The sequence below is a fragment of the Thermobia domestica genome, chromosome 8, assembly GCF_964235325.1.
Source record: "Thermobia domestica chromosome 8, izTheDome1.hap1.1, whole genome shotgun sequence".
Classification (NCBI taxonomy): domain Eukaryota; kingdom Metazoa; phylum Arthropoda; class Insecta; order Zygentoma; family Lepismatidae; genus Thermobia; species Thermobia domestica.
This window is the reverse complement of record NC_137461.1, coordinates 56,874,306-57,434,188: the sequence shown is the minus strand read 5'-3', so window position 1 is coordinate 57,434,188 and position 559,883 is coordinate 56,874,306. Positions and strand designations below refer to the sequence as shown.

Genomic DNA, 559,883 nt, shown 5'->3' with positions numbered 1-559,883 from the left:
GTGACTATGCCCACCCATCGATTTCCTGTATATAGTCTGTACCTGGAAGTTCTCGCAATTTTCGAAAGTAAGGAACCATGATCATCGCATAATGTCTTAGTTACACCAACCTATAAATAGCAATTTACTTCTAACAATTTAGTCTGAAAATTATAAAGAGGAATCAAGGAGGAGGATATTATGTAAGGAATACATTTAATTATAATAATTATAGTATAAGTAAATATACTCTCAAAATATGAAACTGAAAATCAAAAACAAGCAATTATTTACTTACAATTACGTGAATTTCAGCTCAAGTCGTCTTTCTTTGCGTAGAAACCTCTGGATTACTGCTTTAGAAACAGTAATAGGGGCCTGAAACCGTAAGTCTTGAGGATGACCCACTAACGACAAAGTAAATGAAAATTAAGGAAATAAAAAGGCAGAATAGAAAACCGTTATGTAGCTTAACATCCAGGCCTTTTTTTTTTTTTGCATCAACTACACCTCCAACACAACTTGGACCGAGAAAAAAATTGTTTCTTTTCACCGTACTGCTTACACGTATTTTAGGAAGAAGTCGATTCCACCATTAACTTTTGAATTGGATATGTTTGGCAATAAAAAAGTGCGCAGATCATACCCCTCTCCCTCAAAAAGAAAATTTCCATATTGCGAAAAAATATCTGTACATCCACAAATAAATCTACAGACTTGGCAACGCTTGAGAGAAGCAGAAAACTCAAGACGTTGACTTCCTAACCAACGCCTTGGATCACAGAAGCACGAGGTGAGAAACACGAAGCGCATGCGCAATAGGAGTCTTCTAAAGCAGTAAAAATTCAGCCAAAGCGTTGCCAACGACTTATTTGCAGAGTTGCCTCCTCAAAACATGACGGAGACCGCTCTCTGTTCTTTTGTACTTCAACAGTTGATTCTGTCTCGTTGAAAATAAAAAATCCCAAGTTCTGACGATCCGTTTAATCAAATGAAAATACTCTTTTCTTCATTTTTCGTTTGGCGTTAGCACACGACTTGCACACCCAGAGAAGACGCTACTCATGCAAAGGAAGGTGCTGGTTCATGAGGTTTCAGAAAACACAACTTTGCTGTTTAATGTGTCTCGTCGACTTGTAGAACACAAGCAAGCTATCAAACGTCGTGGGTCATTCCATGTCAAATCACCTAGAGCACAGTGCTTCAATGTCTCAGTTTCGCTTCAAAATTTTTTTCATACATAAATACCAATGAAATTATGCTAAATTATTTTTTTCCGATCTTTGGGATGAGAATTGGGCCGGGAAGAAATTTTTGAAAAATGAGAATTTTACTTCAATTTCACTTTCCGGTACTCAACATAGAACTAAAATTACCATAACTTCCTTATTTTTGAAGTTATTGGGCTCATCCAGATGTCAAATAAAAGCTTAATCTTTGCTCTTTCAGTAGATCTTAAGTAACTTTGCAAAAGGTTACACTGTTACACATTAATGGGCATACAAAGCAAATTTTAGAGTTTTTACAAATTGTGCCATTGCTCAAAATTTACAACCATGAAACTTTTAAAACTTTTTTGGTACATTCATCTTAACACGTACATGGTATGGTTAAAAAATAAAGAGGGTGTTTTTTTGTATTTTTGTAATTATCTTTTATGTACGGAAATATGAAGTTTTAAGTTTTGTTACAAATTGTGTCATTGCTCGTAAGTTACAATTATGAAACTTTTGAAACATTTTAATAGAATCATCTTAGCACACACATGATATGGTTAAAAAATAAAAAGGGTGCTTTTGGTATTTTTGTATATTATTATTATTATTATTATTATTATTATTATTATTATTATTATTATTATTATTATTATTATTATTATTATTATTATTATTATTATTATTATTTTGGTATTTTACATGTATGGAAATATGAAGTTTTAAGTTTTATTACAAATTGTGTCATTGCTCGTAAGTTACAATTATGAAACTTTTGAAACATTTTAATAGAATCATCTTAGCACACACATGATATGGTTAAAAAATAAAAAGGGTGCTTTTGGTATTTTTGTAATTATTATTATTATTATTATTATTATTATTATTATTATTATTATTATTATTATTATTATTATTATTATTATTATTATTTTGGTATTTTACATGTATGGAAATATGAAGTTTTAAGTTTTGTTACAAATTGTGTCATTGCTCATAAGTTACAACTATGAAACTTTTGAAAACTTTTAAATAGAATCATCTTAGCCCATACATGATACGATTAAAAAATAAAAAGGAAGTTTTTTTGTATTTTTGTATTTTTTCTTATTTTACGTGTGTGGAAATATACATTTAAGTTTCGTTACAAATTGTTTCATTGCTCGTAAATTGCAACTGTGAAACTCTTGAAACTTTTTTTTTACAGGATCATTTTAGCACATACATGCTATGGTTAAAGTATAAAAAGGGTGCTCTTGGTATTTTTGTAATTATTATTTTTGTACGTCAGAGTGAGTGCAATTCATGAATCGTTCTGGGCCTTCTATATTCTACAGGCCAGAAAATGAAGACTTGTTGGATACCTTTTGAACATATCACCTGGGAAGTTTCTGTTCCATCTTTTACAAGCCAAGCAGCCCGGACTTACGCAACTGAAAGCAAAATTAAAAGAAGACATCATATCATCAATGAAAAGAATTAGGTGTGAAATATAGGACATAACATTTTGTATGTAAATCTATGTAATTCTAGAAATATTACTGATATGTATGTTTATTGTTTTCATCTATGTACATTAGTCTGCTATTTCTTATTTCTGTTGATAGGGTTTGTAATAATCACTCAAACCCCTTACATTGATAGGCCTATATTTTCCATTCACAAAACCGCAAGATTATTACAGAAAAGGTATCCCTTCTTGTTAGTTAATCATACCTAGTAAATGCAAACTAATCCTATAAAAAGTTACAAAAATTTGATAGTTGTAAGCGATGGTACAATTCGGAAAAAAGTGGAAAGCCATAGTTAAAGTACAAAAATATAATACGATGGTAATACCAAAACTACACATTACACCAGTTCTATTTTAAGGCATACCTAATATTTACTAAGATGATTATTTGGAAAAGTTTTAGTGTGTGACAGTTGTCACTTCAGAGTAGCGATGGCCAAAATTTTTCGAACTCGGAAATTTTACTTTCCGGAATTTTTCCGAATTCCAGATTTTTCCGAAATCGAACTTTTCCGAATTCCGAAAATTTTCCTATTTTACTTTCTGGAATCCGGAAAGTAAAAATCCCGGAATTGGCCAGCACTACTTCAGAGGAAAGTCATGATCTGTTAACAACAGTAAATCTGTATATTTCTGTACATTTAAAAATCAAATAATAATAATAATAATAATAATAATAATAATAATAATAATAATAATAATAATAATAATAATAATAATAATAATAGAGGTAAAGGTGGTACTGTGGAACTCTGCTGGTAAAGTGTAACCTCTGCATATCGCAGTTTCCAAGCACTGCAGCCTACTTGAAAGAGCGAGAAATTATGCATTTAGTTGTCCAAAAGCCTACTGTTCTACTCGAGTTCAGTTTGATGAGACATGTGCGTGCGGAGGAAGTTGTTTTGATTTTCTTCTTTTGTGAACTTTTTGCAAGGTAAGATTCGTATTGTAACTTGATGTACTTTTACTGATTATAGACAGCAAATGATTTGCTTATCGTCATCTATCATAGTTATAGGTTTTTCCTTTCTTTAATGGCGTATCAAGAGTAAGGTGTAAGGAGAAGTAAAAATCCAATATGACGAAGGTGGTAATGTGGAACCCTGTCTGTATTGGTAAAGTGGAACCCTTTGAACTTCTCTACAAATCACTAATTGGCGTTCTTATGTTATTCCAGATGCCCAGGAAACCGAAGACTATTTTGAAGAAATGGAACAGTGCAAATATGATTCATGCAATCAAAGATGTTCTAGCGCAGAGCACAGGAAGCCAGTTTCTTTAGGAGTGTTCTCGTCTCTCCTCAAGAAATCAACTCAATGCCTGAGTTTACGAGAAAGTATTCTAATAGAGGACGGAAGGCATCCAATGCATTAGTTCTTACAGCTTCACCTTACAAGTTAGCATTGAAGGGAACATTGCATAAAACTAAGGGAAACAATGCAAAGCCGTGGAAAAATCGTCTCAAATTAAAGAAGGATGCAACAGATGCAGAACAAAGAACAAAAACTAAATATAGACGAAAACTGTCAATTGAAGTTGCTCCTGCGTCTGATACGAATCATTTGATTCTGAGAAATCAGTTTTAAGTATCCTGGCTAGAGAGATTTGTTCGGACACTGACGATGCAGCGTATATATTTTGGAGACACTAGAGGCGAGTTGTGGATTCAATGTGTAAGCTGTGAATTATGGTGCCATCTTGATTGTTCGGGATGTGATAAGGACATATGCATCTATGACCTTTGCCAGTAAATAGAAAGTAGAGACCTTTTTCTACATAGTCGACAATAGCGTGGATTGTCTTTCGTAGACGTATTACAGGAATGTAAATCTAGATACCTTAATAAACGATACATTTGTTGTGAATACCAGCCTGCATTTCATTTGATAATATTTTTAGTTCTTCTAAGTATACTGATATTGAGGTTCCACATTACCACCTTGCTTTTGAAACGACCAAATTTGGAGTGTTCTTGAAAATGTGAATTATTTTTATCTAATTATGCATATGATCTGAATTTGATGGTATGTTGCACTGGCAAACAAAATACAGATTGGGTATACAAAGTTTGGATGTATTTTATGTGCTCTATAAAATTTTACATGTCAGAAACAAACTGGGGTTCCAGAATACCACCTTTACCTCTAATAATAATTGCAAAAATACCAAAAGCAAAAAAAAAAAAAAAAAAAAATACCAAAAGCACCCTTTTTATTTTCTATAATGTATGTAATAAAAGGCTTCTATAACAAGAAGCTTCAAGAGTATCATAGTTGTAACTTACGAGCAATGACACAATTTCTAACAAAACTTAAAACTACATTTCCGTACACGTAAAATTAAAAAAAAAAATACAAAAATACCAACAGCACTTTTTTTACTTTTTAACCATATCATTTATGTGCTAAGATAATCCTATTTAAAAAGTTTCAAAAATTTCATAGTTGTAACTTACGAGCAATGACAAAATTTGTAACAAAACTTAAAAGTTCATATTTCCGTACATAAAAATAATAATTACAAAAATACAGATACACCCTCTTTATTTTTTAACCATACCATGTACGTGTTAAGATGAATGTATAAAAAAAGTTTCAAAAGTTTCTATGCTTTCATTTGATACCTGGATGAGCCCAATATCTTCAAAAATAAGGAAGTTATGGTAATGTCAGAAAGTGAAATTGAAGCAAAATCCACATTTTTCAAAAATTTCTCCCCAACCCATTTCTCATTCAAAAAGATCGAAAAAAATAATTTAGCATAATTTCATTGGCATGTATGAAAAAATTTGGAGCGAATCTGAGACATCGAAAAACGGCCATGTTTTAAAATTAGGTGATTTGACATGGAATGGCCCAGGTGCAAGTAACAAAGCCTCTGCTTTTATCAATGGCAATGCCTGCTTGTGATCCATCTGCTGCAATTGCTAACTCTTCTTTAAAGTCTGGTTTAGAAGAATGTTGTGTCAGTGCGAACTTTCTTTGAGACACAGTGTGAAATTTACGGGTTCCAGGAATCTGTCGATCTGCATCAAATCTGTCCTTTAGGAAGGTGGCTTCCTCTTCATGTTCCCCTTCTGTGCAGTACACACACAAAATTTTAGAATCCTTGCTGGCATTCGTGGCCCAGTTATACAATTGATTCCAGAACTTTCTAGTATGTTCCAAACCATGGGCATCCGCAGGGGGGGCGAACGGGTCGACCGACCCCCCTGCAATCTAGTGAGTACAGGCTAATATCTCTAAAAGAAGAAGTATTTTTTTCAAATAAAAAATGTATGTATTTTTTTTAAAGAAAGAAGGATGTTTATGAAACTGGAGCTTCATATTGTTTAAATACATAAAACATCTTATCTACGCATTTCCACTTGTGTGCTAGTTATATATATATATGTCGACCTGATGCACAGATGTAAAATGCTTATTATGACAATATCTTGAAATTGTTTTCTTGGCACTCAAGAACAGATTACCTTGACCTGCTAGACCTCTTGGTGGGCCTTCCATGTCAAATGTCAGGAAAACAAGGTAGCATTACTCTATCTCCCAGTGACCAAAACTTCTTCGAAGAAAGAGGAGGAGACACACTCATCGATAAAAGTGTGCATTGTTCTTTCTCTCTCAATCTCTGCGTTGCTTATATGAAATCCCTACAAACACGTAACTTGGGTTGAGTCAAGTGCACAATTGAAAATAAATATTTGAATTCAGCGGGCGGTTTCCTCTATAAATCGAAGAAAGGCTATTTATGTCTTCCCAGGAGAGCAAGGACAAACACGCAAAACGGAACATCTTAAAAAATAAAGGGGGGACATGAGTTCGCTGGCTTGGGGATGACTCGCTCTTTTTTCTTTATTGAAGAAAGGAAAGAGATGGTATTTATTGCCTCCCTTTCTCCTCCATCTCTCCTCCAAGTATTCAAAAGCAAGACTCTTAAAGCTATGACCTGCTACTTTTCACCAATAATGACTACTCTCTAATCCATATTCCAAGGTTGGGTAAATGACCTGCCTACCAAAATTCCTTTGTTTGGAATGTTATTTTCGGCTGATAAAGAAGGGATGCTAATAAAATACACCATTTGTCGGCAGTTAAGCATTATAAATTTCTATTTGTGGTAGCTAGTCAATGTTTCAAGTAAAAGAGGTCAACTTAGTTCAGTTGAGTTCTAAACTGTGTGGAAACCGGTTGTTGATATTTGTTTCCAATTTATTTTAATTTGTGCGTGTAATTAAACTAATAGTAGCCTTTTTCCCTGCTCTGACAATGGACAGGAAAAGGAAAAAACAAAGATTGATATATTCTTAAAAGAAACTACCTTTTCTAAAGATACTTCTGCAGTAAGTGGTGGTGCAAAAGTGGAGTTAAGTGATAGTGGAGAAGTGGAGTTATAAAATGACAGCGAAATGAGTGTATTTTCCTCGAAATGTCCCAGATTTGATTCCACATTTTCTGATATGTTTTAAGTAACGCGATCAGCTATTTTCCCGAAGATATTGGGAATTATGTTGATTTGAATTCCCATGCATGTTTGTCGGACACTGACAGGTATGATCTCTTAGTATCTCCAGGAGCGGATCCAGGACGGACTTTTGGGGGGCGGTGGGTTGTAATACTGCTTAGAGCTACTTTTAAGAGCTCCAAACTCTGGGGCGGGTTTTATATTTATATATATATAATAAGAATGACTCCTGTTCTTGGTGGGGCAATGGCCCCGATCGCCCCCTGGATCCGCCACTGAGTATCTCCATGGTAGCCTAGCCAAACGTATAATTTTAAACAAGATGTTGTGACTGGAAAAATGGTTCTATACAAATGGTTTAGTCAGTTTCCTTGGCTTTCGTACTCTAGAAAGCTACAGGGAGGGCTATGTAGGCATTGTGTTTTATTTCGGCCACCTGTAGAAAGGGGATTTCAGGGGTCTTTTATTGTCCATTCCTAATCCCAAAAATAGAATGACTTTTTTGCCTGTGCTTATTCACGCGAGAAATCTGAATGACAAATCGCATCCACAGAACGTGTTCAAGCTTTTTCAAACGTTATGACTAACAAAACTTTACCTGTTGAACAGAAAGTAAACGAAGCAGCTCAGAAACAAGTTGAGGGGAACAGGAAAAAGCTATCACCTATTATTGAGTTAATTGTATTTTGTGCAACATATGACTTATCTTTGAGAGGGAAGGATTTCAATTCCGGTAATTTCTATGATCTTCTCAAATTTAGGATGGATTCTGGCGATGGTTTATTAAGACAGAACTTTGAGACTGCCGCTGAAAACGCCAAGTATGTGTCAGTACGTATTCAGAATGCACTTATATCAATTGCCGGTAATGTTTTATTCCGAAATTATATAAATTATATAAGATTATGTCTTCCAAGTACTACAGCGTGCTGGCAGACGAGACAGCCGATATGGCGGATAAAGAACAATTGTCTATAGGAATTCGATTTTATGACCCTAGTGAAAATAAGGTACGCGAAGACTTCATCGGATTCATTCCATTAGATGAGTTCACTGCCGAACACATTGCTAAGACAATTCTCAAGGTTTTAGAGGAGACCGGTTTATCTGAATGTGAACTTGTTGGGCAAGGCTTTGATGGCTGTTCTACCATGGCAGGGTTTAGTAATGGAGTGCGAAGTTTTATTAGGAAAAAATGTCCAAAAGCATTTTTTTACCACTGCCCTTCACATAAGCTAAATCTTGTTTTTAACGAATTATATTCCGTTTCCGACATACGCAACACCGTCGACATTGTTAAAGAAATCATTAACTTTCTTTCGTGAAAGCCCATTGAGAAGGACACTTATTCCTAGCATCCCACTTCTTTTAGATACTAGGTGGACTTCTAAATACAATAGCATAAGAATACTTTTCTGAGCACTTTGTTCAAATAATGCGTGCATTAGAAGACTTATCTATAAATTCTCCTGTTTCACATATAAGAAGCAATGCTTATCGCCTTTTCTGTACAGGATCTACAGGTAGTTTCATAGTTTCTTTGGTAATTATCAGTAATTATTCTTCCTATCTTGAGTCAGTGGTGAAAATTTTAAAGGAATCCAATTGAACTTAATGGCAGCAAAGTCTCATATCAATGAGTTGATTGGTATATTTAGAAATCACAGAGTAAACGCAAAAGAAATTTTTCAAGCGATTTTTCAAAAGTGCAATAGTGTAGCGAAAGAACTTGATATTCACTTAACAGTTCCAAGAACTTTGTCTCGACAAGTTCATCGTGCTAATCCCCCTTCTACTTGCACAGAAGAATATTATCCGAGAGCAATTTTTGTCCCATACATCGATTCTCTTTTACAGTCACTAAATAACAGATTTTCTGAGGATAATAGTCCAGGTTTCTCTCTGTTTGCATAACATCGATCCGAGATGAGAAATTTTTCTAAGTCTGAGTTCTTGCAGAAGATGGAAGAAGTAAGCCGAACGTACAAGATAGAAAATTTCATTTCTCAGGCAGAATGCTGGTTTGATTTGTGGAGACGTTGAAATGTGGATTCTGCCAATATAGAAAACTCACTCTTTTCAACTTGATGGTCCAATCTACATTTTACCGAGCAATAAAAGAGGTAATTCAAATTTCTATTACACTTCCTGTTACAACTTGTACCGTTGAAGGAAGTTTTAGTACATTAAGGCGTGTTAAAACTTGGTTAAGATCTACCATGTCTGAAGAACGATTAACAGGATTATGCATGTTAACTCTCCATCGAGAAACTGTACAAAAGAACAAAACAGAATTTATATCTGCTGTGTTGGATGCCTTCGGAAAAGAGCCAAGACGTGTACAATTTTTGTTCAAAAATAATGCATATAAAGTATTGATTGGTTATTATTCGTGTGCTATGTGAATCTTGTTTTAATATTTATTAGAGTAATTTAGATCAAGCAAATTTAGTGTTTTTTAATTATCCACGTGACTTTGAAAAGAGCCATTATCAAACAAGAGCCAAAATTTCTGCATTAGTAGTACTTAATTAGCTGTGATTCGTATAATGAATAATAAAGGATAGAAATTCGTACTTCAAATCAAACTTAGTAAACAATTTAGTTGTGTGAATGAAATCTGAAATGGTTTTAGTTACCAGAAATATGAGGACGTTGGCAGACTGATAGTGATCTTTATTGTGATAATCCTGAATGTGGTCTCTCCTGTATTGGTAAGTAATATATACTTTTTTCTTTTAAATTTTCTGTTCAGCGTTGATAAAAGTTCATGTTGCACTTATATGAATAAAACGTATTTCCATTTGACTCGAAGTGTATATGTCTGGCGTGGGAGACCCGGGTTCGATTCCTGGCGGGAGCTCCTGTGTTCAGATTCCACGTTAATCAGTAGGTCCCGTCTCATATAGCCTCGCTGCTGAGAGGACGTTAAACTCATAATCAACTCGAAGTGCCTATGTCATATTGACGTGTTAAATAACAAGAGAAAGAAAGAAATATTTTAAAAGAGGACTTTGGGAAAGGTTGTGCTACAAAAATTTTGAAGTAGTCTGTACAATCTTGGTATAAAATGTATATAGATTAATTTTATCTAATCCATTTTGTTATCTAATTTCATTTCGTATTTGTTGTCTTTCGTAGTTTTACAATAATAATAGTATCATCAAAATAAATAATATTTTCATGTTTTGTACTAATAGTAAAGGGAAAATGCTACTAAAAGGAAGCAGGGGTGTCAGTTTAGATCATTTCAGATTTGGCTTGGGGGAAGGGGGAAGCCCCCACCGACGTAAGATTTTTACTTATTTTACTAGTATATTAGTAGACAGTTGAGTGAAGTATACACATTGTTTCTCAAACTCAGGGAGGGGAAATTGCTCTCTCCCCCCTAAACGACGCCCCTGAAAGGAGGTCGTGACTTCTTTTTCGAAAATACGGGAGCCTATTAAATGGTTAAATATCTTTCTCAATCCTCCAGACCACAATTACTTCGGTTTTTATAATAATAATAATAATAATAATAATAATAATAATAATAATAATAATAATAATAATAATAATCATCATCATCATCATCATCATCATCATCATCATCATCATCATCTCCTGGAATGTATGAAACATAGAAAAAAAATATTCATACATTATAGGGCTTGGTGTTTGTGTAATCTGAATTCCAACAAGACAAAAATTATATAATAGCAAGCTAATCTTTTTGAGCCCCCTGCGAAATTTTCTACGGACGCTTCTGTTCCAGACGGTTCTAGGACATTCTAGAATGTTCACATTTTTAGGTCAATGCAATGTAGCGTACTACGATTGATAATGGAATGTTCCAAAGATCGACAGAAGATTACTGAATTACAGATTGCACCAGAAAAATATTACTGCTAGCCAGTGGCGTAAGAATAGTCTTTGGCGCCCGTAGGCAAAATTCTTAGTGGCGCCCGTTCACCCATCGAAGAGGTCCCATGCATTACTATCTATAACTTATGCGTAGGCGCCGAAACGGCCACAAACCGAAAAGTATCAGTGGGATACTATTGACCGTTTTTCTTTTTTATATCGTTGTGGTATGTCTTTTAAAAGTAAACTGGACAGAGTGTCCTGTTCATTAAAAATATACTCATGTAAAATTCAATTTTTTTTGCAGTGATAGTGTAAATAAACAGTTATGTATCAACCAGTATTACCAAAAGGATTTCAAATGAATATATCTATTTAGTATGTTTCGATTTTACATAATTATAAAATAAATAATAAAATCTTGTGGAACATTTTTTCTATTTTATTTATTTTTTTTTTTAATCGACAAATTGTATACAAAATCAGAAGTGTTTCTCATTTTTGCTTCTGTAAATTCTTTTATCAGATCAGAGATGTCCAATTCATGAGCAAAATTTTTACTCGGTCAAAGTGTTTTTTTTTGCCTCCCCCATCTAATTTAAGCCTATATTTTACATTTTATTACAGTGACTAGCCTTTGGCTAGCTGAGGGCTCCGCCAGACCCCTGCGTTTGCTCGGTCTACGGCCTTGCATCTCTTATGTACTGTATCAGCCTCTGCATCGACAGTAAATTTGGTGCATTTGCTTTTCATATTTCCTGAATTTGCCCAGCTGGGGGCTTCATCCCTACACCCATGCCTTTGCTCGGCCTCGCACCTCTTAAAACTACAATTCTACCGAATTTCAAGTTCCTTTTCCTATTTCAACTATCTAAAAGATGACTTTGTATCTCAAGCAAACGCCTATTAGAATTAACATGGGAATTTATTTACTCCGTTTAGATCCCTTAAAAATTAAAAATATTCACTTTTGACAATTTTCCTGTCGGTTAGTCCCAGAAAGCTACAATCATGCCAAATTTTGTCATTCTAATCCTGCCGGAAGTGCGTGAACATTATGGGGTATAGAAGACGTCCCATACAAATAACATGGGGAAAGATTTTTTAGTTCCCCATAAAACCGCTCTAAAGTTATAAATTTTTATTTTTGTCGGTTTACTTGGGTAACGCAAACGAAAACGTACAAACATACCGAATTCCAAGTTCGTATTCCAATTCCAAATACCTAAAATATGAGATTATAAGTCCATTTAAGTAACATGGGGAATTTCTTCATCTCCCCTTTAGACCTACTAAAAATTAAAAATAATCACTTTTGGCAATTTTTCTGTCGGTTAGTCCCGGAAAGCTACAATCGTGTCAAATTTACTCATCGTAACCCTACAGGAAGTGCTCAATAATTTTGGGGTGTAGAAGGTGTCTCATATAAATAACATGGAGATGTTTCAGTTCCTCATAAAAATCACTGGAAATGTTTCTTTTTACTGATTTACTTGGGTAACGCTAACGAAAATGTACAAGCATATCGAATTTCAAGTTTTTATTCTAATTCCAATACCTAAAGCATGAGATTATAGATTAAAAAAAAAAGCTCCATTTAATAACATTGGGAAATTCTTCATCTCCCCTTTAGGCCACCTAAAAATTAAAAATATTCATTTTTGGCAGTTTTTCTGTCGGTTAATCCCGGAAAGTTACAATCATGCCAAATTTCAGCTTGTCACGTCAACCGGAAGTACCCCTTTAATTTATGATCGTTCATGTAGTTTTATATAGAGAGAGGGTATTAGAAAATACATTCGAAAATTTATAGTCCGGGAGCAAGTTGTATAAAATCGCACATCCGTGTGATTTTAATGGTACAATTGTGAGACATTTTTTTTTTTTCTGTTTTGGTATGCATTAGCTATGACAAACTTAGATGTTGCCAAGTGAAAAAGTTCCGCAGGCCAATATGGTAACTATTTCAAAATGGCGGCTGAGCTATACATAAAAGTATTCGTATCTCGGTTATTTTTCATCCGATTTGGATGATCTTTTTTTTAAAAAAATTGCAAGTCTACATTGAAGTAATATTTTCGGTTATTACACTTATTGCGCTATCTGTACTTGTTTTCCAGCTTTAAAAGAAAAACATTATTTTTACCTCTAAAATTCCCTTTGTATTTCCTGTCTGAGTTATTTGTCAACATATGTTAGTAACTAAAAATTTTTAACATTACATGTATGTTTTAAAATATATTTATTGCCACTGGGATATACATTTCACTTTAAATATTTAAAGGGCTCACTATGCACGTTTATAGAGCAATTATCCCTCATGTAACATATACGAAGAAAACTCATGAAATCATAACCGTGGGACGTAAAACTTAAAAACTCATGAAAATGATTCATACCTTAAATCATATATTCATTCATTTTTAAGGGGGGCGCGGTGGCTCAGTGGTTGAGCGTTCACCTCCGGTGCTTGGGGTCCCTGGTTCGATCCCAGCTCGCGCCGTGTGGACTTTGTGGTGGACAAACACCGTGCTCGTGGGTTTTCTTGGAGTTCTCCCGTTTCCTCCCACTTTCTTCATTCCACCATTTCACTCATCTCTCATTATTACCGTCTCCTTTAGCCTAACCGGCATAACCGTGGGACGTAAAACTTAAAGATTTCATTTATTTTTTTTCATTCATTTTTAAAATCTCTACCGCAGAATATTTCAGCAGATGTACTGATCTGCTCCATACAGCATAATTTGATACATTACTGAGAGGAGCTAAAACTCCTCTCCATCACTTCATCATTGATGAATGATCAGCGCATTTACTTTTCTCACAAATGTATATGTCATCTTCTCCACACATGCACAGATCAGTGCACAGGAACATGCGTTGCCGACAGGAGCACAATTTAGTCAAAAATTTACTTTTATGGCACGAACATTTCACTAGTTTAAGTACAATAGACGGATCAGAGGGAGATGTAGTCATCAGAGGAAAGAAAACACCATTCTGAATAGTCCAGCCATAACCGTTGTCAGGTGAAGGAAGTTAAGGATTTGACACATTATACATTGATAATGTGTTCGTAGTATGGCAAGATGAAGAGTTGGCTGTGTTGGACGCATTTTCTCGGATTCCAAACACTTTATGAAAAAATAATCCATCCTGCATCACTAACAGTTGAATTCTTGGCATTGGGGATGTACAATATACACACAAACTTTTCCAAGGCACTGAAAATGGATTGAGATGGTTTATGTTCCAATCCCATTTCTGTAAAAGCACTGATACATGTGGAGTCGCACGTTTGCAAAGTCTTCCAGTAAGAGATTTTACCTTTTCCCACAAATCCACCAGTTGTACAGTCCGCGGCATAAAATTTGTTACAAAAATTCTAAGTCCAAATTAATAACAAACTCTTGCCCAGTTTTCTTATACATTCCCGCAATACATGTATCAATCGATTAGTTGCTTCTAGTATTTATTCCAACTCCTCCCTGTCCTCCACCTCTCCTTGTCTCAAGCAGTGTGTGGACGTAGTACACTCTTTCCATTCAGCTGAAAAAGAAACAGGAATGAAGTTTACAACGTTATAGCTTTAAAACAGTCTTTTCCATTCGTTTGTTCTGAAATATTTTTAAGAGCCTAAATTAAAGGAAAGTCACACAACCTTCCCAGAGCTTCATAAATATCTTTAGTTTCATTCTTTTCTTTCTTTAAAGAGTGCAAGCTAGTAAGATGCTCCCTAAGAAATCTATGGAAATTACCAAGAGCTCTAAAATATCTACGGACAGAAACCAGTTTTATTCAATGATTCATTGAATTTCTTTTCAGTAAGTGCAAGCAAATGTTTCAGGGGCGTCATTTGGGCAGGACAGGAGGGTGTAATTCCCCCTCTCTTGAGCTTCATAAATACGTATTTTTTGATCAAATGTATAGTAATACACTAATAAAAAGTGAAAATCTTATGTCGCCGGAGAATCTCTTCCTCCCCCCCCCCCCCCCGAATAAAGTCTAAAAGACACTGGTTTTAACAACAAACCGATAGAGTTACGATAGCACATTGCTAAAGAGCTTACATTTGGTTTCAAGAGTCGAAGGTTTGATCTCAAGCCATATGACTTCCTGGGTGACATTGAGAGAGAGAGAGAGAGAGAGGGATTCAAGTATGGAGACAGAGAGGGATGATTTGTATACACAGATTTAGAATTGGGGAAAAAAATGATCGGACAGCATTCGTATTATGACGAAAATTCTGATTTTGTGAAAGATAAGAAGGGAAGTTTTCGAACTGCGAGGATCACATTAGGCAGTTGTCGAATTAATGTGGAGAACTCTTTTTAGAGCATCAGATGATTACGAAAGGAGAGAAAGATCTTCAGAACTGAGGAATTAAGATTTAAAAAATCTGATTTCTGCGACGGGTTTCGAACCACGAACTTTGTAGTTATCGAACCATGACTTTACCCATTCTGCTACGGAGAATCCTATTACTAGTTCACATACGTTTCCCTTAGTTGCGTTGAAAGCTACCTTAAGAGGATATTCCAAAAGTTGACTCGGTGGACGCGCCGTTCAGATAGGACGTAAACCTCTTGTAACTTAGTTACAATGTGCAAAATGAACTTCCTCTTCTTCAGGACACTTTTTAAAGCTTTAAAATTTGTTACTATTGTTTTAATTAAGTTACATTTGATAGAACCATCTGATAAAGTCGGGCCAAGCCCTGTGCGTCATTGTCTGTTATGTGAATGGTTAATGTAAGTTACTCCTACGTGGATGGTCCGAGCTTCCAATCAAGACCATTCTTATTGATTATTTTATTTGAGCTACACTCATACTGTATATTCCACAAGTTCAATTTTGAAGTAATGTAGTCACAGCTTTTAATTCCAAATAATTTTCCAATATTATATTTGTTACTAAATTTACATGGCACTCCTCACTGTTTGTAGCCCTGTATAAATGCAAAATTGTTTTAAAAGTATATTTTACTTTCAAGTTTTATTGTTTTTTTAATTGTCCTTCAACTTTATTTTATAATTATTTTCTATTTCTTAATTATAACATATTTTCTATTTATATTGTATTCTATGTTACTCGTTTATTATTTATATTTTATGTCTTACCTTTGAAGAGGAGCTTTTGACAATTCAGAGCAGCAGGGACATACACAGAATGCAGGCCTTTGCAATCAAGAACTTTTGCCCCCACGAAATCACTACTTCTTTTTGTAAATTATACCTAATTTTAGAGATGATGATAGCAGGGGCGGATTCAGGGGAGTGCGTTCGGGCGATCACATCCCCCCGAATAGGGCACTTTTTATACTTTGTATTTAAAAAAAACATATCCTAAGTATATTTCATCTTTGTATTATTAACTTAAATTAAAACCTAAAGTAGATAGGCCATACTTTCTTAAGAAAGTTAATTCTGCAGAAGAGCTACTTCTCCTTTTCTAAATTTGTTTTTTTCGTTTCTTTTCTTTCTTTCTTCTTTTCTTTCTTTCTTTTTTTTTTTTTTGGCAAACCGCTCTTACCTTAATTTGACTTCGAACGACCGCCCCTCCCAAACAATCATTCTGGATCCGCCTCTGGATGATAGACATTTTAGTAAAATATGCCCTCAATCGCTGAAATAAATTCCTGTCAAGCTTTCGATCGCTGAAATAAATTTCTGTCTACGGCCCTGCAAAACAGTGACGATTTTAGGGAGTGATCAGTTAGTAATGCCTCCCTGGAGCAACGACACTTCCCCAGAAGTCATATCTCCGATAATTCAGAATGTGATTTGTGCATTATTACTTTTCACTCTCAGTGTCTTGAAACGCACCAAAAAGGAACTGTTCTGAAGTATTTACTGGTTGTCCCTATGACCCCATTTCAATATGGCCAACCTTGGACATATACACATCTGAAATATCACCTTTTATGTCAGTGATCCCGAAAACTATCCATTCGACACAAATATAGGATATTTTCGATTCTTTATTCCTGTCACCCTCCCATTGTCAACTCGAAGCCAACCAAGGCTTATTTTGGACTTACGCAGCATCCACAGTGTCACTTTTCATCTTTGCATATGAATTCGACACTAATTTCGTTCGTATTTGACTACTTTTACATGTCACCTTCACCTCTTGGTAGGGATTTTTTCAGTATCTCGCCCCCACAACTATGGAGAAATTTCAACCAATTAAGTATAATTATAAATTATCATCTGAAACACAACAGTACGGGTGATCTTTTTCGCAGAGGAATTCGTTAACTACTGTTTCAATATCAATGTATTGGCTTCTATTGCTGTCCATGCTGAAGATTGCCAAAGGGCTAAACTTCATCTGCACTATTGTGCAATGAATATAGGTTTTAGTGGTTTAATTTACTGAATACTCGTTTAGATGTTGCTCTCGTCACAGAAAAAGTGATATACAGTTATAAAAGAAAAATGAAATGAAATATCTAAATTTTACGTCCCACGATTATGCCGACTATGCTAATGGAGAGAGTAATGGTGAGAAATAAATGAAATTGTTTAATGAAAAAAGTGGGAGGAAACGGGAGAAACCCGATGACACTCATGCACACGGTGTTTGTCCATAATAAAGTTCATTCGGCGTGAGCTGGGATCGAACCAAGGACCCCATGCACCATAGGTAAAGTTATAAAAGAATAGGCGTCTAAACAAATACGGTACACTACTATCAATGAGAGTTATATAAGATTAGATTTTTAGTTATTTCATTCTAAGTTAAAATTTCAATCAATCTTGTACTTCAGTACTGTTCGAAAACTTAAAGTTGTTGCTGCAAGGACGTGATAAATCTTTTCAGTAGACTTCGCAGTCCCCTCCACAGCTCTCGAATCTCTGCTCTTCTTGTTACTTTTTTCTCTTAGCTACACTTAGTTTGTGCATTCCAAACCTCGAAGTTTGGTTTGGATTATTTATGAAAGCAGGTAGAGAATTAATTGTAGTCGAAATTAGTTTCAAATATGAGATTATAATTACATATTTTGTCTTTAACTTATTACGTATCAATTTTTATATCAAATTTTCCAGTCTTTATTTAATTCATCCTCCGGTGTAATACAATGAACATTTGCAGAGCGACGTCAGTCGGAGGGAAGTACTATATTCCATTGTTACTCTAATATACCTAGGTATTTGTTCATATATTTATAAATTGTTTACTAAGTAAAAACTTATGGCGGTCCACATTATGTGTCATATATTAGACCGTACGTAGGCGGACATAGCAGAAGGCGTATTGCAAATATCCCTGGTGATAAAAAGTAGGGGTCTTCTTCACTAGATTCGAACCATTGTTACAGGGGGTTGTGCTTTACATAGCAAGCATAATACCACTCGGCCACCAAGTCTCGCACGTTAGCCTCTTTATTAATGCAGAACATACTGAGACATTTACATTCACTGGTGTCGCGTAATGTATTTCATAAAATTGTGTTAATAAGTGGGTCGAATTAGGTAGCCCTCGAGAGGGCTGATGGTGTTGTGGGCGAGCATTTATTAACAGTGTGTATAGTCCCCTTGGCACTCGATTACAGCTGCCATACGCCGTAGCATTGAATCCACCAGGCGAGAGATATAGCGTTGGGTGCAACAGATCGACCACGCATCTTCAACACGCTCCCAAAGATCATTAGATGTTCGTGGAGGATTGTTCGACCATGTTTCCCGCAATGTTCTTCCAACAGAGGCCCACATATTTTCAATAGGGTTCAGATCTGCTTCATGAGGAACTCAGTCAACTATTTCGACATCAGGTTGCCTCTGCAACCATGTCTGAACCACATTTGAATTATGTATCGAGCTATTGTCCTGTTGCAAATATAATATGCCGTCACCTACATGAGCTTTTATTTCCGGAAGCGTTTCATCCAGATGTTCCACATACTTGTGGGCGTTTAGGCGACCAGGAATCCTGTAGATTCCTCCGAAATTTGCAGCCTTGCATATCCATGCCCAAAAGTGGACAGTTTCATGTCCCACTCGACCAGAACGGGAAACGTATTCAGAGGCATACCTTTTACAAGGGGAGCGGTAAACACGCTTCGGCCCGAAGTTTGCACTGGAAAATATTTTTTCGTCTGAGAAAACGACCTCGTCTCACACACGTGCAATATTTAACTGTGCAAACGCCAGACGGTCAACCATGTGGTCTTCTGTTAGTCGCTCCTTAACAGCTGCCCTGTATGATCTCAAACCAAAGGATTTGAGTCTACGACGGACAGCCGTAGCATCGCCTGGGAAATTGGTGTCCTCTCGTAACTGTCGGGCAAACATGAAAGGGTGCTCACGGCATTGGGCAATTAAACTCTGGTCTTCTTCGGCAGAGGAAACTCTTTGTCGCCCACTTCCTCTTTTACGTCTTACATCTCCTGTTTCCTCATATCTGCTCCACCACCTCCGCGCTGTAGCACGGTTAACGCCATATCTCGCGCCTACCTCGCTATAGTTCATGCCCGCATGCTCAATTAAAGCAATCACGCTGCTTTTAACAGAAGCTTCGTAGTGAGCCATTTTCACACCAGAAGCAAAATGATAGCTTTGCTTAGGTGTTTGAACGGAACGTGCTTCATGTGACGTCACGTAACAAGGCGGAGTTTCCTCTCATTGCTGTAGACGATACCGTACGCCCTCTGCTGGGTGTTTCGTGGCGGAAAAATTGCTTTTAAGCAGTTCATGGCGACCGCTTTGAAATCAAATGTAAAGTATGAGAATTAAAAATGTCATATCTGTAGTTTGGTGTAGAGACAAAACAAAATTGGAAACCAAAGGTTTAAGAACAACTCAGATTATTAATGTAAAACAAGTCAAAAATTATTAACTTGTATTATCATACAAGAAATGCGAGAATTTTGAAACAAAAAAAATAACTTAGAAATTTGCAACTGAAGACAAAAAAAACTAACTTAAACACACTAAAGGGTATGAGTAGGGGGATTAATGGGGACGTCAGTAATGAGGCTATGTCCCCGTCTCGATTAACGCGAGGGATGGATTTTACCATTTCACTTTGACGGAATAACGTAGAGGATGGAGAGGAGGGGGAAGATACATAACAGCTATAAATATAAAAATAAAAGTGACAATGTTCGGTGGTGAATAACTCTTGAACTACCCGATCGTTCTCAATCACATTTTGAATATAGATGAAATTCGAACCTGGGAAGCTTTTTGTTATTTCATTTTGATATTAGAACTTGGGGAAGAGGAGGGGAGGGTAAATATATGAAAATGAATAAAACTTAATAACTCTTGAACAATCCGACTGATCCCAATCAATCAAACATTCAATATAGATAAGGTTCGGACCTGGGATGTTTTCATTGTTTGCCTTGACGACACAATGTAGGGAGGGGAAGGGGGGACTATGTAAAAAAAAATAAAAATAAAAGTGCTGTCTTGGTGACTTCATCACGCTTAAACCACCGAACTGATCTTAATCAAATTATCAACATAGATGAGGTTCGGACCTAGGGTGGTCTTTATCATATCCCTTTGATTGTAGAACGTACGGAAGGAGGAGGGGAGGGGAGATATCTATGAAAATGAATAAAACTTAACAACTCTTGAACCACCTGACCGATCTCGATCTAATTTTCAACATAGACGACGTTCGGGCCTAGAAACTTTTGTTTTAATATTTTCACTTTGACGGTAGAACATAGGAGAGGATAAGAGGAGAGATTAATATATAAAAATAAATAGAACAACTCTTGAACCATCCAACAGATTTCGATCAAATTTTCAACGTACTACCATGAGCAAAATAAATAACGCGTCTCTTTATTTTGAAGTTTTTTGAAAATATCTCCGTTTTCTTTATTTGTTCGAAATTTCGGAAGGTTTCCCCAGCAGGACAGGTTAATAACAAACCCGTTTTTAATATTTGTGTTAGATATTAGCTTAAAATAAAGAAATTAGAAGCAAAAAACATTAAATCGACAGAAATCTCGAGAATTACCAACTCTGCTAAAGTGGGAAATTTTCAAGAACGCGAGGGAATTCTGCAGTTCAACACGAAGCAGCGACATCTATGTCATTGAGAGAAGCGTGGATTAGATCTACAAACGAAAATTTTAACGAAATATTTCTAGTATGTCTTATTATATGCATTATCAGCGAACTCCAAATATATGAATCTATGCTAAGTATTAACGTATAGATAGTGCAAATAGTGGAAATTACCTATGGAAAAAGACGAATTGTTAGCCCAATCGTAATGAAAAATCGTCTTTACTGTAGAACAGGTTCACTTACGTAAGAAAGCAAATAGCTCAGTTAGGTAAAGCAACGAGTTTGTATACCGTAGGTAGACGGTTCGAATCCCGTGGAAGTACTGTTGTCATTTTTATCACTAAGGTTATTTTATTTATTTTTTATTTGGGAAAGAATCAAATTGTAACATATGTGTAAAACTCATGACGATACAAAAAAAAAAAAAAAAAAAAAAGAGAGAGAAAATATCGTCGGATTTGCATTAGTGTCTCTAATTTTTGTTTGCAAACAGATTCGTAATTATTTCCCCTGTGCTCACTGATGCATAACGAATGTTTTCCAGTAAATGTTAATTCTAATTTGGAGAATTTTATAGTTTCACAATGTTTCTCACTACATAGTCTTCTATCTACGTGTTTGGATATTTTGATAACAGATTTCCCTATTAAATGTTTAATTTTCTCTATAAATATTTGTCTTAAATTGAAATTGTTTTGAATTTACTACATAAGCAAAGTTGTCCGAAGGAGGGGAGCTCAAGTAATAGATATTCTACGTAAAAGCAACCTATTGTAGAATGATGATGCTTCTTACCTTCAGCACATAATCTTTACGTTAGAGAGTCAGACAGAGAAAAATCCTGGTTTTTCCTCCTCTATGACCACCCATCTTAAACCTCTACATATCATTGTTCGTCTCACATAATTTTGGCTCTCCAAAGACATTCATATTTATTATTATTATTATTATTATTATTATTATTATTATTATTATTATTATTATTATTATTATTATTATTATTATTAATGAATATGCCACCCTTACATAATGTTGTAACTTTACACATCTTAGTTTAAAGTGCTTTCTTTAGTAATAATTTGAGCAACCACGTCACAAAATTTAAAATGTATGAGGGGGCACAACGTTTTATTTCCCCTCCTCTCTTTTCAGCACCCTCCAACAGAAGGTATATAATTTCTGAGAAGCAGGGCAGACAAAATGAATAAGAAATATATTTAGAGCATCCTTTCCTCCTTCGTGAATGTAATATCACTTAGCATTTTTGTTCTACTGAAGACGACCATAGGCCGTTATGGTTAGGTAACAAAAGAAATACCTAATATATTTATAGCGCCCCTTATCTGTAATATTACCTCTTCTTTATTTGTTCGAGGCTTCCCTACACAACCAAGGGTGACAAAAAGAATAGGAAAAGTGTTTAAAGATTACAAAAGACTTTATATTTTGTCAGAAACAAGGCAGTATATACACAACATTGCTTTCGTTAACAAGTGTTTCACCCTTGAGTCGCTTATAAAATTATGCAGAATAACTTTTGCCGATCATTGTTCTAGAGGGATTTGTCCAGGATGGTTTGGTGTCGAGCTAATAACGATAAGTATATTTATTTACATCACTGTTAAAGAAATAGCAAACTTTCTGAAAGGAACTTACTTAGGAAACAGATCTTCCTTCTACTTAGCCAGAGCCCACTCTGAAAAATTGCATCTGGCATTCTGAGTGAAAGTTCTATGGGACTATTAGAAAAATATATTCCCGTTTTCACGCTGATGGTAGAATTTCTTAAACAGTTATTGAATTACGTTCGAAGGGTAGGCGTAAATAGCGCCCCCGCAACAATGTGGCGTGGGGACCGCACAAGCTGCAAGGCCAAAAAATATACAGAAAGTACGCAGGGGCGGAGCAGGCCAAATTTTCACAGGGCAAAGTGACTTTTTGGCGCCCTTTCCCTAGTAGTAGCCTATATTTTACATTTTATCATAGTGTTTTTAATAGTTTAAACCAGGAGCGTCATTTCAGATTTTGCTTTGGGGGGGGGGCAAGACCTCTTGATATAAGTAAAATTACGCGTTTTTCACTGATTTACTACTATTCTAATGATAAAATCTATATACATCTCAAACTCACGGGGGGCAAATGCCCCTCCCTGCCCTCCCTAAATGACGCCCCTGTTTTAAACCCATTTTCAAAAAGAAATCCATTACCTAGGAAAAGTTCACAAAGAATATAGCCCGCTATAAACAATACCAACTCCACCCCCCCTGGTCTAGTGGCTAGCACGCCTGCCTTCTGTGGTACCGGGTCCAATTCCCGGTGGATTACTGTTGAACGATAAAAGTGGTTCGGATTCCACTATAATTAGTCTCCATATCTCCCTTGCCCATTAAGGCATAACCGTGGAACGCTAAACTCAAGCAAACAAACAAACAATACTTAATTCCCGGCACTCTTTATTCTACATGCCATCTCTCAATTTTTCGATACAGCCCCCTTAGTACTATGAAACTCTCTTCTTCCATAGTGAAATGTAAAAAGATCATATAATTGCCACTACTTTACAAGAATATAAACCAAAAACGTCAGTAGAAAGCACATTGTAAAATTTACTTTTTGAGGCTCGTTTTGGTGCCCCTCTTTCTCTGGCACCCCGGGCAGTCGCCCGGCCCTTAGTCCGCCCTTGAAAGTACGGACGCATAACTAAGGACTGCGGAGGAGAGGTTAACCTTCATGTTATGCCACTGGTTTGACGTGTTTGAAATGTTCAGTAAGTGATAGGTTAGTGAAATAATTTCGACGGTTACTGATGTTTAAAGTTTAGCTAAGACAAAGCTACCTAACCAAATACATTTGATATCGCGATGTCACAATTTGATTTTTCCTCACATAAAAAAGATAGAAACAATAGTAATAAAAACCCTTACTCGTACTGGGCTCCTAACTAACTAACAACCTAATTCTTACAGACTAGTTGCTCTGACCAACTGAGTTTCGATTTCTTACGCGAAAGAAGTCTGTTATATTAAGAGGCATGCTTTTCATTATCAAAACTGTTCGAAGTAATACGAACATTGCTTAAGAACAGAGACGGAACTGAATTACCACTCGATTGACCTTGAGGGCAAATCACCAAAGCGTAGCTATAAACGTAAGTTCTGCATGCATTTCTCTGGAGTTGTGTTCAGTATTCCTATCTGCCAGTCATGCTTGTTCGTAGGAGTAATATGTTACAAACCTAACCCTTCGATAGAGCACAATGACAGAGAATCAAAATTAATGAATTCTTGCCCTTGTGAACTTGGGATACCACCATGTGCAATAAAACTGTCGCGTCTTCTGAAGTGATATTTTATCGAAAATAACTCGTTTTCCTTTATATATCCGAAGTTTTTGAGGGTTTCAAAATGAGGCAACGTTACTGACAAACAAGGACGCATTTAGGGGTAGGTCCAGGTGGTCCGGACTCCCCTCTGAAATCCCAACTTCTCTGTAAATTTAGCCTAAATTTAAGGATTATCTTTTAAATTTTATTATAATTTATCCTAATATTGAAGTCGGACGTCTCCCGAAATAAATTACTGCATACGTGCCTGCTGACAATTTTCAATATATTCCTTAAATAAGTAAAATAACTAAATTAGGAGCAAAAAGCTTCAACACGGGCTAACTTTTGTCCACTGCCAATATTGTTAGAAGGGATATTAATAGCAAAAACTGCTAGGCAATGCTGAACCTTGGAACTTCACTCCGAACAGCAAGCTTATTATTGAGAACTACATATGAAACATTTTATCAAAACTTATCTAGCTTTTACCTGGCATGAAATTATTATATACACCAAAATTCACTCTCCTAAAATGTGTATCTAAACATTGCTCTACGTATCTACGAAGCAATGAAAATTATTTATCGAAATATGTGAGCAGGGAATTCTAACAGCCAGCCATTTTATTTAAATCGTAGTAAACCCTGTAACCGGGCGTTAACGTGAAGACAAAGCTTGGTCCATTGGTAAAGTGTTGGAAGAATATAAACTCAATGTTCGTAGGTTCGAATCTATCCACTCACCATAACATTTTGTTCTTATGTGTAACGATGAAATAAGAAAGAAAAAATGTATAACCGTTAAGACAAAACTTCAACCAAGTCTACAGCAAGAGAACAATACTAAAATAGTAATACAATGACGTCAACCAAAAATTATGTCATGTAGCGTTTGGACGAAATTACAGCTGTTAACAATTGCAGAAATAAAAACAGGCTGTAATGCAGTCTAGACTTCTGAATGAATTTACTTCCTGAAAACTTCCGTCTCGTCATTGGTATGCCGTTAATCATTCTAAAACCTTTCAATTGGAAGTGAAATGACAAACTAAAACAGTTTTAAATCAATAAATGTCTATGTGTAAAAGTAGGTGTCTTTTATCTGTAGTTCTGAGTTCCTTTTACTTTGAAGTGACAAATGAGAGAAGAAAGTATGGTGTTCGAAAAAAAAAATCAAATTTGAGATTTCAACGAATTTACACGTATTATAGCCCCTAACACCGAAAAAGTTATTTTTCGATACATGTCCATCAGTTCGTCCGTCCGTTCGCTACACTTTTCTGTGCACTCGCCTAGAAGCCATACCTGAAGCCATACCTCGCCTAGAAGCCATACTTGAACATACAGTAAATTAGTTGAAAAATTTACGGTATGTTCAACTTATCTGCACCAAATTTTAGTTTAAGATTTTCATAGTATTTCCTATAGTTTTTTCTTATTTCCCTCCTACTCCCAAAACAAGGGTAGTTTCCTGTACGATGAAAATAAAAAAAAAGATTTTCTCATAACTGGCTCTAACGATCTTGTTTTCTTTCTTTTTTTATAAATCAATATTTAATTAGCAACCCTATTTTGTGGTATAAGGCATTTATCTGAGGAAAATCTACAAGGGGTAGTTTATACTAAGGGGGTGAGTTTTTTCTCAGTGATTTTCTCAAAATGGACTCAAATGTTTTCGTTCATATTTCATAAATAAAGATTTCATTAATAACTTATCAATATGGCATAACTCGTTTGTCCTAAAAAAATGCGAGGGGTAGTTTATTCTTGGTGGAGTGTTGTCTGGGCGATTTTCTCAAAAACGACTCAAAAGAGTTTATTCATATTTCAAAAATAAATATTTCGTTAATAACCGAACAATATGGCAAAACTCGTTTGTCCTGAAAAAATATGCGAGGGGTAGTTTACTCTTGGGGGTGTTTTTCCTCCACGGTTTTCTCAAAAATGAGTCAAGCAATTTTGTTCGTACTCAGAAATAAATATTTCATTAAAAATCTAGTAATATGGAATAACTCGCTTACCCTGAAAGAATCCTCAAGAGATAGTTTATTCGGGGAGTTATTTTTCCCTCACGATTTTCTCAAAAATTACTCGGACAATTTTATTGATAATTCATAAATAAGTATTTCATTAATAACCCTATATTTTAGTATAAGTCATTTCTATGAAAAACAATTACAACGGATAGTTTATTTTTGGGGTCAAGGTTTTTTCCCCGACAATTTTCTCGAACGACAGGCGATTTTGTTCAAATTTCGCAAATAAATACTTCATTAATAAACAAAAGTATATCTTAAACTCATTGTTCGAAACAATTCACAAGAGGTAGGTTACTCCTGACGTGTTCTTTTTGAACGACTTTCCCAAAGTGACTCATTTGATTTTTTTTCATATTTCATAAACAATGATTGCATTAATTGGTCTATTATATGTCTAATGAAAATGTGCTCAAAGTGTGAGTTAGTTTTGTAGTATGGATTTTCTTCAATCGAAGTTTTTTATTCGATAATCTGACATTCGATGTATTTGAATAATACGATAATTTTATTCGTATTATCCAAATACACACTTCAGTAACAACTGCGGCCTAACACAGTTAAGAAATTGAATTGAAAAAGTTTAGTGCGGTGGCCCTGTAGTTGAATATTTTTTGAGAAACTCCCTAGCTTTTTGTGGTAAACTCGAGCGACAAAAGAGAGAAGAAAATATAGTGATTGTGAAAATAATATCCAATTCAGATTTCAACGGATTTACATGTTTCATGGCGTCTACATACCGAAAATGTGACTTTTCGACACCCGTCCTTCCGGTCCGTCCGTTCGGCACACTTTTATATGCACTCGCCTAGAGGCCATACCGTTCAACTTATCTACACCAAATTTTAAACTTAGGGTTTACTTAGTATTCTTACAGGAGCTTTTCCATTTTTTCGTACCACCTAAAATAAGTGTGGTTTACAAACAGCCGAAAATCGAAAAACGCTATTTTCTCAAAAATGGTTTTAACAATTTTGTTTATTTTTCATTAATCAATATTTAATTAACAACCCTATATTGCAGTATCAGATATTTCTCTTAGACAAATTTACGAGGAGTAGTTTATTCTTGGAGGTGACTTTTTCTCGACGATTTTCTCAGAAAAGACCCTGGCGAATTTTGTACACACTTCATAAATAAATATTTGACCTTACAACATGGTATAAGTCAATTGACCTGAAAAATATATGAGTAGTAGTTTATTCTTGGACTTGAATTTATTCCCAGTGAGTTTCTCAAACACGACCAGTTGGCAACCCTCTATCTCGACAACGAAGCTGAATTCGAAAATTGCAAGAGGACCATTTGTCTCCTTTTGATGTCACGAATCACCTCCAGAAGTTTGTGGACATCTTTCAGGTTCACCCTTAATGAAGCTTCTTTTCGAAAAGTTAACTATTAACTTTAGGCATTGTTTATCTTTTTTTAAATCACAAATGTCGTTATTAATTTTAAGGCAGAGAACTACTTCTGAGAGAATAGATCTTGAAAAATAATTTTAAAACTTAGACTTTTGTTTTCGAGACATTCCAGACAAGACGAGACATTTTACAAGCTATCTCGTGTCCAAAACATTTGCCTCGTATTATCTTGGATGTCACAAAGCGCGTCTTGTCTCTTTCTCGAGACATGTCTTATCTCGTGCGCATTCGTTAACACTTGGGAAGGATTATCTTTCTACTCAAAGCATTGTTTTTATAATGGTTGCATATTTATGATAATTGCTGTCCACATAAATTACAGTCCTTTCAGTTGAATTAATTATTATTATTATTATTATTGAAATTGCAATATCTAGTTTAACGTTGGACGATTATGCACCTACGCTAAGGGAGAATGATGATGAATGAAATGGTGAAATGAAGAAAGTGGGAGGAAAATGGAAAATCTCAAGAAATCACATACCCATGCACACGGTATTTGTCCACCTCAAATTTCACTTGGCACGAAGTGGAATCGAGCCACGGACCCCCTGCACCAAAGGTCCCTGCAATGCTTTATTATTATTATTATTAATAATAATAATAATAATAATAATAATAATAATAATAATAATAATAATAATAATAATAATAATAATAATAATTGAAGCGAGCTTAACGAGTTTCAACCGTACGACTCAACCAACGTTTGGGTGCCTGTTCGTTCGTCTGCTCCTCTCATAAAAGACATTTCATTTTAATGAAACTAGTAAGTGCCTTCTTTTAGCTCTGCGAAGTAACTATTGCTTGGAATATGAATCTGCAAAACATAAGAGGTAAAATTAACCAAATGGTGCAAGTTTCCACTTATATATACAAAACAATTTTGCAATATCAACTACGTGAATCTTGTCCCATAAAGAAGCCGAAACCCCTACACCGAAGAGCGCTCAGAGATTTGATCATTGTCCACACGGACTGAAATTGTCATTTGAAGCCAAGACTTTAATATGAAGCCAATAATTTCTTTAAAATAGACGGAAAATTCGGAAGTTATAAGCATTTTCATATTTTTGCCTTTTCCCATAAGGGAGCCGTAGCCCCCTATACTGAAGACCCCCCGGAGATTTGATCATTGTCCACTCGGACTGAGTTTGTCATTTGGAACCAATACTTTAATACGAAGCAAAATATTTCTTTAAAATAGACGAAAAATTCGAAAGTTATAAACATGTTAATAATTTTGCCTTTTCTCATAAGGGGGCCGTATTAGCCTACACTGAAGAGCCCCACGAGATTTGATCATTGACAACTTGGACTGAAATTCTCATTTGAAACCAAAACTTTGATATGAATCCAAAAATTAAACTTTTACATCAATTTAAACTGACTGGGTTCCGGTTCCCCCCACTATTGTTTAGTTTAGTTAAGTGGTAATTTGTGACAGCTTCACATCATCAAAAGAATGTTTCACTTCTCCTCCCCTCCCCCAGGAGTTCGTGCTGGATCCACCACTGGAATCAATAGACACTCTTCCTATTCTTTTTGTCACCCTTGATTGTGTAGGGGCTCCCTCGTACAAATAAAGAAGCGGTAATATTACAATCAAAGGGCGCTATATATTAGGTATTTTTTTAGTTACCTACCCCTAACCGCACAGGGCCATCTTTCGTAGAATAAAAAATATTACGTGATATTCCAATCATGAAAGGGGAGAGGATGCTGTAAATATATTTCTTATTCATTTTGTCTGTCCTGCTTATCAAAAATTACTTTCTGTTGGAAGGCTACTGAAATGAGAGGGGCAAAATAAAAAGTCGTACCCCCTCCTACATGGTTGCTCAAATAAGTACTAAAGAAAGCATTTTAAACTAAGATATTTAAGATTTAAACTAGGAAACTAAGATATCCTACATTATGTAAGGATGACATATTCAGGATTATTATTATTATTATTATTATTATTATTATTATTATTATTATTATTATTATTATTATTATTATTATTATTATTATTATTATTATTATTATTATTTGAATGTTTTTGGAGCACCGAAATTTTGTGAGACGAACAATGATATGTAGAGGTTTAAGATGGGTGGTCATAGAGGAGGAAAAACCAGGATTTTTCTCTGTCTGACTCTCTAACGTAAAGATTATGTGCTGAAGGTAAGAAGCATCATCATTCTACAATAGGTTGCTTTTACGTAGAATATCAATTACTTGAGTTCTCCTCCTTCGGTCTACTTACCTTATGTAGTAAATTCAAAACAATTTCAATTCAATACAAATACATTGTAAAACTTTTCCGTAATTAAACATCTAGGGAAAATTAAACATTTAATAGGGAAATCTGTTATCAAAATATCCAAACACGTAGATAGAAGACTATCTAGTGAGAAATATTGTGAAACTTTATAAAATTCTCCAAATTAGAATTACCATTTACTGGGAAACATTCGTTATGCGCCAGCGAGCATATGGTGAGCAGTGAGCACAAGGGAAATAATTACGAAACTGTTTGCAAACAAAATTAGGGACGCTAATGCAAGTGCGACAACAGCATTTTTTCTTTTTTTGGTATCGTCATGAGTTTTACACATACGTTACAATTTGATTCTTTCCCAAATAAAAAAATAAAAAAATAACCGTAGTGTAGTGATAAAAATGATAACAGCACTTCCACGGGATCGAACCCGCTACCTTCAGCATACAGACTCGTTGCTTTAACTAACTGAGCTATTTGTTTTTTATGTGAACTGACCCTGTTCCGGTAAAGACGATATTTCATTACGATCATCCTACCAATTCGTCCTTTTCCATAGATAATTTCCACTATTTGCTCTATCTTTATGTTAATACTTAGCTTATATTCATATATTTGGAGTTTGCAGATAATGCATATAATAAGACATACTAGAAATATTCGTTAAAAGTTTAGTTTGTAGATTTAATCCACATTTCTCTCAATGACATAGATGTCGCTGCTTCGTGTTGAAAGGCAAAATTCCCTCGTGTTTTTGAAAATTTCCCACTTTAGCAGAGTTGGTAATTCTCGAGATTTCTGTCGATTTAATATTTTTTGCTTCTAATTTCTTTATTTTAAGCGAAATTTCGAACATATAAAGAAAACGGAGATATTTTCAAAAAACTTCAAAATAAAGAGACGCGTCATTTATTTTGCTCATGGTAGTACATGACATTCGGGCCTGGGATAATTTTTGTCATACCGTGCCCCCAACATGGAGAGGGGAGAGGGATACATAAAATCATCGAAAATGACCAATATCAAAAAGTGCTTTAGTAATAGTAAAACCATAACATATTACTATTTTTCTTTAATTTAGGCCAGCGAAATCGGGGTGCGACTTAGATTCGAGGAGTCTTAAGTTCTTGTAGTTATCGAGAAATAATTAAAGATATTAACGTGTTATTGAATTACTTTGCTAATAATAATAATAATAATAATAATAATAATAATAATAATAATAATAATAATAATAATAATAATAATAATAATAATAATAATAATAATAACTATTATTATTATTATTATTATTATTATTATTATTATTATTATTATTATTATTGAAGATTTGATCATTCACATATTGAAAGATCAAAATATTCAAATACCTTAAGACAATTAAATGTGTGTCATCGCCGACTAATGATCACCGAAACTTCTAAATTTAAACAAAATATTCACACATGGTTCCGACTTCAGAACCTCCAGATTATTAGCTAGCGCCTTGAGCACAGATCCACGCTCTATATGCGCTAAATGGTATGTTTTAGTATGTTTAAATTAGATTTCCTTGCCTCCAGTTACAAAATTCTAAGTTAGTATTTTTCGTTCTTTCAAAATTTCTTTCGATTTTTTGTAATCATATAAGTCAATAATCTTTGGCATAGTTTATATTAATAACGTGGTTGTTCTTAAACCTTTCGTTCGCTATTTGGTTTCTTCTCCACACCAAACTACAGATATGATACGTTTAATTCTCATACTTGTCATTTGGTTTCAAAACAGTCACCATTATCTGGTAAAGCAATTTTGTTCGCCACGATTCATGAGTTTTGTAACAAAACACGTCAAGAAATGAGTTAAATGAAGGCTGCAAGAGTTTATATCAAAGTTGAGTATTGTGAGCTAGTGACAAGCATGTAATAACGTCTCGTATTTGAAAATAATGTTAGCTACTTTTAATTCACTAACTGGTATTAGATTTAATTCAAGCTTAAAGAATTGGAATGAACAAACTCAGTGTAGCTTACAGAACAAAAACGTAAGAAGAACGGACGAGATTCGAACCCTGGACCACCAGTAGAAAAATCCTGTTCACTAACCCCTCACCTAACAACCCATCAACTTCTATAAGTTTTAAATTTCCAAGCAAATGATACCATTATACGTTTGTGCAATCAATGTTTTGCTGTTTTCCTCTTCAAGAACGTAACATGTTTACGACGATTCGTTTCGTTTTCCATTAGAGCTTCTAGAGAGATGATTTGTGTTTGAGTATAGGATTTTTTGTTTCCTTTAACCGACAGTTCTAGCAAATACAACTCAATTGAAACAGCTGTAAAAAAAAAAAAAAAAACTAGTACTGTCTTAGAAAGTATTCCTAAAATGGAGAAACTCCATCGTGCACCCTGAACAGTGACGGGAGTGCGTTGAGCGAGGCCAACAGCAAAATGGGGTCCATTGAAGATTCGTAACTCCACTTTGAAGGGTTTTAATTAATTTCACACTTTTTCCTCAATGTCTAAAATGCAACTACTTAGCCTTAGATGAAAAGGAAGTTGTGAAGGAGCTATAGACTGCGAAGTCTACTGAAAAGATTTATCACGTCATTGCAGCAACAACTTTAAGTTTTCGAACAGTACTGAAGAACAAGATTGATTGAAATTTTAACTTAGAATGAAATAACTAAAACTCTAATCTTATATAACTCTCATTGATAGTAGTGTTCCGTATTTGTTTAGACGCCTATTCTTTTATAACTTTACCTATGGTGCATGGGGTCCTTGGTTCGATCCCAGCTCACGCCGAATGAACTTTATTATGGACAAACACTGTGTGCATGAGTGTCATCGGGTTTCTCGCGTTTCCTCCCACTTTTTTCATTAAACAATTTCATTTATTTCTCACCATTACTCTCTCCATTAGCATAGTCGGCATAATCGTGGGACGTAAAAATTAGATATTTCATTTCATTTTTCTTTTATAACTATATCACTTTTTCTGTGACGAGAGCAACATCTAAACGAGTATTCAGTAAATTAAACCACTAAAACCTATATTCATTGCACAATAGTGCAGATGAAGTTTAGCCCTTTGGCAATCTTCAGCATGGACAGCAAAAGAAGCCAATACATTGATATTGAAACAGTAGTTAACGAATTCCTCTGCGAAAAAGATCACCCGTACTGTTGTGTTTCAGATGAAAATTTATAATTATACTTAATTGGTTGAAATTTCTCCATAGTTGTGGGGGCGAGATAATGAAAAAATCCCTACCAAGAGGTGAAGGTGACATGTAAAAGTAGTCAAATACGAACGAAATTAGTGTCGAATTCATATGCAAAGATGAAAAGTGACACTGTGGATGCTGCGTAAGTCCAAAATAAGCCTTGGTTGGCTTCGAGTTGACAATGGGAGGGTGACAGGAATAAAGAATCGAAAATATCCTATATTTGTGTCGAATGGATAGTTTTCGGGATCACTGACATAAAAGGTGATATTTCAGATGTGTATATGTCCAAGGTTGGCCATATTGAAATGAGGTCATAGGGACAACCAGTAAATACTTCAGAACAGTTCCTTTTTGGTGCGTTTCAAGACACTGAGAGTGAAAAGTGATAATGCACAAATCACATTCTGAATTATCGGAGATATGACTTCTGGGGAAGTGTCGTTGCTCCAGGGAGGCATTACTAACTGATCACTCCCTAAAATCGTCACTGTTTTGCAGGGCCGTAGACAGAAATTTATTTCAGCGATCGAAATCTTGACAGGAATTTATTTCAGCGATTGAGGGCATATTTTACTAAAATGTCTATCATCCAGAGGCGGATCCAGAATGATTGTTTGGGAGGGGCGGTCGTTCGAAGTAAAATCAAGGTAAGAGCGTTTTGCCAAAAAAAAAAGAAAAGAAGAAAAGAAGAAAGAAAGAAAAGAAACGAAAAAAAACAAATTTAGAAAAGGAGAAGTAGCTCTTCTGCAGAATTAACTTTCTTAAGAAAGTAAGGCCTATCTACTTTAGGTTTTAATTTAAGTTAATAATACAAAGATGAAATATACTTAGGATATGTTTTTTTTAAATACAAAGTATAAAAAGTGCCCTATTCGGGGGGATGTGATCGCCCGAACGCACAATCCTGAATCCGCCCCTGCTATCATCATCTCTAAAATTAGATATAATTTACAAAAAAAAGTAGTGATTTCGTGGGGGCAAAAGTTCTTGATTGCAAAGGCCTGCATTCTGTGTATGTCCCTGCTGCTCTGAATTGTCAAAAGCTCCTCTTCAAAGGTAAGACATAAAATATAAATAATAAACGAGTAACATAGAATACAATATAAATAGAAAATATGTTATAATTAAGAAATAGAAAATAATTATAAAATAAAGTTGAAGGACAATTAAAAAAACAATAAAACTTGAAAGTAAAATATACTTTTAAAACAATTTTGCATTTATACAGGGCTACAAACAGTGAGGAGTGCCATGTAAATTTAGTAACAAATATAATATTGGAAAATTATTTCGAATTAAAAGCTGTGACTACATTACTTCAAAATTGAACTTGTGGAATATACAGTATGAGCGTAGCTCAAATAAAATAATCAATAAGAATGGTATTAATTGGAAGCTCGGACCATCCACGTAGGAGTAACTTACATTAACCATTCACATAACAGACAATGACGCACAGGGCTTGGCCCGACTTTATCAGATGGTTCTATCAAATGTAACTTAATTAAAACAATAGTAACAAATTTTAAAGCTTTAAAAAGTGTCCTGAAGAAGAGGAAGTTTATTTTGCACATTGTAACTAAGTTACAAGAGGTTTACGTCCTATCTGAACGGCGCATCCACCGAGTCAACTTTTGGAATATCCTCTTAAGGTAGCTTTCAACGCAGCTAAGGGAAACGTATGTGAACTAGTAATAGAACTCCCCGTAGCAGAATTGATAAAGTCATGGTTCGGTAACCACAAGGTTCGTGGTTCGAAACCCATCGCAGAAAGGATTTGAGTCTACGACGGACAGCCGTAACATCGCCTGGGAAATTGGTGTCCTCTCGTAACTGTCGGGCAAACATGAAAGGGTGCTCACGGCATTGGGCAATTAAACTCTGGTCTTCTTCGGCAGAGGAAACTCTTTGTCGCCCACTTCCTCTTTTACGTCTTACATCTCCTGTTTCCTCATATCTGCTCCACCACCTCCGCGCTGTAGCACGGTTAACGCCATATCTCGCGCCTACCTCGCTATAGTTCATGCCCGCATGCTCAATTAAAGCAATCACGCTGCTTTTAACAGAAGCTTCGTAGTGAGCCATTTTCACACCAGAAGCAAAATGATAGCTTTGCTTAGGTGTTTGAACGGAACGTGCTTCATGTGACGTCACGTAACAAGGCGGAGTTTCCTCTCATTGCTGTAGACGATACCGTACGCCCTCTGCTGGGTGTTTCGTGGCGGAAAAATTGCTTTTAAGCAGTTCATGGCGACCGCTTTGAAATCAAATGTAAAGTATGAGAATTAAAAATGTCATATCTGTAGTTTGGTGTAGAGACAAAACAAAATTGGAAACCAAAGGTTTAAGAACAACTCAGATTATTAATGTAAAACAAGTCAAAGATTATTAACTTGTATTATCATACAAGAAATGCGAGAATTTTGAAACAAAAAAATAACTTAGAAATTTGCAACTGAAGACAAAAAAAAACTAACTTAAACACACTAAAGGGTATGAGTAGGGGGATTAATGGGGACGTCAGTAATGAGGCTATGTCCCCGTCTCGATTAACGCGAGGGATGGATTTTACCATTTCACTTTGACGGAATAACGTAGAGGATGGAGAGGAGGGGGAAGATACATAACAGCTATAAATATAAAAATAAAAGTGACAATGTTCGGTGGTGAATAACTCTTGAACTACCCGATCGTTCTCAATCACATTTTGAATATAGATGAAATTCGAACCTGGGAAGCTTTTTGTTATTTCATTTTGATATTAGAACTTGGGGAAGAGGAGGGGAGGGTAAATATATGAAAATGAATAAAACTTAATAACTCTTGAACAATCCGACTGATCCCAATCAATCAAACATTCAATATAGATAAGGTTCGGACCTGGGATGTTTTCATTGTTTGCCTTGACGACACAATGTAGGGAGGGGAAGGGGGGACTATGTAAAAAAAATAAAAATAAAAATGCTGTCTTGGTGATTTCATCACGCTTAAACCACCGAACTGATCTTAATCAAATTATCAACATAGATGAGGTTCGGACCTGGGGTGGTCTTTATCATATCCCTTTGATTGTAGAACGTACGGAAGGAGGAGGGGAGGGGAGATATCTATGAAAATGAATAAAACTTAACAACTCTTGAACCACCTGACCGATCTCGATCTAATTTTCAACATAGACGACGTTCGGGCCTAGAAACTTTTGTTTTAATATTTTCACTTTGACGGTAGAACATAGGAGAGGATAAGAGGAGAGATTAATATATAAAAATAAATAGAACAACTCTTGAACCATCCAACAGATTTCGATCAAATTTTCAACGTACATGACATTCGGGCCTGGGATAATTTTTGTCATACCGTGCCCCCAACATGGAGAGGGGAGAGGGATACATAAAATCATCGAAAATGACCAATATCAAAAAGTGCTTTAGTAATAGTAAAACCATAAGATATTACTATTTTTCTTTAATTTAGGCCAGCGAAATCGGGGTGCGACTTAGATTCGAGGAGTCTTAAGTTCTTGTAGTTATCGAGAAATAATTAAAGATATTAACGTGTTATTGAATTACTTTGCTAATAATAATAATAATAATAATAATAATAATAATAATAATAATAATAATAATAATAATAATAATAATAATAATAAAATAATAATAATAATAACTATTATTATTATTATTATTATTATTATTATTATTATTATTTATTATTATTGAAGATTTGATCATTCACATATTGAAAGATCAAAATATTCAAATACCTTAAGACAATTAAACGTGTGTCATCGCCGACTAATGATCACCGAAACTTCTAAATTTAAACTAAATATTCACACATGGTTCCGACTTCAGAACCTCCAGATTATTAGCTAGCGCCTTGAGCACAGATCCACGCTCTATATGCGCTAAATGGTATGTTTTAGTATGTTTAAATTAGATTTCCTTGCCTCCAGTTACAAAATTCTAAGTTAGTATTTTTCGTTCTTTCAAAATTTCTTTCGATTTTTTGTAATCATATAAGTCAATAATCTTTGGCATAGTTTATATTAATAACGTGGTTGTTCTTAAACCTTTCGTTCGCTATTTGGTTTCTTCTCCACACCAAACTACAGATATGATACGTTTAATTCTCATACTTGTCATTTGGTTTCAAAACAGTCACCATTATCTGGTAAAGCAATTTTGTTCGCCACGATTCATGAGTTTTGTAACAAAACACGTCAAGAAATGAGTTAAATGAAGGCTGCAAGAGTTTATATCAAAGTTGAGTATTGTGAGCTAGTGACAAGCATGTAATAACGTCTCGTATTTGAAAATAATGTTAGCTACTTTTAATTCACTAACTGGTATTAGATTTAATTCAAGCTTAAAGAATTGGAATGAACAAACTCAGTGTAGCTTACAGAACAAAAACGTAAGAAGAACGGACGAGATTCGAACCCTGGACCACCAGTAGAAAAATCCTGTTCACTAACCCCTCACCTAACAACCCATCAACTTCTATAAGTTTTAAATTTCCAAGCAAATGATACCATTATACGTTTGTGCAATCAATGTTTTGCTGTTTTCCTCTTCAAGAACGTAACATGTTTACGACGATTCGTTTCGTTTTCCATTAGAGCTTCTAGAGAGATGATTTGTGTTTGAGTATAGGATTTTTTGTTTCCTTTAACCGACAGTTCTAGCAAATACAACTCAATTGAAACAGCTGTAAAAAAAAAAAAAAAACTAGTACTGTCTTAGAAAGTATTCCTAAAATGGAGAAACTCCATCGTGCACCCTGAACAGTGACGGGAGTGCGTTGAGCGAGGCCAACAGCAAAATGGGGTCCATTGAAGATTCGTAACTCCACTTTGAAGGGTTTTAATTAATTTCACACTTTTTCCTCAATGTCTAAAATGCAACTACTTAGCCTTAGATGAAAAGGAAGTTGTGAAGGAGCTATAGACTGCGAAGTCTACTGAAAAGATTTATCACGTCATTGCAGCAACAACTTTAAGTTTTCGAACAGTACTGAAGAACAAGATTGATTGAAATTTTAACTTAGAATGAAATAACTAAAACTCTAATCTTATATAACTCTCATTGATAGTAGTGTTCCGTATTTGTTTAGACGCCTATTCTTTTATAACTTTACCTATGGTGCATGGGGTCCTTGGTTCGATCCCAGCTCACGCCGAATGAACTTTATTATGGACAAACACTGTGTGCATGAGTGTCCTCGGGTTTCTCGCGTTTCCTCCCACTTTTTTCATTAAACAATTTCATTTATTTCTCACCATTACTCTCTCCATTAGCATAGTCGGCATAATCGTGGGACGTAAAAATTAGATATTTCATTTCATTTTTCTTTTATAACTATATCACTTTTTCTGTGACGAGAGCAACATCTAAACGAGTATTCAGTAAATTAAACCACTAAAACCTATATTCATTGCACAATAGTGCAGATGAAGTTTAGCCCTTTGGCAATCTTCAGCATGGACAGCAAAAGAAGCCAATACATTGATATTGAAACAGTAGTTAACGAATTCCTCTGCGAAAAAGATCACCCGTACTGTTGTGTTTCAGATGAAAATTTATAATTATACTTAATTGGTTGAAATTTCTCCATAGTTGTGGGGGCGAGATAATGAAAAAATCCCTACCAAGAGGTGAAGGTGACATGTAAAAGTAGTCAAATACGAACGAAATTAGTGTCGAATTCATATGCAAAGATGAAAAGTGACACTGTGGATGCTGCGTAAGTCCAAAATAAGCCTTGGTTGACTTCGAGTTGACAATGGGAGGGTGACAGGAATAAAGGATCGAAAATATCCTATATTTGTGTCGAATGGATAGTTTTCGGGATCACTGACATAAAAGGTGATATTTCAGATGTGTATATGTCCAAGGTTGGCCATATTGAAATGAGGTCATAGGGACAACCAGTAAATACTTCAGAACAGTTCCTTTTTGGTGCGTTTCAAGACACTGAGAGTGAAAAGTGATAATGCACAAATCACATTCTGAATTATCGGAGATATGACTTCTGGGGAAGTGTCGTTGCTCCAGGGAGGCATTACTAACTGATCACTCCCTAAAATCGTCACTGTTTTGCAGGGCCGTAGATAGAAATTTATTTCAGCGATCGAAATCTTGACAGGAATTTATTTCAGCGATTGAGGGCATATTTTACTGAAATGTCTATCATCCAGGGGCGGATCCAGGATGATTGTTTGGGAGGGGCGGTCGTTCGAAGTAAAATCAAGGTAAGAGCGTTTTGCCAAAAAAAAAAAAGAAAAAAAGAAAAGAAGAAAGAAAGAAAAGAAACGGAAAAAAACAAATTTAGAAAAGGAGAAGTAGCTCTTCTGCAGAATTAACTTTCTTAAGAAAGTAAGGCCTATCTACTTTAGGTTTTAATTTAAGTTAATAATACAAAGATGAAATATACTTAGGATATGTTTTTTTTAAAATACAAAGTATAAAAAGTGCCCTATTCGGGGGGATGTGATCGCCCGAACGCACAACCCTGAATCCGCCCCTGCTATCATCATCTCTAAAATTAGATATAATTTACAAAAAAAGTAGTGATTTCATGGGGGCAAAAGTTCTTGATTGCAAAGGCCTGCATTCTGTGTATGTCCCTGCTGCTCTGAATTGTCAAAAGCTCCTCTTCAAAGGTAAGACATAAAATATAAATAATAAACGAGTAACATAGAATACAATATAAATAGAAAATATGTTATAATTAAGAAATAGAAAATAATTATAAAATAAAGTTGAAGGACAATTAAAAAAACAATAAAACTTGAAAGTAAAATATACTTTTAAAACAATTTTGCATTTATACAGGGCTACAAACAGTGAGGAGTGCCATGTAAATTTAGTAACAAATATAATATTGGAAAATTATTTCGAATTAAAAGCTGTGACTACATTACTTCAAAATTGAACTTGTGGAATATACAGTATGAGCGTAGCTCAAATAAAATAATCAATAAGAATGGTCTTGATTGGAAGCTCGGACCATCCACGTAGGAGTAACTTACATTAACCATTCACATAACAGACAATGACGCACAGGGCTTGGCCCGACTTTATCAGATGGTTCTATCAAATGTAACTTAATTAAAACAATAGTAACAAATTTTAAAGCTTTAAAAAGTGTCCTGAAGAAGAGGAAGTTTATTTTGCACATTGTAACTAAGTTACAAGAGGTTTACATCCTATCTGAACGGCGCATCCACCGAGTCAACTTTTGGAATATCCTCTTAAGGTAGCTTTCAACGCAGCTAAGGGAAACGTATGTGAACTAGTAATAGAACTCCCCGTAGCAGAATTGATAAAGTCATGGTTCGGTAACCACAAGGTTCGTGGTTCGAAACCTATCGCAGAAATCAGATTTTTTAAAATCTTAATTCCTCAGTTCTGAAGATATTTCTCTCCTTTCGTAATCATCTGATGCTCTAAAAAGAGTTCTCCACATTAATTCGACAACTGCCTAATGTGATCCTCGCAGTTCGAAAACTTCCCTTCTTATCTTTCACAAAATCAGAATTTTCGTCATAATACGAATGCTGTCCGATCATTTTTTTCCCCAATTCTAAATCTGTGTATACAAATCATCCCTCTCTGTCTCCATACTTGAATCCCTCTCTCTCTCTCTCTCTCTCTCTCTCTCTCTCTCAATGTCACCCAGGAAGTCATATGGCTTGAGATCAAACCTTCGACTCTTGAAACCAAATGTAAGCTCTTTAGCAATATGCTATCGTAACTCCATCGGTTTGTTGTTAAAACCAGTGTCTTTTAGACTTTATTCGGGGGGGGGGGGAGGAAGAGATTCTCCGGCGACATAAGATTTTCACTTTTTATTAGTGTATTACTATACATTTGATCAAAAAATACGTATTTATGAAGCTCAAGAGAGGGGGAATTACACCCTCCTGTCCTGCCCAAATGACGCCCCTGAAACATTTGCTTGCACTTACTGAAAAGAAATTCAATGAATCATTGAATAAAACTGGTTTCTGTCCGTAGATATTTTAGAGCTCTTGGCAATTTCCATAGATTTCTTAGGGAGCATCTTACTAGCTTGCACTCTTTAAAGAAAGAAAAGAATGAAACTAAAGATATTTATGAAGCTCTGGGAAGATTGTGTGACTTTCCTTTAATTTAGGCTCTTAAAAATATTTCAGAACAAATGAATGGAAAAGACTGTTTTAAAGCTATAACGTTGTAAACTTCATTCCTGTTTCTTTTTCAGCTGAATGGAAAGAGTGTACTACGTCACGCACACTGCTTTAGACAAGGAGAGGTGGAGGACGGGGCAGGAGTTGGAATAATTACTAGAAGCAACTAATCGATTGATACATGTATTGCGTGAATGCATAAGAAAACTGGGCAAGAGTTTGTTATTAATTTGGACTTAGAATTTTTGTAACAAATTTTATGCCGCGGAGTGTACCACAGCCAGTAAATGGATGGACTCTAGGAAGGGCACTGACGTTTTCTGACCCTAGAGCATCATACATTCTTCATTTCTGCTGACCAGTTCCAAGAACACACGAAGCGTCAGGACAAAGCATAGGGTAGTGCCGCAGAGCAGTTGCATCAACAGCATGAAGTATGATCTTTGTATCTGCTTCTTTCTGGGAACTAGAGAGGTGCTTTACATCACAGTGTGAATAAGCGACTTTGTCACTCCACGCAACAATAGCTTTTAGATTGTTCTTAACGCACCATGGTACCATCTTAATGTGCTAAATACCCCGTCATTTCAGATTTAATTTCTTCATGTGACAAAAGCATCTTCAGAGGAACGCTGTTTATTTTGGTTTAATTAGTAATATGGAAAACGGTTCTCACACCATCAGCTAAACGCTTCACTCTTGTCTGATTCTTTAGTGACATTGGTAAATTGTATCTGTGAAACAAAATTTGAACTTCATCATATTTGTCGAAATAGTTGAAGTAATCACCCAGATCTCTGCATGCTGTGATAGATGGTGGTTTATCAAGGCTTTGCAGCAGTGCCATTTCATTGAATATTACAACCCACATTCCAGAATGAACCACAGGAGTATTGTGTTGATCTGCAGCAGTCAAAGTGTCCAGAATGCATAAAAGTCTCTTCTTTGGTGGTAACAGTGTTTCATCTTCTGTGGTAAAGGAAACACGTGGAACAACACCAAGTTCGTAGTTACTGATTGTACCCTTAAGGTCCACAGTTGAATCTGATGCTGTTCTTAACACATGGCTTAAGTTCTTCGTCTAACATGGAAGATGATATCGCACATCTATGGCATACCCATCTTCTTGGTTGATGGCTGTATTAATTTTTATTTGTCGAACCCAAGAGGAACGGGAATGAGGAATGGCGGAAACTTCACAACGAGGAACTATAGGGTGGGGCACGTAAAACCGGCCCGTAAAGTGAACACATAAAATGAAATGTAATGTATTGAATATGATTAACTACAACACATAAATGAAATGTAATGTATTGAATATGACTACTCACCTTCACAGCAGGTGCTGAAAGTGTCCTCCGCCCACTTCAACACACATGTGAGCACGATTGAGGAGATTCATATATACCCTTGTCAGTTCTTGTGTTGTAATGCTATTGGTGACATCCTGGATCCTGGTCTTGAGTTCTTCAATTGTGTGTGGATTTGTTTCGTATACTCTTCCCTTTAACAGTCCACATAAGTAAAAGTCACATGTGGACAAGTCTGGTGACCGAGGAGGCCAAAAGCCTTTGCTGATTGTCCTCTCTGGTGTAAACATCTCATGCACAAGGGACAATGATGCAGCTGATGTGTGGCAAGTTGTACCGTTCTGCTGAAAGTAACATAACTGACGCTCCTCTTCGGTCAAGTGTGTATAAAACTCCTCCAGGATTCCCATATACACGTCACTGTTCACTGTCGTCTGAAAGAATATGGGCCCAATAACGCGTGTGGCGGAAATGGCACACCAAACACCAATCTTCTCATCATGCAAGGGTACCTGGTGGATTGCGTGTGGATTTTCTGTCGACCAATACCGGTAGTTTTGAGAATTTACGTACCCAGACAGGTGGAACCACGCCTCGTCACTCATGATGAGCATTAGTGGATCCAAGAAACCACTGGCAACATTGCTCAACAGCCATGAACAGAAATGCACCCTCTTGTGCAGGTCAGGCTCCTTCAGTTCTTGCACAACACTTATCCGGTACGGTTTTAACTTCAGTCCCCTTAAAACACGTCTGCAACTTCTCTCACTCGCATGAACCTGTTGACTCAATCTCCTGGTTGACTTTCGAGGACTTCTTGTCATTATTTCCTCCACCTGCATCTTTAGTTCAGGTGTGCAGACAGATGGTCGTCTGTTCCTGGGAGCATTTTGAACCGATCCGGTACGCCGCCATTTTTCAATCAATTCCTGAATGGTGCTTTTTGCTGGCACAGAACGTCCTGGAAATTTCTCCCGAAACAAATTCTTTGTTTTCACAAAAGATCCAGTGAGAATGAACCCTTCAACAATGGCAACACGCTCGGGTATCGAATACGGCATTATCACACACTGACACTCACCCGGCTTAACACAACGAGGCCTTTTTCTCAACTGGTTTCGACAAGTTTCACTGGCTGCGGCTGCAGGTCACGTAAGTCGACCCGACCTCGACACGCCATCTCTTGGTAGGAAGGTAGATTATTCAAGTGTTGCCAAAAACACAATATACCAGAATATTACGACGGGCCGGTTTTACGTGCCGCACCCTGTACATAATTTATTTGGTTTACCCAACATTGTTAGGGTCGTCAAGTCTAGGAGGCTTAGGTGGGCGGGTCATGTAGCTAGAATGGAAGAAAGTAGAAACGCTTTCAAAGTCTTGACTGGAAGACCAGTTGGAAAACGGCCATTAGGAAGACCTAGGCGCAAATGGGAGGACAATATTAAGATGGATCTCACAGAGATTGGAATACAAAGTAGAAACTGGATGCAGTTAGCTAAGGATAGAAGTCAGAGGAGAGCTTGTCTAAACGTGACATTGAACCTCCGGGTTCCATAGGCCATAGAGTTAGTTAGTTAGTTAGTTCGAATTTCATTTCCACTTTTCTTTATTGAATCACTGAGATTTCCATAAGACTGATCACTGATAGTAAAAGAAAGACTCACTTTTACTAAATGGAGCACACTGAGAACATGTCAACCTAAAAGTGCTGGGTATGTCTAATTCCATTGGCTCGGACAGAGAAGACAGGTTCTGTTTTTTAAACCTCTGCTTAAACGGTAAAGTTTACTGCGGTTGGTTATGGCTTGGAAGCAACTCCTATGCCATGGAGCCTTTCACTCAAGTAGCGTGTCGGATGTGATTCCTCGGAACCTTCCAGCTGCAGCTACACACTGATCGTCACAGTACTGAGCGCGTTCTCTGATGTTCAACTAATTTTTCCTTGTACTGGTTTGGCAAATTATGCAAAAAGTATAGTCAGGGGATAATTTCGGAATTTTTAAAGGAAGTGTCTCTTGATCCATCTTAATTTTCTGGTTTTAAGTTACGCTTCTTTCGAAGTCCCAACATCAACGTCTTCTTGGTATTTACCTTTATCCACAGTTTTGGGCTCACCAACTTTCTCATATTGGAAATTCTCTCTCATTATGCACTCCACTACACGACACTGAACTGAACTGAACGGCACTATACTAGAGTACACTTCACTTTATCGCGAGCTCTTACTAAATCAAGGACTTTAATCTTAAGTCGCTACAGTAACAATGATCTAGGAAGCGTTTATATGCAGAAGATTATACAGGGGTTGGACATAAAAATTTAAAATGTTTGCAAAAGTGTGAAAATCATACCTAGTATGGTGTGGGGCCTCCTTTTGCGTCCAAAACAGCTTGGATCCGACTTGCAATGTACATATATAGCTCCTGAATTGTGGTGTGTGGAATTTGGTACCATTGTTCCTCCAAAACATGCTCCAGTCCCTTAAGGGATACTGGTGTAGGGTAATGAGACCGAACACGCCTATCTAACTCAGTCCACAATGGCTCAATGATGTTCAGGTTTTGGTGATTGTGGGACCCAGGGGAGGTGATATAGCTCCTGGTCATGCTACTCAAACCATGATTTCACCGTTTTTGCAGCGCGACAGGATGCCAAATCATCTTGATAGATGTCATCACCACCAGAGAAAAATATTTGGGTCATGGGTAGAACCTGGTCCCCCAAAATGGCCTCATAGGCCTTAACATTCATCATTCCATGCAGGGTTATGATGGGACCTGCAGAAAACCACGATATCACTGCCCATACTGCAACAGAACCACCCCCATGCGTTACAGTTGGGAGCCAGTGTTGCCACAATCGTAGCTCTGGAGTGGGCTGAAAAATAGTACCAAATTGAATCAAAAAGGGCTGAATTCATTATTTTATACCAATGTAATTTATATGGCTCTAGGTGGGCGCGGTGGCTCAGTGCTTGGGGTCCCTGGTTCGATCCCAGCTCGCGCCGTGGGGACTTTGTGGTGGACAAACACCGTGCTCGTGGGTTTTCTCGAGCTTCTCTCGTTTCCTCCCACTTTCTTCATTACACCATTTCACTCATCTCTCATCATCACCGTGTCCTTTAGCCTAACCGGCATAACCGTGGGACGTAAAACTTAAATATTTCATTTCATTTTTATAAGGCTCTATAACACGAAACTAGAAGAGGTAAAGTTCTAGAACACTCCCCCCTCTTCCAAGAGTCCAAATCAAGAAAGCGCTTTTTAAAAACATTACTTTTTAAAAACATCCAAATAGGAGAAGGAAGTAGATGAAACTTTTCTCGCACGCAGAAAGTATAACAGAGGCCACAAATTAAAAGTTATCATCTTCGGTATGTATTGTAAGGAAACTAAACACGCCCCTATTTCGAAATGACCAATAAACCAAAAAGGTATTATGGCCATATATGAAAAAATATATAAAACGAGGAACAAATCAAGCATCTCCAAGCTCATGTGTAAACAGTACGTTATAATAAAATATTAAAATATAAATTATTGCACCTTATTCTCGCTTATTTCACGACCGAAGGAGGATAATAGACTGTAAAAAGATTATAAGGTAAGTAAACTGACATTTTTAAGAATCCAACACATACACAATATGATTAACGTGAGATGTAGGAAAAGTCTTACTGACACTTTTGGAAATGCGACAAGTATTTGTTAAATGCTGTTTTTTCACAAAAGGGGTTGAAAATGCCAGCGTGGTACCATCGGGCCGATGAATGACAAAAAGGGCTGAATTTGGTACAATCGTACCAAGTGTGGCAACAATGTTGGGAGCAGACAGTCTGTATGATAGGCTTGCAACGGTGTTCTCCATACGTAAACACGACCGATTGTTGGAAACAGGGGAAAGGTCGACTTATCGGGCCACATTACGCCTTTCCACTGCTCATGAGTCTACGCATTGTGGTCCTTGCACCACTGGATACGCCTCTTCGCATTTACTGCTGTGACCAGGGTTTTGGCGATAGCGGCCCTGCCATGAATTTTCATTTGATGAAGTTCCTGTCGCACTGTTTTCGACGAAACCGAGTTCTGTAGACCGAAACTGAGTTCAGACGTAATTTTCATTGCAGTGGTCTTTTTTTTAGCTGCTACATTGCGTTTTAATGCCCTCCGGTCCCTACCTGACAGGATTGTCTTTCGACCATTGTTGTGCTTTGCAGACGTCGTTTGCCCATGAATTGTGTATGACCTCGTGACATTAGACACAATGCCTTTCGATATCCCACAATGTTTGCCACTGTTGCCACTGAAGCTCCAACCAGACGGGCACCAACGAAAGAGGAAGGTCTAAATAACACAGTGAAAACAAAAAATGATCGGCAACCGCAACACGTGTTGTACAGTGGAGGGCCAAACCTATGTGTCTTGTATGAAGTGTTTTTAGATTTTTTTTGTCTATCTATGAATTAACCTAAGTATTATTACACCTACTAAGGTAGGTTTAATACTTTAATATTCCTTTAAACTTAAACAATATAATGTAAATGTAAACTTAAACAATTAAAAACAATATAATGTAAACAGATGAAACCGCATTCGACGAAATCTTTAGAAGATTTAATGAGGCTGCACCAGGCATACGCCCTCTAACAATCCAGAATGCATGTCTTCTAGGTGCTGCTCTCACGTCGGAAGCACTCACTAACGTGCTATTGAATAAAATATCTACTTTAGAATTGTTCTTGTCTCGACTTCCCTCAATTTCAGCCCATTCAGCCTTTTTCCTTTTACGAGCATCTTTATCAATCCCTCGCCTAACCTATTTTTTTACGATGCTTTCCATCTTGGCATGAGAGTTCTTTGCTGGAAAAATATGATACTGTCCTGAAAACTGGCCTTGAATCAATTCTGAACTGCTCCTTAAATGACAACTCTTGGATACAAGCATGTTTACCTGTTGGTTTGGGCGGTCTTGGTATTCGACGAGCTGTGGATATGGCTATTCCTACATTCTTAGCGTCATACCACGGATCTCTGCGTTTAATCGAAGCTCTACTTCCACAGAGTTATTGTTTGGACCCAGATGGTTCAGTTCAAGAAGGTTCTAATAAGTGGGCAAACTTAGCAGATACAAGCCTTCCGGAGATTAACAAGAAGTGTTATCAGTCATCTTGGTATACACCAATTGCATGTCAATTACATAATCATTTGTTACAATCTGTTGTTGTTCCAGAAGATAAAGCCAGGCTTCTTGCTGCCTCGTCTCCCGAAGCGGGTGCATGGTTGATGGCGATACCTTCTCCGCCTTTAGGCCTTCATTTGTCAAATGAAAGCTTTCGAATTGCTGCAGCCTTACGTTTAGGCTTAGCAGTTTGTGAGCCTCATCGCTGTCCAGCTTGTGGGGATGAGGTTAACCAACGTGGCCTGCATGGCCTTTCATGCATGAAGAGCGCTGGTAGATTCGCCCGACATTCCTTGGTAAATGATATAATACTACGAGCCCTCAACACAGCTGGATTTTCTTCAATACGGGAACCTTCTGGTTGCTGTCGTTCGGATGGAAAGCGACCGGATGGGATGACACTGATTCCATGGATGAGAGGTAAATGTTTATTGTGGGACTTCACATGCGCTGATACATACGCTCATTCAAGTCTCCCTCTGTCAGTAATGAACGCTGGAGCTGTTGCTAATCGCAGAGAAGCTGAAAAGCAAAGAAAATACAACAACCTTCTCGAAAAGTTTGTTTTCACTCCAATCGCTATTAAAACAAGTGGTGCTTGGGGTGCAAGAAGTCTAGAATTCATTAGGGAGGTAGGAAGACGCATTTCTTGTGTTTCCGGCGAAGTTCGCTCCACATCCTATCTAATACAGCGCATATCCGTTTCTATCCAACGTGGTAACGTCTCGTCGGTCCTTGGCACTTTACCACCTGGCAAGGAACTGGATGAGGTGTTTATACTCTGAGAAGAATTGTTTTGTAGAAGAACGTAATCACAATCTAATTGCTTGATATTGTAAAAATTGTATATTATTCCAAATATTATTAGTTATGTTAATAAATTTATGTAAATGTTGGTTATATTTTAAATTATCAATGACTTGGAGCACATTACGTAATGCCATCTATTGTCCACATTTTTGGGAGTAAAAATATTGTTTTCTTTTAAAACTGGAAAACCATTACAGAAAGCACAATAAGTCTAATAATCAAAACTATTATTCCAATGTAGACCTGCATTAAAAAAAAAAAAAAAAAAAAAGAATCTAAATCGGATGAAAAATAACCGAGATACGAATACTTTTATGTATAGCTCAGCCACCATTTTGAAATATTCGCCATATTGGCCTGCGGAATTTTTTCACGTGGCAACATCTAAATTTGTCATAACTCATGTACAACAAATCAGAAAAACCTTGACTCACAATTATATCATAAAAATCCCACGGATGACCACCTGCTCCCGCACTATTAGTTTGAGGTGCTCGTTTGGGTGCCCCTGACAGTTGCCCGGTTTGCCCGACACTTGGTGCTTGTGCTTGGTTCTGTGTAGTCGCGGTACGTGGCAATTGTGCTGTGCCTCATAATCATGGCAACACTTTGAATTCGTTTTAATCACTATTATTATTATTATTATTATTATTATTATTATTATTATTATTATTATTATTATTATTATTATAGGCCATAGAATTTGTCATTATTGTTGAAAGCCTGTTGCGCAGGGAAATTTTATTTAAACTTAGTGAGCTCAGTATATGTAATATAGGACTGACTTCCTATTAATACAGGAGGATTAATTTCTTAATCATATAGTGCTATAACCTCGACGAGTGTACAGTAATGCCAATAATTTAACATGCAAATGTAATAAACTGCGAGTGAAGTGAGCAGGAATTTTTACTCTTGCCATGTTCAGAAAGGAAGACCGCGAAAACTTGGGGCTTTATTTATATAATTTGGTTCTTTTTATTAAAAACCTGGGGCGCCCCATAATATACCGAAACTCCCTGCGCCCGTAAGCAATGACTACCTTGCCTACCCTATTGCTACGCCACTGCTGCTAGGTCAGATACACCTTACTTCACCAGTACTGACAAATTGACAAGTTGCCACATTGCCACCCGAGGTGTCTCTCCCGACATGGTCATTCGAAAATCATTGTAGACTCCAGGCCCATTCTTGGCCCAAGTTGACATTTGGCCCACTTATGCCGGACATATGCCTTGGTACCCAATTTCAAGGAAATCAAATAAGCACTTTCTGAGATATTACTGATCCAAAAATTTTCCGGAAAATATTTGATTTTCAAATAAATGTTCCTGACATATCTTGTAGCCTATTCTTTGCTCTTCAAAATGGTATATTATTTTTCTCTCTAGCTCAATATTTACGGGAAATATGACCAATTAAATCTAACAAGGTAGTACAAAAAACATCAAATTTGTCCATTTTTACCACCCTGTACTCTGAAACTACAGGGGGTAGAGAGCTAAAATTTGGTGCATGATCGTCTCTCACAGGGGCCTGCATGTGCAACAAGTTTCATCCAATTCTGAGACGACAAGTTTTTTTTCCTTGAAAATTTGGTTGATTTCAGGTGGAATGGCTCAGAGGTTTGCTGAATCACTGGACCGCATTAGAACAAAAGTATTCCGACAAAGCAATTTTCCAAACCCACTAAGGTCGTGTCCAGACAATCCAGTTGGACGAGGGGAGAGACTCTCTGTTATAAGTAAAATTCCACATTTTTCATTAGCATATTATTATTATTATTATACTACCTATCCCTATACTTATACTTAGGGAAGACATTTGCCCCGCTCCCGAAATTCCAAATTATGTGCCTGATTTAGATATTTAGAAGAAATAAAATATTTGAGGCAACAGGAAACGAAAATCTTTTCAGACAGTAATACATTTTAAAACACTTACCAAATGTTGCTGGTGGTATCAGATAAAAGAGATAGAGCATTAAAACAATTCTCCTATCATGATTGATAGAAGGACATTTAGGAATATTCACGAAATCATTAGAAGTTCTTTTCTAAAGAATTAAAAATATAGCGATATCTATATATATAAAAGAGAACGTACAATTCTTTGTCCGCTCATCACGCTAATACGGCTGAACCAATTTCTTTCATTTTTGGGGGGTTATTAGGATTTGGACCCTAGATGGTTTTTATCATATCACTTTAATTTTTAATTACCAGTGTCTTGAGATAATTGACCATTCAGGTGTCCACAAATCCTTTGTTAGTTCATCATAGGTAAAAATAAACGTATTTATATGCAACCCGCATGACCGTGTCACTCGGCGGGTTAACATAAATGACAGGCGATATACAGCGGAAAATAGCTTGAATCTTCTGTTTAAAATTTTTTAAAAGATTTGCTTATTTTTACAGACACTTTTACAATATGCCAGCACCGGGATGACCGCAGCGAAGCGGGGCGGGTTAACATAAATGACAGGCGATATAATGTTAAGATTTACTGCAATCTTCTATGGTTTTTATCATATCACTTGAAAGCGAAAAAGTAAAAATTATCTAAGTAACAAAGTTTATTGCGTTCCGGGGTGACCGCAGCGAAGCGGGGTGAACGCTGCTAGTATTATATGTATTCAAGAGGAATAAGATTAAAATATTAATCTACTACAAAGAAAGATTGAATTCAAACATAACCTCAGGGGAATGTTTCAAAATAAAGGAGGACGCCTCATATTACTAGCAATACTATACAAGTTACTCTGCAATCTCTCATTTCCAGGGGAACATAGCTAGAGCTTTCTCCATTTTCTATTAACCTATTCATAAATTCGAAATAGCATTATTCCTTAACAAACACCTGCATATATATATATACTGGCGGATCCAGGATATGATCAAGGGAGGGGCTAAACTATAGTTTGCTGCTTTATCCAGTGTAAAGTAGGATTGAATATCATTTTATCCAGTGTATACCTGAGCGTCAAGAGGAGGGCTATAGCCCCTATAACACCCTTGGATCCGCCTCTGTATATATATATATATATATATATATATATATATATATATATATATATATATATATATTATTCTGCAGAAAAACCTACACAGAATCGGACATGAACTTGAATTTTGGAACTTTCATCCTTATTATTATTATTATTATTATTATTATTATTATTATCCCCTATAAACATCAGCTTTACGAAGACATGTGTCGGGTGGCGAGGATTGCGTGCTACAGTGAAATTTAGAACGATGTCGGTGATAGTTCACTACCAGAAGGGCCACCCTACCGAATTGGTCTGAATGGAGTAGTCAGACGAGTATTCTGGGAGAAGACAGCAGTTCTCCAGTAGCCAAGTTGACGGAAATCATAGTGACTGGTATGGCAACTTGGATATTAGTACCCAGCGTGGTCAGAGTGACTTTAATGACTGGGATACTGAGGGGTGGAAGGCAACGGGAAACCACCACTCTATTTTTCCCTAGTTTGCTGGCAGCAAAAAGAGAACATAGGTACAATGGTCTTTCGCAGGTCAAAATATAGTTCCGGAAGTAAAATATCCCCCCGATTGGATCTCCGGGAAGGGAATTGTTTGGGAAGGACTATTGAACAAGAAAGTAATAATAGGAGGAAGACAAACAGAGAAAGAAAGACAAGGAAGAGCAAAAGGTTTAGGATATGGACATGGAATGTACGTACTATGTTACAGGGAGGAATATTAGAAAATCTTAAAGAAGAAATGAAACAAAATAATTTAGATCTGGTAAGAGTTTGTGAAGTTAGATGGGATGATAATGGGGCGTTGAACAGCGAAGGATATATAATGTTTTACTCAGATAATGAAAAGGGTGGCTATAATGGCGTAAGAATAATTCTTGGAAAGCGCTTAACGGAGAAGGTAGTAAAAGTAGAATTTATTGATAGTGTTATGATGTTAAGACTTAAAGGAAAAACGAAGGATCTAGTGGTGATTCAGACATACGCACCGACAACTTCGCATGCAACTGAAGAATTACACGAAAATTATGAGAAAATAGAAGAAATTATAGACAGGGAGAAGAGGGGTGCATGCGTAATTCTAATTCAGTTGTGGGAGAAAAACAGGAAGGTAGTAGGCAAATATGGTTTAGGCGAAAGAAATGAAAGGGGAGAGGGACTGGTGAATTTCTGTAGACAGTATTTACTAGTAATTGAAAACACTTGGTTCAATCAGCACAAAAGAAGAAGATACACATGGAAATCCCCAATAGACGGTGGAAGATATCAGATAGACTATATTATGATTCAGGACAGATATCGGAATAGCTTGAAGAACGCGAAGACCCTTCCCGGGGCAGGCATTTTCTCTAATCATAATCTTGTGCTGGTCGAAGTAGATATTCAACTGAAAAATGTAGACAGAAGAGAAACAGGTAACAAAGTATTGAATACTGAAAAGTTGAAAAACGAGGAAGTAAGAAATCTTTTCGTTGAAAAATTCGAAGAAAAATATTCAAACGAGAAAAGAATAGGCGCAGGTAATAACAGACGGTGGGAACATATTAAAGTTTGCATACAGAAGACTGCAGAGGAAGTAGTAGGTTACTGATATCACAAAACGCCTAAGGAACCGTGGGTTAGGGCACAGATGTTGCAGAAAATGAGGGAAAGGAAGACGTGGAAACAGGTGGATACATAAGAGGAAAGAAAGATGTACAGAAAGTTAAACAATGATTTACGAAGGAAAACAGACAGAGCAAGGGAGGAGTTTTACAAAAGAAAATGTGAGGACATAGAAGAATGAGAAAGAGTTGGAAAATAAGAGGAAACATACAAGGAGGTGTAACCAATGGAATTTCAGAGGAACAGTTTGGGTTCAGGAGAGGTAAGAACACAAGAGATGCAATTGGATTATCAAGGGTGATCGGTGGAAGGTTTATAGAAAAAGGGAAACAAGTGTATGTTGTATTTATTGACCTAGAAAAGGCTTTTGACAACGTTAATTGGGAATTGTTGTTGGCAGTTCTAAAGAAGATTGGGTTGGAATGGAAAGATCGAGCACTCATAAGAAACTTATATAAGAAACAACAAGTAAGTGTTAGAATAGGGGAGGAACTGACAGAGGAAAGTGCAATTGGAAGGGGAGTTCGACAAGGATACTGTCTCTCGCCAACATTATCTAATATCTATTTAGAAGAGATAGTGAAAAAGAGCCTACACGATGAAGACGGCATTTCAGTAGGAGGTAGAATGATTAGAAGTATAAGATTTGCAGACGATATGGTGCCTGTTACAGAATCTGAAAAGAAAATCAATAGGATGTTAGAAAACTTGAGGAAGGGCTTAGAAGAATATGGGATGAAAATAAATATTAGAAAGACAGAAGTCATGGTGATTGGAACGAAGCGGTCTGTGTCAAATATATAAGTGGGAGGGGAGAAAATAGAACAAGTGAATAGTTTTCGATATCTGGATAGTATTCTTAGTAATGACATGAAATGTCTAGGGATGGCCAAAACCGGTTCCAACGGATCTGGTTCTAGAATATCCGGTTCCGGAACCGGTTTTTCGGATTCAGGTCTGGAACCAGTTTTTCGGATCCAGGCCAGGAACCGGTTTCCAAGATTTAGTTCCGAAACCGAGTTTTCGGATCCAGATCTGGAACCGGATCTCCAAGAACCGGTTCATCGCAGAACCGGTTCCGCCGGAACCGGAACTTTATGGCCATCCCTACGTTAAACAGGAGCTGTGAACAATATATAGATGAAATGGTGGAAGCGACAGGCAGGCGCCCAGGTGGCCTGTGAACAATATATAGATGAAATGGTGGAAGCGACAGGCAGGCGCCCATGCGGCGGCCGCTTGTCTCATTTGGCTAAACAAGCTGGCGAACTGGCAAACTCATTGGCTAAACAGGAAAACTTGCAAACTCATTTGGCTAAACACGCACTGGTGGCCAAAAAAATTTCTGAGGAGTATAAGCAGGTCTGGGTGGGAAGGGCACAAGCGCGTGGTCCTCTTTGCAGTGTTTTCAAGAGATGAACTTTGTGCCTCCTTTACGGGTCTGGAACAGGTTTTTTCGGATCCAGGTCTGGAACGAGTTCCTAAGATCAGGTTCTGGAACCGGGTTTCGAATCCAGTTCTGGAACCGGGTTTTCGGATCCAGGTCTGGAACCGGTTCTGAAAACCGGATCTCCAATAACCGTTTCCGCCGGAATCAGAACTTTGTGACCATCTTTAGAAATGTGGACGTGAAATATGTAAAAGCAAGAATAAGAATGGCGAAAGAAGCCTTTAGGAGGTAGAAAAGTTTGTTTTGTGGAACCTTGAATAAAGAGTTGAAAAAAAAGACATAAAATGCTTCGTGTGGAGTGTTTTACTGTATGGGGCGGAAATATTGACATTACGTAAAAGTGACGAAAAACAACTGGAAGCTTTCGAAATGTGGGTGTGAAGAAGAATGGAAAGAATTAATTGTATCGAGCGGAAAACGAATGAGAGTGTGTTAGAAATGGTGGGGGAGAAAAGAACACTTTGAGGTATTATTGAGAAGAGGAAGAGAAACTTGTTGAGACATTGCCTGAGAAGAAAGTGTATCATGAAGGACGTGCTAGAGAGTATGGAAGCAGGAAAGAGAGGGAGAGGGCGAAGGAGGCTACAATTAATGGACGATATAAAAAGAGAAAGGTCATTCGTGAAGACGAAGAGGTTAGCGGAAGACCGTGGACCGTAGAAGCTTCTCAGCTGCGGCTAGTGACCTGCCAATAAGAGCAGAATACCTATTATTATTATTATTATTATTATTATTATTATTATTATTATTATTATTATTATTATTATTATTATAATTATTATTATTATTATTATTATTATTATTATTAGTGGCTTTCAGTAAATTGCTTGAAAATTGTTTTTTCTTCGGGGAATTAGACTCAGCTACACTTTACTGACAAGGGAGTGTCACGAATTGGCTCTGCTGAGATCCGAATGAGGCAATTGTGTTTACATTTGATATGTTATAACTAGACGAATCCCAAAGTTATACGTGCCACTGGGCGGAATATCGTGAGTTACAACATATTTTGTAATGCAAAAGCTACCAAAAAATAACCTGGCACAGTAGTTTGAACCGAGTGATTTGTTCGGAAACGGTTGGGTAAATGGAAAACTCGGCGAATACGTATCCCATCATTTTAAGGGCACACTTTTGGAGTTAAAAAGTTTGCCCCAGAGTCTCCTGCAGGGTCCCAGACGGATCAACTCAAAAAATTCAAATGGAAAGGGGGATTAAGTAGCACATCGTTTGAAAGCTGTTGTGAAATGAAAGAAAATGGAGCAAGTCTCGACTCTCTGCAACAATCCTGTGCAAAATGGCAGCGGGTCAAAATTTAAACAAAAAGTTAATTGAAAGTCCGTGGCCACCCCTATAAATCAGAAACGGTGGGACAAATCTGGAAACAGGAAAGGACGTGTGGCATTATTTTCAAAGTACAATGATTTAAGTTAAAACGTCTTGTCCTAGGGTCTCCACAGGGTCCCAGGTGGGGTCCAACTCAAAAGTTTCAAATAGCAAGAGGGAGTAAGCAGCACATCGTTTGAAAGCTGTTGTGAAATGAAAGATGGAACAAGTCTTGACTCCCTACGACATCCCTGTTCAAAATGGCAGAGTTTCAAAATGTAAACAAAAGCTTAAATGAAAAATCGATGGCATATTGAATCCAAGATGGCCGCTTAAAACCTATGTCGAAAGGATAGGCATACCAAACGGCTAAAGCTAGGAATAATATTTTTTATCATGAATGCTGATCAGTAGGTGATGAAAAGATACGAAATGTTCAAAAACTCGGCATCTTGAGTTCAAAATGTCACAATATGTATCGAACGCATATCCAACTAAAACCAATGGAGTTGGAGAAGCGAAATGTGGTATTTAGGGGTGGTCAATAGTAGATATTCACAAAATATCAAAGATATATAATCTGTAATCCAATATGGCTGTCAGCGTGAAAAATGAGTTTGTAGACTATATAAATATGTTATTTCTCGGAAAATTGTGACCAAACCAACAAAGTTTGACGCAGCTCGATATACTGAAATGATTTACACGTGGTTTGGTACTGCTCGCCAATCTTGTAAATGAACGTTTTCTTGTATATTTGGAATTGTTTGAAATATTGTGATCAAACCAACGAATGGCATGCAAATGTAACCATCACGAATATGTTACAATAGAGCCTCCAACCTCATGCATGTCCTTTATGTATGAACTACGTATGATAAAATTTGAAAATTCCCGAGGGTATTCAGATTTTGGTTAGCAGTATGTTCATCGCATATTCGTTATATTCACGTAAATGATATTGAGATAACCGTATAAATTTGCATTAGGAACAACGGAATGAAATAATAGTTGAAGTGAATCGAACTACAATTGTTCTTTAGTCTTCCTATTGTTTCTATTACATAATAAAGAAAAAATAGAGATTTAGATTTGTACTGTCATGAATGAGATAGGTTGTAAGCGGCCATATTGGATTCAAGGTGGCCATAGACTTTTCAATTAAGTTTGTATTTACACTTTGACCTGCCGCCATTTTACACGCGATTATCGGAAAAAGTCGAGACTTGCTTCATCTTCTTTCATTTAACAAAAACTTTCAAACGATGTGCTACTTAACCGCTTCTGTCATTTGAATCTACTTTAGAGTTGGACCCCACATAGGGCCCTGTGGAGGCCCTGGGACAAGACGATTTAACTTAAAACATTGTACTTTGAAAATAATGCCCCATGTCCTTTCCTGTTTTTTAACATTTTGACCCGCCGCGATTTTGCACAGGGTTGTAGCAGAGAGTCGAGACTTGCTCCATTTTATTTCATTTCACAATAGCTTTCAAATGATGTGCTATTTAACTTCCCTTTCCATTTGAAATTTTTGAGTTGACCCCGTCTGGGACCCTGCGGGGGACCCTGGGGCAAATGTTTTTTACCCCAAAAAGTATGTTCTTGAAAATGATGGGATACGTGTTCGCCGAGTTTTCCATTTACCCAACCTTTTCCGAACAAATGACCCGGTACGAACTATTCTGCCAGCTTTGTAACTTTTACATTACAAAATATGTTGTAACTCACGATATTCCGCCCGCTGGCACGTATAAATTTGGGATTCGTCTAGTTATAACATATCAAATGCAAACACAATTGTTTCGTTCGGATCTCAACGGAGCCACTTCGTGACCCTCCTTGTCAGTATTAGGAATATCAGAGGATGACTCGAGCGCAAATTCCTTCACTGAAGCTATACAATTCCCCCTGGGACCATACCGACTATAATCCTCAATGGAGATTCACAGTATTTTCGTAGTACTATTTTTTTTACTCCTAGTTTATTGAAATTCCCACAGGGAAATCTGAAAGCATCACTGGTCAGCACGCCTAAATACATAACAAAATATTACATATAGGCCTAATTGTCATTATGTTGCTTGATGTCTAAATAGCCAGAAGGAAAACAGAAAATTACATTAAACTTCCTGTTTTAACACATGATCGCATTACATTTAAAACTTAAAGCTGTATATTTAAAATGCATTAGGAAAACTACCTTGAAAATATTATCTTTAAGACAGAAAATGACTGTCGCTATTTACATGATAAGAAATCACACCTGTAGGACAAAAATATACGGAAAAAAGTAAACTACTGCTAGAACTGCTAAAATATTTGATTATTTTCTTGCTTCTATTTAGAAGTTAAATATGCTATTAAATTGTAGAGTTCAAATAAGAAAATTTGTCGATCGTATATCTTATACAAGAATCGAATAGGCACTGCCCGTAACGCAGTGAACTTTGGCGGAGTCCAATGGTTTTTACAGTAGGCCTACATTGCAGCAACGGCACAACGAATAATAGCAGTGATGCCAACTCGTGGGGAAAATAACATTTTATGGGATTTTTGACATTAATTATCGGAAATGGGATAAAGGGATTTTTTTTTTTGTCAAAATTGGCAACATATATGGGATTTTTCATTTAAGTACAGACCACGTCAACAAAATTCTCTGCAAGTGGGAAGTAGATATAGTGAGTCATCAATAAGCGTGTCAGTGTTATCAACTTTTAAACTGAAACCATTTTGTTTGTTTCTTTGTCAACTTTGACAAACGTGATTCTTAAAAATCAAGTACGAAAGAGCTCCGATATTTGAAGGATAAAGAAAACAAAACAATGAGCGATGAAAGAAAGAACGTAAAATACTTTGTATTAAACGAGAAACAATCAATTTACAAACGTTTTACAGCAAATGTGTGGAGAATAAAACTTTTCTAGCATCATTTGGCTCTTATAAGGGGACGGTACAAAGATTATGATGGTCACTGCACTTCTGACAACGTAACTAAATATAGGCCTACCTGTTCTCGATTAAGGAAAATAGTTATTCAATTCTATTTTATAAACGTGGAAGATTGAAATTTTTGATAATTCACACAGAAATTGAAAAACATTACACATATACACAAGTATCATTTTGACATATTATTATTATTATTATTATTATTATTATTATTATTATTATTATTATTATTATTATTATTATTATTATTATTATTATTATTATTATTATTATTATTAGCACAACTTGGGATATTTAGACGCAAAATGGGATTTTTTGTCTCTAGAGATTCGATTTTATAGCGTTTCAGGTTAGCATCACTGAGTGATAACACATTCCCGTCAATTACATATCGACCATGAGCGTGTCTGGTGGAGGGACAGGGGACATGCCCTCCTAAATATTCTGTGTAGGAAACGAGACTGAAAATAATTACGTAGGAAAGTTAAACAAAAAAAAAAAAAAAATAGGAAGAACGAATGAATGTTACATCTATTATTAAGTACGAAAGATAATAATAATAATAATAAAAGGTTACAAAGCATAAAACATTTGTGTTATTCACTGTAACCTAACGAAAATTTAATTTTAGAATATTAACATGTCTGTTTTGGTGCAAGTATCATGTATATCCGAGAAGCGGACATTAAAAATGATGACTTGTCTGGAAAATTGATCAAAAGTAGAAATGGTGCGGTTCTTGTGGGCCGAAAACATTACACTTACTGGCATTGATAGGTAGATTATAGAGGTGTATGAAGAGGGCTAACTTGCAAAGCAACATGTAAGGAAGTGGTGTCGTGCCTTTCAAGAAGGACGGACCAATATTGTTAATGACAACCCTGGACACAGCGGTAGACCCAGTACCTCAAATACTGACGTTACGCTTGGAACAACTAGAGCACGCCTTCTACAGCTCTGACCTAGCCCCAGTGACTTTCACCTTTTTCTTGTTCTAAAGCAAAAAAAAAAAAAAAAAAATGCCTGGCCACCATTATTTGGCATGTGATCATGTCAAAATTGCTACCTTACAGTGGTTACGAGAACTTGACACAGATTTCTATGCAAATGGTATAGAAAACTTTATTTGCCGTTGTCGTAAGTAATTGAACAAAAACTGTGATTACATCGAGGACTATTGTTAAGTGTCCTCTATCATTAGGTGTGTTGATCTTCCAGCTATTCTCACATATAAGCCATAATAGGCTTTGTAACTTTATTCCGATCATTCCTCATAGTAGATACAAATAGATTACAATATAAGAATTACAGTAACTACAAGGATGATTAAGAATTAGGATTTGTCTTATTTCTAAGAATTATTAACAAAATAATCCTACGTAAGAGCTTTAGAGCCTATAAGGCTAATAATGGTAATAGAGAGAAAACATGAAGTAAATAAATAAGTGAAAGAAAACGAAATGATTACCTATACTATTATAAAAGGGTTAACTAGGTTAGTGATTAATATGATTTTGTGATCTGATACAACTATTTCGTGCTATGTGCAGGGGATAGGCAAAAATATGGAAACACCTGGTATAAAAGAGATAGCAATTTCAAACACGATTTATGTCTGAATGATGGGTGTCGAGTGGTCACCGGCACATCCAGCGAGGTATACAACCTCGCAAATCGAACAGATGGACCAGTTACAGTTTAGCTACAGGTCCGTGCGGGTTATCGTGAATCATGTCTGAGCTGACAGTTTCAAAGAGGGGAAACTGTGGGTGCGCCTATGGTGGAAGCTTCTGTGACAAAAGTAGCGGAAATGTTTGGTGTAGCAAGAGGCACAACCTCGAAGATCATAACTGCCTACGAGTGTTCCAGAGAAACCGCATCAGCAAAGCACCAGCGTGAATGCAAGTATATGTTGCGTGAAAAATGAAATGAAATTAAATTTTGGAGTTTTACGTCCCAGGATTATGCCGGCTAGGCTAAAGGAGACGGTGATGATAAGAAATGAATTAAATGGTGGGATGAAGAAAGTGGGGGGAAACGGAAAGTGCGAGGAATCCACGCACACGGTGTTTGCCAAGCACGAAGTTCAGTTGGAGCGATCAGGGATCGAACCAGAGACCCCTATACCAGAGGTCTACCACTGAGCCACCGCGGCCCCATGTGTGTTGCGTAACATAGACAGACGCACATTGGATAGGATTTTGACCAAGCAGATCACCACGGCACCAAACGTCACAGCTTAGGTGAATACAGTGTTTACAAACCCTGTTAAAAACAGTAAAAGAGAACTCCACAAGGAGGGTTTTATAGCAGATCTGCGATTTCCAAATCACTCGTGACTGTTGCTCATTATGCTATACGGAGACAGTGGTGCAACATCCATAAAAACTGGACAATGGAGCAGTGGAAGATTGCCATCTGGTCGGATGAATCTTCATACATTGTTTCCAACTGCTGGTCGAGTTTACGTGTGGAGAACATCAGGACAAACGTACGATACAGGTTGACTGTTACCAAAAGTGAAGGATGGCGGTGATTCAGTGATTTGGGCACCCATATCCTGATATTCTGCCGGACCCATCGTCACCCTGCATAGACATGTCACTGTCAAAGACTACGTAATCATTTTGAGTTACCAGCTGCATCCCATGGTTCAAACTTTGCCGTGACGTGTTTCAAGATGGCAGAGTACCTCATACATCTCACATCGTCCAAGACTGGTTTGATGAGCACGAAGATGAAGTGTCACATCTAACATGGCCTCCACAATCGCCAGGGCTCAATATCATTGATCTCTTGTGGTCAGTTTTGGATACCAAAGTGCGAGCCCGCTACCCACCACCGTCATTTCTACTACAACTTGCAGCTGCTTTGGTATAATATCCTTTCACAACAACCATACGTGACCTGTATTTCTGCATTGTCGGCCGACTGCAGGCCATTCTGTGTGCCAAAGTTGGTCCTACTCGCTATTAATAAAGATAATGTGCAATTTTTCATGTGTTTCCATATTTTTGTCTATTCCCTGTAAGTAGCCATACGGAATAACAAGTTACTAATGCTTACCCACAATGCTGTACTGAGCAGAAACTTGGGGAACCAAGAGGTGCAAAAGAAGAAATTGACGTGGAAATGAAAGCGCTGAAATTGATGTATGGTATTACCAGATTGTTAAGATCAGAAACGAAAGAATAAGAGGCAGCGTTAAAGTGACTGAGACGTTGAAGAAAGTACAAGGAAGAAGAAAGTAAAGTACAGTAGTATAGTGATGTCATGAGAAGAAGTGATAATTATGTCGGCAAGAGAGTGAGTCGGCAAGATAGAAGTAGAAGGCAAAATAAGAAGAGGAAGACCAAAAACAAGATGGATAGATTGTGTTACCATGAACTTAAATAGAGGATGATATTTGGGATCGAGCAAGATAGAAGCGAATAATAAAAAAAAATGTCAATCCTGTGTAAACGTGGAAACACAGAGTAACAGAAGACTAATACCTACGTAGGCAAAAGGATTTGACAGCACCTGTACTTGGTAGCCTATCTGTCTACTACCTACTTACCTGCTCACTCTACTGATTACGATAAGTAATTAGTCTTACGTTTTCCCAGAAACTGTTGCTTTCCTACCTATTCAGCTAATATGAACCATAAACGTATTATATTAACTACGAGTACTGAACTCAGAGCCGTACTGCAACCCAGGGGCCCACCAGGAAAGTAGACTACTTTCTAGGAGGCCCACTCACATGTACGTACCGCTCCCTCCTCCGACAGTAAAAAGAAATTCGGGAATGTCACTCAGATCAAGTATGCTGAAAAATCTTAAAATGCAGATTTAAAACTTTTTAAGGCAGTAATTTCTCCCCTGACACTGGCTGATCTGACATAATGCCCAATCCCCCATTTGTCTGAAGATATAAATACTTTGCTCTTAAAAATGTAAAGAAGATCGAATTGAGTTTTCATGTTTGCTGCAGGACTCCGTGACAAAGAGGACCCCAAAATTAAAAAAAAAAAGAAGAAATCTGAAAACATTTTCATTATAAAAGCTTAAAAAACTTGACGTGAGTCACTCCTATATAATTCATGGACCATTTTGAGAGAAGGCACATCATGAAGGCTAATGATGGGCCCCCCTTGTGCTGTCCCGCTCAGGGCCTCGAATACTCATAATCCGACCCTATATATTTTCTATAAGGAAAACAACGATCATGTAAGATATAAATTGTTATTTAGTTTCAAGTTATGACATCATTTGAGATTTCAATTTAGCTCAATACTTCAGTATTAGCAAAACTATACAGCAGAGTGGAAAATCAGAAACATTTAAAGGGTTGAATTACGAAAAATGTGAAATGCTATTTTCGCAATATCATGGGCTCGTTCCATTACTCCCGTATGCGAGAATTGCGTGACGTTTGCCTTTTGTGAATATACTGCTACTTACAATACGAGGCAGAGGGCCCACTAAAAAAATCATCGTCCAGGGCCCACCGGCAATTTTCCCGGTTTCCCGCCTGGACAGTACGGCCCTGACTGAACTTACCTGTTGTTCAGATGTTAACTGACTAATAATACTTACATTATGGTATTGCATGTTGACTGTCTATATAGTGATAATTACCCCTAGCCTATGTTATATTATCTATTTTTTTCTTGTAATGACAATTTCAGAAGATTAAGAGTTTTCTATGGTTCCAAAAATTTTCTTTTCTCTTTTTCACATTTTTCAAAATTTTACGAAAAGCAAAGAATATTTTTTATAACCTCACTCCGTAAGATTTAGATCTTACAAATTATTATTTAATAATGTTGTCAGTGGGCATCTAAACTTATGACGTAATAACTGATTTGAATACATGGTATCAGTAGGCAATGTTAAACAGTAGTTCATTAAAGCTGTTCCAGTAAATTACACTCTTAAATTACTAAACAATTACGGTGAAAAATTTATAAATACCTAGTTCATTTTTGAGATAATTTGAAAAAGTGAAATATGTGGGAATCGAACGGCAGAAGATCCTTAACTTCTTATAAATACGCATGTAAATTCGCTTTTATAACTGGTTACATACTCCAGAAAATAGAAACTCAAGTTTTGTTATACTTTTCACAATATCATGGGGCAGGATCTACCTAGGTAATTCCATTAAAGCTGAAAGAACTATTGGGATCGAAGAACAATTCAGAAACTATTGTCAGGAATGAGTTGAACAGTTTCTAAATATTGATGCTAAATATGGGTGTTCTGTCGACTTGTAGGGCCTGGGTTGAAAGTAAATTACGGAACCAATGATGTAGGTGAGAATTTCATACCAAGTATGATTAAATTACAGTAAAACCTGTCTTTAGCGGAATCGAACGTTGACTCGCAAAAAAAAAAAAAAAAAAATGTATGTTAGGGACAGGCTTTTGGTTAACGAAGGCACAAAAAGTACAAAAAAAGTGCACGCATATAATGCACATATAAAATCAGATACTGTACATACCTTAGTCAATTTACAATATTTTTGTCTAGACCCTACTACGAATTAATACATGCAAATCTTACAATGAGGAGAAAAAATACTGTAGACACATTAACTTATTTTTTCTAATTGTCAAGGATGGTTTTCTATACACGCCACTGCTTGGCTACTCAATTTTCCACGAACACTTTAGCCTGAGAAACCACATTAAGCATGTCAGTGTCGTTTCGATGTAAGGCAAATTGTTACAGTTTCTTTATATTTTTGATAGCATCTTGATAAATATTAGCTTGCTTTTCTTTTAACTCAATGCCATAGTTTTCTTCCTACACTTCCTCTTCTACTTTCCGACTTTCTGTGTAATTATCTTTCAAAGCAGATATATCCGTTGTGTTTGTTTCCGTTTGCTCATCATTGTCTTTTTCCTGACAACGTAGTGTATATTGTATATACATCTAACCTCTCATCAGATGTCTACAAATTTTCTAAATGCTGCTCTGTGAAACCTGAGATTTTCCGTTAAGAGGCTAATTTTAATTTCCGTTGTTCTCGTAATACAGTTTCCATTTAATGATTGCAATTTAGCATGGTTTTTGCCAGTAAATTTATGGTACCGTGAAATATTTTCGTTTAAGACAAATTTCCGTTTAATACAGGGTACTTTGGAGACAAATTTTACTGAATTTTGTGTCATCTTTGAATTTTTCATTTAAACAATGCTAATGTATACTTCGTGAAATTAATAGTATGTAGTGGTAAAACTGTCTTACAAATAATAGTTCGTCGAATATAAATATTTTGAATTCCATATGAGAATCAGAAATAGTAAACTTGTTACTTTTACTGAAGAGCCTAACTCCTTCTCCAATGATGCAGAGTTTGGAGATAATTTGACCTACTCATGGGCCGGTCGTGCTGCAACACAATGAAGATGCACTGCAATGTGAATGCCTTCGTTGTGAAACGGATACTTTTCGATTTTGCTTTTGTTCGTATATTGAGCACGAGGGCCGGTCTCGCAGGTTCAGACATGTCTGCTTCGTTACTCCTCTATTTAGTTGTGCAAGGTTTCTGAACAGCAGAAGTGCTAGGAAGTTCTTAATCAGCATGTGCTGGAATTATCCAGAGGAATTGTTCATAAACACCTTAACACATCTGATGGAGCTTTCATTGACGTTTTAGCAATTCAGGTTGTACTCAAAACGTGCTAGCTATTACTATTCTCAATAACTGTACAGAAACAAATAAAATAACTACAAGACTTCTGAAGCGGCTCGCGTTGGCTTGAATAAAAAGTGAACATGAATACGTATTACGTAATGCGTTGTTTACTATTACTCGACTGGAAACACGATTTTTCCCTTCTTTTTCTTACGCTCCGAAATAAAACACTGAACTGCTGAACAAGACTGTACTATTCATAAAAATAAATACTTTACATGTTACGTTTCGATCTTCTAACCAAGATCCTCATCAGACATACATTAAATAAATATATAATGCAACCATACTAATATATTTGCCATAAAAACCTACCTGCTCCGTCATTGGTCGGAACAAATAGCCAATCAACGACTCCTGTTGAAGACAGCCTAAGCCAATCATAGACACCCAAATCTATGATGACTCGACTAATAAGAGAACATCTCAATATAACAAGAAAAACATCATGAATCAGCATTAAAATATAATTCCTTGTGTTTGTCAATAAACGTTTTCCATTCTTTATTAATACTCAAGCCTTTCCTCCAGTTCATTAAGTTCTTATCTCCTTTTTCTATCCACCATGTCTCTTTCCATTTCCTAGGCAACATACTTTCTTCATATTCTAACACATAACTTTCTCTCAGTCCACCTTGTCCTTTTTCCTTGACATGTTTGAATATAGCATTACTTCCTCTACTGTATTTTACATCACTCTTATATTGTTTAATTCTTTCATTCAACAATTTACTCATTTCTCCAATATTTTTCATATTACAATCTAAACATTTTATACAATATATAACACCTTTTTTCTCCTTTTTCTTTCTATCTCCTCCTTTACTTCTTACTAACTCTAACAATTTCCTACTGCCTTTTCTGTACACTATCACACACTGCTTTCTTAACATCTTTTTAAGAACTTCTGTCTCCTCCCCTAACTCAATAATACCTTTCCATATTGTCTCTTTACCTTCCTTCCCTTCTTCATCTTTCCTGGAACCCACGGAAACTTTAAAAATATCCCTTCTACTATACCCATCCTCATATAACTGTTTTTCAAACCCTTTAATGTTCTCCTCTACATTTTTGTTACTAATATTGGTAATTCTTGTCATTATATTTCTTATAAAGTTAGATTTTGTGCTTTTGTCCACATTACTCTTCTTATTACAATAAATACCCACATTGCATTCTTTCTACTACCATTGTGTTCTAATTCTCCCTTCTTTACTCATCAAAATATCCAGATAACAGAGGCTACCTCCCTTCTCTATCTCAAGCTCTAACTCTATGCCTTTTTCCTTATCCTCAATGCTTTTTACAATATCCAACAACTCTTCTTTAGACCCTTCACAAATCCCAAAACAGTCATCAACATATCTACACAAATACCTAATGTTCCCTTTTCCCTTCTCCATCACCTTCTTCTTCCATACGTTCATAATGATAACACAGGGCTTATCTTAGACCCTATACTCAAATCTTCCTTAATTCTATATATGTCACTATTCATTTTACAAAAACTAAAATCCCATAACGAGTTGAAGAGCTTTTCTTAATTTCTTCCATTTCCAATTTTTCAACCTTCTTCCCCCATGGTCCCCTTATAACATTCAATATGACACTCTCTTTAAACTCGGGAACATAGCTTTGACATCCAGACTAAATAATATAAAATGATTTTCAATTACAGCATTAGTTATGTAGTCTATTACCTCACTATAATCTTTAACTGCCAACGAGTCCTGTCTGTCTCTCACCCAGTCTAACACTGGTTTTAATTCACTTTCTAATGGTTCAAAATAATTATTCTTACAATCCATCACTGGTCTTAATTTCTACATAACTAATGCTGTAATTGAAAATCATTTTATATTATTTAGTCTGGATGTCAAAGCTATGTTCCCGAGTTTAAAGACAGGTGCCATATTGGATGTTATTAAGGGAGCCATTGGGGAAGAAGGTATGCAAAATTGGAAATGGGAGAAAGTAAGAAAAGCTCTTCAACTCGTTATGGGATTTTAGTTTTTGTAAAGTGAAGAGTGATATATATAGAATTAAGGAAGATTTGAGTATAGGGTCTAAGATAAGCCCTGTGTTATCATTATGAACGTATGGAAGAAGAAGGTGATGGAGAAGGGAAAAGGGAACATTAGGTATTTGTGTAGATATGTTGATGACTGTTTTGGGATTTGTGAAGGGTCTAAAGAAGAGTTGTTGGATATTGTAAAAAGCATTGAGGATAAGGAAAAAGGCATAGAGTTAGAGCTTGAGATAGAGAAGGGAGGTAGCCTTTGTTATCTGGATATTTTGATGAGTAAAGAAGGGAGAATTAGAACACAATGGTAGTAGAAAGAATGCAATGTGGGTATTTATTGTAATAAGAAGAGTAATGTGGACAAAAGCACAAAATCTAACTTTATAAGAAATATAATGACAAGAATTACCAATATTAGTAACAAAAATGTAGAGGAGAACATTAAAGGGTTTGAAAAACAGTTATATGAGGATGGGTATAGTAGAAGGGATACTTTTAAAGCTTCTGTGGGTTCCAGAAAAGATGAAGAAGGAGAGGAAGGTAAAGAGGTAATATGGAAAGTTATTATTGGGTTAGGGGAGGAGGTAGAATCTCTTAAAAAGATATTAAGAAAGCAGGCTGTGATAGTGTACAGAAAAGGCAGTAGGAAGTTGTTAGGAGATAGAAAGAAAAAGGAGAAAAAAGATGTTATATATTGTATAAAATGTCTAGATTGTAATATGAAATATATTGGAGAAAAGGCAAATTGGTGAATGAAAGAATTAAACAACATAAGAGTAATGCTATATTCAAACATGTCAAGGAAAAAGGACATAAGGTGGACTGAGAGAAAGTTATTGTGTTAGAATATGAAGAAAGTATGTTGCCTAGGAAATGGAAAGATGCATGATGGATAGAAAAAGAAGGAGATAAGAACTTAATGAACTGGAGGAAAGGCTTGAGTATTAATAAAAAATGAAAAACGCTTATTGACAAACACAGAGAATTATATGTTAATGCTGATTCATGATGTTTTTCTTGTTATTTTGAGATGTTCTGTTATTGGTCGAGTCGTCATAGATTTGGGCGTCTATGATTGGCTTAGACTGTCTGCAACAGGAGTCGTTGATTCGCTATTTGTCCCGACCAATGAGGGAGCAGGTAGGTTTTTATGGCAAATATATTAGTATGGTTGTATTATATACTGATTTAGTGTATGTCTGATGAGGATCTTGGTTAGAAGATCGAAACGTAACATGTAAAGTATTTATTTTTATGAATAGTACAGTCTTGTTCAGCAGTTCAGTGTTTTATTTCTGTTCTTATTTGTAAGGCGTGCAGCAATGTTGTGTTGTCAGTTTCCTACGCTCCGTAAAAAACAAACATTTTTGCATACATCAAATTATGAGCGTTCGAAAGTGTTGCGAGAGGGTATCTATAATTCCAACCCTCTCCCTGCTCCTGATATTGTTCCAGAACTGTCTGTACGTTGAAATTTACAGTTTTATGGTTTAGAAAACTATTTTAAAGTCTGCCTTAAATACGTAGGTGCATTTTTTTTAGAAGACTTATTTACATTAAACTTATCGAAAATGGATAAGTCTATACATTAATACCAAAGATCGAGGGATGAACTTACTTAGTAGGCCACCCCCTAGCTACAGGCCTGTCTGCTGGTAGCATTGAGAAGCAGCTCATTGTGGTTTTCAAACGCAAATAATAGATTTCTAGTGCTGCAACTATTTTGGCTGCTTAAGCACAGTTACAATGAGAGATGAGATGACTTGCATATAGAAATGAAATTTTGTAGAAATTCCATACAAATCCACCGAGCATTCTTGGTTATACTTTATTGTATCAAATAGGAATGTTAGTAATACACTGGAACAATTTTTAGTACTGACCAAAGAAAATACGTTTTGATGCGGTTGTAATGTTATGATAAAATAATTCATTTCCGAGTATTCTTTCTTCTTTGAGTCTTGACAACGATACTTTTCGATGATGTGGTACTTTGTTTCTTCTTGCTAACAGTTTCACTTCCCTGACTTAATACACTTGATTTGCTGCTTTTCCGCTTCGTTTTGGAACCTGTGCTGGTGCTTTCTTTTAGTATAAGTGGATTCGATTTCTTTCTTCGAGATGGTCCTGTTATGTCACTTGTACTACTCTTCTTCTTAAGAAATGATTTGGATGTCAAAGAAAATTCGTTTGTATTTCTAGTAGCTGCCAATGGCAATGACATCCTTGTTTTATAACTTGTCCTATCCGATCGTTTGCTCTTGCTACTGTTTGGTTCTTTAATAGTTTTTATTTCCTTACTTGAACTTTTCCGAGGCTTTATCAACTTTTCAGCATGAGCAGTCGATTTGCTAATATTTTTCTTCGTAAAAAGTGGAGAAGATTTTAAGCTGTGTCGTTCTTTACTTGATGTTTCAGACTTATTCAATGGTTTTGTAGTTGGAACGTCGATAGAGTTTGTAAGACTAGATATAAAAGTATTGTTAGTTCTTTCCACGCTTGATGTATTAATTTTATTTGTTTTTTCCGTACTTAAGTTACTTAAGTTAAGTACTTTATCCGTTCTGTCAGCACTATACGAAGCTAGTCTACTTGTAAACGTAGTATTACTTTTTTCTTTTGGTTGGGTGCCAGAAGCATTATTGACAATAACAGCACTGTTGATAAAAGGAGCATTGCTGGTAAAAGCAGCATTGTTGGCAATTGGAGCATTATTGATAGCCAGGGTATTACTGTTTATAGAGTTAAACGTATCACTAATTCTTGCGGTATTACATTGAAAATCTCTCATTAGTTTGTCCGTTGTATTCAGCATGTTAGGAAAGAAAGGTGTAGTCCAAACACTTCCTGGCATATAAGTATTAAAATACGTTTTCGGATCCATATAAGGTTTTGGAACGTGAGGAGAAACTATACCCAAAGAGTGAATCATATTTGAGAATCCTGGTTTTTTTGTTGTTTTAGAGACAGGTTTCGGACTTGAAGGAGATGGAGACGGTTGTTGTTTGTTTTTATCATCAGAAGTGATTGAAGGAGCACGGGGCTGAGGTATATTTTTGCTTTCCATAACCAAATTTGATGTTGGACTTGGAAAAGATGTATTCGTTTGTTTGAAAGCAAGTTCAAATTGTCCAGTATCAGCATTTGGATTTCGCTGTCTATCCACCACAACTGCAAGAAAGAAAAAAAAAGTTAAATTTTTATATAACATTGTTATATTTTATCACCAAAAGCATCAGAAATTCTTCTCCGCTAAAGCTAGAAATTAAGTTTATTATTATTATTATTATTATTATTATTATTATTATTATTATTATTATTATTATTATTATTATTATTATTATTATTATTATTATTATTATTATATTGGCATAATGAAATCTAAAAACCTAAGTATTCACATCTAAAAACAAAAGCTAAGATGTTAGAGTTAACGTCTATATTTAGCTTAAAGCAGTATAATCAACCATATGTCTCTCAGTTGCCGTATAACACATTGGATCTTGTCCTAATGAAAGGTGGACGAATGTTCAAAATGGTTTAATGTAAATCCATTAGTTAAAGTAGATATATTTCATCCACCTTTCGTATTCGAATGACAGATTGACAAAAAAAAAAAAGTTAAATTTCCTGAACGTAGATAATACTTAAGCTCAAGGTGAGGTATTGACTATGTAAGAGCAAATTTCTACCAATTATACGAGGACATTAAAAATGAGATGAAAATCGATAGATTTTCAGGAAACGTAAATAGCAGTACGGTATTACTACATGATTGTTTTGAAAATATACTGAAAGCAAATGTTCCGGAAAAGCTTACTGTAACAAAAGAGGAAATATAAAGCTTCTTTGTTTACTAATTTTAAATTAATTAATTTAAATTAAGCATTAATTAATTTTTTAAAAAAAATTGTAAATTTAAGAAAACTAGTAACTTACTCATTTACGAAAATTTTATATAATATAATAATTCCAGTAATATGCGAAAATAATGTTCCTGAAGTAATAGGCAAACTCAGCCCATTAGTACCTTCAGGACCTGGGAGCTTTGCTAATTATGTCATTAAAGTATCCTCGAAATAAATAACTCCAGTTTTGTCAAAAATATACAATACGTCATTAAGAACTGGGTTATTTCCATCTATATTTAAACATGTACATGTGGTACCGAATTACAAGAACAACGACAAGTTAAATCCAAGCAACTACAGACCGGTAACCTTATTGAACATATTCTCTAAAATATCTGAAACTATCATTCAGTTGTTTCTTAATGTAAAAAATATATCGCAAGAATCACAGCATGGCTTTTACAAAGGCAAATCAGTTGTAACCAACCTCTGTGAAATAATGAATTTTGCCCACTATGCGTTGAAAAGTAGATCACAAACTGATGTTATACACATTGACATGAGTAAAGCTTTTGATTCAGTGGACCATAGATTACTCTTAAGAAAAACTGTCAAACGTAGGTGTGACTCCCTATAATGTCCCTTGTATCTAAAATTTTTGAAAGTTATTTAACTGGTAGAACATACCAAATTAAAATTGGAAATGTCCTGTCAGATTCATCCACTATCAGTAACGGAGTTTCTCAAGGTTCTCCTCTGGATCCATTTCTTTTCTCAATTTTTATTAATGTCTTACCAACAGTTTTAAATCATTACAATATTTTACTTTATGTTGATGACATTAATTTTTTTAGAGTAGTAAACAATATTGTGAACAACGTTAGGCTACAAGAAGAATTGAGTTGAGTTGATTTTGAGTTTAACATCCCTTTCAGCAGCGATGCTATATGAGACGGGACCTAATGATTAACGTGAAATCCGAACCACATGAACTCCCACCCGAAGAAGACTTAATTAAAATCATTTTACTGTAAGGATAACGGTATGAATATCAATTGTTTAAAAACTAAGTGTATGACCTACAGCAACAAATCACAATACTATGGAGCCAATACAAAATACAAGGTACTATAATACAGAAAGTTAATACAATGAATGATTTAGGTGTAACATTTGACAGGTCATTACACTTTAGTGATCATAAACAGGACATATGTAACGAAGCAAGAAAAATATTTGGTTATTTGGTTTTGTTTAATCGATGGTCTGCTTTTTGTCAGTCAGATACTTATGTACTCTTATATAAATTACTGGAAAGATCAAAACTAGAATATGCATCGGTGATTTGGAACAGCCTAACAAATACTCTTATGAACAAACTTGAAATGGTTCAAAAGTGTTTTCTTAGAATACTTTGTTTTAAGTTAGGATTAGATTATTACTCTAGTACTATGAATACTGGAAAACATTTTAAATTGGAACTACTGGCTGACAGAAGAAAATTAATTGGCTCTGTGTTTGTAAAAATGATACTTGACAACCGATATAACTCGGACTATATTTTTATAAAAATGTGGAAATTTCAAGTTCCAGTATACGGTACAATGGTAAAACTTCTATTGCAACTACATAATAGAAAACATATTTTAATCTCTAGATTTTTAATAAACTATAATAGACGCATATCTTAAAATGTGACTTTATTTTAGAATTTTTAAATATGACTTAGTATTTGTTTTTATCTTTACTTTTAATTTTGACATCTCAGTGTTTTAGAAATTGACATAAACTACATTGTCAGAGTTTATGTTATTATTAATTCATATTAAAAAGTTAATAACTTTTCTTTTTTTACTATATTATGGTGTTAAAATAATATTTTAGAATATGACAAAGTATTGTATTTTTTGCTGCATTTTAGTTGTTCTCAGCACCTAAAATAAAATTTATTATTATTGTTAGCGAATAATTGTCAAACATTATTGAAATTAACTTTATTACTACAATTTCGTCATTCTTAATATAACAGAAAATAATATTTTCTTAACATAATATTATTCTAAAGTACTTAACTTAAATTCTAAAATAATATTGAAAATATAACATTATATTTTTTATGTCAAGGCCATACTCATTGAGAACATTACTATCAGATCTTTTGGAATATGTGAAAAATACACTTTAACACGAAAGTCATCCATCTATAGTGTTCATCCGAAAGAGACTAATTTACTGCACCTGTTTAAATTTCTTTGTGACAGTTTGTATAAATCAAGAACTAATAGCAATCTTCTTAGAAGTAACCGTGTTTCAGCAGATGTTGTAAATGTGCAGCCAATGATACTATAGTTGGATGACTTTTGTGTTAAAATAATCAGTTTTTACTTCAAAGTTACATTTTTGGACATTATTTTTCTTACGGATCTAATTTTCCATTTTTGTTACACGTACAAGTTTATACGTAAATGCTTTTATTCATCGGAAGATAGTTCAGAAATGTTGAAGTTTGTATTACAAGAAGTGATGCAATTACTGGAGGAGTTTCTTCAACACCATTGATAATGAAGGAGGTTGTCTATTGAATTATAGAAGTTTACAAAATATAGACGCTTACAAGCACCATTGATCAGACTGTTTATTTCCGAATTTGTGCCTTTTATTTGAGAAAACACAAAGGAATCACAGTATTGGACTGCACAATGTGTACATTTGCATGAGCGCCGACGCGATGAAAACATTGGGGTGTCCCAAAATTGCCCAAGAGACGAAACGAGATCACTTTCACGACACCTTTTCTGGACGAGAAAACCTCAAGTTTCATCTGGTAGGTAACCCTCGGGGCCTCAGTTACTATAAATCGAATAAGGCAATTGTTAGAAGTAGGGTTGGTTGGTATGATAGTTTAATTCTACTGAGAATTAACATGTCGGAACGAAAAAAGAAATTAAATAAAATATTTCAGTTTAATGCCCCACGATTATGGCTTGTAGCCTAAGAGAGATTAATGGTTAAGGCAAATAAATGATGGTGGAAGAATTGGTGAAAAGAGAAAATTGGAGAATCCCGAGAAAACCCATGGACACGGTGTTGTCTACCACAAACTTACTTGGCCAGGAATCGAACCAGGAACCCCACGCACTAGAGGTAAGCGCTCTACTACCGTGTCCCCCAAGATATCGGAATGACAAGAAGTCATGAACATGAAACGTGTAAAAAGGAATTCGCTACAATGACAACAACGCTAACCAGTCATCAGTAAATAATTGAACTGGATGTAGGAAAAAAAAAAACTACAGGAACAATCTATCTTTCTTCCTATTAATACATTTTTTGAAAAAAGAAAATGGTTGTTCGGGGATTGTAAAATTATATATTTAAACAAACTGCAATAGGTAACATAGAAGAGATAATATTATGTTCCCAAAATGAAAATGTGCCTAAGTAATCATTTGTTTAAAGCTTAATCAGGAACATCGTTTTGAAAATATGAACATGAACATTACATTGAAACACTGAGGAGCAGACTCAATCCTCTCATTGACAAAATTGGAGGACTGAAAGGATCTGAGTATAATAATATACTTTTGTTATATTCGTTTTATTATCCTGATTCTAACATTATATTATCTTATTGAGCCACAATGAATAAACTAAATTGACATAATGCAAAATCTCGTTTATTTTATACTTTTCTTTTATAAATTTTGTGGTCCTTAAAAAGTAGTTGTCATTATATCTAACCTTGCTTCTGTTCCCATAGTAACATATAAACACACCGTCTTGGTGAAATATAAACAACAAAACATACACTGATTTATAATACGATATGTTTCCTTTTCTTCTTCTTTTTAACCTAGCTGGCTAGTGCATATTTATAGAAAAGATCACACATTTTGCCCAAAGAATACAATTAAAAGTACAACATATCGTTGTATTATGGCGCGCGAACATATGGACTTTCTTTTATTTATTTTACAAATAAAAGAAAATAATCCTGGACCGTTAGGATTCTTACACTAATCGTCGATTCTTTTCAGACATTTCTCGTATATAAACAAAAATCACATTTCATAATTACTCATATACATCATATTTCACTTACATATCATTATTAATACTTCATTTTACATTAATCTTACAATCATTTATATATATATGTCGATAAGGAATTCCGAATTCTAAACTGATATTAAGTCCATTCAGGGCCATAAAATGTTTATTAAGAAATTTAAATCATTTGGGCAAATTGAGAAGAAGAATTTGATATAAAATGTATTTTATAAATTATTTCAATTATCTTTTGGTTTGATACCTAAAGTAATTATGCTATTTATTCTCAGTGCCTTTAAAATCTGAAGATTCATTAATCTTATTGTAACATTTTAAATAAAAAATAACCATATCACAAATATATTCAAATGAAATACATATTAAGATTAAATTATTATTAAACGCTAAAACAAAATTCAACATTTTCACATTTATAAAATAAATGATCTTTCAAGTGAAATAAAGCAAAAATCAATTGAGTACGGTTATCTCGGCCGCCGTAACTTTAGTTTAAGTTACATGACCAACGACTTCATATAGGTTACATTGAAAGTCATAAATAGGAATACAGTATTGCGCGTTATTTACTTCTACAGTTCTTCGTTTCTTACCTTGAGAATTTCTGCCATCTATGAACTTTCTACGAAATTCACTTCGAGGGGAATCAGATCTAACGATTACATGCTTTCTACATGTAATGTGATTGCTATTGCTATTAGTACTAAGATTAGGTTCGGTTACACAATTACTATTACTTTTGCTATTAGGATTAGGCTCGTTTACATTACCGGTAAAATTAGGTTCAGTTCTTATTCGTTTCACTGGTGGTGAAATATCGTGTCTCCTAATGGATCTGTACTTGTCCTTTACATGATATCCACAGTAGTCTGTCCTATTGCGATTTCTGTTTCTTCTGTAATTAGGTTCGGTTACATTACCGGTACAAATGGATTTGGCATTACTTTTCACATTGGTATCACACTTTAATCTAACATGAATGTTTCGAATTTGGTTTCGGTTGAGGTTAGTTTGGTTCTGGTTAGTACTGTATTGCACCATTGATGAATTTTCAAAATCTTGCAATGTCATATCTAGTTGATTGAAGTCAACGTACTGCATCACTTTCTGTAAAAGCACCATTTAGTTGTTTACTACTATCATTTTGGTCTTTTCGTTGAGTGAACATTTCAACAGCTCCGATTCAATCGGCCAATCACTACAAGCATTGTTGGGAACACGCGCTCTCTTTCTGAATTTCACGAATACTGGAATAAATTTTCTTCTTGCTACATGAACCACAGAGTTAATATCATGTTGAATATACTGGGAATACAAGCAGTCAATAGCGTTCTCAAGACGAAAATGATCATAACTTTTCGCACATTGATGCATACCAAAATCTTCATTACACGCAGCATCCATAAGACAATCAAAAACATTCAACTGAAAAGAAAAGTTAGGATAATCTGATACAACCAATACGGCAGTATGTTTTTTTTTTTTTGCGAAAGCTCATTAAATTTCACTAATGTAAACTCAAAATCTGCATTTTCCGTTGTTTCTGTGGAAGGTTCAGGTTCATTTAAAGCATTCATGTTAACCCGTGATGACTTTTCTTTAACCTGTGATGACGTTTGTTCCATTTTATTATCGTACTGCTCAAACTTCGCATCTATTTGATGATTCATCTGGATCAACTGCTGCTGTATTCCGACTAACTTAGCATCAAATTGCTGCTGCTGTTTGTCCAACTTGCTATCAAGAAGTTGATGTAATTCATTCTTAAGTTGAGAAAATTCATCCTTAAGTTGTTGTGAAAATTCATCCTTAAGTTGATTCATTTTCCATCAAAGTGTTGTTGTAAATGCATATTTTGTTGTGATAGTTGTTTGAATAGATCAACCATACTTTCAGTATGATTTGTTCCGGTCTCACTCATATTGTTATCAACTACTTCGTTTTCAATATCACTCATCTTGACACGTCTATCTATTTTTGTGCCACTTCTTAGAACAGTGAAATTAATATTAGGCTCAATTATGATCGTTTTACTAAAACTTCTGAACGATACACAAGGTTTCTCGGCGTTCCGGCACCATAAAATATAACAATATATACTTTTGATATTTTCGTTTTAGTCCTGATTCTAACATTATATTATCTTATTGAGCCACAATGAATAAACTAAATTGACATAATGCAAAATCTCGTTTATTTTATACTTTCCTTTTATAAACTTTCTGGTCCTTAAAAAGTAGTTGTCATTATATCTAACCTTCCTTCTGTTCCCATAGTAACATATAAACACATCGTCTTGGTGAAATATAAACAAAAAACCATACACTGATTTATAATACGATATGTTTCCTTTTCTTCTTCCTTTTAACCTAGCTGGCTAGTGCATGTTTATAGAAAAGATCACACATTTTGCCCAAAGAATACAATTAAAAATACAACATATCGTTGTAGAGTTCCGAGGTTCCGGTGCTTAAGTACATACGTACAATCCGCAACAGCTTACCTTTAATAACATCTTCAAGACACTGTGGGCACATTCGAGCTGTTACAGCTGTACTATGTGTCATACTTGGGTAATGATTGATTTCAAGGAGCCACGGGCTAAAATCTTCACTCAGAATGAAATCAGCACCGTAAAGTTCGAAGAAATTTTTCCTTGAATCCATGTGCTCCTGAGATGCTAGAAGAACTGCAATAAGAATTTTCTTCATTTTTGGATAGACGCGGTACTTCCATACCTCAGGTTTTCCAATTCTCCTTAAGTAATAATCAAGATAAAAGAGAAATATTAAACAGACGGAAACAAGAAATAAACAACAATTATAATATCATTAAAACAAGTAAGTTTTATTGTTACAGGTTTGGCTCTAATACTTGAATATGTATTCGCTCAAGCTGCGAGAACACCTCACCAAATTTTGAGCTACAAAGTGTAAAAGGAATTGGTGAGATAGAAAGTTTTCTTTCTTTTTTTGTCTTTCCCTTTCTCTCCTTTCTCAGATTATTCACAAATACCAAATTTTGTATTAAAATCACATTAAGCAACTGAATTTTCCTTTCTTCGACACCATCATCGGTGAAAATAAAGACCCGAAATTAATTCTTCAGTGGTCTATATCCTTTATATGGTTGAACATAGTTTATGAAAGTGACTATGTTTATGACTTCATACCTCTTGAGCCACCCTACCGATATCTATCAAATTTTCAACATAGATGAGGTTCGAGCCTGGAATGCTTTTTATTATTTCACTTTAATGGTACAACGTAGAGGAGGGGCGGAGGAGATATATAAAAATAAATAAAACTTAATAACTGTTGAACCACGAGACCGATTTCGATCAAATTTGCCACATAGATGAGGGTCAAGCCTGAGATGGTTTTTATCATTTCACTTTTACGGTGCACTTTGGGGGAGGGGGGAGGAGGCAGACAGATATAGAAAAATATATAAAAATGAAAATGATTACCTTTGTGACTTAATAACTCTTGAACTACCCAACAGATTTAGATCAAATTTTCAATATAGACGAGGTTCGAGCTTAGGAGTGTTTTTATTATTTCACTTGACGGTGCAACTTAGAGGAGGGGGAGGGGAGAGATATTTAAAATGACCGATATAATTGTCGAATCCATAGTTTTCGGGGTTCCTGAGTTGAAGAGTTACACTTCCAATGACGTTTAAATCAAAATTCAGCCCACAATAGTTAATATTTAATTTTTACTGTCATTTTTACCAGACACATGACATAAGGAGTTGTGCATTTGAAGTTTTTATTTCAACCCAACGAAGAGATTAATCAATGCTAGTTGGGAATATATTTGATAGTTGTCTATTCTCTTCATTCCTTGTCTTGACTTCATAAGCAAATATTGTCTTCATGTTTATCATGATGAAATTGAGATCTTTAATATTTTTTTTTCTCTATAAGAAATAACTTGGTGTTGCATGTTATTTAGAAAATGAAAATGAATGGTAAACATTTTTTTTAACAAAAGAGACACTGACCAAAGCTTAAAACTCACTTTATTTTAAATTATAATTTGTAACTGTTTCGGATATCTAGCATATCCTTTTTCAGACACTATCGAAATTAATGAAAATACAGACATATATATAAATGTTGTTATAACAAAGTTTAAATTCTTTTATTTATCTTAAGAAAAGAATTTAAACTTTGTTATAACAACGTTTATATATATGTCTGTATTTTCATTAATTTCGATAGTGTCTGAAGAAGGATATGCTAGATATCCAAAACAGTTACAAATTATAATTTAAAATAAAGTGGGTTTTAAGCTTTGGTCAATGTCTCTTTTGTTAAAACAATCAATCCAAAGCCATGAATAGTCTTACTATCAAACATTTTTTATTAATCTTTCAACTGTTTCAGGTTTAATTAGGCAGTCATCCAATGTATTTGTAAAGAAACTCATTAAGCATTGACATATAATCTATTATTTTGGATGATCTACGTTATTTTGAAAGTGGTCCTTCAAAAATTTGATCCTCAGGAACTAAAGTTGTTGTTCAAATTTTTTTTTCAATCGTGTATTGTTGTCTTCAATTTACTGTTCAGAGCTTCTTCATTTCTAAGTGGTTAGCATACAGGCTTTTGGCAAAGGAGACTCAGAAGCTCATGTTGTTTGCATCCCTCATTAAGCTGTAGGTTCACGTCTCAAATAGCCTCACTGCTGATAGGGTCGCTAAACTCAAAATAAATGAAATCAATTTGTTGTTCATTATTATTATTGCCTTCAAAATAAAATACATCATTCCTAAAAAATGTATTTTTCTTGCTGTCTTTTACTTGTAGATGAAGTAATTCTTTCTCTGTCTGATTTACTTTCCAGTTTTTTAGGACTCCTAAGAAATTAAGAAAAAAATATGTTTCTTTATATTGAGAAAAATTCTGATGCTGTAGCTTTTATGAAATGTTTGATAATCATTTTTCGTTCGATTTTCTGCTCTAGTTTTTTGTTGTGTAAGTATGGACGTTTTAAAATTCTAAACTTCTGTTTTTTTTTTTTTTTTTTTTTTTTTTTTCGGGTGGATGAGTCTTGTTCTTAGCTGAATACTCATTGTATTGTGAGTGTTGGTTGTTCAGTATCTGAATTCCTTGTGAGTAGAACCATGCTTATTTTATCATTTTGGTTTTTAATACTTGCAATATCAGAATTGAATTTATTTATTTATGAATTTTAACTACATCTTCGTTGCTTCATTAAAAGAAATGTGCAAAATATTCATTCTTGAAGTATTTGTTTTTGTCTAAATCTTTTTGAACACTTACTAAAGTCTGCCTTATGATTCTTACAACAATGTAAACGTTTAATTTTCTTCTTGTATTCTTCAGTATTGTGGAATTTACTACATATTTTACACCGATTGTATTTGTGCTTATATCGAGATGTAGAATGACTATAAATTCGACATTTTTTGCATTGTTATACTGAAGGCTTTTATATCTTAACTGGAAAATTTAGTTAATAGACTTTAACATCTTTTGGAAGTTTTGCTAGTTAAATTTTACTATTATAGCTTTGGTACGGACAGGTTATTTTCTCTGTAAACCCAATCATTTTATTTTTTTTTAACAGAAATGATTTGTTTCTCATCATTTAATAGAGCCTCCGTAGAAATAGCAGTGTCTATATCCATAGAGGTTGTCACATGATTCGGAATATAAGGATACCGTTCTTGAATTGTAAAATTTCATGTTTCAGAAAATTGTTAGTTTCATACCCTGTTTTAAATTGAATTTTCATTAGATTTCTTCCAATTGGTTTGACTTCATTGATTCCAGGAGTTTCTGTGTTATATAGTTTCCTACAAATTGATAATAAGGACAATTTCCGGTCGTCTATCACTTTACATTGAACCATTACAATATAAGGAGCCAAGTGCTCAACTGTATAAATATTTTCCATTACTTATGTATGTACCATAATTTGATGATGATGGATGTGAAGAAACTTTTGTTTTAGTAGGATATATTATTTTATTGAGAGATATTTTAGTAATACTTTCTGAATCATCTATATTCAGAAATTATTGATTACATTCATTTAATTATTTAGAAATAATAGATTTACAATAATATTGTCCGTCATCTTGACACATAGTTCAGCGGTTAACAGAATCTCTAAAATAAACTATAAATTCTTACACACTTTATATTTTAATTAAAAGTTTTCAACACTGGACTTTAAACTTCATTACATAACTATTTACACTCTGACAACACAAAATTAAGTTGAATTTTCACATTTTTAAGTACATATGGAAAGAACTATACCCAACTATAGCACGGCCAACAAGAGATGGTCTCTGACGTTTCTTACCACATGCGGTGGGACATTGCAGCCCCTACTTTGATACCAGTGTTACCAACCACGATCACTCAGTCTTATACCATTAATTAAATTGCCATTACAGTTGCACCGAAAAAAACCTTGACACGCGAGTAGTGGCAATGTCACTGCGAGCTGTCAGAGACGTTCTCTTACTGGACGCACTATAGTGATCTACACTTTTTCTCAAAGGAACTGAATCTAATCAACTAAAAAAAAGAAAGAAAAATGAAAAAAAGAAAAGGGAAAAGGGAAGAACTAAGAAAATAGTTTATCAGGTCATGTTGACGAAAAATTTCCTATGTCTATGCGTGAAAACTACTTTTGGATTTCTTTAAGAAATTATAAATGTATGGCAACTTTTATTCAAAGTGTCTTTCTTTGAGTTGAACACATGTTTCTTACTTTCCATAAAGATTTATTTATACTTATTTATACTTCTCTGTTTGTGTTTTGGACTTACGTTACCAATATGAACAATTCTCACACAAATATTTATAAGATCCTAAAATCATTAATTTTCCTAAAATGTTTTAATTTTGATGTTTTTTCATCATTCTACAAAACTCAAACGTCTACAAAATTATGTATAACTCAGGGTTTTAGAATAGAATACATTGAGAATAATACTAGTACTAATAATAAAATTGTTATATAGGACTAATTTAAACAATATTATACTATAATCACACTTAAAAGTGATGTACCTATTATTAAAAATAAGAAAAAACTATGCCTCTCTGAACTTCTGTATTGATTTCTGAATCAAATCATAGGTTTATTGTTTCAAAATAACTTTTCTTTTCTAATTCTTTTTCTGTTACACGTATTAGTCGTGTTAGCCTATCTACAGTGTTCAAACTCACTGGGAATATTAAAAAGGAAATCTGGTAAGTCTCTAATACCCGACAATACACACACAATATTCTGTAAAAAATCCTGGTATTTTTAATAAATATTCAGAAGGATATGTTATATAAAGTAGAGGAGAACGCTCTCTTTCATTATTGGTTCGCTTTACCTGTAAGATATTTAAGACGATTGGAAATTCTCAGAAAAATTAAACCAATTCGACACATATATATATATATATATATATATATATATATATATATGTTGTTCTTTTGTTTTTACGAAAGTTAACATAGAAATTTTATTCAAACCTTTGGGTGGCAGGGGTTAGGTAAGTCCTCATATTTGACTGACTTCAACTGCAAGCGTAGGAATTATGTAAAAACCTCACTAAACACATCATCATATTGTGTTAAAATTGAATAATATTTTCATAAGTTATCATAGAACACATTTTTTTAAAACCTGGGGGGAAGGCAATGGAGGCTCATTCTATCGTTCTAAATTGATTTTAAATCGAAATAGTGAGAATGATTGTAAAGCCTCAAAATATATCATGGATCATATTTTTATATCAGAGGCAGGGTGTGTATTGAGAATAATGCATATTACATTAGGTAATTCATCGCTTATTCTTGACAGTTGCTACCACTGGAGGTGTTGACTAGTACAGCCTGTATCGATTTTAACTAACTATTATTAAATTCTTCACGATTTTTAAATTATAAAATTTCACAATACATTTTATGGGACTGTGTGACACGCCAGTATTTTGCGACACATTTATCGAGAACCACTGCTCCAGGGCATAATTTTTTGTATTCTTCCGTTCCATTCGACTTCTACTAGATATATATACTTATGCTCGGAATATGAGAAGAAATTAAAAATAAATAAATAAATGCATTAAAACTCAGAGCTTATTAATTATGAATTCAACAATGATATGTATTTCATAGATAGATAGGAATTTTTCTCATTATATGATACTGAGCATTAAGCATTCATTGAGTTTGGGTTCAATCAGTACAATTTAACTAGTAGATATTATTAACTGTTTATGAATCTAGTTTTAAACCGCCCTAATTTTTATTTTGCTGATGCTAAACTTGAATTGATTTCTACAGAATTAATATCTCTTCTGAGTTGAGATTTTTCTTTAATTTTACTTTCTAAACTTTTATTTCTTTTTTAAGGAAAAATTACGAGTACGTTCAATGAAAACTTGAATATCTTACTCAAGATATTGTTGAAAAGTACTGCTGTCCCACATATTTTGTTGAGGTAATTCTGGATGTCTTCCTACAGCATTCTTGTACTTATATTGAACGCTGTTGTTGCAAAGATGGATTGACTCATGATAATTCGTCAGATCAAACTGCTGTGAAGAAAATCGCAAATAGCATTCCCTGAAATAGATAATAAGTAAATAGCATGTAATTTCGTATTAAATTAATCTTTATTTGAGAATCAGATTAGCGTAAAAAGGTTAACCATCAAGTACGAATCGCTACTCAATAATACATTAAATTATAATAATCAACTCCCCGGTAAACACCACCTTTACGAAGACACTTACGTGTCGGGTGGGAAGCATTGCGTGCTGCAGTGAAATTTAGAGCTATGTCATTGGCAGTTTAGTACAAGAAGGGTCACTCTTACGAAATTGGTCTAAATGGAGTAGCCAGATGAAGAGTGTTCTGGGAGAAGGCAGTAATTCTCCAGTAGCCAAGTTGGCGGAAATCATAGTGATTGGTACGGCAACTTGGACATTAATTCCAGGTGTAGTCAGAGTGACTTTAATGGCTGGGATACTGCAGGGTGGTAGGCAACGGACAACCACCAGTCTATTTGTCCCTAGTTTGCTGGCAGCAAAAAGAGAACATAGGTACAATGGTCTTTCGCAAGTCTAAATATTGTTATAAGAGCAGAAAGATCATACGTGAAGACTAAGATTTTAGCGGAGGACTGTGGAACATGGAAGCTTCTCAGCTTCGACAAGTGACTTGCCAATAAGAGCAGAATACCTATGATGGTAATAATAATAATAATAATAATAATAATAATAATAATAATAATAATAATAATAATAATAATAATAATAATAATAATAATAATAATAATAATAATAATAAAATCATATATCATTGAATAATAATATACGATGATAATTTTCCGACAGTTGTTTAAACGTAAGTTTGGAAATAGAAGATAATTTCAAGGAAACTTTAAACGTAAGTTTGAAAACCAATTTTTTAAAACTCAAACCATTACTAGAGAATATAAACCGGCTTATATTTTCTTTCTTTTTCTTTTTTGTAATGGGTTCTTAATACTACTAGGGATTTGATAAACCGTGAAAACAGAAAAGTTCAAGGATGAGACATTGAAAATTGTTGTAGATAAAGCTTATTATAGTGTTTCTGAATAGCCAGAAAAAAATGATAAATTGTTTATGTACACATCTTTTTGTGTGTTCTTTGCTACTATCATCTTTTTACTGTATGAAATTTGTAATTTGGATTTTTACTACTATATTTTTATTTTTATGTTTTGTAATTGAATGTACTAATATTTTTGACATGTCCTATATATTTAGTTTTTCCAACCATTATGTACGAAAAGAATGATAATGAACTAAACAAAACAAAACTAAATTATGTTTTGTTTCATTCTAATGTTACTTTAATGCTATCAGTGAAATCGCAAGAGAAAATCTGCAAAGTATTCGTCAATCGTTTAATAGTAATTGATTTCGGTCAAATTTACAAATATTAATATATGTTATAATTTTTCGAGATTCTGATCAAAAAGTTTCAAGAGTCACAAACCTAACAAATTGATAGTCTGCTTCAGGTAGACAAATTGCAAACTGCATGATAAAAACGATTTTGAGTATCATCCAGCACACATTATGTGGAAATTGGCCAAATCCATTCAGTTTAATATACTCTTATCAAAGCTTCCGGTAGTGCGTCAAGATTCCTATCTAATAAACTGTTGTTACTTATTTTATCAATTGGGTGCCCCAGCGTAGCGTAGTCGCTAACGCTCTCGCCTTCGGTCCCGGGTTCGATTCCCGGCGGGGGCACTCGGTCGAAAACGTGTAAAACGCTTTTTCAGGCAGCCACCCTGAATGAAGTTTTCTTGGGTTTTCCTCATTCACACCAGGCAAATGCCGGAGTGGTACCTAACTTTCCCAATCCTTTCTTCCTTCCCTTTCCCCGGATAGTGTGCTCGCCGAGGGACGTCATCCTTCAAACGTGACGGGCTAAATGGCCTTAGATGCCGAAAGCCCAGAAATCTAAATCCTAAATCCCCCCTCATTTTATCAGTTGGTGAATTGCTGATTACTTTAAGCTCTTTAATGTATTCAAGTTTCAAAAACAAACATAGTTCAAAACGCTTTGGCACAAATAAGAATGTCTCGTTTATTTTATCACAAATTCAAACTTTGTATGCAAAGGCAACATCACAAAATTTAGCTAGTGTACTGTCTGTACTCTTTGTTTAGTAGAAAGGATAATAATCAACGCTATAATCCCACTCGTTATATGATTTAAGAACATTATGCTGTGCAAAATTTCACATCACGTCATCATACTAAAATACTTCAATCGTTTGCAATTGAAAAAGTTTCATATTTCATTACTCTTTGATTTTAGATTCTTTACCATTACTGACATCTGGTCATACTTTTCCTTTTCTTCTGATCTTTTTTGTATTTTATGTCCTCTTCTGAACTGCCTGACGTCGTAAAATGCTTGAAATAGGGTACACCTCAAGGGAAAAACAAGGGACAACTCAAAATTATTTTTCAAATAATAACCTGAATATTTTATGTATGACCTGCACTGATTCCATAAAACAGACTTGTGAAAACAATGATGAGGCTACTCTATTAGCACGTCGGTAATTTACCTGATTTATTCTCTATTCTGTCTGACTATCCTGGTTCTTTCGCAACATCAAAATTTTGCGTGCATATAATTCATGTCCATAATGTTCCTTTCAGCATTCCATACTTCTACAAGAAGACTTTTCCATTTTTATCAAATGACATCACATACTTGCTTATAATCAAATATTGTCTTTTCGTTTTTTTTTTTTTTTTTTTAAAGATTCTTTATATATATTAATTTTAGCCTGACCTAAACCCATTTTCATAAGATGATTACGATACTTGTTGACATTTTGTTTTAAATGTCAACATCTCATATTTGATTCAGTGAGATTAAACAGATTACTTAGGAAATATACAAATCTAGACCTAAGACAGTGAACTTTAGAATAACGGATTCTTTTTTAAAAAATAAAGAAAATATTTTTTTATTTACTGCAGCTTTTGTTTTAACATTAAAACTGTTGTGTGTTTTCTTTCTCATGTGTTTTAAGTTAATGTAGAAAATCTCAATTAATATACTTTAGAGTCAAGATACGTTGAATTTTGCGCCTTTTTTTTTTTTTTTTTGGCATTAACTGGAAACATTAAAACTAAGAATGAACGATAAGTGAAGATAAATGCGATTTAAAAGTCAATCAATAGTTTCAGCCAGCCGTTATGTAAAAGCTGAATAATCTTATAAGAATAAAAATAATTATTGAGTAATAGTACTCATATTGTAAATAAGAAGATTGAAAAAGAATGATAGGTTTAATAATTGTCAAAGTGATCATTTATGTTAAATGTTACTAAAAGCATGGCAGTAAGACAGTATATGATTTTAGAATAGTAAACTTCTATTCTACACTGTTCTGTAAAATCATACCATAATATGATTTATTATTCTAACTACTATGCGAACGCCTTAGCCGTGTTATTCTTCCAGTTACCCTGCTTTCAGTGAAGTAAAGCAATATTCAGTCGGAGTCTGCTGGGACGAGAGAACCGTTGGGCCATTTTATATCAGGGTGGCCTAATTTTTTGATTCTGTGACCTATTTCACAGTGGAAAAATATTCAGCGATCTATTATAGCTCTTTGGCGATCTATCTATACCAGTGCCACTACATTTCCATTTTTCTCAGTTCATTTTTAGGTACTAAGTCGGAATTATATTTCTTATCATGCAAAGTGAACTAATGATTTTCCAGATTATCCTCCCTTATAAGAGCAACATAAGCGTTGCACTACAAACACGCATGTTCATCTTTTGATATAACAAAGAAGAAATAGTGTTCCCATTCTAAGTGGAAAAAGTATGTGTTCGGCTTTTTATTGAAACTTCAATTCAAACTCACTTTAAAAAAATGCGATTGATGTTTAAGATTTTTCAAATAATATAACTTTTTCTAACGACCTACCAGACACTCAGAGGCGATCGACAGCTTAGACAAGCATGTTGTATATAATTTAGGCACTGAGGCTTTCACCAAGAGTCGTGAGTATAATTGAGGAACTATTTGAATTAAAGTTAGCAGAGTGCGATTAAGAAAGAAGTAGTAATAGTAATGAAACTCGATATGTATTGACAAGATCTATATCTATATCTATATCTATATCTATATCTATATCTATATCTATATCTATATCTATATCTATATCTATATCTATATCTTTATCTATATCTATATCTATATCTATATCTATATCTATCTATCTACTGTATATATGCACTGGCATATAGATATAGATATAGATACAGATACAGATATGGATATAGATATAGATATATACTCCATTTTCAAATTCCGACTAATCGGTTAAGCCTTTTCGCGCTTACGCCTTTTCTTAAAAATATAACTAAAATATACTTACTTATACATCCACATAGTTAAAGGGTGAAATTCCGTGACAAGAAACCACTGACGAACATCAAACTTCGTATTGTGAATTAACAAGGGCCGTTCTGTAATAGATACATTATTATCATACTGTAATTCATAGCTTTAACTCTAATATTTCACGATTACGTTGGGGATAATTTTTACTTTAAAAAGTTTAACATTTGTATTTTGACATAATTATACCAGTATATATTTTTTTAAAATAATGTATATAAAACTACTGGATATGTGTTTCTAATTATGTCAAAGCATTTAAGTTTTTCCATTGTAACTTTCTATGTAAACTTTAAATTTTAATATAAATTTTCACAAATATCTTCCTTAAAAGAGTTACAAGATCTAAACAAAAGTAGATAGGGTCATAAAACATTAATCTTTGTAATAGGACATTTCATATTTTAGTGCAACAGAAATTGAATACTATATAAAATATGCCTTCAAAGTAGAAATTTTCTCTTCCCCAGATCTTCCCATGTTAATATTTACTAGAACGTACTCAAAATATTTAACTTTAAACAAAGAATAAATAAATAAATATGCAAGAGAAAGGGGATTTTAAAATCTGTTTACGAATGGAGCCATAGTCTAGTCCCTGGTAGTTCCATAGCATAGATAGTTCAGTAATATAATAAAAACATTGAAAAGATCTAATGTACTGATATTATTATTGTGATATTAAATAAAATCATTCACATTTATTTTCAAATCAATGCTACCTTGTGTGTTTATGTGCAAAACTCCAAAATTGACTACCACGAATAGTTAAGAAAAAAATATACTGTGCACAAATAAACTGTAATAAGGCAAGGCAATAAGAATTTCTACTGTATTTCAGCAACAACTCACCTATATATTTCTGAATCACAAATGCGTGACTTAGTTTTGAAGAATTCAGAAGGATATCATCTACACTAGAATAAATTTGTATCCCTCGACCTTGAGTGCTAGCAGCAGGTTTCATTATCCACAGATTGCGAACACCATCAATGATCCACTGAGTCCAAAACACTCTAAGCTTTTGGAGGGTGGAGCCCACTGTATACATGATATCCTATTGAAAAAAAAAATCTATTTAGTTAATAATAAATTTTATATATTTTTAATGCAGGTTTACAATAGTTCCTCACAAAAATGGTAATTTTAGGGTTAAAATGAATGTGTCTATATGAAAGAGGACTCTATTAGATATTAATTTCCAGTAGCGGAGTATTTTTGCACATTTTAATGATTATAACTATAGGGTTTCTATTCTAAAACCACTACAAGTGCTACACGATGGTTAGAAAATGAAATGAAATCTTTGAGTTTTACGTCCCACGGTTATGCCGGTTAGCCTAAAAGAGACGGTGATTATGAGAAATGAATGAAATGGTGAAATGAAGAAAATGGGAGGAAACGGGAGAACCCCGAGAAAACCCACGAGCACGGTGTTTGTCCACCACAAAGTCCACACGGCGCGAGGTGGGATCGAACCAGGGATCCCAAACACCGGAGGTGAACGCTCTACCATTGAGCCACCGCGCCCCCTACACGACGGTTAAAATAAATGAGTGCATATGAAAGGTTACTGTAATAGATATTATTTTCCACCACCAGATTATTACTGCACAGTTTACAAAAACTGTATTTTACACATGTTTACAAGTGTAGCGTTACTAGTGTGAAACAATTACAAGTGCTGTAGGAACTCATACAACTACAGAATCTACACTAAGTTACTTATAAATGTAATATACAACCACTACCTACCTTATCCTACCTTGCTCTAGTAACCAACCCTACTCTACTCTTGTAACCTAACCTAAGCTAACGTACTCTGCTAGCCTTATCTACTCTACTAATCTAATCTAACCTACTCTACTAGCCTTACTTAACCTAATCTACCCTATTCTAGTAGATGTTCGACATCACTTTAATAACCTAACCTACTCTACCTTACTCTACTTTACCCTAGGACATGTTGATGCGTGTTTTTTGTATGAAAAATCATTTTCATTGCACATCACTGCCACGCATATTATCAATCTATACGCAGTCATTTGGGCATGAGCCAGGAAAATAACATTCCAGAATGTCTTAGGGATCATTTAAAGCACAGAAAGTGAAGCAAAATTTATATTACTGGTTTGACGAACTATTGTAAAGATGCTCAATATTTTAAATAAAAAAATACCCTTTAGAGGTGTATTTTCACTGCTTTTCCCCGGTGGTGGTGAGTTCTCTTCTTTATATTTCCTTGAGGTTTTTATTATTCTTTTTACTTCCATTCCTTTCAATTATATACTTCGTGTACAAAGCTCCAGAGAAGAGCTTATAAGTGCAAGGATTTTTCAGTAATCAGAATATAACGTAAGGTGAAAATATCGTAACTGTAAAACCATCGAAAACATTACTATTGGATTTCATGATATTCCGATAGAATTTCATAACATTCTAGCACAATTTAGTTGACTAATTCCCAAACTAAACTCATCAATATATCGAAGTTTTCACTTTTCGTAACATAAATTTGCGTTTATAAACGATAAGAATTCAGTACCATATACAAAATGTCATTTCAAGAAATATCTTCTCCAAATTTAGCAAGTAATAGACCCAGTTACGAACCCTAGTATTTATTATTATTTAGAATTTACTCAAATTTAGATTAAAGTATCGTGATTTGTAATATATAAAATGGATCATTAGCGATAGATATTACCATTAGTAGAAGTGTAGAGGTACGAAATGAATTACTAGGAACAATCGAAAAGTCTTTGCGCTCTTTTTTTTTTGGGGGGGGGGCTGCTGTTACTCCCAGCCTGGCCCACCCACTTGTTTACCCTCGCTGACCTGGAAGCACGTGGAGTTAATTCTGTTTTGCAATTAAGCGCACACCACTGAACTTTTCCAATCAGTTACGGCAGTACGGGTTTTACTTATTGGCGTGACGTGGCAATGGGCGACTGCTTTCAATGACATGAGGTCATCAGTAGCCAACGACAAGAGCGCTTTCTTCTACTTTAGATAGTAGTGCTACGCGATTGGAGGACAATTCATACAACAACACGACTATAATACAAAATTGAGGTACAGGAGCGATGTGGTAGGGTTTCCTTGGAACTGCTCTAGAGTAACTTCCAATTTCTTCCACCTCATGGTGCTGTTATTAGGTGCCAAAGATGACCGGTGTGCCCAGGATGTGCACGCCATATTAACAGCCATAGTAGCCATGTTATTCGTTTTCTATGGTGTAAGGGGAACAGATATACACATCTTCATTGAGAAATGGAGTTTGTGTATGGGGGACAAGTGTTTAGCAGCCCGAAGTGTGAGCTGCTGGTGCAAGTAGTTTGAAAATAGACTAGAACATGTACGAGACAATGAGCGATCGGGCCGATCTCGTTCCCCGCTGACACCGAATATTAGCTTGTTAACGAAATGGTGAAAGCGGATTAACTTGTTCATCTAAAGGACATTGTCAGAGAGCTTGATATTTTCTATGGTAGTATTTGTGAAAAAATCTAATTAGATTAATTAAGGTATGTTTAAATGAATCCCAAAGTAAAGTCCGGGTAGGAAAATTTTTGTTCACGAGCTTTCACGTCGAGAATGGCCTGAAAGAAGGAGATGCGTTGTCGCCATTATTATTCAACTTTGTCCTGAAATACGCTATAAGGAAAATCAAAGATAGCAACCAGGGCCTAGAGTTGAACGGTGTTCACCAGGTTATGGTGTATATGATGATGTAAATTTAATAGGAGATGATAGGAGAACAATAGAAAGAAATGCAAAGGTCCTATTAAACGTTTGCAGTGACTTGGGTTTAGAAGTAAATGCAGAGAAAACTAAATACATGGAGTGCGTCGGGACTGTGATACGGCAAATTATGGATGCATTAAAATATTAAATAATACTTTTGATAAAGTGAATAGTTTCAAATATCTAGGATCAATATTAGCAGACGAAAATCATATTCACAAAGAAATTAAATGTCGATTAAAAGCAGGGAGTTCGTGTTATTATTCAGTTCAAAATCTCTTGTCGTCGCGAATTCTGTCGAGAATTTGAAGCTTAAAATATATAAGACGATAATCATGATTGTTGTTCTGTATGGTTGTGAAACACGTTCGCTTACTCTGAAGGAAGAACATAGACTGAAAGTATTTGAGAACAAGATCCTGAGACGAATATTCGGACCCAAGAGGAACGAGAATGGGGAATGGCGGAAACTTCATAATGAGGAACTACATAATTTATACGGTTTACCAAACTTTGTTCGAGTCATCAAGTCTAGGAGGCTTAGGTGGGCAGACCATGTAGGTAGGATGGAAGAAAGTAGAAACACTTTCAAAGTCTTGACTGGAAGACCAATCGGAAAACGACCATTAGGAAGATCTCAGCGCAGAAAATAGGAATACAAAGTAGAAACGGGATCCAGTTAGCTAAGGATAGAAGTCAGTGGAGAGCTTTTGTGAACGCGGCATTGAACCTCCGAGTTCCATAGGTCATAGAGTTAGTTAGTATTTATGACATTGTCCACGATTCATCCAGGATACCGCAAGGTGTCATGTCGGTGTGTTTCTAAGTTTAATAATTATGCCAACAAGAGCAACAGAATTTTCTCTCCAATGAACCATTTTGCATTGTTACATCGAAGAGGGAGACAGTTTTCTGGGCCTTATTGTCACTGGTGACAAAACGTGAATGCTGCATACTCCTCTGAGTCAAAACAACAGAGCACTGGGTGGAAACATTCCGGCTTGCCAGTAACCAATATATTTCAATAAACTGATGCTCACAGTCTTTAAGAACAGTTGGAATTCACTCTTATTAGATTTTCAGCCAAGAGGTGAAACCATAAACTCAAAGCGTTACTTCTTTATTTTGAAAGATTGTAGTATGCTTCAAGTTCTTTTAGCTATTTCTACTTTCATTAAAATAACACTAATTTCGCAGTTTCAAATTTATTACAAATCTCACCTTTGGCTTCCCTTTTGCACACACCACTTCATTGTCAAAAACTGCTTGTCTATGGTGGAGTAGAAAGTTCTTCCAATCCTCTTCTAGTGGTTCTGGGTAAAGCTCATTATTAGGTTCTAAATCTTTATGCTGTACTGACGCTAAATATTTTTGAACTTGTTGAAGAGCAAAGTCTACCGCTGACCATGGGACCTTTTTAAAAAGACACACATGAAAAACTGTCAATTAGTCGCTTGTATAAAGGTTTATTTCATGAATTAAATAGAACAAAATACAGTAAACACATACCTGTAATAAACATTATAGCAAAATGCTCTTTTATTTGAGATACGTTTTTCATGCTTGACAGGTATCCTAACATTTTGATGCAAAGCCCAACATTTTGTCAGAAAGTCTTACATTTTCTTAAAATTTCTACATTTCAGAAACATGTTATAGTTCAATATAATCCAGTCAGATTCACGATATATTACTCAACTTTTAAAGTGTAAATACTTGTTGATATACCGTAAATAGATAAAACACAAAGTGAATAGATTTTTTTCTTTTGTAATTTTAGGAACTGACCACACTTTTAATGCTGAGTAGTACATAGGGTGATTAAATAAACACTGCTCAGCAACATGATAGACACTTGTAACGTAGAACTTCACCTTAATTTTAGGACAATTTGTCGAAGAGGAAAAAGTCTATCATAAGTTTAATTTGAGAAAGGTATTCATATTAGCATAAGGAACACTTATTATGTTTGTCTGGATTGACACGTATTAAGGTTACTTAGCACCCAACTTACTCTTAGACACAAAAATTTTAGTTAGTCTTCTAGCATCAGTTTGATATAATACACACACACAAAAGTAAAAGTATACATACACATACACACGAAAAGGCACCTGCATTAACACGTTACAATGGGTAAAATCAATTATAGTTTAAGAGGTTGTTGCAGATACTAAATATAATGTGACTTGCAAGATTTATAACACCTCCAGTTCAGGAAACACAAGACTTGAGAAAGTGTCAGCTCTTAGTTTGTATTTATCTTTACTTATGAACGCTAGAATATACGTATTTTAACAACTGAATAAAAATATACTAATTTCAGTATCCGTTTGAAATTGAAATTACACTAAATCATTTCGACATTCGGTAGTATCTTCATCGGTAATACATCGCCTAGTTACATTAGAGTCCTTGACAAAAAATCTTCCTAGGATGAGATAATCTAGAACATTAAAGGAACGTGAATCATATGAAAACAATCCTAGTTGAAGCAAATAAAAAGATCCAGAGAATTTAATGATCCTTTCTCGTACTTAAGCACTGTTCTTCTCTTGAAGATGTTCGCTCATAGAAATCAGTAATACTTTCCTTATATCATTCTAGAAAGGTTTTCTTTCAAAAGATTTAATGTAACTAGGCATTGTACCGTAGAAGGTATGGAAAGGATTTAGCGCAATTTCAAGTTCAGTACATTTTTATTCTAGTATTTGTCTTCTTTCTTCCCAGCGAGCACTGCTCAGATGTGATATTCAATCAAGGGAGATTATTTCTTATCAAATATTTCAGAGTCAACGTTCAAGTTGTTATGTTTGGCTTTATTTATAAACTGACTTCAGTTGCTATGTGTTCTTTACATATTTGAATAGTGGCTTACTTTAGATCGAATCTCTAATGTGTCCCTTCACCCTAGAATGTATCTCGCTCTTGTCCGATAAACACACAACTGTGGGAAGATGTTTAGTCTTTATCGTTTTCTTTCAAGAGAGTACAGTTTAGGTGTGTTATTCAAGCAATGGAAATTTTTCTTATCAAGTGGGTCAAAATTGGTATTTTTAGTTTTACTTATAAATTTACTCCACTTTCTGTGTTACATATGACTCTGAATAATCCTAGTTGTAGATTACTTTATTTCGAATCTCTAATGTGTCCCTTACTTTTGGTGTGTACGTTGAACTTGGTTATTCCTATATTTTTCACGATATTACATAAGTTGTTATATTGTCATCATTAACAGATAGTCTCTATCAACTACACACCACACTTACACTCTGGGTTTAAAAAATCAAATTAAGACTTTCATTTTAATGCTGTTATTTGTACTTTGAAATATGGCAATTCCCATTAGGTTCATTTCTACTCATCATCTTTAATTATAAGTAGATAAAGCAATTAAACTTGGAACATGAAATTAATTTAATAATTAGTTAAATAAACTTAAATATCTCAGTTTTACCCTTTCTGTTTTCTGTTAATCATTGTTTTATTTTTGTTGTTTTAATTTATGTGACTGAGCTTAATTCCAGATGAGAATCAGATTTTTTTGTTACTGGGAGACAAACATGATGAAAATGAAACAAAGTTCCTTTCACTCACTTCTCTGTTCCAAATTAAAATGCTGTTTTCTAATGTATTCAATGTCAATTATATACAGGGTGTTTCAAAACAACACCGACAACATTTGGGAGGTGATTCTTGACACCAAGATAAGACAAAAAGTATAGACCAACCTGGGTGCACAAATGCTTCTTTTCGGAGTTATAGGTTGCCGAAAACATGAACTTTAAAGGTTCATAGCTCCAAAACTATGGGACCTACCGTAGTCCGATCAAGATTTCACTTAGGAACTAATATTTGCGCTATCCAAAAATACATGTTTCAGAATCCTAAGGTACTCACACAACAACTTTTATATAGGTAGTTTGGGTACGGGCATATAATTTGAAGTACTCACAAACTACCTCTATAAAAACTGTTGCGGAAGTACCGCAGAATTGCGAAACTTGGCACTAGTTGCTCGGTGAAATCTTGACCCGACTACGGTAGATCCCATGGTTTTGGAGCTATGGACCTTTAAAATTAATTTTTTCATGTTTTCGACAGCCTATAACTCTGAAAAGAAGCATTCGTGCACCCAGAATGGTCTATACTTTTTGTCTTATCATGGTGTTAGGAATCACCTCTCAAACGTTGTCGGTATTGTTTTGAAACACTCTGTTTTTATTAAGGTACATATATCAGTACATTACTACAAAACATAACTTGCAATTTACAATCATTTCTATCCTCGCGTCTAGATATCCTGACCATTACAGTCGAGTAATATTACTTTTTTTTTTAACAAATAGTTTCTAACAGTTTGATTCAGCTAGCAGAAATAAAAACGCTGCATCGTTGTAAGTTGTGAAAACAGTGTTTCAATACTTAGAAAAAGAACAGACCCCTCAATAATAACAAGAAATAGCCGTTTTCATTTTCCAAAATCTCAAGGACAAAGGTGAAAGAGATTCATTGATTATACTGGAAATATAATTTTGTTTCAAAACAGAGATTAAATAGAAGTTACTTATGTTCATAACGTGCTCTGCACATCATTTTTATTATATGACTGCTAAGAGTGAATTATGGGAGGCAAACATGGTAAAGGTTTTTGACGTTAACTTCTCCAATATTTTTATTTACACTAGCCAATCATACTCCTTAATCACTACCTATTCATAATGAATTTACATATAGGGCCCCGGTGGCTCAGTGGTAGAGCGTTCACCTCTGATGCATGGGGTCCTTGGTTCGATTCCCAGCTCGCGCCAAGTGTTTTGTGGTGGACAAACACCATGTGCATCGGTTTTATTGAAGATCTTCCATTTCCTCCCACGATTTCCTTCATTTCTTATCATCACCGTTTCCTTTAGCTTAGCCGGCATAATCGTGGCACGTAAAACTTAAAGATTTCATTTCATTTTTCATTTCATAATGAATTTACCGATTAATCACATTTTCTTGCTCGTGATATTTTTCCAGCAAGTATGTGAAATTCATAATGATCACACGGCCATAAACACTTTTACACTGAAAATGTTTGACTTTATATTTAACTACTATCAACTATTTGATTGATAATATTTTTGGTTTCTCCAATTACTCAGTTGATTATTAAAACAAAACAAAAAAAGTTCGTCGAAATTGAACGTTGTTTTTCAGAATTGAAGCTATAAAAAACATGAATTTAAGTTTAAGATACTATCCGAACAATCGTAATGAGCTTAAATTTCAATGCACTCTCACCGGAAATCATAGCCGAGACCCAGTGCATCTAAAGTGCGAGTGGTACTCAGTAGATCTGGGGAGAGAACGATTTTTCTAATTTTGTACTATACCCTTTGTGTCAGAACAGTACGACATTGTACATAATGAAAAAATAATTTGAAATAAACAAGTAACAATGAAAATAAATAAATAAATGAAACGAGTCAAAGGACAGTACACTGAAAAAATATTTGAGAGATTTAATCACTTTCGTGTTATAAAGCATAACCTATAACTAATTTCTATTTTGTCTGAATATTCTGCTGAATACAGATTCTGGCCCATTTACCTAATATTTATTTCAAGACGTTGAAAACTATTAAGTTCAACAAGCGCATCCCCAGAATAAAACTGTCATAACTCTAAAATGCTAGGTTTGTAAGTAGGTCAAACAAAATTGTTGTATATAAAGAAACTTGGTTGTATTTTCTGTTTCTGGGAATTGTAACGTTATTTCAATATGTATAATATTAATTATTGAAAAGAAACCTTACTTAAATACATACAAATTGAAATTATTACACACTGAAAATTGATAACAATTTAAAATCTATATTGAGTTACGACAGTTTTATCCTGGGGACGAGGAAGCGTAACGTATTTCCATCAGTGCTTCCGGCGTTATTTGTTTCCGGTATTTCCAAAGATATGCATTACGTATGAAACATACAATGGTTATGTTCTGCTTTGAATTATAAACATGATAATGAAAGGTTTCCTTACCTAGCAGGAATTTGGTTTTAATCGAAAATGTGTTTTTCAAACCTTGCACTTAGATTGACAGCAGAAGTGACGAAATTACTTGGCTCATCCATGGGATTATTAGTTTATTTTCTTTGTGGTGTAGAGGAAGAAGAAAAAAGAGCTAAGACGAAGGGTGTATTTTTAGCATTATAGCCAGCACATATAGAAGAAAGGGGTAAGTAACGCTTCGTTATACGTAAAATAATGTGTTTCCGTCTTACACTGTCAACAAAGCAAGTATTTGATAAAGGTATCTAAATAATATTTTTTTTATTGGTATCAGGAAATTACAGACTAATAGTCCATTTACAATTCTCAAGAATAGTGCATAAATAATAAAACAATCATATATACAAAAGTATTAAAATAAAAAAAAAACATACAAAAGTATCATAATAACCCATATTAAGTAAAACATAATTAAAATTACAATCAGGTTATAAGAGAAAAGTCCATGACAGACAATGATTTGATAAATAGAAACAGTGTAATTAAAACATGTAAAAAAAAAAAAAAAAAAAAGATTATGATAAGTGGTAAGTTATAATGAACTTTCTTTGAATAGAAGGAAAATCAGGAGTAAAGACATCAATGATTTGTAAATAGTTGTTGGCATTTGACAAACGTTTATATATCGGTGCATCACTAAAATAAGGACTGTATATTTGAAAATTTTAAAATTTCTTCTTGTCATGTTCGGGACACCAAGACTAACAGCCTCAATTAATGGTAATTTGCCAGTCAAAATATTATGGAGTAGTTTCATATCGAATAAAGTTCCTCGTTCAGATAGTTTTAGTAGACCAAGAAGGTGCCTAATTTCATCATGAATTTTCTCTGATAGAAATCTGAATCTCCATTTTAACCATGAGAGAAACAAATTTTGAACTACTTTGATATCCTTTTGAAAGTACGGGATTCCTTTATTCCAAATACTAGTACAATATTCAAGGTGACTTCTTACGTTACAGGTTTTTAAAGAAGAAAAATCTTTAGAAATCCATTTTATTATTCCTAAGTTTCTTCTAGCTTTAGAAACTATGCGTTCTACATGTTTATTAGATAACAGTTTGGCATCAAAAGTAACACCCAGATCCTTAATAGAGACAAGCTTTTTGACCAAAACACTATCAACAACATAGTTATAATAGACAGGATTAGTTTTTGGAGTGAAAGATACAGAACATGTTTTATTAAGATTCAAAGGTAAAGCATTAATCTTTGATCAAGGGACAATGGTATTAATATTATTTTGTATTTTAACACAATCACAAACATTATTAAAAGCACGATAGATCTCCAAATCGTCAGCATACATAAGAAATTGACAATTAATATTTTCTTTAAGGTCATTCACAAACAAGAGAAAGAGAAGTGGATCTAAATTGAATCCTGGGGTCACAAACATTATTAAGAGCACGTAAAGATCTCCAAATTGTCAGCATACATAAGAAATTGACCATTAATATTTTCTTTAAGGTCATTCACAAACAAGAAAAACAGAAGTGGACCTAAATTGGAATCCTGGGGAACACCAGAAAAAATATTGTATGTATCGAAAACATGACCTTTATATCCCACAACAAATATTCTACAAGTTAAATATGAGATAAACCATCTAATAAAAGTTGGTGATAGGTCATATGAATTAAGTTTATTGATTAATGTATCATGAGGAAGTTTGTCGAAGGCCTTAGCAAAATCAGAGTATTACATCTACTTGTCCTTGGCTTTTTACAGGAGGAATAATATCATACGTACATAAAGCATGTTAAATTAGACAAAGTAGATTTACCTTTCATGAAGACATGCTGTTGATTCATAATTTCAGGAGAAACATGATTATAGAGATAATTATATACAATGATAAAGTTCTTCTCGGGCAATCAGCCAGGTGAAAACTGGTGGATAGGCCAACGTTTCGAGAGCTGTCATCGTTCTCGTCATCAGGGCAATTATGTAGAGATCAGCGGATATAAGTAATATATACTCTGGGATGGAGAAAATGCTCGTTCCTGATTGGCTGAAAATGCTGGTTCCTGATTGGCTGGTTCAATCTGAAAAACTGGAGCTGTGATTGGCTGGCTATGTTCCGTAGTCCGTGCTACTGATTGGCTGAGGGTTATCTGGATGTTTGTGTGTCGTTTTCTTTGCTGTGGTACTGATGACCGGGTTCCACAGGGGGCTGAGTTGAAATCCAGTGTCTCTATTAACGTTGTTCGGTTCATGAACTATGGGAGAGATTCGGCTACTATCCTGGTCCAGTAACTGGTGCTCTTGGTAATGATGGATGTGTCCTTAAATAAAACTTTATGGCTTTCTGATAAACTGTGTTCAGCTAAACCTGATTTTTCTAGATGGAATAATCTAATGTAATTTTCATGTTCTCTGCAACGTTGTTCAATGGTGCGTCCTGTTTGTCCTATATAAGCCTTTCCGCATTCACAGGGTATACGATACACGCCTGGTGTCTTTAAGCCCAAGTCATCTTTGATCGGGCGAAGTAAGTTCCTGATTTTTGGTGGCGGCTTGTGTATGGTCTTAATGTTGTGTTTTTTCAGAATCCGGGAGATCTTTCCAGAAAGTTGTCCAGTGTATGGTAAAACTGCTATACTCAATGGTTCTTCAGTTTCTTCTTTGGATTTCCTCTGTTCAGAAAAGGTCTTTTTCAGGGCCAAACTGATATCATGCTTCTTGTAATTATTCTGGAGTAACGTCTTCTTGAGATGATCCAGTTCCCGAGGGAGGGATTCTTCGTCTGAGATGTCTTTCGCTCTATGTGCTAGTGTGCTGATGACGGTGTTTCGCTGTGACTTATGATGAAAACTGTTGCCATTGAGATAGAGGTCAGTGTGAGTAGGTTTCCTGTAGACGCTATGGCCGAGACTACCATCGGGCTTCCGGCGGATGAGAATGTCCAGGAATGGCAAGCATTCGTCCTTTTCAATCTCCATTGTGAACTTGATATTACTATGTTGTTTATTAAGAAATTCGAGGAACAAATGCAGTGTCTTCTCCCCGTGAGGCCAGATGACAAACGTATCATCTACGAATCTATAAAAACATGACGGCTTGAGAGGTGTCAGTTCTAATGCTTTTTGCTCAAAATCTTCCACAAAGAAATTCGCAACTGCTGGTGAAAGTGTTGATCCCATGGCGACTCCATCCGTTTGTTCAAGGCCATAAAGTTTTATTTAAGGACACATCCATCATTACCAAGAGCACCAGTTACTGGACCAGGATAGTAGCCGAATCTCTCCCATAGTTCATGAACCGAACAACGTTAATAGAGACACTGGATTTCAACTCAGCCCCCTGTGGAACCCGGTCATCAGTACCACAGCAAAGAAAACGACACACAAACATCCAGATAACCCTCAGCCAATCAATAGCACGGACTACGGAACATAGCCAGCCAATCACAGCTCCAGTTTTTCAGATTGAACCAGCCAATCAGGAACCAGCATTTTCAGCCAATCAGGAACGAGCATTTTCTCCATCCCAGAGTATATATTACTTATATCCGCTGATCTCTACATAATTGCCCTGATGACGAGAACGATGACAGATCTCGAAACGTTGGCCTATCCACCAGTTTTCACCTGGCTGATTGCCCGAGAAGAACTTTATCATATACGCCGCCAGGAAAGCTTCAAATCTTACTTCAATTATATACAAGCTTAACAAAAATTTTAGGTAATGGTCCCATAATAGAAATTGGTCTATAATCTGTATAATCTTTCCCATTAATCTTAGGGATAGGAGAAACAACAACAACAGTTATTATTATTATTATTATTATTATTATTATTATTATTATTATTATTATTATTATTATTATTATTATTATTATTATTATTATTATTATTATTATTATTATTATTATTATTATTATTATTAAACACTTTTTCGAATCTGCGCTACTTACCTGACCTGTTAAATTAAATTTGCTCTCATCTTGCTCATATAACCATCTTAAGAAACAGATACAGGCTGTCAAACGATAGTTGTGCAAGAAAGCAGTTGCTTCATTATCTGGGGAATTTAAGTTGAAACATCTTGGGAAGAAGGTCTCAACATTTCCTGAGTCATGATACCAGTGCCCATGGCGCAAAACTCTATTTAAACCTGACTGTTAATGAAGACAAAATGTTGTTACATTCAATCTACTGTTGCGGATTGGTATGAAGATAGTTATTTAAAGACAGAATAAGGCACTACAATAATGTATTATTTTGTCCTGATAAAAACTAAATACTACAATATTATTAGTGTTTAACTAAACAAAATGTACATGCCCAAAGGTGACATATACATATATATATATATATATATTAGTCGATAAATCTCATTGAACTAAACAAAATGCTATGGGTGTGATATACCAGGCATTGTGGCTACGACTGTGAATATGCATGAGTGTATTAGACTTTAAAAAGGGGTTTTCTAACAACACATCTTTTAAACTTCGATATGATCTCTAAAAATGCCACTTTCACTTTTGACAAATCAGCAAAAATTAATTATTAGGGCGTTTAATTTATCAAATACTTCAATAATTACATTACTAGATGACTAGATGACTAGGTGATCCAAAGATGGAGTTTCAGATGAGAAGTTTAATTACATAACTGGATAACTTGGAAGATTGGGTGATTAGATAATAGAAGCAACTAGTGATTTGACAGATTAATTGATTTAACAAATAGACTATTGAATGATAGATAATTAAATAATAGATATTTAGATGGTACGATGATGGATGATTGGTATTTTTTATCTTGTACTTACTACATATTACCCTTCACGCTAGTAAGCTCCTTTGTAGCTAAGCGGCTAGCGTACGCGCCTTTGGCGTGGGAGACCCGAGTTCGATTCCCGGCAGGAGCTCATGTGGTTCGGATTCCACGGTAATCAGTACTTCCCGTCTCATATAGCCTCGTTACTGAAAGGGACTCTAAACTCAAAATCAACTCAACTCAACCTTCACGCTGGTTTAGTGGCTAGTGTGTTGCACGTTGTCAATTCTCAGTAGCATAGCATAAACATTTAATTTCCTAATCATTCACTTCCATTAACCATCCGTCTCTTTTAGACTAAAGCGCATAATCGTGGGACGTTAAAATAATATATATATATATATATATATATATATATATATATATATATATATATATATATATATATATATATATCTTACTACATATTGTTTGTTTCACAGAATATTTTAATGAGAGGATAATTGAGTTGGTTGATGAAATGCATAAAATACATGTAGCTAGATTTACAGGTAGGATTTAAACAAAACAATAAAATATAGAAAGCTATAATCTAGGTGTTAGTCACATCTTTCAACTCAAGGTAAATTTATTAGTTAATACTAAATTATCTCCTGATTTATCTATGGATACATTATTTTTACTTTTCCGAAATTAATATAAAGATTGAGAGACGTTATTATCTGTTGTCTACAGTTATCATTTCTCTACTTTTTGTTTAGAAAGAAAATTCTGTGATGGTTTATATAGAATATTGATAGTCTCTCGTATTTGATTTCTACACGGGAAATACTATTAAATAATGATATTGTTACTGACAAAATAAACACACAGTAAATACAAATGCTTTCTATTTAAGTAAATAAGTATATAAAATTCTAAAATACTTTTTTTTAAAAAAAAAGTTTTCAAGTCTCAGCTTTAGCGTAATGATTAATTCCACATACTAAATCTACCAAATCTATAAACTACATACCAATCAGTGCTCGAAGTGTAACACGAAATAAACGCGAGAAAGAGCATGCCGCAAAATTTTCCGAAATATATATAGCTTATTTTTCAAGCAAAAGTAATTTATATATGGATAATTTTGAGGGTTGGAAAGTTTATTTAATAATTGAGATACGCGTACGTTTAGAAACATCTCTACTCTAATAAAGATTAAAGGCCATACATTTTCGGAACTTCATATGTATTTAATCATTTTTATGTTTGAAAGGCACTTTCAAGTTTAGTTATTGTTATTCTAATTTTAGTATACGAGGTAGTGCCACTGTTCCTCTATGCAGTATTGGTTTAGTTGGCAAAATAGATCAAATCAAACACTTAGAAGGAACCTAGATATTGGGAGAAGTCGATCTTCGTTCTATATAGCAGTTATTTATTGCTGAAGAGGCTGTCAAGAAAATAAAACCCACAATAAATTATTAACATTACTTGAAGTTCGTTAGTGGGAAATAAATGTATTGTGCGAACAAGGTGAAATGTATAACTATTTTCTTGTACCAGTATATTCAAACATTTTAACATGTGTATATATATTTAAAAATGTAAAACTAGCATGTGTGTTCTCAAGCTGAAGAATAGGTATATGAAGACAAAATGTTACTGTAAATTTTCTGAAGATTACAACAATAACATGTAAAATATTACCACCCATAAGGTTACTTTTTATGCTGACAAGTGAAACCGAAAAAGAATAATATATCTGAAATTTAGAATTCAATAATACACTCAGTGTTCGTATCACATTCAAATTCATTATAAGAACTTATTGAAATCAGCATAATAACACGGAATTCTTATTTACGTATATTACAGTTTACATTTCCTCCATTGCCAATAAAATTAATATTTTCTCCTTTGTAAATTAACAAACATACAGTATATAATTAATTTACGCTCACTTTAAAACTTCTAAACGAATTGAATCAAAAATTATTTCACGCTCTATAAATGCATTGTTGAAATAAGGTTTAGCTAGACCCAGGGATGATATTATGGGGTGGCACGGAGAATTCCTCCCCCCGGAACTATGAAATTCTCTCCGGGATAAATCTCCGATCGTGTTTATAAGGGTTATCAGTTTGTTCGCAGTACTACTTAAATTCCCTGCGTATTGAAATTTCCAGACAGGAGATATCTGAAATCATCACTGGACTAACATTTTGTATCTGCGATCATTTATAATTTGTTTAATATCCTATGATTTAATTTCACATCCATACTAATGGATTTGTTAAAGAATCAGTACTAGACACGTTCATATAGTACCGTAAATATTATTTTTCTAGAATATGTATATCATTGTAAAATTATAAAACCAAATGCACGGAAAATTTAGAATAAATGTCTTTTATAGAGATATTTACATACCAATCGCACTGAATAACACCAGTTTAGCAATGCTTGTGTATATGGAATTGTAGTTTAGGAAGAAATGAAACGAAATGAAATCTTTAAGTTTTATGTTCTCCGGTTATACCGGCTAGACTAAAGGAGATGGTGATGATGATAAATAAAGGAAATGGTAGAATGAAGAAAGTGGGAGAAAACGGGAGAACCCCAAGAATACCCACGCACACGGTGTTTGTTCACCACAAAGTTTACTTGGCGAGCTGGGATCGAACCAGGGACCCCATAGACCAGAGATGAACGCTTTACCACTGAGCCACTGCAGCCCTACATGCAATTTAGGAAGAATCATACAAATATTATGACCAGCTTATGTTTTATCTATTTTTTTTCAACTTTTCAGTCTATTTGTTATTTAATTTGCCTTCCAGTTATTAACACTTGCTTTCGATTAAGCAGATCAATCCGAAAAATAATTAATGAATACCAGTACAATGAGAAATGAACATTTTAGAAAAGTAAATAGGTTTAGCTGTAAAAAATAAAAATAAAAAACGAATAATAGTTTCCTTCTTACTTTATAAATCATTTATATTTGTGAACTTTCTAGCAAGTGAAGTACTCTAACCATATCTTACTATTTATTTCACCCGGTGATAATGTGTAAAGATGGAACATTTTTATTTAATCTAACTTTTATTTTCATGCTTTTTCCGAGAAATGAACATACATTTTTAGAAATAACGTTACAATCTTCTGTTTAATTGTGAGTTAACATGTATCATTTTAGGATTTATTATCAATTATGACAATAAGGAAGAGAAAATTTGTAGCTAAGTAGATGCATCGTTTAGGGTCATATATATACATAGCAGTTGTTCAAACACTGACAACGCAAGCCATAAAGAATCCCCTAACCCTAAAATGACATATCGTTATGCATATAGAAATAGACACTCAAGACCAGGATTTGAGCGTAGTATCTTTCTGTTATAATATCAAATAGCATGTTGAAGAGGAATTCGCCATACAGTGTGCAGGGTGATTCACATCTGTTAGTCAGTCCACTTACATTGTTATTCCCCATGATATTACTGTAGACAAATAGTTCAAAGGAAGTTGTAAAGTTTTTTTTTTTTAGTAGAATTATGCTTTACTTGCTGCAGAACAGCAGGTGATAAATTATTAATACAGAAAGAAAATCACTTTACGTCCTCAAAATAATAAATAAATAAATAAATAATAATAATAAAATAAAAGATAAAAATAAATAAATAAATAAATATTTGTGGTACGTTTCAAGCTCAACACTGGAGCTATTTTTAAACATTTTCTTCTAATAAACACACACTAATGTACTACATGGTAGTAGAAAGAATATTATGTTTGTCAAGATTAAGACCAGGTGGTATTAGTGCCAAAGGAAGAAAGAAAGAAAAAGATGGCCATACGAAAACTTAACCCACATGCTGACTCTTTATTCTCAATAACATACTTTTCTACTGAATATTATAACTGAATACACTTCAATTATGGTATTCATCTACTCACTACTCTTTCATAGCTGTCACAGTGAATAGATAGGTACAACATTTGAAACACATTTAGATATAATGTTCAATATAATTTGATTGGATTAATTTGGTTTTGAGATTAACGTCAGTTTCAGCAGCGAGGCTATACAACACGTGGACCTACAGCTTAATGTGGGATTCGAACCACATGGGCTCCCGACGGGAAACGAGCCTATGTCTCCCATGCCAATAATGTTCAATATGAAAGTATATGGCGAGGGCCGTTTGGAAACTAACCTTCGATCGGTTAAAAAAAGAAACGCCAAAATAAATAAGAAGAATTTATTATATATACATCTGAAAATTACTTCTTTGCTCTATTTTTCAATATAGTTTTCATAAACATTCAAGCACTTATCATATCTCTACACTAGCTTAGAAATTCCATCAGCATAAAAATCCTCCGCTTGTGGCTTGAGCCAACCTGTTACCGCATCTTTCAGTTCATCATCATCATCAAAGCGCTGAGATCCTAGACATTTGTGGAAATTCATCGGAAAGCTCCGAGATTGTGAAACGTCGATTTTCACGAACTTTTCCATCAAATTTCTGAACGAGTTCGTCAGTGACCACTGATGGCCTTCCACTCCCCTCTTGGTCATGAATGTTTGTTCATCCCCTTTTAAATGAACGAACCCATTTAGGAGCAAGTCCTTCATTCATCACACTTGGTCCATATACGACACGAAGTTCTCGATGAATAGCTCTGACCAATATTGTTTTGTCATAAGAGAACGTATAACAGCTCGCATCTCGCACTTCGCAAGATTTTCTACTGCAGCACACAATTTGAAACGCTACAAAAGTGCAACTAATGATCAGACAACTTTCACTCTAACACGGCTGGATGCAGGCTAATCTACCGCTGTGTAAAGATGGTAGTGTTGTCCCCACTACTTCACGCACAGTAATCAATCGGAAGTTACTTTCCGAACGCGCTATGTAATAATAATAATAATACAAAGAATGTTCACTCATTTAGGTTTTCATACAGATTTCTTCTATTTTTTTGACACTTCTTTATTGTCTTCAGATCATAACTTTGGTAAATATAATATTTCTTATACTATTATGTGTTAGTTTCGTGTGTGTTTGTTAATACAGGGTTTTCATAAAGTCTGGACGGATTTAATTTGCTTATAATTTTCATAAAAATGCTCATAATGAAATCAAATAAAGTGCAAACGGTAGCGGAAGGATTAAAGTTTTAGTTGGCAACACTGTTAGATAAGCGGCAACTCTGAACACGTTGAGAGAGGGAGAGGGAGGGCAAGGGTCTGTTTCTTACCAAATTCCATCCATTGTTGTTTTCATTGTTGTTTCAATGTTGACTGTTAAAAGTAAGTTGTAAGCTGTATTGGTGTGTGTGTCTTTTAAAGAAATAAATGAAAAACTCCTCTGAGTCTTTGGCTGGCATTTCGGATCAAACACGGCGGAACGCTGTGAGTGGATTCCAGCGCCGCCTACGCGAATGTGTGGACGTAAATGGCGCCCAGTTGGAGGTGTGGCGGTGAATTAACTGAGCTGGTGCAGACTACAGGTAAAAATTTAATCCTTCCGCTACCATTTGCACTTTATTTGATTTCAATATGAGCATTTTTATGAAAATTATAAGCAAATCAAATCCGTCCAGACTTTATGAAAACCCTGTAGATAAGGTTCAAAGAGAGCTGCATTGATAAACTCGACACGTACCACAAATTAAAAAAAAAAAAAGTTTTTCGAAGACGTGTTTTTTCTCTGTGTTATTAATATACGTCTTCTCATGTTATTTTCGATCCCAACGGATGATAAAATATTTATCTGTTGTAATAGAACCAATTGTGCTTTAGTTGATTTATTCAAAACAGTTTCTCTTTTACACACATCCCTTTAAGAAATACAGATTTTGATTACATTTATGAAATAGTTTTACGTTCAAATAAACTTTCGGACCCATCATCTTTATCATATTTAATTAAAATCAATCCAACTCTTGTAATTTGAAGTTTTCGTTAATGTTCATTATAGGAAGGATCAAATTTTGAGCTTCTCTTCACTTCGAGCACTGAATATCGTTGCGCTCATAGAAAGTAAAATAAATATAGTTATTATTACTTTTTTTGAAAATAAAGCAATGCAAATTAGCGTACCTTTGTTGCGAAACGCGAGGAAGGAAATCTGCATATACGCTGAAGTTTCTCAGCGTTAATCCAGATAGTAGGGTCTTTCATTGTCCATATTAAGTCTGGAGCATGTTCCGCAACCAAACGTGACAATAATATAACCTCAATATTTGTCGTCTGAAGTAATCTGGACACTTCTAAAACAATAGTTTCAAACATAATAATTAAGGAATATATAACCTGATTATAGCTTTAGAAAGTAATTGTCTCTAAAATTTGGAATATAAAGTTGTACTTTCACACCTAATGTAAATTTATTTGATTTTTCGTTGAAATAATAAAAAAAATATTTCTTAATTCATATTTTCAATCAAATTAAATGAATAGGTATAAAGATCTTCAATATGGTCTTATAGATGTGTCTTTGTGGAATTTGTACTTATGTCCTGTATTTTGGATGCAAGAAAATGTTTGATCATGAAGTAAGAAGAATATAATTCAAATTAATTAGAATATTTAAAATATTACTTACAATTATGAATCAATTATTTAGAAAAGTAGAAAAATAGAACTAATAACAAAAGATTGTTGTGTATATATAACATTTACAATTCTTCCTCTAATCGGTTTTAATAATTAATGTATTTCGAAAAAGAAACTGTAGCATTTACGGAATTGATATTTATTTTAAAAATAAATGATATGCAATGTGAAGGAATATTGAGGAAATTGAATTCTAGTATTTCAAATACTAATATTTGAAAGAAAAATTACGGCTTCACTTCGAGCATTGAAGGAAAAAGACACCAATGAAACAGGTAAGTAAATAGAGTGTTGGACAAAGCAAGTCTATACCTTAGTTGTAAAATATGTCAACGGAAACGTGCTAATTTTTATCTCTTTTCCATACGAAATCCAAGAGCAAGGATCTTCAGTTGTCCATACAAAATCAGGAGAGCAGTGTGAAGTAAGACATGACGTAATTCTAGCTTCTGCATCGTACATTTCCAACATTCTAGGTAAAGCTAACTCTCGAAGCAAGAGATCTGACACAGTAAATAAAAACACAATTTTAATGAAACTGTCGTAGTTTCTAAATTCATATTTATTTATTTATTTATTTTATTTTATTTTATTTTTTATTTTATTTATTTATTTATTTATTTATTTTTTTTTTTTGCTCCAAGATTTTGAATGAAGCAAATAGAATCGATTTGTGATTTGTCACAATAAATTTCAGCAGAAAAAAATCGTATAATTCTCTTTTAGTTTGATTAATAAAGAAATAATGAATCTTTTAAAGTGATATTTTGTTTTCTAGTTCATAAAAGTCTTCCTTGAAACATATACATTTGACATCTGTATTAACAAGCAGAAAACAAGAACATTTAAGGCAAATCTATGAGTAATGATAAAATTAAGTTTATGTACTTTTTCTGATTTAATAACTATTTGATTATAAACGACCTGATAATTCAGTATGAAGTCATTTGACACTGAAAACAATTTAAATATGAGAAGCCTAAGAGTGCGATTAATACTTTTTGATGAAAAGACAGCTTAGACGAAAAATATCCCACACTACCCTCACTTCGAGCACTGAATTGTAATAAACAAACTCCAAAAATTTAACATGATGAGTTTAGCAAACGAAGCATACCTTTGTTGCAAAACATGAAGAAGGAAATTTACATACAAGTGGTTTGTTTCTATCGCCATTTTTTACCCACGGAAAAGGATTACCCATTGTCCATACTAAATCAGGATCACAACATGACAGAAGCATGGCAGTGATCATTTTATCTACGTCTTCAGGATTCTGTTGTTTGGGTTGATTTTTATCTGGAAGTATCAAATTTATCCTAAATACATTATGTAGTAATTATTGCATTCCTTCGTATATCTTGGATCTTCTTTTCAAACATTCGTCAAAAATTATAGTTCGTTAGAAAAAGTCATCTCTATACTTTCTGATTAAAATTAGTTCAGTTTCTCTTCGTAAAGAAAATAAATAAATAATTTATATTCCTTGTAAATCATTTAAAGATTTTGGCTTTAGTACCTGAAGATTTATCTTGATCTTCAAAAATACTTTCACGCGAACTTAGTTTTTTCAAGTGTAATATTGAATTTGATCTTCTACTGAAATTCACAAGTTAAATTTCACACTTTTTACATTTAACAAAGCGTGTTTGTATTTATAGATGGTGTTAATGAAGCATACCGACAAACTTTACGAAGTGATTTCTCACATCAAAATAATAAGAAAAGTTAATATCGACCTGCATAGTTTCAGAGCTAGAGCCATCCGTAAGTATGAAAAAATAAAATGCAACACATATTTCCAACACTCCAAACAGAATTCCCAGATATGCACGATTTTAAAAGTGGATCCAAAGTTGGCAAAAAAGTAAGCCTTGACAGCAGTGAACACGGAATGGGTTGACAGAAGGTTGAAAGTGTTAGGTACTGCCAGTTCCGTGGTGGGTCTTCGTGTTCGGAATAACGCTTGCTGCGATGCATTGTTCACAATTTGGACAGGCTTTTTTTCTGAAACTATGCACATTTCCCCAAAGGGTACATAAAGTTTTTCCTTTTCCTTTTTTTCTTTTTTTCTTTTTTTTCTTTTTTTCTATTTTGAAGTGAGAAACCACTTTGTAAAGCTTGCTGGTGTAGTTCAGTAACATCCTCTATATATATACACACAACAGGGTGGACCATCTATTTTGAAATGTCTTTGTAACTTTTAAACTAGTAGATAAAATTCCGTTGAGTTTTATAATTTAGAAATATCGACAGGGGTACATTGTTTGGTATACTCCGCAATACCACTGATTAACAATGTTGCCAACCCAACATAAAGTTATATTTTTAAATGACCCCACGTCAAGTTATTATATATTTCTAATCTATACATTAAACGAAAACTTACGGTACTACATTTCTTATTCAGTGTTACAAACTAAGAACGCAATAGTATCCCAAACATCTGTAAACATCCAAATTTTCAACGGCCCTACAAGGTAATTTTGCAAATAAGACTTAACGTGTCAATACACATCGAAAGCATTTTACTCCGTTTCAATACCTTAGTGTCGAATACTATGACCATGATATGATGTGTATATTTCAAACAAGAACAAATAGGAACAGCGTTACAAAGGATTGAAAATTGTACTTTCTTCAAACGGTTTTATTTCGAATAATGCTTAGATAATTATCACACCCAGTCACAAAGATAGTTTTCAATGGACGTAAAGATGATAATGCCGTTTACAGAAAGTTGATATCTTTACTCCTTCCGGAGATATGGTGAACATTGGTAAAGTTTGCAACACTATTTTGATTATGTAATTGCGAGAATTTGTTGTAATTACAAAACCACCAAAAGCTATTGATGTAATGTTATAGGGCAGACGAAAGCAATATTTTAAAAACAATTGGATATTACGACATCATTTAAGTAGTATGTAATCTACACCTATGTTTTTCGTATCTTCGGAACGGGTTGAGATATTAAATTGCTGTTATGATCTTTAAGTTCATTGTAAACCATCAATAATTGGGTGCGATATTTATTTAAGCACTTTTTCGAAATAAAATCTTTTGGAGAAAGTAAATTTTTCAAATCTTCGTAACCTTACTCCTACTTTGTGTACGTGTAAGAAATGCGTCAAATCACAGTCATAATATTCGTCATCAAGTTATTTTCGATGTACATGTCTCACTTGAGTTATTAGTGTTGTAGAGCCCTCCAAAATGTGTATATTTACAAATGTATGTAATACAGTAGTTTCCGTAGTTTGTAACAATGAATAGTAAATATAGTATCGTTAGATTTATTTAAAATATAGATTTGAAATACATAATATCTAAAAAAAAATCACTTTATCTTCGGGTGGCAACACTAGTAATCGGGTGATAGTGTGGTGTATATCAAACAATATCCCCCTATCAATACTAAATGTTACAAAATTTCATAGAATATTATCTATTAGTTCAATCCTTTTAAATTTTGGCATTTTTAAGGTAAATTATAGACTTTCAGTCAAGCAGCTACAGCATCATCCCTATTTATCCTAGGTTCATGGTTTGTATCTCATTCTATTCAGAATAGAACAGCTTTTCAAACAATACTATTCACATTTCCCTATTATGTCCCTCGAGCGAGAAAATTTGAGAGAAACTGGGATTTTTTCTTAATTATTTTCTTTTGCAATTTTGAGACCCTCTGGACCCCTATGTGTTTTTTATTCAATGCATAACATGGCCTTCCCACTTTCTTAAAAAAAAAAGTCAAGAACATTGCAATCGAGGAACACAAATACTTCCAATGTATCGATGTACACACTAATTTAACACTTAAGACACCATTGTTTTGAAAATATTGCAGTTGTTGCTTTCATCATTTACGGTAGAGCTCAAAGTTGTGTATGAGAAGTTTTAGTATGGGAAAAGTGTGATTACATTTCACTTCGAGCACTGGCCAAAGAACAAATTAGCACACTCTAAAAACAAAATTTGCTCGCACAATATTTAGCAGGTAATAGCGTACCTTTGTTGCGAAACATGAGCTGGGGAATCTGCTCACACGCTGCACTTTAATATCTGTAAGCCAGGGAATAGGATTTTGCATGGTCCAAACTAGATCAGGGGCATAGCAATGAAGAGGCTGTAGTATAATGCTCTCTATGATTGGCATATAAGGGGTGTTTGTCCAATTCAGATCTAAGAAAAATGAATATCCGTTTTATTTGTAAAAATGAACACCTTTCGGAACTTAATTTTATTTGAAACTAGATATATTTAAAAAAAATAATAATAATAATCCAGTGTAAATTTAAAGTGCAACTTTAAGTTTCTTTTAAAAAGTCTCACATGAAACAATACTTGTAAGATTAACTAATAAAGATATTTTAGAAATTTTAATATATGTTGTAAGTTTGTTATCGTTTGAACAAAGTAAAAAAATATGGGGAACGGAAATTTATTTCAATTCAAAAACAAAATATAAAAAAAAATATGGAAAATGGAAATTACTTTGATTTAGAGTGATTACTTTTATTTGGAATGATTTTAAAGGTCAAGATGTACATGTGTGTTATGTCTTTATACTAGCTGGGGGCTCTGCCCCAGACCCTCGCACCTCTTAAACTTACAATTATACCGAATTTCAAGTCTCTTTCCCTATTTCAACTGTCTAAAAGATAAGATTTGTATTGCAAGAAAACAACTATTTATATAACATGAGAATTTCTTCATTTCCTATTAGACACCATATTGTGATAAAATTGATTAAGTCGATCATTTAGTCAGTGGTACGGTCATGTTTAGAAATATAAAATAAATATTTGAAAAATAATATGATCAGAGTAAGGAAGAAATTTAAAAGATAAAGAAAAAGGCTATCGGAAAGTCATACCTATTAAAAGAACACTTTTTCAACTGAATGTTCTTTCCAGCATACAACAACTTCATGTACAAAACGCAAAATCTATCATATTACTTATAATTTAAGTTTACTAACGTAGTCTTTTATTCGGGTCAATACTGTTCTTATTTTTGAGTAGATTTTAACTTGGTGGTCAATAGGTGAGTTTAACGTACAACAATTTCCAATTACGATTAGAAATAGAATTAGGAATAGATAAACATGAAACGTACTCTTTGTGCAAAGGCAAAGAACATTTCAGGTCTTATTGTGAAATTAAGTTTTGGATAGGCATTACAAGTCAATCAAGCTTATTAGACTTGTAATTGAGAAATTAATGTTGATACTTCGAGCACTGACGTATAGTTCTACAAAACCGTCAACACTTTTATTTTCTGCTATCATACAAGAGAAATTGTACCTTAGTCGCAAAGCGTGATCTTGGGAATCTGCTGGCAATTTGCCTTTTACCGACTGTAAGCCACGATCTAGGATGTTTCAATGTCCATATTAAGTCCGGTGGATAATCAGAAAGATACATCGATTGCATTAATCCTTCAGCATATTTTTTATTTTTTAACCCATTACACAGCTCTAGAATAATAAAAAAGGTACTACGAAGTAAGTACAATCTCATACCATAAACCAACAGTTGGCATTTATAATCACATTAAAAGAAATGAACAGTCAAGTAACTTTGCGATTCCACTGAGAAATGAGGTGGGAAACTTTGATACGTAATATTACCAAAATGATTCGAAATCGACAAAGAAGCCAGTGTTAATTCCCAACTTGTTTTTTAAACTAGAGTGAGTGTTTTAAAATCCAAGAGAGGAAGGGATCCAAGGCTTTACCGAGAAAAATAAAATGGTTTACAGCAAAAACTCATTATTTTGTCTTAGATGAGTTAAATATATATATATATATATATATATATATATATATATATATATATATATATATATATATATATATATATCTTGTTTAAACTAAAAAAATCTCTGTGGATTTCTGACTTTCAATGTTGTTCCTTAGCTTTTTATTGAGTAACGTTATAAATATCCCGAAAGTGCGAGAATTCAGTGATATGAGCTGAAGTATATTATCTACCTCTTTAAAGAAACATATTAACATTTCTTCCCGAAACACTGTGTGAACTCCGGAAGGGAAGATTTACCTTTCCTGAAATCTGCCTGAACTCAACCAAGGAGACAGGTATTTATTTTATACAACTTTTTCTACAAGTGAGAGCATATTAGTTTACAAAGGAAGTAGTATTTAACTTCTTTGAATGACTATATAATTTAAATTGTTTTAACACACTACCTCTCATCCCTAATAAAGAATCACATTAAAACCAAAATAAATTTGTAACAGACAAATTTAGTAGTTACAAATACAAATGCAAGGCTCCGTATCTAGAAAAATGTTTCAGAAGGAAGAATTTCTCTACAAAATAAGAAATCTTACTAAAAAATTTTGAAAATGTAATTTTATGCAGTGTACACTTAAGAATAAGGGATATTGGTGTCTTCGTATCTACCATAACTACACTTATAACTTCAACTGTGAAAACTGTATTCCAATTCGTCGGTTTGTTTAGAAGTTATTGTGAAAAGTGCATGTATGATGTATGAAATTATATTCCAAATGGTCAGTTTATTTAGAAGTTATTGTCAAAAGTAATTTACGAATGTGAAATTGTATTCCTATTTGAAATTTGTTATATATATATATAACTGAAAATAAATACAATTAGGTGCGAAGACTATCTAGTGAATTTATTATACGTTTCTCTGGCTTACAATGAATATCCAAAGTGAAGATTATTTTTTAACAAGTATCGAATGATTTTTACTTATTTGAAAAAAAATATGCTGATACGTGAATTTTTATATCTAAAACTGCAGGTATTGTACATAATCACAAATAAACAGTTAAAATACTTCTAAAACATGAAAAATCAATATTATTAATTGTACATAAAAGAGAAATTAATTTTAAAAGTCGATATAATCGAAGCATTGCAATGATATACACTTTAAGAATAAATGAGGAAGTAAAGAAAGGTAATATTCTTTTGTTTTAAAGGTTAACATCTCATGATTATGCTCCGAAGCTAAAGGAGACGCCGATGATGATAATGAACGAAATGGTGGAGTGAAGAAAGAGGAAGGAAATGGAAGAAAACCCCCACACACAGTGCTTGTAAGCCATAAAGCACACTTGGCAAGAGTTGGATTCGAACCAGGGACTTCACATATCAGAGAAGAACACTCTACTTCATCACCAGAGGTGAGCATTTACTAAGTCACTGCGGCCTCAAAAGAAATATTCAATGCAGGAAGTTTTAAATAATTAAGTTAAATGAACACTCGAATATTTCATTTCTTGTCATATACTGGTTTTTAAATCATAATTTCAATATATGGTACAAATTCATTCATTATCATGAAGGGAAGATAACAAGTAGCATTTTAATCTAAAAATTGTTCAGTATATGACATTCTTGGTTTTTCCTGACATCCTTTTAAAAGAATGTCCTAATTTCACACAAACACACAGAAAAAATAAAAAAAGAGAAACTGAGTGAATAACAACTGTAAATGACAAATATGATCTACTACACTAAAAAACTGGGAGAGGAGAAATTAGAAGAAATGACTAGTTTTCGATGCCTAAATAGAATTGATATGAAGTGCTAATGTGAAATAAAAGGAATAATAAGAATGATAAAAGGAGAAAAGCATGAAGATTCTTCAATAAAAGGTTATGAAAAAGATTCGTCGAATACTTCGGTGAGAGTATTATACTCTAAGAGACAGAAACATCGAAGTGATGCAAAACTAATGAAAAAGTCATGACGTTACAGAGGCAGCTATCCAATATTCTGTCTTTATATATTTAAGTAGCTTGTTACGCTTTCCTACCTATCGAAATGTTTTTCCAATGCAATGTTCATATAGATACTACTCATGTTCCGAAATTATTATTTAAAAAAATACAATAGCATTCCTACTTACCTTCAGGGCTTACTGGTTTGCCATTACGATAAAATGTTTGAGGATTTAACTTCTCGACCCATCCTCTTTGTTTAAGGGCTTTACGAACAGCTGGATACGACGTCACCATCACAAAAATTTTATTTTCCTGAGAACCCAAGCAGTAATAAAACTATGTGAGCACATGTATAAAAGTAGAAATGGAAGGAATCATAATATTAAATATACATACCTATACACAAGTCCCATCCGTATAAGTGAACTGATAGAAGATACATACATAGAGTGGACCCTTTATCTTAAAATGCTTTTATAACTTTTAAGCTAATAGATAAAAAACGCTAGTACCAAGCGAATATGGAGATATAGAGGGGTAAAGGGAAAGCTGGTACTCTGATATTTTGTGGATTTTCGGCTTTGTTGCAAGTGAATATGTTTGAAAATTGCATGTAAATGTTACGAAAGATCCAGTAGAGCAAATAAAAGTGGTGTTGAATGTTGGTTGCAGATTTTACCCGGGGCCGAGAAAAGAAAGGGCAATGAGAAATAACAAACGCCATTGACACGAAGAAGAAAATTGTATGATATTACTTGCTAATATATCATGTCTTTAGTTCGTAGAAAATGAGAAAAAGTGATACAAGAATGCAGTGGTGCCCACCCCCCCTCATGTCCATGACGCACCCCCCCAAGTGTCTATCCGTAGGTGTTCTTCCATGAAAAAAATCTTCTTTTCGATTAATTTTACCCCCCCCCAACAAACATATTTATATGGATTTTTAACCCCCCCACAATATTTCAATGACGCAGTTTGCGTCATAGCCCCCCTTGTGGGCACCCCTGCAAGAATGTACTTGTATTAATTATATTGCTAAACGAACAGAGACGTTATTATGTGAACAAAAATACAAGGTCATATTCTGTGCAAAAGCGCTATAGAAAAAAAATCAAATAATATGAAACAAAAATACATATTGTTGCAAACGTCCACCATTTTTTAATATTTTTCATCCTATTTGACCTTATAATGCTTTTATTTGATTCAGCGTACCAAGAAACCTATACATAGACACCTTACACGCCTATTTCAGGCAACAATTGAACTCAGTTATTTTCGCCTTTTACCTCCAAAACATTCTTCCCCTAGAATTTTTTATGCACTCTTCGGTTCTGCAACACTCATGTCTAAGACGACGTATTACTAAAGTTTCGTGAATGAAGAAATTCTTCATTCTTAAAAGTCTATTTTACTTGTACTATTGTTACATATTCAAAACTTCGTAAAATATCGAAGCACCAACCTTCCCGTTATTCTTCTATATCTCCGGAGCGGTTGAGAACGAGGGTTTTCCCCTCTAATGGGTTTAATTGTACACAAAAACATTTTGTTTGCGCATAAACTCGTCCACAATTTCGTATCACACTTGAATCGGTTTCCTCGTCAGTTTCGTTATTACTGCTGTAGAGGCCACAAAATTTTGGACGTTCGCAATACTGTGGTGTCCTTAGTTTGTAACAATGAACTAGAACTGTAGTGTTATTTGCTTTCTTTCGATATACAATTTAAAATTTGTAAAAACCTGACGTTTTGTTGGCAACACTGTTAATCTGATGGTATTGCAGTGTATGTCAAACAATTCGCTCTCCAGATATTTGCATGACATAAAATTTCAGCACTTCTTAAATATTATTTTAAAAGTTACAAGGGAATTCCCAGAGAAGTGGTCCACGGGCTAATAAACTTTTTTTAAAAAAATATACATTATTATTATTATTATTATTATTATTATTATTATTATTATTATTATTATTATTATTATTATTATTATTATTATTATTATTATTAGAGTAGTACTATTATTTGACGACCATACAGATCTGTAAATAAGTATTCTATGCTCTTAAAGGTTTTTCCTCGCCATACGAACAAGAAACTCACTGATTTCTGAAGCAAACTAATGAGGCTCAAAGGAACTGGTCCACCAGTTGCCAGCAAACGTTTTTGTCACCAGAAATGTCACAAAGTTAAAGTAGCAATTTATTTTCCACAAATGAGCTGAGATAAAATATACAAAAATTAACAGAGTTGATTTGACCACAGGACAGGATTAAAGTGTATATATACAGAAGAGAGACAAAATGGGAAGAAGCTTGAGCATGTTTCTGCAAAAATATTTCACTTCTGAATGACCTATAAATCAAATAACACTTTTACCTATACAGATTATAAGTAATATACATTGGCTGTCCCATAATTCTGGGATTTCTATTTTATCTCAAGAAAAATAGATATTTGTGTTAAATACCGACACTAGTATTTAATAAATTTGAGAGACTGACATTTTTTACTAACCGAATTCGACCAGGGGCGTCATGAAAAGCGATTGGTGAAATAGCAAACTCACAGAGTTTAAAAGTAAAGAGAGTCTGTCGATATATCATTTGAAGTATCTTTGTAAGTAAAATATTTTGATACAACTGTTATGTTTCTATGTAATATTTATTCAAAATGGCAGATAAGGAAATTTCAGAAATTGACCTATAATTTAATCTAAATCCACTCTTTGTATATTCTGATAGTGTTAAAATGGAACAATCTACTGAAACCCTTGTTCCATTAATTTAAGGGAACGACACTTTGAGAGAACCAAGATTGACCAGGAATGTTACTAGGAATGAGGGGGGGGGGGGAGCTACACTAGAAACTTTAAACTACAAAGTAGACATCTCTTTGTGACTTCTATCCAAAATTACGGACATATAAATTTCAGAAAGTGATCTATATATCTGGATAGATATTATTAGAATGAAGATTATTAGAATTATTAGAATTCCAGCATAAGCACATTCAAGTTAAAATACAAGGCGTTTACACGGTAATTATCACCAAATAACAGACTGTAGATGTACATAAAGGTTCTTAGCTTTCGAAATTGAAATATTGATCGGAAATTGAATTATCGGAGATGAGCAAAGATAAACTACGGACAATTATTGTTGTTATCATAGTTATTTCTTATATATTCTTTATTTTTCTCACTTTTGTTCACTCATTCTGTTTCTACTTTCTTCATCACTACCCTACTTCAGCTTTTCCTTTGTCCTGGAATTTCTAATTTCATATTCTCCATAATTTCAATTGTAGCTTCTATTACGCATAAGTTAGTTGATTCTTTAAAACAAACTTGAAGTTTAATTTTCCTCTTTGAAGTCTATAATGTTTTTCTTTACGCTTGTCTTTGTGTTGTATTTAGTTTTAGTAGTATCAAGCATAACTACGTAAAGTAGAGTTTTTTTAAACCTAAATTGAAAATATAATTAATTTCTGTTTTTAGATCTCCTTCTAATGGTACTAAATGATAAGCCAAATATTTTACTTCGTGATATGATTGCTCTGATTTGTTGTAGGTACATAATATGTTTGTCGGTTTACTGTAGACAGTGGTTAAAATTACAGGGTGTTTCAAAATGAATATTGGAGTTTTAAGAAGCTGTAGTATTTATTACAATTAACTTACAATCGTAAGTAATACATCAAATGAAAGAGCAATTCAAAGAGTTTTGTCTGCATGCATGCGCATGCACTGTTTCTTCTGTCTGCCGTTAGAAAGCGCGAGTAGCAAAGATAACAACTAGTGAGCAGAAAGTTTTTTTTTGTCTTTTACATTTTGCAAAGACTGAATATGTAGTTACAGTGCATGCGTATATGTGGAGAATTTTAAGGAAACGCTTACAACTACGTCCTTATCGTTTGCAGTTGCTATAAGCTCTAAAGCCTACAGACTACGGTGTACGTCCCAACTTTGCAAATGACATGTTACTGCATAATGATGAAGATTTTCTGGATCGTGTCGCCTTCAGTGATGAATCGACATTTCACGTAAGTGGCGATGTGAACACTCATAATGTTCGCATCTGGGGGTCACCAAATCCCCACGAGATGGTACAATTGCAACGAAACGCCCCTAAATTGAACGTGTTTTGTAGAAAGTTTATGGGACTTTCTTGCCTATCGACTCGATGTGTGCCATGTGTAGAATTGTACTCACATTGAACACTTGTAACAAAAACTGTTTGAGTTGCTCTTTTACCTGATGTATTGTTTACAATTGTACGTTAAATGTAATAAATACTTCAAAGCCTTAAACCTCGATATTCATTTTGAAACACCCTGTGTATATTATTCTTTCTAAATTCTTAATTCATTCTCCGCCCTAATATTTAAATCTAAATTATTAATGGAAATATTTTCGGCCTTCATTTGAATTTTCCTGAAAAATTTATCACAAGGACATTACATATTGTACGAGTTCATCCAAACTCAGTCAATCTGAATCAAACTTGGCATTTTGATAGACCTTGACCTGCTACATAAGCTTCCGAAATATTATTTGTAGAGTTTTGGTTCCTTAGTTATACGTAGAATAAAAATCAAATTAAGGACGATGTTTTCTGACTATGCGTAAATTTTATCTAATTCTGAGTTACAGAGAATTTTGTCTTTGGATTTATGCTGTTTAATCTCTTTAAGAGAAACTGTAATTGTTTGTTTATTTTAAATATTCAATCGTAAACACAATAAAAAATACTTGGTGTATTTGTCCTTCATTCGAAATTGAAAGTTACTAAAATTGGCAAAAGAACAGATTTTTAGATGAGTTCATACTTCTAAGTGATTTGAGCTCTTATCAGAACCTAGTTCGCGAACCGGAAACAAGTGTAAGATCTTGCCTGAGAAGGAGCACACAATAAAACATATAAATGTATTAACTGAAATACGGGACGGAATCTGAAACATACTCATCCCCATCATCAGGCTTTCTCAGTCTCTTTCATATTGAGAACCCTGTTTTATCACATCCTCTTGTCAGCAAACCCATAAGTAATTTATGCTTTGTGTTAAGCTTTTTGATTATTGCTCCTTATCGCTTGCAGATGAATTGTATTTTGATATGTAATTTTTGTTGTATTTGTATTTCTCTTGTATTTTAATGTACAGTTTTAAAATCAGTCTTATTCATCCTTTATTCCAATTGTTTTAAAAAAATTCTTTATTTGTTCAATGTTCTTCGATGTATTTGACAGTAAGTATAGAAATAAAAATATGTCAATACAAAATAATCATGAAAAATGTATTTTTTCCACTACTTGATCCTAATTACATTTATTGTTTCCATTTCTCTTCGTGTATTCCTCTCGCGACTCTCCTAGGTTGAGAAACCTCATTCACCGTAAATTGAGCCTGGATCTCCTGTAGCAAAGGAAAAGACACTCACCTTTTAAGTACGACGAAAAGATTATTGATTCTTAGGCAAAGTTGTTTATTATCACAGACTGAAAATTCAGGCTGTTTGTAAGGAACATATAAAGAAAGAAGCCATGTTTATTTTCATGCATTTCTAATAAATAGATTACTTACAGAATTTTATAACTTCACACATAAGTCCACACTTTAACAGAAGTTTACACACAAAAAATTCAGGAAATAAATTATTGGTCAATTTCAAAGGAGTAGATAAATTATTAAGTATATTTTGATAGTCCGTTAGAAGGGAACATTAATTTCAATTACATATGTTAGTGAAGTATTTTTTCAAGCTCTCAATTAATTGATTAATTATATCTACAAAAAATTAAGAAAAAGATCTAACACTATCGAGGATATTTAATGAGCCTGTGAACATTCGTTCAATTCTTGTTAATTTTCCCAAGATTTTATTAGAAGTAATAGCTCCCTTACATTTCTTGCGATGACTTTTTTTTTTTTCATATTCAAGGATGGAGCATGACCTTAATCTGGACAAAGTTTGTTTCTGTTATTTTTAGATTTATAGGAAGCGATAGGAACCATCACTGCAAGAAAATATCAATGTAGTTATCTTAAGAACTCCTAATTTTGAAGAAAGTGCAACGAATAGGCAATATTTGGCATTTATGAAATAATATAGGCAATATAAGGCCAAATAGGTAAAATAGGCAGTATACATTTGGTGAAATGGAAGCACAGATCCCCCAAAATAACTTCAGTACGTTTAATTTGACCATACCTTTAACATTAAGAAACAGATATTTTGCCTAAAATCTGGTCTCTAATAATTATCCTAATTCATTCTATGTTCATAAGTGTTCTTGAATGTTTTTTAAATAGAAAATGTTTTAAAATTAACAAAAACTCAACATAAAATACATATGTATGAGTAAAACATTACCTTAATGGCTTCATCCACCTTCAGTTTTAACTCTAAATATTTTTCGTAAGAAATTCCTCCAAAGTTCACACAAGCTCTACAGGAATTGGTTTGATTGATAGCAGCACTTGACGACTGAAGAGCACTGCTTTTTTCTATCATATTCGTGAGTTTGAGTGGTGAATCCTGTTTTGTAGAGCTAGCTTGTGAAGCGATACTTTGAGGCTTCATTAAACTTCGAGACCTCGGGCTGAAGGACGAAACCGAAGATAAAGGTGACATATTTGGACTCGGAGTCCTTTCCCTAGGAGAACGGTCAACGAATGTTTTTTTGTCCGTACTTAAAGTTTCGTGTTTTCCTAGTATGGAAGGCTTATTAGCTTCAGTGGTTAAACTAATTCGTTGTTGTTGCATTAGATTCATTTTGCAAAGATGGAAATTGTTTCCAGTTTCACACAATTGTATCTATTTGTGTGTATGTATAGTAGATTTAACTACTTCAGCTGCAACAGAGCTGTCACACTCGATTTTTATTCATATTCTTCTTCGCTTTTCTCTTGCTGGATCTTGTCTCTCGAGAATATCCTTTGCCACTAGCCATTGCATTTGGTCGTACTTCCCCACCATCCTTCCTCTTTAAGATGACACAACTAAAGATTACATAGTTCAATTTTTATGTATTTTCATTATTAAAAGTGTTTAATTACAATAAATTTTTATTTTTGTTAAGAAGGAAAAGTTGTCATGGAATGTTAGTACTAATCATTGTTAAATATAATAATTGCAGTGAAAACTTGGTAACATTAAATTACATTATCCTAACTATATATATAAAACAACTTTTATGTTGTAAAAAAAAACTTTCGGTGGAAAGAAAATGAAACAATTTTTTTCATTTCTTATAATAATAAGAGCTCATACAAATAATATAAGCAACAAAAGTAAGGATAATTTACTACTTAATGTTTCATACCCAGTAAATACGAAATTCAAAATTATTTTTCGTAACTATAATAATTACTGTAACTATAATTATTACTGTAACTATAACTATAAATTATAATTTATTCAGTATTAAGAATATAAGCAACCAGAACCAACAGTTTGTATTTTAAAGTGTAAACCTCAAATAAAAGAAGAGATAATGTTAAGTTCGTGTTAACAGATAACATGAATATTTTTTCTTTCAAATATTTGTCACGGATATTCAAAATATGATTTGTAGAAATCAGATGTGTTTTGTAACATGATCTCTAAAATTATGTAAGTTGAAGAGCTTCCATACACCATATATGATGGATTCAGGTCCAAGGAGCGTCTCTTTAGTCGTGACTGGAATTGAAATGATACTGTTTTGTTAGTGGGTTATGTTATTAAGGAGCAATATATATCATATAATATAAGGAAGTATAGTGTGAACGCGCCTTAACATGGAAATTTCATTTTTAAACATATTATTTTTTTCTTTTGTTATATGTATTTATAACTTACATTCTGTGGTCCTCATACGTGCACATTTTTCGTCGCGGAAGGGTCGAGGTAGTTCCTAGTGGTCCTCAGGTTAAGATTAATTACAAATGTTATTCGTTAATACATTTTAACTTCTACATTAAGTTTATTACACGTCCAATATAATAGCACACCATATTTCATTGTTCTGAAAAATTATAAGAAATATGAATATTGAATTAGTAATTTTTAGTGTACGGAATAATAATTAATATTATTTTTATTTACTCTAATATTTTTAATGAGAAATACAGTATATTTTTACATGTAGTCTCTTTTATTTTGTGTCATTCAAAAAATTTCTAAAGTTTTAAAGCTGCCAGTTTAGTAGTTTTTCTATATTCAATATTAGATATAAAATTCTATTGGAAGTTATATTGTTATTACCAGATTTTTTTTCTTTCGGAATCTTCTGGTTGGCGATATTCTTTTGTCTAATCGTATTCCTGTTCTGACGAGCTGCTTTAGTTCTTATCTTCTTTAGATATTTCACTTTCTTAATTCAATTTGGTGATCTTTCGCTCGAAGATCAGATGTCGAAGATCGAAGATCTTACTATTTCTTAAGGTAAGAAGTGAAAAGATAAGGGTATAAGTTATTTTATTTCGCCGCGTTATGAAATAAGAGCTCTTAACAAATAGCTAACATGAAATCACTCGAAAGTATTTACTATGTCCGAAGCATTCAGAAAAATTGTTGGCAGAAGATTTGATCAGAATTCGTTGATTGTAGCAGATGGCATTAGATTGTCATCTTGTTCTCTGTTCAATCTGGCTATATTACAACAATATCAATATCTTCTTTCAGATGAAATTTTTGGAATAGACTATTTCTGTCTACCTGAAAATACAGTCTTATTCAACAAACATTAACAGAGAAGTCTGATATATATTTTTTATCTTCTTCAGTTTCTAGTGGAATCGTTTGAAAGACGAAGAAATGACAGAAATAACAACTTTGAGTACGAAATCAGACGGCAGGTGGCTCTTTTCTAATTGAGATAAAGGTCCTTTGGTAAGCCTAGGAATTTGAGAGCAGCATACGTAATTTCCATCCATAAAACGAAAAATATTTTTCACATGACATCAGAAAACGTAGATGCCCTGAATCCAGATCCTGGATTTGAGAACTAGTCGGAATGAAGGTTGTCAGTTGTGGTGTGAACAGACTATACATTGGACAAGGAAGAATAAACGCTGTCATTTATTTATCGAATAGTTCGTGGAAAGAATGCAAATAACGGAACTTCTTGGTATAAGCTTCTCTGAATGATAAGAGGTCGGGTTTGATTCCCAAATTGCACTGGTCCATTAAATCTATAAATAAACTCTTCTATTTTCCATTTGACGATATTACGGTCTTCTGTTCGGTTGACAGTATGTTAAGTATTTGCAATGGTTTTAGGAGTGTAACTTTTCTCTTGGATCAATTTCTTATACCCTTCACTTTTTTTTCTTCTTTTTGTGATCTCAGTGGCAACCATGAGAGGTTAAAGTTTCGTTTCTTATTTCTAGCTATTGCTATGAAACAGCGCAAAGTAAACAAACTGAGGGGAAATTAGCTCATCATTCTGAAGAATCCAAATCATAGAACTGTTCCCTTATCTTTTTTAGTATAACTGCCAATTTATCTAACCTCTTGAAAATTTCTCTGCATAATATAAAAGAAATGAATAGCAAGCTGGTAGCAATGTGACAATTTGAATTTATTTAATTAATATAAGCAGGCAATTCGAAGTAGGAGTAGATTATTGTTTCGTTAATGATTCTGTTTTAACTAATGATATGTAATTGCATTTGCTACTTACAGAATGTCCGTACTATTAACCTTTTGCGTTCCAAGTATCATTTTCCCATTTGCGTGCTGTAATACCATTTCATTTACGATAAAAGACTGTCTAAACTATTATATAGGGCATAGTTATTGTGAAAGCGCGAGTATAGCATTCACATTACTAACAAAAAGCATTTGCATTGTGGAACATTTGGACTGAAAATGGGAAAAGGCATGACATCTACATGGATGATACTGGAACGCAAGAAGTTGATGCGAAGTTACTAGCTGCGAAGTAAAACTATCTTCTGAACATTAAAGTTGTGATTTCATTCATACTTGTGAAAGTGAACTACCAACACATTTAATAAGTCTTATTTAATTATGGCGTTAATGTGTTTTTATATAGTGTATTCATGTAAAATTTAAGGTAATTTTTTTAACTCTTTGGTTAGCTAGTGTCATTTAATGGTATGTTTTGAGCGCGAAAGTATTCAAACGTATAGCCATCAGCTTAAATGAGGTAACGGTATAAGGATATGGAAAGCCACCCGTAATTAAGTGTGTAATGCCTATTTTCCTTCGATTTGAGGAGGCTGTATGCTGCACGTGTCAAAATATTGATTCATGTTTTTATATCACCATACCCAAGTTTTTTTTTCTTGTAATAAAATATATTGGTGGCTACTTTTGTTACTTGGTCGTGATTTCAATGGTGAATCTAATTACTGTTAAAGACATTTGTAGCACAGTTTCGAAGCAGCAAAGAAGTAAACAAAGTAATTATTCATCTTGTTATTTAAACAAACATTGGGTGTTGTAGTTTCCATGTAAAAAGTAAGTTTTTAGAACCTGACATTCAATAAAAGGAAGGATTCTGAATAATAGTTTAATATTACAAAAATTTAAGTAATTTATTAAACCTGTTTAATTCCTTAAAAGATTTGATGGTATTTATGAGATAATTTATTAACATAAAGTTTCAGTTCCGGGTAAAGTAAATATTTACATTGTCAAATTACTATTAGCCAATAGTAGAACGGAATGCGAGTTGATAAACCTGTTTACACTAGAATACAAACGCGTTGTGCTGTTTGAAATTTTCATATAGTTTAATTCAATCAGTTTGATTTTTTTTCAAATTCTGGACTTATTTACGATAATTCCCAAGCTGGATTTTTATTTTCCATTTAACGTTTATCTTAATGAGACATGTACTAGGATTTGAATCCTCAAGCTCTTTTGTCAATCAAGGTATTGTACTGAAATTGTTGTGCATTGGGATGACAAATAGGAGCACAAGTCAATGCAAAGATATGAAGTTGTATCCCATTTGGTAGAGTTTGAGGCTTATTGAGCTTGCCTTCTGTAACTCTTATAGTGACTTCGAGTACTATAATAGAATAGTACTCGAGAATAGAATGTTGTGCAATCCAATACTCCATGCACGACGTTCCTGGTACCGTTGCAGTCACACACGTCTATGTTTTCTAGGTTGGACACCGATTACGTATATATGTCTCAACCTACCAGACGATCTTGAACTGTTCGTGGAGACACTAGTCGTTTCACAACCACCAAACCCTTTCGCTAGTGTTCGAAATGCGGCTGTCTGATTAGCTGTAGTCTTTGCACAAGAAATCTGTGCTTTCGATCCATTGTATGACACGACCATTACGAATCTGTTCGTCGTAGTGTATTGCTTCATGGAGCTTTAAAATCCATATTTGTATCAATGTAACTATATTCCATCCAACATGAACACTAATATAACGGAAAAATAATCCGCAGTTATGATCACTATATGTCTCGATCCTTCCACGATCAAAGGCTAAAAACTGCTAACTTCGTCCACGAGATATTGTTCGATTGTCCAGATATTCACGTCACGTCACCACTTAGTCACTAACGAGTTGTGTCTCTCTTGCCTGTCTCTCATTGTTGTTTTTAGGGGCATATGGTCTATTGCACTGCTGAACTACTAACTATTTTACTATTCTTTAATTTCCTACCCATTTTGTAAATTTGCATTCGATAGGGTAGTTTAATTTTGGTATTGCATTTTTAATGTCCACCAATGTACATGCTAGGGAGAGCTATGTGTTTCAAATGCAAGTAAAGGAAATTTTGAAGGTTAAAATTTGATTCGTAGTTGGATACAAATCATTAAAATATTTAACCAGAATATTTAAAAAGAATTAACGTGGTTTAAATGCTTAAAAATACATTGAGTAGTTATTTTAATACTAATTTATAGTATATTTTATCTTAACTTTAGTATGTCAATATGTTGATGAGGTATAGATCCTTTTAATTCCTATTATACATACAGCCATATGACGGATTCAGAGTGACAGTTCGCTATCTCTACTTTTACGAAAACCGACAGATTGAAAGGAAATATTACCTCTAAATAGAAAAATTCGTTCGCTTGCGATTTTCATATATTAATATATCAATAGAAAATGTTTCGAGAGATAGCAAACATTAAACATGGTAGGAATTGTAACGAAAAAAATAATAAATTTTGAAAACGTGTGAAATGTTGGACTGTTATCTTTGATATTATTCTACTCGCGGGTTTTTAATGGTTAGCGCCCCATACTCCCTTTGAAAACTAGTTTAGTCAGGTGTATAACTAAAGCCAGCTCAGGAAGCTGAGACAAACGTATGGCTAGAGGGAAAGAAAATCGAAAACGTTAAGACGTTCCCCTATTTAGGAAGTCTAATATCCTCGGATGGAAGAAGTGAAAACGACATAAGTTCAAGAATAGCGCAGGCTAAACAAGCATTCAATAGAAAGAAGGACTGCTAACATCAAGAAATGAGTCGTTGCAAGTTCGAAAACGGTTTATTAAGACCCTGATATGGACCGTGGCGCTTTGCGGACTTGAGAAAAGCCAAAATATCCTAGCTGGAAGCATTTGAAATGTGGTGTTGGCGCAGAATGCTGTGCATATCATGGACCGAAAGGAAAAGGAATGAACACGTACTAAAGGAAGCTAATGAAGGACGACAGATCATGAAGATAATTGAAAAAAGAAGAAACAGCATGCTTGGCTATCTTATTCGGCACTCCGATTGGATCACCGTGTTGATACAGAAAAAAGCAGAAGGAAAACCAGGAAGAGAAAGACCAAAGATAGAATATCTAGATGCAGTTACGAAAAACAGACCTTACGAAAGTATAAAACAATTCTCCCAAGGGAGAGAAAAATTTTATAATTCCTATGTTGCCTACCAACCTATGGTTAAGGAGAAAAAGAAGAAGAAGAAGAAGAAATGACAGGTTATACAAAATATAGATATTAACACTGTAATATATATTAAATTCAGTAACTTACTCTACTTTTATTCAGAGCTCCCTCGCGGCCAAGCGGTTAGCGTACGCGCCTTTGGCGTGGGAGACCCGGGTTCGATTCCCGGCGGGAGCTCATGTGGTTCGGATTCCACGTTAATCAGTAGGTCCACGTCTCATATAGCCTCGCTGCTGAACGGGACGCTAAACTAAAATCAACTCAACTCAACTCAACTCTACTTTTATTCATTCTTATATTAAATTAAACATGTAATTATTTTCTCGTAGTATTTATAAAATTTAATTAATTTTTTTCGTAAATAGTATCATCCACAACTATCACCATGAGACGCCTGATAACACTGATTACCGAATATCTACTATTATCTTGATGTTAGAATTACGAAAAGTATTTTGCTAGTGCATATAAGCTAAGACGGAATACGAAAATTGCATCCACATAATTTCCAGATAATAAGCAATATATTAAAATACGCAGTGGTGTTGGGAAACGTTTGTTTAGTGCTTCATTACTGTTTCTCGCTCAGTCATTCCTGAAAATAAGTAAGTGACTCAACATACCTATATTTATTACAGTACAATAAAGGCAAGTTAACATTCAGAGTATAGTCCCTCGTGTTGAATTGTCTGCAGTCACCTTCCTGCCAGTTCCTAATTTAACATTGATACCATGTCTTATCCTTAGAAGCAAAGAACTCAGTAACTGCTGCTTCCACCTCATGGTGGTTGGTGAAGGACCATGATTTCAGGAAGTGCTCCATGAACTGAAATAATCCAAAGGGGCAAATCAGGACCATATGTTGGGTGCGGCATCAGTTAGATGCTATCAAGTTCCTGATTTGTTTTTCCTGTTTTGCGTTTTTCGAGCCAAGTGTGATATTATGTTATCCTGTTGCAGAAGGGTATGTTTTCAGTTCATCATTGCAGGATATTTTTGACGTAGTGCAGCATACATCTGCTCCAACTGACCGATTCAAAAATCGGCATTGATGGTATCACCGTTAGGAACGAAAGTGCATTATCCTCTCGTAGGATAATGTATTCTCTTTTGGTTTCAGTAGAGAGTTAAAGATAGAGATGAAATGTTTTTTTTAAGACGCTTAATCGGTCGTAGGAACTCGCTTCTCGCTATCTCTATAGTAATGAACATGAAAACCGAGAATGGTTAATTTCTACTACTTTCGGTTTGAATTTTACCTTGATCAACGAAATCGACTCCTAACTCTAACCCTCTACATGCTGACTAAAATTGATGGTCATCCATCAAGTTCTTGAGATGTTTTGTCTCCCTTACAGACAGACAGGATAAATGTATAAAAAGAGTTCTGGCAAACCAATTCCTTAAAAGGTAAAGGCAGCAGGAAATAACTATATCTACATGGTAATAAATAAAATGGATTTAAAATTAATCATAAAGAATATTCAGAGTTTACCATACATAGAAAAGTTTCTTTTAAATTTCTTTGATTTGATCAAGTTCGTTGTTCTTGTTGAAATAATGAACATTTTATTGAAATATGACGTGTCTGAGATATTTTTTTTTTTTCAGTTAAACAAAGTTGTCTACAGGATACGTGTAGACAACTTATTCTTTTAGCAACAGCATTAAATTTACTATTTACTATTTTTGATGATCTCTTATGATTGTAATGACGAGTCCCTTAATATAAATTATGGTTTCACTAAATTTCTCATTCGAAAAGAGAAAGCATTGAATAATGAATTGCAAGCACGGAATCAACAATAACTTAATATTGAGCTGAATTATTTGAGTTTATATGTGGTTTGCATTCAAGTAGATGTTATTTTATCCATCACTATTAGGGTTTGAGATTCTAAGAATTCTAAATTGTCTATGACGTGTCTTCTTAACACTTTTCGTCCAGTAAAGTACTATTATTGCTTTGTACGTACGTCCCATTCTTGCGAACCATTAACTTTAATGCGAGCCAGTAGCTTTAAGATCTATCTTATTTTAAAATATTGAGAATTAGCAGTTGTTCTGTCTGGTTTATTAGTGCTCTCGAATTTTGTTATAGGTAAATTGTCTTTATAATGATCGTTTCATCAGTAAATGATTCTTGAATGTAGATTTGCTCTTCCGTTTATATAAAAATAACCAAGAAAGTTCTGTCACTTTTTCACCCACCGCTTTCGAACATCGATATGTGACCTAAGACGTACCTTGAAAGATCAAAACTAGTCCCTATTAGTATCGACGACCTTTTGCCAACGTTTTTGAAGGTCTAAATTCCATCAGTAGAACTTGGTGTTCCGTGAAGCGAAGAAGGCACCAAATGCATTTTGCACCTCTACTAGGGATTTGAACTGCCGTCCTCTAAGATGCTTGTCCAAGGAATGGAACAGGTGATAATTGGAAGGTGCAATGTCCGGGAACTATGGCGGATGCCATACTGTTTACCATGCAAGGCGTAGAATGGTGTCCCGGGTCAGCCTAGTCACAACGGGCTTAGCGTTGTCCTGTAATAGAATGAGCCCTTTGTGATTCAGGAGTACTGGCTCCAGAGTTTTGAGTTTTTCTTGAGCACGGCTCAACTGTTGAGAGAACACAGTTGCATTGATGCTATGACCAGCTTGTAGCAGTTCCCGATGCACGATGCCACGAGCAATCCACACAAGAGGACCTTATTCTGGTAGAATGCTGGTTTCGGCTGTTTTGCAACTGGTTCATGGGACGCTAACCAATGATGACAGCACCGTGGAGCTTCATACAGGACCCACTTCTCATCACATGTCAACACCCTGTCCAGAAATGGCTCCTTCCTCAGACGAGACAACAAAGAAACACAGTTGTCTGGTCGCGTTTCCTTCTGGTCTGGAGTCAAATCATGTGCTACCCATCGACCCAACGTATAGTGCTTCCCAAGTTGATGGAGATGCTGCCTAATGATTTCTCCACTTACAGTGAATTGTGGCCCAGTTCCTCACATGTCTGGCCACTGTTCGCCTCAATTGCTGCCTGAAGATCTTCATTTTGTACATGTGTTGGTCTTCCGGCACGTGTTGCGTCTTCGAGTGTTTCGTCACGGGCCTTAAACTTGTTAAACCACCGCTGCAGTGTCCGCGTATTCACGACACCCTCACCAAAAGCCTGGCACATCTTCCGTCCCTCTGCTGAAGCGTCTGACCCCAGTCTGAACTCGTACAGCATACACGCCCTTATGACACTCTGTGGAGGTCTCATGTTCACTCTGTCCTTACGCAAGTTCATAGTGTAACTGAACTGCTACAACTAGGTAGTGTGTTGGATATACCAACACCAACAACTGACCTTCGCCTTATCTCCATTCGCATTCAAGTCACGGTGTGAGGGCCAATTGAACACAGATCTCCACAAAAAGTGACAGAACTTTCTTTGTTACCTTCATAGTTAAGAACACAATTAAATTTGTGCTGTAAGAATTGTCCGAAAATTATCGATGCAACTAATACAGTAGTGAAAGATTAAAAATGAACTCCCAGAAATTATAGTATAAAGTTTATGAAAATGTATGCATACACTACAAATAATCTTAAGTACAGGATACTAAATCTATGTATAGAATACACAGAGTGTTTTAAATGACCATCTACGTTATGCACCGTCTTCTAGTTTCAATTCAGGATTGCATTCTTGCATGGAGAGCTTGTAAAGTTGTTGAACGTCATCATGCTAATCGCACACCAGGATTATTTTACCTGATGATGCAGTTGGTCAAGGAATGTTTCCTGGTTAGCAGATTTGACCACACGAGACTACCATCAATCGAGCTCTCATATGCTCATTAAGAGAGAATTCTGATGGCCATACAAGACAGAAGTGAAACGTAGTTTGGGTAGCCCTTTGGATAAAACGAACGGTATATGGACAAGCACTACTGTTCTCTTGAAAAAAAAAAAAAAAAAAAAAAAAAGAGCATTATTTCTCTAGTGGTGTAGAAAAAGCAAGAGAGTGGTTTGGAAACATTCTTGATGTGTGTTGTACTGTCAAAGTTGCTTCAGAGGTTTCATTCAGAGGAGAGAGTTCATTATAAGCTATGGGTCTCCACACTGTGATATCTTGAATTTACCCTGTGTATCTCTGCCATTGTATATCCTTATCCTTCCCTCACTCGACCGATTCCTCATCTGTAAATGACCTCACTAGCGCTGAGACAGAACCAAGCCTCATTGCTAAGTACAATAATACGTTATCCATTCATCTAAATTCTTATTTCGCATTAGCAGTAGAGACAGTTACACTATATCAAGTCACAAGAGGAAATCTAGAATTGTGCAGCAAATGGATTTTCTGTGTGCAGCAAATGTTAGGAGTGAGCTCTAATTCACACTACAGGTATGTCTTTAGTTTTAGTCTGTGTTGGTAGCTCCTCTGATATGTTCTCCAGCAGACTCATACGCCCTCTCCAAACTCCGTTAATTATACAAACTCAGCCTGTCTACACCCTCCTCGCATGTTCCCAACGTTTGCCAAAAATGTAGGTGTGACATACATTACGGTGCGGGAAACATTGGATCACTTCCTTAACAAGTCAGCCACTTCTGCAACGAGCTCGGACTTTCAACAAGTACTCGTTTCCTGCTGCATCCATAACTCGACACTGTTGGTCATCGCATGACAGTAACGCACAGAAATACAGCATTTGTGCGTCACTTCACTTTGGGTGTTCATTTTTAATTTTCTACCATTGTATAATGCTCATTTCATTTTTGGGGAACCAGTGTATTGTACTACAAAGTACTTGGATAATACACAGTATTTTCTTTATATGTATTTTTTTTAAAAAATGAAATAAGATCTATCTCTTTAATTTAAGCAGAACTAGCGTTGTGAACTGCTGAAGGAACCGTATTAGTTACTGGCACGAAAAAAAATATTTTGTTTGAAAATTTGTCTGACCACGCATAATCACATGATAATTCAACTACTACCTGGAAGGTCCATTGTAATCAAGCATTCGACCTGGTTTGTGTCTTAAGAGGTGTGAAAAGAGATGTTCAGGCTTTAAAGTTAAGTGTTATATATGAAGTTGTCTTCGTTTTTAATTAGGTTATTTATTTTTTCGTCCATAAACTAGATCAAAACCTTGGTAGTTCGTATATAAATCTTGTTTAAACTTAGATTTCTTTATATTTAAATTCGTTTTACTTCGAAGTTGGTTAACATTATTTTAGTTCGGTTCAGAAAATGTGAAACCTTAACAAGTGGTGTTGATAGCTTAAGTTGACTTTAGGGAAATAAAAGATATGACAAAAAAACATATCTAAACTTCAATTTATACTTTATGGTGTGAAATTGATGGTTTGTAATATAAAATCTGATTTGCTGAGCGTTTTCTTTCTTTCTGGTGAATTCCATGTGACGACGATGATGGTATCGATGGCATTTGGTAAACAACAAGGCTCTTTCCTTCTACGATTAATTTAACTCCAGTAGAAATTGGCCAGAACGGTGAAACATATTGTTTGTAAATAAGTTCAAATCTTCCAGTATCTGCATTTGGATTACGTCGTCTATCTACGACAACTGTAACAAAGAAAGAATTATTATAATTACTTAGAAGTAATTCATCTTTCTAAAGAAAACATTTTGTACATTGAAGAATAAATTAAAGCATCAGAGTGGAGTAAAGTAAAATAAATGTTCTCGTTAGACAATTCACCAGAAGAATTTTGTGGAACTTCAAAGGTTTTGAGAACAAAGTAAGTACCGATCAAACTTAACATATTCAAAAGAATACTAGAACTTATTCCATGACATAGGTATAATATAGGAACGTTTTGTTATTGGAACAGAAGGAAAAAGAAAACATTTGAAATTAAAGAGGTTGGAGGGATCTTAGTGTAAAACGCGTCGCTTACACAGCATCTAAGCATCTATTTTATATCTTGTCATTTAGCAAGTCATTTTTATAATTTTGCCATGTATTTTGAATATGAAAACAAATGTATTATACAAAGGAAAACAATTATATGAAATAGGAAAAAAATATTAGAAAAATTATGGGATCAAAGTATGAGAATGGGATATGGAAACTGAAAATTAATAACGAAATATTTAAGAAAATAGAAAGAATTATATTCGCAATGAGAAAGAGAAGGGTAAAGTCCTATGGACATATAAAGAGGAAGAATTATAAAAGATTAAACTGTGCGAACGGTCACGAGTTCGATTCCCGGTGGGGACACTCGGTAAAAAAAGTGTTAAAGCTTTTTCAAGCCAGCCATGTTGAATGAGGTTTCTCTGGGTTTTCCTCATTCACACCAGGCAAATGCCGGGGTGCTACCTAACTCATAGGTCCCAGGCCCAAGTCCTTCCTTACTTCCCCAATCCTTTCTTTCTTCCCTTTCCCCGGATAGTGCGCTCACCGAGGGACGTCATCCCTCATACGTAACGGGCCAAATGACCATAGATGCCGAAAGCAAAGAAATCTAAATCCTAAATCCCTAATAGATTTTGAACTATTTCAACCAAAATCATAAAACACAAAATAAATTGGTTCAAAGAGGCCAAAACAAACATAAGGGAAGAAATAAATAGCTGAAAATGTTTTAGGGAGAAAGTTTAACGTTCAAGAAAAGGCTAAGAAGAAAACAGGCACGATAAGAAAAGAAGGAAAAAGGGAGCAACATAGGGAAATAATGGAAGAAAAGAAAGAAAGGAGAGAGGAAATATTTCCTGAGTTATTTCACGTAGTCCTTAGCTCGCCAAAACCAAGAATAATAAAACAATTCTAAGAATTATAATACGCAAATCATGGGCGTACAGCTTTCGAAGTTAATTGAGCCAGAATATTCAATTATTGAATATAAATACAGTGTTTATATCGCGCTTCTTTCCTTCCAAAATATCAGAACGTTTAGGGAAGCTATTATGATCACTAAAATACATGGAATGTCAGATCGATATCACAATTGCTGTCTCAAGAGTAATGTTCACCTTGATCACGTTCTTTTTTATTGAATTTTGATTATTCAATGAGATCTGCTGTGGTAATATGATTCTATAATTCCACCAGAAACTCTTGCCAGACTATTTCATTTTTGACATTTCAGTAGAACTGCAAGTTTCGTATGCACAATGCTCATCATATGAAGCATTTTTTTTAAACCTTTGTTGCTCCTTTGTAATAAAAGCAACACCATTTATCAATATTATTACAGATAGCTTGAGACACACAAACTTCATATAAAACAAATAAGCACAGACTAAGTAAAATTTGAAAAGACAAGAACGGTAGACGAAAGAAAAGCATCCTCCCCCCATTTGTTGTTGATGCCTTGAAGATCTGATAGACCCAACTCATCCGTTGCAGGATATTAAACCAATACAAGAAGGATTTCTTAAACAAGTAACATTGTTTCTAGTCTTTGGATTTTTAATATAAATGAGATATTGAACTGTCCTTCCACTTACTGTTTCTGTCAATTGTGTTATAAAAATTCTATTTGTATTTGTTATTGTTTCCTCTATTTAACAATTGATAATTAAGGGTCGTTTAAGTAGAAATTAAATTCAAACCTTATCAATATGTTAAGGAAATGGGTTCTTGATATTATAAGAAGTTACGAGTTTCTTATATTAGAGTAATATTAAGTAAGATGTGGAAGTGTATATTTATGTACTACAGTAATATATATGTAGTACCCTTATCCTAAGTTTAAATTTATCCTCTCATTTCAGATTCTTAATTTTCAGTTTCAACTGTTTTGTACCTGAGGAGAAATGAACTACTTATCCCAATCTTGCTCCGCTAGTTTTGTAGTCCCGAATAGCCACAATGGGTAAATACTCGTAGATTAGAATACCCAGACAAGACAAGATTAATCGTTTACCAATGATTTAGTTAAATTAAAGTAAACTCTGACTAAAGCAAACACCTATTAGCAGTGGTGCTATTCAGCTGGTTCAAACCGTTTCGCTAGAACCGGTTGTTAAAATATTTCGAGTTTGCAGAACCCTTTGTTATACCAAGTAATGAATGGGAAGTTCAGAAAATCAAAACTGTGGTTTCTTTGTGGGCAACAGTGTGATTCGGGCATTCAGAACTTTCTGCAAGGTAGAGACGAACTGATGTGAAATATTGTGTTTGTTACTAATGGACTATGATGGAAATGCCAAACATGTTAAACTATTTTACTGTTGGATCATAGATTTTAGTTGCTTAACTACAAGGGTCGTTCAAGGTTGACCGGGATTTTATTTCTTCTGAGGAAACAGATAGCACAAGAAGCACCAAACTATGTCAGCTTTTCAAAGTATTCTCCATCCGCGTCGAGGCACCTTGCCAACATTGTTCCCCTGATTCCTTTGGCGTAGAAATAACTTGGTTGTCGTCGTAGCCACTGGAGGACATCGTTCCGCAGTGCTTCTTCTGTCGTGAATTTCTTCCCTCCCAGATGGTCTTTAAGGGGTGCAAACAAATGATAATCACTGGGGGCTAAATCTGAACTGTATGGGGGATGGGACAGAACTTTCCAGCGCATTTCGGCTGCTCACAGACCGTCATGCGCGTCCACTTCTGATCAAATGTCAGCTGGCGGGGAACTCGCACAGATTTTGCGGAAGCGTAAGTGGTCGTGAATTATTGTCTCAACCTCCCGACACTGATATTTACCTCGGCAGCAATATCCTGCACTGTTACTAGCCGGTTCTCAAGATTCATTTGCTCAACACGCGCGATATTCACCACCGGTGTGACTGCAGTAGGGCAAATGTGTCCATGAGCTTCATTTGTCACCACCTCCCGTCCTTCGTGAAACTGTTCACACCATTAGTAAACTATTGTCCGTGACATCGTTTGTTCACCATACTGTGGTTACAATCTTCTGAAAATCTCAGCTGATTTAATTTTCTCATTCACAAGGAATTTGATTACACACCGCTGCTAAACAGCCACAGAGACACTGGTTGCCGCCATGTTCGCTGCAACTGCTGCGCATGCGCCAAATAAGTTATGCCGGGCGCTAGTTACTCGAGAAGGAATACATTACGTCACCCGCAAACTTCATCATGATCCGGCTATTCATCGAATATTTACGTAGGAAATCCCGGTCAACCTTGAACGACTCTTGTACATAAATCATATACGAATTGCCTGGCCTGGAACCACCATGACACTTTTACGAACTTTACATTGTACTAGCATTAGTTTCTCCACTTCATTCATCTCGCACAACATAAGGTTCATTTCCTCACCTGTGAAGGGGAACGTCAAAACGCCCAAAGCATAGCTATTTGTCCAATTGCGTCTGTGGACTCATCTAGTATGATTAAAATAGCAGAGTCCGACACTTTCCGCACTATTATCTCTACGATTTCGTGATTCAGCACAGTATATCCTTAAAGTACTTTCATCGGCACTGACATTCATGAATATTTCAAGAAATTGATTGAAGGTTGGGTGGTTTCACTTGTTGAGGGGACGTACAAATCAGAATTTAGTTCTTGCAAATTTCATCTTCAAAAAATTAGTTTTACAGACAATTCATAAACGCACGCACGCACGCACACGCACATACACACACACACAAATACACATATATAATGGATTCAGAAAATTTTTGATACCCAAAAACAATAAAAACCCTAAAGAAAAAACTTGCTTTGCTCTGTACATATCAGAAGATTATTGGCGGGACTAGAGAATGGTATTTTTTAAAAAGAAATCCTTGTAGCTATAGGATTTCTCAGGACAAAATATAAGCGTTTATTGCTTAATATCAGATGCTAAGGTACCAAAAATGAGAACTGGGGTTATATGAATGAAGCAGTGAGCGTTATTTATATTTGAAACACATACATACCATTATCAATAATTGTCGATCTATTGCTGGATGAAGGTCTTTCCAATACTTTTTGACAACCATGTATCTTGGAAAATTCGTTTCCAGTGTATTTGCAGTGTTCATATTTTGTCACACCACCTTATATTAGAATACTGTGTATTTCTCTGTTTGTCGCTTGTAGTATCCAGTAAAAGATTTGCTTTTATCTACTTTGTATAGTTTGTTTCCTAAGGAAGTTATATCTATTTGTCTCCTAGAGAGAGAGAGAGAGGGGGGGGGAGAACAGGTTGTTAAAAAATTAGAATAGCACCACTGCCTATTAGTACTAATTTGTGTTACAATTTCGGCAATATGTTATTGCCTTTAGCAGGCAAATTATCTGACATAATGTGTCTAAAAATGATAATTGCTATATTGCTTGATATAATGTATTTTATGAAAGTAATTGCTATATTGTGTCTGTTACAATGTGTCTGATGAAGGCAATGATATATTGTCTAATATAATGTGTCTGATGAAGGTATTGAGTTGAGTTGATTTTGAGTTTAACGTCCCGTTCAGCACTGAAGCTATATGAGACGTGGATCTACTGATTAACGTGGAATCCGAACGCATGAGCTCCTGCCTGGAGTCGAACCCGGGTCTCCCACGCCAAAGGCGCATACGATAACCGCTTAGCCACGAAGGAGCTCTCTGATGAAGGCAATGATATATTTTCTAATATAATGTGTCTGATGAAGGCATTGATATATTGCCTGATATAACATGTCTGATGAAGGCATTGATATATTGCCTGATATAATGTGTCTGATGAAGGCAATGATATATTGCCTGATATAATGTGTCTGATGAAGGCAATGATATATTGTCTGATGAAGGCAATGATATATTGTTTGATGAAGGCAATGATATATTGTCTGATATAATGTGTCTGATGAAGGCAATGATATATTGCCTGATATGTGTCTGATGAAGGCAATGATATATTGTCTGATATAATGTGTCTGATGAAGGCAATGATATATTGCCTGATATAATGTGTCTGATGAAGACAATGATATATTGTCTGATATAATGTGTCTCATGAAGACAATGATACGTTGTCCGATATAATGTGATAATGAAGGTAATAGTATATATCTGATATAATGTGTCTGATGAAGGGAACGGTACATTGTCTGATATGATGTGTTTGATGAAGGAAATGAAATATTGTCTGATATAATGTGTCCCATAAAGGCACTAATATATTGCCGCAAAATGAAACAGATTAATACATAATAAGTTTTGCTTTGCTCAGACTTTATTTTTTATATAAATTATACGTAGTTATAAAGCTACAATGATCAGCATTCAGATCGATAATTGATTGAAATGTTGAGTTTTGTTTGAATTTATAAACAAAATTCTTCTAAAATACTTATTTGAATTCAATAATCCGCTTCAAAGAACATAATAGAACTTAAAACCAGTAAGCCCACTAATTACTGAGAGACTTACTCTTAAAAATCACAAACTTTAAGTTTATTACTAGCCTAATGTACCTTTGATAATATCTTCAAGGCACTGTGGACACAGCCTTGCAGTCACTTCTGTACTACCGTGCATAGCAGGGTAATGATTGATCTCAAGAAGCCATGGGTTAAAATCCTCGCTTAACATAAAATCAGCTCCATACAGTTCAAAGTAATTTCTGCCGCAAAACATGTTATCTTGTGATGCTTGGACAACTGATATTAACACCTTTTTCATGCCGGAGTATACACACTCATTCCAAACATTTGGCAAACCAATGTTTCTGTCAGTAAAAAGGAAGAGAGATGATAAGAGAATGCACATTATCTATAACGAACCATTTTGTCAACGAAATCCATTAAGCATTCCTAATGGGGCCAGTTGCGGCTCTTGAGAGAAATTACACAGAAAAGAAATTAAAAACTCTATTGCTACGCGCTAAGGGAAAGAAACTCACGTAATGTCCTAATTAACGTGCAAGACGCATATTATCTATAACGAACCATTTTGTCAACGCAATTCATTAACATTCTTAATGGGGCCAATGGCGGCCCTTGAGAAAAGTTCAGTAAAAATAACTTCTATCGTTACGCGCTAAGGAAAGGAAACTTATTTCATGTCCTAATAAACTTAGCGTATTAGATAAGTGTTTTTCCCATAGCTTGTAGCTATAAGACTTTAATTTTTACCACATGATTTCCCTCAGAATGAGACATTACGTAGCAGGCTGTTGTCATGAGCCAGTTAACTTTCAACGATTGATAACAAAACAGACAATATGTGTTGTTTCACAAATGTATTTTTTTAGAGGTTTCCGTTTTCAGTGATATTCTTGACTACTTAAAAAAAAGTTGGAAACCAGAGCTGTTAGATTCTTAGCTCCATCACTAAATCTCTAATGATATGTCAAACACACAGTTGACATAAAACATTCTAGAAACGGAATAAGGGAAATAGAAAACATAAAATATAATAAATTTAAAAGTAAATTTGTTTAAGAATTCAAACTAAATTATTTGGTATTCTCTTCACCCCAAAAAAGTATTGTCCTTAGTAAATTATTTTAAATCAAAACTAAACTAAAGTTTCTTAACTGTTTTAGCCATCTATTTCTGTATTCTTTTCTATAAATTTCGACTGTTCATCTTTCTCTTCATGATATGTGAAGAACGGAACATAAGAACTGAAGCCCTTTGATTCTTTGTAAGATGTAAATCTTACGCAATTCTGCAATTCACAGTCGCAACAGATCCTGTAGTGGTGCCCGGTTTATTGTGATTCAACACAGAGTTGATCTTTCTCTTTGAAACATGAAAACATTTTGTCATACGCTGTTTACTTATTTATCTATCATGTCTGAAAGGGTATAACTATAGCCCTTCTAAATGGTTGTCATTTTCGGAGCTTTATGATCCCTCACATATATAGGAGACATTCTTCCTATAAGTCAACACGCAACAATTTCGAACTTCCCGCAATAACTTCTTCGGAGTGTTCACACGTGCTGCTACCTAGCGATTGAATTTGTTAACATAAACCTGAAACGACTTCCTGTATGTCACTTTATTAGTCTTTACTTTAATCTCTCCAAAATAAATTTTCCGTTTCAAAATCTTTCGGAACACGCAGAATCTATTTTCTTAAGATCCATACGAACAAAAATTAATTTTAAAACCATTTTTACACTTTTTTCCTTTAGAAATGCATATGTAAAATAAAATAAACATGAAATTTATTCTTTGGCAATGATATTACCTAGTTCTTAGCGATTTTCAACCGTATTAGGGTAGCTTTCTTACTAGTATGGAGAAATTTCACTTTGTATCTACCCACACCCTTAAGACTCAAATCAAATTCTCGTGCTGTAACTGACAAGACGACAATAAAAAGGTTTGAAGATCTTAATCAGTCAAGAGGCGTAGATTGCAGAGAACAACTTATTCATCTCGGTCACGTGACATCAACTCAGATTATGAACAAGCTTGAAAGTTCAAGTTCGAACTTCATTCAGGTTACAAAACGGACTTCAAGAAGAAGGATTCTACACAGAAAAACTAATCAATACACAAATTACCAGAATACTACAATTCCAAATATCAGTTACTAATACTACTAGATTTCCTTGTCAGAGCGTAGAGTTGATTAGTCATAATGTAACGTCAATTGGTTACATAATGTCAACGTTGGATAGATGTTAAATCTAGCTTTGTACGTATTATATATCTAAATGGCAGTGAAAAATATCAAAATATACCAGAAAATGCAATAACCATATGTACCGTGTCCTGCAAAAGCGAACTAAGCGCCACTTTCATACTTTTGAGAAAATTACGTTTAAAGGTTGATGTCCAGCATTAGTGTAGCCGTAATCAAAAGTGAAATTATGTTTCTTTTCTTGGAAAGGTGTTGATTTTCCTCTCTTTTCGATTGTGCAAAACGTTTTAATGCTTATCAGGAACCACTCGTCGCATTTACGTGGATTTTCAAAATTTGGCGCTTAGTTCACTTTTGCATAACACGGTACATATCATACCGCAATCAGCAAAAAGGCCTTCCTACAGATAGTTAGACAATCCTCTTCAAATTATCTATTTCACATAAATCCTAAATCATTATTCATTAAAAACCTTTTCAATACAAAACATTATACCATAACATGAAAAAACTACTATTTCTTCTTTCGACGATTGATCAGAACGGCAAATTAACTATTATCTTTTTCAACAAGTTATCACAATAATAGAGACTCAGATATCTAATTGTATAATATAGTTACTTCGGTATTGAATTAAATTCACTACATGACATAACAGTTTAAAACAAGCAAACCAAAAAGAAAAGAATCGTAACAATTAAATACCGATATATATATACAACTTATGATTCTAATTTTACTTGATTGAATAGTCCAAAGTTATGAACTGATCGAAATATCATGCTTATTTGATACAAAATGCATTTAGAATTCCTACTCAGAAGTTTGGACGTTGTAGACACAAGGTACATGGACGTCAGGTCTTACGAGTTTACAGATACATTGATTTTCATCATTATCCAGATTACAAAACAATATGATTTTGTATCAGCAAGAATGAGACGTTAAAATTTGAAGATTAATTAAATTATATCCGCAATGTGTCTCACTTGGCAATAATAAATTCGAATTATTTTATAAATTTTAAATTCAATGAATCATCTAACCCATTTCTTTTTACGAGAATGTAACAATAATATCAATTCTAAATGCACAGAAAGAGAAGTAAACAGAGAGAGTTTTCAAATAAACCAGAATAAACTTAGACAAAATGGACAAACATAATTCCATAATTACATGTGCTGGATTAAAATGTAATAAAACAGAGATAAATTTATTCAGAAAAGTAAATTAAAGTGACATTGTCCGGAGATAACATGGATTAAAAGCTACAAAGATAATCACAGATATCATATATATAATCTGAGATGGGCCGAAACTGGTCCATTACAGCGTTAAACGCGCCTCCCTAAGAAGACAAATGTTATCGTATCAGAACGTGCGTTGAATAATTAGTTTGAGAAGTTCTTCTTTGTATATGGAAGAGAAGGGGGGGGGGGAGGTACATAGGTACGATTTATACTTACCCGAGATTGTAAAACACATCGTCAGCTTGAGAAACACGATTTTTTCCTTACTTAAACTGTGATTCTTTAGCTACATTTACAATGTACAATATTGTTTTTACTAGTGTCCTACCTGGAGTAAATTACATTTTAGGAAAGGTCTGCAATCTGTACCAATCTTCCCCATGTAAGGGCAGATTCGTACTGGCCTGGGACAGATTGGTACGAGAAAAGCGAAATATCACACAGACTTTTTGATAATAGAGATAACATTTTTTTTTTGTTTTATTTTTCCATGAAATATTTTGAGGTATAATATTCTATTAAACTTCTTTAAAAACATGTTTCATAAAAAGAATGTGAAGATTTGTAACAATCTTTGGTAATTCAACAAATCTAGTTCAACCTGTTACAAAAAAAAAAAAAAAAAAATAAAATAAAAAATAAAAAAATAAATAAAAAAATAAATAAATAAAAAGTCTAATGTTTGCTTGTGTTCTCATCAAAATTTAAAAGTTCCGCAAGCTATTTACAAGATAAAAAAGTACTATAAATGAGGTTCTGTCTCTACAAGGAAAAATAGAAGTAAACAATCCAAGGGCTACCTACAGTTTACAAAATTTTGAAATCTTTCATATGAAAAAATGAAATGAAATCTTTGAGTTTTACGTCCCACGGTTATGCCGGTTAGGCTAAAGGAGACGGTGATTATGAGAAATGAATGAAATGGTGGAATGAAGGAAGTGGGAGAAAATGGGAGAACCCCGAGAAAACTCACGAGCACGGTGTTTATTCACCACAAAGTCCAAACGGGCGAGCTGGGATCGAACCAGGGACCCCAAGCACTACTGAGCCACCGCGCCCCGCGAAATCTTTAATATCTCACCTACTAACTGGAAAAGATATTATACTCTTGGTTCGAGCGTACTTCTTTTCTCCAAAGGAGGCGGAGCTTTGTTATTATAAAGGTAACCAAGAAAATACTGTCGCTTTTTCACCCACAACTTTCGAACACCGATACGTCACATAAGACGTGCCTGGAATATCAAAAATAGTCCCATCAGAATTGACGACCTTTTGCCAACGTTCTGAAAGGCCATGTATTCCATCGCGGTAGAACAGGTGATAATCGGATGGTGCAATATCCGGGGAGTATGGTGGATGCAGTGGTGTTTCCCATCTAAGGCATAGAATGGTGTCCCGGGTCATCCTAGCCACGTGAGGCTTAGCGTTGTCCTGTAACAAGAGGACCCCTTTGTGATTCAGATGTGCTGGCTCCATAGTTTTGAGTTGTTCTTGAATATAAACCAACTGCTCGCAGTACAGAGTTGTACTGATGCTCTGACAAGCTGGTAGTAGTTCCGGATGCACTATGCCACGAGCATTCTATGTAACACAGAGAAAAACCTTCTGGTGCAGTGCTGGTTTCGGCTGTTTTGGAACCGGTTCATGACCTTTGATGACGTCACCGTGAAGCTTCGTACAGGACCCACTTCTCATCATATGTTAACATGCTATCTAGAAATGGCTCCTTCCTCAGACAAGATAGTAAAGAAACACAGGCATCTGCTCGCGTTGCGTTCTGGCTCAGATCCAATCATGTGGAACCCATCGACCCAATTTGTAGTGCTTCCCAAGTTGATGGAGGCGCTGCCGAACGGTTTCTTCGTTCACACTGAATTGTAGTATCAGTTCTCACATGTCTGGCCACTGTTCGTCTTAATTGCTGCCTGAAGATCTTCATTTTGTATAAGAGGAGGATGTTCACTGCTGCCTAAATGGTCTTCATGTGTTGGTCTTCCGGCACGTGGTGCTTCTTCCAGTGTTTCGTCACCGTCTTTAAACGTGTTAAACCGTAGTTGCACTGTCCGCTAGTCACGACACCCTTACCGAAGACCTGGCAAAGTGACAGAACTTTCTTGGTTACCTTTGTAATATTAAAGTTTCAAGAACTTCGCCGAATAACTTTCAAATAAGGTGCTGAAAGTTGAATAAATATCACGCTTAGTATACGCTGGCTTTTAGCGTCCATGTACAAATATATATTTGAGGTTTATTTTGCTAGACATGTGCCTATTAAAATCACTCGCATGTTATGGGGAAGAATCTTCACATTTTTGCTATCACGGCTCCTAAATGGTTAAACAGTTTTCCATTCAAAAGTTTGTGTACCTATCGGCTATACCTATAGTTCCGCATCAACTGTACGGAAATCTAATAAAAGGGAAGTTTTCCATATTATTTTGGTTGATTTATTTTCACGCTTTGATTACGGAAATCAAGCGATCACACAAGAGATAGTTTATATTATTAGTAACTTTATCTACTTGATGTTAATCACAATGAAAACTGTGTTACATGACAAATGCACAAAGAGTAGTCTACCCTTATAATTACAAATGGAAGGGGTAGATTGGTACAGAGCAGCGGGGGCACATTGGTCCGTACCAATCCACCCCATATGCATGTGTACTAATGTACCCCAACCGAACTTCAGGATCATTAATTCCTATAACTGAAAAATTACTCCACGCAGGGCAATTGAACATAAATGAAATTATTTGTAAAGAATTACACTTTCATGCAACATACATAAGTTTTCAAAAATCCAGTGCTTATTACAAATACAAGCTTACAAAGAAATAAGTGAAAACTTACTTTTGGTCTAAGAAATAAAGTTCTTTTCCGCACAGAGAAAAGAATGCTGTGTCCATCCATCAACTGTGCCTCACGATGTTCGTTTGTCACCAATGTTACCAACATTAAACTGTTGTCCATTTACCTCTTCACAGTGGAAAAATATCTACCTCGTACATATGTGTCCCGTGTACCAATGTAACCCCTTCTCTCCTACTCTAACAAGTTATTTCAAAACTATTTCCTTAACTAAAGTATCAATATAAATTTAAGGCAAACGTACTTTAGATAATTTTGAAACGTATCACTGTCCCACATATTATGCGCTGGTAAAGCTGCATCTCGTACCCCATTTTTGTACTTATCCTGAACAGAGTTGTTGCAAAGATGTATTGCTTCATGGAAGTTTTTGAGGTTATATTCTTGAGAACAGAAACGCAAATAGCAATCCCTGAAAGAGAGAAAAGCTCTCTTTAACTTGGAAATAAATTACTTTTTAGCATATCACAGTATTGCGAGCAGTGATAATATTTAGAAAAAATGAAAGCAAAAGGCTAGTCTCACCACAAAAAACAAAATATTCTTTTAAAACTAAGTAGTGCTTTCGGAAGATCCTTCTTCCATCTTCAGCTGAAATGCAATTCGAAGAGGATTAAAAAAATAGAGGGAAATGTGGAAAGGTAAAAAAAATAAAATAAATAAATAAATAAATAAATAAAAAATAAAGAATTTAAAAATGAGGAGCACAAGTCTCCTGTAAAAAAAATAAACACAAACAAATGGTGACTCACTCGTCACTGTTCACTGTTCATCTTTTTTTACCTTCCAGACAGCAGAAATATGTAGTAAAAAGACTGTTCATAATAACATCTATTTCTCCTTTATCTAAATTGAATGTAGATTTCTCTTTATGAATGTAATAGGATTCTTTAAGTTTTCGTTCAGTTGCTGATTTTGCTTTCTCTATTAAACATAAGTCCGCCATGCTATGGTTATAGTCCTTAAGATGCGCTACCAACCCGGATAACTGTTGCAAGCTTCGATATTTCGATGTGCGAATGTGCTCAGCTATTCTGGTACAAATATTGCTTTTTGCTTGATCTATATATACTTTGTCAAACTGACCATTAACAAGTACTTTTTAGCATAATCGTTTAAATCAATTTCTGTTGTAATGCATTGTACACTGAACCACAAAAGTATCTTAACCCCTAAGGGCTCAAATTCCATTACTTGGGGTCCAGGTCATTTGCAGTTGTGAGAACATCTAGACAGATGCAACCTAACTTAGACGTAACTTTTTTCGGCACTGACAGCAGTTGGTAGCCCTGATCCAGGTGCTTATGCACGTAAAATTGTAAAGTAGGTGACTAACGAAACAGTTCTCCATTCTAAGATGAATCTCTATGGTTCGGATCGTGTTTTCCAAAAAACACCATACATTAATCTCAATATTGTTGTGTATGTAATGTTTTATTTCTTTATATACTGTATGTTTAGAGAAATAAAAATACTGATCACGCATGAATCAGGAAATGCTTGAAAGTAGCTGAAAATTTCAAATCTAGAATAACTGCTGGAAATAAGTGTGAAAATGATTGCCTTCATTGAGAGACCTCCAATTCTCCTCATTCCAACATCTTTTTATTTCTTAAGGAGAGAAGATCTTGCTTGTCACACTATGTATTGAAATTGAAATTGAAACATTTGAAAAAGTTTCAACCTGGTCGGGATTCGAACCCGGGTCCGCCGAATAGAAGTTTAATACGCTAACCACTTACCAGGCTACCTCATTGTTTTTAACTGCTCCCGATTTACATTACTACTATTCTTTCTCAAAGTAACTTCTAATTTCCAAAGAAGAAAAGCCGGCAACATTTACGCCGATCCCAAGAGTTTCAGTATTTGCGCGCTACCCTAGCCTGCTGTTTGAACTTGGTCATGTAAAATGTAGAGAAAAATTTAGGCAAGAGAACATAACCTAAAAAATCCTTGCAGAGCTTTTAACCTCTTCTTCTTCTTCTTCTTCTTCTTCTTCTTCTTATTATTATTATTATTATTATTATTATTATTATTATTATTATATTACTATTATTATATTATTACTATTATTATATTATTATTATTATCATTATTAAGAGACCTGGCTACATATTTTATATTTTATGAATTTTCTGATTGGATTTCAAGTCTTTTTGTTGAATAATCAACACACTCCATTGTAGGGGGTTTGGGGGAGGGAAATATTATCCTGTTGCTTTTGTATTTGTTTACTTGCATGCTACACCAAGCCTGGATACTACATTTCACTTTTCTATATCTATGGGAAGTACCCTAAAGGTTGTGATGATCATAAGAGAGTAAGTGAATAAGTGATGAGATCAATGAACTTCGCGTATTAACAACATTTAAAGTATCAGGTTATCTGAAAAGTCATGACGTATTTCGGTAAAATATGACAAATGATGGCTTGTGGATATAATAGAGTTATTCGAATCATGCAATAGTTATGTCATGAATAGCTAAGATGTTGAGCGTTTTGTATTAATATTGCTCTTTTATTTATTTATTTATTTATTTATTTATTTATGACTTCTTTTACGTGGCGAAGTTAAGGCTCTGCAGCCTTCTCCGAGCACTTAACCATGTGCATACATTATGTATTTTTTTTTTAAAAAAAAAGCACCAATATATAGAAAATATTAACAATTACAATAAGAAAAGTACTGAACCACATAAAAAGAGAATATACTACTTAAAATAAAAAAATGGTTAAACACTTCAAAAACAAAAATTGAAAATAACATACAATAGAGGAAACAAAATAACATGGAGAAAACCTAGATTGCATATTGCCTATAGCGGTAAAAGAAGTATGAATATATAAGCTGTACAAATTAGCATAGGTTACCTATTGGTTGTGTGTTCATATGTGGGTTATTAATAGTCTGGTAAAACGAAGATGCCTCATGTGCTACCAGTATCCTTATCTTTACTTAAGAGAAGGGAATTTACAGATTTTTTAAATTTGGCAACTGTGGAAACGTTGTGTGTTAATTGAGGTAAACTGTTCCAGAGGCGTGTAGTACTTACTGTGAAGGATTTTGAGTATGAATCAGAATTGTGACTGGGTATGGAGAGCAAGAAATTATCTTGTGATCTTGTGCTTCTAGTATGAAAGTCAGATAAATATAAAAATCTACGGGCTAGATACGATGGTTCTGACGTAGTCAGTATTTTGTACAATAGGGTAAGATTATGTAAATTTCTTCTTCCAGCTACCGTCAGCCATGACAGTTTTTTATAAAAAGATGTGAGATGTTCCCTGTAAGTTATATTGAAAATAAATCTAATGCAGGCATTTTGGACTCTTTGCAAGCGCTTTGATTGATTTTCTGTTAGATCAGAATAGACTGAGTCACAATAGTCAAGATGTGGGAACACCAGTACCTTGACAAGTTTGATCTTCAAAGATATTGGTAAGAAATTTCTTAGTCGATTTAACGTATGCAGGGCACCAAATGCTCTCTTACAAACTCCATTTATTTGATCTGACCAGGAGAGATGTTGATTTAGTATGACTCCCAAATTTTTGACAGTTGTAGAGAATGGAATAACAGTATTGGACAATTTTATATTTGGGAGCTGATAGATATTAATAGAAGAAAGAATTCTTTGGGAGCCAATTAAGATGCACTGCGATTTTGTTGCATTTAATTTTAACCCATGAGCCGTAGACCAGTCACTGATTTTGTTTAACTCGGTATTTATTTTCTCAATCGCATTATTAATATCTTGTTGGGGAAAAGAAGCATATAACTGAAAATCATCAGCGTAAATGTGGTATTTACAATATGTGAGAATTTTAGGGAGATCATTAATGTAAAGGGCAAAGAGAAGGGGACCTAGTACGCTACCCTGCGGCACTCCACTGTTGATACAATGCCATGTCGATATGTGATCCTGATTGATCACTACTCTTTGTTTACGTTCGTGAAGGTAAGAATGAAACCATTTAACCACTGGTTCAGAAAAATTAAACAATAATGATAATTTCTGAAGTAATATGTCAAAATCAATCGTTTGAAATGCCTTACTATAGTCAAGTAGAGTAAGGAGCGTCAGTTTTCTGTTATCAATAGCCCATCTTATATCCTCCGTTACGTTTACTAGTGCAGTGCATGTGCTATGATTACTTCGAAAACCAGATTGAAATGTATCCAATAAATTATTTGTTGTTAAGTATTCCCGAATTTGATCATTTACAATATATTCAAAAATTTTTGAAAGCACGGGAAGGACACTGATAGGACGATAGTCTGCAATATTATCAGCGTTGTTCTTTTTTGGAAGTGGGCGGATCTTAGCGAGTTTCCATACTGTGGGAAAAGTACCTGTGGCAAGAGAGTAATTAAAAATGTCAGTGATAGGATTAAGTACATGCGGTAGGATTTTCCTAATCATGGTTATTGAAATATCATCTGTACCAGTGGCTTTAGATTTAATTCTTTGGATCGCTTTTAAAACATGTGCAGGCTGTACGTGAGAAAACGAGAACATGGAGTTAATTTCCGAGGCTACAATATTATTCATTGTTTGCAGTTTCATGGAGGCTGGTATCATATGGCTTTGACAGAAAAAAATGTTCAATTCATCTGGCGTATAGTTAATTGCGTTCTTGGCTATGTTTCTCCCAACACCTAATACTTTTAGTCGTTTCCAAAGAACTGCTCCATTATTTTCGAATTCAAGTATTTCATAGGCAAAGCGCCGTTTTGCCTTCCTTACTTCTTGAGTGCAACGGTTTCTTAATATCCTATAGTTTTCGAATTTTGTATTGGAATTTATTGTGCTATCACTGGAAGGATCATTATTTTTAACATGTTTCCTGTATGCTCTATAAGCTTTATCTCTCCGCGCCATTAACGAACGTAATTCATCGGTTAACCATGGTGATGGTGGTCGCGAAACACGTTTCTTAACTATAGGGGCGTGTCTATCATACAAATTTATTATTAAAGAATTTAGAGTATTTACCTGCTCGTCAACTGTGGGGAGGCAGTTTATTAAGTGCCACGGCAAGCAGGCAGCGTCGATGTTCAGGTCTACTTCATTCATGTACCTAAAGTCTCTGTATGAAGTGAATTTAGTTTTATATTGCGGAACTCGAAGTTTGTAGGATATATATAGCATATCATGGTACGAGATGCCCGGTGTGTGGATTTGACCGTGGCTAATTACATGTTCTTCCTTGGATACCAGTATCACATCTATCCATGATTCTGAGTTCCTTATGTGATGGGTTGGACCAAGAGGACAGATAGCAAGGTTAAGGCCCGAGATCGTATCCCTATATTGCAAGACTTCGTCTTTCGTTGTTAAAAGATCCCAATTTGTATCACCCATTATTATGGAATGCTGATAATTGGGTAAATGTTTTGCAATATCGTCAACAAAGTTTATGAAGGATGTACGGGGGGGACGATACACAACACTCAAAAGCAATGTCTGGTGACCTACAGTGACTTCGAGTATAATATATTCTGAACTACTGTTATATACACCAGCTGACTGAGACAGAAGTTTGACCTGGAAGTTGTCTCGTACGTATATTGCCACACCCCCGCCGCGTTTACCCTTTCTATTGTTTGTAAAGAGATGGAAACCTGATAAATGAACGAGGTTGTTTGAGAGGGAATCCTGTAGCCAAGACTCAGAAATAAGTACTGCATGCACATGTTTAAAAGAGGATACAATGCTTTCAATTTCCGCGAAATTTGAAAGAAGGCTTTGCGCGTTGAAATGAATAGCGTTGAAGTTCCCTTCGGCAAAATCTGGTTTCTGGTCATGGGAGGTAGTTTCCAAAGGGGAGGGAGGAAGGTCATTGTCACTTTCTATGAGGATGGAAGTGTCAAGCCCACTGAAACAGTTAGTAATCAAGGTTGCCATATTTAAGTCTGCGAATGTGTCGTTCATTGTCCTATCCTGAGAAGATAATCAGATGCAATGTAAAGTAATATACTTGAAATGTTTACAAGAATCCCTTCTCTATACATACGTACAAGATAATCGGTAGTTCTACTTACCAGAATATTCATCAAAAACAAAAACAAGACGAAACTCCGATATAACAGCACAATAATAGCATGCACACACATACAGAGAACAACACGTCTCCTGCCGACACTGGATACATAAACAACACAACTACACACACAAGATATCCGACATATGAAGAGAATGTTATAGGCACTGCACAACAAAAATATATGTAACTTAGACATCCCTAGCTTTGCAATATGAAGTGGAGTACAAATACAAATTGAAATAATTATTGATAGATAGATTAAATACACTGAACTATAAAAATAATTCACGAAACTAGCAACAAATAAAAAAATAAGTTGAATAGAAACATATTGCAAGAAAGTGTTCATAATTATTCACAGAAACGTGCTACCAGGGTTGCACTTATATGTTGTCCATCTGAGCAAAGCTACTAATATAATGCTTAATATTTCCATGTTTCACTACAATTTGTCCATCGTAAGTCCAAGTGTTCTTGAAGCCAAACCGAGCTGATGCTGCTTTGTAGAGCTCTTTGTTTGGTTTGGTTTTACAGATTTGACCAGAGATGGCGTGGGTCAATGAACACTTGACCACGACCCGCTGACCCACCACCTACCGTGACCCACGACTCACCATGACCAACCACTCACCGTGACCCATACCGACCCACCACCCACCGTGAACCACTGACCCACCAAAACATATCGTCATCAACTCTGACACATAATCCACGGCCTCTTATCTACCGACTAGACTTTACACTTGTAATAAAACCAGGTTGTGAAATTCTAACTAATTGGAGTTTGAATTTCTACGGTCAATCGCTCAAGCACTCTCTGTTACAATAACGATGGATCTGATCTTTACGATATAAAATGGTAAAGTGTTTGTCATGGGCAAAATTACGATGAAGTTCAAGTAAATTATCATAGTCTAATTATTTCTTTGTTGAATTATCGATACTTTTCAGAGGAAAAACGGATGAAATTTGGAAGTCCCAAATCAAGGTAACTAGACTAACATACAGAAGCTTTCATTACAAATTTTATGTCTATTTTTCTCACAATTTTATGGGTTGATTGCCCTGTGCTTTAAGCGCTCTATATAATAAACAAGCTTCAGCAATTATTATAGTAGAAAGTTCATGGTACGCATATATGGATATATGATGCGGAGTATTGTATTTTTTGTTGAGTTGATTTGATTTTGAGTTTAACGTACCTTTCAGTAGCGATGCTATATGAGACGTGGACCTACGGATTAACGTGCAATGCGAGCCACATGAGCTCCCGCCGGGAATCGAACCCGGATCTATTTTTTCTTAATTTGTTTCTCAAGTAATATTTATCGTTTTCGTTTATTTTTACAAACTAACCGACTATTAATTTACCATATATAGAAAGTGCCACCTCTCCCCATAAAATAGAATGTTAAAAATGCTAGGAGACGTTCTGCTCATTTTCAATATGCTAGGAGACGTTCTGTTCATTTTCAATAAAGAGTAAATATACTGAATTTCAGCTCGGTAAGTTTAACGGCTTGTGGGATATATATATATATATATATATATATATATATATATATATATATATATATATATATTTGCAAATAATCGGATCCCCACTATCACTTAGAATATTATTATAATGAAAGCAATATGATAACATCCCAGTTTGGATTAAGCCCTGTACACCAAAAGCCATTTTATTTGACTGCAATTTGGCCATGATGATTAGGCGCACACAGTTCAATTTTTTATATAATAATTTATATATTACTGTGATTCAAAAATGTATTTTTTCCAGTAAGCTCCTCTAAAAACTCACAGGCCTCGAAAGCCAAGTAGTAGTATGAGTCATTTTGCTATTATTACAATTACAAATATCAATATCCAAAAGTGCCTCAAGTTCTTTTTTCACTTAGAGATACTCATCTCAGGTAAGTAAACAGAAACAAATGATAAAGGGAAATAGAAGCCTTGAAAGTAAAATGTAGACAAATTCACCAGTGTTCAGAAGCATATTTTAAAATCACGCTCGACCCCACTCATAGGAGCTAAATACACGGTTCTGGTTAGTTGGAGTTACCCGTTTCTGCCACGTAGCATAAATATAGCATAAATCAACTGCCTATTACTAGCGGTCTTCGTGGCCGAGCGTACTAGCGCAATGGGGTAATAATTATAATTTCTTTTAGTGTGGGTTCTAATGCGGGCCAAGGAAAGTGTTTTATTTTCATATTTTATTTTCTAAATTTTCATAACACGCTGTTCATTAAAATAAGATTAAAATAATACTAAAAAATGTGATTTACTTACAATAGTTACGTGTGCAGTTTTGCTATACGAATCCACAGTAAAAGAAGTAGCAGTTGTAGTAGTAGTAGTAGTAGTAGTAGTAGTCGTAGTCGTAAGAGTAGTAGTAAGAGTAGTAGTAACAGAAGTAGTAGGAACGGGTTAGAAGTCCCACAGGGCTCGTTTTGTTCCACCTTGACTGCCATGATATAAATTAAGGTCAACTGCTTCTTCAATGTTCTTCTTCTTCAATTCCAACAAAGTGACAATTTTCTTCTATTACTATTATAATACACAATACATACACCAGAAGGTTTGGACAATCGCAAAACTGCAACCAATCATAAACGCGTTTTTAGTTTCTATGGCTAGGGTCGAGGGTGAAAAAATATGCTGTTTAGAAGATGCTATCTACAATGCAGCGAGCAGAGTGGGTCGGTGGGTCAGAGTGGGTCATGGTGGATGGTGGGTCGTAGTGGGCTACGGTAGGTGGGTCGCAGTGGATCATGATGGGTAGTGGGTCGCAGTTGGTCAGATGCTGTTGACCCACGACACACTAACCCACTCAGAAAATTCGACCCACTTGACCCACTCAACCACTCCAACTTTGGATTTGACAACACATAGAAGATGGAAGACCAAAAATTGGATGTTCACCCATGTTATTGTTTTACTTCAGGCAAGGGAATAACGCGCGAATAGTGTTTGTGATTTTTACTATCCTCAATGTTTCTATGTTTTTGTTATTGTTCTTAAAGAGTTACTGGAAAAACTGTAAAAGTGAGTAAAACGCGTAAAAATAGGAAACATAAGGTACTGAGGAAGGCTCGTTAAATTAGTTAACTTTTTAAAAAATAATCCAGTACCTTGAAACACCAGACTCCAATCAACATGAGTATCTCTGATGTCTTAGAGTAGTGGCTCAAGCGTTAGTTTCATAACGGGTTCGCGGGTTCGCTTCCGGCTGAGACAATTAAGGATTTTTTTATAATTTGCAATAGTGATACTTCTTATGTATACTAACATATAAAATATTCAATTTCTCTGGGTCTCAACGCTGAGACAACTTTCTTCACAAGCGAAATGCCAACAGCACAAAATTATGTCATACGTATCAACCTTAATTCGTACTGTTTGGGAAATAACGTGTTTGGACAAGAATTGATGAACACACAAATGCTAACACGTGCTTACTGTTGTAGCATGGGCCAAAAATGAGTTCCTAGCTGCGCGCAAATTGCAAATAATGATCGAACTTACAACTCTAGTCCCGAGAGTGATCTATTTATGATGCCATCTCACTTTTCTGCCTAGAAGAAGGGCGAAACAAAATGCATTACTGTTATCAGCTAACAAATATTTATATTCCATTTCTTGTTGTAATAAAATTATAATTCTGTCTGTAAATCCATAAACGTAATAATATTATTGCGTTCATGTGTAAACCAAAGAAACACCTGACATACTCTATATCTTTTCTGATCCTATGAATAGCTTCGACTATGTGACTTTTTCTTTCCTTCTGTAATAATAATAATAACAACAACAATAATAATAATAATAATAATAATAATAATAATGATAATAATAATAATAATAATAATAAAGGAATGGCAGAATTACAATACCAATTACATAAACATTACCTTTCCATACAGAAAAATTAATAATTGCCAGGACGGGATTTGAACCCAGGTAGCTGGAATGGGAGTTTCCTGCTTTCACATTTTTTCTAAAAAAACAAAAGCCCTACCGGCGTATTGTTTGCCACTGGCACCTGATGTCCTTTCAACATATTCCAAACACTATAGGGACACGAACATAGAAACACAGAGGACAGTTAAAATTCCGACTTTGCTGTTCAGAGAAAATGTAATCCCTAGTGGATTGCGCCTCATGATCAGAAGCCGAACGCCCGACATCACTCGGCTAGTGCCACCGGCTCATTTTGCCACAAATTCCTCATATGTTTATGAGAAAATAAACTAGTAGTTATGGAACATAAACATAGAACTGTCTATTTCTACACGTGTTGATACAATTCAAAGAACGTAAAAATAATTTCTGTCGTCTTTTCTTCTTTGGAAATTAGAAGTTATGGTAAAGAAGAAACGTATTGTAAATCGGGTTTATCCCTGAAACGTAGCCTCAACTTGAAGAACTTTCGTGATATTTTCTTCATTGAGGAACGTCTATATAACTTGTTTTTGAGTTAAACAAGGAAATCTCGAGTAAGTCATTAAGACACTCTCATAAGCATTAGTATCTTGTGCATATTCTTCCATGAAACGATTTTAACTAGGTATTAGTTGGGGTGCAAGCTGAAGTGGCACGGTAGGTAAGTGGTTATCACATTGAACTTCTATTCGTTAATCCCGGGTTCAAATCCCAACCAGGCTGAAACTTTTTCAAATGTTTCAATTTCAATGCATACTCAGTGTGACAAGCAAGATCTTCTCTTCCCAAGAAAGAAAAAGATGTTGGGAGAAGGAGAATTGGAGAAGGTCTCTCAATGAAGGTAATCATTTGCAAACTTATTTCCAGCAGTTGTTCTAGATTTGATATTCTCGTCTACTTTCAAGCATTTTCTGATACATGTGTGATCAGTGTTTTTATTTCTTTGAATATACAGTATATAATGAAATAATACATTACATATACAGCAATATTGAGATTAATATATAGTGTTCATTGGACAACACGCTGTGGACCAGAGCGATTCATCTCAGAATGGAGAAATGTTTCGTGCGTCATCTACTCACAATTTTACTTGCATAAAGACCTGACTCAGTGCTACCAACTGCTGTCAGTACCGAGAAAAGTTACGTGTAAGTCGGGTTGCATCTGTTTAGGCGTTCTCACAACTGCAAATGACCTGGACCGCAAATAATGAAATTAGAGCACTTAGGGGGGGGGGGGATATACTTTTGTGGTTCAGTGTATATGAGTAGTATTATAAATGATATAAGAAAACAAAATACCTCAGTACAGCTCACAACAAAATATTACTATTAATGACCATGTTCATATCTTATTGCTTATATCAGAATTAATTTATGATAACAGAATTATTGTCAGTTTATTGAGTATTATTAAATACTAAGAAAAACTGATAAATATATTTGTTACAGCTGTTTTAGAGAAGTTAAACTTTATAAGTTTTAAAAAAGTTTTTAGTGTAATATACATTGTCACCAGCTGTCATCGAATTTAACCTGTACTGATGGTAATACACCTGAGTCAATTTTGATCAAAAGAATTTCTATAGGTTTTATAGGAACCAGTAGCAGGTCGTTGGACAGAAAAATAATGCTGAAATTCTCTCAAATATAAATAAATACATAGAAAATGTACTCATTCTTCCAACATTCGCTCCACACTACAGAGGAAAGGTAATTCGGAATAACGGAAAAGCCAATTAAAATTTAGAGATTCTTTTAAATGAGAAATAATTTCTCTTTACAATGATAAGTTTTTCGAGCAACTAAACTCGATGTTGAATTCAAATTTAGGTACAGGGTGCCCGAGAAATCCCTAACCCTTCACCTGAAGATTAAGGGTTCAGCGGATATGCGTGAACTCATTTCGAGATCGGTGTGTACAATTACTTCAGCAATGTTGCAGCGTGTGTTCAGGTGCACCTCAGTGATAGGATATAGAGGGCGGCCAGTCAACTGCTTTGATTTCGTTGACTTACAGTGTCTTCTTTAATATTATAAACACTTAATTTGAGCTCAAGTGCTCTTTGCCAGAAATGGTCAGGGATTTCTCGGGTAACCTGTATTTTCTTTTGTTTAATCTCCTTTAAAAATTCACATGTTGTGTATACTAGCAAATAAGCAATAGGGAAAGAAACACGGATGAATAAGTACTAACAAACTCGGTTATTAATGTCTTGATATACAATATTTATCAATTTAATGGAAACACCTAAAAAATGCAACTTACCCGATCAATATGGTGTTGGACCACCTTTCGCCCTCAGAACAACTCTGGCGTGACGTGGAATGAAAACGTGGGTAGTAGCAAGTGGCATATTACACCATTCCACTGGAATGCATGACTCAGTTCCTTGAGATAATAGGATGAAGGCGAAAATCTGCGTAGGGGTCACGTGTTCAAAACGAACCACAGATGTGGAATTATGTTCAGGGCCGAGGATTGGGCGGAAAATAGAGGTGCTCAATTTCATCTCGATGTCCCTCAAAGCACGCCGGAAAACACTCAGTTGTGTGAGCAGACACATTTTAATCCTGAAATATGATCCGTAGCATAGGGACCATAAAGTGCACATGGTTCCCTAAAATCGTGATATAATCACGGGCAGAGACGCGGACGATTAGTATTAGCGCGGGACTCACTTAAAACAAGGGTAATGTGGCCAACAGCGTTACAGAGCTGCCGCTATGTTTTATGGTTAGATAAAAACGATTCGGATCAAACGTTTCTTTGAAATAAGATACATGCATGAACACGGCCTGTTTTGAAATAAGATGAATGATGATTCATTCTACCATATCACGTGTGTTCACCCATTGGCAGTGAATGTAGTATGTTCGGAGCCCCATTGGCGTTGTGGTAAAGCGTTATGGTTTATCATCAGCGTTTCCGTCCGTCCAACGTGACCCCGTATGTCCAAGTCATGTTAACTTAGTGCGGGCTGTGCTTATCGATACAAGATGTGAGAGGTACTATTTGAGTTCCTCCGTCATTTTCATCGCAGACTCACAACAGTTCTGAGTATCAATCCGCTTTAATTCTAGGTGACATCTTGTGCTAAGGATCGGGCAGCGGTGGCTCAGTGGTAGAACGTTCACCTCTGGTGCATGGGGTCACGAGTTCAAACCCTGCTTCCGCCAAGTGAACTTTGTGGTAGACAAACACCTTTTCGTGGGTTTCCTCGGTGTTCTCCCGTTTCCTTCCATTTTCTTCATTCACCATTTCATTCATTTCTCATCATCACTGTCTCCTTTAGCCTAACCGGCATAACCGTGGGACGTAAAACTAAAAAAAATTCATTTCATTTCTTTCGCCAAGGGTTTTCTTCTGATTACTGTTCCTCTTCGCTGATGTGGTCTAGCCATGAGTTTTGTAGGCCACCATTGTCTTGAATATTATCCCTTGCGATACACCCAACATTCACTTCTGTCACTTTCGTCACGCTCGTATAACATAACCGAGCACCAATAGTTGCCGTCTTTGGAAATCAAAGAGGTCATCTATTTTACATTATCGCCGTCCTGTTCAGTTCTACTGCTCCTCAGGTAGAACAGAATTTGCCATAACACACCATCAACAAGAATCCGACGTAACCATCGCCCCCTGACCGTTGCCAACCCGGACATCTGGTGTGTTTCCAACTCCAGGTATATCCATTAAATTAATAAAAATCCATATATGCTATTTAAAATTAAGTATGTACTGTGTAACATGTGTTATACAGTTAATAATTAGGGATATTCTGGAAGACCTTATTATTAACTGCACAGTACAATATATTGTCCAACTTTTTATTTTTGTCTTACCTATACATCCAAATAGTTAGAGGCTGCGTATCTGTAACTAGAAACCATTGACGAATATCGAACTTTGTATTGTATATCAAAAGTGGTTTCTCTGAAATATACATTTAAAAAAATGCTTATTAATATTCGTGATTTGAGACAAACTTTCAAATAGATACATGATTTATTAGGAATTAAAGAAATACACCGAGGCCCAAAAGTAGGTATACAAACCAGAATCGATCAAGTATAACATTTTAATCTATTAAGATAGTGCATTTGTTTGCTTCGGTCTGTTCCGAGCTTCAATTATAAGTGAAAAGAAATTAAGAACAAATAATGAACAAGCTAAGTCAATATCTGTATGAATAGTAATAAGTAAATGATATAAAATCTCATTAGCCCATTAGTACCGGACTGTATACCTACTTTTGAGCTACCCTGTATCATTGAAGAAGTAAGATCCAATGAACATCATATCATTGCATATTTACAGTTAGAACAAATTTATTATCTACTACTTTCTATATTGTGCCATTTTTCTTTTATATCAGCTTACTATTTCTTAATGTAAAAATATGTATGTTCTGTAATTACGTATTTACTTGTTAATCTCTTAATTTATGATGGCTAGTTTACAGTGGCGGCTCTTAAGGGAATCATATCTGTAATAATTATAATTTTTATTACTATAAATTAAAGGAAGAAAGCTTGACTAAAGTACTAATTCTTATATACAACTTTTTGAAACTGTATAAAGCTTTTTTTCCTTAGCTTAAGTAATAAAATTTAACTGATGTAACTTCCCTCAAGAGTCACCACTGCCACTTCAATATCTTGCTAATTACTATGAACTGACACTTTCTCTTTCCGAGTATACGTAACTAATTTATTAATTTTCACATGACTTTTTATTGTTTTAGCACTATATCACTCATTACATCCACTGACACTAAAATTAAACAACAATGAAAATCGCAATTCCTTAATAACAACTCTTGGATACAAGATTCTTTACCAGTCAAAAATGGAGGCCTTGGAATCCGTCGCGCCACAGATATGGCTATTCCGTCTTTTTTAGCGTCTTTCTACGGTAGAAGTCAAATAGTTAGTTCTGTTCTTCAATGGGATAACGACGAAATCACCAATCCAGATGTGATGGACTGCATAGCTAAATGGACAAATTTAGTTGGGTTAGACCCTCCGGCTCTCGAAAATCGTAACAATCAGTCGGCTTGGGACGAGCCCATCGTTAATTGCCATGCAGATTCTTTATTGCAGACTACAAATAACATTGAAGATAAAGCCAGACTTTTAGTGGTCATGTCCCCAAAAAACGGAGCATGGCTTCACCTCTACCAATCACCATCTCTGGGCCTACACCTATCCAATGAGAGCTTCCGAGTATCAGTTGCACTACGGTTGGGAGCAGATATATGTGAACCACACCACTGTCCCATTTGTAACACCTTTGTAGATAAAAAAGGATTACACGGTTTGTCGTGTAAAAGCAGCGCAGACAAACATCCACGTCGTTCAAGTGTAAATGATATAATATTAAGAGCATTAATATCAGCAGGGGTCCCAGCAGTGAGGGAACCGATTGGATGCAGCCGATCTGACGGAAAAAGACCCGATGGTATGACATTAGTACCTTGGAAGAAAGGAAATGCATTGATTTAGGACTTCACATGTTCAGACACCTATACCCCCTCCAACCTACAATATGCATCAGTACAAGCTGGACTCCTAGCTGCTCGAAGAACAAAAGAAAAAAGGAATAAATAGCAATCTACTCGATAACTATTGCTTTGTCGCAGTTTTTGGGAAGAAGGAGACCTCAAATTTATAAAAGAAATCGGCCACCGTCCATCAATTAAATCAGGAGATAATCGAGCAAAAAGTTTCCTGATTCACCGCATAAGCATAGCCCTTCAACGTGGGAACGTGTCGGCTATAATGGGAACGTTACCCACTAGTAAAGAGCTAGAAGAAGTCTTTCTTCTGCAATTGCGGAGAAGAGAGGTTAGGAGTAAAAACAGACATCATTGGTGCATCAATTTATGTAGCAACCGAGCAAGGAGTATGGAGAGACAGCTCACAGTCCATAAGTTTATATGAAAAATTACGGCATGAATGCTGTACCGTACGTCAAGACAGTGACATAACATGACAGTTTGGAGTCTTTGAAAGCAGAAGATTTAGTATTACCTGCCGAACACTATGGGAACAAAGTACCGAAGAATAGATATTTACTGTTTCATTTTAAATTTTCATTATAACAGTTTTTTTTTTTTTAATAATCATTGTTATTTTCAGATAGTTTCACTTCGTTGCCTAATTCTTTGATGATTAATTTTCTTTAATTCACTATGATATTCTTTGATGTATATAATTGAAGTAATAAATTAAAATATTATATATATATTTGTTTTATCAAAAATGTAACATATATTAACCATGTTAATACATTCCTTTCTTTATATTATTAAATCAAAATTATTTTTTCAAAAGAATAAAAAGAGTTAAGAAGTTTATATTGGGTGGTAAATAGTTAAATGTGAAAATTAAGCTTTTACTTTAAATATTATTACTTCGAAGATATAGATAATCTATTAAATGGTGTTAAATAAACTCACATTAGCTACTTAAAAAATGTATTTGTTTTATTCTTTTCTGTATCATCTATTTATCTAATTTTCTTCAGTATGAAACGTATTCCGTTTCATAATAACTCAAAGAACCGAATTCGTTTCCTAGACACAGATAAAAAGCTTGCTTTACACATTTACAGATAAAGTACAGTATATTAACAACAAGTATAGATTTAATAGAAAGAGGGAAAATGGTAAACGCAGCACATGAACAGTTGAAAGCTATTATTGAATTTGACAAAAGTAGGCCTAAAATTGATAATATTGGCAATAAAATGTATGTTAATTTTTATTTTCTTTGTTAATTGATTGGTAAATATATTTGGAATACGTTTTCGACAAACATCACAAAACCAACTCACATTATATGTACAACAGAAAATCTATTTTAAAACTGATATGAACATTTTTCAGTGACCCTTACTGACTCAACACTACTAAAGTTTCAAGACATCCATTTAAATGTATACCAAGAGTATAGAGTGCCATAACTCTGGCCCCAGAGCAGTTTTCTCCACATTGTCAGGTAACTTAACACTTTCAGACAGAATTTAAATTGGACTCAGAATAAATTTGGATTGTTCAGACGAGCGTTTCCCATACTTCTCTTTCAAAGTGGGAACCACTTCTATTAATCAAAACGTTCTACGAACCACTCTACCCATGCCCCCTTTGAAATTGAACATATGCTAGCATACTAGTGCATTTATATTTTAAAAATGTAGTTGATTAAAATTGCTTTAAGTTTATATTGGTATTCAGAGAATAAAATACATATTTATTTTTAAAAAAATACTAAAACGCTATCAAGAATATGTATAATATGTAAGCTAAAAGAATGTGAATAATCGTTATTTTATTAAATTGTATGATCTATTATTTGTATAATCTTTATTTTATTAAATTGAATAATCTATTATTTGTATAATTTTATCTTATTCAATTGTATAATCTATTACTTGTATAATTTAATCTTATTAAATTGTATAATCTGTTATTTGTATATATGTATATAGTATGACTCGCAATTTGCTTCATTTTTCTCTGTCTCTTTTAACAAATGTTCAATCTAAGAAGATCATAAGGGCAGACTTGAAAGACTACTAGTGGTCTGCGGCAGTATTCTTTGTTTTATTCTCAATAGTATGATAGAGAGACGAACAAAAAATACAAAATCAAAATCCCTTGTGTAAATTTGTTTTTAACAGTCCTTTAAACACTCTGTTGTCGGGTAATCCCTAAATCATGGCACGTTTCAGGGAAATATTTTGGCATTATTGCTCAAATAAGTCTTTGATACAAGCTGTACACGTGTCATTATTGTTTACATCATAGTTCTGTGTTCTTTCTTTCTAATTGAGAAAACATTTGTGTGAGTTGAATATTACACAAACATATCTTCCACATTTCAGAATCTTGGATTATTTTTTTTTTTTTTTCGTGCTAGTGAATCTCTTTCCCATACAAAAGTAGATTGTTTTATACCCACATCGGTATTCCAATTTTTTCAAAAGTAAGAACAAAGGACACTTGAGATCATTCATACATTGATCCTACACTCGTCATACTTACACACATCTGTCAGTCAGAATTTATCAAATTATATTTCAGTCTTATGACAACCAGTTTTTATCTTCACAGAGACCAGTAAGATGAAGTTATTATTATAAATGTCTATTACTGAGTCTCTACCTTACATCACTCACAAAGATCTTACAAATTTACTTACATAAATGAGTCTTTTAAAACGGCTATTAACTTCATTCTTTTAATTAATTACTCACTAACCGTATACGCTGTACTATAAATTTGCATAAGTCTCTACCACTATTAAGTTATAAGTTACACCACTTCTTCTAGAATCATTATGTTTTTAGTTTACGACATGACAATATAGTGAAAACAATATATGGATCATGTATTTTCTTTTGTTGGTGATGGAACATATAAACGTATGATGAAATTAAAGGTAAAAGTATGCTTCTCTGTGAAATAGGTCAACAAAGGTTCCCTGGTAATAAATGAAGAAACTGCTCCCACTTACTCAACTTTAGCATACACACGGGATGTGATGTAGTGAGCGTCATGCCTTAGGCACCCTTATCACCCGTATTTCTCCAGATACCCGTTATACAGAGGCTGGGTAAATCCCTTAGCTACTTTTGGAACAAGAATGACATGAGAAAGAAATTCCGCCAGATGTCTTACCTGTTACGCCACCGCACCTCTGTATGTTCGTGAATATAGTACATTGTTATGTTACAACATGTATTGTAAGAATTTACTCTTACCTATATATTTCTGTATGACATATCGCTGGTTTTGTTGAATTAAATTACCAAGGCATAAAGTCTCCAAGCTAGAAAAAATTCGAATTCCTTTTCCCTGAGTACTAGCAGCAGGCTTCAAGATCCATATGTTGCGACATCCATCGATACTCCACTGTGTCCAAAATTGTTTTACTTTTTCAAGAAGCTGTTGTATAGTTTTACATAGTCCCTATAATCAACATAATTATTGATGAAACACATATACAGACTTACGTAGATATAAAATTGCTATAAATGGCATTATTATCTTTACGTCTTTTGAAAACTATCTACATCATTGGATGTGATATGTATCTAAGTAATTTTTCGAAATAAAGCCTTTTGAAGAGAATTAGATTTTCAATCCTTGTAAATTTGTTCCTAGGTATTAAATACATCATATCATGACAACGATCATTCGATCCTAAGGTACATCGGACGTATATTGCTCCGATCGTCTCACGTTGATGCTGTTATAGAGGCCTCCAAAATTTGAATGCTTGTAATATTATAGCTTCTTTAGTTAGTAACACTAAATAATTGATGTGGGTTTTGGATCAAAAGCTCCATTATATTTCAGTCGAAGATTTCCTTGTAGGCCTTATATCTGGAGAACTACATATAGTGTAGCCAAACCCAAACTATTAGTTAACTCTATATAATGTGCTTATTGTGTAGAAATTCGAAAACTCGATTTATGGGCCGTTCAAAAATTTTGTAGTCCCTGATCCAAAAACTAATTATTGGCCAAGATCGCAATCTTTTGATGCATTTTTGGGGATCGTTCCTAAAATTCTTGGCCAATATCTCAATCTTTTGATCCATTTTTGATCATTCCTAAAATTATTGTGTAAGTTATCGTTTAACATGCAGATTTCAAATATGTAATAATTTGATGTAGTGGTACTTGAACAAATAAAACTTTATGTTGGGTTTGACTCTGTTAATTTAATCGTACAACAGAGGATGTCAAACAATTTTCCTTTATCGATATTTGTATCGTACAAAAATTCGGCCTTTTTTAAAAAGTCTATTAGTTTAGTAGTTGTAAGATCATTTCAAGATAAATTTATCCACCCTGTGTATATAATCATACACATCGTAAGTTAGGTTTAACAGCAGTTGGCAGCCCTTAATTTCTCTCTCTCTCTCTCTCTCTCTCTCTCACACACACACACACACGTATACACATACATACATACACACATACACACATACATACATACATACAAACATACAAAAATACATACATACATACACACATACACACACACACATACATACATACATACAAACATACAAAAATACATACATACATACACACATGCACACACATACACATACACACACACACACACACACACACACACACACACACACACACACACACGTACGTGCGTACGGGTACAAACAGTGAACCTTCTTTCAGAGACCAGCTCTTTTAATAATTATTTTTACAGGAACCGATATAAAATCTCGCAAGCTAATATATTTGACCTCCTATTCAGCGATCATCCATCACTTGACTCCCTTTAGGTGAAGAATTGTACGACGTACTCTTTGTTAATTAACCATTTCTCGCTTTCATCTACTGAACAAACAATGATAACTGCAATAATTATTCATCATCATAGGTATTCGGCCACTATTGGCAGGTCCTTGCCGCAACTGAGAAGATTCCATGCTCCACGGTCTTTCGCTAACCTTCTTGGCTTTCGGATAGTTATTCCGTACAATAAAATACGATAAGACTTTTTCCCCACTTAGTTTATCTAAAATGTTTTGTTGAATTATGAAGAGAAAAGTACTGCGCATTGAAAAAGTGTGAAATTCTGTCACTCGACTGAAATTTACATATTGAGTATTAAAATGAATTCGAATATTAGTATTCTTCGCAAATTGAACTGAAATAAACCAAACTTAGATGCCTGTATTATATATGGTAGGAGTAGTTCATTATATCAAATAATGAGAATATTTTACTGTATTTTTTCCTAGTCCTCAGAAAACAGTGAGATGAAGATCAGAAATGCTAATGAAGAGAGATCACTTCTGACTTACTCATTGGTAGTCACAGAGAGGATCAGTCCTAGACAATTCGCCTCCCTGTGCAAAAGTATAATTTGTTATTTCTTATAACACGATTGGATCGTGTTGGGTTCGGTTCCAGTTCGGGGCAGCCGTTCTAATGGCCTGCAACGATCTAATTCTTGTTTGAGCTAACCACTTTTGTGACCGGCAGAGTATGATCCTTACCTGATCCCATTCGGGATAACCAAAACTTATAACTCTGCTGGAAACAACTCCCGTTCAATACAGCTTACCTGTGGTGGATATTAGTAATTGGCATGAAGAAGGCATTTGCAATAAAAACGATAATACTACAACAGAGAGTGCGCAAACCTCCACGTTGGATAGCGAACCAAAATACTGTTTCACTGAGGTTGCGACTGCGAGTGCCCACCATCCTTGCCACGCCTGCTGGTATCTGCGGAACAAGTGCAAGTCATCAGACATAACATCCAGCGTTTTAGTAGTGATTGTGCAGAAATACTGCAAAGGTAATTGCACATAAAGAAATAGATAGTATGTGAATTTTATTCGCTTAACACAGATTTATGATTCTTACGTTTACAGCATTACAACATTTTGTTAGTGATTTATTTAACATGTACTAACATACCATGAGCCCAAAACTTCATTAGTGTGGAATTTATGCGAAGAAATTTTTATATATTTTCTTTTTTTTTTCTTTCTTTCTTTAAAGAAAATGACGCACTACGAATGCCGGCTAAGATTTGTATTACACAATGCACTAGTATTAAACACGCACCATTTCCGCATCACACTTGACGGCACTATAAGATGATGGATTTTGGGGGGGGGGATCATGTAGTTATTCACAGGAATAAATTTTTTCCATGCTTCTTGTTGTTCGTCGGATAGTCATCATTTAGCTTTCGTGGAAGTTATTTCCTTTCAATTTGGAATGAAATTCACCCTTTTGTTGGTATTCGTTCCTTACCCGTACCTCGGTGCTTACATGATTTCATATATTATACGTTGTCTTAGCACACGAACATAATCTTTACATTAATTTTATATTTATATGCATGCGCAGATTAAACTTATTCTTTTCGTTATTAAATTTATAAAATCTCAAACGATTTCGAGGTAAGACTTCGATATTCTTCTAGGATGTCACTGTGGTTAAAACATTCAACCCGCCATCACCACTTAGAGTACCTTTCGCGGCTTTTTGCCTCAGCGTCAGTATAGTTGCGCCGAGCACACCAGAAAAGATTTTATAAATGTTCACAGTAAATATTCTTTATCAGAAATACGCATATTAAAGGGCGTTAATTAAGTTCACTATTAAAACAAAATAATTGAAATGTTAAAAACAGTAAAAGTAAGTCTCGATGATATTTGAATTCGACGAACTATGTTTTCCATCATTTTAACCGGATTACACCTCCTTTGTTCAGTGAACAGGAAGCACGAATCATCACTCACAGGATTGCTAACTTACAAAAAGATAAAACTAGAGCACAGTTTGCGTCGACGAACAGAACATGGAGCCTCATTCCAATTCAGCCAACAGTAACTGGGGAATTTTAAAATGGAATGGGAGTGAGGGGGGCTACACACTCACAAATGGCGTGCGACATGGACGATGATCTTCTTTGAAGATTATCAGAACCCTGGGATCTTGTGTTTCCTCTTCTTAAATTTACTTTTCCGGTTATTATTCCTCTTCTTTCTTTCATTATTAACATTTGATTCGTTATGGTTCATTAACACTTTACACAGACGTAGATGGGCTTTTTATTTTATGGGCTATATACTTTAAATGGGCTCTTCTTTTGTATGTGTAAATATAAGATTACATTTCTTTTCATAATACAATATTTCAATATAAGTTGAGTAATATTGATTATCTATTACATTTTCATTTTATATTATATCCTATTCATATTTTATTTATTAACATCAAACCAATATATTTCTTACACTATTACTTAAATCAAAATTTTCAATTTTTTTTTTTTTGTAAGTATCTGACTCGTGTTTTTACATCTTACACTAAATATTCTTATCGTACTAAACACATGAAATTTTCAATATTTTGAGAAAAATGACACATGAAATGCAAAAATAACCTTTTCATCAATATATGCTTCCTTATAACTAATTCTCAAAATAACTCCTAATAATATAATATTTCCATTCTTCAAACCTTTAAAATACAACATTTAAACAGCACTACTCATAATACAGTAACACGAATATATGAAATGAAATCTTTCATTCGTAAACAAATTTTTAAAACATATTACATATTAAAAACTTTATTTCACACAATATTGAGTAATATACGTTTTGTCGAGATTTAATTAAATTTATCGGCGCCTTAAAGATTCACAGCTAAATTTTTACAACGTAATAATTCAGTTATGACTCTCTCTGATCACTCGACGGGATCTGCCTGGCTAAATTTCGAAGGAACCTACCCACAATAAATTATTTGCTCTACCTCCCCGAGATGAGGCCGAATTAAAGAATACAAGGTTAAAAACTTAAAATAATAAAGAATGGGATTTACCAAAATAGCTTACTCCGAGCGTTAAAAACATGTTACATTACCCAATACACATATAAAGGGGGGGGGACCTCATCTCCATGACTTGGCATATTTCTTTGCTAAATTTTCCATTGCTTTGGAAAAGAAATATCAACGGCCATCTGGAAGTCGCATAGCGGGTCACAGATGCCTGCATATATCATATGAAACGACTTTTTTTTTTTTTTTTTTTTTTTTTTTTTACATTCCTTGCACTTGTTCATTTAGTGCCACATAAGGATTCTGCAGATTTACTAACGCAAATTCCAATACATCAGATGAACACAAATTTTTACAGTACAGAAAATTCAAATACTTATCAATATCTAGCAATTTCTCCAATATTTTATGTATTCGTTGGTTATTACTTCTAGATTGAACACTTTGAGATAAACATACTGGTGTTGTGGTTAATGCATTGCAAAGAACAGTTTCAACACTGCTTTCTAGATCTGAATTTTTAAATTCGCTTGATATTACATCATGGTATTTCTCAGAACTATGTTTTACTGCAAGATTTAACCAGATTTTACGAGTTTGTTTCGTAGGTTTCCACACCTTAAGTCTATCCACTGAATGTGAACCAATTGATTTACCAGTTAAAGGATCTAACAATTCGAACACCTTTTCTGAATTGGAGGGTTTGTTAACACAAAGATAGGGTCCTTTGAACACATTGAAAAATTTGGAAATTTTCTTGTCTGTTGCGGAACTTAAGTTAGTCTGTTTCAAGAAAACCAAATCATTCACCTGTATTTTGTGTTTACTCTCCTGTTGTGAGTTATACCTTTCATTTCGCTTTCGGATCACTTCTTTTCTTTTAAAATCAGCCATTACCAATTTATTGTCCCAACTTTCATTATCGTTTTCGTTCGTATCATTCGTAAAAATGCCAAAATGTTCGAGAATAGGTTTTTCAGCCTGTATGTTCAAATGTAAACTAGCTGGACTCGCGCCAAGACTGCTAGATATAGAATAGTTCAGCAACACAACGACTTGCGGTATAAATTTCTCCCAAGAACCATGATCATCTTTACAAAATAGTCTGAACAACCTGTTCGTGTCCCGATGGATTCTCTCCACTGCGTTCGACGCCGGATGGTAGGGCGTTGAATAAAATATCTTAACACCATATTCCTCCATTTTCTGTTTGAAGTTTTTAGAGATAAAACAACTACCATTGTCCGCTAATATAGCTGAAGGTATTCCCAAGTGCACAAAGTACAATGTCTCTAAACATTTAACTACGCACTTCGTAGTAGCGTTCCGGATCGGATAAAGAACAAGGTAGCGAGTAAAGACGTCCAGAACTGAAAGTATAAATTTACACTTTGAGGGAGATGGCACAAGAGGTCCGATAATGTCAATCGAAATTAATCTCCTAGGGCCTTTCACCTGTATGGTTTCTAAAGGTCTCGCCGGGGGTCGAGTATCGACTTTAGTTCGTTTACACTCGAGACAATCGTTAATATAGTTCATCACGTCTCGCCGCATAGATTTCCAATAACAGATCTCGCTGATGAAACTTACTGTTCTTTCGCACCCGAAATGTCCACGGTTATTATGCATTTCTTCAATTACCAGATTTACTAAAGATGGTGGGATGCAAATTCTCCAACTATTAGGAAAATGAAAGTTCTTATACAACAATATACCATTTTCTAGTTTGTAAAATTTTTCTACATTTCTGTTTTGCATCTTACTATAGGGATCATTTGGTTTCTCTAGGAATTTAATGATTTTACTGTACTCAGGATGTTCCTTTTGTTTTTCAGTTAACTCTCCAGGTGTGAGATTTCTGAAGAATGATGGAAGTACTTCTAAATTGTTTATGTCCAAAATTTCACTAGGAGGAGCTAAAACTATCCTGGACAATGCATCACTAGCCACATTTTCACTTCCTGAAATGTGCGTTATTTCTAAATCAAATCCCTGTAGTTCAAGACTCCACCGAGCCAAACGAGAGTTCCAATGGCGAATTTTATTCAAAAACACTAATGAGTTATGGTCTGTGTAAACTTTCACGTGATGGCCATATAATAAATGTCCCCATTTACGTACAGCTGTAACGATTGCATACGCCTCTAATTCTGTGATAGTGAAATTTCGCTGTGCACTATTCAAAGTTTTACTGTAAAAACCAAGTATGTGTTTTTCACCGTTAACTTCTTGAAATAATATACTCCCCACTGCTACCAAGGAACTGTCTGTCACTAGACAAAAATCGTGATCTAACAGCGGATGATTTAACAACACTTCTTCAGCCAACGATGCTTTTAACTGAGTAAAACTTTGCTCACATTCGTCAGTCCAAACCCATTTTTTATTCTTTTTCAGAAGTTCAAACAATGGATTGGCTAAATGAGCGAAATGATATACAAATTTAGAACACCACTCGAACAAACCTAACACTCGCTTAAGTTCCTTTACATTTTTCGGACGAGGCAATGTTCGAATTGTTTCTACATACGACGGATCCTTTTTCACGCCTTCAGGTGTGACTACGAAACCAAGAAATTGAAAACTCATATTGCAAAATGAAGATTTCTTTAAATTTACAGTCATATTGGCTTCTTCTAATTTTGTAAACAACAAATTTAAAATTTCTAACTGTTCATCAAAAGAAAATGTTGGTACAGAAATGTCATCGATGTATGTGACTAATTTATCAAATAATGCATGCCCTAAAACAACCAAAAGACAAGCCATTAATCCTACACCTCCATTTGCATATCCAAAAGGAATAGATGTAAATCTATACATTTTCCCATTCCATGAGAATGCCGTATAATCTCTACAATTTTCAGAAATTGGAACTTGTGTATAACTTCCTACTAAATCAATGTTTGATACGTATTTAGCACCCTGAAACTTTAACAACAGATCATCGATTTTATTTACCTTTAATTGTTTTATTTTTACATGCTTGTTCAAGACAGTTAAATCGACTACTACTCGCATTTTACTAGTGTTTTTCTTTGGCACGCAAAAGATTGGGTGAGAATGGATTGACACACAAGATTCTATTACGCCACATTGTAACCACTCATCGATTTGCGAATCAATATGCTCTTTAAATTTATATGGTAATGTATACTGCCTTTTAACCAAAGGTTGATCAGTGTCTACCTCAATTTCATATTCAAATTTGGTACAACGTCCGGGAATATTTTTAAAAATTTTCCTATGTTTCAACAACAATTTGAACAGTTTCTCTTTCTCAAAATCAGACAATTGTGCTTCCATAACCCTTTCCCGTATTTCTGAAATTGGAACAAATTCACTTTCGATTTTACTATCGAATGTATTACAAACTGCAGCTCTATCTAACGATTTACAATGCGATTTTTCGATCTCACAGTCTATTTCTGAAATTTGCTGTGAATAGTAATCAAACAAAAATTTATCTTCGTTAGCAACTTCTAGATTTAACACTTTCATTTCTTTTTCATTTCTACAAGAATTACGAACTTTATTATAAGCTTGATCAGAAAGAACAACGTGATTAACCCATTCCTTTTCTAACTTTTGTTTTTCACTTACCAAATTATTTACTATGGGACACTCTACATTTACCTTTCCAATTTCAAATAAAATTTCTGATTCATCCTCGCTGTCGCCAGTAACATTCATTTTTGCTTCAATACCAACTTGCGATACAAAATTTACCTTCTTCTGTACATCACCTTTTGTCAGAATTTTTGTAACTTTCATATTGTCAGCTTGACCACCTAGCATAGGTACGTTAACAATTTCTCCTTCCTTTTCAACCGTAATAGAATTATCACCAAAATCTATCTTTGCCTTGGATTGTGTGAGAAAATTTCTACCCAATAAGCATTCAGTATTCAAATCAGAGACAACTAGCACACGTACGTCAAAACTAACTTTCCCTATTTCAATACACAATATTGTTTCACCTTGCACCTGTTTCTTTTTCTTACCTGAAAAATCCACTAACAAAATATGTGGAGCTGGTCGCAAGTGAGGGTGTGATATGATTGACGCTATACGTTTCCATGTCTCTAACGACAAAATACTAACCGAAGCTCCAGAGTCACACAAGGCTACTACTGGTTGATTTAAGATCTGTACTTTTATTTCAGCTGACCTAGCTTGACTATTAAATTTCTGTTCTTCATCACTACTTTCAGATGAATCAGTGTCCCAGCTTACAACATTCACTACATTTTTTCCAATTACAATAAGCTCGCATTGCGAATCATTGAGTGCATTTTGACTTTCAGTACCAAACTTACCATTTACATTACCAACTCTGCCAACCGCACTCGCGTTGGAGAGCAACTTTAGTTTAAATGTTGATCTTTGTTTTGTGGAAACATAACTCTTGGGCTATAATACGGAAATTGTGGTCCAGATTGAGTATATGTAGACATTGGCTGTGTTCGGTTCATACCTTCATCATGGTTACTATTTACAAAGCTCACTCTTTCGTTTTGATTTGAATTTTCATACTCGTGATCGTCTTCGTAATTACTACGATTATTACCCTGACCTTCATTGCAATCATTATTCCTTCTATGATTATTCTTACCTTTGTTCCAATGGAACTTTCTCTTGTTCGGAGTTCCCTTTCTTCTGGGTCCGTCAAATTTACCTCTACCTGAATTTTTGCGATTTTCATTACTATAATTTCCCCTTTCATTAAAATTCTCGTAATTCCCTTGCACTTCATTTACCTGATTGACACGTACAGTTCTACCATGAAAGTTGTTTCTATCATTAGCATTTCTGCTGTCATAATACAGTGATTCAAGGTTTTGTATGGCGGTTAAAAATGAACTGAAATCTAAATTTGGGAACAATGCTAATTGTCGTCGGTAAGAAATAGGGATCAACTGTTTAATTGTATTCACAATAAAAGTATCTGGTATATTAGGTGACAAACCACGTATCTTATTGAACCTTTTGTGAACAAAATCAGTAACAGTACCATCAGTTTTTGGGTTGAACGCTTGCGATTGCAACACTGAGAGTTTGCTTGCGATGACTTGTTCAGAACCAAATTGAGCTTTGAATTCTTTAGTGAAATCTTTAAATGAACGAAATGTACCTAATTTTGACTTGTACCACTCACGAGCGTTACCGGTAAAAATAAACCCTAATACATCTAAATATTGGGATTCAGGTACGTCTACAGCGTGCGCTGCGATCTTAAACTGCTCTAAAAACGAAGTTGGTGACTCGTCATCTTCTAAACCAGAAAATTTCGGGAACATTTCAATGTCACCGTGACGCAATATTCGTCGTTTAGCCCTTTTTACGTCACCCCTATCTGATTTTCTTACTTTAATACGCTTCTTTAGTTTTGTTGTCTCACTAGCTGTCGAAGAACTACAATCTGTTTGGTTGTCACTACTAATTTCTTCCTTACTGCTGTATTTTGACTTACGGCTACTCCTATCATCACCGGATGTACTTAATCTACGCCAGTTACGTTCACTCCCCTGTCTGCTAGCATGTTCAGTCAATGAGCTTAACTTCGTTTGGGTTTCATCTACCTTAATTTCTAACCCTGACAACCTGTCACCTATCAAAGCAATATTTTGGTTCATGCTAATAATATCAATACCGGGAGGGATAGCGTTCTGTGACAAAATATCAACCCTACTGTGCAAAACTACGACATTTCTTTCTAACTTATGGGTCGTATCATTTAATCCCACTAACATTTTTTCTTTGTTTTCTAAATTATCTTCAATCTTGTTTACTGACCCCTCGATTGCTTCAATTTTCTCAAAAGCTCGGTCCGCCTTTTCTTCACATTTACCCAAATCGACCGTAATGTTCTCGAGTTCCTGATAATTCTGAAGTGTTTTCCCCCATATTTTCTCACATTTATCATTTACCTTTTCATATTTCTCATCTATTTCTTTGGATATTTGTTCATATCTACCTACGCATTCTTTTTTGAATATTTCTAATTGCACCTCAAGTTTATCGTCGATCTGCTGTTTTGTTGCCTCTGAAATTTCTAACATCTTGTTTTCTAAGGAATCATTGATCTCAGCAATTTTGCTTTCTAAAGACTCGTTAACTTTTTCAATTTTGTTTTCTAACGATTCACGTAAATTTTGCATTTCGGTTTTATTTGCATTAAGTGCATCCAGCACTAACTTAACATTACTTTCATCCATTTTTTGCAATTACAGAAAATTTCTAAGTACGAGTCAGATACTTTATACCTTTACGTTTCTGCACATAAATCACCACTTTTTACATGTACGGTGAAGGAGTTCTGTTCCTGTTTCGGAGCGCCATTTTTATAACACGATTGGATCGTGTTGGGTTCGGTTCCAGTTCGGGGCAGCCGTTCTAATGGCCTGCAACGATCTAATTCTTGTTTGAGCTAACCACTTTTGTGACCGGCAGAGTATGATCCTTACCTGATCCCATTCGGGATAACCAAAACTTATAACTCTGCTGGAAACAACTCCCGTTCAATACAGCTTACCTGTGGTGGATATTAGTAATTGGCATGAAGAAGGCATTTGCAATAAAAACGATAATACTACAACAGAGAGTGCGCAAACCTCCACGTTGGATAGCGAACCAAAATACTGTTTCACTGAGGTTGCGACTGCGAGTGCCCACCATCCTTGCCACGCCTGCTGGTATCTGCGGAACAAGTGCAAGTCATCAGACATAACGTCCAGCGTTTTAGTAGTGATTGTGCAGAAATACTGCAAAGGTAATTGCACATAAAGAAATAGATAGTATGTGAATTTTATTCGCTTAACACAGATTTATGATTCTTACGTTTACAGCATTACAACATTTTGTTAGTGATTTATTTAACATGTACTAACATACCATGAGCCCAAAACTTCATTAGTGTGGAATTTATGCGAAGAAATTTTTATATATTTTCTTTTTTTTTCTTTCTTTCTTTAAAGAAAATGACGCACTACGAATGCCGGCTAAGATTTGTATTACACAATGCACTAGTATTAAACACGCACCATTTCCGCATCACACTTGACGGCACTATAAGATGATGGATTTTGGGGGGGGGGATCATGTAGTTATTCACAGGAATAAATTTTTTCCATGCTTCTTGTTGTTCGTCGGATAGTCATCATTTAGCTTTCGTGGAAGTTATTTCCTTTCAATTTGGAATGAAATTCACCCTTTTGTTGGTATTCGTTCCTTACCCGTACCTCGGTGCTTACATGATTTCATATATTATACGTTGTCTTAGCACACGAACATAATCTTTACATTAATTTTATATTTATATGCATGCGCAGATTAAACTTATTCTTTTCGTTATTAAATTTATAGAATCTCAAACGATTTCGAGGTAAGACTTCGATATTCTTCTAGGATGTCACTGTGGTTAAAACATTCAACCCGCCATCACCACTTAGAGTACCTTTCGCGGCTTTTTGCCTCAGCGTCAGTATAGTTGCGCCGAGCACACCAGAAAAGATTTTATAAATGTTCACAGTAAATATTCTTTATCAGAAATACGCATATTAAAGGGCGTTAATTAAGTTCACTATTAAAACAAAATAATTGAAATGTTAAAAACAGTAAAAGTAAGTCTCGATGATATTTGAATTCGACGAACTATGTTTTCCATCATTTTAACCGGATTACACCTCCTTTGTTCAGTGAACAGGAAGCACGAATCATCACTCACAGGATTGCTAACTTACAAAAAGATAAAACTAGAGCACAGTTTGCGTCGACGAACAGAACATGGAGCCTCATTCCAATTCAGCCAACAGTAACTGGGGAATTTTAAAATGGAATGGGAGTGAGGGGGGCTACACACTCACATTCTTCCTCCCAAGAAAAACATATCTTACCCACGATTATAAGTATGTTACTTCATCATAATTTTAGTAATGTTAATGGAAGCATAGTACATTTCACTAAATTATAATAGTAATTATTATTATAATAAACTATTAATAACAAGAATATAGCTTTTGTGAGAATACATAAAGTTAACATATGCTTGTTAGGAATTAAGTTTAAATAACATTCTATTTTAAACTTGAAAGATGTATCAAAGTCACATCAACAGTGGAACTGGAAATGCACTTACTCAAGTCTACAACTGATCTGGTTTATTGCACCAAGTTGATTGATACAATGCTTTCATTTGAAAGGTTTCAGCTCAACCAGTATCAAAGCCAAGCTACATTCTAATCTGGGAGAGTCTAGTCCTTCGTTTACAACATTGGATTTAACCCTTTCACAGAGGAAGTCGACTTTTGTCGACAGAAAGAAAATTTCCTTAACATGCGAATGTCGACTATAGTCGACGTGTTAACATTTGTTTGTCCGTATCTTGGCTTTGTCGAGAGTAGTCGCCAAAGTTGTACCGTTCAATTTTTTGTGTTCTATTGTTTTCGATAAACAATAGAAATTACACAGAAAACCTTTGGCGACTACAATCGACAAAACCAAGATAAGACAAATTTTAACACGTCGACTATAATCGACATTCGCAGGTTAGGGAAATTTTCTTTCCGTCGCCTTCCACAGTGAAAGGGTTAAGAGTTTAAATGCGGTCGTACGACCTGCAAAAACGAACATCGCAGTGGTCGACCAACTGAAATGACCACGCCAAATATGGTGAAGAAAATCCACAAAATGGTATTGGATGGCCGTCAACTGAAAGTGAGCCAACTAGCAGACATGGTGGGCATTTCAAAAAGTGCTGTACATCGCATATTGACTGAAAATTTGTTCATAAGAAAGCTGTGCGCGAGATGGGTGCTGTGTTTGCTTGCAATCGAACAAAAACAGTGTCGTGAGGATGTTTCAATCGAGTGTTTGGCGATGTTACACAGCAATAAAGTCGAGTTTTTGCGTCGATTCATAACCATTGATAAAACATGGGTCTATCAGTTCACATTTGAGACGAAGGAACAGTCAAAAATCGGACTGAAAAGGGAAAATCAGCCCAAAGAAGGCGAAGACAGTTCTATCTGCTGGCATGGTCATGGTGTCAATATTTTGGGATGTGTGTGACATAATTGTCATTGATTATTCTCAAAAAAGAAAAACAATGAATGGCAAGTATTATTCAATCTTATTGCAGCGTTTGAGTGAGGAAATCAAGAAAAAACGGCCACACTTGGTAAAAAAGAAAGTGTTTACGAAGGCAATGCATCAGTTCATACAACGGTTATCGTGATGGCTAAAATCAATGAGTTAAAGTTTGAATTGCTTCCTTACGCATCCTATTTGCCAGATTTAGCCCTTAGGATTGTTTCCTCTTTCAAAACTTGAAAAAAATGTCTCGATGGTAAAAGATTTGCTAACAATGAAGAGGTGGAGTCTGCGAAGCTCGGAGGCACAGTATAAACAGGGTATCAAAGCTATTGAACATCACTGACAAAAGTGTCGACCTAAAAGGAGACTATGTTGAGAAATAAAGATAGTTTTTCCCAAAAATTTTTGTGTTTTCTTTATTAGGTCGAGTACCCTTTTGGGGCTAGCTTCGTATTATCTTTATTGTTGGGACATTATTTGAAAATAAATAATAATATGAGGGTATGATTGAAAGTGTAATAAAAGATATATATTTAAAAGAGGAGGAATATAATACTATAATTAACTAACAACATCAAAACGGACAAGTAAATCAAGAAAAAAAAAAAAGAGATGTGCATCCTAGAATCATCCTATATTATTGAGTGTCAACACTTATTGAATCCAGATTCCTCTAACATATTGAAGTCTTAAATCTACGATTGATATCTATGTATATCCCAGAACTTAACCTCTGCTATTGCTAGCAAATATTTATTGAAAATTTACCTACCTTCTTCAAAATATTGAAAAATATTGAATATACCTTCAAAATATATATTGAGTATATTATTAATATTTGTCCATAGTCACGAACTCCTCCTCTGCCATTTCTATTCTTGCAAAGATTCATTGGATATAGACCACTTCTGAAATATTGTAGTACTAAATTTACGAATATGTCGTGGAAACGCACTCTTATTGGTCAGAATAGAGCAAAGAGAACTTGAAGAGATCGATATTTTCAAATATCTGTGAAGTATTTTGATGAGAGACTCTTATTGCACCAAAGAGATCAGGTCAAAAATCGCCATAGCCAAAGAGGCATTCAACAAGAAAATATCACTCTTAATTAGCAGATTTAATATTTGACTAATGAAGGAGCTGATCAAGTGTTATATATGGAGTTTGGAGACTTGAACATTACGGAAGTTACAGAAGAAATATTCAGAGAGCTTCGAAATGTATTATTGAAGGAAGATAGAGAAGATAAAATGGACGGAAAGAGTAACAAATGAAGATGTTTTAAACAAGCAGAAGAGAAGAGGGCCCTTTTAGCCAGGATCCTTTGTATGAAGGTCAATTGGATTGGAAACATTTTGAGAAGAAATTGTCTTCTTCATACCGCCATAGAAGGAAAGACGGAAGAAGAGAGGGTAGTAGCAATAACACAACTGATCGATGACTTGAAAAATAGAAGAAAATTATTGGGAGTTAAAAGAGAAAGCTGAAGATCGAGCAAAGTGGAAAAAACACTTCGAGGAAAAAACCTAAACACTCATTGGATCTAGATCCGTTCTGAAGTATTGTAGTCTTAAATCCTTGAATATAATCATGTGTCATTAATCTCATGTGGTTGTGCTCCCCTCTGCATTACTTCGCCATATGAAAATAAGATTAGCCAATACTTTATTTACCTTAGGCTTTTCCTTGACACGTATCTTTACTCCATCATGAACAGCTTGTGAATAATAATTAAAGAAACGAGTCCAGTTGTCATTCATATAATCAGCTTCAGTGAGATTCATGTCCAAATCGTCGTTATGCATGCTCGTTACATATTGTCGCACTTGATAAACAGCAAATTCTGCAGACCATAACGGAACCTATGGAAAAAGATAGTTACAAATTTAATAAGATAATTACAAATTAACTAAAAATAGTACGAACAGGAAGAAAATCAGGAGGTTAAATTCAAACAATGATTTTTTTTTTAAAAACGCGAACTATATTACTACCAGCAGAGTAGTATTTAATTATTATGCCTTCCTAGTCCCTTAATACTTGGCATAGTGATTCATTTCTGATTAACTGAAACACAAATTTGTTTTGCATTAAGAAAATACACACTGACCAAAGCACTAAATACAGTTGACCGCCATGTGCATGACCAGTGATTCACAGCGGGTGTACTTTGTGGAGCCATATGCATTATATGTGATTCACAGGTTTTGTATCCTTGTTTTTGAAGCCGTATAAATCACCGGTGATGCACATGGCAGTCAACTGTATTTAGTGCTTTGGTCAGTGTGTATTTTCTTAATGCAAAACAAGTTTGTGTTTCAGTCAATCAGAAAAACTCGTTAAAACTCCCTGGAGGGACATCTTGGTTTCGAACCACCTAATTGTGGGATGCTCTCTCTAATAAACTATATTGTAGTCAGAACTCTAGCAATTATCTCTGACTGGTTCTTAGTAAAATTTCCTTCCTTTTCATCCTTACATTTTAGAGCTGCTTGGAAATCACATCTTTCAACTCTCATAGGAGAACCATGGATCTCTCCTCGACAAATCTCACTCTTCATCCATTCTTCAGTCAGTGGTCTTCAAAACTAGGTACTCAAGCAATTTCAATTACTAGGTAGTTACGACTAAGCTTCCTAATTCTTAATAAACAAGGAAAATGGAAAGGTATTTCGAGCTGGCACGAAAGGAAAATGATCATTTATTACAATTTCTTTACAAAAGTATGTGTCAATCCAAACGTACGTACTATACAAACTTCATATGCTTCAATATCTAGACTTGTATATAGTGTTTTAAAGCTTTCTATCCATCTACATTGCTCCAATAGCCCGAGATGTTCGATATCTTCTCAATATTGTTAATATATACATTAGGTTTTCAGTATCATCTTCTTGAAATCAAAAGACAGTTGTTTAAATGTTTTGTTTCATAAGAGTACTTTCAGAGGTCATTATACCACATCTTTCAAAAGAATAAAGACTGTCATGACATTGTACAATCCGCGGCAAAAAACCTGCAACATGAGCATGTAAGTTTATTGTGAAACTACGCCTAACAGCACAAGGAATGAACATAACGTCTAAGTGGAACGAATCACGCCAGGATAAACCTCGGCCTCCTCCCGTACACACTTATTTTGGAGCAAAAGACTTCGTCATTTCACAGTAAATTTATATGCTCATGTTGCAGGTTTTTTGCCGCGGATTGTACAATTTATAAGCATGAACGTATCAAATTCTTGTTATCAGAGTTATTTTTCTTTGTTATTCTACCACTGTGTTGTTTATCTCATATATATGTACGAAAGTAATACTATGAACTATGCGTTATGAAATTATTTTTGACATTTTATTTTTATTTATTTTAAAAATGGGCAAAACTGGAACTTACCGAACCATCCTTAGAAAACGAACTATCATCTTGCTCATTCATCCATCTTAAGTAACTAATGCAAGATGTCAAGTAATAATTTTGAATGAACGCATCCAATTCGTTATCTGGAGGACTCACGTTGTAACACCGTGGGAAGAAAGTATCTTCATCTCCAGACTCATGATGCCAATGGGTATCGTGAATAATTCTGTTCAATCCTGACTACAACAGAAAGACAATAGTAAAATATAGTAACTTCGTCTTTAGAGTGGTCAAAGTAGAAATGTTTGACTTAAGCCATGGGGTGAAAGTTTAGAAACTAATATTTACTTAATTATAGTCAAATTAAAGTTGTAAATATTTGTATAATTGTAATTACTGTAAGTAAACTTCAAGTCAATAAAAATTAAAAGAGAAGTACTTTATTTCGAACTAAGGCCACCCTTATTTACAAAAGGAAAATATTTTGATATTTGTGTTTTGTGTTCCAGGAAACAAAGAAAGTATAGAAATCTTTAATCTTTAATTTGCTGTAGCTTTAATTTGATTTTTATTTATTAGTCCTTATAAAATTCAATATTATAGGTACTATAAAAATGAGGCGTATGTCATATAAATGATTGGTATTTTTTTTAAAAAAAAGAAAAGAAAAGAAAAACGAAAAGAAAATGATAGCAGAAAAAATTTATTGTTATTGATACAAGTATATACCTTGGCTATTTTAAGATGTAGTCACCATGAAACTCCAGACATTCCCAATAGCATAGCACAAGCTTCCTTATACCCTCTGTGTAAAAATCAGCCACCTGAAAGTGCAGCCAGTGCACAACTGATGTCCTGAGCATTTAACTATTGTTGAAAAGTTTCAATGCAAGCTACTTTTTCAGGTGAAGAAAAATGAAGAAATTAGTTTTGGGTCAAGGTCGAGGTTATAAGGGGATGATTGAATAGTTCTTATTGAAACCTTTGAATTGTCTCAACAGTACGAGTAGCTATGTGGGACGGACGTTGTGATGGATCAGAATAATTTCAGAGCGCCTCATTTTCATAGTACATTCCTATCCGCCAATTTTGGATGGTACGTCGTAGATAATTCAGTGTTTTACAGTGCATTGAGTATTAAAATTTGCTGCATCTCCTGACTGTGATAATTTTGTTATGTCGTTCTGTAAAATATCTCAAAAATTGACTGCTTACAAAAATGTGGTCACGATTGAAGATATCCCTGAATATCATTCTTTGTTAGATTGTGAAATAGTATCTGTAAATAATTTCGCAGTATCTTACGATTCGCATTGAATAACGTTCTTTTTTTTTTAATCACAGAAATGATCTTTAATGATATATAACTTTTCATATAAGTTCTTGAAAATTTATAATATACATCATAACATTTCGTTGCCTAATTGTTCCCAAGTTTTTTTCTGGTTTTCTCAAGTTTGTGTCTCACTTTTCTGTCATTATACTCACAAACTGTGTTAATAAATGAGTGTGTTATGAGAATATTGGCAAGAACCTGTGCCATGAAAATGCAGTCGGATCTCAGCCGACGGAACCCGTTCCATTTACGTGTTTCTAAAGCCTTGTTGAATATAAATACCTGACACATATTGTTAAGCAAGGCTAGCTCTACCATATGTGCAACACGTTCATCTGCAAGGGGCAGCAAAATCTGTCGTAACTGTATTATTTAAAATAAATATTTCTTGTTGGAAACAGACTTCATGATGATGGTAATTAAATTTACTAAGCTGACTTTCTATTTGAATACTATATTGATAAACTAATGCGACCCAAACATGATGTAAGGTCACATGGGTAGGGCCAAATCAAATGTCAAACAAATCCCAGTATAAATTGCTTGGTTGTTGTCAAATGCAAGAACTCAATTCTCGAACAATAGCAAACACTTGTTCCATTTAGTTAGTTATTGCGCTTTTGATATGGAAACTAGTTTTGTCTTTGTTACAAACGATTTCTTTATCATTGAAGGTGGAAAAAACATTTTAAAAAAATTAACAGATGTAGAAAGAAAATCAGGAAATTAAGATAAAAGACATAATTTCACTAGAATTGCAAACTGATATATTGAGATTAAAGCTCAATATTGAATTCTATTAAAAGGATTACCATGTTTCCTCTGCAGGTGTGTTCGCTTTATCTTTCAATAACATAATAGATTTATTATTTTAAAAAAATACAACAAAATTGCATTTGTAGTGTTTAGGCCTTTCTGAGTGCGATTACTCTTTCCCTCCCCTTCGCTGTTTATGATGGGGTAGCATACCTAAAATCGTGGCTTTTAAGATTCGTTATTTCTGCAGAGTTGCCTACGGCTGGCCCTGCTGTTGAAGCAATTACTTTATGGGGAAATTTTCAGAGCGAGGGAATTTTAAATAAACTATTTTTGCCAGTGCAACTAATTAAACATTTTTTGTTAAATATAACGCAGAAGAATGGTAGTTTGTAGTCCATGTCTTATGTACCATAATAAAACCCCAGAGCAAAATAATCTGAACAGTATCTAGATTTACCTTAGTTACAAAACACGCTGCTGGAAATCTGCTGATCAATTGATCTTTTGCTTGCACAGGCAACTGACGAACGTCTTTCATGGTCCATATTAGATTAGGTGGAGTATCAACCAGAATGCGTGATGTTACCATTCTCTCTATATAATTAACATCCTTTGTGTTACGAGGTATGGAATCTGAAAATATAACCAGTAACAATTATTTTGTTTTAAAGGTATTAAATGTATCTTAACTTCTAAAATATTAACAGGTATAATTATATGTAATGCATGACTCTGTATATCCGAATGATTAATGGTGTCTCCTTTGTAGCCAACTAGCTAACATGTGTGTGTTTTTTGTGCGTCTAGTTCCCAGTTGTGCTATTCGGCCGCTTAGCACCGGTACGCTAAAACCGGTTGTTAAAATATTTCGAGTTCATAGAACCGTTTGTTATACCCAGACATAACAGTAAATTTTACAAAGTTCTACCTAGGAACAGTAAATTTTACAAAGTTCTACCTTGGAACAGTAAATTTTAGTTTAACTATCTCTGTTTTTAGAAATTCTTACAACTACAGGGTTAAACATATGTTCTTTCAGAACAAAGTGTAAGCGTTTATTTCGTAATCCCAAATGCTCAGATATCAAGAATGAGAAGTGGATTCACATGAGTGTAGTGATGAGGGTTATTTATATTTAAAATGCATACATACCGTTATCAACATGGTGGATTAACGTCTTTCCAATACTTTTTGACAACCATCTATCTTGGATAATTCGTTTCCAAGATAATTCGTAATGCTACCTAATTTCGTCACATAACCTTATATTAGAATGCTGTGTAGGTCTCTACTTGTCACCTGAGCTATCCAGTAAAAATTTGCTTTTGTTTACCTAGTATGGTTTGTTTCCTAAGAGAGTTGTATCTATGTGTCTACCTCTCTCTCTATATATATAGAACCGGTTGTTAAAAAATTAGAACAGCAGCACTGCTAATCCCGAATTCGATCCTTGGTGGTGACACTTGCCTCGGATATTACCTGCGTAATGGTTCCACCACTACAAGCTATAGATACCGTGTTGTATAGCTTTCGCCCTGAAAAGGGACGTTAATCTTCAATAAATATACCGAATGATTAACACGCTTGCATTTCGTTACTATAGTTCATCTTCGATTTTCAGCCAGGTTACAAGATTTCCAGTGAAAACGTGTAATGATTAGGAGGTTATTTATATTATGCGGTAGTGAATTCCTTCGAGAAATAAATAGGAATGTTGGGAGTCAACGTGGTGACCATTTAGCGCTCATCTGGTTTTAATTTTACAAGCTATGGTGGCAGGTGGGAAGACAATAACTCAATTATTTTCTTACACGAAGTCTTGTAAATAAAGAGAAAGGATAACTATTAAATTATTCTTATAACATAAGAAGAAAATTGAACAAAATTAAGACAAACTTTATAATAATGTTTTACAAGGTAACAACATTGCAAGTCTAATATAATTTACGGCTAAAATTTCGTCTCAAATTATTCTAAACTGACTTCAATAGTGAGAGAAAAGAAATTCATTGATTACGTAGTTACAATTTCACTAACTTCGATTCGGTAATGAAACCCAGGGCCTCAAAACATTTAGGTATGTCAATATAAATTGTCATTGTCAGTGTGAGAGAATTAATTCTTAATTTAGCAATAATTTTGAATTGACTGTCTACAGAATATTTTATAAAAATCACATACCTTCAGTTGGTTTTTCTATCCATCCTCGTTGTTTCAATGCTTTACGAATAGTTGGGTGTTGTGTAATCATCATAAAGATCTTACGTTGCTGTAATAGTCAAATACATACATATATATAATTTTGATGTTGTCACATTATCGTAGATAATTATTATAAACATTATCCAAAACTCTTAGAATTGTCTTTCTTCCAAATTATTTTTTATTGAAATAACGTCTTTCTATTAACGATTCAGTGTTTGTGCAATATATGAGAGTAGCATCAAAAGAAATATTATGTTTATAGCATCAAAAGAAATATCATAGCCTAACCTAACGCATAGGTTACAATGTGCCATCAATTTTTTGTTTGATTACTGATTGTCATTTTTGTTTTGCAGGTCTCTGAAATAAACTTGTGAGATTTATCCCGGAAAGATTCAGTCCTGAACAGCGTACAAAACTGATAGAACTGTACTTTGAAAATCAAAGATCCATTATCCTTACTCAGAGGGCATACCATCGCCACTTCAAAGTGTGCAGCTGTCCTCGTTAGACTACGATTTTCAGTCTGGTGGCACCCTTTCGTCAATATTATTTAGTCTGCGACCGCCAAAGAACGGATAGACCACATGCAATTCGGACGCCCGAAAATATTCAACGAGTGAGGAACAGAATTAATGACAACCTACAAACAACCCAACGACGTACCACTCAGCTTGGGATGACGCGAAAGTCACTGCAAAGAATTCTAAGGGCAAAGCTGAAATTGTTCCCCTACAAAGTGCAACTGTGCAAAGATTGAGCCCCGGAAATGCATAAGTCCATCTCAGGTATGCAGTTCGTTTCCGAGAGTTGGCGACGGAACAACAGAATCAGAATCTGATAATGAGCGACGAAGCCCATTTCCATTTAAATGGAGTTATCAACAAGCGAAACTGCAGAATATGGGCCCGGATAAGATCATCTGTCAGCTTGATTTGAATCCGTTAAAGTGTATGGTGTGGTGTGGGTGTGACCTCAGAATGGATCATTGGTTCTTATTTCTTTGAAGAAGGAGGTGTTGCCGTAACAGTATTGCATAATAATCAGGGATTTTTAAAGACCGGCTGTAGTGAATAATCTTCCACACTGGCTCCAGCAAGATGGAGGTACTGCTCACATGGCACGTTAAACCAGGGCGCTGCTGACACAAATTTTTGGAGAGCGTGCGATTTCCAGGTATGCAGATTTCAACTGACCATCAGATCCCCCAGACTTAACATTCGCAGGTTTTTTTTTTTTTTTTTTTTTTTTTTTTTTTTTTTTTTTTTTTTTTACTCTGGGGATATTTCAAAGAACGTATATATACCAACCATCCAGCCACCATAGAGCAGCTAAAAAACAATATTCAGATCGAGATTGCGAATGGTGGTCAATTGAGGGACATAATTTTTTCACATCTAGTGTTTACACATTTCCCAACCATGTATGTACTTCATATCTGAAACAGGAATAATTACATGGATTTCCACACAAAAAAGTTACACATTATTTAAACCTATGCGCGTCTTATGTGTCAGCCTGTACTTAGTATTTCAAATTAAGAACACACTGTTTGGAATACTTTCTATTTTCACCCTCTATCTTGTTTGATTTGTTCTGAAAAGGTTAACTTTTTTACCTTACCAATTGCACAGAGCTGCTGAATGACAATGTATACCTAACTCGTCTGCAACGACACGAATATTTTTCCGAAGGTCTGCTTCCACGGTATTCCTAAGGAGCTCAACTAAACATAGTATTGGTAGGTGCTAACGGAGCTTATTTTACAATGTTGTTTTATCGGAACAAAATTTGACAAAGTAACAGTAAATTATGCGTTCATTCGTCATTCCTGGCCCAAATGCATTGTTATTGTTTTCTGTGGTTTGCTTTGCAGAATGTTTTAATTCAAATTCATAAAGAACTAGTTGAGAATGCTCCAAGAGCATTGCCAAAACGAACTTAAAAAGAATGGAGAGATGGAGCGGGAAGGATAACTGTGATTGTTCCTACATGTAAAAGTAAATCTTTTTATCCGCATCTTGTTCTGTTTCTCGCAAAAATTCGCAAAATATCATCTCTCTATTACTTACAGTTCCCGAGATGTGGCTCTTTAAATCTCCCGAAATTCGAACTTTTTGGTCAATATCTGGGAAATGGTGACCGGTTGGCCAGTAGCTAGTTGATCAGTAGCCACCGGTTACTGTTTGGTACCAAAATGGTCACCATCCTCTTAGGTATTGATCAACACCAATATGATTTCTCTATGACTTATGGTTTCCGAGATACGGCTTCTTAAATATCTGGAAATCGCCTATTTTTTGGCCAATATCACGGGAACGGTAAGTCATAGAGAGATTATATTTGTGTTAATCAATACCTAAGAGGATGGTAAATATTTTGTTGCTGATATTAATTGGTGGCTACTGGCCAAACCAGTAACCAGTTGGACCGTGGCCACCGGTTGCTATTTAGTACAAAAAAAAAATCCTCTTAGGTATTGATCAACACCAATATAATATCTCTGTGTTTTACGGTTTCCGAGATATGGCGCCTTAAATCTTTGGAAATTGGCCATTTTTTGGCCAATGTTTCGGGAATGGTAAGAGTGACGCGAAAACATTAATCACTTTCTCAGATAGTTTCTGATGCTCTATCGAACGAAGGGTTCAAAATTAAAAAAAAAAAAAAAAAAAAAAAATGAAAATAACAGACACACAGACATAGAGAATTCAATAACGAACTTTTTAAGTTCGTTGAAAATAACTTGTAATTGCGTACTCTTCATGGTATACTTTCATATGACTTTCATGACTGGATATCCTAGCCTATTTGATGGACGTATAGTGAGTTCGAGACATTAGACCGTGACTTTAGGTTATACCTGTGTTATGTTGCTGAGATGAGTTTCCTAGCAGACACTAAAAGGAACATTTCATAAGAAACCGCTGCATAAGCAAACCACTTAATTATTAGTTGCAGAAAACTTATATACAGTGTTCATATATACGTTAAGACACGATAGTTTTCTCATGTGCAGCTGTATTAAATAGTATCACATATAAACGTTAAGACACGATAGTTTTCTCATGTGCAACTCGTATTAAATAGTATCAAAAGTTGATTCAGAAATGGTATAATGAATCTTAAAACACAATTCCTTAATGAAAAATGGACAGAACATTTAAAATGAAAGTAAAATGTCTGGAAACGATTTAAGAAATGTTAATTAGTAGTTCTATTATACTATGTACATTGTAATACTTTAAATTTATAAATAAAATGTAATAAAAAGAAATAAAGATTACCTTTACGGCGTCATCCACTACTTGTTTTACCTTGAGATAGGTATCGTAAGTCACACCTGGAATGCTACATGTAGCTGAAGTTTTTGGTACAAGAGCGGTACCAGACCGCATATTGCCAATACTTCTCTTCGGTATAGTATGTTGGCCTGTAGGATCTTTAGAAGTAACTGAAGTTGCATCATCAGCTTTTGTAGTAACATTAGATGTAGTATCTTGAATTTGTTGAACTCCTTTCTTATCTACTTCTCCTTCCGCTTTAACCTTTTCTTCTTTCCTTTTTTCTTTTCCTTTCTTCTTTTCTGCTTTCTCTTTTTCTTCTGCCTTTTCTGGCTTTGTGGCTATAGGATCTTTAGAAGTAATTGAAGTTGCATCATCAGCTTTTGAAGTAGTATTGGATGTAGTATCTTGAACGTGTTGAACTCCTTTCTTATCTACTTCTTCTTCTGTTTCAACTTTTCCTTCTTTCCTTTCCTTAGAAGTAACTGAAACTGCATTATCAACTTTTCTAGTAAGATTAGGTGTAGTATCTTGAACGTGTTGAACTCCTATCTTATCTACTTCTCCTTCCGCTTTAACATTTTCTTCTTTCCTTTTTTCTTCCTTCTTTTCTTTTTTCTTTTCTTTTTCTTTATTCTTTTCTTCTTTCTCTTTTTCTTCTGCCTTTTCTGGCTTTATGGCTGTAGGATCTTTAGAAGTAACTGAAGTTGCATCATCAGCTTTTGAAATAGTATTGGATGTAGTATCTTGAACGTGTTGAACTCCTTTCTTATCTACTTCCCCTTCTGTTTCAACTTTTCCTTCTTTCCTTTCCTTAGAAGTAACTGAAACTGCATTATCAACTTTTCTAGTAAGATTAGGTGTAGTATCTTGAACGTGTTGAACTCCTATCTTACCTACTTCTCCTTCCGCTTTAACCTTTTCTTCTTTCCTTTTTTCTTCCTTCTTTTCTTCTTTCTCTTTTTCTTCTGCCTTTTTTGGCTTTGTGGCTGTAGGATCTTTAGAAGTAACTGAAGTTGCATCATCAGCTTTTGAAGTAGTATTGGATGTAGTATCTTGAACGTGTTGAATTCCTTTCTTATCTACTTCTCCTTCTGTTTCAACTTTTCCTTCTTTCCTTTTTTCTTCATTCTTATCTTCTTTTCCTTTTTGTTTGTTCTTTTCTTCTTTTCCTTTTTGTTTATTCTTTTCTTTTTTCTCTTTCTCTTTGCCCTTTTCTTCTTTCTCTTTTTCTTCTGCCTTTTCTGGTTCTGTGGCTGTACGATCTTTAGAGGTAACCGAAGTTTCATCAGTAGCTTTTGAAGTAGCATTGGGTGTAGTATCTCGAACGTGTTGAAGTCCTTTCTTATTTTCTTCTCCTTCCCCTTCAACCTTTTCTTCTTTCCCTTTTGCTTCATTCTTTTCTTTCGCTTTATCCTTTTCTTCTTTCTCTTTTTCTTTATTCCTTTCTTCTTTCCCTTTTTCTTTATTCTTTTCTTCTTTCTCTTTTTCTTCTGCTTCAATTTCAATTTCTACTTCAATATTTTCTCCTTCTTTAAATATATCCGTTTCTCCTGCTTCTTTAGCTATATCCATTTGTTCATCTCCTTTAGCTATATCCTTTTCTCCTTCAACCACTAAGGTATCTTTTATTGTCAGATCAAATGATCTACCTGCTTGATCTTCGACAGTTACATTCTCACATTTTTCTCGAAACACTGAAGGTAGAAAAAAATTAAACATAGATGTTAAAACATTGAGAGTTTTATATCGGTTCGCAGAAGTTATACGTTCACTGGAATTTATTGCTTTCTCTGCGACATGTCTTCCAGACATTACTTGAAGTTTATCAATTTCAGGACTTAACATACATGTTTGTTCCGATATACTTGTAACTTGATCCGATTTGTGGACTTCAATGTGTTTCGAAGGTGATTTATGTTGTGACGTACCGGTACAGCTAAAAACTTTAGGATTTTGTTCCTCCTGTCTATAATTTAGTATGGACATATATTCTTCTTCACTTTCTTGCACACTCTGAAGTGATGCTGTGAATTGGGGATTAGTCTTAACCGCTACATCTGAAAGTTTTATAGCATCTTTTTCATCACTAGTTTTTATATACTTTGCAGTAATTTTCTCAGCGCTTTTCTGTAATATTACTGACATGTGACTGTAACTTGAACTTTCTTCGATAGACATTTGTGGTTCACTTGCAAAATATCTGAAAATACTTCTTATTGTAGGCATAGTGTTACTTTGACGTTGTACAAGAGTATTCTCTTTACTTTTTACGTTTTCATTTTGTTGAAGCAATGAAGAGTCTTTTGATATTTGCTCTGTATTAGACACTTGACAAGTAACGTCTTTGTTTTTCAATATCAGAAAATTTCGTGTGGGCGTCAAGCTTCGTTTTCTTTGCACTGCAATATTTCGATTATTTGCGTTTTGTCCTGAAGAAGAATAATTATTTTGTGATATTGACTCAGAGTTTGCAATTCGTGGTTGCACTGGTTTACTCTTTAAAGGTGAAGAAGTCTTTAATTTAACTTCAACGGTTTCTTTCTCGCTATCTTCCTTGTTACCTTTTACAGTTTCTGTGGGCGACGAAGACTTCTTTTGGGTATCAACAGATTTATAAGAGCGTAATTGTGTTCTAGCATTTTGCAATGGAGTTGAAATATTTTCCTTTTTATGAACTTCGGGTTTTTTCATTGAATCTTTTCTAAGCATTACAAAATTCTCAGAAATTGTATCATTATTTCTCAATGTAGATTGTACTGCAGTAGCAGATACCTGTGGTGTAATCACATTCTTATTTTGATTTAAGGTGGCTTGCACTGGTTCACTTTTTAAAGGTAAAGAACTATTTAATTTAACCTCAACGGTCCCTCTCTCGCTATCTTCATTGTTATCTTTCAAAGTTTCTGTGGGTGACGAAGACTTCTTTTGAGTAACAACAGATTTATAAGAGCGAAAATGTGTTTTAGTATTTTGCAACGGAGTTGAAATATTTTCCTTTTTACGAACTTCGGTTTTTTTCATTGAATCTTTTCTAAGCATTGCCAAATTCTCAGAAATTGTAGCATTATTTCTCAATGTAGATTGTATTGCAGTAGCAGATACCTGTGGTGTAATCACATTCTTATTTTGATTTAAGGTGGCTTGCACTGGTTCACTTTTTAAAGGTAAAGAACTATTTAATTTAACCTCAACGGTCCCTTTCTCGCTATCTTCACTGTCATCTTTCATAGTTTCTGTGGGTGACGAAGACTTCTTTTGAGTATCAATGGATTTATAAGAGCGAAATTTTGTTCTAGTATTTTGCAATGGAGTTGAAATATTTTCCTTTTTATGAACTTCGAGTTTTTTCATTGAATCTTTTCTAAGCATTGCCAAATTCTCAGAAATTGTAGCATTATTTCTCAATGTAGATTGTACTGCAGTAGCAGATACCTGTAGTGTAATCACATTCTTATTTTGATTTAAGGTGGCTTGCACTGGTTCACTTTTTAAAGGTAAAGAACTATTTAATTTAACCTGGACGGTCCCTTTCTCGCTATCTTCATTGCTATCTCTTATAGTTTCTGTGGGTGACGAAGACTTCTTTTGAGTATCAATGGATTTAGAAGAGCGAAATTTTGTTCTAGTATTTTGCAATGGAGTTGAAATATTTTCCTTTTTATGAACTTCGAGTTTTTTCATTGAATCTTTTCTAAGCATTGCCAAATTCTCTGAAATTATAGCATTATTTTTCAATGTAGATTGTACCGCAGTAGTAGACACCTGTGATGTACTCACATTCTTATTTTGATTTAAGGTGGCTTCCACTGGTTCACTTTTTAAAGGTAAAGAACTATTTAATTTAACCTCAACGCTTTCTTTCTCGCTATCTTCATTGTTATCTTTTACAGTTTCTGTGGGCAATGGAGATTTCTTTTGCGTATCAATGGATTTAGAAGAGCGAAATTGTATTCTAGTATTTTCCAATTGATTTGAAATATTTTCATTTTTATGATCACCGAGTTTTTTCATTGAATCTTTTCTAAGCATTGCCAAATTCTCAGAAATTGTAGCATTATTTCTTAATGTAGACTGTACCGCAGTAGCAGACATCTGTGGTGTACTCTCATTCTTATTTTTCTTTAAGGTGGTTTGTGGTAAAGAGACACATCCATGTGTTACGCTAGTTTTTACATTTTCAGGTTTTGGTTCTTCGTTTTTCAATATCAAAAAATTCTGTAATTCATTACTACTATTCATGTCGTCAGTTTTCCCCACGGCAGCTTCTTGTTGTAGACAGGTTTCTTGTATTTTCCTGGCATTCAAAATTGCAGACTTTGCCTTCTTTCTTTTGAGTGGTACTACTTCTTGCAACATGATTTCAGTTGTTACTGAAGTCTTACTATCCTTTGTCGTATTATGCAACGGGTGATTAACTCCTGGAGATGCTACAATATTCAAACTTAGATTTGTGTTGGTGCCTTGTTTAAGTTCTTCTTCATATTCAGAAGAAAGAGTAGATTTAGGAACAACGTCTGTACTTCGAGGTTTTGTAGTAAGTTTAACTACATTATCTGTGAGATCTTTCTCTAATAGATCAGCCGTTTGTGAGGAATCAGCCAATTTACTCGAACACGTTGTTCGAGTTGTTAAATCAATCTTGCCTTCTGGAAAATACAGAGTTTGTCTTTTAAGTACAGATGGAACCATTGGAGAAATATGAAATCCTCCTGGAAGTACTGTGCCATCCTTTTTCTGTAATATAGAAAATAACCGTGAATATTGACTCTTGAATTGTAATGAACTGTGTATGAAATTGCAAGTACGGTAAATAAAAGACGCTAGTGGTTGTAGCTTTTGAGAGAAGTCACATCGGTAAAAATTCTCAGTTAGCAAATTAAGTTCATCTTGCTTCAGAAAGTTGTACATAAAATTTAGCAAAGTTACCTAGGTAGGTATGGATGAAAGCTATTTTAACTTTCCTTACTTTTTAGCGATCAACAACCAATAGATATACCACATCACCGCCTTAAGATCTTAATCCCAAACCACCGTCAAAGATACAGATGACACCCGCGGCCATAGATGATACATGGCGCAAAGTCGCAGTGGCGTGTTGATTTGCAATGTGTTGGTATTCAATAAATTCAAATTAAAATATTAACAAGTATGTAACATAATAAGTAAATAAACCATAACAAATAAATTTAAAACAATAAAAGGAAAATAAAACTGAACATATGCGTATACACTTGAAATTGCTTTCACAAAGCGGGAAATCACATGATTACATTGAAACCTTAAAAGATGTAACTTCTCTCAAAAGTCTCCACTGCTAGAAAGTGAGCAAATGCTAACGGTTTACTTCGTTTTGTTTAATTTTATGTCTCACCGAGGCTAAGGGAAACGGTGTTGACAATAATGAATGAAATAGTGAAATGAAGGAGGTAGAAGAACCCCGAGAAAACTTATACACACAATGTTTGTCCACCACAAAGGCCATTTGATCAAACCAGGAACCTCAAGGTTATTTTCGTATATATGACTTTTTAATAAGCAATGATGTTTAAAATTACTCTGGTTCTGTCTTCTGGACAATAGCTACTTGATTTTCTTTTTTCGCTTATGCCTTTCATATGTGATAGGTTGAATATTTTGTCTAAAACAGGTCAAGATATTAAGATGGCTTAGGTGCGTTGCTCACTTAAAGTGTCACTTGTGCGTGTATGCAATTTGTAATTATTAAGATTGTTTCTTGGAAATATATTTATTTGTGAAATTCAAATATGAAATAAAGAAAATTTCAACAACTATTTCAGATCTGTAGGAAAATTACAAAAAAGTAATATATAACATAAATACATCTGAATTTTCTTACAGCAAAAATTGTTTCATTATTAATTTACATATTATTATTTTTTACTGACATTATTTGGTCTATTTTTGTTTCTATCAGTTAAACACGCTTACTCTTACTTTCTCTTTCTTAGTCTTTTTCTTCTAACTGAAAGAGAAATAAGAAGAAAATGATATAGAAGGAGAAAAAATAAGACATCTTCATTATTTCTGTACTCCCGAAAGTGACATAAAACAAGTATTGTATAAGCATGGTAATTTGGGGCTAAATTAGTATTTGTGCTACCGTAAATTTGACGTCACACAGGCATAATCTAATAATATTGCTATTACTATATTATTAGATTATACAGGATTATTATAAATGATTCATTTGTTTTGAAAAGGCTATATTTTCAAAAATATTTCACGTACACACATGAAAGGTATATGAAAAGAACCATAAACTCACCAAGTTTGTACTGTATAGCAGCACGAGTCCGTTATCTTTCCGATCGGGTGTGGCAGTGTGGCAGTACGAGGTTAATACTTGTTGAAAATGGAGGGAAAGCAAGAAAAAAGGTTTTTGTGTGCTTGAATATGCCAGATGTTCGTCTGTTATAGCTGTGCAACGCGCTTCCAGAAGAGAGTATGGAAAAGAACTGCCATGTAATCAAAGCATTTTGCGGTGGTATCGGCAATTGAAAGACACTGATTGTAGCATCTGGCCTCCCAGATCTCCTGATTTAACGCCCTGTGACTTTCTCCCGTGGGGGTACATTAAGGACCTTGTTTACGTACCCCCATTACCGCAATCCTGAATCGAGCTCAAAGAACGCATCAGTGCTGCAGTGCAGACAATTGACAGGATCATTCTACAAAATATATGAAATAAGCTCGAGTATCATCTGAACGTGTGTCGTGTCATCAAAGAACACATATTGAACATTTGTAGAGGGTGTATAAACTTGGCGAGTTTGTGTTTCTTTTCGTATATCTTTCATGTATATATATGTGTAACACTTTTGAAAATATAGCATTTTAAGAAATAATGAATCATTTATGCTAGTCCTGTATATTCATCTTTGTGTGGCATTTATGGATCAAAGTTTCACACTAAAATTTCTTGAGACACGGCGTGTGGCTTTCATTTACGAACAGAATGTAGAAAATGTCCTGCTGTTGTATATATATCAAGGAATAGAGTGGAGTATATCTTTTGTGTAAAAAGCAGATGACTTGGGTAAAGTGGTTTTAGAGGAATACTCCTTTTCCAACGACATTGTTTGACAAGTGAAAGTTGAGTGTGAAAAAAGTTGTGTAGTTTGTAATATTTGATGTTTTCTTAAGATATTATGGACAGAGTTTTATTCAGAAGTGGTTAGTTTACTAAGGTACGAGTGCAGGTAGTTTTGGTTACATACAAGTTATTCCCTCTTTCTTTTCGTTTTCTTTCACTTATTACTGAGATTTAGGTAGAGGTTGGAAACATAGTTTTATAATGTTAGATACAAGGATGTTTTCTTTATTTGTACTATGACGATGTATTTTCATGGTTGAAGTAGTGCCGTTTTTTGTATCTGTGTACGGTTACCAACTAGTAATACTAATGTAAATTTGACCCAAACTGCTTTACAAAATTCTATTTTAAGAACAAAATATATAAAGATCACACAATGTTTGAGATCTTTTTTGTTTACCTGTGAGCCCACTTTAGTGTATTCAATCTCGGTTTGTTGGTCTGGAAAGAATTGTTTCAGTTTGGTTTTACCATCTGAACTTCGGAGTTGAACTGCAGAATTACTTGCTTGGTTTTCCACAACTTTCACTTCACTTTGCTTTTCCTTAGGAATTTCTTTAGGAGGTTCATACGTTACATTCTCTTCAACATATTTCTTCATACCTTGATGTGATGATAAATATGATTTGACTATATTGTATAATTTTTGCTGGTCTGTTATTGTAGATGTTCGACTCTCCACCTGTACGGTCTGTTCTAGATTTAAGTTTCTAGTCGATAAAATTGGTTTCGAATTTGTAATGATCTTTGAATTTCGTGAACGCTCATTTTCTCTTGGTAGACCACTTTCGGTTCTTTTAATCAGTGAATTCTGTGTTAAAGGACTTTTCGGTCTGATGGCAGAAGGTGAATTGATCAAAGTAGATCTCTTCTCCGTTATATTTACTACGGATTCATCCTTTCGACTTCTCATCTGATCTATACTATTTGGTTCTAACACAAGATTATTTAAAATCTTACTCTTTGGTAGAATTTGTTCATGTACATTTTCATCCGTCTTCTGCCCATGTTGTTTTTTTGATGATGTAAATGATGTTTTGAGTTCCACTGGATGACTCTGGAGATCATAATGCTGACTTAATTTTCTAAGTGTTTTATCAACTATGCTTTTTACAGATTGTGGTGTTTTCTTCCCTCCATTTTGTTCTGGCTCATTTTCCTTTTCTTCCGAAGTAGGGATTCTTTGAGGTCTTTGAATTACTGAAATAGTTTTATGCTTGTTTTCAGCATATGATCTTTGTGGTGATCGTGAAGGAGAACGTCTTTTAGTCGGCGATGCACTACCATTTCCTTTGAAAGACTTTGATGACGCTACAGGTGTTATCAATCTTCTTATTACACTTAAATATTGTTTATCTGTTACGACGATTTGGATTGTACTAATGTTTGTGCTGTTATCTGCATTCTTGTTTTCTATATTTTCCTCTTTCAAACGGTTTTCTGGTTTTGTTGGAGGAGGAGAAGCAGATCTTTTACTTTTACAAGCAGACTTCTTTACTGTGAGAGATGAATCTTTCTTTAGTTGACCGATAACCATTTTGATGGCTTCGTTGATCCACAGTACCAAAGATTTAATCGGCTGAGAACTTTCTACATTATATTTTTGTTTTAGTGGATAGAGTTGTTGTTGTCAACTGACTATATTTTGTCTGTATTTTCTTCGATTTCCACCTGGAGCACTCGCCGGCAGTATGGCCAATTAGCCATCGCCGTTGGCTCTCTTTTCTTTTCCATCTATTTAATGCCACTGATAACTGGCATTAATTTTATTTTTTTTAAAATTTTTAATACTGAAAATTTTCAACAAAATACAAGAAAAAAATAATAATGTAAACCAGTAGTTATAACAACATTATATGTAGTCATTTTAATTGTTGTACGTATTGATTTAATTAAATATGAGACTAATTGTATCAGATGAGTTATTGTATATAATGGTGGAATTGTTTTAGAATATTTGCTTTATAACAATTTATTTTGAACAATTTTATTACTACAAACATAAAACATTACATGAAGAATTACCATTGTTACAAATAGTAACAAGACAATATTTTAAACAATGAATTATGCAACGAGAAGTTATGGAGAATTCTTTTAGAAGTCACAAAGAAACTATTAAAATATTAGTGAATTATAACATTATAATGATATACAACTATACTTTAAACCAACGTGTGCTATATCTAGATCATTGGATTTTTAAATGATTAACAATTCCATTCATCATACAATTTATGAATAGTTAAAACATAAGCAAATATAAACAATATACCTGGATATATTTAAACACATGACTTATAACGAAAGACTACTTAACAGTGTTTTTCAGTATTATTGACAAAACAAAGTATATTTGGTCTCTTTGTAGCCATCTGTTAAGATTTTAGTATATGTGGGCTCAGGATCGGCCTTAGAAGATGCGGGCCCAATTGGAAACAATTTTGACCGGCCTCAGGTTTCCAGCCAATTTGCACAAGATCTACAGGATTTTATACATATATATATACAGGGTATATATATTGAGAGGTTCGAAGAACTATTGACTGTCTCATAAATCAACTCCGAATGGTTCTTCATTCTGTGTCATAAGCTTCACACTATAAATGAAATACAAGTCCTAGAGTATACAGATTCGACTCCAAATCACAGTCTGCCTAGCACCATCATTCTATTTATCCGGTATGGTAAGAAGGCCGGATTCCGAAATTTGTGTATCTATCAGCCCCAAGAAGGTAGACGTACCATATCAACATTCCAATTGGGTATCGAACCACGGATCCATCCAAATAGTCGCTTATCTGTACTGCCCATTGAACGATTTATAACTAGCATGCATACAAGTAATTATCAGATATACCCATGAAAATATATGAACACTTTTATCGAAGAAACGAAACTCTTTATTTATTAAATTATAATAAATATAAAAATTAATTGTTTGTAATTATGAACTGTTTTTATTCACATAATCCGAACTGGTACAAAAATTTTGCATCATGTCTCTATTTGAACACGAATAAATAATGAACATTCTTTACTTGAAAACTATCTAATTTATTACTAGCACTTTTAAGACTATACTTTTGTTTTTGCTTTAAAAGATTTTATTCATCACGTGTGTACGGTGCAGATTCGAAAAGTTGTTTCGGGATCCGAAATCATGATAAAAATGCAATTTGATATATTGCCATTTTGAGGATGACACAAAATATTTATCCTGTTGCTCTTCTTCATGTTGTCATGGTCAAAATTACTTATTATCATTATAAAATTCCATTACATGTTATAACAAGTTTCGATGCTTCGTCCAGCTTCTTAACACTACAAATACTGCTCTCTTCCCTCAACCATGTACTTTTGTGTCTATGTGTGTGGGCGAAAATGAGCGAGACAGTTTTAAAATTTTTGTAAAATATGTACAATTGATATCTTAAACATTGTTTATCCATACTAATAGACAGTGCACTATATTTCTTTGATTAGAAAACAGTTCCAAATACAGATATTATTATTATTATTATTATTATTATTATTATTATTATTATTATTATTATTATTATTATTATTATTATTATTATTATTATTATTATTATTATTATTATTATTATTGGGAAATCCTATTATTTTGGACGGAAAAAGTCGAAGCTCATTGGGACAATCCTCGAAAATCCAGCTTGTAGCAACATCACTGAAGATAGATTAGTGAGGAGAATGCTTCCCTCCTGTTTCATATCTGCTTGATAAAGTCAGTTATAAAAATAGATGCTGAGAGGCGACGAAAACGTTATTTGGAGTCCTGTTATAAACTTTCGTTCTTCGCAGTTGCTCCAAACCAAGTCTCTATGCAATGATTAGAACGACAATTTTTCACTGGAACAGTATAGTAATCTGCGATTTGAATATTGTCGAGGCCGCATATAGAAATTCAGCTTCTCGCTCCTACAGAATATTTCTTGTGCCTCGCTAAATTCTTTGCATGGAGGATATTATTCATATTTTATAACAAGTTGATATATATGTAATTATCTACGTAACATAAGAATAGTAGACGCACAATATGTATAATCAGATTATTCCACATTGTTTTTTCACCAGGGTTGTTCTCCACACACACACACACACACACATATACATATATATATATATATATATATATATATATATATATATATATATATATATATATATATATATATATATATATGTACAATGCTACCTGTTCAAACACCAGTCAACCACTGCGGAGTCTGTTCTCTTTTCGCATCTCCACAAAGGAGAAAAAGAAGAAAGCTAACCTACGAGCACGAAGAAGAGTAGGGTCACTGACAGTAGAACTGCACCATCTATTAGAATACGTTTAAGATACTGTCTAACAGTGGATTTTGTAAGAAGAAAAAAAAAATCAATAATATGACGGCTCTATTTCGTTATTATATATATATATATATATATGTATATATATAAGTCTATTGTAGACTTTATATCTCTGTAGAATGGAAAACAATCAAAATGTGTGCTTAAAAAGTGCATGAGAGTTAATAGAAAAACTAGATGTAATCTATATTTTAATATAATAGCTTACAAGTAACAATTATTTCAATATTTGAATATAACGTCTGAAAAATACATATTTACAATACCACTTGTTTTATTCACTGAGATATTTATTTTCGTTTAAACAATGAAAATATATGCATTGTTGGAAATAAATTACTGTTTTGAACTTTATTAAACATCACTTAACGTTCATAAATTATAAATAAGTCAAATTATTACTCCTTTTTATTATGAGAAAGTTTTTTTTTCTTGTTTTTTCTCTGCAAATAAGAAAGTCATTTATAATTTTACCTGAGTTCAAATCTGCCAAAGTGTTTAAATGTACTTGCTGAGTTGATGATATGAAGTAGATTTTGATTAGTTTTAACTTAGGAAAACGCCTTTCTTCAGATGCCAGCCATTGAGATTGTCAACAAAATCGTATATTATAAAGTGGTCTTGTGTGTATTTTCAAATGAGAGCAAATTGCTATCTAGCACGGGGCCTGATTAGAAGAAATTGGTCCAATTGGGTTAAGGGCGGCCCTGTATGGTCTTGGGTTTGTCATGAAGATCTGGATTTGTAGATTCTGCATCTTATATGATTTTAATTAAAAAGTAGTGAATAATAGTGATTGGCTCTTATCTGTTTATCATACATCATCTAATTGGATGAGTACTGGGAAGTGTTATCTCCTTACGGGCAATGACAATTATTTCTTCTTTCTTAAAAGCACCTCATTAGGGAACTTTGTTTGTTACATGTAAACGGAAGATTTTTTTCTTAAAAATTGTTAAACGATTTGTATAAAATTTAGGAGAGAGGCTCATAGATAATGGAAATTTAGCTTGAAATAAAGAAAAGACTGTCTGGTTCCTTTTTTATCTTTTATTTCATTAGATTCACAGAACTCACTATGTTTTTTTTATTTATTTTAAATTTAGTAATTTACAAACAACTTTGTCCATATGTAGAATGTTTTGTAATCTTCAATTCAAATGGCGAAAGTTTATGGAGATGATAAAATTCAAGTTCACAGCACGACTGAAAATCAAAATAGATACATATATCAAAATAGATATATATAAAATTTATCATTCTTAACATGGTATGGGAAATAAATATCAAGAAAGACCATTTTAATACCTAAAGTATCTCAAATAATAGAACATACAAGCTCTAATGACAGTCAATAAAACTTGAAAATGCTAGAAAAATAATTAACGAATAATGAAATAATAGCAAAATTGATGAGTAATGATATTAATAAAATGGTAGCTTGTAAGTTAAACTAATTAATAACTAAAATATTCTTTTCTAAATTATGTTCATGTTTTATCAATTATCATTTATATTTGAATATTACCTAACGTCTTGCTAAGAGAAGGAATGACAACTTCACCAATCCCTGTTTGTACTACTGTAGTCATTATTTTGTTTTATGACTTTCAATTTAAGAGAATCTTACAATTGGAATGGATGATTATTTAAAAAACCGTTTCTTCACGAACGTTGGTAGAACAGACTATAAGGATCATTCTTTTGTTGATTCTTTCTAAAATCAATCACTTCATGTCATTGTCACAAACACAAAAGATAGTCATTTAATTCGTTTGATTTGATTTGATTTTGTAGAGAAATGCATGACTTACTTCTTTTGTGATTTTCCAAATTATTTTGAATATCTTCCAAGTAACTGACCCAGATAATAGAACTTTCCATTGCAAAAACAGCCAACGAAATGAAATGTTATTATTATTATTATTATTATTATTATTATTATTATTATTATTATTATTATTATTATTATTATTTACCGATCCACGCTTATGTCCTTCAGACTAAACTAGACGGATGATTAATGATAAGGAATGATTGTAAAATTATGTTTTCTGTGCTCTTCCACTGGGAATCGAATCTGATACCATGTGCATCAAAAGCACACGTACTAGCCAGTAGACCAGCAGGGAGGGCTCAGAAAAATATTAGTAATTTTTTATCCTTAGTTACACGGATAATATGAGCTGCTTACAGTAAGATTAAAAACAAAGTACTTAGTAGAAAAAGCGGATATACTATCACACAACATTAAAGAAAGTACACTGTAAGTGTTTACTTAAAGATTTGTAAAAAATTAACCTACTATGTCCAAATGCACAAGGAATTTTTCAAACTTTCTTAACATTAAAAGCATTAAGAGGTTTTAGAACACTTTCACAGTTCAATGTTTTGTCCGCTTTCACTTATTTTTCTGAATTCGTTGATCAGGCTCTATGGCTTTTGTCTATTACCAGTTTGGTGTATTTACGAGGAGTGTGAATAAACAGCAATAAAAGAAAAATAATTTCAATCTGATATATCTAAAAGCACTAATTGTGTTGTTTGATTACTTAACGTTAAGTAATGCAAAAGTGAATAAAATTAGTGTTGATTATGGAGTTTTGCTAAAGAAAAATACGTAAGTGAAGGAAAGAAAGTAGAAATATGAAGTGTTAGAAAATGAAGAGGGGAGGGAGTTTAACTGTAATGTACCTAGAAGCACTAAGCATGTTTTTAATGGTATAACATTAAGTAACAGGGAAATGAATAAAATTACTACTGATTATCGAGTTTTATTTGAAGAACACAGTAATATGTGAATGAAGTGTTAAAAAAATAAAAAAAGAGGAAGGTAAAAAAGGATGCCCTGAAAAATAACCCAATTCGATATTAATAATTGAAAATTTCCATAAATGATGTAAAAACACGCTTGGTGCTCCTCAGAGGTAAAAATTTCAAGTGATCGCAGTGCTGAGATTGCTTTCATTTCAACCAGTTTGAATATTTGTAAGTAAATATCTAAATTTGTTTAAAACAAAAATAGCTTTAAGAAAGACTGAAAACTGAAAAGCCTCGTGTATATTTGGACGTAGAAAGTCGTTATATTTTTTACAAATAACTCTGTAGTGTCTTCACTAAATTATTTGTTAGATAGGACAAGGAAAAAAAGAGAAAGAAAGAAAGAAAGAAAGAAAGAGAGAGAGAGAGAGAGAGAGAGAGAATACAGTTTGAAATGTCCAGCTGGGAGTCATATTGCGATGATTAGTTTGTTAAACATTTCTAAGCTATTTTTCTATTCTTCAGGTTTTCTTATACTTCTTTTCCATTTCTTATCTGATAAAATACTTAACGAAAGCACTTGTGTCCATTTTTCTGACTAGTTTGATAATATACTCACTATTTTCTAATAACTTATATGTTTCCGTCCCTACCTCCGGATTTGATTGTTTCAAACGACCTATATTATAACGTTTACTCCATAGGATGGTGATCCAGATAGAGCAAGCATTATATTTGATAGTCGTAAATAGGACGTTTGCTCGAGCGTTGACGATGAAACAAGTTATCCGAAGAAAGCTCCTTTCAACGCCAACTACACATAAGCAAAAATTTTACGTACAACTTTTAGAGACACAAAAGATTCAGCATCAAATTTTCGGAAAATTAATGAATTACACACATAATAAGTAAAGTAAATTTTGCACCATGTACTCATATAGACAACTACGAGGCATAGGAGATGACACGCACAATCGCAGAAAATACTCGTCAATCGACTTGAAAATTTTAATTGTATTGATACTTACATAGCTTTAAACAAGGATATAACAATTAAGGTAATACGACATATAGATGTTTCTTATGTTGTGAGAAATAATTCGATTCGACTAATTGCAGAACATAACCAAACAGTGTCCTGTTGCAGCAGGGTAGAATATGCTGTTATACAATCATCTCTTGGGCGCCAAGTAGTTTGTCTCCCACTAAATCTCTTCAGCTCTCGCTGTTCGCGTGGGTTTCACGTGTTAAGTGACGTAAGAGCAGACAGAGCTGTGATTGGCTGAAGAAGTGTTGATCAAGGTCACTCCGCCCACATGCATCCGATGAGTGAGAACACACACACACTCACACATAGAAACGTCGTCTGCTAGTATATGCTAGTCCTTTTAAATTAAAAAGAGAGTTAAACTGCTTGAACTGCATATTGCCAAAATGATGAATAAATGAGTTTATGACAAATGGCACCCGAACAGTTGATAGGTAAAGTTCTGATGAGATACGTTTATCCTAAGAACCCTGGCAACATTGATAGTTTGTATCTGCGTATGACGAGGACACACTGTATAGAGTTTTGACGTACACAAGGGTTGAGTTACAGTTCACACAAACACTTGGTTAACACTGCACTCACTAAAATAAAATGTTTATTCAGTCCATAAATATGAATAAATGTATGGACATGTATTCATTGTAGTCCTATTAGTTCAAATGTAAATTCACTCAATACTTAAGGCAATTGGATATTTAACACATACACTAAAATATTGCAAATAATATGAATAAAATGAGAAAACACTTCAAACAATGAATTAATTTTAACCTCTAAAACACTTTCACCTTTGCAATTAATTGAACATAAAAAGAAAAAGGAATATTGAAATAAATATAGATATATTTTCCAGTTCGAATAACAACACTTTACTGTTCATTTATAACACACTGTTTATACTTTACTATCTGCACACGTCACACTCTCCAAGTTATTCACTATTCACAATCTACACCATGCTCCAGAACAAGGTCCAGTCCATAGGCCATCCTCTTCGTTCATTCTCTTCCGACTGAATGAACACTCGGCGATTAAATCTTCTGCTCCTATCCTCTTCCCATTGGATAGGACTAGGTCCATCGGTGGAAGTTCTAGAAGGTCTCTGCAGGTTATATAGTCCCTTTTTATAATCCTGGACTATTTTTCAAAATTCGGCGCCAATATGAAGATGCCTGGAATACTGACACTTATTGCGTAAAAACTTATTAACGTCTAATTGCATCTTCCTTTCTACCCCCTTTTTTTTTTAAAACTTAAAATGTGCTGCACTTGTTTCCGCTGCATTCGTATTAAGTGGAGGTGAATAGAATGTGTGTTCTTCTTATTGTTTGGATTTACGTATGTTCTTCCTTGTGTTGTATTCTTCGTGTATGGATATCAAGTGTATGTTTCTACGTGTTACATGTAATTACTATAATAAGGTTAAAATAACATAATTATGGTTAAAAGGAAGTTGACTTGGGATGGGTTAACAAAAGAAATGTAAGTATTTCTTCTTTCATTCTCTCTCTCTCTCTCTTTTTTTTTCAAATCACTTCACGAGTACAAACCACGACAAGCACGTCTCAATCCTCAACGCCTTCGTGCAACTTCATCAAATAAGTACATGGTACATGATAAATTAATACTGAAATATACCTATATAGGACATGATGCTGAATAAAATATATATATATATAGATAATATAATAAGCCTATAGATATTACCTTAATGATGACTATTACATGAATACTATAATGAAGAGAGAAATAAACCAATATAAGCTCGAATGATGGAGAATTATATTGAGGCAACGTCAGATGTCTACAGATGCCAACCTGTATCCATCTTAGGGATGGTCTGACGACTAAATGAAGAAGAGCCAACCCACAAAAACCATATAAACCTACCCACTGTAAGTACGACCACGAAGACACACAGAGATGTGGTTACAAAAACAAGTTATACTAAGGAAACCCCATAGAGTTTTATAGAAGACCAAAAGAAAACGATGCACATGAAATTCATGGCGAAATGTGGTCGTAGGTCTTAAGGTAAAACTTCAATGTTGTTCCAATAACAACAAAAGGAATACTCTAATAAACGTGTATATTACTCTAATATCTCCTAACATATCTCTAAATTCAAACTGACTTCTTCGAAGTGCTAATGGTAATATTTCTCTAATAAACTCAATAACTTTCGTTCATCTAAATAACCATGTCGTACATACCACAAAATATTTTCGTCAACAAAACTAGAATGTACTCTCACTTCTCGATCTTCATTATTGATACTACACAATTGATCTTCTTTACTTTCTTCTTCTTCTTGGTTCATATAATCTCCGTTGGCTTCCTTTTCGGCTCTCTCTAAAATGTCACTGAACTGTTCTTCATCTACATGCTTCCTCAGAATTTCTAGCCACTTTTTCCTAGTAGCTGGTGTTGGTCTCCACAGCTTCATTCTAGAAACATTCTGAAATCCGATATATTTGCCACTTTGCAGATCCACTACTTCAAACACATTTTCACCAACTTGTTTCCACAGTAAGTAAGGTCCACGGTACACTTCACACAGTTTGGCTATACGTTTGTCTACTAAGCTACTAATATTATACTGACGTAAGAAAACTAAGTCACCTTCACACAAAGTTCTTCGAGCTCTCTGATGAACGTTCAACTTTTCGTTTCGTTGCTGAATGATTTCCTTTCGCTTGCACCACGCAATCTTCGTTTGCTTTCTTCTTGATTTCCTTGGGAACGCTAATAAACTAGTCTTCGTTCGTAGGGATCCAATAGTGTTCAACTTTCTTCTCTTTTCCAACACTATATGCAAAGGTAGCAGATGACGTGATGAACTAGGTCTAATTACACCCCACTTTAACAATTTTCGGATCTCTTCACGCACTCCTTCCTTATATTTGTGCGGAATATCATAAGGACGAGCAACAATAGGTTCTTTTGTATCCACTTCTAATCGGTACTGAAATTTGTTACACAGGCCAGGAAAACGAGCGAACACTTTCCTATGTTTCATTAACAACTGAAATAATTCTTCTTTCTCGTTTTCAGTAAACAGCGTAGCGCGTGTAACTGCATCTCTTATTTCATCTACTGTGAAATATAGATCCGGTGGGAAGTCCTCCACTAAGTCACTAGCTTCATTTTTCTCTAAAGGCTCGGCGCACCCTCTGCGGAACACATTCACCGTTCTCGCATAAAAATCATTAAGGTCCCTTATCTCGGACAACACAACAATAGGGGCTACCTTGCACTTAATTTCCCTTACATTAGCTACAATGACATTTTCACTATTTCTCTGTATTAAAGGCACTTCACCACTAATTCCTTGAAATTCAACACGCAAGTTACTTCGCTTAAAATCGATGACACTGTTTAATTTCTCTAGAAAGTTTGCACCGAGTATTACGTCTTCGTGCAGTTCTGGTAACACAAGAAACTCAACTGGCACTTCCACATTTTTAATTCGTACCGGTAAAATAACCTTTCCTTTCACGTTCTTTTTCTTTCTTCCTAGGAAATCGCACAAAACGATATGCTCTCCCTTTTGCAAATGCACGTTTGCTACACACTTTGTTACTTCTCAAAAAATATTGTACCGTAATAGGCATAGTTCTGATCCACTATCTAACAGACAGATTTTGGGTTGATCGTTTAACAAAATTCTTACTCTCATTGTATTATGACCTAATTCACATTTGATCACTTCTTCTTCATTATCATTACTTATATCATCATCTGCTTGTAAATCTTCCTCGTTGCACATATGTGGAAAAGTAATCCTGTTTACACTACTGAAATCCCTCCCCTTTGCAGCGACCAAGTGGGAGGGCGCTACTAGTTTAAAGGCACAGAACTCTGCGGGTAAAAACCACTTTGTTGGTATGGATATTGCCGTTGCTGATTGTTACCGTTATTTACACTAGGACCTCTATTAAATGTTGGAAACCAATTATTATTTTGATTCGGACTACCTTGAGAAGTCGACGCACTACTTTGATTTTCGTTTGCCCTTACACCTTGCGTTTCGTTTCGATTTTCATTTGCACTTGTGTTTTGTCGGCCATTACCTTGCGACTGATTACCACCATTCGAATTATTATTATTTCTGTTAAAATTACCTCGAAGTCCACGTCTATGAAATTTCCTTTTCCATCCCTGTTTGAAATTCGGACGTGCACTATTATCACTACTCACTTCACTACCGTGTTCTACTTTCACATTATTCACACTAACGCCGACACCACCTTGCTGTTTCTGCTTATTACGCTGATTGTCGTACATATTAGTAATTCCTGACAGTCCTTCGATGGACTGCACACTCGCAAGGAACTGATTTATGTTATCAGGCATAGAACCCATCATAGCTAATTGGTACCGCTTGGGCAGGAGAGTGATGATGTGTGACAACGTAATGGTTGGATTTTCGTATTCTTCCAGAGCTTGAATTTGACTAAAACGCTCTGTCACAAAATCAACAACACTACTATAACGTTTTGGGTCAAACGGAATAGATCGCAAGTTGCGTAGACGCGTAGCTTTCACTAAGGGACTCTCAAATGCATTCTGAAACTCTATCACAAATTCTTGAAAAGTTTGACACTTCTTACCGTGTAAATCGTACCACTTAAGTGCACTGTCCTTAAGAATCAACGGCATGATCGTTAAATATTCACTTTGAGGCACTCCGGCGAACGACATTTCTCTACCGAAATTTTCCAAAAATGCACTTGCACTTTCCTTCATCATATCACCTGAAAATGTAGAGAGTTGCTTAATGTCTGCTAATCGCAACGAACAACGCCTTGCTTTCACTTCACTATTTCTTGCACGCTTAATACGCGGACTTTCTCTTTCGGTTTTGATTCTTGACACGGCTCTCTTTATTACGTCGCTTTCCACCTCTGTATCGGACGCCGTTTGAGACTCACTGCTCGATTTTCTCTCACGCTTCACACTGTGCACGGAACCTGTGTTTCTTTGTGACATATTACTTCCAGTATCATGGTGCTCATTTGCTAATTCTATACGCTGCACACGCTCTGATAATCGTTCCACATCTTGCTTAGTTTGTTCACTTAATTCACTGGCGCGGAGACACGTTTCAAAACACTGTTGGTTAAATTTACTCTGTTCGTGGCACACTTGAATACACTCTTGCACTGCTATACCGTATTCACTTTGTTTAGTCTCGCACTTCTGAATTCTGCTTTCACGGTACTTGTCGAGACTTTCGACCAAACGCAACCTTTTTTCATAATCATCCACTCTATTGTAGCATTCATTTAATTGACGTTGTTGGTCGTTTACTTGGCGCGTATTTTCTTCAACTGTGCCCCGTATATCATGCACTGCATCGGCCAATTCACGTACACTTCTACGTATGTCTTCACTCGTATTAAAACACTTTAATTCCACTGCTTCAATTCGTTCTATCAATTCATGCCGCACTGCACTAATACACTTATTCACATTGTTAATTTCACCTGACAAATCATCTTTACATTGGGATATGTTTTCACGACACTCGCTACGTAATTCCTTAATATCATCTTGCATTTTCTGTTGGTTTACATTTATCGCCTCAACGCTTTCACTCACACGCTTTTGATTATCACTCAATTCATTTTGGCTTTCATTCAACTTATTTTGATTCTCTTTAATTTCGTTAATTGATGCACTCAGTTCTCTTTGCATAGCGAGGAGAACTGTTCTAAGATCACCCTCAGCCATGATGTTGCAAATATAACAAACTCGCTAACACAAATAATTGACTAATTTCTGCAAAAATCTAAGAATGCAAATAATAAAAATATTCTAATTTAGACAGGATTTAGGCTTAAATATGGAAGGATGAATGCACTGGACAAGGATACAATGACACGAATTTCATGTACTATTAACTCTCTGAGATGGCGGCAAAATTACGCAGCAAGTTTTGAACATCAAGAATACCTAGGCCTATGCTCATAAACAAAAAACTGAAAATTTATACAAAAAGAAAGGTTTCTGCTTCGATATATATATCCCGGCACCATTTTATAACGTTTACTCCATAGGATGGTGATCCAGATAGAGCAAGCATTATATTTGATAGTCGTAAATAGGACGTTTGCTCGAGCGTTGACGATGAAACAAGTTATCCGAAGAAAGCTCCTTTCAACGCCAACTACACATAAGCAAAAATTCTACGTACAACTTTTAGAGACACAAAAGATTCAGCATCAAATTTTCGGAAAATTAATGAATTACACACATAATAAGTAAAGTAAATTTTGCACCATGTACTCATATAGACAACTACGAGGCATAGGAGATGACACGCACAATCGCAGAAAATACTCGTCAATCGACTTGAAAATTTTAATTATATTGATACTTACATAGCTTTAAACAAGGATATAACAATTAAGGTAATACGACATATAGATGTTTCTTATGTTGTGAGAAATAATTCGATTCGACTAATTGCAGAACATAACCAAACAGTGTCCTGTTGCAGCAGGGTAGAATATGCTGTTATACAATCATCTCTTGGGTGCCAAGTAGTTTGTCTCCCACTAAATCTCTTCAGCTCTCGCTGTTCGCGTGGGTTTCACGTGTTAAGTGACGTAAGAGCAGACAGAGCTGTGATTGGCTGAAGAAGTGTTGATCAAGGTCACTCCGCCCACATGCATCCGATGAGTGAGAATACACACACACTCACACATAGAAACGTCGTCTGCTAGTATATGCTAGTCCTTTTAAATTAAAAAGAGAGTTAAACTGCTTGAACTGCATATTGCCAAAATGATGAATAAATGAGTTTATGACAATATATAGACAGAGAACTTTTTCCATAAATGTGAATACTTCCGTAAAAGATCTGCTTCATATATAACAACACAAAAAGGCAATTTTAAAAGTCTTTGCATTTTTTTGCATAAGGATATTGGTAATACAGATATGAAATTAAACTGAATATCATAAATGTTATAATCGAGGCTAGGATTATGTGTGCTAACAAGTGGCTTTAGATGTATAAACCTATGGACTAAAATTTGGCAAAAGATGGACTAATATATGTGGATGAAAATGAAATGAAATCTTTTAGTTTAACTCCCCATGATTATAGTTTTTAGATTAAGGAGACGATGATTAACGCTACTGAATGAAAATGGAAGAATCGGTGGAACGAGAATGGGAGGAAACGGGAGAACCCCGAGAACGGACACGATGCTGTCCACCACAAACTTACTTGGCCGGGGAAGGAACCAGGAATTCCATGCACTAGAAGTAAGCGCTCTACCATTGAACCACCGTTAGCATTAGCTTCAATGTACGCTATTTCATATTTCACTGTGGCGTCTCCAATAGCAGATTGAATTGAAACAGCACTTTCAGTTTAACCATAGCCGTCTTTAGGAAGGCCCCGGCCTTCGGTGTGGCAACGCTGTTCCCCACACCACTCGACGTCCATCGCGAGCAATACCAGGACAAATCTTTTTCTGCAGGTTGTTTTTCTTTCTTTTTTTCACTACCTTTTGTCAACTTTTTGTGATAGTTTTGTCCAATAAACAAATGGAAGGTTCTTGTTGAATGTATTAAGCAAGAGACTATTATAGCGAAGGCTACCTAAGTTAGTAATAAGTAATCAAAGAGTGATTGACTAATACAATATAATTAGTAAAATACGTTTAAAGTACAAGGATCATTACAACAAATTGACTAAAATAACATAAAATCCATTCATAAAATAAGATTACAAAATATATTGAAAGATGTAAGTCAAAGCAAGAAAGGGTAAACGAACAATAGGATAGGATTATATATCTAAATTGACAGTTAAATTGAAGTTTAGCGTCCTTTTCAGCACTGAGGCTATCTATATGAGTGACGATGATATATGTATAAATTCCTATTCTAGTATTATATATGGTTACATAAGTATTCTTAAAACATACGCGTACGAAGGGGGGAACCTGGGTGCCGCCTGGTTCACGAAAATTTGTATTATAACGACAACTAAAATGTGTCGTAAGGGGCCGCGGTGGCTCAGTGGTAGAGCGTTCATCTCTGGTGTTTGGGGTCCCAGGTTCGATCCAGCTCGCACCAAGTGAACTTTGTGATGGACAAACACCGTGTGCGTGGGTTTCCTCGGGGTTCTCCCATCTCCTCCTATTTTCTTCATTCCACCATTTCACTCATTTCAAATCATCACCGTTTCCTTTAGCCTTACCGGCATTACCGTGGGACGTAAAACTCAAAGATTTCATTTTAAATTTCTTAAGGTTTTCTTAATATAATAATAAAAAAAATACCAAACGTAATATAGCAACCAGGAAGATGTTCTCTAGAAAATTTTCTTCGGGCGCCGATGTTCTTAAGTACACAGTACATTTACAAATTTGGTAGAATTGCCAGAATTGTAGGTCTATTAGAGGCCGTACTCATGCTGAAAGATGTCTAACTTCCTTCTATTTCTTTCTTTTACAACAGCTTTCTTCATTAATTTTGAATAGTTATTTAAATGAATATTACACAAACAATGTTTCCTACCAATTTTTCACTGTCGTGGTGGCATGGATTTACAATAATATTATATAATCAAGTATGTTATTGTCTCTGCTTATCCCTAATACACTTAAGCGATGCAAGACTAATTTCTGATTATTATTTGAAATTAACTTGTTTTCATATTCTTTAGACATTAACACTTGCATAATTGCAAATAGATGTTTGCATACTCTTACAATAAAATCTGACAGTACCGACAATTTGCTTCGATTTACCTTAGTGGAACATTCATCTTTTGATTCCTCTTTATGCATCAAAATATCATTACACGCATCACAGTTAAGTTTGTGTGCTGTCTTGAAACACATATGTACAGCCATATACGTACAGAAATGCAGAATCATCTAATGTAACACTGTTCAAATAGTCTTTGTTTAGAATCTCAAGAAAAACTATTAATATAATCTTTAGTGTTTACAAATTCGTAATGATCATCCAATATTTCGCTTGAGAATGGAACGCTTTGGAAATCGGAAACTCTTTACATATTCTTCCTCCTTAATTGTTTTAGTGTAATTACGTTGATACCCAGGCATAATACATTGATCTGGCATTCTGTCCTCTAATTCCCATAAATGTGACACTTTACAGCATCTAAATACCAACGCCTTTTACTGACAGCGTGCGATTGTTACCATTTACCGAAAGGCAAATGTTCCAGCCGATAGGACGTTCGCGCTGCGTTGCCAAGTTTCTATGGCGGGGCCTTCCTAGAGATAGCTATGGTTTAACACATTTTGGATGAATTCGAGATGATCAGAATAATAATCTACTGCCTTTAACCACGTTTCTTATCGTGTTACAATAGGCTTGGGTGGCAGTGGCATGTCAGGGTACGTAACTATTAACAACTTAATCTTACCGGGAGCCTACAAGTCCACTTTGAGGTAGTTAGCACGAATAACTCCGCATATCTCTGAAAGGCATGAGGTGCACAGGTGAAATAAATCATCTTCGGATAAATTATCTTCAACGTTTTTCCAGCCTTCGCCATGTGTGTAGCTGAGCCACTGAGAAACTGGAGCACATTTTCATATTTGAATCCCCAGGCCAATGAATAGAATTCGCATCATTGAATATTTTATCAATTGTCTTGATGTTACATTTCTCCATGAGCTCACATGTCAGAAGAACAGGTTTAACAACTCATTACACCGATAAGAACATTCACGATTATATTTTATGTTATTTTACTTATAATCAATATCAAAGTAGCATGAATTTTTACTTCTTGCGATATATTGCTACCACATTAATTGAGAGTTCAAAATTCTGTGTCAATGGATTGATGTACGTAACTCATTTAACTACGAAATACATACAACAAAATTCGGGCAGGTTGCAGGTTCTAAAAACCTTCTAAGAATGCCTACAACATTATTTAGTTTGGATCTGAGTTCTGGTTTTCGAGTAGTGAGTGAAATGGGAAAATATATTGTGCATTACCATATACATAGCAGAACAACCCTATCGTTTACGTAGTGCACAATGCATTTTCGTAATCTAAGTACTCAAGAAAAGTAAACATCATCAATTTAATGTTATTTTAGATCCGAATACTTATCTTAATTTAATTTTAATTATTTATCTACAATATTTCGGCCCATTATTAGCCCCTTGCATCTTTATTTTCTATATTTATCTATTTTATTCTTACTCATCTTCGAGGTAACAAGTACTTACACGTATTGGTCAAACTGCACATGATTTTATGCAACTTTCATTTAGCTCCTGGTAAGATTCCTAAGATACTGCTGAAAAACATGTAATAATAATAAAATGAACAAAAGTAATAAAAATCTTACCTTTACATGACATTTGGTAATTACAAATTTATAGTTTGTCCTGTTCCCATGGCCTGCTTTTACGTGCGGGACGGACTTGAAGAAAAATATCTACGCATTTTCTTGCCACGTACTTCTAAGTTAAGAAGAGGATTTACGCGCATGGACGGGTACTGATAGACGAGTTCAAATTCTCCAGTGTCTGCATCAGGATCATCACGTCTATCTATTACAACTGTAAGAAATAATTAATCGTTTAGTATTCTTAAAATTGCATTTAAAAAATCGTATTACATCAAGTTTCATCTTCCTTAGTGGTAAGAATCAAAAAATATATTAGTGGAAAAGCATTTAACAACGCTCAATAGGAATTCACGAATCTAACACACATACAACAAGAAGGTAAAGGTAGGTGATAGTTATCGTAACATTGTACTTATGAGATATCCCAAATATGCTATACATGATGTTCAAAACACATACTTCTCTTAACAGCACGTGTAGTGAATATCTGCCTGAGGTATGGTTACTTACATTGCTATAGTTCTCGGTGGCTGTGCGACAGTCGTTGGTAGAGTCCAGCAGAGAGAGAAACAATTCGAAAATATTCTGTTAGGTCTTAAATTCGGAAAACTAGTAGTCAAGATTAGAATTGCCAGATCTTACGTTTTCCAATAAGTTTTACGTTTTTTGACACGTTTTATGTTATACGTTTTTATTTTCTCCTTTAAAACGATTTCTTCGTTTTTCTTTGTTCGATAAATAAAAGAAATTATAGTCATGGACACTTTTTAAAACGTTTGTATAAGTTAGCCAAAAAAAAAAAAGAATAATTACGGGAACTGGTTTTTCATACACTGTTAACAACGCAACATATTATTCAGAAAGGTAACGCAACAGGTTGCGTTTATATTCTATCTAAACAGTACCCTAACTTTGTGTTTAACAACAATTTGATTTTATTTCATCTCCTATCTAAACGGTACCCCAACTTTGTGTTTAACAAAAATTTGTTTTTATTACCTTAGCCTTCGTCTGTCAATGCCGTCTCAATTATATCGCATTTTCGATTGATTGTGGTACAGTATACAATGATGTCAGTAGCAAAAGCTACCGTGACCTAACAAATACAGAACTCCAAATGCTTGTTAACTTCGTTGTGTCCTTCAAGGAGATTTTTGAACATACACAAAAGTATGTGAGATCGTAAAGAGATGCAAACTCTTCATTAAAATACAATTAACCTGCAACAAATATTTGTCTACTATATCGATTGGTTGATTTTGAACTTAGTGTCCTTGTCAGCAGAGAGGCTATATGAAATGAAGACTTCTAGCTTAACAAGAGATCCAAACTACATCTGATACCAACTGGAATAGTAATATACTTTTTTGTGTAGCAATTATTTTTAACGAAATCGCAAATTAGTTTTCAATTAAAATTACTCTACGTTACTATATGAAACTATATTCGGAATGTATTATATGTAAATTCTGGACATCGCATATCTTCCTTCCTCCTCTATAAATCGTAAAATCTTTTCTTCTCTGAAAAATTTGGTAATTCTAGGCAAGGTAGAAAGCACACGAAGTAGAGTGTGCTCAGTTGCACTGACAGTATGGAAACGTATATTATCGTGCTGAAGAATGGAGTCCTGCAGACAGAGGACAGTATTGAAGACATCACTAACGTATTATTCCTGAGTTAACACTCCCCTGAATGAATTTAGAGGAAATCCAAATACCAGGTATGTCAGGTTTGTGTTTCTATATGGCGGGAATAAATACACGCTAGATTTTCCAGCTCAGCTGCACATCTACGGAAATACACAGTCGTCAATGTATCCGGGAAAGGAATGACTCTCATTGCTGGATATCACATAGTCTTCCCCAATGAGGAGATGAGGACGCTAGGAATAATCATTAGAGAGGAACCAGAAAGTAGGCCTGTCTCAAGCAATGGGTTATTTAGTAGTCATGTTCTCAAATGAGGTGCCACACCGGCTCTGATTGGACTGACGGTAAACCGTCCCGTCAGTTAGGGAACCGAAGGCAATGTGTCCAGTGGAAACTATCTACCATCGATCGATAAAAACTTATGCATCATGACCCAGCGAAAGATAATTCTTTCAAACAACCACCATGTCTTTCATAGGATTACTATAAGAAAAGCACGAAGCTATTTAATTGCACAACAGTCATTAGCTGGCATCGTCTTAACTATGGCCGGTGTGCTGGGACCTTCAAACTTAGATCAACATATCTTCTGGGACCACACTTTGTGATATGGATTTCGTCCGTATCGGATGACATATATACTGGATGCTATTATATTCGTTTCCACAAGCGTGTTATTTGATTTCAGTAAAACAGTTGAACTGTATGAAAAAAAAGCATTCTATAAAACTAGAATGCTTACTACTTTATCTGCTTTTTGTAAAGAAATATACAACAGTGATGAGATTGTATTTAGCTGATAATTAGTATTATTTTAACATTAACGAGTACATATCTTCAGGTTAAAAAGTTAAAGAAGCCAGTATATTTATTAAAATACAAAATTGTTTTTTCTTCGTTCATAGGTGTATTGAAATTATTTTTTGTTAATTTATTTTTTGTACAGTAAATTTACCTGAAATTTATGTCATCAGTTTGAAGGCTATTTCTAACGTTTGAGGTCAAGCTATCCAAACTTACTCAACTAGAAATATTCTGTTAAATTACAACTATTGCACGATTTTAGAGTCTGAGTATAAAATTTAGTGAAAAGCATAAAACATCTAAAATAATTGATAAACAACTAGCAGCATAAATGTTTGTGTCTTTGTTGCTTGAAATTTAGCCTCTCTTGTCAGCACTGAGGTTATATGAGATTTGAACCTACAGCTCCCGAACCACCGTAATGCATTCAATGCCCTCCCATCGGAAATCGAACTGTAGAGCTCGTTTGCTGAAGACAAGTGCTAGGCCCTAGACCAGTGAAAGGGCTAAATAAATATATACAATAAACGTTGTAAATAAAATATTAAAGATTTCCATTATATTAATGTTCAAAACAATAAATTTTCATTATATGAATGTTCAAAAAATAATATCAACTGTTGTTTACGAATAGCTCTTCCAATAGTCAACTATTTCAACTTCATGACATAAAACTAAGTAAATAAAGACTTTTAAAAATCTAACAAATGAGATTAATTAAAACATTAATGCTGCCATTGTTCTTAAGCTATGCCATACGTGAATGTTGTTTTAAAATTTTTTCGGGTGTTCTTAAAATCTATTTTTGTAAACACATATGTATTTGATAGGGTTTGAATACTGTATTTTTCAAAATTATCACTATTTCCTTGATAGCTTTGCCGATATTGTCATACCTTCTTTCAATGAACAAATATTGACATGAAGTATACAATATCAATGTTAACAGTGTTATAAGATGCAAATTTAACTTAATATAAAATATTAAGTTACAAATATACAAGACATATCAAATACATTAATATTTTATACTTCAATGTAAAGCATGTTGATTTGTCGAAACTTTATTCAATAAATTCACAAAATTCTTATTATAATTTCAAATGTTGTAAAATAAATTTATTAATCAATGTTTAGTTGATAATGTAATAATTATGTTTCTTTTAATAATAGAAACATTTCTAAATTTTAAAGTATTTATTTAAGTTGAAATTATTGGAATGACCGATTATTGTTATTCATTAATACATAATGATTAGTAATAATTAAATTTTTATTTGCTGATAATCACCATTCAAAATTACTCACTTGCTATGTTTCAAATTCTTTGAAAAATATCTCGCATTGTCAATATTTCAAGTCATTTTGATTTTTTGCTCTGGACGTCCTGATTCGTTATGGCAACTATTCGTATAAACAAATCAGTGAATGGCGATATATTTACTGCCAATTTACTGCTGACAGGGCAATAAAGGGACAATTTTGAAAGGTAATCAAAAATCGAAATTAAGTTCGGGAGTACTCTGTACTAATTGTTTCTTAAAAGAAAACAAAGCTTACAATGAAATGTAATTAAGAATCTAGTGACACAGTAATGAAAATGGTGCTGATAACATTCCCAGAAAGGAAGGAAATATTCAATTAAAGTAATAAACACTGAGGCACAAAGAAAGTCACTTTTCTTGTAAGTTTTATAGTTAATTTATTTTAGTTTTGTGCTATTTCTTCGGTTCAATTAAGTGGTAGGATTATTAGTTGGCTAACACATATTAATATATGACTTATTTATTATTAGTTATAGACAAAACAATATGAATGTTCAGTGAATGAATTGATTTTCGTACTTGGGAGCAACTGAGGATGTGAGCAGCAGTTCTTGAAATAATCTCTCTGGATACATGCTCGACAGTATAAGGTTAGGTTATAATTATTTCTAAGATACAACTACATATTGAAATGTAGACTACTTTAACAGAAAACATACCTTTAATAACATCTTCAAGACATTGTGGACAAAGTTTTCCTGTCACTGACGTCGTGTGGTACATATTTGGATAGTGGTTGATCTCGATCAGCCAAGGTTTGAAGTCCTCAGATACTATAAAATCTGCTCCATACAATTCAAAGCATTTCTTATCTTTGGATAAACTTTCTTCAGCACTTTGGAGGACTGCAGTCAAAATTCTCCTCATTTCATAATAGATGCTTGTCCAAATTCTTGGTTTGCCTATTTCTCTTTAAAATAATAGATATATTTATTACGGTTGACCGTAATATCTCAAATGCTTATTATGTATCATATATGAAATAAAAATATAATGTGATTATAGATCAAGGATAAAAGTACAGACATTGATTGAAATACACAAATCTATCAAGTATCAAGTAAATTTCTCTCTGACTTAAAAATTCTACTGAATTAAATAATATTTTAGTTTCAGTTTTCTGTAGACTACAAATTATGATTAGTGCGATTGAATATGAAATAAATATCTGAAATAAATAAATTCTGGTATCAAAGGAGCAAGGAACAGGAGTAATCTGATAAAAGCCTAAAAACAAACCTACAACTTTATGTACCAAAAGTAGGTAACTTGTTACTAAGTTACCATGCTCTTTCAATTATTCTAGTAGACTTCCGAATTATATGATGCATACACGTAAATGTAGGAAGTCTTAGAGAACGGCTGTGCCCATCCTTCCGTCGATAGGCATCAGATCAAAAGATCCATCTTCTCTTTTAACCTTCTATTCCAAGAAGCAGTGACAGAAATCAAAAGTTTTCAGTTTCAGCGTTGCTCGACATTGAACAGAAATCGTAATAGATAACGACAAGCTGTTTTCAGGAATCGGTTTAGCATCTTAAGAAAACATACCATCCTCACCCGTAACATTCTACAAAAACCGGAAATGGTAGAACTTTCCTAGTACTTTCGGTTTCAACATTCACTACCATAGAACAAAAACGATAATAGAGAGCGCAAAGGGTTTTTGGAATCGATTCATCGTATCAAGAATAGGTTTTGTCTTCTCTGTTAACCCTCCATTCAAACAGGAAGTGGTTGAAATATAATGTTTCTGGTTTGAATGTTGATTGCCCTTAAAAAAATAAACAGTAATAAATACTGAAAGGCAGTTTTTTGAAATCGATTCAGTGTTTCAAGAATAAATGCCATCTCCACTCGTAACAGTGAAGTAAAAACGGAAATAATAAAATCTACCAATACTTCTGGTTTCAATATTGAATTGCATAGAGTAAAAAATGGGACGCGATATCGAGAAGTGTTCTTTGGAATCGATTAAATGCCCTGACAAGAGGTTCGATCTTTTCTATTAACCCTCTATTCAAATCGAAAGTAGTAGAAATTAACCGTTTCCGGTTTCAACGTTGATCGTCATAGAGAAAAAGAGTAATATGTACCAACAAGTGGTTTTCTGGAATCGATCTAGCGTCTCAAGAAAATGCACCATCTTCACCCGTACTACTCTACTAAAAGTGGAAGTTGTACGGTGTAATAGTACTTCCTTTTTAATACTGATCATCACAGGAAGAAAACGGTAAAAATTTTATCTCAACCTTTAATCCTCTATTGAAATCGGAAGTAATGGGAATCTATAATTTCCAGTTTCAATTGATAATTATACTGGAAAAAGGTAATAAATAGCAAGAAGCAGGTTTTGGATACAATACAACAAGAAACCTTTCCATCTCCGACTTTACTCCTCTATTGTAAGCCGAAATGATAGGCATCTACTATTGCTATCGATTTTAATATTAATTCTCATAGAGCGAAACTCTAATAGAAGGCGACAAACGATTTTTACGTATATTCCGTATCCAAAGAATAGATTTCGTCTCAGTTGTATTCTACTGAAACCGGAAATTGTAATAAACAGTTGAACTTTCATTTTCAATGTTGATTCCTATACACTAATAATTGTAAGACATAGCAAGAAACTGCTTTTGATATGGATTTAGAGTGAGAAGGACAGAAGTGATAGATCTCTATCTATCTTTCACATTATCTCTGTATTGCAGCCAGAAGTGATAGATCTCTTTAGCGTCGTTTGGAAGTCTACCGTATTATCACAACTGTGAAACGAAATCAGTTTCTTTTCTTTTATTTAAAATAAAATAAAATAAAATAAAAGACAAGAATGAATAAATAAATATCTACCAGAAGATTCTGTAGAAGTTATTCAGTAAATCTTGCCATGTATTTGATCTAAAAGGTTATTTACTGTATATTTGCCGATAGATTTATGACTACTTGTAAAAGAATAAACTGGACGTACCTCTTGAAGGAAGGAAAGTTATTTAAATCAGTAGTTTGGAAAGGTCGAGTCAGAAAATAGCCAGTTTGCCTTTATTTATTTATTTATTTATGTATTTATTTATTTATTTATTTCGAAACACACAAGTTGTTCATTTCATGCAATGACAAGAAAACTCTACTCTTTCAAACAGAGGTCGATCATTTCATGTCTATCAGGATTTTCAAAAATTAAACAGTATTTTTTTTCGATTTTTCATAAGTTTTCTTTTCTTACTCATGACCTTTCAAAACTACTGATTCATTTATATTGGAATTATCGAAACTTCAGAACAGAAACTTTGACACTAATCAAAATGATGCACAGAGTGTAAGAAAAAACTTTTTTAAACTTCAGTTTCACATCTTGTATAGGCGATTCTTCTGCATTTCTCAGTCTATGTCATGTAGAGAATGCATATCTGTTTATTTTTAATTTAATGAGAAGACGAGTGGTCAATTGGGTTTAATTGAAAGTTATCTTTTGCAAGAAAGGCATTTCTTTGCACAAGGTTAACGCCACAAGGAAATTTTAGTAAATATAATATTGCAAGGTTCTACACATGCTCCCAACATTACATGCTGCTGCAAACACACTTTAGACGACAAGCACGAAGAAGACGTTCTCAATCATCGCCAACGATCGGCAAGTGACGAAGATTCAAGCAGTCAGTAACATTTCTGGATAAAAGAGCCAGAATTACCACAGAAGGCATAAATCTCCCCAGATTGATCATCACCTCCGCTATCCAGGACCCCTGGTCTCTGAGATCTCCCTTATCCTTACCATTCTCTAGGACTCCTGGTCTCTAAGATCTCCCTCATCCTTACCACTCTCTAGAACTCCTGGTCTCTGAAATCTACCTCATCCTTACCACTCTCTAGGACTCCTGGTCTCTGAGATCTCCCTCATCCTTACCACCCTCTAGGAATCCTGGTCTCTGAGATCTCCCTCATCCTTACCACCCTCTAGGAATCCTGGTCTCTGAGATCTCCCTTATCCTTACCACTCTCTAGGACTCCTGGTCTCTGAGAGTTCTTTTTGATAAGACACTTGGTCTCTGCAAACACCTCACCATCCCGTAGGGCTCCTGGTCTCTGGGTTTTATTCCCCTGGTTTCTGAGAGGTATCTACCTATACCTTGGGCGCAAATGCCTTAGTTCTTGTCACCCCAAGGCGTTTGGTTATTGGGCTCCTACAAATTCACCAGCAAACCACCAAAATATCTAGAGGAACTTATATTTTATTTGTGATATTTATTACTACTCTGTTATAACTCTGTTATAATAACATTTATATATATGTCTGTATTTTCATTAATTTCGATCGTGTCTGAAGAAGGATATGCTAGATATCCGAAACAGTTACAAATTATAATTTAAAATAAAGTTTTAAGGTTTGGTCAGTGTCTCTTTTGTTAAAACAATTAATCCAAAGCCATGAATAGTCTTACTGTACAGAAGAAGGAACTTTTATAATAAAAGTTGATTGGGAAAAGTCCAAATTCCCGTATACCAACTTTTAGCTCTACCCAAAAAACAGAATTTTACAATATATTTTTGAAGCATTTTTCAGAGTAATTTATAGGGACAGGAAAAAAATATTAGGAAATATACTTCCTGGGGACCTCTTTCTAAGTCTTACTCACTTAGTCCAAATTCGTTATCCCATGCATAATCCTAATTCATATATGTAAATACAGTTTCTAAAAATAAATTTATCCTGATTTTGCTTATAAGGAACATGTAATGTGCGCATACTGAAAAAATATACCTATTTTACGTTGTTTTTGTTTAGTTTGCAATAAAACACATTACATAAGAAAGTAGCTTGCTAAGTTTGAAATTTTAAATAAAAACTGAATATTGCTGCCTTACGTTTACCCTGTTTTGAATAGCACTGTAAAACACATTCTTAAGCATAAAAATATTCTGCGTAAAAGACCTAATAAAAACTAATTTTATTTACTTCTCAATTTAGACAATTAGCAACAATTAAATATGTATAAATTATAACTTAAATATAAAATATAAAACTTCCATACTCAAGATATTCCTGAAAGGTTGAAAGCTCCCACATCTTGTTTCTTGGCAGTCCCTTGTGTAGAGATTGATTTTTGTATTTATGTTGCACACTGTTGTTGCAAAGATGTATCGATCGATGATAGTTTTTAAGATCAAAAGTATATGAACAAAATCTTAAGTAGCAATCCCTGTAAAAATACGCCAATGTAGTAGACATAAAATAAATACAACTACTATATAATTAAGTTAAACTGCACAATCAACAATAGAAAGATTGTAAAAAGTTTTCAATATTTGGTAGTGAAACAATGTTTTTATTATTAACTGAATTCTACCATGTTAATACAAACTTCTAAAATTCTAAAATACAGTAGAGCCCCTAAAACTCGGCACTTGATAACCCGGCGGTCCGGATAACTCCTCCACACGATGGCAGGGCGAAAAAACCGGCACGCAGACCAAGGGCGCCGATTTCTCTGTAAATTTGGGGAGGCCCATTCAGATGTAGAAGGTATATATATATATATATATATATATATATATATATATATATATATATATATATATATATATATATATATATATATATGAAGATTTTAACACAAATTGCAATCATATTATGCCAAATATTGTATATTCAGAAATACAATAGGGGCTCATATGAGCTTTGGGGGGACCCGGGCTTCCTCGGCCCCTCCAGGATCAGCGCCCTTGATGCAGACCCGTTCAAGGTCATTGCCAGTGTGCGTGTGTTTGCTCTTCCGTTCTCTCGTGTCACACTCCCACTCCTCCATCACGTATCTGGCGCCAGCGCGCCCAACCTTTCGGTCTACCTGTAAGCCTTGCCAGGGTTAGTCGATTTCTTAACCGCGATGCATAACTCGTTTTCATTTGCGTGTATATTAAAGGCTCTGTGCCTTCATAAAGTACGTGCTTTTCTTTTGTTTAAGGGTAATTGGACAGTCTATTCTCTGTTGTATTCTCAAGCAACAAGTACATACAAGTACAGTATTGTATTTTCTGAGGAAACACTCGTACTTATTCTTTTTTAAAAAAAACATCCCCAATAATTCGGCATTTTCACAAACTCGGCCACCCTTCGGTCCACATTAGGCCTAGTTATCGTGCTCATAAAGTACGTACTTTTCCTTTGTTTAAGGGTATTTGAGCAAATTATTCTCTGTTGTATTCTCAAGCAACCAATACATACAAGTACAGTATTGTATTTTCTGAGGAAACACTCGTACTTATTCTTTTTTTAAAAAAACCATCCCCGATAATTCGGCATTTTCACAAACTCGGCCATCCTTCGGTCCACATTAGGCCTAGTTATCGTGCTCATAAAGTACGTACTTTTCCTTTGTTTAAGGGTATTTGGGCAAATTATTCTCTGTTGTATTCTCAAGCAACCAATACATACAAGTACAGTATTGTATTTTCTGAGGAAACACTCGTACTTATTCTTTTTTTTTAACCCCATCCCCGATAATTCGGCATTTTCACAAACTCGGCCACCCTTCGGTCCACATTAGGCCTAGTTATCGTGCTCATAAAGTACGTACTTTTCATTTGTTTAAGGGTATTTGGGCAAATTATTCTCTGTTGTATTCTCAAGCAACCAATACATACAAGTACAGTATTGTATTTTCTGAGGAAACACTCGTACTTATTCTTTTTTTAACCATCCCCGATAATTCGGCATTTTCACAAACTCGGCCACCCTTCGGTCCACATTAGACCTAGTTATCGTGCTCATAAAGTACGTACTTTTCCTTTGTTTAAGGGTATTTGGGCAAATTATTCTCTGTTGTATTCTCAAGCAACCAATACATACAAGTACAGTATTGTATTTTCTGAGAAAACACTCGTACTTATTCTTTTTTTAACCCCATTCCCGATAATTCGGCATTTTCACAAACTCGGCCACCCTTCGGTTCACATTAGGCCGAGTTTTCGGTACTCTACTGTATTATTTTCTACAATATTTATTTATTAACGTTTTACGAAAAAGAAAGACGAGACAAATACCAATCGATACGTATCATTAAGCTGATCAAAATTATGTATGTCACTATAAATCTTATGCATAGTTTCCAGACACTCGAAAAAAACAAACACATTTTTTTGTAAACTTAAAAATTAATGTTGTACAAAAACCACGCCAGTTATTTAGGTTAAAGTGATATTGAAGTACACCCTCATGAAGTTCTTACCATTATCAGTGGCGAAGCGTAATCCAATAAATAGGGTAGGCCCGATAAACTAATAACACAAATAACATTTAATGTATCATAAAATGTTTAAAATTATAGTCAGAATTATATTTTCCTTATTGAGTTCAACAAAAGAAACTACATAATCTATTTATTTTAACCATGTCGGTCCCTGCGTCCCCCACAGGGTACATAAAATATAACGATATTATTCTCACTTTACAATTTTAAAATCAGACTGGCAACATTGAAAACTGTTTACAGGGCATGATCCATTTATGATCATCCCCTGTAAACAGTCTTCAATGTTGCTAGTCTGATTTTAAAGTTGTAAAAAAAAAAAAAAAAAAGAATAATATCGTCATATTTTATGTCCCCTGTGGGGGACGCCGGGACCGACATAGTTAAAGAACTTTCTTAGCTGTATTTGTAACACTGTTTAGAGTTAAATTTATGAGCATGTATGCATAGTAGTTTTAGTTATTGTTGTTTAATTTAACAAGAAAGAATAAATATTTATATAAGCAAAAGTAGACGGAAAGTCTACATGGAGGAAAACACGCAATGTGTATTAATGGAATATTCCATTTAGTTCTACTACAAATATTTTGAAGTGCAGTTCATATTTTCTTCTGTCTGGGATTTGCAGGGAGGATGAGGGGAATTTCCTCCTCACTTGCTGTTTTTCGTTTCCTGCACATTTGAAAATGGAGGGAGAGAAAAAGCAAGTACATTCTTACAGTTAACTGTCAAATTTCTTGGATAAGTTTGTTACTTGCATCTCCCACTTTAAAGTAAGTACAATACTGCATTTAATTAATGCATCACGTGATAATGACTTCACTAGAAATGTTAACGCTCAGAAGGAATTTTATTTGAATCAACGGAAGATATTTAATATTGTATTCTATGGAGTGGTATATTTAAAGGGGTGGATTCCGGGCTTAAGCACTCATCGAAATTTTATCGCAACTTTATATTGCTTTATATATATATTGCAGAATTTTCCCATTCCCAGGAATAAAGTTAGCAAAGCCCTTCCCGAAACAAGCAAAGTCCCCCGAAACAAAATCGTACATACCACGGTGATTCTATGAAATGGAAAACTCAACTAAAATTATACAGAAATATTACTATTTTATTATGTACGGCAGCGTTTGGTAAATTTATATGTGTTTAATGTACCAGACTTAATTCTACAATCTATTATGGTCCAAGCCCGATGAAAAAAAAGATACTCTGAGTAACTCCTGAGGGTATATAGCTCAATTAAACAAATTATCACTAATAGAAACAAAATTGTGCACAGAAACTTCGTACTCTTTGTTAAGAAAATCAAAGCCTGTCTAGCGAACGGGTAAGGCTCAAACGGAAGAGTCTCCAAGTATTTCCAACCTAGTATTTTGTTACCGAAAAACCCGAAATGTTGAAGTATTGAAGGAAGTATTTTATAAGAAAGCAAAGATAAAGAAAATACATGGTGGAAAACAGGGTAGGCCCGGCCTCAGAGCCTTATAGTACGCTTTTGCACTGTTCACTATAACGCTAACAAGATGACGGTACATAGTATGATGAATGAGATAAATGCCGACATTATCATTACCTCTTAAACTTTAACTTAGGCTAAAATAAAATATTGTATAAATATGAAATACTAGGTATCTCTAATCTCTTGTATCAAATTTTTAAGAGTTGGTTTCACGAACGAGGATTTCAATATTATAATATCCAACATGGTGTTGTGTATAAACAATTCTACACGCCAGTGTTTACAAACACCACCACGTGGTTTAGCAAGAGGATTCCACCACCAGATGGATCTACTACCACCTGCAGACGACGGGCTTCTGGCTCCTCCCACGGAGCAGACGATGTCAACGGAGCAGCAGCGCCACCGCCACCCAAGAACCTCTATAAATTGGCTGGACGACGGCAATTTAGTACCAGTTCACTGGTGCCCCTCCTATTGTTTGCTTCGGAACATTAGGAGTAACCTAACCCCAGGCCTCTAGTCTGTTTTGGGGCTACGCCTTTCCTTTCTCCTAGCCTAGCTTGCTTCGGGGCTTTGTCGGGAATCCCAACCTCAACCGCTTAGCTTGCTTCGGGGCTCTGTGGTCACCTAACCTACCCACTGCTTGCTTCGGAGCTTTGGGCCCCTAACTCCACTCTGCCTAGCCTTCTTCGGGGCTTTGCAGATATTCTGTCTGCGACCTTACGGTCAAAGACTACCCATAACTAATCTTGTAAATTTGGAGAGATTATTTGTATAGTATTTTGTAAAAATACTTTTTATAGTGGAAACTTTATAATAAATGCCGGTAGTGGGAGTCGATGCCGGACGCTCTTTTTATTAAAGCTCTACCTATAACCTGTATGGGACAAAGTTTTACAATATAAATATTTTGAGATAGGAAACATATGGTCTGAAACGCCTATTGCAAGAGCCACGGCATTTTGAACAAGTAAGAAGTTGTAATAATTTTCTTTATCGTGTCAATGTAACCTACTGTATTTTGATAATATTGGATCTGAGTGCTCAATTTTTTTATTACAAAAAGCCACTGCTTCACTGTATGTACAAACGACTCACAATAATTGTTTAAAATAGCGACTACCATCCTCGATACGTAAAGTACAATGCCACATGAAATCATATGGCACTATATCAAATATCCACGGTTTCTGTTGCACAATCAAGCAAATAACAAGAACTTTCTCGGATTTCGTACACGAATGACTTGACTATTCTCCAAAGAAAAAGTCAATAGGAGTGAGATCCAGAGAGTGCGCTGACCACCGTATAGGTTATCCCCTTTCAATCCAATTACTAGGAAAGTTGGTATCCAAATGATGGCGAACATCAACATTGTACTGCTCTGACATTATTACCGTACAAAGAACAGACGCGCACAGTTCATTTACATTCTTCGTCTGCATGAGCCAAATTGGACTAAAATTTTGACATTTACTCTGACAGGCAGTATTACCAGTTCATGAAAGGAAATTTCCCGTCCGTATAGACATGAAATTTTCCAATATGATTCAATGTTTCCGGTAAATATATAACGCACACAAACACACCCAGTAATGCATATATATATATATATATTACCATGCATTTCCATTTGTACATATTTTGAAGAAAAGTATCTCATATCCTACATATTTGGAAGAAAATATCCAGCATTCCCGTCACTGATATGAATTTTTGTCACCTGGCAACACTGCTGACATGTTGGATCATGCTAAGGGAATGAACAAGTAATCATGAGTAAAAGTGATCATGGAGAGTGAGTAAAATGGCAACAAATCGAACGGTGTGAGGTAGACAAGACAAATAAAATATCCTTGACGTAAACAGCGAAAACCGCGTCATTCAAGACCCAGAGAAATAATTGTTTATTTGTGGTTGACAAATAAAGAATGTTAGGGTAATAGAAGTGTTACTATATGGTACGTACGTAGGTTAAAAGAAGCATACCTAGGCCGATGACCGGAAAAAGGAAGAAGAAATAGCGAAAATGTTAAAATAAAACATTTATGGGTCAAAAATTACCCGATCTTCGTTAGGCGAGTGTTAAATCCATGTCTGCAAGCTCATGTGAAGTGTCATTCTTCGTCTCTGATCACAAGAAATGCACTTAACACGCTAAACAATTGTCACTGTGCAAACTCAATTCGATCGCGAATTGTTCGCCTGCTAGTGTTATCAAACGTTGATAAGCAGTTGTATCGTGCATGAAAAGTTGCAGTCAAAGTACGTTGTGAAAAAGTGAGTAATCAGATGTAATGAATCTGTTATAAATAATTTTATAATATAATGAATAGTTTTGATAACGTTACGCAAAATAAAACAAGTTACATTGACACGATAATATTTTTTGGAACTTCTTATTTGTTCAAGATAGCCTGGTGCTTGAAATAAACGTTTCCGAATTTAGATCCCTATCTCAAAACACTTATATTGGATTTCTCTACGTTTTGTACACGTACACATTTGACTAAAGAAGTTAGAGAAACCCTGTATATCAGTTATTAGATCACATCGAACTGAAAAATGGCATGTTTGCGTATAAACTCTCATGCGTAGGTTTCGAGAATATCCAGAAAAATGAACTTTTATGGTGCTAAAATATGTCGTTCGTTACTCATTTAATGCAGCTGAAAGTTTTTATTCTGTTAAAACAGACAATTTATTTATTTATGTAATTTATATTAAAAATATACACTATTAACTAGCAGATTGAAACTCTTGTGGTTTGATTTCTCCTAACAGTGATTCACATACTCCTAATAGTGACACATACTCCTAACAGTGACACATATACACCTAACAGTGACATATATACGCCTAACAGTGACACACATACACTCCTAACAGCGACACATACTTCTAATTTGTGACGCATACTCCTAAGAGAGACAAATATATCTAATAGTGGCACACATACTCGTAACAGTGACGCATGCTCCTAGCAGTGACGCATATACACCTAACAGCGATATACATACACCTAACAGTGACGTGACCTAACAATGATACACATACTGTTAACAGTGAAGGATACTCTTAACAGAGACAGACATACTCCTAAGAGTGACACATACACTCAACAGTGACGTATATTCCTAACAGTGACACACATACTCCTAACAATAACACATACTCTTAACAGTGACATAAATATTCACAACAGTGACATTTATACTACTTGCAAATTCAAATAATATTCTATTCAATTACGAAGTTATAGAAGACGAAAATGAAGTTTAGTCTAAAACTTGACAATGATTAGCAAAATATACTGTAACTTCTAAAGATCTCTACGAATGTGTAATTAATATAATACGTACTTGTACATCCACAAAGATAATTGATTTATATTAGTGATAAGAAACCATTGACGTATGTCAAACTTCGTGTTGTATATCAACAGAGGTCGTTCTGGAAAACAAAATATTGTATATTGATTTCTCTTAATAGGGGCTATAAACATGGTGTAAGACGATTACAAATTTTTAAATTTCTTCGTATAAATGTAGAGAAACATTTACATTAACTTGTTGCGTACTTGTCATACACAATTACTTTTAGCGTGAATCATATTATCAGCTTAAGTTAGCTCAAATCCTTTACAGTTTACATATAATGCATATATCAAGAAATTATTGTCAGCCATATTTTTAATCTAACCCTCATCTGAATCATTTATACTCTGAAGATATCGTGTCCAGCAAGATGAATGATACGATTGAGTAATAATAATAAAATAATAATAATAAAAATATTATAATAATAATAATAATAATAATAATAATAATAATAATAATAATAATAATAATATTTTTTGGAGATATGATATTTCGAACTAAAATTCTGTTAAAACGACAAACATTATTTATTTGAAATCACGGACAGTGAATTTTCATCAGATCAATACCGCAACAACGGACATACTGACCAAATCTTAAAAAACACACTGTATTTTAAAACTATTATGTGTTACAGTTTTGAATATCTACCATATCCTTCATCAGACACTATATACATACTATAGAACATAAATGAAGATGCAGATATATATATATATATATATATATATATATATATAGAGAGAGAGAGAGAGAGAGACTATATATATATATATATATATATATATATATATAGTCATCCTTATGAAAAAAAAGCTTAAATTATATTGGCTGAAGGCTTCAGCCAATCCATTTGTTACAATATCCAATTCAAACCCATGGATAGTGTTATCAGATCAATGTTAAAATTATATTTTAATTTCTATTTCTTTCAGCGTAACTTACACATTCAGCCATAAAAGAATTTCTATTTTGTATTGAATCTTTTCTTTTATGTATTTCTTACTGAATAAACATCCAGATTGTTCCTTTGTCCACATTCCTAAAGATCACCTTATCTGACGTCAATCTACATGCTCTGCATTTTGTCAGCCTATCTTCGAATCGTTGCATTAATAATTCAATGACCGATACCTTGATACAAAACCAAAGAGGGAAGAAACTGCACACTACATATTAACTAGAGTAAGGCCGCGCTAAGAAGAGCTCTGACAACTCTCACGTGCGATCAAGCGCGGTTGCCACATTTATCTTCTGTAACAATATAACAAGGGACACATTTTGTGGAAATGAATCATATATGTATTACAACAAAAATTGTATTTAACATTATGCCTGACGAAAGTATTAGACAAAAGAAACAAACAAATTAGTATTGCGTTAAGACAGTTTACAAAATCGTAAAGAAAACAACCGTTACTTCTAAACACATAGGGACTTATGCAGAGTCCTTTTGACATGATTAGTGTCATACTAAATGCCTGACTACTGCATGGAAACATATGTTAGTCGAACTCTTTAGTATGAGATCGGGCTGCTTCGTAGCTAAGCGGTTAGCGTACGCCTTTGGCATGGGAGACCCCGGTTCTATTCCCGGCGGGAGCTCATGTGGTTCGGATTCCACGTTAATCAGTAGGTCCACGTTTCATATAGCCTCGCTGTTGAAAGAGACGTTAAACTCAAAATCAGTTCAACTCTTTAGTATGACACTAAACGTCAGAACGACTTTGCTAAGGCCCATAATGTTATATCTTTTTTTTTTTTAATAATGAAAACTACTTACGTTAGAGAATGGCTTTCAATTGTAGATAATTTAATTCCATTTATTGTAGAAATCTTACGCTTTTTTCCTAGGGCGGATAAAATTTCCGTCGGTTCAGCGAGGTCTTTCAGGCACTTCTCTTTTGTGATTCTTTTCACAGTTGTAGGGCTAATGTATAAAGCTGAATCTACTCTTTCAATCACTTTATTCAATGGCAATAAAGGACCGTCGTTACGTTCTTTCTCCAAATATTCCCTAAGATTAAACACAAATTCCCGTTCTTCTTTAGCCTACCCGGCATAACCGTGGGACGTAAAACTCAAACAAATTCCCATGCCTGACTTGTCAAGGGCACCCCCTTTCCGCACTTCTTACGCACTTCAGGCATTGTGTTCATAAACACACACACACACACACACACACACATACACATACACATACTAAATTTATATTTTAGGTCTATGTGAATAATACGAATACAAACTATGTTCCACTGAAGAATGAAAATAATAACACAATATTCACACCAATGCACTGAGATGATAGCACAACAAATCAAAATAACCTGACAACACAAAAACTTTCACAGTAATGTGTAGGTATAAATGCGACAACACTGTTCGGTTACCATGGAAACAACCTAGTGTTTCCAAATGTATTTTTGTGGGTCTAAACCTAATCTCCCCTTCACATATTGGTGAAAAAATGTCTTCTACGAAAAGACAAACATAGCTGGATCACGTTCGTTACTTTCCAACCACTCAATTTCTAAATCAGTCCTTATGAAAAGCTCATTATAACAATCTCTGTAATATATAGAGTATGTAGGTACATTTTTTCCTTATGTCAACAAATTTCCTACAAAGATCATTAGAAATTATACTCATTTCAGCCTGACATTCCAAATAATGGTTCATTGCCCTTGAACTTTAGAAGATTCGTACAGACTCACTACCCTCTTCGCTTTCAATTCCACGAAAACCTACTCCCTGCAGCGATAGGGAGGTGGACCGGTTGTTGTTCCATGTAACCCCACTTCTATGTACGTAGCAAATTTGTCAAAAGGACGGAGTTGTGTCAATAAGTGGAAAAGGAAAAAAAAGTATTCATCATTGTGGCAATAACTTTAGGCCTAGTGGAACTACGTTGTGCTGGAATGTTGAGGAGTAAAGTGAAGTACGATTATTTTTTTAAATATCTAGTTTGTAAATATTTCAACTTATAATCTGCTTCAATCATTGATAAAGTAATTCGATTCCTTTATCGTTCTGTCATGTGGTCGCTTTGAATCTTCTAGCTATGACGGTTCGCAACACTGTCGTCAACTTACACGATGTTAGATCTGTCAGAGCTCAGGTTACGATGGCCCTAGTCTAACTAACTCTATGGCTTATGGAACCCGGAGGTTCAATGCCGCGTTCACAAAAGTTCTCCACTGATTTCTATCCTTAGCTAACTGCATCCAGTTTCTGCGAGATCCATCTTAATATTGTCCTCCCATCTGCGCCTAGGTCTTCCTAATGGTCGTTTTCCGATTGGTCTTCCAATCAAGACTTTGAAAACGTTTCTACCTTCTTCCATTCTAGCTATTTGACCCACCCACCTAAGCCTCCTAGACTTGACGACCACAACAATGTTGGGTAAACCATATAAATTATGTAGTTCCTCGTTATGAAATTTCCGCCATTCCCCATTCCCGTTCCTCTTGGGTCCGAATATTCTGCACACTACATATTAGTAAATTGAATATTTTATAATAAATAAATATTAATTATTTATCAGTTTTTTTTCAATTATAGGGTGTCCAATCGGGGTTTCTTCTGTGATAGAGCTGCACTAGAACACTAACTGCCTAAGGATGTACCCTTACAAGAGTGACATATACATGCAATTTAATTTAACTTAGATCTGGAAGGAGTTGCGATAGTCCAACTCCTGGGAGCTTCGCTATGTTCCTGATAAAAGCTACACCCCACAATTCTGGAAATATAGAGAATGTTTGTTATGGACCCATTTTGTCCATTACAGGATTTTATGTGTTTCTGTCTGTGTGCGCCCTTGTTCTTTATATTAACTTATTTTAAATATTATTAATTATTGTTAATGTTGAATTTGAGCAATCAACTATGCTAATCTAATCTTCAAAGTAAAAGACGACATGAAATTTATCTGCACTATTGAAATTCTGGTGAAATTGACGGTGAAATGAATACGTTTTTATTCTTTTTCTTTGCATGACAGTTGTTGATTTTGTTTTATATTAGAAGAAAGAGAGTAGTATATAAAATAGGTGATTGAAGTGTGTTTGTGATATACACATTTTCTTGTAAAGTGGTAATTTTATATATAGATATTATTTCTGGACGTAGTATAGTAGCATAAATTATGTCCAGCTAAATCTAAACGTCCGGAATACGTAGGGATTCCGTGAATATATCCTTTCATCTTATTCTCATATGTGATGCACATCATATCAGGAACTTGCTATTTAATTCTGAAGTAGCTTAAATATGGCGATAGCAGCTTCAATTTTAATGTTGACTCTCAGGCGCTGATCGTGTTGTATAATGCGTTGACTTCATATTGATGTAATTTCCTGTTTAATAGTTTGATGAGTTTCATGCTGTTAATGGAGATCATCTGCGGGATACAGTATTCCATGATTAAGGTTATTAATTATAATTGATATAAATATTTGATGAAGTGAATCGATGGATGAATGAATAAAGATATGAAATAATATACAGTAGACACGATAATTATATGTATTGACTACGTAACATGATGATTCTCCTTAGGCACTTGATAGCCAATAACGAATGTAAACATGAGTTGTATATACGTCACGTATTTCTTAAGTGTATCTCTAGAGTCTCACCTGTTATTTAGTATATATCGCATAAGAAATTGTTGTCGTCTTTAACCTAATTGGAGCTAAATAAAGAGTAATCCGTTTGTACCGTAAGTTGATTTAACTATTTTATTTTCACTTTTAATAGAACTGCAATCGTAAATATTTCTGATGTGTTACAATGGTTTGTGTTTTCTTCTTCTGGTGTGGTTTTCCTGCGTGGTGCAACGTATCTGCAATCTACAGTCCGATTCTTGCTACTGATAAAGCCAATCACTTTGTGGCGATCTGGCATATCATCAGTCAGCAAATATAAGCAATCCAGAAAGAAAGGACACTACATGTTTTTTGTCTTGTTGCAAATAACTATGAATTTTGGCATGAAGAAACTAAAAGAAACCATTCGACATCTTCCGAAGTGATTGTAATTGGTGTTGCTAATACGTGTAACAGAAGGACATATATTTCGAGCATATTGTGTAGACGTTCATTTTCTCTGTTTCCATACTTATGGGACACCCTGTATATCACTGAGTTTTTCTTTGAGAAGAATACGAGAAATAACTTAAATTTCAACTATAAAGGAAGACATATATTACGTAGTTAAAAGAACTACCAGAAATGGTAGGCAAAATTGAGATTTGTTTGTTGAACAGTCTAGTTGTCTATTAATGTGATAAAATCGGTAAGTGCTATATCAACTTTTATGTGCTACTAATATCACCACTGTAAAATTGAAATTGTAAAATTCATTTGCGTTCTTCCGTGAGTTAATTAATTAAAACATTCATATCTTAAATAAAAGATATTAATCATAGTCAACAGCAGGAAACGTTCTATACTAACCAATATATTTTTGTACTACATAGGTCTTTTTAGGTTTATTTGCAAAGTCCAATGGCATGTCGTCAAGCTTAGAGAATACTCTGACTCCCTGTCCTTGACAGCCATGAGCTGGTTTCAATATCCAAACATTCATGAAGCCATCAACGTCCCACTGCGGCCAATGGTCCATCAATTTGTAAAGAGCCAAGTTTATTTCTCGGATATATTCCTATCAGTAGAAAAGATAGATCATGTAGTTACTTCTTATATAGCCTTGGAGCTGAAATCGAATCAACTATGAATGAATGTAGTTACTTATCACAAGTGTAACATATCACTTATTACTAATACAAAATGAATCACTTTCTACTACCAGAGACTTCTTGTGTCTCTGCCACGTTGACTTCTTGCCCTTTACTGTGTTCAAAGAGGTCTCACATGTTATTAAGTTGGTATCCCATGACCTTTAGCTTTTAATGATCTCATGAAACGTGCAGAAGATAGCACAAGTAGCAATATGATGGAATTAATGAGTATTATAGAAATTTAAATACAACTCATAAACATAGCTTCAAAATTAGTTAATTTGTATTTGGGTTAGTTTTATTTTAAATAATTATTATAAATTGACCTAAATAGGGCCTCACAAGTAAATATAATAATTCCCTTGCGTAAAAATTTCATTATTATAAGTGTTATAATTCTATATATTCCATTAGAATTATTATAATATAATAATTTTATTATAAGAACAATTTGTATGAGAACTGTATTGATAATTATAATTATAGAACTATACTTGGAAAGCAAAGCCCTAAAATTTAACTTTCGAAATATAGTTCAATAATTTTTACACATGGGCATTTTTGACAAGTGAGTCTCTCTCTCTCTTGATGTAAAAACGTACCCATTGTAGATCCCTATATACAATCTCAAATTTCAATCATAAATTGAATTTTCAAAAGTCGGAAAACTTGATCTAATGCTAAGTCAGTATTGTGAGAAAAATAGATCAACTTTCTAAGTAATTAAACCTTGCAAAATATATTGGATGTACTAACACTTTCGCCAAAGCACGAAAACAATTGATTCCAGAGGTAAAATTAAAACGGAAATACTATGTGACACTATACTGTGTGAAGTATCCTTTACGCGCTAATGCCATGTCGTTTATTTCAAACGCCATGATACTTATTGTACATATTACATTTTAAGCATGGATACATTTTAAAATAAAAGTTTAAAAACAAAATTAAAACAAGTGTTTAAAAATAATAAAATTCTATTATGAAATCACCATAGGGTTGTAAACAGGGAACTGGGAGTGCCAGCAAAAGTGTTTTTCTACCGATGGACTTTCATTTGCCATAACATAGAGATGAATTGACTAATGTGAATAGGCTTTTCAGTGACCACAAAGAATTACATTCTTTCTACGTCGGTCAAAATGTATTCTATATTTATGTAATTGTTTCTAAATACTGAGTGAACACCACATAGGCGGGGTAAGTATTCTAGCTGGTGAATGTATGTAGTGATGATACCTGTATTACTATTCCATTGTAAGTGACAATAGTTGTAAGTATGTAGAAAATGAGATGAAAGGAAATCATTCAGTTTAACATCACACAATTATGCTCTTTGAGCTAAGGGAGACGGATGATTAAGAGCCTGACATACTAAAAATAATACAAAATTTACCATTTTTTCTTTTGCTTGTTTTTCATAGATAAAAGGAGATAATGAAATGCAACTTACCACAATCATAGATAATGTTACTCTACAATAGAAAATATGAACTGAAGAATTTTCAGTGTTGCCATCCATATAAATTATAGTGTTGCCAAAATTACATTTCCCCAAAAATCTAAGTTAAGACAGCGACTACTTTATAAATAATAGTTGTATTTAGTTTTTCATAAATAAAATAGTTTTAACATACAGTTATTAAAATTAAATAGTAATGTTATTTAAAAAGTAGTTCACATCATACCAAAACAACATGATACGTAATCAAATGCAGTTGAGTTCGTTCCTCTAGTCGCTGCCTTAACTTAGATTTTGGGAGAAATGTTATTCTGGTAACACTGTAATTTCTATGGATGGCAATGCTGAAAATTCTTCAGGATCATATTTTCTGTTGTAGAGTAACATTATCTATGATTGTGGTAAGTTTCATTTATTTTATCTTCTTTCATTTATGAAAAACAAGCAAAAGAAATATGGTAAATTTTGTATTATTTTTAGCATGTCAGGCTCTTAAGGCAAGTGAATGACGATGGAAGAATTGGTGGACGAGGATATGGGAGGAAACTGGAATACCTCGAGAAAACCCACGGACACCATGTTGTCCACCACGAAGTTACTTGGCCGGGGATTGAACCAAAGAACTCACGCACCAAAGGAAAGTGCTATATCACTGAGGCAGCGTGCCCCCTGTGTAAGCACATGGAGAAAATATTTAGGAGGTAATGTGGTTTGAAGCCGAGTCTCCTAGCTGGCAATCATAGTTTCACGATAGACATAAATATTCATCTATCAAATGTTGTTTTCAGTGTCTAAGTGGTTTTGTTACTTTGATATGTACAAGGTAGTGCAAGTGTCAGCTTACTCTCCGAAATGACATTAATATTATGATATGATTATGCTTCGTGGTAAGTGATATGTTTGAGTGATAGGGCTCGTTATATTGTTGTATGACCTTGGAAAAAATATACTCGTTATTCTTTTATCGGCAGCTAAGGCTCAGATTTATTGTGGTTTGATGAGTATTAAGCTTGAATTTTGTTTATTGGTAAACCGACTTATGCGTAACCCTGTATTTTTTAGTTCAAAAGGAATCTACAGAGAATACTCTGTCATTTAGTTTATCTGCTTTATTTTTACCTTTAGAATTACTTTTTATCGAATATGACGAGAATTTTGTGCATCCAATATATCTAACTAACATGTCCTTCATAATATAACAATAATATAACAATTTAATATACAGTATTAAAATAAATTCAAGTAAATCTAACATTTAAATGAAATGTTACAGATATTTCTTCTTCACCATAGACTGCTCTTCTGTAGTAGGAGTAAAATTCGGCCCAATATTCTTCAGAAACATGATAGTCTTTTGGATAGTCGATATCCCCGTGCTCTAAGTAATCCAAATAATGATTTACTTGTTCCAAGGCATAATCTGCTGGTTTCCACGGAATCTAAAATAAAATAAAACGCGCAATGCTTACCTTACCAAAATTCTCAAACTAAGAAAGTAGAACATAAGTAATATTAGTAAACAGCTTTCGAAACGTGCATAATTATATTCATAATTGAATTAACACTAATAGTAGGTAAAACCTTTTGAATAGTAATCTATTTCCATTGAGTTAATGTAAAGTGATTAAACACTATTCTTTCTCTTTTCTATCATATTCTGACTTTATTGAATAGTCACAAATAGTTACATTTTCACTGCTTTCTTGGTACCTTGTCGAAAATACTTCCAATTCAAAATAATGAATAATACTTCTGAAAATTCATTTTACTATTAAAATAACGCTTATAAATAATTCTTAAATTACTCACTTTGTTCGCTGCTTCTGTATTTGAACTTGGGACCACAATGGCTCTGTGGCAGAGCGTTCACCTCTTGTGCTTGGGGTCCTGGGTTCAAACCCGGCTTCCGCCAAGTGAACTTTGTGGTGGACAAACACCGTGTGCGTGGGTTTTCTCGGGGTTCTCCCGTTTCCTCCCACTTTCTTCATTCCACTATTTTACTCATCTCTCATCATCACCGTCTCCTTTAGCCTAACCGGCATAATCGTGGGACGCAAAACTCAAAACTTTCATTTCATTTCATTTTGTATTTGAACTTATTGCACAGTCTTAATAATTAGACATACTTGCTTTCAATGACAGTATTCCCAAGATCAGGTACCAGGTCATCATCATCATCATCATAGGTATTCTGACATTATTGGCAGGTCATTTGCCGCAACTGAGAAGCTTCCAAACTCCACGCTAACTTCTTCGTCTTTACGTATGATCTTTCTGTTTTGATATCGTCCATTAATTGTAGTTTCCTTCGCCCCCTCTCTCTCTTTCCTGCCACCATACCCTCTAGCACGTCATTCATGATACAGTTAATTCTTATCCAATGTCCCAACCAGTTTCTCCTTCTTTTCTTAATAATACCTAAAATTGTTATTTTCTTCGCTACAATTTCTAAAACCCTGAGGGGTTCATTTTCCGCTCGACCCAGCTAATTCTATCCATTCTTCTACATACCCATATTTCGAAAGCGTCCAATCGTTTTTCGCAATTTTTGCGTAATATCCTGACCCATACAGTACAATACTGCTCCACAGGAAGCATTTTATGAGTCTTTTTCTCAAATCTTTATTTAAGGTCCCACAAAATAGTATTTTCTTTCTCCTAGAGATTTGTTTCGCCATTCCTATCCTTGCTTTTATTTCACGTTCACATTTCATATCAATACTAATAATACTATCTAAGTATCGAAAACTAGTCATCTGTTCTATTTTCTCTTTTCTACTTCTATATTTGACACCGACTCCTTCGTTCCAATCACCATGGCTTTTGTCTTTCTATCATTTATTTTCATCCCATATTCTTCACAGCCCTTCCTCAAGTTTTCTAACATCTTTTTGATTTTCTTTTCAGATTCCGCAACAAGCACCATATCATCTACAAACCGTATACACCTAATCATTCTACCTCCTCCTGAAATGCCATTTTCATTTCAATGGTGGAAGTCAACGGGAAACCACCACTCTATTTTTCACTAGTTTGCTGACAGCAGAAAGAGAACATATGTACAATGGTCTTTCGCAGCTACCAGGTAGGGAGTGAAAATTTGACTATTGGTAACTATTCAATAAAGTCAGAATAAAGTAGACAAGAGAAAGAAGAGCATATTTTGGGTTTATTTATTGTTAAAGTATGGTTTCCTTTAGCTTAAAGCTGAAAGTTATTTAATGTAAACGAGAAATACTATTCTTTACTTGGTCAATTCATTCAGAACCTTTTGATAAAAAGCAGAGAGAATCAGTTTTGACACATAACTATATAATCACCTGCAAACATATATAACCTTCCCTCATTTGACAGTAATTTGGCCTGATTTGTAGCTAAAACAACATATAAAATGTTAAGAGAAATTGTAGTAAAGTATCAATAAATTTAGAAGAGGAAAAGTTGATGCATTCAATGACACACAATCAAATAGTTTATAATTAAATTTCAGATTTTTGCATATTTGCATGTTTTTTATTCTAATGTGATATCAATAAGCTATCTTAATAAATAGCATATCTAAATGTAATTATTATTTAGCAAGTATTTATGTAGCAAGTAATTATTGTTTAGCCCAGGAAATAGCAAATTTGGAAACTTTATCTAAATTGTATAAATAGTGTATAGAAATATACGCTGTCCTTCTCAACCAAACTTTGAAAATGAATCTACATGAACGTGGATTGAAACATTTTCCCCCACTGAAAATATCATTCAATATCATTGGAGCACCAAGTTAATTTTTTTCATGTAGTCACTGTTTTATCTGAAGAATTACATTATGTATTACTAGTATAATTTTTAATAGTCATCACTAGTTCTAACCCAAACGAAATCTCGTCTGATTTAGCTTTTCACATTTCAGCTACTGAGTTGTTTGGATCCCGAAAAAGCTAAGAGTATTCGTGAAGGAATGGGACTTGCAATAACAGCAGTATCAAAAGTTAGCTTATATTTATTTATCAATCCTCGTCTCAATCAACTTCCAAAATGATTAATACAATGGGAAGAATATAATTTAGAATTGTTGCAATCAATATCAACGCAAATTCAGATCAGTTGGATAAGAACTTATGTGAAAGGTAGCCAATGAGAAGAAAAAGAAAAAAAAAAGAGATTAAATTTTGCATCAAATGTAAATTACGTGCTTCAAAGAACAAAAAATCAATAATATCCTGATTTCTCAGCAAGTAATGTTTCATCAATAACAGATTGCCCTCTGACAACATGTGACGTAGAGAGAACATTTTCTATGAACAAAAGTGTGTTAAATGTCAGGCACAATTCCACTTTTATCATAAAATATTTAAGAATACCTAGTTGTTTATTGCAACTCAAAACTTCGGAAGTTATGGGTGAGATTTTGGACTCCAATTGTTGTTTAAACAGAAACGAAGACACAGTCCTATAAATCACTTTGTTCTACACTTACACTAGTTTCTTGTACTTTAACTCACTCATATTAAGCATGGTCATTTACAATAATGTACATAATAAACTCGCGCAATAAAAGATAGAATAGGATCATTAGATATCTTTGTCTATAATGTATTTATTTAGTGCATATTTACGCATTTTTAATGCACAGTTGCATGCATATTTTGACGGTTATGTTTTGGCATATCGATCCGAAGTTTATCCATAACATATAATTATTAAGTTCATTATGAAAATTCATACTTATCTTTCTGTGTATTCTAATTGAAGACTAACAAAAAATGACTACTTCTCACTTAGACCAAACAATTCTTAAAATCTCATCTGAAGATATTGATTTTAATAAAGATTTTTAAAGAGAAAAAGCAGACAGGCTATTACTCACCGCAAAAAATTTGCAGCAGAATTTTCTTCTACATGCAACAGGTAGCGCTTTCGGAAGATGCAACTTCCTTCTTCGGCCTGTGGTAGATTTCAAAAAGGATAAAAATCATAAAAGAAGGTTAAAAAATTGTTAAAAAGTTAGGATATACAGTATAAAAAACAAATCTTCTGTCACACATTAAAACACGGGGATAAAAACTCACTGACATTGTACACTGCTGTTCACTGTTTTCTGTTCTTTCTTTCCAAATGGTGAAAGTATATAGTGAAAAGATTACTCCAAATAATATTTATTTCTCCTCTATCCAGGTTAAGTGAGGGCCTTTCTTTGTGAATATAATGATTCTTTAATTTTTTGTTCCGTTGCTGTTTTTGCTTTTTCAATTAAACATGATTCCACGATATGATGGTTATAGACTCTAACATGTAAGATGCGTTGCTAGACCGGATAACTGTTGCGGATTCCGAGATTTCGAGGTACGAACGGGCTCAGTTATTCTAGTATAAATGTTCCTTTTTGTTTGACCTATATACACTTTATCACACTGACATTTCACTCGATAGACGCCACTGCTTTGTAAAGGGTCAGTAAAAATGCTTTAAAATTGGTTATATGTTTATCTATAGGTTTTGGATGAACTTCTGAAATTTTGATGTTGTGTCTTTGCAGAATCTTCTTAATTTTTGATGAAAAAATGTGGAACCAAAGGGACCAATCCATCTGTCAGCTACGGGTCGGTGCCAGCTACTGTCGTTGGTTGATGGTGGGTGCCGACGATCTCCTGTTGTACCTGTTTGTACCATTTTAACAATAAAGATTTTTGTAAACCATTTTCCTGTCCAATTTGTAATAAATACTGTATTTCCTTGTTGAGATCCTCAGAGAGGTCTGAAAGTAAAAGAGCTCTTATAAAAAGGTTTTTCCAAACATTTAATTTCTGATGCCATGAATGTGATGATTTTAAGTTGATATATTTTGTACCAGCAGAAGGTTTGCGCTATACCGAACTAACAATTTTATTGTTATGTTTTTAATGGTAATGTCAAGAAAGTTAAGAGCACCATTTTCTTCAAGTTCCTTCGAAATTTTATTCTACGGTGTTAAACTCATCGAACAGTTTATTTAATTCTTGAGGGTCCTTTACAAAATCAAAGTATCATCAGCATATCGAAAATATCTAATACAAGGAAATTTAGGAAGGATATTTGTTTCAAACATGTCCAGTACCAAATTAGAAAGTATTAGAGAAAGGGTATTACCCATAGCTAATCCATCGTCCTGTCGAAAAGTGGTGTCTGCAAATTGGAAGAAATTGTTCCTTAGACATAAGGCTATAAGTCGAGAGATTAATTGGATTTCGTATGGGTTCACTTTTAATTTAAGTAAAGCCATTTCCACTGTCTGTAGAACCAGGTCTACTGATATTGATGGATACATTTCAACAACATCAAAAGATGCCAAATGGATGGAATTTACAGCAACAAAGGAATTCAAGCATATTTTCAACTCCAACTCACTTAACCTGGATAGAGGAGAAATAAATATTATTTGGAGTAATCTTTTCACTACATACTTTCACCATTTAGAAAGGAAGAACAGAAAACAGTGAGCAGCAGTGTACAATGTCAGTGAGTTTCTATTCCCGTGTGTTTTAATGTTTGACAGAAGATTTTTTTTTTTTACATATCCTAACCTCTTAACCATTTTTAAATCTTCCTTCATGTTTTTTTTTTTTTTTTAAATCCTTTTTGAAGTCTCCACAGGCTAAAGAAGGAAGTTGCATCTTCCGAAAGCGCTACCTGTTGCATGTAGAAGAAAATTCTGCTACATATTTTTTGCGGTGAGTAATAGCCTTTCTGTCTTTTCTCATTGAATATAAGCACCGCTTGCAATATTGTGATAAGATTTTTAAAATTTATTTATTTTCAATATTAATATTTATGAATAGTCTAGACGAATTTATTAACAAAATACTCTATATAATAAATATTTTATAATCTAAAAATAGTCATTTTTCTGTATCACATAATTTACTAAATAGTTTTGGAAATAATATTTTTTTCTATCAAATAGTGTGAGACGAAAGTTACTAGCTATGAGGTATGTTGTTCAAGAAATTTAGTTCAATTTGATATCTCACCTGACCTTTTTTAGTAATTTTTTTTCTGTTTCCTGGGATAACTAACCATCGCAGGTAGCTAATGCAAGCTGTTAAACGATAATTTTTCAAGAATTCAGCACCTTCCCCTTGTGTTTTATCCAAAATGTAACATCGTGGGAAAAAAGTATCAACATTGCCTGAATAGTGAAACCATTTGGCGTCATCCATTACTCTTTTCAGTCCAGTCTGAAAAGGCAAAAATAAGATATTTATGAAGTATTTCTATATCTAGACATAAGCGGGAATAGCGATTTAATAATAAGATGCATTTTGAAATAAGATTTGAACTTTTCGTAATTTTCACCTTCTTAATAAATTACTATCTGAATTGATAGAGGAGATGAGGTCATAAATAAGAAATAACTTTGAAAACGGAATATGCGATCAATTGTAATAACTTCAGCATTATTACTAATATTTCTTCTTTTCTAGCTAATCGAAAAGTTAATGTATCATTCTTTGATGCTTTAGCGAAAGGAAGCTCAATTTTCTATCAAATTTTCTTTTAATTTAAACCAGTAGTCATCTTTCCAGTATCTTACATTGTAAATTATATCCTATCAATCGTCGTTTGTCTTTGTCATGTGACGTAGTAATAAACAGGATGAGATTTTATTTTCTGACTTCGTCGAATCGAAGAATGGGATGTGAAAGGAGAAGTTCCCACAGACAAATACTAATAAAGATATACGAGGCGTGTCTTTTTAAGTAAATACCGTTTTGAAATTTGACCGCTACAGCGCTGTAGTCGGCATCCCTGGCATACGTGCTGTGTATCTTCATCTGTTGGCAAGCCACAGACACCATTACAAAAACATTCGACCGTGTTTACGTTTGTTTGTGAGTAATTAAAGAAATCTCCGCCGACTGTGAAATACACGCTGTGATTCGTTTTCTTAGTGCTAAAGGCGTGAAGAGGGCTGAAATTCATCGCCAGGTTATTGAAGTGTATAGAGAAAATAAAATGAGTAATAACAGATAACGACAACATCGTAAAGCGTCTGTTCCCTCTCACTTTTTCGACAACTTTCAGTGTTGATAGAAAAGTCGTTCACTTCGTTCCTCACCATGAACATTCGTACGGCCATCTTTAAGAGCTCTAACCCATTTCCGAACCATTCCATCACTGATAATGTTTTCCTCGTATACTTCACTAATCTGGCAAAGAATTTCAACCCCTTCATGCCTTTAACACAAAGAAAACGATCACAGCGCGTATTTCACGGTGAACACGGTGAAATGTCTTCGTAATGGTGTTTGTGGCTTAACAAGAGATGTAGGTACACAGCGCTCATGCGCGAGATGCCGACTGTCACACTGCTGCGGGGAGGCTTCAAAATTATACTTACTTAAAAGACAAGTCTCATAAATTACCAAACAACATAGTTTGAAATAGAGATAACCAAAGTACCAAGTTACTTCATTAGAACATGGAGTTGATTGATTCAGTTAGTCGTAAACTAATCGGATATACTGGTGTATAAAATCATTTGTGTATATAATGCAGTGACAATAAATGAAATTTGTCAGAAAGCAATATTCATTTAATTTACTACGTTTATTAAAGAATTCATTCCCATAAATAGTTAGACAACCCTTATGTATTCATTATTCATAAATCACAGTCATCAATTGGTTTAAAACTTGTTATGTCATCAGATGGAACGATTAACAAAATTGCAACAGCTGGAAGTTTCTAGTGCGATTGTGGAAGTTTCTAGTGAGTACTGTACTGTATGGCTCAGAAACATGAACATTACGCAAAAATGATGAAAAATGACTAGAAGCTTTCGAAATGTCAATGTGGAGAAGAATGGAGAGAATTAGCTGGATCGAGCGGAAAGGGAATGAGAGAGTGTTAGCAATGGTGTGGGGGGAAAAACAATTTTAGATATTATTAAGAAGAGAAAGAGAAACTATTTGGGACATTTGATAAGAAGGAACAGTATCAGGAAGAACGTGCTAGAGGATATGGTGGCAGGAAAGAGAAGGAGAGGGCGAAGGAGACTACAATTAATGGACAATATCAAAACAGAAAAATCATACGTGAAGAGGAAGGCGTTAGCGCAAGACCGTGGCGCAGGGAAGCTTTTTAGCTGCAGCAAGTGACCTGCCAATAATGGCAGAATACATATGATGATGATGATGATGGATATTAATACATATAAACATCGAAGGATGTTCTTTGTTCCATTAAAAGCTCCGACAGTATATGAACAGAATGACATATAATATTTATTTAACGCAATTGCGATTCTTACCATAAAATTTAATGTATTGGACACCAAATAAACTGTTCAGATTTACACATTACGGGTTTACAATTGCATCGATTACATATTTATTCAGGACCAAAAAAGATATCTAATTGAATACCTGCAAAACTAAAATAATAAAGTAAATTTGATAAAGGTTTTGTAGTTTTGTTAGCTCTAGAATAACAAATTCGAATTAACTTTTAATCCTTTAAATTCGATGAATTTCTTTCCTTTCTTTTTGTTGATAATAATGAAGTACAACTCAAATCAAAAGCAAATACAGATATTTACACACAATATAGATTTTAAACACACAAATCAACTTTACTTTTCCAGTTATACGCGTATGATAAATAGCAATAATGATAATATATGCATGCAAATAACAAATAAATTACATTAATTTGAAATAGTCCATCAAACCGGACAAAATAATTACCATAATTACGTGCGTAAAATTGAAATTGAAAAATAAATAAAAAATAAATTTTATTCGGAAAGAAATTAAAGTACGTGATATCATCAGGAGATAACAAACCCTTCAAACAGTAAAGTTGAACACGAAAGAGTAATCTTTGACAGATCAGAACTGATTCATTGTGATGTTTTGTAAGTAATTGGTCAATTTTCAATACTTCCCTACTGTCTACTTTTGAATTTGAAGATGTAATAGTAGGGTATTGTTATTAAAAAAAAAAGTTTCAGAAGGTTTAAACTCTATCCTAGTGGTTTGTACTATTATGATGGATTTCGTAGTGGCTGGCACTTAGTATGTTATAAATAAAGGTGTTTACCGTAAAAGTTAGTGAACAATTATTGAGATTGGTTAATATACTTAAGTACTGTAGATCTTGAATGTGATATCATGTTTCTATTTCCAAGGTTAATTTTTAAGCCACAAACTTAGAAACAACAACTGTGTCCGTTTATGAATTATACACCAAACTTTGGCCCACTTCGTGGAGTTGTACGTACGTGGCACGCAGAAAAGGAAGGAATTCTTCATGAAGTACAAGAAACCTATTTATTAGATTTGTGATCCTACCTTTCTTCAATCCTGTACACGCAAAACTGCAAGATGATATTTTGAGATGAGATGGTTTTCTAGTAAGGAGGGGTAAAATTGCTTCGAAAAACTACAGTAGAACGCAATAAGTGGAAGATTTAACTAATTATTATAAACATATGCAAATTCCTGTAGCTAAAGAAGTATTTCAGTTAAAGGAATTATACATCCATAGAGATTTAGAGTATTAGCATGTAAAATTTGAAACATTATTAACTTCATTAATTTTCTTATTTAATCATATATGTTCAAATGATATTAGTCCAAATTATAAAATAATTTCCGTCTAAAATACAATGTATTCAATTAATAAAATAGATTGTATCAAAATGGGAAAAAAAGGTTATTAATATACACTTAGACATTTTTCAAAGTATGATAAAATGAATAAATTCATTATAAAAAAACTAATAGTTTTAATAAATTATCTTAAATATTAATTACAAGAAGTAAATACTAAGAGAAACCAAAAATTTTAAATCAAAGCATAAAAGAGTTCAAATGAAAAAAAAAAAAAAATACGAACACAGTTCAAGATCATAAACAGAAGAATCAAAACAAAACGTGAAGATGATTGTCATTAGAAAGATCCTTTCGGACAATTACCCTATAAATCAGTAATCGCCAAACTTATGAAGCTTCTCAGATACCGTATCGTTTTTAACTTCTACTGTGAGCTACTAACCAAAAGAACTACCAACTTTTTTAAAAAAAAAAATCTTAAATTTGTTTATTTCTAGTAAATATAATATCAAACTATTCAATGTTAATGTCCCCGCAAGCTACTAGTGGCTTGCGATCGATGGTTTGGCGATCACTGCTACAGACTATTATTGATTTCAAAATTTCTAATTTTTATTAAGAACCGAACAAATTTAAAGACAATTTCTAAATTAGTTTGTAGCTGCAAAATTGTGAAATTATTATTGAAAACTTTATTTTGTTAATTATTTATTTTAAATACTTGTTATAGTCTTCGCTAATAATTAAAATATAATATTGACATTATATAATAAGTTTAGTTTTATGATTTTGAGCGAATAAATTTTGTTCTTGGTATAATTGATGTAAATGGAATTGTAATTATATATTATCCACCTTAAGCTATAAAATATTATTTCCGTTATATAATATTATAGTGCAAATATGATTATTTGATCGATTTATATATATTTAGAAATTATCAATTGATATATTTTCTTAAAACACATTCCTGGCCAGAACAAAATGAATTATATAATAACTACGTTTTTTGTTGCAGTTTCAAGGACCTAACATCTTCTTCATCAGACATTGAGAAAAGACAGATGACGGACGAGAACTGTCATCTGTCTTTTCTCAATGTTTGATGAAGAGGACGTTAGGTCCTTGAAACTGTAACAAAAAACGTATAGTTATTAAATAATTCATTTTGTTCTGGTCAGAAATCTGTTTTAAATGTTATTGTGATTATCCAGAACCATGGAGTTTATTTATTATGATATATTTTCTTATGTATCTTTTTGTCTTACAATTAAGATACAATTTTTACTTGCATTTTTATTTTCAAACTTCTTGGAGGAAAGTAAATTGTGCTCCTTGTCGGACTGCATTTTTTCTTCTTAATGTTGTTCAGTAAAATATTTATATATTACTGACTTAAGTTACCTTCCCTCAGAAATTCTTTGGAGATAGTATTTTTATCATACCTTTCGGTTGATTGTGTTCGATCCGACGATTTTCTATTATACGTAAAATTTGTATAATTTTCACTTTTCCATCTAAGCTTTAATTCCTTATTTATACTTCGAGCGCTGATATTCAGTACATTTATTATTATTATTATTATTATTATTATTATTATTATTATTATTATTATTATTATTATTATTATTATTATTATTATTATTATTATTATTATCTATATATTAATAGCGATGTCTGTGAACAAAAAACTTCAGATTCCAATTTGAAAGTGACTATGTTTGTGACTCTTAATCCCCTGAACCACCCGACTGATCTCGATCAAATTTTTGACGTAGATGCAGTTCTGGCCTGCGAGTGTATTTAGCTATTTACTTTTACGGTAAAACTTAGGGAAGGTGGAGGGATTATAAAAAAATAAATAAATCTTAATAACTCTTGAACCAAACGACCAATTTCGATCAAATTTTCAACATAGATGACGTTCGTGCTTGGGATGGATTTTAATATTTCACTTTTACGGAACAACGTAGGGGATGGGGAGGAGGGGGAGATATACAAAAGTTTATAAATATAAAAATAAAAGTGACCATGTTCGTGAGTTAATAACTCTTGAACCACCCTATTGATCTCAATCAAATTTTCAACATAGATGAAGTTCGAACCTAGGAAGTTCTTTATTATTTCATTTTGATGGTAAAACTTAGGGGACGGAAGGAGAGGAGAGGAGGGTGAATATATAAAACTTAATAACTCTTGAACAACCCGACCAATCTCGATCAAAAGTTCAACATAGATAAGTTTCGGACCTGGAATGTTTTCATCAATTTACTTCAACGGCACAATGTAGGGGAGGGGAAGAGGGGCATATATGTAAAAAAATAAAAAAAAAAATGAAAGTGACTGTCTTTGTGACTTCATCACGCTTAATCCACCGAACCGATCTTAATCAAATTATCAACATAAATGAGGTTCGGACCTGGGGTGGTTTCTATCATATCTCTTTGACGGTAGAACTTAGAGCAGGAGGAGGGGAGGGGAGATATATATAAAAATAAATAAAACTTAATAACTCTTGAACCACCCGATCGATCTCTATCAAATTTTCAACATAGATGACGTTCGAGCCTTGAAAGTTTTTTTTTTTAATATTTTCACTTTGCCGGTATAACCTAGGGGAGGGAAGGATAAGGAGAGATAAATATATAAAAATAAATAGAACTTAACTATTGAACCACCCAACTGATCTCGATCAAATTTTCAACATACATGACATCCGGATCTGGGATAGTTTTTATCATGTGGTGCCCCGCAACATGGGGAGGGAGAGGGATATATAAAAATCACCGAAAATGACCAATATCAAAGAGCTCTTTAGTAATAGTGAAAACGGAACATATTACTATTTTCCCTTAATTTAATCCAGTGAAATCGGGGTGCATCTTAGGTTCGAGGACGTCTTAAATTCGAGTAAGTGTTCTGCGCTTGCACAGGACGTGCGGGTTTGCTAGTTATTATTATTATTATTATTATTATTATTATTATTATTATTATTATTATTATTATTATTATTATTATTATTATTATTATTTCGTTTTTTTTTATTTTTCTATTCCCCTGATCTGATTTACTATGTATTTTTTTTTAAAGAAATCCTTGCCGTGGGAATACTTCCAAATCCCCGATTGTGCACTGTGAATTAGAGCATCAATGATTTTCAAAACCCGACGCTTCTGGGTTGAACCGCTTTCCCGTAATGATGTAATATAAAGGTCTATTTCAGCCTTATATGTATTAGTTTTAACAACCTTAAAATAACCACATGCCTTTTTTTTACGTACAGAACTAATTATATTTGTGTAGTGACACATTTGAGTCACTACAAACAAATTAAATACTAGTAAAAACAAAGAAAATCTCAACTAATTATATATATATATATATATATATATATATATATATATATATATATATATTTGTTGTTTTTACACGAGTAGAAGATCATATCAAAACTTTTATCATAACTTGAACATGCAATAGTGAATCTCTCGAATCTTTTCTTGATTGCTTTTGCGTTAATTTTGCCAAATAATAAACGGAAAAATCTAATAAAAAAAAACTTTAGGGAAAATTTTTTTTAGAAACAAGTTATATCAATTCAATTTCGTATCTTCTGCAGACATATGTGTTATATCGTCCGGCAGCTCACTTAAATGTAACTCAAAAGTAATATAACTCGTACATCTACACCAAATATATCAGTATTTATAGGTACGTAAGTGAATACCTGTTATTATAAAAGAACGCTGTAACCGATTATCCTCTGGCAGACAATTATAGCTATATTTCCCTTGTTATTCAGCCATGGTTCGGAATGTTTAGAATGTATGCACGCACTTCAATATGACTACGAGACGTCCTCAATCATACGAATATAAAAAAAATATATATTACCTGGATAATGAAGATTTATTGGTAATTTGAATTGTGTAATAAAAACACACACTCACACAGCACACAAAAAATTTCCACAAAATTGAAAGAGATTATAATTTCAAATAATAATTAAAAATATTTAACGAATTTCTATGAAATGCCCTTTCGAACGTGGTTCACTTATGAACTTTCACATTTTCATCTTACAATTTTCCATGCTATTTGCACTATTTGAAGAGGATAAAAGCTGGAGCAGCAGCTTCACTTCCTGGCGAAGATGTAGATGTGGATTCTTGACGATCTAAATATAGCATTAAATCCATTTTAGTATGGAGTTTTCGGTGTACAAAATATTCTACAGAAGAGGATAACTTGTCGCTGTTCCTTCTTCTTAATGTAGCTCCCGCCAAGTGAACTTTGTGATGGACAAACACCGTGTGCGTGGGTTTCCTTGGGGTTCTCCCGTTTCCTACCACTTTCTTCATTCCACCATTCCATTCATTTCTCATAATCGCCGTCTCCATTAGCTTGGCCGGCATAATCGTGGGACGTAAAACTCAAAGATTTCATTTTTTCTTCTTAATGTAATGCACACTGTTCTTTAAGGTGGCTCAGGTGGCTGATGTATTGTTCTTTCAACAGGGAAAATCCCGAAGGGTTGACAGTAGTTTGTTCAAATACTCAAGATGAGCAAACGCAATTATACATATAAAACATATAGAAACCATGCTCTAAGTAAAATATTTAGTTTTAGCAACATTGAGTCTCTTATCGGACAACTACGTTTCATGAGAGAGTTGCTGATTTCAGTTTCCCAAGCATGTAAATGTTGCTAATTAACTAAATGAAAATGTCCAAAAACTCACTAAATATGTATAAATACCGTACATATAAGAGTATTTTAGTTCAAATAAACTGTGATTAGCAATAGTGTCGACTGTCGACTGGAGCCTATCTGTCTTGCTCACACCTGGTGCTATGAAAATAGGACTGAAATGAAGGAACGCTTTTCTGTTGGTTACAACGATTGAAGGAAATTGGTTTCTCATCAATGTTCACCAACATACAGAAAGCTTTTTTCTAGAGCACAAAAATATATTAAAATGGATTTTTCCTTAAATTGCCTTGTATAGTCGGCGACAAAAGAGTATATATAACCGGGAAGCGGTTATAATGCTAAAGAGTTAATGAGCAGAAATCTTTTTGAGCTTTTGTAATTTGCGTCCTTGTACATCACCAAGATTATGAAAGACTATTAGTATAGGCTCCAAACTACGATCGGGGGTTGAATCTGGTGCAGTTGACGAGTCCACAGATCATCCCTTACTGCAGAGATCGTTTCCCATCACATTATCTTGCCTGTAAGAGAGCTGTATTACAATACCATGCCACCAAAACCGGCGTGATCGTAACCGATTTACTACGTTGACAATGAGACTTTTTCGGTTTATTAACACTTTATTTTTTCATGTTTTTAGGATGGGATAGGTTTAGTTTCCAACTTGTTAAAACGAATAGTGCACTTTCTTTGTAAGTTTTCTCTTCTAGTTCTCATTGTTGATATAATGTACAATGTCGATGTTTTTAAGAACGTTAACAATTAAGATAATTTAATAACATCCATTATTTACCAATTTAAAGTTGTCCCACTCATCAGTGTACATATATATTGATTGTCATAATGGTGCTGGAAAAACTAACTTTCTTTCTCATATGCATTTATCATTTTGTAAAGAATCTTTTCGAGATATGCTCGTATTTATACCTTCAACAGCAGTTATATCTTGTGTCATATGAATATTTAATATTATTTGAACACATTCCTATGTAAACTAAATATAAGACCCTATCCGTACAAGATTCTTTTTATAAAATAATTCAATATGTCATACGAAACTATTAGCACAAGAATAGATATATCTTACCTTACTGGTAAAAGCTACTGAAGGGAATCTACTCATAAGTTGACATTTTTCTGTATGGCTCCAAAATGGAAAATCTCTCATTGTCCATATAAGATCAGGATAAACGCCGGAAAGAGCTGTAGCCATCATTTCATTAATCGTTCGATCTTCCGAATCAACATCTAGAGTAACAAATAACGTATTTTTATAAAAAGTTTTACATTCCAGACAAATAAAAAATGTCATCATTGTAATATACATTTAAAGAGATTATAAACTTCTCTTCCGTCTATAGTAATCTTGGCTTCTGCAGAATAACAAGTGAAAGCAAGGGAAAATGATGTAATAAACTTGCAAACAAAATACCGATGAATAAGTAATTAAAATTTTTATTACTTTAGTGTTACTGTGCATTGTTAACCCCTTACCGCATGCCGTGCCATATATGGCACATACCCTTTTTTCACTTTAGCTTTTTCCTGATTTATCAAAGGCATCAAATGACTGTTTTGTCTGCTGTGTAAGATATTGACGTGTATGAATAAGATATTTTGGTGTCATCTGGCATGTTCTTTGTGAGTTGTAAGTGTGTCATGTTTGGCACTTACTTATTTCTCGTCAGAATTAAGTGAAAAATCTAAAATTCAAGTTTTAATTCATTTTTCAAGTTCCCATATGAGGATTTTCAATACTGATTTTTTTTCGCTAAAAGAAAAAAATCATGAAGAAAGGGGTTAAAAGAGCGAGCCTCCCTCTTCCTACTCATTAATTTCAACCCCAAACTATATGAGTAAGTCCTTAACCTCGAATACATACTATGTTTTATTATTTTTTTTAAAACAGAGTTTTGTAAAAATAAATTTGTGCTATAAAATGGGAAAATATACTCTCTCATTATTAAATCCAGTTGGATTTCAAGCAATTGAGACGATGGGAAAATCTAAGAAAAAAATACGCTATATTTAACTAAAATCGATTCTTTTAATGAAAGTTATCATAACACTTTTCTTAAATTACTGAGAAACGACTAAGTGAGTTCCTGTATTTGACTGACTTCAATCCTAAGCAGCAAAGATTATGTGAAAACCTGATCAAATACGTATACCATATTGTGTCAAAATCAAATAATTGATACGGAAGTTATCAAAGAACATATTTTTTCAAACTCAAGGGCGGTGAGAGGTAAGATCAGTCTCTCTGCCGTTTTGAATTTCACACTTTTGGTATCCAATTCATATATAGCGACGCCCAATATCCCAATTTCAAATCCATAGCTTGTTTTTAGTAATTTGTGTCCGCCATATTGGATCCGCCATTTTGATTTGCAAACATTTGATGTCAGATTCGTATTCAGCTACCTTTTAAATCTATCTATACCACGTCTCAAAACGATTACATCATCGCTTTCTATTTTGCCGACGTTTTCTTGTGTTTCGTAGCGTGCCTTGTTCTGATCTTCAAATGGTCGCCACACCTCCTAGAGGCCCCATTCAAGCGAGATATTTCACATGTCAGGCGTACTCCGTGTGACCTTTCCAATGACATATAAGACATGCAGATCCCCGCGCACAACTTCAAGTACTTCCCTTGTCAGTACGACTTAGCATGCTTAAAAAAATACTGTATCTCTCGTACTTGTTCTTTAGCTTCAAGGAAAATCCAGCAAGGGGCAGCCGAAACGCAATCTACCTCTACATCAATCATACATTATAACAAAAAACGAGACATATTAGCAAAGTACGAAAGATGTTAGCAAATATACTTGAAAGATTATTCACAACATTAAGGAATTTGCCAATTCATTTTGAGTTTCCTATTTTCTAGACTGATTTATCGAGACTTTTCTCCCAAAAATGGATTTTAGTGATATGAATGCTTTTATATATATACGGTTTTCGCTTAATAAATACACGAACATAACAAAACAAAATAAATAAATAAGTAAATTTCAATGATATGAGCTTCAGAAAGAACTATTCTTTTTATATTTTTTTAAAAGAAATACTAATAGTAACCAGAATTTTTTAAAATCTTTTGTCAAAACTTAAAGAGTGCAAGGTATTACTAATCAAAATCATACATTTTGCTAATATATTTAAAGTTTTTTTTTTAATTTGAAAATCAATCTTTATATTTACCTTGTGTCACCTAGTATGTATATTTCTTAAAATGAAAAAAAGTATTGCATTATCAAAAATGAAAATAATTTGTAATAACAAATTTTTGTTTGCAAAATAAATTATTGTAGTAAAATATTAACAAATATATCTATTTTAATAAAATATGAAATGAAATCCTTACAGTACAAAGAACGATAAAAATGAGAAACTATTTTGTTTTTCTTTTGAAAATTTTGAGAATATTAAAAACTTGAAAATATTAAGGAAACACAGTGGCTTACTTGAGAATGCTCTCTTCTAATGTGAAGGATTCGTGTTTCGATCCCAAGCTCTGTAAATCTGAGGTGAACAACTTTATGTCTGGGTTTTTCGTCTTTCCACTTTCTCATTTCATGAATTATTCCACCATTACCCAGTTATAATGATCATCCATCCAATCATAACTTCCTATACAGTATTATCATGGATAGTTAAACTTAAGTTTTCATTTAAAAAAAAAAAAAAAAAAAAAAAAAGACAATTGTGTATCTTACGTACCATGAAGACGTGGAAGTTTACTGGTGCTGGTAGGAAAATGTCCTGGTAATGGTTTCTCAACCCATCCTCGCTTTTTTAAAGCTCTACGAATCGCATAGAACTCAGTAGCCATTAAAAATACCTTGTGTTCCTGTAAGAAAGGTTTATAAATTTATTAAATAAAAATGTAAACAGTGGTTCGTTGAAAATATCTTTGAACTTTTAAGTAAGTTCTTTTCGTCGCATTATGCAAAGTATTTCAAAACAACACCGAAAACATTTGGAAGGTGATTCCTGACACCAAGATAAGACAAAAAAAATATAGACCAACTTGGGTGCGCAAACGTTTCTTTTCGGAGTTATGGGCTGCCGACAACATTAAAAAAATGAACTTTAAAAGTCCATAATTCCAATACTATGGGACCTACCGTAGTTGGGTCAAGACTTCACTTAGGAACTAAAATGTGACCTATCCAAAAATGCATGTTTCAGAATCCTGCGGTACTCACACAACAATTTTTATATAGGGAGTTTGGCTACGGCATATAATTTGAAGTTCTCCCCAACTACGTCTATAAAAATTGCTGCGGAACTACCGCAGGATTCTGAAATATGGGTATTTGGATAGGGCAAATACTAGTTTCTAAATGAAGCCTTGACCCATCTACGGGTCATAGGTTTGGAGCTGTGAACCTTTAAAGTTAATTTTTTTCATGTTTTCGGCAGCCTATAACTCTGAAAGGGAGTATTTGTGCACCCAGATTGGTCTATACTTTTTTTGGTCTTATCTTGGTGTCAGGAATCACCTCCCAAACGTTGTCGGTATTGTTCTGACACAATCTTAAGAGAATTTAAGGTATATATATATATTATAAACTTACAAGAAAGAACAAGAGTATCTGTATTCGGCATTGGGTCTTTAGATTTGCACTGTATTAGATTTAATACATACTATATGGTTTGTTGATTTAAAGTTTAGGAGGTTCAAATTTCAATTAATTGTGTTGGTATTTTTAATACTTAATTGTATTTGCATTATCATATTGGAATGTTTCCATTAATATTTGTCAACCTAAAAGTAATCTTTTTTTTCAGATTATCAACTAGTTTTTATTGTGTTAATTAGAAAAGTCTTCAACTACAATTCAGATAAATCGATCTCTGGCATCTCATGCATATTGAGAAAGTTGAACAATTTTTATATTTTTTATAAGTGTATGAAAGATTTGGAATTTTATTACAACCTGTTGTATTATTTTTCCCTAGGCATAAAATTCTTGCATCCATTTCTGCATGTACATTATAGAAGAAATTATTTCATATTTCTTTCATTCTATTGCAGATTCAAGTTTTATTCTGAATTTATTCTCCTTCCATGATTGATTAAAAGTTTAGTCCATTATTTTTGTGTCATAGGTTTGGAGCTGTGAACCTTTAAAGTTAATTTTTTTCATGTTTTCAGCAGCCTATAACTCTGAAAGGGAGTATATTAATTAGAACGTAGATTGTTTGTTCCTTGTAATTATATTCTTTCACTTTAGACTCGTGTTATAAAATAACTTTTTTTAATGTAACATTTCTGCATAGAATATTTCACTACTTCATTGACTGAAAATGTATGCTCATTTTGACCAAAGATTCGAAAATAAGATACATTTTTCTTCTTTCCTTACAAAGGAGGCAAACTTATACAAGGACTAACTTACGACGTAACAATAACAGAGGAGTACGAGGTATATCCATGAAGTAATGTTACAACTCCTGTAGGAGGACAATCATTACTTTTGTGCGTAAGTTGAATATATTGGATTTCATTGTTAGTTTTCCGCATCTCTCTCGCTGCTATTAACCATTGCTACGTGGAGACTAGTCCGAAGTAACACGTGTTTACAACGGCTACGCCAATTCAGAATCTCTCCAAATGTGAAGTGCACTCCATCAGTGGTCGAAGTGAGATGGTATGCGGTGGTATGCCATACCGCCTCTGGTTTTTCAATGATGATGGCAGATGCTAAAATACCTTTAATAAATCCATTTTTATTCCCAGTAATTGATGAATTGCTTTACACACAAAAATATTTTATTTCTTATGTAGAAATAATTTGTAAGTTAATACACCGATCTTTTTGTTATCTTTTTCCTGCCTTTTGTTTGTAAAATTAGATGTCTTCAAACAAGTTCATCTAGTTTATGTTTTGATGTGCCATATTGAATTGTTTCTTTCTTATGTGTGTGCCTTCTTGCCTTAATACATATAAATATAGTTTAGAGCATGGGCAGATTTAAGAGTTGTGTACTGGGGTGCGGATCTTTCGGAGGTTTGGAATATCCCTCAGTCGAGTGGGAGGTTCGGGAGTTTTCCCACAGGAAATTGTTAATATAAAAACTAGGTTCTTGAACATTTTCGTGTATAATTCTCTATAATACAACATAAGATGATATTTTTATTTTTTCAGAAAGTTGTTAGCAGGGGATCAAAGTCTCTCCATGTTTCCTTCCCCTGTAACTACAGAGAAGCTCTCCAATGGTTTTCAGTCATTATGTAGATAGAAACGCAATCTTTTTGGCAACATCCCTCAGTGCATTTCAACATTTAGATAGCCGGTATGTTGAGTCAAAATCGTTATAAACATACAGCTTCTACCTTTTTCCACTTCAAACACTACGCTCCACCATGTTTTCTCAAAGCACAAGATAAATGCCTAGCAGATATTCACAAAGCACTTGTTCCCGCTTTGGAACATTATAAGTCGATAACGTGTAACGAAATGTGCCGTTAATACGATGAAAAGAACAAGAACAATGTTGAAATGTAGTTCTAGCAGTAGATGTTAGAATTTTATGACTGTGGGATACAGACGCTAGTATCCAGATTTAACAAATGTTCGGACAATGGCACCAATTACTTCTAAAAATAACCCCTGTATCACTGAATACGTAATTGTAGACATTTTGTCAAATACACATTTTTTTAAATGAATACTAGCTGTTGTAACCTTACTTTCCGGATCCACTTCGTATGTACCTAAGTTCACACATATCCGGCCAAAGTAAAGAGATGGTCAAGTTGGAAAGACGGATAATTTAATACGTTTCAGTCACACATTCCATCTTCACTTTTTAAAATTTATTACTATATGGACAAGTGAAAGTTAAAGCGGTGTAACTCACTTGGTAAAATAAATAAATAAATAAATAAAAACTTCAACACAAGAGACAGGTCTAGATAAGTCGATCTTTTAACAAAAATGTCAAGTAAGTCAGCTTCATTCTGAAATAACTGCTTTGTTTATCGGAAAAGTGTTGTTAGTTAGCAAAAAAAAAAAAAAAAAAAAAAAAAAAGTCTTACAGCACTTTAACTTTTACATAAAACATTTCGGAAGTGTTGTATGTGTAATAAGTTAAAATTATCACTTTAGAATTTAATGTATGCAATTCTAAGCAATGTAACTTCTTAGGTGAAGGAAATATAAGATCTATTCCACAGAAACAAACATCTAAAGTGGAAGAATAAGCAAATAGAAAGGATCTTAGCAATATTTGCATATCACACTTTTCAAACATAACTACAGCATTTATTCAACAACTTTGTCACATACTTTAAATTTTAGCAGGCAAATAATCATTTTCTCTTACTGCTATAGTTTCTTATTGTTCCATAGAATATAATAAAAACAAATACCAAGAATTTGACACACACAATTCAATAAAAGCTTACTATTAGTATCATATTTAAGTGACTATTACCTTAATTGCTTTCTCTACTTTTTCTTTAGCTGCTAAATAACTATCAGTACATAACGTTACAGAATATGCAGGGTTTTTAGCTAGGTGAAAAGGAGCACGTGGTAAGAGACTTGACGCTCGTTTAATGGTTGCTTTTCTTTTAACGTTTGGTTTCCGAGATTGTAATGATGGAATACGCTTCTTCGGAAGAGATCTTCTGATCTGAAGTCTTCTTACATTTGAAATTGATGAATAACATTTTCTGTTTACATTTGGATTTGATGCTAATTGACGACCTTTGGTTATTCTAATGCTTCTAACTGTCGAACTTGTACGAAGAAAATACGATTTTTTAGTTCGTGCTTGCATACTAAGAAGAAAACTACGAAATAACTTTTCTGATGATTGTCCAAACACAGATTTATTTGTGGATGGTTTCCTTGGACTTGAAGAGCCTCTTGAATTTGTTGGACTTTCTGTTGGGCTTTTAGTTTGTATTGAACTTTGAGTTCGTAATGAACTTCGTATTCTTGTTGGTGTTTGATCACTGCTAACGGGATTTTTCTTTTGGCTAGTAGAACCCATATTTTAGTATGTAAGATTCACCAAAATCCTCTATTTTGCGGCTCTATTTCTGGAACTACTAAGTTAATGAACAAAGCTGTCATTCTCTTATTATTGATCATTGTGTTTTCATTTTACTTGTTTGTGTTTTTTGTAAGAATTTTTATATTAAATATCTTTTTGAACTTCATTCTTTTAAGGAATGTTAATGAATACTTCACATATGTGGATTTTTTTTAAAATATTTTGTTTCTTCTTCGTCGTTTATATCAACAATGTGTCCCAATAAACATTCAAAGAATGAGTTATTTTACATTCCATAGCAATTTAATTTTGCTTCTCATTGTTATTTCACTATAGAAATATTTGTGCAGTAATATGACAAGAACTCGAAGTATTTGGCTAATTGAAACCTGCGATTTTGAGTATTATGGATTGAATTTCTAATGCTTTCCCTGGAAATTTTGGTAGTAGACATCTATGTATTGTCAATTAAGAGATAAGTACTAAGTACGTTCTACAGCATATTTTAAAAGAATGATGGAATTTCCTTAGTGAAAGAAGTTACTACTTTAAGCAGGTTTAATTCTCCATCATAAAAAGTAGCATTCTAAATGCGTAAATTTTAGTCCTTCAATACAGCTGCTCTTTAGTGGTAACACTGCTCACATCTGCATGGTGTGGTGTTCTAACATTATCTCGCCACAGAAGTTTCTTATTAATAAATTTTTGAATAATGTAGAAATTCAATTTTACAACATGTTTTACCTACAATAACCATACAGATTGAAAGAAACATAAAATAAATCACAGATCAATCAATAATTTGAAACACAATGAAAATAATAACCGATACCAAAGTCTCTTATAACAAGATATAATGATTCATTATATACAGTGAAACAACCATTACTGGGACAACCCTCAAGATCACGATAAGAGAAATTTATTTATTTACTTATTTTAGTTTAACATCTCACGATTATGTACCAAGTCTAAGAGAGACGATGCTGATAAGATGAATGATAATAGTGGAATGAAGGAAGTGGGGGGAAACGGGAGAACCCAAGAAAACACATGCACACGGTGTTTGTCCACCGTAAAGTTCACTTGGTGAGAGTTGGGATCGAACCAGGGACTCTATGTACCATAGGTGAACGCTCTAACACTGAGCCACCACGGCCTCCAAGAAAAATCTATTAAACAAATCAACTATCAACATACATTACAAATGAAATACATATAAAAATTGACATAGATTACTCAGACTTATGCACCTCAAAATATGTAACATCAGTTGAGATGAAGAAGAAGAGTTATACAACTGCCTTCAATGATGAAAAAGATCTGAATTGTTTTCCTCGAATCTATAATTATTTTGAAATTCTATTAATAGTAACTACTACGGAAAAACATATTTATTATTAAACTGTCTGAAATATGCCGTGGTAATGTGAAAATTAGTGAGATATGAAAATACCAAAGTGTATTCTATTTATTCTAAATGAAACAACTAATTTCTTTTGTTGAAAACTGGCCCAATATATAATAGCCAATACAGGTACTATCATGCAACCAATCTTAATACCAAACTAACTAAACATTATGTCATTCTAAGAAAATATTATTCCAAGTCCTTCTTCGTACAACTTCTTACAACCGTGTGCCGTTTCCGAGAACCAACACAGATTACTAACTACTTTCTTTCAACACAGTTTATCACCATTTACTACTTTCTTTCAACACAGTTTATCACCATTACACTAAGTTCGAAATTAAACAGACGATTGACGATAACACTAAGAATCATGTATAAGAATGTCACTATAACATTGTAATACTGTTATATAAATATATTTTTTCATTTTATTACAAGTATATTTGATTAATTTTACATTTGTTTTTATCTTAATATGCATTGAGAAAATGGCCCACACTCTCTTATCTATTGAATTTGTGTAATTTTACTTCTGGTGTGAAACTATTCTATGCAACGCAACCAATAGATGGACCGAAGTAACGCATACGGCGTCACAAACAGTACATACTGTGTATATGTTGCTAAAACAGGTTGGTGTGCCCAGTCAGTCAGAAGGCAGTGTGATGTTCAACAGATTGTGTGATAGTTTACTCTATGGTGGATACAATTGCTAGTGATTTTCCTTCACGAGTTCAAACTGGGATATTCTACACATCTAGATGAGAAATACATCGACAGTGCATTTGAGCAGGAGTGTTGAATGAATGTTCCATAAACCGTTGATATGTGAAATTCTGTTCTGCTGAGACAACATTCAAAAGTTTACCCCGCAGTCATCGACCAACAGCACATTCTGATGAGCTCGTCAATATTATCATGAAAGTGATCTTTCGGAAAAGTATTCGTGCAACTGCAGACGAGTTAGGCATACACCATACTATATCGTTCAGCTGTTCCACACAATCGGTGAGGTCTCCCTTAGGCTAACAGGCATAATCGTGGAACGTTAAACTCAAAGATTTCATTTCATTTTTTTTTTTCAATCGGTGAGATGAAAAAGTTGGATTCATGGTATGACATGAATTGACACCAGACTACAAAGACCGTCCTTTAAAAATGTGCAGTTTTCTGAGCGTGTGGAATAGCTAGGAAGATTTCCTGCATCATTTTCTGATGAAAATAAATCTACTATCACCACAGACGCTGGAATCTGGGAGCTTACTACTTTTAGATCCCCGTCAATAATGTCTCCCCATGTATCATTATCATTTTCCTGTCCTTATTTCTCTTCCTGACTAAAATGACTACTCGAGTGCATTTTCATTTTGAGAACATAGTATTCATTAATTTTTAAAATTATCTATTGTAAATAGTGTCGAAAAACAACAATTTTCTTTCTTACAGAATGTTTATTAGTATGAAGGAAGACAAATTTTCTTACGCATTTTTTGTTTCTTTTCTTTTCTTTTTTTAAATGCTCCTAGCTTCAACTGTTTACTGATTGTCGATTTTTTAACACTTAAGTTATAAAGACTTGCTTGTTTCTTGTTCCGAAAGATTATGCTAAATATTTCTTTTTGTTGTGGCATCTCCGTTATCAATAGCCTTGAAAGAGGGGTATTGTTATGATAATTTGATTACTGTTTCGACTTTCTGAAAGAGAATTGTGAACTTTAATGAAGTGTTTTATTCTTAGCTGTTTAAAGGTGCACAAATTAAGAATTGGATCATTTGTAGTGAAAACGAAAGAAACACTGAATGAAACTTCGTCACTGTTGCAATTGTATTCTGACGAGCTGTCAGTTGTTTATTGTTTAACGTGCAGGAATGGGAAACGGAAATATACACTATCTACCAAAAAGTCACCGGTCACCTCACAACTTTCGGAATGAAGCATATCATGACGTACCTAATATCGGGTAGGGTCTCCTTCGGCCCGGATCACAGCATGTATCCTCCGAGGAAGGCTTTCCTTCAGATCAGTTCGTGATAGGTATCAGGTGGGATGGCGGCCCACTCCTCCTGCAAGGCGGTTCCAAGTGTGGCAGGTGAATGTGAACGAGTTGGTCTGTACCTTAAACGCCGCTACAATGCATCCTACAGATGTTCAGACGATTGAGCAGACCACTGGAGCCGTTGCACATTGTTCTTGTTATACCACGATATAACATTGCCAGCTTTATGGCAAGGGGCATAATCATTCTGATAGTAACATGGGTCAATTCCGAAGAATTTTTGCAATGTGGGAAGCACTGCATTGTCCAAAATGTCCAGACAATTTGCACTCGTCTTGTTCGGACTAGGCATAACAACAAGTGAGCCGAACCAACAAAATGGACTCCACATCATTACACCATCACCACCAAATTTCCTTGTTGACACAATGCAGTCTGGTAAGAAGCGTTCCCCGGGTTGTCGCCACACCTACACCTGACTATCTGACGTGAAACACATGTAGCGTGATTTATCACTCCATAACACATTCTTCCATTGGTCTAGGGTCCAATTTCGATTAGACTTACACCATGCCAACTTCCTGGCTTCATTCGTTGGAGTGATGTGTGGCTTGTGGGCAGCTGCCCTACCATGGAAACCAAGTGCATGCAGTTCTGTCCTGACAGTGTTCAGTGAAACTGATGTGCCCGATGCAGTGTGGAACTCGTGCTGGATGGCAGATGCAGTTTGACGGCGATTGTTGGATACCATTCGTTTCAGTATTCTCCGGTCTCTGTCCGTCAATTTCTTAGGTCGTGCGGGCCATTTAGGGACACTGGTGACACCGTGATGTTTCCATTTCAGGATTACATCACCCACCGTTGATTTTGGGTGGTGTAATTGGGCACTAATGGCACGATTCGACAAACCCGCAAATAACAGCCGATGACGACTCCCCGATCGAACTTACTAAATTCTTGTCTGTGCGCCATTCTCAGTCAAACTGACTCCTCACATGATTCACGATCACTGATAATGCCTTCTACACCGAAACAAGTGACTGGCGTCGTGCAGATTGCTCTGGATTCCTTATGACGATGTCCTAGCAGACTGACCGGTGACTTTTAGGTAGATAGTGTATATAAGAAGTGAGAATAACGAATTAAAGAGCAGTTAAGGAGTGAAGGAATAAGCAGAGTTAAGGAGCGTATTAATATTTCCAGGAAAAGCAGGCTTATGATAAGAATTGCTTATGGCCGCAAGATGTCTACATCTGCCTCTGATGAAGATTTAAAAAAAAAAAAAAAAAAACGATGCAATCAACCAACCCGATATGTAACAATTCTCTTACTTCGATTTACAGGAGCTAACTTTTCCCACTGTTATTTACGAGCCACGGGTTTATGTTAGTTACGAATTAAGCAAATGATACGAGTAATTCATTTTATTTAACTCTAATCAGAGATAATGTTAATATAACTTAATAACGTATTAACTTGTGGAATAAACCAATCTCTATCATTTCAACTTACACATTTATTTATTATTCTTTACTACGATAGCTTCTTTGTTTCAAATCTTCATACGGAACTTGCATCTTCTAAATCAACAAATGTAAACAGACTACTCTCTTAGTAACAACTGAATCGTGCAATCATGAAAAATACTTCGATAGATCATTTCATTCAAGCATCACATTTAACTCTCTATGTCAAAATGAAGAACTGTAATTTCTTTCTAGGTATGTTTCCTGTATGAACTGGTTCATTAGTTCATCCCTTTATTCTTTAATACACGTGTCCTTTTGCTCCCAATCTACATACGGAATTGGCTTTCTAATCAGCAAATGTAAACAGAAAAACTCTCCTAGTTTTAACTGAATCACACAATTATAAAAATACTTTGGCAATTTATTTTATTCCCTGAACACCTACGAGACCGGAGTTGAGGCTATTTGATCTCTGAAAAGTGCCCTGAAATAATTCCTCGTTTTGGAAAATTTATCTGTTTCTATTGGAAGTAGAGTTCGTAGGTTTTCTTAAGAAAACTTCCCTCGACTGACGCAAAATTTTCCCTTTTCTCATCAAATTTTCTCTTGTTTGTTAAGTGTCGAATTCCTAAGACAGAAATTATGTGATAACATTAATTTAGCTATATTAAAAGAAGTGCCAACCCACATTTGTTTTATTCATTTGCTTTTTCTTCTTTTTTTAACTTTCTGCTTCATTTTTTTTAAATCAGAAAATACATACAAATACCCTAGCCAAGAATGGGTGCATATTATGCTATTTTGAACACACACACATCCAAACTATTGCAATTGTATTAGTTTATTTTTCAAAAAGAAAGAAAAATTGTTAGCATTTATATTGGTCAATCAATTAGGGCGAGAATTTCATTGAATTTTCACGTTTTATAAAAAAAATCCTTTTACCCTTTTTGCTAAATTTATCTACGAAATTTCTCTAGTGAACTAGAAGAACTAGTTACGTATAAAAGTTGGGAGCACAAAGGAAGAATAAAAGGATGAACCATTGAACCAGTTCATACAGGAAATATAGGGTGGTATGAAGAGAAGCTTAAGCAGTTGAATGACAGTACATATGAGGAACTAGCAGAAGCAGGGAAAGAAGAGAAGAAGATAAGAAGACAGGTAATAGAAGAAGGTAAGAAGAAAGGATTCTCAAAGTTTCTTGATGAAGAAGGAAAGATACCGAAGATGAAAGGTTTTCCTAAAATTCATAAGAAGGAAGTAAAACTGAGACCGGTTTTAGATTGTAGGAGTAATTTCATGGAAGCATTGGAGAAAAAGATTACAAAGATTGCAGAAGCTCTCAGAGGAATTTAGGATAGCAATAGAGTAGTTAATTCAGCAGAAGTGAAAGAATTGATAAAAGGTTTAGGAACCAGAAAAGAAAGGACAGTTATGTTTAGTGTGGACGTAAAAAGTATGTTTCCCAGTCTCAAGAGAGAAGAAGATCTAAGAGTAAAGACATGGTGATGAAGGACAGAAAAATTGAAAACTGGGATAAGGAGAAAATGAGAAAAGCTTTAAGGTTTGTGTGAGACAATAGTTTCTGCAAGATAAGTGATAGGATAGTGAAAAAGAAATATGGATTGAGCATTGGATCATGTATAAGCCCAGTAATAGCAGATCTAGTAATGAATGAATGGGAGAAAACAGTGATGGAAAAAGGTGGTGATAAATTACTATTGTTTTGTAGATATGTGGATGATTGTTTTGGAGTATGGAAAGGAACAAGAAGGCAATTGGAAAAAATTATTGGAGAATTGAATGATGAAAGAAAAGGTATCATGTTAGAGAAGGAAATAGAAAAAGAAGGTGTAATAAATTTCTTAGATATCAAAGTAATGAGAACAAAGGGAGGAAATTTTATAACATCGTGGTTCCAAAAAGAATGTGCAGCAGGAGTTTACTGCAATAAAAGAAGTGATGTTGATGAAGGAACAAAACTGAATTTCATTAGGAATATGGAAGAGAGGATCAGAATGATAAGTGTGAAGGAAGATCAAAAAGAGAAAGATATGGAAAGACAATGGGAACAACTGAAAGAGAATGGTTACAGTGAAAAGGACAAGAAAAAGAGCAGGAAGAGAAGGAAGAAAAGTGAGAAAGAAGAAGAAGAGAAAGAAGAGGACAAGAAGAAAAGATGGCATGGTATTAAAAGTGTAGGGGTGATATCAGAGAAGATAAGAACAATTCTTAAGAGAGAAGGTATTAAGACGTACAGGCAAGGAGGAATGAAGATAATAGATATCACCAAGAAAAAGAAGATGAGAACGTCAGCAGAATTATGTAAAAAAAAAAAAAAAAAAGTGATATATGAAGTACCGTGTGGGATGTGTGATAAGGTGTATGTAGGGGAAACCAAGAAGAGAATGCAAGAACGTTTAAAACATCATAAAGATAATGTAAGATTGAAGAGAGACACTAATGCCATTTACAAGCACTTCGATGAAACAGGCCACGAAGTAAACTGGGAAGGAGTGAAAAAATTGGAATATGAAGGGAGACAACTGGTTAGGAAGTGGAAAGAAGCGAAGAGGATGAAAGAAGTGTACGATAAAGCTTTGAACTGGAATAATGGTTTGAGTATTAATGAAGCGTGGGAGTACATTTTGAAAAGAGAAGAAAGAAGAAAGAAGAACGGTAGAATATAAGGACAATATAGGGTTAAATCTATTTATGTGTTTTTTCAATATTCAGGTAGAAAATTTCAATATTTAGGTAGTTAATTAGTGCTTATTTTAGTTAATATATATATTAAAAGAAATATAAAGATTTGTTAACAATTTATTATGTCTGTTAAGAATTTAAAATTGTCACAACAATGGACATATACATTGAATTTTAATGAAAAGTGACTCCTGATTGGTAGAGATATCAAATGATGTAATGTTATTTATGATTTCAGTTGGAGTAGTAGTCTGAAGAAGGAAGTGATATACTTCCGAAACTGTAACATTTCTAGTTAATTTATAATAAAGAATATAGACAGCCTTGTAAGAAAGTTATGTTTAGTTTGAGGAAAATTTCCCTTAAACTATGAACACTGATTGGAAGAACTCTGTTTCATCTAGCTTTTTGGGGAATCTTGAGTACCTTGAATCTTATCTTCGCATATGCGCATGCTCAGGAGTCTCAGAATTGTGGCAAGATGATGATTATTGACAACACTACAGAAAAGAAAAACTACGTGTACCATAGAAAAAATAAAGTACTATATATAAATGAGACAAGCCCCCTTTTTCCAGAACTGATGGTCACTGGAATTCCAGAAGACACTCACCCCGGAGATTAAGCTGCCATACCCATCTGAAGGGTATTATGATATATCAATGATATAATTGAACATCTATATATAATGTTAAATAAAGATCTTAAAAAGGAAAAGAAAACGAAAACGAAATGCTTAAAACAGAAAAAATAACAATGAGAATACAAATAAAATGTTATCTGTCCCAGATATGATACTCTTCGGAAATCCAGAAAAAACATTGTCCTGATGATTCAAAACGCTATATTTATGGAAGAGTTATAGGAAAAGAGCAGAAAAAGGGCTCAAATAAACTGGTCCTTGTGTGTAAACCTGATTATCATGTATTTCTTACCTTGTATAAAATTTATAATTCTTATCTTTTGGTATTCTTTTATGATTTACGTACTTTTAAATTCTTTTATCCATTGTAAAATTAATCTTATGTATATTTGAATGTCATTTTCTTCCTTAATTTGGATTGGAAGTTTATTATAAATATTCGGAGCTCTGTAATATGTTTGACATTGAGGTGTAACTTTTAAAGTTTCAATGTATATTTTTAGTTGTATATACATGCTTAATTTCACTCCATTTCTCTATTCTTTTCACATAATTAATATTTTCTGTAAATATAATTTTAAAAGTAGTAACACTGAATTCCGCATAGAGTGTATCTAATCTGTTGTTATATCCTTTCTTTAAACATATTCTCATCAGGTTATTTCGCTGTATCGTCAATGGTTTTAAATGAGTAGGATAACATGCATCCCAGATTAATATTTCATACGTCAGTATACAAGAGCGTAATACGCTATAGTAATATTTTTATGCTAACCATGTTTCTTAGCTGGGTAATTTTTACAATAATTTTCTTAAAGTTGTAATAACAATATGAGAAGTCCATTTTAAATGCTTATCAAATAATAATTATACATAAATATTTTAGTTTTTTTTACTAATACGAGAATTACAATTTCAAATTTCAATATTTTGACAGTAATGCAATTTTAATGCCACGTTTTCTAGTTGTCTTACTGAAGTTGGTGGACACGTTATATACCTTGCTTTTTTCAGCATTTAATATTAATTAATGATTATTAAGCCATTATTTTTTACTCTTTTCAATTCTGATTCAATTTTTATGAATACCTTTGTCCATGTTTTACCAATGCATATAAGTGAAAGGTTGTTGACAATTGAGGAGTTTGATGTAATAATAAGGGCGTAAGCCAGGTTACGCCCTTTCTGCAACAAATGCATAAGTGGTTTTTACTATGCTTGTTTTGCCTCTTGTCAAAATTTCAACTCAATATCTAGATTCTGGAGGTCAGGGCAGCTCTATGAACTATGAGCAATATCAGCCAGAGTAGTGTGAAAACATCGTTTAACAACTGATAACACTGTTTCTATCTCGCCAAAAGCTGTTCATATCCTTCCAAACATCACAATGCAATCGTGTACCGTCCAGCAATGGGAATAAAATGCTGCATATTGAATTATTTTATGTAAATAAACACTACTTAAATTTTCAACATCGTTTATCGCAAAATGAATATTTCAGACTTACTATCTTATTGCATCAAACTTTTCAATTGATTGTATATGTCCGGTTATTTTCAAATTGCGGAAATCATTTATATAAATTATGAATAATATTAAACCCAATAATTGTTCCTCCAATTTATAAATTACACCATGCAGTAAGAAACAATTTTTGGTCTGTTTAAGTAAATTTTACGATTCTATTAGATAAAATAGGGCACAGATATGATAAACTGTGTACTCCTACCTTTAGGTAATCATTCTCTGTGCAAAATGGTCAGTTATTCAATTTACTGTGAGATTCTTCTCACCAATCAGCCAACTCTAATCCTGGATATGGCAGTTGTTACACACCATTACAATGTAACTGTCTTTGATTGGTAATATTGTTGCAGTCCTGCGACGGGTGACTAGGCGGACGTTTTGAAACTGGAATAGCCCTGAGTTGCCATCGAGATGTCCTAGAAAATTTGGATAACGTTTGTCCAAGTCCGCTTAGTACTAGGGTGATAAAATCGAAAATATATTTTTACAACGCCCGATCGATAGGATATAACAGTATGTATCGAGTTGTATAAAAGATCGAACAAAACATCATGTTGCGGGTAAGTGCACGAAGGAAGTTAAACAACATAAACTCAAAAGAAGCAAAATTAACATTAATTCACATAAAATATTAAAAAAAGATAAACATTTCCTGAAATAAAATGGTCCCATTAAATATAATCAAACTATATATACACATTTACAGACAATAATTTTAGTGAAGGATCAAGAGCTGGGCAATCCAGGCAACTGCCCGGAGCGCCACAGACAGGGGGCGCCAAAACGAGCCTCAAAAAGTAATTTTATAATGTGTTTTCTACTGACTTTCTTGGTTTATATTCTTGTAGAGTAGCGTCACTTACATAGTCTTTTTCCATCCAACCATAGAATAAAGTTTCTTAGTACTAGGGGGCCTGTATCGACAAATGGAGACATGGTATGTAGAAGAAAGAGTGGAGGGGGAGTTGGTATCGTTTATAGCGGATCTGTTTTTTGTGAACTTTTCTCATGCAATGAATGTTATTAGATTTTATATATGTTACTTTTTTAAAGTGGTAGTGGAGGGGGAACAGTATAACGGCGCTTACTTTTGATTTCTTAGAAACGACACCGCGCGCCGAACTGTCGGCCTTTGTTGCAAGTAGTGTCTAGGAGATATTATTGTTTCGCTATGTACAGTTCTTGCCAAATAATTCATTTCGATAGTGTTTCTGAAATCGAATATACCATTCTGCAACAAGAAGCGGCACTACAAATATATATATATATATATATATATATATATATATATATATATATATATATATATATATATATATATATATAGTAATAACATGTAAAATTATCAACAGCTATGTACACCTTGTCTCAAAAAGGTTGAGCGCATTCTTTATTGCTGTTTCGAGGCAAAAATTTTCTAAGTCCAACTTCGGGTATCTTCGGGAAAAAGTAAACCAGGTTCGAACCTCGAAGCCAACCTTTGCAATCGGGAAAAATCTTGCAGATGTGTTTTTCTTCTTTTAAATATAATAAGACTTGTTACCAATTATATATAAGAAAGCAACATTGATTGAAATACTTAATGATACAATATTTCGAAACTGTATTAATGCCAGCACATGCTTGTTTGTCATTTTGCTCTCCATGCTTAATGGAATATTTAGATACGTAAACGAATCTTTCCATATGTAAAAGAATGGTGAAAGTTAAGACATAGAACATTATTCTCTCCTGAGTACTAAAATAAAAGTCAAAGTAGAACAAAAACAGCGTTTGCAGTGGATATGAATGTAATTATTATCTTAAATACCGGTATATATCGCTAGAAGTATTATTCGTGGAGCGCTTGTGTTAGCTCAGTGGTACGCCGTTGGATTTCAAATCGTCAGGTCGAGGGTTCGATTCCCCTCTGAGTCAAAGTTTCTTTTATGAAATTCTATTTTCCGCAATGCATGAAAAATTATATAAAATAATTACATTAAAATACGTCAGTTGTATATATATAACATACAATCATTGCAGAACAAAGTGATTATTATGTTTAAAATATAACAGGTGTTCACAGTACGTTGGTATTCTATGATATATGTGAATGTTAAATACAAATTAAGAAAATAATATCATCGCAATGAATAAATTATGTAGTGTATTTATTTGGAGCTATTTGTCATCGGAAGTTACTTCTGAATTTTCTCATTACAGCAAGTGATTTACGCTTTCTGAAAGGTAAAGAGACTATTCGGGTATAAACAGAAATTATTATACAAACTCCAATCTTCGTTACAGACACAAAACTCCCGATCCCCAAAACTATGTAAACAGGAAATTTACGAACACGAAGTCATGTCTAAGAGACTTATTCATACTCGAGAAAGAAGGCAGAATAGGATTTCTTAATCTGCAAGTCTTTTGTATATGGATGTGGTCCCTTTCTCTCCGCCAATATATATACAGTAAAAGCGATCGATATTAGTGTCGAATCCATAGTTCTCGTTGTTGCCGAAATTAATAATTACAACTCCGAAAGCGTTAAAGTCCAAATTTAACTCTCATCGTAAAGCTCATTTGTGGTTAAGCGTATAGCGTACACGCTTTCGGTGTGGGAGACCCAGATTCGGCTCCGAGCGAGAGCTCATGTAGTTCGCGTTAATTAGTAGGTCTACGTCTCATATAGCCTCACTGCTGACGGGACGTTAAACTCAAAATCAATTCAATTGATTCTAAACCCATTATTATAGCGGGCGATAAAGGATGAAAAATAAAATGTCTCAAGTGACTGAGATTAGTGTCAAATCCATAGTTTGAGTTCGTGACACTGTTACAAAAACAATGTCATTTAATGCCACGTTTTGGTATGAGCGACTATGCCTCCTGGATTTTGAATTTACAGGAGCAACATCAAAAGCATTGCTCACACAGCTCTAAATGTTTTGATGTATGTATACGTGTATATTCCAGCGAAACTCCGGAACAGTGTTGAATTCAGACATTTTCACCCGGGGGGGAATGTTAACTCCTCGGGGGGAAGGGTTGTTTTTCTGTATTTTTGCAAGAAAGCAGCATATTTAACAATTCCATTCACATGCACATCTTACCTAATATTGAGACTAATTGCTGATAAATATTCAATGAGAGATTAATTAAAAAAAACAAAAAAACAATCGTTTAATTTTATCTAAAACATTAAATAAAGACTGGCAAAAATATTTTAGACTAAACTTTAACTGCTATTTACAGTAGCTATTTTTGTTATTATTTCCTATGTTCAGTAGTTACTGTTTGTTACTAACGTAGAAGTTTTCAAAAAGATTTAAATTAACGCTTTTTTTTTTTTTTTGTCCTAAAACAAACATACATAGGAAAATCTTAACAAAAACTTATCATTCTTTCTCACACTTCTGATTCTGAATCAAGCATATTAGCCTTGGTTTCTTCATTGCATATACATCAATAGTTTAGTTTACGAAATCTTCAGTAGGATTTTCCACGACTTTGTGCCGTGTCATGGAAAATCAGCGCTTGGGGCGAGAGTATACGACGGTAGCCCCGTACGTGTGTGAGTGAGGTCGACAGACCAGCTGCAAAAGGTGAGAAAATTTTAAAAAGTAAACCCTGCTTTTCCTTGATTTTGAGCACTTTTTATTACTTTTTTCCTTTCATTTTATATATGTGCACATGCCCACATGTGCATATGTGTTTCATCCCCCCTTTTTCTTTCCTTCTTTTCTTTTCCTTTTCCCTCCCGAATTTTGCGCCCCTTACTTCGGCGCCCGGGGCCGTTGCCCCTCCCCCATTGCACGGCACTGAGCAGGATCTTCGTCACTTTCAATAGCAATCTTTCACTTATATACTACTATTATATTGATAAATTCTATATAAATCTCTAACCCAGGAGGGATAACTGTTCCTCCCTGATCCCTCTGAATCTCACCCTTTAACTCACTTATTTTTAGTTAAAGGTAGGTGTGTTTACTTTAACAATCGTCAAACACATGGAATTTAGGCGCTCTATTTCAAATAATGCAAGAACCGTACATTTTCAAGAACTGAATGAAGTCTGCTGACATCAGAGATCATATGGAATGATCAAAGCCCTATCTTTCCTTTCCTATCTCAATCTGTGCTAATGCTACCTACAGTACTAATATATAATATAGGGCGAGAGTATAGTACTTACTAAAATACAAACCTTTCTTCAACAGTTGAAAATTTCATGTTCTGCCAAACTCGGTCATAGCGTTAAGAAATATAGGTTTTATTTACTATTTTGGTATTCTATCTTAGTTTAATATTTATATACAATGGGTCTGCGTTATTTATATGTATATTGAGAGATCGGATTTCGTCTGCACGTGCACGGAAAGAAAAGCAAATAATTGGGTGAAGTAATTTCTACATTTTGTGACTGAAATTTTGGAAGTTTCTCCGGGGGGGAATGAATTTTCTTCGGGGGGAGATTTCCCCCCGGGCTACCCCCTGAATTCATCCCTGCTCCGGAATGTCTGGTGCAACTTTTAGCTAACATGGGAGACATATTACTTTCAATCTAAGGGAAAAAAAATATTGTGGAATTCAGATACCTCAAGGGATTGAAGTTGGGAAGAGTGGCATGTAAAAATAGTGTAAAATGACTGATTGTAGAGTGTTATCCATTGTTTTCTCGGTCGTTGAGATGAGTAGTGAGGCACTCAATGGCGTTATATCCAAATTCATCCCCATCTTTACAGGATGAAGGGCTTGGAGATATGATTAATAAAATGTAAAAACTTACTTAAGTATGTGTCGAAGTAATAGTTTTCTGGGGTCGCGAAAGCGTTTCTAATAACTTTGGAGTGTAGTTTGTAACCACTTCAAGATGGGCTCTTTAATCATATCAATTTCTCACCTTAAGAAGAAATTACCATCTCAACTAGTATATGTATCAAGCTAGCCTTCGCAATCGAGAAAAAATTGTGTAGATGTATGTTTCGTCTTTTAAATGATACCGGTATACTAAATGTAAAATCAGAGATTGAGTTGGTCGGTGGGTCAAATGGGTCAAGATTTATGAGTGGGTCAGTGGATCGTAGGTCAGCAAGGCGTGACCCACTGCGAAACACTATCACTGTGACTCACACTGACCCATTGACCCACCAACCCATTCTGCTCAGTGCCTTCTAGATAGCATTTTCTGCACACTGGCAACTTTGTCTACGTTTTACTTTCAAGACCTCCATTTTTCTTCTTTTTTTCATTTGGTTGTAATGAAGAAAGAAGTTCAGGCTCTTTTGGATTTTGATATTTCCAGTTGTAACAATGACAATAGGACTTACTGCTTGGCTTTTGAGATGCAGGCTATGAGTTTTTAGAGGAGCTAACTACTGGGAAAAATTGGTTTATTATAAATATAACCTCTTAAGTCAGTAGAGAGAATGGCGTGGATAATGGATCAAACTTAATGACGATGTATTTTAGTGGGTCGGAGTTGGTCACAATGGTTCAGAGTTGTTTATATTTGGTGGTGGGTCAGAGTGGGTCACGTTGGGTGTTGAGTCATTGTGGGTCACGATGTGTAGTGGGTCAGTATTTTGTGGATCAAGGTTTCATTGACCCACACCATCTCTTGTCAACATTGCACTAAAGAGGAGAGTTTCCGAAGGTGCGCGTCGGCGATTTTCTCAAATTTTGCACATAGATAGTACCCCACAAGAAAGCAATAAATCTTGAAACGGTTCACAGTACCATCTCACAGAACTCGAGATAGAGGGATTTGTTTGATTGGCTAAATTAAGACATCAATAATTTATCCTTCTACAAGCGAGATTTTCTTCATCGTTTCCGTGGCGAAGTCAGAAGAATATGCGGCAAGTAAACTTAAGGTTGAAGGTTCGCGCCCACCTTGGGATACTTGCTTTTTTCCCCTAGTGTTTTTTACACTCACCTGAATATAAACAAATCAAGCATATGGGCGATTTAACATATTTTGGGGGAGAAATTTTGTGATTCGTTGGCGTTTCGTTGAGTCTCTGCCGCTGGTGGTATAATTTTCAAAACCGAAGTGGGGCCACCACGGATCGTAGCTGCGGGATCACCAACTTTTGGCGAAATGTCGCCAGTTGCGCATCGGTGGTCCACTGACGCTTACGACATGGGGGCTTGTATCTGAAAACTAAGAGAATAAAGAAGCGTGGTATCCATGAAGCCCGTTGACACTAATAAAAGTCTGAAACGATGAAACAGATGTCAACACCGGAAAACATGTATTTTATAATTTCAAAGGTACCCCGTGTCGAGGAAAAAGATTTGCCCCAAGGTTCCCCGGTGGGTCTCAGGAGGGGTGCAACTCAAAATTTGAAAATGGTAAGGGGAATCAAGTAGTATGTCATTTAAAAGTATTACTAAAATTTAAAAAAAATGGTAAGAGTCCCGAGTCTTTATGCTAACTTGTGCAAAATAGCGAGCGTTCAAGATGGTAATAAATCCCTCATTGAAAACTCCTTGACCACCTCTACAAATTTGAAACTGTGAAACTACCCAGAAGAGGTAAACACTCGTCTTACCATTGCAAAAGTATAATGCACCAAGGTAAAACAAGAAGCGACCCATTATGGGTTTATTACATCACTAATATTAAATTCTACGTTCCACAATTGTGTCTTTAAGCTAAAGGACAGGGTGATTGTGAATTATGAAATTAATGGTAGAATACAGAATTGACCCACAACCAACTATGAACCACTCTGAACCATTGTGACCAACTCCGACCCACCAACGTAATCAACTCTGACCCATGATCCACGTCCTTCTCTCCATTGACTAAAGAGGTTACACTTGAAATAAAACAAGACTGTGAAATTTTCACTTATCGGAGTTTGAATTCCTACCGTCAATCGCTCAAGCACCGCTCTGTTACAATACCGGTGGATCTGACCTTTGCGATATACAATGGTAAAGTGTTTCTCATCTTCCAAATTAAGATGAATTTAAATTTATCATATATAATTATTTCTTTCTTGGCTTACATATACATTTCAGTAGAAAACAGGATGAAATTTGAAAGTATCAAATCAAGATAAAGTAGACCAACGTAAGAAGAGAAGAAAGAAAAACTAGTTTTCCATATAATTAAGCATGCCGTACTAATTTAAAATGCTCATGAAATTAAGCTTGGAATACAAATGTTATGTCTATTTTTCTCACAACTTTGTGGTTTGATTGCCTTATGCTGTGAACGCTCCATACCTATATTATACACCAGCTTCAGCAATCCTTAAATTAGAAAGCAGTGGGTATAAAATGCAAAGGACTGTAGTTTTCATCCTCAATTAGTTTCTCAACTAATATCAATCGTTTTCGATAATTTTTACAAATCAACCCACTACCAATTTTCAATATATAGAAAATCCCCCCCCCCGCTCATAAAACACATTTTTAAAAATGCCAGGACACGTTCTGTTTATTTTTAGTAAAGAGTTATATACTGAATTTAAGCTCTCTAAGTTGAACGGCTTGTAAGATACTCAGTTTTTCGCAAAAATTCGGAAACCTACTCCCCACTTAGGATATGTGTTATAATGAAAGTGATATGCGTATGATAACTTCCCAGTTGGGATTGGGGCCTGATTATATACCAAATGTCATTTCATTTGACTTTGCAATTTGACCGTGATAATCACGCAGACATAGTTACTTTCAGTTTTTTATACTAGGTATAATAATTCATATATTACAGGTGATTCAAAATTTTTTTCCAGCAGTTAGCTCCTCTAAAAGCTCACAAGCTGTACTCCTCTTGCTATTGCCACTCTTACAATTGCAAATATCAAAATCCAAAAATGCCTGAGCTTTTTTCATTAGAAATGGAGATTCAGAAAAAGAAAAATGGAGATATTGAAAGTAAAACGTAGACAAGTTCACCAGTGTTCACCAGTGTTCTGCGCTGTCTACAATGCGCAGAACAGAATGGGAAGGTGGGTAGGTAGAGGGTCGTTTCGTCCAAAGATATTTCGTCCAAAGGATTTTCGTCCAGAGACATTTAGCCCAAACACATTTGGTCCAGGGACATTTGGTCCAAAGGGTAATTTCTCCAAAGAACATTTTGTCCAAAAGACAATTGGTCCAAAGGACATTTCGTCCAAAAGACATTTGGCCCAAAGGACATTTCGTCCAAAACACAATTGGTTTAAAGAATATTTCGTCCAAAGGACATTTTGTCCAAAAGCCAATTGGTCCAAAGGACATTTCGTCCAAAAGCCAATTGGTCCAAAGAACATTTCGTCCAAAGGATTTTCGTCCAGAGACATTTAGTCCAAACACATTTGGTCCAGGGACATTTCGTCCAAAACACAATTGGTGCAAAAGACAATTGTTCCAAAGAACATTTCGTCCAAAACACAATTGGTCCAAAAGATATTTGGTCCAAAGGGCATTTCGTCCAAAAAACAATTGGTCCAAGGGACATTTCGTCCAGGGATGTTTAGTTCAAAGCACATTTCGTCCAAAGAACATTTGGTCCGGTAACACTTGGGGGTCAAGGGTTTGCTTCTATTAGAAGAGTAAAAGTGATGCATATAACATTATGACTCACAAGTAATACCTCCCAAGTGTAACTCCGATTTTGCAAAAAAAAAAAAAAAAAAAAAAAAAAAGGCAGGTAGATACTACACACAAAATAAACGAATACGCGTTTTTCCTGCGGAAAAGTGGTTTTAGGGGGGGGGAACCCCTACTCAAAATTTTGAAAGTTGACGCCCGAAAGGCAAGAAGAAGTGGACCGAAGTGAACGAAATTGTGCACAGATATTGCAGACGTAAAATGAGGGAATACGTGTTTCGTATTTTCCTGGAAAAAATGGTTACGTGGGGCACAGACCCCTCCAAACCTTTGATCACGAAATATCAAAAGTACTAATAACAGTATGTCAGATGTGTGTAAAGAACATGAAAAATTGCAATGAAAATTTGAGTAGGGACAATACGCAAAAAATAAATAAATACGTTTTTTTTATTTTCTGCAAAAGAACGGTTTTAGGGGGGCAAAAGCCCCAATCCAAGAGTTTGAAACTTGAAGCCCGAAAGGTCACAAGAAATGAACCAAAGTGAATGAAATTGTGCAGAGGTATTGTAGACATAAAATGAGGGAATACTGGTTTCGTATTTACCTGAAAAAAAGAAAAAGGTTTGGGTGGGACACAGACCCCTACAAAACTTTGATCGTGAAACATCAAAAGTGCAAATAACAGTATGTCTGAAGTGCTTAAAGGACATGAAGAATTGGAACGACATATTGTGTAGGGACAATACGCAAAAAATAAACAAATGCGAGTTTATTTTCTGAGGAAAAACGGTTTTAAGGGACAAAATCTCCCACCACAAATTTTGAAATTTGAGGTCTAAAAGGCAAGAAGAAGTGTACAGAATTGAATGAAACTGTGCACAGATATTGTAGACGTAAATTAAGGAAATTGGGTTTCGTATTTTCCTTTTAAAAAAACGGTTGCGTATATCACGGACCTTTTAAACTGTTGATTACGAAATGTCAAAAGTGCAAATAATTATACGTCAGAGGTTCTTAAAGAGTATGGAGAATTGCAACGAAACCTCGTATAGGGACAATTCGCAAAACAATAAACGCGAAACGTGTTTTAATTTGTGCGGAAAACAGTATTGGGGCCTAGGCCTTCTCCGCAAAAAAGTAAATATTACCGTAATAGCGCAGGAAGTAGTGGACCAAAGCAAATGAAATTGTGGGTAGACATTTTAGAGACCCTATGTAAAATAAGGTCTTTCGTGTTTCTGATGTATCCCTATCCGTTTTGCTTCAAATTTGGCACATCAACAGCAAACAGGAAATTAATCGACACGTGTTTTTGTTTATGCGGAAAAACATTGTAAGGGTTAAAGGTGCCTCCTGAAATGCTATAAAATACACTATACTGTTTGTGCTTGTTGTTGATCTGTCAAATTTGAAGAAATCAGATGGAGACACTTGTGAAACACGAAAGGCCTTATTTTACGTATCCAATATCTACATACAATTTCATTCACTTCGGTTTACTTCTTCTTGGCTTTCGGGCTTCAACTTTCAAAACTTTGGGTGGGAGTTTTTGCACCCTATAACCCTTTTTTCGCAGAAAATAAAAAAACTGTGTTCATTTATTTTTTGCATATTGTCCATACACAAAGTTTCGTTGCAATTCTTCATGTAAATTTAGGCACTTCTGACATACTGTTACTAGCACTTTTGATATTTCATGAGCAAAGGTTTGGAGGGGTCCGCGCCCCACCCAACCATTCTTTCTAGAAAAACACGAAACCTGTATTCCCTCATTTTTCGTCTACAATATTTGTGCACGATTTCATTCATTTCGGTCCACTTCTTCTTGCCTTTCGGGCGACAACTTTCAAAATTTTGGGTGGGGGCTTTTGCCCCCTAAAACCGTTTTTCCGCAGAAAATAAAAAAGCATGTATTTACTTAGTTTATGTGTAGTATCTGCCTGCCAAATTTTTATCAAAATTGGAGTGTTACACTTGGGAAGTGTTACTTGTGTAGCTTCTTATTTCTAAAGGAAATTTTGAAATAGAGATTTATTCCGCAATTTTCTTTTCGATAAAACAAATATATGTTAAGATATTCAGAAAAAACGTAAACGCCTGAAAACTAAATGGCCACCTTTCTTTGCTTTCATTAATAATTTTACAAAAATACAGTTTTAGCTTCGCAGAAATACAGTTGAAGCTTCGTTGGTTAAGGAATTCACCTCCCAAAATGATAAACAACCCTTTGAAGAGCATACTCCCTCTTCATTTGCGGACAACATTGCCTCCGTATGGTCATGTGAATCCTGTATTTGGTTTGAGACTTTGGAATGGATATCTGAAATGTACTGTGCTGTACCGAGAAAATTAATATGAAAGCAAAAGTATATAGTATATTTGCATAAGGAGTAACACTGAAATAAAAATACAAGACAAGTTAACAATTCTGGTTTGTCATACAACTCACTAATTATGTAGAAACGTCTGCCGAAGTTACACACTATCAATAGTCTACAAATAGAAACCAGACTTGTGGTTAACCTGAAAAGATACGTATATTCTACACGAAATGTTCCAACTTTCATCTTATATTTGTCAATCTCTTTTCACAATGTTGCAGCCAAGAATGTGACTGTTTAAGAGTATTATCTCTGGACACTAAGAATATATTTCACACATGTGTATTTTTCTATTCTCAGTATTTCTTCAAAGATACTTGACACATAATTTTTCACTTTTCTAACACAAGGGTTTGAATACCTAATATTTAACTTACTCAAATTTAAACTCCATTAATTTTAGTTACCGGTACTTATTTTAGAACTATTTCATTCACAACATGAAAATTTTAGATGTCATGTTAGCAGTTATTACAGCAACATACTTCACACTACAACCTTTCCCTCACTCCTGTTGTTCGGCCATCTTGTTTTCAGGCGTTTACGTTTTTCAGAATATCTCAGCATTATTTGTTCTATCAAAATGTAAATTGCGGAATAAATCTCTATTTCAAATTTCCTTTAGAAATAAGAAGCTACTGAGTCATAATGTTATATGAATCACTTTTACTCTTCTAATAGAAACAAACCCTTGGCCCCCAAGCGTTACCGGACCAAATGTTCTTTGGACGAAATGTGCTTTGAACTAAACATCCCTGGACGAAATGTCCTTTGGACCAATTCTCCTTTGGACGAAATGTCCTTTGGACCAATTGTATTTTGGACGAAATGTCATTTGGACGAATTGTCCTTTGGACCAAATGTCTTTGGATTAAATGTCTCTGGACGAAATGTTCTTTGGACGAAATATCTTTGGACTAAAGGGTGGCCACCGGGTGGGCCAGTGTGAGTCACGGTGAGTGGTGTTTCGCAGTAGGTCACGTCCTTTTGACCCACGATCCACTGATCCACTCACAAATCTTGACCCATTTCACCCACTTACCAACCGACCCACTGACCCACTCCATCTTTGATTTTAACATGTCTTGTTTCATTTAAAAGACGAAACATACATCCACATAATTTTTTCATCGATTGCGAAGGTTGGCTTAATATCATAATTGTAATGGTAATTTCTTCTGATGGTAAGGTGAGAAATTGATATGATTAAAAAGCCCATCTTGACGTGGGTACAAATTACCTTCCAAAGTTATTAGAAACGCTTTTTCACCCCGAAAACTATGAATTCGACAAATATTTAAGTAATTTTTGAGATTTTATTTTTAGCTCTCCCAGCCATCATCCTGTGAAGATGGGGATGAATTTGGATGTCACCTCCATTGAGGGCAGCACTATCCATCTCAACGACCGAGAAAATTATGGATAAAATACTAAGATCAGTCGTTTTACATTATTTTTACATGTCCCACCTCCCAAGTTGCATAACTTCATACTACTACAATATTTTCTTCTTAGATTGAAAGTAATATGTCCCCCAAGTTTAATAAAGGTTGTCCCAGACATTCCAGAACTACGCTCTCCTTATTAGATGTGCTGGGGGATCTTACTCTTACTGGAAGTTGAACTTATAAGGTCATCAGAACTGCTCCCAATGAACTTGGCGACCACGAAAGATATGGGTTGTATACTAACATTGGTTATTTTCAATTATTTCTACATGTCACAAATTTCACAAACTCCTTCATTGTGTTAATGAGGGCTTAACTTACATAGCATCTGAAGTTCCAATCTTTACCTAAGAGACCCCCAAAATTATAGATTCGACACTAATGTAGGTCTTTTTTTATAATTTTGATGTCAGTCCCTTTCATTTCTCCTAGGACAGCAAACGGATACTGCCACTGCTAGGACTAAATTTGGTCTTAAATGGCATTAAAATTTCTACCAATTAATTTAGCGAACAGTGCTGCATTTAGAAGCTCGGCGTCCCTACGCACTTTTGCTCTCGGCGCCCCCAATAACTACACATTTCTCCGTTCCTTGATCCCTAACTTACAAATAAAACTTAATTCGAATATGCTTAATTAGTGAATTTATTGCAGCTAAATGCCACTCACTAGATGCTACAGCTACAATTACGTAACAAAAAATAAATGGGAAACATGTTCTGAATTATTTTCAGATTTCTTACGCTATCATTAAATATATTAGAATAGTAAAACAGGACTGCTTATGAAATAGTATATTTGCTCTCGATTTTTTAAACTTTTTCATACGAAAAAAAATTTAAACTTTGCGCTCTTCAAATATGTTGCCCTCTAGGCACGGGCCTAGTTGGACTAATGAGAAATGCGGCACTGAAAACTTACGCTTCGACTCTAATATTGGTTGATTTCGATACTTTTTTGTCGCTACGTAACCACCCTGGGTGCTAATGGGAGCTTAATTGGACTTGAATTGAAAGTAGAACTGTTTACCTAAGCGACCACGAAACTATGGATTCGATACTAATATCGATCCTTTTCTAGCATTTTTGATATATATCCCGACAGTACTCTTTTCCAGACTGTAAGAAATATGGTTAAAATTGCTCTAGACATATCAGAATTATGTCGAAACACACACATACATCCACTTTCATATATATAAATACAGAGTGAGCGAGCGAGAAAGTGAGAGAGAGCACATTGCAAAAGCATATATCAGGTATTGAATTGAAAATCTATGTAAAGACTTTCTGCTGTGGCATGCTTCATAAGGACAATTCCAGTCTGCTCACGTGACCTTTGGGGTTCATGAATTTCTTGCGAGCGTTCCGACTTTGGATTCTCTGTTTATACCCTCTTTTTATGCCTCGGATAATTTTTCAAGAATATCAATGACATGCTGTAATACGAATGTTCAGAAGTAACCCCTATATGACAAATAACTGCAAATAAATACACTACATAATTTATTTATTGCGATGATATTATTTTCTTAATTTGTATTTAACATTCACATATATCATAGAATACCAACGTACTGTGAACACCTGTTATATTTTAAACATAATAATCACTTTGTTCTGCAATGATTATATATTATATATATATAACTGACGTATTTTAATGTAATTATTTTATATAATTTTTCATGCATTGCGGAAAATAGAATTTCATAAAAGAAACATTGACTCAGAGGGGAATCGAACCCTCGACCTGACGATTTGAAATCCAACGGCGTACCACTGAGCTAACACAAGCGATATATACCGGTATTTAAGATAATAATTACATTCATATCCACTGCAAACGCTGTTTTTGTTCTACTTTGACTTTTATTTTAGTACTCAGGAGAGAATAATGTTCTATGTCTTAACTTTCACCATTCTTTTACATATGGAAAGATTCGTTTACGTATCTAAATATTCCATTAAGCATGGAGAGCAAAATGACAAACAAGCATGTGCTGGCATTAATACAGTTTCGAAATATTGTATCATTAAGTATTTCAATCAATGTTGCTTTCTTATATATAATTGGTAACAAGTCTTATTATATTTAAAAGAAGAAAAACACATCTGCAAGATTTTTCCCGATTGCAAAGGTTGGCTTCGAGGTTCGAACCTGGTTTACTTTTTCCCGAAGATACCCGAAGTTGGACTTAGAAAATTTTTGCCTCGAAACAGCAATAAAGAATGCGCTCAACCTTTTTGAGACAAGGTGTACGTCTATCTATAATTAACAAAATTTTCTATTTCCGCAGAAATGGAGTAATTTATGGCCCAACAATAATTTCGACGACATTGAAGTATCAAGAAAGATCCAATGGCGACGAAGGACCAAGGAGTAAAGATTCATTATTCGGCTGACACATCAGAATTAAGTAACTTGTAGAGGTAGACAGAATAGATTTAGAAGATTAGGTAGAATTTACAAGTTAGATAGTAGTTTTGCTTGTAGAGTAATAGTACTAGTAGTATCGTTTGTAGAATAGAAGTAGTAGTACTGCTTGTACAGCAGTAGAAACAATAGAATCACTGGTAGAGTAATAACAATAATAGTATGCTTTCCATAACTGCTTACCTTGTAGATAGCATAATTAGAAGATATTGTTGTTCGTATGTAGTAGGCTTTGTATTTCGCATGTGGTAGTATAATATTAGTAGGTAATGATATTGCTACAATTGTACGGTGGCTCAGTGGTTGAGAGATTACCTCTTGTGCATGAGGTACCTGGTTTGATCCTTAGCTAAGTAAGTTTGTAGTAGACAACATCATGCTCGTGGGTTTTCTCGGGTAGTCCTGTTTCCTCCCACTTTCTCATTCCATGAGGCCAAGTGTTCTATATGATTATGTTCTTTTCGATGTGGGTTGTTGGTATGGGTGTTTTAAATATTGAGATTTATATATAAAATGTGGTCTAGAAAAAAGTGGAGGGTTTACTGAGGAAACCCCGTTTATCCATTAATCTTGCGTCTAATTACAAATTCACAATATAGTTTTTCCTATCTATTTCTATTTTTGTACCCATTTCTAACTAATAAATTATTTTTTCTGCTAATTTTAAAAATGCGTAAAGTGTTAGATATGAAGGACCACATAGAGTTTTAGCATGCTTCTAAATGCCTGAATTCACAGCATCAATTTCTCATAAGTAGAAGCTTTGCTTTGTTATAATTAAATATAAACTAATTATTTGCTGAGCAAAACTATATATTTTCATTAAAATTCAACACGTGTTACAGTTTCGCCAACTAACTCTTTGGCTTCATCAGACACTATGTGATACAGTATAACTGTACAATCGTATATACATACAACAGCTAAGATATACATACAACAGCTAAGATATACATACAACAGCTAAGATATACATAAAACAGCGAAGATATACGATTGTACAGTTATACTGTATCACATAGTGTCTGATGAAGCCAAAGAGTTCGTTGGCGAAACTGTAACACGTGTTGAATTTTAATGAAAATATATAGTTTTGCTCAGCAAATAATTAGTTTGTAATCAATTTCTATTTTATAGGATAACAAATCACTACTTAAATTACAAGGAATATGTTTGATTCTGCCTTAGAATGAAACGTATTCCACCTTAAACTTACCTAATTCAAGTCCTGTACATAGCGGGAGCATGGTGGATCAGTGATAGAAATTAAGTACTCACCTCTGATATTAGAGATCTCTGGTTTGATCCCAGGCCAAGTGAGTGCGTAGAGACGACATCCCGTCCGTGTTTTATATTTATTTTAATTTTCTTAGATATTGTCCCCTTTGACCCCACTTTCTCACTCCGACAAATTTTTCATAATCATTTATCTTAATTGTTCCTTTGACTCCTTTAGCCTCAAGAGCATAACTGTGGGGAACCTAAAGCTAGAAGATTTACTTCATTTAATTTATATACGATTTACTGGTTCCACAAGATATAATAGTATTACTTTATTAATAAGTACTCTGTATATTTTTCCAGCATAAACTTTATTTTGATCTCTTTCTTCGCTTTTGCCTTCGCCTTAACAATGCTTTCCCATTGATATGTAAGTTAATGTTCGGAACACTTGGCAGAGTTGGATGTACGTAAGCAATTTCGAACTGACCAGTGTTTGCCCAACGGTTGTTGCGTCTGTCGATCACAACTACGGAAGAGAAAGAAAGGTTTGTTTTCTAGCAAAAATTCAAGTTTTATTTTAGAATGTTGCGATCTTCTAACAAAAAATAAGTTATTTCTGGTTCTACGAACAGACACGGGAAAGAAAAGAACACTACTTTTATCTTAAAATTTCTTTAGTTATATCCTCATATCTGTGTTTTGGCATATAAATTTGGAGACGGAAACCTTTTAAGAAGGCTAAAAAGAAATATCTAAATATGTTGTCATATTAATAATGAATAAGGATATTAAGATTATGAAACAGTGGTTGGTGTTCAATATTTTTTTAACATGACTACTCAGTATAAAACGTTAATGTTTTAACATCTTATACAGGTATTTCAATAAAACATTTGTATAAATATACGTTATTTCAATCCAATCACAGTTGGAAAAAATAATAAAAATGTTAACGGACTGAAATAAAAACAACGAAGTAGATTAATTCCGATATTCACACTGCCAGCAGTTGAAGTATTTCATAATGTTGCTTCGAAGGCTATCAACAGATCTTAATGAAATTTATACGAAATGATTGCAAAAGCATCCTCTTTCAAACAGGAAGTATGTCAAGTTTATGCGTGACCTTAGATATATATATATAAACGGGTCAAATTGAGAAACTCTTTCTTTTTTAGGAGTCTGTTAAATACAAGGAAGTAGGAAAGAGAAGTTTTGAAAATGTCCTTACAAAAATGTTCGATTCTTCATTTTAATCGTTTAAAATTGGTAATACTGTCTCGGAGACAAGCAAAAATGAACTAACGGACAGCCCATTATATTTTAACGATACAGTCTTAATGTTGTGTTAATTGTTTCAATAGTACCTGAGAAAAATACAGTGTATTGTCACTTGTAATGAAAAAGTCGAAAATTAGATTTTGCAACGTGAAAGATAATGTTCATCATTTAACTTCTAATTGAAGTATAGATACAACCTGCACGTCGTTTTAATTACAGTTAAATGAGATTTCTTTTAGTAGGGGAGAGTCGTATAGTATCGGACGTCGGCTAGTATCGGACGATATTCGTTTCTGATAATTGGGCTACAACTGTCAACACTGCCTATGACGTGTTCGTAGCCTCAAACGACACAAAGTATTTGACGCCATTGTGGATTAGTTGAATGCGTCGTTTGGAAGCAGCAACATCGTATGTGTTTTCGTGTTTCCAATGCCGAAGTTAACTTTGTAAAACTGTAGCGTACAGCTGGGTAAGTAGATAATCGCATAAACATATTTTAACAACGTGATGTCATCTTGCGAATATGTACATGAAGTAATGTTCGTGTAATTTTATTTCATTTGATTTGACAAAATATTTTCTTGGTCTATGTCAGTCGGGTAATATCGGACAAGGCATTGGCGGCCAGTACCGGACACACCGATGAGAGAATTTTGGCGCCAATGCTTATGGTGTTTTTTATTTTTCAGCTAAACATGGGGAAAACAAGAGGAAAATGGACGGTAGAGAATATGAAGTTAGCCATAGATGTCGTCAAAAGTGGACTTAGATTTTGATCATGATATGACAGATGCAGAAAATGATCATCCACGCCAATCCCAATTCGCGTGCACACCGCCAGGATATCACCATACTGAAGCAACACAGGCCGATGTAGATGTCTCAGATATCCCTTCAACGTCTGGGTCTAGTACATCTCGTCAAATCTCTAGATCTTGTCTGGAAGAAATATCTCCACTTCCAGGTGACAAAAAAGAAATATTGAACGTGAGGAAACGACGTGGAGAACATAGTGAAATTCTCACTTCAAGTCCCTATAAAAACACACTAGAAGAAAGAAGGAGACGCATGGCTACAACAGCTAAAAGTGGTATAACCTCGGCGAGAAAAGCAGACTTAAAACGAAAACCTGACATGGAAAATGGTGAGTCTTTTTCATCGGCAAATAAATCATAGTTTTTAAATCCTAAAAATGAAGAAAATACTGTATGTTTGGCCTGTGGAGAAAATTTCCAGGAAGACTGGATTCAGTGCAACTTTTGCTATCGATGGGCCCACGAAAATTGTGCCGATCTTGGAGGAGATTCTTTATTTTACTAGTGTGATGTGAGTAAGTAAGTTAAAACATGTAAGTAAGGCGAAGTTCCCATGAAAGTGAGAGTGTGTCATGGTGTCCGATATAGGCCTCCAATGTTTCATGTAGTGCAAATTTAATGTTTCAGAAAAATGTACATTATTACTCAGTTATTGTATGTTGTAAGTTCGTGATATAATGTAATTGTTCAGCAAGGAATAAAGATTTCAGAAATGTATTACCAATTTATATTCCGCCAAACACTTACCAATTAATTGTAACAGAGCTATCTATGACGATACTACCCGACTCTCCCCTACATCTACATATTATGTTTGGACACAATGTACGAAAAAGAATAGAGGGAAATTTTTGAAGTTTCTTAACAAAACCCCCCGCGTCCTTAATCTAATCAGTTATTACTATGACTGTCTGTAACACGTAAAATCGTGTCTCTGTGACACTTAAAACAATTGAGGTATATCCTTTTATGTTGCAAAAATATCCAATAAACCCTTGTGTTGATGGCTCTAATAGTTGTTACAATTCAGATTAACTATTACAATTGTAAAATACCAAACTGTATATGAAACCCCCCTTTATTTAGATCCATAATAAGATAGGTGGCAACCTCTATCATGCAGTCTGTAATTGATTTGTCAGTTACTGAAACTCCGACAGGTGGCAATTATGGTAGGAATATTTAAACCATCGATACCTGCAGCCAGCAGAACGTGCACCCAGCGTATTAAGCTCTGGGTATGTATAAGGTTTAGCTGTGACTTTTAAGTATTTTTGATAGTGGAAATTCTCTTTAGGTCTAATGGAAATAACCTTTATTAATTTGCTTGTTTTTCTTTGGAAAATAGATTTTGGTTAAAGAAGGAAATGCAATAAGCGAGAAAGTTCAGTTATTTTTAATATTAGTTAATGTGGAATTGTTGTAAGTAATTAGGAATTTTGGAAGGATTATTATCTATTTATGCGTTGTGTAAGTCATATTAACCAGTTTCAAGAAAAGTAAAAGTGAGTCAAAACTATAATGGATGGTCTTCCTTTCTCTACCTAATTGGCTTTTGCCATTTGAAATTGATAGCGAATCTATTTCATTGATTGTTTTCTCATCTAATTTCTGGGATTGGAACCAGTTTTAAGTTCCTTTCGTATTTCGTTTGATTTTGAAGAAAGAAAGGGGTGGGGGAAGCCAGCTGAAGCAACCTTGCTTCATAATTCTCTTTAGCATTGGAATTTTAACTGGTGTTTTCATGGAATTATTGCTTTACGGTAAAGAATTCTGAAGAAAAACCCAAGAGAGAAAGAGAGAGAAGGAGAGAAGTTGTAGATGATCAAGGTTATGAAAGAGGAAGTGTCTTAAGACGTGAAAAGAATTAGGCTACACTTATTCTTTGGCAATCAACTTCTATATGTTATTGTTACATATACATTCAGTTACAGTGGCGTGTTTAGGGGGTGGCTATCGGGTTTAAGCCCCTCCCCGAAATAAATTTGTTATATGCAAAAGTTCATTAAAATTTATCGGCCCAAAAGGAAAAATATCAGTGCTTATTCACGAGTTGTGCATAGCCCCCTCGAAACAAAATCCTAAATACGCCACTGTTCAGTTATAATAAATAGTTTTGTTACCCAGAAGTTTGACACAGAAAAATTGTAGAATAGCATGTTGCCTTTTTGGTATTTTTGAATGTTGTGAAAATAATTTCTCATAAGAGCATCTCTTTGACCGCTGAACTTGCTGTGTGATCGTGAACGTGCCATGCTGCGGCATTTGACAACTGGTCCTTCTTCATTTATATTTTGCTACAAAAAAGGATGGAAGGCTAATCAGTTATACAGTAGTGTAGGTTTGGAGGTGCACAATTTTACGATTACATGCAACATAGTACGTGAGAAAAAATTTGGAATATTTGCAAAAATAATTTTCGTTCAAATTATCCCAGTATCATAGAGGAGAGGCGGCGGTGGATAAAAGTAAGATTTTTGCATCAATAACACAAAATATAACTTTTTGCTGTTGTGTTAAAAATAATACAAATAATAAATGTCATTCAAACGAGACTTATACAAAAGGGAAAGCCATATCAGTGCAATTGAAACAGTGTATAAGTTGTGGCTATACTCCAATCAGAATATATATGAATGAACATTATCTTCCTTTTCCCTAAATTCAATTCTCTAACTTTTCCTAGTAAGTGACCTCAGATATCATTGAAACACTGAATGCAACATTCACACAGTATCGTTGTTATGATGGGACATTCTGTTTTGTTTCTCGCGGGAGCAATGTTGCCAAGTTGTAAGCGAATAATGTAAAGAAACGAACATTTTTGTGAGGAAATTTTCAAAACTTCTCTTTGTTGTTTTCCTGTTTTGGGATATTCAAACTAAACTTATACCGAAGGAAAGTCACATAATTGAAATTCAAATGGAATATAAACTCGTCTAATTGAGTTATATGTGTCTAAATAAAAGTCTATCATTTTGCCAGGAGAGGAAAATCTTATAAAAGGCGGATGTTTTAATATATTTTTCTGCCATACCAGTAGAGGTCAAGTCGAGAAGATTTTCATGAGCACCTATTTTAAAACGCAAAACACAATCAAAGATAAAAGTAGTTTGTTTTCTACCCCCATGAAAACATTTGCTTGTTAGTTTTTCATTTCTTGCGTTAGAAGATATGCAAAGTTTATTTAATTGAAGAACGTTCATTGGGTATTTTCAAATCGCTATCCTGCAGAATCGATCGCGTACATGGATGAGAAATGAATACCATATAATCTAAATTATGAAATGATGCAACGAGAAAAATATTTATATCATAAAACAGGATGAATTTCAATTATATTTTGATGAACTATGTAGGAAAAAAAGAAATGTTTATTCATTTATTAAAATTCCTTAAAATGAAGTGTTTTAACACATTAAATGGAGAAAAGGGAAGGTTCTAAAAATAATTTCCGCTATTCGGAACATGTTATGCTGGTGTTCGTTAAAGAGACATTTTACTGTGATAATAATAATAATATAAATTAAATTATGTTAATTTAAAATTAATATAAGATCATTCTTACCTTTAATAACATCTTCAAGACACTTTGGACAAAGTTTTCTCGTAACTGCAGTTGTATGATACATATTTGGATAGTGGTTGATTTCGAGGAGCCAAGGTCTATAATCTTCGGTCAGAATAAAATCAGCTCCAAATAATTCAAAGCACCTTCGATCTCTTGATAATACCTCCTCAGATGATATAAGAACGGCTTTCAAGATCTTTTTCATTTCACAGTAAATCTCCTGCCAAGCGTTGGATTTACCTATTTTACTTTGATGGCAAGAACCATAAGGGAGAGAAATAAACAAATTCTAAAAAAAATCTTCCAGTTTAATTTACTGTAGCATTAAAATGTCTATTTAAGGTAGCATGAAATGTCTATTTAAGGTTAAAGTAGAAAGTGGATCCAGTTGGCTAAGAACAGAAGTCAATGGAGAGCTTTTGTGAATGCGGTATTTAACCCGTCAACGCCCAGCGTCACATGCAGGTGACATTACTTTAAAGGCGTCTTCTTGTTCACCAATTGTCCACCAATGGGTCCTAGTGAATCACAGTAACACCAGCTACTTACCTATTTATGTTGCATCACCACACAAAAAAGTTTCAAAGTCGACGTATTGTACAAGGAAGAAGACGCCTTTAAATTAATGTAACCTGCAGGTGACATTTGGCGTTGACGGGTTAACTCTGGTTTCCATAAACCACAGAGTTAGGATTTAGGAATTAGATTTCTGGGCTATCGGCATCTACGACCATTTAGCCCGTCACGTACATAAGGTATGACATCCCTCGGCGAGCACACTATCCGATGAAAAGAAAGGAAGGAAGTGGCCTGGAACCATGCCTCGTGTGAATAAGGGAAACCCAGAAAAAGCCTCACTCAAGATGGCTGACTGGATAAAGCTGTTATACTTTTCGACCGAGTGTCCCCACTGGGAATCGAATCCGCGACTGCTCGCACCGAAGATGAGAGCGTTAGCGACTATGCCATGCAGGGCCACAAGCCACAGAGTTAGTTTTAGTTTATTTAATGTTCTATTGTATAGGATGTTCGGAAACAACATTAAAACATTTTGGTACAGAAATCACCACAAAACATGAAAAAATATATATGAACGTGGTTGCACAAATGTTATAAGATGCCGATGATTGGTCAGAACGGTACAAAAAGTACCATAACTCGGAAACTAGATGTCAGATAAAGGTCTGGTAAAAGAGCAAAATGCTTATTTTGATATTACTCGTAGTACCCATTAATGTACAGTAGATATGGGATGTGTGGCAGCTTTTAGTTCCTGGCCTATAATATTTAAATTGTAGAAGACTTCATGAATTTCTTTCCATGCTTCGAAGCTAACTTTGTCGCCACCCCAGTTCTCCATCCACTGATATATTAATGGAATTTAGGCTCTATATCAATACTATGTTATTTCGCCCGATCTTGATCTGACATTTCGTTCTCGAGTTATAATCCTGTGTTTTATCATTCCAACCAATTTTCGGCGTACTTTAGCTCCGAAATGACGCAATCGTGCACCCATGTTGGTCTATAACTTTTTTCATGTTTTCATGTGATATAGTTAGAACAAAGAAAAGTATAAACTCATCTAAGTGAAACCGACTAAGTGAAAGAGAATAAATATGTTTATGAAGACTGAAGTTCCTTTTTATTGTAGACATTACACAAACAACAGATTTCACTCAACACTTTACATATCTGAAGAAAAAAGGTTCAATCAAATGTCACTGTAGTCATACAACTAATTGACAACTAAAAGAAGTATAAAGAATATTATCCAAGTTAAGATGTAAGGAAAATAACTAATTTCAGGAAATAAGTTATTATTTTATACATTTTATACTGTAGTACTTTTATATGGTATAGTGATATAATAGATCTCCAGATTATGTTTAAGGTTACGTAATTTTTCTCAATAATTTAAAATTTCAGAATATTTGGTAAGGAATTTCCAGAATATACTCAACACTATTATATATTTATAGAATATCGGAGGAAACAAGAGGATATTACGATGGTAGTCGAAAATACGAATGGAAAGGTAGTTAGCGAGAGAAGTGAAGTCTTAGTGAAACACAAACAAACTATTTGCTGAGCAAAACAATATATTCACATAAAAAAAAACTACATGCGTGTTACAGTTTCGCCAACTAACATTTTGGCTTCATCAGACACTATCTATCAGGCTAAGATAGTGTCTGATGAAGCCAAAATGTTAGTTGGCGAAACTGTAACACGCATGTAGTTTTTTTTTTATGTGAATATATAGTTTTGCTCAGCAAATAGTTTGTTTGTGTTTCAGTATATACAAAGCAAAGCTTCTACTTATGGAAAATATTGAAGTCTTAGGAAGATGGAAAGAATATGTTAAGAACTTATATGAGAGTTAGGAACAGACCTGTGGCCTAGATGTTGAAGTAAAGAATGAAGTAGGCGAGGATGATAAAGGGATTAGTATTCTTCGGGATTAGTTTGAAAAAGCTATATCCGAGATTAGGAATAGAAAGTCAATCGGGACAAATAATACACCAATCGAATTAATGAAGAATATGGGGAACAAGAGCAAGAAAGAATTATTTATACTGTGTAATGAAATATGTGAAACAGAAGAGTGCCCAAAAAACTACATGAAGACGATCATGATACCGATAGCTAAGAAATCGAACCCAAAGAGATGTGAGGATTATAGACCTATTAGTCTCGTATCTCATGCAGCAAAAATTTTCTTCGAATTTTGAACATAATGTGTATGGAAGAACAAATGAATAAATTGAGGAGGAACAATTCGGGTTCAGGAGATGTAAGGGCACAAGAGATGCAATTGGATTATTAAAGCCGATCAGAGAAATGTTTATAGAAAAAGGAAAGGAGGTGTATGTATTTATTGATCTGGAAAAGACTTTCCAGATTAACCACTTGAATTGGGAATTGTTGTTGCAAGTTCTAAAGAAGGTTCGGTTGGAATTGAAAGATTGAAGACTCATAAGAAATTTACATATGAATCAACAAGTAAGTGTTATAATAGGGGAGGAAATGACAGAGGGGAGTGAAATTGAAAGGGGAGTTCGACAGGGATGCTGCCTTTCGCCTACATTATTTAATATCTATCTAGAAAAGATAGTGAAAAAGAGCCCACAAAATGAAAATGGCATTTCAATAGGAGGTAGAATGATTAGATATATAAGGTTTGCAGATAATATGGCGCTTGTTGTAGAATCTGAAAAGAAAATCAATAAGATGTTAGAAAACGAAGGAAGGACTGTGAAGAATATGGAATGAAAATAAATGTTAGAAAGACAGAAGCCATGGTGATTGCAGTATCAAGTAGAGAAGTAGGAGGGAAGAAAATAGAACAGGTAACTAGTTTTCGATACCTGAGTCGTATTATTAGTGATGATATGAAATGTGAACGTGGCATAAAAGCAAGGATAGGAATGGCGAACGAAGCCTTTAGGAGGAAGAAAACACTATTTTCTGGGATCTTGAATAAAGAGTTGAGAAAAGACTTATAAAATGCTTCGTATGGAGTCAGGAACATGGATATTGTGGGAAAATGATGAAAAACGACTGAAAGCTTTCAAAATGTGGGTGTGGAGAAGAATGGATAGAATTAGCTGGGTCAAGCGGAAAACGAACTCCTCAGGGTATTAGAAATGGTAGGGGAGAAAAGAACAATTTAGATATTGTTAAGAAGAGGAAGAGAAACTGGTTGGGACATTGGTTAACTGTATCATGAGGAAAGAGAGGGAGAGGTCGAAGGAGACTACAATTAATGAACAATATCAAAACAGAGAAATCGTACAGTACGTAAAGACGAAGAGGTTAGCGGAAGACCGTGGAGCATGAAAACTTCTCAGTTGCAGCAAGTGACCTGCCAATAATGGTAGAATACCTATGATGATGATATATATATAATAACTGTTTCGTTTTTGTTTTCCTTCAATTACACTCCGATGATCTGTATTCTTATGAAATAATTGTGGTACTCCTATACTCTTGCCTAGATGATCCAGATATACTAATCACAATATATACGTTTCGCGCCTCTGCAACAAGGAATGTTACTGAGTGAACTCTCTGGTTTCTCAATACAATGATTTTCTACTTTATAAATTAAAAAGTAAACTGAATAAATATGTTTTTTTTTTTAGTATTTATAGTAAAGGAAAATGTTAGAAAACAATAACGAAAACTCTTTCCTAATTCTATTGTGAGAAATATTATTCAAAATACTGAATTGAGACTGGCAATGCACTACCGAGTAACAAAGTTTCTTTGAAAACTGAGATTACTTTATGCTTTGTACGTACTAAAAGTATTGTGTTGTAAAAGTTTAATTTTGTTATTTAATTCTTGTATTATTTTGAAAAAGGAAACACTTAGCTTAAAGCGAAACTTAAAATTTAAGATAGTGAACAGTGTAATTAGGATCTGTTAGAAATCATACAACTTTTAATGAAGTTCTTTTTCAGAAATGGTTTTACTCCCCAAGTAAGTTCTATCTTACACATATTCAAGGTTGCAAGTAAGTTCTCTCTTACACATAAGGTCCGCCACTCCGGTTGATCCGACCGTGCTAGAGCCGAACTTGTCCCGACTCGTCGGTGACACAAGAGGCTTATTGTCGTTTACTGCCATCGCGGCATTGTTTACCTGCTGTTACCAGTTGTTCGCTTTAGTGCTCCGTCATCTCTTATATCCAGTGGCGTATTTAGGGAGGGCTTCCGGGCTTAAGCCCCCCTGAAAGTTAACAAAGCCCCCCGAAACTGCTTGTATCGTTTCTTTCGTTGTGCATGTTTTTTGTAATGTACTGTGCAGTTTTTAGGCTTACTGTTCGTTGGTTCTACGACAGTGTTCTGTAAATCCGTAGTATTTTCTGATAATCCGACCTTACAGCTAGTCCCAAAGATGACGAATTAGAGGGAATTCAAGAAATATACGTGTTAGCATTTTGTCTTTTAAGAAAACGGTTTATTAATATTATTTGTTAGTTTCTCAGACGGATCGTGGGGATAAGTAACATCTGTAAGAATTAAAGTTTTAAAGCTTCAAATAACTACAATAAAACTTATTTAATGGTTTAGGTATTGTGTACAACAATTAGTAAATTAAATACGTTTTCTTCCTTTAACTTGAATGATAAAAGTTTAAGTTTTACCAATGAGATTTCCTTTGAGAACCGCCACTATTACTTTTCCTTTCTTGCCTTTTATTTATTTCTTTTTTTTGTTTGTTTGTTTAACGTCAGACGAACATACCCTTTAGGTTAAAGGAGGCGGATGATATGAAGTGAATGATTGTAATTTTTTTTGTGATCTTCGAAGATCAGTAGATCTACTGGAAATTGAACCTGGGAACATGTGCACCAGAGGCACTGCGCTAGCCACTAGACCAATGAATGTCAAACCGTCGATTTCGAGCTACTATTGTATCCGCACCAAGTCGTAATGCTTGACCTAGATCTATCGATTTCACCACCCAATAGAACGCGAGGGCGTATTCTGGTCGTCAACCCCCACCCATCACATTTTGTCAGTGTCTTCTCTCGCGCTACACGGAAAACATCTCCCGAGAGAACCGTGTTGTCGGATTGGCGCCAAGTTCTGTTTTGTTAATTGTTTTTTGTTGCATTATATTCTCATTTTTACTATTCTTGTTTTTGGTACCGTTTTAGAATAATTGTTACTGTAGTTATTGTTGTGCAGTGTTATTATTGGTAATTTTTAAATGTTTTTTTTTTTTAAATATTCTTTTACACTGTCTTCAAAATTTGGCAACATTGTTGGCGAATTTCAGCTGTTTGACGTTTCTACAAGTGTGCGCTCGGGAAGCGGCTCCACGAATTGTACCGAAGTTTTCCGATGTATCAGAGCTCAAGCAATGATTGGTTTAGAGCCCAAGCTTCACGACTCGGCGCAAGTACTATAGTAGCTTGCGAGGATATTTTCGATAGATCGCGTTAAAGCTCTGATTGGCTAACCTTAATTCTTCCACTGAGCTGACGCTAATCACAGGGGGCGTTGACGACAACAACTGCTTGTTTCTCCCGCGCAACCGCCACTGTCTGCCTCATCTCACAGTTGATTGCGTATGCGTGAGGTTGTGCACGTTATGTTATGTTTTTCGTGTGTATATTAGACATTTGCTAACTTGGATACTTTGATTTCATACTTACTAAGTTTATAGGCAAGAAACAAGTGTAAGATTTTTTTTTACAGCTGGTAGTTCTTTTAATTGGTAGCTCACAGTAGGATTTAAAAACGTACGGTAATTTAGAAGCTTCATAAGTTTGGCTACCACTGCGCTAAACTAACGGGAAGGATTTAGAGGTGTCATATTTTATATTATACTGTAATACTATTTGTCAGAAATGGTATCACATACTGACGCATACTGGTTTAGTTCGACCATTGTGTCCTACTAGATGTTAAGAAGTATGAATTATGGAAAATACACTGGTATCCAAAAATATAGCATAATTACGTAAAATGGGAAAACGTGGGAACACATAATGGGAACAGCGGCATACAACCGTCATAGAACAGTGCGATCAGAACTGGCTTTGCCACACAGAAAGAAGCGTGCTGAAGGTCATGCAAGGGCCGCTGAATGGAGGGAAGGTAAATGCCCGAAGAAAAGTTGATAACAGCACACCACACCATAGTCGATTGCTGAGTCGTGTGTAAAGCAGACGTGTTGCCAATAGTGTTAATGCGTCGTGAAGGCTTCAACATGCCACGAGGACCCACATCAGACCCTCTCTTGCGGGGCAGGATAATCGGACGGCTGGAAGCTGGGCAAACACAAACGGAGGTGTCCAGAATACTGAATGTACCACAAAGTGTGATCTCACGACTGTGGCACAGGTTTCAAACTACCGGCAACATCGCACGTGCACCAATTCCGGGTCGCTCAAGAGTCACAACCCCTCGACAGGACCGGTATTTGTCTTTAAGAGCACGTCGGAATCAGTCGATGTCAGCACAGCAACTGTCATTAGAGGTTGCAGCTGCTACAGGAACACGTGCATCAAGACAAACGGTGTACCGGCGACTGCATGAGGCTGGTCTTTACGCAAGACGCCCCGTCGTGTGTGTCCCTCTCTCTCGTGTGCAGATCAGAGCCCGCTTGAGGTGGAGCCAAGAACACAGGCACTGGTCCATGGAACAATGGAGTTACGTTCTGTCCTCGGATGAGTCGCGATTCAGCTTGCAGTTAGATTCTCGACGGACACTGATATGGAGAGAACAGGAGACGCGCTATAACCCACAGAACATCATTAAAAGGGACCAATTTGGAGGTGAGGGTGTGATGGTTTGGGCGGTCATCATGCTGAATGGACGTACTGACCTACACGTCTTTCAGGGCGGGACTTTGACTGACCAGAGTTACCGTGATGAGGCGCTTGAACAGTATGTGAGACTGTTTCGGGATGCAGTTGGACCATCATTCATATTCATGGATGACAACACACGTTGTCATCGGGCAGGTGTTGTGGATGATTTTTTGAAGGAGGAAGATATTCGACGCATGGCGTGGGCTGCACGGTCCCCAGACATGATTCCAATATAACATGTCTGGGATGCATTGTGAAGCTGGATTGCAGCCCGACAGCCCCCACCACGAACGATTCCGGACCTGTGTACTGCCCTTTGGACGGAGTGGCCAAGGATACCGATGGACTTCATCAACGAAGTGATCGGAAGCATGGAACGACATTGTGCAGCCTATGTAGCCGCGCGGGGTGACCACACGCTTAACTGATGCTCTTGATCCACCACAAACTCATTTGTCTTCTCGCCACACACATTGGGTCATTTTCAACTATGGTAAGTCTTGTCAAATAAAGGTGTTGGGACTGTGTGCTGCATGTTTCCTTCTTCCGTTGCACACATTTTTCATGCAGGTGTCCACGTTTTGGATGACTAGGATCAGTCAGGTATGTTTGGTCCATGTGAATTAGGATTATGCTATCTTTTTGGACACCAGTGTAATACCGATGAGTTTGCTTGTGTTTCCTTACAAATAAATTCCAAATCTAAACAGTATAAATAAAAGCAAAGGTTTTCTATACCTAAGATAATTTACAAATGTATCTAAATCCCACATATTCTCCTTTGGCAATGCCGGGTTTCTTTTGGCAGACTGATATTTATGTTGAACACTGTTGTTGCAAAGATGTAGTGCCTCGTGATAATTAGTAAGACTGAATTCCTTTGAGCAAAATCGCAAGTAGCAAGTTCTGGAAAGATAAATAACCAAGTAAATAATGGAATTCTATTCAAATTTATGATTCTTCAATGCTATGTACGAACAACGCGAAGATTTCACGGATCTGGTTCAAATTTAGAATGCAAAGCAGGTAATGGTAAATGGCAGTGATGCCAACATGATCCCCATGGAACAATCCTTAATATGTTATATGTTTTTAGAAAACATTCAACATTGAACAATGATCAATGGATTCCCTTCTTAAATAGTAATTTGTAAATACTTAAAAATTACGGGAGAAAGATTATCTTGTAATTATGTTGAGTGATACACACTGTAGACCATTACAACTCTACGAAATTCTATCAGGTCTTATTTACAAATATATATCATTACTTAGAAAGAAATATCATAAGCGACATAGATTTGTTTACAAATGGAATCATAACTTTTTTTAAAACCTCTTTAGTGCTATACATACCACAGTTCCGTTTAATATAACATTGTAATGTAAAGGTTCTATACTCTCATCTTTTATAACATTGGTTAAAAAAAAAAAAAAAAAAAAAACTCTGATACCATTCCAGCTGATTCTTATATAAAATGACGTCCTAAATCCACATATGACCTCCGTTTTCCTCCATCACCCACTGTTTTCGAGGAAGGACCCCCCCCCACCTATTTGCATCACTTTTCGAAAGTTCGGAGGGAAGAAACGAATTATTATTTTAACATGTAGATTTCTTCTGAGGGGAGAGAGGTGAAAAGTTCTAAAATATGAACAGTCGTAGAAAGGAGATAGATTTGGGGGTGAGGGATTTGCTCTCTTTAAATTTTGAAAACATCAGTAAAAGTGATCGATTTTTCTGTATTTTTTTTCTAAATAAACAGTCTCCATTTGTCTGGGTCACATAGCATCTTCAGTTCTATCATCAATGCATTTGAATTAGGGTAGGATACTAAGCCTTCATCTTCCAGAGAAAAGTTATATCAGGGTTGACTGCTTGGTTCTGTAAGAAGAGATTTTTACACCCTTTTCTAAGGAATTGCACTGCTGAAGTCGAGACTCAAGTTGTTGAGATTTACTCTTAGGTAAATCCAAATCCCTGGTGAGATCAACTCCAATTTCAACTGAATAATGAGGCGAGGTTCTCGATCAGCTGAATTAGATGAAAACTGATTGCATAGACGGTCAAATCCTGCCAGATTCCAGGTAGTCAAGCCTCCATTTTATTCGTGACCAATTTCTTCAAAATCCACTTAAAATCAACTAATTTAGTGTAATGTAAATTAATAAATTCTTAGATACAAACGACACTTTTCGCTATATTTCCAGTTGGTTGATTCAATAAGAATTAAATTCGATTTACCTTTATATGGATTATAACATTAAATTTCAATATTTTAAATTTATAGTTGATCTAATCTTTTTTTCTTTTTCTACAGTGCAGGTATAAAAGAATTATGGCTACAGTTTAATATGCTTTCGCCAAGTCATTTTACGTAATGACATTCTGCATGTTTTAAGATAAATGACATATGGAATAAAATTAACTGTTACAATAACCAGACAACAAATGGAACACACCAACTCAATACGATAGAGTTTTGTAAATAACGTAATACTGAAGTCCAATGAATAAAATTTAAGTAAAACTAATTATGTTGAAAGTCCAATAAGCCGCCTTGCAATAATTTTATGGAAGTTTTAGTTTAGATTTAGAAAAGTATTCTACAACATGATACTTACTTGTACATCCAAAGAGTCAAATCTGGACTGTTAGTGATAAGAAACCATTGACGAATATCAAACTTTGTATTGTAGATCAATAGAGGGCGTTCTGAAAAAAAATAATATATATATACTAACCATTGCTTTCGAAACACTTGCTTCTGAGTAAAATACATAATGTCTCACGTACATATCGTAAAAAGATGTTCACATTCTCATAGCATTTAAATTTAAATAAGAAGCTATTTTGAAATAACTGTATAATTAACAGAAAAAAAGGAAATTTGTTTAATACAGCATCATAATATTGGTTGGAATTTACTAAAACTCATTCAATAAATGTATCTAAAATTTTATAGTCGATAGAGAATCACACAAATCAGTTCCTATTAAATCAGATGTGGCAAATTCGAACTATTTGAGTAAACTATATTGTACTTTTCTTTATAGGATTCATACTGAAACTAAGCCATAGGATCTAATTAATACGAGGTTGATCCGCTTCAATCGGAACATATTGCAGACAGCGATACCTGTCCAACCGGGCACTACAAGGCAATAAAACTGTACGCGTACGTGTACCAGACTCTCAGCTCTTATGTAGCAGAGTGAAGTTGTTGGAGCGGACGAAATGCCGTAAAAAAAATCGCTCTGAAAAGAGTAGGTCGTGGCTTTTCCCATGTAAATTTTTACATTTTCTGTGCAGCAGAACAGTATCAGAACAATGACTTTCTGGTAGGACAAAGGATTGTTTGTGTTATAATTAAATGTTTAGCACAGCAACCTCCTCTATAGCCCCATCACCAATGAAATCACATCCAAAAGAGGCGTTAATGGAACTCACAAGACGATCCGAGATATGGCGGTCCGTGAAATACTATTTGGCCTACCATAGGTGTCATGGCTAAACAATTACATATGACAAAATATAATGAACCCTGCAATCCACCACAAACTGAGACTGCAAACTGTACGCAAGACAAATGTGCATACGTTAACACCATGGCATATCGCGAGGCGAAAGAGAAAGGGTAGAGGTCTGTACGAAAACCACCTAGCTAGAGACGGTTGGAAACTTGTTGTACCAATAGAAGAAGCGTGGATCTACCTAGTTCACTGTGGAATAGTTTGATCTATCACCTACAGAGGTGATGAAAAAACCGATGCAACCTTGTATTTCAATGTAATTGGATTTTCTCGAAATATATTATGGTTGTTACTAAATTCTGCCAAAGAGGTAAGTTAAAGATTCGTGATATATATATATATATATATATATATATATATATATATATATATATATATATATATATATATATATATATATATATATATATATATATATATAAAAGTTAAAACTAACACTGCTTATTTCAAGAACATGTCCTGTTCTCAGTTTACACAGACGAAATACCAGCATTGCATGGCGACAACACAGATCGTGTGGAACTGCACCATGACAATGCTTCAAGTCACACGGCCCGAACATCGTTGGTCTTCTACTAACGCATAAAAGCTGCAACTGATACCCATGCTATTCTGTTTGAGAATATTCCCGTTAAACGTACAGATGGACTACTGTGCTTTTGATCTTCTCAAATGACACTTTAATCACATCGGTTTAATCACATCATGCTCACCACATGGTAGCAAATGGCTCTGGAAAGCCTGCAAGTAAGATTTCCTGAAAATATACCCCTGCTATAGCTGCAGCAAAGAGATATACTACGGTGGAAACTGCGATGCTGTGAAATGGTCCACACCGGTAGCCATCACATCGTGCATGATCGATGGTGGCAGCGGAAGCAACAACTTCAGTTTGTTCCGACGGAAACGGATCAGTCTCTGTAAAAGTTGATACTTTATATAGTTATTATATGAGGCGTATAGTTTCTAAATCCGCCATCTCCAATTTTCAAAAAAAAAAAAAAAAAATGGATAAGTAGATTTACTGGTATTCCTTTCCATGCCCGACACGATGAGAGAGATTTTTATCATTTGGTAGTTATAATGAATGTTCAGAAAGCAGGAAAGTCTTTCTAAAAAGAAAATTTTATCTCACATAATCCCTTAATTAGTTTTTCCTGTTTTTCTCGAAACATTTTATGAAGGAGATGGCGGATTTAGAAACTATACGCCTCATATATAACTGTTAGAATAAAGAAACCGCAGAACATACACAAGAAAATGAAAGTATAAGATATTTAAAATATATGGCTATAAAAAGAAAACTGAAGAAACTACGTAAAAGAATTTAAAGAATTAATTGAAAACGTGAAATTTATAACTTTAAAAAGGTTGGGCCTTATGCAAAGTCATTCTGACGTGTGATTAGTATCGTACTAAAAGTTCGACTAACATATGTTTCGTGTAGTAGTCAGACCTTTAGCATGACGCTAATCAATTGTCAAAACGACTCTGCATAAGGCAGGTTATTTCTAACCACTGCGGCACAGCTACATTTTTTTAAAAAAATTTTATTTTGTCACTGTAGCAATAGATATTCAATTAAGTTATAATGTTGAAAATATACACGTGTGCTACCAGAGGACCGTTAGAATATAAGATGTTTGTAAAGAACTATTGCGGGACACGGTAGCTCAGTGGTAGAGCACTTACATCTGGTGCGTGGAGTTCTTGGTTCGATTCCCGACCAAGTAAGCTTGTGGTGGACAACAACATCGTGTCCATGGGTTTTCTCGGGGTACTCCCGTTTCCTCCCACATTCTCCTTCTATCAATTCTTCCATCATCATTCACTTGCCTTAATTATAGTCTCCCTTAGCCTAAAGGGCATAATCGTGGGATGTTAAACTGAAAGATTTCATTTATTTAAGGACAATTAAAAAAAAAGTTAAGCTAGTTCAGCAGTACTCACCAATGTATTTCTGAACTACGTAAGAATGGTCAGGATTCTTGTCAAAAATATCAAGGGCATCCTCCAGTCTAGAAAATAATCGAATTCCTTGCCCTCGACTACTACAAGCTGGCTTCAATATCCATATATTCTTAAAACCATCGATATCCCACTGAGTCCAATAATTTTTCACTCCATCAAGTACTTTGTTTAGAGTCTTCAGATGTATCTGGGTACAATTAAGGCAATGCAATTAGATATGAATAAATGTGATCAAATCACCTGTGACTTATAGGCAGGGGTGTACGCAGGAATTTATTTCGGAGGAGTCCAACGATTTTTGTGAGGTCCAAATTGAAAATGAGGATAAATTTTATTAAACTTTATAAAATCATTCCTAAAATTAGACTAAATTTACAGGACCTCTAGGACCCATCCCCTGTGTATATCCCTACTTACGGTATATAATGATCTATAGTTTATGTAATTATTTATATGGACAAATTCAAAGAGCTAAAAATGAACAATAAAATCATAAACCACGTGTGTATTATTCTTAGGCTGCGGGTGTCCTTGATTCCTTTTATAGATTTTTCAATGTAAAACTTCAAATAGTTTCTTTTCTATTAACCGAGCGAAATAGCTCAAGTGGTAAAGCGTTGGCTTCGCATTCGGGAGGTCGTGGGTTCGACTCAGACTGCCAATCATCCTGACTAGGATTTCCCTCAGTTCTACCAGGCAAATTCCGGGATGGTACCTAGTAAAACAGGCCCTGGCCGATACCTTCCCAAATCCTTTCAATTGTTGTTGTTGGATATCCAGTATAAAAGGGCCTCTGAGCTGTATTTGGTGATAAATAAATAAATAAAATCTATATATATAAAATTGAAAATCACTATGTTTTTAACTCTAAATCTCCTAAACCCAACGACCGATCTCGATCAAATTTGTAACATGGATTAGGTTCGAGACCGGATTGGTTTTAGACTATTCACTTTGATGGTAGAACTGAGAGGAAGGGGAAAGGTATAAAAATTAAATAAAACTTAATAACTCCTGAACCACTCGACCGATCTTGATCAAATTTTCAACGTATATGAGGTTTAGACCTGGGATCGTTTTTATTATTTAAATTTGACGGAGCAACGCAGAGGACGAGAAGGAGGGGGAGATATATAAAAATCAATTTATATAAGACTGAAAGTGACTATTTTTGTAACTTAATAACTTTTGAACTATCCTACCGATCTCAATCAAATTTTCGAGATACATGAGGTTCGGATCTGGAAACATTTTTATAATTTCACTTTAACGGTAGATCCCAGGGGAGGGAGACGTATAAATAAAAACTAATAAAATCTAATAACTTTTGAACCACCCAACCAATCTCGATCAAATTTTCAACATATATGATGGTCGGGTGTTTTTTTTATCGCTTCTTTGGAGGGGGAGGGGAAGGGGGAGATATTTGTAAAAGAAATTAAAATAAAAATGATTACCGTTGTGACTTCATCACTCTTGAACCACCCGACCGATCTCAATCAAATTTTCAACATACTTACTTTACGCTATTCGCTTTGACGATACAACGTAGGAGAGGGAGAGAGGAGAGAAATTTAAAAATGAACAAAAATGACCGATATTAGTGTTGAATTCGTAAAAATGAAATCTTTAAGTTTTACGCCCCATGGTTATGCCGGTTAGGCTAAAGGAGACGGTTGTTGAATTCATAGTTTTCGGGGTCGATGAGACAAACAATGACACTTCTGATGCTGTTTCAATCCACGTTCAGCCCTGATCATTGAGGAGGGGGAGGGTACAATGTAGGGGAGGGGGATAAACATTTAAAAATGATCGAAAATGACTAATATTATTGTCGAATCCATAGTTTTAGGAGTAGCTGACATTAACAGTGACAATTCTGATGCCATGTGCCGCAGCGCGAAGGAGGGGGAGGAGGAGCTATATATAATAATGATAAAAAAATGACCAATATTAGTGTCTAATCCATAGTTTTCGGGATCATTCAGATGAACAGTGCCATTTCCGATCCGGTTTAAATCCAAAACCAACCCCGTCACTTGGGGAGGGGGAGAAAGAGATATATAAAAATGATCGAAAATGGCTACTATCAGTATCGAATTTATAGTTTTCTGGGTCGCTTAGATGAACAGGATACTTTCGGTCCCTTTTAAATCCGAATTCAAACCCGCAACTTGGGGAAGGGGATGGAAGAGATTTAAAAATCATCAAAAAATGACCGATATTAGTGCTGAATCCACATTTTTTGATAGCTGAGATGAACGGTGACACTTCCGATGTCATGGCCCGCAACATGGAAAGAGGATGGGGGCTCTATATATATATATATAAATGACCGATATTAGTGTTGAATCTATAGTTCTTGCTGTCGCCGAGATGAACAGTGTCACTTCTGATGCTGTTTAAATCCATTTTCAGCCCCGACACTTGGGGGATGACACATTGAAATGATCTAAAATGAGCAATATCAGTGTTGAATTCATAATGTTCGAGGTCACTAAGATGAACATTGATATTTACGATGCAGCATAGATCCAAATTCAGTCATAGAACTTGGCGGATTGGGGAAGGGGGACATCATACTTCAACATAAAATGTAAGTTATTATCAATCTACAACATCGTATTGTGCATTTAAATTATTTATTTCAACCCAGCGAAGCGGGTAATATATGCTAGTATATAAATAAAGAGTACAGATATTCGATGCAAAAGTTCAAAAAGCGAATAGTGAGAAATTATGAAGTGAATTACATAAAAAAAATCGGTGCCGCGGTGGCTCAGTGATAGAGCGTTTACCTCTGGTGCGTTAGGTCCTTGGTTTGGCCCCAGCTCGCGCCAAGTGGGTTTCGTGATGGACAAACACCGTGTGCGTGCGTTTTCTCGGGGTTCTCCCGTTTCTTCCCCCTTTCTTCGTTCCACCATTTCATTCATTTCTGACAATCACCATCTCCTTTAGCCTAGCCGGTATAATCGCAGGACGTAAAACTTAAGAATTTCATTTTAAATTCAAAAACCAATCAATTTATAATAAAGAACAACATGCTTATGTGATTCTTTCAAAACTGACAATAAATAAAACATTTTATTTCTTTTACCATTTGTTCACATTATCACTAAATCAAGCTTTTATGATCTTCGGAAGAAAAAGTTCTTAATTACCATTTTTATGAGAAAAGAAGAAAGAAAAATAAAACATCATGGTGCATTATACATAATAATAAACATTAAAATATTGCGTGTGTGCAATGAGACTTCCAGACAAGATTTGTAATTGTTTCACTCGGAGTTTTCACTTGTATTTATAATACCATATTTTCCTCTTGTCATGTAGAAATTATACTTTTTCTATTCCGAGCCATTCTATTTTTTTTTTTTTTTTTTTTTTTTTTTTATGTGTATGAATCAACGTTACTAGTCCAATTTTTATCCAAAATTCTAAGATCAATATTTTAAGTTTATAGTCTAGTTCTTATGAATCAGTTCTAAAACTTGCTTTCCTGTAGGTGTGAAGCGGAGTTTGTCGTTACGTTCGTTGATTGTACACCTTTATATGATGTTTATGTTTTTAAAAGTGCTTAGATAGCCCTGAATGAGGAAGATAATTACACTTTAACGTCTCTCTCTCATGTTCTTTAATTCTGATCAAGTTTCATTTTGTCTTGCCTACTTAGGCTTGTAGACGTGCAGAAAGTTCGTCTTTATCTCTCCTAAAATTGCTGAAAGCTTGATTTAGTGAAAAATTTGAGTTTTTTTTTTTATTTTTTTAAAGTAAGTGGTGAATCGTCCAGGAGCCAGGATCATTCACGTAAGTAATAATTTATTGTAAAAACGAATTTCAGCTTTTTGGGGTTTTAATGCATATCAATAACTTAAAAGCGGATTATCCCTCGGAAATTATCATATCTGATCAATTTCATTAGTTGTTAAACAGTTTCCCTTTAAATGTTAAATTTACTGTGTGATGCTATTCAGTGTCATGGAAACAGGAATTACCTTTCGATATATTACATTCTTATATTCTGTCTACGAAGAATGAATGAATGAAATTTCTTTATTGAAGTGGGCGAGTTTTAGCCATGGCTGCTCTACCACCTAACCCTTGTCAAAAGAATACAATACATTAAACATTACACATCAAAAGGAACGAAAAGGAAAAGAAAAAAGTGAAAAAAAAAAAAAACAAGTAAAAGAATAAATCAGAAAATAAACAAGTCACATATGCAATAAAAAAGTATCGATATTACTGGATTTAGCTAAGTTCTTACATAAAACTGTACATGTCGTAAGTGCCAGAGGCCAGTCGCTGGGATTTCATCAAATGTGATTTTAATAAATTTCGAAATGAATTAAATGACTCTATTTCCGTGAGAGCTTTTGGTATCACATTCCATACTCTCGGACCTGCTTTGGAAAATGATCCCTGCACTATCTTCAGTTTAAGTCTTTGTACATTGAATTTCTCACTGTTACGCGTAACTTGAGAGTGAATTTGTGACCGCTTTGTAAATTTACAATATAAATATTGTGGGGGTTTGAGTTTTAAGGATTTTATATATCAGACAACTATAGCGCAGGTATCTTATTCTCGACATTGTTAAAATATCGTTTCTATTTAGCACTGGTAGGATATGTTCCGATTTCTTTAAGAGGCAAAGTGTGCTAATGGAATTATTTTTTAACTAATGCCTTGAGCTTACTATATTTCAATTGTAACTTAAATTATGTTTAACTAAACTGTCTAACCTTTAGATTAAATGTTGAATAAACATCTGCTCCTTCACAGACTACTTTCCTATAATAACCATAAAAGTCATTCCAATAATTATCAGAAATCTCGAAAGAATATGCCGGCCAATCAAGGTCGTCATGCTCCATGTACCAAATGTAAGTTTCTACCTGATTAAGAGCCCAATCTACTGCTTTCCATGGAACCTTAAAGACAAAAGAGTAAATTTATTAATTATAAGAGTTCACTATTATAAGAGTGCATTTCAGACCTTACTAGGGCGACCATACATCCCGTTTTGACCGGGACAGAACCGTTCTAAGGGCATGTCCCGACCGTCCCGTCAGTAGATGGTAAAAAAGTTTTGTCCCGTTTTATGCAAGTGAAAGAAGTAATTAACAAACCCAGTGTCTTTACTCTTTGTAAAAGTATAATTAATAATAATAATAAACAGGCAAGAATTGAACTGAAATTCCCCACGTTAAACATGACCTATAGTTCGCAGTACTGCTCAGTCCAAGAGTAAACTTCTCACTTAATGTAATATCAAGGATTCGAGCTAGGGCAAAGGAGCAAATGCAGGCAGCATCATGTTCTATTATATTGTAAGTTAAATGGTATTTATAATTTATACCTTATATATCTTACGTTATATTGTAATATTTTGTATTAGGCATTGCTGAGGTAAACAGGAACTAACATACACACTGACCTACTTCTTATGATTTTTAAAAAGCCGGAACCTGTCCCGTTTTCAGCTGAAAATTTTATGGTCCCCTAGACTTTACAGATATGCTTTTACATTAATACTTACAGCTGTTATTTAATTTTGCTGCAAATTATACTTTATTTTTTAACCATTCGTATGCTAAACTTTCTCGAAAATTAACAACGTAAGATATATTCAGATGACATAATCAGTAATTTCAGGTATTTTGTAAACATTTAAAAGTTAAGATGTCATTTTGGAAAATTTTAAAATAACAAAGTAATAACGAGTTACTCTATCATTATATAGATAATTCCATTAATCATTTAGGTGTTTGTTATTTTTCAGAATCTTGTTCTCGAGATAAAATATCTGCAAGTAATCTGAATTTATTGCTACACAATACTACACATGTCTGAGTTTAGTAAGTGGAACTTGACAGAATTTTCATCAAGAGGTATTACTGATTCAATGGTACTTTAGTCTTTCAAATATACAGTTGAAATTAAAAATACATCGAAATTTCTTTCTTCTAAACCTGATTGCTTGTTTCATTTAGTATTTATCTTGTAAAGTAATACCTTGTTTAACTCCAAAATGTTATATATCTAGAGAACTCCAAAATGTTGAGTTGAGTTGATTTTTAGTTTAGCGTCCCGTTCAGCAGCGAGGCTATATGAGACGTGGACCTACTGATTAACGTGGAATCCGAACCACATGAGCTCCCGCCGGTAATCGAACCCGGGTCTCCCAAACTCCAAAATGTTAAATACAGACAATTACTTCACTGCATTATCATATTGTATCTGAGATGAGTGACTTAATGTCTTTGTAACAAACAAACAAACAAAAAAAGGTTTTTGAAAAACTCCCGTAGTATTTACCTTCTGCATATATACGCGTTCTCACTTCAAGACTAAGTAACGCTGTCTATAATTGAAAATATGTTTGATATAATAGTTGATTTATTGATTTCATACCTCAGCCTTATGGGTAAATTTTGAACTGAATTCTGGTGCAGCCACATATTTGAGTAAACTGATACAAGCAGTTAAGCGGTAGTTTGTCACAAAATCTTCTTTCTCAAGTCTTGCAGATCCAATATTGAAACAACGTGGGAAAAATGTATCCACATTAAATGAGTCGTGATACCATTGAGTATCCTGCAATATGTCTCTCAATCCTGTCTGAAAATTAACAATAAATAAATAAATAAATAAATAAAATAAAAAATAAAATAAAATAGTAATAATAATAATTCGTTTAATATAAGATAGGAGAAAACCCTATAATAAACAAGTGTGTGGTTAGTAATGAACAAGTTACATGAAATAATACTGCTTACTTATTTTATATCGACGACAGCTTATATATTTTCAGCTCATGTGAAATATTTCTAAATTACAAATAAAACGCAGGTCCGTATTTACGCACGGGCCCAGGACAGCATATTAAAAGTTGAGATTGAAGTATGGTATTTGGAATAAAAAAGACGATTTTTACGAGAGAGACATTGGGTGGAAATCTATACTGAAAAAGTGTTTCTAGCCGATTGTTTTTGAGCTGGTCCTGGATTTGAGCCTCTAGAGGACGACCTATAATCGTAGCTAAATATCCACCTGTTTCTTATTCATGGTTCGAAGTGCCGAGAATTTACGCATGCAACATAATAAGATCACGAAACACCTCCAATCATACAAGGAAAAATATATTATCTGGGCAACAAAAATTTATTGGCAATTCCAGTTCAAGAAAATGAAAACACGACACGCAAAAATTTCCATAAAATGTAAAGATCACCATCATATTAATAATGAAAGAAGTATTTGACGACTTTCTATGAAATGTCCTTTTCATTGTAATAATAATCATTCACGATTTCACTTTTCACACTATTTTCCAAGGAAGAAACGTAGGAGGGGGGGGGGTAAGCAGCTCCTACGTAATTACTGTATCCCCTGGCGACGCTGCTGCAAATTGCCGATCGATGCAGTTGTAAAGAAGAATTCTCACACAATGCATAGTATTCCTTGAGATGCTATTTACTTCCGAATACACAACACATTACAGTTGAATAACCATTATACTATCATTTAATCCTATAATGAGGTTTTCGGCGCACACTTAATAATGTTTTATAGGAAAGAACAACCAGTTGAGGCTGCTTATTTAAGGTATATACAGGTATATACGCGCACTGAAAGACAAGATTTGTTTCTCATGCATTGATCTTCCAACCGTGAAAGTCTCGAGAGGGTCGACAGAAATTCGTTTAAATACTAAGGAATAAGCAAAATAAATTGCGTATATAGAGCACATGTAAACTACGCTCCAAGTAAAATATTCAGTCCCACTAACATTGATTTACTTATCGAAGAACTGTATTTCGTGGAACAACCGCTGGCCATGATTTCCCAAACATGTTAAAATGTTGCTAACTCATTAGATAAAAATGTTCAATAAAAAATACACTGCATGTTCATAAACAACGCACATATTAGAATAAGAATTAAATAAATTTCAATAAGCAATATTGTCGAGTGATGCTTGTTTATCTTGGTTACACACGGCAAATTGAAAATATACTTTGTTCTGTTGACTACGACCAACTAAAGGAATTTGGTTTCTTATCAATGTTCACCAATGCACAGAAAGAGTTTTCTGTTTAGCATAAAAAATATTAAAATGGATTTTTCCATAAGTTGCCTTGTATAGTCGGGAAGAAAAGTATATACGGAACTGGGAAGCAGTTACATGTTGGTAGCACGCGACCGATTTTTATTTTTATTTTTAATTTTTTTTTTTTTTTTTTTTTGTTACGACGTTACTGGTGCTAAAATGTGAGGCTATTAATTATTTGTTACCACAATCTGTTCATTTTGGTTCTGCACGTTCAGCCCCATTACTGTTGCGTGAATGTAAAGCAGACGCGCCCCCATATTGTTTAGGCCTATACTAAATACGAATAAAATGGAAGAGGTGAAAAATTTTCTTGGATCCAAGGGCGTAAAATATTTAAATAGGCTTGAACTTTGATTTAATTCATAAAATTATATTTATGTCTTTTACTAGCTAAGTTACTACACCACTATTCATTTATTGTGGTCTTTGTTGTGAGCTCCTTCATGGCTAAGCGGTTAGCGTACGCGCCTTTGATGTGGGAGATCCGGGTTTGATTTTTGGTGATAGCTCACGTGGTTTCAACCCCACATCAGTGGCGGCGCTAGATCCGTAATAGTCGGAGAGCAAGTGATGAGGCACGAAAAAGTTTGGGGGTTCGAGACATATAGATTTCAGTAGCAAATTCTACAGCAGCAGTTCGTGATCATGAGTTCACTTGTTGTACATAGAAAAATGGGGGAGCAAGGAGGGCTGAGAAAAATATTGGGGTGGCGGTCGTCTCTCCTCGCCTTTCTGTAGCTCCGCTACTGCCTCACGTTAAGCTGTAGGTTCAAGTCTCATATAGCATCGTTGCTGAAAGGGATGCTAAACATAAAATCTAATCTAATTTAATCTGGTCTTTGTTTTCCGTGAAATTATAGGTGTCAGCCAATTATAATCAGATTGAAAATAAACTTCGGAAAACAAAATATTAGATCAAGAAATACCCAAGCGGTACGTCATCACTCAGATTTGACATTGGATCAAATATCACAAGGGGCGTTCTGAGTAAATGTTGAAACCATTTGATCTCAATCATACACTCAGTAACATCAGCTATTGAATCATGATTACATTCTATAAGTCTCTTTACACATTAACTTTCTGTAGACGAGTGATATTTCAAATAGTATCTCCTCCAGTTCACAGATTCCATGTTGGAAACGCTTCTTTACTTTTCACTAATCATACTACTATTATTTATAGTTTTTGTTGCATAATGCCACTAAAAGTTGTCTGTTACACAGAAATATTGTTCAATGTAACTTTATACTGCCTAAACGAAATTGAGCGATTTTTTGTATATATGCAAACACCATTCAAGTGTCTCGATTGCTCTGAATCGTGAATGTTGTTCACGGTACTGACATTTCAGCTGAATGACATGAAAAGTTTTGAGATCCAGTTAATAGTTACAAAATACTCCAGGGTTGTAAAGTTTTGTTCAAACCTACCAAACTCTTAATTCCTTCTGTCTACATAAAATTGAATTGATACAAATTAATATAGTAACTATTGTGCAAAATACAAATTAATATAGTAACTATTGTGCAAGATAAAATAATTAATTTAGTACCACCGAGGAAAATTCTTAATAATCCCGATACCATATCGATACAAAAGATGAATGAATACTGATTTCTATAACCAATATAAAATATAATACAAATGAGTGTATACATAAATGTAACATATACTAAAATTACGAATTATACAATTGATAACATGCTACAGTTTTCAACAAATCAGCCATTCTGAAATAATGTATAAATTAAGTATTTAATTCGATGTGATCCAATGATTTAACAAACAGTGCATTTCAGATTTTGTAGTTTATGTGAATTCAGATAATTTCAATATCTTATCAATCTAATTTGAATATCCTATCTCGTAATTTGTATTTATTTCGTAAACATTAAGTTTTACATGATTCATTAAGATTAAATAACACCTATTAATCAGAGTTAGCGCGTTGTCGTGGCATCTTTCTTGCTATGAACGCTATATGACTTTTAGTAAATATAAGCACTGAAATTACTTTTGTATAATATTAATCTTTCACTATGACAGAGAGCAAGCTGCTGATTAATAGATCAGATTCTAATTAAAGTATCAGAATTGAAAGATAAGCACAGAGGTGACGAAATCTCGAAGTGGTTTGTTCGGCTTCTCGATAACAAAGACGTCTATTATCTTCACCTGAGTTTGGCTTCCTGATTGTGGTCACAAAAGCACAAAATAACCTGTTGATTTCTGCTCAAGAAGAAAATCGTATTGTTTATAGTTTTAGAAGCAAATAATAGATTTGATTTCCGACCTTTAGACTGTATTGGCACAAAATCTTGAATATTGGTATTTTCATCTACGAGGCGGGTCCAGAAAATAAGTGTAATTATTTAAAATAAAACTTTTACATGCTTACATCAGAACATATGTAAACTATTTTTCTACGTAATCGCCATCCATCTCACTGCACTTAGTGAGACGAAGGATCAATTATTTTTATGACTTCGTCAAAGAGGTCTGCTGAGCCTCTTTTGCCCAAGTTTTCACTTCATCGTCAGTGGAAACACTTTTCCCACTCATGTGCACCTTCAGGGAGGTGAACAGATGATAGTCTGAAGGCGCCAGGTTAGGGGAATGCGCGAATCAGTCAAAATCAACTGTCTTCCACTCCTTTGCATATCATGCACATCAGTACTGCCGTTTTTGTATTGACACCATTTAAATACACTCATACAATTTATAATTTCTTCGTCATAAACTGATTTGATCTCGTTAAAAACTTCAGACGAAGATTTTTCCTCTAGCAACGAGATAACGGATAACGCTGCGATTCTCGCACTTGAGGATAGATTTCACCGAAATTTTTCATGGGAGATGTTACTGTGGCTACAGTTTTGTCCTACTGACGCGTGATTGGGCTTGCTAGAAAGGGTAAGATCTAAACTACACGGCAGGGTGACCAACATAGCAATAACAAATTCCCTCTGCCCGCGAGGGCCCTAGTACACTTATTTTGTGTACGTGCCTCGTATATAATGAATTTTTACCCATTTAAAACAACATTATTTTTAAAAATTCATTCTAGATTAAATTACACTATTCCATAACGATAATGTCAAGTATGACAATTTACCTTTGTGGTAAAAGGTACCATAGAAATTCTGCTTATCAACTGAGTTCTTTCAGCACGATACCAATTTGGAAGTTCCACCATTGTCCACACAAAATTAGGATATACATTACGAAGCAGAAAGTCCATTACTTCACTATTTACTTGCTTTTCCATTGCAGCTGAAGTATCTGAAAATGAAAATATGATTACTTTTAGTATTTAAAAAATCTCGTTAAAGTACTTTTGAATTGAGTAATTTTATAATAATAATAATTAATAAAATAAAATAAATAAAAATCTCGCGATACTACTCATTTTTATCTGTAGAATGGCCATATTTCAATAAATAGATTAGATATTTCTAATACAATACAATACAATACTATTCAAATTTTCCACAGAATTGAACACCTTTTTACATAAATTTGTCAATTATTTCGCTTTGAATGAATGGTTTCGACGTAGTTTTCTGTAATTGACGAAAAATAACCTTCTGGGTTAAAATTCCTCTTCAATTTGATAATGTGGCTATTAAATTCAGGAATTATGACTAAAAATGCATACTTACTGAAAGCGAGACTTGCAAAAGTTACATATTTCTAACCACATTAACTATCTAAGTAGCTATTTGTGTCTTTTTCGTACCTATTTTAAATGCTCTCAATGTTTAGGTCAACGAGTTCTATTTGCGGTACCTTTTTTCACATACCTATTTTAAAAAACGTGTTACACTTCTCAGCACATCAATCATTTTGAAATAGTCTATAAAATGAAGTATTTAATTCGACCTGATCCAATAATTTAACAAACAGTGCACTTCAGCATTTAGTAGTTTATGTAAAAGCAGATAATTTCAATATCTTACCAATCTAATTTGAATATCCTATCTAGTAATTTATATTTATTTCGTAACCATTAATTTTTATATAATTTACTAAAATTGAATAATTTCACCAGTATATATATATATATATATATATTTAAATTTCACCTTGTGTGCTGTCACGCGGAGGTTTCGTACTATAAAGTTTTATACACATAATTGATTCACCTTTTACTTTAGACTATTTCTGTGTGCATGTTAACTTACCATACACATACATCGTTGTTCTTGAGCGATGTCGATTATACCAAGGAACAGGCTTTTCAACCCAACCTCGTTCTTGTAAAGCTTTGCGAATGGCAACAAATTGAGTAAACATCGTAAAGACCTTCTGTCCCTGTTTAAAAAAAAAAGGAATACCAGGCTTTCCATGAGCAGAAAATACACTAAATTATGAGTTCTTATCTTTCTATGTTTTCTCAAAGTAGGGAAAAGAGTGAACTTTCAACATTTTTTGACCTTGCACACATTTAAGATTTTCTTTTTAAACTTTAGCAGAATAGAGTAAAATTATTAATTTGAAGACAATGTTCAGGGGAAAATGTAGTTTGATGGTTTTGCTGAACAACTCTATGGTAATATGCAAGAATTGGTATCTGGTAATAGTAATCACAATAGTACCAACACACTTAAGGATAGTAATTATAATTTTATTTTAGTCATTTTCACATAAATAGAAATATTAATTAGTTTTCACATGAAAAGAAAGAAAATATGAAAATCTAACACGAATAGCACTCTACTAGAATAGAAGTTTTCATCCCGATGATGATAGGAAGGATGTTGTTTGAAAATTTGGTTAAGTAAAAATTTCCACAAGCCAGAAACAAGTTAATATTTTTTATTTGATTTATAGAACGTAAGTTGTCCACGTATTTAGCCTGCCCATTCGTCTACCTGGAGTCCATTTTTATAAAAGTTGCAACGTTTCATAAGATATGCATTATTTGCTCTGTAAGTTGGCAATTTTTATATCTTAGAACTCGGCTGCCTCTACAAAAACATTCCTATACTTTTCTTCTTTTTCTCCTCAACCATAGGTTGCTTGGTAACATAGAAGTTTTAAAAGTTTTCTCTCCCTTGGGAGAGCTGTTTTGTACTTTGATGCGGTCTCTTCTTCGTAACTGCATCTAAATATTCTATCCTTGGTCTTCTTCTTCCTGGTTTTCCTTCTGCCTTTCCCTCTATCAACACGGTGATTCAATCGGAGTGCCAAATAAGATGGCCAAGCATGCTGTTTCTTCTTTTTCCAATTATCTTCATGATCTGTCGTCCTTCGTTAGCTTCCTTTAGTATGTCCTCATTCTTTTTCCTTTCGGCTCATGGTATGTGTAGCATTCTGTGTCAATACCACATTTCAAATGTTTCCAGCTTGGATATTTCAGATTTTCTCAATATCCACGTTTCTGATGCGTAAAGCGCCACGTTCCATACCAGAGTCTTAATAAATCTTTTCGAATGTCCAACGACACATTTCTTTTAGCAGTCCCCTTTTCCTATTGAATGCTTGTTTAGCCTGTTTTTTCACTTCTTCCGTTCGAGGATATTAAACTTCGTAAATAGGAGAACGTCTTAACGTCTTCGATTTTCTCTTCTTCTAGCCATACGTTTGCCCCTTCCTGTTCTGCTCTTGTGTATTTTATCACTTTAGTTTTCTTCTTATTTATCTTCATTTTGCATTTTTTTTTCAGTTGGTCGTTCAGGTTTGAAAGTGCTTCTTGCAAATCATTTTCTTACTCCGCTATCAGTGCTATGCCAGCAGCAAACCTTATTGTGCTGAAAACTTGTCCATTTACTTTTACGCCTTTCTCGTTTTTTATCAAACAATTCTTTCATGGCCTCTTCTGTATAGATGTTAAACAGGAGATAATCCTATACTACTAATATTAAATGCATATCTGTATCTTGGCTATATTTACTGACGTATAGTAAATGCTTAATGTGTTGATTTTATATTTGTCGTCAATAAATGTACATCTGGTTTGGATGTTATCTCTATTGATTCTTTGACGCTAACGGTAACATGTAATAAGATCCGACTCGTCGTGTCTGTATGTGGTGGATGTTCAAAGAAGGTTATAGTCCTAGCTGTGTTATCCCTACCATGAAATATGACTACGGCTCTGTGATGCTGTGGACCACAAATTCTTCTTATTTCGTAGGTCCTATGATTCATCGTTCAGTGTTTATCTCACAGGACGCACTACTGTGACCGCATGCATAGTATTTTTCCGGCCCGTAAAGCCATTTGCTAAGATAAAAATGTGTCACTGCTGGAACTGTTGATGTGTGATTTCATGAACATTGGGATGAACTTCAACGCCTCCTCTGGCCTGCCCAATCTCAGACCTCAACGTTATTGAACCCTGAGTTTATTTCTGGAGCTCACACTGTCCAAAAGCGAATATCTCCTCCATTCTTGCTAACAGAACTAAGTACTACAATGAATGAGAAAGGGTACAATAGTCATCTGAAAACCATTAATAACTTATATGACTCCATTCCACAACAAGTTAGAAGTATTGTGAAAACTAACAGTGATCCCACCTCATATTAAGGTAAGTTACTTTTTCTGTAGGTATTTCCATTACTTTCATAACCAACCGTGGGACGTAAAGCTTAAAAGATTTCATTTCTTTTTTTACTTTGATAACCATCTGTATATAAAATACTAATTATTAATCTTCTTCTATCTATTAAAATGCTACAATAGCAATTAAAAGCGCCTGAGCTCCAACCTATAACTTTAGCTTTCAAATCTTTCATTTACGGTTATGTGTGCTTTCACGTTTAACAGAGACAAACATTTTAAGTATTTGTACTTTAAATAGTCTAAATTAGTTAACTATATTTTTTCATAAAGTTTACGATATAAGATTATTGTTCAAAGCCTTTGGATTTTAAAAAGCCTTCTCTAAAATCAATGCATGTGAATTGTGCTTCCATCTTTCGAGTTCTTTTAAATTATATGTTGAGGATGTTTATATGTTTGTGGTCAATCCTTTCGATAATGAGATCTCGGAAACTACAGGCTCTAGAAAGATGACGTTTTCACTGATCGATTGGAAATTTTGCGTAGATTGTCGAATTCTAATTGAATATTTAAAAAGAAACATGGCCATTATTTCTTTATTACATTTTTTAGGGTACACTGGAAGCGTTGAAATTAAAAAAAAACTAAAGCATCATATCATGTACGTTATACATTCCAACACCACAATGTTGTATATTAGGGTTGTATATGTCTCAGGGGTTTATTTCACATCCAAATAATAATGAAAAAGGAAGGATAACCATTTCTCGAGTCTAAGATATAAATCTTTATTTTTTGAGTGTTTTGCCCAATGAACACCATATATAACTGACATTATAATTAATTGTATATGTACTATATTTGCTTATTACATACTGCATGCAAGAAGAAAGAAAAAACTGGTCATACATGAATTAGAAACTCCAACCGGAAGTAGGCTCAAACCTTGCAAACGGTTCGAGATATTGAGAAAAAATAATCGAAAAAATCTCCCCTTTATGATACCCCTTGCCGATTTTTTAAAATCAAGACGTCTCTTACTTGTGTCTGTAAAGAGACATGTACATATGTTGTGAGGAATGAGAAGGATATTTATGCTCATATGCGAATGATGCGCTGTGTAGAGAGCGCAGGTTCAGCTAGTCTATATTATAAAATTGAAAGTGACTATGTTTGTGACTCTTAATCTCTTGAACCGACCTACAGATCTCGATCAAAATTTCAACGTAGATGCGGCACTGGCCTGGGAGTGTTTTTAGCTATTTAGTTTGACAGAAGAACTTTGGGGAGGGGGAGGAGGGGGGAAAAAGAAAAAAATAAATAAAACTTAATAACTCTTGAACCACCCGACTGATCTTGATCAAATTTTCAATGTAAATGAGGTTCAGGACTGCCATGATTTTTAACATTTCACTTTGACGGAGCAATGTAGGGGAGGGGGAGGGAGATTTACAAAAATCAATAAATATAAAAATAAAAGTGACTATGTTCGTGAATTAATACCTTTTGAACCACCTGATCGATCTCAATCAAATTTTCAACTATATGAAGTTCAAACCTGAGAAGTTTTTTTTTTATTTATTTCATTTTGACAGTAGATCTTAGGGGAGGGAGAGGGGAGAAGGGGAAATATATGAAAATGAATAAAACTTAATAACTCTTCAATCACCTGACAGATCTCGATCAAACTTTCAACATCTATAAGGTCCGGACCTAGGATGTTTTTGTCACTTTACTTTTACAGTGCAACGAAGGGAAGGGGAAGGAGGGAGATATATGTCAAAAAAGTAAAAATAAAAATGACTGTCTTTGTGACTTCATCACGTTTAAACCACCCGACCGATCTTGACAAAATTTTCAACATAGACGAGGTTCATACTTGAGGTGATTTTCATCATATCACTTTAACTGTAGAATTTAGGGGAGGAGGAGAGGGGGAGAAATCTATAAAAATAAATAAAACTTAATAGCTCTTTAACCACCCGACCGATCTCGATCAAACTTTCAACATGGATAATGTTCGGGCTTGGGATGTTTTCTTCATTTCACTTTTACAGTGCAACGAATGGGAGGGGAAGGGGGAGATATATGAAAAAAAAAGTAAAAATAAAAGTGACTGATTTTGTGACATCATCACGCTTAAACCACCCAACCGATCTTAGAAGAAAATCAACATAGATGAGATTCGGACTTGAGGTGGTTTTTATCATATCACTTTAACGGTATAACTTAGAGGAGGGGGAGGGGAGAGGGGAAATCTATAAAAATAAATAAAAATTAATAACTTTTGAACCACCAGACCGATCAAACTTTTAACATAGATAAGGTTTGGGCCTGGGATATTTTCGTCATTTTACTTTTACGGTGCAACCTAGAGTTTGAAGAGGTGGAGATATATATGCAAAAAGAATAAAAATAAAAGTAACTGTCTTTGTTACTTCATTACACTTTAACCACAGGCCCGATCTTAATGAGATTTTCAGTATGGATGAAATTCGGGCCTGGGGTGGTTTTTATCATATCACTTTGACGGCAGAACTTATGGGAGGGAGAGGGGAGGGGACAGATACATAAAAAATAAATAAAACTTAATAACTCTTGAACCACCCAACCGATCTCGATCAAATTTTCAACATAGATGAGGTTCGGGCCTGGGATGGTATTTATCTATTCTTTTTGACAATAGAAGTTATTGGAGGAGGTAGGAGGGGGAGATATATAAAAATAAATAAAACTCAATAACTCTTGAACAACCGGACCAATCTCGATCAAATTTTCATCCTAGATGAAGTTTAAACCTCAGATGATTTTTGCCATATCTCTTTGACGATGTAACCCAAAGGAAGGGAAAGAAATTTACAAATGATCGAAAATGATTGATGTTAGTGTCGAATCTATAGTTTTCGAGAACTGGCTTCGAGAAGGTTCTCTAGAAAGGCGAAAGAGAGCTTCACTTGTGTTGTCAGATGATAACACAGCTGGTAACTGAGCCCAAGTGGAATTCTCGTCATAAGGATTCAAGGTACGGGTTAGTTTGGACAAGTTAAATTTGTGTGATGAAAATTCTAATTGGTAGAGAAATTTATTCGGAAAGTTAAACTTACAATTGTGGCTAAGAATTTAGGTTTTAAAACCTGTTTGAAGAGTAAAGAAGACATTTAGACAGCAATTGAATGATTGAAAATCTTAATTAGAATAGTGTTTGTATTTGAAATTTGTGTGTTTTCTTTTGTGGAATTTGGGTAGGTAAAAGTGATATGCTCAAGTGTGAATTATGGTGATTCTTGTGTGGGGTAATGATTGTTGGAATGGTGGAATTAAAACCTGTTTTATGGAGTGGGGAAGGAGATTGGAAATTTATTTCACCTATCAAACATTTTTCGCTGGGCATAGGAATTTCCACACAGAGTCGGGTCCCAGTTTATTTGGGAGCCTATTTGACTTAATAGAATATGACCAAGGAACATGGGACTTGTTAAACACATGTTAAAAGAAGATGGTAGAGCTATTAATTGGATTTTCTGGTTAAGTATTTAGAATATTTTGAACGATAAGAATAAACAGAGGTTCATTACGAATTTCTTACACAAGTTTCTTGTTTAAAAAAAAGCAAGAAAAATTTAAAAATGATGTGTAGAATCCACATTCTATTGGCTATTGTAAAGTTCGGTTAGATTGCGTTTAGTTGGTTTGCATTTCAACATTTTGTTCAACCTTCAAATTTGTCTCTTGTTGAAATTTGCTTTTCCGTATATTTCCTATTATAAAAAAAAGAAGCTTCGTTGCTATTAGAATTAAAAAATTTAAATCAATTGCGACTTCTCTGCAACTGAAACAAAATGCTTATGTTCAAACTGAACATGTGCCTGGGGTTTCTTTAGTGACTGGTGGTAGGTTTGCCAGTATCTTGGGAATGGTTTACTATTCACTGGTCACGGGATTGTGTTGTCTTCCAGTGGCCAAATGGATCATAGGAACAAATGGTATGTGTGACACACTGCATAAGTTAATTTCTGAGTTTAATATCCCGTTCAGCAGCGAAGCTATATGAGACTTGGACCTCGGATTAACGTGGAATCCGAACCACATGAGCTTGGAATTGAACCGGAACTCCCAATGACATTGCATGAGTACACAACCTATTTCAAGTACTAACTAACAATTAATATATTTCACATCTTCTTATAAGGTCCTTATTCAACTTTCATTGCATTGTTTTTAATTTACTCTCATATATTGCAGACAAAAATCTTCTATAAAGATAACCAAGAAAGTTCTGTCGCTTTAGTAGAGGTCTCTGTTCAATTGACCCTCACACCGTGAGTTGAATGCGAATGGAGATAAGGCGAAAGTCAGTTGTTGGTGTAGGTATATCCAACCTACTACCTGGTTGTGGCAGTTCAGTTACACCATGAACAGTAAGGACAGAGTGAACAAGGGACGTCCACAGAGCGTCATAAGGGCGTGTATGCTATATGAGTTCAGACGGGGGGGGGGGGAAGAAACGCCGCTGTAGCGGAGCGGAAGATCTGCCAGACCCTTAGTGAGAGTATCGAGACTACGCGGATAATGAAGCGGCGGTTTAACAAATTTAAGGACTGTGACGAAACACTCGAAGACGCACCACGTGCTGGAAGACCAACACATGTACAAAATGAAGATCTTCAGGCAGCAATTGAAGCGAACAGTGCCCAGTCAGAGAAACTGGGACTACAATTCAGTGTGAGTGGAGAAGTCATTCGACAGTACCTCCATCAACCTGGGAAGCACTACAAGTTGGGTCGATGGGTTCCACATGATTTGACTTCGGACCAGAAGGAAAGGCGAGCAGACACCTGTGTTTCTTTGCTGTCTCGTTTGAGGAAGAAGCCATTTCTGGACAGAATGTTGACATGTAATGAGAAGTGGGTCCTGTACGAAGCTCCATGGCACCGTCATCATTGGTTAGTATCACATGAACCGGTTCCAAAACAGCCGAAACCAGCACTGCACCAGAAGATGGTCTCCTGTGTGTTTGTAGAGGACTGATCGCGGCATCATGCATCGGGAAATGCTACCGGCTGGTCAGAGCATCAATACAACTGTGTACTGTCAGCAATTGCGATATGTTCAAGAAAAACTCAAAACTCTGGAGCAAGCATTTCTGAATCGCAAAGGGGTCCTCCTGTTACAGGACAACGCTAGGCCCCAAGTGGCTAGGATGACCCGGGACACCATTCTACACCTTGTAAGGGAAACCTTATTGTATCCGCCATACTCCCTGGACATTGTACCTTCCAATTATCACTGAGACAAGAAGACTCCTGCCGCTGTTCCATTCCTTGGACAATCACCTTAGAGGACGCCAGTTCAAATCTCTAGTAGAGGTGCAAAATTCACTTGATACCTTCTTCGCTTTGCGGTCCACCAAGTTCTACCGCGATGGAATCCATGGCCTACAAGGGCGTTGGCAGAAGGTCGTTGATGCTAATGGGGACTATTTTGATCTTCCAGGTAAGTCTTAGGTGACATATCGATGTTAACGTGGCGGGTGAAAAATCGATAAAATTTTCTTGGTTACCTTTATAGAAAAGTACTATAACACTAGAAAAAATCTAGAAAATCTTCTAGAAAAAATTAAACATTTACCATATAATGACCCAATTAATAAAGTGTTTCAATTTATTTGTGAGTATCCTGATTTATTTATTTATAAGTTATGGCTGTATACGTTCTGTTATTATTTACAAAATTATTAATTTATTCATCAAGACGGAACTAATCTGTGCCATTAATACGAAAGATGACTCTCTGTACTATATATATATATGTTACCCTAGATATGAAACAATAGAGAATCACACACATAATATATATATAGAATTAAAAACAGACTGAAGTTAATTACGACGAATTCGAAACGAATTACGAAGACTGAAGTTAATTGATTCTTGTAAAATAAGGAACTCAATCAGAGCAATATTCATTCTGAAAGTTAATATATTGAAAACCAGGTATTCAATATAATAACATTGGAATTTGGAATTGTTATTGTCCATATATGCTCAATTATTCATATATGTAACTCCATTGTTGGAACTTCTACAGTATGCGTTGTAAAAGTTTGTCTTTGAGAAATGATAACGAATGTCAATTATGGAAAGTTAAGAACATACTTTCAGGAAGGCTTATTCTTCTGGTGCATCGCTGCATTCTATATAAAATGGAAATCATTATTTAAGTTTTAAATAAAGCCATGTCCAAAGTTTCTGATCTATTTAGTTCTTATTATTATTCTAACGAAGTTTCTCTCTCTTCATTATCTGCTAAAATAGCGAATTGGAATATTACTGGTATCTCAAATGTTTGTTTAACTTTCCTTCGGAGAACAAATCGCCAAATTCTTTACACAGATGTTATATAACTAGTATTGCTATGGTTAAGCATCATAATAATAATTAGTTCAAAGTACCACTACCTACAAGCTAAATAATTAACATCAAATTCTACATAACAATAAGACGCTACTTTCTCGTCATATATAAACAACCATGAAATAAATACTTGAAAGAGCTTATAGTAAAATAATACTTAAATAGGTAGATTAATGGAAACGAGAAACAAATAAATAATTTAAATGAATACGAATAAATCAGTGCTTATATTGTGTCTTGGAAAATAAGTGTTGCAACTCTTAGGAGGTGACTCATGCCACTGAGATAAGAAAGCTCTCTTGAACTTTCGGCTATCGGACATAGTTTTGGTCCTACAAGATGCCGAAAGCGTGGGAAAATGACTTTCGGACGCCAATAGTTCGGAAACTATCCAACGTAAAGAGGGCGGGTAAAAATTAACTGAAGAAGTCATACCTGCTGTATTGAATTTTGCATGTTTCACAATCCTACCATGCACGCGCAAGGGATTCCCCAAAGGAACGTAGGGAGTCCCGGATAATCTGCCAAATGAAATTGGTCTAAATGGATATGAATTGATACGGCTTCTACCAGGTAACAATAATTCGTTTGTATTAAGTCGATATCTGGGACAAATACAAAATGGCGGACACCTTCATGCCCGTTGTGTGTGCTTGCATAATCGCCAGGTACGGATGCTGGCCAACAGTGACGTTCTGAGTATTAAGTGTAGCGATTTTGTACTCAAATGCTCTAGAAATACATCTGGAGTGTCGGTAGAGCATAACAGATGAAGCAAGGTGATTCATATGTGTGGAAACACTTAAAGAACAATGCCCAGAAATGCACTCATACTCAGTAAACGTAAGTTCAAAGCATCGGAAATGTAAGGAATAGCATCAAGAACATGAAAGCCATTGCCAATTCACCAATAATATTCCCTCAAACCGATGCAATATGATGTGCACGGTTGCATACCAATAAGGATGCAACAACTGAGGCCAAGTTGAAATTGTGCAATGTGACTCACAAAGAAACTGGGTAAACTAAAAGAATGTCACTAGTGGATCGCATGATCGATATTGAAGTGTGGCCAATGTGTGTGTTGATATCGACATGTAGCTAATGGACAAATGTCAACAAGGATTGCGATAAAGAAACCATTTCTTCAAGCAGCAATGTTACGAAAAGATTCTCCTGGGCCAAAAAAATAAAATAAATTAAAGACTGAAACGATCAACCATCAAAGAGGACATTCTGGACCGACGAATCTAAATTCCAACTTTTCGCCTTCCAATGCTAGAAGTTCGTGTGTCGTCGTCCCGAGGATGTCGTCGTTTCCGTCATCTTAACTGTGTAATAACTACAGCGAACCACGGAGAAGTGTAGCGTCACTGTGTGAGGATGCTTTACAGACTATGAAGTTGATAATTTAGTTAGAATTAATTGAATAATGAACAAAAATGGGTTTCTCAACGTTTAAGTGGGGCTTGGAATTTCATCAGGAATGTGGATTTCGGACAGTAACTTTGTACTACAATAGGATTACCGTTTCAAACATTCTTGCAAGCTATTCAGTAATTATCTGCAATGCAAAGAAGACGCTTACATTACCAATAAATAAAATAGTCAACATAGTCACGAAATTTCTCACCCATCAAACTCTTGCAAAATGAACTTAACAGAAGAGACCGTAAGCAGATGCCAATGAATAGTAAAGATCTTTGGAAGGCTCTTCAGAGCTACTGGAACCTCTTAGCTTTGCAAAAGCTGGATAAATTAATCAAACAAATACCTGGAATTTGTGAAGCTCTTATCAAGGCTAAGGATTGGCATTTCATTGAACGCAAATATACTCAATAAAGTTGTTTCAGTGAAATCAGGACCGTATGTTTTAATTTCTTTATATGAACAATGATGCTTATTTTACAGAACAAGTCCAAAAAACAGAGTTTTGTATGGATATATGTTCCTTTTTGTGTGTGTGAAAAACTTAATGTTTAAGTAACTTTCGCATGCTGTGTCATTTTCAAATGGTATAGATTAGTGAACATGAAGCATACATAGGAAGTAGTGCTACAGTATGATACAGGAAACACCAGAAAGCAGACCTCTGGTATTATGCTGCCAGACTTTCATTCATTTCCACCGATTACGCAAAATTTTATGGTGCATTATCTATCTCATTCTTAAGTTTTGCAAACACACACACACACACACACACACATATATATATATATATATATATATATATATATAATGTTGAAATAGCCACCCAACGCTAATACAACCAATTACCCTAAACTGGCCCCATCGCCGTAATTAGGTGTTTCCAACCAAAGTCGCAGATAAACTTTCTTCTTGTATTGAAGTCTTGATCATAGTACCTTTGATAAGTTTACAGCGTGTGATTTGAGTTTATAATTTGTTGTATTATTATGGTTTATACAATAGCAGATTTTACTTGAAGTTATATCCTCCTTCAGTATTATTTTAACTTTAGTTAGGGCATAATAAATTATTTTCTTGCACTGGTTATACTTAGTGAACTAATACATTTCATCCGTTCAATTCACTCTTATTTTCAATCCGATTTTTTTTGTTTGTTTCTACCATACGAAAGTCATATGTCTATTTGCCCTACATAGAAATGAATGATATAGACTAAGTATAGGTTACAATAGAGAGATTTTACAGTTCAAGGCATACCATTTAAACCACACACGAGGACCTCCAATAAAAAGTTTGAACGGAAAAGCTATTTTGCATGAAATTGTTACTTCCCTTGTCGATTTTGCAATGACAATGCACTTTTTCATCTTGATGCGGCGTAACAATTTAACTGAAATTACAAAATTTTGACTTCGCTTCGAAAACAGCAAGTTCGGCGCGGAAAAGTAAGAGCCTTTATATGTGTGAGGGTGCAATCAAGTAATAAATACATTAATATTTACAATCTACATTTTCAAATTTATTCAGTATACAATGCAATATTAGTATAAAGTTGACAGTTGACCTGAAACAAATAAAATTCATCAGTATCTTGAAAAGAAATCTAGTTGACACAATACAACAGCTGACACGACTCGCTCAATGAACTTTATATATACAGGCAAAACATTGTCTACGTCATCAGACAACAGTTTGGCAGAATAACAACTAGTACATTGCAACAATAGATACGCATTCATATTCATCTACACTTATATTTTCATTACCATTATACAACATTAAAAGCGACGAAACCTATCAATGACCATACATGAAAGTCATATAAGGTTCGTGATTCCTTATATCGCATATGAAATAAGCTGCATGACTTCTTATTTGGTATAGCCGGTACTCTGATGACAGCCATAATGTAAATCTGTTCCATATACTCAGTAGATATAGAAATTCCTACTCGCTTGAATGAAGGATTGATGACGCTAAGCGAGGACAGCCAAGGAAAAGACGAACTAAGGTCTAAGCATGCATCACGGATATTTCCGTATATTCAACATCAAACATCATATTGCACCACATTTTACTACTTCTGAAAGGAATTAATGATTTTTGACACACAGATATTATGTTCTCGATGTGTCAAATACGAGGAAAAGTAATATTGTTTAATGTTGGAGTATTTCTTTTACACTAAAACAGTAGAAGGATTTAAGAGTAAAACTTATTTTTTACGGTAATAATAATGTATGTTTTCAAGAGAGGGAAAGAGAACGAAACATTACAGGAATGTTAAAATATTTCGAGACTGAGGCCAATTACGTGTACCCTCAAATGGAGGCAATGACGTAATCAATGGCATCATAAACATAACAAATTGAACAGATAACGTTGAATATTGGATAATAAATTACCATGCAATATAATAAATCATACATTGAACTTACGGAGTGAATTCAAAATCGAAATGGTATTTGTAAGATATGGCTTGTAACGGACAGTGAAGGACTGTTACAAAATAATGTTATCTAAAAATAAGGACAACTATAAACAAAAGAATATACATATACATAATTCAAAATGCTTTTTTTGTTTGTTTGTTTGTTTTTTGTTTTTACCTGAATAGCTTTCTGTACCTCTGGCATAAGCTCATGGCAGCATTTTCGGAACTCTTCGACATTATCATCAATCATTTTCATCGTTTTGCTTCGGGTAGATAAAGCAGATCTTGTTGTAATAGAGTTCGATATGCTACTAGAAGGAGACAATGAAATCTTAGTTAGAGTGCCTTTTACAGTGCTACGCGGAGACATACGAGAAGATGAAGAACACTGTGAACACTGTTTTGTTTTTTGTTTCACTTTAGAGCGTTTTACCACATAAGTTAATTTTGAAGCTTTCCCTTGAGAAGACAACTTCGTTTCCGCATTTTGTTTTCTCGGTTTTTTATGAAGTGATGGCAAATCTTTGTGTTTCTTTGCATGACTTCCTTTAGCAGAACTAATAACTTTAGTCGTCATCTTAGAATATTTAGTACCTTTAGGTGTTACAGTAGAAACGGAATATTCCCGAGCGCTTGTTGGTTTTAAGAGATTTCCTGAAATTACTTGTTTTGAAGACTGTTTATCTTCAAGTTTTTCAATATTATTATTATTATTACAAGTTGATTTGCCATTTATTTGTATACTGCTTATATTTTCACTATCTGATATCAAGGAAGCATGGTGTGAATTGTGAAGTACAATTAACATGTTAGACTTTGGAATATCAATATGAAAAACTTTGGCTTCCACATCTCTTACTCTAGTAGATTTTTTATGGTCTTCTGTGCTTTGCGCTGAGTTAAGCATAGTGTTAACATTTTCCTCCATAAGGCGAATAATATTTCATTAACTAAATTGTACAACTATTTAATTATTTTCATTGTTCGTTGTTTTTGGTTTTGAAACAATATTTTCCATTTCATTGTCATTGTGCTGTTATTAACATCAATTGTATTGGTGTATTATAACAAAATATATTTATTCATGTCTTAAAATTTTGTGTTTTCTCATTTTCTTATATGATAACTTATCCTAAAATTTGCATTTATAACTCACGGAAAATTTATGAGAAAATCGTTATGACAACCTTAATATCATTGTTGACTATTATAAGAGTTTTGTGAGTTGTTGAGAAAAATAAAGAGACCAACTTGTGAATAGTTCATATCATAGGAGAATTGCACACTTTCAAAATTCTAAAGAACCTTGAATGTTTGAAATAAATTTGTATTCTGCAAAGTATATTCAAAGTGTTTTGATAATATACTCTGAATATAAGAAATAATTTAAAGTGCTACTACCTTACCACATTTTACCTTAAAAAGTGATATTTTATAAGGGCTTACTTCAGCCAAATTATTTTGAAAAGCAAAATGACACAAAATCTTTTTTTCAATATTATTCACTGTGTTTAATTAAAATTCTAACTAATTAAAATTCAAAAAATAAGGGAAGTTATTCGACAATAGGCACAAATAATAATACGTATATCTATATGTATAGTGAGTATCAAAATCTATAGTTGTTAACAGGTTTTCCTTTACGAATCTATATGACAAAAAACGAACGGAGTGAATTCTGTCATCATCGGACAGCAATAGGGATTATCTCTACTACAGACAAGAATTAGTGTTTCTTATCATCAAACATTTACTATTTTCTTCTTTTATTCTTTCTATTAGGTTAAAAACATGCTTGAACGATTTTTTTGGTTCAGTCTCATAATGCAGTGTAAGCCAGAGCTTCTGTAAGGAAATTAACAATATACATTTTGTCTTCTAATGTTACAAATTATGAAATATTGCTCCATTGAACATTTTATAGGTTACGAAAAATGCTATATAGTCAATCAATGTAGTGTAACTCCAAATTGGTAGTAGTAGAATTAATTTTCATAAAAGTAGAATTATACTACACTGGAAGAAATATAAAATGTGACAACTACATTACGTGATCAGAATTTATCAATGTGAGACTTCATAGACGCTCGAAAGCCAAAGAATGATTGGTTTATATATTCTTTTAAAAAAAATATGTAAATGTTTTATAATTTAATACTTACATTTGTCTTTTTTTTTCCATCCATATATATTGCAAGGATCCATACATCTTAAGATTATAAACAAACAATGGCAGACGATAGGAAGAAAGGAAGGGGACACGGAAAGCAACGAAGAAATCCGACAACCCCTCCCTCGAAAAGGACGGCTATATAAGCGAGCGACGGGATAAAGAAGTTTCAGTGATAGTGCTGATTATTCACCTAAAAACCCTTCTCCCGATGTCGCAATGGTCTATAGGGATACCCTTTAATATCTACTCTCGAGGCTGCTATGAGCTACGGAGTATGAACTATCTCGTCTAAGGGCGCTGTGAGCAAACATGCTTTCTACTCAAAGGTAACATTGTATACTGAAGGAGAATATTCATAACCTACACTGAGAGCATTTTAGGGTGATCAAAGACTTTTAGAAAAATTCTTTAAAACTTTGTGTAATAGTTTATATAAGACATTTTTTTATAATAAAAGGGTGAAGGGTTAAATTTCCGTGTACATTATTTTGATTCTATCTACAGAACATTGCAATATAGAGTAAATACAGACAAATGGTTTAAATTTATACATTCATTTTCCCCGTTTTCTCATCCTGATTCACTTGCAGGATCAAAATAATAAAATACAAATCAAATAAAACTGCAATTGAAGTTACAAGCACTAAGCGCGAAATTTGTCATCTCCACGCTATGAAGAAAATATTTATATCGTGTGTTATTCTGGATTAGTATAACCTTAAATTATTAATAAATATGCATAATGAAAAATTCAATTCATACGCAAAATTCAATGAAAAATTCAATACACATTTTATGAATAAAATATAACCAACTACCACATATTTGCATGCAGAGCCTTATTTATTTTTGTTGAAGTTCTGTTCATAAGTTCAATTCATGGCTATTCCGTTTTTATATATAAACACCTTTAAACCCTATACAATAAGACACAACACTCTCTATATAAGGAATATTCTTTATTGGAGTCTCTAACTGAATTACATGAAATACGCATTATTTTGAAAGAGTGAAGTCCTTCAAACAAAGTTGCCTCAGAGATCAAACTGAAGTAGTTACCTGGAAATGTAATATTAACACTATTTAAGCTTTATCAGAGGTCAGTTAAATTATTTACTTGACTAAATGAAATATCAGTTCTTTTTTTTTTTTCAGTTAGATTTAGAGATTTATATTTCATGATTTAGAGAAAATTTCTGAAAAATGTATAATCGTCTATTTGCTGGCTGAGGAGATATGTTGTGTGAGTTCTGGATTTCCCAATCCTTCTAGATAACATTTTAGAAAGACGAAATGTAGTTAAAACATTTTCTTACACTTGAAAACGATGTATTTCCCCATTTTATGACAGGGCTTAGGTAAAGATAAGTTTTGTCGAAATAACTCTTTCCATAGACCTTCATAAATGACTGATGCATAACTAAATTCACTTTCTCAAATCTAGAAACAAGTCTACTCCACTTAATGGAAATTGTTACGCACAGCTACCCCTATCGCACGGAAAGTATTAACGCGACACAAATTAAAGCTAGAACCACAAATAAAAAGACGCCGAAAATAAAAGTTAGTTAGTGTTTTGTTGAACCTACTTCCCTCTTGCATGCTTTCAGTCGTTCTGGAACACTCAAGGTGAAATGGCAAATTGTCCCAAACCTCTCTGATGGCACTTTTCTGCAGAGACAATGTAGAAATATCCATTGTAATAATATCCTTGAAACGTCTCTTCATGGTAGGTTTCCTATGGGAGTTTAAGTCTAGATTTTGCCCTGGGCAATCTTCAAAAAATGGATCAGAAGCACCTTTAAGCCAAGACACCACACTTTTGGCTGTATGGCAAGGAGCTCAATCTTGCATAAAAAAGACGCTCCACTTTTTGCAAAGGATGATTCCAATGCATCGTTTTATAGCTCAAAATAGACAAACTGATTAATGGTCTGGTTTTTAGGGAGAATAACTAAATCTCCCACACCACCATAACTAAAGGAAACTCAGATCATGATATTGGCAGGATGTTTTACAGATGGACAGGTGGGATCAGCACCAGGAGGACGGTACATTTGCTGGTAGCCAGTGCCACTAACAAAAAACGTGGTTTCATGAGTCCACAACACTTTTTTCCAGTCATTAACAGTTCAGTTTTTTTTAAAAACAGAAAGACAGTCTTTTCTTTTCTGTAAGAAGGGGTATCCGGCGAGCTCTGTAACTTCGCAGCCCTGAGTCGTTATGAATTTTCTCCCGCACTGTCCGATGGGACACATTACGAAACAATGCATGACTGTTTTCTTTTAGTTCCCTAGCTGCTAAAGAAATTTACTTCTGCCTTTTCATGATATTTAGCGTTCTTTGAGACACTTTCTTAGCCCTACCAGACTTTGGTCTTAGACGGGGCATTTTAACTTCCCCTTCGTTCTTAAAACGTTTCACCAATCACTGTACTGTTCTCAGCTTCAGACCCGTTTGCCTAGAGATATCTTTGGATAAGTTACCAACTTTAAACAGGGTAATCACAGCCTCATTTTTACCAGGCTTCAGAACGTGGTAAGGCATCTTGTCACAAAGAAATGAGATCGCACAAAGAGCGGCAACAAATTACATAAATTACTAAGAGCACGTGCATACGTCAAGTAATCCTGTCAACCCACCAAAGCAAATTGAAACTAGTTACTTTACAGCAAGCAACACAACAGATGGGTGTTTCCAGCCAGCGAGCGATAACACTTTACTCGGTGTCATTAAGGAAATATGAGGATGGTGTGTAAAAGTGTGTAAAAATATTGATGCTAACCTTTAGACGGCAGTACTTTCCGCGCGAACTGTATATGACCTTCTCGAAAATCGAGATCTAGATAAATTCTTTTCATGCATCATAGAAATGAAAATTTACAGAGAAAATCATTAGGTAATCAAAAGAATTAATCTAAAATAAATTGTTATAATGTAAACATCTTGACTGGCAATAAAGTGGAACGATACTCATTTTGCTTTTTTGTGTACTATTATATATTATTCAACAATTATTCAATATATTTTTTAAATCATATTTTATTCATTTCCATACATGCTATCCCCATTACAAACTTTTTCTTACAAATGTGTTGACACTTTTCAAAAGCTGTTAGCAAAAGTGCGATGTTTAACATAATTTTTAACATAATTTTTTGAAAAATATATTACACTAGACAGAAGAACAAGGTAAATACCTTTTGCCTGTTGATAAAATGAATTAATTATTTAATTTTTCACGTAATTAGTTTTCGTGCTATTGGACAGTTCCATCATATCTGAGCGCAATGATAAGTAGGGTGTAATATTCTGAAATTCCTATGAAGACATTGATTGAAGTTTCATTGAAATCACTAACATAGTTTCTGAATGATTTATAACAATTTTAGTTTAACACATTAACAAAGATGGTTAAACTAAATCTATTCAAACACTTAGACATATACTAGTCGACAGATCTCATTGAGCTATGTATAATAAATAAATAAAAAAAAAGCTGTACGAGAGCCATGCTAAGGTCAAAGTGATAGTGAAATAAACTATCATCAAGATCCTCATTGTGATACTAGTTAATAACAGTGCGTAGAAGGTTAATGAGATATAATCCAAAATTATCAGCTCTTTACTTTCTGTTTAACTAAACAAATGTCCAAAGCTAATATACGTAAATGTGGATACCAATCGATAGTTGATATCAACCTAAACAAAATGCATACGAAATACTGTATTATAATGTGCAGACCATTGGTTCTCGAATTATTAATCATCAAATTTAGGTTTGGACATAATGCACTCAAGAAATTTCACTAAATTACGATCAATAATACCCATCTTATCTTGAACAAACTTGGCACAGTGGTAGATGTTGACGAGCTTTGTACACTTTCAAGAATAGTGTCAAGTATTATCGTTTCGGATTTTTTTTTTAATTTCTGAGTTACTGATCATCGAAGCACGGTTTGAATTCTGTGATATAAAGAACTTTCACTAAAATGCGACTAATGGAATTCATAGGATCTTGATGGAATGGTAATAGACTTCACAAGCTTGAGGTTAAATTCCCAGGGATATTTGAGGTACGTATGTTTGATGTTAAATTCCTAGGTGTAGTTTCAAGAAACTAGAGAAAAACCCATTTTTATGGCACTAAAAAGTATGTCGTTCATTCCTACGTAATATTAATTCAGAGTTTTTGTTCTTTATAAAATAATATTTTTTTATTATTTACGTACTCCATATGTAAATTAGTCAGTTTTCTTATAGCAAAGAGAATCATCCTTCGTGGATTTCTTTTTGGCAAATCTTTATTATAGATACACACTGCACTTACTTCTCGGTTTGTTTAAGTCCAAGCTGAAGATTTGTTGGCCAGCAACTCGGGAACCAAAAACCTCCACTAGAGCAAATTTGAAATGTTTAAATTAGAGTTTAACATCCTTTATATGTTTATGAAATATCGTGCTATACGGACTTTTAGCTCTTGAGATATTAGCCATAAAATCCGTGATTTGGACTCAAATAATTCCAAACTCGAAATTTAATAACAAATTATTCGAGAACTAAAGATCTGCACATCACAATATTTGAAATGCACACTAAGCTCATAAAGGTCTACCAACATGTCAAATATGGTCAAGATCAAATATATATCTTCTGTTGATTGTATCTAACGAATATTTCTTGCGAAAATTCGATTACGTTCAAGCCGCAAATATGATGGTCAATAACTGGAGAACTAAAGGTCTTCTTCACTTGACCATATCGGAAATGACGGTAGATTTTGACGAAGTTATTAGGCATTCAAATTATTATGTTGTGCAGGGTTTTGGTTCTCGACTTACTGACCATTAGTTAAAAAGTGAATCCAAACCCGAAATTTGGTAGTCTATAATTCGAGAACTAAAGATCTGCACGCCATAATAATTCATATGTACTTAATTTCATAAAGATCTACTATCATGCCAATTTTGGCCAAAATCAAACTAAGTTCCACCAATCGCGTTTTACTGAAATTTCTTGATTTTAGTTAGTCCAAACTCTATTTTGATGGTCATAAATCCGGAAACTAAAGGTAAACACACTAAAATATTTTATATAAAGTTAGCATGGGTACTAAGCTCGTCAGGGTCTACCATTATACCAAGTTTAGTCAAGATCTGATATGTTTTATCAATGGTGATTTAGTTAAATTTCATGATTTCACTAAGTCTAAACCCAAATTTCACAATCAATAACTCGAGAACCAATGGTCTACACACCCTATTTCATATACATACAAAACTGTGCGAGGTTTACTAGAATGACAAATTTGGTCAAGATTGGTTAGTGTCGTCGATAGCATACCATATATGATATCCTTTGAATCAGTCCGACTCCAACTTTGATTGCCTATAATTCAGGGACCAAAGGCCAGCAGAGCATAATATTTCATATGAGCTGAGCTTATAAATTTTTATCACCATCCCAGTTTTGGTCAAAATCGGATGAGTTACATAGATTGCGTACGATATATGCTATACTTGTGATTGATTTTGTTTTAGAAAAATTAAATGAATAACCAAAACAGACTGTCAGCCCCTTGCGTACCTGTGACAACCATGTGGATGTCATGAAAACGTTTCCCTTATTAAGAGGTCATATTAATCCTAGACATGCTGAAATTTATTAGTGGATGCAAGATAAGACTTCGTTCTATTATTTCTCCATAGGTGACAGCACCTTATTGACAGAAAAGACCAAAAAATGCGTTGTTTCAGTAAATGACAGGCCTAAGAGAACATTCAAGTACAACACACATGTATTTATTTTGACGATAAACAATGAACTACTTCGAGATCTATTGCAAGATCGGAAAAGGAAAACCTTTGTCTGATCTTCGGTCAGTGTTACCAACCTCAAGCAGCATAAAATCCCTTCAGAACATCAGAATTTCCATTTTTCAGTTCAAATGTCACAATGCAACGCAAATAATTGTTTTTATCAGTAATGTGAATGCTCTCCTCAGGCATGCACAAAAACTATGCCTATATAATAGTCTAGAAAGTCTTTTAAGCAGTAAATGAAACCGTTATTACAACATGCACATAGGGAAATGACACCCGGAACGCAAGGGATTAACTAACACATTGTATTATTGTTTATATATAATACTCATACCTAACAATGACATATATACTCGTAACAGTTAAATACGTACTAAATGAATTTTATTAGATAGAAACTATAAAAAAGCTTTCTTTAAGCTAATTTGCATCATATAATAAAATAAAGTTTGAAGGAAGGAAATAAAAGAAGGAGAAATAGTATTTTCGGATAAATTAAAAGAAATAATTATAATCACTAAAGTCCAAATTATATAGGTTATTCTGATTTGATAGAACAGAACTAGCAGAAGTAGCACAAATTCTTCCCAAACATTCTGTCCTAAATAAATACTTGAAATCTAGCTAATTTATTCCAAAACAAGATGTGTAAATTCTCAAGAGATGTAAGTAAGCTGAACAAGTCTCACAATTTTGAGCTTAACGTCTCACAAGTTTGCACCGCACTGGAGACGGCGGTTAGGAGAGTTGATAATTGAGGAATAACAAAAGTAGAAGGAGACCAGAAAACCCCAAAAATCTCACGCACACGGTATTTGTCCATCACAAAGTCCATTTGGCGAAAGCTGGAATCGAGCCAGGGGCCTCACGCACCAGAAGTAAGTGGATGTATTTATTGGTTGTAACATTTATGGGGAAATTATAATTTATAGTGCATATTACGGTACGGACAAACTAATGCAATGATAATGTTAATTACAGCCTATATGAGATGTAAAGCAGTTAGCATATTTATTAACCATCATGATATCCATCAGCAAATAAACTTCAATAATTACAGAATAATTCCGAATATCAGAGTACACCTTGAATCTCATTTGAGACAAACTACAAATTTTGATCTGATCTAGACTACATCCGGAAGTTAATTTCAATTTCTAGAAGAAGCTATTAGCACGAAAATCTTCCAGACCGATTAATCAAGATGGCAGTACGGAAACAGTGTTGGGAAATAACAAATATGATATGAAAGCTTAAATGTAATCGCTTCTTAAAATTAATTTTATCCTTATTTAAATTATTTTGATAAAATCAATGATCTATTATCAACATCCAATAGCAATAATGTCTTCTAACTCTGATTAAAAGAACGTACATAAATATTAACATAAAATTCATTAAACTTTTGAATCTTGTTAAATTGAAAATTTTCCTTCAAACTTGATTATATTTATTTAATCAATATTAATTCGAATGAAAGAACTCTTAACTGAGGGAACAACGTATTTAATTATTAAACAAGCATGAATTATTAAATCAAACAATCAGAGATAGTACCAAATGGTAAAACGATATTGAAGCGCAAAAGAACAAATTTACTTCAAATTGTGACTAATCAAACAAATTCACTACAAAATAAACTGACCGATTTAATAACTAATCATTTACTATCATCTCAAAATAATAACATAATTAGTAACGACTAAAACTGAATTCTGAACCCCTAAAAAAATAAATATACTCTCACAAGTGAGGAGGAGGAAAAAATTAAAGTAAAGAAATAACAATCATATTGTATGTAAATACCTACCAAGTAAGATATAAAGCGACAAAAAATATGCAGAAATGTATACCTTAAATATGTCAAAATCAAATACTAGCTTGGTCGTAATATTTTAAGCCATTGAAAGACTTAACAATTAGATTATTAACAATATCGTGTTTTGCGAGAAGAATAGACGTTCACATTGATTACAACTAAGTTAGGATGAGTGTAAAGTAAAGAGAAGATTTCATAAACTCCCTCATTACGCGAATATATAATTGTAAAAATGATATATGAGCACTAATGAAGCTAAGAAAAAAGCTTTAGAATACCCAAGTGGATTTAGGAGTTGCTGATCTTTTACTTTTTATTTCCCCATTTATTTCTCCATTAAAGAATATTTAAAGAAAACGTTTCCTTGGCACTACTGAGTGCGTGAAAAGCTATTGCCTTGTCAGAAAATCGATTCTAACTGATTAAGCACGTATTATCTTTGTCTCTCTTTTTCACACTGTTTCACCAGGAGTCTAGCTCCTTAAGTAGAATAATCAACAATATAGGTTATTTGGCTTCTGAACAACCTTTTCACAGACGAATGTTTGTCAACCATATTTCTCAAAACGGAAATCACAATAAATCAGTTAATCTTTAATTTTTTTTTGAAAAAAAAAAGCTGTGATTTTAGAGTACTCACTCACATGATCTTAACTTTGTCACTGTATATGAGATTATATACCAGTGCAATAACTTAGTAGATATTGAGATACCAAATACTCCATTCAAAAATATTGAGATGTCGCCGCTTTTCCTACAATCCAAAGATTAAGTGGGGTAAATTATATTACGATTTACTGATTAACTCAATGGTTGGATAGTCAGGTCAACGATCTTTGAAGATAATGATTCATTATATAATCCCTCAATTCCTATCCACATGAAAAATTCCTACGCTGTGGAATTTACCCCTCAACTTAGCAACACTAAACTCAATGAAAACAATGTGGAACCTAAAGATAAAACAAGCAAAGACGCCATCAGTAGTACCAATCTCAAAACGTACGACCAGTGTAATGGTGAATGCTCTGTGATGAATGTTACACTGAACACTCTGTATAATTTCGAACTTATTGTGATGGTAAAATAACCGTGTTGAAGGAGAGCAGTCTGCAGTCTGTTTGTAGTTGGCAGAAAGGATGAATGGTTACAGGAAGTTGTAAGATAAAGAACTTGGAATAACGATGTTTTCTTAGGATGACATTTGATATTTATTACCCCTAAAATAGAAGCATTGCGTGCATCTATTAGTTAGAAGCGTTGCGTTCATCTATTAATTAGAAGCGCTGCGTGCATCTATTAGTATTAGTAAATAAATATTAGCCTGGCTTTGAAAAGATAGTTTGTTGTATTTTATAAAATGACTAGCAGTAGCGACAATGCGGGATATTGCTAGTTATTATATAAAATACAACCAACTACCTTCGCCAAGACCAGGCTAATATTTATTTACTAATACTGATAGATGCACACAACAATTCTAACTATTTGAAAGAAACTAAATATTAAACGTCATGCTAGGAAAGTAGTATTATTCCAAGTTCCTCTTACAATTTCTTGCAGCCATGCGCCCTTTCCACCAACCTACACAGAGGCTACTGACTACTCTCTTTCAACACAGAATAATTCATCATCACACTAAGTTCGAAAGTAAACAGAAATTCACTATAACATTCTTTACAGACCATTCATCGCAGACCATTCACCATTATAACCAGTAGTCGTTTAAACACGCGGATGATTGTATTCCAGACTTGCGCAAGTTCGTTTAGGACATTACTTGTAATAAACAAGTCTGTTTTGATTAGCACCGTTTAAATATCTTCAGATATTACATTTTACAAAGTTTCCGGACGCTTTTGTTAGAAAGAAAATAGAAGACACGTCTACGGAAAGAGGGCGTTTGTTAACTCTATAGATAGTGGTAAAAGTCCAAGATCACATCTTTTAGCTACAAATGTTGTTATTACTTTTATAAAGATAAGTTGAAGTTATAATTGCATTTTTGTTAATTGAGCTAAGCCACACTAATATTAAGAATCTCTGTCACGGGACATAATGCTTTTATGCTGCCAAGTATTCTACAGGGATACGGACAAAATCTCGCGGCCGAAACATCGACGCCCAAAATCTCGCCGGCCAAAATCTCGCGTGGTCAAAACCTCGCCGCCCAAAATCTCGCGTGGCCAAAACCTCGCAGCCCAAAATCTCGCGGGACAAAATCTCGCCGGGCCAAAACCTCGCCGCCCAAAACCTCGCGTGGCCAAAACCTCGCCGCCCAAAACCTCGCGGGACAAAATCTCGCCTGGCCAAAACCTCGCGTTGCCAAAACCTCGCCGCCCAAAATCTCGCCGGGCCAAAACCTCGCCACCCAAAACATCGCGTGGCCAAAGCCTCGCCGCCAAAACCTCGTGAGCCAAAATCTCGCCTGCAGCTTAATAAAAATTCAGTGTAGTATAACAATATCTGCTGCTTTTCTTATAAGTAAAAAGAAAAAAAGGAAGGAAGAGCTTGGTGTGGTGACAGTAGGGGCGCCGAATTCTACTTCGCTCCGGGCGCCAAAATCTCTAGCTACGGCTCTGTATATATATATATATATATATCCCACTCCCCCTCCCTTTTGTTGTGCTGACAAATTTAAATTATAAAAGACATCCTAGGCTCATCTATGTTGAAAATTTGATTGAGATCGGTAGGATGGCTCAGGAGGTATAATGTAACAAACATAGTCATTTAATTTTTATATATATAGATTTCCAAAGCATGCATTAGCATTTTCTTGTCATTATTTTAATGTAATTATGTGTTATTACTAAATATATACATATAGTAATATATAGAACATTCTACATTGAAGAAATCGTCGTGAAGAGGTTTTATCCTGACGACATTTCCTCCTAGGCGACACTACGTCTCGCTTAATTTAGACCAGGCGAGATTCTGTGTCGCGAGATCATTAAAACGAGGTTTTGGCCAGGCAAGGTTTTGGCCCCGCGAGATTTTGGTCCGCGACGTTTTGGGCGGCGAGGGTTTGGCCAGGCGGAGTTTTGGCCATGCGAGATTTTGTCCCGCGAGGTTTTGGCCAGGCGAGGTTTCGGCCCGGCGAGATTTTGGGCCGCGAGGTTTTGGGAGGCGAGGTTTTGGCCAGGCGAGGTTTCGGTCCGCGAGGTTGTCGCCGCGACGTTTTGTACCCAAACCATTCTACATTAGCTAATGAACATAATAGAGTTCAGGGTTAAACTGGTGTCACTAGCTGGTTCGCTCGAAGCGGCTATTAAAATTCCTCAACTTTCTAGAGCCGTGTTAAAATTGTTTCGCTCCACTTCTAGATTCAAAAAACTTTAATTCTCTAGTACTATTTCTGAGAATCTAGTATCTATATATCAGGATAATTACATTTTAATTAATGAAATGTAGAAAATTAGATGATGTCTTAATTATATACACCAGCTTTTAAACAGACAATTAACACATGCTGCAGTTGATATATCATTTAATTTTCTACATATGATACATCATTCTAATTTTCACATATATTTCCTTCCAGCTTTTAAGCAGACAATTGAAACATGCTACAGCTGAGACATGACACTAATTTTCTGCAGCATTTCATCAATGGAAATGTAATTCTTTCGACGTGCAGGTATTTATTTTTAAATTTATTTTTATTGTCAGAGAAGCAAATTTTTGTTTGGTGCTGATGCAAACCGATATGAAATAGAGCCACTTAATGTCACGTTAAGAAGAAAGCAATCCCCGAACATTCTAAACATCAGTTAGTCTTATGGAATTTCTTCTTTAATTCTAGGCCTTCTCAATATTTAATGAGTTTTGAGTACAAAGTGTGAATATACACTCTGTAAAGAAAAAATAGCGACACTTGCACGGATATGTTTTTCGCAACATACTTTAATCAATATGATTTTTTACATGAATTCCTATTAATATTACGATGCATATTCCTAATGAGCAGTTCATTCTTAATACTTGCGCCACAGTTTCAGGCTTTTGACATAAATTTAATGAATTTAAATGCATATAAAAGTAGCTATATGTGTTTTGAGCAAAATCGTTTAAGGAAGAGTTATACATAAAACTGAAAAAGATCAACAACAATAGCAGAAAACAAGAAATGGAATTTCTTAAGGGTAAGACATATTGTATGTAAACATCAGGAAGTAGCATACACCAAGCTAGTATTTTGTATGTGCACCATGGGCTTTCTGCAGTGCAGCGAATCATTGGAGCCCTTTGGTAACAAAGCAATTGGAAAATGCAACGTCAATTTCACGGAATAACACCCGGATTATCTGTTCCTTGAATTCCGTTTTATTTGAGATAGTTGTCTATTGAATCTTCTGCTCATATTGACCCACAAATTTTCAATTGGATTCATGTCAGGTGAGTTTGGAGGCCATATGAGTCTCTAAATAGTCATGTTCTTCAACCACGTATTAACGTTTTTCGCTCGGTGGCATGAAGCATTATCGTCCTGAAAAAAGAAGTAATCCAAATTTTCTTCAGAAAAGTCATCTTTAGCTGTTGTAAGAACTTAACGTTACAAAATTTGAAGATATTTTCGTGCATCAAACGATCTTTCACATTTATTCGTTGTTCTGACGTCTTCAACGGTGAACCAAGCCCGTATCATCACTCAGTAACTGAATATTTGCATCTCTTAAACAAAGTCAAGTTCCTTGCTTGTTCGTATCCACAACTTCACACCACTATCGTTTCCCACTATTCTAAACTTCTTTTCAACGAAGAAAACGACGTGCATGCAGTTGTCATAAATCCAAGTTGCATATCGACTCACAAAACTACATGTTGAAGTCCTCTGTGTTTTGTCAGTTTCAACTTTCTACGTGGTTTCTTCTTTGTAATATCCTCTTCATACAGTCAAGACAATACAGTTGTACGACTAACTGCAGTTCCAAGATCATGTCAAACTACAGAAGCGATTTTTTGGGGAAATCACTCCTTAAATCGGCAGTGCTATTGATTTCATTTAGCAATCTGCTCTGAGTGATGCTTTCTTTTTCTTTCATACTGTTGACAAAGGGACGATTTCTTATGCTGTTTCCACTTGTGAATTACTCTTCTTGCCGTAGAATGATGGATTTTCAGTATTCCATCTATTCCCTAAGAGATTTGCCTTAGCTGCGCAAAGCAAGAATTATGTCTTGTTCACATGACAACAAGTCACATTTCTTACTCATCTTATATGTTTACAGTCCACATGTAGCAACAATATCACACACAAACAACGCTGCACAACAACAATTTTGCCAATTGACACTGTCCAAACAATGAGAAAACAAAGAACACTCATAAAATGCTATTTACCTCAGCCTACACATCACAAATGCAATGCAGAATTCTTACTACAATAATATACGAGATGCACTCGGTGCCATCTAGCGAAAATATTACTGATACACAAACAATTGGCAAGCGATGTCGTACACCACAGGTGTCACAGATAACGTAAATGAACTATTTCACTCTTCATTTCCTTCTATTCCTCTTCTAACAGGCTGCAACTATGGTTTTCTGTGTAAGTTAGCTTGAGAATTGAGGTGTCGCTATTTTTTCTTTACAGAGTGTAAACATGCTGCACGACTTAATTTCAGTCACTGTTATCAGTATCATTGGAATATACAGGGTGGGCCATTTTAATTAATCCACGGAAATATCTGAAAAATGATAAAACATAGAAGAAATTTTTCAAGTTCACGTTATATATTGCTAAGGGGGAAACCCAATTCCGCCAAAAGTATCCCTCCCCGCCCCCCCTAAATGGGGGTAACGGGGGGTAACTTTGAAATGTCAAATGGGAACATGGGTCGAGTAATACCTCGTTCGAAAGGTCTTGGAAAACTAAGTAACGCTGTACCAAAAGATGTTTCATATTGTGCACCAGTTTCAAAATGGCCGCCATGATATGGTTCGGAAACTCCAGTACCCGTAGTATGAAAACCATGGAAGGTAAATGAATGGAACAAAATTGAAATACGTAAATATCATAGGGCATATCGAACAGTGTGGTCCCTGTGATCCCAGTGGCCTCCCTAAAGGGGTCTTGGGGGCTAACTTCAAAATTTCAAATAGTAACATGATTCGAGTGGTACCTCGTTCGATAAATCTTGCAAAATCTAACATATTGCAGGAGAAAACGATTGATGTGAAATGGCAGTGTTCTCAAAAGGCCGCCGAAACATAGTATCCGTGTCAGAGAAAAGGTTTAGTACCCGTAGTATGAAAGCGATTGGAGATAAATCAACAAAATAAAAACTGGAGTAGCTAACTGACGTAAGGCACATCGAGAGGTGTTGTCGGGGTGACTCCAAGGGCCAACTGAAAGGTATCCGGGGCCAACTTGAAAATTTCAAATAGCAGCTTGAAGCGAGTAACATCACGTTACATAGACAAATTAATATCAAACAGCTTCTGTAAGAAAATTTTCGACATGAGACACCGTTTTCAAAATGATCGCAAAGACATGGTGACTGTGTCTAAGAAAACGTCTAGTGCCCATAGTATGAATACGGTTAGACATAAATGAAAATAACGAAAATTAAATAGGAAAACCACGGAGGCGTTCCAAGGCTCGAGAATAATACAACAGAGATAAAAATATTAGAGTAAAATTGCCATAATGTATAGAGAGAAATCCAAGTCCTGCAAAATTATCTCTCCCTGCGCTCTGTATGTGAGTGGGGTGGAAAGTAAAGTGAAAGTTCAAACGAGAACTCTACTTTAATTCGTAAATTAAGGCTAACCTTACAAATAGGTATGGTGTGGTTGAAACATTTGTTTGTAAGGATGACGCTGTAGTGACTAAAAAAAGAGAAACTTTTATGCAATGCGTGCTGGTTATTCAGAAAGCATTTCGGGGATATACGTACACACCGTTTCGTCCCTCAAGCTCACAATATGACATGAATGCTAATAGTTAATCAAAATGTAACTGTGGCCATCCGCGTTAGCTTAGTGCACCAATTCTCTATGCATGAAGTCTGCCTTCCAAACAGCATTGGGTAGGTCAAGCGTACGCCCGAACCGTTGTCGGGTCGGACATTGAAATTTTGAAGTTAGCCCACAAGACCCCTTCAGGGAGGCCACTGGGATCACAGGGATTACATCATTCGATATGCCCTATGATATTTACATATTTCAATTTTGTTCCATTCATTTACCTTCCATGGTTTTCATACTACGGGTACTGGAGTTTACGAACCATATCATGGCGGCCATTTTAAAACTGGTGCACAATATAAAACATCTTTTGGTACAGCGTTACTTAGTTTTCCAAGACCTTTCGAACGAGATATTACTCGACCCATGTTCCCATTTGACATTTCAAAGTTACCCCCCGTTACCCCCATTTAGGGGGGGCGGGGAGGGGTACTTTTGGCGGAATTGGTTTTCCCCCTTAGCAATATATAACGTGTACTTCAAAAATTTCTTCTATGTTTTATCATTTTTCAGATATTTCCGTGGATTAATTAAAATGGCCCACCCTGTATAATAAATACATATAATATAATCATATAGTGCATACATAGGTGCACTTACTGTACTAATCATAGAAGCGGTTATTAACTGATATGAATGACACTTTGAGTAAACGTGAGTAAAAGAAGATTGTTTTAACATTGTTTTTTTTTTACTCCTTAGTATTTGAATATAAAGTACTTTTGTTAGACATTTCAATAACATCAATCCAATATTATCTGACGAAGAAATGTTTTCTTATGTTAGAAACAAATATCCACATAATATTTTTTTAAAATCACATATTTTGAGCATATGTTATTTGATTTGATTCTTTACTAACACTTCAGTTACCTAACATTTTGAATTTTCTCTAATATTTCGAATTTTCTATTTCTGTAAGATGTCTTATGACGCAATAGTAACTTATAATGATCTTCACAAACAGAAAATTCGACGTATCAATTTCATTTGAATTAAACGAGAGACTAGGAATTAAATCAAGTCCAATTTTGTTGGAATTATATCATTAACCTAGGCAATAACAAATTTTGTTTAATAAAAGTAAGTTTCAAAAATGTACAAAAATTTCTCACTACGCAACAAAAAGCTTTTCAGTAATTTTTCGTAAGTAAATAAACCATAGTGATTGGCTAATATAAACAAAAAATTGAGAATGGAATTCATTATTCTTAAAAAGACTACAAATGTGCCTTTTATAATTGTTTTACGAAGTTTTGAGGAATTTTGCAATGTAGTTTTTAGTTATCCAGTGGAATATTGATGAGGACAAAAACATAAAAAACATTTGAATCATTTCTCCATTTAATTTTCATAAGGTGAGACCCTCCGATGAAGCTTGCAGAACCTAAAGCATGCGAAATATTAAGAAAAGGATAAAATTAAGTAACATCCGCACAAGGTACATGATCTTTAATTTTTTTTATTTTTCTTATTATATATAATTTGCATGAACAATGTGAAAACTTTAATCCTCGCAAGAGGTTACTGTAAAAAGCGATATGCGACACTACGAATCTAATAGATCGTCGGCACCGGATAGGAGTTAGCATTTGATAGTGTAATTTAAAGGAATGTATTTATTATTACTTTAAGGACATAAATCTAATATTTGCCTTAAAACTAAATAGATAAATAAATGTATAATAGTTCCATGGAGAAATAATACATATTTTAACACTATTAACAGAAGCTCATACCATAGAATACTATGGATGACTTCGCATGCAATTCTTGCCTTCAACTTCAAGTTTAACTTCGCGCTTATTCGTAAATCGTGGTTGTTCATAGATGAGTTCAAACAATCCAGTTTCTGCATATGGATTAGCGCGTCTGTCTATTACAACTACAAGAAACAGAAAGCAGAATGTTCTTTATAAATCAGTGCAAATAATTAATTCACAGCATAGATATAAACTGAGATTACATGTGTTTAAACAATGAACAATTATAGTTCTATTTTACATAAATGAATCAAAATGTCTTATAAAGTTAGAGTAAGAAAACCGATATTTCTCTTTCGAGCAGCCTCCAATGTTAATGCATTTTTATAATTAAACAGCTTGTTATGCCCCACAATTATTCTTGTTTGTATCTTTTGCTTTTCTTGTTTCTATTCGTGTTTGTCTATTATGTAGATTTTATTTGTTATATGTCAACCTACTTCTTGGTCGGTATCCAAAATTAATCTTTGAAAACTAAATTTAATTTATTAAATATCAGAGGAAGAAGAAATATATTTAAAAAAGAAGAATTGTAATTGTGAATCAGTTAATTCTTTTAACTGCGAATTTAACGAAAATAATAATTTAGAACTTATTAATGTGTGCGAAGAAACGATAAATCGTCATCTGGTAAAAGTTATATATAAATCCGTAATTATATAAGTTTCGAACGTACTGAGGGTATTTCTAACGGTGGCAGTAAATTAATAAACATGAATAATTAAATACTTTCTTCTGGGGCTTAGGCCCTTATTCTTCCATACCGCCACTTCACCTTAAAACATATTCTGATGAAAATTACTGTGTAATCAGTAAGCATATAATCAAAATTCCAGTCATTTGGCTTAAGACTTCTGTAAAATAGAATATCTTCGGGAACAAATAGCATTTGAAATGAGTTATTGCATTGGCATGATTTTATAGTAATCATAACGTCCACTATGTTACTGACCAGATAATTATATAACTGATACCTGTAATATGAATCAGCGCAGCATTAAACGTAGTTTATGCCATTGGATAAAACCAGAGTTAGTCAATAAAGTTGGCATATTGAAACATGAAGTTAGATATCGTATAGTTACAGCAATGCCAAAACGATTATGGTATATACAAAGGCTATATTTAAAGAGATAAGAGATATAATTACAAAAGAATATTAAAGAAGATAAATGTATTTACGGAAGTTCTAAATAATGTGTTTAATATAGGGTAGAATTTATATTTAATGTATGTTTGCCTTTGTTGAATTTATGAGTTCTGGATAATGCTGACTGTATAAAGAATAACTTCAGTGTTGTAATAAGATAAACTCTGACCATGGGTAATGCTTACGCGAAGATTCTGTAGCTAATTAATTTCAGTGACAGGAACCAACCCATTTTAAGGTGGTCATGACGAAGAAAGCTGTCATGAATGGCATGCCCAATATTAATTCCTTATGAAGATAAATATACTTTCATGCATATCAATCTGATTCAATACAGTGGAATCCGAAGATAGAAACACTTATATACACATGTAAATTCCTTAATTACGTACAATTATATCAATGTGGAGTCAACCTCTGCATTATTATGTGTACTGGCTAATTTGCAGATATTCTATAAACAAGCTACTTCAGAACAGTATTATTATTTGTTTGTCTTCAAATCAGTTGGTATCTAGTTAAATTATGTTATTGAAAATCCGAAATTTACTTGAAGAGATTTCATACATTCACTCAGTGAGTCACGGTTTCTTTTTCATCTCGCACCGTGCAATGTGAGCACTTCATGGTTTCACTTACTTCCAAAATCAAGAATCTGGATCTAAATTTGATTTTCCACGTTTTGCATAAACGTGGTGGCGACTCAGTAATTTTAGGGCTAAACATAATTCAGTGGTCTAAGGTTACCTATCGTTTGACAACGAAGGCAACTGTGTAGTAATATAAATAAAAAGTCAGATATGTCAAAATATGGAGCGGTGCAGAGCACAAGCTCATTATTTATTTATTTATTTTTAAAGAGCTACGCATCTTTCAAATAATCTTGACATTAAACTAGCTGAACCTGCGCTCTCTACACAGCTCATCATTCACATATGAACATGAATCTCCTTGTCATTCCTCACAACAACTGTACATGTCCCTTTACAGACAAGTGAAAGACGTCTTGGTAAATATCGGCAAGAGCTATCATAAAGGGGAGATTTTTTTCGATTATTTTTTTTCAATATCTCGCACCGTTTGCATGATTTGAGCCTACTCCCAGTTGTAGTTTTGTAATTCATGTATGATCAGTGTTTTCTTTCTTCTTCCATGCAGTATGTAATAAGATAATACATTACATATACAATTAATTATAATGTCAATGATATATGGTGTTCATTGGGCAAAACACTCCAAACAATAAAGATTCATCTTACGTTAGACTGAAGAAATGGTTATCCTTCGTTTTTCATTATCATTTGGCCATGAAACAAACGCCTGAGATAAACAACCCCTATATACAACTATGTTGTGTTGAAATGTATAACTCGTAGGATATAATGATTTACTTTTTAAAAAAAATCAACACTTCCATTGTACTCTAATAAATGTAATAAAGAAATAACGGCCAAGTTTTTTAAATATTCAATTAGAATTGGACAATCTACACAAAATTTGGAATCGACCAGCTAAAACTGCACGTTTCAAGCACTTGTGATTTTCGAGATTTCATTCCGAAAGGAGTGGAGACAAACATACAAACCTAGCATTTTAATATGTAAATTATTTTATGTACACAAGGTCGATCGATCCTCTAATTACTCTACTAACTTTGTCAGAAGTGCAGTAGCACATTCAAGTCTCAGTATCAGAGCCGTAGCTACGGAGGGGGAGTGGCGAGCGGGGCCGTCGCCCCGGGCGCTGATAGCAAGAGGGCGCCGAACGAGCTAGCAGAAAGAAAAATTGTAAAAGAGTAAACGACGCTTCGCCCCGTAGAAGCATTGGTGCCCTATTAAATCAATATTGTTACCTGTTATCGATTATTATATTTGGTCAAAATTTTCTTGCTCGCTACGCTCACAACCCAAATGTTTCAATAACAGTCACAACAACAGAGGAATAGTTTTTACTTATTACCTAAAAAATATTATATACGATTTCTTACTGACGATGTGATATAACAAAGTGCCGAGTAATTAAGGGTACACAGTAGCGTTTTTAAAATTAGAAACGATCAAAGTCAGAAATACATGTTCGGCGTTTTAATGGTGATGAGTTTGCTTAGTTAATCACGCTTTTTTACTCAATCGGATTAATCACGACGGGGAGAATGAAGGTGTGAAAATGAAAGGGGCGAAGAGACATACGCAAGCTGCTGTTTTCGTTGGAATATTAAGAATGAATGTAAACAGGGGAATAGTAAAATTTTCGAACTTGAAACAATTGTAGAATAGGGGTTTAAGGAGTCTCACAACTTAATCAAACGAATTCCGTCTTTTTCAAAGATTGATCATTACCAGTGACTTTTTTTACCTTTGATATATGAAATGTTTTCAGTCTGAAGGAATTTATTGGGATGATTTCTCTATTAACTACTTCTATCGGCAGGATATTTCTTTTGTGTGTGTGTGTATTCGTATATAGTTGTGTGATATTCTTTTTCTATCTATATACGTACAACATACACACACACACACACACACACACACACATATATATATATATATATATATATATATATATATATATATATATATATATATATATATATATATATGTGTGTGTGTGTGTGTGTGTGTGTGTGTGTTAGTGTGTTTTTACTGGTAAATATGTTAATTACTAATAAGTAATCTTAAATTCAGAACTTTCATTCATTAAGAAATTAAGCAATTACTATAATTTCAAAGATAAGTAGTACCCCAATTATATTTTGGATTTGAAATACAAACATTAAACATATTCTTCAACTTCATCGATCAATATTGAGAAATTCGCAAAGAAGGCTCCTTCTGAATTCCCATTACATTTCACAAATTATTTTTATCGTAAATGAATCGAAAATACGTAAAATGCAATTTGTGTGGTCACATACAGAATAACATTTCAAAAGCTTACAATTATTACTAGAAATTAATACTGTCACCCGTTTCGAACATTTTAAAAGCACAGTTTCTATTGTACTGAAATTTCATTTCTTATTGATAGTATGAAACGTTGTAAATAGTGTAAATTTCCACAAGTGTTCTTTAAGTATATCTATATACTAACCAAAGATAGTTTTTGTCAAATTTAACAAAAAGCAGTTTGATAAATATTCAACGTGGCATAAGAAAGGTGTCTTCTCTTATATGTATAAAAAAACGTAAGATGAGTATAGGGGCACCGAATTATACTTCGCCCCAGGCGTCGAAATCTCTAGCTACGGCTCTGCTCAGTATACATGTGTAGACGTTTCCATTGTGTTAGTTGGTTACACAGGGAACCAAAACATACATTATACTGAGTTGCAAAGCTAGGCCTAAACAAAGAACAGATACAATGAAATCTATGAAATCTCCACAACTTTTGCTTAGCATTATTGTAGTAATCTCAATGTATAAAAGAAGTCCGCAGTGAGCGAGTGACTGATCAACCCTCAGGCGAAATCACTTAAGCTAGAAACTTGAAATTTTGACAGTGTGTAGGATTTGTAACGTAAGATACCACCAAGGATGAATTTTTGGAAATTCGCCAACAAGGAAAAAGGCAATTATATTTGTAAGATGTCCTTATCTGCGAATCTATGAAGGGCGAAAACAATGAAATTTGGTGTATGAACTTCCCATTTAAAATAATTAGACATGTGTTTCACTGTTTTTTATATTTTCCCTAGAAGGGAAGAAATAAGGGTGAAGTTACAACTATTATAACAGAATGGCCATATCTCGAAATCGTAGCGTATGGACGCCTGTCTTTGGTGCTCTGATCAGGCTTGTTGTTGTGGCTAAAGATCTAGATTTTGATTGGAAATTTTGATTTGATTACGGACTCGATGATGGACCCAGCTAATGTAACAAGGAGATTGTCTGGCACACTATTTTTAATTTGATAATAAAAATTACCTTATTATGTCTGTAATTTATCCTATGAAAATTTTCAACAACTCTTATGTTCCCTTCGTCTGTCACGATATACGGAGAAAAAAACTCAAATACCTGACACTCAAAATTAAATGAACAGGAATTATAACTCCCTCATACGAAAACTGAGCATAATCACTATCTAGAAAGCATCATATAACTACTTTGTCAAAAAAAAAATAGAGCACATAAAACATTAATTTTAGCTATTTGGTTACAAGTTTTTGGCGTTAATTTTTTGTGCATAGTAACAAATGAAAGGAACACAAAGGTTCTTGAAAATTGTCACCGGATATGTATACAGGTAATATGAAGATCAGTTTTATTGTTAATTTCGGTACAAGTATTAATGAAGAAATATAATGTGAAAACTAGATTTCATAGTAACAGTACGAGTAAGATTCTCCCCAATCAGACATCTTTCCCAAGATATAGCCCACAATTAAGCTCTATACTTATGACCGTTAATTCTAACACCAGTTATTTCAAAAGAAGTTGAATCTGTTATTTCAAAATTAAACAATAAAATGTTCACTGGTATTGACGAAACTCCTACTCTTGTATTGAAAAAATCAGCGAAAATGGTCGCTTCCCCACTTGCCTGTATCATCAATGCATCTTTTAAAAATGATAAGTTTCCTACGAAATTTAAAATCATCAATCAGAAAACCAATAAACAAGAAGGGAAGCAGGAATAAAGTGGATAACTACAGACAAATTTCTCTTACGTCAATATTCTCTACGATATTTGAAAACGTTTTCCGTTCTGGGTTACATCAACTTTTAAAATGTAATATTTGCTCATCTCAAAATGTTTTTTTAAAAGAGAAATCAACTCAAACTGCTATCTACGATTTCGTTATGTACGTTATACATACCGTGGATACAAAATGCTATCCTTTCGGTGTATTCTGTGACTTGACGAAAGCATTTGACTGCATGGACCATAAGATTTTATTAAATAAGTTGTATATATCCAGTATCAGGGGCATTCCATTATCGTGGACAGAATCCTATCTCTCGAACAGAATGCAAATTGTAGACGTACCCACTTACACCAAGACTCGAAATATATGAGTAAACACAAATCAAAACCTCAATACAATAAGGTAGATGTTCCATAAGGATCAATTTTAGAACCTATACTGTTTCTTTAACGTGGGTTCCTGTCACCACGGCATGGCGCGTCCTCAGGTTGCTGATCGAGGAGAAGGCCTCTAGATATAGAGGTTAGCTGCGAATATACTGAATAAGCAGTCGCGGACAGACGACTAGGAGTGGTCCTCCAGCTTGGGGGTTTGGGTAAGGCTAACACCCTCATCCTGTAAAAAAAAGGTACTTGTTCAGAAACATTCACAAAAGCCTCGGACAAGGACTGATAACTTGGCACGACCTCAGCAAAAGAAAATGGACATGAGATTTGGAACATGGAATATTAGAAGTCTTTATAGGGCAGGCGCGTTAAAATCTGTAACGAGTGAGTTAGAGAAATACAGGATGGACGTAGTAGGAGTTCAGGAAGTTAGGTGGGAAGGAAATGGATCTGAGAATTCCGGAAATTTTACGTTCTTTTACGGGGAAGGAAATAAAAATCACCAGTTAGGAACAGGGTTTTTCGTTCACAAACGAATATTACCAGCAATTAAACGGGTTGAATTTGTTACTGACAGACTTTCTTTTATTACTCTTAAGGGACGGTGGTGTGATATCATTGTTTTAAATGTACATGCCCCAACTGAGGATAAGGATGACGATATAAAAGACAGTTTTTATGAAGAAGTGGAACGGATATTTGACCAACTCCCGCGATACCATATGAAGATTCTATTAGGGGATTTCAATGCGAAGGTAGGACGAGAGGATATTTTCAAACCGATTATAGGGAACGAAAGTTTGCATAAGGAAAGTAATGACAACGGTGTTAGACTCGTGAACTTTGCAACATCCAAAAACCTAATCGTGAAGAGTACAAAATTCCCACATCGCGACGTTCATAAATACACTTGGACATCACCAGACGGAAAAACACATAATCAAATTGATCACGTTTTAGTAGATAGAAGAAGACAATCTAGCATAATTGACGTCCGGTCGTTTAGAGGGGCTGATTGTGACACTGATCACTACCTGGTAGTAGCGATAATACGGGAGAGATTATCGTTGAATAAAGGTAATATTCAATGTCCGAAAACGGAGAGATTTAATTTAAAGAAATTAGAAGAGAGCCAGGTAAGAGAGGAATACCAGATTGAAGTTTCGAATAGATTCGCGGTTTTAGAAGACTCGGAGTGCACTAGTGTTGAGGATACTTGGACTGAAATTAGAGATAGCATTAAAAGTTCAGCAATAGAAAAATTGGGACACGCGGAAATACGTAGGAACAAACCATGGTTCGACCAAGAATGCATTAAACTAGCAGAGAAGAGAAAACAGGCAAAATTACGGTGGCTACAAAATCCGAATGAAACAACTACACAAAATTTCGCAGATACCAGGCGGGAAGAAGGCTATCAACCTCGTGCTTATATATTAAAGAAATCTGACGGAACAGTTCTCACCGATACGGATAGCCTCTTAAATAGATGGAAAGATTTCTTTGACGATTTGCTGAACACACAGCCAAAAACTAATGTGCGTGGAGAAAAGGAGATACACACCGCAGAACCGTATATTCCAGAACCCAATCGAATAGAAGTGGAAGCCGCTATAAAGAAATTGAAGAAACACAAATCTCCGGGTGTAGATGAAATTCCGGCTGAGTTAATTTTAGCTGGAGGCGAAAAATTGTGGAACAAGATACACAAACTCATTCTCCTTATCTGGAACAAGGAAGAATTGCCACAAGAGTGGAAAGAATCAATCATTGTTCCAATTCACAAGAAAGGCGACAAAACTGACTGTAATAATTATCGAGGCATTTCTCTTCTGTCAACATCCTATAAAATCCTTTCAAATATTCTGTTAGCAAGATTGACCCCATACGCAGATGAAATTATTGGAGATTATCAGTGCGGATTTAGACGAAATCGATCAACTATCGACCAAATATTTACCATTCGCCAAATACTCGAAAAGAAGTGGGAATACAATACCCCGGTACATCAACTATTTATTGATTTTAGAAAGGCTTACGACTCGGTTAGGAGAGAAACATTATACAACGTTCTTACAGAACTTGGAATACCGAGAAAGCTAATTAGATTAATTAAGATATGTTTAAGTGAATCCCAAAGTAAAGTCCGGGTAGGAAAATTTTTGTCCACGAGCTTCCACGGCGAAAATGGCCTGAAACAAGGAGATGCGTTGTCGCCATTATTATTTAACTTTGTGCTGGAATACGCCATAAGGAAAATCAAAGATAGCAACCAGGGCCTAGAGTTGAACGGCATTCACCAGGTTATGGCATATGCTGATGGTGTAAATTTAATAGGGGATGATAGGAGAACAATAGAAATAAATGCAGAGATCTTATTAAACGCTTGCAGGGACATGGGTTTAGAAGTAAATGCAGAGAAAACTAAATACATGGAAGTGCGTCGGGACCGTAATACGGCAAATTGTGGAGGCGTTAAAATATTAAATAATAGTTTTGATAAAGTGGATACTTTCAAATATTTAGGATCAATATTAACAGACGAAAATCATATTCACGAAGAAATTAAATGTCGACTAAAAGCAGGGAATTCGTGTTACTATTCGGTTCAAAATCTCTTGTCGTCGCGAATTCTGTCGAGGAATTTGAAGCTTAAAATATATAAAACGATAATCATGCCTGTTGTTCTGTATGGTTGTGAAACATGGTCGCTTACTCTGAGGGAAGAACATGGACTGAAAGTATTTGAGAACAGGATCCTGAGAAGAATATTCGGACCCAAGAGGAACGAGAATGGGGAATGGCGGAAGCTTCATAACGAGGAACTACATAGTTTATACGGTTTACCCAACATTGTTAGGGTCGTTAAGTCTAGGAGGCTTAGGTGGGCAGGTCATGTAGCTAGAATGGAAGAAAGTAGAAACGCTTTCAAAGTCTTGACTGGTAGACCCATAGGAAAACGACCATTAGGAAGACCTAGGCGCAGATGGGAGGACAATATTAAGATGGATCTCGCAGAGATAGGAATACAAAGTAGAAACTGGATGCAATTAGCTAAGGATAGAAGTCAGTGGAGAGCTTTTGTGAACGCGGCACTGAACCTCCGGGTTCCATAGGCCATAGAGAGAGAGAGAGAGAGAGAGAGATACTGTTTCTTCTCTACATAAATGATATGCCAGACCACCTTAAAGAGACTAAACTTATTTTATATGCAGACGATACACACGTCATTATAAAATCAGAACCACTCAAAATCCAAAAGAAAATAGATAAAAGTATGTCACACATAATTTCCTGGCTTGCAAATAACAAACTATTTCAAAATTCTGATGAAACATCCTGCTTATACTTTCATTCTAACCACAAAAAAATTGACATCATATCCAGTACTTCGAATAGACGACAAAATAACGGAGCCAGCCGATAATAATTTATCCTGGTCTCAACATATTGCAAAATTATCTCATGAATTATCCTCTGTAATTTTCCTAATAAGGTCACTTGTTCCCATTTTTAGCAGAAAAGTAGTACTAACAACATACCATGCACTGTTCCACAGCAAAATCAGATGATATAGCCTTTTGGGGTTCATCCACTGAATTTAAGAAAGTTTTTATGCTCCAAAAGAAAATGATAAGAATAATCACCAATACTTCATATTATACTTCTTGTAGAACGCTATTCAAAGACCTCAATATTCTTCCACTTCCGTCATTGTATATATACGAAACATTACTTTTGGTCCACAAGAAACAAGAATTGTACAGAAAGAATTCAGATAAACATGGATAAAATACTAGAAAGAAGTCACATCTCCAAGTTCCTCTTCATAATACCACTTTGTTTTCGAAAACAATTGCATACAAAGGTGTACAACTCCTTAACTCATTGCCTAATCAAATTAAGTCTCCTAACAAACATGAAAGTTTCAAAATGTCAGTACGTACTCTGTTGCTAAATCACTGCTTTTATAGTATTGTGAAATACTTGCAAGCTGATCAAGGTTCTGTTAAGTCGTAAATGTAATTTTTGGGCATTTTATTTATTTCTATTTTATAAAAAAATGTATCTTCTGTCTAGGGAAACCTCAGTAGTTTATCATGTTTTTTCTATCATCTAGGAAATATTGTAAAAGTAGTTATGTTTTTAGTATAATATGAATATATATTTGTATAATCACATGTTGATTGACATGTTCTACATCATATGGCAATCAGCCATTGTAAATGGTCATTGAACGCAATAAACTTCAATTCAATTTTCTAAACAACAGACTTTTAATTCATCTAAATTGTAAAAATAGTACGGAAAAGACATCTTAAAGAAATGTCCTACGTACGACACTAATATGGGACGAATTTTAGTTTTCAATTTAACTTTTTTTAACATGAGTTCAAGGCTGAATGATAGTACAAATGCTCTAGAAGGTTTTATAAATACAATTTTAAACTTATATTTCATTCTTATATTTAATTACCACTATTACTCCAATCAAAAATTAAAACAAAGATATTATTCATTTACCTTTAATAACATCCTCAAGGCACTCGGGACACATTCGAGCAGTTACTTCTGTGGTACTACTCATAGCAGGATTACCGTTAATTTCAAGAAGCCATGGTTTATAATTTTCAGTTAATATAAAATCAGCACCAAACAATTCAAAGAAAAGAGGATCTCGAAAGCTCATGTTCTGCTGTGAAGCTAAAATAACTGCAATCAAAATCTGCTTCATATCGTGGTATATTTCCCTCCAAAGGTTTGGTAACTTCATTTTCCTTTAATAAAACACAAGAAGTTACATATTAAGAGACATTTTAATTGTAGCACAATGAGAACTGAGTTAAATTATATAAATTAATTCATTCTCTATTAACTTAAGCTCAGGAATGCGTCTAAATATTTATTAATGCCGGAATTTCCCAATACAATTGAAGTCACAATAAGTGATAGGAACAGATTATCAGTGAACTGTATTTAAACATACACATCCACAAGTCATCATGGTAGGGTTCATGTACATGCTTTTATAATGCTACAGGTAAATAACCAAACCAGCAATATTTGTTCATTATATAATTGAAGCCATGAAAGCCATATATACAAAATAGGAGATATTACTTTTGAGCACGACCTCTTAGAAATATTTTTAAACAGTGTCAGTAATAATTACTAATTGATATGATGGATGCATATTTACTAATAGTAATAAATAAAAAAAAATTCTTACACGTCAAAACACACCTGAGTCATCTTTTTGAAATACTGGACTCTGAAACGTTAAAAGAATTAATTTCCTAGAACAGTAACAAGTTGGTTCATAGATTTTAATCACAAATTTTATTAGACATCAAGTACTTCATGAGTGTAAATGTTTCAAGCTTAAATATTTATATAAGTGCATACTATATTGTAAGGATCCCCACGTTGCCGTACCAGGCAATAACCACGTGTGAACTACATGTGTTGATAATAAACACAAACAAACAGACGACGTTCCCGAAGAGGAGTCGATCACCATCGCCATCAGTCGGAAGGACGAGTACCCACGATGGAAGCCGACAAGACAGAATAAAAAGGACCTGCACACCTCAACCAACATCAATCTTCACGGATTGATCACAACACCTAAAACCCCTCTCACGACGCTTGGTCACCGAGAGGTACCTATCCTTATACCCACGACGCACGGTCAACGGGTTCCTATCCTCTTTCTCACGACGCACGGTCACCGAGAAAGAGAAACCTAATCTACACCCCTCTCACGACGCACGGTCACCGAGAGTACCTAACCCCAAGGCCCACGACGCTTGGTCACCGGGCTCCTATCTAATCTCACCTAAATATTAGAGGAAATTCTTACTATAATTTGTGTACATAAAACTTTTGTAATAAAAAGGTGAAGGGAAAAGTCCAAATCCCGAGTACATTATTTGCTCTACCCGAGAAATCTTTACATGGTAGATGCGTCGGCGTCTATTTGCAGACACTAAAAGGACTTTCCTAAGGGGCGCTCTTTTTATTAACGAAAACACGGACTTAGAAACTTTACAATACAGTGTAAGTGTTACTAAAAGCAGGATCATATAAAAGATAGTATCCGTATTCTCATAAATACTCTCATTACTCTTAACGGTAGATTGATTCGTTATAGGCTGGCAGGTATTTATGCCGACAACTAGATCTGGGAAAAATACATATAAAGAAGGCGATAACAATATGGCAGAATCAGGCTCCCGCATACCTCTTAATATTCCTCACTTAACTAGATATTCTGGTCACAGTACTGACGATCCCGATCGATTTTTCATGCTGTTTGGTCATTTGGCTTTACTTCAGGTTTGGACTCCCGAAAAGAAGAAAGAAATTCTTCCTATGTATCTACAGGACGTAGCTCTTGACTTTGTCTTACAATTGCAAAATCTGAATCAATACGACACACTAAATTACGAACAGCTGAAAACCAAATTAGTTTCTCTGTCCCGCCCAAATATACCAGCGTATAAGGCGGAATTAGAAATTTTTCAAATTCAACAAAACGAAAATGAATCAGTCGATTCATATTTCTTAAGGAAATTGAGGGCTATCAGACAGCTGATGCCAGAGGCTTCAGAGGAACAGAAAATTCATTTTCTTTCGTTAGGACTACAACGAAATTTGCAGCAAAAGATAGCGTTAGAATCCTTTCCAACAATCCAGCGGCTGCAGGAACGACTCCACGAACTGGAAAAAGCTCAAGATCTCATGCAAAAGAGGAATTATGTAGAATTGTCACAGGCAATTCATTCTTTAATCGGCCAACCTAACCGCCCCTCACCACTCCCTTTGTACGACCATTATAACCAAACGAATTCTAATTCATACATTCCAACCTATGCACAACAGCCAACTTCTACTGTGCATCACACCCAACCTGCTCCTAGTTATTCGCAATCGTTACCTTCTGCACCTCCATCGCAGAATATCTTCCCTCCTCAGTCAACTTCCTCTGCACCTGAAGTTTCGAATCCGCACCCACACCATAGTCAAAACCCGCCCTCACAACCTCCTCACACGGACCTTACCAAATTAGCAAATCAAATGGCCGAGTTATCGTTAATGGTAGCACAGAATGCCATGAAGTCTAATTATAGGCGTAACAACGGAGGAAAAGTTCGTAAAGGAAACGGACAAAAAGCGGATGCGAAGAATAGCAATAAAGGAAATAACGATGGTAGAAGAAAGAACAATTTTGTAAAGGGCGACAAAATATCAGTCTGCTCAATTTGTTACAAGAAGAACCACGGAGCATCTACCTGTTCGAATAATCCAAAAAATTCCAACCAGGGAAACGCCTAGATGGGCTCGCAGGCCAAAGTCAAGCCTCGCGGGCCATTTCCGAAAAGTCGGCGCGGGCCACACAGATACCACCACAATTTAAGTGTGATGGCAATCAAGAAGAGCAGGCAACAGCGGAAACTCTTAAGGACACGGACGCCAATTTTTTCACCCAGACGACCAATAATGAACATCGTGAACATGTTAGATTGGGAATAGAAAATAATAAACTGTTACTCAATATTCATGTGAATACAAACAGTCTACCAGCTATAATAGACACTGGTTCTAGTCTTAGTCTATGGTCAAGACGGGACGTACCCCCAAAATGTACGCTAATACCATTTCAAACTCGTATCAAGGGCATTGCCAACAAAGTTCTAACTTTAAAAGAAATAGCTTTAATTAAATTTAAAATTGGCAACACTACTTTCTCACATTACTTTCGCATCATAGATGCTGACTTTAATCCGATTTTCGGGAATGATATTCTCACAAGACTTTTCTCTCAAATAGACTTGGAGAATAAATCTATATCATTATACAGAAAACCTAGGAAACCTACGTTTCCAATAGAAAAGCAAGAATCGGAAGAAATGTCACGAGACACTATGCACTCTTTGCACTTGCAAAGGAATGCAAACGTCATCACAGCAAGTAAAGTTACGATACCAGCGAAATCACATTTCTTCTTTCCTGTATCGATTCAAAGAGAAACAATTCATGACGCTGCATTTTACATTACTCCATTGCAATCATTATTAGACCGATACGGCTTACAGGCAATGACCATGAGAGTACCGAGTAACGACCTCACATTACTCATTTCCAATCCCACGTCACGAATAATAACATTAAATAAAGGTACACCAGTGGCGTATACAGAGGAGGGCGTGGAAGAATTTTCATTTACAATAGAAGAAGACGAAAAGAAAGCGCATCAATTTCGTACTCAAGAAGAGATAAAGGAAAGATTAAGGCAAACTGCTAAATCTTTTAACATTAACCTTTTTGACATAAATCCAGATTTACCAGAATACCAGCGAATAGCTGTAACCAATTTATTGTATAAATACAGGGATGTGTTTTCATACAGCCCAGAGGATATAGGCTATTTTAGAGGATATGAACACAAAATTCGTATAGATAAAAGTGCGTCATTCCATCACCGTTCCCCACCGATTCCATTAGGGATAAGAGATCAAATTGATAAGCAGATACAACAGCTGTTAGATGCAAAAATCATAACGGAGACGCAGACTAGTAATTTCTCCTCACCTTTAATTGCAATCAAAAAGCCAAACAGTTCAGATTTCAGGCTTGTATTGAACCTCCAGGCATGTAATGTTTATACAAAATACCTAAGCATACCATTTCAAAATACAGATGACGTTTTACAGGTTTTAAAAGGGAAAAACCTGATTTCAAGTTTGGACATTTCCCAGTCGTATTTTCAAATAAAATTGCATCCAAAAAGCACTAAATATATGACTTTCGAGGTAAATCATACACGCAAAAGTTATAAATTCCTTAGATGCGTAATGGGTCATTGTTCCTCTTCCCAATCTTTGACTATAGTAATAAAAATGCTACTAGACGGCTTACCTAAACGCATAACCAATTTCGCAGATGACATGGTCATCGGTTCTTATACATGGGAACAACAACTTTCAGATTTGGAGCTTTTATTTCAAAAATTAAGGAAACACGACTTCCGAGCCAACCCCAAGAAGACGCACCTGTTATATAGAGAACTCCCAGTACTAGGATTCCTTGTATCCGGAGAGAAGATAAGCATCTCACCAAAAATCGCAAAGAAGATCAAGAATTTTAAAAAGCCAACGACCAAACGCATACTTAAGAGCTTTATTAGCCTATGCTCTTATTTACGAAGTCATATCAAGGACTTCACGACCAAGATAGAACCTTTCCAGCAACTTCTTACTAAAAATGCCAAATTTAAATGGACAGAAAAACATGACGAATTATTTGAGAAGTTGAAAGAAGACATTTTGAATGCCCCCTCTCTCTATCATTTCGACGAAAAGCTAGAGATAAGGCTATACACAGATGCATCCTCTCACCAGATTGGAGGGCTATTAGCTTGTTTTGATCCCAAAACTAACGAAGAAAGAATCGTTTCCTATTGTAGCAGACGTCTCACAAAAACTGAGATCAAGAGCTCAGTATGGCAAAAAGAACTGTATGCTATTATATATGCTTTACGCAAATTTAGATATTTCTTACTCAATCGTAAATTTAAATTGTTTACAGAAGCAAAATGTCTAACCTTTTTACGTAGTCACCCGGACAGAGTAGGGAAATACACTCGCTATAGACTTTTCTTAGCTGACTATAATTTTGATATCTGTCACATCGAAGGAAAGAAACATCCGGCTGATATCATTAGCCGCTTAGAGCAGAATAGCAGTGATATTTCAGAACCCATGGACCCACATCAGGCAATAGAAGATCTACATGCATACAGATCCAATTCATTAGAGGAACCTATTCTCCAAATAGAATACTCAGGATCTTTGAAGAACTTACGAGAAGAGCAGCGTAAGGATGACGCATACGCTGATATTATAACAGTTTTAGAAGGGGGAGAACCGGCTAAAAGTTCCACCACGAGAGCAGCCAAATATTTCCAATTAAAAGACAACATATTGTATCGAACACAAAAACATCCAGAACTTGGGCTACTTCATCTTTTGTGCATCCCGAAAAGCTTGGCAGGACATTGGTTCGAGTCTATTCATAAAGACCCGTCAGCTCCCCATTTTGGGTTTTCTAAGACATATAAGACTGTCCTTAACAAATATTACATGCCAAACATGAAATCATACTTGGCATTCAGAATCAAGAACTGTAGAGAGTGCCAACTCCTGAAAAAACTACCCAGAAAACAACAAGGTGAACTTCTGCATCACCCGATAGGCCATATATGAGAACGATGGATGTTTGACGCCTTAGGTCCCTATCCGCACGAAGAAGGAAAACCAAAATATGTTTTAGTCGCCATCGAAACAAGTACACGCTATATAGTGACAAAGGCTGTTAATGGGATTACAGCAGATACAATTGAACAATTCTTATTGGAAGAAATAATTCTGAAATTCGGCGCCTTTCGTTTCCTTCATCTAGACAGACATCCTGTGCACAGAGCGAAGAAACTTCAAAAACTAGCAGAGATATATAACTTTGAATTTAAGTTTTGCCCTGCTTTCAACCATCAAGACATAGGATTAGTCGAAGTTATGAACAAAACACTGCAGAATTCCTTAAAATTTTTCGTCCAACAAAATCACGAAACATGGCCAAAATTATTGCCTCATATTACTTTTGGTTTAAATAGTTTCGCTCAATTAGGAACGAAGAAATCCAGCTTCTTCCTCATGTTTGGATACGAACCCAGGACCATCAGCGATTGCAAACTTCAGATTACCCCTCAGCTACAGCTTGAACGGGACCAACTCGTAAAACTTCGAGAAAAGACACGGCATAACTTACTGAAGGCTCACGAACAACAAAAGAAGTACTTTGATAGAAGACATAAACAACAAACTTTTCACACTGGAGATAAAGTACTCATTTACTTTCCCTTTCGAAGAATTGGAGAGTCATCACAATGGACCGATAGATACTGCGGACCGGCTACAATAATTTCAAAACTAAACAATAATCTCTATCGAGTTCGCATGCCCCATAATTTCAGGGAGATAGAACAGAATATTTCCATTGACAGGATTAAGCCATTTCATGCAGCAGAAGAATACATATATAATGATAATGATGACGAACGCACCAGCTAGGAAGAAGGAAAGAGAAGATAAGAAGAGAGAAAACCAAGATCATCATCCTCTCAGCAGATATAAACGAGCGACATGCGAAGCGCACTCTTCATGCTTCAGCGGCAAAGAAGAAAAAAACAACAAAGAAATAAAACATGGAATAGAAGAAAACAAGATACAGCATATGATGCAGCTAACTATTTGAAGTGACCAAATCTAGTACCCACCTTAGTATTCAAATCTCAAGCAATCCCTTGTCTTTTTTTCTCACTCTTATAATTCCTAACCAACCTGCATTCTGTCATATAAATAAGCATACATACATACAATTTCCTTCAGTGAACAAAATTGCAAGCCAGCATTTTCTTTCGACTTCGAGCGAACGAACTTCACAAGGCCAGCTATAACATTTTTATCTTCGCTCCTCTGCTGAGTATCATGTAACTGTCACTAACACATTAACCTACATATACAGAGCGTTCAGAAAATCAGGACTTTTGATTGGCAACCTTTTTTCGCCGTCACTACAATTATCAATGTAATGACTTTAGCCATTCTCTAAGTATGTTCTGTCACCTATTAACTAGTACTAGCCTGAACTAGACCAATATTCGAAACCTTTTATATAATAGCACTCTTTGACGTGCGAACTTCATAACATATACTACGGACATTACCATCAGTGACGTAGTTATAACTATTAACTGTAATCACCAGAGCTTCGACAGCCTCTCCTTTGAGGGAAATGACGTGCCATACGGATCCTGCTTAGCTTAAGAGGACAAACTGTCAGTGCTCAACTTCAACTTTATTACTTATGTGATAATATCTCAAACAGTGATATCAGTGACCAGTGCTTTTTAACTTTGATTTTGTGTTTCAGTGTTATAGTGTTTTCCAGTGTATACTGTGCCCAATGCAGACTCCACGTGCTGGCACAAACACGAAAAAATAATCCAGTGGCTTATTTTTTTTCTACGCCCCGGGGGTGTAAGGATCCCCACGTTGCCGTACCAGGCAATAACCACGTGTGAACTACATGTGTTGATAATAAACACAAACAAACAGACGACGTTCCCGAAGAGGAGTCTATCACCATCGCCATCAGTCGGAAGGACGAGTACCCACGATGGAAGCCGACAAGACAGAATAAAAAGGACCTGCACACCTCAACCAACATCAATCTTCACGGATTGATCACAACACCTAAAACCCCTCTCACGACGCTTGGTCACCGAGAGGTACCTATCCTTATACCCACGACGCACGGTCAACGGGTTCCTATCCTCTTTCTCACGACGCACGGTCACCGAGAAAGAGAAACCTAATCTACACCCCTCTCACGACGCACGGTCACCGAGAGTACCTAACCCCAAGGCCCACGACGCTTGGTCACCGGGCTCCTATCTAATCTCACCTAAATATTAGAGGAAATTCTTACTATAATTTGTGTACATAAAACTTTTGTAATAAAAAGGTGAAGGGAAAAGTCCAAATCCCGAGTACATTATTTGCTCTACCCGAGAAATCTTTACAATATTATCTGTTTACTGAATAATTCGTAGTTCAAAATCGTTAAGTGAATACTTGTTCAAGATTGTCAATTGAGTTTTTGTTTCTTGTGATTTTTAGTAGAAAGTACATACCAATTATTTTCCCTTACTCACAAATTAAGAAGAGATGGAAATCTTACTATCGAACTACAAATTTAATCCATTCATCTTTATTCTACAGGATGGATAAGCAGAAAACTTTACTTATCATATCATTTATGTAGCTGGGGCCACGGTGACTCATTGGTAGAGCGTTCACCTTTGGTGCATGGGGGTCTTTGGTCCGTCCGAGCTCGCCCAAAGTGAACTTTGTGGTGGACAAACACCGTCTGCATGGATTTGTTCAGGGTTCTTCCGTTTCCTCCTACTTTCTTCATTCCACCATTTCCTTCATTTCTCATCTACACCGTCTCCATTAGCCAGCCGGCATAACCGGGGAAAGTAAAACTTTAAGATTTCATTTAATTATTTTATGTAATTTAGCAGCAAGTTCCTTTTTCTTAAACCTAAAGAAGAGGTGAAGACTGTCTCAAAACTATTCACGGATTTTATGGTTTCTAATCTTTTAACGTATGAGAATATTTATTTTATTGTTGATGTCAATAACGATTTTATTGTTTTTTTTTTAATAATAAATTATTTTTCTTACTGAAGATAAGCTTTAAAAGTCTTCAGGTCCCACATACATTCTTCTGGTAATTCACGGTTTCGCACTGTATTTTTGTATTTCCACTGAATACTATTGTTGCAAAGATGAATTGATTCATGGTAATTCTTTAGATTAAATGCTTTGGAACAAAACCGTAAGTAGCAATCCCTAGGAAGAAAAACAAATCATGTAGAAATATAGTTTAGCAAGTTAATTATAAATTCTGATACCATACATCCTTACAGCGAGTATTATTATACATAAATTTTAAGAAATAATTGAAAACTTTCTTTTCCAGAATAATAACGGCGGAGTTTATGTCTTACATGTAAACACTCATAGCAAGTGTACCCACTACCTTATGTTGCATCGTTATGAAACCGCCTAGTTTTTAACCATATAAGTATTTTTGAAGCATGAACATAGTGAGTAAGGAAATTAATAATAATAATAATAATAATAATAATAATAATAATAATAATAATAATAATAATAATAATAATAATAATAATAATAATAATAATAATAATAATAATAATAATAATAATAATGTTTATTAAGCAACAAACAGCATACACAGCAACAAGTGCGCCCAGACAGCAGGTCATCATACATGTAACATATATACACAACAAAGTCTTAGATTATATTTAACAGGAGGGAAAATACACCAGCAATACAAGCTACACATGCGGTCAATATTGTAAAAATAAATAAAATGAACATACAAAAAGTTTTAGAAATATTACATTCTGAGATCGGGTTCCCTGGAAAAAGTTATACCTTGAGTTTTGTCAGTATTCAAAGGCAGGAAATTATTCTCTTACCATTTAACTAATATTTCAATGTTTTCTTGCAACATAACTTGATCATGAACAGTAGACCCTATTAATTTCATTAAAGAGTTTAGTGTCATCAGCATACATCAAATATTTACAGGTTAACTTTTCAGATAGATCACTTATATAAAATAAGAACAGCAAAGGACCAAGATTGGAACTCTGGAGTACACCAGATGTTATATTATAAATGAAGGGAGTATAGCCATTATACCTAACTCTAAATTTCCTGTTACTTAAATATGAATCTAGCCATTTAATTATATGATTTGGCAATTTATACTTGTACAGTTAACTTATTAATAAATGATGAGTCAGTGTATCAAACGCTTTTGCAAAATCAAATTAAATAACATCAGTCTGACCACCAGATCGAATAACAGAAAACTGATTATGCACAAAATTGCACATTATTATTATTATTATTATTATTATTATTATTATTATTATTATTATTATTATTATTATTATTATTATTATTATTATTATTATGCTCTTCAACAGCGAACAATATTTGCGCATTTTTACCAAGAAGTCCTTTGTAAAAATTAAAAAAAGAAAATGATTTGCGTCTACAGTTGCGTAAGCGCTACAACCGTACCTATGAACACTGGGCATATGTCAAGGAACTTCTACTTCCCAACGTGGAAAATGTATGGTTGCAATCACCTGATAGCCGCAACTCTATTTTCATAATACGTATTCTCCACTTTTCTTTTAGTAGAGTTTGATTTAACCATCTCTACAATTAATGGAAGCAGTGGGTCCTGACAACTTGTATGAAAGAAAAGAATCGTTGATAAAACATACATACGCTTTGCAGCACGACGTTGTAATACATTGGAATGAATTCGAGTTATTTTAACGAGAGTAGAGGGTACTAGAGGATTGTCTAGACTGAGTCTGATAGTGAGTGGTACTTTTTAATTCTACTAAAAAGTTCTTATATATTGCAAATATATGTGTGTGTGTGTATAAATACACAGGGTGCTGAAAAATAACCGCACCAAACCGGAGGTGATTTCTTATATAAAACGAAAGAAAAAAATTCTAATAAACACGGGTGGAAAAGCGCCTCCTTTTAGAGTTATGAACCACTGAAATTGTGAAGTATCACGTTTTAAAACGTGTTAGCTTCACAACTATGGGACCTACAACGGTTCAAGGAATTACACAGGAAATAAAACACTATCTAAATATTCATGTTTCACAATCCTTCGGTACCGGCACAATGAGTACTTAATTATTACTTCATAGTTACCCGTACCTCGACTTCCTTTACACGTTTCATTGCAGAGGATCCTGAAACGTGAATATTTGGATAGTATGTATACTACAGTAGTTACTTTACAATTCCTCGAACTGCTATCGATTGGTCCTATAGTTTTTAAGCTAGGGCGTTTTAAAACGTGGTTTTGCAATTTCTGCTGCTTATAACTCAGAAGAGGAGGTGTTTTATGACCCACGTTTATTATTTAAAAAAAATGATCTGCGAGAGTTTGGTGGTATTATTTTTCCGCAGCCTATATATGGTGTGTGTGTGTGTGTGTGTGTGTGTAGGAAGAGTGTCCATATAGGAAGAGAATATGGACGTGCTTTTGTTTTTAAACCCATAAATGAAATAGAACATCCGTAACTATTAAAATATACTTTTAGCCTTACAGTGTATGCTACACTTATTTTATTTAGGTACCTCGTTATTGAAATTTGAATCAAAATAACTTTTAAACCTTCGTTGAGTAGTAAACCTAATTGTTCACTGTGTTTAAAAGTGAATACAGATGTATTCCTATTCCCTCTTATGTTTCCGCTGGAATTTCTGTAATTCCCTCCATTAGTGCAGCATACACATCCTAGGTTAGTTAATAAGACATTTGGTTTAAAGCCCTGTCATATTATGCTCTATTGCCTGTTTATCTAATATCGCATCAAACCCAAACTCGTATAGTTCAGAATTTAACTTAAATTTTCTCCTTAATTAATCATCTTACACCGATGACTTTTATTACCTTTTTATTAAATTTTTATTACTTTTATGCTTTCATTTCGTATGATTCTGTATATTTTTCCGTATTTTGTATTTCAGTGTCGCCATCTGCGGCACTTAACCCTGAAAGTTTACCTGTTGCCTAAAAGTATTGTACCCCTTCCTATTACTTACAAATTGTGTTTATTGCTAATTATCAATAAAAAAAATAACGTCGTTTAAAGTTTATCAAGTTTGATTTGATATTGACAATTTCGATTGATTGATTTTGATACCACTTTCCATAGACTCTTCTATTACAGAACGCTATTCAGGTTATTTTTGACCGATTTTCAAAGTGTACTTACCATATGAAAAGTCGTACTTCCGCCGCCAGTTGTGTTCTGTTGACTATTAGTATTATGGTCTATCGTCTGACCTCACAATTTCAACTATAATAATTCACGTTTGACTATAGGCATAGGAATTCATTCCACTTTTGCCTGCAGGTTTCTCATAAGAGGGAATAAGGGTTGCTTTGTTAAAGACGTCGTTTTCACAGCGTAATTAAATGCGTAAAATCTACTGAATTGGTGTCACGACTTTTTACAGGAATATATTGAAAGGAAATAACGTAGATGCCAGTTTCCTGCTCCATGTTATGATAAAACTGGAGGAATAATCTTGAGGTATGGTTATTCGCTTTGTCTATGTCGATGCACATTTGGTTTTCGTTGATTCCGTACAAACGAGGAACATTTTCCCTATAGATTGGGGTGTAATAGATTTCTGGAATTATTCACCTTGAAGTTTTTGTCCACCTCATGCATATCCAACTTTCCTTGTAACAGTATTTAGCAGTGATCATGATTCCTTGCCGGAAACTTGCTCAGCATCAACACTAAAACTTGGTACGTTCCTTTCCTGAGTTATGGTGCACAATTGCTAGAATATTACTATTACGCATAAGATTAATATTAACTTATCAAATATGACAACTGTCTTTTATTTTGACTTCGACAAATATTTTTTGAATAGTTTGCAGCAGTTTGTCCTACGTTCAGCAATGTAGCGCGGGATGGGGTTGTGAACCCATGTGCCTTATGTACTCACTGCAAAACAAGAGGGCGAATGACGTGGCTAAATGGACTGCACCAGATTTAATCTCTGAGACCTCTCACAGTAAGGTGCTAGATTCCCATGGTCTTCCAGTTGGCGAAGCACCTCAGGTGACATTTTCAAAGGTACCGTAAGACGGAATTACTTTGCACAAGATATAAGGAATTTCATAGAAAATCGCATGTAACTTACAAACGTAATGATCTAGGACACTGTAGTTTAAACATATAATAGCTAGATATATAAGGAAAATATTCGTGCAAGTGCATTAGTAAACATTCAGTATGACCATAGTTATTGAAATATAAACTTTGGTACAAAGTAACCCCTAGGTTGGGACGCTTTGCACAACATACAAAAGAAGTATGTTCAACATAGGAAATAATGTTTATGTGCAATGTTTTCCCTTCAGTATTTATACATTTTACTTCCTACACAAAACTGCGTGCAGTCTACAAATATTGATATTAAAATGATGGTACCAGTATCAGTACTTAGTATGAATTATCGAAATTTGTAAAGAAAATTAAGTATTTTCTAGTTCCGGCACAGGAACAACATTCTGATAATTTACCATATGCCCCACAGAAATGCCAACTCAAGTACGGAAAAGAAATTCCCGTGAACTGATTTGCCTTGGTTGCTCTTTATATCCAAGAATATCATCCCAAAGGTAATCAGTGGAATATTTACGGTGTTTGAGGCTTTCAGGCTGAAGCTCACCCAAATTACATTATTTCTTTTCTTTTTATTAAAAAAAATCTAATGTTAGTCATTCCTGTGCGTATAAGCTTCAAGCCCCCCCCCCCCGCCCAAAGTCTAGTGACTTCTAAAAGAAAAGCTAAGGTTTTATGAGTGAAGCCCCTATCAAATTATTTTCTGGGTACACCACTGTTTGTAATTTATTTTTCAACAAGAAATCCATTTCGGCATCTCCCTAAACAGGAAATTTACCTAAAATTAGAAGGCAGAAGGTACCAGCAGTAGTAATTTCCTATCTAAGGGATTACTTTGGACCGCTGCAAAGTAACTTTGATTAGAGGCTGAAACTGCCTTATCCCAGTTTTGTTTTTTTATTACTTTAAAACGTTTCACAGTTCAATTTCAACTATTGCTTCGAAATCCTATTATACACAGTAGTATTCTACGAAACTGACTTAACTTTGACGGAAATTTTTGTAGGTGATATCTTTCAAATTTTGTTGGCCTTTACAATGACTGCTTTCCATGCCTCTACAACTACAAACCCTCTGGGTTATTAGAACTGATGTAAACCGCCAACATTAAAGCCAAAATACAGTTAGATGCCCTATCTTACGGTGACAGTTGAAACTTTCTCTTTACAGTTTCACCGACAGAGGACTGTGAAACTCTTCTCATATTTTGTGCAAAGTTACCCCCGATGTGCAAAGATGTTTTACGGTACTCTTGAATGAGCCTCTGTTGTTGGCGAATGTTTCTGTGTAGGACACATTTATGTTTGCTTGGCCACGAAATCTTGAGCTGTGGTCACTCTGAAGAGTAAACCATTTCCCTGAGTTTCACTTTTTGGAATTGTGACAGAAATGTCCATGGAAAAGATCCACAATGTACCTTTTCCAATCATTTCACTTTCAACGGCATTTCACTAGCACCGACTTGCACACGACATACAGGCACCCGCAAGTTGAAACACAGCATTGACAACGACGCTGGTTTTATCGGTCGAATATAAGCCGATCAGACTTATGTATACAGTTTTGGTGAAATTATTGTTTACATTCAACGGAGAAGACAATATAACCTAAAATATTTTCTTAATAATAATAATAATTCGAATAAAACGAATATTCCTTACTCATTGTAATGTTCCAGTTTCAGAAGCCATAATGTATGCTCCTAGTATGTAGTTTAAATGAAGAGTATGTATGTAGTTAAAATGTAGAGATGAACTTACATTTTATCTTCATGTTTAAAGCACTTACCTGTACATCCAGATCTGTAGAGGAAAGACACCAGTTACAAGGAACCATTGGCGAATATCAAACTTAGTGTTGTATATCAAAAACGGTTTCTCTGAAACAGAAGACATATTCTTGCTACTATTCACAAATTATCTTAACAAAATGAGTCATTAAATAAGTGGCAAATGAACAAAATACGAATGAAAAATGTGTGCGACTTGCAATAAATACAGAAAGTAATATTGAAACGCAAAATACCTTTAAAGAAATTTTTAATAATAATTATTTGTATACTAGGTATACAAATATGTGTAGGTGTACTAGGATATGTGTAAGTATATCTTAATAAATTTCAGACATCTGCACCAAATCATTGATCTTATCAGTATAAGTAGAAAAGTTGGTAATACTTGTATGTTGATTTTGCGACAGAGAATTTTGACAACACTCCAATAAAAATTTAAATTGCGTAGGAAGACATGGGATTTCGTTAACGAGATCCAATGGCGGGTTCAGTTGTTAGTTCTACATAGTGTCAAAGAGCATCTTACATTTACAATACGATAAAAACTTCTTAAGTATAAAAGTTTTACAATTCTACTTTTACTTAAAAATTATCTATATCTGATTTGACTTTCAGAATATTTAATTGCACTGTTTAATAATTAAATAGTATTTGAAGTAGTCTGTTTCTGTGCAGTTGTTTACTTTTTTTTCAATCTATATATTTTAAGTAGGTATTATTTACTTTCTTCTTTCTACTACAAAATTTTAAGGTGTAGAATTAGGTTCTGTTTGCCAACATACGAAATTAATATTAAATTATTAAATATTACAATAGATTATTAACATAAAATTAACAATAAATTATTAACAAGAAATTATAAGAAATAAATTCAATAAATTAAACAAATGGATAACGATATTTGACTCTTGTAATTTCATCGTGGAAAGCGTAGCATCAGAAGCGGAAGCTTCAGAAAGAGAAGAAAATAGCAGAAAATCCGATTCAAAGTAGCTCGTAAAGTGGGATCCAAATTTTCGGAATGTCGAAAAACACTATCTGCTGCGCTTTGAAGAAGCTTGGTTTGAAGAGTAAAACTTCGAGGCTATGTAAAACCTCTATATACCATCAAACAACTACAAAATATTCCCCAAAGAATGTGCATCGCAGCAAAGTGCTGAAGGGTGATATTGTCATAATTATGGTCGACGAAAAGCACTTTTTGTTTGCAAACAGTAATGATGGAACAAACCATAATTTTACGTTGCAGACAAGCCAAAGGTCTTAACATGGTGCATGATACCAACAAAAGGTACCTTCAGTTTTTTCCTGTGCTCACGAAAAGAAGCACACCTGAACACGAATGCGTATATTTCAAAATGAGTGTCAAAATTGCGTGCGTTTGTCAAGAAACATAATCAGCACGACAAAATCCTACTTTGGCCGGATCTTGCTTCTTGCCATTATGTCTTGAAAACGTTCGATTGATTGACAGCTAGCAATATACCGGTTGTACAAAAGCATGTTAATCCACCCAGTGCGTCGCAAACTTGTCCAGTTGAGAGAGTAAGGGCAATATTATCGCGATTGGTGTACGCCAATGGTTAAGAGGCAACGTTACGCGAACAGTTACAACGACGGATTCTGTATTGCCCGAAATAATTAACATAAACCTTCTCCAGCGCATGATGTCAGCGTTCGTTGGAAACTGCGAAAAATTTAGAATAAATGTGAATGTTGTAATAAACAAGGCATGATTTCTTTCTGTTTCTTTCCTTGCTTGTAATAATGGATTGCAATTTGTGCCGCTATTTCTGATATAAACATTACATTGTAGTTTTTACATATTCGATGTGGCCATTCGGGTATTCAATTAATAGTGGATACTTGTAATGTTGACGGTATCAAAAGTCAATTTGCATTTATAGAAGTTTACTTCAATCAAATTCTGAAACGAATACAATAGCTTAGAACTCTCGCATTAGAACTATTCCAATGAGTAACAACGGTAATTTCTCAACAGACAACTGACGAAGGGTTTACGCGAAATACAGAATTAATTGTTGTAAAAGATCCAGGGTTGAAATTTGTATCAGATGTAAATCAAGTGGTTCAAGAAACAACGAATCAAATCTCAGCAAGTGACATTTAATCATTGAAATGCTGTGCCCTTACATCATTGAAATATTGTGAAGTACATATTTTTCTGTTCACAAAAGTATTAAATACAGGTAAAGAAACTTGTAAATACATAATTGCTCATTACAACTCAGAAATTTAGTAACTATGTGCCTGAGTTTGGAGGTCAACAGTTGTTTTAACGTGAATAAAAGGAATAATCCTGTGTATTGGTTTCTTCAACAGTTACAACAATTTTTGTACTTAATTCATTCAGTTGAATACGCTCATTTTCACTAGCTGATTTAATAAACTTTCCTAGTACAAAGTAGTATTAGATTATTGGATATTTACCTCTGTACTGCATATTTTAGTGCACTCTACCTCTTTACTGCGTATTTGTACAATTTCTATTGAAGAATTGCATCCATTTTTTGATTTTTTTAGTGTATGTAAATTCGAAGTAAGTTTATACAGCAATATTGTAATATTTTACTCTGTGATACTAATTTTTAAAGAATAAAGAAAAAAGAATCGCAAAATTTTTAAATGATACTTTAAATGATACTTCCCGTAGAAGTTGACTTTCCTGAAGGAAGCATTTTGATCTACCAGATCTCTTATACATAAAACTTACCAATATACTTCTGCACTATGTGTTGTTTTCTATTGTAATTTAGTATGCTTTTGATAAACGCATCTCCCATCTCGGAAAATATTACGATTCCATTGCCACGATTGCTATGTGAAGGTTTCATTATCCACACATTCATATAGCCATCGATATCCCATTGAGTCCAATGTTGTTTAACTCTTTCAAGCACATCGACTATCGATTGAAAATGTGCCTACAAAATTATAATTATAAAGAAAAGTATAAATGTTTTAGAAAACTAAAATATATGAAAAAAAGTGTGCAACTTTTGAAAATGAAATTTAATGATATCAATAGGTGTTATAAAACTATCTAATTATTAGTTTATTTAAGTATTCCCTAACACTTCCTTCTACAATTAACTAAAACGAGAAATTGTGAAAGATTAATTTTATTGTAATAGTCATTTGATTTACTACTATGCATAAAATAAATTTATTACTGTTCGTCTTCAAATAGATAATACTGGTACTTTCGCATCATTTTATAGTGAACAATTTTATATTTTCAAGTTCTATATGTTGTACAATAAGGTAAGTATTAATTAATTTATAGAAAATAAGAAGACAAAATAAACATTATTATTATTATTATTATTATTATTATTATTATTATTATTATTATTATTATTATTATTTCTCAGTAAAAACTCAATGCGAGAAATAATACAACAGGAACAAATTATCATCCTGATTCAGTGATAATGATATGAATTTACAGCATGTTCTAAGATTTGGCTATGTTTGCTGTATCATAATCTGAAGGCAACCTAATAATACTAAGGGGAGAAAGCAATCAGAATAATTTGCTGCAGGATTCGAACTCAAAATTTCGTAATTTTTAAGGTAGAATATAAACCATTTGCCTAGATCCGCAAAGTACGGCAAAAGAATTTGAAATATGTGTTGCAAAAGAAAATAGCAATCTTCTAATAAACTTGTTAAAAAAATATTTTAAAAAATAAAATCCTTGTTTTACGTCCTACGATTATGCCGGTTAGGCTAAAGGAGATGGTGATGATGAGAAATGAATGAAATAGTGGAATGAAGAAAGTGGAAGGAAACGGGAGAACCCCGAGAAAACCCACGCACAGTGTTTTTTTTACCAGAAAGTTCACTTGGCGTGAGCTGGTATCGAACTAAAAATACTATGCACCACAGGTGAACGCTCTACCACTGAGCCACCGCGGGCTCTCTAATAAATTCGTATGATTAAAATTAGTGATTCAGGCATTCCTTTTACGAATATTTTATTCTTCATGAAAAATATATTCCTTGATTAGTCACATCAAATATGTGACACATTCAATAGCTGCGTCATGTAGGCATTATAAAATAATGGTCAATTAATAATTCACATGAAAAGACACTTTATAAAAAAGCAAAAAGGTCTACTTACATGCAAGAAGTATTTACGTTTTGACTGAAAACCATTTTCAAATTCGGAAAATATTAATAAAAGAACAAAGATCATAAAACAAAACTTAGAACTCAGAACTTTTCGTACCTTATCTCGTACGTATCTTAACTCATATTGAATCAGTTTCAAAAGTACGCTCTTAGTCTCGCATAATTAAAAGTGTTATACATATATAGATAAACTACCAGTAACACACTAACTGTTTAGATGTAGTCCAGTCAATAGGTACCAAAATGTGGGTACTGATTGCATTAAGTAAGGTAGTTTTAAAAAACTTGATAAAAGTGTATATTAGGATGATCTAAATAACGTACTGAAATTGCAACCTCGTCAGATTTCCGCTGGCGCCACCATCTTGGTAAAATGGCGCCTGAAGCAGAATCTTCCTAAAATAGCACGATAAAATGCTTTTTTTTTTTTTTTTTTTTTTTTTTTTTTTTTTTTACAAATAACTCGGCTCCCTTACATTCTAGCACAAAATATGTTATTATCAGAAACAAAGAGCATAAAAGTTACTACAATTAAGGTCCTATACATTTTTTCATAGAATTAACAGTTTAGATGAAACAATCCTAGGAAGTTGATATTTCTTCTTCCATACTTACAGAAAGTTTTTTTTTTTAAGTTTTTATGTCATTTATTTTCTATATCTGCCAGAGTGTATTGTTTTTCTGTCTGCATACCACTTCACTGTTATATTTGCCACATTTTGCACTATTGCTTCAATAGGTTGTTGCAATAATCTCATTTCCACACCACCCTTTGAGGTAAAGATTGCGGTGCGACATTTTTTTTTCGTGGTACCCCCGGTAGGTCTACTCCACAGTAAATAATGCAGATCTATTGTTTCGCAAGACTTCTTGTTTTTATTCCGGATGTTGACGGAATAAGATTGCTAAATTCATCCTCGGTACCAGTATTACCATTGGGAACCTGAAATCATTAGGTTCCATATCTCCACACTCTGACTGCAATGTGACGTCGTCTTCAATACTTAGAAAAAATGTTTTGACCGGTGATTCAACAATGTCTTCCTCGTAAGACTTGTCGAGAACTTCTTGTATATTGGTACACGATTGTCCGTAACAGCTTAAACAAATTATTGAGCATTTTAGTCCACCTTTCCTGCAACCGCATGCTATTCCACACGCTGTCTTAAATTTGCAAGATATACATTTTATTAACGATGGAGGTGCAGGATCCATCAATGTTGAAACTGAAATAGATCAGTTTGTCTTCTTTTCCATCCCTATTGCAGCATATTCTTCTTAACCCCACGCCATAACCGAAGTTGATGGTAAGTTCGTAGTGAATGTTGTCTTACAGCGGTGATTGTCGGTGGCAATGATGCAAGATTAAATTTACTTTCTGTTGAACATCTGGAAAAACAGTGATACCGATATTCGTCGATGGAATTGTTTACTTTCTTATTGTATCCCTATAATGGGAGAAGAAAAACATTCTCCTGCATCAGCAATTGCATCCGTTTCAGCATTTTCTTTTGGAACTCCTGATTATATTCGTTCAAATGTTGTTGTTTACTCAAAACTGTTAGGAACTTCATCTTCCCATAATTGAATAGGACAGAGATCGTATCTGAGCCTCTGAATGCATAGAGAAAGAATATATTGTCTTCAGTTATCTTTCCGCCTTGTAAACTGTGACAAGAATACAATGTTTGCAAGTTGCTCCTTTTCCTGGCTTCAAGAAGTAAAGATTTTCATAGTCTGCGTCTGAACTTGCTAGAAGAACTAGGAGATCTATATCTTTTCCAACAATTTCTACTTTTGACTTGGAAAACGAATTGAGTTGGGTCACCTCTTCCATGAACCCATTCCACAAATATTAGGAATTTCGGTCCATTTATCAAATAACCAGATTAAATCTGAAGGCGAATTCATCATAACATCGGAAACCGTTTTCATGTCTTTTGAATCTGTCATCATAATCTTGTTCAACCCAGATTCCTGACGCTGCTGAAATATCTTCAAAGGAATAGATCCAAATTGCCCCATTACTTTTGCAGATGGGATTGTCGAAAGTAGAAGTATTCTTTGATCCGGAGCAATAGCCGTGCTTGGGTGATACAGTGTATGCCACCCATAGTATGGGAGGTATTGTAACCATTCAAAGTGTTAGTGCTGAAATCGGCGTTATCAAAAGTGAACTGCAAAAAAGAACTTTCTTTCATTGAAGTCGGTGAATGCATAGTGCTAGATATTTCAAATAGTTGCGCCTCATTGAAGGACACGCAGAATCCCATAGAAGAGAGAACGTTGATTAGATTTTTAGATCGGTATTTTTTAAATAGAAATTAAGCGAGACTAATTTGCAAGGGTGACAGAAATCATCGAGGTTTTGCTGCGGCGATAATCACATGTTCGAGAGCAGTACACTTTGTCTCCCATTTTTCCAAAGATTCGCTTTTTTCTTTAAAATGATTTGCCGTAAGAAAACGTTTAACGATTCCGGAACAATGTAATTTATATCTTGCAGAAATATGATGATGTTTCATATACTTTCTTCGGATATCCTCCAGAACAATCGCTGCTGCTGTCTCAGCAATCCTCAGACGCTCTTCATTTTCATTGTTTTCCTTATTTGCGTACCGTGCGTTAGTAATTGCGTTATATCCAGTACTGCGGCAGCAGACAACCGGAGATTTTTTAGCAGTTTCGACAATGAGAATATCCTCACCATATTTCTGCAACAATCTGCTTTTCACTGTTCTTGGATCCGGACGAAAGTCTCTTTTGATTCCGTCTATTAAACTAAATTGACATTCATTATTGTTTGCCTCCAGGAACTCATATATATATCTTCCATAGCTTCATCTACGTTAGTAGCTGGTGGACGATGTTTTTCCTTACCAGTTCTTGGAGTTCTAGATAATTTTTGCATGCACGATTTGTGATATTTTACATCTGCTGCAACTAGATCGGGCATAAATTCGACTCGCTCAATAATTTTAGGGGACCATTCATCATTACGCTTTCTCGCGAATTTTAAAAGTGTGTCCTTAACAGTTAGACTTCGGGCACGTCGTATACAACTTCGTGATCACTTACTTTAGCTTTTTTAGTTTTTTTTAAAGAATTCTTCTCTTAATTCCGCTGCACACAACAAGCAACATTTCTAAGTCAAATGAAACTTCGCTAGATCTAAGCGAAGGAGACGGAACTCTGGTTTTAAGCTTACACTTATATGAACTGACATACTTTTCATTCGTATATCATTTACGGCACGCATCGTGAATGACTACGGAAGTTAGTCCTTTTAATAATTGTATCTTCTTATTACCTCTCCTATCTCTATACACTCGAAAAGTATTCAGTCCTTTCTCTTTCACAACATAAGTAGGACCTTCTGATAAATTTGTTTCGCAAATAAAACACTGCTGTTCTGAAGTCATCATCACACAATTCTTCACTTAGAACATTTGACTGTGAATTACCGAATAGAAACAGATTCTGGGTTTTCAAGCGTCTATGGCCCCTTTTAAAGAGTCAGCGGAATGGATACTGCAATTCAACACAATGGAGACCCGTTAGAATTATCCAGCTGGTTAAACGTTTTCTGCCACGAGATTGTGTACTGAAATAAATTAAAATTAAAATTTTGAAAACATGAATGTGAAGTGTGAAGTGGTAAAAGAACTGAAAGTAAATGACATAAATACAAATAAAATTAACTTTTTGTAGGTACTGAAAAAGAAATGTCAATTTCCTAGGGCTGTTTCATCGAAACTATTGATTCTACAAAAAATGTATAGGACCTTAATTGTAGCAAATTTTATGCTCTTTGTTTTCGATAATAACATATTTTGCGCTAGAATGTAAGAGAGTCGAGCTATTTGTAAAAGAAAACCTTTAAAACCCAATTTTTTAGGAAGATTCTGTTTTAGACGCCATTTTACCAAGATGGCGGCGCTAGCGGAAATCTGACGAGGTTGCAAATTTAGTATGTTATTTAGATCATCTTAATACACACTTTTATCAAGTTTTTAAAACTACCTCACTTAATGCTATCAAAAACTACCTATTGACTGGACAAGTGCTCAAAAATTAGGATTAAGACTGAGGAACAGAGAAATAGTAAACGAAACAAATAGAAAAAGAATATTTTAGCATCTTGAGAAACAAACAACAATTATCTTCCATTGTTGACTTGGTAGCACCAGAACCACAGAAACAAAGAAGGGAGCAACCACCAGCGTTATTGTAGCTTAATTGCTTCGTACTTTGTTCTTGTGGTTCAAGCGTCATCATGTCATCAGCCAACTTAAAATAAACAATTGTATCTGGTTTTCAATAAGTTTATGCTCTTACTTGCTTTTTCGCTTATCATTAACAAATAAAAGTTTCAGAGTGTAGGAATGTGTTGTTAAACGTGAGCATATATTGACGGTAGAAAATGACGCAACAAATATAAACTGATGATCTCCTATGGAGTAGAATCCTTGGACAACTTGATCATAGAAAAACTCAAGAGTCTCACAAGCATTATTTCCAGAATATAAAACAGGCCTCAATAAAATTTAATATTAGACACCGTTCCAACAATAGACGATGGCCGAAGAGAACGAATATTTCTGTAATTGACAGACAACAACGGCAGACAATCATACGACTGCTTACTAAGTTCCTTTCAGCAGCTACTATGCCAATTGTTTCCAGGCATACTTAAATAGAAGTTACATAAGCATTGACTACGTGTGCGACGGATTATAGTATTTGTTTGATTGATTACTGTCCAAAGTAGGACTCGTGTATCCTCAAGGCGTCATTGGACACAAGATCAATGGTACTGCTCACTATTTACAGGTATAACTTAAGATTATATGTTGTGCTATATTTTTATATGGAGAGAATCGGGAAGTTAGTATAGCTACTCCAACATCTCGTAACAAGAATATTATGGACGAAGTGTTGCCATGATTTGGTACGGGATTATATTTAAATTTGTTTGAACGATAAATTCTTACAGCCAAGCTTCGTAAATGCTATTTTCCAAAAGTATTTATAACCTTTCAGGAGTGGAATGAATCCCGAATGGATCTCAATGCATGTTCATATCGAAGTGTATCGTACATGAGTATCTCGAAGTAGTGAATATCAGATGATTGGGGATACCAGTCCACTCATCTGATTAAATCCAATTTAGGACGCATGGAATGCTCTCGAACGACGTAATTTAAGACGTCACTCCCTCTTAGGACTTTTCAAGAGTTAAAGATAATATTAGAGCAAGAGTCTGACTCCATACCATAAACTTGTTAGATAAAGTTCTGAACAGGATATCTCATTGCCGTTCAGTATATCTTGTAGTTCGGAGAAATTATGTAATATATTAAAATGTTTTCTTTCTTTCTAGGAAAAGAAAATATGTCATGGATTCTGTCTTCCTGATTTATTACACAAAATTTCTCTCGTTCTTCTAGCCCCCTCTGGATCACTGATGAGTTTTTGTGTATTTCTAGTGTTTATAATGAAAAAATATCATTGTCAAAGAGCTTGGATACATTGAATATAACATCATTTACATGACACTTTCAGAAGAGATGAGTTATTCTTAATTTTTGAATAACATGTATTAATTACTACAGACTAATATTAAATGAAAAATAATATACAGTATGACCTGCTTCAGTGTATCACTCGCTTCTACTTGGCTTCCTTGATGAACTGCTTGATTATACTGGTTAAGGAACTTCCTCCATGCATATTCTGACACAACGTTTTCACTATTTGACATGTCTATATCCTCGTTCTCTACTGATGCCAAATATTTATTTACTTCAGATAGAGCGAATTCCACCGATCTCCAAGGTACCTGTAAGAAAGAGATAACATAAAACAATAGCACCATTAGACCTCTTAGCCGATTCTAAAGAATAAAAGAAAACAGAGAATTGGTGGAAAGCACTAAGTTTGAAACTGATTAATGCTTACTCTTTAATATCTTACATGAAAGTTAAATGTCATGCGCTATTCCTAAGAAAAGAATCAAATCACGTCTTATAATAAAACAATCTTACCTTCCAGTATCGCCTGTGCGTAAGTAGATATAATTTTTCAATATTTCAGATGCAAATCATCGATCTAAATTACAAAGATAGGGCGAGGATGTTTAAAAGATTTTGTGGAGAGGAATGGCCAACTGCAATAGAAATTAATGGAACAGCGCTATTCGGTGAAATTGAAGGTTAGGTATTTAGTGTTCCCGTGAACTACGCTTGTTTTTTCCTCTGTGCTTTATAGCTCTCCAAGAATAAAATTCACATTTCACCTAAATTTCTTTGATCAGAGTTTATTTTGCATATTTTTAATATTTGTGAATCTTTTTCGTTTCATTCCAGTTTGTTTAATATGAAGAATTCTGATTTATGCAATATTTTTATTCTTCTCAAATGTTGAGAAAGATCTTCCTTTTGGCTATCAAATCAAATGTTTCGAAAGTTCTTCCCTTTGGCTACCAAATCATCTAATGTTGAGAAAGATTTTCCCTTTGGCTATCAAATCAAATGTTTAGAAAGATCTCTTTGGCTATCAAATCAAATGTTGAGAAAGATCTTCACTTTGGCTATCAAATCAAATGTTTAGAAAGATCTTCCCTTTGGCTATCAAATCATCAAATGTTGAGAAATATCTTCCCTTTGGATATCAAATCATCAAATGTTTAGAAAGATCTTCTCTTCTCTTTGGCTATCAAATCATCAAATGTTTCGAAAGCTCTTCCCTTTGGCTACCAGATGAAATATTTAGAAAGCTCTTCCCTTTGGCTATCAAATCAAATGTTTAGAAAGCTCTTCCCTTTGGCTACCAAATCAAATGTTTCGAAAGCTCTCCCTTTGGCTACCAAATCAAATGTTTAGAAAGATCTCCTCTTTGGCTATCAAATCATCAAATGTTGAGAAATATCTTCCCTTTGGATATCAAATCATCAAATGTTTAGAAAGCTCTTCCCTTTGGCTATCAAATCAAATGTTTCGAAAGTTCTTCCCTTTGGCTACCAAATCATCTAATGTTGAGAAAGATTTTCCCTTTGGCTATCAAATCAAATGTTTAGAAAGATCTTACCTTTGGCTATCAAATCAAATGTTGAGAAAGATCTTCCCTTTGGCTATCAAATCAAATGTTTAGAAAGATCTTCCCTTTGGCTATCAAATCAAATGTTGAGGAAGATCTTATCTTTGGCTATCAAATCAAATGTTGAGGAAGATCTTATCTTTGGCTATCAAATCAAATGTTTAGAAAGATCTTCCCTTTGGCTATCAAATCAAATGTTGAGAAAGATCTTCCCTTTGGCTATCAAATCAAATGTTTAGAAAGATCTTCCCTTTGGCTATCAAATCAAATGTTGAGGAAGATCTTATCTTTGGCTATCAAATCAAATGTTTAGAAAGATCTTCCCTTTGGCAATCAAATCAAATGTTGAGGAAGATCTTTCCTTTGGATATCAAATCAAATGTTTAGAAAGATCTCCCCTTCGGCTATCAAATCAAATATTTAGAAAGCTCTTTCCTTTGGCTATCAAATCAAATGTTTCTAAAGCTCTTCCCTTTGGCTACCAAATCAAATGTTTAGAAAGATCTCCCCTTTGGCTATCAAATCATCAAATGTTGAGAAATATCTTCCCTTTGGATATCAAATCATCAAATGTTTAGAAAGATCTTCTCTTTGGCTATCAAATCATCAAATGTTTCGAAAGCTCTTCCCTTTAGCTATCAGATCAAATGTTTAGAAAGATCTTCCCTTTGGCTATCAAATCAAATGTTGAAAAAGATCTTCCCTTTGGCTATCAAATCAAATGTTTAGAAAGATCTTCCCTTTGGTTATCAAATCAAATGTTTAGAAAAAGCTTCTCTTTGGCTATCAAATCAAATGTTTAGACAGATCTTCCCCTTGGCTATCACGTTCGCATATACTGGTTCGTTAATAGAGTCAATTCGTTAAATCTTAAAGGGTAACGTCGGGTGTCTATACCCTAAACATATAAGTTTTTCACGATTCTCTTTACTGTCTTTAGCAGAGTTTAATTGAAGAGTTTATTTTAAAAATGAAACAGTTCCATCTCCACTGTTTTGCTAAATTGTCCTTTAGCGGTTTCTGAATCTATGTGATGAACTCTGTGGAATCACACTATAGAGTTTACGCAAAGAAATCACAACGTAAAGTTAGTCGTGTCTATATATATATAAAAAAAGAATATATTTACCTTGTTCATTCACTGTTACTGTAAAATTAGCAATTGTGGAACATTTCATTCCAAAGGTTCAGAAACCGTTTAAAGGTTAATTTCGAGGAGAAAAAATTACCTTTTGAAACTAATTTCCTCAAGGGATTCTTATGTATTTACTGGTAACCTTAATTTTGTATTTTCTGAATCCTATTTTCCCCCTAATAATCCATCCTACTATGAATAGCGTCCTAGTTTCTTTGTTTATTTCTCTTACGTTTTAGTTTTAGTGTTAACAGCTAATAAATCGAGACAGATATACCATTTTAAGAGAGCTCCTCCGTGGCTAAGCGGTTAGCGTATGCGCCTTTGCCGTAGAAGACCCGGGTTCGATTCCCGGTGGGAGCTCATATGATTTGGATTCTACGTTAATCAGAAGGTCCACGTCTCATATAGCCTCGCTGCTGAAACGGACGTTAAACTCAAAATCAACTCAACTCAACCATTTTAACATGAAAGCTTTTTTCCTTACTTATGAAGAAATGGTTGGCCTATCTTATAGGTAATTAGTGCTCGAAATATCACTAAAGTTCATTAAAAAATAGATGAGGTAATTTGGATGAAGTTTTGTTTAAAACAATTCGAAAATAGTTATATAAAAACTTTTTATTACCTTTATAAGAACTCAAAAGTTAAATTCAAATCAAGGCAATAATAATAATAATAATAATAATAATAATAATAATAATAATAATAATAATAATAATAATAATAATAATAATAATAATAATAATAATAATAATAATAATTTTTCAAAACAATGTATGTAATCTCTTACTTCACCATTGTTAGAGAATGCAGTATCTTCATAATCAACCAACCACCTTAGAAAGCTAATGCATGCTGTTAAGCGGTAGTTATCTAGGAAATCGGAGCCTTCATTGTCTGAGGTGTCCAAGTTAAAACATCGAGGGAAAAATGTATCAATACTTCCAGAGAGGTGATACCAGTGTGCATCCTGCAGCACTTTGCAAAGTCCCGCCTGAAATACACAAAAATACAAAGTAACGGAAAATCAAACATAAATTATGTATATCTAATAGTACAAAGGTTGATGAAAATGTAACGCACAATTCATTGTGCCTTGGTAATGGTAAGCACTAGAGGAGTGAAATTTTGTAGGCAAAAGCATTAGCCCTTTGGTCATTTGGAAATATCACTCAATATATGATCCACTTACTTCCCTTTACTGCAGCCATCTTTGTTTCCGTGACACGAATGCACGTTCGTAATCTCTTGACGTTATTCAATACAGCATTTAGTACTGATGAAGAATAATTCATCACAAAAATGATAATTTTAGGATTAAAATAAGTGAGTGTATATGAAAGAGGATTGCCTATAAAATATTAGTTTCATATATTGTGCAGAAATGCTCCGACAGTGGAAATGAATATCCCACTGTCGGACCATTTCTACACAATATAGGAAACTAATATTTTATATTCAACACTGTAACGTAACTATAGTGTCAAACATTACAAATGCAATACTAGGTATTGGGATAGTTTTGGAACTGGGGGGCCAAAATTAAGTTTTTTTTTCTAAAAAAAAAACACGTTTACAGGAGAAATGAGTTGATGTTAGGTAAGAGTGATTACTAAGTACTACCCTAAACTAACCTAACCTAACTTAGCTTAAACCATCAAAAAACAGAAAATATAGCAAGAAAGTAGAAATTTTAAGCAAAGAATTCTGTCCTCCCAAATCCAAAATCCCACTCTACACTAATCTAACCTAATCTAGCCTAAACCATCAAAAATACAGAAAATATAGCAAAAAAGCATGAATTTGAAGCAGGGGATTCTGGACCCTAAATCCAAAAATATGCCCTAGGTGTTAGATATACATTTTTTGCTTGTTTTTGTTTTGTGTAGTTTTCGCTGAGTGTCTTGTGTTTAATGTCAAAAGATCGCTGAGGACATTTGTTGACAGTTTTGTTAAGCTCTGACGTGAGAGGAAATTTGTTTTTATGTGAAAATAAGTGTGTAGCGTTCATGTCTGGGCAGTAAAGTCGGATATATGATATTCTGAAAGTAGTGTTGAAGGTCACAATGGGCATTGGAAGTGTTTACATTAAGATTATATAATACAATAGAAATAACTTTAGTTGTTGTATTATTTAACTTTTGTTTTGTCTTTGTTTATTTACGCTAAATTCCACTGCAATAAAGCTCTTTAGCCGTAACAGGGCTCAGTTAAATAAAGGCAAGAAAAATGTCATAGTTAAGTTCCAGAAGGAGGCATAATTGACAAGAAGAGGCAGGAAGTCTTTCTGGCATTTGCCAGAACAGCTGGAAAGACCAGAAGAACAAGTTGCAGACTATTTTTTATAAGAAGATTAAACTATTTTCTTCCGTGTATGTCCAGTAAGCAAGTGGTTCCAAAGTGGTTGAAACCGAAAGTAAAACAATATATTGAAACAGAACTTGTTTATTGAAACAGAACTTGTTTATTGAAATAGACCTTGTATATTAAAACAGAACTAGTATATTGAAACAGTTTAAATTAAATGAAGCAAATGTGAACCCTCTTTGACGAATGGAGATTTTTATTTCATACTTAAGTATTAAAACTGTATACGTGTAAGTACGAGAATAAGGCGGTGTAATGAGCATTAGCGGCCAAGTTACTTTTTTTAAAAACAAGACTTACTTAATAATGCTTTTTTACGTGTCGAATTGTTATAGTAAAATCTATTAAGTTAGACATCTTCCTAACTTGGATACCTGCTTAATTTCAGTAAGTATCTCTGGAAATATGTAAATATTTCCATGTATTATTATTATTATTATTATTATTATTATTATTATTATTATATATTAAGTTGGCAATTTGCATAAATTGTCTGTTGAATTTCAATTGACGTAGAATCAAAGGTGACCAATAAATAGGTTTATCGCTGTACTTAAACTATAATTCACATGTGTTCAATTAAATACTAACCTTTGATATGAAAGTTGCTGAGGGGATTTTGCTAACCAGTTGGTTCCTATTTGTAAGTTGCGAAGGAGGAAAACCACCTACTGTCCATATAAAGTTAGGAACTACATCTTCTAATATTCTTGATGTTAATATCCTCGCATGCTCACTTCTACTCCTTTCCTTTTGCGGAACTATAAAAAGTGAACAATGAACTTGTACAATGATATATTGAGTTGTTAATTATATATTATTATTTATGAACACATTTTTTTTAGTTCAACGTCACACAATTATCAATCCAGGCTAAGAGAGAAGGTGATGATGAGATGGGTAATAATCGCGGAGTAATGAAAAATGGAGAGAGGTAACGGGAGAATCCTGAGAAATAACCATGCACACTGTGTTTGTCCATAACAAAAGCACACTTGACGGGAATGAGCAGAAAGAAATCTGTAAGAGAATAATGCTCGAGGCTTTAAGTCGCTAAGTACCTTGAGACATTTTTCTTTTGGATTATGAACAGTTTAAAGTAAAATTGAGAAACTTTCAAAATTCTAATGTAAATGCGTGGCAAAGTTGGTTCATTTTACCTTTCTGAACTTATTAGAATAACTAAAGTGTGAGGCAAAATAACATTAAAATAATTTGTGATCAAAGATACTTGCCATTAACAGCATTTTTTGGAGGTTTTTCAACCCAACCGCGACTTTTCAAGGCTCTAGCAATATAATCTTGCGATGTAAGCATTGCAAAAATCTTGTTTTCCTGTAAATAAATTTATATATTACAAAATTTTGGTTTTACTATCATTTTTATTTCAATTTGAGTAAGTATTTGCATTTTGAACTTGCACATAAGAAGTACGAACACACAATGATATGACAAATTATAACGTTTCTAGAAACTAAGACATTGTAAGCGCAGATCAAACAATACTAAACTTTAACAAACAAAAACGTTAACTTTATATTTTTAGAACATGTAACGTATAACAATAAAATAATGACTACTGGAATGAAACAAAGGAATAAACCTGTTTGTGAGCAAATAGGTGACTAAGGAACTCATACAAATTATTATACAATAATGAAACATTTAGGTGCGATCAGTGTCAAGTTAATGAGCTAACCTATAAATCATTCGCTAGACAAGATGTTATTAGTAACAGTCAACTACCAAATATATTATGAAAGGGTTTCTTCATCTGGTAACCAATCCAGCCATGTTTGAACTAAGAAGAAATGGATTTATCGTGGCTCATTTCCGTTCCGAGGGTTTCATGACGTAAACTTCGACACACGTGTTCTCATGTCCTGTCATGACCTTGTGTTGCCCTACTTCGCACTGCATTACTTCCTTCTCTCTTATTTAATATTATACAATATTGTTTTATATCGTTTCTTATTTTATTAATTTCCAGTGAAGACAGTTGATAAAAAAGATAAACATCCTTTTTCAGGAAATCCACCCTAAGTGAGATTTTTCCTGGATTTTACTCATTCACACCATCCAAATGCCGGGTTACGTGCCTGACAGTTACCTTCCTTTTCAAGATAGTGTGCTCGCAGAGACATCCTTCATAGTACGTGACACTGACAATGCCCAGAAATATGTATAAATAAATAAAAAATCATTTTATTAATTATTTATATATGCATTATTGATTTGTATTATTTATGATTCCATCATGTCTGTATATTAATTTTCCTATACTCATATATGAGTGACAATCTATTTCTGAACTACACCACCACTTACGCAATGTTAGTAGCCACAAGTGACAAATTTCTGCATCTGATCAGAATTTATAGATAAATGGCGTATAATCAAATAAATAGCATATAAATATAAAGCAAATCCAGTTACAGTCAATACACTATATAACTTGAATTATGGAAATTACCAAGGTTTGACTTACGATCAGGAAATAATACGATAACATTTCTAGAGGACTTTGATGACGCTCAAATAAACGGTTATGATGATGCGAAAAAGAAAGTGTTATTGCCAGCAGTTTTCAAACAAACGAGTAAATCGTGGATTAAGATATTCCTGAGTAGGAAAATGTTAATGATCTAGGCTATGTTCAACTGAAAAAAAAAAAGGAACCAGCGATACAATTTAGAAATTCAAATTTTTCAAAGATATAGAAGAATGAATCCGAGACAAAATTTAAAAAAAAGCAGAAAAAATATTTCTTTTGTTTATGATATGTTAAAAGTAGTAGACAAATTTTATAACAATATGGCAACTCAAAAGAAAATTGAATTAATAGCTGCTGAACTATTGCCTTATTATTTATAAAAGGAAGGGTGAATCAGATCTTTAGAAGTTTTATTGAGGATTTGTTTCAGGTTGAGAAAAATAAATGTAAGATAGAGTACAGACAAAAAAGAAAAAAAGAGAGAAAAAGGCAGATCGGAAGTTGATTAGGAAAAGTTGAAAACCTATTTCAGAGAATAATTCATTTAGTAATGATTCGGAAGAATCGAAAGTTGTAATGCCGTGCGAAAAAAGGCAAAGAATAAGGCAACAAGAATTTTAGGAATGATCTAAAAATGCATCAAAAGATTGCGATCTTGGCCAATAATTAGTTTTTGGATCAGGGGCCACAAAATTTTTGAATGGCCCCTAAATTGAGTTTTCTCATTTTCTACAGAATAAGCATATCATACTGAGTTAAGTGATAGTTTGAATTTGGTTACACTATATGTAGTTCTCCAGATATAAGGCCTACAAGAAAATGTTTGATTGAATTATATTAGATCTTTTAATCTAAAAAGGAAATAATGCTTAATCTAGGTCTAGTACTCAAATGGCTAGGACAGAACAGAAATTAGAAAAATTAAAAATATCATTAAAAAGCCAGAATCAAAGAGATACAAGTAATCAGAAGGGAAATAACTCTTTGCAGGGAAGTTCTGGAGGAGAACAAAACAGTTATAGGGGACAACAGAGAAAAAACTAGGGTCAGATTCATTTTCAGTAGCTCAAAAATTATAAGGAACACCTTCTTTCATGCAAAAAAAAAAAAAAAAGTGTTTGAAGTTTAATTTTGTTGAACAGTGTTACTGGAAACAAGTTAATATCTGTCTTTTTCTAGGATGAGAAACTTTACGAGAGAAAGCTTTATTCTGTCCCGCAGTACAATTTTACACCTGCTGATTGTCTTTCTTTTATTATTCTAACACATAAACAAAAGAAAAGTAATGGTTACAGAGATTAAATACAGTAATCTACGAGGGGCAGTCAAAAAGTTCCCGAAATTTCGTTGTAACTATTTATTACCACAATATAGGTACACATTCACTTAATCGCTTTCAAAATAGGCTCCTTGAGAACACATACACTTATTCCACCGCTCCTGCCATTGCTGGAAACAACGCTAAAAGTCGTGTTTTGGTATGTTCTGAAGTTTAATCGTCGCGTTGGTTTGGATGTCTTCTACGCTGGCAAAAATATTAACTTTCGAGACCCTTTTTGTTCTTGAGGAACAGCCTCAAAGGTAACCTTTTTGCCAGCTTAGAAGACATCCAAACCAAACCGACGACTGAACTTCAAAACATACCAAAACACGACTTTTAGCGTTGTTTCCAGCAATGGCAGGAGCGGTGGAACAAAGATATGTGTTCTCAAGGAGCCTATTTTGAAGGTAATTAAGTGAATGTGTACCTATGTTGTGGTAATAAATAGTTACAACGAAATTTCGGGAACTTTTTGATTGCCCCTCGTAAGATATGGACATGTTTTAGTGAGGTAGTTTAGTTGATAAATAAATTGAATATTCTTTACATCTGCTTTCACTGTCCTTTCCAGCTATTGTTATATGTATGATAATAAAGAGATAATTGCAGTATTGATGGATAAAAATAACATGTCAACCAATCATGTTCAACAAAGACTACCAAATTTTTACATATTATGATTCAAACGTTACCTTAATGGCTTTCTCCGCTTTCCGTCTTGTCTGTTCATATTCCTTTAAACTCCATCCTTGAATCGTAGTGCTTGAAGACTCCAAATCCATCTTTCGTTTCCGTGCTCGATGTGATTCATTTACACTACTCAAAGCATTTCCGGAAGTGGCATTTCTATTGCTTACCTGTGCAGCTAGTTTCAAAGTACGCACAATCAAAGGATCTATATAGCAAACTCTTGGAGGTATAAAATTTCTATTATTTTGTTTCACCGGTTCTTGTGAGAGGGAATATACACGTGATTTGTTCGATGCGTTCAACGTATTTTTCTTCTCATTATTAATGGAATAAGAATATTTTCCAAGGTCAATCTTCTTCGAGTTGCTACACGTTGTTAAACTATTTGATTTCTTAATGCTTAGCTTTGATGGCTGCTGCAACAATGACGAACTGATATTGGTTGCATGTTGAGATCCCTTTGCTCCTAAACATTTCTCCCTTGTATTCTTCGAACTCAATAATGTGGGCAACTTCTGCTCTTCAGAGAACATATTTATGTATCTTGTGGAAGGGAAAGGGACGGGGCAGAGAGAAGTTTAGAAATAATTTTACATTTTTCTACACTGTATATAGATATTCCTATAAGTTTTTATAATTAATCTCTTAAACTTTAAACTTTACTCTTAGTTAGTTCATTTTCCCCGAGATAATATTTTTGTTAGTTTTTCTGTGGAGTCCATTTTTCTTTTTCTTCCTATGTATTAATCAAACAACTATAAAGAGATATTGTTATTATTATTTTTCTGTACATTATGTATTAGTTTCTAAAATTTTAAATTTCATGATTCATCTATTTGAAAATTAATTTTTTTTTCAAATAAGAAACATGCAGTTGTTATAGCAATTAGCATAACAATTTTTCATTGTTCCGATCTAATTTGTTTTTAAAAGAGCTATCAGGAAGCAACTTCAAGATTAAAAGAAAATGAAACACACTATAATTTACTCTAAGCTATAAGCTGTAATTTATACTTTGTAAGATACACAGAAATTTGATTAAATATATGAAGAATTTGTTTTATTTTAATAAATTCAATATTTTTTGTTACTCGAATTATTTAAGTCAACAATTGATTATTTTCATAATCGCTTTCATTACTTAACAGTGGCGGATCTAGAAGGTAAAAACTAGGGAGCAGCCAGAACCCAGACTATGATAGGCATATCATGAGTTTATTAGTATAAACTTTCAAAAGTATATAAACAATAGCTTAAATTAGGTTTTTGTCACTCAAACACCTGGGGAGGGGGACTAGGTTTCCCGGCTGTGTGCTATATACGCCACTGTTACTCAACTCACCATACATAAAATAAAATTAATTAAATAATTAAATTTACACAAGGGCATTTCAAGATAGAGATTGTAGATCGTGTAACAGATTTTGAAATCGCTAATCAGCATTAATTTTATCTTTAATTTATAAGATTCGCAAATAATCTTACTGAGTCATTGGAACTGAAACATCACTTTCATAAGGTTGCCAAATATTCCAAAGAAAGAGAGAAAAATTTTAATGTCCCACGATTATGCTCCACTTGACGATTAATGTTTCACGAAGCTAAGAGAAACTGTCATGATGAGATGGATAATAATGGTGGAATGACGCAAGTGGTAGGAAACGGAAGAACCCCGAGAAAGCCCATGCACACGGTGTTTGTCCACCAGAAAGAACATTTGGTGGGAGTTGGGATCGAATCAGGGACCCTAGACGCCAGAGGTGTGAGAAAAGATTTTTAGTGATGTATTATATCCAACATTTATACGTAACAAACACGTATATGGTTTTACATAATAAAGCAGAATACATTAAATTGAAAACTGGAGCATTTTTTATTTTTAAAAAAAAATTCCCACACATAAAATATAAAGAATACAAATTTTTGTTTCTTTTTGATTGTAATTACAACTTTGTTATGTTATATCATTGAGTGGTGTTTTTGACAGTGTGTGTATAAAATCAGTTTCTGTAATTAAAATATTTCTGCAAATAACTAATAAAAATATTTTAAAGGCATTCAGAACTATAATTTCTTTGACTTATTACAAAGACGGAAATAATAGTTTTGCGAGGAAAATATAAATGTACAACGTAAAATATGCCGGAAAGTCTTAAAACTTAAGGAAAAAAGTTGAGAAAAACCTGACAACACTACCTTAACCAGATATAGTAAAAGTGTACTGATAAGGGCTTGTATTTTAGAAAGCTTCATTGGAGATTGACGTTACGAACACAAAGTTAAACAGTCTCCAAAGAGCAATTAAATATAATCGTGGCCAGTTGTAGCAATTTCTTGGGAAATTTTAAAGTATCGTATCTATTTTAAGCACTGACGAGTTCTATATCATTTTGTACAAACATACATGTAATATGGTCTACGGAATGATTAATAAATTAAATTTAAAAAATTAAAATTAATATTAGACGAAACTAATTTTACCACCCAAATGAACATAGTCTCATAATTTCTCACCAAGAAATCATCTCCGCGAAAGACAAGTCAAATAATGATAGCTTCAGTGAACAGTTGTAATCACATTGCCTTGCTATGTTTTAATGCAACTAGTGGTCAATTTGTCCCTTTTCAACACGCACGGATTGCTGGGAAAGTATATGCAATAAGGTCTGACCTCCCACTCCGATATTCCGACTTTCTGTATATTTAGTCTAATTTTAGGAGTGATTTTACAAACTTTAATATAATTTATCCTTATATTGAATTTAGTCTCCTCTGAAAAGGTTTCACCCCCCACCCACCCAAAAAATTCTTGTGTGCGTCCATATTAGCAGTTAACATTAAAAAAAAAGACATGAAATTCTAGAAATGGCTTTATTATTTTTCAAAGTATTCACCTTCCAGATTTATACACTAAAACCGCATACGCTAAAACCAATTTTCAAAGCATTTTTTTCACTCTCACGTCAGACTGCTACCTCAGAAACCGTTGTTCGGAATACGTCAACAACTGCTTCAGGAGACACAAATAGCTCAATGTGCAGCTTATTTTTCATGTATGGGAACTAAAAAAAGTAATTAGGCGATAAATCAGGTCAGTAGACACAATGAGTGGTAGAGAATGATCAATTTGTGTTTGCTTTGCACAATTCACTGATGACCTCTCGCGAACCATTCAGCATTTTACAGTCTTGCAATCATCTAAAACTATGGGTTGCCACATGCTCGGTATAATCAAAGAAACAAGAATCATTAGCTTGACACTCCTTCAATGAACAACTTCTGTTGGTTTCAGCTCACTTTTAAACACTCAAACAGTGGATTTCTTATTAATTTTAGGTTCTTATGAATAAATCCAACTTTCATCTCTTGCAAAAATGTAGTACATCAACTGTTTGACTTACCTCGATTGATTTTTTTAATATTTGTTTACGAAAATTGAGACGTTCAGGTGACCATGCATAATTGCTTTCATGTCTCTACTTCTAAGGATACCTGAATCTCTTGGTATATCACATGCAGATCTTTCGCAATCATTTTACGCACAGCATCAACATTATTGTCAACAACAGACGTGGATGGACAATCTTGACGAAATTCGTTACTGAGAATTGTGTGGCCACGCTGCAACTCGGAAACCAATTATACACAGTCCTATTGGATGGTGCTTCATTTCCAAGAGCCAAATGAGTACCCTCGATGCATTGTTTCGGTGTTAACTAGATTTAGAATCATAAATAAAATCGTTACACCAAAGTGTTAATGAGAATTTTTTTCCGAATTTTATAATAGCCGAACACTAGCACCATTACTAGTAGTGGTATGCAAAAATTTTTCCTGCAGCCCCCGTATTTCCACAGCAAAAATAAGCGAGAATATTTTAATTGTAGCTCCCGTTTCGAACCACCTTTATTACTTAATATGGATGGATCAATAGTAGTATATTTCTCAACCAACAGAAAAAGAACCTGTGTTACTTATGCCATACTACAAAGAACTTCGGGTGATTTTGTTTGCTCGTGAACACTACTACCTCCATATACTGAGTTTGCATCCACACATGACTCATAAATTACAACTCACGCATAGATTTTTTTGAGTTAATTTCCCACGATTATACACTGAGGTTAATGGAGACGGTGATTATGAGATAGGTGATAATGGGGAAATAAAGAAAGTGGGGGGACACGGAAGAAGTCAGAGAAAATTCATATACACACGGCGTTTGTCCACAACAAAGTTTACTTGGCATGTGCTAGGATCGAACCAATGCACCCATGCAGCAGAGGCAAGAAGCTTTACTACTAATTCATTGGGATCCCAATTCACAGATCATGAAAACTCATTATGAAGTTCGTGTTTCGTAGATGGGAATGAAAGTTCCGAAAGTTCTACACTCGTAGATCAACGGAGTGTAGTTGACATTCTCTTCCCATAGATATATAAAATGGAATAGCCAAGAAAACATTTACATATACAGGAAATTGTAAGTATAATCCACATGTGTTCAATGAGTTAGAATATTCAGTCACCAGCACAGATGAACTTTTAAAAAATACACCTCAACAAGTGCAAGATAGGTAACAAGACTAGACGATCCTCGAACGACCAGAGACAGCCCTTCGAGTTACAACGAAAATAACTGAAGAGAGAGAAATTAACAAAGTTCATCTTCTGTTCAGATTCTTTCATCACGTTTATTGATGGCATCAGATGGGGCTGTATGGACCTCAAAGGTAAATTACGAATTAAAACATTTCATTTTCCAGGCGTCACCAACTGGATACATTTTGAAATCAACGAACGAAAATCTAATTTGAGAACACATTTCATCAATGTGCTAATTAAATTAAAAGGTGTCTGTGTTTACAACAGCACTTCAGAAAAGATATATATATATGTACAGTATAAGAATTTGGCCAAAGTCTAAAAGCCAAATTTGATAGCCGAAAGCCTGTAAGGAAAATAACTCAAATGTCTATTATGGAAGTCAAGGTCACCCATCATGCTAAGTTTATCTAATATATCATAATCATAGATGTATATCTAATACATCTAATATATATAAAGAAGCTCAGAGTGAACATAGGGCTCATAGGAAAAAAAATTAAGAATAAATGCAAATCGTCAGTTAAAATCAAAGATGGTACTGGATGGAGCTCGTCTCAAGTAAAATTCAGTATTTGATAGGATGAAGTACAATTTATTACGATTTTAAAATACTTACGTCTGTGCTTCAAAAATTAACGTGACACAGTAAACTATAAGTACCATAAAGACTATTTGTCTTTCACTTTCAATTAAAAAAAAAAGTTGTAATTTTTAATGTGATATCTTATGACCCTTAATACCCAATTGTGTTCCTCTGAATGGAGGCACTAGAGCAGGTTCCTGGTTGTAAATCAACGAAAAATTACCAACATCAGCCTTTGGGTTTGTAGGCAAGTCCAATACAACTGAAATGAGAATTTAATTTACATTTTTTGTTTCTTAAATATATTCTTTACATTGTTTATTGTAGCTCCATTAAACAAAACCAAATAACGAAATAAATTTAATTAAAAAAATCTTTATCAGTCATAATTTATAAGACATTCTACTCTTCTTTTCGGATAAAACTTTTGTGAATAATACTACTTTCCTTATTTTATTTTCTGTCGCTTTGATATATATTTGATCTCTTCTGAATATTTTATTTTTGTTAACGTTCTATGAATATCTCTTTCCTAAATAGATATTCGTATCACAAATAATAAGTGTGTGTGTTACCAACAACAAAAAATAAAATAAAATAAAAAACAAAAAATGAAAATGATAAACACTGCCATCAAATTATTAACCAAGATTCTTACAACTTTTTGCAACGTGGGTCTGCAATGAATATTGTTCCTCCTTCTTTTTTTTCTTTTTTTTTTTTTCATTTGGATACCTATAACGTAAACGAACTAACTTGCCATTAGGTAACTGGATCCAGTTTTTACTTTGTATTTCCCCCGACTGACTTTCCAGCTAACATTTTGAAAGTGTTCCTACTTTCTTCCATTTCGACTACATGCTCTGCTCACCTGAACCTCCTAGAGTATCGACTCTAACATTGTTAGGCAAGCGATATAAATCATACAGTTTCTCGGTTTGAAGTTTCCATCATTTACCATTACCATCCAAATATTCGCCACAGATTTTATTTTCAAATACTTTAAGTCTGTCCTCTTCTCTCAATAAGTAATCATGTTTCGCAACCATATAGAACAACATGTATAATACTGTATATATATATTAAGATTCAGATTTCTCGACAAAAGGGTGCGGTGGCTCAGTGGTAGAGCGTTAACCTCCGGTGCTTGGGGTCCCTGGTTCGATCCCAGCTCACGCCGTGTGGATTTTGTGATGGGCAAACACTGTGCTCGTGGGTTTTCTCGGGGTTCTCCCATTTTCTTCATTCCACCACTCCATTCATTTCTCATCATCACCGTCCCCTTTAGCCTAACCGGCATAACAGAGGGACGTAAAACTCAAAGATTCCATTTCATTTCAAATTTCTCGACAGATTACGCAAAGACCAGTATTTTGGACTTAATAATAACACGAATTCCTCGCTTTCAATCGACATTCAATTTGTCGAATATGGTTTTAGTCTTAATGTTGATCCTAGATATTTGAAAGTATGTGCTTCGTCGAAAATACTATTTAATATTTTAACGTACTCATAATTTCATGCATTATGGCCACGGAGAATTTACAGGTATTTAATTTTCTCTGAATTTACTTGTAAACCCAAGATCCTGCAGACATTTCATAAAACTTCTGCTTTTTTTTTTTTTTTTTTTTTTTTGTCACTACTAGATTCATTATCCTCATCAGCATATGCCATAATCTGGAGCGTCATTCGGCTCTAAGCCCTGAATGCTATCTTTGAGTTTCCTTGTAGCGTGCTATAGAATAAAATTGAATAACATTGGCGACAATGTATCTCCTATCAGCTTTCTCCACGAAAGCTCGTGGACATGGACAAGCATTTCACTACTCGAATTAGGGATTCATTTAAACACATCTTTATTAATCTAACTAACTTTATCGGTAGATCAAATTTGGTAAGAATGTTATGCAATGTTTTCCTCCTAACCGAGTCTTAAGTCTTTCTGAAATCAAAAAATAATTAATGAATAGGAATATTATATTCCCATTCCTTTCCGAGTATTTAACGAATGGTAAATATCTGGTCGGTTCAGCGATTTGATTTGATCTATTTCTTCTAAATCCTCACTGATAATTTCTAATAATTTCATCTGCGTATGAAGTCAATCTTACTAACAGAATGTTTGAGACGATTTTATAGGATATTCACAAAAGAAAGATGCCTCGATAATTATTGCAATTAGTTTTCACACCTTTCTTGTAAATTGCAACAATGATTGACTCTTTCCATTCTTGAAGCAGTTCCTTCGGGGATGAGAATGAATTTGAATGTCTCATTCTAATTATTCCCCTCCAGCTAAAATTAATTTATCAGTAACTTCGTCTACACCCGGAAGCTTGCGTTCTTTAATTTCATAATACTAATTTCTATTTATGTTCGGTTAGGTTCTGAAGTATACGGTTCTGCTGTATGCATTTCACTTTCTCAATGTATATTATTTTTTGTTAGCGTATTAAGTAGTTATTAAAGAAACCATCTATTCAAAACACTACCAGTATCCGTGAGAATTGTGCCGTTAATTTTCTTTAACTTTTGTTACAATGGTGTAGTATCGTCTTTGACCGCTTATTTACGTTCTATAACAGGTATTTAAGCCGTTTTTTTATTAGTCAACTCACGGATGGACCAAAGAACACTCAAGATGCATTTTGGATGGTCAACTTGGCGGCTCCAGGTGGGGGCGGAGGCGCGTGGCTTTTTTCTTATTTCTTAAGGTAAATTTCAAAACTTTTTCACGCCTTTAGTTTTTAAGACATTAGATTGAAACTTTGCATACTGATTGCATGTACTTTTGAGTATTTCTTAAAAAAAATTGAGATTCCTACATTTGTAAGGGCTTGTTATACTGAAGAAAATGACGCTTATACCATAACTCTAGGCCAAATAGTAATGATTCAGTAAATTTTTATAATATATATTATAGGGCCTAAATTTAGACTTTCAACAATTTTTTCCGCCCTTTGTTTTCAAGATAAATGATTGAAATTTTGCACACGTATTATGTACATAACAGTGTATTTTTTAAAATCAGATCCTACGTCAACCCAGGCCCGGGCCAGAGGGGCAAAGTATTTTGACGGGAATTTTTTAAAAAATCCGAGTTTTTCCCGAACTTCCGCTCCAGGTATAAGATACAGACATGTAAGTGGTACCGTTGGAAAGGACTCTAGGTCAAATAGTAATGACGCAGTACACTTTTGAATTATATATATATATATATATATATATATATATATATATATATATATATATATATATATATATATATACGTATATCAAAAAGTGGGTCACCTTCAGATTTTCAAAATTTTCTCCCGACCTCAGTTTTCAAGATACAAGATTGAAATTTGCGCACGTATTATGTACATAATAACGTATTCTTTTTAAAAAAATTCAGATTCCTAAGTGAACTCAAACCCGGGCCAGAGGGCGCAAAATTTCGGAATTTCTTTCGAAAAGTCTCCCGGTTTTTTCGATTTTCTCGTTTCTGGTATATAATACGGACGAGCGAGTGGTAACGTTGGAAAGTATGCTCTATCAAAAAAAAAAAAAAAAAGGGTGTGAACCATGATCCTACGCTAAATGGTAAGGAAACAGTAGCTGTTTGAGTGGAAGTCTACAATTTACCTCAAAAAGTGGAAATCCTAAATGGGATAAAATATATTTACCATTATCTTCAAGTTCAACAATTTTAGCTCTGAAAAAATCATGTTTCTTTGTTGTAAAAGTTTTTAAAGTTTCCCGTTTACTGTCAATGAAATTTTGCGCAATTCTATCGTTCAGATTTCGTAACCTTGCAATTTTGCCTGTTTTCTTTTCTCTGCTAGTTTAGTGCATTCCTGATTGAACCATGGTTTGTTCGTATGTATTTCCGCGTTCTCCCATTTTTTCTGAAATTTTAATGCTATCCCCAATTTTAACTCAAGGATTCTCAACGCTAATGTATTTCAAATCTTCTGAAACATAGAATCTATTTGACACTTCAATCTGGTATTCTTCCCTCGCCTGACCCTTCCCTAAATCCTTTGAATTAAATCTCTCCATTTTCAGATGTTGAATATTTCCTTTTACCAATGATAATCTCTCTCTCTTACAATCGTTCCTACCAGGTAGTTATCAGTGTTACAGCCAGCTCCTCTAAATGGCTGAACATCAACTATGCTAGATTTTCTCCTTCTATGTACTAAACCGTTATCAACTTTATAATTTGTTTTTCTGTCTGGTGAGGTCCAAGTATATTTACGGATGTCCGATTGAGGAATTTTGTATTCTCTATGGTAAGGTTTTCGGATCGCGAGTCAAATGTCGTTATCATTACTTTCCTTAGGCAGGCTTTCGATCCATATAATCAGTTCGAAAATGTCGTCTCTTCCTACCCTCGCATTAATTTCCCTAACAGAATTTTCATATGTTATCGCGAGAATTAGTGAAATATGTGTTTTACTTCTTCATAAAAACTGCCCTTTATATCGTCATCCATATCTTCTGTTGAGGCAATGGTACCACACCACTTACCTTGAAGAGTAATAAAAGAAAGCGTTAGCAAATTCAACACGTTTAATTGGTGATATTCACTTGTGAACGAAAATCCCTGAATCTAGTTGATGATTTTAATTTCCTTTCCTATAAGAAACGTTAAATTTACTAAAATCCCTAAACTTAGGTGGTGATTTTTATTTCCTTCTCCATAAAAAGACGTAATATTTTCAGTCTCCACTGCTCCCTTTTCTTCCCATCTAACTTTCTGAACTTCTATCAGATCCATCCTATATCTATCTAATTCATTGGTTAGGGATTTTAATGCGTCTGCACTATAAAGACTTCTTATGTTCTATGTTCCAAATCTCATGTGCATTTTACTCTGCTCAGGTCATGTCAAGTTATCAGTTCTGGTCCGAGGTTTCTGTATATGTTTCTGAACGAGTGTCTTTCTTCAGAATGACGTTGTTAGACCAAATCCTCAGCTGGATGACTACACCTTGTCTTCTGTCGGCAACTGTTTATTCAATATGTTCTCAGCTTACTCTATATCTAGAGACCTTTTCCTCAATCCGCAACCTGAAGACGCGCCATGCCGTGATAACGGAAATCTACGACATATTAAATAAATTCGAGACACCAAGACATTTGATTTAAAAAAAAATGGATTGTCTTACTGAAAAGACATGAATGAAAAAATTTCCAAAATTCATTGTGGAAACACTTCTGAAGAAACTTACAGTTATGGGTCAAATACTAACCAGAAAAATACATTTAAAAAAAGGTAGGCTTTGAAATTTTCAAGTTTGTCTTCAGTTTCTTTATAATGAATTATTCATTTTAAGAGTACGCATAACCTTCAGTTCCACTTGACTTTGTCAATGGGACAAGGTCACTACCATTTTTAGTAACTATCAGCTAGAGTCGTATTGCTTAATTATTTATATCAGAAAAGAAAACTTGCAGAACTTTGTAACAGTACATTGAGCAACACCAATCCTATACTTTGATGTAGTATTTATGGACATAATTTGACCATATTTATGTAACTAGTAAAAAGTAACAACTTAGTGAATCCAAATGCTCTTTAATTACACTAAAGTGTTTCAGCAATTCCTGTTTTTTTTTTTTTTTTTTTTTTTTCATTAGTGGTTCTAGAAAACATTGAGGAAAAACTTTCTTATGAGTTTTCTGGAGTTACTGAAGAAGGTAACAGATATTACTGAAACAGTGTATAAAAACACCATCGCGTTTCATTCTCTACGTTTGCATAGTACACTGCGTCGCGGTGACATTGAATCACGTCTTTATAACTCCTGTTATGGGATATGCTTCAGCAACTACTCGACGCTACTATCAGCAAAATGGATGGGGCATCGAACCTGTGATTGCAGATAAGGTGTTCTATGAGCGGATATCCGCATAGGGAAAATAGATGATCACAATACATCAGAAATCAACACTAAGCAGTTTTTACAACTAAAGAATTGATCAAAATGTGTTTCTACTTAGTCTTGCTTCATTGTGTTTGATATTCAACTATATGAAAACGTGAAAGATATCATGACGACACATGTACATCACGAGTATATAGTGCATTTACTTTCCAGGTTTGACATTTGTTATCATTTACTTCAAACATGAAGATCATAATATAAAGACAAACATAATACGACTCCTGATTCATCTGCATCTGCATCTTAGTCCCGCAGTATATTTGAATCATTTATTTATACCATTTAATCCGTCGCATTTGATCATATATCAATCTACATTCAATTATTATTTATATCTCAACATATTATTCGTTATTTATTTATCAAAAATTCATTACATATTCCATCAAGAACCAAGAAATAGATTGTAATGAATGGGCAGGATTATCTTCTAAGATCTGCGCAATGTAATTATAATTGCATAATGAATTTCTTTTTAGTAACATACAGTTGCGATGGTGTTACATTACGTATAGTTACAGTAGATTAAATTGGAATCTACAGTAAATAACAGTAGATCTAGCACGACATATGCATATTTATGATTCTCTCAACAAGAAACTAATCAATCGATTCGTCAGTTGTGTATATTGGTTTGATCACTTGGGCTACCGCTAACCTTTACAACATCTGTACATTAATAATACTTATTATTATTATTATTATTATTATTATTATTATTATTATTATTATTATTATTATTATTATTATTATTATTATTATTATTATTATTATTATTATTATTATTATTATTATTATTATTATAGTTTAGTCTCCACGTTATTATACAGTCTTCAAAATAACAGAAAAACTTAGAGTGTACTTTCCTTTTATCAAGTAGATAAATATGATTTGCTCTTTAGAAAGACTTATTTTATCTTATTAGTTATTACGAAAAAGGATCACACATTTCTACCTTCATGTGCTGCGTGAAGTGTCCTTATATTTTCCTTTGGATAGGTGGTAACTCTACCCATCAGAGTAAATGAAAGTTGTGCAAACAAACAAACAACATCAACAAAAAAAAAAAAAAAAAAACGCTGAAATAGATGATTAGCCAACGAAGGCCCCTCAGTTTGTAAGAGTCTTCGCAACGTAATGCAAATAAGCAACAGGTAATTATAACAGGTATGCCCACAGCACACTATCGCAAAATACTGTAAAGCAATATTTGTTTTGCGTTGACGCAAACATCTAGGGAACGGAGCTCACAATGTCCGTGACAATTCCAAGCCACTTCCAAAATGGACTATCATTACTCGTATAACTTCCCTTTACCCTTCGCGCACGCCCAAGAAACCGATTACTCTGTAGGAAACTGGTGCTCCTGGCAGCCTGTTCCTAAGCTGCGGTAGAAGGTGGAGCGAAGAATACGCTAACTACACTATTCTTGATGAAAGAGAAGGTAGGTTTCTGCTGTGTTGCCAAGTCGAAGATCTCTTAAGAAGCAGGACAAACTCCATGCAAAGAATCTAGAGGATATTTCTAAATTCATAAGATTCTCACAAACCTTGTATCATTGAAAGAAAATACTAAAGTTAGAAAGAAGATAGTTTTTATTATAATACATTTACATGTATTTCGTAATATTCTAGGGCTACCGCCGGTATCCCCGGTAGCTCACAAAATACGCTACTACTATTCGTGCACAATTAAAAAAGTTTAAATTAATATCGTGGAAATCAATATTGATATCGATCACTCATTTCCAATTAAAGTGAATATTGTCCACTTCATAACACTAATTTCCATATTACAATGCAATTCAATATAGTTCAAACAATAATAAAGATATCATTCAATAGAAGAACAAAAACGGCAATAAATTTCATGTTATTTGCACCAGTACTTAACATTTGACAAACATTTAACTCAGCCGATATTTTGATAGCATCAACCAGTCAGGGGAAAAATGACTGTAACGAATCCATACAGGTTCGTTACAACAGTGTAATGAAATTAAAGTGCATTTGGACTCAGTCTAACTATTTTCGACAAAATAAAGAGAAATTGAATTCCAAAAATAATAATAATAATAATAATAATAATAATAATAATAATAATAATAATAATAATAATAATAATAATAATAATAATAATAATAATAATAATTTAGTGTATTTGTAATGCTACTAACAGCGATCAGTCAAGTATAGCACTGTGTCAGACTAAGAATTAGTAGAAGTTCGTGACTTCCATTCTTAAAATATTCCAGACGAGTCAGATATACAGAATTCGATGTTTGCTACTATAGCACTTGAATTAACATTATGCTCTTAAAGCATTTGAAAATATGAATTAACATTATGATATTAAAGCATTTGAAAATACGAATTAAGATTATACTATTAAAACATTTGAAAATATGAATTAACGTTATACTATTAAAGCATTTGAAACTATGAATTAACATTTGGCTGTTAAATCATTTGAAAATATAAATTAACATTTTGCTGTTAAATCATTTGAAAATGTGAATTAACATTATGCTGTCAAAGCATTTGAAAATGTGAATTAACATTATGCTGTCAAAGCATTTGAAAATATGAATTAAGATTATGCTGTTAAAGCATTTAAAAATATGAATACAGATTATGCTATTAAAGCATTTGAAAATATGAATAAAGATTATGCTATTAAAGCATTTGAAAATATGAATAAAGATTATGCTATTAAAGCATTTGAAAATATGAATTAAGATTATGCTATTAAAGCATTTGAAAATATGAATTAAGATTATGCTATTAAAGCATTTGAAAATATGAATTAAGATTATGCTATTAAAGCATTTGAAAATATGAATTAAGATTATGCTATTAAAGTATTTGAAAATATGGATTAAGATTATGCTATTAAAACATTTAAAAATATGAATTAAGGTTATGCTATTAAAGCATTTAAAAATATGAATTAAGGTTATGCTATTGAAGCATTTGAAAATATGAATTAAGGTTATGCTATTAAAGCATTTGAAAATACGAATTAACATTTGGCTGTTAAAGCATTTGAAAATATGAATTAACATTTGGCTGTTAAAGCATTTGAAAATATGAATTAACGTTATACTATTAAAGCATTTGAAAATATGAATTAACATTTGGCTGTTAAATCATTTGAAAATATAAATTAACATTTGGCTGTTAAAACATTTGAAAATGTGAATTAACATTATGCTGTCAAAGCATTTGAAAATATGAATTAACATTATGCTGTTAAAGCATTTGAAAATATGAATTAAGATTATGCTATTAAAGCATTTGAAAATATGAATTAAGATTATGCTATTAAAGCATTTGAAAATATGAATTAAGATTATGCTATTAAAGCATTTGAAAATATGAATTAAGATTATGCTATTAAAGCATTTGAAAATATGAATTAAGATTATGCTATTAAAGCATTTGAAAATATGAATTAAGATTATGCTATTAAAGCATTTGAAAATATGAATTAAGATTATGCTATTAAAGCATTTGAAAATATGAATTAAGATTATGCTATTAAAGTATTTGAAAATATGAATTAAGATTATGCTATTAAAGCATTTAAAAATATGAATTAAGGTTATGCTATTAAAGCATTTGAAAATACGAATTAAGGTTATGCTATTGAAGCATTTGAAAATACGAATTAAGGTTATGCTATTGAAGCATTTGAAAATATGAATTAAGATTATGCTATTAAAGCATTTGAAAATACGTATTTATATTATGCAATTTAAGCGTTTGAAAATACAGTTACTTTATATTAACATGAATTCCTTTATACGTATAACATTCTTTCATATCAGAACTTCCTTAACACTCAACCTAAAAGAAACCTATTACAGTTGTTAACGCATCTTAGTATTTGTTTTGTTCTAAACAGTGAAATATTTTGAACTGGATACATGTTAAACCATTTGTTATTTCAAAGTTATTTTATTAGTATTTAGTCATTTAATAAACGTCTACTTTTTGTATTTATCACGATTTAAAATGATTGCTTATTGTTCATAAGTAAAAATGGCAGTTTAAAAACATAAATATGTAATGAATTTCTTTTGTATCTACTCAATAATAATAATAATAATAATAATAATAATAATAATAATAATAATAATAATAATAATAATAATAATAATAATAATAATAATAATAATAATAATAAATATTCATTAGAATATCACGAACTCCTTAAAGCAGAAACAAAAACACAGCACATTGTATGGAATATGATATAAAACACACACATGATAAAAGGAAAGATGGAGAGAATTAACACCACATATGTTTAAAAAAATAAGTCATATCAATAGAATAAGTTTCTTCTTGTGTTGTTAAGACATTAAGACTGATTGAAAACAAAAATACAAACAAAAAATTAGATTAAAGCAGTCTCTTAAAATTACATTTCGCAGATTAATATTAGATTTATTACTCTAGAGTTCAGTCAAATCTCTTAAAAATTATACGAAGTTATTTGTTTAAGTTATTTGTCTAAATTTACCTATTAGAAAATTAATTCTTCTTAAAATTTCAAATTTCCATTTCACAGGAACTTAAACTGTATACTTTTAATATATGATTTAGCATTTCGAAGCCCAATGTTATGTAAACAGTATTCACTTCAATACATATTACCCAGTTATTTTCGGTAGAATCTGTATTGAAAGTTTTCTTTCTACTAGCTAGGCTCTTTAATCCTCAGTATTTGTTCTTATGTTCATATGTATTAGAACTATAACTTATTTTCATTTTAAAACACAAGAATCTAATATAACAATTTTGCACAGAATAAATCCTGTTGAGTACCATCTTGAGTTCAAGCCACTGTTGGAAAATAATAGCTATTATTCTTCGTACTCCTTGTATAATAGGGTTTATATGTTGAGAACATTTTAATTGTCTTTGGAACCTGATTCCTAGATAGTAAATAATATCTTTTCACATGGTTAATCCTGATCCTAAATAATCTCTCTTTTCACACGATTAATCTCATATTACTAACAAATATTGTGTTTTGTTTGTGTACGTCCAAAATTTGGTTTTCTTAGTTTTGATTTTTAGTATGTTATTTTTACACCATCCAGTTACTAGATTCAAGTCTTGCTGTAGCAAATAATCATACACGTTATTAACTATTGTAAACAATACTGTATCATCAACACACAAAAAGATTTTTGAAATTCCTGATTTTATCTGGATTTTATCATTTATAAACAAAGAAAATAAAAGAGAGTTCTAAAGGTGACTCTTGTAGTACGCGTATTTCTTTTTAAAACAGCCCGCACTAGAATCTATAGGTTCTACTTTAATTTTACATGCTTTTGATAAATACCTTTCGAACCTATAACAAGATATTTGTGATTTATATAATCGAAAGAGTTTGAAATTTCTACGTATATACGTACAAATGTATTACACCGACCTATAGCTTATGATTAAGTGCGTAGTATGTACAAATCTGTAGAATGCATTAAATTAGTGAAAATTGATCTATCTATGTTGTTATTCAAAATAATAGCCTTCCCGCTGGTCTAGTAACTAGTATATGTGCTTTTAGTCATGTGGTCGCGTGTTTGATTCCTTGTAGGAGAATACAATCATCCGCTTTCATTAATCATCCATTTTCTTTAGCCTAAAGGGCACAAACATGGAGCGTTAAACTAAATCATTTAATTTTTCAAACATATGTAATAATAATAAGTAGCCGTGGTAGTAGTAGTAGTAGTAGTTTGAACTAATGCCCAATTTATACAGTAATAGCTTTGACTATATATATGACTGTACTATACTTCCACGGATAGGTAGTATAGAACACGTGACCAACTTTACAAGTTTAACTATAAATAGAACATAAAAATTTAGATTATAGAAAAGTTCTTAATTATTTCGGAAATCAATATTGTTATCACTAGAGATGTTGATGAAAATTTACCTTTTGCAACATCTTCCAGACACTTTCCATATAAAGTTTCTACCACTGGAGATTTTTCTTTCCTAACTGGGTGATCATTTATTTCAATAAGCCATGGAGTAAAGCTTGTAGAAATTATAAAATTTGCTTCATACAACTGAAAACAATTCTTTCTTGTACGACGTATTTGTTCTTGACACGTCAAAAGAGCACCTATGATAGCAGTTATAATTTTCGGGCGAAGTACTTCTTTCCAAACATTCGTCCCTTTTGTTCCTTTAGAAACGATTTTACTGGAAAAAAATAAAGAAATCCTGAGAACTGTGATATAAAGTATTCTAAGTACATCTATATCATCTAAATTAAAATATCCATATCGTTTTTGTCTAATTATCTTACAAGCATTTGTTTGTTATCATATTTATTCGCAAAACTTATAGTAGAATAGATTCGATTCCTCATATAAGTAAGTAAATGAAATCTAAGCAAAATTTATAAAGATATGCAAAGATATTTATAAATTTGCAGCAAATTCTCCTGAGATGATTCCTTGGATCAATATCTGAAAAGCTTATGAGATTGTATTTGATCTATAGTACATGTTAAGAAGTTACAGAGTATAACGAGAGAGCGCTCAACAAAATTTAGAAAGAAACATGTTCATAAATGGAATATACTATGCAAGATCCCAAAAAGTAATGAAGGTGCATTCATTACACTTTCGTGATTTTAATGAGCACATAGGGTGTCTGCTAAAATTCCAAAACGAAATTTCGTTACTTTTTTGTGACCTTTTCTTTGCCAACCATAAAATTTCGTAACATTCTCAAGAGCTAATTTGGGTGCGAATTAGGTCGAATTTTCATACATGCAATAGAAGCATGCTTTGCTTGCGATTTGGTAGCGTCTAAAGCTGACCATAGATATTTTTGCTGGTGAATTTTGACGTTTTATAAAACAAAATTTTCCAGTCCGTATTTACATTTGTATAGATAAAAAAAATCGTGACCCAAAAGCTAAATTTCGTGACTTTTTCTTGATTTTCATGAACGTTTTCTGATTTCGTGACTTTTTCGTGACATTCGTGACTTTCGTGACCGATAGACACCCTGGCACATTATAACTAATATTTAATAAAAGTTCATTTGCAAGATTTTATGCATCTGTCCACATCGTCATTGCCATGAATGAGTTGGCATATTACTGGTATTTCCTATAGCAGCTTACACTCACCTGTGATATGGGTAAGTGAATCACTCAGATCAAGTACTGAATTAGAATAAATGATCTGCTAAGATCACACCACAAGTAGAAATCCAACAAAGAATGAGGATTGATAAGACCCATTTTGCCGAATTCCCCGATTTTTAAGAAAATTGGTTTACCAAAATTCCATTATATACTTACCCTGTCCGTGTATCCGTCTGTCCATCCGAGAGAAAAAAAAATATCAAGAACTACTTGATGGATCATCTCCAATTTTGGTCAGGATGAAGAGAACGAAAAACTAGGAATCGCGTTCATTGATAGATATAGTATTCAAGCCAAAAATGATAGAAATCAACCATTTCCGGTTTTTTGAACCATTAAAGAGCATAAACGGGAATAGGTAGCGAGAAACAGTTTCTTGAAATCGATTAAGCGTTCCAATAATACATTTTATCTCTGTCCTCAATTATCTACTAAAACCAGAAGTGAATGAAATCCATTACAACTTCTGGTTTCAAGAACAAAAACTGTAAGAAATAGCGAAAAGCCGAATTTTCGAATCAATTTAGCGTCCTACGAATAGATACCATCTTCTCTCTTAATATTATATTCAAACCGGAAGTGAAAGATCAACCACGTCTGATTTTAACGTTGATCGTCATAGAATAAAAATGTTAATAGAAGCGGGAAGTTTTTTTTTTCTTTCTTTTTGTAAGTACTCCAAGAGTACATTCTAATTCCAGACTAATTTTTGTGCTAAAATCTGAAGTTGTATAAATTAGTCATGTCTGGATTTAATTTTGATCGCCATAGAGAGAAAAAGCGGTAACAGATAACGAGAGATGGTTTCTTGCAATCTACAGGGTGGCCAAAAAGTAAGTATACAGTCCCGTACTCATTAGCTCACTGTATTTTATATCATTTTTTATTGTTATCAAACAGGCAGACCTAGTTTCTTTATTATTTGTTCTTAACATCTTTTTACTTATAACTTAAGCCCGGAACAGTCGAAGCAAATAAATCCATAAACTAGAATGTTATACTTGATCAATGAAGAGGTGTATACCTACTTTTGGGCCACCCTGTATTAAGAGTCCCAAGAATATATTCTATCTCCACTCTCCAATCTTCCTTCACTAAAACCGGAAGTGGTAGAAATCTAGTACCACTTTTGGTTTCAATATTGAGAAAATATCATGCCATACAAACTAAATATCTTCACGTGATGTACACACGACGTATGATGCTTGCTAAACATTAAATTATTTTATAGTTTGACCCTTAATATATACGAAATAAGGTCGTTTATTCAAAATAAATGTGTCTTTAGGTTCAGATAAATCTGATGCTACTAAAGATAAAGTATTTCTACATATTATAGTATAAATAGTACTTCTTAAACAAGGACCAAGATACGATTACACTTTCACCATTTACAACAGCTGTGTAGGTTTGTTGAATCACTAAGGTTGGAAACTCCATTTGTTGGAATTATTCTTCATATAGAACCTACCTACCAATCGCTCTGCATTGTGTAGCAGATCAATTCAGTCTGTTTGATTTAAATTGGTTGTCAAGTCAATTAGAGTCCATTTACGCATATTTGAAATAACCCAGAACATAACAGAGCTTTTACCTTTCTTCACAAGAGAAATTATAATGAAAGTTTCTAGTGGGCGCTTGTATTTCTACTAGTAAAGATAGTTCATTTTAGAATAATGAGTGCGCTGTCGCAAAAAAAATTCTAGGTGAAGATATTCTAGAGCTGGTCTCCGTTTGTATCATGATACTTGATAATTTTTATACAGTAATTATGTCCCAAAAGACATTATCAATATGCATAAAGATAATCTGTATAACAATACCTATGTAAGTTGATGGTTTTTTTTACCACTATTTTCTTGTATGGTTACGGAACAACTGTCTTTGTGATAGAACTTAGCCTCGTTCGTTTTTTTATAGTTAATGTAAGAATAATTACCTTAGATATGCCATAAATGCAGAATGATTCCATATAGATTGATCCTTTAGATGGCTTTCTTCAGTATCATACATATGATTAACTAAATGTTTGTCAATATCAACAGATTTATGGACATCCTTAAGATCATAATGTTTCGAACAGAATTCAATATAAACTTCACTGTAACATATATAATATTTTACATTTTATTCTCAAATTATGGTAAAATTTAGCGAATATTAATATTTATTACTAATCTCTTAATTATTTTAAACACCAACATGAGCACACCAAAACTAATTTTCGACTTCTCGGTACACATATCCTCGAGTAAAGTGATCCTTATCGTACCACTTGCTTATTTGACCTGTTGTCATTATCTATTTGCTTTCTACAGAACAACAATATGTAAATAGTACAGAGACGTGTTATCATGTATCTATATGTGATGACTTCTTATGAAACACTATAGAAAATTCATTTACTTGAACAGAATAATTCATAAACGCGGTATGACCTTGAAATGCAAATACATACTCTGTATGTGAAGAATTATTAAGCTATGGAAAAGGTTTAATCCATTTACAGATATGGTGAAGATGTATCGGAAAGTAATCGCTACTGCGCGTCTTATGACAAATTACTGCTTTGGATTCATAAAATATATCATAACACAAAACACTATTTTTTGTTATGAAAGCTACTGTACGCTTCTTCTCTGCAGTGAGAATTTAATTATGTTCGTTTTAGGCTCATTATTATCACTATCATATTTTTATACCATTTATAACACTTAATATTTAATTATATCCGATTAGAGGACTTTCTTTTGTAACAATGATAAAAAATAAGCAATTTTGTTAATGAAAAAGCTGATTTTTTTTCAAATTTCAGTGTAAGGAAAAGTAACTTGCTGTAAATTGTCTATATACACCCATTTGCACAAATTATACCGGTAAACTATTCTTGGAAAAGTTCTGATGAATACAAATGTAGAGAAAGGGTAAATAATATAGGGTGTCCAATATTAATAGGGCATATTTCAGTTTTAATTTACGTCAACATAAGGAATCTTTCCCAACTATGTTTGAAAATCAATGCGATGTAGTTTAGTTTGATGGTATTAGTTGTAGGTGTGTAGTGCTTCATGATGTTGTGGATCACTATTAACATTGCAAATGTTCTAAATGCACATTTCGCTTGTCAAGGCTGGATCGTCACAGCACAAGGACATTTCAGACAGAGGAAATTTAAGAATACACTAAAGAGACTCCGTTCCGAAGTGGTTCTTCGTGCAGCTCAGAACTTTTGTGAGACAGGAAGTCTTAACAAAAAGCATTTTCTGGACTACCTACACTGTCTCGTTGTAAAGATATAATTCAACGTGTTGCAAACGTTATGGAAAAAAGTCTCCACAAGTCCACCTGTTGATTGTCTCAAGACTTAAATCTTTTACAAAGCAGTGTTCACAGGATTCAGAGACAAAACTTGCAAACTGTATCCTTATAAGACAGGTAATACAATTTTTCCCGACAGATGGGCTGGTTGGAAAAACTTGTGTGTACCTTCCTGGACAAGAGCAGCGAGAACAAAACATTTATTCAGCACCTTATCACCTACGAAGAGGCTTATTTTTACTTGTCTCGGTATATTAACAAGCAAAATTGTAGGTTTTGGGGGTAGACAAAACCCTCGCAATCTAAACAAAAAAAGCATTGCATAGTGTCAAAGTGACCATCTGGTGTGCCGTAACTCATGCTTGTGTGATCGGTCTGTACTTTCCTGAAAATATACATGGTTTTGTCGAGCTTTACAACCACATGCTCAACAGTTTTTCATTCCTGAGTTACAATACCTTGGTCTGTCACACATGTGGATGCAACAGTACGGCAGCGCTTGTCAGTACGTATGGCCATCAGCCAACAATTCTCAGGATGTCTTATTTCGAGATTCAATAACATCTGTTGGTCATCCATTTCTAACACCAGCAGATTTCTTCGTTTGAGGTTACTTAAAGGATTATACTACATATATATTGAAAAACTCGAACAGCTGATGATTTGAAAGAAAACATCAATACAGACATCACAACTAGTCTAGCTGATATGTTACATCACTTCTTGCTGACAATGAGAAACAGATCCCAAGTTTTCGTAGCAATGGTTTCTATCTCAAAGACATGATATTTAATACTTAATACAGTATGCAAAACTCATGTATCATAGTTATGGATTAAACAAAGTTCATAGCCAGCAGGGACGTAGCTAAGGGTGGGTGGGTGGGGGGGGGGGCACCGGCCTCTCCAAATCTTGGCCTGGCCCCCTCAAATATTTATTTTAAATTATGTTACAAATTGTTTTTATCGACAATAAATGAAAAAATATCCACAGTAAACTAAAATTATTCATACTTCTAACAAACAATTCTTTATTGTTTACCTCATGTTAAGAGGTTATTTTAAAATTCATTTACAGGCTATTCTTTAAAAGTTAAGTGAACAGTAATAAGAGTATAAGATCAGTAACTTTGGGGGCTGGGTGCAATCTTCGTTAATATTGCTTCTTCCAGCCCTTGAGAGTTATTCCAGCCTTATAGTCGCCTTGAGGTACTAAGGGCTAAAAATCTATGCGAATGCACGTTTTGTAATCAACTAAGACAAAACTGAAAGATCGATTGAACTCAGAAGCTAGAAGGATCCCTCTCCCCCACTGTTGGTTTTTGCAACATAGTACTTTGTTTTAATTGTTTTACGAGAAGGTTATTAATGTAATTTTCTCTTTTTTTGTGTTCAACAACGATTCTGGCAAAACAGAGAATCGAATGTCAACTATTTAGCCCCTTTCTGTGTTGGCAACACTGCGGCGAAGCGGGAAAGTCCACAAATTATCAGTAGTACACAATATATATATATATATATATATATATATGGGTTCTTCCATTTGCAAATATGCTCCCCATACCCAGAAGTCTGGCTACGTCCCTGGCAAATTGCATTATTGTAACTGAAAATATTTGTATTTAAAAGGCACCATCAAGGTGAGACACCCTGTTGAACGAAAAAAGAAAATAAAACAAAATCCCACGGTTATACCGTGTAGGCTACAGGAGACGGTGATGATGATAATGAATGAAAATAGTGGAATACAAAAGAGTGGGAGGATACGAGAGAGCACTGAGAAAAGATGCACAGTGTTTGTTCACCACAAAGCCCATTTGGTGCCAGCTGAGATCGAACAAGGGGTCCCACGCACGTGAGTTGAACGCTCTAAAACTGGGCTATTGAGACCATACGATGTTTTCAACAAAATAAGGAATGTAACTCTCATTTTTTTCCCCTCAAAGTGCCCACTACTTTTACGTTTTATAGAAATCGAAATTACATGCTAATGTTCTTCCTATTTTAGCTGTTGCGTGTTTTGGTGCGTCGTAAAGTTATATTTTGCTACGATATTTCACAAATCTATAGTGGCCACTTTATTTTTATAGTGAAGCGTTTTGTATACAGTTTATTAATTCTCAGAAGAAAACTGGGGTAATAATCTACTTTTGGCTTTAAATGCTGAAGTTATTCTTTTTTATACAGAGCGTTCAAAAATACACCTGAAACGTGTGCAAGCATGTTTGGAGGCTCATGGGGGACATTTCCAACATTTGCTGTGAAAATGTGTGTGTATATTAGGATGGGCCGAAAAAATTTTTTTCAAATATTCAGGATTGAGTAGTTATCAAAAGTTGTGCATTGGTACGAAATGAAGCCATTGCCAGACAATACTATTAATACATAAAACATGAAATACATAGTTTCAATATACGCAAATAACTATTAAGAACTTAACTAACTTTCATAACTACCATATTAACACACGAAAAACCTTCGTGTTGAGCCCAGCTCAGAACTCTCAAACTTTAAGAGAATATCACTTTTTCGCATCTGGATGCAAAATGCACGACACTGGTTTTCCGAAGGCGGCGCTTACATTGCTGAATTCAAATAAACTAGAAACAATATGGCTGCGAGCCTCTCTTCCTGTATTGTCTTGCCTTCGAATTAAGGATATGATTTTGAATTACAACTCAAAATGCAAAACGATCATTAACCCCATTAAGAAACAAGATATCTCCATTAAGAGCCAAATTAAAGAAATTTAAGAACGGTGCTCACAAGTTATTTGATATTTTCTCTTGCAAATGCTGCGATAGATTAACCTGTAAGTGTGATAAATCAAATTAAATACCGCCGTGGGAGCTCATATTAGAGCAGAGAAATCAGAGACAAATGACGAGTTGCAATGTAGATAAAGCAGAAACCCATAGGCTCAAAAGAAAGCATGACACACAGATCGATTATGATGTTGCGGTACCAAATACAAGAGGGTTACAATCGTTAGCCACAATTCCGCACTTGGAACATACATTAAGTGCTTCCACCCCGAATTCAGACGATGAAGAGTTCGCATGGAGCTATCGTTTATAGAATAAAGTCTAAAGTAAACCTAAATAAACAATAGTGAGCCCTAAACAAATGAGTACCGCAAAAGAGTTAACAGGTGTCTCGTCGGCTGCTAAAATTGTATCCGCTGTTTTAGAGGATATTAATTTACTGAACAAAACTAACAAGACAAGGTAGTAGATAAAAACAAAATCCGTAGGAAACTAGCAAAAAAAAAAAAAAAAAAAGAAAAAGAAAGAGAAAAACAGAAACCGTCTACAGTGTAAAGCTACTAATTTTAAGGGTCTATTTTGATGGCCGAAAATACCAAACTATAGTTCTAATTGACAATTGCAGTAGGCAAAGCACTAAAGAATATGCGGATTATATCGACTGGACCGATTGGTCAGAAGTAATAGTAACGAAACCTCTAATTTTGGCTAACGTATCAACAGAAGAACTAACCGAAATGATTGTGGAAAAGAGGAAGTTTCACAGTTTGTCACGTTCCCCTTCCACACACAGGCTTTGGAGAGGTGTGTAAAGGTAGTAACAGAATCTCCTTCAGAAGTATGCGGTAGTGTTGCACGAGACGGTTATATTCGCGCAAAACTGGAAGCACGAAAGTATCTACCAAGCTTCGAACATAAATCTCAATATTTTGTTCCAAGATTCAACTAAGGAGCTTTAAGTAAAAGGAAGGTGGGTGGGAGGAACTCGCTGTGTAGCCATCTCCTCGTGGTGAGTTCTGGGCTAGTTTGGTGTTTGTTGGTCAATTTTTCAATCTTACCTTACGTATTTGTGTCCGTACTATTATATCTACTAAACACCAATCAGACGAAGAGCTGCACATCAGATCAGAAGATTTAAAATCCTGGAGTCAAGTTAAAGTATTAGGAATCTTAACGAATTTTCTATACGTACTAAAATAATCGTATATATATTTAAAAAAAAACAAAATAACACTTTTCGGACCCGCAGGTCCTGGTGAAATATTTTTAGCTGCCTCTGTTTTGGGGAAGAAACATAGCATTATACAACTTTTGCACAGTACTCAAACTTAATTTTCTGAAAACAAATATTTCAATAATATTTTCACTACTCACAACCATATTTTTTCAGCATTAACGTTCTTTCGGGCTCCCGGGGCCCGGTTTACCTTTACAGGAGAAATGGATGGTGCACGTAGTTAGATGTAACATAGCGTAACCAAAACTAGCCTAACCTAACCTAAACTAAACTAACCTAAGCTAACCTAAACTAACCTAATATAAGCAGAAATAAGCGAAATTCTATCATTTTGGAGGGGATTATGCTGGACCCCTACACTAACATAATTTAACATAAACTAACCTAACCTAAACTAACCCAGTCACCTAAAGTAACCTAACCATCCTAATGTGAACAGAAATTACCGAAATTGTAACATTTTTTAGAAACAGTTGCTGGACCCCTTCTGCTAAACATTAGCCAAATTTAGCTGTGGCTATGAAAAATTATTTTTAAATATTCGACAAAATCATGTCAACATTTCGCACAGACTTTAGTTACACATAAAGATGTAAACTTCCTTACTTGTACATCCAGATGGTAAATGAGTCCATATCTGTAACTAAAAACCAGATCCATGTACTGAACTTCTTACGATTAATTAAGAGTGGATTTTCTGTGAAAACAATAACACATTAAATCATATTGTTGCTGATCTTATAGTTGTACAGTATATCTGTTTTTAACATTTTTTATTATCAAAACGAGTAGTACAACAACATGAATCAATACAATAGGGCCTACTTATTAAGTTGGCAATCTAATATGCTTCCGACGAGCATAATCCGAATCTTTTACTAACAAAATATAACTCAAACAAAAAATCGAACTTCCATTGTTATATATTTAAATTAGCATTCTGGAAATATCTTTCATCTTTTTTATTTAGGGTAAATGATAAAATGTCTATGAAGATATAGAAAAAGAAAGTATTTGTAATATAATAAGGGAAATGTCTAGCACACCTTCCTTTTCTGCGAATGAAAATGCTTAAAGCTATTATTATCCCAAGAGCAACTCAATTGGACTGAAGTATCACACTAACTTCCTTTATATTCTGTGAGTGCTTACTGGACAGATAACACTCATCGTCAATCTTTTAATTTATATATACTTTTTGTTTATTTTGTGATCTTGTTTTGGACAAATCAATTACGAGAATTCTTCCTACACAGCAACTTATTCTAGACTTTGTTTTCTTGTGACGATATAATTTCTCTACATTTAACACTCAATCCTAAGCCCGAGTAGGACTTTGATTACATTTGATTACATCTGACATTAGTGCTTCTTTAGTACTCTTTAGTGCCGCACATCCAATCGTTAGTGTTCGTTAGTGCTCCATATCTTATAATAATTACTCCACATATGTCGGCTATATTTTTTAAGAAAGGCGTTATTGGCCTGCTAATTTTATGGCAGGAGACCAGAGACTAAATCCACACGAGAACACAATTTTGATTACACCTGTCACTAGTGCTTCGTAAGTATTTCCAGTGTCGCTATCCCACCGTTAGTGATCCACCGATTACAGCTACATTTTTTACGAAGGGCGTTAGTGGCCTGTTAACTTCATGCCAGCAGACCAGAGGCGAAATCTACGGCAGACCACAATTTTTATTATATCCGTCATTAGTGCTCGTTAGTGCTGCATATCTCATCGTTACTGCTCCACAGATAACGCCTACATTTTAGAAACATCCATTTTACCCTTCTAATTTCATGCCAACACGCCACGCACGAAACCTGCAGCAGACCACGATATTGATTCTATCTCTCATTAGTACTCCGTTAGTATTCGTTAATGTTGTATATCATATCGTTAGTGCACGACACAACAATTAGTATCAAGTTGGCCCCATCACTTTTGGGCGAACAAAGTAAATACTGTCATTCATTTGTGCTACAATAATCCTGGTTAATGCCCAAATTTAAGCGTTGGTGCTATCAAAATAACAAAGTTGTGAACAATTTAAATTTCGGGGCCAACTTGACGTCAAGTTGGTCTGCTTTTTCCCTAATTGAGATAGAATTGATTTTCTAATGGCAAACGTTTCTGCTACGTTGGTGCTGGTTAGTGCCCAAATTTGAGCGTTAGTGCTGTTCAAATAACGCCGGTATAACAAAATTAATTAGTTGGTCCCGCTTTTTCCTAATTGAGATAGAATTGATTTTGTAATGGCAAACGTTTGTGCTACGTTAGTGCTGGTTAGTGCCCAAATTTGAGCGTTAGTGCTGTTCAAATAACGCCGGTATAACGAAATTAATTAGCGTCAAGTTGGCCCCGCTTTGTTCCCTAATTGAGATAGAATTGATTTTCTAATGACAAACGTTTGTGCTACGTTAGTGCTGGTTAATGGCCAAATTTGAGCGTTAGTGCTGTTCTAATAATGCCGGTATTTATTCGGGGCAAACTTGACGTCAGGTTGGTCTGCTTTTTCCCTAATTGAGACAGAATTGATTTTCTAATGGCAAACGTTTCTGCTACGTTGGTGCTGGTTAGTGCCCAAATTTGAGCGTTAGTGCTGTTCAAATAACGCCGGTATAACAAAATTAATTAGTTGGTCCCGCTTTTTCCTAATTGAGATAGAATTGATTTTGTAATGGCAAACGTTTGTGCTACGTTAGTGCTGGTTAGTGCCCAAATTTGAGCGTTAGTGCTGTTCAAATAACGCCGGTATAACGAAATTAATTAGCGTCAAGTTGGCCCCGCTTTGTTCCCTAATTGAGATAGAATTGATTTTCTAATGACAAACGTTTGTGCTACGTTAGTGCTGGTTAATGGCCAAATTTGAGCGTTAGTGCTGTTCTAATAATGCCGGTATTTATTCGGGGCAAACTTGACGTCAGGTTGGTCTGCTTTTTCCCTAATTGAGACAGAATTGATTTTCTAATGGCAAACGTTTCTGCTACGTTGGTGGTAATTTCTGATTGCGTCAAGCTCCCGCCAAATTCGAGAGTACTAATGCTCAGTTCTAGTGCGATCATTAGTACATCATTAGTGCGCTTTGTGCATTAACATCTAACATTATGTAGTTCATTAGTGTAGGTGCTACAAGTACATGTTTGGAGGGCCAGCGTGAGCTTGGCCCCCACTTTAAGCACTAACGAAAAAATATTGTCATTCATTAGTGCATCGTTAGTGCTTGTAGAAATCTCTGATAGTTTCGTTAGTCCTTCATTATTAGTGTAATTATGGGGAATTCCTGATTGCGACAAATTCCCGCCAAATTCAAGAGCGCTAATGATCTCTTTTTGTGCAATCGTTAGTGCTAACGTTAATGTTTATAGCACTAACGAGCACTAACGCTGCTCGAACCGGCTATTTTACTTATCGTGTGATTTTGATATGGTGGCCTGCTGGTATGAAGTTAGCAGGCCAATAGTAACTATTAAAATTGAGACGTTATCTTTAAAAATAATATGTAAAGATTTATTTACACATGCTCTGCATGTCTTACTTTTTTATTATCTGATATACATCTTAGAAATGGACTAAACCAACGGGAAGCTGAAATGTTTATAGGCATGTAAGCCCAGGAACGGAAATGTTACAAGTAACAATTCTGTTCAGTTTATGGTGTCAGTTAACTGTTAGTAATGTGTTATTTAATGTTAGTTAAATTTATAACTTAGGTCAGCTAAATTTATTATAATTTATAACTTAAATTTATAATTTTAACTGAATATTATTATTTTTTGTTTCTTTACAAAATCTACCTAACTAACCTAAATATTTTTGTGCTACCAACTGAGTCACACCAATATTCTCTCTCAGTGCAACAACTTCTGTAAATCTTGTAATGATAACTGGATTGTATTCTTCTTTAGGCACCACAGACTTCAAAATCCATAAATTATGATACCCTTCCATTTCAAACTGTGGCCAAGAACGTTTGATGTTATCTAACAATTTAATCACTAGTTTTAAGCAATCCTATAAGAAAGAAAGTAAAAATAAGCCATCAGCAAAATATCTTAACTCATAGAGTTCATACAAATAGACACAAATACAGCTTAATACACTGTTCTTTAAGTGACGGGGAATTTGTAAGCGAAATGAATTCAGAACAAGAGCACTCAACATGTTTTAACTTTTAGCGTAAATGTGATAATATAAAATTTTCGAATTGGCAATACTGCAATGTCAGCTTTCACGAATAACAAGCAGTGAGCTAATTAATTGCAATATGGGATAGTTCAGCAGAAAGTGTAATTTGTTCCGTAACTGAGTTTAAATCGCGTAATGCATTATGTGGTGTTTTCCAAAAGGATTGCAAAAATAAAACCTCAAAAGAATTTCTTTCTGAGTTTAAAAAACATGAAGATTGATGTGAGGTGCGCTATTTTCATCGTGGAGTACTATCACTGTAGGTGCAAACTCTGCTAATTCCAGAATTAATTACACGAGTAGTGTTAACTTTCAACTAGACGAGGCACTTCCTCAACTTTGTCGCAGGTGATGAGACTTTTTCGAAATCAATAATTTGATTATGTGTAGGTTCTTTCAAGGGACCCATTCTTGGACTACAAAGTCTTTAAGATTGACAACTTATAGTTGGAGGGGACACTGAAACAAAAGCGTGTACAGTCACTCACATAAGTACCTGGACCCCTGACTGTTATAATTCCATTATTTGGGGTTCAGGTCATTTGCAGTTGTGAGAACACCTAGACAAATGCAACCCAACTTACACGTAACTTTTCTCGGCACTGACAGCAGTTGGTAGCACTGATCCAGGTGTTTATGCAGCTAAAATTGTAAAGTAGGTGACTAACGAAACAGTTCTCCATAATAAGATGAATCTCTATGGTTCGGATCGTGTTTTCCAAACAACACCATATATTTATCTTAATATTGCTGTGTATGTAAAGTATTATTTATTTATATACTGTATTTTTAGAGAGAGAAAATACTGACCACGCATGAATCAGTAAATGCTTGAAGGTAGCTGAAAATATCAAATCTAGAACAACTGCAGGAAATAAGTTTGTAAATGATTGCCTCCATTGAGAGACCTCCAATTCTCTTCATTCCAACATCTTTTTTTTCTGGAGGAGAGAAGATCTTTCTTGTCACACTGAGTATGTATTGAAATTGAAACATTTGAAAAAGTTTCAACCTGGCCGAGATTCGAACCCGGGTCCACCGAATAGAAGTTCAATACGCCAACCACTTACCTACCGCGTCACTTCATATTTCATCTAAACTATTAGCTAGTTAAAACATTGCATGTAAGACTATACAAAATACTAATTCTCGTATAATGAGACGTTTCTTGTGAGCGTCATAATGATTTACTCGAGATTTCCTTCTTTAACCCAAAAACAAGTTATATAGACTTCCTCAATCAATCATGAAAAGTTCTTCAAGTTAAGGCTACGTCATCATTTTCAGCGATGGTCCCGATTTACAGTACAGTTCTTTTTTACCTTCTAGTTTCCAAAGAAGAAAAGAGGGTAGAAATTAATTTCACGTTCTTTGAATTATTTCAACACGTGTAGAAATAGTGTGTGCTATGTTAGTCTTTCATAACTACTAGTTTATTTTCTTATCTTTGTATGAGGAATTGATGGCAAAGTGTGAAAGTAGAGAACTGCCATTACAGCGACCCGGGTTCGAATATTATTGGAAAGTATTGTTATTTATTTTTTCTTTATTTGATGGTATTGTTTACGTAATTGATATTGTAATTCTGTTATTCCTTTATTATTATTAATTCAAAGTCGAGATTTGGCTACATATTTTATGTTTTATGAATTTTCTGATTGGATTTCAAGTCTTTTTGTTGAATAATCAACACACCCCATTGTAGGGGGTTTGGGGGAGGGAAATATCATCCTGTTGCTTTTTATTTGTTTACTTGCACGCTACACCAAGCTTGGATACTACATTTTACCTTTCTATATGTACGGAAAGTACCCTAAAGGTTTTGATGATAATAAGAGAGTAAGTGAATAAGAGATGAGATCAATGAACTTTGCGTATTAACAACATTTAAAGTAGCCATGTTGTATTCCGGTAAAATATGACAAATGATGATTTGTGGATATACTAGAGTTATTCGGACCATGCAATAGTTATGTCATGAATAGCTAAGATATTGAGTGTTTTGTGTATTAATATTACTCTTTGCTTGGTTTGGTTTTACAGATTTGACCAGAGATAAAAACTTGACACACGACCTACTGACCCACCACCCACCGTGACCCACTCTGACCCACGACCCTCTATAACCCACCACCCACCGTAACCCACACTGACCCACCATTCATCATGACCCGCTCCGACCCACCACCCACCATGAACCACTGATTCACCAAATCACATCGTCATAAACTCTGGCACATGATCCACGACCTCTTCTCTACCGATTAAAGAGTAACAAAACCAGGTTGTGAAATTCTAACTCTTCGGTGTTTGAATTTCTATGGTCAATCGCTCAAGTACAGCTCTGTTACAATAACGGTGGATCTGACCGTTACGATATAAAATGGTAAGAGCAAGATTACGATGAATGTCAATTAAATTATCATGGTCTAATTATTTCCTTGTTGAATTATTGATACTTTTCAGTGGAAAGACGGATGAAATTTGAAAGTCTCAAATCAAGGTAAGTTGACCAACGTACAGAAGCTTACATTACAAATTTTATGTCTATTTTTCTCTCAACTTTATGGGTTGATTGCCCTGTGCTCTAAGCGCTCCATATAACAAACAAGCTTCAGCAATTATTATAGTAGAAAGCGCATAAGCATATATCGATACGTGATGCGAAGCACTGTATTTTTTGTTTCTCAACTAATATCGATCGTTTTTGATTATTTTACTAACTAACCCACTATCAATTTACCATATATAGAAAGTACCATCCCTTCCCATAAAGAAGAATTTTGAAAAATGCTAGGAGACGTTCTGTTCATTTTCAATAATGAGTTAATATACTGAATTTCAACTTCGTAAGTTTAACGGCTTATGAGATATTCATTTTTTTTGGCAAAAATTCGGATCCCAACTATCCCTTAGGATATTACAATGAAAGCAATATGATAACATCCCAGTTTTGATTAAGGCCTAACCAAAATTAATTTCATTTGACTGCAATTTGGTTGTGATAAATAGGCATATACAGTTACATCAGTGACGTATTTAGGAGGCCTTCCGGGCTTAAGCCCCCCCGAAATCTTATCTACTATAGTAAATATATGAAATATTTTGCAGAATTTTCACGTTTTCAGGCAAAGCCCCCCCGGAAGTTAGCAAAGCCCCTCCCGAAACAAAATCGTAAATACGCCACTGAGTTACATTCAATTTTTTTATATAATAATTTATATATTACAGTGATTCAAAAATGTATTTTTTCCAGTAGTTAGCTCCCCTAAAACTCTCAGGCTGTGTGTCTCGAAAGCCAAGTAGTAGTATGAGTCATTTTGCTATTATCACAATTTCAAATATCAATATCCAAAAATGCCTCAAGTTCTTTTTTCACTTAAGAGATACTCATCTCAGGTAAGTAAACAGAAACAAATGAAAAAGGAAAATGGATGCCTTGAAAGTAAAACGTAGACAAATTGACCAGTGTTCAGAAGCATATTTTTAAATCACGCTCGACCGTACTCATAAGAGCTAAATATGCGGTTCTAGTTAGTTGGGGTTATCCGTTTCTCGCCACGTAGCATAAGTATAGCAAAAATCAAGTGCCTGGTGCCGTGGCCGAGCGCACTTGCGCAATAGGCTAGTAATTATAATTGCTTTTGGTGTGAATTCAAACCCGGGCCAAGGAAAGTTTTTTTATTATATTTTATTCTTTGAATTTTCAAAACACGTTTTTCATTAAAATAAGATAAAAAACAGTACTCAAAAAGTGATGACGTTATGTGTACAGTTTCTCTATACGAATCCACACTAAAAGTAGTAGTAGTAGTAGTAGTAGTAAGAGTAGTAATAGGGGGAGAAGGTGGAGCGGGGCTCGCAAGGCTCGTTTTGTTCTACCTTGACTGCCATGATATAAATTTAACCTCAACTGCTTCTTCAATTTTCTTCTTCAGTTCCAACAAAGTGACAAATTTCTATTACTACTATAATACACAATACATACACAAGAAGGTTTGGACAATCGCAATCTGCAACCAATCAGAAACGTGGTTTTAGTTTCTATGGCTGGGGTCGAGAGTGAAAAATATATGCTGTTCAGAAGATGCTGTCTACAATGCAGTGAGCAGAGTGGGTCGGTGAGTCAGAGTGGGACATAGTTGGTGATGGGTCACGGTGGGTGGTGAGTCGCAGTGGGTCACGGTGGGTGATGGTTCGCAGTGGGTCACATGCTGTTGGCCACGTTAAAATGACCCACTCAGAAATCTCGATCCATTTGACCCACTCCAACTCTGGATTTGATAACACAGAAGATTGAAGACCAAAATTACTTGTCCACCATATTTCATTGTTTTACTTCAGGCAAGGGAAGAACATGCGAATAGTGTTTGTGATTTTTACTGTCCTCAATGTTTCTGTTTTTTGTCCCTGTTCTTAAAGTGTTACTGGGAAAAACTGTAAAAGTGAGTAAAACGCGTAAAAATAGGAAACAAGATACTGAAGAAGGTTCGTTAAATTAATTAACTTTAAAAAAATAATCCAGTGCCTTGAAACACCAGATTCCAATCAATATGAGTATGGCCCGAGGCGAGAGCATATGACAGCGCCCCCGTACATATGAGTTGTCAATTTAAAGTTGAATCCTCTGGACTGCATAACACTTTACTATTTTCTCATGACTGAAATCAGAAAGTTTTAGCAGCGTTATTACACTGGAATCGTAAAAGTGTGTAATTACTTAATTCACTGCACATCCAGTTTTTCCTTCTCCCAGAACAGTGATTTGTTAGGGTAGTGGATTGGCTTAAGCGTTAGTTTCATAATGTTGGGGTCGTGGGTTCGATTCCGGCTATGGCAATTTAGGAAATTTTTATAATTTGAAATATTGATACTTTCGATGTATACCAACATGAGAAATATTCAATTTCTCTCGGTCTAAGAGTTAAGACGACTTCCTTCACAGGTGAAATGCCAACACAAAATTACGTCATACATATCAACCTTGATTCGTAACTGTCTGTGAATGTAACGTGTTTGGACAAGAATTGTTGAATACATAAGGGCTAAACACATCATTACTGCTGTAGTATGGGCCAAAAATGAGTTCTAAGGAATTGTTCCTAGTTGTGCACAAATAGCAAATAGTGATCGAACTTACAACTCTTACAACTCTAGTCATGAGAATGATCCTATTTAAGATGTCGCCTCACCTTTCTACCTAGAAGAAGGGAGAAACAAAATGCATTACTGTTATCAGCTAACAAATATTTATACTCCATTTCTTGTCATAAAATGATAATTCTATCTGTAAATTCATAAACGTAATAATGTTATTGCGTTCATATGTAAATCTAAGAAACATCTGACATACTGTATGTCTTTTCTGTTCCTATGAATACCTTCGACTATGTTACTTTTTCTTTCCTTCTGTGCTAATATTATTATTATTAATAATAATAATAATAATAATAATAATAATAATAATAATAATGAAGGAATAAGAGAATTACAATACCAATTACACAAACATTACTTTCCCATTCAGAAAAAATAATAATTGCCACGAAGGGATTTGAGCTCAGGTAGCTGCAAGAAGAGTTTCCTGATTTCACATTTTTTTAAAACAAATCGCCCCAACCGGAGTATTGTTGGCCATTCGCACCTCATGTCCTTTCGCCGTATTCCAAACACTACAGGGACACGAACACAGAATTACTGAGGACAGTTAAAATTCCGACCTTGCTCTTCATAAAGATTGCGCCCCATGATCGGAAGCCGAACGCCCGAGATCACTCGGCTAGTGACACCGGCTCAATTTGCCACAAATTCCTCATATGAATATAAGAAAATAAACTAGTAGTTACGGAACATAAACATAGAACTACACATATTGATACAATTCAAAGAATGTGACAATAATTTCTGTCGTCTTTTCTTCTTTGGAAATTAGAAGTTATGGTAAAGAAGAAATGTAATGTAAATCGGGATCATTCCTGAAACCGATGACGTAGCCTCAACTTGAAGAACATTTCGTGATATTTTCCTCATTAAGGAACGTCTATATAACTTGTTTTTGAGTTAAACAAGGTAATCTAGATTAAGACACTCACATAAGCATTAGTATCTTGTTTATATTTTTCCATGAAACAATTTTAACTAGGTATTAGTTTGGGTGGAAGGTTAAGTGGCGCGTAGGCGAGTGGTTAGCGCATTGAACTTCTATTCAGTAGACCCGAGATCAAATCCAGTTTTTCAAGTGTTTCTGTTTCAATTCCAATGCATACTTGGTGTGACAAGCAAGATCTTCTCTTCCCTAGAAAGAAAAAGATGATAGAATAAGGAGAATTGGAGAAGGCCTGTCAATGGAGACAGTGATTTACAAACTTATTTCCAGCAGTTGTTCTAGATTTGATATTTTCGTCTGCTTTCAAACATTTTCTGATTCATGTGTGATCAGTGTTTTTATTTCTTTGAATATTTAATATATAATGAAATAATACATTACATACACAGCAATATTGAGATTAACATGTGATGTTCATTGGACAACAGGCTCTGAACCAGACATTCTTCTCAGAATGAAGAAATGTTTCGTGAGTCATCTACTCACAATTTTACTTGCATAAAGACTTGACTCAGTGCTACCAACTGCTGTCAGTGCCGAGAAAAGTTACGTGTAAGTTGGGTTGCATCTGTCTAGGCGTTCTCACAACTGCAAAAGACCTGGACCCCAAGTAACGGAATTATAACAGTCAGGGGTCCAGGTACTTATGTAAGTGACTGTTCTATAAATCTGTAAATGGGCATGTCCTAAAATAGGAACTTCTTACAGATGTTCATTTCATTTCAAATAAAAATCACCGGCAAGTATAATCTTACAATAAATAAGGAATTATGGCGGCGATTGCAAGATCTAACTATAACGAGTTCGAATCCCACTCAGGGTATGGACATTATGCACTATTCTTTCACTATTCATTTCTCATCGTCTCACTTGAGCTTCCTTGTAGCTAAATGGATAGCATATGCATTTTCGAGGCGGGATATGTTAAACTGGGAGCTCATGTACGGTAGTTCGGTAACATTTGGATTTACTGCTTATGTTTCACTTAGTTTCGGTGCTGCAAAAGAACGTTAAACTCGAACCGATCCTAACCAATCATCGTCTTTTTTAGCGTAAAGGACAGAAGGGTGTTTAGTAAAACCCAAAAATACAGACCAAATGAAAATCACCAACTTCCAAATTTGAGATTTTAGAAATCTACAAGTGTTTGGACATCCAGAAAGCATAGTTACATATATGATGTTGATTAGCTGTTTATCATCGTCAAAACTGGAAGTTGTATTGATAAGACTCTTTCTTTGGAATCCAGGACAGTTCGAAAAGATTTTTGAGACCTTTCGAAAGAAAACAAGTGAGTTTTGTTTCACATTATGAAACTACGATAGATTTCTATCATTTTTCAAAACTCAATTATAAAGAACTCAGTTCTTCGCTTACGTTCCTATTTATGGTGACACATGTACAAATTACCAGCCACGAACAATATAAACTAAAACTTCGACCAGTTAATTCTCTCAGTTAGGTACACTCCATCACTTTACTGGAATTCATTACAAAAACACAGCGATGTGAGATTCTACATTTTTTAAATTTGCCACTTATTTCTTACAACGTTTATTTTTAAATATATCGATAGTTATTTATGAAAGACTATATTTTTTTGAGAAACTACAAATTTTAAATTCTACATTTTAAAAAAAAGTCATATAATAATATCTCATTCCTAATGAACTAATACAAATTTTAACTGAAAATAATCTAAGCTAATGATAGTGCTAACATGTCAGTTATAAATTGTATACACTTTTCATAATTTTACATGTAACTTATCTTCTTATTTTCTGATTCATACCGTTTCAGTTTTAGAGTTACACTTTAGCATTGAACCATTAAAGAGTATTTGTCTATGCCAAAAATGAAATCTAACCCAGTCTTTTTCATCAGCTTTCCTTGTAACCTTATCTATATCCTCATGCTGCAGAAAATCTAAATACTTGTATACATGATCCATAGCAAATGTCATTATTTGCATTGGAACCTATCAAAGGAAAAATAATTTATTATTTTTTTAATAAAAATAAAAATGTTGCTAAAATTACAAATAAATAGTATTTTTTTATTTTTCACTATGTAATCAAAATTAGCAGTTAATAGGAAAACATAAATTGTCAAGAATTATTATAATTACAGAATGACAATAAAGTATTCTTAACTCCTCCTGAACAAACAGTTTTTGTGTACATTCGTTAATCGCGGATGACGAATATATAGAAAAATGATGTAATTAACAACGATAACGATTAATTAGTAACGATAACGATTGACAGATAAAATAATATTATGAATTATTAAATTACCATAATCATAATGACTATATCGAAAAGCATTCTTAATATCTCCTGAACCAACAGTTTCTCTGTACATTTGTTAATCACGGATGACTTTTCAGGTATTGACAAGTTAAGGAAAATAGACCCTATATGAGAGCTGATTAACAAAGACAGACTGATTTTTTTAAACATGTATTTATTACTCAAACTCTATGTTCACTGATCTTTTTTAAAGTAGTCCCCTCCTGAGTGAATGCACTTTTTTATAACGTTCCTGCCATTCCTGGAACACGTGATGTATGCTATTTTTTGATATGTCCTTCTGAACCGAATCACACTTTTTCACCACTGCTTCAGAGTAAGTGAGTACCGCGGAGGTTTGCCTTAAAAGATGTTAACAGAAAACTCATCTCCTGTAGAAACTCATCTCCTCGCTTATCCCTCGTACTTGTTTCAAGTAAAAGATAATCGTCGAAGTTTACGAAAGGAGAAATGACTTCTTTCTTTCTGATAAAATTTCTATTTACAAATCACATGTTTGAAAATATGAAGAACGTACAAATGGTAAATACGAGATTCATCCAGAAAGTTTCAGTTCCGATGGACTGTTAAATTAAAGGCAAACGTCAGAAGAAAATTATTTTTATTACTGTCGAGTTAGTGATACTGCACCATCCTTGTTGAGGCATTTGTCGTAATATGACATCAGATTTTGTACGCTTGTGTCAAAGAATTCTAATGCCAAGGATCGGTAACAGAATGTCACAACCGCGCCAGGTATGGCCACTGTGGGATTGGCTACTTGATTCTCCTCCACTCCTGCTCTAACCAATCGTGCCATCTTGAAGCACTTTTGAAATTTACTTGTGGATGTGCCTCGTTATAATGAATTTCTTTCAAGTGTTTATTATTATTATTATTATTATTATTATTATTATTATTATTATTATTATTATTATTATTATTATTATTATTATTATTATTATTATTATTATTATTATTATTATTATTATTGAGATTCAATTTATTTTTTAAATCTTGAAATGATCAAGAGATACCTAACAACTAGGATGAAAACACGCAATAAATGATGAAAAACAGAATCCTGTTTCAGGTTTATCTAAATATTTAAAAGAATTACAATACAACTTAATAAAACGTTTTAGGTAAGTTGTAAACATTCAAAAAAACTTTTAAAACACTAAAACCAATCAGTAATAAATAGAGTAATTTGTATATTTTTTTAAAAAAATCTTATTATTAAATTTTGACAGAAGTGTACAGCATGGTAAGTGTAGTGATAAATAAACTAGTAAAACTTTTTCATATTTGAAGAGAAATTATATCGACCTAAAGTGCAAGTCAATTTTATGTGCTATTGAAAAATATAAATATGGAAGTAGTTAAATCCAAACCAATATATTTGCAGTGTGCCTTGTGTGAACATTTATTGAGAACTATTTATTGAAATTGGAGCTGCTAGATGACACGGATACATTTTTTGTGACAGTGGAAGTTTACTTAACACATGTCGTGTACATGTTTATGCTTTTAAGAATGTATATCCTTATCGGATTTTGGAATTTATTCACGATGATTCTGGTTCTGATATTTTTTTTAATAAACAGTGAAAGATGTGTATTTAACTTTAAAGATATTTTATATCAATTAGTTCTGTATTTTTTATTGTCAATACTTGTAAAATAAGTTCTAATAGGATATCGTATTCTTTTCTTTCCCCCAAAAAATGTTGACGAAAAATATTTCCAAATGTTCGAAGAACAGGTTTCGATCAAATAAAGATCAACTACAGTACAATATATTTTGAAACAGCATGGTTTGTAGTTTTCAGTAATACTTAAAAAAAATTAAATGAATTGGTTTCTACGAAGTTTTGAATAACAACAAAAATTCCCGTCTACTGGGGAAAACACTGTATTTTAAAATCCACAAGCAAAGTCAATTCACAGAATGTTCGTAAGTTAGCAATTTAACCACTTTCCTTTTTCATGTGAAGTTGTAACTTATTTAATCGAAGATTATTAGACTTATTTTTAAGAGAGTCTGATGAAGAAGTTTTTAGAATAAGATTATTAGAGTTAGATTAAACGATCTATGGAAAAAAATACATTGTTTTTCTCGAAAAAGATACAATTATAATAAAATGTCATACGCACAAAGGGATAAATATCACCAATTATTTTACCTTTCCTCTTTCAAATGCGATTTTTTTCAGAGTCATTAATTTCAACAAACTGATGCAGGCTGTCAAATTATAGTTATCAACAAAGGCATCGTATTCTTCCGCCTCCATTATAGCAAAGCATCGAGGCAAAAACTCATGTTGGGAACCAACTTCACTAAACCAATGTACTTCTTGAAGACCCTTACATAGCTTATCCTGAAATAGACATTGCATAGTTGAGTACGAAGAAGGAACAAGAATTTTTTTTTAAAATTCACAACGTTATTGAATACTCTGATATTTCCTTGACTTAGTACCAATGAAACGTTTAGATGTTATACCATCAGAATATTTAATTAAGTAGCTAAACATTAGTGACGTAGCGGAAGGGCCTGAACCGGTACGAGAAGCTGTCTTTCCGTAGGCCGATCAGAGGCCCCGTTCGAACACAGGTCCCCGTCCTTCTGATCATTATTCGGTATTTTGACGTGGTGACGGTATTTGGTATTTTGACGGTTGCCTGTACTTGTCCGCGCTCTGCTACGTAAACCATTCTCTCGCGGTACTATTGCTATCAACCAACCGAGAGCGCTTCTGAATCTATGCATGTGCTATCCCGCCCAAGTAGTAGTCGTTCGTATAGTAGTAGCCGTATATCCTACCTAGGGATGTAAAATACCTGGATATTTATTTCAGCGGGTAAATACCCAGGGTATTTACCCAAAATGGGTATTTTAGTGAGTATTTTATGTTTCAATTACCAATAAATGAATTTTATCGTTGTCAATGAAAAATATAATGGTCATTTGTATCACCTGCAACAGGAGCACTAAATAACCAATAAACACTAAATTAATCATTTTTTCTAGCAATTAAAGAATGAATTTGATATTTATCAAGTAACACAGTACGGATTTCCTAGCTACTCCCCATTATTTTTCTTTCTACTCACACTAAATTTCCTTCTATTATCCTTGGCGGAAAATAATTGTACATTCTACCCCGTAAATTCTTACCTTAGTGTGCCCCTGAGGCGTCCAATCAGTTGCACGGTATAGAATTCGTTAGTGGACCAAACCAACACTAAAATATAAAATTTATGACAGAACATGACGATGACCAAAGAAAGTGAAGTCAGTTGTTACCAAACTAACCATACACTATTATTAAGTATTCTGTCTGCCAGCAGCTCCTGGTATTAATGACACGAAATTTAAGTTCTTCCTTAGGTTCGCGTTTGATGAAATTGCTTTCTCCATTTTTCTCGATCTGGCACATCTTCTTTTATTCCAATACCTTCTTCAGTTTTTCAAATCACCGATGATTACACTAACTAAACTATTTAGGTAACAGTGGGATCTCTAAACTAAAATGAACAACCACTTTTTCTTTAGGTTTACCAAATTCATTAATTGCAGAAAACGAATTATTAATAATTACTTTCCTATTTTAAGGATCTAAAGTTTACATTACCTTAGAAAATGTGAATAGTACTGATGAAAAACAATTATTTAATAATTAAAAAAACTGAACTGTTATTCCAAATACAGCTGGTTACTTTTTTCACGCAAAATAATGTTATTTTTGGTATTTTATCTATTAGACAATGAGATGTACTGAATTGTCAATTATACAAAAAAATTGAATTTGAATTGAAATTGAAATTTCTTATACTTTACTCCTGGTTTACTGAATTAACAAATTAAATTTGATTAACAAACTATACTGTAACATCTAAGTTGTTGATATAGTTATGTCAAAGTAAAGAAACTCGACTTTAATAAGTAATAACCTAGAAAATATTTAGAAACTAAACAAATCACACATTTACTAATTTGTAATTCTGTAGAAGTAATTATATAATTACGAAAGTTGCAGAATAATCAAAGTAACTGAATTTAATAAGTTGTTCGACCAAATTATTTACTAAATATGCCGTTGAAAGAAAATTATCCATGAAATAAGAAATAACACTTAAATAATTCCTGATTTTTAGAAGTGTTCACTAAATGGAGTTTAACACTAATAATAATACTTTGTGAAAGTATTTATTGGAATAGCATATTTAAAATATTAATATGATAAAAAACGTTAAGTTATATAGTAACTAAGTGAAGGTAATATTTATACCTTAAATTGTTCAATATAGAACAGCAATTAACACCTATCATATTTGGAGCATTACAAATAAAATGAGGTTTTTGGAAATGGAATGGAATGGAAATGGAGAATTACAAATAAGGTTTACTGTTCTACTCAGTATCAACCGTAAGATCAGAGTCGAAATCATCACACATTTCTTTAGTATCAACATCACTATCACTCGTTTCTTTACTTTCTTCTATGTCACTCATTTCTTCTGTATCCTTTTCCAATGTCTCTGATATTTTTATTCTGTTCCATGCCAACATCTGGTGACTTCTTCCTTGTAGATCCTGGTTCTGAGTGTTGCATCCGTGAAACTTAAGGTAATTTCTTATTTAAAAGCTTCCAGTTATATGAAAGATATTTTAGTTTCCCTGCCCTCTCCGATGATAAACAATTTATTGTTTTACTATGGACTAAGTAAATGTAGAGAGAGGTCTTTCTGTGGTAGCAGATGTAACCGGAGCACTAAGGATTCGAATGGCAACATCAGCTAATTCAGTGATGCCTCGAAACCCTCACCACCAAAGTAGTGAGCTCATTTGTTCCATTCCGTCCCACAAAAACTTTCTTGTCTCTGTAGTCAGTCAAGTGTGCTCTCGGTAAAACAGAACTCAATCCTATTTGTTTTCCAACTTTACAAATGAAGTTTATTCATCAAGCAATTATTCAGCTGTCAATTTGCAGCCCTGAAAAGTGGGATTGAGGAGATCTGCAGCCAGATGAATTGGACCCAAGCCGAATTCACTTCATTCTTTAAATCTTTCCATTATTGATTGCTCTTCTGTTTTTGAAAGGATCGACGATGAATTCTCTGGAATTTTGAATACACAATGTCTATATGAGGCTTATTTTACTCGAAGCAATTAATCAAATCCACTATAGGTTTCAAAATGGCTGCAAGTTTTTCAATACAAACAAAGAATAAATCATCAAGAAGTCTTTTCTTGATTTCTGAAGCTAATGACAATTCCTCACTCACAGCAAGCATCTGAAGCCTAGTTTTATTGACAAGTAAACTTTGAAGGCAGTGTAAATGACTTCCCAACTTGTTTTCCCAAGCAACTTTAACGAAATTGTAACCCTTTTTTCCTTTGAGATTTGTGTAAATAGTGCTTACAAGTGATGTCTATGTTTGTATTAACATCAATTACACTTCCCAGTAATGTATTTACTAGGACATCCGAGGATGTCAGAACAAAGCAAACATACTAAGATTTGTTATTTTTTTTTAAGTCTTGGTGTAAAACTAATCCAAGTTTAGAAGCCGTTCACACATTGATGAAGAAAGGGCATAAACCGATAAGTATAGTAAAATAGTCCCAGATCAATCTTGAGACGACAAGTGGGTGGTAATGTAGGTATCCCGAGGAGACATTAATCCCTCAAGTTTCAACTCTGATTCTGATTCTCAATCTGATTTGTTCGTGAGCGATGACGTAAAATCGGAAATGGGGTGTGAATTATTTCTCAAGATTGTCTCGATCGATGTTGTTCAAACTTAGATGTATGTATAGGTGTACACGAGGGCTTCGTCTGAAAAATGTAAGAACTCACCCCCACCATTTCCCCCTTTCAAAACATTCGATTCAATATTTTTTCTCTTTACCTATGAAGTTCTTCGAGAAAAATTATTTAAAAAAAAATAGGTTTTAGATATCGCTTTAACCGAGCATAACCTATAATGTCCAAAATTGTACCGCTGGTGCGCCATGGTTAAAATTGCCTTCAAACCCGCACCGCACCAGAACGGGGTCAATTGGTTATTATTTTGCATATTTATAGTGAATGAATGAGACATCACGCTCGAGAGACCACAAAAATACAGAAAAACGTCACCGGTACGGTTAACCATTCTTAAAACTTCATAATAATTGAACTTCCGTAAAATACCCATTTTTTGGGTAGGTAAATACAAAAGGGGTAAATACGCATTTTTTATTTACCTACCCACTGGGTATTTACCCAACTCACATCTGTAATTCTACCATACATTTTTCTTCAATTTTGATTATTTCCTTTCATTAATAGTGATACAATTTTCACAAACAACGATATACAAATTATTGTAAAAAAATACTATATATTTATACTGTAGAAGAATATTATACTAGTGAATTAACTATTATGAAGAACTAAATATAATGATAATCACAAAATATAAATGCCTTCATGTTTGTAACTGCTTATCAATTGGATCATCTGTAAATATCTACGAATGATATGATAAGAATATCTTTATCATACCAATATATGCTATTCTTTTCAGATTGAGGGGGGCGCGGTGGCTCAGTGGTAGAGCGTTCACCTCTGGTGCTTGGGGTCCCGGGTTCGATCCCAGCCCCCGCCAAGTGAACTTTGTGGTGGACAAACACCGTGCTCGTGGGTTTTCTCGGGGTTCTCCCGTTTCCTCCCACTTTCTTCATTCCACCATTTCACTCATCTCTCATTATCACCGTCTCCTTTAGCCTAACCGGCATAATCGTGGGACGTTAAACTTAAAGATTTCATTTTTTTTTTCAGATTGAGTAAGCAAAATAATGGTTTTGAAGCCAAAACAACGAATGATCATTGGATTTCTAACAGAAGAAAGTTGCCTATATGAACAAATCCATATTGTCCTAAAGAAATTTTATAGCTGTGACTTTCTTTTAGTTCAACGTTACAGGATTATGCACCGAGGCTAAGTGAGACGGTGACAATAAGATGCATGATAATGGTGGAATTATGAAAGTGAAATGAAATGGGAGAACCCTGGAAAACCCATGCACATGGTGTGGTGAGAGCAAGAATCAGGCACCGCTTGCGCGAAAGATCGCTCTATCACTGAGCCACTGCAGCCCTATATAGGGATTATTAGAATTAGAATGACAATGGAGTTCAGCGTCCCTTTCGGCAGCAAGGTTATATTAGATGTGAACCTATAGCTTAACGTGGGATTCGATCCACATAAGCTTCCACTGCGAATCGAACCCGAGTGTCACACGCCAAAGGCGCGTACACTATCCACATAGCCATGAGGGAGCTCGTATATAGGAATAATCTAGCAAACATTGGCAATATGTAGTGTTAAACGAAGAAATTTCAAGGACGAGAAAATACAATTACTGAATAGCAAAGAAGTGATCGTCGCTCTCTCTATAGACTGAAATAGTGTGACGTCACATCCTTTTTGTTGCCATGGTGATCGCCATTTTATTTTCTATATAAACACGAGCGAAGGCTAAGAAATAACGCATAAATGGGGATGTGTTATGTATTTGATTGTAAACATTAATGTAATTGAGCAGAAATGGAACAAGCAATATCCTAGAATTATTTACTAAAGATTTTCGATAGTCTGTAGCCAACATAAAATTCTTAACGTAAAATTACTAAGGCAAAATAAATGAGCATGTACCTATGATTCGGTCAGAACACACAATTGTAATATTACATGATACAGACAAATTAACACGATCTTTACAGAAGGTTTGTTCCCCTTCTGTGCAATATATCGAGGCATTTATATTAACAAATAATGGATGCAAACTTACCTCTACTTCAGTTCTTCATGTTTGCCTCCACTCTGCCTTTTAAATATTTAAATTCACCATCACATATTACGGAAGACTTGATTTAAGAGCATTTTCGCCTTTTTCCGCCAACTTTACTTCGTTCTCAAAGTATTTAAACATTCTAAATAATTTCACAGCCATTGTTTACTCAACACCTCATTTACACACTCACGTTTGTATAGAAAACAAAATGGCGATCACCATGGTAACGGAGAGGAAATGACGTAACCACTATTCCAGTCTATATAGAAAGCTTTTGACAAGTAGATTGGAATATTATGTTCAGAGCGTTGAAGAAGCTGAGAGTAGATTACAGAGACAGAAGAATAATATACCAACTTTATGGGAACCAGACAGCTGTTATAGGAAGAGATCAGAAGGAAGCAAGAATAAGTAAAGGAGTGAGGCAAGGATGTGGACTTTCACCTCTCCTGTTCAACGTCTATATAGAAGAGGCTATGAAAGAATTTTTAGATAAAAACGAGAAAGGCGTAAAAGTAAATTGTCAGGTTTTCAGCACAATAAGGTTTGCTGATGACATAGCATTGATAGCAGAGAACGATGAGGAAAACGAAAGTGCACAAGAGCAGGACAGGAAGGGGCAAACGTATGGCAAGATGGAGAGAAAATCGAAGACATTAAGACGTTCTCCTATTTAGGAAGTCTAATATCCTCGGACGGAAGAAGTGAAAAAGACGTAAGTTCCAGGATAGCGTAGGCTAAACAAGCATTCAATAGGAAAAGAGGGCTACTAACATCAAGAAATGTGTCGTTGAACGTTCGTAAACGATTTATGAAGACACTGGTATGGAGCGTGGCGCTTTACGGATCAGAGACGTGGACATTGAGAAAAGCTGAAATATCCAAGCTGGAAGCATTTGAAATATGGTGTTGGAGCAGAATGCTGCGCATATCATGGACCGAAAGGAAAAGGAATGAAGACGTACTAAAGGAAGCTATTGAAGGACGACAAATCATGAAGATAATAGGATAAAGAAGAAACAGCATGCTTGGCCATCTTATTCGACACTCCGATTGGATCACTGTGCTGATAAAGGGAAAGGCAGAAGGAAAACCAGGAAGAGGAAGATCAAGGATAGAATATCTAGATGCAGTTACGAAGAAGAGTCCTTATCAAAGTATAAAACAGCTCTCCCAAAGAATATACAGGGTGGGCCATTTTAATTAATCCACGGAAATATCTGAAAAATGATAAAACATAGAAGAAATTTTTCAAGTTCACGTTATATATTGCTAAGGGGGAAACCCAATTCCGCCAAAAGTATCCCTCCCCGCCCCCCCTAAATGGGGGTAACGGGGGGTAACTTTGAAATGTCAAATGGGAACATGGGTCGAGTAATACCTCGTTCGAAAGGTCTTGGAAAACTAAGTAACGCTGTACCAAAAGATGTTTCATATTGTGCACCAGTTTCAAAATGGCCGCCATGATATGGTTCGGAAACTCCAGTACCCGTAGTATGAAAACCATGGAAGGTAAATGAATGGAACAAAATTGAAATACGTAAATATCATAGGGCATATCGAACAGTGTGGTCCCTGTGATCCCAGTGGCCTCCCTAAAGGGGTCTTGGGGGCTAACTTCAAAATTTCAAATAGTAACATGATTCGAGTGGTACCTCGTTCGATAAATCTTGCAAAATCTAACATATTGCAGGAGAAAACGATTGATGTGAAATGGCAGTGTTCTCAAAAGGCCGCCGAAACATAGTATCCGTGTCAGAGAAAAGGTTTAGTACCCGTAGTATGAAAGCGATTGGAGATAAATCAACAAAATAAAAACTGGAGTAGCTAACTGACGTAAGGCACATCGAGAGGTGTTGTCGGGGTGACTCCAAGGGCCAACTGAAAGGTATCCGGGGCCAACTTGAAAATTTCAAATAGCAGCTTGAAGCGAGTAACATCACGTTACATAGACAAATTAATATCAAACAGCTTCTGTAAGAAAATTTTCGACATGAGACACCGTTTTCAAAATGATCGCAAAGACATGGTGACTGTGTCTAAGAAAACGTCTAGTGCCCATAGTATGAATACGGTTAGACATAAATGAAAATAACGAAAATTAAATAGGAAAACCACGGAGGCGTTCCAAGGCTCGAGAATAATACAACAGAGATAAAAATATTAGAGTAAAATTGCCATAATGTATAGAGAGAAATCCAAGTCCTGCAAAATTATCTCTCCCTGCGCTCTGTATGTGAGTGGGGTGGAAAGTAAAGTGAAAGTTCAAACGAGAACTCTACTTTAATTCGTAAATTAAGGCTAACCTTACAAATAGGTATGGTGTGGTTGAAACATTTGTTTGTAAGGATGACGCTGTAGTGACTAAAAAAAGAGAAACTTTTATGCAATGCGTGCTGGTTATTCAGAAAGCATTTCGGGGATATACGTACACACCGTTTCGTCCCTCAAGCTCACAATATGACATGAATGCTAATAGTTAATCAAAATGTAACTGTGGCCATCCGCGTTAGCTTAGTGCACCAATTTTCTATGCATGAAGTCTGCCTTCCAAACAGCATTGGGTAGGTCAAGCGTACGCCCGAACCGTTGTCGGGTCGGACATTGAAATTTTGAAGTTAGCCCACAAGACCCCTTCAGGGAGGCCACTGGGATCACAGGGATTACATCATTCGATATGCCCTATGATATTTACATATTTCAATTTTGTTCCATTCATTTACCTTCCATGGTTTTCATACTACGGGTACTGGAGTTTACGAACCATATCATGGCGGCCATTTTAAAACTGGTGCACAATATAAAACATCTTTTGGTACAGCGTTACTTAGTTTTCCAAGACCTTTCGAACGAGATATTACTCGACCCATGTTCCCATTTGACATTTCAAAGTTACCCCCCGTTACCCCCATTTAGGGGGGGCGGGGAGGGGTACTTTTGGCGGAATTGGTTTTCCCCCTTAGCAATATATAACGTGTACTTCAAAAATTTCTTCTATGTTTTATCATTTTTCAGATATTTCCGTGGATTAATTAAAATGGCCCACCCTGTATATATACGAGGGGGAGTCAAATGAAAACCATAATTATTTTTTTAAATATTATTTATTGGTCACACAGAGTACAGAAATAAATCACTTTTCAACATAGTCTCCTCCTCGTTCAATGCGAGTCCGCCAGCGCTTCGGAAGAGCCTGAATACCTGCAGAAAAAAAGTCTTTTGGGCGACGGCGCAACCACTCGTGCACCGCGTTGCGTACCTCTTCATCGGAGTGGAACTTCCTGCCGCCCATTGCTTCTTTGATGAGGAGTGGCGCCACTCCTTGCTCGCTCGCTTTGTTTCAGGCTGATGGTAATGCACCCAGGTTTTTTCACCAGTGACGATTCGTGACAGGAAGGCATTACTGTCACGTTCAGCACGCCACAAAAGGTCTTCGCACGCATCGACACCATTTGCAAATTTCAGGCACCATTCATAGATTTGTGGCTGTGACAAACACGCATCTCCATACTGAACCTTCATTCGCCTAAAAATGTCAATCGGTTTCACACCTTCACTTCGCAAAAACCGAATCACAGAACGCTGCTCCTCGCTGGTGCATGTGGCTAGTTGGGCTGCCATTTTGGAACTGTTGTTGCGCCGGTGTTTGTGCATCTGCCGGCTGCTGCCACCTAGGAGACATCCGGCATACTATCGTAAACAGGCATGCCAACTTACAGATCACTGGCGCCATATGCGGATTTTTATTTCTACTTTTATGGTTTTCAGTTGACTTACCCTCGTGTATATATATATATATGTGTGTGTGTGTGTGTGTGTGTGTGTGTTTGTGTGTGTGTGTGTGTGTGTGTGTGTGTGTGTGTGTGTGTGTTTCACCTCATGTGGGGGATCCTGGTACAGCTGTATCATTTCCAGTATTGCACCACATGGCACATGGACATCATGTTAAATTCAGCTATAGAAAAGTTCTGTAGTGCCCCCTAGGCATGCTTAATGATTAATCCATTCCTGATTCTGAGCACTCCCACGGAAGTTCTGTCAGCTCCCCAGGAAGAAATAATTTTTGACATGTAATACTTATGAATTTATGGTACATGGACTGCAAAGTAGTTAACAGTTGACAATCATAGGAGGTGTATGGAGATGTGTAAAAGAACATCTTGATTCGTATGAAACTGCAAGAAAGATATTATTTTCTTGAGAATTTGGTCTTTGAGGATGAGAAGTAGGCCTACCTATACGACCAAGACAGTGAGTGATGTTCAATCAATTAATTGTACCACTGTGTTTCTACATGTTTTTCTTTTACTCAAACAATCATGTTCAACAAATCAACACAGAAGGTAGAGACAATGGATCTACCAGTACTTGCCAACGTTTTTTGACTGACAACACACTTAGGCTACTGAGACACCCATGTCATCGTGACCCGCTTGTTTGACTTTTTATTAATAATGCCATAAAAAGTGAAATGGAATTTTCTAGCTTAACATCCCAAAGTTATGCCGTTTAGGTGAAAGAAGACGAATGATTAGTTAAAGTGATTGATTTAAAATTATTTTTTGAACTCTCCCTGATCATTGTTCCTGTTTGTGGAAGTGATGACTGGTAGAGTCTGTCTCAAAATTGATTTTAACTACACTAGGCGTAATAAATTAAGAGCAACAAATCGATACTCAGGTGTATAAGGAAAGTAAACGCATGCTGGTGAACAAACTGTTATTGAAATTAAAGAAACACCTATTTTACGCCATACAGCGAGGAAAACTACGGAATCAAAGTACACTCGTGCGAAAAAAAATTATAAGGAACGTAGGTGCTTGGAAACACTGAAATCGCAAAAGGATAGTTTGCTGACACTTAATAAGGGATATGATCACCGCGCACAGCAATACAGGATTCACAACGTCGTCTCATGGTGATAACAAGCGTTTGTACCAGCTCATTTGGTATCTGCGTCCATTGTTGACGAAGAGCCCGTTGAAGATCTTGGAGAGTTCGTTGAGGGGCACAAGGCTTGCAATGCGTTACACTGGAGAATTCCACATGTGTTTGACCTGGTGAAGGTCCGGAGACCTCGATGTCCACTCCATTCATTGAATATGGTGTTGCTCCATGTACTGATCGATCAGTTGTCCTCTATAGAAACGAGCATTATCGTCCTGTAGAATGAATCCCTGTTCTCTAGCACGTGCGAAGGGTACAACGTGACGATCTAAAACACCATCCCTATAGCGCTGAGCTGTCACGCGGGAGAACATACAGATCAGTACGTCCTCCAAACGAGTTCCCACCCTATATCTATCCCTTTCAAGACCATTGGATGGACGGTAACGGGTTCCTGTTTCTCGCCAGCCAAATCTGCGTCGAGTATCATTGTCTAGAGAAAATCTAGAGTCATCAGTAAAGAGAACTGACTATCATTGATTCTGGCTCCAGTTCACATGAGCTCTTACCCAATTTAATCGCTGCCTTTTGAGATACGGGTAAGGGACATACACACCACTGGTCTTCTGGCATACAACCCACCTTCGTGAAGTCGCCTGCGTGCTATACTTGTTGATGGAGGATGCAGTGGCAGCAACAGCTTCCACATGCACTTGAGTTGCTGCTGCAGCTTGTTTCTTCGACTTGTCAAAAGGATGTATCGATCATTACTGGCTGATGTCACATGCGGTCTCCCGCCACTGTAACTTCTCAAAGCATTTTGCGTTCTCTGGAACTTGCTCCATCACCTGCTGACCACTACTTGGTCGACATTGAGCCACCGAGCCACGTCGCAACCCTGCTTCCAATCTACTGATGGCACGCCACCGTAATTCATCTGGCAAATGATGCCTCGTTGCCATATTCGCCTGTTTCACTTCACTAGCCTTGCCTCTGCGCTCTACACAGACTGTCAGCCAACCATTCTGTGAGCTCATGTAGTCCTCGTCCGTACCTAGTACTTTTCGAAGTCGTGTGAGGACAGCATAATCGCGAGTTATTCCGCACAATCTTTCCCTGATCACTCGCGTTGTATTATGACATCTATTTTCTCTACATTGCATCCCTTGCCCCATCAGTTCATTTTTATTGCACATGTCTTTGTTGCTTAATTTATGATGGCCAGTGTATTTACTAAGTGCTTCGTGACTTTTAGATTTAAAATTTCGGAACACAACCCTATGGGACTGCATGGCACATCAGGTGGGAACGACTGTGGTTGACAACAAGTGAAATGTTATTCTTGTTGACTCTTCGGACGGACGTTTAGCTGTCACTAGCGATGCCTATGTTTATTATGCTTAACCCTTTAATTGGCAAGCATTGATAGCATTACCATTAAAATATTTAGTTTGCTTTTATGGTTGAACCATGTCTTCCTGATCATAATTTCGTTATAAAAATAAGTATTTTTTTTTACTTTGGTTACAAAATACAGGGTGTTTATTTCAAAGCAACATTAAAAATAGGTCTTATGTGTAGCTACTGAGCAGCATTGCCCTATTATGCTAAAATATCATAAGAATACTCTCAGTAATTACCAACAGCTTCGTTGAAATATTTTTCTACAGAGCAAAAAACCACCAAAAAAAAAAAGACCTTTCGCGGAACGTAGGAGATAAAGCTTCTACAATACTAAATTTGAGTGTCCCCTGTTGACAAAGATTAGAAGTATCTAAAGAAGTGGCCCGCAAATTATGGATATGAATATTGTATGAAAGCAATAATGCCAAAGAAATGATCACTGAAGTTATAATTCGTGCGGATAACGCAATAAAATGCGATGTTGCTTTAGAGCAACACTGCCCAATAAAGGGTTTTAAAAAAGCTGAATGAGGCTATCAAGAGATATATTTATTGTACAGTAAGGGACATTTCTGGATGGTACACTTTTGCCGTAAATTTCCATATGGGTGTGCCCCTTAAGTGTCCCTTACTGTACATACATGTATCGTCACGACAATCTAAGACAAAGTGCATTATTTTTCATAAGCCAGGAGATTGCTGAAGTGTCCATGGTGAATTATACATCTGATATATGTGGTATTACTTCTATCTGTTTAAGTTTGTGAAGGACATCTTATATGGTTTCACAGCGAACGACTTGGAATAGGTTCGACGACGAATAATATATCTAACCTTACATGCCGCAGTATGCATTCTATTAAATATTTTGAGAGCCGTACCTCGGTCATCCAATGTGCGAAAAACAACGGATTTACACAGTTAATGGGTTATATCGTAGCTAATGAATACAATACACAAGTCATGATATGCAAAATAGTTGACCATGTTAAAAACAATCCTACCACCTCTCTGTGTACGAAAAATATCACAAAAACTTGATAAACGTAATCGAAATAAAAAGTATTATGCATCAACTGTCAACACATCACTTTATAATGTGATATGAGAGCAATTGGTCATAGGTCAAGTAGTAAATTTCTATCTAGATTACTGTATATTGTAAAGTGATATATTTACAGTTAATGTACTTTTGTTTTTGATGTGTTTATTAAGTTTGTATTAATTTTGATATACGTGAGTAATATGATTGTTTTATAATTGGCCAACTACTGTATACAGTCATAGAACAACAACTATGTAAATTCCGTAGACTGAATTGTTTTCGTATATTGAGCGACTGAGGAAAAGACCAGCATTGGTTCTCGAAATTATTTCGCTGAAATAAATACATTGGCATTGTAATTATGTCATTTCGTTTTTAAAAAGACTGTATCAGATTATTTTTCTTTACAAATTATTTGAATGATCATTTTCATATATAATATTCGATTGTCCAAGAAATTGTTGTTTGAATATTCAAAAATAATATTGAATTTTAACTTCCAATTTTAACAACATATCTTTTCTATCTTATACTAATAATAGTTGTGCCATTTTTAATAGTTTAACGATATGGTGAGTATGACATGGATAGTAACGGTGGAATGACGAAAGTGGGAGAACCACAGAAAACTCACGCACACAGTGGGAGAACCACAAAGCACGTCTTAATGATTTTACTGATACGTACCTTTACGATGAATGGTGATGATGGGAATCTGCTGACTAAATAATGATCTTCGAGATCCAGCCATGATACACTCTGTCTCGGAGCCCAGATTAAATTGGGATTGATACTTACAAGAAGGCGGGTCATAATCATGTTTAAAAATATTTTCTTGGGAATCGGTGTACTCAATTTGGAATAATTGAAAAACAATTCATCTAAAACAAATAAGAACAGTTCATAAAATACACAATATTTATCATTATAAATGGCCGTTCAAATTACATATATTACTGTATAAACCAAGTATGCACAAATTATCTAAAACAATGCAATAATAAAACAAATGTTTTGTTAAGAATAGAATATATGGAAAGATTGTACTGAAAGTTATTTATTTATTTATTTATTTCATAAGGACAACACAACAGGCTTAATGCCCAGTTATAGTGTCGTATACAGAATTATTTAACATACACTATTATACAAATATACGTTATCTAGTTATACATAAGTTATTGCATGATAATTCTTTTGAACTTGTTCTCTGACATACTAAACACATCTATTACATGAAGTCTAATCATTTCATTATATGAAGCACACATTCTCCACAGAGGAGACTTATGTAATATTTTTGTTCTCGCTTTTCTACAATAGAATGTCCCAGCGTTTGCTGTTCTAGTCTTACCTGTTGGAACACGTAATAATACTTCTGAAAGTAATTCTGGACAATCAATTTTACCATTTAATAATTTATGTAAGAACAACAAATCAAAAACACATCTCCTTTTTTCTAATGTTTGAAAATTAAAACTCCTTACCAAGTCTTCATAGGAGATATACTTTGGATAGAAACCGGTTTTCTTGTATGTAAGCATTTTTAAGAATTTAAATTGTATATTTTCTATTGCATCAGTGTATTTAATGACATTTGGTGTCCAAACAGTACAACAGTATTCCAATTTTGACCTCACATATGAAAAATATAACCTTATGAATGTTGATTGTTTGCAGAAATCCTGTCCTATCCTATAAATTAAACCTAGGTTTCTATATGCATTACTCGTTATCGCGTCAATGTGTTGAGTAAAGGTTAATTTGCTATCAAATATAACTCCCAGATCTTTGATAGTATTTGGGGTAGACAAGGAAGTACCATTTATTGTATACGTAAAGTTAATTTGATATTCTTTCCTCGTGAGAGATACAGATTTACATTTGGAAACATTCAGGACTAATTTATTCTTATCACACCATATTTGAATACTGTCTAGATCTTGTTGAAGTTTCACGCAGTCATCAATTGAACTTACTTTGGAGTACAATTTGAGATCGTCGGCAAAAAGAAGAATTTGAGAAGTTTTAATACATAGAGGAATATCATTAATAACAAGAAGAAACAACAGAGGACCTAGATTAGATCCTTAAGGGACTCCTGATAGAGTATTAAATTTTTCAGTAACAAATCCTTTGTATGAAACATATTGTTTTCGGTTATGCAAATATGATACAAAATACTCCATTGCTTGTTTCGAAAAGTTCAGAGATGCTACTTTCAGTAGCAAGACATCATGATCAACGACGTCAAATGCCTTGCTAAAATCAGTATAAATGACATCTACTTGACCGCCTCCATCTAATTCTGTTACTATAAAATTTGTTAAAATTGATAAGTTTGTCGAAGTAGACCTATTACGTAAGTTGATAAGTTGAAAGAACAGGTTCTACATGATTTAAAATTCGCGCATTATGTTCAACATTACTGAAAAAGACTAGAAAATTTAAAGATAAGTATCTTATATGTCACTAAAAATATTCAGTTTTATTAGTAATTAACATAATTTCCTTTCATTTCCATGCATTTGTTTTAAATTATGAGAGATTGCAATACATCATCTGTAAGACTACGTCGCACTCCAAAGTTCACTTTGTTGCTTCCAATATTACACTTTCCTTCAGAAAATTCTATGTGGTGGGGGAGGAGATAATAACGTGAGGGGGCTGCACTGAGACACTATTTGCTAAAGAGCGTGCACTACATGAAAATGACATGCAACTGTAATTTATCTTGAAGGGAGGGAGGTTTGACCAACTCCAGGCGGTCAAAGCCCCTCTGGAAGTATGTTTAGAGTAAACACTGTCCACAACAGACAATTTACATTCTTTTATTGTCAAAGCCAAGATGTTTGGTGTTTAACGTCCCATTTTAGCATAATATGTAAGATGAATTTTCAGCTTTACACGAAATCCAAAAGCACATGTATCCAAAATAGAGATACAATCCAAAACGTAGAAATTTGAAAGAATTAAGTTGGTACTTAACCCCTTTCTGCATGATTTTTTTCTTTTACGAAAAAAATAATCAGTATTGGAAATCCTCATATGGGAACTTGAAAAATGAATTAAAACTTGAATTTTAGATTCTTCACTTAATTCCGACGAGAAATAAGTAAGTGCCATGTATACACACAACTCACAAAGAATATGCCAGATTACTCCAAAATCTCTTATTCATACGCGCCAATATCTCACACAGCAGACAAAACAGTCATTTGATGCCTTTGATAAATCACAAAACAGCTAAAGTGAAAAAGGGATATGTGCCATATATGGCACGGCATGCGGAAAGGGGTTATTAATATGAGATAACGAAGCCAAAAATGGATCGAGGATTACATGAACAGGAAGCAACTTCATTTCCTACTAAGGAATACATTTGATCGGTAGTTCGGAATACTGATTTATTTGATGAATCGTAAAATAATCTCCACCAGAATCGGAGAACCATGAACACATATGAAAGTATTGAAAGACCCATAATTATGTATACTGTGTAATATATATATATATATATATATATATATATATATATACACTCGTGCTCATAAATTAAGGATAATGCGGATACATGGTGAAACGACACTCTGGTTTTCGGTTGGAAATCATCTCGGGGTATGACCTTGCGGTGCATTTGACCATTCGGTGCGGTGCATGCGGTGCGGTCGTCGCACGGTGGCGCTGGCAGCAGTCCAAATACGCAGGGGTGTGTTTGTGCATGTCAGAGTACGGCAGCGTGTAAGTGTGCAGATGTTGTCCGACGTGCTAATGGTGACTGTGTGTTGAAAATGGCTCAAAGAACACATATTGATGACTTTATGAGGGGTAGAATAATAGGGCGACTGGAGGCTGGTGATACACAGCAGGTCGTAGCACGGGCTCCCTGTGTACCACAAAGTGTGATCTTGAGATTATGGCAACGATTCCAGCAGACAGGAAACGTGTCCAGGCGCTATAGTACGGGACGTCCACAGTGTACAACACCACAAGAAGACCGATATCTCACCATCAGTGCCCGCAGACGGCCACGGAGTACAGCAGGTAGCCTTGTTCGGGACCTTGCCACAGCCACTGGAACAGTTGTCTCCCGACACACAGTCTACAGACGACTGAATAGATATGGTTTATTCGCCCGGAGACCGGCAAGGTGCATTCCACTGACCCTTGTTCACAGGAGAGTCCGTAAAGTCTGGTGTCAAGAACACAGTACATGGTCAACGAATCAGTGGTCCCAGGTTATGTTCACGGACGAGTCCAGGTATAGTCTGAACAGTGATTCTCGAAGGGTTGTCATCTGGCGTCCCAGGAACCAGATACCAACCCCATAATGTCCTTGAAAGGGACCTGTATGGAGGTAGTGGTTTGATGGTGTGGGGTGGGATTATGATTGGTTCACGTACACCCCTGCATGTCTTTGACAGAGGAACTGTAACGGGTCAGGTGTATCGGGACGTCCTTTTGCATCAGTATGTTCGACTTTTCAGGGGTGCAGTGGGTCTCACCTTCCTCCTGATGGATGATAACGCACGGTCCCACCGAGCTGTCATCGTGGAGGAGTACCGTGAAACAGAAGATATCAGGCGAATGAAGTGGGCTGCCTGTTCTCCAGACCTAAACCCCATCGAGCATGTCTGGGATGCTCTCGGTCGACGTATCGCTGAACGTCTTTAGACCCCTAGGACACTTCAGGAACTCCGACAGGGACTGGTGCAAGAATGGGAGGCTATACCCTAGCAGCTGCTCGACCACCTGATCCAGAGTATGCCAACAAGTTCTCGGCCTGTGTACATGTGCATGGTGGTCATATCCCATATTGATGTCGGGGTACATGCGCAGGAAACAGTGGCGTTGTGTAGCACATGTATTTCTCAACTTATCACCAATACCGTGGTTACCGTGGATATCACCAATACCGTGGTACTGGTATGTTTCGTTTGTTCGTATGTTGTGTTCCCTATGTGCCTATGCTATTAGCGCCTGTTTTGTGTAGTGCCAGGTTGTGTAGTACCACAATCTGCAATTATACTTAATTTTTGAGCATGTATATATATATATATATATATATATATATATATATATATATATATATATATATATATATATATATATATGGATCATTCTATTTGAAAAGGGGTTTTTGAGGGTTTGAAAAACGAAATTTTCACACTGTTCAAAATCATTATTTTCTTTATTTTTCTGTTCGCTATAATGACTTACATTAACATCAATACAGTGGTTCAACACGAGAATCAATATTTTGAGAAATATTAGTAAATTTGAAAAAAATACTCTGAACAGAGGTGACAGCTAACAGAACGGAGGTGACAGCTAATTGAATGGAGAAGACTTTATACCAGCATGGGTGTGACATCACATGAACGAAGGAGACAAGACCATCTCTTTCCAATTGAAAAGTAAAAATTTGTTACGAATTTCGAAAAAAAGTAGTATTACACAATATAACATTAGTATTACACATGTGCATAAATGATTGCCAATGTCCAGAACTCGATTGTTGACATTAGCATTCAAATGAAGTACAGTATTTTGTTTAACATATGCTATCCTTAATAATTGTTTATTATAAGAAGAAGAAATACAATGTGTGAATTAAAAATATAGCTAGTTAAGAGGCCTCATTGTGATGAAATTAAACTTCCGCTAATTTTATAGATTTTGTGTAATATCTTCAAAATGGATAAAATTAATCAAAAAGTAGAAACTCATTGTACTAAACAATACTATTTTGCATGAAATACCGTTATCACGACTCACCCTATCTGCTTTCGCTTTGCGAACATTTTATAAATACGACATTTATTTTCGCTTCAAATAATGGCTGTAAAATGAAAGTACATAACGTTATCGGTAACGGTAACGTTATCATGACTCACCTATGTACTTTCATTTTACAGCCATTATTTAACGCGAAAATAAATGTCATATCTATAAAATGTTCGCAAAGCGAAGGCAGATAGGGTGAGTCATTATAACGATATCTCGTGCAAAATACTCTTGTCTAATATACTGCCTTTTCACTTTTCGATTAATTTTATCTATTTTGAAGATATTATAGATCACATCTCCGCCGTGCACGTAGTAATGAACGGAGGTGACATTACTTTATACGCACGGAGGTGACAAATTCCGCCATTATGGCACGATTAAGATATATCCCTAAGGTTAGATTCTGTTTACCGTTATTTTCAGCATTAATTCTTAAAAAGTAACATTATGATTCAACTAAATTAAATTATCATCTATAAATACCTTCTTATAATTTCGAACGGAGTTGACAGCTTGTGTTGAACCAAATTATAAGAGGTGTGATTTTAGACTAATAAAAAAGGAACAATCACTACCAACAAACTTACTTTGCTTAACTGGCGTCTTCCTTGGAAAGTTCCACAAACTAACAAGTCCTGAGACTACGACAAAAATGAAGTTGAGAAATATGGCGGACATGTATGATTTTTAAACTGCATTAGCACGGAGGTGACCAGAAAACTGGATACCGAAAAGAACGCTACTTTTAATAGCATAAAAAAAGCTTTAGCTTATAAATTTATTTCCATCTATTCATTGATATTCATACGTTAAAAAAGTCGTCTAATACTTGGCGAATAAAAAGTCCCATTTCAAATAGAATGACACACACACACACATATATATATATATATATATATATATATATATATATATATATATATATATATATATATATAGTATAAAGATTGTAAATATTGTTTGATATACGAGTTTTTTGTGTGTGAAGTGCAAGCCATAGGCTAGCTCCCTTTTAGAGGGCTACACCCTCTCTTAAATGGGAGAAGTGAAGGTATTGTGGTAAAGAGAAAGGCATGGATGGGCTAAGAGTAGTTTATTAATTTATTTATTTGTTTATTACTAGAACTAGGACATTATGATCTTTTCGATCATAATCATACTTGAATGGTAGGTGTAGTTTTAATAACATAAGAGCTGTAACATAATAACAAGTATAATTGAACACAACATAAATATAAATATGGTAATTATAGAATATATATAAGTGAGAAAACAAAGCAAAACATGAGAACAATAGAAGTGCGAAAGTTAAGATGAGATAGATTATATAAATAGATAAAAAAAAACATTACATATATATGATTGTTATCATTAGGAAAATAAATAAGGAAATAATCAGACAGTATATTATAAGCAAAGAACATAAATGATCATAACAAAGGATTAGGTATAGCATGCACGATAGTATGATATAGTAATGGGTGTGAATGATGTGGCGAGGTGCATACACAGGACAACACGTGGGTGATAATAGTTAGACAAATGAGCTTATCTTCAGTCTAGGGGCGGCTCTAGGCAATGATGAAAACGAATGAGGCCCATGTTAGTAAATAATGGTAATCACTGTGCTGGGAATGATGGATGAATGAGAGGAAGATGTTCATGAATGACGTAATCGGTGATGATAAGTAAAGCGGGATCTAGTGGTGGTAGAGTATAATGATATAATGTGAAGAGAAGCGAAAGTGGAGGATGATAGTAACGATGCGGTGTTGGATGATATACGAGCCAGACAATCCCGTTTTGAAATAACTTGTTTCGAAGCAGAGTGTGAGAACTAATAGGGGAAACACGCTCCACACCAAACGTATCCTTTCCATATTGTAAAGGATATATGTTTTCTATTAATGAAATAAAACATAAATATTCACATAAACAGTTATCACGACATATTTAATAAATGTGAACTATGGAAAAAGTGGCTATAAGAGCAGATTCTGAGTCTTCCATCCAGTGTTATAATATAGAGCTACACAGCATACTCACAATACTGTACTGCACTTTTAGTGTCATTTTATAGGTCACTTTTTAGAAAATTTTAGGTCAACAAGATCCGGGCCCTGATGATCACTGATGGAGGTAGAGTGACTGTAGTGTATACATGTTTTCCGATCAGTAATCATTTTGTATAGAAGGAAAAATATTGTGAACATTTTGAATTTAGGGAATCACTAAAGACCTCCACTTTTTATTTTATTTTGAGAAAGAAGCAGTGGGTTTCGAAATATTATTATTGTTATATCCTCACACGGCATTTTTACAGATTACCTTTGCTTTTAATATTCTTGTCATATCTACTACATCGTGGGTTTTCTAAACGAGTGCACGATACAATAAAACCATCCCCTTTCAAACAATCTGAACACGTTTCTAACAACTACGTGTTAACAAAGAATTTGTTTCAATGCAAATCTTTGTGAATGTTATATGTAGATATAAGTCACAAACAAGTAAAAGACGTATGATTATTAAGGAAAAATCTCACCTTCAACTACTCAGAAAAACATTACCTTCGTAACTATTTAATCCAAATGTCTCTCTTGCATTCGCATATTCTTTTGGAGTAAGTTTCTCAATCCATCCTCGTCTGTCCAAAACATCTCGAATTATATCGCAATCATTATAAACGGTATACACCTTCCGTTCCTATAAAACATTAGAACAAAATCCTAATCAATAATAAACATGCCAACATATGTAGTCAACCATTTTAGTTACTTTTGTGACACAACCCGTATCAAAATTTCATAATAAATCATACTAATGAAACTATTGATCTCATGTTACTCTTTATTTATTGACGCGCAAGAACGTCATTTTACGAAATGCTGCTAGTTCTGCCTCTTCCAGTTGAATATAAAGAAACACTCTTTCGATGAAATTTTTGATTAACAAGGGAAGTGTATTGATTGGCGAAAATTAACGCATTGCGCTTCAGTAGTAAGAACTAAAGCTACGTTTCATTCGATTAGATTATTGCTCCTAGGCAAGCTTTTTTCTTATTCAGAATTATTCAATCTTCTCTATCTTATTTGGGAATTAAATTTATTTCTAAAAAAGATAATCAAGACAGTTGAAGTTGAAAATTGAAAACTTTTGTCACCTGATTGTATGAACACTTTCTACCATTATTGATAGATTTTCATACAAAAAAATGTGCTGTTCAGAATTTCTAGGATAGCATTTCACCATTTGGCGCACAATAATGGTTCTGCAACAATAGCAGTCACATATTTTCTGAGTTATTATGAGAAGCAGTCTGGTACTAGGTACAGTAGTGTCTAAGTTACAGCGTTTTATTGTGTTATGTTGCATGGTCTTCTGGCTATTTTACTACGAGAAATTAATATCTGAAATCTACAAAGTATACACAGTAAATTTTGTATGAAACTTGATAAGAATGTAAGAAGGTATCGAGGATGAAACTATAAGTGTTTAGTAAACAATTTCTGAATAATATATTCAGGTGCTGCCTGGTAAATAATACTGCCTATTTCACAAAATAATATTGTTGTTGGAGGATTGTCTAATTAATTCCACAATTGATTTTGTGATTTCCATTTTTCATTAAATAATATTTTTGTCTTGATGTTAAGGATACCCCAATTCAATGTATAATTTATTTGATGATTTCTGCTGTATTTGTTTGTTAAATTGGCCTGTTATTCCGGCGTTGGGTTTTTAAATATAGCGGTGCTTTTATGCTTGAAAGCAATGCCGCTGTACAATAATTCAATCTGTAGTAAGTTCATGAAGTGTAGGCTTCATAAAGTTCATCCAAATAGACAATATTACTTACCAGGATATCAGCATTACATAAATACTATATTATAGTGAACCAGTACTGTATTACTGATCACCTTAATAGCTTCATCCACTGCCTCATTCAGTTTGGTGAAGACATTATGCATTATCTTCCCATCACGTTGAACATGGAATTCCAGAAACTCCACGAGTGATTCTTGAACACTTGCTGATGAACTGCTTCTGCTTTTAACTTCGTGAGCATTGTCGAAATCTAAGAACTGCGAACTTTCAGAATTCTCACCCGAATCAACAAAATTTTGTCTTTTGTACTGTTTACCACTGCTATTACGCTCATGGTCACCTTTTGATGCTGAATCATCGGTCATTGTGATGTACAATTACTTTTATCTTACAGTAGTAACTGGTATAATTTTGTAATTTCATTCATCATTTTTTAAACCTTAGTTTATTTGTGAACTTCGGCACTGGCAATAAACATATAACCATACTTTATACATTTAAGTTAATGAATTTCAAATGAAATTCATTTCTTGTCGTTCTTCAACTGTTTCTTCTGCTTGGTAGCTACTTGCTTTGGTGAATTTCCTTTTCTTTCTTTATTTGTTTCTTTCTTCGCAACCACTAATGGCTTATAATATTAAAGTAGTAGAACTTGGTCAGGTCGACTACAGCGCTAAGTTAGTTATAAAGATAAAAAATGTATTAAATATTAATCTTCACAATAGTCTTAGTTGCAGCGCAAGCTGCAACAAAAGCAGCACAGCCATGGGTCCGAATCTGCCTGTATTAAATTGCAAATCATTATTTAATTGCAAAACTCTTAATACTCATCCGGACGCCATATTGTTTAGAACTTCTTGAGATTTTTTCAGACTTGATCTATCACTTATGATTTTTTTAAAGTATGAGATTGAAAAACAGTTGCAAGAGATAAGACAAAGTAAATGTATCGTTGAAGTGATTTTTATATATACACACAGCGTGCTTCATTTCCAAAGAATGGTTCTACTATCTGCTTCCTTAATATCGAGTTCGTGCGAATGAAATTTCTGCTCAAGTGAAATTTCTAAAGGCAAAAAGAGAAACAAAAGAACAGTATTCGGCTAATCAAAATAGTTAGTTCGCAGCCACACATTTTTGCCTGGATTCCGTGGCGAAAGACATCTGCAGTCTCCGATGCGAATAAGTCCGCAATGGCACTTAGGAGCGCCCAATCATAACGGAAGGTCTTCCCTCTCAAGAAGTGGTTGAAATGCCGAAAGATGTGGTAATCGGAGGGAGAGATGTTAGCAGAATACAGTGGTGAGGAAGAATTTTATACTGTAATCCATGAAGAGTCTACACCATCCTTTGAGTGACATGTAGTCATGAATGGTTGTACAACATGAAAACACCATGTCTGTTGACCATTGATAGATGCTTGCACACAAGTTCGAGCTGCATTTCATTGAGTTCAATTCTATAACGATCCCCAGTGGTTGTTGTGCCTAGACAGGGAAAGACATGATGGATCATATCCATACCCATCATAAAGTAATAACACCTTCTACGGGTAGAGGAGTGGCTTGAGATAGTGTTCTTGACACGATCCAAACATTGTCTTAACCATTTACAATGGTCGTAGGAGATTCATATTTCATAAGAAATCACAATCCAATGTAGGAAATCTTCCAAATTATTCCATGCACACAGACAACTGTACACATCTAGATGGTGATTCTTGTTGACTAGTATCAATTCATGTGTCATCATCCGATTGCTCATAGTCGCCGAATTACAATGGTATGGCGCATGCAAAAATGCGCAAAGTTAGCAATGCGCCATACTCAGTTGCAATAGTGCAAACATTTTTGCGAGGGTCTGCTATCACGGTGTTCCTGAAGAGCTCATCCGAAACTCAGTGCTCACGAGGCTTAATTTACACTGCTGTCACCGGAACAAAATTTGACAAACTAACTCCGAACGCTGCGTTCATTTCCTATTCCTGGCCCAAATGCATTTTTTCTTCGGCTAATTGTGAAGAATATCACAACTGAATTCGTAAGGAAAATGACTCGCAATTGTTTGTTCTCCATTGTGCACTTTCATACGATCGTGTTCTAAAATCCACTGCCTTCTGGCTTGTTTGTTGAGCATGCACTAAGTTTGTGACATTAGACGAGTGACCTTAATCCATCTCTATGTTGAGTTGCTGAGATAAGTTTCACATGGTCAAAGCGAACATTTTATTCATATAACCTAATATTTCTGTTTCGTGGATGAGAGCTGCAGTGTCATTAAACGTAGCTACTATAGAGAATATATGAATATGCTAGGCAATCTTCCGGTTATTGATTCGTACAAAAGTTATAATAAATAAGACAAATTGGCATTATTCATATAACCATTTACATAATAAAACGTCGTTTCACAAATTGTAATTACTCATGCATCTTTAATCATTCAACAGTTTTTCGTACAGGTCGTAGTTTCTTAACCTTAATCGAGTTTTTATATCTTCAGGCGCAGACTTAGATCCCAGTCACCCATATCACTGTTTTGTTATAAATAATTGTTTTGCAATGAAGTGATTTTAACCCAAAAAATTATGAAAATGAAGAATGAAGATGATGAAAGATGAGGGGTGAGTTCAATGTACTTTCTATGGGTCTTGTCTTGTCTTGTCTTTTACACTATTATCAGTGTTCTATGGGCGCACCAGGTGTTTCACCAGTATGCGCTATAAATGTGAAAGAAATTCGTTATTCATTTTCCAAATAGTATTTATAGACAACAAATTGCATAAATTTTCAAGAAAGTAATATATTTCCCATTTTGAAGTAATGTTTCTGATAATCTATTTTCACTGTGAATGCAATGTTTATCAGAATTTCCTGTGTAGTAATTGTTTTCTCGAATGTTAAAAGAATTAAAGCAAAGGTATTCTAGTATTCTTATTGTTGTATATTACTTCACTATATTCCATATAGTCCATTAGGAAATATTAAGTAGTAGATTTTTTTTAAATATTCATACCAGATTTTATGAAAAAATGTACTAGTGCTTTGATTGGAAGCCAATTGTTAGTTGCCAATATGTATTTATAAGAAAACGGTGCATATCCAAGATAAGAATATAATTGTTTTAGTAGCTGAGAACGTAGAGATTGAAACAATGCACATTCAAAAATAATATGGTTAACAGTTTTCCTTTATCACACCAACAATGATAGGTGGGTTTTTTCCTTATTTGAAATAATTTTAGAGGTGATAACGCTGTTCCAAAAATAAGGGGGTAGTAAATTATAATTTCTCGACGAGTCCATGTTTTAGTGATTTGTTTCATTGAATTTTGAAGAGGAGTAGAAATTAACCAATAAAATTCACCAGGAAGTAGTTGTTGTTTATCATACCATTTGTTTAATTCTTCCTTATAATATGCTTTTATAAGACTAAAATAATTTCTAGATGATAATTTTATATGCATTGGTTTTCCTTCTAGACATGCTGTTTTCGCAGTATTATCTATAATATTACTACTTGTTTCAATATTAACATGTCTTAATGAAAGTGAAATAATTTTTTTAATTATTTTCCGGCGTATTGAGATATAAATATTTAATATTTAGAATGCTCCAGGTTGTAGAGTTGTTCCAGTGAATAGAGTTCAATGCTGTTAGCACACTTAACGAATCTGAACAAATAACAGATTTTTTTATTTTATATTTTTGGATGTATAATAATGCTTTCCGGATGGCAAATTCTTCTCCTTCAAATATTGTGGTATTGATGGGTAACTTATACTTAAGTGTTGTTGTTCTAGATGGAATATATATTGCTGCTCCTACATTGATATTATTAAATTTTGATGCATCTGTATAGATGAATGTAGCATCTTCATCAGATCTTTGTTTAAATTCTTTCCATAGGTGTTGATAAATTTTTTCTTTTAGATCTTCATTTGATACCGAGATATAAGTAGGTTTCATCACTGCTATTTATGTCGTATTAACCTTATAATTCCAGACATAGCATGGAAGCGATGGAACTTTATGTACCATCGTATTTAACATTTTAAAATTGAGATATGGTTGGACTACTCATGGATAATTACGAGTGTAAAGAAGATTCCGTTTCTTGAGTAATAGTTCTAACCGTTGAAGTTTGATAATAATAGGAGATTTTGATTTACCAAATACTTTTAATATAAATTTTGATGCCAACATGGAAAATAATATTGGTAATGGCGTGTACTCTGATTCCTTTAATAAAGCCATTTTTGGGCAGAATGATGGTTGTGAAAATATTATTTTTGTTTAATTATATATTGATTGTTCTAAACAGTTATAATATAAACCAGACTTGTTATAAAATACACTACCATATGAAATTTTCGAAATATATCCTTGATGTAGTATTGGTAATAAAGTAAATGGGTTGATTCCCCATCGCTTGGAGGATAGATATTTAATTAAACTTAAGTATTTTATATGTTCTTTACTCAGTGATTGTAGTTGTAATTTCCAATTTAATTTGCGATCTAATAGTATAGCCAAATATTTTATGTTTTTTCTGATTTCAATTTATTATCATGATATGTCAATTGGTATTGTTGTAAATTCCTTTTCGTGGAAAAAATAATGAATTTTGTTTTGTTACAGTTTAGTTCTAATCCATTATTATTCATCCATTTATTAATGATATCTAAGTTTTTCTCCATGCTTGGTATTGAACGTTCAACTTGTGTTGTATAAGAGCGTATCTGAAGATCGTCAGCAAAACAAGTAATGCTGGTATTATCCCATGTTGAGTTTATTAAATCAGCAATATAAATATTAAATAAAATCGGACTTAATTTACTCCCTTGTAACAAGCCTAATGAAGTTATTCTCGGTGTTGAATAGGAATTATTCACTTTTATATATGCTTGCCTGTTAATCATAGTATTATGTATGACTCTAATAATCTTTCCACGGATTTGAAGCTTATACATTTTTTTCACTAGAATATCTAATATCACATGACCATATGCTTCTTTTATATCAAATGATGTAACCAATAGAGCTCCTCTTGAAATGAAAGCTTTATAAATGTCAAGTATTAATATCGTTAATGCATCATATGTTGATTTTTTTCTAAAACCAGTTATATTGAAGGAGAAAATTTGTGAATTTTCTCTAAAACCAATTTAATCTGTTTAATATCAAATTTTCGAAAAATTTGTATGAACAAGATAATAAGGAAATTGGTCGGAAGTTGTTTGCTACATTTGAATCTGTAGCATTTTTAGGGATAGGTAATATTAAAACTTTTTTCCAGTTTAATGGTATTTGTCCTGTATTCCAAATGTGATTGTAATAAGCATCTGCAATCCTTTGGTTGGTAAATTTTTATAATGTAAATAACTAATGCCATCAATGCCCGGTGTAGTATTTTTTAATACAGTTTCTAGTTCAGACATGGTGAAATTCTTATCCAATTCGAAATTCGTATTAGAGAATAACAATTTGGATAGTAAACGCCGATCATTAATAACAGTGCATGGTGTTATTTTAAATGAAAATTAGGTATCCTCTCTAAATCATGCAAATAAATTTGATTATCATGTGTGGAGTGATATTGTTGAAGTTTTTTCCAGAAGTTCCATATTTTATAAGGTGGAGTACGATCAGATAAAGTATTACAGAACTCTGGCCATCTTGAACGTTTAGTTTGATTAATGATTCTTTTCGTTTGAGCTCTTTGTTGTTGATATTTGAAAAAAGCTTTTGGTGTACGTGTCAATAGAAATACTTTGAAGGTTTGAATAGTTTGATTCACATACTTTTGACATAGTGTATTCCATCAGGTGGGCTTTTGATGTTTCCTCTCGAATGATTGTCTAAATTTTATTTCTGAATTTTTAATTTCATTATTCAAAGTAGAGACCGTGTTTTTTTTTCAATTTAAATATTTCTGGAGTATTCTGATCTTGAGTAATTCGATTTTGAATTATATGTTGATAATCTGACCATGAGATGTTTGTGGTCACATGTTGTAATTTTGATTTAAGGGCAATATTTTTTCTATCATTATAAGTAAGTCCTGTTGATATAAAGTGAGTTTTGAAAATAATAGGAAAATGATCGCTGGTGAAAGTATGAAAATACGTTTGCCATTCTGTTTCTATATAATGTGTACTCTTCGTTAGTGTTAAGTCTGGAGCACTTAATATATTATTTTGTATTCTAGTAGAAGATCCGTTATTGAGATATAGGTAGGACGAATTTAACAGTTCTTTAAGAAAACTCCTACCACCAGAATCAGTTCTATTTGATCTCCATAAATGAGAATGGATATTAAAATCTCCACCTATATAATCAATATCATTATTAGCGAATAATTGTTTCCAAAAGTTATGATCCACAATTATTTTAGGAGGTATATAAATATTAAGTATTTTTAAGTTCCCAATCATTATACCAAGCAGCTGGATATGTGGTTGTATATTTTGTAAACTAAAATTTAAATTTTTGAAACTTAAATGATTTTTAACACAGATGGCAATTCCTCCGTGAGCATCATGACGGGTCTGATTGACACATTGATATCCTTTGAGTTTTAAAGGAATTCTTGGAATACACCAAGTTTCTTGTAATAAAATAATATCAAGAAAAAATAGAAACTAATATTTTTAAATATTGCAATTTGCCATATATACTCTGTGCATTCCATTGTATGATGGTTAGTCTTTCTTTTTTTAAAAATGGCCATACAGAGTAATACTTTATAATTTTAATAATGAATATACATTATTTAAAGTTGCATCGAATTGATTTTGTGAGAAGGTATCCTCTTTGGATGTGGCATACGTATATAGATTTTTTTTAATGTCTCCTCGTATTTTTTGTTAATCTTGAATATTTAATGTCACATTTGATGATGAATTTATACCCATCCATTGATCCTGATTCTGTGATGAATGATTCCATCCTGATTGATTTGTGAAAGTTGAGGTAACCTTGTTGGTTGCTCCCTTTAAGTATGCGTTTTGTGATTCCTTTTTATTCTGAGTATTTTGTTGCGATAAAAAGGATTTATTTTTAACTGGGTATGAGCCTTCTGTACTTTGATTATCAATAGTGTTTTTAACAAATTCAGTTTTCATTGGTGATTGCATGATTTTATTATTAAAGTCAAAAGATGTAGAAGGTTGAGCATATTTGCTATTTTTGTTACAATTTTTTGTATATTCTCGGTATGAAGAGATATTATGTGTTTTCCATGAAGAACTTTCCACATGGCCTCTACGTCGTTTTTCAGGTGGTGAGGCTGAAATATCTTTCATGGAATGGACCGAAGTAGACATACGGTTTATTGGGGGAGATAAGTGTGTTACTAAAGGTGGCATATTATCATAATTGAGAGATGACACTAATGATTTATGTTGCAAAGCTGAAATATTTTCAGATGTCGGCCTATAACTGTTACTATGTTTGTCATTACCTTGATTTGAATTATTTGTCATGCTATTAGAATGTTTCAGAATAGCATTAGCTTCATTAAATGATATTTTCTTCCTAGACATGAGTTCCATCAATTTATTTTGTATAATGCGTTCTGGACATTGTGAATAGTCCGCCGAGTGTTTTCCTCCGCAATTAATACAATGAAGGGGTTTGTACATTGGTCTGCTGAATGTGGTGATCCACATTTAATACATAGCACTTTATTTAAGCGACAATTGTTTTTTCGATTACCATATTTGTTGCATCCCATGATGCATTGTCGTACAGCCGGTATGTATGTATGAACAGTGGGTTTAATGTAATACAATTTAATGTCTGTTGGTAGTTGTTGGGAGTCGAAAGTCAATATAACAGTAGCGGTTGGTTGAATTTCATTCTATGGGTCTTACATACAATCAAATATTAAATAGCTTTCGTTGTTCATTTGTTAATTATCTTTTTATTCGACAATACCATAGAGCTTTTGGATGAATAAAGACCCTTGATTATTTCTATAACTACCGAAGTGAAGCAATAATAGCTTATCCATAGAAATTGCCGGTAGCAAACACTAGTATGCATTCAACTATCTTGGTCTCTTGAAATTTATTTAACGCAAAGAATGCTTGTTTCATACATTAAGTCTACTTTTCATGGGCTTTTGTGAACTTACTTTTTGTTACATGACAAACACCATTTGGATATTTCTATGTCAGGAAGGTTGAATATGATTAGAAAAATCCAATCCATATTTTCATCTGGCATTAATACAGAACATGATGTTATCGCACAATGCTTTTCACTTGATTGTGAAAGTGTTGATTGTTAGAAATAGAATATTGAATATTGTACGCTCAAAATTGCTATAACTTAGAAACGTATTGGTTCTATCTTAAACTTGATGTTATCTTTAATGGAAAATATGACCATGTCTAATTGGCTTTAAGCTTTATCCTCATGAGCTTTACGCTTTATCGTCTTTGGCCCCATACTGGAACAAATTTACGATTGCGAGCCGATCGTAGTAGCCAATGGACCGCTACACTAAGTGGCCATTTTCTCATTGGATATTGCTACATCACCACACAGTTGGCATTAAATTGCCTTGGTCTATTGTAGAAACGAATTTTAAGAAGAAAAAAAAACAGAATTTCATTTTAAATAAATTTCCACCATTAAACGTGTGTTTGCAGGCAATATACTCATCTTAGTTTAAAGGTATCATCACAATGGCCATTGTATAGGGCTGAATGTAGATGTTGCGAGCTGCTTAACGATCGTAGAACAAAACAAGTGTAGTTATATCCAGATCACTCTTTGCAACGCACGGACAACGCTCTGAATGTATATCGTATTACAATTAAGTGATTTTGAGCGTGGCCATATAGTGAAACTGCAAGAGACATGATGATCTTTCCGTAGAATGCCTGCCCATATAAGTCGTGATATATCAGTGGTTTATTGATGCTGCACTTAGAATGGGAGGACAAGGATTCCCACAGTAGATCGTTCAGCGATAGTTGCAAGGGGAAAGGCCACTAGAGAAATTAGAGTCATCTTGTATCCTCACATATAAGCCCACGAATACTAAACAATTAAATCAATTCTTAAGGTAAGTTTACTTTACTGTATTGCCATTGTACGACTCCTATCACATCTGCTTATCGCGAAATCATTTCCGATGGTGTTGGAAGAGACTGCAGTTATGAGATGAATGGAGCAAGGAGTTGTTCATTCATTAATGTTTTTTTTCTCTTTTCTGTCCTTAGATGTGCGGGAAAATTCTGCACATGTTTGCACTCGCCACCAAGGAATCACACCTAGCATTGTGGTATGAGAATAATAGCAGACAACTCATTGTCCTAATTCAGCGAAGTATGAGTAGAGCGTCGTACATTCGTGACATTACCAATCCTACCCTCCAACCTTTTCTGGATATTTTATAGGACAATTTTCCACTGGATAACGCACGTCGTCATACAACTGCTGTACGGAAACCTCGCTACTTATTGAGATAAAACTATGCTGAAATACATCCTCAAGATGACAGTACACAGCATGATTAATTAATGTTCCATAAAATTATTAATAACTTCTTTTAAATTTTAAACTATATAATTAAAATATGTTCACAGTCAGGGACGTATCCAAGGTATGAGTGAAAGAGATCCGCCTCCCCTGAAACCCAGAATTCTTCAAATTTAGTTAAATTTTACGGATGATTTTACAAAGGACACCGTACAAAAAGCATTGCATATAATTGTCTGTTCGATTTGGGTGATTTTTGGATACGTTGTAGCTGAGAACCCCCTGATCAATTGTTTATATGGGACCAACTCCCTATGACCAACCTTGTGACCTCCAGAGGTCACCAAAGGTCACACAACGGGTGTTGGTAGAACTGGTTCAAACTTGACATACAAAAACTAGTTGTGCGTTATACTGGGCTACAGCAAAGGAGGATACTTCACGTAACGGTGTAACTTTTGGAGACCTCTGGAGGTCACAGGATTGGTCACAGGGACTTGGCCTCATATAAATAATTGATCGCGGGGTCCTCAGCTACAACATATTCAAAAATCACCCAAATCGGACAGAGGAGGAAATGCAATGCTTTTTGTACGGTGTCCTTTTTTATTCTTATATTGAATTCGAAGCTCTCGAAAAGCTGTGGACCCCTTCCGATACATAAAAAGTGTGTACGCGCCTATCCATAGCTAAAACATATATGAACCGATAAATAATACTGAGCAGAATAAAAGAACATGTTTGGAGACAAATTCTCATACTTATTTTCAGAACATCGATTTAAAAGAGAGGAAAGAACTCGTTATTCCATTCCCAGTACTTATCATCTGCTGTTATACAAGCCCACACAACCATGAGGTAATGAGGATTGCATACACGCACGGCGTTATCAGGAACACCTGAAACGTAAATTTTCGTATACATTTCCATCCTTCTCCCAAATTCGACCCCTCCGAGCCGAGAATCAAAAGAAAGTGCTCCGAACAGAATTAGATCTGGTGGACATCTAACCGTGTACCAAATTTTGTGGCTCTAGGAACTGTTTCTATGCGAAAAAATGAAATCTTGAAATTTTACTTCCACGATGATGAAGGCTGGGCTAAAAGAGACGGTGATGATGAGAAATGAATGAAAAAGTGGAATGAAGGAAGTGAGAGGAAACGGAAGAACCCCGAGAAAACCCACGCACATGGTGTTTGTTTGTCACCACAAACTTCACTTGGCGAGAGCTAGGATCGAACGCAGAATCCCATACACCAGAGGTGAACTCTCTACCACTGAGCCACGCGGCCCCTATGAGAAAAACTGATGACAGACAGTTGCTGTAAGTTTTTAACTAACGGTGGCATACGCTCTGTCACGTGCATGCTACTTGTAATAATAATAATAATAATAATAATAATAATAATAATAATAATAATAATAATAATAATAATAATAATAATATGCTTCGGTTAAATGCTTTTAATTCCTTATTTGATATCAAATATTTTGAAAATGTTAAAAGGGACATTTTTTGTACCAAGAAGTATGTCACCATTTCCCATGGGATTGATCGTTGCACCCGTGAATTTGTGCTATTTTAAGGAGTAGCGTGAAGGAAGTAATTTAACTACTTTCCACGACTCGTGGCGACGGCACTGAAATTGCACCGCCCAATCCCTCCCACACAGAAAAGAAAAAAAGAACTATTTTAGTAAAAGTGTTTGCAACAGTGTTGCGTGTAAGCTACTTCTTTTGTTGTTGGAAAATACCGCGTGTACATCCAAGACCGGTACAATTCGTCTTCATTCCCAAATTGATCTTATATATATATAATGCAAAAGAATGATTAAATGTGGATGGAGTGGTATTTTTCTAAATAATAAAAAAGTTCTATATGTTTAACATATAAATTATTTATTTTTTTAATATTCAACGAACTTTAAAAAGTTCGTTACTGAATTCTCTGTCTCTCTCTCTCTCTCCGTGTGTGTATGTGCGTGTGTGTGGTGTGTGTGTGTGTGTGTGTGTGTGTGTGTGTGTGTGTGTGTGTGTGTGTGTGTGTGTGTGTGTGTCTGTGCGTCTGCGTCTGTCTGCCTGTCCGTGTCAGTTAGTTGCGAATATTTTCAATTTTCAGCCCTCCATTCAAAAGGGCATCAAGAGCTATCTGAAAGAAATTATGGAATTTTTAGCGTCACTCTTACCGTTCCCGAGATATTGGCCCTAAAAATGTTCCGATTTCGGGAGATTTAATGAGCCATATTTCGGGAATCGTAAATCATAGAAAGATCACTTTGGTGTTGATCAATATCTAAGAGGATGGCGAACATTTTAATTTCAAATAGTAACTGGTGGCCACTGACCAACTGGCTTTCCTCAAACATTGGCCAAGAAAGTTCGGATTTCGCGAGATTTAATGAGCCATATCTCGGGAAATCATAGAGAGATGATATTTTGCGAATTTTTCAATTTTGAGCCCTCCATTTTGAGCATCTGTCTTCGTAAAACAACATATCGTAGAACGTTTTAACAGAACTCTTAAATAAAACATGTGGAATAAATTTAGTACTCAAGGAAATTATGGATAGATATATTACAAGAATTATTTAATAAAATACATAGAACAATTGGTATAAAACTTGTAGAAGTTAATAAGAAAAATTATTTTTTTCGTCCTGGTAATGTTGGAGCATTCTCAACTGGTTTATAAATGATTTTTGAAAACATAGGAATTATTGTGTAGTAGAAGAATTTATCTAGTGACTAGTGCACCATTTAAAGTGAGATCCCAGGTTTGATTACCGGAGAGAGGGCTTTTAAAAATTTGAACACATTACGGTGGTTCTTTTACACCTTACATTTGTAGGTTCACGTCTCATATAGCCTTGGTGCTGGAAATGGACACTAAATGTTAATAAACTTTTGATCCTCCCCTATGCGGAATCCACTAAATTGCATAAAATTCAGCACAAAAAATCAGTATTAGAACGGGCAGTATATTTGCTAGGAACTTTTAAAGAATTTAGTTGTCAGTATCCCCAGTGTCTCAGAAGGAAACAAAAAGATTGTTTCGTTGTGTCTCGTTTTAACATCCAGTTTTTTGCTATTACAAGGAAGCTTATCAAAAAATGAATAGATTAAAAGATTAAAGCTATATTAACAAGATTTAAAAAACTAGCCAACTCTCTCCCTTTAAAAAACTTTTTTAAATCTATAAATACAAACAAATGAGGGTGTTTGGTTGAGATGCTTATTCCAAGATAAAGAATTAACATTTGCTACGTACTGCAACTTGTAAGAATATAGTCCTTTTAACAGAAGTAGTAACATTTTTTAAAAAAATAAAACTAATTTAAAATAAAATAAATACCCACTTCCTCATAATTGACTGGTTTTAATTCAATGCTAGGGTGCTAGGGAATTGTGGGAAAACCTGAAATATCATGTAGACTATATTGTATAGAATCGATTTTTTTTTTTTTAATGGAAATAATGAGGAAGAGTTAATTCAACCTTCCGTAGGGACAGGCACGTGAAAAACCCAGGGTTTGTTTACAAAGCAGCCCAATGACTTTTATTGGGTGTAATTGGGTTTTATTGAGCACAAATTGGTTAATCAAATTTTATGCGTACACTTAAAGCCATATTCCTACTTAAAATACAAATTAACCATTCATGTTCTAATATATACATGAAACTATGGACTTTCCTTGTCGCATAAAGGAAATCCGTGAAGTCCCATCCCCATTACTTGGCACAAACTACACTATTGGCACTTGCTTATGTTTCGATTTATTGAAATGAGGAAATAAATAGTTTTCTACAGTAACAAAGAGGTGGGTAATATAGAATACGAATGAGGATTCAAATACTTGGGTCACCTGCCGTGTCTAAAGATTTCTTTAGCTTCCCTTAAAACACGCCAGCAATGCTGGGAAAAGTACAGGACAGAAGCCCAAGTTGAGAAAAAAAAAGCTTTAATAAATAGGATTTTTTAAAAATAATGTCACCTTTTTGGAAAAACTAAAATTCAAAATCTTTTTTAAAGTGAAGAGTTAGTAGCGTTTTTGATTCAAATTATAGTACTGATTTGTATATTTGTAATTAGCATAAGATTTTGTTTTCTTTATAGTGCAACTCGTTTTCGTTTGTACAGCCTATGTGTAACAGGCTGGACCAAAATAAACGGAAGTTGTTTTCTCAGTTTAAATCGTGAGAAAAGTTGCGAATTGGAGATATTAAAAAGCAGTAAAAAAAAAAAAGAGAGAGAGAGAGAGAGAGATTCCAGTCGCACATGTGCTCTAAAGTTTGACGAAATTTGGAAAAAAATCACACTTATACGATAGCTTGCAACATTTTTTAAATTAACATCTTCCCGAATGCAATAGCTCAAATTCTTATGTATTGGAACCACAGAAAATAATGTTTAAATATTATTTAAATCCATCAACATTTTCTGGTTGTGCATTGCCTTCAAAATAAACGAAAGTTTGAAAAATATTTTACAAATAAAGGTAGATCACAGTTCTAGGGGGGGGGGATACTAACAACTTACATGTTTTCTCTTTATTGAATACAACTTTAAATGTTAAAAAAAATTATATCCTTAGTAAGATTTTAAAAAACGTAGAAATAAGAATGTTTTCAAATTCACATTTTCTGAATAATAAATGTAATATTGTAACTTTTCATTTAGCGTGTAGGTTTGAAACATACAAAATCCTGATGTAATGCAGTTTTTAAAAAAACTGTACCTTTATGCTGGATTGGCAACACTGTTAACTTTGTGGTATAACAGGATATGCTAAACAATGTCTCCATACTGATATTTGAACGGTACAAAATTTTAGCGTTTCTGCCCATTAGTTTAAATGTTACAGGTCCGTGTCAACATAAATGGTCTACCATGTATGGTTCTTATGTCGGAAATTGCTAAATAAATTCAAACTTAGCAATTTGTAAGTTTTGTACCGCAGTTTTTCGGCAATGTAGAAAATTGTTAATATTTATATACATTCAGAGCCGTAGATAGGGGGAAGGGCGAGCGGGGCGGTTGCCTCGGCGCTGATGGCAAGGGGGCGTCGAACGAGCAAGGAAGTAAGAGAGAACAATTCTTAGAAAAAAGTAAACAACGCGACGCCCCGTAAAAGTATTGGCGGCCCTATTAAAAATATTATTGTCGGTTTGCAAAGAAATACATTTAATAAAAATTTTCTTGCTCGCTCCGCTCGCAATTCAAACGTTTCAATGAGAGTCACAACAAGTTTCTACTTACTACTTAAAGAAAGTTATTATACATGATTTGGTAATGACGATGTGATATACAAGATGCCGAGTAATGACTTAAAGTTCAGGATGTAGCGTTTTCAAAATCGGAAACGGTCAGTCTGAAATATGTGTTCGGCATTATGATGATGATGAGTTTGCTTAGTTAATCACGCTTTTCAACCCAATCGGATTAATCACGATGGTGAGAGTGAAAATATTACAATGATATAGGAGTGAACAGACACGCGCAAGCTGCTGTTTGCGCGGGAATATTAAAAATGAAGGTAAACAAAGGGAATAATAATAGTTTCGAACTTGTAGAATAGGAGCTTAAACTGACAGAACTTAACCCAATGAATTTCGTTTTTTTCAAAGCCTGATCACTACCAGTGACCACTGCATTGGCATACGAAATGCTTCCAATTTGAAGGAATTTATTGGGAACATTTCTCCATCAACTACTTGTGTCGCCAGGATATTTTTTCTGTGCATACGTGTCTACTTGTGTTTTGTTTTTATCTATCTACATATATAAATATATGTATCTACATATCTTCATGTATGTATCTACATAAACATATACAGTGAAACCTGTCTTTAGCGGAATCGAACGGGACTTGCAAAAATTTCCGTTAAAGTCAGGTTTCCGCTTAGTGGAGGTAGACTTTCCCTTTCTTAAAAAAAAATACATGCTTATAAAGGGGCATACTGAGAAAATATATTGCTGTACGTACATTGTTCGATTACAGTGCTTCTTTCTTCTACGAATAAATACACAAAATAATTAAAATGAATACAAAATATACTATGCACACGTTTTCTTTATTTTTCTAATAGCCAAGCAGGGTTTTCTGTGTACATTGCTGCTTGGCTGCTTGACTTTCCGCATACACTTTAGCCTGAGAAATTATACTAAGTGAATCAGAATCATTTTTCCGTAAGGCAAATTTTTGCAGTTCCTTTAAACTTCTGAGAGCATCTTGATCTAAATGTATTTAATCTACACTCTTCTTCGAACTCGGTATCGTATTCCTCTTCTTCCTCTATCTCTTTTTCTACTTTCCGACATTCCGTATGATTCTTGATTAAGTTGCGGGGATTAAGGACAATTTGTGGGGGGTGAATATGAGTAGTGGTTGGGGAAGGTCTACACTGTCCAGAAATATTTAACAAAAGAACGAATATTTTATCGCAGACAGTATAATGTTTATGTCTCACAAAATGTCTAAACATCTTCTAAACGCTGTAGTCCGGAACTCAGAATTTTCCGTTAAATGTTTATTTTTCTTTCCGTTGTCCGCGTAACACAGTTTCCGCTTAATGAAGGGCCTTTTTACAAGTTTTGTTCTCCAAAATTCATGGGACCGTGAAATATTTCCGTTTAAGACAGTTTTCCGTTTAATAAAGGGTCCGTTGAAGACAGGTTTTACTGTATAAGTAATTACTACAATTTCAAACATATGTAGTAGCCAAACTATATTTTGGATGCTAAATTCAAACATTGAACATATTGTTCACCTCCGTCGATCAATATTGAAAAATTCGCAAAGAAGGCTCCCTCTAAATTTCCATTATATTTCACAAAATATTTTTTACCGAAAAAAAAAAACAACTAATTCTATGGCCTATGGAACCCGGAGGTTCCATGCCGCGTTCACAAAAGCTCTCCAAAAGCTCTCCTGTCCAGTTTGATAAAAATTCAGCGTAGCATAACAACAATAGCTGCTTTTCTTATATGCAAAAAAAAAAAAAGAAAAAGAAAAAGAAAAAGAAAAAAGGAAAAGCTTGGTATGGTGATTGTAGGGGGACGCCGAATTCTACTTCGCCCCGGGAGCCGGAATCTCTAGCTACGGCTCTGTATACATTTTACTGTTTTATAAGAAGAGGAAATTTTAAAAATATCATATTTTTTGGATCAAAAGATCCAATATATTTCAATAAAAAATTTCTTGTACGTCTTAGATCCGGAGAACTAAGATAGTGTAGCAAACTCAAACTATCACTTAACGCAGTACGATGTGCTTATTCCGTAGAAAATACGAAAACTCGATTTAGAGACCGTTCAAAAATTTTGAGACCCTTGATCCAAGATCCAATATTTTTCAATAAAAAAATTTCTTGTACCTCTTATATCTGGAGAACTACATATAGAGTAGCCAAACCCAAACTATCATTTAACTCAGCATGATGTGCTTATTCCGTAAAAAATAGGAGAACTCGACTTAAGCACTTCAAAAATTTTGTGGCCCCTGATCCAAAAACTAATTACTGTCCAAGATCGCAATCTATTAATGCATTTTTCCGATCATTCCTAAAATTCTTGGCCAAGATTGCAATCTTCTGATCCATTTTTAAAATCTATATTACAAACAACAATGAGAATGAAAAGGAAAGCATAGTAAACGTAATGTCAAGTGTTTTAAAGGGTGATAACTTTGTCATGTAGATTGTCTAAGTTGGTAGCTGATTTTGATTTCGTTCATATCGAGATTTCTATTAAGTGCTGAATCCGTAACGCTGTCACGAAACAAGAGTAGCAATTATGCATTCTACAAAGTGAATCTTAATTAGGATTCCAAATTATGCTACGCATAAGTCTCGGAAGTCTCATAAACAGCTTTGTCCATCCGTTCGTCTGTCGACAGCAATCAGAGCAAAACGTTAAGAGATATCGAGATGCGGATTTTTGCAATCGATTCACCTTTCCAAAGACAGGTTCTATATCCTACGTTAACCCTCTATTCAAACCAGAAGTGCTTCAAATTAATGATTTCCGATGTCAACGTATACCGCCATAGAACGGAAACAGTAACAGATAGCGAGAAGCTGTTTTATTTATTTTTTTTTTCAAACAATGCAGCGTCTCAAGACAACATATTATAGCTACTCACAACACTCTACCAAAACCGTGTGTTTCAGATTTTCTACTACTTCCGGTTTCAATCCCGATTTTAACCTTTATCGCCATAGAACGGAAATGATATCATGTAGTGAGAAGCTGGTTTTTGCCAAAGATTCAGTGTCTGAAGGCAACATATGACTATCCACAACACTCTACCGAAACCGGAAGTGGTTTAAATTTTTATTATTTCCAATTTCAATACTGTTCCGTAAAACAAAAACAGTAAACTATCAAGATGCGGTTTCCTGCAATTGTTCAGCGTCCCAAGAATATGTTCCAACTTTTCCATTAACCTTCTATTCAAACCGGAAATGGTTCAAATTAATCACTTCCGATTATAACGTTTATCACCATAGAATGAAAACGGTAAGAGACAGCGAGTGAAATAAAACACTGTGGGAATGAGACACCCAAAAGTGTAGGAGTTTAAAGGCGTGATATGCAAAAATACTCCAAAACGACCGATATTAGTACCCAACCCATAGTTTACGGTGTCGCTGAAATAAATAGTGACGCTTCCAATGCCATTGAAGTCCAAATTCAACCCCATTGGTAGGGGAGGAAGTAGCAAGTGGTGAAAAATAGAATGTCAAAAATGACTGAGATTGTTGCCAAATTAATATATTTCTTTTTAGTCGGGAAAACAGCTGATCTGTTTCAAATACTTTTGAAACATAATAAGTATCCACTTTGAGCTAGATTTTTCAATTAAATTTATATCAATTTGATTAAAGGTCGTGTTCTAGGGGGATAGGATGTTTAGAAATGTATGACAAAGTTTCAATATATATATATATATATATATATATATATATATATATATATATATATATATATATATATATATATATATATGCGTTTTTATTATTACATTTCCTTGAAATACTTATTGTAAGGGGAAAGGTAATGCAAATATCTTCTATAACCTATTCTCCCTGTTGGTCCTGTAAGAAGAACGCGCATCTAGCTAGTAATAGAAATATTAATCCTCAGGCAGTAATTCCACGATACAGAAGCAAAATACTCAATAATATTTTCAAACAAAGATGATATTTATGCATGGGTTAATTTGCAACAACTCATGGATAAAAATGTGCTAAATGAATGAAAAAAAAAAATTCAATCATCTGTTCGTAACAGGAATTGAGAACATCGGCTATAGCTAAACGTAATTAATCGCTAATACAGATTATATTAAAATGTTATATATTGGAAATAAACAGTAATTATTAGTTTGATCAAGGACATATTTACGTAGGACCAACATGGACCATGAACCGGGGCAGCAGTTTTTGATATGTTACAAATTTCCTAGGACCAGAGTCGGCTCTACTATATGTTCAACACGTTCATTTGCAGGACGACAAAATCTGTCAACTGTATTATTTAAAATAAATATTTCTTGTTGGAAACAAACTTCATGATGATGGTAATTAAATTTACTGAGCTGGCCTTCTATACGAACACTACATTCATAAATCATGTTTAAGTCGCATTAGTTTAAGGTCACATGGACAGCACTAAAGCAAATGGTCAAACAAATCCCAGCATGAATTCCTTGATTGTTTTCAAATACAAGAACTCAATTCTCGAACAGTTGCGAACACTTGTTCCATTTACTTAGTTGCTGTATCACACTTTTGATATGGAAACTAGTCTTATCTTTGTCACAAACAATTTCCTTATTATTGAAGGTGGAAACAAGATTTAAAACAAATAACGGATGTAGAAGGAAAATCAAGAAATAAAGGTAATCGAGATAGTTGCACTGTAATTGCAAACTGATATATTGAGATTGAAGCTTGATATTGAATTCTATAAAGAAAGATTACCATCTTTCCTCTGCATGTGTATTTGCTTTATCTTTCACTAATTGTTCTTTATGAAGAAATGGGAAAAGTAAATGATGCCATTGCACGGGCAGCAAATTGCCTAGGGCCGGCCCTGTCTGGGACCAGTTTATTTTATACTCCAGATCTTCAAATTACAAAAATTTGGCGGCAAAAATTGATATTAAGGAACAGCATTTTGTTATGGGCCGGGTGGCAAATAAATTATTTACGGCACTATGGTGAATTGGGGTTTAGCGTCTCTTTCAGCACCGAACTATCAAGTTCCCACCGGGAATCAAACCCGGGTCTCCTAGGCAAGGGCGTCGATTTCTCTGTAAATTTGGGGGGCCCATTCAGATGCAGAAGGCAATAAATGAGGATTTTAAGACAAATTGCATACAAATTATGCTAAATATTGTATATTCATAAATATAATGCGGGGCCCACATGAGTTTTGAGCGGGGCGTGCCCCTCGGTCCCCCCAGGATCAGCGGCCTTGCTCCTAGGGCAAAGACGCGTACGTTAATCACATAGCCACGCGGGAGCTCTAATTATATGTGAAACACTCAGAAAACGAAATATTATCAGCAGAGTGATACATACGAAAATCATTTTCAAGATGCTTAGAGAAAAATGTGTGTTCGTTTCGTGTAGTAGCTACTTTCACAAGGATGGAGTGGAGGGGAGGACGCGTGTTTGAGTATCATCTTGATACAACGAACTTTATTTCCATCAACACTTGTAGTGACTACAACTGTCTCAAACAGATTGATTTTTTTTTTTTTTTATGAATCTGAGTTTCTTACAAAAGTTTGAAAGTTTGTGCGACGACGGGACTTGGTACTTGTATCATTAAAATAAGAAAAATAAAGTCCTAGTTACGTAAGTGTTTCACTAAATCTTAAGACAGTTGCAGTTTGAAGTGGTCTTGTGCGTGAGTGGTAAATACAACAACTTCAGTGGTTAGCGTGTTGTTCAAAGTTTTTCTCTAGAAGCAATTGAACTGACGGACTGTTGGTAAGCTTGCGGAAAGTTCAACATGCTATATAACTGGAAGAGGGTTTTAGTTCAACTGTTTTGGATCAATGAAACACATTAAAATAGACTTAAGTGAAAACATCCACCAAACTAATATATCAAAATGGAAACATTTCATGAGACACCAAATGGCGCTAATTGTGTAGAAACCAGATCATTCGCATCTGAAGGACGATTTTGGTGTCACTATTAAAAGAAATCTCGTGCCATAAATAAATTTAGCATTTCACTGAAAGGTCGTACCATTCTGTACTTCTCTCATTTGCGTTTCTATGGTGATAGTTACGCTCTGCGCACTTCGTGGAACGATTGTACGCAAGATAGCCAGTACCATGCGTAATATATATATATATATATCACTAAGAAAAGTAGCAATAACCTAGTTTTCATTCACCAAGACAATTTAAGAAGATACATGAAAACTTAGTAACTGATTTATTTATTTGACAAAATGTAATAATTAAACATTTCAAGTGGAATCTTGCTTTAACTCTCATACTACCCAGATCTATTAAAGTAAATACATTTGCATGAGGAATCTCGGTCAAAGAACGTGATGTTGATGTATGTGCGGAATCGATCGATTTTCGCAGCGAAGGTAGGCAAGCAATATTATTTAACCTGTTGAGTTCATTCATGTTGTGCACCTTGAATCAATATTGACTTACTCTTTTTCCTGGCAACCCTGACACATAGTTTTGAACGATTATCGGCGGACAGATTTCGAAGGCAGTCGGAAGATAGCACGCTGTGCACATAACGTGACAGGACGATGTTGTAAACACAGGTTCCTGTGCTAGATTTTACTTCGAAATGTAGGCCTAAAGTTCATGTTCGGACTGTCTATTCACCATCAGGATTAATTCAATACGTAAGTAGATCAAATTTATTCTTATTCAGATTTATATTTTGCTTCTATATGATTTTTAAAAATACATGATAACAATCTTAATATTTACTACAAGTGCAACATACCAATTGAAGTAAACATGGAAAGTAAATACAATGTCAAATTTTAACAATATAAAAAAAACTGTAATAAAGAAAATAAAGAGAATCGCGCGAAATAGACATTTAAAAATGAATGGGATATGGATTGCCACTTTTAAAGTCTCCGTTACCTGTGGAAAAGATAACAAATTGGCACATTACGAAACTCGGCCGAAATAACCGCTCTAATAATTTGCTACAAGAAAGAGTATTCAAAAATATGCTTTTGTTCAGGAGTTACCGTATGTACTAAGTGACAGACAAACTAGAGTGGCCAGATGTCCTGTTTCTGGCCGGACAGTCCGGCTTTTGGAGGTGCTGTCCCGTGTCCGGCTTAGTAGTCGAGTCGGACGCCCGTTTGTCCAGCTTTTCGGTTGTCTCATTATAAATGTTAAACTTTCTATTATTCGGATGGTTCGATGGCTCCAGTCTCAGACATTTCAGAATTTGAAAATTATTATCAGTAATTTTTGTAAGTTGTAAAGTAAGAAAAGTTTAGAGTTTCAAAATTTTGTAGGAAAACCATTAGACTGGCAACTCTAGCCAGGCCATATCAATTATAAATATCAATCTGCTTCATAAGTTTTGTGTTGTTACATATCAATGACGTAAAATTTTTAACATGTAAATGTAGCTTTCCCATCTAACTTGAGCCAAAGATGCCTAAACGCATTTAATGAATTGAAATGTCATTTGTGGTTAAAAGATTTACAAATTCATAAAGTCCGTTTTCTTTTATGTCAATGTGTCCGGCTTTTTAATCATTGCTTTCTGGCCACCCTAAGACAGACATTAGGCCTACATATTCTCACTTGCATGATACTAACAAAGACGATCAATCTTGTGTACCGCTTCACAAAGATATATTGACTTCAGTAACATTTTTATCCTCATAAATGAAGAATGCAATTAAACTGCATATTATATACTGAATAAAATTATGACACAATACCTATAGCTACATTAAAATACTTGTAATCATTACTTTTTTAATGTATCAAATGATACTTTTATCTGAAATTTCTTAGTGCGTATTTCGATGCAGTACAACAAATGCTCCATGTTAGTTGATTGATTAATACCGTATATTTGCGTGTTTCATATTGACACATTTCATTACTTGTTTGTTGGTTGCGGAACAGATCGACAATTTCACGGGCGGAAAAAAAAAACTAAAGAGTCTGTGTATTATATACACAGCGTACCATTCTAAGTATTTTCATGTTGTTGGCAGGTCAATCCAATATAGTAAGAAGTTTTCCATTAATCTTTTCCATTTTTACATGAAAATCAAGAACGCACTCGTAGGGATGGTACCGAGACCGAGATGGACTTTCATATATCGAGACGAGACCGAGATGGACTTTTACATACCGAGACAGACCTCTATAAATCCAGACGAGACCTTGGTCAGTCTCGAAAGTCTCGGTCTCGTCTCGAATATCGATAGTTATTTTGCCTTTACTCAAAATTTGTTTCGTTGCTGTGTGATATAATGTGGGAACGGTTGACTGATGTACAGTGGCAAATTTAGGGGGTAAGCATCGGCCTCAAGCCATTCCCGAAATAAATTTGTGATCATTTATTCGCATTGCACGTACAACACAAATGTTTCTCACCCGTTCCTCAAACCTCTCCCGAAAGAAAATCCACTGCCGTTGTATATAATCTTCTCTCTCTCTCTCTCTCTCTCTCTCTCTCTCTATATATATATATATATATATATATATATATATATAGGCGGATCCAGGATATGATCAAGGGAGGGGATAAACCATACTTTGCCTCTTTATCTAGTGTAAAGCAGGATTGAAGCTCATTTTGTTCAGTGTATACCTGAGCGTAAGGGGGATATAGCCCCTATAGCCCTTCCCTTGAATCCGCGCCTATATATATATATATATATATATATATATATATATATATATATATATATATATATATATATATATATATATATATTAAAAATGCTGAAATTTTGAACCGTGTTGTGTGAAATATTGAAGGGAAAATTCTTTTAGATACCACTAGATAAGCAAGCAGTGTTGCCAACGCAAAATAAAGTTGTATTTTCTCTAATTGCTAATCTAAATGTAAGGTATTTCTAATTTAGATATTAAACAAAACCACAATACCACATATATTATTCAGTGCAACAAAGGACAATACAGTATTACTAACATCAACATTTTGGAGACCTTCAATAACTCAAATGGCATAGACGGTGCAATGCGCATCATTTGTATCTTTGTGTCAAATCCTATGATCATGGTATATGTATTTCGAATGAATGAAGGAACAAATTTACAAGAAATGAACAATTTAACTTTTTCTAAAGACTTTACTTCGAAAACGTGCTGATATATCACGTCTCATCATGTAGATGCTTCCAAAAGACTTAAGTGATCATAATGTCATTTACAACAATTGTTATTTCAAACCGTTTCAGAGATATAAAACAAATGGATAGTGATTGTTATACTGCTGAAAATAACATATTTGTGTTAAATTTTTATAATGATTGTTGCTTTAGTTTGCTTCAATAACATTACAACAATAGTTTTTGGTGGTTTTAATTACAAGAAGTCACAGTTCCATAACTTTAAGCAGTGTTGCCAACTTAAATAAATTGCTATATATTATTCTAAATATAGTGCAAATAACGTAACTAAGCTGCAAAATATTTTAATAACTCGTAATTTGTTATATAGTGCAAGAATGTTTTCAAAAGACGGCGTTTTTCATACTCTTTGGGCTATTTATAATATTAATGTCAAAGTTTTCGTTTCAGCAATACATGTAAATGCAAATTGTAACTGATAACTTTTCAGTAACACTAGTTGTTCCCCTAAGCCTTAGGCCTGATGTACACAAAACCATGCTTAATTAAAAGTTCTAATTACACCCTAGTTACATTTCACTTGTTTTAGTTTGACCACCGACCACCTCAAACTCGATCCATACCATTTAGCTATATGCAATTATTCAAGGACTTACAGTTAGTAATAGATCCTACATATTGTGTTGATTTTTGTTTTGTTTTGTTTTAGTTTAACGTTCCATGATTATGCTAGGGCGTCTAAAGAAGGCGTGGAGCCAATGATTATAATGGAATCCGAACCACTTCGGTCGTTTAACTGTACTCCCACCGGAAATCGAATTCAGGACCACGCGAACCGAAGTCAAGCGTGCTAGCCGCTAGACCAAATGGAGGTCCTCATGTTGTCTTGATTTAAATCATTGAGTCAGTGTTTTCAGATTCGAAGGTCAAAAACTAGCGTGTCTGTGCTCTAAAAGTAGCGGATTGGATCTATTTGTAGGCCAAATATACCGGTACACAGTAGAAATGAATTATTTGGCAACTAATGACTGGTACTAATGAAATAATTTTTAACATGGGCTGGAAAATGTGCTGGACATATTGCAAGGAATTATGGTCGATGGACAAAAACAATTCTAGTCAAGATACTGTACCACGAGATAAAACAGCCTAGAAAACGTCCTTAAACAAGAAGGTTTGACGAAATCAAGAACAACTGGGGAGTAACCTGAAAAAGAATTGCTCGAGATAGATAGTTGTGGAGAAGACTCGGAAAGACCTTCATCCAGCAATGGATTGACAATGGTTGATTATGGTTATGGGTATGATTTTATTATATCTGGACCTCAGAGGTAAACTAAACCAAGTCATAATTTCGCTTTCTTTTTACAGAAGCGAAAAGAAAGTTCTTTAAGTAAGACCTATAGTACTGTTTTCAAAGTATACTAAGTAGTTACAAAGTAATAGGATGCTTTTAGACTTACATTATTACACCGCTAGAAAGAACAGAGTCTATTAAAAAAGTATTGTTAACTCAATTTCGACCGAAAAGTCACTTAGCATAATCTACCTCTAAAGTTCATATATATATAATTATATATACGTATATATATATATATATAGAGGAGAAGGTCTAAATACGGGCAGTGGTCTAAATATGGGCTAGGTGGCATTCTAGACTTCTGTATGCTTGTGTGATACTACCACCTAGTGACAAAGGTGTGAAAGCATTATTCAAGAACGAAGGTGGTGGCGTGATTCAGTTGGCGACAAACAGTTGGGTCTGGTTGATCAACTTGTATGTTTTGCCTGTGTGCAATCATGAGAAAGTTTTATCAGGTATGTGTTTTGTATTATTTTTGACCATAAGAAAACCCAGTTAGAAAAATTGTAACAGGTAAGTTGTATTATGCAGGAATAGCACTTGTAGTTAGTAGAAAACAAAAGGTAAAGAATATTGTGTATGAGTACTGTTGCGTGACAAAGCAAAATCTACGAATGGACTAAATATAGGCTACCTTGCCAGGTCTAAATATAAATTAGTAGCCCATATTTGGACCATCATTGTAAAATTCTCAAAACTATTTCTTTTGTTTCAGCATGCCAAGATCGAAACCTAAGTATACTCAAAAAGACAAGAGAAAGATGTGGAAGCAAGAGGACATGGCAAATGCTATTTGCGCCATAATAGAAAACCGCATAGGGACGCTGAAAGCAGCAAAGACTTTTAATGTGCCACGTACAACTCTGCAAACGTTAAGCAAGAAACACAATCTAACTCCCATTGGAGCAACAACGACAAAACTTGGAAGAAAACCGATATTAGGGGACGAGCTTGAAAAGCAATTGGTAGAATATCTACTCCTCATGGAGCAAAACTTCTTTGAATACACCAGGAGCGACTAGCATCATGAAATGGTCTTCAACATCCATTTAAGGATACAGAGGCTGGAAGATCGTGGTTTGATCTTTTCCTTCATCGGCACGAAAACGTTATTTCACTTCGTTCACGTCTTTTGTTCGCGCTTTTGGTTTGAACAAGGAAAATGTTCAGCAGTTTTTTCGTCTGCTCGAAGATGCTTATGAAAATACAAATATCCTGCAGAGAATGTCTACAATGTGGATGAGACGGCCCTTACAATTGTTCGAAGCAAATTCCCGTCTATAATTGGAAGGAAAGGTAAAAGACAAATAGCAGCTCTAACTTCTGCAGAGAAAGGTGCAACAATCACAATTATTGCCTGTATGAGTGCCGCTGGACAATTTGTGCCTCCCACCGTAATAATTCCGCGAACGAACATGTGTAGTCAGTTAATGAAAGGAAGTCCTCCAGGTTCCGTTGGCGTAGCGCAACCTAGTGGGTGGGTACAAGCCAATTTATTCAGCAAGTGGTTTTCTCATTTTGTTGAGAAAGTTCGTCCGACTGAAGAAACACCGGTTCTGCTGATTCTTGATGGACACTATAGTCACGTTTGAAATATTGACGTCATTGAGATGCCGCGTAATCATCACGTTACCATAATTTCATTGCCACCACACACAACTCAAAAACTTCAGCCACTAGACAAGACCTATATGGGTGCCTTAAAGGCTTATTATAGTGAGGAATTAAGGCAATGGCTTCGTCATTCGCAACGACCAGTTACACCTTATGACATCATGGAGATATCTGGAAGAGCATACCTTAAAGTCCAAAGTGGGGAAATAGCTGTAAATGGTTTTAAGTCCACAGGAATTTTCCCACTAAATCGAAATATTTTCAGTGGTGCAGATTTCATAACTTCTGAAATTGAAGCACAAAAAACATGCGACCTAACCCTTAAACCTACTGCGACCCAAGGTCCGAGCCAAAACAACAATGCCCAAGATCCTGTCCCTTCTACATCATCGTTTGAAAATTTTCCCTGTCTTACATCTCAAGATACTCACAACACAGTATCTGGTACTTCAAATCTAGTAAGTCCATTTCATATTTCAACAGTTCCTATAAGTAAAAAAAGGCTCAGCAATCGACGTAGAAAACCAGCAAATGCTACTGTTATAACGGGTACTCCTCACAAAGAAACAGTTCTTACTTCCTTACAAACGTCCCGTAAATGCAAGAAGTCATTATCGTTGACTACCGTTGACCACAAATTTGTAAATGTAAAAAGGAATACATCTGGACAGAAAAGAAGACAAGGATCTCTGGAATTTGCAAGACAAGAATCAGATTCAGAAGTGTGTAGGATGGTGATTTCTGATTTAGATCTTTGTGATGATGAAGATACTAACTTAGATATGCTTGTTGGACACGAAACGCCTGATGACGAAGACGCAAATTGTATATTCTGCGATAGGAATTTCTCTGAAGATACACAATGGGAGCTATGGGTTAGATGTATAATGTGTTCAATGTGGGCACATAACGAATGTGCTGGTGCGGAAAAGGAAGACTACATCTGTGACTTTTCTAAATAGACAGTCATCACTTCTACATTATTCTTTCACCTTATTTCGTACCTTCAAGCATTTTTCTTAGTTCTTTGTGGCAAATTTTGAAGGTAGCCCATATTTAGACCATACTTTCAAAACTTAACATTATGGCCTCTCTCAGAAAACTGTGTTTATTATTATTAGTCTTGGAATTTTCAGCTATATTTGTAACTCTGTTATAAAGCTAACATCTCTCAACATACTTGGAGTTGTTATTTCGTACATTCCTTAGAACATTTTATTGATATTCGAAAAATAAAAATGGTAGCCCGTATTTAGACCTTCTCCTCTATATATAAGGTAGGGTGAAAATGGATCCAAAATTTAACGAAATTCGTACAGCGAAAAAACATATTTTTGATCCTTCATCTTACAGCAAAACTACGAAAATTAATACAAAGGAAAACTAGAAAGTTAAGTATCACTTGTTTTGCCGGGACAGAGAAAATAGATACATATAGCTCGAACTACCTATATACTTATATAATATGTATGTCCATGTTTCGCAAGTAAATTTCAAGCAATATAAACTTTCAACGTAATGAACGCATGATTAGTTTTCTCGAATAAAGATCACATGTACCGCTCAAAGCTCAGGAATAAGCTTAAGCTATGTTACGGCACTGGATATATGCTTATGTAATATATTACGACCTTACGAACTTGTATAAGAAACAGAATGTACTTAAAGTGAGACGCGAACTATACGAAACATCGGACTTTGAATCAAACTTGTTTGGTGATCCAACCTGAGACCACAGATAGCAAAGATGAGTGCCGTAGCTCCCACCACAAGGTTAAGGAAGTGCCTATTTTAAAGTGTCAGTTAAACACTGAGATGTGAAACAGTAATAAACAAGGGCGCCCATCAGGGGGGGCAAGGTGGGGCGCTCGCCCCCCTAAGAGGAAATCGTACTTGGGAATATCGAAAGCCCAATAGAATTTTTACATTAGTTATAGCAAAATTTGAAACTATATTTGAAACCTCGCTTATATTTGCCCCCCCTGGAAACCCCAACATGGGTCGCCCTTGGTAGTAAAGCATCTGATCAATTTGAAACAAAATATATTGTAGTAATAATTTATTCTATTTGGTAAGATAATGAACGTTATATTCTGTTTTAAAAATTGCAGTCAAAGCAGAATGTATTGGATAACAACTGAGAAATTGTAAAATTTTAATTTCGGTACGATTAAATACATTCGTGGTGTTATGTGTTGCGTTATCCTTTAGGAGGTATTCAACATTTCTGATTCAAAGGAAGAAAATAAACTAGTGTATAGTATTGGAGTTAATTTAATAGAGTTTAATTGTATAGGCAATACTGAGGCTATTTGAGACAAAGTCTATTGCTGAAAGTGAAATATGCATTACTATTAGGGTTTTATCCCAGGTATGTTATACCCACTGATGATTGAATCTGAAACATACCCATGGGAAGTATTAGCGCTAGCAAATTAGCCATGAAGAGGTAAATCATACCATGATTCTAAGTCAAGAATGAAGATAAAATATAAGAAGCGGAAACGGCAGACTGTACGATAATAATACTTTCACAATTTTAATTTCACACTATTTATTTCGAGACTTTCGAGACGAGACCCGAGACGTGACCGGGACTTGGTCTTCGAGACCAAGACCGAGATCGAGACAAGCATCTGTTGACCGAGACGAGACCGAGACCGAGACGGCGATTTTTGACTCGAGACGAGATCGAGACCGACACCGCTACTTATGAACCGAGACGAGACTGAGACTGTACAAACTCTCGTCTCGTCTCGTCTTGATACCATCCCTATAAGAAATTCCCAGAAACTCTTCCCCCCTTGGAATTTCTGACTTTGCTACAATTGCTTGAAACATTTGTTTAAATACTGAAAATATATCCCTTATATTGCCAGGTACAAGTAAACGTCTGGTACTTTGTTTTTTAAGTTAGTTCGTAGGTTAACAAGAAATTTCTAGTTTTATGCCCCATGATTATGCTCTTTAGACTAACGGAGATAGATGAATTAATAAAAGCGAGAGATTATGAAACAATTGGTTTGCTTTGTGGTAGCGTTCTGTTCAGCATCGAGGCTATATAAGACGTTGATTTACAGCTAAACGTAGAATCCGAACAATATGAGCTCTCACGGAAATCAAACTTGGATCTCCTGTGCTGAAGATAAGTACGCTGATCACTGGAATTAGAATGTGGAAGGAAACGGGAGCACCCCGAGAGAACCCGTGGACACTATTACCCGTTGTAAATTCACATGGCAGGAGATTGGAGCAGGGTACACATATGACGATGTCTGCGAATCTCAGAATTTATTGGGTTTATTTTGTTTAAACGATTTTTGACTTCCTTAAAAAAATGCTTAAAAGTTTTAGGTACAGGATTTGCGTCGTAGATGGATGGGCACGCTAGCTCAGTAGTAGAGTGCTTACCTCTTGCAGGTGGGGTCCCTGGTTCGATCTCTGCCCAAGTAAGTTCGTGATGGACATCGTGTCCGTAGGTTATCTCGTCTCCTCCCACATTCTCATTCCACCATTTTTTCCATCATTATTCACTTGCATTAATCAACTGTCTCCCCCTTTAACCTAACGGGCATAATCATGGGACGTTAAACTAAAATATTTCATTTCATTTTTTCAACGTAGATCCCGTAACATTGATGGTGCATCCGAGTTTATTGGCAATTTTCTTTGGCAAAATTTGACTTGAGTGGTTTGGATAACATTTAACAGATTTTTCCATAATACAATCATAATTCATAAATCTTGCAATATATTCAGAACCCAAACAGCAGGCGGGTGTATACGCCGTGATCGAACGTAAATACAAGGTCAAACTGGCATAAGATATAGTGTGGAAGCGGACTTTTAGGGATGACATTCCGTCATATTTTCAGTCAGTTTTTGCCGGAAGTGACGTTAGTGCTAAAATCACGATGCTTCAAGAATCAGCAGGTGGTGGACAGCAGGACTGACTTGTTTTAGTCTAATGACAGGACATGTTACTGACTAGGAATTGAGGTAGTACATGAAATTAGCTGCAGACTGTCCAACACAATGGGCTAAAAGAGCATCTTCACCCAATTCATTGTTGACTCAGTGACCTAGTGACCTGGAGTAGCCATAAGAATGACAACATCTACAAAGTGATGGCCATCATGATGTCGGATGGTTACTGTGTCGATATCATCGTGAACTTCATGGGTAAGATGCTTGATGGCGCTATAACCATTGAGTGCTTTGACAGGGATATGGATAAGCTCACCATCTACAACCCAAGCAAGGTACTTGTTGAAGGCGGCTTTAGTCGTGTCCGTGAAATTTTCGAGGAGCACATCATCGAGGTCTACTCGCCGGCATCGAAGGAAACTGGTGAGAAGCAATTGTCGACGACCAACGTCAACCTGCTCCACAAAGTGATCCAGTGGCGCTCTAAGGGCGAGAGTTTCTTTGGAAGGCTGCAGAGCAAGTTCAAGTACTTTGGCGGCACTCTGCGCAATGTGAACCTTGAATGAAATAAAAAGGCGTACAGGATCTGCGCCGCCATGCTCAACATGTTCCACACGCCATCGAACCCAAGGCTGTAGCATCATGACATGATCCAGTGCATGATGGAGCGAGCAGAATTGGACAAGCTCGCCGATCTGGTGGACGTTTCCAGTCCGTCGCTGATCCGAGTCACGTCCGTGAGGCACTTTCGACGAATGACCGAAGTTGGCCACATTCCACAGCTCATGACCGACGATCTATACATGATTTCTGCAGTCCGTATCAGCTGGCGAATGCTCTGCCAGATTACGGCAGCAACCAGGAAATGAATGCGTTCGCCTTCAAGCTGGAGTAGCATGTAGGCCCATCACTCGACCACGTGCGCTTTGGAATGGACATTCAGCAAGAGCACGCTATCCTGATGTGTCGTGTCAAGTCCCGGTACATCTCGACGAAAGTCCCTTACGTGTTCGTACTGTTCGTCGGTGGACACTATGCAACGGCCAGCCCACAAAGCTGTTCGCGAGTACCTCTGCACTGCGACTCTGGAAGAAGAACTGTCGACTGCCGTAGCAATATGATGGCAGTGGGCTTGTGGGTATGCCGGGTACACGGCCTGGGGAATGCACTTCCGCGCGATGGCTTTCCCCAGCGAATGTTTCTCATGAGAGATCGAGCGGAAGACGAAGAGTGAGTGACTAGTTCCAAAATCCTTTTGCTATATGCTCAGGGTAAATTGCACTGGGTGTAACTCCGAAGGCTTATCTATTTTAATCTCTTTGTAACCTTCTTTCTATGGATAGGTGCTGATTGCCACGGGTGCTGACTGCCACAGCCAATTATTGGTGCTGACTGCCACGACTGTCGCTGATTGCAAATATGAAGGTGCTGACTGCCACGAGCCTGGGAGAAACTGTATTTGGAAAGAGAGGAATTAATCCCTCATACTAAATTTATGATTATTAATTAATTTAGTAGGGATTAATTTAGTAATCATCACAGCAAATCTATATGGCATCCTATAAGTTACAAAGTTGCTCACTAAGTGGAACGACATACATTTGGATGTTTATAAAGGGATTGTCTTTTCTGTTATATGTACAATTTGCACATTTCATTGTTTATATTAATTGTTTTATTGTATTATTGAATGGATATGATGGTCTGAAGCCAGCTGACAAGGGAAGTTTAGGAGGAGCACTCGCCTGCAGAGAAATAAGCATGTCATTTGAAGGATCAATTCATGCTGATTACAACAGGTAATAAAACTCTTGTACGTTGAGAACTGTTCGAGATATTCAGCTTGGAAATTTATATGAGAAAATGAGTGAATGCACGTTTCAATGCGTTACGTATTCTCACCCATGGCGAAGCCTGATGGTTTGAACTTGCTATTGCTTGATCACTGGTTTCCATTCACAGACAAATTGTCCATTACAAGTTGCATGACGGATGGCAAAGACATAATGGTTGAGAAGATACCAAAGAGTTGCACACGATTTGTGCAACCATTTGATGTGTTTTGATTCCGATCAATCAAAGATTATGGCAGGAGATTTGTACATAGTATGAATCTTCTTCATCTGGACGTTATAATGTACCAACGAAACAATCAAATAAAGTTCGTGTCCATATGAATCACTTCCGATCACCGCGATACATTGGATTGTTTCAGTTTGCGTTCTGCAAGGCAGGTTACGAACAAATTATAGGCCTATAACTTTCGAATCACTTGTCGAATTTGCTTTTTGCTTTGGTTCTGCGAACTGTTCTCTTGACGGATGCAACACAATTGCACATATAAAATGTTCATGGTGCAAGGGAGTATTTTGCCTGCGTCATTTCTTCATAAAACAGAAGAACAACAGTGATCAATTTTCATCTCTAACCTATGATTATTGTGAACAATGTAACGACTAATTGTATCTAACAAACCCGTTAGTTATTGCGAAACACTTTTTTCTGTTACTTCCGATAGCTTTCAATTCGTAGGTCAATATTCGTTACTAATTATGTTGTACTTAACGCGCATAAATGCGTATATCCTCATTTTCTCATATAAACTTCCAAGTTGAATATCTCAAACGTACAGGAATTTTATAGCTTGTTATAATCAGCATCAATTGGGACTTCAAATGGCATGCTTAGTTTCTCTGCAGGCGAGTGCTTTCTCCTGAACTTCCCTTGTGAGGTACAGCCAGCAGTGCTTTTTTGATGGAACTTTCAAGAGCTGCTCGAAACAATTTGCACAGCTGTACACAGTTCATGCTGACATAGGGAGTTCAAGTGAGAATACATAAATCGTACCAATTTTGTACGCACCGCTCCCTGACAAAACTGAAAGTACACTCATGTCCAAAATTATTGTCGCATATTTATAACTATCTTCTTGTAAGAATATAATTTGATAATTTAGCAGAGTACTTTTAATACATATATTATGTGTATAATCAGTAAATTTATATTTGTGGTAAATTTCATAGGAAAAGAATTGTAAATACGAAAATCATAATGAGTAAAAGAAAATGTAACTAAATGGACAAGAAAATTTTATTTTCGTTTTATTGTTCTTATTTACTGCTCTTTTGACATGAAATTTACCACATACTTCTCTTTGCCGATTATACACATACTAACATTATAAAAAGTACCGGGCGAATTCGTTATCAAATTATATTACTAGAACAACATATTTATAATCATGTGACAAAAATTTTGGTCATGAGTGTACATACAGAGACCTGTTTACCTTTGTTAGGTGTTGGTCTGAACAACACGATCCTAAGGATCATCTAGTTTCTTTCATGCTTCTTGGCGTCTGGTAATGTTACGTCTAGCAACTTTCTCTCAGGCTCGTGGCAGTCAGCATCCCACCCTTTCGATCATCCGTCGTAATGGTATTTGTAGTAGTAGGGAAAGGGGGAGGAAGAGGAAGATACGGAATATGTTCAAATTGCTGAAGTATCAAGTTAAACATTGCCCCCTCTCACACTCCTGCGTACACCCCTAATAGAAATGATTTTGCTTACTTCCTTTTCGCTCTTTTTAATCTTTTCTTTCTCCCCATCTTTTTACTTTCTACTACTTGAGGCAGTTTTATCTCAAATAATGTCCAAATTAGTTTCTTTTTCCTCTTTTGAACTATCTCAGAATTTTAAAAAAATATTTCCTTATTACCTTTCGTTCTCCTAACTTTCTATACTATTTTGGATTTTTTCACCATCTTTTGTTCAGTTGTTCTGCTGCACATAGTGCAATTTTTATTCTACACAAAAAAATTGAGGATTCTTTCACATTTTCATAAACCCGCACAAATTATGTTTTTCTTCTTTATAAAAAAAAGTTATTTCGCCAAACCTTTTCTTTTAATTTGGGCGCCCCCACTCAAACACTAGGTTCTGAAATCAACACAAATTGTGTCTCAAATAACATTACATGTTATAAGCTAAGTGTATCTGCAAACTTTCGTTGCAGTACGATATATATAATTGCTGATCTTGGAAGTTTGTTTGATATTGGCTGTTTCCAAACTCACGTGGTTAATTAAAGAAAACACTAAATCTGCTTCATATAAAAATATCACTAACAAATATAAAATATTAACCTCACCTAAAATAAAATAAGATTCACATAGCACACGAATAATCAATTATTATTTTATATGTGTTCATAGGCGTGGCTAGAACTTTATATTTGGGTGTTCACGAAGAAAAAATTAGGTATTGTGCTTTTTAATGTCTTTGTAGCGTTGCAATACAATCACTTGGATCTTTAACTGCACTAATGTTTTTAAAGGAATATTAATTCACTAGATAAATGATAGAGTTGAAAATTTCTGGATATACAGTAGCTATGTAGTGAAAAAAAATCAAATTGCATAGAAATTATACACACGCACAATGTTTATAATTATTACAAACAAATATATCAAATACAACAAATCATAATCTGTAACAAGAGACGTCTGTCAAAAGGTACAATGTTCTTAAATTCATCAATAACTTCAGCTACATCAATAGACAAAGCTCTTTCCTGTTCCACGAACAACAATAGCAGGGCTTAGAATCTATCCTGCTTCTAAGTTGCTCTTAACTTACTTTTAACTTGAGTGAGCTTGGTGTAACCTCTCACACGTGCAGCTTGTGACAGGTATAGAAGAGAAGCGCCGTGTTACAGAGTAGAATGCAGTAAATATCTTCTATCTATCTTGTCTTTCTAATCACCGAAACCACTCCCGTAGCATAACAGAAGAACCTCCCTTAGGTAAGATTTTCCTTTCAAAGCTCCCAACTCGTCTCCTGATAATTTGAATGTTCTAGCTAAGAGGGTTATTTCTTCATCCTTTACATTCAAGTCAACCAGATTTCTCATGCACGGCATTGATGACTCCAATAGTTTCTTAACTAAATCTCTCATCAATACTACAAACAACTGAGTCTAAAAACAGGATAATGACAAAAAATTCTCATATCTTCCTTTGTTTCGTACAAATATTGTAAGCTGACTTGATTTCTAGAAAACCGAAATCCGGAAAACCGACATTTCCGTTTTCTCCAAAACCGGTTCGGTTTTCTTCAAAATAGGTTCGGGTTTCTTCTAAATCGGTTCGCTTTTCACTGAAACTGGTTTCGGAGAAAACTTTTCGAAAACACACAAAACTATTTCTGTGGAGACGAAATCGGTTTCCGGAGAACAATGAAACACTATTCTGGTCAAAAATAGAACCAATTTTGGAAAAAACCCGAAACCGGTTTTGAACAATATCGAAACTGGATCCGGTAAAAACCGAAGCGATTTTAGAGAAAACCGAAATTGGTTTCGATTGTAGAAAACCGGTTTCTTGAAAACCCGTTTTTTAAATTTTCAAAAAGTGGTTTCGTTTTCCCTAAAAACCGGTTTTTGTGCCTACCACTAATCAAAACCCTATCCGACAAGTTCACATTGAGATAAACCGGTATCTTCTAAACCCTTAAGAATTGTTTTAGTAATGTGTTCGGTATTGGACTCATTTAATGGAATGAATCCTAAGTAAGGATTCGCTCACCTTACTTTCACTGAAGTCAAAAATAATAATTCCTATCGATAATTGTTCTGCACTCACAATATCAGCTGTCTCGTCTGCCGACACTTTGTAATACTTGGAAGACACAATCTTAGCTTTTATATAATTTTTGAATAAAACATTACCACCAATTGATATGACCTCATTCTGAATACGTACTGACGCATACTTGACGTCTTCAGCGGCAGTCTCAAAGTGCTGTTTTAATAAACCGTTGTCAGAATTGAACCTAAATTGGAAAAGATCATAGAAATTACCGAAATTAAAGTCCTTCCTTCTCAAAGATAAGTCATATGTTGCACAAAATACAATTAGGATGTAACTCAATAATTTGATTATAGCATTTCTATTCTCCTCAACTTGTTACTGAGCTGCTTTTTTACTTTCAATTCAACAGGTAAAGTTTTGTTAGTCTTAACATTTGAGAGTTTGAACACGTTCTATGGACCCGATTTGCTATTCAGAGTTTTTGTGTGAACGAACACAGGCAAAGAAGTCATTGTACTTTTGGAATGAAGTTGCAATAAAGGACTCCTGAAATCACATTTTTGTGGATGACTGAAATAAAACGCAATACCTACGTAGCCTTTCCTGTAACTTTCTAGAGTAGGAGAATCAAGGAAACTGATTGAACCATTTGTTGAAAGAGAGAGCAATTGAGCGAGAGCAATGCGTGTTTCTAATGACTCATCTATCTGTCTCTCCCTGTCGAAGAAGTTTTGGGAATTTGGGAAGACTGAGTAATTCTACCTTGTTTTCTAGATATTTGACATTGAAGACCCATCAAAGGGTTTAGCAGGTAGCCAGACCACAAAAGTTGTTCTCGAGTGTCAATTAAAAAAGCAATTGCAACTGCTGTCAAGATAGAATTTTACATTTGTGCATCGGGTCGACATATAGAAGAAAAACATCCAACCTGTCACACATGTGGAAATCCACAGATAAGAAGTTTTACATATTTGAAAAATACGAAGCTCCAGTTTTCTTAGCAAAATACATACATTTTAAATATGAAACAATTACTTCTTATTTCTGGAGATATTAGCCTGTACTAACTAAATTCCAGGGGGTGTCGACTGACCCCTTCGACTCCCTATGGACGGCCATGGTCATACATGGAGAGTATATGTGAGACTGCTAATGTACTTTTAACAAACATGTTTATCTATTCTTTCTGTTTTGTTGTGTGCACCTTTGTGTGTGAAAGCATTATACTGAAAAATAACTACAAGTTCTAAGTTATGACAATTTTCGCATGCAGAACCATTTGAAATATTCTAGACATGATTAAGTAATGTTACAAAGAGAATCGAATCAGAAACATAAATTTTCGAACTCGAGTATTGGATATCATTAATCCACTAAAAAAATTCTGCAGTAATACTGTATAGATGGCTTACCTGGTCCGTATCGGTTGCTGTGTTGTTTTACACTTAAGGGCAGAACAGGGGCGTCATTTAGGAGGGGCAGGAGGGTGCTCTTACCCTTCTCAAGCGAAGTCTGAGATGACGCTCCTGGGGCAGAACCGTACTGAAAGTGGGCTTAGAATTCAAAGCAATACGTCCCCTTCGGGTGGAAACATGTTATCTATTTAACTGGGTCTGAGATCCGGGTGACCTCGAGGAAAGTCGTGACCTAGAGGACCAGTGACACTGTCGCGCTAACGCAGCAACATGAGGAAATAGAAAAACTTAAATTAAAAAGAAGCCAATTCTGGTTTCACTTGGAGTCAAATTTGAAGATGCGGTCTGTGGCAGTCAATGGACTTTGTGAACTGTAGCGTCAGAGAGCTTTTATCACTATTGAGCCTAGTTATCCAATCTAAAAGCTATCGAGAAAAAAATATGCTCGATGGAGTTCTTACCAGTGTAATCATATTGAAAACATGAGTATTATACCTACTAATTGATGTATTAGTCTATTAATGACTCCATAACATACTACAGTCAGTCAGTACATTGGCTTGGAACAAAAGAACAAAAAAGAAATAAGCATACAATATAATGGGAATTTGTTCTATTTTACATATATAACCTTCCCCTTACCTAACCACATACAAATACAACATATACAACTATAGACATGTAACGGTTGTCCATTATCTTAACTTATAACACATTTATTGATCGAGCTTATCCCCGACTGGTTCTTTTCATCACGGACAGAAAATCGAAAGAAAGAATAATAGAAAACAACAAATGCTAAAAGAAAGTTCTTACAAAAGTTCAATTACTTCATAAATTAATCTATTCTTCTCATGATATATCACGAACAGTGGGATACTTCGGACATGGTACAACGAAAAAGCTCTTAAGATGTTATGGTGAAATATCATAAGAGTACTTTAACGAAGGAAATTATTCCTCGACTAAGGGAATACGCCCATTGTGTGGTCCCCGTTTCTATTTCAGATCATGCCTGATAGCAAATAATAGCAGTAAACTTTCTGATGTGATAAACCTGATACTTGAACGAATAATGTAATTTGATTTTAACGGAGGCAATCATTGATTTTTCTCACTTATTGAAAGTTAACGTCCATTGTCAACACTGATGCATTTTTTTTTTTTTTATGAAGGGACCACTTTTATCAGTCAAAATGTTCTACAGACCATTCTCCTCTTGTTTCCTTCGAAAGCATATATACAGTAAAAATTGTTTTCAACGGATTCCTTATTAAACGGAAATATTTCATAATCCCATGAATTGAAGTGGGGATAAGATGTTAAATTCCCTTCATTAAACGTAAACTGTTACACAGACAATGGAAATAAAAGTAAGCCTTTAGTGGAAATTTTTAAGTTTAAAAAAGCTTTACACATTCTATGAGACTTTATGTATATGTATTATACGTCTGCGAAAAGAATTTCATTCTCTTGTTAACTTACATATTTAACCTTTGTTCTACCAAGCCCATGTAACCATGTAACGCTCTAGATACTGCGCAACTTTTTGAACGAAGTGCAATGTTTATAGTGTTATCTTTAAATAAAGTAACTCATTCCCGAATTGGTTCAAAGATATAGAGACATTAAGTTCGAACAAGAAAGGTGAAGGGTAAACTCTTATCAGGATGCTGTCGAAAGTCTAAAAGTTCAAAAAGTTACCTTCCGGTTAAATGGTGCTGTATTTTAGCGTGGTTTCTTGTGACAAATTATTGCTGGAAACAGTGGCGTATTTAGGGGGGCTTCCGGGCTTAAGCCCCTCCGAAATCTTACTTACTATAGTAAAGTATATGAAATATCTTGCAGAATTTTCACATTTTCAGGCAAATCCTCCCCCCGAAAGTTAGTAAAGCCCTCCCCGAAACAAAATCGTAAATACGCCACTGGCTGGAAAGTACAGCAGCTAAGGAGTGCTTTTTCGCTGTAATTTTTATTTTTATTCTCAGGTTTATATGTAATATTTGAAACAAATAGTTATTCAGTTCTTTTCTTTTTTATAAATAAGTAAATAAATATTTCTATTGTTTTGGGAAATTGCAAACACACAGCCTATATAAATGGAATCATGCAGAAGAGATTCGAAGACGCTACTAGACACCAGTATGACTGATGACGAATCCTGCATGCATTACAATACAATAAAACTCCGTTTTTAGGCTATCGCAGCATTGCATTTACCGAACTTGCTTTTCTTGAGTTAGTTGTTAGTGACCGCAACCACCGCTTGAAAATGCCCTCGTGTTCCGACTCGTTTGATTGATTGATTTTGAGTTTTACGTCCCGTTCAGCAGCGAGACTATATGAGACGTGGACCTACTGATTAACGTGGAATCCGAACCACATGAGCTCCCACCGGGAATCGAACCTGGGTCTCCCACGCCAAAGGCGTGTACGCTAACCGCTTAGCCATCGCTGTTTCTGAGAATATTTTAATTTGAATTATTAGCCACTGTGTTCTTCTAAGGGGTTTCGTGTGTGAACCAGAAGAAACTGTTTTTCGTAAAATAACTTTTTTCCGCAACGAAACGACCCACAATTTGCAGACCAAAATAATATATTTAAAACCCAATTCGTCGGATATGCATCTCGTACTGAATTTTATGACTTTTGGATTTGAATATTTCTAGAGAAATTGAGTTTATTCGCATTCTGGCGCTGATTTAAGACAGGAATAATTTGAAAAGGGGTAATCTGAAGTCCAAAGAAGATAATCGAAAGTTTTTGTCACAAACGAGGTGTCCCTGCTCCATCACGTGTGCAACCACTTCGAATCTGCTGTTGACGAGAAAGAGAACTATGCATTGTCGACACTACACTAGCGAACTTCAAATACACGAAACATCCTGGATCCCAGAAAAACAGGTCGAAGTCAGAAGCTGTTTCATGCTTTAGATGCTGTTTCATCTGCATCTTCCGGCAGTATTTCCTCCTTGCCAATCATCGGTGATCTAAAAGGATGGAATCCAATAATTAACTGATTCATATTTGCTTTGTTATCTTTAATAACTTAAACTAGAAATACGAATCACTGTACAAAGTAACGCTTGTTTTCATTTTAAAATAATAACTGTGTAATAGTTTCGCCAACTAACTGAACAAATTGACTTCATCAGACATTATGAAGCTAATATGTTCAGTTAGTTGGCGAAACTGTTACACAGTTATTATTTTAAAATGAAAACAAACGTTGCTTTGTACAGTGGTTCGTATTTCTAGTTTAAGTTAAAAGATTTCCTTTGGAAAACGACAGTATGCAATTTCAAAGAATTAAGACTGGTTAATTAAGCAATTTCATTGGTTAAAATAATATTATTACGGAAATATCATTTTTTAATACTTTGATTTATTGGCGAAAAAACACTAGAAGTGTATTCAGAATACAAGCATTTTGCAATAAAAAGTTCTACCATTATTAGTTTTTTATTGTAATAACTCACAAAATAAGCAAAAAAAAAATCAAAAAGTGTTACGTAACAAAGGGAGAATGGGTTCGGTCTTGTGTTACGAAGTGTGACAAGAGGGAAGGAGGGGTAAAAATTGGTCAAAAATAGCGTTACGTAATATGTGGACAGCCCCTAAGCAGCAAATGTGTATAGTCCCGCTACCCTTGATTATCGGCAAAAATGAAGAAAACGTGAGTACAGTATTTTTTCTATTCATTGTAAATTTTACCTGTATTAATTCATAGTAAAAATGAATACTGTTGTGAATAAGGTATTTTTTATAAAGATAGTTGTTGAGTACTTCAAATTATATGCGTGTAGCGAAACAGTCTTTACAAAAATTGTTGCGGAAGTACCACAGGATTCTGAAACATGGATATTTGGATAGGGCACATACTAGTTCCAAAATGAAGTCTTGAACCGACTACGATAGGTCCCATAGTTTTGGAGCTATGGACCTTTAAAGTTCATTTTTTCATGTTTTCGGCAGCGTATAACTCCGAAAGGAAGCATTTGTGCACCCATGTTGCTCTATACTTTTTGTCTTGTCTTGGTGTCAGGAATCACCTCCCAAGGGTTGTTAGTGTTGTTTTGAAACACCCTGTATGTTTTCATCTTTTGATATATTTTCAGTATTAACATTTTACTACAGGATTCTTTCTTGGAGTGTATAATTTATTTTTCTTTCTTTCTTACGTTCTTTTTCTTTCTATGAACCAACTTATTTTTCATGTTTGCAGGTTTTTTCATGCATCCGAAACGTAGCTGGAAGCTTCAAACATTAAATATGGTCAATCCAATGCAGAATACTACATGGCATCAGTACATCAAAGTCTTAGTCAGCAAAACATTCAATTGGCTTACAATTATTAATTGCTTTATTCATATTAATTGACTAATACGAAAAAGAAAGAAGAAATAGCAGTACAGAAACAAAATGAGATTTGTCAATCCAAACATTTGTAATAAATTTTTGAATTGGTTAAGAAATGTAGAACGAAGAAACTCCAACAATAATTAAAAGTTACTACAGCTATGAACAGCTTTGTTGATGCATCAGAAGCTGGTAGAAAAATTAGTATGAATAGCGAAATAGTTGATTCGGAATCGAAAATTGGGGACTGTGACACCGATCAGACTCAAGACAGTACAACCACAGACACTGATTCTAGAGGCTCTGATGAATCTGCAAAAGGTGGTAATAATAATGATAATAATAATGAAATATTTACACGAAAGGAAATAAACGAGATTTGTAACGAACCAAAAATTCCACGAAGTTCTAGCATATCCAACATTACTAGAAAGTCCAGGAAAAATCAAAGTGTAACTTATGAAAAACTGAAAAGGATCAAATCGGCAGTGGATAAAGCTATTCAGGTAAGAATTGTGTGCGAGTATCGTGTTTTTATATTTGTTTCTCAAATTTAACATTTACAATGTTTTTTCTTTTCTTTTAGTATAAAGTAGTTTTGCAATGTTTTCTTGGCTGAATATTTAAAAATGTCTTATATTATTACGGACAGTAAAATGAATCATATACTTGAAGTTTCAATTTTGTACGGTAGATGTCAAACGCTGCAGGATATCTGCTGTCATCTGACGGCGCGAAGTGTAACTTCTACTGCCCTTGTTTGAATAGTAGAAAATGTGATAGGGATGCTTTACCGTTAAGGTTATCGTTACCCGTTAAGACGTTAATGAATTGACCACATTAATTAACTTGAGCGAGATAATTGATCTAGCTATCTATTGCTAAAAAACAGAATTCAAATATGCGTTTTCGTTAAAGAGTTATCGAATGGAATAACTGACGAATGAAAGTCACTATTAACGATTAACATGTTAAAGGATTGACTACATTAACGAACTCAACCAAGATAACGGCTTTAGTTAACTATTGTAAAAAAAAAAATCAAATATCAGCTTTCATTTAAGAGTTACTGTGCGAAATAATGGACTAGTTAAAGTCATTGTTACCTGTTAAGGTATTAACGGAATGCTTCCATTAACGAACTCGTTTGAAATTATTGAATTAGCTATCTCTGCCAAAAAAAAAAAAAAATCACTTTTGTTCACGAGTTATATTTTGATCTTTTATATCCTGTCAACGAATATATTAAACCGCAATTCCATAACAAAAAAAATAAAAACTACATTTTAATAAGATAATCAATTGCAAAGTAGGAAACTTTTAAGTACAAGAATCTCAATCGTAATTTTGTAATTCTTCGACAACGTTATTTTATTTTGTCGTAAATATTACCAATTTGAATTTAACATTTTCATATATTTAGACTTAATTAGTTCTTTGCTGCTAACAGAACAATCATATTGAATACGAGCAAGTCGAAATTCGTAGGAAAAGAAGGGAATTTAATGCATTTATCAGGACCTGTGAAACCTCGATCTTTTTCGTTAAATGAGACTAAGTGTTTGGTGCTCCGATCAAAGTAAATCTTGTATAGTAGGGAAAGATTATATATATCGTGCACAGTATAAAAAACACTACTAGCAACTAAAACCTAATTTTTATGATTTTGTTACGTGATTTAAATAAGTAATCTCATTGGAAATTGAAAGGACAAAATTGATTGGCTTATTTTTATAATGGACATATTTTCCGGGTATTTATTACTCATCAACTCGACGATTAAAATATTACTTCACCAGTCTAGAATACATTTTCTATAGTTCTTACGCTCCATACAAATCATTTTTTTATGTTTTTAAGATGCGAAAGTAATTACAATTCGTCTGCTCAAGTTATTAGGACCTGGACGTTGAGGAAGAATCCTCTTTTTTACGAGTGCCCGAAGACGAAGCTTAACATAATATATGTTCATTTTGGATCATTGTACGTCAGAAAATGGTGGATTTTATTTATCCTTTTTTGCCTTTTTCGGTGTTTTTTGTTTATTTCTTTTCTAAAGTTTTTCATAGGTCTTAACGTCTTTTTTTGCACTTCATATTTCGACAATAAAGTTATTGTCCATTAACTCGAATCACCAGCACCTCTTAAACACCTTTGCTTAAGTAAAGAAAATACAAAAGATAAGACATTTTGAGAAGACCAGATCTGCAATAATCACAAGTCGATAAGGAGGCGTAATAATGTCCTCCAGCAAGGGGGGTGGGTGAGGGGAAAGTTTTCTTATTTTAGTTTGTGGAAGAAGGACAGATCGTTAACCTACCAGATGCTTCTATTTCTTGGCCATTATGTTTATTAAATATGTTTTCTAATTAAATTGGATCTTATTTTTATGTTCTTTTTCCAATTTTTAGGTCATTTTTTTAGATATTTTAGGTTCTTTATAGGTCCTTTTTAGGCAATTTTTATGTCTTCAACTTCCGAACCCTACTTATTATACTAAATTATAAGTTGGTTTTATGGCAGAATATATGATCCTTAGTATATTATTCTTCATAAATTAACTTAATGTTTCATAGATTGCATATACTAAGTTAATATTTTCACTAAAGTATCACAAACTACATACAAATTAGTGTCTCCGACAAGGGCGCCGATCCTGGGGTGCTCGCCCCCCGAAAGCTCATGTAGGCCCCCTATTGTTTTTATGAATATACAATATTTGGCATAATTTGCATGCAATTTGTCTTAAAATCCTCATATAAATACCTTCTGCATCTGAATGCCCCCCCAAATTTACAGAGAAATCGGCGCCCTTGGTCTCCGACCTACATTTGAAAATAATGTTTTTTAATTTTTTAAAAAATCAGTGTTTAAAGTTATTAAAATATCCGTATGATAACAGTTTATTATTTTGTTTCACGTTATAATTTCACATTTTAACATTTTGAAGTTTGTTTCTTAGTTTACCACAAGCATAATCTTTCTTGGTAACAAGATTTTTGGTTATATTATTTAATTATTAATAATGTTCCAATTAATTGTGTTAATGAAATTATGTTAGGATTAATGAGAAAAAATATTTTAAAAATGTAAAAATACTGGTAAATTACACAGTTTACGAACCCAACTTTTACATCATCTTGTAATCTCGAACCCGAGAGAACCTTATTACCAGAGAGTAACAACAAGATGCCGCTAGTATTGATAGAAACCGTGAATAGTCTGTGCTATGTGTTTCCATTCTATTCCTTGGTTCAATAACAAAAGTATGGGAAGGTGGAGGGAGGCAGCGGAGTTCCGTTAAGAGTGGTGAATGAATTGAACTCCACGTGTTAACTTTTGATATTCTATGCATTTTTCAATGATACTACCAACAAATTTTCCTTTCTAAACAAGTATTGAATAAATCAGACAAAATTGTTTCGTTGATAAACTCCAGAATACATGTGCGTTCTTGTCTGTATATACAATAAAGTTTTGTCAAGTCATAAATCAACAACGAAATTTCTGGCCTGTTTAAGAATGTTCCAGTGCTTGCACACCAATTTTTAGAGAGGCAAGTGGAGAGTGATCAAGTACTCCCAAATAGCCTCTCTAAAAATGATTGTGCAAGTGCTGGAGGTTCTGAAGGATGAATATTTGGATAGTTCACTGCCGGAGGTTCTGAAAGATGATATTTGGATAGTTCACATACCAGTTCCTCAGTAATGTCTTGACCCGACTATGATAGGTCCCATAGTAATGGAGCTATGAACTTCCAAGTTCACTTATTTCACGTTTTCGGCACCCTATAACTTCGAAACTAACCAATTTTGATCACAGGTCTATATGAACCTTTTTCTTATTTTAATGTGAGGTACCTGTACCCAAAATATTGTGACAGATTTATCCTGTATATTAATAATAATGTATATAATCATCTAATCATCATAAAACGTTTGCAAAGTAATTGATTATATATTGTTTTTCTGTGTGTAGGAGCATAAGGTGTTTGTAGTGTATGGGCGTTTTAAGTCTGTGCGGACAGCTCTTAAGCAACGTGGATGGGTTGAGAAGTGTAATTCAAGGAAGATAAAACGAGCGAGAAGTGTTGCCACATTGCAGATTGATTCAGGTAATGTTATTTTAGTTTCATAACTTCAGACTACTTGATTGTTGCCACTTACACATACATACAAATTAATTTCAATGAAATACGACATCTTCATCATCGAAACTATTCTGCTATTACTGGTCAATTGAGAAGTTATTATTTTATTTATTTGTAATTTTTTTTGCTTAAGAATAATTGTTTGATGTAGTTTCTAATTCAATAACTGCTATCTTCTTTCTTTCACTTTCCTTTTTACTTTCTTCGTAATTATATCGCAAGTACGATTCAACATTTTCATATCAAATACCGTAATGTCCTAACCAGTTCCTTTCCTCTTTTTCAACTATCTGCCCTGTGTAATTGCTTATATCTCCTCATTTTTCTGCTCTTATCTTTTTTTCGTTTCATCCAGCTACTATCTCCATTCTTTTCCAAGTTTTACACTTCGATCGCTTTCAGTTGTTTCTCATTCCTCTTCATTTGTTGCCCCACATAATTAATTTATTCAATAACCCAAAACAGTAAATTTAAATGCCCTTGAAAATATCCATGTCTAAAGTTTAAATAAATACAATGGATTAAGGGAAACATAAACTTGGTTAACACAGGTTGAACCCTTCAAGAACGGGTGTTATACTGTGGGCCTGTGATTCGAATACAGCCAAAAATGTCACATAGATTTCAATTTAATTTCATATTTCCTTATACACAATTAACAAATGTCAGAATGGGGTCTAGAAATGGTGTGAAATATTTTGATGGCAAGAGACATGAGAATAGAGTTGCCTTGCAGTATTTCCCTACTGTAAATACAAGGCGCGCGTTGCAAATAATAATAATAATAATAATAATAATAATAATAATAATAATAATAATAATAATAATAATAATAATAATAATACAATAATAATAACTGAAAGCAAAGTTCTAAACATACGTGGAACGCATGTTACTGTGGCATTTAAAAATATATTCTTCACCCTTGTGATTAGTATGCACTTTATAAACTTGATAAGGCTCTTTCATACACCAATTAATATTTAAAGTCCCTTTCATTACTGTATTGCTATTTTTCATCAAGTGTTTGTCTTCATAGGCGCCGACTTTGGGGGGGCAGGACACTTTTTGCCCCTCAATATTTAAAAGTGGGGTCCTCGCCTCCTCCAATATAATCTAGTCGAGAAAGAATTAACAAATAGGAGCAAGAGTTTCTGTTGTAAACTTCGTCGTGCTTTTAATTCAAGATTAGGAACAGTCTTCTTACTCGATAGAAAACGCCGTTTTCAAAACGGTGTTTAATAGAGCACTGAACTTCAACCAACACCCTGGCAGCACTGATATGAACACAGAATCAAGATCAATGCGCAAAACAAAGTCTGCGCTGGAGAGAGGGCTTCATAAAGCTGTTGATAGAAAACGGCTGAATATGATTATGATATTTATTCATTGTATGGGCCCCCTAATATTTTCTTCAAATCGGCGTCTATGTTTGTCTTGCAGACGTTCTGAAGATTCTGCTCGTTCGTGAGCGACACATCATTATCTGAGAGTGTAATGTTAGAGATCTATCAATAGTGAGAATAACCTCTTTGGCATTTCTTAAAAATTTGAATACGGGTACTAGTAAACTAATATAGAACGAATATTTGTCCTGTTCAACCCTCATACAGCATAAGGAAATAGATTGTCAAATACAGAACAGTACTGTATATGATGAACGTCTGACAACAATACACGAGGGTGACATTAGAATATTTTGTTGAAATCGTCATAGTAAATATTTTTATAACACAATACAAATGTATTCTACGAATATTCTAGCTCAAATGCCATGGAATTATTGATGAAACATATGAACAAGAAACGAATGTTGGTTATTATTGGTAACATAGGCTGCACAAATGCACTCAATACATTCATTTTAAAATGTAAACACTGTAGTAGATCATGAAACCTATCCATTTGTACAGAAATAGGGAATACAAATTTACTTATATTCTATCGTACAAAGTACTGCATTTTTGCTCAAAGCTGTTTTTGGCACTGAAATAAAAAATATTATTATTATTATTATTATTATTATTATTATTATTATTATTATTATTATTATTATTATTATTATTATTATTATTATTATTATTATTTCAGATGATTCACCTTACAACTATATTGAATCGCCTGACAGTTCAGATGAAGATTTGACGGAAACTTTGTTGATTTCTCGCCTCCTACGCCACAAGTCACCGGATCTCATATGGACCATGAGACACGAGCCTCTTGAGTGGAGATTACTCACTAAAGACCAACTCATAAGCAGATATCCAAATTCTTATTTTACTACAAAAGTAAGAAACTTCAATCTTTTACTTTATATAAGTAAAATTAAAGTTTTTATTAGTTTTTAATTATAACGCCTTAGGAAACAACAATATACTTTAAGTAAGAGATTTCGACGTTAAAATGCTACAAGTTGCAATTTTCTCGTATAACCATCGATAGAAGAAAATATCATATTTTATGTGTAATGTTATGAAAAATATGCTATTTCTGTCAATGACAGTCCCTTAGCCACGTTCAAAGAGCTTAAACAGTCATTACTTGTTTACAATGTTTTATTTGCATCAACAGCTGTTAGATTTCGATACATAGGTCTGCATAAAAGCTTAAAAAAGGCAAACAGGATTTCTCTACGTACAAGGACGCCCATCAGGGGGGCAAGGTGGGGCGCTGGTCCCCCCTAAGAGAAAATCGTACTTGGGAATATCGAAAGCCCAATAGAATTTTTACATTAGTTATAGCAAAATTTGAAACTATATTTAAAACCTCGCTTATAATTGCCCCCCCTTGGAAACCACAACATGGGCGCCCTTGTCTACGTGTGCTACAATGTCAGAAGTCAGTGTTTAGTGCTTCCCAGAGATGTGGATATTCTTAGAGTTATATATTTTTAACATGGCTATTCACAAGTAGAACTTATGTTCACTCGTTTATTGCTATTTCAACTTCCACAACATAGACTAACATAGTAGAAAAAGGACTAACATAACAGAAATCTTTTAAGTTTAAAAATAGTATAGATATGTATAAAAATAATAAACATGACTTTAACAGGTAAAACATATGTTTTTATTATTGTGTTCAGAATTCGCTTCATCATCTAACATATACGTACACACATGTGTAAAATTAAAGAGAGAGTGTGTACGTTTTTATCTGTACTTTTTTTCTGAAAGGGTATACTAAGAATAAACACAAAAAGGGACAATCGAATGTCAATGCGGAGTAGGCCGAGATAAAATAATTGAATAATACGAGGATCACTACGAAAGTTTTGAGATACGCATTGTTGTGGCACAGTATTTGAATTCCAACAATTGTGTTCGGTAGTGGTATCCAGAACGAAGAAACGAAGCAAGTTTCAACTCGCCTCGCTTATCGGCATGACCGTATCGCCTTCACTTGTTTGTTGATGTGAGCAGTATTTGGCTGTCTAGAATGAAGCTCGAAGGGAAATATTTTCGGTCAATGATCCTTTACGATTTCAAAAGTGGTTTCAACGAGACACAAAGCCTTGACCGTTTGCAGGGGGCATTTGGGGACCTTGCTCCTTCCCGTGCTACAATTTTTCGGTGGTTTGGTGAGTTCAGAAGAGGCCGGACATCGCTTAAAGATGAAGAGAGAGCTGGGCGTCCGGCAAAAGCTGTGTCAGATGAAAACATTGCCGATGTGGAACAAATGATTCGAGAAAATCCTCGAACAACTTTCAAAGACATTGAATCTACAGTGAACATTGGATCGCCAGCAGTAACAAAAATTCCTCATGATCATCTTCGGCTCAGAAAGGTTTCATCTCGTTGGGGGAACTCGTTGGTCAAGAGTTCACCTCACACTTTGACTGAACAGCAGAAGCGCCTGCGTGTGGAATGGTGTGAAGAAATGCTTGCAAGATTTGGTGGAGGCAATTCTCGACGCGTCTCTGACATTGTTACTGGTGATGAGACTTGGATCTATCAATTTGACCCTGAAAATAAACGCCAGTCTACAGTTTGGATCTTTCCAGACGAAAATCCACCCACGAAAGTGAAGCGACCGAGAAGTGTGGGGAAGAAGATGGTCGCAACTTTCTTCTCCAAATCTAGCCATGTTGCAACTGTTTCACTTGAAGAACAAAGGACTGTTATTGCTCAGTGGTACACCACTGTTTGCCTAACAAAAGTGTTCCACAAGCTTCGGGAACGGCGTCCAAGAACTGGATTGCGTGGGATCCTGCTTCATCATGACAACGCGTCCGCACACACGGCCAACATCACAATTCAGTTTTTAGAATCTACGGTGGTCAAACTTATGACTCATCCACCGTATAGCCCTGACCTGGCCCCGTGTGATTTTTTCTGTTCCCCAGGATCAAAGATCGCATGCGTGGGAAGAGATTTTGCCGCCCTGAAGAAGCTGTAGTGGCTTACGAGAATGAACTTTCAACACTTCAAGAAAAAGACTGGCAACACTGTTTCCAAAAGTGGTTTTCGTGGATGCAAAAGTGTGTACAGTGTAATGGTGAATACTTTGAGAAAATGTAAGTGTTAAATTGATTTTAAGTATGTAAGTTATTTCACATCTCAAAACTTTCGTAGTGACCCTCGTATATGGCCAAATGTTTCTTTGCTTGCATGGGAAGTGGTGCACCAGATCAAATTGGAAGGTAGTATGAGAGGTAATAGTATTGCTCCTTGCCAGTGATGCTTCTTATAGATCAAAGACGGCATGTAGGGCTTTGTCTTAAAGCAATTGAATAGAGACAGATCAGATATAGGCACAATTATCATGATCCATGAATATCCCGAAAAATGATGGATTACAATTGTGAAACTAATTCCAACGGCAGGTGGTGTGTCGCTCAGTAACCACAAATCTACAAGATGACCATTATCTAGTCCTAACTGCCAGGAGTCAGATAATCTTTTCCGTCCAGTTGCTGGCTTCAGAGCATGATGCAACCACAGGGTGGACTATCCCTGCATCCACTATGTCTCGGAGGTTTATGAAAGACCTGCCGTTCCAATTTATGTGTCATTAATTCTATCACAAAGAATGTGACATCTGGAGTGGCGTTTCAATATTTTGACTAGACTTAGGCTTGCTGGTCACAAGTTCAATTTACAGGTAACTCAAGCCTCACTCTACAGTGTTCCGACGTGTACTCACCTTGATAGAGCCGAACACAAGATAGCATAGAAAGATAGCATAGATAGCATGAAGTGGCTTCATACTCAATCCCACCAATCTCCATATCAATGAAGCTGGTTTTCTGACCACTCGGAGATACAGTGATAAAATTTTGTAGTAGTATATGCAGCAGCTACAAGTGCTATTGGTTGCGATTTCGTTTTGTCCAGCCATATGGAGGAGTCCTCGATGACGAATTTCTTGCCTGTGAAAATATTGCTCAGATAGAATGACAACTCAGATCTCTTGGTATAAATCTATCCAAATATGTGGGGCAGACTGAAAGTAGAACGGTATCCTCTTCCTAGAGGTCTGCGGAAACTCGAACTGAAACTTGGCGAAAATTGGGATTTGCTGTCCATCTGACTTGTCAATAATCTTATTTTGAATGTAAGTTGACGTGGGTTCTGTATAACAGTTTGGGATTATCACATTCCTTATTAAGTGCAACTTTCACAAGTCATGAAATGAGTGTTCGTCCACACAAACTCATGTTTTGTGTTATAGGAATACTTTATCAATTGGTTCGTTATTTTGCTTATGTGATTTACTGATACCAATGTGTTTATTTTGTTTTGTATTATTTGATGTGCGGCACGTACGACATTTTCAACGAAATATTCTGTTTTCGTTTTGTTTCTTTAATGTAGCACACCAATGTGTATCTTGGCACAGATTGCTTGCGTAAAATAAGCATTATTTATCAATATTTTTTCTTGGGAACTTAGTGTTTCTTTTTAACATTGATGCTATATGAGGCATCTCATATAGCATTGAGGTTCTATGGTTTAACACTGAATCCTATCCACACGAACTCAGGGCGGGAATCGAACCATATTCTCACTAACTATACGGGCGAAAATCATAACCATTTTACAACAAAGGAGTTCTTATCCATTAAGATTTACACTTTTCTTTCCCTTTGAATGTAAGAATGATAATAACTTCAAACATTTTAATATCATCATTTTGTTTACAGGTTGGTCTATGCACATTCCTTCAACAGTTGCATTGGTTTTGTGAAGCAAAAGTTTCCGAGACGTTTTTCCCTCGATGCTTCAATGTGGGACAGGATGACGAACTGACTGCATTTGTAGAAAACTATCGATTAACTGCTTGCATCAGTTTACTTAAATGGCTTTTAGAAGAAGGTGAAAAAGTTATCAAAGAAGATGGGCTGGTAAGACTTTCTTTGTTTCTTTTTTTTTTATTAAGTTTACAAAGTAGTTACATACATAAGTGGATGTATTAAATTTCATGGGAATATCGTGAAACATTCGTTCTAGCATCCACATGCAATATCTCTCAATATATTGTGCAGGTGAGCGTTGTCAGCTTAATTACCTCAGATGACTACTCAAAAATTATTCTAAAATTACCATAAAATTACTCAGAATTGAGGGATGTATTAGCGGATGAAAGTTGACAAATTCTCACACAACTAAGCAATGAGGGTTATGCTATAAATTGTTTAAATAAAGCACTACAATTACAAAATGATGGAATACATTCTAGATGAGGTGGAAGGTAAAAGAGGTGATTGAAAGGAAGTGATTGAAAGGAAGTTAGCTGAGGAAAGGTTAGAGCACTTGTCTTGTCTTATCCTTGCTGTCCTCCGATGTCCTTCGTTGTTCCTAAGATTATAATGATGTCTACAAATTACCAAACAAATGCACTGGCGCGAAAGTGTCCACACTGAAGATGCATTGATGAACGGACTTCCCCGATGAATAAGATGATGGAAACCAAACTCAACAATGGCGATTCGATATTGGCCTAGTCCCTATCTGTGTAGATGGCTTGTGCAGCGCTCAACCTTTATATAAGTCCAGATTGTGGTGGGCTTGGAGGCAACTTTATGCTCTCAAATGGTCGAGAATGAAGATGCATTCAACTTGAGAGATGCTTTCACATTCTAAGTCGAATGGTGAGATCGAGTGGGTTTGTGCAAGGAGGGCGATGATGTTGCGTTCATTTACTTTCGCGAAGGCTCGTGCACGGTGAAATCAATGTGCAATCAAAAGGAATGTCTTATGATGGATTAAAGGAATTTAACCTGTAGTTTTTATTTACTTTTCTCTACAGAATAATGAAATAAATTAATGATTTAACAAATAGTTGTCAGACTTAGTACAATAGAGATTTAAAAAGTTTCTAGAATTGAATCAGTGAGCTGAATGAAGTTTAATAAAAGCTTTTAAATAATTTAAATTTAATAATAATTTAAGCAGCTAATTAAAGCCATTATCCTGGAAGCTATCCAATATTTATTTACAGAAATTAATTAACACAATTTTAATGGCTTTTAGAAAGTGATAACATAAACCTTGTTTATTGCATCTTTAGGAGATTTCCTGAACGGTTTCCGCCACGTATTCTGTGGCTTTTTCAACAGGTTGTCTCTCATGTAAAGATCGAATCACTGGACACTATTTCTTCACTTCTTGAGGACAAAGGACCTTGCTCAGAGCTTATGAAAATCCGGTTTCTGTTAAATTGGCTATTATTGCAGTATGTTGTGTATTTTGGTCCCCTGATCAAAAGCTTCAATGGGCACGAAGCGCTAAAACCCCACGTGTTTTAGGTATTCGCTGCTTATTATCATTACTTAAAGGCATACGCTCCCTCGTAAACTGGAAATAATAATGAGGTCGTCATTTTATCTAAGAAGTATGAACGAGTCTCACTACTGTATATTAAAGTTTTTGGGGTGGCTGATTCCGAATCCGAGGTCAGTTAACCTCAATCACGTCAGGTTGAAGGTCATTTGAAGATCAAATCGAGAGGGAACGTTGCAAAAAATATGAACAAAAAGTATATAAATGTTTTTTGAGTCACGGAATCCGATAATGGCATTTTCTTGACCCACAAGTTCATGTCAAGCTCATTGCAGGGTCATTTCAAGGTCAAACTTGAAAAACGGTCTGCAAAATTTGAAAAAAATCAGAGACGGTTTTAGGATAGCTGAAAAAACTTTATTCAGACCACAAAAGTACTGATACTTTTTGAATTAGATAGAAATTAGTTTGAGCCAGGATTGTTATATTTTAGAATATTTTCCAGATTTAGAAACGCTTCTCAATATCTGCTTTGGATACGCTTTGCAGTGAATGGAAGTAGATGGTGCGATATTAGCGTATTATTGCACTTATAAGTCCGTTGCTAGAACATTAAGTTGTTGTGCGCATGTAGCCAGTGTCTTATGGTTTTTAGGATGGACTTAACATCAACAACAAATCAAACACCTAGTCGAGCTTTACTGGAAAACATACAAGATGCTGGTAATCGTACTGTGAACAACGACGGAAATGAAGGTGAAATACTGGAGGTAAAAGTTCAAGAATAATGAGATGTGACATGCAGAATAAGCCTTTATTTTAGAAGACAACACTGCAAATGACTGACAGGAAAACTAAATGGACGATATTACTGGTAAATTCGATTAACACCGACTTCGGATTCGGAATCAGCCACACTGAGCCCTGATTTTTTTTAAGAATTTTTCCGACGGCTTTTCAAGTTTAACTTTGAAATGACGCTGCAATGACATTGGAATGACCTTGTCGGGTGAAGAAAATGCTATAATCGGATCCAGCGACTCAAAAACATTTAGGTACTTTGTGTTCGGATTATTTCCAACGCTCCCTTTCGGTTTGATCTCCAAATTACCTTGAACCTGAGGTGATGGAGGTTAGCTGACCTCGGATTTGGAATCAGCAACCTCAAAAACCCTAGTATATCCTAGCGAGACTCGTTTACACTTCATACATAAAACGACGACCTCATTATTATTTTCAGTTTACGAGAGAGCGTATTCCTTTAAGTGACGATAATGATCAACGGATATCTCAAAAACGTGGGGTTTTAGGGCTTCGTGCCCATTGAGACTTCTAATCAGAGGACCAAAATACACAACATACTGCAATACCAGCCAATTTACGAAAACTGGATTTCCATAAGCTCTGAGCGGGGTCCTTTACACACACAGTATAGAACCTCTGTATAAACATTTAAAGAAAAATTAGTAATTCTACGTAATTGACAGTATAACAAACTTCTTTTATATTCCAGAAATCAATGTGTTTTCTTGTTACATTAGCAAGCATTTTGTGTGTAGGATTTACTTTTTGTCTGTAAGTGTTGCATCTCATATATTATACGTTATTTATACAGATAGATATATCGATTATTGTGCGTTACTCATCGCAAAACATCGTCTAACCGTTCATTAAAATACAGAAATGAAGTCTGGAGAGATCAACTTCCAACGGATAGTAGGTATTTGCGATTAACCACCATTATACATTATACACTTTTTGGAAGATGTGTATCACAAGGGACGTCTCTGGCGAGGGACGAGGGGAGGGTCCCCCTAATATTTTGAAGTACAAAATATTCAATATTTTATTCTAATTTAATTTATTTACTAACGACAAAATAACATATAAATAATTATTATTATTATATTTATTTGGAATATAATATTCAGGCCTTGAAACAATTATAACAGTGTTCTTGATATACCTCAGGGTGATCGTGAAGATAAGCAGAAAGGTAACATATGGAATCGAAGATAATAAAACAGGTTGGGCTAGGTAGTACCATTTAAATTACTTTCTTTGATGTTCCCCCCAAATTTTACATGCCAGAGACGCCAATGTGTCTCACTGTGAATATATTCAGTAACATAGTTCCTCATGTACAGAACATTTGACATTTTGCGTCTAGAGGGTTTATGGTTTAAAATATGAGATTGTCTTGAAACAACATATGACTAGTGAAGCATTCTTAGGAATGTAGATTATATGTTTATGATTTGAGTTCGTTTTAAATATTGCTTTGGTATTTGAGTTAAGTATTATATCATATTATTTGTATTAAGCTGTATGAGTTCATTGTATACTTCCAAATGGTCTTCACGAAACTGATATTTAAATTAAACTCTTCACCAATATGCAATACTAATAGGAAACAACATCACTTGCATTACTTATTTAGCAAGATAGATTACCGAATAATCTTATACATGCTTTTGTAGTTCATGTTTGAGTGATCTTTTTCATTAGAAAGCACGAGTTTTATAGAGTATTAATTTTTATAAATATTTTTAGCGTTGTAAAGTTACATATACAGGGTAAGTGGAATGTCTCAACTGAAAATTGTCCTTGAGTTTGCAATTAATTTGCAATTGAGTTAGTGTATAGCTTTATATTGGTGGAAGAAATTTTCATAGGACGAAATCATGTATTTCAATTCCTAACCTCTTCATGATCAAGGGACATATTTGTTATATTTCTTTAAACTCTACTAAAATTGTACTAGATCGCGTAAAATGTTTAAATTTTCTTTGGAATACATGTCACCTTTAGCCTTGATAACTCAAAAAGTATTCTTTTCCTTGCCTATAAGTCTTATGGTCCTGAAGACACTATAGTAGTAGAAAACTGTTCATTCTTCCAGTGGAATTTCAAGTTTAATTACAAAAAGTATGTACTTCTGAGATTCTTACCAACTGTCGTTTCATTATAATCAACTAATTATTTTTGTAAAAAAATAAGCAAAAATGAATAGGTTTATTTCCATCCGCCTGGTATATATATACATTAGGCGAATGTATATATCAGGTGGATGAGAATATACCTATCGATTCTTGCTTATTGCTAATTTTAAATGCTTATTTTTTGCATCTATGTATGACTTACTACTGACTACTACTTATAGGTTCCCTGGAAAGCAATTGAGTTTGCACTGAAACGGACAAGTGAATACGTCAGATTTCAAAAACATGAAGACATAGATATGAGGGATCCCACACGAATATGGGAACACCAATGGAATCAGTTTCTCATGTGGTATAACATGGCTGTTCATGAAGGAGCGGGTATATCTGCAAGCAAATATCTCAATATTAAGGTTTGTACTTCCTTATAACACACTGAAATAATAATAATAATAATAATAATAATAATAATAATAACTTGAAATACTACACTTTAACAATATATAAACACAGTCCCCAAGTTCAATTGAAAATTAGTGTTTCGTTTCTGAAACAACTTAGTACAGTGAAGTTTCTTACTTCCCAACAAACCAGAAATGATCTACTCATATTGAAGTTGTCGTTTTAAATGGAGTTTGGTATTTTCACCAGAGATGGGCATTTTTGCTAACCTTTACTCACCCTCACTCTCAATCAATTCCCTCACATTCAGCCTCCGCCACCCTCACTCTCAATCAATTCCGTCACACTCACCCTCCGCCACCCTCACTCTCAATCAACCCCCTCACCCTCAGCCACCCTCAAGATTATTTCACTCCCTCACACTCACCCTCAGCCACCTTCACCCTCAATCAACTCCCTCACACTCACCCTCAGTCGGCTCCCTCACACTCACCCTCAGCCACCCTCGCCCTCATCTACCAAAATGAGGGTGAGGATAGCCCTCTTGAGGGCAAAAATGAGTGAGGGTGTCCATCTCTGATTTTGACCCAGATTGAGAATTTACGCAAGACAATAAACTTTTGTTTGAATCATTTCTTGATAATGTTTCCTTTGAACATAAAACCACATTGAAAATAAGTTACATATAGGAAGTTGTTCCTGTTACGCTTTTACACCATGTGGAGGACAAAGAGGTGATTTTTTGTCGTATATTCTGAATATGAATAAAAAGAACTGTATTATTCAATTTAGAATGCAAAGAGTCTTTTTTTGTTTAAATAACCCCTTCAGACCTGGCCAGGAAGTTAAATATTTCATCATTTAATAGAAAATTCAGAATTTATTTAGTACAATATGTATATTTTTATTTTATTTATTGACAAATGAGTTTTAAAAAAGTGGTGTCCTGTATGAAGCTTACTTTCAAGTTAATTTTAGAAAAAGGTATTTTAGAAAAATAAAATGTTTGATACAATATTTTCTGTTGGGCTGTTATAAGATCAACTTCTTGTAAAGTACCTCTATCTTTTTTCAGTCACAATTAGTATTGTATCATTAGCAAAAAGAAATATATTACTCTTTTCTATAATATATTAAAGGACAAATAATTAAGATATACAAGAAAAAGTATAGGTTCTAGAACTGATCATTGTGGAACATTTTTTTTAATTCATTTTTTCGTTGGACTTCTTTCTGGTCAGATTTTTAATTCGTTCCTCTATATGCAAAATTTATGCGACTTGTTTAAGATCGCATAAGTATAATCAAATCAAAATAATTCTCCTAATACTGTATTTTTCTAGTTTGCTAAAGAGTGCACCATTGTATACAGAAGCAAAAGCTTCCATAAGACCACAATATATATACCTGTAAGGTTGGCGTTTTGATCAATATGTCCATACGTCGCAGTAATTGCTGATTTACCTTTTTAAAAAAGCCATGTTGCGATTTAGAAATTATATCTTCTATGTTTACGAAACTTAATATCCGTTTAGACCTGGCATAAATTAATAACATTTCTCAATCTCTTTTTTGTATATAAATTATGTTTTTTCAGGATGCTCTACAGAATATTAGAAGCACAATTGAAAGAGTGAAACCCTTTTGGCCTCAGTTCAATGTAGACGGCGTGCTAAACATCTGGATAATGAAACCAGGAGCAAGGTCACGAGGTCGCGGAATAAGCCTGGTATCAAACATTGATAATGTACTCTGTAAACTAAATTCATCCATACAGCATTCATCGAAATTTGTTGTGCAGAAATATGTAGGTGAGTACTTTGGTGATATCGAGTACATTTCACGTTGTAAAATGTCAGCCCGTATATTTACTTGAACATTGGATATTATAAATTCAATTCAGATTCACAATTTCAGGTTTTCGATTTATACGAATGAAATATCAGTTTCTTTATAGCAAGATAGCATTACACTCACAATCACAGGAATTCTAAAAACCTTAGTTATTTTCTCAGTTATTACTATTCTAAAATAATAATTAAAAACAGACCTTCAAAATAACTAAAGAATCTTAATATTTGTTTTGTATATCGATGGGTATACGGACAAAGGTGATATGTCCATGCCGTAATTTTTGCAGATGACAACATTCAATGCATCTCACAAATCAGAGGTTCATGCAAAACTTTGTTTTTATTAATGGAATATTTACTGGAGGTTCTTTTGTTTTAGTGTAATGTGCACCAATTGCAAAAATACTTCGGGCATTATCCACATCAGTCAAAACCTGAGTTTCGAAGAAAAATGGACATATCACCTTTGCGCAGATACCCATCGAATGTCCTCGACTCTCTGCTTAATACTAGGGTTACTTATCCGCCCCGTGATCAATGACGCCCTAAATTCTCCTCCTGACATCGTTTCTTAAAAAATGAGTCTCATTTTCAAACATTCAGTGATGTTTGTCCCCATTTTCTTGTTAAACCGGGGATTTTCTTGTATAAATTATACAGATTTAATACACAGCTATAACATGTATTAATAGCACTAAACTGATCAAAGCACTAAATATACTAATAACATTTGTGTAACAGTTTCGGCAACGCACCATCGCCTTCATCAGATGTTATAAAGGTGAGGTTACACCCGAAACTTGCCTAAAAGATGTTAATATATTTAATGCTTTAGTCAGTTTTGTTTACTAACATATATTGCATAATTCCGTAGCTATAATGAATAATATACACATCTTTACTTGATAACTGGTTTTAAATGTTTTCACATTATTTTTTAAATTCCTCGGTAAAATGCCAATGACGCAGTTTGCGTTGTGATCCCAGTATGAGGTTATCTCTACTTAAAACAAACACTATTGTGTGATTAAATAGACAATGGTTGATAGAGTGAATATTTTTGTCAGTTTTAGATTCTGAAAAAAAAAAACATAATAACGAACCATTTCAAGACGAAATTTCTCACTTTCTTAATTGCAGTAAATCTGTATAATTGCACTCGAAAATGTTGACAAATTGTGAATATCCACTTTTGAATAGAATAAAGGCAACAATATTTTTTGCAATCTACAATTGAAATAGAATATCAATCAAAAGAAGTTAGTTAAGCTATTATATGACAGTTCGGCAATATTGACACGCAAAATCAAAGAAAAGGCGCGTAGAGCAGAGCTGAGGATGGAGTCAAATCCTAACGGGTTTTCTAATTTTATGATACTTTACTCTTTCTATATAGTTTTCATTTATATAAAGCAACACGCAAAGACGTGTTGTGTGTATTTGTGACCAGAATTACGTTTATTTGGGACGTTGGGACCTTAACGTTATGTGAGCTCAATTGAAGAACTGCTTTGCAAGACAGCAAACTTCATATTTTGAACCTTAGGATTGTAGATACTATTCATTATCAAAAGTCATTGGTCGAAAAATTTAGGACTTGAAACCTAATATTGAACTATTAATTATTGATTCATATGCAACAATAACAATTTCACATTTGGAAGTTTAGAATGGGAACAATACTATACGGTCATTGATGAAAAATATTTTTTGGTGCTATCTGATTGGCTGATCATTTTCAAATCTTTGTTCATTTTTTTCAAAATTTTGTTTGAATTCTTAGTTTAAAAAAATATTCAGTTTGATTTTTCAAAATTTTAGATTGTAAGATTTTGAACCCTAGTATCCTAGTTACGACTCATAATCTAATATAATTAGTGGAAAGTTTTTCATAGTGCAATCCGATTATCTAATTATTTTGAAATCTTCATTTAATATTTTTGGAAAATATTTGAACATTTTTTAAAATTTTCTTTTAATTTGGAAATTTTTTGACCACTATTGTAAAATTATATTTTAAAATTTTAAAATGTTTTGAAGACTTTTGTCTAAACATTTTTGATCACTGTTGTAAAATTTTAGTTTTAAAAATTGTTCCACCTTGAGATTGTGGTTATGACTCATAGTGTAAGGTCATTGGTGGTAGAAATTAGAACTTGATAAGTAGTTGTTAAAACCTTTTGATATGTAACAATTTCACACTTTAAACTTCAGTCACAACTGGTAGTCCAAAGTCACTAATGAAAAGCTACCATTGATGCAGTTTGATAGGGCGAACATTTTCAAAAGTGTTTGAATTTTTGTGTTTAACGGTTTTTAATCATTGTTTAAATTTTTTTTGTTTGAACATCATTGAAAGGTTTTCTTCAAAATATTTTGAACATCGATTTTAAATAGTGTTTCAACATCTCTAAAATTTTTCAAGTTTGAAAACTTGTTGCACTCATTGAAAATTTTCTAAAATTATTTGATAGAATGTTTTAGCTTGCCTATTGTTTTCACTTATTAAAAAGTTTTATTTAGAAATTTTAGTTTGATTTTTCACTATCTCAAATTTTGTAGCTCACTAAAAATATATAAGCAGAAGAAAATAATCATTTCTAAAGAATGGGAACAGTTTAGAACAAAACGATGTGGTAACACTACATAAAAATTACATCTTTATTATGCAATGATACATATAAAAACAAGTTTATGCAACGTCAGTAGAATTGAATGACATCCGTTTATAATTGTTTTTGATCATCTTTGAGTTGTACTTGAAATGAAAAACATATTGACTAAAATTATAATTGTGTTTTTACTTCTTACGATCACATACGCTGATTGGTTATAAATACAGTGAATCACATACATCGACATCAAATAAAGGATGTGAATATTGTTTGTACAGTTTATTTTGCAGTTCTTGCTTACAGTGCTTTATAGTATAATTTTAATTCCAATTGAAGTTCCCAAGTCTATGGCAATATCTATAGGTAGAAAATCAATTTCTGTATTGTTAAAAATAAACTTTCTCTTAACACAAGTATGTATAAAGGTTTTTCTTGAGGCGTGGCTAATATTACCCTGGATGAATTTGAACCAGTGAACATAGTTCCATAAATCTCCCATCCTTCGTTGATCATTTGCCACAAACCGCATGAAAATCGAACTTTAGTTAGAAATTCTAGACCCAAATGACATCCATGAGTTTTAAAATATTAGTCTGTATAATTATCTCACATAAATAGATCCACTAAGCCAGGGATGCAAATGAGCAACAACATTTTACTAGCCCTAGGAAAAAAAGCTACTAGCCGATATCCCACAATATAAATCATTTACTTACCTTCGATACTTACCTTCGACTTCCCCCACCAATGAAGCACTCACCCCGAGCGAGTGGGCGAGTGGTTATTTGCATCCCTGCACTAAGAATTATTTTCAACATTAAGATGTGATGGCATTTCATGGGATTGTGTACTAAATCAGAATTGATGACATCTTCCAACTAATCCTTTGTAGAATAAGTATACAAATTTGCTGTTTAACAAGCTTAATAGTTCTTCTTGTTTTGTGGTTTCTATGGGTAAATATCATGCAAGTAAAATAATGGTTTTATCATAATGAAGAATCACCAATAATCTTAACCGTAACTTCGTAGGAGTAATTTGGCTAAGTAAGATTTTGTAAGGTATATTCTGTTGTAAAGTAGTTATCTTGGTGAATGATTTTAACATATCACTGTGTTCAGAAACTGTAAGCAAGTAACCATGATGACGTTATAACGAATACTATTTCGAATGATACTTGTATACGAGACCAATATTGTACATGTCATACACGACTGTGGTACAATTCTGCTGGCTTTCTTCTGACAAGATATTTTAACTATTCACACTCCCCAATTAATTTTAATATAACATTGCTTAAAGTACTTTCTTTGTTATTTTTCAGAGCGCCCTCTGCTAATATGTAACACAAAGTTTGACATCAGACAATGGTTTCTTGTTACTGATGTGCAACCTCTTACGATTTGGATGTATAAGTAAGTACCATCTTAATAACATTATTTAGCTGCGGAAAATTTAAAGATTCTCATACTGGTAGTTTCAGGATTCGTGAACATAAGGGGTACGATAAGACGCGTCACCTATATTTATGTAAAAAAGAAAATCGATTACACATAGGGTTGCTAACTAATAAGTATTTTTGTCAGGCTCAACTGTGAGGATAAGTTGGACAGGATAAATGATTTGATTAGTGTAATAATTGCAATAATAATAAGTTTTGAATGTGCGACATATTGGACTGAATTTATTCAAAAAAAAAAAACGAACATTATCAATTTGGTGTAATAGACATTGGATTATTTTAAATCTAATCAATACTAGTTTGTTTTCAATTTTCGCTTTACTCAATACGACTTAGAATTCATTTACATTATCAGGCAGAAAATAATTTCTTCGTTATGTTAACCTTTTATTTTCCTTGTTTTTCTTAAAGAATGGACTTCCAGATTGATTCTTTCTATCCGCATTTCTAAGGTCACCTTTTATGACATGGATCTACACGAATACCATTTCATCAGCCTGCTGTCGATTCAATGAAGCAGGAATTCAATGATCTATGCTGTTGAAAACAGCGGTGCAAATCTATCTTCAACATTGGGGGGGGGGGGGACAAGTAAGACTTTTTTTTTTGTTAAACGATGCTCAAAATATTTGTGAACTTGAAAAACAATCCTGTGGAGGATGAGGGGAGCAGAATTGTCTTCAACATTGGGATGCGGGCAGATTTGAGGCTTATTCTGAAGACATCAATTTCATCTCACTTCCCTTTGTGGCAATCGGACATAAATCACCACATTTCTCCCCCTCCCCCAAAAAAACACATTTCAAATCGGATTATTGGGGGGACAGTCCCCCCAGTTCCAAGATTGGAGGGGACATGTCCCCCTCATCCCCCCAGATTTGCGTTAGTGCTGTTGAACAAAACCACAGTACACGTCCCCTGAGAAGTACTTCGACGATGACAATGATGTAGAAAGGTACACTCCGTGATACACGATATTCATCACATAGACTTTGCTGAAATTAAAAAGGTAGCATGTTCTACGCTGTATGCTATTTTACAAACGATAACAGTGATATTTTTTATTATTTGAAAGTATTCGTATTCAAAGGTATTTCACATTCTACATTTATTTTGGTTGTGTTCCATCAAGCCAAGTTTTCTTCGAAGTCGTCTGACCGTCCATAGCCTAGATTCTATATTTCGGAGGATGGATGTTAATACACTGAGAGAATAATCGAAGTAATATTGTCAATCAAGTCGAAAGGTAAGGTGCAGATCTTGTGCACTTCCTTACAACATTCTTTTCTCTCTCTCACCCTTCTAACATAACAATCTGTATTCCATGGAAGTATTGAATTTCATTACTTAAAGCAACCCAAAACTTGATCCCAATACATTTCCTTCGAGTATTTATCTTAGAAAATCCTATTTCAAGGTTTAAAATACGATTGTTCTTAATTTGTTTTGAGGATTTATATTTCCGAGTTGATAATCCAAATAACATAGTTTCACACTGTTTTATATATGTTGTAATACCTGTACCAAATGATGTGACTAATATACTATTAATTGCAAAAGCAAAGGAAGTGCAAAAGCAACATTTTTGAATATTTTATCTTCTTTCATCTCCCTAAATGGTTTCAGTCTAAACTTTGCATGTGGTAGTTTTTATGCAAGAAATATGTGCAAGAAGAACAAGTTTACCCCAAAGGATATATTCAGTATAGACTATATAATCCGACTACGTTCTGGCTTTATGTCGCCTCGGTGTCCGTGAAACAAGGGGCACGGCCGTATAATCATCCCCTACTACAGCCTCCAGTGGATTTTCATACATTGACGAAAATAATATAACAAAATTCTGTGGAGAGCTCCTTCGTGGCTAAGAGGTCAGCATACGTGCCTTTGGCGTGGGAGACCCGGTTTCGATTCCGGGCGGGAGCTCATGTGGTTCGGATTCCATGTTAATCAGTAGGTCCCGTCTCATATAGCCTCGCTATTGAAAAGGACAATAAGCTCAAAATCAACTCAACTCAAAATTCTGTGGATTCTGTGATAACAAAATTCTGTGTAACCTGTCTCTTCGCAAATTACTGATAACTATATTCATGCGTAAGAACTACGACTAATACTTTAAATGTAGTAACGTTTTAAAAGTAATTAGCCCTCACAAGTTATTGTTCATTTGAAGTATCATGTAACTTTCTAATCTTTTAAGAACTAAAGAATTTCTTGTCATCATACTAGAACTTTTTTTCAGTTGCTTGTGACGATTGAAGAGGATCCGTAATTTTACGTACGATCAAGTGCTGTGTTTGATATTTTAACATTGATACGCGAAATGCAATATCCGTTATCAATTTGGGAGCTACGTTGGCTTTAGGAATTCACTAGTACTTTGTGTTTTCAATATTACCACAGAGCATTCTTGTTCGGTATGAATTACTACATTAAAGAAATATAGTTGTACTATCATTCATTTGTGAATCAATTTCTTTACCTTAAAATCAAAAGATGTACTAAGAAAATTTTAAAGGGTTAATTATGAATACCATAAATTCTTCTTTCTATTCAAGCATTTTCATCAGACATTTGGTAATGCTTTTCTTACATAAAATCACTCCAGAAGCTTACACTGAAATGAATAGATATTGGCTGAAACTCATATGACGTGGAATTAATTTATTTTAAAGAGATATGCTCTTAAAAAAAAAAAAAAAAAAAGCGTTCTTTTAGAGTACTCTCGAATTAAAGATAGTAGATAGTATAAAGTGCACGATAAAGAACTCCAAAGTCTCAAAAATCAGTATTTCGTTTTGTTGTAGCATATACGTGAATCGACAACTATCAACCTTTAGTTCACATACCCGCGTTGATTCAATGATAGAGTGTTCTGGTACGTGAAGTGCCTGGTTCAATCCTAACTCCTGCAAAATAAACTTTGTGGTGAACGAACGCCGTGTACATTTTATTTCTCAAGGTTCTCCCACTTCCTAGCATTCCACTATTTCGTTCATTCTCATCATCACCGTCTCTCTTAGCCTCGAAGCATAATTGTGGGACGTTAAATTTAAACATTCATTTAACACCGTAACTTAAAAGAAAATCACAAGGGGTATTTACGTGAGGAATTCAGGACGTTAAATCAAAGAAGAGCAAGCTTCTTGTAAGGAACTATGAATGCAACGCGTTGTTATACGGGAAAGAGGAGAGTTTCCAAATACTTAAAATGAGGCATTAACATTTCTGAGTGATTAGTACAGTGCTAGACATTGTCATTTGCCATGAAATTGATATCCGTTGTGGTTGATATATGTGTTAGATGAGACAAGTCTATTTTTCTTTATCTTGTACTACTTAACTTGTACTGTTTAAGGTGAAGAAAATAAGTGTTGTTTTATTAAAATTTCTGCCCACGATCGATTTAAATTTGATTTAAACCAATCATGACCAAAACAATACGTTTATTATAAAAATTATTAGCTTGTAACAGTTTCGCCAAATATCCACTTGGCTTCATCAGACACTATTAGTTTAGTGATTAGTTTAAGTCTATAAAAAGCAAACCTTGGACAATGGAAAACATCAGATCGATATGCAATTTTCCGGTGACTATGATTTTAACTATGAAACCAAACCCGATATAGCAAAGCAGCACACATTGTTTCACGACCACTGACTGATGATATTGCTGGTGCCATTCTGATGATATAAAGATTAACAATACTTTTAAAGATAATACTTTTCTTTGTTTCTTTTCAGGGAATGTTACTTACGTTTCTGTTCTCAACCTTTCAACCTTATCAATTTCCACGAATCAGTTCATTTGTGTAATAATAGCATCCAAAGTAAATACAAAAACGGTGAGAGAGACCAATCTTTACCCGATGAAAATATGTGGGACAACTACACTTTTCAAGCATATCTCAGGTATACTTGTATTAGCATTTATATGACTAGCATGTTAACAATTGGACTATCTGAAAGCAGGATATTTTGATATACCCTCCCGTAATCCGTTAATTTGACTTAAGATTTCCTGAAAATTAAAATTCGAATAACTGCTTTTCACACCTCTAAGAATTAATAATATTTACTGAAAATGCTGCAGATACAAACCTGCAAATCTAGTAGACTATTAAATAGTCCAAATTAAAGCACTATTTGTATTTGTATCAATAATTACAGCTTACTTCTATTAATAGCTTTTTATTACTTCTATTAACAATAATATTCTGGGAAAATTCCCACAAATGTACTGTGTTGTTCACAGTGCCGCATTTCCCATTAGGCCAACTAGATCGGTGCGTAGAGCGCAAAATTTTTGAAGGGCGCAAAATTTAAAAATTAAATAATATTTTTTTCGGGCGAAAAAGTTAAAAAATCAAGAGCAAATATACTATTTCATGAACATTTTTTTTTACTATTCTAATATGATAGCGTAAGAAATCTAAAATTATTTCAGAACATATTTCCAATTTGTTACTTCTTGTTACGTGCTTCTATCTGTAGCATCTAGTGAGTAGTGTTTAACTGTAATAAATTGTTAATTCACTAATTAAGCATAATTTAGCATAATTTTATTTTTAAGCTAGGGATGAAAGGGTGCTGATATTGGGGGACGCAGACAGCAAAAGTGCCTAGGAGTGCCGAGCTCCTAAATGTGACACTGGTTGTTTATTATTTTAAAAAGTCTTAAGAACTATAACAGGCGCCAAAATATATGACTCGTATAGGCCAATTTTCAAGTAACAGAATATTGTCTTTACCCTCTTTATAGTATATACAGGGTGTTTCAAAACAACACCGACAACGTTTGGGAGGTGATTCATGAGACCAAGATAAGAGGAAAAGTATAGCCAACCTGGGTGCACAAATGCTTCCTTTCAGAGTTATAAGCTGCCGAAAACATGAAAAAATGAACTTTAAAGGTCCATAGCTCCAAAACTGTGGGACGTACCGTATTCGGGTGAAGACTTTATTTAGGAACTAATATGTGTCCTATTCAAATATGCATGGTTTGGAATCCTAAGGTACTCACGCAACAATTTTTATAGAGGGAGTTTGGCTACTGGTACAGAATTTGAAGTACTGAAACACGGTGTTGTTTCAAAATGGAATCCAACGTGTATGGATGCTCTTACATAATAAACTCCACGAATATTTTCGAATGGTGGAATAAATACCAGAAACTTTCAAAGGGTTGACGGAAAGTTATCTAAAAATCGTGAAATTTTAACCAATTGCAACATTCGTTTGGGCTTCACACTGGTAAGTCATCCTATGTTAAATGAAAAAAAAAAAACATACCAGTTCAGTAGGGTGTTTCCTTGTGGTGTCACCATACCATCAAGACAACATTGAATTTGAGATGCTCTAGGTTTCCTCATAGAAGAATTTGTACGTTCACCGTAACATTTTTGCGTGCCCTAGCGTTGTGTGTGAGTAGCCTGCTGAACTGATAACGTTGCTTTTTCTTCTTTTAACATAGGGCGCTTTTCCGGTGTGGTCAAATGTCTAGCGTGATTGGAAAAATTCCACCATTTTAGATTTAAAAATATCTATTTTCAACAACTTTCCTCATTTCACACGTTTTCGTATCTTTATTCATAACGGAATTAGCCTATGGTCCCGGACTTTTGATACACCCGGTATATTTCAACGCTTCTTTCAGTCTGTGAATGATAATAGATAAATTGAAATGTAATGAACATCTTGATACTAGCGAATATATTTTACAGTATTGAAATGATATAATATTTTGTAACCTCATGGTTATCTTATAATCAGTTTAGTATTCTGAAAAATAATTGTGTAGGTATGTTACAACTATATAAAATATATCTTTATCATCTGATAAGTCTCAGTCTTACACATGAATTGGTACAATATCTATGATTATAAAGACGAACTGAAATGAATTGCATATTCATGATTAGTAAATAATACATAATTTGTAAAGAAGGAAATTTATGTGAAAATAAAATTTTAAAATCCTGTAATCAAATAAGTATGCTATACAAGCTTAATATAATCATCAAGATTTTCTTATACTATACAAGGGGTGACTCAAAAGGTTTGAGCCTTAAAAAAAACTTAAGGTTTGAGCCTTAGGAAGTACAGATTTGGTAATAACTTTATTTTTCAACATAATCCCTTTGGACAGCAACACACTTGCTCCAACGGTCTGCAGTGCTCTTATCCCAGTAGAAAAAAATCCTTAGGTTGTGTGCACAAAAACTCCTCCACGGCTGTCATGACGTCATTATCGCTTGCAAAACGTCCTGTTAGAGCTTTTTTTTAGATTAGGGAGGAAGTGGAAGTCTGAGGGGGCCAGATCTGGAGAATGAGGAACGAGTTGGTTGGAGAATGAGGAACGAGGAAGGAGTATAACGTCCCTTTCGACAGCGAGGCTATATGAGACGTGGACCTACTGATTAACGTGGAATCCAAACCACATGAGCTCCCGCTGGGAATCGAACCCAGATCTCCCATGCCAAAGGCACGTACGCTAACAAGAATGAGAAACGACTTCAAAGCCGCATTCGTGAATAGTAATCATGGCAACTGCTGCTCCCGGCCTTGTCGTGATGGTAGAGAATGCCTCTGGACAACATTTGTGGCCTTTTTTCTTGAATTTCCATTCGAAGTTTTTTCAAAAGGTCACTATAGTATTGTCCTGTGATGGTATGACTCCTTTGCAGGTAATCAATGAATATCACACTTTGGGAATCCCAAAAAACAAGAGGTCATCACTTTGCCAACGGAGGGAATCACCTTTGCCTTCTTTGGAGTAGTGAAGAGGAGTGCTTCCATTGTTTGGATTGTTGTTTTGTTTCTGGCCGGTAATGGTGTACCCAACACTTGTCCACAATGATGAATCGACAAAGAAAATCGTCCACATCACGCTCTGACAGTTTTAAATTGTCCACAGATAGGAGGTACCGAGTGCGTTTTTGTTCGGGAGTCAGAAGACGTGGGATCCATCAAGCAGAAACTTTTGATAAACAAAGCTCATCCTTCAGAATATGATATGCTCACTTCTGTGATATGCCCACCCTGTCTGCTATCTGTCGAATTGACAATCGGCGACTTTCCATGATCATGTCAAGTATCAGGCCAATGTTTCCCGTGGAGGTAGCACTTGAGGGTCTCCCAGATCTCGGCTCATCTTCAACACTCTGTCTACCACGCTTGATTGATTGATTGATTGTTTGAGTTTATCGTCCCGTTCAGCAGCGAGGCTATATGAGACGTGGACCTACTGATTAACGTGGAATCCGAACCACATGAGCTCCCGCCGGGAATCGAACCCGGGTACCACGCTTGAATTCCTGCACCCATGTTTTGATGGTGGCATATGAAGGGGAAGATTCACCTACGGTACTGACTATATCCTGGTGGATCTCAGACGCCGATATTCTTTTTAATTGCAGAGACTTGATGACTGACCTGTACTCGATTTTTTCCACTTTCCAAACTTCAGCCATCTCACTCACTTCAAGAGCCTGTAAAGGACAAAAGAAATTACTTAGACCTAGAGCTTGATACACATTAATATCAACGGTTGTACTATTCTAATACATATAATTATTCTGTTCTAGATTCTTTTTTTCTATGTTAGGCTCAAAACTTTTCACTCATCCCTCGTACATTACACTAAAGTGTCAAATTGCCACAAAGTAACAGATTAAATCACAAAATGTGGTATCACATAGAAATCCACATATTCTAACTAATGTTTAATATAACTACACCGAACTTACCTAATAAAAGGCAATATTGCCTCTGACCTGAATTCTATTTCAGAGTAGCTTTACGAGGTGCAGCACATACGCCAGATTAATGTAAATCCACTCGCTCATCAGTAGATCCCTTTATTCCAGCAAAATACGGAGATATCTATTTCTGAATTTCACTCGCTGCTCCAAATAGCCCCATAAATTTGCAATTAAGTTTAAATCTGAGGGCTATGTAGGCTAGACCAGGTGCAAGTGTCGAGACTTGTGAACACGGCAGTTGTTATATTATTAGATAGGCGTGTTCGCTGTATATTCATCATGTAGATGTTGGAGAAATTGAAATACCTGGTCACTGAAAATGTCCAAAAGAACATGATGGTTCATGTTCACATTCACTGTTTAAGGAAGCTCCAGACATTATACGACCAACACCCTGTGCCTAGGTACACTATCACAGAACTTCCTCCAGCATGAACTATACCTTCCACACATACTTCAGATGAAATGCTTCAGATACTTCAGATGGTCTTCGATGAGTGGTCTTTCGATGCACTCGACATCTTGCACCATTAGAATACAGACAAAAACGAGACTCGTCGGAATATACTGCACGTTTCTAGTCTACTACAAGTTAGTATGTGCCCATTGAAGATTTATGCGTCGCTATAAAAGGTGCCTTATTTCGTGGACCCTTTACAAAATGTTCATTACATGAGATTCTCTCCCAATGTACTTTCGGGAAGACCTGTCCTGCCTTGACGAATAGTAGCAATTCCCGTCAGGTTTGAAAGTGATTTTCTTTGACCAGTCGTGAAACACATCAGCGCGGCGATTCCCTCGATTAAGACTTTTTGCGATCATAGTTTTTACATCGTTTTGCGTTCACGCGTGTCAGACCATCACTTGAAGTAACAAAGACAGTCAACTTTGATACACAAACAAACTTTGATACGAGAGACTTGATTTGCTGTGTGCCCAGCCCGAACACAATGGCCTCTTTTTGACAGTCTATGATGTTTTGACTCGCCCTGACGAGCTATTTGCATAGAACGGATTAGAACACTCATTTCAGTTAATTGTAGTGGTCAAGACAAACAGTTATGAGTCATTTAGCCACGTCTACTACCAAAACGCCATCTATAAGGATTAAAATCAACCACTACTAGGGGGAGGTGTCTTAATTATTCTCTGGTGTACTTATGTTTGTTCAGTAGTAAATGGTAGCGGGTAGTTAAGCGGTTAAATATAACCAGAATTCTAGAAACTTATTATATACATACTCAGAAAATTTGTTATGTATATTTCAAAATATTTAAGTTCTCTCGAAGTAAATCAACTTGTTTGTATGTCTGAGAAAGATAACTAAAATAAGGAACGTCGTTCGATTAGTTACACATATAATTCAGGACAAGACTTCTGCTAACTTTATTAATATTTCTATATTTGTAGATTTCTTTGGATGTTGGGAATAAAGCCTATTCACAATACTTAAGTTGTATCCATATCGCATAATTTCTTAAAAGTTAACACAAATAAAATAATCACCTGAATGATATCTAAAAAATAAGTAAGTAAATACAAAAAAAAAGTTCTAAAGTGTATTTTTTAAATTGAAGGAAGTTTCGTTCTCAAATATAGAAGACTGATAAAATAATGTTTGTACCGATCAACATAATTCAGTCAGTTTTGCAAACAAAAGTAAATAGGGTATAATTGAAAACAAAATTTAGAAATCGTAATTAATAATAAAAATTCTACTGTCGATTCTATTGGACAATTTGTTTCTCATTGCAAAACTTCCAACATTTTTCATTAAACAAGTAATTTTTAAAATCTTTTTTTTTTTAATCATTAGGACAATAGGGCAAACTGCTATGTGGTCTGAAAGAATCTATCCCGGAATGAAGAAAGGAATAATAGGTGCCTTATTAGCTTCACAAGAACACATGGATATACGCAAGAACTGTTTTGAGCTTTATGGAGCTGATTTCGTGATATCGGAAGATTTCTATCCATGGCTGATTGAAATCAATTCTTGTCCCTGTATGGCTCCAACAACTAGTGTAACAGCAAGAATGTGTCCCCAGTGCCTGGAGGATGTTATAAAAGGTAAGGATCAATGAATATGTTCTCCTATCAATGTGGAATTCATACTTTTTCTTAGAGACAATTAAAGATTCAGAAAATGCAAAGATTCTATTATGAGTAGGATATATCTAAGACAGGCAAAAACTAAAGGATTGGAGTCTCTTAAGAATCTCTTTCAATAACGAATATATAAAGGAGTGACTGATATTGTTGTTACTAGTTCTCAACCCCAAGCCTTCGTCTTGCTGTGTTAAAATCTATGTTAAAGCCTATCTTAAAATTATAGTTAATTAAAAATCATAATTATTTACATTATATTTCTAGTTTGCTCACCAACTAACTTGCGGTTACACAAATATTAATCCTCGAATCTACCGTAAATATAGTTACGATTCGGTGTCCTATTTTGAAATAATTAATTGGAACAATGGAGTTTTAAAGTTGCATTAAGTAGTCACAATAGTTTTAAATCTACAAATTGCCTGCACATTAGCGCCATCTACTGGCATGAGGCAAGATGCGACACCTATTAGCGCGACTGCTAACTATTAGGAATTTGCGTTACTCACAGGTTAAGGCGTTTCCCTTTAGCAACAATTACACATTTTTATCTCAGTAAATTTTCTACGATTTAAACATTTTCCTCAGACGAACATTTGCCGTCAATGTCACTGCATTGCTTAGGAAATCGGTCAGTTTAATGATTGATTTATATTTTGCAAATTAGACTAGAACTAATGCATAATTTCTAATCAAAAATACAGACGTAACATGCTTATTTCTTTCTCTAATTACTTCAAAAATGTTTTCAATAAAAGACATAGCATTGTTAAGCAATTATAATGTAATCTACCTTCTTGATACTCAAATATAATCATATAGTTTAACAGTTTAATTAACCATCTTTACTCACAGAGTGGTCATTACAAGTTACTTGGAATCATTCTATGACCATAAAGAAAAAACGACTAAAAAGCTTTTTATATATTATATATATTCCACATCGTTGGTCAATATACAGACGAATAGAAACAGGAAGCACCCATTTAGAAGTGAATTCCTTTATTAATACTCTATTTTCATTTTAGTCTCATACAATCAATTGCAACACACGAAAATTATTTTTTCCACAATTTTCAACATAAATAAAGTCGTAACAATATATAAAACTTTACTTTTTAGTGTACTTTTATGTAAAATCACTGTAAGGTTATAAGATATATAAAAAAATAAATTTTACATTCTTGTGTACTTTTAAATAAAATCATAACAAAAATATATTTCAAAATTATTTTTTTAAATTTTTTTAATCTCTGATACTTATTTGAATGAAATCATGCTACATAATTTTTTATGCATTTTTGAATAAGACTATATGAAACATAATTTAATTGAAAATTGTGCTAAAAGTAAAAATAAATTTATTTTCATGTTTCGTAACATCGTTGCTCATATATGAATAAAAATAAATCACAAGGTTGTCATAAAATATTTATAATACAGTCCTAATAATAAATGCTAAACATTTTAGTCTGTGTGTCGCGTTAATTCATATTAATAGATGGCATTACCTGCGCTATCGCTTCCAGTCTGATGCTAATAGATGTCGCTAGTTACTCTTTTCACTTCATGCTTATCGTTCTCAATTTTTGAAAAATTTTACTATAACTTTTATATTTGTTTTTAAAGGTGACTTTTTGTCTCAAATTAAGTATATGTTTTCAATTTAAACTCTGCAGGCAATTTGCCGATTTAAAACTTTTTAAATTTCATTCAGGTGTTAAGCTGTGCAGGCAATTTGCCGATTTGAAATTTTTTAATTTCATTCAGGTGTTAAACTGTGCAGGCAATTTGCCGATTTAAAACTTTTTAATTTCATTCAGTTGTTAAACTATGCACGCAATTTGCCGATTTAAACGTTATTAATTTCATTTAGATGTTAAACTGTGCAGGCAATTTGCTGATTTAAAACTTTTAAATTTCATTCAGGTGTTAAACTGTGCAGGCAATTTACCGATTTGAAAATTTTTAATTTCATTCAAGTGTTAAACTGTGCAGGCAATTTGCCGATTTAAAACTTTTTAATTTCATTCAGGTGCTAAACTGTGTAGGCAATTTGCCGATTTAAATCCATCGTAACGAATTAATTGCAAATGGGCCGACGGTTCGGACGGAGCAACTAGTTAAATTAAATTCATAGATGGGTGCTTTACGATCCACAATGTGACCGATAATATTATGGAAATAAAGATTCGTCAGATCGATGTGTTAATTAAAATTTTATCTGAATCTCTTAGCTGTGTAATCTATTATGGTTATTCAGGTAACCTTACTTACTCCTCTTTGTGTTGTTTAAGTTGTAAAACGAAAACAGAACGTTGCTTTTGCTAATTGAAGTTGAAGTGGGATGGACAAGACTAGAATAAGTTGGTTGTAAAGCAGTTTCTCAAACTACTATCTAACGTAGAAAATTTCGTTGATTTATAAGTGTAATGTTATGTAAAATAAAGTATAAAGGGCACAAAAATTAAGGAACATTAATAAAAATAAATAGCTTTTTATACTTCTAGTTTCTTGATATATTTTTTTCCTCATAAACGAACCTAAAACTTCAACTGTAAAACAAAAAGTAAACACGTGAGAAGAGAAAACGAATAAATTTAAAATAAAATTTATAAATAATCTTATATATAAAAGAGAACGTACAAATCCTTTGTTCCCTCATCACGCTAATACGGCTGAACCAATTTCTTTCATTTTTGGGGGGTTATTAGGATTTGGACCCTAGATGGTTTTTATCATATCACTTTAATTTTTAATTACCAGTGTCTTGAGATAATTGACCATTCAAGTGTCCATAACGTACAAATCCTTTGTTAGTTCATCATAGGTAAAAATAAACGTATTTATATGCAACCCGCATGACCGTGTCACTCGGCGGGTTAACATAAATGACAGGCGATATAATGTTAACATTAGTGCAATCTACTATGGTTTTTATCATATCACTTGAAAGCGAAAAAGTAAAAATTATCTAAGTAACAAAGTTTATTGCGTTCCGGGGTGACCGCAGCGAAGCGGGGCGGGTTAACATAAATGACAGGCGATATAATGTTAACATTTACTGCAATCTTCTATGGTTTTTATCATATCACTTGAAAGCGAAAAAGTAAAAATTATCTAAGTAACAAAGTTTATTGCGTTCCGGGGTGACCGCAGCGAAGCGGGGTGAACGCTGCTAGTACTATTTAAATATAGATATGCGAAAGTAACTTTTCTTATATATAGAAAAAAAGGTAGAGTCTGTTTTAGCCGGGACAGTCCCTTATTTTCAATCTTGTCCCGTTTTTTAAATTCTCAAACGGGATGCCTAAATGTCCCGTTTTTAAGCAAACATGACCCAGGTGTCCCGTAATTATTATTCAAAATATAAATGGTCAATACAAATTCTACACTCTTCCGTACCAACACTCATTGGGAAGGTTCAGCCGTGCCTAGAACTTCTGAATATTCAAATGAGAACGGAATGCCTAAATGTCCTGTTTTTAAGCAAACATGACCCAGGTGTCCCGTAATTATTATTCAAAATATAAATGGTCAATACAAATTCTACACTCTTCCGTACCAATACTCATTGGGAATGTTCAACCGTGCCTAGAACTTCTGAATATTCAAATGAGAATTGAGTGTTCTGTACAGTAGCGTAGCGTTAATGGGTATACAGAGAGAGAGTTCAGTGCTCCCCGATTATGCTCCAAGATTAAGGCAAATTGTGATGAGTTAGATGATAGTGGTGGAGTGACGACAGTGGGAGAGAATCTCGGGAAATCTAGACACAGGGCGGTATTCAGAGAGAATTCGTTAATCGAAGTTTAGTCTGAGATTAGTTAGTGGGCATACTAACTCTTTACTAAGGAAGATGCACTTTATGGTATTCAGAGTCTACTTTGAGTATAACTAAAAAGATGATTTGGGTATGATTAACTTATATAACTCCAATGCATCGGGTGAGAAAAATAAATGTGGCAACTACGGAATAGTAGATGAGCGCATGCGTAGTCTGTAAAAATGAAAATATATGAAATACGAAATGTTGTGTCGCACGCTAAACCGTGGGTGAAAGATTAGCTTCTGCCCTAGATTAATTAGTCACATGTGATTAACTTCGACAAATACTACGTGCTAATCAGAGACTCTGAATACAATTTTGATAACCATCCGTTAGTCAACTCCGTAGTATGACGTTAATCAGACGTCAAAACGACTCTGCATAAGGCCCACAGTGTTTGCCCCGTATAAAACCAACTTGGTGGGATTTAGAATCTAACCAGGGATCCTACGCGTCAGAGGTGACTGCTCTACCCCTGAGCTACCGAGGTATCTCTTTAAATAATTGTTACAAAAAGTTCCCATTTACATTATCCCATAATAGCAATAGCTTTAGACTTTTCGATTTAACCCGACCATTTTCTTTATTTATTTTGGAATTAATTGCAGTTTAAAACATATCAGTATTGAGATAGTTTGACGTCTCTTGTAATCTGAAAGCCACATGATTATACTTCACATATATCCAAATATATGAAAATTATCAATTATATAATCTATTATTTGGGGCCGCGGTGGCTCAGTGGTGCATGGGATCTTTGGTTCGATCCCAGTTCGCGCCAAGTGAATTTTGTGGTGGACAGACACCGTGTGTGGGTTTTTTGGAGGTTCTGCCGTTTCCTCCCACTTTCTTCATTCATTTCTCATTATCACCGTCTCCTTTAGCCCAGCCGACATAACTGTGGGACGTAAAACTCAAAGATTTCATTTCATTTTTAATCTATTATTATAAAGAGCAGACACCTGGTTCAAAATATCGCATCGATATCCAGAACCTAAAAAATTCTGAGTTTAAGGTTTTTACTTCCTGATGAAAACCTCTGAGTAAATAAAATTATAGGAACTATGTTTTAATAATAATTTCCGAAAGGAACATTTTCAATGTAACAATTTTTACATTTTCATAAATAACAAGATTTCGTTAGAAACTAATTTTCGCGAGGTTTTACTACTATATGTAATATATAGAAACTAATTTCGATAAACACATTCCTTAACGATTAAATTAAACCAGTATATCGATATAAATTTATTCTGACAAATCTCGGTATACACTAAATACATTAAATTGAATTAATAATTTACTTTTATGTATAATCTTCCGATTAGATTTGCACGATTCCTGATTCAAAACGTAAACTCAAATTGGCTATTTTTAAAGTTAATACTAATTTTTATATGAGAGCATAGACATGCCATTTAATAGCAATTGGTGCAGTAAATCTATTTCCAATCATTTGATTTGCACATAATAAATAACTAACTCAGACAGACCCAAATACAAATTTACCTAACGATTTTAAAAGCAACAACAAAATAGCACACTACAAAATCTCCTACCCTTGCTTTGGCCTTTCCGAGTGTTGATACACTCTAGTATTGCGATTAAACAGAAGCTGAACCTAGATCGTGAAAGATTTATATGAATTACTGTATGCATAAAACTTTCTTAAGGTAGTTATTAATTTAAGTTTTTATTTCCTTCTATTTCTTAATAATTTTCCTTGAAATATCATTGAATATATAAAAGGAAGAATGAAAAGTATACTGGATTTAAAATAGTATCATTTCGCTAAATATGGTATCACTGCTACTGAGACATTTTGCCCGATGTCTCTTGAAAATAAAAGTTCTGGTCACCTTGACATATAAGTAAAAATTCTTTATATAACCAAGAATAGAAAATAATAGTCTACGTCTAATATGAGTGATCTTTACGCAAAGTTTCTAAAATTTCCATAGGTTGACTTTAAAAAGTGTAGTTCTACACTTTATACTAGTAAATTGCAAATTACAAGTAGTAGAATTTTTATATGGCTATCTGTTTAACTCATACTATGAACTCAATTTTTAGGTATTTCAGTATATTCTACAACAGTAAATTCAATTATATTATACTGTACTTCCTTCTGTAAAAGAGTAGCCATAAACTTTTAAATCTGTCTTCTTGATGACTTGCTTTAAAATATTTAAACGTGTTTTATTTCAGTTGTAATAGATCGACGTCAGAATGACCACGCTGACATCGGTATGTTCGAATTAATCTACAAGCAAAATACAGTGTCTGCACCTCCATATATGGGTGTATCATTTATTATACAAGGTCGCAAGATGGCACAGAATCAAAGGACAACCAAAACTAAAGAAAACGCTGGGAAAGATACGACAGATCGAACTGAAGTGTATGATTTAAAACCTCTCTTTGAGCCACACGCTAATGTCGACAAGCACGAGGAAACTAGCACGGTTTCTGGGAAGAGAACGTCTGAAACAAAGTTAAAAGGAACGGAAAACACGAATAGTTCATCGCATCAATCGCGCCATGCTAGCAGACGACATGCATTCGAAACGAATAAATCTCTAAAAGAGCACGGATCTAGATCATTCAACAGGGAATGCATAAAATCACATCCAAATGGGAAAGGTAGGTCCAAGAGTAAGTCAGACAGAATGAATCAAATTTCAAAAGAAAAAGAAGCAGAAATTCCTGTTCATGATTCTACACAGAATACGACAGACAATAACGAAGCAGTGGAAGAGACAAACGAAACTAAAAATAATGTTACCACGATGATTTCTGACAACCAACCTTCAAACAAAATCGTTCAAATTACAGACAACTGTGCAAGCAAATACTGGAAAAACCATCAAGCATACAAATCTCTAGAGCTACTGAAAGAATGGCGTCAAAAACTACAACAAACACGGGTGACATGCGAATTAATGTTAACAAATTTACAACTGTTCAAAGATGTTAGCAGAGCTGGCCCCTACGGAGAAAAGCCTGATAATTATTTTGTTTGGGAACATAAAGCGTCTCAAGCTGGAAGAGATGCTACAAATGTCTCTCGAACAGAGAACGATTCTCTTACGAGCAATCTGAAGAAACACTTGCAAACTGAAGGCAGTCCCTTTCATTGTAAACGAAACACTCGTTTGTCTGTAGCGCCTCGTGTATATGTGCCAGAAATTGACAAAAGACCAAGCTATCCTCTGCTTAAAGGACCTTTACCTTGTATCAAGCAGAAAAGCAAACTTAGCTCGCTAGGCAAAGATCTACATAGACTACGAAACCTCAACGAAATAGGACTCTGTTTTAACGCTTTAAAACCAAGAACAAATCGTAAAGAACAATTCATGACTCCCATGAACTCAGCGTATTGTTTTAAGATAAACTCAAAGGAACTTGTAGATGCGGTATGTGAAAATATAAAATAAATGTATTGTTGTTGCTTGGAGATGATCAAATTAATGTTGTGTTCATAGATATGCATATATTTTTTGTACACTGTGTATATACATATATGTATGTATTATGTACATACTTTTGTTATTTATAGTTTATATAATGTTATATTTTATGTTATTGTTGTTAATCAAATACCAGAAGAAAAAAGCGTACATCACTGCCCTCTTTCAATGTGATTCAAGTTGATACGCTTTCGACATGTGATTGTACGTCGATTATAGTATATTCGTTAAGATTTTCGTGCTTCTGTCTCGAAAATAATAATAGTAATAAATGACAGACCTACAGTATTTTACTAAATTGCTTTCAAAAAAATCATAAATCATCAACACATAGAATGACTTAAGCCTCATTTAGTTGTTTAAATCTATCGGCGCTTTTATTTTCTTCATCATTCCCTGTGAGAAGTGAAAATATTGTGTGTAAATGTAAAATTCAAACCACATGTGTTCCGACTGGCAACCGGAAACAAATCTGACACACTGAAGATAAAAAAAGCTTACCAGTAAAACAGACACAGTGTGCAACTTTAACTAGATTCGAAATATACAAGTATTAGCATTCAAAAGAAGTAAAGAGAGAAATGTTTCCTTTTCGTGAAACTAATGTGATACTTAAAATGAATTACTAAAATTAGAGTAATAATGAAACACAATCACCGATAAATAAAAATTAACACGAAAATTACTAAGCTAATACCTATGTAATCTGCCATACTTCGAATATAGAAGCTCTGTACAATTGACTGATACATACAACCAGTTGTTACAAAATTACCGTCGTAACGAGTTAAAATACTTTTGAAATTTACTTGCACATATGCAGTCGACAGAATACTAATTCTATCCAAGTGGAACGAAAACAAAACAGAAAATTTTCTATACGTCGCTGTCAAGTGTCAAGTTAGAGAAATTAAACCTACATATTCCTTAGTTCAGGATCCAATATCAAAAGAGGAATGTCCACCTTTAATTTGCTCTCATGTAAAAAACATTTTTGTACATAATCCTTATCGTCAGCTCAACGCAGATTTGCATAATGCCCATTAAATAACGATTTTTTTAAAGTCCTGACTAAGAACACCAACCAAACACAAGTAAAATTCTGACCAGTGGAATGTGTTATCGTAGAACCTCTAACAAGGAACAGTTTGTCAGTGGCAACTTGAAGTGAAATGTCGTGAGAGGAAAGTCAAAAGTTGTGTTACGAAGCAAAAGGCAGTGATAAAAAATTAACTGTAAATCAAGAAAAATTGCCCTTACAATGTATGGAGACACTATATATAAATAATTCAATGCTTTCCTGTCCGAATACACGGTATCATGAAACAAGTGTCGGAACAGCTGACATCTGGTGTTTAATAATGAACACTGTGTCCTCTTTGTCAAGCATCTTCTGGTTTTGAAGTGGATAAGTGTGTTTAAACATTTTCTCTCACCGGATTTAGCTTCCAGTTTTTCTTTTCCCCCAAAAATAAAGTTAATGTATAGATTGAATGAGGAACTTTCAGCGACATTAACATCTAGCGCATTGTAACTGAATAACATACTCGTTCGGGACTTTCACAATGGCCTCAAACAACCTATGACAAATGAGAATGTTGCGTGGAGTTGCAGATCATTTTGAGATCCAAGTAAAGTTTTTTGATATAATGGTTGTTATTTCATTATTTAACGGGCACATCGTGTCACAAAGTCGAGGAGGAAATCATTTCTCAATCAAATGTATACAATAGATAATTCAGCAAGAATTCTGTAATTTTAGGAAATCCTAAATACATTCTCCAGTTGAGTAAAATTCTATTTTAAATTAATACAAAGAAATAAACTTTTGAATTATATTTATCTTGTATAAATTTGTGTGTTTTAAGTTGTACATGTGTTCATTTTTGTACTTGCGTAATTTTTACATATAATCGCATAAGTATAAATATGAAGGATGTTTAACCTAGTTTTTGTTAATAAATATTGTTAACATGTATACACATTATAGAATTTATACAGAGTTTACAGATACTTAAAAATTTTAATGAACAGAAGTATGGATTTAAAAATAAATTGGAATGCAATGATCAAGAACTTTTTTTCTTCCAAAAACCTCTTGTCATTGAAGACCATCGAACATCCTAGGGTGATATAAATCAAAATCTAATCTGTAGATATCATTATATCTATATCTATATCTATATCTATATCTATATCTATATATCTAGAGAGAGAGAGAGAGAGAGAGAGAGAGACAGACAGACAGACAGACAGAAAGACAGAAGATTTAGAAGAAAATCAACCAATTACCTCCATTTAAGCAAAAAACATTAACCCAAGCGAGGTACCATAGAAAAAATGTTGTATACCATATGGTCAAATTAGACACATGTAAAAATATCTAAATATGGAAGCAATGCGTGAAAAAGAGAAACGATAAATGACTGAATTATGTTTCAAATATTATGATACAAGTGTCAAAAACAAGTTTGTAAATAGTACATGCGCCCGGAAACACGGTTTAGCTGCTACATCTTCAAGTAGGTATCCACGTCACCTAAAACCAGCTATCACTGCAAATAATATAGAAAACCAAACCTAGCTCAATGCAACGACAATTGCCCACTGAGATTAAAGCCCGTCTCAAACGAAAATAAGTAATAAGAAGATATATATTGCGTTTCTGACATATTTGTGCCTGACGACATAGAAAAGTAGCATTCTACTTATTAATGGAAAGAGTCAGAACATGCGCTGAAATGGTACATTCTGTAACCGTCTTATTCGACCGGATGATTAGGAAACTCAAAAAACTGGGATGAATGTTTAATGGGAAGGCAGAGCTCAAGACCATTTCAAACGAGTTACAGATACTTTAGTAGTATTTTGAGATCATTTTATTTAAAGGATGGTACTTTCAACATCAAACACAAATACATAATACATGTCCTCTCATTTTCTTGTTTTCGTTTGTAACACTACAATCTCTTTAATTCCTCTGTGTATAGCAATGTCCTACAATAATTTCTGCCTCGTATGGCTTACAGGATGATGTGCATAACAATAATCATGAAGCCATCCTTTGATATAGATTTCACAACTTTTTACAGGATGACGCTGATACATGTATAGTGATGCATGTTTCTGGACACTTCTGATTTCCAGAACTGCTTTAAAAAAAAAGTTTTATTTTATCCCTGAAATCGGTGTTATTTTTTGCCCAAAATCGGTGTTATTTTTCGCGATTTAATACAAGCAAATAGAGGTTATTTGCTTTATTCTGCAATTGTTTTGAAAAGCAAGTATATTGTACACATAGAGAAAGTAGTCTGTGAAAGCTAATTAAAATAAAATATAATTTTAAAATTAAACAAATAATTTTAAATTTTGACGTCTTAAATTTAAATGAATAAATAATATTTTGGACTTAACATCTGAGAAAAAACAACATGATATCCCTCCTAAATTTGGATGTATTTAATGTTTGATTTAAATACATATATCGAATATAACCACAGTGCAGTGTGTCTTAATATTTTCTTCACTTCAAAAAACAATTCACAACATACTTATCTAAGACGCAATTCATAGCATAGTGTTTCTTAATATTTTGTTCCCTTCAAAAAAATCAATTCACAATATACGTACATTTTCACTTAATGGCGAATTTATAGTTTCTTCAATGTTTCGGATTTTTCAAGGGACAAAATTGTCAATATTTCCACATTTTCTTCTTTAAGGTTTTGCCTCCTTACCGTAACTACGGAGTTGTATTCTGAAAATATCTTTCAGAATCAACGTTGGAGATATTGCTTCCAGAGCACAGGCAGCAAAATGTCAGAGGCAAACTTCACTAATCAATTGGTCTAAAACTAACAGGACTGATGGTCTTGTGTGAATCATATTTTGTTGCAAAGGAAACTCTTATTATTTTAGTAGTACTACCGGCCAACATGGCGATTTCGTGAATCTATCGCTTTGTGCAGTGTATTTTGATGTTATTTTGAAAAAAGTATCAAATTCGCGTTATTTTGCGATTTAAAAACACCAAAAGCGACCTTCTATCATATATTTAGGTACAGTATATCTATATACTTTACTTTGCCTTTTTCAAGTTTACGATGTTATCGTTTAAATGAAAACTTCACGTCCCTGATTATAAATATTGTGTAACTACTTACAAGGGACACCCGCGAACTTGAACAAGAGAAACTGGATGAAATTTCTACATTTAACTCATTTCAGGTCACTGAATACAGTGGTGATAGTCGTTTCCATGCAAAATCAAGCAGTCAAGCAGTGGCGGTGCCAGTTCGTCGAGTATGGGTGAATTTTCTAGACAAGGTATGAGAAGACACGGGAAAATTGAAATGCTCAATGTAGTAAATATGATTAACGATCGAGTCTAAAATATGTAAAAGTTCATGTGAATGCCTTACGTTAATCACAGTGTTGCCAACTCATTGAAAATATTGCGTGAAAATGGTAATAGAAAAATGTGTCACAATAATGCGATGTATTGTAATACATAAAGAACCCAACACATTATTCGGGAATGAGGCTTTGTCATGTTATAAAACAGTGTTGCTAACTTCATAAAGTATAAAAGAGGTAATAAACGTAAGGTATAAGCAAAAGAAAAGAAAGAAAGAAAGAAAAGAAAAGAAAAGAAAAGAAAACTTTCAATTAGACAAGACAAACGGGAGTGAATCAGCACGCGCAGAAAAAAGAGTGGTGTTACAGATTTCCATACAATACGTTGCATCTGATGACACGTGCCGTCTTTGTGTATGGACATTAAGAGTAACAAAGAAGTATCGCGACAAGATATCATTACTATAAGGACCAAAGTAAACATGGAACCGTCGAGGCGACTGTGATACCAGTAAAATGATATAATACTGAAGAACTGAAAAATACACTACGCGTCTACATTGACCTGCAAGTGTGCAAGAACCAGTTAATTCTCAAAATGTAGATGTGGGTGGTCAAGGAAGTGGTCAAAGTACAGAGACAGTGTACACTGTGCACATTTGATCATTGCTACTGACTCACAGTCAGCATACCTCTGCATGGTAACAATCCTACACCCTCCATTCCAAAAGAAACCGAACGTTTAAAAAAAAAAAAGCAATGTACATTTTGGAACAAATCATTTTTATTAATCAATGTATTCCCCTTCTGCATCGATACACATATTTGCACGCTCCAACAAGTTGTCAAACGACTTCTCCATGTCTTTTATTGGAATGGTCTTTAGGACGGCAGTCGTCGCCTTGTCAATGGCATCAATCGATGCGTGCCACTTTCCTTTCATCGCCAAATGCAGTTTCGGGAACAGATAGAAATCGCACGGAGCGATATCTGGTGAATAGGGCGGATGATGCAACCGAATAATGTGATTTTTGACCAAAAATTCAGTTACAAGTCGCGTACGATGTGATGGTGCATTATCGTCCAAAAGAGTCCAACTGCCGATTTCGCGATATTCGGGCCGAATACGACGAATTCTTGCCAGCAAACGCTTCATGACGCCCAAGTAAAACTCTCCAGTGACCGTCTGGCCGGGCTGAACAAATTCTTTGTGGATAATTCCTTTTGAATCGTAAAAACAAATCAGCATCACCTTAACTTTTGACTTCACCAAGCGACTTTTTTTGGGTGTTCCTTCATCCGGCGCTCTCCATTCAGCACTTTGCCGCTTTGTTTCGGGCTCATATTCAAAACACCATGTCTCGTCAACAGTTACAATCGATTTCGATCCTGCCGAGCACTTTTAACGATGTCTTTGCAATGCGTAATTCGATCAACTTTTTGGTCTTCGGTGAGTTTGTGTGGTACAAACCTCGAATTAACCTTCTTAAGGCCCAAAACTTCGGTCAAAATGCGGTATGCGGTTGTTTGAGGAATGCCTAATTCCATTTCAATAACTTTCACCGACGATTTTTTGTTATGTTTGATGAATTCACGCACTTTTTCGATGTTTTCTTCCGATAATCCGGTTCTGGGACGGCCTGATCTTTCGTCATCATCCAGCGTCTCTCTACCCGATTTGAATCGCCTGAACCACTCGTAAACTTGCGTAAGGGATAGACACTCATCACCATATGCATTTTGTAGCATTTGGTGCGTTTCACTAAAAGTTTTACCCAGTTTAACACAAAACTCAATTGCAGCTCGTTGTTTGAAACTCATTTTCCGACCGATGTACACAACACACTGACAGTTGAAACGCAATAACTTTGTTGCCGCGCATCCAAATCTCATGACATTTATACCAGTTGTCAGTGAGGGACTACGCCATCTACCGGTAAAATATTACAACAGATGGCACTAGTGGTACTATTTGTTTTCAAAAGTTCGGTTTCTTTTGGAATGGAGGGTGTATGTCAAATGCTACACTAATGACATTATCAAATGACGATATTACTGATTTCGTGTCCTAACCAGCCTTTTGCCAGGCATACTGCAACATAGCCCTGTAGCTCGGTGTCGAAAGTTGACTGTAGATCACAGAGTGCAGCTTGATAATGAAATAACAATCGTGTAAATTCACCTGATATTTGCCATATTGCCGAAAGAACCAGACATCAGGGGGTGACATTTCGTTGTCTTGGATGGAATTTGCGTCCGGACCAAGAATCACACAACAACAAGCACTTCTCATCGCTGATATAGTCACCAAGGACAGCGGCTAAAAAACTTTTTCATATGTACTTTCGACATTTTGCCACTTTTCTTGTCTCCACATAAATGTTACGAGGGCATGTTTCTTCAAGTTTCTTGGCAATATGTGGCCCAAATCTGTCTTGCGGCTCTCGCAATCATATCTAAAGCTTCTTGGCTAATGTGCCACTCATTGAGATAGCCACATCAATTGTATAACTGTCGGTAGAGCTATGAACAGACTGCAGCATACCACATGTGTTTTTCTCCTCTGTGAGATAGTATAGACGTGAAGACTCTCATAGTAAAACTGGTTTTGTTACTGTTCCACACATTGTCTTGCACCGAAGTCTCTTGTGCAACATAGTTATTTACGTTTTCAACAAACTTTCGAGCATTCTGACGAATACTCTGGTCATCAGTTATATTTTTAAGTGTGACGAACATAGTAATGTGTCGCGCAGCAATACCGTATTCAGCCTTAAGTTTATCGATGAATGTAATAGACGCTTTGAAATTGTCAAGTCTAACAAGTCTCGTAGCTTCCTGGGCCCACATTTGCATGTGCCAATAATGAACGGATGAACCATATTCCCTTGCCCTATCGAACTGTGTTATTGTGTACTGTTTTATACTTTTTTAATTTTGACTCTCTCTTGTCCTTGAAGAGCGCACCCTGTGGTTTCTTACTGATGTAATCCAAAATTACTTTGCAATTGGTTTTAGTTTTAATGCACTTATATCGTCTTTGCAATTTACTGTACGAGTTGAAACTATTTTAATAGTACTCGTCGCAAATCTTCTTCAATGTGGCGTCAGGTATACATTTAATAACACTAGACCTACGCTTAGTCGGTGATGATTGCTCATACTCACTTTACGTAGCGTTGTCGTGTTTCAGTTGTTGCCCGGTAGTTGTCGGTTGGCTAACGTTGAGTACAAGCTGTTCCTGTTCCTCATAATCCATTCATCTCTCCAACGTCCCATCCCGTATTTCTGTGTCCTCATCATCGTATTTCTGCATTTTTATTTTATACAACACACTCACGAACAGTGCATCTTCCACTCCGGGGCACTTTCCACATTCGGCACGTCGAAACTTTGATTCTATTATCTCTACGACGTTCATGGGATTAATACATTCCATTGTGCCACTCCATACTGTTAGCACTATTGCACACAACCACACTCTACACGGAACAAGATCCATCTGTTAGTACATTACTCACGTGCCTGTAGCGTTTTATGCTGGAGTTCCCAAATACCACTGTCAGATGGCGCCTGTCACCAGACGCAGCGTATTACACGGATATGAGTAACATCACTTTTTCTTTCTGTACCGGCTGATTCACTTCCGCTTGTTTTGTCTGATTGAAAGTTTATCTTAACTTTATGTTTGCTTATAACTTAAATGTATTCCCTCTTTTATACTTTGAGTTTCCCCGGTGGATGAGTGATTACGCTCGTCGCCTGGTAATCAAGGAATCCGGGGTTCGATTTCCACTGGGGGCAAAAGTGGTTCGGATCCCACTTTAAACCGTAGGTCACATCCTGGGACGTCATCATCCCATGGGAGGCAATGACAAACCATCATTTGTTCACCTTGCCCAGATACCTTCGGGTAAAGACCTGCCTTCGAACAGAATACTATACTTCATCATCATTATACTTTATGAAGTTAGCAACACTATTTTATAATTTGACAAGGCCTCATTCCCGAATAATGTGTCGGGTTCTTTATGTATTACAATACATCGCATTATTGTGACACTTTCTTCCATTACCACTTTCGTACAAGATTTTCAGAATTGGTAACACTGTGATTAACGTAAGGCATTGACATGAGCTTCTACATATTTTAGACTCAATCGTTAATCATATTTACTACATTGAGCATTTTAATTTTCCCGTTTCTTCACATACCTTGTCTAGAAGTCATATTCTCCATGAGCTGGCGCCGCCACTGCTTGACTGCTTAGTTTTGCATGGAGACGACTATAACCACTGGATTCAGCGACCTGAAATTAGTTAACTGTAGAAATTTCATCCGGTTTCTCCTGTTCAAGTTCGCGGGTCCCTTGTTAGAAATAAGAGGAAGCGTGCTATTATGTATTGGGTACTGGCGCTCATTTATTATCTCCTATAATTACACTTTTACATTTGGAACCAAGAAGACAGAGGGGATATCTAGGATTATCATATATAATATAAATCAACAAGTTGCAGTGCTACGTGAAGGAGTTTGGTTTGTGTGACGTACAATCTTCTCAATATTAAAGCCGAAAGTCGTAGTATATTTATTAAAGTGGAGATGGAACATATACTTGAAACGCTTTGATTACCGAAATCCGATTCTCGCTATTATCGCTTTTACTCTATAACGATCAACATTAAAACTAAAGGTGTTCATTTCTGCAGATTCTGGCTTTAGCAAAGAGATTATATTGTAATTGGAATATTTTCTTGGTACACTTGATTACAGGAAACCGCTCCTCGTTATATATTACGGCTTTTATTCTATGGCAATCAACGTTAAAACTGGAAGTATTTGGTTTCTACTACTTGAGTTTCAATACGGAGTTAAGTGAGATGATACAGCTTATCCCGAAAAGAATGAGCACATTGATTATGGCTGTTTCGAGGTAAAAATTTTCCAAATCCAACTTCGGGTATCTCGGAAAACAGTAAACCAAATATACCAGATTCCAGTCCCTAAGCCAACTTTCCAAATCGGAAAAACTTCTGCATTTTTTCTTCTTTGAAGTGTAATAAAATCTGTTGAAATGTTATTAAATGTACGAAAAATTTAATATTCATTGAAATATTTAATGATACACGATTTCTAAACTATGTATACATGTGACCACATGCTGGTTTTGTCATTTACGTTTCCATACGTAAAAGAATATTTCCAATGAAAGGAAAGACAGTAAACATAGCCCTCATAATGTATTGTACCAGACAAAGTAGCAGGATTTGTAACGAGTATTAACCCTAGGAACACCAATGTGGGGGTGGGGGCTCGGAGGTCCACAAATTATTTTTGTTACATTTTGCAACATTTCTAATTGTATAAGAAATCTAAAAAAAATTGATATTGTCAAGCTTGACCCCATTCATCATAAAACGTACTTGCTTGGTTTTTAGTGTTTTGTTTTCTCTATTTATAAATAAAGAAAGTGCTGTGGGTTTCCGAGTCTCCCCCCCTTCTTGGTAGTACTAAGGGGCTATTCCCCGCATACGCTAACTTTTACTTTCCTTTGAAACAATTTTGGTATTACAATATGCAGGGGTACTCTGAGCTATTATTCTGGTGCAGTGTGGCCAACTGCACATTATAAAAAATAGTATATACATTTTTCTGATTATTTTTTGGCACATAAATATTTTATTTCCTATTAGTTTATTCCTTCAAACCTGCTAACAACTAAATATATCACTTTATACTATAATCACACTCACACACACACACACACACACACACACATATATATATATATATATATATATATATATATATATATATATATATATATATATATATATATATATCGTCACATGCAGGAATAGAAACATGAAGGTGAATAGAAACATAACTTCTAGATTAGTTTTGAATTTATCTGGACGATAAATTAATCAACAAAACTGAAATTTCTTAACATAGTATTATACGGCTATAGTGTTCAGAGTAGAGACAAAATGTTGTAGAGAGTTGGCAACACTGAAGTAGACAGCAGCAGCATTAATGTGTTACTGGCATTAAACACGGTATTTTGGCACTCCTCAAACTTTCTTGGTACGTACGACATTTTCATATTTCTTGCATTTGAACATATGCATATTTTGTAGTTTGTTGCTTCATTTAATGAGATTCATAGTGAATGTTTTCCATTTGTATACGATTTCTAATCAAAATTTAACTTTATTGGGTTATTGTTATGATTTTTAATTAGTGGGCTGTATAGAAACAACATTGTTACCACTAGATGTGGCATTTTTTCGCCCGATGAAGATCCTCTGACTGCAAATTCTTGAGGAGTGGACAAAAGGACCTAGTAGGAATGAATCAACATTCCTAAGAACCAATTTCCAAGTCTTTTTTTTTTTTTTGTGACAAGCTGAAGGATAAAATTATCAGGATTTGATTTAAAGAGTGTGTAGTTTTCCCCTTTGTCGAGACGAAGCAGAGAAGATCCTGCCAAAAAGAGACACCGCACGAGTTGGAATAGAACAGCAAAAGACAGGTCAAGCTTTAGACGTTCCCTTATAGATCTCCTCAAGAGTATGCATTAAGATGAAAAAAATTAAATCACGGAAGAAGAGAGTACGAATATATGTTGTTCTTGGTAAGAGTGTTTGTTCATTTTCTGAAAATGATACATCTTCATCAAATGATAACGAAACTCAACCTGGATCTTCTTACTCCGACATAAACGGAACGGATCTTTCACGAGTAAGAAAGTTAATGTAAGTACGTGTAACACTTGTCGTCAAAGAGCTCTGACGAATATTCTGTTCACGACAGTGCCGAAGATTTAAGTTTAACCTGTATGTTATCGGAAGGAGAAAGACAACATTCCAGACGATGACGAACTAGATGATGGTTTTCTAAAAGCTGGTGATTTTGCTGTGGTAAAGGTTTATGGGAAACAAAAATACTCGGTAAGACTATTCGTTACCCGAGTGCGAAAATGTGAACATGGTGGATATGTAGGTGTGTTTTATAAGAGAGCACGACAAACAATGAAATTTTCAGAAACTTCTGAAGAATCATTCTTTGCACATGAGGATATTGTGATGAAACTGTCAGCTCCTAATAGAAGTTCGTCAGCACGCTTTAATGATATGATAAGTTTTCCTAGTGATTTCAGTGGTTTAAGTGTTTTTTTTTAAATATCATCAAAACTGTATGGTCGTTTGTACCCACTTTGTGCATTGTATTGTTTTATAAGTTTGTGTAACTTATATAATACTGGTCTCATTGAACTTATATCTTGCAGGTATCAAGTAAATAGTTCGTTTTAAGAAATGTACCGTTTCCTTTTACCTTTTCAATAGTATAAAAGAAAAGGTGCGTGAAGTTGGCCCGCCACTTGTCGCAAAAATTCACCAAATTTTGACCAGCGTTAGTGCTACGTTAGTGCTGTTTTCTGCCGTAAAAAGTTTCGTTAGTGCTGTTAAACTTCACGAATTTGAGCAATTTCAAAATGGGCCCGGCCAACTTCACGCAGCCCGCCACTAGTCGCCAAATTTCACCAAATTTTCACCATCGTTAGTGCTACGTTAGTGCTGATTTCTGCCGTAAAAAGTTTCGTTAGTGCTGTTAAACTTCACGAATTAGAGCAATTTCAAAATGGGCCCGGCCAACTTCACGCAGCCCGCCACTAGTCGCCAAATTTCACCAAATTTTCACCATCGTTAGTGCTACGTTAGTGCTGATTTCTGCCGTAAAAAGTTTCGTTAGTGCTGTTAAACTTCACGAATTAGAGCAACTTCAAAATGGGTCCGGCCAACTTCACGCAGCCCGCCACTAGTCGCCAAACTTCACCAAATTTTCACCATCGTTAGTGCTACGTTAGTGCTGTTTTCTGCCGTAAAAAGTTTCGTTAGTGCTGTTAAACTTCAAGAATTAGAGCATCTTCAAAATTGCTTCAGCGTGAAGTTGGCCCGCCACTTGTCGCAAAAATTCACCAAATTTTGACGAGCGTTAGTGCTACGTTAGTGCTGTTTTCTGCCGTAAAAAGTTTCGTTAGTGCTGTTAAACTTCAAGAATTAGAGCATCTTCAAAATTGCTTCAGCGTGAAGTTGGCCCGCCACTTATCGCCAAAATTCACCAAATTTTGACCAGAGTTAGTGCTACGTTAGTGCTGTTTTCTGCCGTAAAAAGTTTCGTTAGTGCTGTTAAACTTCAAGAATTAGAGCATCTTCAAAATTGCTTCAGCGTGAAGTTCGCCAGCCACTTGTCGCCAAAATTCACCAAAATTTGACGAGCGTTAGTGCTACGTTAGTGCTGTTTTCTGCCGTAAAAAGTTTCGTTAGTGCTATTAAACTTCACGAATTAGAGCATCTTCAAAATTGCTTCAGCGTGAAGTTGGCCCGCCACTTGTCGCCAAAATTCACCAAATTTTGACCAGAGTTAGAGCTACGTTAGTGCTGTTTTCTGCCGTAAAAAGTTTCGTTAGTGCTGTTAAACTTCAAGAATTAGAACAACTTCAAAATGGGCCCAGCCAATTTCACGTAGCCCGCCACTAGTCGCCAAACTTCACCAAATTTTGACCAGCGTTAGTGCTACGTTAGTGCTGTTTTCTGCCGTAAAAAGTTTCGTTAGTGCTGTTAAACTTCAAGAATTAGAGCATCTTCAAAATTGCTTCAGCGTGAAGTTGGCCCGCCACTTGTCGCCAAAATTCACCAAATTTTGACCAGAGTTAGTGCTACGTTAGTGCTGTTTTCTGCCGTAAAAAGTGTCGTTAGTGCTGTTAAACTTCACGAATTAGAGCAACTTTAAAATGGGCCCGGCCAACTTCACGCAGCCCACCACTAGTCGCCAAACTTTACCAAATTTTCACCATCGTTAGTGCTACGTTAGTGCTGTTTTCTGCCATAAAAATTTTCGTTAGTGGTGTTAAACTTCAAGAATTAGAGCATCTTCAAAATTGCTTCAGCGTGAAGTTGGCCCGCCATTTCTCGAAAAAATTCACCAAAATTTGACGAGCGTTAGTGCTACGTTAGTGCTGTTTTCTGCCGTAAAAAGTTTGGTTAGTGCTGTTAAACTTCTCGAGTTAGAGCAACTTCAAAATGGGCCCGGCCAACTTCACGCAGCCCGCCACTAGTCGCCAAACTTCACCGAATTTTCGCCATCGTTAGTGCTGTTTTCTGCTACAAAAATTTTCGTTAGTGCTGCTAAACTTCAAAAATTAGAGGAGCTTCAAAATGGCTTCAGCGTGAAGTTGACCTGCCACTTGTCGCCAAAATTCAAGAAATTTTGACCAGCGTTAGTGCTACTTTAGTGCTGTTTTCTGCCGTAAAAAGTTTCGTTAGTGCTGTTACACTTCAAGAATTAGAGCATCTTCAAAATTGCTTCAGCGTGAAGTTGGCCCGCCACTTGTCACCAAAATTCACCAAAATTTGACGAGCGTTAGTGTTACGTTAGTGCTGTTTTCTGCCGTAAAAAGTTTCGTTAGTGCTGTTAAACTTCACGAATTAGAGCAACTTCAAAATGGGCCCGGCCAACTTCACGCAGCCCACCACTAGTAGCCAAACTTCAGCAAATTTTGACCAGAGTTAGTGCTACGTTAGTGATGTTTTCTGCCGTAAAAAGTTTCGTAAGTGCTGCTAAAGATCACGAATTAGAGCAAAATCAAAATGGGTTCGGCCAACTTCACGCAGCCCGCCACTAGTCGCCAAACTTTACCAAATTTTGAGCATCGTTAGGGCTATATTAGTGCTGTTTTCTGCCATAAAAATTTTCGTTAGTGCTGCTAAACTTCAAAAATTAGAGCATCTTCAAAATGGCTACAGCGTGAAGTTGACCTGCCACTTGTCGCCAAAATTCAAGAAATTTTGACCAGCGTTAGTGCTACGTTAGTGCTGTTTCCTGCCGTAAAAAATTTCGTTAGTGCTATTAAACTTCACTAATTAGAGCAACTTCAAACTTTGCCCGGCCAACTTCACGCAGCCCGCCACTAATCGCCAAACTTCACCAAATTTTGACCATAGTTAGTGCCTCGTTAGTGCTGTTTCTGCCATAAAAATTTCGTTAGTACTGTTAAACTTTACGAATTAGAACAACTTCAAAATGAGTCCAGCCAACTCCACGCAGCCAACCCCTTGTTACAATCTTCAGTAAATTTCGTCCATTGTTAGTGCTACGTTAGTACTGTTTTCTGCCAGAAAAATTTCGTTGGTGCTGTTAAACTTCACAAATTAAAACAACTTCAAAAGGGGTCCACTCAACTTCACGCAGCCCACTACTTGTCGCCAAACTTCTCCATATATAGACCAGGGTAGGTGATATGTTAGTGTCGTTTTCTGCCATAAAAACTTGCGTTAGTGCTGTTAAACTTCAAGAATAACAGGATCCTCAAAATGGCGTCAGCGTGAAGTAGGCCCGCCGCTTGTCGAAGAATTTCACCATATTTTGACCAGCGTTATTGCTACGTTAGTGTGGTTTTCTGCCGTAAAAAATTTCGTTAGTGCTGTTAAACTTCACGAATAAGAATAACTTCGAAATGGGTTCAGCCAACTTCACGCAGCACACCACTTGTTACCAATCTTCAGCAAATTTCGTCCATCGTTAGTGCTACGTTAGTGCTGTTTTCTGCCATAAAAATTTTGTTAGTGAACTTCCCGAATTAGAGCAATTTTAAAATGTGCCCGGACAACTTCAAGCAGCCCGCCAGTCGTCGGCAAACTTCAACAAATTTTGACCATCGTTAGTGCTGTTTTCTGCCATATAAATGTCATTAGTGCTGCTAAACTTCAAGTATCATAATCAAAATGGCTTCAGCATGAAGTTGGCCCGCTACTTGTTGAAAAAGTTCACCAAATTTTAACCAGCGTTAGTGATACGTTGTTGCTATTTTCTGCCGTAAAAATTTTCGTTAGTGCTGCCAAACTTCGCGAATTAGAGCAAAATCAAAATGGGTCCGATCAACTTCACTCAATTAGCCACTTGTTACCAAACTTCACCAAATTTCGTCCATTGTTAATGCAACGTTAGTTCTGTTTTCTGGCATAAAAATTTTCGTTAGTGCTGTTAAACTTCACGAATTAAAGCAACTTCAAATTGGGTCCGGCCGACTTAAAATCTGGTTTAACGACCCACGATTATGCACCAAGGCTAAGGGAGAACGGTCGTGCGGCCAAAGATTTGGGCCGTATAAAAATACGGGAAGAGCAAATTCTGTGTGAGTTCGTCTGTACTTCTGTCAATACTAATTGAATATGTATATTCTGCATTTATAAGTAGCAAGATCTAGAATGATGGAAAAAATAAAACTTTCTGTGCATACCTTGAAACGGCAATCCTACCCTGTAGGCTTCCCTTCTGTCACAGTTGATAAAAGTGATTTATTTGACGATTTTAAATGAAAACAGGCATAGTATTACATCCAGAGGAAGAATCGAATCCTTCTTGAGAGAAATCAGATGAGATTGTATAACTTACCAGAACCAGAGTATTAGATCTGAAGAAAGAATCGTTGTTTCAATCTACTGAAAGTAACCGAAATAGAACCAAACTGCTTATCTATCAGTAACACCAAAAGAATTTTAATTGTTGGAGTCGCAGATTTTGCTCTGGCGAGAGAATAGATTATTTTGTTTTTGTTTTCATTATTGGATTACATGTGAGATAAACGAGTTCAGTTACAACCAAATGGTGGCTACATCAGGGGCGGATCCAGAGGGGCGCGATCGGGGCGATCTCTCCCCCATAATAAGAAGCTTTCTTATTTTATTTATACTGTAATATCCTATGTGATGTTGTAGACAAACAATTCCACGCATCGGTGTTTACAAACACCACCACGTGGTTTGCAAGAGGATCTTCCACCAGATGGATCTACAGTCACATGCAGACGACGGCTTCTGGCCCCTCCCACGGTGCAGAAGACGACATCGGAGCAGCAGCGCCACCACCACCCTAAGGACCCTATAAATTGGATGGACAAAGGCAATTCAGTACCAGTTTTCTGGTGACCCTCCTCTAGTCTGCTTCGGGACTTTAGGAGTAACCTAACCCCAGGGCCTCTAGTCTGCTTTGGGACTACGCCTATCCTTTCTCCTGGCTTAGCCTGCTTCGGGGCTCTGACTGGGAATCTTAACATCAGCCACCAAGCCTGCTTCGGGGCTCTGTTGGCCATCTAACCTACACACTGCTTGCTTCGGAGCTTTGGGCACCTAATTCCATTCCTCTTAGCCTGCTTCGGGGCTCTGTTGGAGATCCTGTCTGCGACCTTACGGTCAAAGACCACCTACAACTAACCTTTGATATTAGAGAGATTAATTTGTACAATATTTTGTGGAAATACTTTTATAGTGGAAGCTTTTATAATAAAATTGGTAGTGAAAGATCGATTCCGGACGCTCTTTTTATTAAATGCTCTATCCACAAAACCTATATGAGACAAAGTTTTGCAATATAAATAAAATTCATCCCAAAGTTTGGAGCTCTTAAAAGTAGCAGTATGACAACCTACCCTCCCCCTCCCCCCGGTGGTCGGTCCTGGATCCGCCCTTGGGCTACATTGAGTTCTTGGAAGACACACGTACTTAAATTAGATGCAGCTTGAATTAGAGGTCTGCACGGGACTGAATTTTTAGCCTGGGTCCGGCCCAGCCGGTGAATTTATAATGTGATTCCCGACCCGAGTCCGAAATATGTTTTAGCATTTCGGCCCGAGCCCGGCCCGAGTTCGTGTGATAACCAAATGAGCCCGAAATAAGCCCGAATTACAGAAACAAAAATTAACGTAAAATTGTATTTTTATTCACAGCAATTAGAGGCTTTATTTTGCAGTTGTGCTTTAAAAGTTCTTCAGAAAGAACGGTGCAATATATATCGTTGTACAGTATATTTACAAAGTTAGGCGCGAGAAATATGGTTGTATATTTAAAAATTTATTGTCCGAGCCCGGCCCGAAGTGATATATGCTTTATAGGCCCGAATCTTTTCTGCAGACCGGGTCAGGCTTAGGAACGCGGGCTCTGCCCGAGCCCGTGCTGATCTCTAGCTTGAATACAGTGCTGAAAATTGTAAAGTAATATGTAAAGTAACTCTTTCAATAGCAATGTTTGTTGTGTATTGATTCTTAAGATTATAATAAAGCACTTTGATTTCCATTGAGGCAAAAAAGTACCTTCATCTCAGATATTGTTCAAACTTTGTGTATAAAAACTACAGGTATAGACCAATGTGGTTTTAGTGGACACGTACAGTACTTTGTATTTTCTAAGGAAGTGTTATTTTTGTTTTGTAAAAAAAAGTTCTTGCGAAACAATTGGACACCAAAGATAACAAGTAAAAATTATGAAGTGAAACCAACACGGAAATTAGTTTGGGGCCCTAACATTCAGCTGTGGAGACTGGTAGTTATACTCCTTGTTGTGCTATGTGTGGTACGTACGGATAGGCCCCTCTAACGTTTAATTTTTTAAATTGTTTTTATATCAATCGTCTGATCAGGTATGATTAACAATTTTTAACATTTGATCAACTTTACTAACATAAATATAAGCTATATTTTGTAGCGGTGGTTAACTACACGCTAGCCCCCTTCACGCCAGATCAAAAAATTTCGATGCCAAGCGTTTGATCAAGTTTCGAAGATATATAAGGGTTAGAAAAGGGAGGCAGTCCCCTACACCTCTGATTCAACTTTTTCTTATGTCAGTCGTTTGATCATAGTTTGATCAGGTGTGCCGAATAATTTTTAACGTTTGGTCAGTTTTTCAGAGATAAGCTATATTTACTGGGGGGGATAACTACGCGCTAGCCCCCCATCACGCCGATTCGATTTTTTTTAAATAATCGTTTGATCAGGGTTGCTCAACATTTCATCTACTTTTCACTAACATCATCTACATTTCATCTACATTTCCAACATTTCACTAACAGAGCAATAAAGGTCTCAAACGGGGTCTAGCCCACTACACCACCAATCCGACTCTATTATGTCAATCGTTTCATCAGGTACTATCAACAATTTTTAACGCTTGATCAGCTTTACTAAGACAAATATAAGCTATATTTAGTAGAGTTGGCTAACTACTCAAAATCAAGCCAGAATCGAAATCTTTCGATGTTAATCGTTTGATTTTCGTTTGATCAGGTTTGGTTAACAATTTCCAACATTTGATCAACTTTACTAACAGAGGTATACAGGATATAAAAAAGAAGAGAACATGAAACAATGCTACATTGCTACTTACTAAGAGAAACATTCTTTTTGCACACACACACACACACACACACACACACACACACATATATATATATATATATATATATATATATATATATATATATATATATATATATATATATAAAAATTAAAATAAATCGGAATTCAGTATGCTACGAGGATTGACAACAATGTCTTCCCTGAAGGAAAAATGGATGCAGAAAGTGAGTGTATTTGTTTATTTTTTTACTTTCAATAACAAATTTTCAATATACATAGATATTTTTGGGAATTACATTACAAATGCATCCACACGGTAAAAAATGCGTTCACATCACCATTTAGAGTGTGCTCCTTATGTCTTAAGTAATCTGTGATGTAGTTTTTATGTTGATTAAACAATTTTGCTGGTAAGAGGAACATAATGATATGCCACATTGTCTAACCGAGTACACTGCAAAATAAGATTCAACATTCCCATGCAAAACAACGCAATGACACATACCAAACAAGCCTCCCCTGTTATATGCAGTTAGATTTCCAAAACTAAACTACCTACATTTTGTTCGGGGTTTAATTCCAAACGATTTCACTTAATAATTCAACTTCATGGAAGGGGGGGCCTTACAATTACGTTCGGCCGAACCGCTTAGTCAAGCAGCAAATCTATGTAATTAGGACACAGATACGCAGCATCAATGCAATATCTGAAAAGATACAATTTCTCAGTTCCTCGATTCTTGAATAAAAAAAAATCTACTCTCTAAATAACCCCATACAAAGGAGTAAATGTCATTCAACTTGCTAAGAAATATAATCATCTAATTTATCACTACTTAATTTTACTATACTTATCTAACGTTAGTTTAAATATTCATATTTACTTTAAGTATCTTAATGTCACTACCTAGAGTTACAACATAAAGGAAACACTTGACTTTCAAGATTTAAATCATCATTAACGGTGGACAAATTTGCTGAAGTTTGGCAACATGTAGCAGGCATGCGTAAAGTTCATCGGACCTATTTTCGGGTTCCTCTAACTCAAGAATTAAGTAGCACTAACTAAAGATTTATTTAGGGCCTTATGTAGACTCATACTGATTCGTGATTAGTGTCATACTAAAGAGTTTCACTAACATATGTTTCCTGCAGTAGTCAGGCCTTTAGTATGACGCTAATAATACGCCAAAAAGACTCTGCATAAGGCCCTTAAGGTACAAAATAACAATAGCATAGAATATAGCTAATGATGAAGGAAATATCGGTTAATTTTTCATACAAGTCACGGGCTAACTTCACGTTGGTGCCATTTTTAACCTGCTCTAATTTATGAAGTTAGCCTAACAAATGAACACTTTTTGGCAATAAACAGCATTAATATAGCAATAAAGACGGACGATATCTACTGACGTTTCTTGAAAAGAAACTTGCATAAGTTACGCGGAACCGTTTTGAAGTTGTTCTAATACATTCAGCTTAGCAGCATTATCAAAAATTGAAAACAGCACTAACGTAGTACTAACGATGGACAGATTCTGGTGAAGTTTGGCGACACTGCAGTGGTGTGCTGTGTTAAGTTGGCCGGTCATATTTTGAAGTTGCTCTAATTCTTGAAGCTTAACAGCACTAACGAAACCTTTACGGCAGTAAATAGCACTAACGAAAGCTTTACGGCAGAAAATAGCACTAACGTAGCCAGTGGCGTATTTACGATTTTGTTTCGGGAGGGGCTTTGCTAACTTTCGGGGGGGGGGGCTTTGCCTGGAAATGTGAAAATTCTGCAAGATATTTCATTTACTTTACTATACTAAGTAAGATTTCGGGGGGGGCTTAA

The 559,883-nt window shown here is 34.7% G+C and overlaps 7 protein-coding genes across 21 annotated transcripts; 1 reads left to right on the top strand and 6 right to left on the bottom strand.

Moving 5' to 3' along the window:
- Window positions 1-69,649: 69,649 nt before the first annotated feature.
- On the bottom strand, window positions 69,650-125,590 carry LOC145692925 (tubulin glycylase 3A-like). Of its 8 annotated transcripts, none has more exons than XM_081768494.1 (10): window positions 125,462-125,590; window positions 117,804-117,930; window positions 115,202-115,374; window positions 102,466-102,669; window positions 93,708-93,899; window positions 89,592-89,796; window positions 88,717-88,807; window positions 84,198-84,368; window positions 78,258-78,511; window positions 69,650-71,006 (listed from the first exon to the last, which is right to left on the bottom strand). In XM_081768494.1, the coding sequence occupies exons 2-10, from the start codon at window positions 117,910-117,912 to the stop codon at window positions 69,766-69,768; spliced, it is 2,640 nt and encodes an 879-aa protein (XP_081624620.1). In that variant the 5' UTR covers window positions 117,913-117,930; window positions 125,462-125,590; the 3' UTR covers window positions 69,650-69,765. The 8 variants fall into 8 exon arrangements, with proteins under 8 accessions (XP_081624620.1, XP_081624619.1, XP_081624618.1 ...); XM_081768493.1 differs by lacking the exon at window positions 115,202-115,374 and adding an exon at window positions 111,010-111,191; XM_081768492.1 differs by lacking the exon at window positions 115,202-115,374 and adding an exon at window positions 110,205-110,395.
- A 10,246-nt stretch (window positions 125,591-135,836) lies between these two features.
- On the bottom strand, window positions 135,837-200,483 carry LOC145692924 (uncharacterized). Of its 2 annotated transcripts, XM_081768485.1 has the most exons (11): window positions 199,060-200,483; window positions 191,546-196,279; window positions 188,235-188,322; window positions 186,511-186,686; window positions 183,995-184,198; window positions 182,275-182,463; window positions 166,924-167,131; window positions 162,000-162,090; window positions 148,396-148,563; window positions 141,905-142,158; window positions 135,837-136,098 (listed from the first exon to the last, which is right to left on the bottom strand). In XM_081768485.1, the coding sequence occupies exons 1-11, from the start codon at window positions 200,194-200,196 to the stop codon at window positions 135,848-135,850; spliced, it is 7,500 nt and encodes a 2,499-aa protein (XP_081624611.1). In that variant the 5' UTR covers window positions 200,197-200,483; the 3' UTR covers window positions 135,837-135,847. The 2 variants fall into 2 exon arrangements, with proteins under 2 accessions (XP_081624611.1, XP_081624612.1); XM_081768486.1 differs by lacking the exons at window positions 135,837-136,098; window positions 141,905-142,158; window positions 148,396-148,563 and adding an exon at window positions 156,531-156,805.
- Window positions 200,484-204,079: 3,596 nt separating this feature from the next.
- On the bottom strand, window positions 204,080-263,861 carry LOC145692923 (tubulin glycylase 3A-like). The gene is made up of 11 exons (XM_081768483.1): window positions 263,051-263,861; window positions 259,325-259,454; window positions 256,689-256,849; window positions 247,300-247,506; window positions 241,552-241,737; window positions 238,553-238,760; window positions 233,076-233,166; window positions 226,029-226,196; window positions 221,655-221,905; window positions 217,212-217,425; window positions 204,080-204,242 (listed from the first exon to the last, which is right to left on the bottom strand). The coding sequence occupies exons 1-10, from the start codon at window positions 263,612-263,614 to the stop codon at window positions 217,271-217,273; spliced, it is 2,121 nt and encodes a 706-aa protein (XP_081624609.1). The 5' UTR covers window positions 263,615-263,861; the 3' UTR covers window positions 204,080-204,242; window positions 217,212-217,270.
- A 25,872-nt stretch (window positions 263,862-289,733) lies between these two features.
- Window positions 289,734-333,969, bottom strand: LOC145692919 (tubulin glycylase 3A-like). Of its 2 annotated transcripts, none has more exons than XM_081768474.1 (10): window positions 332,994-333,969; window positions 320,215-320,344; window positions 319,146-319,312; window positions 314,326-314,532; window positions 312,654-312,842; window positions 307,888-308,095; window positions 305,029-305,119; window positions 303,142-303,309; window positions 295,068-295,318; window positions 289,734-289,926 (listed from the first exon to the last, which is right to left on the bottom strand). In XM_081768474.1, exons 1-10 carry the CDS (start codon window positions 333,744-333,746, stop codon window positions 289,769-289,771), a joined length of 2,322 nt encoding a protein of 773 aa, XP_081624600.1. In that variant the 5' UTR covers window positions 333,747-333,969; the 3' UTR covers window positions 289,734-289,768. The 2 variants fall into 2 exon arrangements, with proteins under 2 accessions (XP_081624600.1, XP_081624601.1); XM_081768475.1 differs by having other exon boundaries at window positions 333,012-333,969.
- A 1,977-nt stretch (window positions 333,970-335,946) lies between these two features.
- LOC145692920 (tubulin glycylase 3A-like) lies at window positions 335,947-396,881 on the bottom strand. 4 transcript variants are annotated; one of them, XM_081768476.1, is made up of 11 exons: window positions 396,037-396,881; window positions 392,765-392,864; window positions 392,121-392,290; window positions 389,953-390,156; window positions 386,577-386,768; window positions 379,500-379,710; window positions 376,762-376,852; window positions 370,874-371,041; window positions 362,085-362,338; window positions 351,353-351,498; window positions 335,947-336,050 (listed from the first exon to the last, which is right to left on the bottom strand). In XM_081768476.1, the coding sequence occupies exons 1-10, from the start codon at window positions 396,565-396,567 to the stop codon at window positions 351,362-351,364; spliced, it is 2,058 nt and encodes a 685-aa protein (XP_081624602.1). In that variant the 5' UTR covers window positions 396,568-396,881; the 3' UTR covers window positions 335,947-336,050; window positions 351,353-351,361. The 4 variants fall into 4 exon arrangements, with proteins under 4 accessions (XP_081624602.1, XP_081624605.1, XP_081624604.1 ...); XM_081768477.1 differs by lacking the exon at window positions 335,947-336,050 and adding an exon at window positions 350,905-351,000; XM_081768479.1 differs by lacking the exon at window positions 370,874-371,041.
- A 4,320-nt stretch (window positions 396,882-401,201) lies between these two features.
- Window positions 401,202-459,642, bottom strand: LOC145692921 (tubulin glycylase 3A-like). 3 transcript variants are annotated; one of them, XM_081768480.1, is made up of 10 exons: window positions 459,155-459,642; window positions 457,805-457,940; window positions 450,132-450,325; window positions 436,446-436,640; window positions 433,762-433,947; window positions 425,482-425,689; window positions 422,278-422,368; window positions 416,292-416,453; window positions 413,123-413,394; window positions 401,202-401,487 (listed from the first exon to the last, which is right to left on the bottom strand). In XM_081768480.1, exons 1-10 carry the CDS (start codon window positions 459,425-459,427, stop codon window positions 401,354-401,356), a joined length of 1,851 nt encoding a protein of 616 aa, XP_081624606.1. In that variant the 5' UTR covers window positions 459,428-459,642; the 3' UTR covers window positions 401,202-401,353. The 3 variants fall into 3 exon arrangements, with proteins under 3 accessions (XP_081624606.1, XP_081624607.1, XP_081624608.1); XM_081768481.1 differs by lacking the exon at window positions 433,762-433,947; XM_081768482.1 differs by lacking the exon at window positions 436,446-436,640.
- Window positions 459,643-480,319: 20,677 nt separating this feature from the next.
- LOC145692918 (tubulin monoglycylase TTLL3-like) lies at window positions 480,320-541,557 on the top strand. Its single transcript, XM_081768473.1, has 11 exons — window positions 480,320-480,448; window positions 501,043-501,682; window positions 505,155-505,290; window positions 507,418-507,614; window positions 511,472-511,672; window positions 516,214-516,405; window positions 517,992-518,205; window positions 522,187-522,277; window positions 526,069-526,236; window positions 531,904-532,157; window positions 538,234-541,557. Exons 2-11 carry the CDS (start codon window positions 501,338-501,340, stop codon window positions 539,460-539,462), a joined length of 3,027 nt encoding a protein of 1,008 aa, XP_081624599.1. The 5' UTR covers window positions 480,320-480,448; window positions 501,043-501,337; the 3' UTR covers window positions 539,463-541,557.
- Window positions 541,558-559,883: the final 18,326 nt, after the last annotated feature.

Bases quoted from the DNA above. Each gene is read 5' to 3' on its own strand.
- LOC145692925 (XM_081768487.1), bottom strand. From the start codon at position 124,393: ATGAATCTAATGCAACAACAACGAATTAGTTTAACCACTGAAGCTAAT. The intron at 110,396-117,803 runs GTAAGTAGGAAT...TTACTGTGTCAG, and splicing joins CAAACCAGTAAGCCCTGAAG to ATCTCTTGCTTCGAGAGTTA. The intron at 78,512-84,197 runs GTAAGATATTCA...TTATTACTTAAG, and splicing joins ACTTTTCAACAATATCTTGA to GAGAATTGGAAAACCTGAGG.
- LOC145692924 (XM_081768485.1), bottom strand. From the start codon at position 200,196: ATGGTTATCGGTCAACTAAAGAAAGATTCATCTCTCACAGTAAAGAAG. The intron at 184,199-186,510 runs GTAAATCTAGAT...TTTCTGTTGTAG, and splicing joins CAGCGTGTTTTGTAACTAAG to TCAGGATTGAACAGAATTAT. The intron at 136,099-141,904 runs GTACATTAGGCT...TCTTTGTTACAG, and splicing joins CCTTGAAGATATTATCAAAG to TTGTCGTAGATAGACGACGT.
- LOC145692923 (XM_081768483.1), bottom strand. From the start codon at position 263,614: ATGGGTTCTACTAGCCAAAAGAAAAATCCCGTTAGCAGTGATCAAACA. The intron at 238,761-241,551 runs GTTAGATTTACT...TTCTACTGATAG, and splicing joins CTGTAACATTTCATTTAAAT to GAATATATCCGAGAAATAAA. The intron at 217,426-221,654 runs GTATGTTTTCTG...TATTTCTTACAG, and splicing joins TCTTGAAGATGTTATTAAAG to TTGTAATAGATAGACGTGAT.
- LOC145692919 (XM_081768474.1), bottom strand. From the start codon at position 333,746: ATGGAGGAAAATGTTAACACTATGCTTAACTCAGCGCAAAGCACAGAA. The intron at 308,096-312,653 runs GTTAGACAGTTT...AATTGTACCCAG, and splicing joins ATTCAACATTTAATCTAAAG to ATACATCTGAAGACTCTAAA. The intron at 295,319-303,141 runs GTATAGAAAACC...TTGCCATCAAAG, and splicing joins ACATTTGTAAATTATCTTAG to TAAAATAGGTAAATCCAACG.
- LOC145692920 (XM_081768476.1), bottom strand. From the start codon at position 396,567: ATGTTCTCTGAAGAGCAGAAGTTGCCCACATTATTGAGTTCGAAGAAT. The intron at 371,042-376,761 runs GTAAGTGCTTTA...TTTTCTTCCTAG, and splicing joins CTACAGATCTGGATGTACAG to GGATTGCTACTTACGGTTTT. The intron at 362,339-370,873 runs GTAAGAAAAATA...GTTTTATTAAAG, and splicing joins ACTTTTAAAGCTTATCTTCA to GAAAATGAAGTTACCAAACC.
- LOC145692921 (XM_081768480.1), bottom strand. From the start codon at position 459,427: ATGACCGATGATTCAGCATCAAAAGGTGACCATGAGCGTAATAGCAGT. The intron at 436,641-450,131 runs GTACGTATCAGT...TGTCTATTTCAG, and splicing joins CATCACCATTCATCGTAAAG to GATAAGCTATGTAAGGGTCT. The intron at 413,395-416,291 runs GTAATTATTCTT...ATTTTTTTCCAG, and splicing joins GCATTTATGGCATATCTAAG to TAAAATCGTTTCTAAAGGAA.
- LOC145692918 (XM_081768473.1), top strand. From the start codon at position 501,338: ATGAACAGCTTTGTTGATGCATCAGAAGCTGGTAGAAAAATTAGTATG. The intron at 511,673-516,213 runs GTAAGACTTTCT...TACTACTTATAG, and splicing joins TTATCAAAGAAGATGGGCTG to GTTCCCTGGAAAGCAATTGA. The intron at 532,158-538,233 runs GTAAGGATCAAT...GTTTTATTTCAG, and splicing joins CCTGGAGGATGTTATAAAAG to TTGTAATAGATCGACGTCAG.